Here is a 576,716-nt window from a genome sequence, read left to right as displayed (position 1 = left end):
CCCCTTCCCCTGTCCCCTTCCCCTGTCCCCTTCCCCTGTCCCATTTCCCTGTCCCTTTCCCTGTCCCATTTCCATTTCCATTTTCATTTCCATTTCCATTTCCCTTTCCATTTCCATTTCCATTTCCTTTTTTTTTTTTTTTTAACATGGACTGCTTTTGTTTGAATGTCTGCTATTTATTTATGCATTTCATATCATGAAAGCATTAATAGAAGTGGGGTGTGAGATGGAAATGAACCAAGGTCTGGTGCTTAGGGCAGCCTTTGGCAACTAGGCCTGTTCACCTGTGACTGGCAATGTGGCTTCTGCATTTCTTTCGGAGAGAAGCCAGAGATGTCACATCTGAGCTTACATATTCAGCAGTGCTGCAGCAACCCTCGTTTTCCAAGAGAGGCTTCTCCACTTCTGTATATGTAACCTCAGATGTGACAGCTCTGGCTTCACTGGGTGCTGAGGAGCCACCTACCTTCTTCAGTGTCACCTGACAAATTACAAGGTGGGCTGTGAACAGCAGTTCTTCCTCTCCCTGAGTTCTTGAATGAGTCTGGTTTTATTACTCTTCTGTTACACAGCCTGAAGGGCAATTTGGGTAGAAAAGTGCATGAATTCTGTATTACTGCATGGGATACATGGATCATAGGAGACAATCTTTCCAGACCAGTATGGTTTTGGTGTGTGTTGTGCACCTCAGTGTATTAGAATAAGGATGTTGCTATTCTTTTAGGTTTAGGCAGTGTTGGAGAATGAGCTGTATAGATTCCTCTCGCAGACATATGTTTTGATACAACCATTTTAACAAGTGTTTGAACTGCCTGGAACACAGCCTTAATAGTACTGTGCCTCTGATTCTTATCAGTAGAGTAGGAGTGGATACAATACTTTGCTACCTTATCCTTTTAGACCATGAGCTCCTTAGAGTTTGTGAGGGACTTTCTTATATTCCCAATGTGTACACTCATATTGACATTCTAGAAGTGAACACAAGACAGCCCAATAGATATTGTCTGGTTTTGTTACTTTATTTGTTTCATCTGATTCCCATGCTACAATTGAATTTATGGTGAATGCTGCTACAATTTCTTTGTCCAACAAATTAGTCGCTGTTCAAATTTTTATGCCAGCTTGTACCATATGATGATCCCTGGAGTCTGGACTGTTTTTCCAGTTTTCTGGACAGACTGAGTTTTGTTAAAGTGAGTACATTTCCTTGACTTCATAAAATTAAGAAGTTTTTCCTGGATAACCACTTTTCTACATGCAGTGAAAGTTCGACTTCCAGCTAAAGTTAGTAAGAGTAGCACCAACTCATTTTCCTGTTACACAATTGCTTTCATTGGAGCAGAAAAGAACAAAATATCCTCACATATTTGTTTCCATCCTAGGATTTAAAGTGCTCATGTAGAGTAGTCAATATTTGTTTCATGAATCACCTTTTTTAACCACAGACCTTTTATAGCTTGCCTGTATAAGACACCATTATAACAGTAATTTTTAATAATTTTATTTTCTTGCACCACCTGCAGAAAATGAGACACCTGCTCTCCATATCTATTTCCATTCCTCTTATTTTTTTTTCCTGCATGCCTTTCCTTTACTATCACCAAAAAACATATTCTGTATCAAGATTTTTCAAAGTTTTCAAATAAATGTAAAATATTATCCTATTATAATTGTTAAAGCATATACATATTTTCCTTAGAGAAAATTATGTCTCTAAAAATCCACTCATTTCTACTTTACACAGCACATTCTTTGTGTGTGTCTGTGTTTATAAATATTATATTGAAAACTATTTTTCATAATTTGTTCTCTGATCCAATATCCATTTTGAATATATTTATAAATGCCCCTGTTTTCTCTGACTACTAGTTTCTCTTTCACTGATTTAGGATTAAAATCTTCATCTTCCTTTGGTGGTGAATAATGAGGAAGGAAACAGATGTTTTTCCTTTAAGATGAAGCCTTATTATCTTATCATCAGTGACCCTTGTAGTGAAGTATTACCAGGCTTTTCGGTTTGATTTGGCTTTGCTTAGTTTTCATCCAGAAACATTTGTCATTGTTATAACTGAAAAAGCGTCATTTAAGTGGTCACACAATACTCCTCTCTATTATTTGGTGCTAGTAAGTAAAACCAATAACCTGATAACCTGATCAAATATGAGAAAGATCAAGGTAATGTAATTTAGACAGATTTCCAGTGCAATCTATAAAACTTTATTTACCTTTAAGGCAGATCTGAGAACTGAAACCTTAGTTAATACTTGTACTGATCCATATTTACATTTAGCCTTTTTTTTTTTTTTCCTAACACTTGAAAAATATTTTTATTGCAAACCTGTAATCAAACTTATGGGTCAAAAATCCCAGTCTCAGTCATTTAAATTGAAGTTCCACTCTACCCGTGTTCAAATTAAGGTTTTGTTTGTTTGTCTTAAAAGTGAGAAGATAAAATGAAAAGCATATGTGACATTTCCTTTGGATAAAACTGATCATAAAATCACAGGTGCCAAACCACAGATATGTCTAAACTTTAAACTAGCATCACTGTGTTTGACTTGAGAGGTTTTGATAATGAATTCAGACTTCACTACAATGTGAGTGCACTGAGTTTTGTAGAATGCTAAGCAGAGATCAACAGAAAACAGGGAATTTGCGCATGCATTAAAACCACTGCAAGTTTCAGAGTATATCAAATTGAAGCTAGGATCCTATGAGTGAGTACTTAGATTTGTAGCTTCTGCATTACCGTTGCACTTGAATTAAACACACAAAAATGTAAAAGTCTATGCTGTGAAATAGATAATTGTAAACAATTTGCAAGTGCCTTTTCTGATAAGAGCGCCACAGAGCCTGTAACCTACATAACAGACTGAAAACAACCTGCTTTTGTGTAGCTAGCTAAATTCTAAGAATGTATATTTTTGAATATCAGCCAGTTCACAATCAGCTGATATTACTCAGTTTAGATATATATTTTAGGTAACCTGGAAGCTGAACAACAAATCATGGTTTTGTTTCATTTTTTCTTCAGTTTCCAACTGGAAAAATTGTCTTTCCAGCTTAGTCAGACTTCATTCAGCTGATAAGGGGGAATAAGAATGACATGTAGCATTATGTTTCAGTAGAATCTTAAATGAACAGAGAAAACAATACATTTTGGGGGGATAATAGCTAAAAAAATATAAAATAATAAATCTCTGAAAATCCTTATGTGTAAAACCTGACCTTCTACAATATTATACATGTAACCTTACAAACCCATTTTAAGTCTATAACCTGAGTTTCTGAAAGGACTGTATATCCGTCATTAAACCAAAGATCCTAGGGAGAAAAATATTTATACTCATTTACATGGATTTACCCATACATGTGTATCTATATTAATACACAAATATATAAACAACTAAAAGGACCATTTGTGATGAAAAAGCTCAATTTGGGACTTTCCTAGTCTCCTAGCTACTCTGTAGCATGGTAAGAATATACATTAGTAAAGAAAAAATGTAGTGTCTTCATGAAATGACTGACAAAATAGTTGAAGTTTGGTTTGGGTGAAAGAAGGGAAGTAAGTGTATGGAATTGGTATAGAAAAATAATGAAACTGTAGATGAAAATTGAATATTACAGGTAGCTGGACACTAGAAAAGAAATGTTCTATCTATTGTGAGCATAATAGCAATGTTCTGTGTGTGCTAAAATAAATTTGGTTGAGTATCAGTATATTCTTACTAAGATCAAAAGTTCAGACAGTAAAAGTTTATGAACACACACAAAATTTACTAATCTAATCTATGCTAAAAATGTTTTTAAATGACATGATTTTGGCTAAAAATAATTAAACTTTGTGTTATGAACCCATCACCAGAGAAAATGGACATGAGAATCCAAAAGTAACATATATTAAATACTGACATTTTCTATCCAGTTGTTGTTGCCCAACTGGCAGAGATAAAGAGAAAAAAGCAAAGACAAAAATCCCCCAAAGGTTTGTAAATTTAAAAAGTAATATGGGTTGTAATTTGGTTGTAAATATGAAGCTTTAAAAATCCCATAATGGAAGCTGTTAGAAACACAGATGAGGATATTGAAATTACTAAGATTCTTGCTTCACAATCCTATGGTTTGCAACTCTTCATCCAGTCATCCTCACAACATATTTTTTACCTACCAAGCCCCAGCTCTGAGTCTCCCAATTTTCTTTTCTGTTTAAGTCACTGTGTGACTTGTGGTTACTGTGACTTTCTTAGCCTTTCCATTGAATGTACTCAAATATATTTCAGTTCAGAATGCAGTAATACGTGTACAGTCACACTACAAAGATGCTTCCTTCTCTGCTTTTCCTACCTTCTTCATATGTTTCACATCTTCAGGATTATGTCTCCAAGTACACTTTTTTTTTTTTTTCCTCACATTTTTTCTGTAATGGACTCGTCTCTTGTTGATTTACAAGTTGTTTGGTTTCCAGATGAAGAATGGAGAAAATAGGCACTGGATTCTTATAAATGCTGTGGTATCTATCTGACATGATCTAACACTGGCCTTCATCTTATCAGGTCCCGCTCACCTTTAAAATGTAGTCCTTATCCTCTGCTTTATATCTCATACCTAACCAGTAAAACAAACAAACAAAAAGTTCTTTCTTCTCTCTGCACTCTGTATTTGCCCATTTATTTTGTTGTTTTTTATTTCAACTGTATGCATCATAGAAGAGTTGTGGATATTACACAGCCATCATTCAGCTAAACAATTACACATCTTACATGTAGGATATCGCCTCTGCTTGTATACACAGATCCTACAATAAAAGATGAGGTGATCTGTGGCAAGGTCACATCCTCTGTAACGTCTGCAAGCCTCACTACTGCACAGCTCTGCCAAAACTCACCAGTATCATCCTAAGAATTATGACGTAATTCAATATGCTAAGCCAAGCAGTGATGCCAATAATCAAGCTGTTTTGTCTCAGCATGTTTATAACCCATGAACCGGTTGAAGCATGCATTGTCCTACCATTCCCTTTTTGTCATAGGAACAGAGAAAGAAAGCCCACTGATTCATCCTTACTCTAATATTTGAATTGCCTAATGTAAAAAAAATGTTGAGAAACCAAACAAAAAGACATGAAAGTATTGACACTTGTACTTTTATACATGTTCTTCTTTGTACTTTTGTATGTTCTTGGTTTTTGTCTGTTTGTAGGTTTGTTTTCCTAAAGTATTTGACTGTAAATTTTCCCTAATTTATGAAGTTATTAGAAATATAAAAATATGTCTGTTATGTTACTGGCACTTATCATCTAATTTATCCACTAGTAATATATCCAATATATTCTAGCTTTGCTGAGTCAGAGTCTTTAATTTGTATTTATGCACAAAAACAGAAGATGCATAGTATTTAGTAGTATATACTGGATATTGCAAATGCACTACATCATGTTTGCTTCTTTCTTCAAATATAACTGATTTTAATATTGTGCAAGGATACTTTTCTTTTTGACAATATGCAGCCATTACAACTCACCTTTGCTTTAATGTACTTTGTTTTTAGAAGCCTAGATTTACTAAGGATATATTTTTTATTCTTCTCATTTTAACACAAAAAACTGGGAAGCTAACCCCTCTTAGTGGAGGTGGATGTCAGTAACTATGATACTATTTTTTTTAGCAAGAATATAGAACTTAAATGTTTGAATCCTTACAGTACTTCACACATTCTTTACTCAGAAAAGCCCTTTATGTCAGAAATTTACCTGAGGACACTTAAGTAAAAACTTTCCAAGACAGAGAGCTACGTGCAGTCCTGATTTCTGATAGCTTAAGATTCTATATGGTCTTGTAAGTGAATTGAGTTGTTTTCATTCCTTTCAACAGGATTTTGAGCAGACACAGATGGCTAGGTATTTGCATAACATCGATATCCACTTTGATATTTCTACTATCATTTTCCCACACTGCTGAGAAACATCATCTTGAGTATCTGAACTGAAGGACACCTACACTGCTTTGCTGAACTTGGCCACCGTGATTTAACTTATAACACACCTTCATCCGTGGTGGCAGGATGCATGAGGCTAAATGCATTATAACTCGTAAACCTTTTCTTCCTCATGCTCATGCAGTTCATGAATAGGCCACAAGTAAAGTCTCAGTGAAATTAAGTTAGAAAACAAGCAATCAAACAAACAACACACAAGAAATCATGCAGCACTTCTCTGCCTCTTTTGAATTGTTTCTCAAAGTATATTTAAAATCAGCATTTCCAGTATACTTTTTAAACTTCTAGCTGAAAATCTCTTCACTTTTGGCAATGTGTCTTTGATCTTCAAATTAAAATGTTTGCACGTACTGTAATCTTGTACAAAATTGTTAATGAATTAGTGTGACAAGATCTCACCTGAAACTTTGCCAGTGTGAATTACTTAGCTTGTTTCCAAGTCTTTTCTCCTTCCTCATTCTATAAAACTATCATAAGATTGACATTTGTAATGTCAGCCTCACTGTCATGATGGCCTCTCCATCACTGCGGCCTCACCTCAAGTACTGTGTACAGTTCTGGGCAGGAATGTGAAACTGTTGGAGAGTGTCCAGAGGAGGGCAACGAAGATGGTGAAGGGTCTAGAGGGGAAGACGTATGAGGAGCAGCTGAGGTCACTTGGCCTGTTCAGTCTGGAAAAGAGAAGGCTGAGGGGAGACCTCATCACGGTCTACAGCTTCCTCACGAGAGGGAACGGAGGGACAGGTGCTGATCTATTCTCTTTAGTGACCAGTGGTAGGACCCACAGGAATGGTGTCAAGCTGCAACAGGGGATGTTCAGGCTGGATATCAGGAAGAGGTTCTTCACTGAGAGAGTTGTCACACACTGGAACAGTCTCCCCAGGGACGTAGTCATGGCACCAAGCCTGTCGGAGTTCAGGAAGTGTTTGGACTGCACAGTTGTCATATGGTCTGAAATTTTCAGTAGACCTGTGTGGTGCCAGGAGTTGGACTCGATGATCCTTATGGGTCCCTTCCAACTTGGGATATTCTATAATTCCATGTTTTGTGATTCTACGGTCCATTATAAATGAGAAGAAAATCAAAGCATATTAAAATTAAGAATTAAGTGATAAAAATATTGAAGTGAGAATGGATGGGAAATTATACTAGTTTACGCCATGATTAGATCATTCCTTGCTTACCTCCACAATTAATTTTATTAATTCATTTTGGACCAAATATATATATATATATATATATTTCTCCAAGTACACTGCTTGAGCAGATGCTTTGTTTTCTTTTTCACTCCCCCAAAACACAGAGCAGAGGTCATCTTTTAACATCAAGTACATGCTTCCAGTGGGACCAATTTCTAGAAACTGAAGGGCTTAGGTGCTGGTGGGGTCTTCTGTCTTTTTCTTAAGTGTCAAATAGCTAATAGCAACTTTCTTGTCTGAGTCAGATAATTCTTAAGCTTTTGCTAACTTTACAGCTGGTTCTACACTTTCCTGCTGTCAGAGAAGGTAAGTTCCCTAGAGGAAGGCAAAATAGATACTTTGCTATTTTTATTATTATTATGATTATTATGATTTTGTAGGTGTTTAGAAGCAGTAATAGCAGCTTGATGCCATTGAAAAATTCTTCAGAGCCAAGAGAAAGAAAAAAAAAAAAGTGTTGTCTCTAGATGCACAGCAGAGCAAAATTAAATATCAAATACCCTGCCTGAGAGCCATAATTTCTTTTCCATGGTTTGAGGGGTTTTATAATTCTTAAATTTCCCATGTTAGTCACAAACACTTAAGCTGACACTTTGGGCCCAATTTATTCCTGTGGATGTCACATGAGAAATATTATTGCCTTGACTTAAAACTTGGTTGCACTGGAGTTGCTTCATAGCCTTGCAGCCACCACAAATTATGCACACATCTGAATGTATTACTGTGGACAACCTTGTCCTATTCTTGCAAACAATTATACATGTTACCTTCCCACATTTTTCTCAATGAGTGACTAGACTTGCAGTATGCTGGAACAACTTACTGCACAATAGTAGCTGTGCTCTTAGCTATGTTTTTAAACCTTGAGAGATTCTAAACTCTTAGATTATCTTCATTTTGATACCTAGATTTCACTAGCATGAATAAATTTGACATTTCTTGAGAATACAGAAAAAGCACAACTAGAAAAATAAAGTTGTTTGAAAAGGACTGCCAATAAGTCTTGAGGCAGAATAATACTGTGGACAGTATGTTCAGATTTTCTTTCCTTCTTTCTCCCCTTTCTAACATCAGTTGTCTTTTTTTTTTTTTTTTTTTTTTTTTTTTCCACTTGAAAGGTGTGGTGTATTACAAGAGTGCACAATTTCAGTTTCTGGAAAAACTAAAGGACTATTTCTGCTTGCATGACAAGGTAGGCTACCAGCATCCTGGGCTGCACTAGGAGGAGTATTGCAGTAGGTTAAAGGAATAGGATCCCTCCCCTCCACTCAGCATGGATCAGGGGAATGGATCTGCTGCATCCTTGCCTCTTTTGGGCTGCTGGATTTAGCCCAATTCCCTGATACTTCTCAGATGCTATTTCATGAACAGTTTATGTTCTTTATTTTGGTTATTACTCAGCCCATGCACTTGGTTTGACAGTGTTTAATGTTAGCAGTGATGAAATGAGCTCTTATTAAGAAAACATTTCTGACAGGAATGTAAACGTACTCTGAAACAGGTGTTCCTACTGGTGTACCATGACCCACTGGTGTGACTTCTAAATTTCATATCTTATTCACATACTTGTCAGAAATCTAAATGTAAAAAAGACTTAAAGTGCTGTTATAACTCCAATTGAAATCAGAGGCTGTCCCATATTTAACTATTCTGAACTGAACTTATACAGGTTTGTCCTTTTTTTCACTAAATTTTTGGAATGTTTTTCACTGTAAATAAAAATTCATTTTCCCCTTTCTTCTTACTCTCAGTGGGTTTCAATATTAGATTTCAATATGTTATAAAAGGTAAATCAGATTCTAACCTCTCAAGCGTCTTGCTTTGCTTTAGACTTATTTATAATTTCCAAAATACGTCATATGTGAACTCAGGTCTCCCTGTCCCTTTGCTATATTTGCCTCCTTCTCAGTAACAACTGGATAAAAAAATATTTCATTTATAGATCTGTCACCACTACCTTCATCTAAGTTCTTCATAGTAGCATGTATTTTCACCCTGATGAATTTATAATCTCATCCTTTTTCTTATTAGGAAAAGCCAGCCTTCTATTTAATTAGACTTATTTAATTTTGCATTTAGAGAGGTAAATATCAAGTCAGCAGCAGTGAGGAGAAAAAATAATGAGAAGAATTCCAAAATTGAGAAAAAAGAAATTCTGTTTCCAGTGAGGACAGTGGAAAGAATCCATGTTTTCCACAGGGGCAAGATGTCACCTCAGGTTGCTGCTAAGAAAACATCCAGATGGTTTCCTCTTTCTTCTCTGTGACTTTCTAACAGGTCATTCTAAATTGTTTCACTGCTCTATTTTTAGTTCATTCATTATTCCTTTTCATCTCCCTCTGTGGTGAGAAAGGGACAGGTCTGGTGTCAGTGGAAGCAATTTGAAATGAATAGATGTGCTAGCTGACCTCTTCACAGCCACATCACAAGACAACATTTACTGCCACTATTTATGTTCCACTCAGAGGATTCAAGCTCTTAAATGACATCAAGACAAAACTATCATTTGGAGGTTACTGCTGCAGCTTGTCCTACACTATTACTGTCTAGGCTAGAAAGTTGTTTGCTTGTCACCAAAAAGTGGATTTTGGTTTTCAATTGTTGCTGATCATAAAGAATAGTAAGATTTTCAAAATTGTTTGACAACAGTTAAGTCTTTAGTTAGTTTATTAGTTAGTTTAGTTTATTGTCACAAAAATTGCTTAGGGAAAAAAAATAAATCAAATATAGATCAGCTTTACTTTGACAGCTAAATTAAATTAATACTATGCAGCATAATTAGATTTTTGTATGAGATAGAATGATTTTTTTTAAAGGGTTGTTTTCAGTAATTCCATTCTAAGTCCATGAATCATCCAGAATCAACAACAGAGAAAAGTTTGTAACAGCTCTAAATGCAATGTAGATCTGTTAACCCATTTCCCTTGGGGCAAACATACAGTGTTCTCTCCGTGTATTGTAGAGTTTAATATTTAGATAAGGTTTGGTCTACTTTTAATGTATTCTTTAATTGTTTGTCCAGACTCTCTTTGTGTACATTTACCAAATTATTTTTTATTTCTTTTTATTTTCCAGTAATTCCATCAAGTTCTTTCTACTTGACTATTTTCTATACTTTTCCTGTTTCCTGTTACATGTTTTACAGTGTAAATACTAGGTAGGATATGTAACCTTCTTATTTGGTAATTAAAAAACAAAAACAAAAACAAAAAAAACACTCAGATGCAACCTATATCATGTTCCGCATGACAGCTGGGCTGAAAAATCTTTCCTTTTGGATCTGGGTTGCAGCCAGATTGCATTGCTACCGGGGTAGTTACATGTAGGTAAGGAGACAAACTTAGAGATAAATACGCCAATGAAGATCTGAGTATCTGATAGAAGACCCAACCGTAATAGACATGTGCAAAAAAAGTTTCAGTGAGATTCCAATTTAACCAATAAATGACTATTAGCTGAACAATTGAAGTATGACCAAAAAGAAGCTGATAAAGAATGGGCAGTTGCACTGTACTTTGAGAAGTTGAATTTTATAGGGAGTTGCAGTATACTAAAAACCACAGGAAAAAACCTGAATGATGACACAAAGACAGGGAAGCAGAAGAGGCACAGAATACCAAAACTCAAAAGTATATAGAACCCAGGATATCCTGCCTGTATGAAAATCACATTTAGGCAATGTTATATATCATAAGATGAGACAAGTCTCTCCCCAGGTTTGTCTATATCTCACTTGACTGCATTGCACCCTCCACTACCTGTCAGGTTAAACATCCATATGGCTAAATTAATGTGAGAGGAATCCTACACACTGTAACAACCAGTACAAGTCTTAGTAAAACATAGTGTACAAGAGAGCTTATAAGAAGTGTGTGGATGCCTAATTCCCTCAGTATTCCCACCCCAGAAGTATGTGTTCAGTGTCATCAAGAAAATCACAACATCCCTAGGGAAATACCTCTCTCTTCTCATGTGCCGTCCCCATCCTCCAAATTAGATGTAATGGTACAGAAGATGACAGGGCAACTAAGCAGAAAGCAATGATACATTTCAAATTTTAAATTGATCTTTGGTAGACATGTCAGTGTTAACTAACATAGTGTTAGAAAGCCAAAGATAAAGTGACAAAACGTGAAGCTTGTATAAACAAGTTTATGACCACTTAAGAATGATACGAACTAGGTGCCCAGCTATTTGAAGAAAAAGATACAAATAGAAATAGAGAAAGAACAGGATTACTATTAACTAACTACAAAATTAAAAGTTTTTCAAGGTTTTGGCAACTGTCATCTAAAATACAAGTCAGCCTCTTAATTCATGCCTCTAAACTCTCTTTTGTCTCTAAGAAACAGAGAGATGGATAAGGACTTCACTCTGTGAGAAACTAAGTTGTGTTTTTGCAGTAGAGAACTACTTTTCGGTATTCCAAGGTAGCTGTGTAGTCATAATAAGGAGAAATGCTAAGTAGATAAGTGGACAGTAGAAGGCCTCACTGTTCCAAAATAAGGTGGAAGCTTGAGAAAAACAGGATGAGCAGTGTGGGAACAGTAAAACAAAGATCACAGGTTCTCAGAACATAAGAAAGGGGAAAAAAGGGGAAAAAGGAGAAATTAAAGGGTTGAAAAAAGAAAAATTGTACATATATGGTATAGAGGAGCATCGAGTAGCTTGTGAACCTGTAGTACTCAGCCAATGAGGAAACAGGGGAGGTGATCAGGTGTCAGGTAATAGGGAATAAAAGGTTATGATTTGTTTACTATAATGCGCTCCTACTTGGCAGGATGCCCGCCATTGCAATCGCAAATAAAATAGCTTCACAGAAGATCCTGTCTGAAGAAAATTATTGAGATTTTTCTCACAACTCTGGGGGTAAAATAATCTGCATAAGACTCAATATCCTAAGATTAATAATATGAACACCAGTCTATACAAAGTTGTACCTCTACATCATAGCAGAGTATAAGAATAAGAACTAAGGAGGCTCCAGACTCAAGAGTCTGTGATAGAAAAATGCTAGAAAAACAAAAAACAAACAAACAAACAAACAAAAAACTGTACAGTTAGCTGACTCTAATATCTGAGCTCTGCTGTCCCTTTGTGGAAAAGACAGATCACACATCTGCAGCAAAGATTGATGTTCACAAATATGAATGAATGAATGAATGAATGAATGAATGAATGAATGAATGAATGACATTAAACTGCCCTTATTTCTCATCATATTTTAACAGCTGATGACCATATTCTACAGTCATTGAAAATATTTCATCTTTTGGGAGGGAAGGTAGAAAATTTGCCATTTTTCCCAAGAATATCTGTCAGCTAACATCTACTGTAGCATAATATATCCAAGTCCTGGGACACAGAAGTACTGGAATAATTATACTTCCTACTGCCTATTACCAATATGTCAAGAAAGAAACAGATTAAAAAAAAAAAGACAAATTCTGAAGTAGCTGAATGTGCTCTTTTATTATTATTATTATTAATGTACTAGGCTGAATAAATTATTTTACATAAAAATATATGCAAAATATTTGTTATGTTTGCTTGTAGAAAGAACAGAAATTGAATCATTAGGTGGTTTCACTTTAAAGAAGCAGTCTGGGGTCAGGAATGGGAAGAAATAGAGGGAAGGATCTACAGTAACACATATTCTACTAGGTAACTTTAACTGGAACTCAGCCCTCTTGTAAGCCATACACTCAGGGCAATTCCTGAATACCAAACCTGTCAGGAAATTTATTTGTGCAAGGATTCAGAATTTTGTAGTAATTATGGTAAAACTCTTTTTGTTTGTTTGTTTTCCAAATATTATTTCTGCCATTCTATTTTTGTGTGTGTATGTGCTTACATGGATATATTTATACACACACAGACACATAGGTACAACTGTTTATTTCCTTTAACAGGAATAGATTACTTCAATAAGGGAGCTCTCAGACATTTTCAGCTTAATCATAAGCTATTACTAGCATTTTTAAGAAGTGAGATTCCTATTATGCAGCGTGGAAAGGGCTGAGATCTGTAAAAATCCTTGTTCCCCATTATGTAAGTAGGGAGATGAGTACAGACTATTTCTTCGTTGAGTAAGATGGCACTTCTCATTACATGATAAACATCACATGTTTTTCTCATACAATCTGGGACTGGGCAGAGTCAAGTTGTGTCTGACAAGCTGCATCACAAAACATGTAGCAATGGTGCTTCAGACTTGAGCTAATTTTCACAGATGGAAAATTAGATTAGCCCACCATTGCAGTGGTAGGTTAATCAAATATATCTGAGTAAGCCCTATATTGCAGAACTGACAGAATTCATCACTTGGATGTATGAGAAATACCAATTCATTAGAACAGTTTCTATTTAGTGTGTTTTTCCAGAGGCTTCCTTCTGTACAGGAGGCAGTTCCTTTACTAGGATGCAATACATCTTCCCAGAAAGAAAGTTGCACAGTCACATTTACTAACCACAGCTCTCTTATTTAATATTTTCAGTAATGCTTTCCTGCAATTAGCTTTATTTCTCTTTTCTCTTATAATATTAATATTAACATTAACAATAACAACAACAACAATAATAATAATAATAATAATAATAATAAATGGTAAATAAATAAATAAATAAATAAAAATTACACGGGAGTTATTGTTTCCATCATGTAAAATGGAACAGTATCATGTAACAGTGAAGAGGGATCATATCCAGCTGTGCTACACAGATTTTGCATACGCATATTTTGGAGTCCCTCCTGCTGAGTTAATGCAAACAACAACAACAACAAAAGCATATAGTGCAGAACTCCTAAAGAAAAAGAATATAGGAATAGAATATAAGCCCATAGAAAAGCAACAGGATGCAACTTCAAATATTTGAAAAACATAGGCAACATCATAAACTAAGGTAATTAGCTGAATGCATTGATTTCATTAAGCCATATTATCAGAAGTCCAAACCCATTCTTATTTTTTAATAGATAACAAGTATGAAATTTATGGAAGGTGTTAAGTAAACTGTCATGTAGATTTTGGTTCCTTTTTTTTGTTGTTGCTGTTGTTTTAAAATCTTAATTTTGCTATACAAAGAGCTAAGGTTATATAACTAAGAACATAACAGTGTTATATTAATGTATATTGACATGACTAGATGATCAGACTATGTCCAGTTTTATGGCACTGTTCTGGAATTGAATTAAGGCTGTCATTTTGTTTTGTTTCATTTTGTTTTTCACAATTATAGAATTGCTGACACTTATTCCTGTCTTTGCAACCAACCAAGGAAGAGTCTTTGTCTCAGGTGATATCTTTGCTAAATAGAATAAAAGTCACTTTGCCCTTTGGGTGACTTTGAGCATCTAAAAAGTACATTGTAAGCAGTATTTTACCCATGACTTTTTCACTTCTATTTGTAATTATTTTTCCTCTCCTTTTCCATTTTCTTTTCTTTTTTTATGGGTCTTTATTATTATTATTTTTTCCTATAGCATTCAAAAAATGCAACTTCAGGAAATGAAATTATCACAGTGAGATCTAAGCAATTTCTTTTGCATCCCATAAAGTAACCAAGGTATTCTTCACCTTACTTTATGGTAGTTGGAAAGTTCAAACGGATCAGTGAGGGAACTGACAGTTTCTCAATAAATGGATTTATAGAATACAACTGAAAGTCTGATGCAAAATTCTAATTTTAAATCAATGGAGGAAGAGAGTAGTGCTTTTTTTTGCCCCATACAGAACATTTTCCTATAATTTTCCTACCATTTATTTTGAGCCGTTGCTTTTCACTTCATGATGTTTCCTATTTTTAAAATTAGTTTTCCTGGAATCTGCAGAGGTTATGCTGATCCATATATGGAACAGAACAGAGCTGTTGCATTTTAATTTTATTATTTTATTTTATTTTATTTTATTTTATTTTATTTTATTTTATTTTATTTTATTTTATTTTATTTTATTTTATTTATTTTATTTTATTTTATTTTATTATTTTATTATTTTATTTTATTTTACTATTTTATTTTTTATTTTATTTTATTTTATTTTATTTTATTTTATTTTATTTTATTTATTTTATTTTATTTTATTTATTATTTTATTTTAAGGAAGACTTTTAAGGCAGAGTTTCTGCTTAAATTTAAACTACAATTTACAGCTGATGACTCAACTCAGCAATTCTTATTTATAGGAAAACAAACAAACAAACAAACGAAACCCTGTTGGAGTGCTAACATTCCCTAAGCAAGAACTGTGGTAAGAATTCGTCCCCTAATTTTATTTTTTTAATTGTTATTATTATTATTTATTTATTATTACTATTATTATTTATTTTATAATTAATTTAAGGTATCTACTATAAACCCGTCACCAAGTCTACCTTATAAATCCAGTGGAAACTGACAGGATTTGTCAAAAACGCATTTTTGTCTCTTTAATCCCACTGAAGCCAATGGAAAGGCAAAGGCTCTTTCAAAGTTTAACTTGGATGCTCTGAATCACTTTCTAGAGGAGTGTCTAGCCCTTCATAGAGTGTTGTGAAATCTGCTGGGATATTAGTCTCATTACAGAATATCCCCTGGGGCATGTCTGTAGATAACACTCTCATCCATCTTTACCTCAGAGCTCTGTTTTAAGACAGAATTAGTTGCCTGCTGGGGTGCCTCTATCCTTTCTGTGAGCGTAAAAAGATCTGAGGGCAGCTACCTTAGGATAGACTCCTGCCTTTTAGGTGAACTGCACTTGGAAAAATCAGTCCCACTCCACACTCATAAAGTATATATGTGCTAAAAAGAATCTTAACTGGAGATGTATTTAAGTTGATAATTCAATTTCAACAGCAGATTTAATTTACAATCTTATATTGGAAATAAAAAGACAAAATTTCTTTAATAACTCTTCTGCTAATTATAGTATACTTTATATTAAAAAAAAATGCAATATTAGCTTTTTCTCCAAAAATTGTCAAATCATAGCATAAAAGAGAACTATGAAACTTCTTTATTAAACACCTGAAACTGTATTCAAAGAACTGTTTGTGAATGTCATTAGGAAAAAGCATAAAGCAATAAAACATCCTCATGATACTGTAACAAGATTGGAGTAGTTGAGTATGAAATGCATACTTTTATAAAATCTTTCTATAGCTCCCTGATCTTTATTTTCTCATAAGTAAAGCTCCAAACAAATTTCAGTCAAAAGGCAACATAACATCATAGTTAATTCTAATGGAGGAACTACAGTTTACACAATGTAGGAGTTGAAGTGTAAAATGTCGCAAAAAGCATAGCTTTCATGTATATTTTAAAATAATAATTTTAGTCATTCATTTCAAAGGACAATCAATATACCTGTATTATTATGAACTTTTGCATGTATATAATTAAATTATTTACCCGCTTTAATAGAAGAATGCATGTTATTAGAAAAATTGGTGAAATTGTTTAAAAGTGAGATCACATTTTGCTTTCTTTACATACTAATCCATATAATAAATTCTGTCTTATTGAGCTACTGGACCTCTAAGGGTGATACCCTAAAACCCATATCAACGTGATGATTATATCTTTAGCACCTTGTGGTTCATTAAAAAGCTCTTGCATTAAGACTGTCTTATAACTCTTAAACATTTTATGCCACTTTGATCATGTCTTTGCAGATTCTTGTTAAGTCCAAATACATTTAAAGAGTTATTTTATTTTAGACTCCATTGAATGCTTTATCTTAATACAGACTTAGTGTCCACAGTAGTTCAATTCATTTTCAACATCTTATTTATGTTATTACATTTATATATTTTGTATGTTTATTTATTTTGCATGTAAAATAAAGGTGATAAATATTCCTATTGCTAAAAAAATGCATAAGCGTTTTAGAATGAAAGCAAAGAGGTGTTTTAAAAGAAGAAAGGAAAAAAATACAAACACAGAATGACAAAAATTAGGCTTGCATATTTTAAGAAGGAAATAACTCTGCAACAAAGGAGTCTATCAAATTGTCCTACTGTTACAAAAGTATTTCAGGGCCTACAGTTATGGATAGATTAGATTAGACTAGATTAGACTAGACTAGACTAGACTAGACTAGATGACAGTACAAGAAATACAAGAAATAATTACTATTTCTTTGATTTTTTCTCTCTGCTGCTACAATGGGTCATAAAGCCATAGTATATTTTATTCTTTTTTTTTTTTTTTAAAGTTCCCATTCTAACTTGCTTAAATCCTAAATTATTGTCATTAGGATGAGAAGAAGCAATGATTTATTAGCATACTGATGATTCTTATAGAATCATTCAGCACATTTATCAATTGCTGTTCACCCAAATGGAAAGTATTTCACAATTCAGTGAAACTAGCAGTATTACAAAATAAAAATATTTTCCTATTGGATATAGTAATGAGGAGGTTTTTATTTGCCAACATGCCAGATAATTAATTAATCTCAATTATTGTGAGCTGTAATAAATTGTGTCTTCTATATTTATAGCAAAGCCATAAATCTGTACATTATGACTGTTAAGTACAATGCCTACTGTGTTAATGCTTTCCTCTCACTGCTCTCAAAGAACTGCATACCACTTCAGAGAGTACCTGATGCTTCACTAAGGTGAGTTCAATGCAAAATTAATTCATATTAGGCATTTGTTACAGCTCCTGACAATGATTCATTTAAATTGTGTAGGAAGGGTAAAGCTATGTTGTCATGACCATTGCAGCATTGTGGACAAAGGTTAGATGAAATACCATGTCTGAGATTCTGCTTCTGTTATAATTATGAACTGTCAAGTATTTCAACAGCTGAGTATTTCAATAGCTGAACATTAGTGGGGAGTAAGATTTTTATTTTTTTCCATTTCTAAAATCTGGGGATGTACAACACATCCCCTGCTGATATACTTGCATTTGCAACCTTCCTAGGATGTATCTCCTGTTCTCAGTTTGTCTCAGATGACCCCCATGGGCCAAGTGTGGTAAGAGGGCAAGATCAGGAGAGTTATTTCATAAGTTATTTTATTATATAAGTTATTTCAAAAACAAAGTGTTACTTCTGAAAGAAACATAAGCATTGTGTATAGAATGAACTATAGGATTTAGTGAGGAAAAAAAAATCTTTTTTTTTTCCTGACTTTCCCTCTTTGGAGTTATTTATATATAGAATTCTGTTGTACATCCCCAGATTTTAGATATGGAAAAAAATAGAAATCTTACTCCCCACTAATGTTCAGCTGTTGAAATAGTTGACCAGGTATTATTTCATGCAATGATACCCATATGTTTACATATCCAGCTATAACTGAGAGAAGGCACAGAATGAGATAAGGGCAAGATTGGAACCATCCGTCTTTTTTGTTCTCCTATTCCCAGAAATCACAATTCAAGGAAAACTTGTACTAGAAAATACGATGAGTTACATCAAGATATTCTATATCAAGACATGGTAAGAATAGAAGTGTATTCACTGGCAGTTAAGGAGGACAGGAATTTCAATCCCAGTCTATTTTTATGTCATCTAGCAAGAGTAGAAAATAAACATAATTTTACCTTTATAAGTTATAAAAAAGGAGACTGTTTTAGCCTACTCCATATTTAAGTGTGTAGATATCATTAAAAAAAATATATTGTATGGATTTTTCCTTATTGGCTTTATAATAATAAGAGACAATACCTTTCAAAGAGTGGGATTTTGTAGTCAGTTTTTCTTCCTGAGATAAAAAAGGAGGAAGAACTAGTTAAGACCTTTTCTTTTCTTTTCTTTTCTTTTCTTTTCTTTTCTTTTCTTTTCTTTTCTTTTCTTTTCTTTTCTTTTCTTTTCTTTTCTTTTCTTTTCTTTTCTTTTCTTTTCTTTTCTTTTCTTTTCTTTTCTTTTCTTTTCTTTTCTTTTCTTTTCTTTTCTTTTCTTTTCTTTTCTTTTCTTTTCTTTTCTTTTCTTTTCTTTTCTTTTCTTTTCTTTTCTTTTCTTTTCTTTTCTTTTCTTTTCTTTTCTTTTCTTTTCTTTTCTTTTCTTTTCTTTTCTTTTCTTTTCTTTTCTTTTCTTTTCTTTTCTTTTCTTTTCTTTTCTTTTCTTTTCTTCTTTCTCTTCTCTTTTTCTTTTCTTTTCTTTTCTTTTCTTTTTTTTCTAATTTTTATTTTCTCTATAGAGGAGAAGATTAAAGGACTACTCTGATAAAATCTCCCCTCATTTTCTGTCTTTCCTTTTTTTTTCAGGAAAAAAAAATGATTTTTAGCTTAACTTTAAATATAGAACAATCTTTTAAATTCTCATTATTCTTAGGATTACAGAGATTACATGACTATACAGTATTTCCTAAAAACAGATGAAAGGAAAAGACAAGGAAATATCTAAATAAGAATTCTTTCTTTCAAACACTGAAAGAAAAAAAGGGATAGGTCACTTATGCAGTCACCTGCCTTTCTGCCATTTTGCCCTCAAAGCTGTGTGGTAAAGATGAATATGAATAAGACAGGCTGTTCTTAAAGGACTTCAATTAGGCTTCTTAATACAAAATATGCTAATTTGTACGTGACAGATTCAGCTGAGTTTTCAAGGGTGCCCTATATTGGGAAGATACAAACGAAAGAACAGATGGAAGTTAATAGATTGTTTAGATGTGCAAGCTTTGGATTCCAAATTTCCTTTAAAATTCTGGATTTTGTATTTTTTTTTATTGCAATTTATGATCATTTGAGTTCAGATTCTGCTTTTGTTTCATATAGAGTAGATCTTGCGCTTATTAGAGCAACACACCAACAATGTTGTAGAGGATGGTTTGTCCTTTTTTCAAAGTTATTTCCAAAGTTTGCTTTGTAAAGTGACTTAACAATGAATTCTAGCAATGATTTCATTTGTCAAATGTGCTGCAGCATTTATTGAAGTAGTTTGCATCAGTATTGCACAGATAGTACAGATCACATGATAGCAGTAAGCTGAGTTGAGTTCTTGGCTTCTTACACACAAACTGTATTTACTTTCTTCGTAAATTGAAAGTAGTGAAGAAATGTTTATAGATTTTAAAAGCAACTCATGCACTTTCTAATATAGCAATCAAAAATGACAGGACATCATCTAAAAATCAGCTGATTCTAGAACATCTAGTTGCTTTCCACAGAACTGATCTGGAACGGCTGTTGTGGTTTTTGTTTGTTTGTTAAAAAAAAATAAAAAATCACTGACCTACAAAGAAGTATAAAAGAGAAGTACTTTTTGTTAGTTTGTTACACAAACAGCTAGCTGTTCCCTTGTTTATTTTAGATTCTTGTTCCCGGTGAACTGAAAGTTAAAGTCCTATGATAAGAGAGAACATTTTAAGGAAGAACAAGTACAGGAATATTGATGCCTGAGAAAATTAAGTATATTGGGTTGCTTTGCCTATGCATCTGCCCATATAATTTAACTGGGCAATTTCTAAACAAGCCAAGGGGTAGAACTTGTAAAGACACAAAATTCTGACCTCGTTTGTGAAATTTCGAGGTTAGTAGAGGCCAGAAACCAAATTAGACCTCACAAGGAAAAGCAGAGATTAATTAGGCCAACTGGACAGTTCCAGGAAGAAAATCAACACATGTATAATGTTGAGGTACTCGTATAACATACTGACACTGGAATATTTAAAAAGGAAAGGAAAAAAAGGCAAGGCAAGGCAAGGCAAGGCAAGGCAAGGCAAGGCAAGGCAAGGCAAGGCAAGGCAAGGCAAGGCAAGGCAAGGCAAGGCAAGGCAAGGCAAGGCAAGGCAAGGCAAGGCAAGGCAAGGCAAGGAAAGGCAAGGCAAGGCAAGGCAAGGCAAGGCAAGGCAAGGCAAGGCAAGGCAAGGCAAGGCAAGGCAAGGCAAGGCAAGGCAAGGCAAGGCAAGGAAAGGCAAGGCAAGGCAAGGCAAGGCAAGGCAAGGCAAGGCAAGGCAAGGCAAGGCAAGGCAAGGCAAGGCAAGGCAAGGCAAGGCAAGGCAAGGCAAGGCAAGGCAAGGCAAGGCAAGGCAAGGCAAGGCAAGGCAAGGCAAGGCAAGGCAAGGCAAGGCAAGGCAAGGCAAGGCAAGGCAAGGAAAGGCAAGGCAAGGCAAGGCAAGGCAAGGCAAGGCAAGGCAAGGCAAGGCAAGGCAAGGCAAGGCAAGGCAAGGCAAGGCAAGGCAAGGCAAGGCAAGGCAAGGCAAGGCAAGGCAAGGCAAGGCAAGGCAAGGCAAGGCAAGGCAAGGCAAGGCAAGGCAAGGCAAGGCAAGGCAAGGCAAGGCAAGGCAAGGCAAGGCAAGGCAAGGCAAGGCAAGGCAAGGCAAGGCAAGGCAAGGCAAGGCAAGGCAAGGCAAGGCAAGGCAAGGCAAGGCAAGGCAAGGCAAGGCAAGGCAAGGCAAGGCAAGAAAAGAAAAGAAAAGAAAAGAAAAGAAAAGAAAAGAAAAGAAAAGAAAAGAAAAGAAAAGAAAAGAAAAGAAAAGAAAAGAAAAGAAAAGAAAAGAAAAGAAAAGAAAAGAAAAGAAAAGAAAAGAAAAGAAAAGAAAAGAAAAGAAAAGAAAAGAAAAGAAAAGAAAAGAAAAGAAAAGAAAAGAAAAGAAAAGAAAAGAAAAGAAAAGAAAAGAAAAGAAAAGAAAAGAAAAGAAAAGAAAAGAAAAGAAAAGAAAAGAAAAGAAAAGAAAAGAAAAGAAAAGAAAAGAAAAGAAAAGAAAAGAAAAGAAAAGAAAAGAAAAGAAAAGAAAAGAAAAGAAAAGAAAAAAAGAAAAGAAAAGAAAAGAAAAGAAAAGAAAAGAAAAGAAAAAAGAAAAGAAAAAGAGCAAAGTATTGCATCAAGGAACTTATTAGGGAGACATAAACAGTCTGTAGCTGTCACTCATTCTGCAGCTCATGGTAATACTGTGGCTTTAAACGATTATCCTCTCTGAAATTATAAAAAAGTCATAGTTCTTCTACTAGATCAACTAGTGCTTCTTCTGAAAAGACATCTAGTGTTCAGCACTGTCTGTCTGTTTACAAAATCACTATACTACTTAAACTGATGTATTTAAGGTTTTAGAAATGCCATATATATGACAGGTGAAGTCAGTAATGTGATCCAGGTATCAAAAACCTAAAAGCTCTTTTTTTTTTTTTTTTTTTCTTTTGTGCTTTGCCTCTAGTTTTCTTAGAACATGTGTAGTAGAAGTCTTAAAATCTGTGTGTCTATTTCCTGATATATAGGTGTACTGGAAAACTGTTATAAGTTAAACTTATATTGTAATAAATTTTCTACTTAGATAACATATGGCTGTTTCTAATATATGGAGACATTTCAGTATTTCATTTTGATTGCTGAGTGCTTTTTATGTATAAAATGTTTTCATTCAGGTTATAAATGTATTTCTACTTATGATATTTGAGTGTTTACTTTGTTATTTTTCACTTGGATTGGAAGAGATTATTAGCAGAGAGCTAATAACAGAGTGGTGTGGTTACCTTTGAAATAGCAGCCCTTATCTCAAAGACTAAGCTGAAAGGTGAAGACTGAGCTTTCTCAGGGAAGATTATATGGAAGCAATAGAACACCTGCTGAAGTCTTTCAAAATAATTAGTTTGACTAACAAATCCAGAACTTTACAAATGGAAAGCCTTCACAATGATATTTGTAAAGAGAAAAGAGAGCAATAGCAGGTGGAACGGTTCTGCACAGGCCCTAAAAAAATCTGGAATGTAGGCTTATCAAGATTGAGTTTTCAGTAGAATCTTTTATTAGTTTTCCAAAAACTTTGTACTTCCTGGAATTATATGAGTTACCTGTGGACAGAAATCCCTTGACTACTCTGGTCCTATCCTAATTTCACTTTCGTCTTGCCCTGACAAAAAAAGTAACCTTCGGAATCACCATTTTGGTGGAGCTCTGGAAGCAAGGAAGATCTATTCCCACTTTGCGGGAGAGCTGGGGGAGCTGGCATGAGAGAAGAAAATATTGAGATGTAGATGGCTAATAATGTGCAGGGTTCCATTCCTTTGTGCAGGGGCACTTGACCTGCATCCCATGATGAAGTCTAAATTCTTACAGATGTCCACCCCTAGCCAAAGTAAAAACATATTAAATTTTGAATTTTGACAAGCCAACTTATGAAATATGTATTGAGATAGTGTAATTCAGTATTATAATAGTCAAAATTTCTACATAGAATCATAGAATTATTAAGGTTAGAAAAGACCTGATAAATATACATCATCAATTTACTCTATAACGCTTTTCAAAAACTTTCACTTTATATTTTGCAAAAGTAACATCCTTTGAGGAAAATGCCTCTGTCTTTACTGACTATCCAAATACCCTCTAAGTATCGTGCTTCTTTCTACTTCTTTAAACATCAGACCACAATTTATTGTTACAGCTGTATCTAGAAATTAATTCCTGCTCAAATTTTTTTTTATCTTGGAGTAATAGAGCTAATGACTGTGTGGATTCCTTAGAAATGGTCTGAACAATTGGATCCTTATTTCTTTTTTAAATGTGTCATAACTACATTCTCTACAGGAAGGGGCTAAGATGGTTAATTATTCTATTTTCAAAGTATATGTAGTTCTCTTTTGTTAGAAAGGAAACGTTGATTTTTTTTTAGGACAATATCCAGAACACATTCCTATAGGACATATGTCAAAAATACTTATAGAAGCAAAATGAAGAAAGGTAGTGAGTAACAAAACTTAAATGATGACCATTACCAAAATAATACAAATTCCAAGTACAGATTACTATCTCCAATCTAACAATATAAGACACTCATTAAAAAATATTTCCTTCTTTTTCCTTTCCAGAAGTGAACAAAACCCACTACAAAGTGCCAAGTTGACATTAGTGGAATTATTTCTGTCTGTTTACTAGGCAAAGCATAACAAACAGGTAATACTTCATTATTATTATTATTATTATTATTATTATTATTATTATTATTATTATTATTACCATGTTTAGGCTTTTTCCTCTGTTCTAAGAAAATTGGCTCTTTGTCCACTGAAATTAATAATATCATTTTCATTTACTCCAAAGACTGTTCATTTTCGATTCTCAAAGACAAGATATAACAGGATGCTGATTACTGTTTGAATATCAGTATATATATAGTACTGTTTCAGTTTTCAGTATATATTTTAAAGTGTATGTTTGTCAAAAATTCTAACTAGAAACTGAATGTTTTCAGATCATTACTTAAGGCAAGTTTTATTCTTGTTCTTCCTCTTACTGATAGTAATTCTAAGTACTTCATAGCATATTGTTTTGAACAGTGACTTTACTAAGAGATAGGAAGTACAATGTATTAGAAAATAACCTGGGTCTTGTAAGACTGGGTAGAAGAGTAAGTACATTCACATTGAGAGTGAAAAATTTGTGTAAAGCACCTCTAATGTAGCTGTGAATAGAAAAAGTTTCTAGGACGACAAGTATCCTATTCTTTCACTTTCTCAGGGAAGGTGCTGAACTATATTATACAGTATGAGTGACTCCCTGGAGAGCTATATACTACATAGGGGTAATTGGGAGGGAGGCGAAGAAAAAGGGAAAGGAATTCACATTTTTTCCCGCTCTCTTAAGTAAAAAAAAAAATACACCCAAATAATTCTGAAATGTAAATGAAAAGAGTAATAATTTCATATTTTTAATAGCATCAAAATATAAATTTTAATTAAACAAGCATTCTAAAATCTAACAAAACTAATCAATTCCAAGTATGTCAGATGTAAACACTGTGCCAAGCTCCACACAAGCATTATGAACAGTCATTTCCCCCTTTCCATTAAATCCTCACATGGATGGTTCTGCTATATATTTCTAATGTAGAATCTGAAGTTAATATTCAAGTTGTGCTCATATGTCCAACTGATAATTATTTTTAATGGAGTTGATATTTTAATACTTCCCTGGACATTGAAACAATTAAAATATTTATCATACTTGGTTATGCATGTTTTCCTCAAATTCTTGTGCTGTTGAGACTGGGATACAAACATGTATTTACAACAACTACCCTGTAACATATCTACAGGATTGCAAGCAACAGCATGTTGACTGAGAAATTAGGAAAAAAAAAAAAAAGTCTTTCTTCCTTGATAGGTCATTGGAAGCAGCTTCCCAATAATACTCCCTACAGAAATATACTAGCAGAATGAAAGAATTGAAGTTATCAAAAACAAAACAAAATAACACAACACAAAACAAAAAGCTAGATCAAAGTCCATCACTGTAACTGTCTGTCTTCTCACTAGATTCAGCAGGCTTTGGACCAGGCTGTAAATATGACCATACTGTAGAAAAATGAAAGTGATTAGCAGAAATTGTCTCTTCCAGGTCATAGAATCATAGAATTGCTTGGGGTGGAAGGGACCTTAAAGATCATCTAACTCCAACCCCCAAAAATGAAAATTAACCCCAACCCCAGATCATGAAAATGAATTACAGGCAAAAGGCTGGGAGAAGTAAGATCCAAATTGAGCCTTTCCGATTATTTTTTCTTACAAAATATTAGACAAATAGACTTATGAATTCTTTCTACATGTAACTTATAAAATGCTACTTGTTTAATAAGGCTTAGATTGACATTTTTTTCAGTCTTGAGATAATTTAATATTTACTAATTTGGGGTTTTAATATTAAATCATAGAATCATAGAATATCCCAAGTTGGAAGGGACCCATAAGGATCATCAAGTCCAACTCCTGGCACCACACAGGTCTGCCCAAAAGTTTAGACCATGTGACTAAGTGCACAGTCCAATCGCTTCTTAAATTCAGACCAATCGCTTCGTAAATTCAGACAGGCTTGGTGCAGCGACTACTTCCCTGGGGAGCCTGTTCCAGTGTGCAACCACCCTCTCGGTGAAGAACCTCTTCCTGATGTCCAGCCTAAACTTCCCCTGCCTCAGCTTAACACTGTTCCCGCGAGTCCTATCACTGGTGATAACAGAGAATAGGTCACCTACCTCTCCACTACCCGTCGTGAGGAAGTTGTAGACTGCGATGAGGTCCCCCCTCAGCCTCCTCTTCTCCAGGCTGAACAGGCCCAGTGACCTCAGCCGCTCCTCATATGTCTTCCCCTCAAGGCCCTTCACCATCTTCGTTGCCCTCCTCTGGACACTCTCCAACAGTTCAATGTCCTTTTTGTACTGTGGTGCCCAGAACTCCACACAGTACTCGAGGTGAGGCTGCACCAGCACAGAGTAGAGCGGGACAATCACTTCCCTCGACCGACTAGCAATGCCGTACTTGATGCATCCCAAGATACGGTTGGCCCTCCTGGCTGCCAGGGCACACTGCTGGCTCATATTCAACTTGCTGTCAACCACAACCCCCAGATCCCTCTCTGCGGGGCTGCTCTCCAGCGCCTCATCACCCAGTCTGTATGTATAGCCAGGGTTGCCCCATCCCAGGTGCAGGACCCAGCGCTTGCTTTTGTTAAACTTCATGTGGTTGGTGATTGCCCTAATGTTACCTTACAATGTTGATATACATCATGTAAAGTTACAGATACTTATTTCTATTAATTTGGCATATGATTTTATCTGAAAAAATATATATATATCCACTTTGACCAGCCAAATTCACTCTAGACCCACAGAATGACTTCCTGTACTGTTTATCCTTTTCAATCTTGGCTTCAAGAGCCTTATATCATTATATAATTTTACTTGAGATCATGGCATATTTCTTTTTGTCTTGTAGGAATTAACCTACTCCAGGAGGTTTCTCAGTCACCTCTGTAAAACTGTTATTCACGAGGCACCAGACTTGTCAAATAAAAGAGTAAACAAAACCAGTTTAAAAGATTTTGAAGGGAGTCATCAAACAACAATGTATTTTTGTTCTAAATATGGTATGAATATTTTTACTGTAGAGGAAAATCTGTGTTATTGTTAGCACTGCTTTTGTTTGTGTTGATCTTGAGCAGAAGCAGGCAACGTAATTGTTTAAGGCCCCACGCTTCAAGGAGTCCTATCTACTCATCACTTCTGTTTTTCCTTCCAGCTGGTTACGCTAACTGAATACCAACTACTCAGCAGTGATCATCCATAAAAGGGCAACAGTATACACATGAGCATCTACCTGCAGGCTGTAGCTGATATGCTGAATTTCATTCCTGAAAGAAACAATAAGATGCTGTGAGGTTTTTGTTTGTTTGTTTGTTTTTAAACAAAACAAAACAAAACAAACAAACAAACAAAAACCAGCCTTTTACTAAGCTTGTTCTTTGGGCAGAAGGATGGAAGACAAATACTGTGCAGGGAGTATCAGACAAGGGAGGCAGAAGAGTGGGCATGAAAGTATGTGGTCAAGACCGGAATATGATGGTTGCAAGTAGTAGGAGGATATGAACACCAGAGAATACGGAGCTGAGGTCCTGCTTTGAGGAAATGGAGACAGAGGAGGAGGAAGAAGGCAGATAGATGTAGGACATATAGGAAGTTGGAAGTGTGATAAAGCCAGAAGATGAGCTTTCAAGCACAGCAGTCTACAATACTTAAGGTTACATCTGAGATATAGATACATAGATGTACAGGGGCACAACAACCCCAAGCAGAGCTACAGGCTGGGAGATGAGTGGTTAGAAAGCTGCCTGGCAGAGAAGGACCTGGGAGTATTGGTTGATAGTTGGCTGAATATGAGCCAGCAGTGTGCTCAGGTGGCCAAGAAGGCCAACAGCATCCTGGCTTGTATAAGAAACAGTGTGGCCAGCAGAGCTACGGAAGTGATTGTCCCCTTGTACTCAGCTCTCGAGGCTGCACCTCGAGTACTGTGTTCAGTTTTGGGCCCCTTGCTACAAGGACATTGAGGTGCTTGAGCAAGTCCAAAGAAGGGCAACAAAGCTGGTGAAGGGTCTGGAGAACGAGTCTTATGAGGAGCAGCTGAGGGAGCTGGGATTGTTCAGTCTGGAGAAGAGGAGGCTCAGGGGCACCCTTATTGCTCTCTGTAGGTACCTTAAAGGAGGCTGTAGCGAGGTGGGGGTTGGTCTATTCTCCCACGTGCCTGGTGGCAGGATGAGGGGGAATGGGCTAAAGTTGCTCCAGGGGAGGTTTAGGTTGGATATTAGGAAGATCTTCTTTACTGAAAGGGTTGTTAGGCATTGGAATGGGCTGTCCAGAAAAGTGGTTGAGTCACCATCCCTGGAGGTCTTTTAAAGACCTTTAGATGTAGAGCTTAGTGATATGGTTTAGTGGAGGACTTGTTAGTGTTAGGTCAGAGGTTGGACTAGTTGATCTTGGAGGTCTCTTCCAACCTAGATGATTCTGTTATTCTGTGATTCTGTAATTCTGTCCAGTTTTGGATTGCCAGTTCAAGAAGAAAATGGATAAACTGGAGACAGTCCAAAGAAGGAATATCAACATGGTCAGGAGACAACAGCACAAGATCTGTTAGAAGAGTTTAAGGCAGCTGAGTCTTTTTCTTTCAGCAGGGGGATACAGTGGCAATCTGCAATTATTTGAAGGGAAGTTACAGAGACAGTGGAAACAAACTCTTCTTGGTAGTACCAGATGATGAACAAGGAGAAATGGTAAGAAATGGAAAGTTGAAAGGTTCAGACTGTACAAATGGAACACAACAACAACAACAAAAACTGGGAGAGTAATGGAAACTGAATAAGTGTCCTAGAGATGCTGTGCAATCTCCATTCATGGTGCTTTTCAAAAACTGATTAATCAAAAATCCATAGTCAACCCTATCTAATGTGATGGTAGATCTGCTTCAACAGGGAGGTAGAATTGGAAAACAATCATCATTCTAGCCAACATTTCTTTGATATCTATGTTTGTGTACATTTTTTCAGTTAAATTAGTTTGTATTATGTATGTCTGATTTCTTGTCATGGTTTTGGATGGGACAGAGTTAATTTTCTTTGCAGAGGCTCACACAACGCTATTTTTGGGATTTTGGGTGAAAATAGTGGTGATAGCACACCAATGTTTTTGGTCCTTGTGTAAAAGTGTTTACAGAGAGCCAAGGAATTTTTTTTTTTTTTTTTTTTTTTTTTTTTTCTTCTTATGCTGTCCTGCCAACCAGGAGGCTCTAGGTGCACAAGAAATTAGGAGGGGACACAGCCAGGACAGCTGACCCAGACTGACCAAAGAAATATTCTACATCATATGGCATAATGCTCAGCAACAAAAGATGCAGTAAAGAAGAAGGACGGAGGGATATTCAGAGTGACAGCATTTGTCTTCCCAAGAAACCGTTACACGTGATGAGCCCTGCTTTCCTGGAAGTGGCTGAACACCTGCCTGCCAATGGGAAGTAGTGAATAAATTCATTTCTTTGCTTTCCTTGCATGCATGGTTTTTGCTTTACTTAGTAGACAATCTTTATTTGAACACATGAGTTCTTGCACTTTTACCTCTCTGATTCTCACCTCCATCCCACCTGGGGAGAGTGAGTGAGTGGCTGTGTGGTACTTAGCCGCCTACCAGGGCTAAACCACAACATTTCTGTATGGATTTCACATGTAAGGAAGGAAAAAAAATGCAACAATTACACTGGTAAAAATTAAAAAGCAAAACAAAGAAACAAAGAAACAAAAAACAAACAAGCAAAAACCAAAATGTATATCTCTCCAATCTTAAACAGATAGCTATTACAAACAAGTGCTGTCTCCAAGAGATTCAGTGGAAACTACCCTATAATAAAACAGTATTTACTACTCATAGAGTACTAACTTTAGGTGAATTACACTTAGCAAACCCAGCAGCAGTCATATCTAGTTATTTCACTAGAATGTATACATTAAGTCCATTACTTATGTTACTGCTGAACTTGATCTTGCATTTTTTTTTTTTTTAACGCAGCTTCCAAAGAAATTATCTTCAGATGTGTTTAAAGTCAATTTTAAGTTAGGTGAAAGCTTCACTACAACAAACTTAGTAAATTACTGTATCCCTTTGCAGCTCTAAATTCCGTCATTGTCAAAGACATTTATTTGCCTTTACTTCACTGAGCCTCTAGTAAGCTCTTTTGAGGAAGCAATTGAGAATTTACATACTGAAATACTGAAAAGGACCATATAGAATGTCTGAGGAATTTGAACTTACCTTCAGCTGTTTAAAATGAAATATAAAATAGCCATTGAAATCACAATGATTTGCACTCTGTTACGAAATTTGTAATGATCTCAATGCTCCAAGAATCATTGAAATAAGCCAACACGTTTCTTTGAGAAAAAAAATGTATTTTTAAATGTATACATGAAATATTTTGGTAGGACAATAGTAAAAAGCTATTTATATTGAGCCTGAGAAATGGAAAACATTTATCTCCAAGATTCTGAAAACAATGAATATGAAATTTTCTTTTAGTGACATTTCTTAAAGGATAAACCTAAGATTTTTGGACATATTTGCTCTTACAGTATGATATTTTGACATAAATTGACAGGTACTTTATGCTTGGAGGGTTTGGTAAATTAGTTTTTGAATAAAGATGGTGCATGGGCTTTCAAAGCTGTCTAGTCCGAAAATCTGAACATGGAAATTATTTTTGTGCAGCGTCATTCTTCTCCCCTCCAACATCTCCTTAGCCACAGCATCCACTTTTTGATGCTGAAGGCAGCTAAGGTGGGAAAAGAATCTTCAGTGTTCTGGTTGGGGCATCTGGGACTTGAGGTGGTGAAAGGGCCACAAAGGCATGCAAATTCTCCAGCCTAGAGCTGCCACTTTCTCTCATGTAAACCAAGTCTCTTGCAGCTATTGACTTCATAATTTCTTGTTCGGTCATATAACTTGATGCACCAGTGTAGTGGGTTATACTGGGCTAGCAGCCAAACTCTCACCAGCTGCTTGCTCACCCCTCTTCCCCCAGTGTGACTGGGTTAGAAGATTGGAAAAACAGGAATGAGAAAACTTGTGGGTCAAGATGAAAACGGGGAGATCAATTACCAGTTACCATTGTGGGCAAAACTGAGTGAACTTGGGAAAATTAACCTAATTTATTCTCAGTTAATTACTGATTCAGGTAGTGAAACAGGAAAACAAAAAAAGACATATTAAAACAAGCTACTTCTTCCCCTCATTCCCAGGCTCAACTTCACTCCATCACTCCATACTCCTCCTTTTATCCCTGCAGGTGAACTCAGTGCCTTCAGCAAGGAAAAGGGAAAGCACACTGTATGTCAGTGCACAGCAGTTTCTGCCACTTTCTTCTTCTCATAGCTTTCCTCTTCTCCAGCAGGAGTTCTTCCATGGACTGCAGTGCTTCAGGAAAATCTTCTCTGGTGCGGGACTTCCTCAGGCAGCAGGGTATATCAGTTCCACCATGGGGCTCCTCCCTCTCCCCCTCTGGTGACCATGGCGTTCCCTGTGCTGTTTCTCACTCCTTTTAATCCCTCCTCTTCTCTCTGTCTGTCTTTTTATCCCCTTTTTAAACTATGCTTCCCTGAGGCATCACAGTTTTAGCAGCTGGGCCCAGCCATGCCCTGGGTTGGGGCCGTTGGACCCATTTGGAACTGGCTGTGTCTGGCACGGGGCAGCCCTGGCCTCTCCCCACTGAGGTGCCCTGCGGCCCTGCTGCAAGCACCTGGGCACGGACACACAGTGCAAGGAGCTACACAGCCTCCTCAAAAAGCTTCATCAAATCTTGTCTTAGAATTCTGGCAGATTAGAAAGCCATTATGTAGTTTTTTTCCTGGTTTGTTTATTTGCTTCCTTTAAGTACACATGAATAAAAGAAAATAATTTTGATGCAGATTAACTGTGTTTTATTTGCAGACAGAATATATCTGTATTGCCTTTTAAAAAAAAAAAAAAAAGAGTTTAGTATGATTGTATGTATGTACAAACCCTTGACCTGTCCATCAGAATTAGACAACAGAAACAAAAATGCTTTATGATGTTAGGAAAACCTTGAAACACTTACAGATTTTTTGATAACATGCCTATTCAAATTTTCTTTCCATAATATCCAACATGTAATAGAGTTAGCAAAGTGCTTTTTTGTTGTTGTTTTCTTTGTTTGTTTCTTTGTTTCAGAGAGAGGAGCTGAACAAAATACAGAAGATGGACATCAACTGTTGATGAAGTCTACCTGGACTTCAGCAAAGCCTTTGACAGGGTCTCCCAAAGTATTCTTCCACAGAAGTTGGCAGCCCATAGCTTGGACAGGCACGGTCTTTACTGGGTTAAAAACTGGCTGGACAGCCAGGCCCAGAGAGTGGTGGTAAACTGAGTTAAATCCAGCTGGCGAATGGTCACCAGTGGTATTCCCCAGGGGTCGTTGTTGGGGCCCATATTCTTTAATATCTTAGTGATTTGAATGAGGGAATTGAGTGCACCTTCAGTAAGTCTGCAGATGACACCAAGTTGGGGGGAAGTGTCGATCTGCTCGAGGGTAGGAAGGCCCTGCAGAGAGACCTGGACAGGATGGGTAGATGGGCAGAGGCCAATGGGATGAGGTTCAACATGGCTAAGTGCTGGGTCCTGAACCTTGGTCACAGCAACCCCATACAATGCTATAGGCTTGGTGTAGAGTGGCTCAAAAGCTATGCAAAAGAAGAGGATCTGGGGGTGTTGGTTGATGCTCATCTGAACATAAGCTGACAGTGTGTCCAGGTGTCCAAGGTATCAGGAATAGTGTAGCCAGCAGGACCAGAGAAGCGATCGGCCCCGTGTATTCTGCTCTGGTGAGGCCACACCTCGAGTACTGTGTTCGATTTTGGGCCCCTCACCACAGTAAAGACATTGAGGCCCTGGAACTTATCCAGAGAAGGGCTGTGAAGCTGGTTAAGGGTCTGAACCACAAGTCCTGTGAGGAGCGGCTGAGGGAACTGGGGTTGTTTAGTTTGGAGAAGAGGAGGCCCAGGGCAGACCTTATTGCTCTCTACAAATACCTGAAGGGAAGTTGTGGGGAGCAAGGAGTCGGCCTCTTCTTGCAGATAACTAGTGATAGGGCAAGAGGGAATGGCCTCGACTTGTACCAGGGAAGGAGAAATTTCTTCTCAGAAGGAGTAGGCATTGGAATGGGTTGCCCAGGGAGGTGATGGAATCACCTGCCCTGGGGGTGTTTTAGAAAAGGTTGGATGTGGTACTTAGGGACATGGTTTAGTGGGTGACTTGGGTGGTAGGGTGATGGTTGGACCAGATGATCTTGGAGTTCTTTTCCAACCTTAATGATTCTATGATCCTATGAACTGATCTCTCTCTTTTAAATACTATGCTGAGTTATGGCTTGAAAAATGAGGCAATTAAGGTTTGTTTATGAAAAATAAACCATGGTAAAATAGTATTATGAACTACACAGATGATTAAAAAAAATAAATTAGGTACACATATACAGTATATAAAAATATTAGATTTTTTAACCAGGGAAGGATAATTACATAGGAATTTATCCTGAAAAATCAAAATGTGCTAATTCTCTTATATGATAACAGTAACAGGAAAAATAACTGAAATCTGTGTCATTTATGAAGAATTAATTAATATGTTTACAGGTTAAACCTAGGTTTTGAGGTTTTACCTACCAATGAAAGTAAGAATATGTCAGATAACCATTAGTGAAATTTCTCACAGAAATATCTAGTTCTCAGTCATATTTATCTAACAACAGTTTCCCAGTTTTGGAGGGAATCCAAAGAAGAGACTCCCAGATGTTAAACAGTTTGGTGCAGTATGGAGTAAGGAAAATCTATACTCAGATCTCAGCACAACCTGATCCACAACTGAATCTGAACCTATGAAATCCGCAGTCAACTCTAATCACTAGGCTATTGATGATATAGTGAAAATTCTCTCTTCTATGAGAGAACTTTCTCTTATGACATAGTAATTTTTTTTTTCCTTAATCTCAAGGAACCTAAAATTACTATTTAATAATAATACAGAGAAAACAGAAAAAAGTAGTGTGAGTTATCGAATGAGTCTACATTACAGACTGATCCAGTGAGGAGGACTGTAGGATGATTTGACACAATCCGTTATGGTTTCAGGATCATCTGTGCATGCTACTTCTTTACTAGCATTAACATTTCTGCTTGAGATGACAGCCAGCTGCTGGAAGACCTAGGATCCACTTGTCATCCTACTGAGTGACTTCTTTTCTGATTCCACCAGGAGGAAAATGACTTGGAGCAGCACTTGTGCTATGCTATTGACTTAATGCTGCAACACTTCAGCATAGACATAAAATAAATAAATAAATAAATAAAACCGTGCACATGAAATGAATGTCTCCAGCATGCTGAACCACATCTTAGATGCACACAGGGCTTGCACTAAAGAGAGAGAACAGAAACTTTTCCCCTTGCAATTCTCTGTGGTCTAAACTTAATGAACTACTGAGCTCAGAGCATGACAAAGAAGCTCACAGAAGCTTCATTTCTCAGAAGGCAGCCTTTAAAGAATGGATAGGAACATGCCTTGTTTAAAAAGTGTCTAAAAAAATGGGAAAAGAATCATTTTATCTCTCCTTGGTTTTCGTGTTTTGTCCCACAATTCAGGTCTTTTTATCCTTTTGCTCTTTTTTGTTGTTGTTCTTTTTTTGTTTTGTTCCAGTTACTCATTTGCTTCTGTAGGTGTTTGCTCTGATTCTTACCTCACAGGTTCTTGATGCCTACAACAGTCTCACCTTCTGCTACACAAAATGATATTGTTATGTGAAGAACAAATCATAGTGTGTGTCCACACTGAAAAACAAACTGAAGAAAGAGATAGCTGTTTAACACCTGCCACTACTTATAATGGGCAAAATCAGTGCTTCAACATTCAGTGAGACAATGAAGTAGCCAGTGGTCTAAAGCCAGTATTACACTTATGGCATTATTGAGTGGACCTCTGGATTTTATTCTCTCACTGAACCAATTGCAGCAGTTAGTACAATTTCAATTACTGTTATACAGGGTCTTTCAGTAATTCCTGTGTTTTTTTGTCTCTACTATCAGCTTGTTCTGAATAGTACACCTTCTAAACAGATGACATACATCCAGAAAAAAAAAAAAATCTATAGGAGACCACAATAATTTGTCTTAAAGGTGAAGTGAAAGGCTACTTAAGAGCACTTTTTTATAGGTAGGATTCAGCCAATCAAATAGGCTTTATAAAAGAAGGTCTTGTTTAAGTAGGCTATTGCTGACACTTAAAAGTTGATTTCTTAGGATCATAGAATGTCTTGGGTTGGAAGGAACCTTGGATCATCTAACTCCAATCCCTCTGTCATAGGCCACCCACTAGATCAGGTTGGCCAAGGCCCATCCAGCCTGGCCTGGAACACCTCCAGGGTTGCAGCATCCACAACACCTCTGGACAACCTGCTCCAGTGCCTCACTACCCTTACAGTGAAGAATTTCCTCCTCTTTTCTAATCTAAATCTATCCTCTTTTAGTTTAAGACCATCCCCCCCCCTTGTCCTATCATTATCTACCCAAATAAAGAGTTCTTCTCCATCCTTTTTATAAGACCACCTTAAGTACTGAAAGGCCGCAATGAGATCTCCCCGGAGCCTTCTGTTCTCCAGATTGAACATCCCCATCTCTCAGCCTTTCTTCATAGGAGAGCTGCTCCAACCCTCTCATCATCAGGGATAATTTGAAAGAATCTAGAAATCCCTGGAGGCCATTATCTTTCTGAATTTGCCAGAAGCCTTTACTAATAGGTTGCAGGAGACATGAAACGTGGGATGGTTTTACAAACTTCCTTCAAGTGAGTTATCAGTTCCTCCAGACTGTTGACACATAAGAAGCCCTTGTTCACTAAGCTCTGTGATGATGTTTCAGGGTAGCAAACACCAATTTCATTTGAATGTAACAGCTACTGTACTGCAATAATATACTCTATTCTTTGAGCCCTTGTTATTACACTGTTTTTCTCAGGCTTCCAAATGGTTTGTGACACCCTTGAGATCTGACGTTACTCAGAGGACTCCATGCAGCAACTGCCCTTGTCATATAATCTATTGTGATCACAGCATGAACAAATTAAAATGGTGGTATGAATGATCAAAGTGACTTACAATATTTCAGTTGCAGTATGATGAATTATCAAGAATTTTCTGTCATCTACTGGAAAAAAAAATAAAATACATTTGTTCAACAACAATATATTTAAAAATAATAGAAGTAGATTAGCAAATTATCTGACTTTTATTTGAATTCTATTAATTCTGTGCAACTTTAGAAAATGACCATGGAAAACTAAGTGAAGTGTATTTTTTCATAAGCACTGTTCAAAGAAAATAAAAAAAAAGCTATTGGCTTTCTCATTTAATAAAAAATCACTATAAGTCAAAGTGACTTATTCAGCTAAAAAACAGACTAAATGGAGGAGTGTTTTCTTCCCTCCTTACATTACAAAGGCACAAACGGTGTATAAGATAGGTTTGAATGAAAGAGATGATATATTTTGTTGGGTGCCAAGTAATATTTGATTCCAAAAATTGCTGGTCTAGAAAAATGAGGAACAAAATAAATTTTAACTGCTCTCTGTTAATGCAAATCTATGAATGATGCTCCATTATTTTAGCTACATTAGGTTGTTTTCTTTGCCTTAGAGGATACCATGGTTATAAAGCAATGTAATCACAATTAACTGACTTATTATAAAGAAAAGCAATTTAAACAAACAGGAACAAACAGGAAAGAAATGACTATTTCATTACAGTGTTTTCTTTGTGCATTCTTTTGCAGTTTTTTTTTTTTTTTTTTTGATCGTTTGTTTTAGGGAGGCTTTAAGAGGAATTTCAATTTTGAGAACTGTTAGAGGAAAATAATGTTGGATCCAACAGCCTAAGAGGCAAGGGTGTGACCACTCCGTGTCCCCAGGTCCAACCAGCAGTGAGGTGGAAAATGTATTCCCAGCAGGTGAACACACATGGACCACACATATACACCACATATATACATATATACATGGTTGGCTACACAGATCATAGGCAGAAATTCAGAGCACCTGAAGGGAATGAGGACACAGACTCAAAGATAGTCAAGAAATGGAGACCCCTTATTGTTCCAATGCCAGATATTATATAGTTTTCTGAGCCCGCTATACGCGCTGCACGCTGCTGGCATACATAGTTACAGACTTCTGATTGGTGCATTCTTTTTGATCACGCGTAGCACTATATAGGCCAGTCCGAGCCTAGCAACTTCTTAACCCTTAGTGCACCGCCGTATCAATCAGCTCCAGTTTATCACTGAACAGGTCACCCATAAACACCCACATGAGCACAGCGAGCGCTGTCAGCTTCACCCTGCTCCCTTCTCTGGCTGGACAAGATGAAGATCCACTGGTGAAAATAGGTATACATAAGTATAAGGTTGATCCCTTCAGCAGCTGAGATCACACAGTGTGCCCAGTAGGTGCTCATGAATGCCAGCCGTTGGTATCAGGACATGGGAGCTCTTGGAGGCCCCTCCCCATGCCAGCTGGTGGCACAGACCATTGCACAGACATACACGTAGCTGGAAATGATGCCCCTGGTCCCATAGCCAACCTCTCGTGCTCTCACTCCTGGAGACACACAGGTGCTCTCACACCAGAGTTGGCCCTTGGAGCCCCACTCACGCCCTTGCTCCCAGGCCGCTTCACTCACTCGTGGGCTGGGAAGGCTTCACTTTTGCTGTTGATCACACACTGACTCACACACCCACTCTAACTTCAGTCACTGGCACCATGGAGACACAGGTCCTCAGCCCCATGGTCTGACCCCAGCTGCTGCACTCACACCCCATGCACATGTGCAGACAGAATAGGGAGCCCTCACCCAGGACAGGGTTAGGAAGTTAATAAGAAAACAGGATGGAATAGGGTGACAAGACACAGGCCAGAAAAGTGTGCCAAGCAGCAAATTAGTTACATGCAACTTGCCTGTTTTGGTCACAGAATCATAGAATGGCTTAGGATTTAGGGGACTTTAACGGTCATCTAATTACAACTGCAACCCACTAGATCACTTTGCCCAGGGCCCCATCCATCGCAGTCTTAAACACTTCCAGGGATGGGACATTCACAACTTCTCTGGCAACCTGTTCCAGTGCTTCACGTCCCTATGAGGGAAGTATTTCTTCCTGACACCTAATCTAAATCTCTCCTCTTTTTGTTTAAAACTATCCTATCATTGTCTGCCCATGTAAAAGGTCAGTCTCCATCTTTTTATAAGCCCTCTTTAAATACTGAAAAGCCACAACGAGGTCTCCCTGAAGCCTTCTCTTCTCCAGGCTGAACATCCCTATCTCTCTCAGCCTTTCTTCATAGAAGAGCTGCTCCAGCCCTCTCATGGCCCTCCTTTGGACCCACTCTAACAGATCCACATTTTCTTGTGCTGGGGCTTGGCGTAATGGACCACATGGACACCAGAGTTCTTTAAGGATCCATAACTTCCACTTCTTTATTGAGAACATAACTTCAACTAACTTTGCTGAGGACAGGCTCCCTTCTTATACCATTAGCTCTACAGCAGTACTTTTCCACTAATTGTTCACTGGTCAACAACTTTGCCCGGCAACAGCAAACAACCCAGCAACTTCCATGTCTTAACAGCTGGAGAACAAGCAGTCCGAGACAGCAAGGCATCTCCTGAATCACTCTTCTCTGTTCCTTCTAAAATTTTTACATTCCTCATGGCCTCATTGTTAAGAGTCCAATGTTATTACCAGCCATGGGGCTTGTCAACCCCCAAGACGATACTCCCACACTGAGGGCCCCAGATCTAGATGCAGAACTACAAGTGGGGCCTCACAAGGGCAAAGCAGAGGGAGATAATCACCACCCTCGACCTGTTGGCCACATCTGTTGATGCAGACCAGGATGCAGTTGGCCTTTTGGGCTGCAAGTGCGCACTGCTGGCTCATGTCAAGCTTTTTGTCCACCACAACTCCCAAGTCCTTCTCAGCAGTGCTGCTCTCAACAAGTTCTTCTCCCAGTCTGTACTCATATTCGGAATTGCCCTGACCCCCTTACCCTCTAGTTTCCCCCACTCATCCCTCTCTGAATCATGTAAGCCATTCCTTTCTCCCACCTTCATTTCCTCCTCCAAATATCATATAATAAATTCTGTGCAGTCCTCAGCTACTTTTCCCCTACAACACATAATATAACCCCGGACAGCAACCCAACGTAGTCTGAAACATCATATGAAGAGCTGGTTCCATTGACTCATCTTAATGGGTTCCCTGCAATGGGACAAAGGGTCTCCTGGGACTGCCCTGGGAAAAGCCCATACAAGTTTTTGGTTCTTCTGGGAATATTTAATTTGAGTTTCTGCCTGCAATATGTACCTCTGTGCTCCTCTGTGCCTAAAGAGATGGGCCTTTAATGGCATGAGGGCCACTGTGATGGGCTGGCAGTATATTATTTGGGATCCCCTTCCTGCTATTGTGTCTCTGGGCTCCTTTGTGGGTGTGCAGATGAGTTTTTATCACATAACCTAACAAGAAGATATCTCTCGAGGAGATATGCATGTATAAATCCATCCATACATTAGCAGAGACAATGGTCCAATTTCCAAAAGTCCAATTTCCAATGGTCCAGTCATCCAGAGAATTTGTACAGTAAAATAATTGGTGCTGAAAACCTAATGTCTATATTATGCATTTTGGAGTGTGGGAAGTGTACATTCAAAATACTTTTGTTTCATCCAAAATGAATCCAGTTCATGTGCTCCAGGACAGGTCCCAAACATGAAGTTCAGGAGGTAGCTGAAACATACGTCCAGATTTATTTCAAAAGAATACTACTGATCTAAACTAAAATGTCAGTGTAGATGTACCAGCATGGAAAATACAGTCTAAGTACTGCCTATCTTGAAGGAAAATGAATAATTGTCATTGTATCACAGCTGCCTGAATGAATTTATTATCACAACAGCAATCTTACATCAAGATTGGTGAACTCTGTTGATTGCAGGCAACCTTATGTTGTCTATATATAGGAGATGGTATGTGAAAATAAGTGATTTTTACTAAAGGTTACCCACAATATAAGGTCTAAAGTGTAATTTCAATGATAAACACAAACTGCAAACAAGAAAACCTCTGTTTGGCTGCCATCAGCTCTAAATTCCCCAAATCCATACTCAAAATCATCACTCTGTGCCCAGACCATCTACTTGTCTCACACACAAAGCTGATCAGAATTAGATCCACATACTATGGTTTCATGCCCCAGGCTTCTTGAGGGGATTGACCTGTCACACATTCTCTGAGCAATTGCAGTCAGTGTTTTTCATAAAAAAAATTGTTGGTATGGCATCAGCATTTCATAGACCACTGCTGCTAGTTCATCCCCTCAAGAAAGAGCAAACAGCCTATCCTCCCAAGAAAGAAAATTCAAAGTCCAGTCCTGTCCTATGGCTATGATAAAAGGATTAAATGCCATCTCTTCTTTGCAATTTCATGAACAAGGAAATGAATTTAAAATTCACTGAGCTAGAGATAGTATGAGTTAGTAAACAACCAGTCTAAAGTCTCATAAAGGGATAGTGAATCCTGGTACTGCCCAAATCTATTTATGAATTTTATCTAGTGACTAGTTAACATAAAATATAGCAGTGACAGGCTATATATATATATATATATATATATCAGGCTGAGAGCTGACAGGTGGATTTTAGCTGGTCTAAAAGTCTTCATTATAACTAGTTGTTAGTTCTCTGCATAAAAGCATATCTCAATCCAAACTCTTTCCAATGAGTGTTTTAACAAGAATCCATAGGGATATTTCAGAAAGCTTTTGATCCCACTGTCTATTTTTCTAGCAGCCTAAGTTTCCATCTGTACTGTACTCTAGAATTCTATTTTCTAGTGATTACAGCTGTTAACAAGCTTTATATGTGTTGTACTGCACTAAGCCCAGCCAATTCCCTCTCACCTGTTTAAAGCATGTTATAAACCTCCACAGCCTTATGACTGTGTCAGATTCCCTGTCCATTTCTAATTAGTGATTTGTGATTTTCCATTTCATAATTTGTGAATTCATAATATTTTTTCTACTATTTCTTACTTTGAACATAAGAATATTTTTATATGGCTCTTCCTGATGTACTACTAAAATTTCAAATTTGGATAATAATATTTAAGGTTTTGTTGTTGGTGGTGGTGGTGGTGGTTTGGGTCATTTTGAACTTATATTGTTAATACTTTCACTTGTAGTTAGCATTTTTAGAGGTGCACTGATTACATCATGTGTATATAAGATTCTGACACATATCTTATTGCTCTCTATAGGTACCTTAAAGGAGGATGTAGCGAGGTGGGGATTGGTCTATTCTCCCATATGCCCGGTGACAGGATGAGGGGGAATGGGCTAAAGTTGTGCCAGAGGAGGTTTAGGTTGGATATTAGGAAGATCTTCTTTACCTAAAGGGTTGTTAGGCATTGGAATGGGCTGTCCAGAAAAGTGGTTGAGTCACCATCCCTGGAGGTCTTTAAAAGACATTTAGATGTAGAGCTTAATGATATGGTTTAGTGGAGGACTTGTTAGTGTTAGGTCAGAGGTTGGACTAGTTATCTTGGAGGTCTCTTCCAACCTAGATGTTGTGATTCTGTGTGATTCTGTGATTTTGAAACACTGGTCAGCTGCAAACTTTCTGGATAGTAATTTTGAGAAAATAATTAACATTTTGCTGCACTCTTCTAATTTCTGGAAACTTTCCTTGAATAAATCTTTTGTGCTTTTGTTGTTGCTGTTTGTATATTTGTTTGCTTGCTTGTTTTGGTTTGGTTTGGTTTGGTTTGGTTTGGTTTTGGTGGTGGTTTTCTTTTGAACTTCCCTCTCTCACCATCCACTGATATTAGGGAGGTAGTTTTGCTTTAGGTTCTGAAGTCTATCTGTTCTGTGTACTGTTTTATTTCATTCATGACAGTTGAGATGAAACAGAACAGAAACTATATTTAATGACTGCAATTTCCAACAGCTATGTGAGAGACAATATATAGTGCCCATGTGTTAAAGGAAAAAAAAAAAAAAAAAAGAATCTGGGGAATTATAGACCTATAACTGAACTTCAGTTCCTGGAAAAAGTACTGGCATAAACCATCAGTTCAGTAAACCCCTACAAGAACACAAGGAGATGAGTAAGAACCTACAATGATCTATCAAAAACAGATAGCATCAGACCAGTCTTACTTGCTTGTATGGCAGGGTAACAGGCATTGTGAAAACAGGAAGAACAGAGGATGTCAAATTTCTTGACATTGGAAAGGTTTTTGACATTGTTTCGCATGACATTTCATAAACTCAGGAAACAGTCTAGTTTTCAGAAAGACTGAGTGCAAAGCTGGTAGGAAAGCAACATTCAAACAGTGATTATCAACAAGAATGGCATGTTTCCATGGCAATCTAGTTTGATGCGCTACTTTTCAGTAATATTTTTCAACATTAATTTTCAGATAACGAGGAATTAAAAAGAGTGGCAAGCATGATGGAGAACAATAGTGAGGTAGTGAGAGTGCTAGAGAATAGGCTGCAATCCAAAGTATTCTTGAAAAAGTGGAGATAATTGTCTGAAAAAGATGATGGCTACTGTTCAAATAAGGACAAGCACAAGATCATTTGGAGAAAATAGAGAAAAATCTGGGTATGCTGATAGATCAGAATGTAAAGAAGAAAAGACAAAAGACATCACAGACTGCATTCAGGAAAGATATTTTCAGCAGATATGATTTTAAAAAAAATAAGGTTATGTAAAAACGTTGCATTGCTGATGTGTATGGTACTGGTCACCCATATTTGTAAAACATTTATTCTTAATGGAATAGATTCAACACAATAATGCTTCAAGGCAGATGTGAGGAACAGGATGCCTATTTTGAAGTAGAAGCTGAAATTAATTGCTTTATTTTGCCTGCAAAACGAAGAGTAAGAAGAAATATAATTGAAGAGAGAAAGTAATTTCCCACAATTTAAATCACACGCATAAACTTTAGGGAGGAAAAAAAAAAAAAAAAAAAAAAAGCAAGACCTACTTAATGTAAAGGACTATGCGGACACAGGAACATTGCTTACACAGGAACATGACCAAAGGAAGCCAGCTGATGTAATCTTTCTGGATTTCAGTAAAGCTTTCAATACTGTCTCACACAGTATCCTGCTCGACAAAAAGACCAGAATATAGTTAGATAAAATCATAATAAGATGAGTGAACAATTCACTGACAGGTCTGGCTCAGAGGGTTCTTGTAATGGGGTTACATCAAGCTGGTGACCTATCACTAGTGGGGTTCCCCAGGGCTCCATTGTATGTCCAGTCCTCTTCAATGTTTTCATAAATGATTTGGATGAAGGACTTGATGGTTTTTTGACCAATTTTGCAGACAATACCAAATTGGGTTGAGCTGTTGACTCCGTCAAGGGTGGTGAGGCCTTGCAGAGAGATCTGGACAAAGTAGAGAGCTGGGAAATCAGCGACAGCATGAAGTTTAACAAGAGCAAGTGCAGGATTCTGCGCCTGGGAAGGGGCAACTCTGGTTAAACAGACAGGGGGGATGAGATGCTGGAGATTAGCCCCACAGAAAGGGATCTGGGGGATTTGATCGACAGCAAGCTGAACATGAGCCAGCAGTGTGCCTTGGCGGCTAGGAAGGCCAACCGTATCCTGGGGCACATCAAGAACAGCCTTGCTAGCTGGACAAGGGAAGTGATTGTCCCACTCTACACTGCACTGGTGTGGTCTCAACTTGAGTACTGTATGCATTGTTGGGCACCACAGTATAAGAAAGATATAAAGCTGTGAGAGATTGTCCAAAGGAGGAAAACAAAGATGGTAATACGTCTAGAGAGGAAAACGTATGAGGAGAGGCTGAAGTCACCTGGATTGTTCATCCTGGAGGAGAGGAGACTGAGGGGAGATCTCATCACCGTCTACAACTTCCTCACAAGGGGGAGCAAAGAGGCAGGCGCTGATCTATTCTCTCTGGTGACCAGCAATAGTACCTGAGAGAATGGCTAGATACTATGACAGGGGAGGTTCAGGCTGGCTATCAGGAAAAGGTTCTTCACTGAGAGGGTGATCAGGCACTGGAACAGGCTCCCCAGGGCAGTGGTCATGACACCGAGCCTGCTGGAGCTCCAGAAGCATTTGGACAATGCTCTCAAAGACATGATCTGTTTGTTGTTGTTGTTGTTGTTGTTGTTGTTGTTGTTTTTGTGTGTGTGTGTGTGTGTTTGTGTGTGTGTGGTTCTTTGGGGACCCAGGAGTTGGGCTCAATGATCCTTGTGGGTCCCTTACTACTCGTATATTCTTTGATTCGATGACGAATATGAACTGCCCATAAATTAAATTAGGTTGTAAATTATAACACTTCTAACCATGAGTGGAGTGACATTTGGGGGGATTAAAATTCAAAACTAATAAACAGATCAAGATCTATCTTGGAGCTAGTCAAAGCAGTTATGATGAAGTTGCCTACTATAGAAGCTGAAGCTGGCCAATCTAAACTTAAAGTAAGTATATATAGTGGCTGATATTTTTCCTTTAGTAGTATGCACCTGTAAGCCTGTATTGGGTTTATTTTTCAAGGTTTTGATAGTGGGGGGCTGCAGGGGTGGCTTCTGTGAGAAGAATCCAGAAGCTGCCCCATGTCAGATCACAGCCAGCTCCAGCCAGCTTCAAAAGCGACCCGCCACTGGCCAGAGCTGAGCCAGTGAGCAATGCTGGTTGTGCCTCTGGGACAGTAGATTTAAGAAAGGGAAAAAATTGTTGTGCAACAGCAGCTGGGAGAGCGAGGAGTGAGAACCAGCCCTACAGACCCCAAGGTCAGTGAAGAAGGAGGGCAGGAGGTGCTCCAGGCACACAGCAGAAGTTCCCCTGCAGCCTGTGGAGAGGCCCCTGAGGGAGCAGGCTGTCCCCCTGCAGCCCATGGGTCCCACACGGAGCAGATCTCCATGCTGCAGCCCGTGGAGGAGCCCGTGGTGGAGCAGGTGGATGTGGCCTGGAGGAGGCTGCGGCCCATGGAGAGCCCCTGCAGGAGGAGGCCCCGGGCTGTAGCTGCAGCCCGTGGAGAGGAGCCCACACAGGAGGAGGGGATTTGGGGGGAGCTGCTGCCCGTGGGGGACCCGTGCAGGAGCAGTTTGCTGCTGATGGATGGGCCTCGTGATACAGAGCCATGTGGGACCAGTTCTTGAAGAGCTGCTGTCTGTTGGAAGCCCACACAGGATCAGTTTTGGAAGGACGGCAGCCCGTGGGAGGGACCCCACATTGGAGCAGGGGCAGAGAGTGACCATGAAGGAGCAGTGGAAACAAAGCATTAGGGACTGACCATAGCCACCATTCCCCATTTCCCTGTGCCACTCTGGGGGAGGGTATGGAAGAGGGTGGATGGGTGGAAGATGTTTTTAATTTGTTTTTATTTTCTCACTGTTCTTGCCTGTTAGTAATAGGTAAAAAATTACATTAATCTCCCTATGCTGAGTCTGTTTTTCCCATGACAATAACAGTTGAGTGATCTCACTGTCCTTATGCAAACCCTTGAGCCCTTTTCATCATATTTTCTCCCCCTTTCCCTTGGAGTAAGAGAGCGGTTGTGGTGGACTTCAGCTGCCCAGCAGGGTGAAACCACCACAAAGCGCTCAGTTATAAAAATCTACATGCTCTGCCACTCCCTGGCACTTCCCTGGGAGTGCACTCAGGGTTTATGTTTCTGTTGTGCCATAGACTGCAGGGGACAACATCCCATGGAACCTCATCACCACCCTGCACTGACTTCAGCAACCTTGACCAGCAGCTTTAGGCCATTGTGCACCCCTTCCCATACCAGTCCCCACATTTACATTAACTGCTTTGCTTTTGATTGCACATCTTGATTTCATCACTCCTGATCACTTGTGCTCCCTGGACATGTGTTAAATAGGAAGCCAGACACAAGGCCTACCTATGAGATTTCCTGCTCAGCAGGCAACTTGTCACATTATCTCTTGGTTCCTGGTTGCAGCTGACTGGTCCACCTGCCATTCCTTCCTCCCATGCAGCACGCCAAATGTGCCTCAGTGTGCCCTCCTAGGATTAAATTACACTGCTTTTGGAGAGCAGGATAGACAGATTAAAGGTGAGAAAGTGAAGGATGTCATATTTAGGAATGTGCTTATTGGTAATATGATCTGTTCATCTCAGTTAATATATCTGCTGTGGAGTTGGTTAAACAGCTAACATTTGAGAGGGCTGGAATTAGTGGTGCTATTGCAATTGAGGAAGAGAATTTCTGTTCCTTCAGCTCAGAAACTTGTACTCAAATGTTTTGTTTTCAAGGAGAAAGACTTTTGTAGTGAATCATTTTTATATTTTAATTCTCAAGAGAAATTAAAAAGTTTTTGGAGAAGATAATTTCCTTTTGAAGTTTGAGAAGAACTTTCTGAACATTAAAGAATAATTAGCTTCTTAATTAATTATCAATTTCATATAAACATGGATTGTTTTGTTACTATAGTAGTGAAACTATTATCTGTCCTTGCTATTTCTAATATACAAAACTTCTTACTAGCTACTTGAATTGCAAATATTGAACTCAAAAATACATTATTGAGGATGTAAGAAGCAAATAAAATACAAATGAATTGGACATAATGAAAATATTTTCTTTCTAGTTATGTTATCTTTAAAATTAAACAAAGGCTTTGAAATAAGAAATTATTTTCAATAAAATATTCCTGAAAGCATTTAAACAAAACAGATGTTATACATCTGAATTTCTGAGGATCTACTGCTAGAAATTATTTTTCTTGACATTCTGAGATTCTGCCATAGTGATAGAAAATAGAAACCTCTGGGAATATCTGAAATTAGATCGGAATTTTATATAGTTAAATAATGAACTAAAATAATTATAGAACAACCACAGTCTTCGAGAAGTATACATGTGTATGTGCATGAAGAGAAAGGAGGAAGTATCTCTTAGAATTGTCAGTAAAGACAAAGTAAGTGTTACAATATGCAACATTATAAAGCATTAGATGAATATAAAGCATTAGATAAATAACTTGATTTTTCACATTTAAATTTTTCTAGATATATGTTGAACAATGCCAGCAGCACATTCCAGAATTTGGTAAAGAATTCTTAGGTTTTCTAGAAAAGGAACAGAAATGACTTTCTTAACCTTTGCTGTATATAAGGTGATCACATTTCCCAATCCATTCTTCAGTGCTCATAAAAAACATGCAAAATAAAATATCTTAGATGTTTTGGAACATCTAACATAAATTCAGTATGAATAATACTAACCTTGTTAAAAATGTAGATAACTAAAGCTCCTGTTATTAACCTGACCTGTTCAATTAATATACGCTTTGTGTCAATTAGTTAATAGAAAGTGTTTTGGAACTGAAAACTGATTGGGAACAGATATGCTGGTATAAATCAAGAATTACACAATTACACACAGTGTGAGAGGATAGCAAAGTCCAAAATAGAATAATAAGACAGGATGTAGATGTGAGAGACTCCTCATTTTGAACAGGTGGTAGATTTTCAAAGACAGATACTTTCAACATATAAATAAATGAATAAATGTAGCTTGAAAATTTACTTGATTCTCAAAAGGTTTATGCTCTTAAATCTTTCCTGGCTAGAATGCACTCTTCTTGAATCCAACGAAGAACTTCCCATTGATTCATCAACACATTAAAAGCTTTTGCAAATGCTGTGCAGAATATACTGTTCTCAGATATTACTGTTAGGAGCTGCCTAATCCAGGAGCCAAACAGAGAGAAGCTGCTGCAGCTCCATGTTGCCCGGTCCAGATTTCCAATAAGCACCAATGCACTTAAGACATACACATTTGCATACACTGCTGGCCACACAGATCGACACAGACAGAAAGCACAGCACTTATGCAAACATAAACAGCACAAGTGGACTCATCCTGTTCTCCATTCTAGCTAATCAAGAATAAATCCTGTTAGTAGAAAATGTATGTATACAATATGTAGGTATACACTGCAGCACCTGGGCCCAGGCACTCAGGCTGCCTGGTAGCTGTCCCTGGGTCCCAGTCTCCTCAGTTGCTGGCACCTGATCTGTGAGCCCGCAAAGCCATAGCCCCACTTCAGTTGCTGGTATTCTGACCTGCACGTGCACACACACACATGCATGCCAGTAGCTATCCTTGGTCTGATCAGTAGCTGGCCCTAGACCTCCTGGTCTCAGAGCTGCCTCATGCAAAGACACATACATGCAAAGGAGTCCCTCTGTTATCTGGTTCAGACCTGTGGCCCTTCCAGTAGCCACCCCTCAGGTGGAATACTATGTCCCTAAAGGCACTAATCATCCTCCATTGGGGGATCAAGGTGTCAGAGTTATGAGGGCCACACTGTGGCCATAGGCTGGGTATCCCTTGGGGTCACCCAAGAAAAAGCTGACCTGGGGCTCTGATTGCTCTGATGAGGCAGTTGGGGTTTCCTTGCCTGCCATTGTTCCTGTGGGCTCCTTTGGTTTCACAGAGATAAGCCTATAATCCCATAAACTAACAATTACATGCACTCTTCTAATCACTGATATATACCTTTCAGTTTTCAACACGAGGAGATACTTAAAGAATTCCACAATGACAAATATTTCTCTTTAGAAAATTGAACTTTGAAGGACAAAATCAGAACACTTGGAAGTTATTTTAAATATAACTATGAGGTTGGTGAGGCATTGGAACAGGTTGCCCACAGAAGTTGTGGGATGCCCCATCCCTGGAAAAGTTCAAGGCCAGGATGGATGGGGCTATGAGCAACCTGGCCTAGTCAGAGGTGTCCCTGCCCATGGCAGATGGGTTGGAACTAGGTGTTCTTTAAGGTACCTTAAAACCCAAACCATTCTATGATGCTCTGATTCTATATCCGTTAAAGGCAGAGAATAAACGAACACACAAGACAAAATTATGGTAGTTAAATTATTCACATTATACTACACTGTGACAATAAAATTAAAAAGAACTTTGATGTGGAAGGTACGAAAATAGATATATCGCCAAATATAGATACATCAAGAAAACCTTATTTTTTTTTTATGTGAAGGTATGACAGGATAACAAAAATAGTGATAACACTTCAGAGAGTAAGGATTACTAGAACCAAAACGAACAATTATTGAGTAATTACCAAAAGTGAGATTTCTTCCTGAGTAGGTATGGTATTATAGAAGCAGGTAGTTAGAAGTAAATTCCTGTGGAATAGATTCATTGGTCTGGTGCCTGTAGGGATCAGATACATTATATTGAGCAAACTTCAACTGAAGAAAACTGAACTTTTCAGTGGTGCCATAACAGATTCATAGAATCATTTAGGTTGGAAAAGACCTCTAATATCATATGGTCCAACCTTTAACCTAGCACTGCCAAGTCCACCATTAAACCATGACACTAAACACTACGCCTGCATGTTTTTGAAGACTTCCAGGGATGGTGACTCAACTACATCCCTGGGCAGCCTGTTCCAATACTTCACAACCCTTTTAGTGAAGAAATGTTTCCTGATATCCAACCTAAACCTCCCCTGACACAATTCAAGGCCATTTCCTGTTGTCATATCACTTAGTGAATGGGAGAAGAGACCAGTCCCCACATCGCTACAGACTTCTTTACAGTAATTGTAGAGTGCAATAAGGTCTCCCCGAGACTCTTTTTCTCTAGGTTGATCAACCCCAGCTCCCTCAGCTGCTCCTTATAAGACTTATTCTCTAGACCCTTCAACAGATTTGTTGCCTTCTTTGGACATGCTCCAGCATCTTGATGTCTTTCTTGTAGTGAGTCCTGAAGCCTTCAGCTCAGAAAACTGCCATCAACATAGGTACAACTTTATCAAAGGAGAAGGGTTAAATTCCTTCTTCACAGTTCGTGTCCTAACAGGTCAGCGTCACTGATCACAAGTGTGCCCTGAGACAGTGTGTTGTGGCTTGGGTCACAAGCTACATTAAGCCTGTAGCAGACCTGGCCTGTTTATGCCTATATCAGACCAGACATGAAGACACCACCACCAAGAGATGGGGAGGCAGCAGTATAATATTTCTATAAATATAAACTGTCTCAGAAATTAAGAAGCTTTAGAAAGGTACTGTAGCTCTATGGACTTTCTCATGCTTGTCTTTGTTTCTTTCTTTGTACAATCTATGATTTTCTCTCCAAGTTCTGTGCACTCATTAAAGGCTAAGATTAGTTTTTCTGCAGCTGACAGTGGACTCAGTAACAGGTATGTTTACTTCAACAGATAAAATTGCAGGAATAGGTATGACAGATGAAAAATTTTAGAAATCAGAGCAGTGTAGTTCCATTACTTCCACTATGAAAGCTGTCTAGAAAAAGAATAAGAAAAAAAGAAAAAAAAAAAAGAAGAAAAAAAAGAAGAAATAAAAACACCACTAGAAGGCAATTTGAGAAAAAGAAAAATACAGAGGAGAAAATGAAGGGAAAAATGGGAAATAACAAGCTTACATGACAAAATTCATTCCAAGTTATCCCACAGCACTCTATAAATTATTTATACAGCAATGAGTGTGCTTTGGACCATATCAGGAATTTTTGCACCTATAATGGGGAGGAGATATTTTGTAGAGTACAGATCTACAAAATACTAGTACAACTATTAATCAGTTGTTCCATCACTACGCACAACCAATATGTTCACAAGGTGGACACATCTTATGTCTAATGACATAATCATTTAACCATTGTCCATGGCAAGCCTAAAATCCCAATTTTCTTTCCTTCTCTGTCTCTGAAAGGCAAAACTAACAGCAGAAAGAAAACTGACTTTTGAATAAAAGGAAAATTCAATCAAAAGGAAAATTCAATCAAAGGTGCAAAACTGCTTAAAATTAGAAGAGAACTGAACATGGACATTTCATGTGTGGAAAGGAACAGAAACAATTAACTGGCTTGCACTTAATGCACTGGATACTGATGAAGAAAACCGAATTAGAAATATCCTTAAAACATGCAGATTAAAGTATAATAATTGTAAGAGATTTTCTAGTGCTGAACAGGCTTGCTTAAAAATGTATATAAACAGAAACAAAATTTAAAACTAAATTAATTAAAATTACAATAGCATTCATTCTGAAATGGTCACAATGGAGAAAGCAGAAACATTTTTGTAAAAGAGAAGCCACTGGCAGCACCACTCTAGCTCTTACTCCACTGAGATTTTCTTTATTAATATTCTTTTGACTGACACTAGTATTTCTGCAGTTTCAGACTTCATGAGACTGAAATTTAGCCTGTCAGTTGAAGAGATTTAAATAGCTCTATTTAGCAGTTTGTCACTTTGGTTTAGTAATTGGCAAAACATTAAATTTTTGAGATTTCAAGCACTTTTATGGCATCTTAATTTTGAAAAGTAAAATTTAGTAGACAACCTCTAAAGCTTCAGTTGCTTAATTGTATTACTCTTGTAAACGGTGCAGATGTACAAAAGGCTTTCAAAAGAATTCATGAACATGCAGCTAAAACTGCTAAAACTAAAAAGCATAACATTTGTCCTTTGTATTTATGAAACATCATTACTGTGCTTAAATCCTAATAGGCAGAATATGTATTTTCATAACTCCAGGTTTATTTTATGCCAGTCTAAAATAGTTACAAAACACTGGAACATTTCCTCCATAGGTTCATTTGAGGTAAATATTGGAGATGTTGTTAAAACTCTCTACATGTTAACCTGTATGGCATCAATGATGTTGCATTATTCTGTGCAGAGTGACCTGATTAGTACAGCATTGGCAAAATGATGAGAAAAAATTGTACACGAAAGCTATACTTTCTATTAGTTTTTTTCAAGTGCACAAGAGATTGTGCACAAGAGATCAAGTGCTCAAGACTGTGGGAACAAAGTAAAGTACTAATTTTTTTTTTTTTTTTTTTTTTTTGCCATTCTGTCAACTTGGTTCAAGGGCTAACATTAAACAGTTCAAGTGCTTCCCATGATACATGAATTTCCTTTTTGAGTAGCTTTGCACAAGTCCGTGCTGATAGTTATCTTTAAGAAGCTTTTATGAACATTATGTGGAATTGCTGGTCTTGCTGTGTAGTTTCTAATATGACAGAGTCTTTTTTTTTTTTTTTTTTTTTTTTTTAAGAGTTCACAACTAATTTTAAGGAGATCACCTTCTAAAGAATGCAAGCCTCTGTCAGACCTCATGATTCTGAGACATTCCTGAACATTGTCTAGCAATAAGTTAAAAAATAAGGGAGAAGATAAAGGCCTTATCAGAGCAGCAAGAACATCCAACTGATAAAGAGTGTATTTTCTCAAAAAATTAGATAGAGTTTTGAATACTTAAAAAGCAAATAATCTGTGGGACCTCCATCTTACAGTTCCTGAACTTTAGCTACTCTATTGAGCAAAAGGTAAGGTTGCACAAAGGCTGCATTTCCTAAAATAAGGAACTCTTCCATTTTTTTCCAGAATCCTAGAATGGCTCAGATTGGAAGGGACCTTAAAGATCATCTAACTACACCCCCCTGCCATAGGCAGGGGTGCCACCCACTAGATCAGGTTGCCAAAGGCCCCATCCAGCCTGACCTTGAACACCTCCAGGAATGGGACATCTACAACTTCTCTGGGCAACCTATTCCAGCACCTCACTGCCCTTACAGCGAAGAATTTCCTCCTGGTATCCAATCTAAATCTATCTTAGTTTAAGACCATTCCCCCTTGTTCAATCATTATCTAACTGAGTAAACAGTCCTCTGCCATTTTTATAAGACCCATTTAAGTATTAAAACATTGGAATGAGGTCTCCCTGGAGCCTTCTCTTCTGTAGGCTGAATATCCCCAGCTCTCTCAGCCTTTCTTCATATGAGAGCTGCTCCAACCCTCTGATCATCTTTGTAGCTCTCCTCTGGACTCTAACAGGCCCATATACTTTTGTGCTGGGGACCCCAAACCTGGATGCAGTACTCCAGGTGGGACCTCATGAGGGCAGCGTAGAGGGGGATAATCACCTCCCTTGACCTGCTGTTCAGACTACTTTTGATGCAGCCCAATATGCAGTAGGCCTTCTGGACTGCAAGTGCACACTGCCAACTCATGTAAAGACTTTCATCCACCAGAACCCCCAAGTCCTTCTCCTCAGGGCTGCTCTCAATGAGTTCTTCTCCCAGTCTGTACTCGTGTCTGGGATTGCCCTGACCCAGGTGCAGCATCTTGCACCTGGACTTGTTGAACCTCTTGTGGTTCACATGGTCCCACTTCTCCAGCCTGTCCAGGTCCCTTTGAATGGCATCACTTCCGTCCAGCTTCTCAGAAGGATTATTCAATTCTGGATCTTGAATCAATGGAAGCACCCAATACCTTCTCAGATTAACCCCAATACCTAGCATTTCCTCCTGGGAATCTCTAGTCATCTTCCCACCAGAGAGCTGATGCTCTGGAGCATTATTCAGAGACATCTGACAGGGCAGTAAGCAAAGGGTATTTTGGTACTTTACTTACTCAGTATTTTATTGTGGGTTCCTACCTCATAAGCCCTCTAGCAATTACACACAAGAATTTAGGAAACTGCATACATCTAGTTTCTGCTGAAAGGGGTAGGAGTTAAACTTAAGAGTGTGTATAAGTCTTAAAACTTGTAACATGAAGCCTCCCATAAATGAATAGATAGGAACGTTGGCGTTCCCAAGGCTTCTCATTTTTATTTACAAAGAACATTGCAGTGCTCCTGATATTCAATTATTTTTTTAGACTCCATTTCACTGTTTGGTCCTGCACGAAAAGTTATACCTTTTGCTATCATTTGTTGTCTCTATTCGCATCAAAATTTTTTGCTTTCTATACCAGTCTTTAAACCAATTTGTAACAAAACTAACTCAATCTTTATTATTTCCTCTTCTTATTCAATATATTCTTAAAAAAATATCAGATATGGGGAACTCACACCATTTTTATTTTTATTTTTTTTTAAATTGTGAGCAAAGTTACTGTCTATGGATAGCCTCCACTACTAAATCTGACATGAAGTGCAGAGATGTATGAGTTTATTTTCCACATTGAAATGCTGAAAATGTCTGCTGAACTACAGGTCTAAGGATTAATTTGAAACATTCAGAGTTTTTTTTTTTTTTTTTTAGTTAAGAACACTAAACAAAGTAAGAAATTTAAAAATAAATATCATCTGGGAAAAAAAAATTAAAAAAAAAAAAAAAAAAAATCCTGTATTTCTGGAGTGCTATTGAAGCACAAGTCCCCCCCCCCCAAAAAAAAAAAAAAATAAAGAATTATACAGTATGAAAGAATCCACATATTTGGACAACTATCCTCAAACATTTCAGTGAGCTATTGTGATGATTGCCAATGTCATTGCAGAAAATAATTTCATCTAGGAGTAATGCACCAGCAGTTTTGAGAGGCCTTGAATATAAAAATTCCATTTTAAGAATAGATATCAAACATGCAAAGTTATAGGGGCTTCAATATACACTTGAGCATCCTCCATCAATCCTGGCAATTACCTTCCTCTAACGTTATAAGATTTGAATAATGCTGGTACTGCTGCAAAATCTTATCAGCTCTTATTTCACTATCAGGGTTGTAATTTTCCACCACTATGCACTGGTTCAGTTAGATCCCCACTACAGATAATGACAGCCTCTATACAAGTGAGAGGAATCAGGGAAACTAAGTGTAGGAACCATATCCTTTGATGGTTGCATCGCAATTTACTGATTGTTGAGCAGGGTTTAGTTTAGCACTTAGCATTTGGAATTAGATTTAGCTAGTAAGGGAGTATTATGCTTAGTGAAATCTGAATGAAGATGCAATCAGCCATATTTTATAATGGAAAGTCACAAATTTAGATTTTGCAAGGAAGAAAATCCTGCAGGCACATTTATGTCTCTATCAAACCAAAATAAAGCAACTGTGCCCCATGTTCTGAGCCAGACAATAAATATTCTGTGAGGGGACACTCTACATTTTTTCATGCTGAGGAAAAGACCTTTAACTCTATATGATGCCATACAGGAGAAAACTGTGAATTCCAAAGGAATGGCAGCAACGCATGGTGCCTGTGCTACCTTGCATCCTTGTTCACTCTTAGAAACTGAAGAAGAAGCTGGGCAAGAGAATTCTTCAGGTATTCATTACATGGGATAGAAATGTTGCCAATTTCAATGGCCCATGAACTAAGTTACCTTGTTCTGGAGTTACTTTAACACTTCCCTGAAATGTCATTCAAGCAACACAAGATGGCTCCTTTGTAAATGGATTCTTAATATGTTAGGTTTTGAATAAAGGTAACAGCTCACGTGCAGTTTGAATTTTTTATGGATTTACCATTACTGTTATCTCATGTCTTATATTCCTACTTCTTTCTGCTCACTTCATCTTGTTCTATTCTCTCCCCTTGTGATTCTTTAAATCTGAAAGTGTTATTCAATGAACAGGTACTGAGTAGGCACTTACATTGTCATCTTTTTTAAGACTGTTGGAAGGGCTTTTTTTGTTGTTGTTGTTGTAATTGTGAAAGAAAGGTTTTACCATAAGAGATACTACATACTGTATATAATGTATTGGGCATAAAAGTTTTTGGCAGTGGAGGAGCTCCTGGGAAGGTCTGTGTCAGAAGAGGCCAGAAGCTGAGCCCTGCCAGACACAGCTGTCTTAAATGGACCCACCAAAGGACACAGCTGAGCCAATCAGTGAAGCTGGTGGATCCGATGTGAAAACATATTTAGAAAAGGAGAGAAAACACAGAGGAAAAGGAAAAACAGAGACAGAGGAATAGGAGATGACCCACAGTGGAGCTGGTAACACCCCCAAAGTGTTATAAGAATATATAATATCCTTATTATTATGTATATAATACCTTTAGTATCTTTATATTAAATGATAATAGATTAAGTCAAATTCATTAAGCTGAGTCTGTTTTGCCAGTAACAGTAATAATCAAGTATTTTCCTTGTTTTCATCTTGAGCTGTGAGCTTTCTTAATTCTGTTCTTCCTACTTTCTCTCCAATCATGGGGAAAATAGGGAGGAGAGAGCAAGCATCTGTGTGGGTATATATATAGAAGGGGTTAAAAACAAGTCCATTAAAAGTGCTTATGTTTTCCCCATCTCATTTTTTTTCCTTACAACTAACATTTCAGTGCAACTTTGAATTTCTTAAATTTTCTATTGAGCTCTATCACTGTCACTGGGCAAGCACATGTCTCCCAGAAAGAAGGAGAAGCAAAAAAAGAATTTGGGTAGTTAAATATTTTTGAAATCTTCTACAGTACAATTTTAAAGAAAGAGAAAACAAGAACCTGCAAGATTTGTGTTCTAAGCATGCACACTGAAATTATCCAGCTGCCTCCCAAACAAAGGCCCCATCATAACTTAGGATTAATGGGCTGATTGTGATTGCAAAAGAAGTGGGTTGATGGATATATGTTTGACTGAATATATGTTTGTGAGAGGCTCAAATACAAAAAATAGGTCCAAGAAGTTCTCTATTTTTCTACTAAATGGGAAATATTTGGTTATAACAGTAATAAAAAGCATACTTTCTACAGGAAAAAAAAAAGATGCAATATAAAATGTAACTAATGTGCTCTGGTCATTTTCAGTACATATCTTTTTCTAAGGGTGTTTCTTAACTAAATCAATAACATTCATATAATTTAAAATAGCAAGTGAATACCATGATATTCTGGAGATGTGTCAGTCTTTTTCTCTTTCTGCAATGTCAGTCATTCTCCTCTTGATATCCTCTTGATGTCATATATATAACAGTCTGAGTCAGAGATATTCAATTTATAGAGAAAAAGTTTCTCTCCCAGTGTTACTCTCTTCTCTCAAACAGATTCTCTGCCCTTCTCCATTCCTGTGAAGTTCTATCTTTATTAGAAAATTGGGGGAATGAAAAAGGCCAAATGTCCTGTAAAAATGTATTTATGCAGATGAAAGAACATCAGACTAATATTTCTGAACTTAAACCCTGGCAGCTTGGTGCTTAATGAGATAACTGTGCTCAAAGATTGTTTTCTCATTCACCATTCAAGCTTTGAAGAAAGTTTTCTGGGTTAGATCAAAAAAAATAAATAAATAAATAAAAAAGGACATTAAGTGGAGCTTGGTGAGCTTTAATAATGAAGTCTAAAACAGACATTGAAAAGACCCTTTCTGGCTATTATAAAACCCCAAGAGTTTGGGATTTTGTCTAGGAACTTGTTTTCTCAGGGATCATCCCTCTGTCCATGAGAGCGAGTGACTCCTTCAAGAAGGGTCAGAACTCTTACAATGAATTTTCTACCCTGAATTGTCTCTGAAGGAAATTGTCGTTCCAATCCCTATGGCAGAAACCTGCACAGGTCAGGTCCTGCAAACTGCGATTAGATTTTGTGCCTAGAAGCTATGGGTTGGTGTGTGTTCTGAGCTCCTTGCATCACCACAGCTCAGTTCTAACACAAGCTCGCTGTATGCACCACACCTGAAAGGTGGTGCCTATAACCAGAATTACAGAATCATTTAGGCTGCAAGGCACCTTTTGAGATCAGTTAGTCCAATTCCCCTGCTCAAACATGGTCAGATGGAGCAGATTGGCTAGTACCATGTCCAATTATGTTTTGAATATCTCCAAGTATGGAGACTCCACAACTTCTAGCGTATGTCCAGTTTAAGTGCTCCCTAATCTGGTCTTCCTCCAGTGAAAGTAAGTCTTTATTACCCTAGTCTTTTCCACTTATCTGAGGGACCTGGTATTCCTGAATGCAGGTCTTACGAGTAAAGACAGAGGCAAAGAAGGCATTGAGTACCTTGGACTTTTCCATGTCATTTGTCAACTAATCCCGTGCCCCATTCAGCAGGGAGAACACACTTTCCCTACTCTTCCTTTTGTTGTTTATGCATTTATATAAGACTTTCTTGTAGACTTTCACATCCCTTGCCAGATTCAACTGGAGGAGGAGGTTCCAGGTGAAGTTCAGATTGGAAATTAAGAGAAATTTCTGCTCAGAAAGAGTAGTTAGGCATTGGAATGGATTGCCAAGGGAGGTAATGGGATCATTGTCCCTGGGGGTGTTTAAGAAAACGCTGGATGTGGTACTTAGGAATATGGTATAGTGTGTAATATTGGTTATAGGTGGACAGTTGAACCAGATGATCTTGGAGGTCTTTTCCAACCTTAATGATTCTATGATACTAACTCCAGGTCAGCCTTGGCTTTCCTAACCTTATCCCTGCAACTCTATTCTCCTGTTGAGTCACCTGGTCCTGTGTCCTTCTCTGGTATACTTCCTTTTTTTATGTATGAGTTCAGTTAAGAGCTCCTTGTTCATCCTTGCAATCTGCATGCAACCTTTGCTTGATTTCCTACTTGTCAATATGAATCTTTCTTGAGCTTGGAGCAAGTGATCCTTGTGAACAAGCTCTCCTGGACCCTATTCTCTCAAAAACAAAGGATTGTAGTCCTGCCATAATCCCTCCTTTTAGGATCCTGAACACCTTCTCATGGTCACTTCAGCCAAGACCTTCTGACTTTCACATCCCAACCATTTCTTCTTGTTAGTAAGCATCAGGTCCAGGACAGAACCTTTCCCTGTTGGCTCCTCAATATGTGCCAAGAAGAAAAATAGGCTAAAGTACACTAAGCAGTTCAGCCTGTCTGTTGCTCTTCTCTTCTTTTCTTAGAGGAAGTGATACCAATATTTTACACAGTAACACAGTATTTTGAGCACTACCTAGATTCAAATTCCTTTTTCATCTGAATGCTTTCAAAGAACTCATCCAATGTAACTACTTGCATACCTAACTGCTAGACTATTTTTTTAAAGAGTATATCATCATGATGTAATTTCTTTATTTTCAAAGACCAAACATTATTCCAGTCTTAGAAAGGATAGCTGGAAGCTGCTATTTTTCAGAATGGAATAGTCTCAAGGAGAGGGCCAGGGAAAGAACATCTATAAATTCATAATCTAATTTATACCCATTTAGGTCTTTAATTAGGCTATGAAATTGCCTATTGAAACTCCTTCTTACTCTGAATCAACTCTGGAGCTAACACAATGACCAGTCTTGAACAGACAGTCAACAAATTAAATGCAATTTACTATCATTACTGTGGAAAGTAAAGCTAAGATAAAAGTTATTAAAAATCATGTTGAAACTACAGAAATAATACCCAAAAGTGTTTGTTGTTTTTTTTTTTTTTTTTTCTTTTCTTTTCCTTGGAATGAATGAGGCAAAAAAGCTTTTGCAAATTTGGAAAGAGAGGAATGATTATCATCTATCTGTATCTGAGCCAGTCATCCCAGATGTTCTTAACAGACATCAGAGAGATATAGCAATTTTTAAAGTGTGATCCATCTGACCTACTTTAGGCATCTGCATTAAGAGGAGGTGAGCTACTTTCTAGAAATCATTGTTTCTCTCCATTAGCTATAAAGGGAATACACACTGCTGGCTCAGGCATAGATATCTCTATTGCAGATATCCACATGAGATCAGATGATGGATACATGCTGGATGCATAAATGAGGTACTTTCAGTAAGCTGAGCAACTCTTAAAATAACTAGAAACTGTAACCTTCATTCTTCAGGGTTGGCAAACCTTGATGATACTCAGAGCTTCTACTCCATTATGATAGAACACAAGATAGACAGATGAAGGAAATATAATAATTGGAGCTATGATAAAAGATATTCCTTAGATCTTGATGGAAGATGGAGATAGACATGTTTTCTCAGAGTATTCTATCTCTCTGCACAGGAAAGACAGAAGTTGTAAAAACAAACAAACAAGAAAACAGACAAAAAAAAATGTTCAGATCATCTTGTGAATGTTGTTTGTTTCCTGGAAGATTGTAAATACATTAAAATGAAAAAGGACCACTTTAAAGTAACTGTAATAGTTAAACAAAGGTTATTAAAAAAAAAAAATTAGTTCACCTCCTTCACTACTTGTAAGCAAAATCCTAGAACATGTAAAATAATTTCTTTAATCTGATAACTGTTCCTGCCAGTCCTTTCCATACCAAACACACACTCTGTAGGAAGTTGGAACCTATTGTAAAGCACAAAGCAGAAAATAATAGAAGGAATTGCTCTTTATTTTATTAGGAGTTCTAAATGCAAATAGATCCTCAAAAATGCCTTACTCTCAGTTCAGTTGGTTTCTATGTTTTTCTTTTTTCAGGCATTTTATTATCATAGATTCATAGAATCACAGAATCATAGAATAGTTTGGATTGACAGGGACCTTACGGATTACCTAGTCTCAACTCCCCTGCCATGAGCAGGGATACCTCCCACTAGGCCAGGTTGCTCAAAGCCTCATCCAGCCTGGCCTTGAACACTTCCAGGGATGGGGCATCCACAGCTTCTCTGGGCAACCTGTTCTAGTGCCTCACTACCCTCAAAGAAAAGAATTTCTTCCTTATGCCTAATCTAAACCAACCCTTTTTTAGTTTAAAACTCTTATCCATTGTCTTAGCACTACACTTTCTGATAAACAGTTTCTCTCAACCACCACATTATTTGTTAAATACTTTTCATTCATCCCTATAATTTCCAAAGCAGTTGTCTACCTATAAAGTTGAATGACTTCACAGACAAGACAGCTTTGTGATGTTAGCAGGGGCTCACCCCATTTTTTCACAATGTCTGTAATATTTTCCAGACTTTCCTAAAGGAGATAGTAACATGGTAAGAAGACCTGCATTCCAGGGTTGTTTTATTTATTGATTGATTGATTGTTTTTTCCCTGAGTAACAGTGAATGCCATTTCCAGTGACATGTAACTTGATGGTAAAAGGGAACCTAATACAGAGTATCACAAATGGAGTGTAAGAAATATTTATAGTGACCATTGAGTGCTTGTAATGAGTAGTGTCAAATGATAGTGCAGAATCACTACTGCTACAAGCTATAGCAAACCACAGCAAATATACAGTTAAATAATCAATCTCTTCCTTATTATGCCATCTGTACTTCTGTTACTAACCCATATTTTAGAGACACTTAGAGAAGGACAGCAAATTCACAGCTGGCATAATGCCACCATGCTGGCTGATTTGCAGCAGGGATAAGGGTTTTGGTAGGATCTGTCAACAATATCTAGTAGAGAATCTGTATCAGAAACAAAAATAAAAAATGGTTTTCAGAGTCAGTCGTCTGAGTTTCAAAACTAGCATCATAGTTTCTTTCCATTGCAGGGTTATTTCAAGCTTTTTTTTTAGTTATTATTTATTCCTTGTTTTTAACAGTATACCAAGCTGTTGACTTATAACCTTAACAAATGAATTGTGAACACTGTATGAGTTCATGAAAAAAAAAAAAAAGTTGGTACTTTCAGTCATCTAACCATTGAGAGAAATGTGGTTTGTTTTTTTTTTTTTTCAAGACTAGTATTACTTGCTGATATTTATACTTCTTTTATAGTCTCTTTGCTTATAACTAATTAAAGTTTTTAATTATGCTCTCAGTTTTCTATATTATAGATGGAATGATAGCTACTCAAGTTTTCAGAGTATATTCAGACTTGGAGTTAGAATAGAACAGCCAGTCTGATCCATACTAAATATAATTTATATATCTTATGCAATATTTCTATAGAAGACTATAGGATTTTCTGTAACGGTGCTTTTTATTTGTTTGTTTGTATATATGAATGCAAAGTCCCACTATAGATATGGCTAGTAATTTTGGTTCCAAACCACTGTCACATTTTGTTAATTTTTGCTACATGATAAACACTCTAACAAACATTGTTTCTTCATAAATACTAGAAGTAAACTGAATTAATTTAATTTATGGACTCTTGATCCCAAAGATCTAATCATAACTATTTTTATGTTACTTTTCCTGATAATGTTTGCAATACTGATGTTTATTTATCAAGGGTTCATCTCAGTGAGAAAAGAAAGGAGGAAAAAAATAAAAAAACTTTGTTGGTGGCAAAAAAAAATCTGCAGGATAATGAATAAAAGAAATATATACATATATATATTTTGCGTGTGTGTGTGTGTGATTCAGAGAATGAACATTAGTTGCAGGCAATATTTTGGTTCAAAATAACATCCAAAACAGAGAAGAAAAAAATGATTTATTTAATATGTAGACTATATCAAGACTGAAAATAAACTAAAAGCACTAAGTGCATCAATAAAATGGCTTAAAGAGAAAATCTGCAAGTATGCAAACTGGAGAGTTGTATAATAATAAATGATGCAAAGCAGAAGAAAATGACATAAATTCCTTAAGCACCTCTGTGTGTTAGGACTGAAAACCATTAGGTTGGTCCAATGCAAAACAGGCATTTTTGTGAAACTAACAAGGTGAAACTTTGACCTTGTGATAGTACATATTGCTTGTTCAGCAACATGGCACCAGGCCGCAAGTCATCCAACATGAAACAATACTGTCATCAGCACAGCATGTGCTGGCCACACAGCTGTGCATGTTTGCAGTAGCCTATCAAGGATTGCCAAGTGCTTCCTGAGGCCATGGCTGCCAATAGTGTGCTGCCCTGGGTTCAGGACCATGAAGGGGCAAAACCTACAAACAGACCTCTGTGTCAGAGAGGCAGGAACATCAACCGAGGTCAACAATGCCTCTGCGGGGATGCCCACGAGACGTTAATACCTACCGCACTGACAGGATGCCGACCATGACCTGGCTAAGTATCTAGTGGAACAGCACCACCACACTTGTCGGCACCCTTGTCATTGCCCTGGGGTTGGTATGTATGTAAATAGCTCATAATAAAGCTTGCTTGTTTTATATATATATATATATATATATATATCCAGGAATCTAATTAGAACACTCTACCCTCTTTGACTTGGTCAAACTTTTCCTGATTCAGACACAGCTGTAGGTTTGGTTGACTGGAGCACCTGTTGTAGGAGGACAGGCTGAGAGAACTGGGCCTGTTTGGCCTGGCAAAGGGAAAACTTAGGGGAGACCTCATCAATGTGTATAAATATCTGAGGGGAGGGTGTCAAGAGGATGGAGCCAGGCTCTTTTCAGTTGTGCCCAGCGCCAGGAAGAGAGGCAACAGGCACAAACCGAAGCACAGGAGGTTCTGGCTGACTATGAGAGGGCACTTCTTTGCTGTGAGAGTGACAGAGCACTGGAACAGGTTGCCCAGAGAGGCTGTGGAATCTCCTTCTCTGGAGATATTCAAAACCTGCCTAGATGCCATCCTGCACAGCATGCTCTAGGTGTCCTGCATGGCAGGGGGGTTGGACTAGATGATTTTCAGATGATCTTCCAACCTCAGTCATTCTGTAATTCTGTGATTCTGTGATAAAAGGAGTTAGGTAAGCTAGTGTAGCTTTAAATTTCGTAGTACTCTTCATGAGCAGGACATAGATTCAGCAGTGAGAGAAATATGTAGCTCAGCTGCTCTAAAAGTTTGTATCACAGAAGAAACCACTTCATTATTAGATGCTGTCAGTGCACCCGTTACTAAAGGACCTGGAAAGAGCTGGGAAAATGAATCTTTGATTTCTAGATATAGGCAAGCAGTCAGTTTATCAGCTGCCAGGTGTTAAAGCACAGATCCACCCACTATAGCCAAGATATGAAGGGGTCTCATTGTATAACATCAGTGGAGAGAAACTTCAACAGCGATCCTTTAAGAGCTTAGGTCCATGGGCAAACAGAGCCTGGTAGGTGTTCAGATATATATTCAAAAATCTAATGTTTACCAAGGAGGAGTGTTTTGCCTAGATGCCTCCACAGTCAGCAAATAAAGGCAAATCCCTCCTGGAAAAAGTTCATGGGAAGTGTTAGTTCTGAGACAGCTGGCAAAATTAATCACTTGTCATTTACTGTAGCTGGAGCCCAGGGAAAGCTGGTGAAGGAGGGTATAGATGTTTTGCTTACATGCAGTTAGCTATCTATTATGTTCTTTCAGAAAAACTGTGTTGGCTGAAAGGAAGGCTGGTTTTATCCTGCCATAATGAGCTATTCCTGCACTTTTGGGGAGGGACTGAGTTTGCTTGACTGGTAAGGCAATAGGGATCAGGCTTACAGACTGCTTTTGGTAGTCAAGGAAAGAAGTGATGTAGTGATCTGAGTAGACTGAATAGCATTTGAATGACTAGGAAAGTTACTGAAAGTTGTAAATTAGAAAGCTAGGCTGAAAGAAAACTCCCAACTTTGCAGCTGTAGCAGGCAGGAAATAGACTTTCCCAGGAGGTATGAGTTTTCTTATTGAGATTACTTGGTTCTTTGATCACAACTTTAGAGATTATTGCAGTGGTCTTTGTGGGTTTGCATTATGGAGGAGGTTTAACATCTCTTCTTTAAAGCCCTGCCCAGCTGAAGACCTTTTAATGCTGCCTGGTTACCTAACTTCTTTCCTAGAGCCTAAGGTTTTGAAGGCATCAAGTCATAATCTTGATATTTATTATTATTATAATTTTAATTTTTAGCTTGCTTTCATGAAAATGGCTCTCCTGCACATGCTGCACATATGGTATATTGGTATAGTATATGACTGCATATTGTTTCAAATTTGGTTAATGCTGTCCTGAGGTACAAGTATTTTTGTTTTGAGTTGTGTGTTATGTCCTAGAAGAAACAGCAAAACATGAAATCCAAATTCACATACAAGTTTAACATCTTTCTTTTTCTTAAATCAATTCTATAAAACATGGTAGTGTTTCTTTAAACTTGTATTCTCATCTCCAAAATAAAATTTTAAGCTAGTACTTTAGTCTTCTCCTTTCTTCCAGGGGAATAATGTTATTGAAAAACTACTGACTACACTAAATAGTATGTCCTGATATATTTAGTGAAAGATAAAACAAACTGGTAAAAATATAGAGCAGAAAAGAAAGTACATTTCTGGTGTCTGGTTAGCTATTGGCTGTGAATAAACAATGAAGAGTGAATTTAAAAAATTGACATTTATTTATTTATTTTTCCTGTCTTCTACATCTTTACAAGCAAATAGGAGTTCTGAATGCTCAGACATATATTTATTAAATGATAATGTTCTCTGTATGTACTTTGATCCTGGAACTGTTCTTATTAAAGAAATTAAAACAACATAAACTTTCAAATATTTTAAAATGGATATAATACTTCTGGTACCTTGTAAGTAAATAACTGTGAGAGAGAATCCAATAAATAATTTACATATATATATGTATATTATATACGTATACATATATATAATTCCTTTTGGGAAGTTTTCATGGCCTTTAAGTGTGTTCCTATTTTTCCTGTACTGTAAGGTATAGATTTTGGAGGGGAAAAAAAGAAAAAAAATAAGATTTTAAATTCTTATATAATCACAGGTGTCTACTAAATCTGATATATAATTAGTTTATACCCCTAGAATTCTCTCTTATCCATTTGTGGCATGTACTGCTGCTGGGACTAATGCAAACAGAGGAAGATCATCGTAGTTTAGTGTCAGAAAGTTCCCTGAACAAAATGTTTTAATTCCATTCAAATCTATTTTTAGAATATTGGGTGAAAGATATTAAAACAAAAGTATGTTCTGCATAGCCCACACCATCTACATACCAAGAGACCAAGGAATGTAAAATCTGAGATAAGAATCTGTTTATGGAAGGGAATTGATTGATTTACATGGCAAGTTTGTGAGCAAGCTCTGTAAGAGACATTATGAAATAGTACAGCTATATTATAAAACCTCAGCCATTCAATACAGAGCCAAAATAGTCTTAAACACATATTTACAGAGGAAATATTCCTGCACAGATAAAGAAAGAGGAAAAAAAAAACCTGTAAATTGTATCTTAACTAACCTGATCTCCCTCTATGATGAAACTAATCTGAACTCGTTCCATGATAAGATGACTTAGGACAAGGGAAAGGCTGTGGTGACGTTTACTTAGACTTTAGCAACGCATTTGATTATAATGTTTCCCAAAGCATACTCCCAGAGAAACTGGTTGCTCATGGCTTGGAAGGATGTACTGTTCATTGGGTAAAAAACTGGATGGATGGCAGGGCCCAAAGGGTCCTTGTGAACAGAGTTAAAGCTGTTTGGTGACTATTTACAAGTGGTGTTCCCTGGGGCTCAGTATTGAGGCCAGTTTTGTGTAGTATTTTATCATGATCTTTATGAAAGGATCAAGTGCATCCTCATGTTTTCAGATGATGACAGGTGGGACTGCTGATCTGTTTGAGGGTAGGAAGGCACTACTAAGGCGGAGGAAAATTTTACAGACTTGCCTGACACCATTAATTAAGGGTATGATACTCTGCCTCTACTGGTCTTCATTTATTTTTGTGCTAAAAGCTATCATTGATGAGTGGCATCAAAAGATTTTACCCTTTTCAGTTTTAGCCTGATGCAGTGTAATGAATCCAATGTCTTAATATAGTGAAACACAATTCCTAGTGAAGGTAGGATGAAGGTTGTTGCAAGGAACTAGTATCTTGAAGCAAATGTCTGGGAGACTGAGATTTTTCTCTTTAATTACACTGCTAATTAATTGCATCAGTAGGCACAAGAATTCCTCATTCTGTGCAGAATGTGAAGCAGCAGCTCAGCTCTCTGAGGCAAGTAGAATTCCTCAGGAGAACTTGGCTGAGAAATGATTACATAAAGCACTCTCAGGCTGGCTGGTTGTTTTTGTTCTATTTAATTAAATCCCAAGTGACTCAGGATATTGTTACTGTCGCCTGAAATTCTAAGTTCCATTATTTTGACCATTGATTTTTTAAAAGAACTTTTCAGTATGACTCTTGTTACTAAAGCTTTTTTTTTTTTTTTTTTTTTTTTATTGAATAAAAGAAGTGATTTTCCTTGCTGGGCAGGACTCCTCCAGGCCTGCATACCCATACTTCTATACTTTTAACCAGCCCCATATCGTCTGTGTTTATCCATGCTATTTGCATACATTTTTGCTTTGTAAAGGGTTTCTGATTGTTTTGTTCATCACTACTATTGTTATATGTAGCAGTTGTATAATGGTGGCAGAAGATACTGTGGCTCATTTTGCTTGAGTCTATAAAAAGAAATGCATGTCTATAAACCAGCATATATGTATGTTACAAATATGAAAATTCAATTTCAAAGCCTAGACATGCAAAGAGGGGGATGTTATCTTCCCATTTTTATTTTATTTTTTTTTTGCTAAAGCTCCAGAACCAATGACCTGAGTTCATTCCACCTTCCATTAGGTACTTCACTGAAACAATTAAATTATAAGTCTATCTGCTAAAAAATTCTCTTGCAGAATGTTATAGACATCTTGACAGAATAATTCATATCTTACACAAGCTGACTCATTTTTTGGAAGTTAATATATATTTGCAGTAATGATAGAGAGAACCTAAGGTGAATAGCCTCCCAACTTGGGCAGTCCTGTCAAATACACAAAATTAGATAGGTGAAGTTAGGTCTAGCTAATTCATCTCTAGTAGTCCAAGGAAATCTCTGTTACAATTGAACCATAAGTGCCTCATACTTGTTGTACTATAATACCTGTAGTAATTTAGACCTTTATTTTTCAGTTCAGGAAGGGCTATAACACAGTTTGTACAAAAACGTGCAGAAGACATTGCCTGTTTGGGGAACATTTATTAGAAAATTTCTGACTCTTTCAGTGATCAAAAACTTTTTTTTTTTTTTTTAACTGAATGAGTAAAAGCACAGTGCTTTAGTAGTGGAAGTTCTATTATTGCTTCAAGCATACAAACAGTCAATCAAACATCACTGAGCTGTCAAAGTGACAAAGTGAAAGAAGAAGAAAGCTAACAAAGGGACAATATCAGGGGACTGAATACTTTTCCAGTTGGAACCATAGAGCTGAGAGAAAAGTTTAAATACTTGAAAAACAAGAAAAGAGAATCCACAAGAAAAGATCCTTGATGAGACAGTTGTATAAAAAGGAGAAGACAAAAGGGTAAAAATCATAGGAAAGGGAATCTCTCTAAAAAAAAATGTTCTGCAGTGCCCTTGTTTCACTATCTTTTGCTAATGTTAGTGCTGTAACTGCTAAACTCTAATATCACAGCATTTCTTGTTCAATTTTCAGAGAGAGCAATTGACCACTAGAAATGTCAAGGAGATTCAAGGCCAGTTTTAAATTTTGAAATCATGTTGTGACCTTTGGATTCAAGATCCTATGTATGGGCAAGGTGTCTAATGTTATATATTGTATAGGAGCCAAAATACACAGATATGCTGTTCAAGTTTTTCTACCAATTCAATTGTAACTTGAACTACATTTACAGTTGATTTGTGAAAGTATTATCATGTTAATTCAGATTGCATGAACACTCAAAGAGGTGGGAATATACACAGAATTTTGGCAAGGACCTCTTGTTATTTCACTTTAATATAATCATATTATTATTTCTTTAAAATAAATTCATTTTTGGAGTATTGAAAGAAATTCCAAAACACTTTTTGCTTATGTTTGCCTGTAATGAGCTGTAAGACAAGAGAAGTTTTCTTGCCAAACCATAAAATTTTCTGCACAAAACTCACAAAGTAGTCACTGTGAAGCACACTTTAAAAGGCAATTTCAAAACTTTGAATTTTTTCACAAGCAGATTTTGTATAAATTTCCTGAGAAAGAAGAAAAATTAGAAAAAAAAAAAAAAACTTCCAGCAGGAGCAGAAAATACATACTTCTATTCCTTACTCTGTTACTCTAAAAGACAGGAAAAATCAAAATCAAAATAAATAATAATAATAAACTACAACAACAACAAAAACAAACATCAAATTAATCATAAAATAAAATCATAGAATCATTTTGATTGGAAAAGACACTTCAGATCATTAAGTTGAACCATCAGCCTGACCTACCAAGTTCACCACTAAACCATGTCTCTTAGTGCCATGTCTACATGTCTTAAATTCCTCTAGGGATGGTTACTCCACCACTTCCCTGGTGTTGTGGTTTAACCCGGCTGGCAGCTAAACACCACACAGCCGTTTGCTCACCCTCCCCCCTCCCTCTCTGGGATGGGGGAGAGAAACGGGAAAGTGAAGCCGGTGAGTTGAGATAAAGACAGTTTATTAAGACAGGAGTATAATAATAACAATAATAATAATAATAGTGATAATGATAATAGTATTAATAATAATAATGTGTAAGAAAACAAGTGATGCACAATGCAATTGCTCACCACCTGCTGACCGATGCCCAGCCTATCCCCGAGCAGCCGGCGCCCCACCCCGGCCAGCCACCCCTATATATTGTTTAGCATGACGTCAGATGGTATGGAATACCCCTTTGGCCAGTTGGGGTCAGCTGTCCTGGGTCTGTCCCCTCCCAGCTCCTGCTGCACCCCCAGCCTGCTCGCTGGCAGGACAGAGCGAGAAGCCGAAAAGTCCTTGGCCTGGTGTAAACACTGCTCTGCAACAATTAAAACATCAGCATGTTATCAGCGCTCTTCTCATCCTAATCCAAAACATAGCACCCTACCAGCTACTATGAGGAAAAATTAACTCTGTCCTAACTGGAACCAGGACACCTGGGCAGCCTGTTCCAATACCTAATCCCCTTTCTGTCAATAAATTCTTCCTGATGTCTAATTTGAACCTACCCTGGTGCATTTAGAGGATGTTTCCTTGTGTCCTAACAGTTGTCACCTGAGAAAAGATACTGACACCTCCCTTGGTACAACTTCTTTTCAAGTAGTTGTAGAGACTGATGAAGTCTCCCCTCAGCCTCCTCTTCTCCAAACCACACAACCCCAGTTCCCTCAGTCCTTATAAGTCTTGTTTCCTAGTCCCTTTGCCAGCTTTGTTGCTCTTCTCTGCACACACTTGACCAACTCCAATATCCTTCTTGTAGTGAGGGGCCTAAAACTGAACACAATGTTTGAGGTGCAGTCCCACCAGTGACACATACAAAGGGGCAATCACTTTCGTAATCCTGCTTGCCACACAACTTCTGATGCAGGATTGGATGGCAGTGGCTGTCTTGGCCACCTGCACACATTGCTGGCTTATGTTCAGCCGGCTTTCAAGGAACACCCTCAGGTCTGTTCATAGTGTCATAGAATGGCTTGGGTTGGAAGGGATCTCAAAGGTCATCTAGTTCCAACCCCACTGCCATTGGCAGCGATACCACCCACTAGATCAGGTTGCCCAGGGCCCCATCCAAGTCTTGAGCGCTTCCAGGGATGAGACATTCATAACTTCTCTGGGCAATCTGTTCCAGTGGCTCACTACCCTCTGAGTGAAGAAGAATTTCCTCCTAACATCTAATCCAAATCTGTTTTTGTTTAAAACCATTCCCCTTTATCTCTATCTGCCCATCTTTTTTATAAGTCCCCTTTAAGTATTGAAAGGCTGCAAGGAGGTCCAGGCTGAACATCCCCAGCTCTCTCAGCTTTGCTTCATAGGAGAGCTGCCCCAGCCTTCTGATCATCTTCATGGCCCTCCTTTGGACCCACTCTAACAGATCAACATCCTTCATGTGGTGAGGGCCTCAGACCTGGATGCAGTACTCCAAGTGGGTTCTCACAAGGGCAGAGAAGAGAGAGACAATCTCCTCCCTCAACCTGCTGACCATGTCTCTGTTGATGCAGCCCAGGATGCAGTTGGCCTTCTGGACTGCAAGTACACTCTGCTGTCTCATGTCAAGCTTTTTGTCCACCAGAACCCCCAAATCCTTCTCAGCAGTGCTGCTGTCAATGAGTTCTTCTCCCAGTCTGTGCTCATGCCTGCGATTCCCCTGACCCAGGTGCAGCACCTTGCACTTGGACTTATTGAACCTCATTAGGTTCCTATGGCCCCACTTCTCAATCTTGTCCAAGTAAACAAAACTGTCTTTTTCTTCTGGACAACTTCTGTATTGGGTTGTGATGATTAATAAATTATTAATGAATTTTCCATGTCAGTGTCTAATGTTCTCTACTTTAAAAAAGACAGTTACTATAATTGTATGCAAGCTCATCCTAGAAATTAAACAGAGTTTACAGGAATTGCTTTCATATGGCTGCAATTTGAATTTATTTTTTTAATGAAGATAGCCACAATATGAACATATTGAAATTTTGGTTCAGTATTATGGGAAAATATTCATTTACAGTTCAAATGCTGACTGCAACAAATCATTAAGAAATCAAAGACATCATTGAGATTTATTTATTTGTTTATGTTTTAGGCATGGTACTAAGTTTGAACTGGACAGCTGTTAAGAACATTTAGCTTCTTTTCAAGATTCAGGTTTTCCTAATGGGCCATGATGCTTGATTGCTGTATTTGCATCTATTTACTAATGTTTGGAACAGTCCTCAGGAGAAATTTTTTAACTGAAAGACCCATAACCATATAATGCACAAAATTATATGTAGTCTTTTAAACACAACCTCCTGAGTTCCAGCATTGGTGAAGGGTAAGACGAATGTTTGTTTAGGTTCTCTGTGGGTTCCACACTTACTGGGTATTAGACTGGAGTGAGTCAACTATAGAATAAAAGAGGCCCAAAAGAAGGAAAAATCTAAAGTATTAATAAACCTTTGATTGTTGCTTTATTTCCATGCCGGTTAAGTCAGAGTTGTATTTCCAGAGACTCTTTTGTCCAAGAGGCTCATATATATTCCTAAGGAATAGACTTTTTCCCTTAACCTACATCCCCTGTTAAATCATTTTCTAACTGTTTCCTGGAGGAAAACAACCTCAGAAAATCCTTGTTACCATTATTCATTTTCTTTACCTGTTATTTCACTTCCAATATCTCTAAATTCCTCATTCAAGTTATGTATTATCATGCTGAACTGCATGACATACTCTCTGTCTTTACTCAGGATGTTTTTCAGGATCAAAGTTGATACATTTTCTGAAAGCACATTTAGTTAAATTCTGTCGTTCTGTTTCTTTGGTTTTGGAGACAAAGGCATTTTAATCTTAATAGAAAAGAAAATGTGTTTCCTGGCTCCTCATAAGCCCTGTAGATATATGTATTGAAATAAGTACAGGAGAATTTATCATTAGATAACTAATACTGTCATATTGGAAGCACCTTCTTGCAGCACTAGAAGCAAATCAATAAACTTGTTTCTCTGTAAACACTATATAAGTTGGTTTCTATTGGCTGAGGAAGAGCAAAGATAAGATCCCAAAGAAAAAATGATTTTTTTCTACAGAGTGATAGGCAGAGACTGTGCTTGTTTTTTGTATTAAAGGTAAATACCTTACAACTTACTTCCTCAGAATCATCCTGCAGTTAACATTGTTCCTGGACTCACCAGTACACAGAGAGCCTCACCAAATCTTGAACCATCCATACACATTCTTCTATATCAGACATGTAAATGATAAAAAATCAATATTATAGCATCTGAGAATTTGGATGATGTAATTTACAATTGAAAAATGAAATTAATCCTCTTAAGTAATTACTTCACAACTGACCTTATGTTTTAAACATTAAACTGATTTCTGTATTATATTCACATTAGAACTGCCTTAGAATACCACCAGAAATATTTTTAAATGCAGAATAAAGGTGCTAATCCTTTGAAAGATGTGAGTTGCTTTGAGCACATATGTCCAGATCTGTGGTCAATTTAGGCATCCATACTGTAGTTACAGACCTGTATGGGAAAATACGAATAGTCATTGATGTCCCAAAATCTGAATGACTGGACTAATCATTGGCATTTTATTAATTTCTGACAATTGTCAGTCTTCAAGTATCCAGGGTATTTCAATACCAGCTTCCTCTGCAATCTGCCAAGAACTCAGAATATAATAGGAGGGCCATTTATTTTCTGTTGATTATGACTATCTGTTTGTGCCTGATACTTGATTTAATCACTGCCCTGAACCACATGATTGCCTTGAGAAAGATGCCATGGAAATGAGTCAATTAATATAAATGACCATGGACTTTGTATGTGTTCTAGAATATTAGATGAGCAGGCTGGTCTAAAATACCAACTGGCAACATTCTTAATGTTTCTCTAAGGCTATTTTCAACTCTCTGTGGTGTTTGTTTTTCTAGTTGTTTGATTATGTTGTTGCCCATTGCAGTGAGTAATGATGGATGCAGGGATAACTATCTGAGTGTGGTGCGTGGTAGCTTATTAACAGTATTTCATATTTTGGGGGGGTTTATTGTATTTTCAAAATTCTCCCATCTTATTTGAACAGGAAAATAAGTACATTCTAGGATAACATTTCTGAGAGTACCTAACTTTCTTTAATTCACAGATTTTTAGTAGCTTAAACTCATGCATTGGTCTGACACATCTGAAAACACTGTCACTTTTACTCTACTTATGGATAAGGCCTGTGAAATGTGTGTGGTTTTGTCATATTTTACAAAAAAATCTGTGTTTAAGGGATTTGTTTGTCCAGTCTCTGCAGGGGATAGGAAAAAGGGAGGGCTTAATAGCTCTTTATGAAATTTTAATTCTATATCAAAATATGTATCTATATTAATATCTACCTAGAAACTCCATTCTATATTCTCTGTGTCAAACAAAATATAAATTTGGCTTTTTAACACTTTGCAGACAAAAAAGATTGGGTCATTTTGGCTTCTGACAGACCTCTCCTGGCACTACTTCAGAAGGCAGTGATCCTGGCTTCTTGTCATTAGGGGAGTTTCTTTGTCCTTTAACAATACAGATTTACATAGGATAATGGAAAATAAAGGGGCACTGGAAGGACAATCTGCTCATAAATTCATCTTAGAGCATAGCCATCAGGAAGCAATTCATCCAAGTCATTTTCTGTCTCTATTCCCGTAGTTAGAAGGCTTACAGACTTGTGCTATCATGGAATTTGAGCCCATGATTTTTCTCTTGGAATTCTGGCAATTTTAGCAGATGAGATTTTGCCAGAGTAAAAGACCCACCTTGTTACAGTTAATATTCTTGTGGAAGGAAGGCTCCTGAGCTACTCATTAATACATTTATAAGAGATGATTTCAACATTATTTAAGTATGATTTTATTTGTTTTTATTATTATTATTATTATGAGGCAGGGGAAGATATTTACATTTATATAATTAATTGTATTTTAGACAGGGCAATTTTGTCACTCAACTTTCTGGATTCTCTAAATTTTTTTGTGGTAAAAATCTAGAAGCAGTCAAACTCTCCTGAAATATTATTGCTAATCTCTGAAATTCATTTCCTGTATCCTCAACTAAGAATACTTTTACTCAATTTCTTTGAAATTAAGCTATAAAAATTAATCCTTTTTCAAAATGTAAAGTTCTAACATGTAGGATTATTCCACTACAATTTCAAGCTTTTCTGTAAGCAGATAATTTTTAATTTGCACAGCAATTTACATATTTCACAGATTATTTTTTTTTATTTTTTATTTTTTCCCCAGAACATGAATTAATATCCTTAGTGGTTTAATGTACTGAAAAATAATGTTATCTGTCACTACTCAATTTGTTTCTGTGTGGTTTTGAACATTTCTACTTATCAAAGTATCATATTAAATCACTACGGTAATGTACAGGAAAAAAGAAGTTTCACTTAACATGGAAAATATGTTCTTAATTGTGTTCAAACGTCCATCACAAAATGATTAACGCCCAGTTTTTTTGTTTTTGTTTTTTTTGTTTGTTTGTTTGTTAGTTTGTTTTTCCTCCACATGAATTATTCTTTCTTGTAAAAGGCAGAAGACCATGGACAGAAAATGATATTCCATCCTGCATTTTTTTCAGAGCTATTGTCCCAAATACAGCCTCTCTCTGAAGCAAGCTTGAATGTCTAGGAAATAAAACCTTGTAAAAGGCAAATATACAAATAAATGATCCATGAAATCATTCTTCTAGAAAACATAAAAAATTGTGCTTAAAATATATAGGGTTCTCTAATCTCTCATCCTTCCTGTTAGTCTAGAGTTCTGGTATTTTCACTGAAGTCTTGCAGTAAACTCAGGTTACCTCTCAGCTAAATAATGTATGATTAAGTCTTGCAGTAAACTCAGATTACCTCTCAGCTAAATAATGTATGATTAATAGGGGTTTATGCCTAGCATAGTAAAAATTGATTTTTGATTGTCAGATTTGTCAATGACTGTGATGATCCATTTGTCTATGATTGTCTATGATCCTTATAGTTACCAACTGTTTACATTATTCAAGCTGTTCTTTAATGCCAGCAGTCTCCAGTTTTCAAAAATTCTATGAGCTATCCACTAAAGTTAGTATTTTTATGATTTCCTCAAGTATGCAAAGTCCTGCCTTTCGGAAACTGGTCATCATAATTTTTTGAACTACTAATATGAAAGTCACAGACTGACAACATCAGAAATGAATATCCATAGCTTTTTAAGGGCAAAGTAAGGTAGCCAAAAGGTAATATACTTCTCAGGTTCTAACATTTTCAGTAGAGCAGTCCAAAGGACATGAGAGAACCAGAACAGGGTTAAAGGAATGCAAACATATATGCAAATATATGTGCAAATATATAGAAAGAAAAACAAACAAAAAGGCAAGAGAGATATCCTAAGAAACAAGACATTATGAAGTTGGTAATATTTGACATCATTTGAGCAGCAGCGTGGCAAATAGATGATGAGGAGAGATTTAGAAGTAGCCAACTAAAAACAGAAGGCATGAGTCGCTTTGAGAAAGAACTTCTCAAGGGAAATAAGAAAGGACTAGAACGGCTGGTGGAGTAACACATTCATGAGCATGAAAGAGATGTAGATTGTCTACATTCCCACAAGTTAGGTTTGTCAAAACTATAAATGGGCTTTAGCTCTAGTTTAAATACAGTAGGTTCTGACTATGTCACTGTTCTGATTTACCTTTGGAAAAATCAAACAAACACAGTTTTACACAATTTTCTACAACTTAGTACAGTACAGAGATTATATTTGTAAATTCTTTTTACATAGCTGTGTACCATTTTACCTCTATTGACTTCAGTGGATTTTTTTTATTATTATTATAATTATTTTTTTAATCCTAATGTCATTAAGAAAACAACTGTGAGCAGTGCATTTATCTAATGGTTTGTCAGAAGTGTACTTAGTCCTCCTTAACATCAGTCCTCTTAAAAATTAGATTTGAGGGCTAGTAGATGGGAATTTTAATGAACTGCTGAAAAAAAAAAATTGAAATTAAGAGTTTACTAATGACATCTGCACAGCAAAAGAAAAATATAAATCATGATAGATTCCCATGCTGTGCAGATGCTATGTACTATGCACTTCAAGAAAGACAAAAGAAATATAAATAGAAGCAAAATGAAAATAAATGATAGATTGTATACAATAAATGCTTAAAAGTAAAATTTCCAGGCTGTGAACAAGAAGACCAAAATTGTTGCTCTTAAAAAAAAATAATAGTAATAAAAATAATAATATCAAAATATCACATATGCTGTTGTGAAATCTTATCTCTGAGGCACATTAGTAATAAGAGAACAACTGATACTTATTGCCAGCAGAAACCGTAGAAAACATGCGGAATGGATGCTTTATAAAGCACAGCTATTATGTTTTATAACTCTTGAATATTTGATCTTTAACTTTTCATTTTGTCTTGCCATTTTAACACCTTTATACGTTGAATTTTACAGTTGTTTTTCATTTATTTGCCTCTCATTTTTCTTTCAAACACATATTTGTCAGTGGTTACATGGTATGCACTCAACAAGCAAAGAACAGTCTGTTCAGGAAAAATGGAGTGGGAGTAATCTGGCAGAAGCTAGGTGAACACCTTTGCCAAAAATGATGTAAATGAAATAAGAGCTATCTATGTCTAAAATTTGAATTTCCAGACTAAGACCTTCTGGATATTCAACTGTGCAACAGCAGTTTTTGTGTTATGCTTCTGTTCTGTAGATATTCACCAGCTTTAGAAACAGGTTTATTAAAATACTTCCCTTGCCAAATCAGAAACCCTTTGGAAGATCTTACACTTTTTCAAGAAAATGAGTTTTCTTGCTCCATTTGTCTGATCCACAGAAACTGGCAGTGCTTCAGTAACTTTTGGCTCCAGGGTTCTCAGTGTTTTGGTGTTCCTTGCCCAGCCTGGCATGGCTCTGGCTCACATCCTATTGCTCTGCCATGCCTAAGACCAGTGACAGATGCAGGTCATGTTTCCAGGAGATGAAGAAATATCTGGACCCATCCATGCCTTTACTACACAATGCTGACTGATATCCTTGCTAAGATGGCTATGGGGTCAGTAACAAAGCATTTGTGTTAGCAGTGGGTAGTTCCACTTTGAGGTAGCCACAGTGTTTTCAGAACTGTTATGGACTGCCTGCATAGTATTGCAGTGTGTCAAATCGATATGCTAGACTTGAACCATCAGTTCAGGTGGTTTTGCATTTGACTGAAGAGAGTAGGTGTGTGATATGACTCTAATCACATTTCATAGATACTTAGAAGTTCAGAAAATCACCAGCAAGAATTACACAACCTTGCCAGTTGCACAAACATAGTTATAATATTGCTACCAAGCCAATGATGAGCTGGAGAAGGTTCTCTGAGTGTTTGGATGAAACTCAAAAACAAAGAAACTAGGAAGGTTTCTCTTTTATTGGAACAATGTATTTGTAGTTGGGGTAATGCTAAATTACCTTGCCAAAGCAGAACTTCATAGATGGCAATTGCAACCAACAAGCCTATAACTTTCACTCCGAAGGACTCTTCTTTCTGATTCTGTTACCTCACTGGACTCTCCCATGCAGAATTAGTACCTAGATTAAGGCTTTCAATAACAGCTTGATGAGCTGCCAAGAAAAGAGTCTATGTATAATTTAATTTTCATCTCTCTATATATTGCAATAGATATATGTTGTGAAGCATATTCTATTAATCTCATTGATAAGAGAGGTGAGAGAATAATTCCAGTCATGTTTACGTGACTACAGGTGATGGGAAAACATCCATTACATGTCTGTTGTTTTTTGTTTGTTTGTTTGTGCTTTTTTTTTTTTTCACATATTGTTGAACTAAGACACTTGGGCTAATGAAATCACAGCTACTGTTGAAGATTAGTACTGGTAGAGCACTAAATACTGTGAAATACATGGTCTAAAATAAAGATGTATTTATTCTACTTGCACATTAGTTACCTGTTATGCAACTCATGTTAGTTTGGAACAAACTATTCTCTCTTACTGTGGGGGTGAATACAATGGTGTTTTCCTTCCTTGCATCACTGCAAATTGAAATTTCATCTGAAATATTAAATCTGCATTTTTTATTAAGGTGAATTTGCCAATGCCTGTAATCGATAGTAACAGTTACACTCCTGAGCCAATGTCTCAGGAAGTAGAATATCTATATTGTGAGAGTGCCTAATTATAGACCTTTCCTATAAACCAAGAGGCAATGCCAGGATGATCTTCATAGAAATATGAATTTGCTATGCAAATTCTGAGTCAGATACACAGGATGTATTGATTTAAGCAGAACTACAATGATATATGCCAGTTGTTGATCTAGACCAGTAACTTTAAATAATATTCTGTGTCCCTGTAGAAGTTTGTTATTCAATTTTTTCTAACAGATTAGTGCTTAACATAGAATCATAGAATACTAGAATGTGTTGGGTTGGAAGGGACCTTAAAGATCATCTAGTTCCAACCCCCCTGCCATAGGCAGGGATGCCACCCACTAGATCAGGTTTTCCAGGGCCCCATCCAGCCTGGTCTTGAACACCTCCAGGGATGGGGCATCCACAACTTCTCTGGGCAACCTGTTGCAGTGTCTCACCACCCCCTGAGTAAAAAACTTCTTCTAACATCCAATCTAAATCTCTACTTTTCCATTAAAGGTTTTTAAACATGAGGTAAGGCTGACAGTTGATTAGGGGAGGTAAAATTAAAAGTATGATTAAGGTGTTTTTCTTTTACTTTCACAAGTTTCTTTCCCCTCAAAATAGTCTGGAGTACAATAATTTTCATCTTACCATTTTGTACCTAATGGACAGCTATCATTGTAATAATCTGTCCATTCCCCTTGAATATTTTTAAAATCTTATTTTGGTCATTTAGTTCTAAAATTAATCCTCATGGTCCTTTTAAGTGGTCCCTAAATTGTTCACTGGATTCAGGTTGCTCTTTCCCATCTACTTATTACAATAACTTCTAATGACTTTTCTTCTGTGTTGCTATTTTTTTTATTATTATTATTATTATTTCATTTGGGAGCTACTTAGTCTTTTTAAAATATATAAATCAATAATCATTGGCAAACAAAACACATTAAGAATTAGTTCATCATTAAGAACGCAAAAGAAATAGAAAATCTGCAATGTGATTAAACATTTTCCATAGAGAGTTTGAGCTGATAGGAGTTAAGGTGATATCTACAATATATGATTTTGGTTTTCTGACCAAAATTTTCTGGGCAAAATTCTCACAAATAACTGTAATAGAAGTATTTCTTATGCATAAATAAAATTGGACTTTCGGTCTACTACCTTATTTTAGTGAACATTCATTCCCCAGTGTTTCTTCTCATTGCTTTATAATGTGACTAATGCAGTATACTCCAACTACTGATTCATACTCAAACCTCATTCATGTTTAGCTCAGTTACAATGTTTACTTATACATATTGTAAATACTATTTTTTTAGCTTTTTTTTTTTTTTTTCCAAAGATGTTCTCTTTTCCTACCCAAAATTCTACTTTTCTGGTTTTGGTCTTAATGTTTGAACCATGTTTTCATCAGATCCTTCAATTTTGTTACATTTAGCTATATTTTGTGCTTTTTGTTTGTTTGTTTGTTATTGTTGTTGTTTGGGAGGGGGTGCTTGGTTGGGGGTGTGTCTCTCTCTCTTTTTTTTTTTTTTTCTTTCTTTAGAAAATACCCCCAGTACATTAAAAGGTTGCATTTGCCAAGTTTCACTGGGACATTCAAATACTTCTTATTGTGAAGTACATTGTTATTGCAGTACCAAACAATTTAGATGAGCATGATAAATGACAGCAGGTTGGTTCTATTAAGGTTAATGACTTGATGATTTACAAGTGAAGGCATATTAGAGTCAAAATTATTGCATTAATTGTTCCATTAAACAATGTGAACTTTGAATATACTCTTTTGGAATGCCCTGGAGAGGTGTCATTACTATTATATTAATTGTGACATGGCATCTATTTCAGATGTGCTAACAATTTAGAAAAACTATGTACTGCTGCTTACAGCTTCCCAAAAACTTAAAGGTTACTGTCTTCTGTCAGCTTCTGATAGTCAATAACAAACAGAAAATTACCTCAGACAAAAAGCAGAGCAGGCCAATAGCAATGTGTTAATGTAGACTCCTGTGGCTGTGAGAAATGGCTGACCAGGGTTTGGAGACAATTTCTTGCACCTGTAAGCCACAATAAATCTACAAATGGATTGCTGCCATCTCATCCCTCTTGGTTTCAATCCAGTCAGAACTGCTTCATACAGAAGCCCCATCTGTGATCTTTGGGTTTCAAACAGATAAAAGAAGAATCAAAAAGGAGCAGAAAGATCATCTGTATTTTACGAGATCTGAGATGTTTTCTAAGCAAAACTGATTACCGAGTGGTACAGTTAATTATAGGAAAGCCTTACTGCTGGCATTAGTTCTCAGAGAACAGACTGGGCCTTAGGAAGCAGCTTCTGGTATGAAATTTTTTTAGCATTTGTTGATGGTACCTTGGAATTTAACTATCACATATCATTAATTACAAAGGGATGATAATATTAAATCATTATCTTACTTAGGAATTGTATCATTTGCCATTATTGTTGTTTTTAATAATGAAACACTACAGTGAAGCCAGCTGATGAATGCTGTAATCTGAATTTTTGATTCATCGGGATTATATTGAATTGCTATATTGCAATGTTGTTTGCAGAAATTTTTCACGTTAATATTTCAAGTTTTGGGGGGAAAGGTCAATACAATTCAGAGGAGATTTGAAATGGTAAATGATCCCTGAATATTCCTATACTCAGACATACGGCAGTTATTCTTTTCTCACTAACAAGAGCAAAGGTGCCCAACTCAGCCTTGTTAGCTGTAAGCAGGCCAATCTTCAAAAGACCTCGGTAAAACTACACGTTTTTCCATTCTGATTAAGTCAATCAGATCTTCCTCTGTTTTAATATATAGCTTCCTTTCCTTTCTATATGTGGCAACAAATGATTCTGCTAGCTTTTTTCTGGACAACTCAATGTAAGATTGCCTATTATAAGTAAAGTAAAACAAACAATAGCAAGGAAAATAGTTTATTTGATTATTATGCTGTTTAAACCATTAATTTTACTAAAAAATGACTGACACCTTGATATCAGGGGGCGGGGTGTGGTATAGAGGATAAAAAATGCTTCAGTTTCCACTATCTTTCCACTGTTTTTTACAGTGTTTTGGAAATGAACAGTAAAAAGACAAGCTGGAAGCTGTTGCTGCTGATAGGAATAAAGGACTTCATAACTAGATTCTGTTTAGTAGAAGCACATGGATAAGGCTTTCACACAATATGCTGAATGGGAGTAGTAACTAACAAACATTCCTATGGCAGATGTAACCTTGTAACCTTAAATTGTTACCTGGATCTTGGAGTGGGGAGGAAGGCCTGGAGGAAGGGAGCAGGGACAAGGGAAGCATGGTTAGTCTTATTTCTTCAAAAGATATGTTGAAAAATTAGTAAAATACAGTGTGAGATTTTATATTTTCATCCATAGTGAATTATGGTTTGTACCATAATTGTAAGAATAGGTTCGTGAAACCACACTGTGCTTTGTTGGATAGTGGTCTTTCTGTGATTTCTTTAATCTGTAGCTGGGTGTTAGTCTTTGGCATGACACAGTATGATGAAGGATATGTCACTCTTTGAACATCCCTTTACAGACTATAGGACTGTGTAAGCTAGCCCCCTGTCTGAGCTTGTTCACTAAATGAGTACTAGAGTGTAAACATGAGTTAAAAATAACTTAAATAGAGACAATATTTCAACTGAACACATGACTGCTAACATACATTTAACATTAATTAGTGTTTGTGATTCCTTATGATTCTTAAAAGAATCAGAGTTTTCCAACAGGACAACAGCTTTTTAGGTGCTCAACTTAATTTCTTAACAAGAACTGTATGAAGTAATGATATTCAGTAGTGCCTTTAAATTGCTTATGGCTCCTATGAACTGAAAATTCTACTTTATATTGAGCACTTTTTCAATTTCCTTGATGAGAATTAAGGACTCGTGCAATTCAGTCTCTGTTTTACTACATAACTTTTTGTTTCAGGATGCAAGTTTGAGCACAGTATACCTCAGAATAAAGATTGTATATTCAGATTCAGTGCCTTTAGGATGTAGGCAACGGAATCATATGGTTCAATGTTCTGGAATACCTAGATATGCCCTGTTTTATTGCAATGGCTAATTCACGAATGAACGCTGTTGAATGAATGAATGCTGTTATCAGGGAGAAACTTGATAATAATATCATAGTTTGAATAACTATCTGACACTACAGGTAAAACAAAGTCTCTTCTTTATGCTGGATATTATTTAGATTTCACAAATTATGACAAATAGAAAATCTGGTGAAAAAATTTTAGGAAGGATTTCATCCTGTCAGAAACATATGGTAACTTTATATGAACTGATATCTTTCGTAAACGTGACAGCAGAAACATATGTGGAAATGTTTGCCTGTAGAATGGAGTAAAATATGTTTTGTTGAAAATAAGACCAGCAATTGTCACAGTGTATCTCATGATTAACAGTGTTGATGTGAAAATGATTTGCTGAAAATTGCAGACTGAACACAAGTCCTTTAATGCTCAAGCTGAGAGGAAAGACAAAAGAGATGCAAACTGAACATCTGGGTTTTGTTTTGCTGTGATAACACCTAGATCTGTCTGCAGTCCGCAATACTAACATTACTGCAGAGTGGCAATCTAAAAATCAATAAAACATACAAATTCTCACTGTTCCCTCTCTATTCATTCATTTTAACAAAATAAGCAAATCATTATCTCACACTTAGCATTTTCTGAGAAAAACAGAATTTGAAAATAAGGTGTAAAATTCCCGTGTAGAAATGGCAGTTTTTACAATATTTTGGAAGATAATACAGATGATGATGCTTTATTGATAAAAATGGATGACTACTTTTTATCTTCCATGAGGTATCATAAACTTTGTACATCTATTCATGAGGAAAATTTTCTTCAGAACAAAGAGGTAGATTGCTAATCTAATGGTTGATAATTGTTGCAAGTAGCAGATAGGATACTTTCTAGAAAAGAGAAGTTATTAAAACTTAAAACATTAAACATGCTTGCAGTGCAGTTAAAAAGTTTCATATTAGAAAAGAAATCTGTGATGAAAGTGTATCTATAGATACACATAGTAAAAGATAGAAAAAAAAATGAAAGTTACGGGCAGGTAACTTAGAGAAAACATCCAGATAGGAGAGGAAAAAAAAAAGTAGGAAAGGAGAAAAAAAAAAAGTTATTTATATTCCAGTTATGTCTTTCTTCTGTTATGTTTCATCACTTACTGAAAAGTGTACTTCGAAAGGCTGAAGAGTATATTCAGCCAAATATTCAAATATTTGTTCAAAGGTTCAAGCTTTCCGGCTTTGATTTGTACAATTGGTGTAAAAATGATGTAAGAAGAATCTTCTTTTAGCAATATTTCCAGCAAGTAGACACCCAAACTAGTCCAGAAATATAACAGTTTCAGAATATTTGGAATTGTTTCACCATGTATTGATCAAAAAAAAAAAAAAAGACATTTCAGGTTAAAATCTAAATTAATTTAACTTTTTAAAACTGCATTACATTGTCCATTCAAATTCATTCAGAAGATTTTATTTTATGAAAATTCTTTTGTCAAAAAGTGGATGGTGTCCCTGTGTACGGCATTGGGGTTGGAACTAGATGATCTTTGAGGCCCCTTCCAACCTAAGCCATTCCATGATTCTATGAATATCTTTTGGAGATGGTCATTTAATACCACAAGTAGGACAACTCTCCTCTAAAATAATCTCTTGCTGCTGAGTGCTAATATGGCAACTCTAATGCCATGTGCCTGCAAAATCCTGTATGAAACCAGGAAAAACAAAAAATTTTAAAGTACCATCTTTTACCACTCTTAGTTCCTTATAACTGTATATCAGTTTTCTCTCCATGAAGCATTTTTTACTAGTATTGTATCTGAGAAGACTTCAAATATTTTAAACATTAAAACACTAAGATTTAAAGACTGCATATTGATAGATGACTTTTTAAAAAGACATTTAAAAAGAGGTAATAATGGAATAAGCGTGCTACCTTAACTGAGAAGAGAGAAACAAGAGATACTGAGAGTTGTCTTTCACAAAGCTAAAGCACTTTTGTAAATGCACTATTTGTGCCTGTTTCTATCCTGATCTAAAATGGGTTGCTGCCTTTCATTTCTATCAGAATTTCACTACTCCATGGGCAGAGCATAGGAATGTGATACCTCACTTCTGCTATTGTCTAACAGAGCACCATACATTAGATGAAGCTCTAAAGAACTATAGTGTACTCTTAAAGTGATTAATGTTAATGGCATTATCTTTAATGGTGCAAAGTTTCCACCAAAAAAGTTTATTAAAAGACTAGTAATCTTATGTATAATTTGGTCATTTATAGAAGAAAAAAAAAAAAAAAACTGTTTTCTGCAAGTGCTATACTTGATTTTTTTTTTCCCCCCATAATCTTATAAAGGACAGTAAATATTTAACAGAACAGCAGCTCACTTCTGTAGATTTAGTGAAATCCCAAATCACCTTTCAAATTTCTTGTTCATTTTGAAATGTTGAAAGAATGCTTTGTCATCTTTTTGGCCTGCATCTTTCATCATAATGGCTCAAAAATTCCGGAAAGCAAATTATCCCTGTTACATGTTTGTTGGTTCTGACCATGTTCTTGGGATAAATTTAGACATCAGGAGCAACACTCAAATAAGACATAGTCTCAGTAGTTTGTTTCCAGCATAATCTTTCATTTTTCTTCTCAAGTAGCATGTTCAACTTTGTAATTTTACTGTTCTTTTATGAAACCAAAGATGTCAGACTCCTATGCATTCACTTTTTATTAGTAAGAACTTGAAGAATGTAGAGATTCAGTCTGAAAGAGAAGTGCTTTTACAGTGCACTTTGATGAGGGAGAAGGGTTAGATATGTTATCTCATCTATTGTTTATCAACATGACTGTTTGGGGAAGTAACAAATGAAAATTGGTCAGAATTACTTAGTTGTGTAGGGTATTTAGATTTCAGAATTATTAATAATATACTAAAAAACCTTACAGATAGGGATTCTGACTTCAAAATTAGAATCTAATTTTTCTTATCACTCAGACTTATTTCTTCATTCTTACGTATGAAGTAGTTGTCCACATGTTCTCAAACATGCTGAGAGCTGTGGACTTTGACTGGACTAAGCCTAGATGTGCAAATGGATTTGCATTATTGAAACCTGCCTGAGCTGTGATTTATTTCCCCATATACAGGGCACAGAAAGAGACATGTATACAAGACTGACATTTAGTGAGATGATTGAGATGGACAAAGAGCCATAAACACATAAGGAACAAATACTGAGGAGAAACAATATAATTAACACCCTATGCCAGATGTTATGCATGTAATTGTATTAACCCTTATAAGAGAGCATGTGTAGAAAATTTATGTTGAATCTGATCCATTTTTTACAAATTTTTTTTTTTTTTTGAGCAGGCACTTAAACTGGACTCCACAAATCCACACAAATATTCTACTCATTGGAATTTGGAGGCAGCGTCTTACTAATACAAACAGAATTTCTACACAGTCAAGTCTCTTCAGTAGTAAAAAGGCAAAGTCATTTACACCAGCATAACCAGTTACACTGTGGTCAGAAAATGACATTATTCAGGTTCCTTGTGTGTTGAGGAGTGGACTGGTGACTGTCAAAAATCAAATAATATAGAGATTTGAACTGGAGGTTCTTCCACATGCAGGGATAATAAATTTACCATTGACTGATGAGGATATGCACATCAATCTAAAAATTTTGCTCTTCTTTTCTTATATGCAGGTTGAGACTTTCTGAGCATGTACCTGAGGCAATAAATTCAACACCTACTCAGAAAATTCTGTAATATGTGAAGCAGCTCAATTGGCATTATTATTTTCCAGCAAAATATCTTTCACATGCCCATTGAAACTAGTGGATATTTTGAAGCATAAGGACCTTTCACATCCATAAGGACTCAGAAGGAGCAAGAGAAACAGTTTTTGAATAACACTGGTGCCTAAAGAGGATAACTGGAGCTATCTTTTAATTATATGGTTTTCCAGAGTTCCCTCACTTGCACAGAAGAAAACTATTTTATGTCCTTTTGATTAAAGATCATGTGAGATGTTAATTCTTTTGATAAATAAATGTGTGTGTAAAAGCTCCACTAAGCAAAATAATGGTTATGAGAAACACAAGAACATGCTGAGATGCCTTTTGATCTGAAGACATCTCAGTTGTGTCCCAGTTTTGGAACAGGACAGGGTCTGGGCATGCACTACTTTCATAATCTTCCTCTCTGTGCTTTCTGCTCGCATTTCTCCTTTTCTGTTCAAGCAACAATCAGGAGCACAGCCCCAGAGCAACTGGCAATGTGTCCCAATAACCTTGGGCTTCTTAGTGTGGAAAATAGCAGCCTGGGTGGCCTACATGCTGCATACACCATACATACACGGTCTTGCACAAAGATGCTCTACTTTTGCTAATGCACTCTGATTTTTCCTGTAAGAAGAAATTCTGCAATTGCTTAGTATTAACAGAAAGCTTTCTTCTAGAAGCCATCCCCACTTGACCTCAGTAAGACTGTGGAAAGTGTTCGCTTGTTGGCTAACACCAGAAATTCATTTCTCTAATGAAAGTCTTAGATGTAGACTAATTTCTAGTCTGACTTCCTACAGATGATTTCCTTCAGAAATGGCTACAAAATAAGGTACATTGTCTGCAGTTGAGGGTACTGATTCCTGTTGTCAACTGTATGAAAAACAGTGTCCTTTCAGTGTGGTAAAATGTTCTTTATTCTTTTCACTCATGCTTGCTTCTCTCAAGATTTTTTTTTAATCTTTGCTATTTCAGTCACATTCTTATGGCTTGTTCAGAATTCAATGGCATGCATGCCACGGTACACAACATATTGTATGAAAGTTCCCTACAATACAGTCTGTTCCTTTCAAAGTGTCTGCCATAATTTTTCATTATAGATGATGTCAAGACTAAATTAGACAATATAGTGTTTGATAAGGCATATTTTAAAATACACCAAGAGTATGCAGCTAAAGCCAATGTATATGGATCTTGAGGAAGTCACATTTCTTCCTCATTATAAGAAAGAGTCAATGTTTTGATATATTTTTGGCAACTATTTCTAAAATCCAGACCGTGAATGCTAAAGAGCTTGTCAGTTTGGGAGCTAATCCATATGCCAAGGAAACATTAAACAAATAAGTCATTACTCACTTCAGGGAATGACCAGATATGAATAAAAATTCCACAAGGAAATTTTTGCAAGCCCAACTATGGGTAAGTATAAGGTGAAATTTTAAATCACTTTTGACAAGGTGTAAAACATGGTCATAGTGTAAACACAGTATAAAGTGCATGATGAACTTACTGTGGACCAGTTCACTTGCAGCAGAATTTTACACAGGCAGTACTGTAGAAAGAAATAATCATTGAGAGTAAACATGAAACTCAAGTGCAGAGGCATGCAGAAATAAATTAAAAAGAATAACATTTGGGAAAAGTGAACAAGCAATTATTTCATTTTCTAATCACAGGCCTTGGCAGTGGGCTCTACAGTTTTATATTTCCACTTAAAGCCATAGGTCTGTCTTCCCTACTGGAAGATAGGTAAGAGAACACCAACACACTGTTTAATACAAAATTTTTCTCCTCTACATGAATGATATATTTATTTCAATCCTTAATAGAATGCTAGCTCTCGTTCTTTTTGATCAGACTGAAATTTTCACTTTTTTTTTTTTTTTTTTTGTCTTTTAACATGTCTGAAGCCCAAATCATCAAAAGGAAGAGGAAAAAAAAAAAAAGAAAGAAAGAAAAGAACCACCTCCTCCTGTAGTTGCTTTCATTTTTCTCATGAATAGTTAAATCAATACATTGAGAAGTAAAACAGTAATGGATGCAGAATTAGCCCCTGCAGTCTCAGCAGAGCTTAATGGGTGGTCTGATGCTAACAGCATCAGTTTCTACCATCTGTTCACAAGGGGTCCACTGGCTGTTCCATGAGCCCCTTTGTTAGTCATGCTAAAAGGAATTTGTATGGCTAAAACTGAATTGTGTGAATATCCACACCCAGGAACTCTATCAGTGCAGTAAATAACTGAAGATTGGAGGAGTTGTGGACTCGGATGAGGGTGGAAAGGCCTTGCAGAGAGATCTGGACAGATTGGAGAGCTGGGTGATCACCAACCACACGAAGTTTAACAAAAGCAAGTGCTGGATCCTGCACCTGGGACGGGGCAACCCTGGCTATACATACAGACTGGGCGACGAGACGCTGGAGAGCAGCCCCGCAGAGAGGGATCTGGGGGTTGTGGTTGACAGCAAGTTGAATATGAGCCAGCAGTGTGCCCTGGCAGCCAGGAGGGCCAACCGTATCCTGGGGTGCATCAAGCACGGCATTGCTAGTCGGTCGAGGGAAGTGATTGTCCCGCTCTACTCTGCGCTGGTGCGGCCTCACCTCGAGTACTGTGTGCAGTTCTGGGCACCACAGTACAAAAAGGACGTTAAAGTGTTGGAGAGTGTCCAGAAGAGGACAATGAAGATGGTGAAGGGCCTTGAGGGGAAGACATATGAGGAGCGGCTGAGGTCACTGGGCCTGTTCAGCCTGGAGAAGAGGAGGCTGAGGGGGGACCTCATCGCAGTCTACAACTTCCTCGCGACGGGTAGTGGAGAGGTAGGTGACCTATTCTCTGTTATCACCAGTGATAGGACTCGCGGGAATGGTGTTAAGCTGAGGCAGGGGAAGTTTAGGCTAGAGATCACAAAGAGGTTCATCACCGAGAGGGTGGTTGCACACTGGAACAGGCTCCCCAGGGAAGTAGTCACTGCACCAAGCCTGTCTGAATTTAAGAAGCGATTGGACTGTGCACTTAGTCACGTGGTCTAAACTTTTGGGTAGACTTGTGTGGTGCCAGGAGTTGGACTTGATGATCCTTATGGGTCCCTTCCAACTTAGGATATTCTATGATTCTATGATTCTAAGATAACACAAAAACAAAAATTAGAGCAATAGAATTATTTAAATACTTTGAAGATTAGTTCCATTTTCTCAGTTCTTTTGATTTAAAGAGCTACCTGCCTAGAACTGCAATAGAAAAACTGTACTCACTACAGATAAATTGTCCAATAAACTTAGACATATTTGTATAACACCAATCCTGTTTTCACAGAAGCGTTGCATTATTTCAGAAGTAGTCCAAGCAACATATATATACTTTGAAAAAGCATATTACTACTTACAGGCAGTTTTGACATGTGTATTGCATGTCTTATTCTGTCTAATTTCTAGTACATATATATATTAATATTCCTGATGCCTAATAAAACAAGGAAGATTATAATACCAGTTAAAATTGAAAAAAAAAAGTGATCTACACATCTATATTAATATAAGAGTATACTTGTATAAAAATAGTTATATAGGAAAAAAGTGTGTAGGACTGAAAACACAGGAGTTTAAATACCGAAAAAGCATAATATGATTAAAGAATAAAGTTAATTTAAATTCAAAGAAATATTTGTACTATGTTGCAATATTTGGCCAGCAACAATTTTGCAGAAATATAAAACAAGAGTTTTTCAGGATATGATTACAAAGATGAAACAAATATAAGAATTAAAGCTAATCAAAACCTAAACATAAAAATCAAGGATACTTAGACAGACTGTTAATTATGTAACTGTTTAAACATGAACTCCCTGAAGAACAGTCAGTGTTAAAGATATCCCTGAGAATTGTATCTACAGGAGGGAAAGGTTTTTATTCTATCAGTGTTTATTTGGATGTTTTAATTAGCCATTTAAGCATACTTCTCTTTGAAAGCAGCTACAAATTATATTGTTATCAACAAAAACATGCATTTTCAACAATGACCTTCATTGCTTCCATTTTCTCTTTTCTAATTAGAGTCTGGGGAAGAGTCTACTCCAGACTGGTTTTCACATCTGTACTGAAGTGAAGGTAAATTGTTTTCAGTTCTCTGTACAAGAGCTGAACAAGCTCTAGGCTACTGTCTTGCTTACCCCGCCCCTTTTATTTATGCCATATTTAATTCCACCTTATCTGGTCTTCCAGCAACTAAGAATTATATTAGGGAAGTATGCAAGGAAAAGTGAGTTAGAAGTCAGATAAAAAGGTGTGTTCGTCTATGGTTTATTATCATGGGTGAAGCTCTCACTGCACTGAGCTTAAAAGACATTTCAGTGGTGATCCTATATGTGAAATATATTTGGACTCAAATTATCAATCACTTACTCTACAAGCATCTGAGGATGTGCAAGTATGCCTCCTGAGTGCACTCAGTATGGAGATGAAATGCAACTCTCATAGGAATAATGATATAGAAGACTGTACCCTTCAAACATAAAATAATCTTTTGGAAAGAGGGGTCATTCAATGAGGGTTAGAATAAGAGTTTTTTCTTTCCTCCTATTGCATAAAGGGTCCGTGGTGCCACAGATCTGTCTGGAAATGAGACACTTTCTTAGTTTACAGTGTCATGTACTTAGAAGATGTATTAGGATAAAGTAGCAAAGTTTAGGTAACAGGGGGTAAAGATGCAATCGGTAGGTGTGGTCCTTGTGAGAATAGGCCAATAGTTGCCCCCATGCTGGACAGAGCCAGTTTCATCCATCTAAAAATGTCCCCACCAGAAGACACAGCTGAGACCGTCAGCCAAGCTGGTCATGCTTCTGGGAAAACATGTTTAAGAAAGGGTAAAAAAATGTTGTGCAAACCCACCACAGAAGTTTATGACTTTCTTATGTCAGGTGAGTCTCTTCTCCCTCTTCCCAGATCTACTGTGCTATCATTATTTGGCATATGATGAGGGGTGCTATTGATTTCCCTAATGTGCTAGTCCAGTCTCTGTCAATGTCCTTTGAAGCTGATGTCTCTTTTGTGCTATAATCCTAAACCACAGACACTCCATGCTTTTACATGAGGAAGGCATTCATAAAGTGTTAAAAAATCTCAAACTTATTTCTCATCAGTGAACAAGATTTTATTATTATTTTTTTTTTGAAATTGAGTTCCATGGTTTTTATTTACATCCAGTTTATGCCGATTTATCTGAGAATAATCACCCAAGACTTTGCACGTTCATTTTCAGAGGAGTAGCAAGAAATTGTTTATGTAAATTTTCTGATCTAGAGTTGCAGATTTTGCAGCCAGCAGAGTTCACATTTAAAAATGTGGCCATATTAGTGCAAATTATACAGTCTTAGCATCTACTGAAATTTCATGGAGAAATGCTATATACAATAACTAAGATTCTAGAAAATCACACAAGTTGTGATGGCATTTATAATATATGGGAAAGCAATGTTGAAAATATAAAGGTTTACAAACGGATTAAAGAAAAAACCTGACACATCTTGTAATTGTGTGTACTTGGAATGTGTGGAAATCAGAATTTATGTGGAAAGGGCAAAAAAGATAAAAAGGCAGTTTCCCATGGTATGCAGTGCAAGTAAGCTAATGCCTGGCAGAAATAATATGGTCAGCTGTTTTAGTACAGTACACCGAGCCTGTGAAAGCAGTACCTGTATATTCGAATATCTGTGGTGAAAAAAACAGCCAAAACTTCATAATCTAAAGGTACTCCAAATAAGGTCTTTTTTGTTTGTTTGTTTGTTTGTTTTTGTTTGTTTGTTTGTTTGTTTTCCCTCGTACCACAATTTGCAATAGGATTAGTTCTAAGATAAGGTAGGATATGATTAGATATATATAAACATTTGCATAACATTTCAAAATGTACAGAGCATACTTAAAGCACAAGTTTCAAGGCTGAAAAGACTGCTACATATATGAAAATAAAATGCAAAGAAAGATGATGTGAACACACCAATGAAGAAAAAAGAACTGCAGATGGTAACAAAAGCATGAATATTAATCACAAGCACAATGTCAGAGAGCAGATTGTAGAAACTATTAGGCTAGTGCTCTCTGCTGTTGCACTCTGTTTCACTATAACACTAGGTGAGAAAATCAGAGAGGTGTCAAGAATTTCTGTTTAAGCACTACTTACAGAGTTCCCTCCAGAAAGCAATGAGTGTGCTCATGGTCTATGCAATTATCTTGGGTCCAATCTAGTGTTTAGTGTCCCACTTTGCCTTGGAGTCTTGATACTTTAGTGTAAAATTAGACTATGCATAGCATATTCAGATACTGCTGTAAATAGTTTTCCATATCCATATTGTTAGCTATTTATCTAGAGTTTCTGCATTTATATTGTGTTATCAATGTTCCCATTACATATGATGAATTTTAGGAAATAAAATGAAGAATGATAATCCTCAGTTTTATAATCATGAAAATAAAAACATATTTTAATCATTAAACCATATATATATTACCTAATGATCTGATGGAAAGACAGTGTGGTTGTATTTCATTTAGGAAATCTGGTCATGCTGTTGGACTTCTGCAAGGCCTTTGAAATGGTCTAACATGACAACTTGATCTCCAAATTGGAGAGATATGGATTTGATGGGTGGACCATTCAGTGGATAAGGAATTGGTATGAAGGTCGCACCCAGAGAGTGGTGGTCAGTGGATCTTTGTCAAAGTGGAGGCCCGTGACGAGTGGTGTACCTCAGAGGTCGGTCCTGAGACCGGTACTGTTTAATATCTTCATCAACGACATAGACAGTGGGATCAAGTGCACCCTCGGCAAACTTGTAGATGACAGCAAGCTGAATGGTGAGGTTTGTACAATAGAAGGAAGGGATGCCATCCAAAATTGGATTGACTTGGAGAAGCTTAAGAAGAGGGTTCACGTGAACCTAATGAAGATCAACAAGTCCAAGTGCAAGGTGCTGCACCTGGGCTGGGTCAATCCTGGATGTGGGTACGGACTGGGAGAAGAACTCATTGGGAGCAGCCCTGCAGAGAAGGACTTGGGGGTTCTGATGGACGAAAAGCTCAACATAAGTTGGCAGTGTGAGCTTGCAGCCCAGAAGGCCAACTGCATCCTGGGCTGCATTAAAAGAGGAGTGTCCAGCAGGTCAAGGGAGGGGATTATCCCTCTCTTCTCAGCCCTTGTGAGGGAGGACATTTGGAGTACTGCATCCAGGTCTGGAACCCCCAGCACAAGAAGGATGTTGATCTGTTAGAACTGGTCCAGAGGAGGGCCACAAAGCTGATCAAGGGGCTGGAGCAGCTCTTCTATGAAGAAAGGCTGAGAGAGCTGGGGATGTTCAGTCTACAGAAGAGAAGGCTCCATGGTGACCTCATTGCAGCCTTTCGATACTTAAAGGGAGCTTATAAAAAGGATGGAGCAGGACTCTTTACTCATGTAGATAATGATAGGACAAGGGAGAATGGTTTTAAACTAAAAGAGAGGAGAGTTAGATTAGATGTTAGGAAGAAATTCTTCACTCAGAGGTTGGTGAGGCACAGGAACATGTTGCTCAGGGAGGCTGTGGGTGCCCCATTCCTGGAGGTGTTGAAGGCCAGGCTGGATGAGGCCCTGGAAAACTGGGTCTAGTGGGTGGCATTTCTGCCTATGGCAGGTGCGTTGGAACTAGATAATCTTTAGGGTCTCTTCCAACCCAAGCCATTCTATGATTCTATGACTTACATTTTGGTGAAGTTAGATGAGATTGAGAATTATTATTTCCTTATTAATGAATAAGGAGGCTTCAGACATGGATGCCTCACCACTGAAAACTCCATCTTTTTTTGTTTGATTTATAATTTTTTCTCTGGTAAAAGGAGTAAAATGTTTGGGTACATGAAATAATTCTAAACCACCTTTTCATTTCTTTATCATTGGCATACATACATAAACACACACTCACACATGAACACACACTCACACATGCATTTAGATTAACATAATCTTCATTTTGTGTAAGTAATATTCTGTTCCAATGCTAACCCATTGGACTTCAAATTTATTGTGATATAAACATAGAAGAAGGCTAAGAAGATGAATATGAGAGAATAAAAGAATACCCATTTGTATTCCTGTATTCTCACCTGGGAAAAAAAATGGTTAATTAACGTCATCAGTTAGGCAGCTTTCTCCATACTAATTTACCAATATCAGTACTAAATATGTAGCAAAATTAACAACTGTATGGATTAATTTCTCATTTTGTCAGGCTGCTCAGAAAACAAGGAAAGGTTTTGTGAAATAAAAGTTCTTTAAAGCTAATGAAATAATGTCTTTATGTTTTGTTTTGTTTTGTTTCCATTTTACCTTAAACATTGCTTAAAGGGTGTAATATTTTAATTTCCTTATTTTTATACCTTTATTTTTCAGTTTTCAATTGCACTCATTTTATAATCTGGGCAGACTTTCAGAATTCTGGTTATAATAATTTTACTGCATTAACTGTGATTTATAGCCAAGATACAGTTCACCTTCCAATTGTAGAGCTCATTAGCTCATGTAAAACACAGCTCCTTTTGTAGTTCATCACATATCATCACATCATTAAAAACAAGAGAGACCAAATTATTGGATAAAATCCATTCATATAAAACCTCCCAAATTAAATTATTGATTAAATCTGAACAAGATAATACATTTGTGAGCACTGGAAAGCATGCTGAAAAATTTGCAACTATTCGTGGCTTTAGTTCAGTGCATATGTCAGAGCACAGACTCCAAATAATCAGATTTTTTTTGCTTCTTGTTAAGGATATACCTACGCTGGACCTTGATGTATTGTACATTCTTAATATACCTAGTTAGATAGCTGAATTATGTACTGTTAGGATATTACATTCTTTGTAGACTGTCATACTCTTTATATTTTACATGTCATATAACTGTACATTTTCTAAACATGCTAGAATTTTGTCACATAAAGAGAACCTAAACTCTCACAGAACATCAGAAGTTGTTCTTGGTTCTGAAGTCTTCCTGAATATCATGAGCTCATCAAAATTATCTACAGCTCTTTACATTTTCATATTGTGTGAAGTAGAATCAGGTTCAAAATCTTGTATTAAATCTGCAAGATATGCAACGAGTACAAGGTTAAGACAGGTCTATTTACAGGTCTCTTGTTGACAGAATTATTCCTATATATAAATAAACCGTATGAAAGAAAACTAAAGTCTGACCGAAGGTTCTTGAAGACCAGTGTGAGAACACAGAATGGACTGCACTAAAGACAAAAATCCTTGACAAAATTCACCTGCTTTAAACATAAAGCACTATTTTATAAAATTTTCTTTTTGTCTTTTACTTGAAATCCGTAACAACAAACATATATAAAAGAATCATATTATTATCCCAAATTAGCCATTTCTCCACTTAAAAAATTATATATTCCAGATATTTTGTTAGACGTTGCAATTCTACAGGAGAATGTTCAACTGAGTGCTTTAAAGTCTGTATATCAGAGAATGAGAACAAAACTTAACCACCTAGGAAAATAAGGTTAAATCCCATTGACTGTCACTAACAGACAAAAATGTTGTCAATAGCTCTCATGTTGCTCAGGTATCAGACCATCAACACATGTCAATTGGACTTACAGGTTACCCAAAAGTCTGTCCTTGACAATTTTACTCACAGCAGAGCCCTTAGTATTATTTGTTCATTTATTACCCTTTTGCCCTCCCCTATGGACCATTTATGATGACTGCAAATAAAAGAAGAACTAGCACAGATGCACAGTGGAAGCAGCTTTTGAATATTTGATGCAGATAACCTTCTAGGGTATTGAAGTGGGTACTAGCCATTTAAAACTATTCTAAGATCCAGAGAAAGGAATAATGGTCAAGATGTTTATATACTTTCCCTTTATTAATATTTTCAGCTGAGCTATAAAGGATATGTTTTTTGGATGAACTCAAAGACCTTTGTATGGTTGTACATTTGTGAAATACTTTTCTGAATGGACAGTGAGACATTACAGCCTGTAAACTGTTAGAAACAGATATTATTTTTGGACTGGAGTTCAGAATCACTGCTGTTGAAGAACAGCAGGAATAAATCTTTCTCTTTTTAACACTGCAGTTTTGTAAATAAAAATAATAATTAAAAAACCCTCATATATACAAAATCCATAGGATTAAATTTCCAATATATAGCAAGTGTAGTACGGTTGCAAAGAGTCACCCATAGAATGGATGTAAACAGAGAAATAAAGGAATCTTACAAAACTATACTAGAATTGGGTTCACCACTTCAAATAGTTCGTAAGTATTCTCCACTTCTAGAGGTAAAAAAGCAACAGAAAACAAGGCTCATTTAATCTTTTGCTTACATTTTGCTTTTCAGAAGAACTAACAATACTGAGATTTGGAAACATGGCTAACATCATTTTGCTTTTTAATACAGTAAAAAGATAGTTGACAGCCAAAGGATCATGAATTCTGGCTAACTAATGTATGCCATTTTGGAAAAGACAAAAACTATGGTAGGTTATTCCTATTAAAGAATACATAGAAAGGAAAATTGCTAATCAACAGCATTTTTAAAGAAAGTTTACAGAGTTCAGAAGCATTTATTCCCTTCTTGAAATATATATATATGTATACATTTAGGAAATTTCTGTTTAAGAGTTTTTTGTTTGCTCATTTGTTTATCTTAAGAAATCTGTTGTTGGTACCTTGTCTTTTGAGTTCAAATTGCACTCGAGACAAGATTAGTCAATTCTTCTGTCAGAAAGATTTATGCCAGTATAGAAAATCCCACAATAGATATACACACTTAAAGTTCTTTCCGATAGGAAACAAGTAAATTAATTCTATTTCTGTAATGTTAAAATAATAGAAACTTTTCTTAAGTTGGTCTTATTGTATATCATAATCAGTTTCTGATACTGAAAATGCAAAATGACATTTATTGTGTTTAAATGATCATGTCATAAACTGTTACAAACAGACTAATGCATCAAAACAAAAGAAGCACTCTAACAAATATTAATAACAGTCATTAAGGTTCTTACAAAAGTGACTTTTGGAAAATACAAAGCAGTTCTTAAATATTTGGAATAGTTGGTATAAAAAAGTAAAAATACGCATTGTTATAATCAGTGATATAACTAATTTGAATTCTACAGCTAATACTTCTAGCTTGTTTTATATTTAACATTATTAAGTATATAAATAGTTATTATAAGTAAGAACTTGCTTTTCCACTGTAAATTATCTGTGTTATGAACAATAAACTTGTGCTTCTCATTTTTATACTGGAACAGTAATCTTTGTACTTTTTTTCAAAAATTAGAGTAGGTCTATATCATCAGAAAATAAAGACAGTTTTTTTTTTCATGCTAACTTTTCATTTAATTTTTCAAATCTGTGGACATTTAGATGCTTGTTTCCCATCAGAATTATTTATTTATAATTAATTTTAATACACATTTAAAAAATTCTGGATTTATTTTACATTTCTGTCTCAGTCTCAATGTGTTTTTGAAGACGATCCATGCTTTGATCTCAGAATTCATAGGAAAGCTAAGGATTTTTTGACTATTGTCCATATAATAATATTGCATATGTTGATAAACCTCCAGGTGCACTGACAGTGATGGGACAGAAACTGTAACACATTCATAATAAAGTCAGGTAGGAAGAAAACAAAGCTGAGGTGATTATTTCTGATAACTCAAACGACTTTTGGCATTTACAAGAGTATTTAAGATGGAGAGAAAAAAAAAATGATTTAGGCTGCATACTGTTCAGGGCTGGCAGTCCCAGCCTCCTTACTAAATTTGTAAATACCTGTACCTGACAGCCACCTTCCATCCAGCAAGGTACTTGAAGGACTCCTTTTATGAAAGAAATTGGTCTGTCCTGAATGATTCAGTTAATATAATTGTATAGATCTATGGCATAGATACAACCCGAGCTATGTCTTAAGGAACCCTGCATTTCTACAGTTCCTTTTACAATTTCATCTGTGTTAGATTAACGGTGACTTATATGTATACTTATTTTCCTCCATCAACTAAAAAGGGAGATCTGATGACTGAGATGTAGAACTCTATGTTTGGTTATGTGAATCATTTTCCTTCATCTCTCTTGTTCCTCCCCTCAGTATTTTCACGTGAATATCTTTGGTGTTCATGTTCTCAGCTTCATAGATATTATGGATATCCCTCTCAGATGCCCATATCCCACACATCTGATAGCAGCTTAGATGTTTACTCAGGCTGTGGATTCAACAAGACAGCTAGATATTGCACTCCTCCTTTATATATCCCTCATAATACAAAAGAGAAGGGTCCTAATTTTCAAGATTATTTGTATTTAAAACATAGAGATACATCTATGTTTACATTTTTACTAATACCTACAGTTAAAATCATCTTAAATGTAGTACTATTTGAATAATTAGGTGTTTAATTACTGTTGAAAAATTAACATAAGATTCCCAGTCCCCTAGATGAGAAAAATTATACCCATCAGCAAAACATTGGCTGAAGAGATTTTGCATCGTTTGATGAACTAGATTCTATAAAGTTGTTAGTTTTAGATTCGTTAGGGATACTTAACCTTAGTTCCTATGCCAATAATAATAATAATAATAATTATGATGACGATGATGATAACAATAACAACAATAATAATAATGATAATAATAATAATAATAAAAGTTTTTATTCTAAATTAAGGAATAACAGAAAATGATATCACAAAATACTATTAAAAGAAATTGTTCAAAAGCAGGTAATGGCTGATTTACACCACAGGTTTTATTCTTCATTAATTTATGTGGTAAGACAGAAATAATTAATCTTAATATATGGGTAAACCATAAAAGTTACAATGATTTAGTACATCTTCTGCAGAGAAAGAAGCAAGGGCCTATTTTCTCACAATAAAAGATGTTACCAAATATCCAAAAAGCTAAATTACATGTGATCATGAATGTTTTTAATAAAAACATAGCCATAGTTCATCAAAGCTATTTCAACCCATAACATCAAAATTACATTTTCTAATGTCTGAAAATAATCTGTCTTTAATGAACTCCAATATATAATTCTGGCATGGGTTGAATTGGTAAGTATAATCACTTCAGAGTGATATATATGGCTCGTATGGCCAGAAGTGGCCATAAGTAGGCCACTTCTACAAAATTAACAATAACAGTGCAAATGTATTCACATTCAATAACACATGCTTGAGGACTACTCTCCTAAAACCATAAAAATGAACAAATTTAGTAAAACACCAGCTTGAAATCAGTAGGCTTGAAGCTGGACCTCTGTAACTTAAACTTAATCTACACAGGACAGCATACTTCAAACTGTTTTGCAGGAATTTCTTATGCTCATGGCAGAAGGTTTCATTGCTTGTAGAGTTGCAATAGAGCTGGAGGGAGAAAAAATGAGGGTATTTTTTATTTCTGAATATTTCATAGAATCATAGAATCATAGAATGGCTTGGGTTGGAAGAGACCCTAAAGATTATCTAGTTCCAACGCACCTGCCATAGGCAGAAATGCCGCCCACTAGACCCAGTTTTCCAGGGCCTCATCCAGCCTGGCCTTCAACACCTCCAGGAATGGGGCACCCACAGCCTCCCTGAGCAACATGTTCCTGTGCCTCACCAACCTCTGAGTGAAGAATTTCTTCCTAACATGTAATCTAACTCTCCTCTCTTTTAGTTTAAAACCATTCTCCCTTGTCCTATCATTATCTACATGAGTAAAGAGTCCTGCTCCATCCTTTTTATAAGCTCCCTTTAAGTATCGAAAGGCTGCAATGAGGTCACCATGGAGCCTTCTCTTCTGTAGACTGAACATCCCTAGCTCTCTCAGCCTTTCTTCATAGAAGAGCTGCTCCAGCCCCTTGATCAGCTTTGTGGCCCTCCTCTGGACCAGTTCTAACAGATCAACATCCTTCTTGTGCTGGGGGTTCCAGACCTGGATGCAGTACTCCAAATGTCCTCCCTCACAAGGGCTGAGAAGAGAGGGATAATCCCCTCCCTTGACCTGCTGGACACTCCTCTTTTAATGCAGCCCAGGATGCAGTTGGCCTTCTGGGCTGCAAGCTCACACTGCCAACTTATGTTGAGCTTTTCGTCCATCAGAACCCCCAAGTCCTTCTCTGCAGGGCTGCTCCCAATGAGTTCTTCTCCCAGTCCGTACCCACATCCAGGATTGACCCAGCCCAGGTGCAGCACCTTGCACTTGGACTTGTTGATCTTCATTAGGTTCACGTGAACCCTCTTCTTAAGCTTCTCCAAGTCAATCCAATTTTGGATGGCATCCCTTCCTTCTATTGTACAAACCTCACCATTCAGCTTGCTGTCATCTACAAGTTTGCCGAGGGTGCACTTGATCCCACTGTCTATGTCGTTGATGAAGATATTAAACAGTACCGGTCTCAGGACCGACCTCTGAGGTACACCACTCGTCACGGGCCTCCACTTTGACAAAGATCCACTGACCACCACTCTCTGGGTGCGACCTTCATACCAATTCCTTATCCACTGAATGGTCCACCCATCAAATCCATATCTCTCCAATTTGGAGATCAAGTTGTCATGTTAGACCATTTCAAAGGTCTTGCAGAAACCCAGGTACATGATATTGATCGGTCTTCCCTTGTCAACTGATGCAGTCACTCCATCATAGAAAGCCACTAGATTGGTCAGGCACGATCTACCCTTGGAGAAGCCATGCTGGCTGTCTCAGATCACCTCTTTGCCTTGCATGTGCCTTGACATTGCTTCCAGAAGGATCTTTTCCATAATCTTGCCAGGCACAGAGTTGAGGCTCTGTTGTTCCCCAAGTCCTCCTTCCTACCCTTTTTAAAAAGGGCAGAGATGTTTCCCTTAAACAGGAGGGGGAGCTTTCCTTATGTTCTTCGTCATGTCTGGCTACAGGACTTCAAATAGCTCCAGCAAAGAAGATTAAGGTCTCCCTTACATTATGTAATCTCTTACAGTGATCCTTATTGTCAGATATTTTTTTTCTGGACTTTTAATCTAGATCTTCCTTGCTGTGTTTATGATCATTCTCTCATCTGTGGACATGGAGAATATTTAGTCCATTCCTCTTAAGCAGCAGTCATTTAACTTATCTAAACATTATTATCCTGTCTCACTGTTTTCTCTTAAGAGTATGCAATACTAATACATTCAGCTAGTCTTAATAAATCACGTTTTTAAGACCTGTACCATACTTGTTGTTGTATACTCTGCACTTGAATTAGTCCAATCTTTCTTGAAGTGAGCCCATGTCTTTCTTGAACTGTGCCCATGATAAACCATATAAGAATGTACTGATTTTTATACATGTTAGAAGCTTTTTGTTGTTGTTTATATGACATTATAATATTACTCACAAGAACTTAATAATAGCCCATGTTCAGCTATAGCATGGGTTTATTCTTAGCTAGCTGTCTCTTACCCCCCCCCCTTTTTTTTTTGCCACTGAGTATCTTTGTCTTAGAAATTTCCACTTGCTGTATTGAATTAAATCCTATATTTCTCAAACCAGATCTCCAATTCAACAAGAACTTATTGAAATCCAATCCTATCCTACAGTGTATTTACCAGGTTTCATAAGAACAATGCCTGTTTTACATCAAGGTTATTAATGAAAATATTGAATAACAGTGGTGTTCAGGAGAAATTCCATGATAACCTATCCATTTTGTCAGTGAAAAATTGATAACCTTCTATCTAAATAAAGTTTTCTGACCAGTTTCACTTCAACCTTATAACAATTTTTTTTCTAGAAAATCTTTCCTTTGGTTGTTTACTAGAATATGATTGAAGATTGTCAAAAGCCTACAGTTTCTCATCTATGTAAGTCTGTTAGCCTGGGATAGAAGCAATTAGATTAGTCTGGCATGATTTGTTCTTGGCAAATCCATTGTGGAGATATATATCTTTTGGTTATCTTCCAGTTTTTTTCTAGTCTGCCTCTGCCCTTTCTTAGTATGTGACACCTATTACTGATTCCAGATACTCTCATAAACTAAAACAAGAAAGGCTTGCACACTGGAAAAAAATCTGTGGTTAACAATACAGTGTGCTGATGTTAACATGATGTCACTTTTGGAAATAGCTACATTTGCAATTTGCTTTTGAAAATCTGGAAATTTCCTTCAAAACAAACACAAGATTTTAAACAAAGCAAGCACTCACGATGTAAGAAGTGGCAAAAGTGAAACTCTTTGTGTTACTGTAATTTTCCTATTCATAATGATACAGAGTTTAATATGGTTGTAAAATGATGTTTTAGGAGAATACATGTGGTTCATTCAGTGTTCCAGTTGTATCTCCACTTTATCCACTCAACGTTATGCAGTGCAAAAGAATAAGCCTCATTTTTTGACTTTTGATGAAAGTCTGCAAGAGGTGTCTTAGGACATGCTGCTTAGACCACCTTCAGTGGATCAGTTTGATTTTACCAAGAAGGTGAAATTGTAAGAAACCTACACCCACCCCCACTTGAAGTTCCTGTTGAGAATATAAATATTTATATAGTCCCCTTCAGCAAACAGTCTTTACTTTTGTTTTGTTTTGTTTTGTTTCTTGTCTGTGCAATGTCTAGCACATTAGATGTCTGGTTTTGGGTAAAATGTTTTTAGAACTACAATAATTAAAACTCTAAGCAATAAACTTACATCAGAGCTCTTAAGAGATGTTGATCTGATTCATTTTGCCTTTGCTTTATGACAAAAAAAAAAAAAAAGTTGTACAATTATTGAATTGATCTACTTGCTGTATAAACACAGTCACATGAAAGTCTATGATATGATATAATATAGAAGGGTTATCTGTCTCTCTGTCAGTAGAGGTACCTTATTCAAAAACTATTATTCTCTTTTGCGAATATTCTGCTAATGGAGGTAACATTCACAAACTCTAAGTAACCAGCATTAGCCTCAATTTAAATAATTATTACTTTTACATAGATCGTTTTTGTCAAAAAAATATACATCAGCTGAAAATCACCTTTTTATCTCTGTTCATGTTGGTTTTGTGTTAAAAGATCTTACACTAACAGTAAGCAAGAGAGAAAATGATCTGGTAGAAAGATAGAATATGAACTTGCTAATACTGCCTTGTGTTAAGAGCAATGAGTAAGGTGAAAAAAACTACAACTAACTTAGATTGTCATTTGCAATAATTGTACTGCATGTGTAAACATGAGTTACTGTTATGCAGTAAGTGTGCAGTCCCCTTTTTACAAGTGATCAATAGGCTTCCCTGAATCTTCATTGTGACAACACCCACTGATAACATTGTGATCACATTCAACTAAAAATTGAAGGTAGTATTCAAATCTTTTGGAATATTCCCTTTTAAATAAAACAATAATTGCTTAAAAAAAAAAAAAAAAAAACAGTGGAAGGACTTTGGTAAATGGCAAATAGATTCTAGGCAATCAGAGGTTAAGGACCTGAAATTACGCTGTCATTAATATTGTATGCTAAATTATTTTTTAGATATAAGCTCAACATTTTAATTACTCACAATGCTCTACACCCTCCCCCATGCACTCTCTGTATTTAATTTCCCAGTGGGTTCTGTTCCCTCTGCTTCAAATATCTGCTGAATTTCCTGATGCTCATTCTCAAAAGTTGTTAACTTCTCATGTCCACATCTTTTAGTGACTGCATTTTTCAGTTTTTCTGACATCTTTTGTCTCCTGGTGTCACATCTCAGCATCATCTCTCCAGACTTCACTTGCTTTCATCAGCCAAGCTTTTTAACAGTTTCTGCTTTCAGCTGCAGTCTTATCATGTAGCTGCCTTATTTTAAATGCCATTGCTAGGTCCATAGCTGCTTCTGTTCACTCCTTCAGTAGTCAGCTCTCCAGACATCAGCAATGAAATTATAAGCCCTAGTTTCAAAGGATTTATGGAACCTATATGTACCAGAAACATATCTGCATGACCACAAATGTACATACTGAACTACCTTATGTCCTGTTAAAAGGAAAGGCAAGTGTGATCTGCGAGGCACTGTCTCTGTGAAGCCATTTCCTTGCTATTTTACCCTTGCTCCATAGCAACAAATATGGATCCATATGGGAGCCATAGTTGCTTGTGAGTGCTACTAAGATCACTTTCTGTTCAGTATTAGATAATGTGGCACTGTTAGTAAGACTGATTAGCTAATAACGTTATTGTTGACATGTACTGCAAATTGCTCCTGAGCGACACAGCTTTCAAGTCACTATTTAGCACTGCCTGTGTTAGCACAGTGTTGTTTGTCCCACTTGCCTCATTGTTCATGCCAAGAAACAAAATGAATCCAATGATCCCATTCCTTGCTTCTCAGTGCACCCACACATTAATTCCTGGTCACTTATGAAGTGGAAAAAGGTTGGGAACCAGATAAGTAAGTAATTTTTCTAGGTTGGCCACCCATCTGGAAAACAATCCTTGTAAAAAATCTACCTGGATACTCTAAAACACTTTTAAAATTTATTTTCAGTAAGTTATTAAATTTAGAAAGGAGGAAAATTGGAAGGCTAATGAAACATTTAATTTGATGTGTAACTCTGATGTGTAACTCTGAGTTATGTCATAATTAGGTGATAATTTGGTGCAGTTTAAAACCAGTCAGCTGCTACATTTTCTTCTAAGGTAGCTTGTATTTTGGAGAAAATAGTACACAAGTTTTACAAACAGCATGAAAAGCCTCTGTTCTTTACTGTTCTATCCACTGAAAATAACCTGATGAAGCAAGGAAACACACAGAGCTGACAGCAGGAGTTTTTCCAACTGCAACTCAACAATAAACAAAAGGACATACCAGAAAAAAAAAAAAAAAAAAAAAAAGGAACACACCTTCTGATATGTTCTCTAATTGTTTTGACATTGGCTCAGTCTAGATGCTCTTGGAGTCTTTGTGGTAGTTGGCAAATACTTCTTCCATAACACCTCATCCAAAACAGCTGTCATCAGAAGAGGATTATTTACAAAATAACAAAAAGAGTTTAGAAGCATTGTAACCCATAGATACATACCCCATAGATACATCCTTGAATCCCAGAGTCATCTGGAATAAAGTTTTTTGGTCTTTCAGGAAATTCCTTTTCACCAAATCCTTAACCAAAGTATCATAAAACAGTAACATTGCTAACAATGGACACCTTCAACTCTTCATCTAACTTCCGCCTCTTCAGTCTTAACAATTGTGTACTTCCTTTATTTATGCCCTTGAAAACTAATATAGAAATGTTAGCTGGTGATGTAGTAGCTACAAACAGGTCTTGGAATCTGACTCCTGAAAGAGTTTCTTCATGTGATTTCAGGGTTTCATAACTGTGTAAAAGAGATGCCAATAGACAGAAGCAACCATGAGATGCTGTTATATGACAAAACTTTCTTATACTGTCTTTTGCCAGACTTGTAAAACATGCAAAAACATTTTCATGTACTATATTTTATCACATTCCCCCCTCCCCCCCCCCCCCCCCCCCCCCCGGCACTATGTACCATTAATTCAATGTCCTGAAACTCTTGCATTATGACACCTTTCATATTTCACTAAACATGAGATTTTCTATTCACTGTCTTCTCAAAAACTGTCCTTGGTTATATCAGAATATCAGTGAAAATGAAACACTTGCTTAAGGTTTTTATTTTCACCTTTTTCATGAGAAAATCTAGAAATTTTTCTGCTTTTTGCTCCAGTAGATCAGCAAACTCCTGTAACTTTAAATGTTGCTGACATTCTTGAGTATTCAAGAACTTGAGCCATTTTGACATGCTTATTATCAAATGTGCCTATAGCAACACTCGTGTCATCTGTTTTAACTCAAGTTTTCTTATTTCAATTGACAAAAGAAGACAAAACACATCACGATTGTTCCAATTTTAGTATGAGCTGAAGAATGATAATATTCATATATTTCCTGTGCCAAGTTGTGATGCTATTCATCAACTTAAAATTTCAGGAATAAAGATGATGGTTATAGGCCTGTGTACCTTCTTCTGCTACTAAACAAATCTGATGTCTATTAATTGTTTCTTTTTTCCTTATACTTTATAAAATATTTAACTAAAGACAGGAGAGGTTAGGCAAGAGGACAGCAAAAAAAACTGTTAAAGAAAAGCTAGAGCTCTGTGCTATCGGATTTTTTATGTTTATGTGCTTGTTTCACTGTGAGGCAGGATGTCTGTATTCATTCAGACAGTAGAAAACTATGAAGTATTGTTAACAGAATAAATCCATGGCTGACATAAAACATCCTGTGTTAGACCAAAACTACATGGATCAGAATTACCACTGTTTCTGATATCCAAGCATGTTTTTCTTATTACATTTTTTGTAATGCTTCTGTACTTGACGTTAAGAGATTTTAGCTTTCCAAGGCCTGAATGTCTTGGAATGTGTATAGGCTGCTCCATGTTTATGACTGTTATAAGAAACAAGATAGAAAGGATGCTTGTTAACATTCTTCTAAAGAGTAGTTCTGTTGTCTGCTCTGTTTCAGTCTTTTTTGATTGACATTGTCTGTATATGATATATATTAAAAAGGGAACAATATTTGTCTTGAATAACAGTTACCTTTTGGTCACATTGATAATATATAAGCATATGGAGATCATTATGGAGAATAACCTTGCAGTGGCAGACGTTGTATGATGCTTGAGGTTGGGATATCAGATGGCACACAAACCACAAATATACACTCCTCTGTAGATAATAAAACAATGAATGAATGCTCTTCTTAAAAGGAAAGTAGAGACTGGAGGGTGTCTGTCACGTAACAAATCATCACAGTCAAAGCAATGTTTAATTATCAAAGCAGTATATTGATCTGAAACTCAAATGAAATATTTTGGTTCTATAACACTTTTTAGTCTGTATATTTCTATATTTATCTATGTATTTGGTTGGACTTGTGGGTCCAAGCCTACATTATAGGAAAGAAACTCTTCTCATTTGTTTCAACCACATTCTGCCTTTTAAATTATGGTCATAAAAAGAATGCTGAGGGAATCTGCAGCCATGCATTTTACTCAGAGTAAGTTTCAGACCCCTAATGGGTAAGATGTTACTGCTGATTCTGGCTGATTATGCTGAAAAGCAAGTCTCTTTCTCATAACAGTCTTCACCTAAGAACTAAACCTTGGTCCTGAAGATTTTTTGCAAAATGTATCAGTCACTCAATATTCTGGACAAATACCACAAGCTGGACTTAAAATGCACATCAAACATGCATCAATAAACCTTAAGTTTCCCAGAGGTGTGTTTAATAGTCATTCTGTGACTGCTGAGTTAGAAAGTAAGGGAATTCTTGCGATGATTTAGGTGGTCAGTCTGCTGTTTCCTAAGTCAGGGAGGCAACAATTTGCTGAGTAGTGAGGAATTCTGCAAGTTTTAATGTCTGTCCTTTTCCCCTAACTCATTGCCACCTCTTAAGGCAGAGGTCAGGAACACTCTCTTATTCATCCTGGAACAATAAACGGTATTGATGCACACCCTTCAAGGGCCATGGTAAATTTTTTTCTCAGTGAATTGCAGTTTCTGAGAAATGAAAAAGGAATGAGCACATTCCATAATGCACTTGTAGGATTCACTGTAGAAGCAGGCAGTCAGAGCACCTCAGGGAACTTTTAGGATTTGCAATATGCAAGCAAGTGCTTTCCCTAGCATAGTATATGCACTAAGCCCTGGCTTTTATCTTGTACTGTTCCTCATGACCCCCTTAAGAATCGGATATCCTCTTACCTCCCTAACTGCTTGATTTAATGCTTTCCAAGTTTTTGCAAGATATAGCCAGACATTAGTCTTTGAGACTCTTGTGTAACAGTTTCAAAAATATCCTGTATAGCTTGAGATATACACGGCTAGTCCTAGAGTGCTCTAGAGCACTACGCTGGATAGCAGGATACCTTCACATATCCAGCAGCCTAGCTATAGTGGGTTTATTTATACATATAGAATATTTTGTTGCCTCCAGTCATTTAGAGGAAGCTTTATCAAAATACAGAATTCAAAGATGAAGTACTGTTTTCACTTAAGAACACAGACTTGTGGAAACGAAACAAAATGGAAAATGGTAAAACCACACATTGTGGTGGGAAGTGACAAGTCAAGATCCTTCAGGACTATCTAAACTAGCTTCCATGTTTTCTTCATCTGAATTGATGGAATAATCCATATCCAATTTTAGATGAAGATACTCTTGTTTTTCTGAATAACACAGTTAAAATTCCTTTTTCTCTCTAGGGAAAGAAGAATTACACAAATCAAAACCTGTAGACCAAATTCTATCCAGTTACAAACTATAAATCTTTTCCCAATTGTCTTTCACATGGTGTTGTTGCTGTTTTTCTGGTGCTTTGGCACTGTGACACCTAAGGTAGAAATGCTCTCATTTCTCTTTGATACCTCCAGTGTCTAGGTATATATATTTGAGCTGTTTGCTTTAACTTCCTCTTATGGTCAATAGAGAAAAGAAGCACCTCTAGGGCACCATTTCTCTCCTCTAGTTTAGATATTTAAATCAAAAAGAGTTGAATTTACCCAAGAACTTGTTTTTCTGCGTGAGCTTTGGAGTCTAAACAACCCTCTTAAATGGAGATATGTACTCAGCAAGCATCTGTAAAGCAAGCATCCAGATAAATCCAACCCCAATTTTCTTTCCTTCTTCTTAGTTGAATTAAATTGTTTTATTTAATTAGCAATTTCCTGCCCTTATGCTGTTTTGCTATCAGAAGAAACATTAATATGTATATACTGTAATATTGAACAATCAAACTCACAGTGCTTTTACTTGAATCATAACTATTTTTTGGGGGTGAAAGAAGTACAAAAATTTAATATCACACCACATTTTAGCACTTAAATTGAGTCATTACTTGTTTTATGCATATTGCTTCTGTGCACTCTCACACTTATCTGTGTCTCACAACAGAATTAAAAGTAATTAAAAGGTCCATCTCCTTTCTGACAATCTCTTTCACGTGAGCAGGGTGAATGGGAATTCATTTCCTCTTGATGGAATGAGGACACTGAACTGAGACACCAACATGCATGATCCTTCCTCTCCCCTTTACTCATAGTGACACTGTCCAGTCTAGGCACTGGAGAAGCAAAACCTGGACACACCCTTGGTTTTGTAAATAGTCTCCCCTTTTTTTTTTTTCTTTTTTTTTTTTTCCCCTAACATCTTCTGAGACCATTACCAAAGTATATTAGAAATTGCAGTTTTACTGCTTTACCAACATCTCTTTCTATGCACAGAAATCTGGAAGTTCCGGAAGACACAGTTCCATAGAAATACGGAGTCAGAAAAACAACAGAGGTTTGTAGAGACTAAAGTTGAAGCTAAGAAAATTATAGTATTGTAAGTGTCATAAACACACAGATCTGACTTCTCTCATAATAATCTTCCACTGTTTCTTGAATAGAACATATCTGATCATTCCAAGTTGCAGGATATAAAGATCTTTGGAAATATCTGGAAAATGTTTCCCTTTCATTATCCTATACGAGCTGCTTTTTATTTCAGATTTCCAAAGCCTTAGAGAATGTTATTTAAGTAATGTTATGTGCCATTTGAAGATTAGAAACTAAATTTGAGGGTTTTGAAAAAGCTTGACATTACATTAAATGTTAGGTAGCAAATAGGGAGTAAAACCTTGTTAAAACTGTTATCTCCCTCCCACTCTTCTCTCCCTCTCTGTTCCTTCTGTTTTTCTTTCCTCTATTCCTTCATCTTTTCTTTCCTATCTTCCTCTCTCTCTTTCTTTTGTCTGTATTCTCTATATGTTAAAGTCTGTATCTTCCTGTCAGCAAGAATTTACCATAATTTAAAAGTGATAACAGTAATGCAAGTGAACAAATACTCAACCATCTCATATAGCATAAATGTAAGAAAGGAAACTCTCAGAAAATTGCATGCAACATATAAAATGCAAATGTAATATATAATGTCCCATGTGGAAAATGAAAATGCTGAGCTCAATTCTTGCCCTTTACTTGCCTTTTACTTTGACTAGTACTGCTGAAAAACTAAGCCATAAACTCTCCTGAATCTCATCTCACCTGCACTACACAGATAGTTGTGAAGTACTGAAGTAGATTAAACAATCTCTCAGAACCAAGAGAAAATGAAACTTCATAATAACTTGTTTTATCAGGCCCAACTATTCTGCAAATGTTTTAGTGTGTCCATACTGGCAAAGAATATATTTCTTTCAGCTTTTTCCTGTCATTAATCTCTTTTTACACTATCAGGTATTTCTCCTGCATCTAACAATTAGCAACGTGAACTTGCAATATGAATTAGAAGTCTTTTAATTTTTTTTTTTTTTTTTTTTTTTTATGAAAGAGGAGTGTTTTTCCTCCTTTCACTGCTATTAGCTGGTGTTTCTCTCCACCCTCTACCTATCATTTTAATGGCCCAAAGGGCTTAGCTTTTGTTTTGTTTTGTTTTTTCTTGTTTGTTTTCTGATTAAAAGATGGAACTGATTGTGCGATATACTTTTATGACTTCTGGGAAATTCCCATTGGAGTGCTACATTTTCAGTTGCATTATAACTTCATAAAGCTTGTATGTTTTAGACTGACTTCCTTTTAATGTCCTGGGTGTCTACCTCAAATCAAACTTATTTTTGTTTTGTTGTTAGCTTATTCACAGCATTTCAGTTATTTCAAAAAGTAAAGCATGTTAAAAAATTCTGAAGATCTTAGCCCTGAACAGCTTTAATACTTTGTGGTTTGAACAGCTTTAATATTTTGTGGTTTGGCAGAAGACTTGAAATTGGCAGAGGAGCTGCAGTGTGTCAGGAGTGCTTTTTATACATCATGAAAATCTGCTTTGCTGCATCTTTTGAAGAATTGCCAATGCAGGAATTGTCGCTGGTAATTAGAAGAAACCTATGATTCTTTCTTCCTGGACAGAGCCTGACCCAACCGTAAAGCAACATCTCCAATGACACATTCTTTCCATCATAGAGCTACAGCAGAAAGAGTCAGATTTGCCAGGGCTGGCCAATACCAGCTACAGAAAGGAAGTGGGAAGTAAACAAGGCACATTTGTGAGCATCCTTCAAGATCAGCATGAAGGATCCTCCTGAAGGTGAGAGCTGTCAAAACGGAAGGAAGAAAAGAGAAAAGCCAGAATACGGGGGGAAAAGAAAAAAAAAAAAGAACAAAAAAAAAAAAGAGAGAGAGACCTTAGCAAGTCTGTTAAGACTACAGCTCCAGGAAAGGAAGTAAACTGTGAGCAACAGTTCTGAGCCTGGTAGACAGCCATGGGGCAGATGAGCTGGGAGTTAAGGGAGTTTTCAGTTGCCAAAGACATGAGGGAGGGAAGACAGTCTGAAAAGTAGACAGTCACACCAGAAAGCTGGATCTGGTTGGACAAAGCAGGCTGGTTATAAAGTTCTGTGAGGGCAGAAAAAAAGACCAGAATAGAGAGACAATAACAAACGAAAGAGTTATTCATGAGACTAACTGATGCATTGATGGAGAAATGGTATGGTTAAAAAACATCAGAAAGAGGAGCCTAAAGGATGGCAAGTGTAAATACATGCCTGGACAAACGAAATGGGGCACCAGAAACAGCCAGCAGCTTGCATGGCTCCCTGCATACCGTAGCAGCTGGTGTACACTCCTTTCCTCTGGAACTTCATCATTCCTGAGTGTTAGAGAGAGACTCTAGAGACTTACCTCAGAGCTGTGGATTGCGTTTGGCATTAAGATGTTCAAACATTAGTCTTTGCAATAAGTCTTCCTCCAGCCTTCCAACCAGAGCAACTGTCTATTTTGCTTTTTTCCCATATTCACTTCCCGCACATCAGTGTAACCAGCTGGTGAATTGGAAAGTCAGTGTATTATAATGGCCAAATCCAGATTTATCAGAGAATGAGAAATGAGTGCTCATTCTGGAGTTAATAGTTTTCAATTCACTTTGTTTTGTAAGTCAGGAAGGAAAGGTAGTTAGTCTGAAGTGTTAAAATAATCTATACATAACTTTATAAGATATACATATATCTATCTTATATATATAAGTTATACATATCTTATATACATATCTTATATACATAAGTTATACATAACTTTTATAAGATCTCTATGTTGTTTTTTTTGTTTGTTTGTTTGTTTATTTTTACCCAGTGGGTAAAATATATATATATATATATGTGTTTCTTTAAAAAGACTTCATCATCTAAGTGGAATTAATTACAGCACAATAAATCATAAGGCTTCTTTGGTTTTCAAGCCCAGAAAATATTGGCCAAATTTAAACAGAATGTCTCAATTAAGTATCCTTTACTGGTGATGTGGCTCCCAGCGATTCAACTCTTATGAGCTGGATTTGCAATACTCACGAGACTGAAGAAAAAATATGCTTATGCTAACCATCTGAAATTGAAAAAAAGTGAAAATCTACCTTAAAATCACTATTTCTTCTTGATGCGATCCAGCTATAACCCTGAAATATACAGCATGCTGAAAGGCACACCTCTAACTCCCAGCTGCCAACCATCACAGCAGCTAGCTGACTGTCTTTCTTTAATCAATCTGGGAAAAGCAGTACCTTTAATGAAAATATCCCGCTGGATGGAGCAAGTCCCAAGGATGTCAGCTGACCTGCCTAATTATGTTACCCTTCAACTCCCTTCTCGGACCTAGCTTTAAATTCCTTATTTCCTATGTCAGTTGTTTCTAGAGTGGTCTTTTAAATCAAATACAATTTATATTTTTTAAATAACAAACATGGCAAACATTAAAATAACAAAAATAGCAAACATTCCTTGACTTAAATATAGCTGGCTAGAGCATAATTACACATTACAATGAATAAATAAATAAATAAATAAATAAAATATAATTAAAAAATATATATTTGGACATAGAATAATATGGAAAGTTGCCCCTGACAAGGACAATTTAAACTATTATGAAGGTCTGAAAATTAGAGGTTATACTCAAAATCATTTTGCATCTTTAACTACTGTGTTTGTTACCATGGAACAAATGTGTTAAGATAACGTATTCTAATTTGGTACAATTTGTTGAACTATTAGGTAGTTCAACTAATCCCTGAAGTTTTAAAATGAAAAACTTCCACATAAGAAAGAAAAAAAAGGTCATTATATTTTCATAGTCTTCTTTCTTTTTTCTTTTTTTCTCTCACACAACACTTCTCCTGTTCTCTTCTAATACAACATAGATGAAACATTTGAAAAGACAATAATAAGTGTCTTATTTGTGAGGAAAGGATTACAGTTTTCAGTAGAACCTCAGTTCAAATAATTATTCTAATAGGAAAAAATGATTGTTTTCTTATAGCTTGTATATTATGAAAACCTTAACTGTTTAAAAACAAATCACCAATAAACATTCAGCTACACACTGAAGAATAGTTCTAACAATGCCATAAGAGATAATGTTATATTAATAAAAACAAAATCTTGTCAGATTAGTCATTGTCTATTGTTTCTGATTTATTACAGCTTTCCAGGTAAAGTATGGTGATCAGAATTCAAAGGCATTTGAGAACCTGTAATGTATACAAATAAGAAAAATACAGAAAATAGATAGGGAAATATATATATTATATATAAGTATGTATATAAATAATAGTTATAGTTATATATATATAACTATATATATTGTTCCATTCTTAAAAATAATTCCATTATATATATATATGTCCATATTATATATATATAATTTGCAGTTCATCCTTATTTAATACCATAAGACTCTTGTTAAGCAATGACATTTTTTGGTAGCACAATTCCAAATTATGTATCTTGAAACCTAGAAAGTTATTGTTATTTCTCTGACAGGGAGAGCTTCACCATACCAGTGTGACATAGACTGTAGCCTGAATGACTTGTTCCTGCAGTGTTGTTGTTGCTATGGGAACAGATGTGAAAAGCCTACTGCTATACTATAACACAATTAAGCATATTATGGCCTCTTTAATTGCATTCTTTAGAAGTCACCACAAACAAAGAGAATATCAGGCTGGATGATGGACTCTCATTTATTTTGACACTTTTGAATGAATATAACAGGATATACTTTCACTTATTTTTAACTACTTCTTTCTCCTACTGTTCTCATGCCAAAAGAAATATAATATATATATATATATATATATATAATATTTAGTAGATCTTTACAATTCTAGGTTAATGACAGTGGAAAGTTCTAGAATGAGAACGTCAGTTCCTCCTACATCATGGACTAACATATTTCATTATCTCTTTTTAAATAGCTGGGATGAACTGGTAACAAGTCTAGATGTAAATATTTCTTGTAATTTGTAGTTTGTACCATGAAACAACTGCTTTCCTTCCTGTTTTTTGATTGGTTGGTTGGTTTTATTTGTTTGGTTTTGGTTCTGTTTTCTCCTAATACTGACTCCCTTTTCTGGTTTATGTGCTACTTAATGAGTTACTGAGCTGTTGTCTCAAAATAAAGCTCTATTCTTTTGGCAAAGAGAAAAAGAAAAAAAAAAAAAAAAACACAACACAACACTACAATGCAAAGTTTGGTAAACAGAAACACAACTTTTGAAGAGACAGAAGAATGTGGGGAATTTCCATGGCTCCATTAAGTCTAAATTCTTATACTACATTTTAAGTACTGTAAATTTGTCACTGTCTGTGGCATAATTCTGTCTGCAATCTGTTCCTTTTATTACCTAGCTTTTCTCACAGTTCACTAACAAAAGTCTATCTGTAGAAGAATTGCTCTGGAATTGCCTTTGGGAAAAAAAATAGAGAAAGAAAAAAAGAGAGCAAAAGAGAGAGAAGTTGAAAACTATGTTATTAATAGAATCTCTGAAACTTGCTAAATGGAGATAACAAAATAACAATAAGCAAAGTCTTGAGGCATTTGTTCATAAGGAGTATTCAAAGTTTCAGGGAACAAGAGGACCTTTTCAGGTAGAAGACAGATGAATAGGGGGAAGAAAGACTTCAGACTGGTAATAAAGTAACAGCTGAATTGACAAGATTATTGCCCTGTAATAGAGATCAGATAGAAGTGAGGGATGGGAGGCTTACAGAGCTGCCAAAAGTTACAAATCCCTGAGAAACAAATACAGTAGTGGTATGGTCCAAGCACCATGAACTGATTGTTCTCATTCAAAATATTATTGCTAGTATAACCATCATCACTGTTATTGATTGTTATTATCATTATTAAATGCCTGTGTGCTTCTATGTCCCTACAGTCTGGCTGAGGGCTGGATTGCAGACTGACTTCCCATGATCACTGGGAGAATTTATGCCCCCAGGTACAAACTATGGCCACAGAGACTGGATGGCTATGGGCAAGAAGGCAGCAAATTTTGTTCCAGGGTAAGTAAAAGATGTGCTGTAATTTGTCAGCATGATTCTAGTCTCACACACAGTAGCCACTTGGGGCATTTTTGGTTATCTGTTAGCCTCAACATCAGTACAAAACCTGTGATTAAGTCTTCTCAAAGACACAAGAAATTGCATGCTGCTGTCATGTCAATCATGTGAACTCACATGATTGCTGACACTCATGTCAGCTCACAGGTTGCTTTTTGAGGAGAACGCTGGCCGCATCAATAGGTCAGAAGATGGGTTGGAAACTCTGACCTTAACATTTGGAGGAGAGAGTACATCAAAGTAGAGGACTTCAGATGGGGTAGCAACAAAAATCCACTTCAGATTATCAATGAATATTTCATTCACGTCAGAACGACAGTACTGATTCATGTGTGTTCTAATAAAATAATCTCAAGTTGGTAGGCCACCTGTTAGGATGAAAGAAATCAAACTGAATGAGGAAAGAAAATGAAGGAACTTTCTAGGCCACCAGTTGTAGGTGACTCTGCTTGAGCAGGAGGGGTTGAACAATATGACCTTCAGATACACCTTCCAAACATTCTGTGATTCTGTAAACCAAAATTTAGATTCTAAACATTCATATTATACAGCCATAATTGTAGAATGCCTTGGCTTTCCCTGAGAAGGGACTTCTTTCAGATATTATCAGAAATAGCTACATATGAACAGCAGTGAAAAGTTATTTGTTCCTTTTTCCACAGTGTCTGCTGGGCTAAATTCAGTAGACATTCATAGCACATGTTGGCTGAAACAAAGTTTGTTACTGTCACAAGAGGATAAGTTGCTTTCTCCAGCGTTATCATAAATAATGTCTCTTTTCCAGATTTTGGGGATGTCCCATGTAAAAAGCCATCCCATCTTTGTCTCCCTGTACCCATGCCAGTATTGCAAACACCAGGCTTGTTTCTGTTCTGCAGGCTGGCAAAGCAAGAGCAACACTCTAGTCCTTCCTGGCTTAGCTGTTTCACTCAGTAGGAAATGATTACATGTTCAGTATTCAATATTTAAGCATGACTTCACAGGCTAGTGGTTAAGGAAAGAATCTTTGACTATCTGCTCTACTGAATACTTAACATAGAGTAGTGATCATTTACTGACACCTAGTCTCTGTAATTAGAGGAGTGTACTGTACACTGGAAGGAAGTTGTTCTGTTTCTGTCTGCAGGTCTAACAAATATGTATTTATTTCATGAAAAAAAAAGTTTCAACAGGAAGTGAAGATAGAAACTTATTTCATTACACTTGAGAGACTGTCGTGGTCTTGAAATTAGAACATTCATGGGAGCTGCAGAAAGTTAAGGTTCAAATCCTCTTAAGTAAAGATATAAGCATAACCTCACAATGTAGGTGAGTTATTGAAGTATTGCATGGATTTTTTGAGGCAACAGATGAAAAAAAAAAAAAAAAGGCATAAAACCAACCTCTCTTCTTCTCCCAGCTGTGCTCTGACTGAGAAGCTGCAATAAGCAGTCAGTGTCAGGAACACTCTGAATTGTATCCTATAATCGAGGCTTAACTTTCTGGGTTCAAGCCCTGTTTTCACTGTGTCTTGTTAGTTACCTCAGTGGCCTCTTTTGCTACCTGCTGTCCTTCATGCATCTTATTTTTAGGAATGAGCCCCTATTTCTTTTATGGATCTTATTTCTGTGGACCTTATTTTGTTGAGGCATTTATGGGAAGCCTGAGCACTGAAGTCAGGATGAGGGATTCCAATTTGCAGCAAAATGCGTTAAAGGATCATCATAATGCTTCCCATTGCTATGCTTAAATATTTTCATGGTTATAGTCCAAAATCACTTCTGCTTTCATACAAGAGTATAACTTAGAGTAAAATTGGAATCTGTGAGATGAGGAAGATGGTTTATTGCTCTTACCTTATTCACTTGCAAAACACGAGGGTCAAAAATGTCTTGTTCTTCCTCTAACTTCCATGGAAAAATAAAGGAAAATAAGCTTTGGAACTTGTAGCTCACTAAGCAATTGGGTATCTCTGGACTAGAGTGTTAGCTTTTCTGTATGTCAAGACTTCAGTCCTAGTATTTCCTAGTATTTACTTGCTTTTTGTACATATACCTCGAATATACCTGATGACATTATTTGTGCCCATGTATTTCACAGTTTTGGTTGCAGTTATCAAGAATTATCAACAAGATCAATGTAGCTGATGTGGTGAAAAATAAAGATAGTGTGTGTAAATGGAAAGGAGTTTCTTACTAAAACCATTATATTCTACAATGATTATGAAACTATAAGATAACATTCAGATTTGGAAAATATTTTTATAGCTGTACATATTCTGAATTTTGAAGTTTCATATGTATGTAAGTGGGATCAGAAAAGGTCTTAAATCTCTGACTGCATCAATTGCAACAATGCCCACTTCTTTGAATGATAGGACAGGGCATGCTATACATATATTCCTTCTTTAAAATTATTTGGAGTATCGTTTGCCATATCCTTACTCTCTTAACATCTTTATATGGGATAATTGGATCTATTGTATATACATGTGTGGAATTTTGCTTCATTTTGCAAAGAAAGATGTATTTTTTCAAAACAGAGATCTGAATTTATAGATAGGCTGCTCTTTTTATACAGGCAGGCATGTCTGATGGGTGCATCTATCTGCAGCACGAACTTTGGCTCTGAAGAAAAGAGAAAATACAGTCCCCTTAATTGTTTTGGTTTAAGGCATTCAAATGTCAGTGGATATTGTTAAAAACAGATGTTCTTTATAGTCTTAATATAAAGAACACATCAATTTGGGAAACCATCAAAAAGAAAATGAGTGTATGCTGTCACCAACCATTATAGGTTACTTATATTTTACTGAAATAAAAGTTTAGTTATACTGATAGTTCAAATAAAGTGGACATACAATACAGATGCAAAAGAGAACAATAGAACAACAGCAATTATCCAGGTTGGTTGTTTATTTTCTTTCTTTTTTTCTTTCTCTTTCTCTTTTTTTTTTTTTTTTTTTTTTACAACTGAAGAAGTTAATGTTGCTATAAAATTCAGAATGCAATTATTCCTTTGATTCAGAAGCTTTGTTTGTTTCCTCACTAACAGCTCACATAATTTCACATCTGGAGTATATTTTTTATTTAAAATAATAATGTAAAAATTAATTTATAGAGTCACATCAATGGAGAAATCCACAGCAAATGTTTTGATTTGCTTATTGTATGCTCATGTTTTTTGAATATCCATTTATCCTTTTATTGTCTCAGCAGTGAATCTAAAATCCATATTACAAACTTCAGTGTTAAACACCATCCTTAGAATCTGTTTGCTCTAAGATCATCAGGCTGTGGCTATGGAGAGATCAATTGTCACTTTCCGTTGTTTGTACACAAATAGCCTGTGCAACCACATACTTAAAAGCATATGAAAATCTTTACTGTTCTTACCTTGTGTATATGTTCCTTGTTCACCACAACTGGTATACGCAGAGAACAGGAAAAAGAAGTGATAATTTACTAGAGACTCAGGAGTGAAGTACTTGAAAAAGCACACTCTGGTCTGCACTGTGATAGATAGTATTTTCATTTAATTGCATTGATCGTGTTTCATGTCATCATAAGGTCTCTGCCAGTGTCATATTTTCTGTGTTATCAATGTTGTGATCATTGCTCAAATCTTTAACTTTCTTAGCTTTTTTCTAAATAGCATATTATTAAAATTAATTAGTAATAAATAAATTGCCAGTCAAACAACGTATTTCCAGTACAGAAAACAAACAAACAAACAAACAAAAAACACAGAAAGAAAAGATGAAAGGCATAATGACCTTATTCTGCTCTCATAAGGATCAGAGGAGTGGAAGGGATTTCCCTTCTTGCTTGATCTTGCTTGATGTTTGCCATGGCTGGGGGAGGTGGGGGGGGGCAGGGGCAGAGGCTCTAGGTGCTTGGCTATCTCTGCCAAGCTTACACCAGGAATGCCACCAGAGACCAAGGGGACAGTTACTAGAAGCTTTCAGGTTTCTTAAGAGATGACTGGCAACACAGATATACTTTTAGACAGTACTTTTCTGCAGGATGCTGGAAGTCAATAAACTCAAAAAAAAAAAAAAAAAAAAAAGCCACAATAAAGAAGAGTAGACTATCTCTTTTACACCCCAAAAAATAACTGAGGAGTGAGATCTGGTGCAATAGGTCTTTGAAGAGAATACATAACGCTGTGCTTCTAAAACTCATAAATGTAAGTTCATGGTACGGTAGTTATGACAGAAAGAGTCATGACAGATAATGTGGTCTCTTTCATTACTGTATCTATGAGTGAGTATCTTCTCACCAATCTTTAGATGTCTACACTGTTTACATCTGAGTTATCCTAGGTCCTAGGTTTACATCTAGTTATCCTAGGTTTACTTTATAGTGGAAGGGAATTCCTTGTTCTAAGGTGATATTACCTTACCATAAATTAGACATCCAAAATATGTCTTAAATTAGCGACATAGAAGTGTTTACTTTTATGCAGTGAAGGCTTTAAATATAGAAGTCTATGTGGTTAAGTGTCTGAGCTTGTGATATCTTCGATGCACTGCACATAAACACCAGCACAGATTTAATATGTCCTTTATTATATGAACTCTTGTTTGAGAAGCATGAATACTTATCTACATATTCAGATTAATAAAACATGCTATTCAAGATCTTGTGCAAGCATCTAAGTATCATTTAATTATGTTATCATTGCAACCACTTGATGATTATTCCTATTTATCCACTACACCTTATTTCCTTCTGTCTTAGATTCAGATAATCACTACAGAAACTCACTCGTTTCTTTTCTCAGTTGCCTTCATGAGTCCTCCTTGGAAGTACCCTACCTACATGTTGCATACAGATGCTCTACCTCTTACCTCACTTTCCCTTCCTACTTCTTCCTTGACTCTTCATTTCTACTTGGTTGTTGGTGGTGGTGGTTCGTTGGTTTGGGGATGAATTGATAGTTGTTGTTTGATCTCAGGAAAATCAAACACTCATGAATTTATCTCATTTTTCATCTTTACCAATTACACATCCTGTGCATGAAAATTGAGAAGTGTAAGTAAATATATATACCCTATAGGTAAAATCAAAAAGAGTGGAAATGAAAGCATGTATCAGCATATGACTTAACAAAAACATCATATGACGGGTGAGCAATTGGTGACAGGCAGGGCTCAAAGGGTTGTGGTAAATGGGGCCACATCTGGCTGGCGGATGGTCACTAGTGGGGTCCCTCAAGGCTCCATTTTAGGGCAAGTCATCTTCAATGTTTTTATAAATGACTTGGATGCAGGACTAGAAGGTGTTTTGAGCAAATTTGCCGACAACACCAAACTTGGAGGAGTTGTGGATTCGGATGAGGGTGGAAAGGCCTTGCAGAGAGATCTGGACAGATTGGAGAGCTGGGCGATCACCAACCACATGAAGTTTAACAAAAGCAAGTGCTGGATCCTGCACCTGGGACGGGGCAACCCTGGCTATACATACAGACTGGGCGACGAGACGCTGGAGAGCAGCCCCGCAGAGAGGGATCTGGGGGTTGTGGTTGACAGCAAGTTGAATATGAGCCAGCAGTGTGCCCTGGCAGCCAGGAGGGCCAACCGTATGCTGGGATGCATCAAGCACGGCATCGCTAGTCGGTTGAGGGAAGTGATTGTCCCACTCTACTCTGTGCTGGTGCAGCCTCATCTTGAGTACTGTGTGCAGTTCTGGGCACCACAGTACAAAAAGGACATTAAAGTGTTGTAGAATGTCCAGAGGCGGGCAACGAAGATGGTGAAGGGCCTAGAGGGGAAGACATATGAGGAGCGGCTGAGGTCACTGGGCCTGTTCAGCCTGGAGAAGAGGAGGCTGAGGGGGGACCTCATCGCAGTCTACAACTTCCTCACGAGGGGTAGTGGAGAGGCAGGTGACCTATTCTCCGTTATCACCAGTGATAGGACCCGCGGGAATGGTGTTAAGCTGAGGCAGGGGAAGTTTAGGCTGGACATCAGGAAGAGGTTCTTCACCGAGAGGGTGGCTGCACACTGGAACAGGCTCCCCAGGGAAGTAGTCACTGCACCAAGCCTGCCTGAATTTAAGAAGCAATTGGACTGTGCACTTAGTCACATGGTCTAAACTTTTGGGCAGACCTGTGTGGTGCCAGGAGTTGGACTTGATGATCCTTATGGTTCCCTTCCAACTCGGGATATTCTATGATTCTATGATTCTATGATCTGTATTGAACTACATGAGTTTTATATAAAGTGTGATTCACCTGCTTTTAGCATATTACAAATTGGTGCAAGTATGACAAGAGAGAGGCTAATATTTTTACTATAACTTCATCACTGTAAGATATTCTGGAAAACAACAAAAAGGAAAATAATCCTCTAGTGAAATGATTTCTGATTTTAGAATGTCCTTTTTTTTTGCAAAATATGTTTTCCTAAACTGAATTTTCATGTCAACATTCAGTCTGGAGCAAAGTTTTATTGATGAATTATAAACCCCTGAAAATAGGGAATTATAATGTAAATCCTGACAAGATTCTTAGCTATTGTGGTACAAATGACAATGGTATAATAAGTAGCCTACTGCATATTTTTATGTTAATAAATATGCACAAGATAAAACATATCATTTTAATATTCTAAACTCATATAATTAATATGTTAATATATTATGATATACTTTCCTGAAATACCGGAGTGTATATACAAACACACAAAGGCATTATACTGAATGTCTCAGCTAACTAGAAATGAGTAAAATGCAGAGGTGATATCAGTATAAATGCATTAATACAAGAATGTTTTACCTCAGCAGTGACCTCCTTTTATTTACTAATCCTATTTTACTAAAATTCTACTCAATATCTGTAGGTTTGTGTTTTTGTTTGTTTGTTTGTTTACTTTTACATGCAATCAGAACTGAATATTTACAGAAACAATCTGAATACTAAAATAATTTATAATGTCTTCAAGAATTTTTAGCTGGTAACTAATTACATCAAAATATGAAGTAAAATTAATTGATAATCATAGATATTGTCAATAAATAATCAGAAATAGTTACTTCCATAGCACTTTATAATTTTGGTAGAACAGAATCAAGAAGATATTGTGGAGGTCTCTAAAAAAAAACAGGTGAAAACTTATTTGGAAAGAGAACAGATAGCAATTAATGTTTATAAGCTGAAATAAGGTTTCCGAAGGCTATGATATGAAGTAAAGAAAGAAACTGAAGCTGTAAATCAGTATATTTCCATTTTTTTAAAGACACCTCAACACTAAAGCCAATCTATGACTTCAATATAGTCACTTATTTTCTTAGCATAAGGAGAAGTCCTTGTGGCCATGAATATAATGGTATAAATGAATTCAGGACCTTAATTTCATATATCAAGGAACTAGCTTGTTTCTCTACTTCAGCTTAACATCTTAAAAATTTTGCTGATTTATTTAGGAAATGATGGTACTCGGTGTTTATCTCATAGGATAGATTAAGATTTAACAATTATCAAGCAAATTAAGTTTATTCAAAGCTTCTGAAATCATATGCTTCTAAAACTCTATTAATGAAAACAATTCAGATAAGGTATTTGGACTGCTATCCATAAAAACAATTGAAGAATATTTATACTGAGAGTTTGGGCTCCCTTGTTTAACATTTAAGTTACCAATGTATGGCATTATAGGTCATCCCAACATATATGCTCAATGTGTGTACAACATTTTTACATTTTAGTTTCAGTTTAGTCAGTGAAAAAGTAGACTGTGATGTCTACTAATGTGCTTATTACCCCTGCCAGCAGAAGTCCTACAACCTAAGCTTTCTTTTTAAATTTTTGCAGTCACCAGTCTTGTCATCCTCCATGACTATAATCACGGAAACATAAAAGCTTGTGTTCTCACCATATAACAAGAGGAGACAAACTGAAAAACAGGCATTGGAAAAATAGGAGTTCCACTTCTTGCATTTTACCTTCTCTCAAGACACCCTAAAAATTTCTGTGTCCTCAGTAGCTAAACTGTATTTAGCTGTTATATAAACCTTTATATAAACTGTTTAACCTGTTCTGTCAACAAATTCCCATTCACAAGTATCTCGCTCGTTTTCAACTGACATACACAGATTATACAGTCTCTCCCCCTAATTTTGCTGTATTAATTTTATGGGTAGTGTGAACTTCCTGAAACAGAAAGTTAGAATAGGAAGCAGTAAATAATAATTGCTTATCCCAAAGCTGGGCTGACAGACTTCTGATGGAGAAATCCTGTGAAGAAATATTAGTATATGGTCTGTAAAACAAGGAAACTCATTGCAGCCCTAAAAAGGTGAATAGATACATTTATCCTGAAGTGGCATTTTGCTAATTATATGTGTAAAATAATTAGATAACCTGTTAACAAAACAAAATTAAAAATTACATTGAGATACTGCTGTATACTGCAGTAGTATCCATATTCTCCTATTCTACATGCTGTCTGAATATGGTAGCAGAATTTGCCCCAGATACTTCCAGAGAGACTTATAACATCAGAGTTTTCTCCATACAAATAACATTTCTACAACTTTAGTTACAGCTCAGTCCAGCTAAATATTTCTATGGGGTTATGACAGTGTAAATTAGGGCTAGTGAACAATAATGTTAGCATATGATTATGCTCCTCAAAGCTCAAGAGCGATGCATCCCAGCAAAAAGGCAGTCAGGCAAAAATGTCAGAAGGCCTGCATGAATGAACAAAGAGCTCCTGGAACAACTCAAATGCAAAAAGGGAGCCTAAAGAGGGTGGAAGCAAGGGCAGGTAGCCTGAAGAATACAGAGAAATCATCTGAGCAGCCAGGGATCAGGTTAGGAAAGCTAAAACCCTGGTAGAATTAAATCTGGCCAGGAACATCAAGAGCAACATGAAAAGGCTTCTATAAGTACATCAGTGGTAGAAGGAAGACTAGGGAAAATGTGGGGCCCCTATGTGTGGAAGGAAAGTGTAGGGAAGGAAACAGGAGAACTGGTTACCATGATATGCAGAAGGCTGAGGTGCTCAACAATTTTCAGTTTTCACCGGCAAGTGTTCTAGCCAAAGTGCCCAAGTCACAGAATACAAAGGCAGGGACTGGGACAATGAAGAACTGCCAACTTGAGGAGATCAGTTTTGAGGTCATCTAAGGAACCTGAACATGTGCAAGTCCATCAGACATGATGAGATGCATCCGTGGGTCCTGTCCTGAGGGAACTGGCAGATGAAGTTGCTAAGCCACTATCCATCATATTTGAGAAGTCGTGGTAGTCCAGTGAAAGTACCCAGTGACTGGAAAAGGGAAGACATGACTCCCATTTTTAAAAAGGGAAAAAAGGAAGACCTGGGAAACTACAGGCCGGTCAGTCTCACCTCTGTCTAAGATAATGGAGCAGATCCTCCTGAAAACTATGCTAAGGCACATGGAGAATAACGAGGTGATTGGTGACAGCCAACATGGCTTCACTAAGGGAAAATCTTTCCCAACAAGTTAGGTGGCCTCCTACAAAGGGGTTCCAGTACTGGTGGATAAGGGAAGAGCAGCTGACAATCTACCTGGGCTTGTGCAAAGCAGTTGACACTGTCCTGCACATCATTTTTGTCTCTAAATTGCAGAGACAGATTTGACAGATGGACCTCTCAATGGATAAGAAATTGATTGGGTGGTTGTGCTCATAGAGTTGTAGTCAACAGCTTGATGTCCAGGTGGAGACCAGTGACAAGTGATATTACTCAGTGATCAGTATTGGGACTGGCACTATTTAACATATTTGTAGGCAACATGGATAGTGGGATCAAGTACTCCCTCAGCAAATTTTCCAGTGATACGAAGCTGTATATTGCTGTCAATGTACTGGAGGGAAGGGATGCCATCCAGACGGATCTTGACAGGTTTGAGGGGTGGGCCAGTGCAAACCTTATGAAATTCAACAAGTCCAAGTGCAAGGTGCTGCATCTGGGCCAAGCACAAATATGAAATGGATGGAGCATGGATTGAGAGCAACCCTGTGGATAAGGACTTGGGGATGTTGGTTGATGAAAACTCAACATGAGCTGGCAGTGTGTGCTTGCAGCCCAGAATGCCAACTGTATTCTGCTCTGCATCAAAACAATCATGACCAGCATGTCAAGGGAGGTAATTTTCCCCCTATACTCTTCTGTCATGAGATCCCACCTGGAGTACTGTGTTCAGCTCTGGGGTTCCCAGCTCAAAAAGGACATGGGTCTGTTAGAGTGGGTCCGGAGGAGGGCCATGAAAATGATCAGAGAGCTGAAACACCTTAAAGAGGGCCTACAAGAAATCTGGAGAAGGACTCTGTCAGGGAGAGTAGTAAAAGGACAAATGGTAATGGCTTTAAACTAAAAGAGGGTGGATTTAAACTAGGTATTAGGAGGAAATTCTTTACTGTGAGGGTGGTGAGGCACCGGAAAAGGTTGCCCAGAGAAGCTGTGGGATCCCTGGAAGTGTTCAAGGCCAGGTTGGATGGGTCTTTGAGCAACCTGGTCTAGTGGAGGGTGTCCCTGCCCATGGCGAGGGGGGTTGGAATTACATGATCCTTAAAGTCCTTTCTAACCCAAATCATTCTATGATTCCATATGAACTTCAGTTAACCCTATATGAAAAGAGAGAAGCTCAGTTATAGGAACAAAGAATGATAAGTATGAACAACATATTGTTTCACTGGGAAAGTCATGAAGGTGTCAAGAAACACAGAGTGCTAGCACCAATGACGGTAGCACCCACTTGTTAGACATAGAAGGAATATGAATGAGACAAGAACTGGGCATTCTTTGCCCATCCTCCAGACTGAAGGTGTCTGGGGTCACTAGGGGAGACAACACATGGGATTCACAATCCTGCCCCAGACCATGTATTCTGTGGCTGGAGCCACTGCTTTGACCACCTGGTTTCTTTGCAGTCTTCAGGACCATGTTGCCTTTCTTGTGGGGCAAGTCATGAAATTTATAAAATTTCATGTATGCATGAACAAGGTGTTTAAGTATACAAGACTATTTTAGTCTCTTCAGTGTCTTTTAGTCTCGAATGGTGAAAGAGTCAGCATGTTTTAACAAGTGCTTACTTGTTTATTTATATCAGTAGTCTTTTTTTTTCTTCTCCCCCCAACGTGTTTCTCTGTTGTCAATTTCTTCTTCATGCTGAATTTTTCATTAATAGTGTAAACATTTTTATGCTATCTTTGATAAACTAGATGTTTTTATTGTCGTGAAGGAATGTGTCTGGAAGAAAGGAGGGGAATATCTTCTTAGCTTCTCATTAGGCCATCAAGGGCTAAACAGCCAATGTAGTCTTATCTACTTGGTGAACAGGTAAGTAATTTTAACATTCCTGGAAAGCATAAATAGTAGTACTTGAAGGCATGTTTTACTCTACCCACTTTCAGTGTTAGAGGAAAATAATACAAATGTAGAAGATCTCAGAAAATTGAAAGCTGTAAAATGAGAAGTTGTATCTTTGGCAGAATATTGAAACAGTTTGTGGCTCTGTGGGGATCTGAAGAAGATGAGTGAGATTTTAGCATGTTTTCCTAGACTAATATGTGTTTTTATTGTCCTGGGTAGCATGACTTCATTATCTGGACCACAGAGAAGTAAGAATGCAACTTTTCTCCTTCAGGCACTGTGGAGTGGTCAAAAGGGTCAATAGTTAATGAATTTTTGTTTGATGGCCTATACAAACTTATTGATTTAATTTCCTGGCACAGTTCTCTTTTGAATTTCTGATAGCTACATGTCCATATGAACTAAATATCTGCACAAGTAACAATCTCATTGGCTGATTCTGCAGAGAATGAAAAGATAAAATGTGTGGAAATCCTTACCCATATTACACATAAGACACTTGCTTCAGGAAGGACTCCTATTTTGACTCTTCTGTACAAAATCAGTGACAATAAATAAGAGTTTTGGTTCTGAACCAGTCAGTCTCATTCTTTCCATAAGCATTAAACTAATTTGAAAGCGTGCTGTTCTTTTATGGAACCACAAAGAGTAATATTTATTATAGTATTTTTAATCTTCATTCAAACATGCTAATTCTAAGCCTTTCACAAGTACTGCATTTTGTATTGAAAATTGTTGAGAAAAAACATGTTTTCTCTCTACTGCTTTTGCTTTACATAAAAAACATTTAAAAGGAAGTCACTCCTAAGAATTTAAGCCCATGGAGAAAACAACAACAGCAACAAATAATTTGAATATGATCTGAAGAAAAATATATGGTTATTATATTCAATTTTCATGGATGTACAATTCCTTGTTTTATAACTCATGCCACATTTTTATTTATGTTGTAAAAATACTGCAGACATGGACATTCCACATTTTTAAAAGTATGTTTCCTGCTAGGCTAATGTAATTGTCAGTCCATGGCACAAACATTTTTAGAAAAACAAATATTTTAAAATAGAATTGCTACACATAAGCCTATAATCAGCCAATCAATAACCATGCACCTTACATTTCCTTGCTGTTGCAGTAAGAAAGAGAAATAAAGCAAAGGACAAAAACAACCTTAATCAATAGCTAGTTTCACTAAGAGAAGACAGTAGTCTGGTATCTTTTTTTCTATGTGATGTGTTCACTTTGGATGACACACCACATTGGAAGCTATCATACAACAATTAGCTGAACAGAACAGGTTAGTGAAAAGAGAAATATCGGAGAATTTCATTTATATTGGAACTCAGGGACTATGATAAAAGTATAAATAACACAACCTACTTAGAGAAGTTTAAAAATATAGCAAAATAATTTAAGGCCTCAAAAGAAAAGTTTCTAAAGTGTCTGTGATACAAAGACAGCTGCAAGTTATGAATAAAAGAACAAGAAGCTGAGGACTGTTATTTCTTGCTTCAGTAAGCTATAAAGTAACACATTTATATAATTAACCATTTGTACCTTCAACCAAGCAACAAGAAAAACAAGAATGTAAAGAGATTTCTCTAATCATAATCATTATTTTAATATAGTTCCTGGTTTTTGTTACTTAGATTTTCATAAAACAGCACTTTTATGGTAGTATAACTTCAAACTCTTATAATGTCCTGCAGATCTTATAAGAGCAATACGTCTTCATTTTATTAAAACAGAAGTACCTTATTTTATTAATGTACCTTTTTGAATTATATATTTTTTATAATTGAATATATAATTAAGTGTAAGGTAACTGTGCTAAAGAGGCATACAGCAAAAAATCAGAAATTCATCAGCATTCCAAACCTAGTGATTTGTTCTCTCCCCAGATCAGTTATACAATGAATTGAGAAAAATACAAAGAAGGAGGCCAGCAGGAGGTCTCGATTGCAGATAAAATTAAAAATGAGTATAGAAATTCCAAAAAGCCTACTTTCTCATTTTCCCTCTGAAATAGATTCACTGGAAATACAGATAGTAATTGCAGTTTTCAATCAAAAATATCTGCACAGACCTTTTTTTTTTCCCTAAATTGTACAGTATTTTTGAAGGCAAAAATCATTAAAAGTTGTGCCTTGCTTTAAAATAAGCAAACTTATTTATTTAAAACTTTTTTATTTATTTTTAATCACGTATCTGAGTCACTTATCTGCTCTGTTGTACGTAATTAGAAAAAAAAAAAAAAAAAAAAAAAAGATTTTTCATGCCCAGAGGGCTAACATTCAGAGAGAGAAACAAAAAACAAAACCGAACCTGGATAAGTTCTAAAAGGAAAGAGTTAGTGAAAATATTCTTAGAATCCAAGACAAGAAGCTAGTTTCAACTTCCTTGCCTTCACTGGTATCCTAACACACATTGTGCACCAAGCCTGGAGTCAGGGGCATGCAAAACAGTTTCATGTACTAAAGTTTAGGTCACAATGCTGAACACACATTCAGATATCCTGCAGACACAGACCACTCGGAAGTCAAACGCATCTGAGAATATTAAGGGCCCTGAGATCATTCACAGAATGGCTGGCATCTACACTAATAAATTTCCAAGGCTGGGTAGCTAGAGGCAAACTGCCCATTGGGTATGCTCCTGCACTATTCTGGCTGACAGACCATGCTGGGGAGTTGCTGAGAAACAGCAGTTGTTGAAACAGGCCAAGTAATTTTCAGGAAATATGCTGAGAGTTGCCAAAGCAAGGATGATCACATTTTCATGCAAGGAAGCATTCCTCAGCATACTTGAATTTACTAGTATAGGTGCATCCAGAGAGACTGACATAAGTAGTGCTACACAGACAGTCTCGCTGTCCTTAATTATAAGACATGAGCAGAGAGGCAGTTGTGAATGCCTAAAACTTCTTAGATCTATCTTAGAGCAGGCTTTCATCACACAAAATATTTAATGACATTGAAGTGTTTGTTTGTTTGTTTGTTTGATTGATTGATTTTTGTTTGTTTGTTTGTTTGTTTGTTTTTACTGTGAAGGTGACAGAGCACTGGTACAGGGTGTCCAGAGAGGTTGTGGAATCTTCCATGCTAGAGACATTCAAAAGACCTGGACATGGTCCTGGGTCACTCCTTGAGTAAGGGGTTGGACCAGATAACAGCCAGAGGTCCTTGCTAGCCTCAACCATTTTGTAAATTTGTGATTCCATAAAATATTCTCACTTCCATGTCCTGGCAGTCTGTTGCTGATCTGCTTGTGACATTTTTCCCTGAACTCATCATGAAAGAGACCCAGATTACAAACAAAAGAACAGTTTTTATTTCACTTGCAGGGTTGTTTGTAATCCAGACCAATGCAGCTGTGTGAACAAGAGCATGGAAATGACTGGGCTGACTAGCAATCCTGCAGTACAAATGAGCAATAAGCCATACAGAGCAGAACTGGGATTGAATAGTAAGGGGTGGAAAGGCAGAAATGTCTTAAACTTCAGTTATTGCTAAAGCTTCTGCATCATGGAACTGCAGCCTGTATGATCTGATGAGTTCATCTCATGCAGGAGAAATATATTAATTTAAAATACATTCTTCTTTTTACCCTCATCTGATACAGTTTCTTTGAAACAGACTAGGAACACTTACACAACCATATACAGCTGCTGAAAGACACCTCAGGAAGCTGTGTTGTCTGAGCAATTATTTACTGCCTCATTTAAAGAACAGTTCCTTGCTGTAACAATGTGGATATCTAAAACTTATGCTGGCACATCAAAAGAGAATGCAAATTTACTTCATGAGAAGTCCTACATTGAGCAGGGGGACACATCGTCAGCTAGTAGGAAATGTTGAACAGTGCTAGACTTTGAAGTTTGGAAGTCCATCAGAGTCCAGAATTAGGCCTCCTCTATGTAGAGTATTTACTTCACTGAGTGGGAGTCAGTAGTTTTAAAAGGCCAGGAAAAGTGCCTGGTTTTGTTTAGATGCTCTAAACAGGCAGGAAAAGAGAATGATGTTTTAGGCTTTTCCTTAGATGAAGGATCTTTAATCTGTTATTTCTGATCTTCCTGGAGTGTCTGTCCAATTATTTATTTTATTTTATTTTATTTTATTTTATTTTATTTTATTTTATTTTATTTTATTTTATTTTATTTTATTTTATTTTATTTTATTTTATTTTATTTTATTTTATTTTATTTTATTTTATTATTTATTTTATTTTATTTTATTTTATTTTATTTTATTTTATTTTATTTTATTTTATTTCTGAGTATGACATTCTGTCTGTTGAGAATATCTTCCCAATACTGTTGTTATCAGTGAATTTCATACTTCTACTTATTTTTCAAAGGTGATAAGTTGGAAGAATAACTGACATTGTTCTCATGACCAATACCAGGAACTTTCACTGGCAGTCTCCCTCCAAGTTTTTCTATTTGTGTCTACTCTTTAGCAAGTATCTAAACCAGTTTAGTTACAGTGCTTTACAGTGCTTCCATTAATATTTACGTTCTTCAGCTAAAAGTTTTCCAAGTTATGTCATTTCAGATGACTTACTTATGTTTGAGCATATAAATTTCAAAATAATTACTATATAATAGTCATGCTACACAGGAAGCATAGTATGTAAACTTGCAGTAGACTTTATTTCCTTTGTTTTGAAAATGATCTGGTTTAATATGAAAAGATCTAAGCTTAATCTGGTACCATTTCCTTTTGGCAAGCCCAGTTTACGTTTATATTTTGGAGTTTTGAGTATAGACCAAATCATTAGTTAATCTTACTATACACAAAGTAAATAAGTGATCGCATTACAATTGTCTCAGATCTAGCTAGAGAATTTGAACAGAAAAAAAAAAAAAAAGAAAACAAAAGTGAGAAAGAAATTAATGCCTTTATGTTTTCAGTGATTGTATACTTGATAAATAACCTGTCTTAGTGAGTAGATAATTCTTATTTTATAAGCCCCTCATGCTTCACGTGCCAACTGAGGACAAGAAAAAAAAAATAAATTAACAAGACAAATGTTTCTTACATAAGAATATACATAAAAGAATATTTTTATAAGAAATAAAACATAAAATTTCCTTTATAAGAATAAATTATAATGAATTATTAAATTTATTCATATTATAATGGTAGCTTGAAATAATATTTTAAAATGGAATGCAGGTGAAAAATGTGTGGAGACAAGAAATAGGTTTACAATTCCATTTGTGTAAGAAAACATTCATGAATTATATTTATGATTTTTTTCAATTTGAAATTCTTGCCTGCATGAATTCAAATAGTGCTATTGAAGCCAATAACTAATTTTTTTATATAGTCACTAGGCAATGTGGTCAACGAGGGTCAAAGAAATAGGCATTTTTTATTGGCACAAATCTGTTAACTTTTTCATATTGCTCATATCCATTCGTTTTTTATTTATTTATTTGACATTTTTATCTCCACCACGTAATCTTTGCTTATGATTCCATTTTATGCAATAACCTTGAATTGACTGTCATTTTCAATGGACTAAAAATATACTTGCAAATACCATTAGCTTCACTCAATAGTTCAACTGTTTCTGACAAACTACATAAGTTACCGTAAGTACATGGATTTTTTTTTTTTTTGTAGTGACTGCTTTGCCATGTCATTTCCCAAAATATCTCTTAAGCTGTGTATATATTTGCTAATTGAAAGAAATTATGGAATGATAAAATAACATCCTTACGTGTATAAAGGGAGTTTCAGACAAGTGCCAATGATCAGGTTCTCAGAGTCTCAAACTAAATCCTCAGTCATACATATATCAACTAACAAATCAACTCACTTTAGGGAAAATGTATTCCTAGGATCTCTCTTAGGTTCCTTAAACACTCCACAAAGATTATTTTATTTAGCAGACATTTTGAATATAAAAAAAAAATGAAGACTAAGGAGCTTAATCTGAACATTGTTTCCTTTCCAGAATACACAGGTCATATTCAAGTTAGACAAAACTTTATTAGAGGCTCCTAGAACATACGAAGCTAGGAACTACAACAGGAATGCCATGTTCTCTCACCTAATTTTGCATCATTAGATGAGATTCAAAATAGCAATTCTAATTAAGGTTCAATCTTTGTGCCCTATGACACCTTTAAAATTCTTCACTGTCTTTCTGTAGGGTACATTCAGAAAGATTTTTATATGTATATGTAAAAATCTATACCTATATATATATAGGTATAGATGTACAATTTTTTGTGCATATTTTAATGGAACTTGAGTCATAAGGTTATGTGCAAAAGTTGATTGCTGTGGTAGCTGGTGCACCAAAAGAAGTCACTCAGAGTAAGACTGCATAGTACAAATCTTGTTTGTTGTCCTCTCAGTGCACAGGTCTGAACCAGATTGTACTCCCTCCACAATTACGTCAGTACTCCAGACAGTCACACAACCCTGACTCCACACTCCTACTTCTCATTCAACTCTCAGGAATGACAAAGAAGTTTCTCCACAGCTGTTTCTTCTCTGTTCCCTTCTTCAACATACTTACATGCAGAATCTAGTGAAGTGAAGTATTTGAACAAAATGCAAAGGACATCCTTATGTTTATTATTTTCATTCATACATGTTCAGCAGGCTTCAAAACCGAACCCAACTTATTTAATAATAATAATAATTAATAATTAATAATAATAATAATTTTAAGAATATGAACTGTGTTGAAATTAGTGTTTATTTGGATACCAAAGAGTAAAACCTTTTTTCCTCAGATATTCAAACAGAACACTTTCACAATTGGAAAAGACATGTGAAGCCAACTTCACTTTCCATGCCAGTAGTAAGTCATATTTTGAGCCCCAAGATATATGTAAAAAGTACTCAGATATAAAGCCTATCTAGATGTCTAGATACTGTATAAAGTCTTCCCGTAAAGCAGTATATTGTAAAACCTAACCTAATCTAACTTTGAAGTTAGCTTCACTTTGAGGATGATCTTGACTATAAAACTTGCATCTGAAATTGTTACATGACTCATGAATCATATACTTTCTCTGAGTGCAATAGGTACTGGGTTGGACTGTGTTTCTTGCAAAAGATGACATTTATTTAAAATGTTGAGTGTTAGATCCATTTAAAAATGTCATTCTTGGAAAAGTGATTTCTGAAATACCTGATTATGGATTTGGTTCTGCTTTTTTTAATTCAGAAGCAGAAAACAAATCTAGAAAACAATTGTTCAAGAAAAATACATTTGTTAAAAATATTTTGTTTTCAAAAATGTTTTATTATATACTGTTCACCAAAATTAAAAAGAAACATGTATTTTATTCTTTCAGTTTCCATTTTTCCTGAAAAACTCAGGCAATAACATTGAAAATTTCATTCTAAAAAATGAATTTTAGATTAAGAACATTTTTTTCCCTAAAGTTATTTTTCACTTATATTTAGAGTAATTTATCTTCACTGAATATTACTACCTTGTTTGTAATAGCTAACTAGTTAGTGTACTTATTTTAGGAAACTACAATATGGGATGTTAATCAGTTTTGTTATTTCTTAGAATAGCAATTCTCCAAATTCAATATTCTATTCCATAATAAGCTTGTTGTCTTCTGAAGATGACAAAAATGTAAAGAATGTTAATGATCCAGATTTAAATAACATTATTACATACCATCAGGTCTATACAGCACGTTGTTCTCATGTGTATTGGTGTCAGAACAAGTTAGTTACCCTCCTTGATTTTAATATGCTCTATTTGGAGAAAACAATTTTTTATAATAAAAGTCACAATTTCCTGTCTTAGTTTATACTACATTATGTGTTATTGGACTAATTTCCCAAAGATAATAACTTAGACAAACTTTCCAGAGGACAGATATTCATTATTAGGTCAGAGAAGCCAATTCAAGTAGAACTACTGACAGTGGCAAGCTGTTGACTGAGAACTTGTAATGTAGTTAGGAAACAAGCTATTATTAAAGAATTTTATAAGATACAGCTATCGGCTCCTTTCTAATTATTTTGTCTAGGTTTGCAGGACAGGAAAGCATATCTCAAAAGCTGGGGTAATCTGTTATTCCTAGTGGCCTCTTTCAGGAAAAAGTTTCACACAAGATCCCTTCTTATATTAAAATGCTAGGAATAAAAGTAAAGAATGAAGCTTTCACAAAAGCAGTTGATAGCTTTGCTGAATGCTGCCGATAAGTGGACTTCAAAAGAAAACTCATAAGAGAAAGAACAGCTGTACATATAAAAAGGAGACAGATTCTCAGAAGAGACACTGTCATTCAGATCCAAGCACGGGCAATGTTACTTACAATTTCCAAGCCAGAAGTCTGGTGTCAGGTGGCCTCAATACACAGAAGATGAGCAAAGCAAAACTGAAATAGCAACAGGAGCGTTCTCATAATACAGAAATAGAGCAAAAGTAGAGATGGAGAGAACAATATCTCTTCACAAGAGAAAAGAACAGTAAAGCTGTAGAGGAGGGAGCAAGATTCCAAGCAACAGCTGGAAACTGTGAACAGCAGCAAGAAAGGAGGACTGGTGGAAGTATCATAAAATAAACATTTTCCTGTCAATATAGAGGCTGCCCAAAGAAGTTGGAGATAACACTGCTGTTATCAGTGTACATTACAGGATGATTTTACATTCCAAGGGAGAAGATATTCAGAATGAAACATAGAATAATATCAGTGTTGAACTGAACAGGCCATATCACGCATTTTAAATGAACATGGGGCAACTCCTGCAGTAATGCCAGGAAAAAAAATATATAATATAATATAATATAATATAATATAATATAATATAATATAACATAACATAACATAACATAACATAACATAACATAACATAACATAACATAATATAATATAATATAATATAATATAATATATATAATAATAAAATAAAATAAAAAAGAACAATATTTATTCAAAGCAGACAGCTGTGAAAATCGGGTTAATACAGTATGGGCTCAGAGAAACAAAGTTAGATATTTGTGTTTAGTTCCAAGCATAAGAAGATGTTTGGTTTGGTTTGCATTGTTTTTGTTTGTTTGTTTGTTTTAATAAATAAATAAATATAATAAGAAACAAGGATTGACAGTATATGCTTACTATGCTTAAGTTCCAGAAACATTGAAGAAACCTGGTTGACCACCATGATAAAAGATGACTTGGTAGAAGTTGTTTATGGGACAAAGTTATTCATGGGACAAAGTATTTCTTAGGCTGAGTACAAAAGGAGTCAGACAGCAACTCCAGGTGCATTCTGTTATTTGTATTCGGAAAATTAAAAAAAAAAAAAAAAAAGATAAGAATGATAATACAGAACCAGATATCACTTACTGGAACAGGAATAGATTTAGCATAAGTGTTAAGGAAACAACACTCTTTACCTTCTCCTGCTTAAGTCAGATGCCATGGGATAAGGGCTGTCATGCAGCTGCACAGCTCCTGCACCCACATGAATGAATGCATTGTGCACTGTGCCGTCAAAACACAGCAAATGCTTTGTGGCAATAGCAAAATGCCTCCTGTTTTATTTTCACAGAAAAATACCTATGCATGGATAATGACAGAGGTGATTAAACAATAATTTTGATATCAGACATCAAAGTATTCTCAAGACAGGAACCCACAGCAGACCTTGAGACCACTCGCAGAAGTCCTAAACAAGTCTGAGAGATACTGCTGTGTTTGCTTGCTTTCCTCCAATAAAGAATATTGTCAAAGGTTGAATAGCATCATCATTTCATTATTGATTTTTTCATATGTAGCATGGGATGCAGAGATTCCAACAGATTATTGGATGTAACTTCACGATATTTCCAAAAGACTCCACTCACCCTATGACTAGACTTGGAGCAGGTAACCTAGGAAGTATATATGTAACCAAAAATTTAGCAAGAGCCAAGCATGAGTAGAATACTGTCTATCTAATTCTAGTGTTAACACATTTGTCATATACAAAAATCCATGAAAGTAAGAATTTGTTAGGGAAAACATTATTTAATATAAAGCCTATGTTACAAAAGCACGAAGTAATCTCCCAAAGACTGCAGCATAGGGGTGCTGAGGAATTCTCAAGAAATGGGAAAACTAGCATCCCTGCCAGTTTTGAAAGTGTTAAATGTACTCTCTATCTACCTTACCAACTGATACATCTCTTAATGCTTTTGGAGCAATGCTTGAACATAACAGCTATCAGTAAGCTAAGAACTTTCTCTTTTATTCATGGTGCTTCATGGATGATCACTATACTCTTGTATTAATAAGGACTGAAGAAAGCATTTCACTTGGGATTAAGTAAGCTAATGCATGGTAATGGCAAAATGCTAAAAGTACACCTAAGTCAGCCATTTTTCAGAGGTCCTCTGTGCTATTACATTCTCCTCCCTTTATCCAACCACTGAGTAGTCCAATAGCTCCTTTTCACCTAGGATGAAATTCATTTTCCTTATACAAATTCCTTCTTGGTCAGAGAGATCTGAGCTGGTATCTCTACCCATCCAAAAGAAAACTGTGTGGGTATATTTCCCTGTGCAAAATGTATCTCCTTGATCGAACACTTAGTTGGAACTAAAATGTAGTTAGACAAGAGATTTACTCTACATTTTAGACCTTAGACAGATGAGAGGAGTATTCCTGTCTTAGAAAAAAGTTTGTAGTACAAGTGAAACAGATTTAAGAAATATGAGAGGCTAACCCAAGGAGACTCTCATGCTTAAATCACTCTCTTGGAAAAGACACATTCAAATCCTCTCAACGTGAGAGGAAGGGTGAAAAAGAAATGAGTGAATATCATCAGGATCCATAGTGAGTGCTTAACCAGCCTTTTTTGGCTATGCTTTATACAGAACATAGTCTGCTCAGTGTGCGGTAAATAACTCCCAGTTCAGAATTATTAGCTGAGAAATAGAAGACTTTCAGCACCTCGGAAAACATTATAATAACATTGACTTATAGGATGACTATGTCCTTAAGATCTAAATCTTAGGCTAGGCTGGCAAATATGTTAGAAGAGCCCCAGTTATTTGTCACTGTAGGTTTTGTCACACTGAACTGGACTTTACTACATAAATCAATAAAATGCTACAATCTCTCAGGTGTCACCATTCAACTTGTACCTAATACGTGACCTTCTGCTACAGATGTAAGCAACCTGAATGAAGCAGCTGTAATTTTCTAGAAAAAAAAAAAAAAAAAAAAAAAAAAAAAAAAAAAAAAAAACTTCCCAGTCAGAATACCTGACACAGTATGAAGAACTTCAATTAAATAGCTGCTAATAGAAGTTGAATTACATAGGAAGTTAAGCACCATTCTGACTTTATGAAAGCAACAATTTCAGTATTGGCCAGCTGATACCAGCAACTAAGATGTACTCAGCTAAAGGTAAGTAACAACAATAACAACAAAAAACAGCAACAATCAAAATAGATATGTCTTTGTCACAGAGAGCTGTATCAAAAGGAATACACCTCTGACAGAGATGCTGCCATACAGGTTGTATTGCAGTTACCTGGATATGCAGGATTGCCTGCCTGTGGAAGGGCAGCATATTTAGTTAGAAAATCACATTGTAAAAGTGATGTTTACAATAAAATAGAATCTAGCAACTTGTTTAGTAGTCTGCCCTGAGCAGGTAAATTCGTGTTCTACTATAGGATTGTAATTTTTTCAATGTAAAGAATAGAACAAAGACAGTCTGTAGATAGACTGGAAAGTGACCAAAAAAGGACCATGAAGATGATCAAAAGGCTGGGGAAACTGTCCTGTGAAGACTATTGAAGAAGTTAGGTCTTTTCACAGTGTTCCAGTACTTAAAGAGTAGCTACAAAGAGGGCAGAGGCTTTCTCTTTCTAAGGAAGCACATGGAGAAGACAAAGGGCAATGGGTACAAGTTGCATTTTGAGAGGTTTTGTCTTGAAAAGAAAGACACAAAAAAAAAAAAAAAAGAAAGAAATTTTTCACAATGAGAACAATCAGTCTTTGGAACCTACCCAGGAACACGTAGAGTTCCCCATGTTTGATGTTTTCAAGATGCAGTTGGACAAGGTGTTAATCTCTTCCTGGCTCCTTTTTCCCGTGAAAGGTTGGACCTGGTGTTCGTTTGAGGTCTCTTCCAACATAGGCTGTTCTATGATGCTAGGAGGAACAACTACTGCACAGCATAACCTGGCAATGCCTGTCTGTTTGTTTGCTTTCTGGATTGAAATACACACATTTATTGTGACTGATCATTTCTCCTGAAATATGATTGACTTTTTTTTTTTTAATGGAAACTGCAGATATTCAAGCCATGTGGAAATGGAAACTGATATTTGCAAAGCATAACATTTTTCCTGATTTGATTTCTGATAAAGGGTCTCTGTATTTGTTAACTGAAGCTGCATTATTAACATTACAGTGGGGACACACAGTAAGCAGCACAGACCTTAGGAAGACTTACAAGCTCAATTTGTATAATGTCTACAGAATCGCTTTGATTTTTCAGAAAAACATTGATCATAATATGATACAGAACATATTTATCAGTAATCAATTTAATATAACTTTAACTAGCTCAACTTTCAAAGCAGTTCAGTGCAAGAGACACCAAATAATGAATGATTTTGAAATTAGCAGGACTCAGAACTAAGGAAAGAGATCTACTGATTTTGAATTAAATCAGTGGTACTTTGCAGATTTCCATGTGCTGGCGATTTGGTCCTTTGTTTTACTGTATAAAACAATCTTCAGTTACAGTCTCAGTTTAAAGAGTTCTGAGAGATTTCATTTGTTTTGAAAAATATCTTCTGAACTGTGGTTAGTTTGTTGGTCTGTGTCCCTAGATAAAGAAGGATTAGAACTTTAAAGGCAGATAGAAGTGGAGCTAAGTTAAAACTATAAAACACTTAATCCATTTTTTCCTACACAGGATCACTAAATGCAGTAAATCAGATGCTACTAAAATCTTGGGGGAACTGGTTCAGAGAATTTCACCTCCACAGAGTAATGTAATAAGACACAACAGCAGTGATGCAGGGCACAGCTTTGAATGGAAAAACACAATTTTATTTTTGTAATCAAGGCAAAATATTTAAAAGTAATTATTTTCCCTACATTTTTATATTTCTGTGACTTAAAATAGAGTTTTAACCTATTTTTGGCTGTTAATGACAGATGAGGTAGAGTGGCAACATCTTCTGTGGTAATTCAGATCCTATGACCAGTGATTAGCTTCCAGAAAAAATGACTCTAAGATAATTCTATTGCTTCATATCTCAGAACCTTCTGACATCATAAGCACATTTAAAAACTTATGTATCTAAACCCTTTATCTACTGACTATTGCTGTTCTAAACCACTTACATAACCTATAGCTGCTCTGTAGTGTCTCCTTTTATTTTCTTTGTCTCATTCTTTCTTTTTCAAAATGAGAACTACCTCATCTGCAAACTTTTAGTAGCAGTCTGTCACTTTCTATCCAAGCCTACATTTTTCCAAATTCAGACTGATGTGAAATAAGATTTTGGAAGGAAAAGGAACTTCCTAAGCTCACCCACAGGAAATTGAACAGATTTGCAATCTGGGCTAAAAAAATGTGTTTTTTTTTTTCTTGCATTGATAATACAAAAATTCCCTGTGCATCTCTGTACCCAAAAGTGGAATAGCAGAATGCACGAATGCTGAAAAGAATGTAACTGAAGCTAAGTAGTTTTGCATTGAAAACTATCTTATTCACCCATTCTGGGTTAGTCTAAGGCTTCTTGGGGGATCTGCCTAAAACATGAGGGTCTCCAATAGCTGGGCTGTCATGACTTGACAAATGTTTTTGTTGGAGCATCCCACTTTGAGTAGCTTTCATATGGCCAAGATGACCAAAGCCTGACTTTAAAGGTTGCTGGTTACAGTGCCAAGGGAAAAGGAGCTCGTCTAAATGAATAGTTAGAATTTGCACTCAAAAGCATTCAGATTCAGTCAGAAGAACCTTGGGCCAGACTCTTCCACATGCAAACAAATGACTTGTTCATGCATATAGATGGAACAAAGAAGGAGGGGAAAGCTTGTGAATATTTAAAAAGTTGCCCTGCAAGTTGCTGCGACAACATAATTCTGATTATTTATTTTCTTAAATAAATAAATAAACAGATAAATGCAGCTGTACATTGGGAATAGAAAAAATATATATATTCTTACTCAGATCTCTTTGGGAAAGAGACTACTGATATTTAGGGACATTCCCCAGGCACAAACAACAAAGCTACATCTCCTGAGGACTGCTCCAGTTACAGTAGCTACCACAGATTTGCTTCACAACTTGCAGGGATAATATTTTCCCCATTTTTATTAAGCATTTATCTACACACACTTTCTAGACTAGTTAATCAGACCATGTCTGAACTTCCTTTTGCTGATCGTATTAGGAAAATACAACCTAACACTATTCATAATCAGTAAATATCCCTCACTGTCAAAGAATTTCAACCAACTATACTAAAGCACTACCAAAATATCCTGCAAAGTCACATACTATATATTCCCAATATATGGGAATATATTCAAACTAGAGAAAAAGTGCAGATTCATGTCCCAGTTATTGATTTCAATTTGATTCCTCTAAGGTAAGTTTATCCAAGAGTATCTGGGAAAAAAAATTGGTCCCTAAATGAGTTTTTTACAAATAAGAAAACTGGCATAAAAGCTAGAAAAGTTAGTCTTCCCTTTTGAATTACACAATTCTACTGTACAAGTTATGCTAGAACCTTAATTTAAACCTTCAAATAATATTTAATCCACAGCTAGTGAAGTGAAGGGGGTCTTTGCTTACTTCCAAATCATGCCACATATTTCCAGAGAACAAGTTTGGGAGCTTAATTGCCTGAGAGGATATAGAAACAGCTTGGGAAAGTAATAACTATTTGGGAACTGACTGAAGCAATTTAACCCATTTAGGCCTTTCACTTATAACGGTATTAATCTCACAAAGGAGAGAAACAAAGAGAATTTTGCTGGCTAAAAAATAAGTCACAGTACAGAGCTCTGGAAAAATGTAGAAACAACCTTGAATACTTCGGTGTTTTTATTTTGGGGGAAGATTTCCATTTGTCACACTACAAGGAAGGCACAGGGCTAAAGACATTTACGTAGTTAGTGTCAAACTAGATAAATCTGAAATCCTTTCAATAAATCCCTAACTGTAAAATGAGTTCAAGTCTGAGCTTTGAGTGAATTTTCTTCTTGTTTTGCTTTTGATTTGCTTGAAATGACAAAACAAGTAAATGAACAAACAGTGAAATCCAGATAAAGAGAAATGGGACAATAGCAGAAGAATGAACACACAAAAAGCTAAAAAATGTTCTTAAAAGAGTATAGTGAAATTTGGCTATGCAGTGGCATGTTTCCTGGCAATTTACTAATGTATTTGCCAAGGGCCAAGTTTAAACCTGCTTTGCATCTCCTGTATCAGAGAGCATTTAGGCTGAAGTACTTTCCAAAGAAGCTGTGGGAAGACCATATGAACCAGTGAGAAGGACATAAGGGATTAGTATGAAGACAAAATTTGGGTATGTACTGATTTCGGTAGCTTCCATACCTATGGCTTCTTAAATAGGTTGTTCTCCCTACTGCACCACTCATGGAATTCCAGCCAGTAGGGATTTATGCTTCTCTGCTGTTTTCCATCACTTTGCCTCTAGAAGAAGGGCATCCGATCAAACTTGTACAGACTGCAGACTTGAACAGGCTTGCTCTTCAGCACGTGGTGGAGCTGGTACCTCCATCTGTTCTACCATGGGAATGGAGGACATCAGTGTGTAGAATGAAGATTTGGAACCATTTCTCTCACATTCTGAATTGCTCAGGAAGCATTTGTGGCCAAGGCCATCCGGCAGATGTCTGTTTCGCTCAGGACTAATATCAGTGGTCATTATGGTCTAATATGTGTCTCTGCACTGAGCCTCCACTGATCAGCTGATTTAAGATGCTCTTGCAGATAGATCATCCCGTACATACTTTCCCAGTCAAATAGAACCATGATTATTATTAACATTAAGCATAACACAGAGTTTCAAAATCTATCTTGTAAATGTAAAATACAAGTTTATACTTACAATAAAATATATTAAGTTTATACTTACAATAAAATATATTACTAAATTCCATAAGATATCTATGCCATCATTTTAAAGTTATAGAAAAGAAGAGAAAAATCTTTGGAAGTTAATTGCAATTCTAGCCTAATATGTTATGTGCACGCAAACATTAAAGAAATTCCCAAAGTAAAATGTCTTCTTTCTTTTAGTAATTACTGAATACTAAGTCTCACACAGGAAAACATCCAGTCAAAACATCTTATTACTTAGCTGACTTAAAAATATGTACTCTATAACTTATTCCTTGGCAATTTCTTAATATTCTTGTGTTCCTCAGAATGAATACATTTCAATAAATGTCTACAGCGGATGGATTTCTAACAACTCTAATTGACTGAAATTTTGACTGCATTTTCAGCCAATGCTTTTTGTTATTAAAGTAGGGTTTTCCTCTGTTACACTGAAGAAGTTCAATACAAAATGTATTTATTCAGACAGATTTATGCATTTAGGTGTCTGCATAACTGAACAGATTTTCCCTGGAATATTTCATACATCTAGTTAATTGTCTGTGCTCCTAATGATAAACAAACAGTACAAATATTCTTCTCAATAATAGAACGCTACTGAATCTACCTACCTCAGATCTGGTAATGCTCATTTAGAAAAATATTTGTTTTACTCAGAAAAACAAACAAATGAAAAAAACAAAAAAAGACAGAGAGGTCATTACACAGGGATAAATCTGTACAGATACAGTTGCACAAGAAGACACTCTGGGAACACATACTGTCTAGCAGAGGTTACCTGATTTGGGACTCATAGGACACAGAGTCAAATCTAACTTCTGTCAATGTTTTACTGTCCTATTTTCCAAAGATCATGTTCCTTTCTTATTTCATTCTCTGTATTTGCAAGACAGAGATAATGAGCTCTATTGTTGAATAGATATATATCAAAAGAGCAAAGCACTTTTTGCCCTGACAAATTTCTACTGTGAATGAGGTGGGACAAGTGATATAACGCAAGACATTATGAGTTTAATTTATCCTGAAAACATCTGGGTTACTTTGTGAAACTAATCTTAGTTCAATAAAAATACTTATGTGACTATTTTATGCTAGAAATGCAGAGCAATAGCAAGAAAAATCTCTGTATTGATTGATGTAGGTGAGCCAAGCTTACAGGTTTAAGATTCTGTTCAGTCCTTTGGGGTCTGTGCAAAGTCCTGCTACTGAGTTGTATCAAACTCCTGTAAACAAAAATCTAAAAGGGTTATTGCAGCTAAAAGTTTATATTGAGACCACTGTACCAATTATGATGTTGGTGTGAAAGTTTTGTTGTTGATGTATGTATCTAAGCAGATCATCTCATATTGGAGAAACTACAGGCCTATTTTTCTTCTCCTTTAAGTCATGAGTAAATCTCCCATTCAGTTCAAGAGGAATAAAACAAGATCCTGAAAAAAATAAATCTGAGAAATTATATATTCTATGCCAAAAGATGCTATCTTGCAAGACCTAATTCTGACTTCAGTCATCTTGCCAATTTCTACCAGGAAAGGCTTTGAGGATGATATTTTATGCTTCAAGTGCAAGAAAACTGGGGCAACAATGACTGAACCATAGTGCTGAGGGAATAATTTATAGTTAATAATTTATTATAGCTTTCTTTCTTCCTTTTTGAACAGTTGTGAAAGAGCATCTTCCTTTCAGCTGTGAGAGGCAATAGCACAGTGTGTCACTCAAGGTGAGGAAGAGGACATAATATACTTTGTACTTATGGAGCCTGCCTTCTTGCTCAAGTCCTTTGCACACAAATCTTTGCATGATGATTTGGTGTGCAGCCAGCTGGATTTGCTGATTTGTGACCCAGTGAGGCCAACATATGGGCTTTAAAGCACCTGAGGAACTACGGCTCTCTGCTGCATAAACATAAGACCCACAGGCCTGGATCAGGGTGTTCATAAGATAAGTGTCATCTGCATGAGTCTCAAACATACTACATGATACAGCTATGAACAGAAGGTTGAGGTTAATGTAAAGACTCATAATATAATAATACTATCTATTTATTCATTAACATTAGCCAAACTGTCTGAAAATAAACTTGGTATTAGTGTAGTTAATAAGCAGTTTACTACAAGTATGGAATAACTAGAGACAGGGAAGATGAATTTGGTTTAGATATTTTATTATTTATCTATAGTAACAAACAGAAATAGTTCTTTGTTTTCAATGCACTGTACCTTCAATGTGAATAAAAGTCTTACCCAAACACTCCTACTTTGTAAATTCCCCATTCTACAAATATTTCTGCCTCTATTTGGTCATATTATAATACCATTTTGACAACATATTAAGTTATGAAGACATAAAATGTCGATTGTGTATTTGATACCCATTATGCTTTTGATGATGATGATGATATGTGACTATAACTAGAAAAAAGCAGAAGATTAGAGGTAAAGTTTTGCAGCTAGTATGTAAGCAGCAGTCACACTTTCTTATTTTGTTCTCTGCATGTCGTGTTAAGGGGTGTAGCCGATTAACCGTTACAGGTCCGGTTGAATTCAGAGCACTGAACTACCACGATCACGGATTCACCAGTAACATATAACTGCCCTTACTCTAGTCGCATTCAATGAGAACTATCACGGCTAGGAACAATGCAGTTAAGTGCAATTTATTACAGCAACAGGTACACAGGTTCTTTGGATTGCTGGCGATAGTTACTGTCTGCAAAAGCAAGCTAGCATGCATGAAATACACAGGTGTGCAGCCTGGAAATTAACGCGTTAAAAGGCACAAAGACTCTATAGAGATTTCTAAGTTTCCGCAGAGACGCACAGTATAACCAAGTGTTCACATCTCACCCAAAGGCGTCCCAGTGTGGGGGGAAGAGAGGCTCAGCCTGTCGACTGATCCCAGGGGTCAGGAGGTCCTCAGGATGGTGTATTCCCTCGGGATGGTATCTCCCCTGACGGTGGTATTTTCCCTTACAATGGTATCTTCCCTAACATCCCCTCTCTCTTAGGCCAATTTATATTATTTTCTATCTTTTAGGTGGAGCTTGAGTGACTCTAGTCAAGCATATCTTAGTTACGATTGGTGAAAAGTTTTCCCATCTCCATTTAAAGGAATAGGCTCTAAGAAATTCAGAGCGCATGCTCAGTGAGGGGGGGTTGCACCTTGGAGGCAGGTAGCTTTTGGGATGGATGTGTGTTTTGGTATTATAATGATATTACAATGAGCAAAAGTACACTAGAGTACATCATTTGTTAAAACATGACAGGTCGTTGGCTCAGGGTAGCAAAAAGTGCGGCTTATCGGTCTCGGTATGCACAAGAACAATCGAGTCCCCACCTGGTCACAGAGCCTAGCCGTGGTGTCTCCACTCCACTCTATACTCTACTGTTCCTTAGAACTAGCACACCAGGTTCCCCCAGCGCGATAGCATCTAAGGTTGGAAGCCTAGGGAACGCTTAGGTAATGCAGCTACACCCTACCCTGAAAGCCTCTTCAGTGGTGTACATTTTCTTTAAAATGCGAATGTTAGTTTTATTTTCCTAGTTACTTTAGGCAATTGCACCACACTGCAGGGCAGAGCAGAACTTAGAACTAATAGCTTATTGTTCATTTTCAATAATTGCATATTAGAACTCCAAGTATGGCTTTCACCAGTACCATCCACTATTCAGCAACAATACATATTTTAAGCAGCCACTCAGCAAATTAATTTCCTAGAATATTCTTGCAAAGTGAGCACGAAATGAGCTAGAACATTACCACGGAAAATTCAATGTTTCATTTAAATAAATATTTGCAGATTTCACCCCTCATTATCTGCTTGGCTATGCTCATCTCAAAAAGAGAGCTTGTAAGTATTCCTTTTTTTGAGCATCAAGAGCTGAAATTTTAGTTCAGATTTTTTAGGGCTGAAAGTCCTTAAAGGAATGGGAAGAAGAGAAACATAAATCCTGAGCATTCTGAAGTCTAGATTTTCTGATTTCTTCATGCATACAAATGTAAATGTATCTTTAAATCATTGGTATACTTATGTATATTATATATATATATATGCATGTACATTATATATATAAATACACACCAACTGACGCAATAATAGAATTTCCATTAAAGATCTATAATAAGTGATCCATTCTAAATTATAAGTTTGGATTTTTTATTTTATTTTATTTTATTTTACTTTATTTTATTTTATTTTATTTTATTTTATTTTATTTTATTTTATTTTATTTTATTTTTGAGAGATAATTATAGAACAGCTGTAGTGAAGACAAAACTACTGTTCAGGTCTTTAAATATGAAGACACAATAAGGTCACAGCAAACTCCTTACCAGAACATTACAACACCAAGACAATGTCAAATGTTTATGGAAATAATATGCATATTGTTGTTTAGGATGAACCTCAGTAAAGGAACACCAAAATGTACAAATGAGAGTTTTGTGTTTCATTTCATCACTAAAGTTGTTTGTTTCATACTCAGACTATATCTGCATACTGATTTGCATGACAACTCACAAGCCCAAACAGAATCATCAATGTCTCTGATTGGCATTTCATCCTTAGGGCAACTAGTGTGAAACACCATTAGGTGACAACTCTCGTTACTGATAAAATGGATTTTGCATACCCAATTAGATAAACTAAGTGGGAATTTTTACTTTAAAAAGGTAGCCCTTTATTCAGTGGCTTCTTTTAGATTACCAGAAGATAAGCATTTTTGACAACAGTGATACTTGACAGCTTTTTACATAGTGGATATATGTTTGTTTCCTTTTCCTATATGAAGAAAAAGAAAATGAGAATGCAACTATATTTGCTCAAGACCTGCAGAAACTAAGAGAAAGGGGAGATATACCTCCCCACTAACCACATTGTCACACTTGCAAAATCAGAGGGGCATGATTTCAATTCTAAGGCAGATTGAGTTTAGGAGAAGCTATGATATATATTTTACATCATGAAAGTTAGGAGATGAGTAGGCTTTATAAATTCTGTGATAAGAACAACAAGATTTGCAAACAGTTCCTTCTTTTTTTCCTCTGAAAGTTGACATTTATTTTACAATAAAAGAGGTTCTAAGTGACCTCATTAAACTGGGATTCAGAATTTATTCTCATATCTGATTATACATTCTTTATACTCATATACACCTCGTCTTTGTACTCATATTTGGGCACTTATCTACTCAACGAATGAACTTTTCCCATCTCTCTCCCTTCCCATTCTCCATTGTGGGTTTATTTGCCTCGAATTTCATTTATCTTTCCTTTTTCTCCTCACAACGCCCTCTCTATTCGCTCCCAATTATCCATGAAAAAGTGATATAGTCAGGACCTTTATTGACACAATTTCCAGCAGCCTCCATCCAAGTGTTGAATACAAAGCACAGATACAACAGTTACTCCTGAAAACTGGAGTGTCTTCTGCCCTTTTTTCCTCTTCAGGTCCTCGACCTGTTTATCCCAGCAGGGCAAATGACTACCTTATCAAGTATCTGCCAGGTGTACACAGCAGAGATCTCTAGAAAGTCCCTTAGTTGCTCCACAGTTTCTACTTTAAGTCACAGACACACTGGAAAAAAAAAAAAAAAAAAGAAAAAAAAAAGTGGGGGAATATGCAGTATGTCACCTTTAGAATATATTTTATCTCTTGGTGTACTGTCACATATTTTTAATCTCCTGTCATAACAAATATAGCCTACCTGTGATCCACTAACACTTGAAGTATGTTTATTTTAAAATTAGATGATATTTTCAATTCTCATAATCACAAATTGCTCTTATTTAACAAATGTTTAGTCTTTTATTTTAAATGAAGCTTAAAATAATAATAATTTTAAAAAAGGTTTTTCTTTCTGTCATTATTTCTATACCAGTATCATTTTTTGTTTCATTAATGTCAGCATAACTCAGAAATGAGTTTTAGATGAACTGAGCTTCTTTTGCTAACTAAATTTGCAGCAGCAAAGCAAAAAGCATTTCAGGCTCTTCAAAAACATAGTCTTTTTATTATTCGTTGTTGAGAGACTGATGGTTTTAAAAACTAATAGATGCATAGAACTCAATTTTTTTGTTTGTTTGCTTGCTTGCTTTTGGAATCTCCATGCAATACATTGAGGGATTTTGGTGCACTAGAAAATCAGCAGACTTTGTAAAGTTTTTGTCATTTGGCACCTGAAAAACATACACAGTACCATATAATGAAATTATACAGCTGTTACAGTTACACAAGATTGTCTCTATAGTGAAGACATAAAATATACCCAAACAAACAATATGTATGTACATATATATTATATGCATATATATGACATATATTTATTTAAAATAGTTATTTTACAATAGGAATTAAAATGCTTCATGGCATGTGACTGTTCTTTTGGTGAAATTAAATGCACATCACACTTTGCCTTCTCAGCTGTTGCATGCTGCTTAGTTTTCGGTTTGGCACTGTCTACCTATGCAGTCACAGATGGAAAGTCAGTGTGTGTGACGTGCTTTTCACCTGCCGTGAAATGCTTAATTCCCTCCATCCTTTTGTATAAACAGTTTGCAATTCATTTAGTTCTCACACAAGGTATTCCAAAATAACTCAGTAAAATGATTACTATTAACAGTATTGGATTTAAAAGCAATGAAAAATGATCTACTTTTAGAAGTTTTTATATGCTATAATTTCCAGATCTGCAACCTACAGCACAGGATGAGGGATTGAAATTATATATGAGATTCTGCATCTGAGTCTCTTATATGACTTTTACATATTGACTTCTGGAACAAAAAGGAGTAGATTTATGATTTAGTCCCATCAATGTCAATTGCAGTTTCTCTTTCCTATCCTGTGTTAAAAGAACAGAAGTTTCATGTGACACCATACGATTGTCTAAACATCTATTACATGACATGGAAGGGATGTTGACTTAGGACACACAATATAAACAGCTTTACAACGGTAGATTACTTCAGTCCTGAGGCTATACTTTACTTTTAAACCCATGACCTTTTGTACAGAGTAAGGAATATTTCATTGATTTCTTCTTGCTCCCACAGAACCACCCTTAATGCCAAGCAGATTTATAAGCTTATTAAAATCTCCTGAAATATTTTCCTAAATTATCCTTTTATGTAAAATTATCACAAATATTAAGAGGAAAGAGGAATATACTGAAAGATATTGTAAGTAAAGATGAGATGCAATTGCTTGTTTATCTCTACTGGCAACAAATAAAGTTTAGAGTACTATCTTAGGATAAATCTTTGATTTTTAGATGGTTAAATTTAGGAGAAATGCATCCCACCTTTCAATGTGCCTTTAAAGAGACTCTGCAGCTCTCTTCAGTTCCTATCTGTGGCTGGTTCTTTAGTGAGTAATACTTGATATTCCTAACAGTATTCATTATAACCTTACAATGTCATCAAACAGGCATATGTCATCCCAAGAATTACTCTTTTGATTACTTGGCTTATTGAATTTTTAATATTTGTACACTTCAAATACATAGTTTCATTGAACAATAATTCAGTCATGCATGCACAATACACAGTGCTAAATATTATTAGGATTTCTTATTGCCACTAGTAATTAAAACTGCTCTTTACAATTTATACTAGTAAACCAGCTTTTTCTGTCATACTTCTTTTTCTGAGCAATAAAGCAAGGTAATTTTTTTCTGATAGATACTGGCATATCATGAGCTGGAGGAAGCAGCATATGGACAAATGTGTTCAATTTTTACAATTTAGGCTCGAATTGTATTTGACTCTACATATTTAGCCTATTTCGATCACTGTGGGAGATGTAAGTAAGCATATAAAATTACAAATTAATCTTACTTACACAGTAGGAGAAAGATTTTATGTCAAGGAGTAAGAGTAACAGGAGTATAATCATAACCCTTATTAGGTTAGTGTATATATTAGATGTACTGTAAAATATGAAACAAACAAACAGACAAAAAAACGGTATAAAAATAGAAGTAAACAGCATCCAAGACACAAGTAAGTTTTCACATAACCATTCTTAAAATGATGTAGATATGCAGGATGGCTCTTCAAAGTCAAAACGCTTGTTCAAGAGTATAACATTAAAAAAGTAAAGATTACTGTGAGGATCAATGCCTAAAAAAATGCTAGTCTTCATAATTATAGACTTAACTGATCATATATGGCATAAAGCTGCAAGTTAAGAATGCACATCTTGCTTTGAATAACTATGGTTTTCCCAGTTGGTTGATATACCCTGTAGGTCCCTTTCTTAAGACAACACACACTGTGGTCAAGTTCGTGTTTATGGATGGGTCTTCACCTGAAGAATCATGAATTTTAAAATAAGGCTTTTGTCCTTCAGTAAGAACTCTGTATTCCCATGCCCACACAAAACCCTGCCAAAGCTCACGGAACTCACAGGTATACGAAATGGTACACTAGCAGTCACTGCAGGCTCAAAAAAAAATAGAGGTTATAACGGTAAATTTTATCAGAGAAACCTATATCACAGACTAAGGTAATTAATAATGTGTTCTGAAAAATCTACTTTATGTAGTAAATCTGGGTTTCATCATCTTTTTTTCTTCTGCAAATAGTTTTTCAAAGAGAAAATCTGTAAGTGCCTTTAGTTCAAGAGCATTTAATAATTTTGGCTGAAAGGAGAAGGCTGAAACTGCTTTGACATTTCTAGGCGACATACCTTTATTGTTTTGAAATGACATTTTGCTTTGTTAAGTACCAAAAACAGGAAAATCTAAAAATTAATGCAAATGCACTTTATAATATGATTGTTATATATAAATATATATATAATTTTATATAATTATATATTATATAATTGTATATTATATGTTATATATTATAAATGTATATAATATATATATAAATTTATATATAAATATATATATATGGTTTTCATTTTTTTATTTCAGTGGCGCAATCCATGAATTTTAGCTTTGGCTCAACATACAACAGTTTGTTTGTTTTCTTTTCAATTTCTCTGGTCAGCCAGTGAAGTGGAAAATATATATATATATTTCCAGTTCTACTACCAACCATAAATTCCTTTATTTGAAAAACTACCAGCTTGTCAACTGCACATACAGTACAAACCAAAGCAACCAACCAAACAAACAAAACAAAGAAAATCAGAAAGAAATAGAAGTAACTTATCTTTACTTTTTTTAACATGAAATATACACTCAGCTACAGAAAACTTTCTTAGATCAAAATTAAAATGACACAAGCATAGAATTTTCTTACTTCTGTATGAGTGCATGCATGTACAACTTTTTCCTTATGTCATTTCTATTCTTCTTACCATCATGATATTTACATTGCACCAAAGCAAATGGCAAAATATACCTTTTTCAAACATAACATTGTATTTTGTTATTTCCTGGAAGGCTGAGTGCATTTACCCAAACACTATATTTAAGGTTTTTGTATGTGATGAAACGTAATAGAAGATTATGAGTTCAGAGGAAAGAAAAAGCATAATTTTGTTCTGCTTTTATATCTTGGGGAGAAAAAAAAAATCCTTACTGCCGTTTGTTATTTTTAATAAAGACAAGAGCAAAGAAGATTATTTATAGTAGAAAAAGTATTTCTTTCATAGTAGCAAGATTTCTTCAGTGGTACAAATGATAATAATAATTAGTTCTACTTTTGAAATTACAGTTTTTCATGATACTCCAACAAAAGTGTAGGTACTAAAATTCTTCTTCCAGTTACACAAGTTTAAATCTAAGTAAATCTGTTCACTTCAGTGTATTTAATCAGACTCACAACAGTCTGTATAAAGCTGAAGTGAATTGGCTTGCAACAGTAAAATCAATCCTTGCTGAATTTTCCTAATATTGCATGCAGAATATGAACGCTGCTCATTGTGAATTTTCATATATGGTAAATTAATTCTAGTAAGTTTGCTATTATTAATTTGTTTAACAACCTTTTTTTTTCTGTAATTATAATTTTGGATTGTTTTTATTGCATTTTAAATACTAAAATGTCAGAAATTTTATCCTTTGTTTAGCTCTTTTAATACTTTATTAGTTAAAAAGAGAAATATTTTGTCTGGTGTTACATTAATTCAATGACTGAAACATTAACATCTATTATTTATACAGTTTATCATGGATCAATACATCTTGACGCTGACTAAGAAAATCCATTTACACTTAGGCAGTTGCACTCAGAGCTGTAATTTTACCCATGTGGCAGCATAAGGAAACACAGATAATTCAAATTGGACCTTTGCCTGATGGTACTAAAGTTAATAGGAATGACAAACAAGGGATTTATTTTAATAATTATGACCCATTCTAGCATTTTCATGGGTGGTAAATAAGAACTTATTCTTGTGAGGTGCTCAACATTCTTAGATGTCATTAATTTCATTAGGAGCATAGTACTTTTTAGGAAGTGTGCATCGCTAGCTCAGAATTAGGTTCCTAATTCCTTGCAAAGAGTTTGAATCGTTAGCATATTTAGAGCTGTCTCATTTGTTCTCTAGTCTTCAGGGTCTGAATGCACTTAAACATTTATGACATGTCACTGAAAATGTAACACTTGAAAAATACAAAAAATTGCCCCAGGGTTTCAACCACAAAATGATACGGCAGGAAGAAATAGGAAAGAACATAACTGTGGAGTTTCTTGAATATTTTCACAGAATAGAAATAAATAGAATAGAAATTTTCATAGACTAGAAAAACTGTTTCTTAAAACTTCTGTTCTCTCAGTTCTCTAAGTTACAGAGATCAGGGATAGCTTTTATCCTGGGAATATTGAGCTTTATCCCTAACCAAAGTTCATGAAGTTCAATTTTACTTAACAGTGACATGCAGTGTAAACATAAAGCAACAATATCATGCAAAATGAAACAATATAGATACTTTGTTGTCATGACAATATTAATGACACAAGTATATTTAATTGTTATATAGTGGAAAATAGGGGAAAATACAGTTATTACCTTGTTTGTCAATTTCTCTTCTGTAATCTCTTTTTCATGCTCACCTGAAGTTATTACATGCCTGTCTCTGCCAGTTTGAGGAAAGCCAGAAAAATCGCCATTATATAAGAATTTGCATGAATTAACAGATTCCCATAGGCACAGTTTTTTACTAATGTTTAAGCATATTACACAGTTGTCGTGCAAAGGTTCACTTCCATAGCATCCCTTAGTGGATGACTTTCTGACTTTCTGGCCATGCCACAAAAATTAACAGGTCCTTTACAAATTAAGGGTCTTTTTTTCTTTTTTTTTTTCTTTTTTTTTCTTTTCTTTCCAGTGACTGATAACTACTCTCCTCTTGTTAGTATTATTGTGATAATGAATAACCTGAATGGCTTCAAGTTGCTCCAGTGGAGGTTTAGGTTGGAAATTAGGAGACATTTCTTCTCAGAAAGAGTAGTCAGGCATTGAAACAGGTTGCCCAGGGAGGTGGTGGAGTCACCATCCCTGGGGGTGTTTAAGAAAAGGTAGGACATGGTGTTTAGGTACATAGTTTAGTGGGTGATGTTGGTGGTAGGGGGATATTTGGACCAGATAATCTTGGGGGTCTTTTCCAACCTTAATGTTTCTATGATTCTATAATGTTCTTTTAAACCTCCATTAACGTTCTTTTAAACCATCCATAAATAGCTGCCCATAAACACGTGTCCAAACAAGTCTATTTTTATTATTTTCCCTGAGATCCCCACAAGCTAAAATGTTTTAGACACTGACTAGTGTCTAAACAGGATATGTCACCAAAGAGCTATTGTTCAGGAGCAGCTGCTGACTTAGCTCTGGTTAGTAGTAGCTTGATCAGATGGCTACTTTTTGTTTGTTTGTTTGTTTTGGTTTGGTTTGGTTTTGGGGTGTGTGTGTTAGTAGCTGTGGAAAGGCTGCAGAAGGTTTTATTACTGACTTTCATTCTTTATTGTAATCTTCTGCTGCAAAACAGGGACGTGGCAACCAGGCAAGAACAACCCTTCTGCTGTTCCGAGTATGTCCAGATCTCTATTTTCCATAGTAAGTTGGCTAGAATCTCTCTGAATTAACATATCAAAATAAGGAGAGATGGCAATTTGTAGCCTGGTTTTCTAGGTAATTGAGTAAATTTCCAAGTAATTGAGTGAATGCAATCATTTCCCATGTCAGTCTGTCTGTCAAACTCACAGTAATTCTGGAACATTATTTTAGAGGGGTAAAGAGCCTAAAGATAAGCAGTTTTTATAATTTTATGAGAACTGGCAAGTGGATGGAGAAAAGACACTCTTATTATTAATCCTTGTGAAAGATGCTAATGAGATCAACCTTTCTTAGATGTCAGAGACAGGAGGGAAACCAGACATCATCAGTTACGCTGCACACAGAAATACTCAAAAAAAAATGTCCATGTTATCTTATCTATATATTATCTTCTGTTCTAATTGCTAGAACTGGAGGATTAATTAGAGGGTTACGGCATGGGTTTGGAAGGGTTGATGTGCCATCTAGACAACACTTCCATTCAGCATAACAAATAAAACTGGGTGACCAAACTCATTGTAACTTACATGACTGATTTGCTGAGGCTGAGGCAAAGAGAGAAGAAGGAAAGAAAACACAAACAGACTTTAAGCCATGGCAGATCTCTCATTGATTCTGGAACCTTGAGCTATAAAAATTGCTTCAGGTTGTCACTTTTAACAGAGCACTGTTTACAGATTCAGAGAATCAGAGAATAGTTTGTGTTGAAAGGGACCTTAAGGATCATTTAATCCCAACCCCTTACCATGGGCAGGGACACCCTCCACTAGACCAGGTTGCTCAAAGACCCATCCAACCTGGCCTTGAATGTTTCCAGGGATGGGACATCCACAGCTTCCCTGGGCAAGCTGGTCCAGTGTCTCACCACCCTCTGAGGGAAGAATTTCCTCCTAATATCTAAACCTCCCCTCTTTTGATTTAAAACGATTACCACTTGTCTTATTGCCGCACTGTCTGACAAAGAGTCCCTCACCATCTTTCTGGAAGTACTGAAAGGCCTCTATAAGATCTCTCCAGAGAAATATTCCTACTGCCCAGTGTTTCATCCCTCTGCTTTCTATTGCTTTAATGTGAATTAGATTTAACAGTGTTTTTTTTTTTTGTTTGTTTTTCCTTTTAATTCATATGGTGTGCATCAAATATCTAGACTGTAATTGCTGCAGTCTTGAGGCTGTTTTATGTTATGTTGCATAGCAGTTCTTTCCAATGACTGTGTAATGCTACATACACTACCAGAAGGAAACTGAAGATCTGATACTGTGATGATTTTTTTCCTTGCTTTAAGTAAGTTGTAATTCAAGTTAGATATTTTCTTGCTATTTTATTTATGAACAATAGAAAATGTTTTTAACTGGTAAACAAAAGTACAGTCTCTTTATGAAGCAAGAAGGATGTTATTGAAGCATACTTCTTTTAGCTTGGTGGCAACAATTTTCCGCAAGCCCTCTGCTGACTTAGCCTCATAATTTGTGACAGAATAACTTATGCTGAAAATTGACACCGAGGTGAACTTTTGTTCATCTATCAATAAAACATTTGTTTAAGTTTCTGAAGAAGCTAAATAATGAGTAAGTCTAGTTTGTCTCTGTATCTACTCTGCATTGGTGCAGCCTCACCTTGACTACTGTGTGTAGTTTTGGGCACCACAGTACAAAAAGGACGTGAAACTATTGGAGAGTGTCCAGAGAAGAGCTACAAAGATGGTGAAGGGCCTAGAGTGGAAGACATAAGAGAAACAGCTGAGGTCATTTGGTTTGTTCAGCCTGGAAAAGAGGAGGCTGAGGGGAGACTTCATCATGGTCTATAGCTTCCTCACAAGGGGGAGCAGAGGGGCAGGCACCGATCTATTTTCTCTGTTGACCAGCAATAGGAGCCAACGGAATGGAGCCAAGATGTGACAGGGGAGGTTCAGGCTGGAACACAGGAAACGGTTCTTCACTGAGAGAGTGGTCACCCACTGGAACTCGCTCCCTAGGGACTTAGTCACGGCATCAAGCCTGTTGGAGTTTAAGAAGCGTTTGGACTGTGCACTTAGTCATATGGTCTGAAATCTGATTTTTGGGTAGATCTGTGTGGAGGCAGGAGTTGGTCTTGATCCTTGTGGGTCCCTTCCAACTCAGGATATTCTATGATTCTATGATTAATATATTTTTGGATGCATATAAATCATAAAGACTGATAAATTTGATGTGATTTTCAATTTTAACTTCTTGATTTTATGGCTGTTAGTACTGATACCCCAACATCTAGTCTAATTAACAAATTTCTCAGGACTTGTTAACTTCTTAGTTTTACACCCTTATTTATTTACACAGGAAGAAAACTGGTCTTAGCCATAATGAAAAAAGGCTGGCTTTATTTATTTATTTATTTATTTATTTATTTTCAGTTTAATATTTTTTAATTAAGTTCATGCAAACAATCATATGAGTAATGTTTCACTTTAGTAGAAAGACTCCTCAACATTCTATTTCATCCTTTCTTCCTATTGGAAGTTTGGATTCAACATTCACTGCAGCATTACCATGAGGACAGCCACAAACATTTCATTTCCTCCCTAAGCTGGAGAAGTTTCTTGCTATAAAGGACTGCTTTCTCATTGCAGTTTATGCAATTATAAAGCAATCATTAACATGAAAGAAGGTTTATATTTCCTGCTCTGAACTGTGGTACAGGGGCTATTAGCAATTACTGGCATAAAAAGTGCCCCTTCAGGCATCTCTCCAGATATTCTCAGGTTTGAAGAGTTACCAGCTCCATGCCAGTCTGCCACTTCTCCCTCTGCTAAGAGCTGGATGGACAAAGGAAGTAATTTGTAATACAAGATAATAACTATTCAATCTACTAACTTCTGAAAAATGTTCTATAGTCATTTGTGCCAGTGAATGACACATTGTTTCTATTAACTATATTTTTGCACATATTCGTCTCTTTCATATAGGATTCCTATAAAGCTGCTCAGATTTAAAATGGTGGAAGCTTTGCTAGAACAGAAACCATTTATTGAAATTGGGTAGAATAAAATTCCAGTTGCTCTCAGTCAGGGCTGTACTACCCCTCTTTGTGTATCCTCTACATAAGGTACTAAATAGCAGGACCAATCTAGTAACAAAGCAGTTTAGAAAGGATTTGCAGTATAAGAGAGATGGGACTAATTAGGCAAGGAGCCATTGATCGTTGTGAAGCTTTTGCAGGAACAGAGGAAGGTGGCTGACATCCAAACCCTACATTTCCTGGAATGCAGAGAAAAAGGACTGTATCTAAAATTATAAAATTTGGATACATCTTGAAAGATTGCCATGCTACGAGTATGCTATAGAGTGAAAATTAAAACAAAACAAAACAAAAAAAAAGAAGTCAAAAACTGTGAAGTCAAAAAAAAACAAAACACTATTCTTTATTTTATTTTGGCTGATAAATCATATTACCATACAATCTGTTATCTATTAGAACAGATATCTGCAGAGAAAGATCTGCTAATGAAACATACATAAATATATATATTTATAGTATAAAGCATCATATTTTTTATTTATATATAGATCTCCAAAAATTGCCAAAGTCCATTACAAAGACTTAGGTATGAAAAATCAAAATGGGAACTCCTGAAAAAGAAAAAGCATTAGTTTTATCCAATTTGATTTGTTCATCTACATTTTCTACCGGTTCACCACAATTTCAAAATCTTTAGCAATATCACCCATGTTAATTAAAGCAGCACCAAATATAAAGGATACAAACCTTTTCTTATTTTCTTCAGCTAACATTATGTATCTATTCTATCTGATATCACCCCAGTTGAGCAAAGATTTCATCATTCCACTGAGCAACAATTTTGTAATTCCGCTGAGCAGATGACTTTTCATAAGTAGATAGATAAGGATATTAGGGTTTTAGATGGCCTGAAGTAAGAAGCTTAAGAGAAGAGGACGAATGTTTTTCTGTGGAGATCTTCATATTATTTGAATCTGGAGGCTACTAATTGTAAACTAACTTTTTACCCTTTTTTTTTTTTTTTTTTTTAATCTATATACTCTTAAAGGAGAAAAGTAACCTGGTTTGAAATTGGAAAGGTTCAGGCTTTCCAAGATTGTGCAAATTTATTGTGTCCTCTCTGTAACCACCCTGGTGGAGTCTGTGTTATGCATGGTTACACTGGCCACAGACTGACCATGTCCCTTTCAGTATTACTCCCTATGGATTAGTTTCGTTGAGCAATTTTGCAGCTGTCTTTGAAAATCATATTTCCAGACAAGTTCCTTTACTGCTGAGACTGAGATTCCCTTCTTATTTACCTTTTTCAGTGCTTTAAAACTGGAGAACTTAAGGCCCAAGGTATGATTCAGGGCCTTAACTAAACTCCTTATTTATTTGTTTGTTTGTTTATTTATTTATTTATTTATTATATTTCAAATCATTTTGTTCAGTTTAGCCAAGCTTTCTTCTAAATATAGAATGAATACATGAAGGAATGGTATGACTGAATTATAGACTATGAATTCTGCAGATATTTTCTGTCTGCTGCATTATGGCATCTGTATGCATTGCTCTTTGAGACACAGCGTAAAAGTTAAATCATGTCTGACATATATTTTACCCAATGGCTCATGCAAATTATGAGACATATTTTAGAGAATCTGAGCACAGAAACAGGGCAAATAAAAGTACCAAACTCTGCAACTTTAAAAGAGCACAGTTATGAACTGATGCATAGATTTGTCAGAACCAAGTGCTTAATCAGTACCTCTCACTTCGTATGAAGAGAGAATGTTTCTAATCCATGTCTACATTCTTCCAAGAGAGCTTCTTACTTGTTTTATGTTTGTGTTTGTTTGGCTTTTTAAGTGCTTGGGAAGTGAAAGACATCTGATGATACCAGAGATTCTGCATGTGATTAGAAATGTGGCTTTGGGGACACAATAAACTTGGTAAGGAAATGCTTTTCAAATACTTCCCAAAGTGCTTCGATGCAGCCAGAAATATGAACTCAAGGGGGTAATTAGTTTTCTGCATTAATTCACTGGACATTTAAAGTCCAGGATCATTTTTCCATTTACTTAGCAGACCAGCTCCGGCTGTCATTGTCAGGCTTATCCTAATTTAAAGTACCTTACTAAGACTCCTAAATTAAGGACCACAATCATTGAAGTCTGCCTTTTATAGTCAATGAATAACTTCCTGCATATACTCAGACTGTAAATAGGATAAATTACCCTCAGGAGTTGTTCCTCCAGACCGTCAAATTACGAAGTTAGGGTGAATTAGGTATCACAGGTGCCTAAAGCTAAATTGGTAGAAATTGGGCCTCATTATATAGCTGAAACAACTATTCCTTTGAAGAGAGTAGGTGAGTCAAAATATGAATTTAAAATAAGAAATATATATTTATGTAAAGTTTAAAGATGTTTATTTACCATTTCGCTACTGGGTAATATATCACTAATTTCCAGAGGAATTTCCAGTGCTTAACATGACTAATACATAGTGTAATAGAATTAATATTTTATATAATACCCTGTACATCAAGAAAAAACATATACAATTAGTAAATTGTTAATTGTTGATTTAGAGAGGATTAAGCAAAAATCTTTGGGATCAAGTCAGACACTTCTGAAATCTGTAAGGTCTTGAGATCATTCCAAGTATTCACTTAACTTCACCTTAAGCAAAAGAGAAACCACAATGCCGATAGCTCTGCCTTTCTCTTCCATCCAAGAAGTCTGTAATAAATGCATTAAAAATCTTTTCCGGAGAAATAAGTATTTTTTTGTTTGTTTGTTTGTTTGTGTTTTTTTTTTTTTTTTAAGATTAATGTCAGCTATACTAAGTCTCAGATTGACTTTGGAATTTAGAAGAAATTTTCTATGCTTCCCCAAAGTACGTCTTAATACTTGACCATTGAGAGGTCAATAACTTTTCAGGTCCACAGCAACCCATTTCTCCATATAGAAAAAAGGACAATAAGCACATGCACTGCAGAGTGACCTGCGCCTATTTTAGCAAATTACCAGAAAGATGGCTTTTTGTCTTTGAAAAATTATGCCCATATCAAAAGCCTCCTGTCTAGCCCACAGTACAAAAACCAGCTAGATTTAGATGAGACAAATCCATGAAGGCAAGGAAACTATATAAATATATATATTTGTATTAATTGGATGTTTGACCAAAGCAGTTTTTTTTTTTACTTCTATCTTAAAATGAATTATTTTCTTCTGCTTGACAAAGATATTCGTAATCTTGTGATCCATTTTTTCAGTGGGACTAAGTGATCAGCGCCGTAACTATCATTATATGAGTGTTTCTCTACACAGGTAGAGAATATTCTCAGGAATATTCCCTTAATTGAGTAAAAAAAAAACAAACAAACGAACAAAACAAAATCAACCAACCAACCAAAAAAAAAAAAAAGACCAAACAAATAATCAAAACAAAGAAATAAACACCAAAAGCCCAAGCCTCTTCTGTTCAGAATGAGAAGCACTTAGACCTATCAACCAGAAATACATGAAGTAAAGAAGGAAGATCAGCAGAATTTTCTTTTAGTAATAACCAGAGTGTATCTTGGAAGAAATATCTGTATTTTGAACATTAATAAGTAATTTTGGTTCCTATAAATCAGGTAGAAAACTCTTTGCTTTTTTTGACGAAATAGTACATAAACATGCCCTTTTATCTATACTATCTATACTTATGCTAGAGGGGGAAAATAGCATAAACTGAGAACACAGTTATCTCTGCATGATTTTCTGTGTTTTGTATTGAATATACAAAAAAATCCTAGCATATATATAAAAGAATTGTGAAATTAACTTCTAGACTAGAGAGAAAGGAAAAAAAAGTCAAAGTTCATGCTGAAACTTGAAGTTAAGACTTACAAGGTGGCATTAAATATTTGCACTGTTCTTGTCTCAAAAGGAAAGACTACTAGCTTAATACTAAAGGAATTATGAAGAGGTGTACGTGATTCAGACTGTAAAGCAAATTCTTCACTTCAAATATTCTAAATGCTTCTAAAAATGTTAAAGAAAAAAAATAAATGTGCTAATATAAGCTTATGCTTCATAGCTGTTATCTTCTTTAATCCTTAGAGAGTTCTTTGTGCCTCCGGACTTTGTAAAGAATTAAGAAACAGCTCATACTAGAGTCCACTGTTACATTCCCTTCAGTACCATTTTCTTCTTTTCCTACAATCACTAGGATTTATTTTCTTTGCTTAAAAATAGGATTTTTGTCTCATTTGAGTCCCTGCTACTTAATTCCTACTTGAAGTCATAATCCTCCCTGTCACATCACACCAATCTCTTCAAAGCCAATTGTGATGTCACAGAAAAGATTTTGACTTCAGAGGAGCTGATTATTTAGCTATACTTTATGTACCAGAATTTAGATTCTTCATACAAAAAAGGAATTAATACTGAAGACAGTTTCAAGGCACTAAATTCAAGGCACAAGCTGTGAAAGTATAAGCTTCCTGGTTATCACTTCTCAGTAGTATTTTAATGGACTTTCTGCTAGAATAAAGAGGAAATAGAATACACTTACCTACACAGTCTTTGTCTTTTCCTTTCATGAACCGATTTCTAAAAAAGGCTTCTCTGATACACACACTGTCCACAAAAATTTAAGGTGAGGTGATCATCTTTCCAAATAGTCAGTGGTGTTAGGAAAGAGTTTTAACCTGGACTGGTTTCAAACCTCTGATTTAAAACAATCATAGTGTTGCAAGACCACATGATATTCACTGTCTAAATGTTTTGTTGTTGTTGCTGTTTTGTTTTGCTTTTGTTTTGTTGTTTGGTTGTGTTGGTGGTTTTGGGGTGGGTTTTTTTTGTTTGTTTTTTCCCTTCTAATTTTTCCTGATGAAATGTGGTAAGTCTGTGAAGCAACATCAGTATTACAACAAGAATCAAAGTGATTTTTTAAACGAACCCATTCTCATCTGTACAGGGGGGAAACACCTTTGCTGGAAGTGAAGAATCCTATTCTATAAAAACTGCATAGAAAGAGCAACTGAAAACACTAACTGCTTTCTGTAAAACCAGTCAACTTAATAAAGCTGAGCAAAATAAGAGCAACCATTGGTTACAAAAAGCATCTGTAGCAGAAAAGGAAACCTTTCCTGATTATTTGTCAGAAAAGGAAGCCCTGTATTACTGTCTCAGTGCTGAGCGACAGGACCATAAATCGGCCTTTATTAATTGCCACAGGATTGTCTTTTTGCATCACCAAATCAAAACCCCCAATCTTTCATATGGAAGAAGAATAACCAAGTCACTGAAAGCTCTGCACCAACATGTTGACTGACTAATTTCAAATGAATGGATTAATTTGTAGGATACAGTGTACTGAACGTTTGACTTAGAAAAAAGAAACAACAGTAAAACTACAGAAAGTATCCTTTATTTTATGCAACGTTTCATTTCATGTGGTTTGATATGTGTGATTGATCACTATTATGTTTTCCTAAATTAGGAATTACACTCAAACATTTTTAAACCTTTTCTCCCCATGAGTTCGAATATTTCTGATGGGAACAGCTTAGAGGCTGCTGACAGAGTTTGAGCGCACCGACTGTTCACCTTTTTCATGGGAACTTAAACAGGAGCTAATACATATTGAAGTTACACATATTGTTAAAATATAGAAAAGAGATAATTCCCAGGCTTCAGTATATATTTGGCTTATTTCACCATTTTCTCTGTGTTTTTTGTTTGTTTGTTTGTTTTTTCTTTTTCTGTGTTTTGTTTCAAATTTCTTTCACATATGCCCAAGACAGGTTATCAGAAGGGGAGGTTTGGTCAGAATATCTTCAGGTATAATGGAACCCGTTTACTCTGAGCTTCCTTAGCATGCTTTCTGTCCTACTACTACAAGGAAACAAACGTAAATTGTGCTATCTTGACACTAGCTCAGTGAAGACGACACTGAGCGTTTTCAGTACCTTAATTAATTAATTAATTAATGAAAACACGGAGGGACCATTTTATTTATCGCAGCTAAGGGCACGTAGGGCCCGTTTTGCCCCGCAGATGCGGCGGTGCCGTCAGCTCGGTGCGGCCGGCGGCGGCGGGGCCCAGCAGCATCCGAGCGGGCGAGCGGCGGGGCTCACTTCCCGTCATCCACACGCCATCTAGCGACGAAAAAATAAAATTAAAAAAAAAAAAAAAAAAAAAGGTTGGGGGGTGATGGCTTTGCACGGGAGCGGAACGGAGAGAAGGAGGAAAAGGTTCCCATAGCCGTCCCAGCTCTCGCCTTTCCCAAAGCTGGTAAGGGGCATTTGGATATTGAACCGAGAACTCCGGTAGTGAGATGCATCGCCAGGCATTTCACCCCCCTCTTCAATCTTTCTTTCACTAAATAATCGTTCCCCTTCCCCTGAAACGAGCTGGCCCTCCCGAGAAATCCCCTAGATACCTCACCTAAGCCATCCCCGCCGCCCTACCCGAAACACCGATCCCTACCCGAAACACGGCGAACTCCAGAGGCTCTGCGCGGCGCTGCCGGCGGAGGGCTTGGACCGGGCGATCCCGGCCCCGCAGAGACACACGCATGGAGAAAGACACACGGATAGAGCCACACGGACAGAGCCACAGACACGCACAGACACACACACACCCCCGGGCTCTCCCCTCCAGCCCCGCCGCCGGCAGAGCCCCTTTGTTCCGCGATGCTCACCCCCCCACACACCCCCTTATCCCCCCCCCTCCGCCCCCGCGCCCCGCTCCGCCGCCCCCCTGCGCCTCCCTCCCCTGCGCCCCTCGCCCGCGGGTGGCGGCGGCGGCGCGGCAGGGCAGGGCGGCATGGCCCGCCCGCCGCGGGGGAGGCTGCGGGAAGCCCCCCCCCCGCCCCCGGCCGCGGCAGGGCCTCGCCGCCGCCGCCCGAAGCCCGCAGCCCGCGGCAGGGGCAGGGGCAGCGGCCGCAGCCGCAGCCGCGCCTGACGGCAGCCCCGCGCCGCAGGATCCGTGCCCCGCAAAAGACGTGCTCCGCCGAGTTGCCAGGCGCGATTACGTTTTTTTCCTTTTTTTTTTTTTTTTTTCCTCCCCCCACCCACCCCTTGAACTTGTTGCTTGGCGCTCGGCGGTGGCGGAGGGGGGTGGGGGTGGGGGAAAGCCTTATTATCGATGTCCCTTTGGATGCGATCGAGCTTTCTCAGGAGCAACTACTTCCCCGCCGTTCCCCGCGGGGCGCGGAGATCCAGCGGCGGAGCCCGTATTTCCAAAAGTCTCTATGCAACTGAGCGCTCTCGCCAGACTTTCCCAGGTAGGTGCCGCAGGCTGGGCACGTCCGGAGGGATGCGAGAGCAGAAGCGAGGGGAAGGGGCGAGAGGCAGGATTGATCCGGCCCCACCGAGCCGCGACCTGCAGCGGCGGGGCCCCGCGCCCCTGCCCCACGCCCGCACCCTGCACCGGGGCTACCCGGCTTCGCCCTCCGCCGCCCGCTCCCGAGGATGTGCCCCCGCATCCTACCTTCAGCGGGTGGCTCCGAAGCCCCCGCTCCTCCCCTCGCTACCGCGGCCCTGCCTGGCCCCTCTGTCCCCGCTCCGGATCATACCCTTTCCCTGCCCCCGACGCCCCGTTACGGGAGGAATCCCCCCACCCCGCCCGCTCCCTGCCCCGGGGCGCTCCCCCCTCGCCCCTCTGCCCTTCAACGCCTTTCCTCCACGGAAAACTTGCCTTAAAGTTTAATGCTGCCGCCCGGAGCTCCTCCCCCTGCCCCGCCGGCTTCCCCGACCCCGAGCCTGGGTCAGGAGGAGTCCCCGGGGCGGTGATCAAGGTCAGCGAGAAGATTTGTCCCGCTGCTGCTCCAGGGCTGCGGCCGGGGACGTGGGGGGCGGCCCGTCCGGCCCATCCTCTCCTCCCTGCCACAGGGAGCGGGCGGCGGCGCCGGGCGACCCCGCTGCAGCCCGCCCGGGGAGGGCTCCGCTGGCGGCCGCGGCCCGGCTCCGGCAGCGGGCGGGGAGCGGAGAAGGGGCGGGCGGAGAGGCTGCATCGCGCGTGGAGGAGAATCTCCTTCCAGGTGGCTGCACCGCTGCACCAGGGCTACCAGCCGGCTCTCGCGTTTAGAGCTCCGTGGACCGCTGCTTCCATCCGGGGGCCTCGCATGGACCTCGTATCCAAAGGATCTGACTGCTAGAGAGTTGTAGCTGCTTTGAATACGTTGATTTTCCAAGTGCCCTGGTTTATTGTCCTAACTGGCCAACCAGCCCCTGGAAAGGATATTCTAGGACCAAAAAAAAAGGGGAGGAATCAGAAAGGTGGCCCGGTTAATTCTGCAAATCACAACAATGTTTGGAAATTCTGTTGCCTTGAAAACGTGTGAGCGTTTGTATTTTTCTTTTCCCTTTCTGTTTTAGTGTCTGGACCAGAACTGTCTGTAGATTTGCTCCTTCAGCTGTAGTAGCTGTTTGGGACTATGGCAGCAGGAGTGGCAGCATGGTTGCCCTTTGCCAGGGCAGCGGCCATAGGATGGATGCCAGTGGCCACAGGTCCCATGCCAGCTGCTCCACGTCAGGAGAGGAAGCGAAGCCAGGACTCCCTGATTGTGCTGAATGTAAGTGGCATCCAGTTCCAGACGTGGCTGGACACCTTAGAGCGCTACCCTGACACTCTGTTGGGCAGTTCGGAGCGGGACTTCTTTTACCACCCTGAGACACAGCAGTACTTTTTTGATCGGGACCCTGACATTTTCCGCCATATTCTCAACTTCTACCGTACTGGGAAGCTTCATTATCCCCGCCAGGAGTGCATCTCTGCTTATGATGAGGAGCTGGCCTTCTTTGGCATCATCCCTGAGATCATTGGCGACTGCTGTTATGAGGAGTACAAGGATCGCCGGCGTGAGAATGCTGAGCGCCTGCAGGATGATGCCGATCAGGATCATGCAGCTGAGAGCTCCCTGCCCTCAATGACAGCTCGGCAGAGGATGTGGCGGGCCTTTGAAAATCCCCACACCAGTACACTGGCTCTGGTCTTTTACTATGTCACTGGTTTCTTCATTGCTGTCTCTGTTATTGCCAATGTGGTGGAAACAGTGCCCTGTGGAGTAAGCCCGGGTCGCATCAAGGAGCTGCCCTGTGGAGAGCGCTATGCCGTGGCTTTCTTCTGTCTGGATACCGCCTGTGTCATGATCTTCACAGTTGAATATCTCCTACGCCTGCTGGCGGCCCCTAGTCGCTACAAATTCGTGCGCAGTGTCATGAGTATCATTGATGTGGTAGCCATCATGCCATATTACATTGGCCTGGTGATGACAGATAATGAAGATGTCAGTGGGGCTTTTGTGACACTAAGAGTCTTTCGTGTCTTCAGGATCTTTAAGTTTTCCCGCCACTCACAGGGGCTGCGTATCCTGGGCTATACCCTCAAAAGTTGCGCCTCAGAGTTAGGCTTCCTCCTCTTCTCGCTCACTATGGCCATCATCATCTTTGCTACAGTCATGTACTATGCAGAGAAAGGTTCATCAGCCAGCAAGTTCACCAGCATCCCTGCAGCCTTCTGGTACACCATTGTCACCATGACAACACTGGGGTAAGTGCAGCTGGTGTTTGGTTACAGCCAACATTTCAACAAGTGTGTTGGCAAGAAGGAAAGGTGCTCAATTTAAAAAAAATAAATTTGGTAGAGAAAATGTGAGGGTAAGTTTATGTCACAGAACTTCATGAATACAACTCAGCACTTAGTCTAAGTGTTTCGCATAGTGAATTGAGTTAAAAGTGTTGCTGAAGTTAAAGTAACCTAAAACCCAAAATCACAGACACATTGGAAAAAAAAAAAAAAAAAGCAAACAAAAATTAATTCCCAAAACTATTTGGTTTCTTTGCTATTTTCTCTGACATTTTATTTTGTTTTAGTTAGTGAAATTGGAATATTTTAGGAAAATCTATGAGTTATTCCTTGGAATTTTAATAGTGTATTATGTTTGCTGACAGGACAAGTTACAGTGTTGCTAAAGTAGTAATAGGGTGCAATATTTTAATTTGATCATTCATAAAAGGGTGTGGATCTGCCATTTTGTTTGAAGTGATGTATTGATGTAGACTTGGATATTGAGTTGGATATTGCAAAGTGATTTGCTTTCACGGAAATAAAGCAAGTATAGACACCGTAATCTTCACAAAAATGATTCCTAATGTCATTTAAGACTCTGGATATCTTTCCTTTGATTTTAAGTAACTATAACTTGGTCTCAAGTAAATGACATGTCAAGCTATGCTGGCCCGTGACAGATTCTAGAAAATGATCCGAGAAAATGTAAGATTTTTGTATGACAAATCTAGCTTATATATTAAAACATAATTCTAATGACATTATGCAGTCTTCCAGAGAATTAAGAATTTAAAAATGCAGTTATTGACATTAGTCAGACCGCGATGAAGTTTACTGGAAAGATGGGTGATAGTATCATTTATTTAAAGTTTCTTACTGATACTGCAGTCTTATTGTAGAAACCAATTCTGTGTACAAGGTTGTAAAATGTATTTGTCTGTAATTCTGACAGGGATTTAGAAGGCTGACTAATTTAAGAAGCTAATTTTGAGAGGTAGAGTATTAGCTGTGAAACTGAAAATTTGTTATTACTTAGATTTTTTTCTAGTTATTTAATAATTACAGTTGTTGAAAGTCAAACTTTTTACTTTTCTAAAGCAAATGCTGATCATTTTATTAATCAAGTATTTTGCCACATCCTATTGGGACTGTTGAGATTTATGAAACGTAAAATTTTTAAATTTAACAAAATGAAAGTGCTTTATTATACTGTAATGAAAAAGTTGATTTATTATGTGCAATTCAATTTAGTTGGGAAACGGACATACAAAATATTGAAAAAGATAATGGGGCTGTGTTATGCCACCAATTTTTGCACAGGGCTTTTATCTTCAGCATGATATAAAAATGAAGATAAATATAGTGCATTGTAAATATTTCATTACTTGTAAGGGCAAGTTATGCTAAAAAGAAGTGACAGGAGCTTTGGGGATTTTAGTCTGCTTTTAAGGTTGCTGGATTTTTTAGATTTTCACTTTCTTCTGATAGTGACAAACTGAAGGGAGAAGTTAACGTAAGGAACAAGTTATATATGATAAGCAGTTTCATAGTCCTGATGCTGATTCTTTTTGCCACATCTTTTTAGTATGTGCTGATTTCAACAAGTTATTTCTTGGGAATTTAGCAGTATTCAGAATTAATAATCTTATTATAGAGGAGCAGGAACTGGTCTGTATTTTTTTGCAATGAAAGGTGTTTCCTGAGTAAGTTGTTTTCACTATTATGGATGCGGTTTTGACAGTACTTGTCCATGGTACTGAACAAAATTTTGCCCTCAGCAGTAGGGTCAGTTTGCAGTTTATTATTACATGGGTATGATATCCATTTGGTATTGTTAAGTTTTGTTTGTTTCTTTCATGAAATAATGAATACAATCCTATAGTTCCAGGTTTTGAGGTGTTGTACTGTGTACTGATGAGATTTGAACATCATTAAAAATCTCTGAATAAAACCTAAAAACATGCTTTCAAGTATGCAGCCACACAATATTCATGGTCTGAGGGGAAGTAAAAGAGTTAAAAAGAAAAATGCATGCTTGACTCAGTTTTAGAGGTAGTTTTCACAGAGAAAGTTTTGAGCAGGTTGCACAGATATTCAGAGCTTCACCCTCTGAAGTTCACATATAAGTTCAGATACGACAGACATCCCAAATTTTTGGGAAGTCTTTAATCAGTGGATTAGTTAGATGATGTCCTTTTAATAATATCGTGATAACCATATAAAGATTATGTTTAAATGTTAAATACATATGAATAATTTAAATAGAATTAACATAATAAAAGCTTTGAACTCTTTTTAGTTGATGGAATAATTACACAAAAAGAGACGGAAATTACAAGGAAAAGCAGCAAGGGTCAGTGAAAGCTGATTGTAATTAGTACTGCTACCTTTGCTTCTGTGCAAGGTCCTCTCATCCACTCACTAATGTAGAACTCCCATTTATTTTTAATTTTAGTTTTAGTTGAATTAGAGCTCTATAAATGGGCTCTATATGAACAACATTTTTTCTTTTAGGAACAAAACTATCTGAAATATATTTTTGAAATGACAATAGCACACAGCAGGCTATCTGAAATATTACAAAAATGCCTGAAAACTAATACTAAATAATATACTAATATAAAGTTGAGGTTTTGAGTCCTGGTGTCATTTTCATATTTTCTAGATAGCAAGGGTATTGAGTAAGTGATCTTTGTATTCTGGGGAGTTATTATCATGGAAGCAGGGCTATATTTCTCAGTTCTGCATGATTGCTGAACAATTAAAGCATCTTTTAAAAACATAGCTTACATTTTTCTCTGCAGAGTGACAGTGACTTCAAATATTACTGCATTTTAACCTCCAAGGACATTCCAGCTCTTAACTGTTCTTGACTGCTCAACTCAAGTAGTACATAGCTGTATATAGAGACATTATATGAAAGAAAGATAGGGAAGGAAGGAGGAGATGGAGCAAGAAAGGAAGGAGGGAGGGAAACAAGAAAGGTGAAAGGCAAAGAAAAAGAAGAAGAGGAAGAAGAAGAAGAAGGAGAAGAGGAAGAAGAAGAAGAAGAAGAAGAAGAAGAAGAAGAAGAAGAAGAAGAAGAAAGAAGGGAAAACAGAAGGAAGGAAAGAAAAAGAAAAGAAAAAAAAGAGAAGAAAGGGGGAGAGAAAAGGGGGAAAGAAAGGAGAGAAAAAAGGGAAGAAGTAAAGCACAGTGAGAAAGGAAAGGGGAAAAAAAGAGAAATGGAAAAAAGAAAGACGAGAGAAAATGAAAGAAGAAAGGAAACAGAGAGAGGAAGGAAGGAAGAGAGAGAAAGAAGAGAAAGAGAGAAAGAGGGAGAGAAAGAAAGGGTGGAAGGAAGGGAGGAAGGAAGGGTGGCAGGGTGGCAGGGTGGCAGGAAGGAGGGAAGGAAGGAAGGAAGGAAGGAAGGAAGGAAGGAAGGAAGGAAGGAAGGAAGGAAGGAAGGAAGGAAGGAAGGAAGGAAGGAAGGAAGGAAGGAAGGAAGGAAGGAAGGAAGGAAGGAAAAGACAGAAAGGTGGCTAGAGTAATGGCACTCACTCTTCCAGAAAATGAGCTGTCTGCTTTCAAATTTCAGTTTTATATTTTATCAGTATTAATTCTTGCAAAAGCAAAATAGAGAAGAGGGACGAGAATAAAAATGAAAAACATCACAAAGCAGTTTGTGGTGATTCAAGATTAAAAAATAAATAAATTGAAATCATAAAAGTTAGGGACAAAAAGGTCAAGAAGCAAGGCAGTGTAAAACATGGCAGAGAAAAAACCTCAGGTTTATTGAATTGGGACTGACAGACTTACACAGGGGCTTATGAACATCTACATCCATAATGACACAGTTATGACACCTGCTGCTGTCACCTTATAATGTGATAATCTAATAACATTCCTTCAGCCCTGTCAGTAGCCAGCTGGAATAACTGGTAAGGTTTTGATGGTGTCAAGGTGATGTTTGTTCCCAAATCTGGCAGAGCTGTAGTGTACTTTAATTTATAAATATGTTATACTTTAAATAAGGAACACGGTGCTCTTTTGTGACTGGTCCCAAAACAATCTCACTGCTATATAAAACTTTTATATTTATAGGATTTACATTGGGTAGCTTTGTCAGGTCACGTAATACATTTGTAGATGAGCACAATATTTTATGGAAAGAAGTTAAAACATAAGACCATTTATTTGTTTTGATTATGTAAACTAGAAGTGTGTCTCCTAGAAACAATAAAGCACCCATTCATTTTCATTATTTGTTAATGGAGCCCATCATGCATGAGGGACACCATCTAAGACATATCAAATTACTTGTACTGAAGACATTATAATCAAACAGGTGACTAGATGTGACAGTAGAAAACTTCAAGTAGTGAACAGGGCAATAGGATGATGGATTTCATTTTCCTACACGTTCCCTTCTCTTGTCATTCCTTTTCCATTCTCATCACATCCCTGGGGTATGTTTCATCTATTCATTTTCTTTGGTTTTCTTTCAAAATACCATTTTCCATAGTCTTCCTATTTTGTTATTCATCAGCTGGCTTGGCTCCTTTCCTCCCTTGTTTCAGACAAGTTTAATGTGTATATTAAGACTCTTCTGGTTTTATTTTGCTCTATTTCTTTGTTCCAGAGTCCTCATTCATCCTTCGCCATTAGATCAAATCCTCCATTGATCATCATTGTCATTCATTTGACCTGAACTTTCCTCATAAGTTTTTTTTCCTGACCTTTTTTTTTGATAGATTTTTCCTTATGAGTATCATAAAACTTCCACAGCACCTCTTTTTTTTTTTTTTTCCCCAAATGTCACACACATTATCTGGTTTTCCTTTTATGTGAGTGCCTTTTGTTTCTTATTGCCTCTGTATGCTAGTTTAAAAACATCCACCTCTTCAGAACTCATATAAAAATATGAGTTAAATAAAATCTAACAAGAGACACAAAATTCGAAATCTTTATTCTGTGAACAATTTCATTAAGAGTTAGAAATACTCTCATGAAAAATATTGCAAAGGTAAAGATTAGCAAAGCTGGAATACTATTTCTGTATCTTTCATGTCATTCATTGTTTTCGTGTTTGATTTTTTCAGCCCTGTTTCAAATCGCATTTTTCTATTTTATATTCTTGTACACAACCTAGTGATTTTTGGATTTTACAAATGTGTTTGATGTCTTATTGTATTTACTCTTCACAGCAGAGACTTAGCCTGAATCGTTAGAATACTATATCACAGAGGAGGGACAAAGTGTAGTGTAGTGTAATCACCTTCAAAGCATATTGCTAGATATTCAGAAAGGGCTCCAGGGAGAATATGAAATACTAAAAAGCAAGGGTTATTTTGATAGCAGTGAGTAAAATTATTTGTTCTTTAATACAAAGATGAGTCAAATTGCATTAGGCTGTCGCTGGCTTGACAGAGAACCTGGGTCATTACAATCCTGTTTAGTTGCACTGCTGACCAGCTTTCCAGTTAAAAAGATATACTGAAGATATCTTAGAGGAATGGCAGTTAGTTTACTTCACTCTTTTTCTTGATTGTGAATTTGTGAGCTTCATTTATGAAGAGCATGAAAGTAATGCTTAACAGAAAGAAATTCTGCACAGAATGTAATTTATTTCCTCCTTTGGTGGAAACAGATGGAATTTTGTTTTGTTGCAGTTATTGTGAGAGAAGAATAAGAACTCTGAGGTTGGTGTGGACCAGGAGATAACAAAGAAATATACTGATTTAGGACAGCAGAACAAATCGACTCAGAGAGTAATTATGATTGGTGGCTGATCTATTAATTATGGCCTATCATTCAACTAATCCTCAGTGAATTTTGTGAATTCAGTAAAAGCCGTAAGTGATCAGACCCAAGAAGTTCAAACTGAGTGATGACAATCTGTACTTGACTCACATTATTGTGCCCCTGTCTAAGAAGAAAAATTTGCAATATAAAAAGCATATAAATGTATGAATAAAGTATTAGAATCAGTGCTACTGTGAAAAAAAAATCTGGAAATAGAAACCATATTTCTGAACACAGAAATTTATAAACAGTGCAGAAATAAGATGATTATCCAAAATAAGTTGACAACATCTTGCAGCTTCAAGATGACAATTTCCCAAACATTTGAAACAAAGTCTAATGAATTACTTCTAGTACTTGAGAAAGCTCAAGTACCAGAATACCATATAGTATGCCACTATAGTCTACTGGTTGCAGTTATCTCATTGTTCATAATTTGCATCATGGTAAACTGATGAGAGTAGAATCTGGTTCAGCATTGGTTAAATAGATAGGTAGTTCAAAAGAAGGAATATAAATTAGAAATCCAGAAACAAAGTTTCAGCCTTCTCAGGTTTCATCAGTTACCTGACAAGGGAGCTGACAGAGTGATAGAAAAGATTCCGTATATTTCTGTTCCTATCATTTATTGGGTAATAGATTTTTGCATAAGAAGTAGTCTTTAAAACATCTGGTTTTTTTTCTGCATTACTCAGGCAGTGGAGGAAAGGTTTTCAAATTCATAGACAGCACTTTGAAATGATAGTTTTACACTACATTTCCTGGAACAATAGTAATTACCATGCTTGGACTTTAACCCCTGTCACAATTAGTAGTCTAAATTCTACTATTATTTTTAAGATTTTTGTTTGTTTGTTTTTGTTTGTTTGCTTGCTTATTTTTATTTTTATTTTTTTCTCTGTAGTACATGACTTTGATCTTACCATGCTTCTGGTGATATGTTATAATCCCTCTGCTAAGTAAAAACTGTGGGCTTTGTTTTAATGAAAAAAAATCCATTTTTACCAAAGTACACAAAGAAATTTGCATTACTTCCACTTAAATAAATGGGCCTTGAGATGAAATACAAAATAGAGCACCTGATGTGCAATGGGTGTAAGTATTCTAAATAAAAATGTTGGATACAAATATTTACTCATGTATTTCAAGTAGGAAGGCTCAGATCCAAACATGAGAGCATATGAAGATCATGTGACCAATATATCAGTCATAGAATATTTTAGTTTTGTTTAAAAAATCTTCCAGCAAAATTCATCTCTATTATAATTCAAATGAGACTGCTGTATTTTTCTTACACCTGAGTAAATAAAACTTAAGCATTATTAGAAAGCATATCTTAATGTACCCAGTCATCAGTACAAGTGTTTCTACAATTATCAGTACAAATTCAGGTATCAGTTAAGACTGCAATTACAAGCTGACTTCATGACTGCTATTTGTGTAAATATTAAAGACATGGTGATATTATTCATACAAGCAATCATATTCCTTATGTATGTAGAAAAAAGCTTCCTTTCTTACATTCCGCTGAAGAATTTTGTTCCCTACTTATCTGCAGGTCTCCATCCTGAAGGTGGAAGCTTTTGGAGCAAATGTGCAAATGTGCTTAATTAGGGCTAAATTCCACACTGTTATAGAAAATGGGAGGTTGCATAAAATCATACAAAATGTTATTAACATGAAAAAAAAGTTAAAGTTTGCATATTTAAAGTATTTAGGAACCAAACACTGCAAAGAAGATTTGTAAAGGCATTTAGGAATCTGGAGATGCAGATAGGCACCCAGCTTGAAATCTCAGAAGAGGCTTACGTACTTAGAAACACAGGAAAACACTTGAAAACATCTAAGCTGGGATACTAGGTAGATAGTTGCTTTAGAAAGCATTCTCCTTTGTACAAAAGAATAATTTCTAAGCTATGTAGAGTACTGTACAGACACTGAGTATGTACTGTTCCAATCAAAATCAAATAGACCTTACGAGAGTCTTGTGAAAATACAATATGCCCCGTATTCACATAGCACTGTGGAATAAGATAGACTGCTGTGTGTACAGAATTGTTAGGAAAGAGATATAAGTAATTCAAGGGAAGAAAAAAAAAAAGGATAACGTAAGTAGGAGAGTAGTGTGAGGCATCAGAGGGAAAATATCTATTTTAATCCTCATTTTCTGCCTTTTTTCAAGTCAACAGTTCAGTGTAAAAAGAGGTGTAAAAATGTGAGTTATGGTATGCAGATATTGTTCAAATAATGAAAATGTTTTTAGGAATCAAGCATAGAATTATAAAACAGTGTCAGGTAAGGTGGTCTGTTTTCTCAACGAAACATGCAATTTGAGGATTTATTGGTTCCAGTAGGATGCATAATTGGATTATATAAAAGAGATTTGTTAAAATTTGGATGTGGGTAAGAAAAGGTAAACTCTAAATCTCAGTTTGGACCGCTGAAAATTCATCCCCTACTCTGGTGTGCTGACAAATATTTTGTCTTATGCCTGTGGTTTGTAGATTTAAGTGGTCAGTTTTAGGAGGAGTTTGCTTACATGTACTTTTTTTTTTCTTTCTTTCTTTCTTTTTAGTAATATAAGCTTTATCAGCAGGGTCTATGAACTATAGATCTCCTAGTAGATTTATTTTTTTTTGAGATATTGTATTTGTGAGTTGACTCTTAACCAGGTGGTCCTTAGCTCAATTTTGTACTAACTTACCACTTACAGTAAAGCTTCATATCAAAATTTAACCTATGAGGTTGTACTGCCAATGCTAAGAACACTTCTATATATTTTTCAAAACATAATGTAGAATCACATAATATAGACATTAAAAAAATGTTCTAAAATCTTTCCTTGAGTATCTGCATAAACGAGTTTGGCTGTTTGAGCACTGAAGACTCAATTTCCTTAGGTAGATAAAACTTCCCAGGTGTAACAAACAATATAAACTTCTAGGATTTTATTTAATTAGACTCAGTACTTCAGTAAATTAAAATAAAGTAAGTATATTCCAGTATAGTTTTAAATCATCTATGATAAAAATTTTCTGTGTAACTTCGTAGAGGTACTTAAACTGATTTAATATTATGAGAATATATTACATAGTTTTTATTAATTATTTTCTTGAAAAAAAATATTTTGAGACAAAACCCTAGCATTCTTGAAAATATATATCCAGAAATATGGTCTTTTTTATTGTAATGACAGATTCTCAAAGTATTTTGGCTGATAACAGGGAACAGTCTTTCAAATTATCACTTGCAAGCACGGCTATCCAGGCATTCCTTGCTGAGAGTCAGACTGTGAGGTTGTAATGGACATAACGTAATATTGTCTAATAATAGCTCACAGTCTTAAAGTGTCTGCTGCATCCTCACTCATTCTCTTTGTTTAGTAAGATGAATCAAAAGAGTTTTCCATATGAGAACAAGTGTAATGTGAGTGGGATCCTTAATTTTCATTGTTGCTGTTATCTCCCTCCTTTTTTAACCCCAAAAAAGGAATTGTATTACTTTGATGGTGACCTTACTTTCAATTTCTGCAACTTTCATCTCTCCCACTTGCAGCCAGTTAACAATTCCCTGTGCATCCTTATCAGCTATGGACAGCAACTACAGCACTGTGCAGAGTTGCTTAGGAACAACATTGATGATCTTTGACAAGGTGGATTACAGCAGCAACATGATAGTCCCCAAACTCTCCTGCTTCCCTCAGAGGAAGGAAAAGCAGAGTCTGAAGATGCTTTCCAAATCTGACTATGAAGAGGGTATATACATTTTTGGTTTTCATTATCTAATCTCTTCATTGTTGGTAAATAGCAGGATAAGAATTGTGACCTTTCTTTTGAAAGCTCAGTAGTATTGAATAATCTTCTTTAGTAACAACTCCTTGTAACAACTTCATAATTTAAATACCAAGGTATCTTGTATACTTTACAGAATTGAGAATTTTTATTTTTTCTAAGCTTTTTTTTGGTTGGCTTTGGTTATTGATGTACTTGTTTATATCATTTGATCAAATCCATGTTAAGACATGGACATCAAGAACTGGGGACAGGCAAAGCTAGACAAGCAAAGAATATAGACTTATATACATCTAATGAGAGCTAGAAAAGTTAAACATGCAACTGTTCCTTGTGTTTATTTGTTATATATATTTACATAAAAAATTATACTGAATATTTCCATTGTAAACTCTCCAGTGATAGACAATTTAGTTGGTATCAATAGCATTACTTTTTTTTTGCATCAGGATAGAAAACTTCAAAGGGTACAAACTGAAGCTTCCCTTCAGACTTTTATAGTAATTTATAATAATTTTACTATAACTATAATTTATAATTATAGTTAATTATATAGTAAACTTATAGTAAATCTATCCTTGAACTGGCTTAATGATTTGGCAAGCTCAGTATTTTTTTTTCGAAGTGAAAGGAAAGCTAAACTTTCTATCTGATTTGCCTGTAAACACACAAATCAACATATAGGATGGTAATCTGTTTCAAAAAGTGCTGAGTTTTGGAGATGAAAGCTTGCTACAAAAATGTGCAGTCTGTGATATGTATCCTGTATTTGTGGACCATGTGCTACTTCTGCCACCTCTCCTAGGGCCAGTTCTCTTTAATATCTTTATCGATGATCTGGATGAGGGGATCGAGTGCACCCTCAGTAAGTTTGCAGATGACACGAAGTTAGGTACGTGTGTTGATCTCCTCGAGGATAGGAAGGCTCTGCAGGATGATCTGGATAGGCTGGACCAATGGGCTGAGGCCAGCTGCATGAGGTTCAACAAGGCCAAGTGCTGGGTCCTGCACCTGGGGCACAACAACCCCAAGCAGTGCTACAGGCTGGGAGATGAGTGGTTAGAAAGCTGCCTGACAGAGAAGAACCTAGGAGTATTGGTTGATAGTCGGCTGAATATGAGCCAGCAGTGTGCTCAGGTGGCCAAGAAGGCCAACAGCGTCCTGGCTTGTATAAGAAGCAGCGTAGCCAGCAGGTCTAGGGAAGTGATTGTTCCCCTGTACTCGGCTCTGGTGAGGCCGCACCTCGAGTACTGTGTTCAGTTTTGGGCCCCTCGCTACAAGAAGGACATGGAGGTGCTTGAGCAAGTCCAGAGAAGGGCAACGAAGCTGGTGAAGGGTCTGGAGAACAAGTCTTACGAGGAGCGGCTGAGGGAGCTGGGGTTGTTCAACCTGGAGAAGAGGAGGCTCACGGGTGACCTTATCGCTCTCTATAGGTACCTTAAAGGAGGCTGTAGGGTGGTGGGGGTTGGTCTATTCTCCCAAGTGCCTGGTGACAGGACAAGGGGGAATGGACTAAAGTTGCACTAGGGGAAGTTTAGATTGGATATTAGAAAGAAATTCTTTACCGAAAAGGTTGTTAGGCACTGGAATGGGCTGCCCATGGAAGTGGTTGAGTCACCATCCCTGGAGGTCTTTTATGTAGAGCTTAGTGATATGGTTTAGTGGAGGACTTGTTAGTGTTAGGTTGGAGGTTGGACTGGGTGATCTTGGACGTCTCTTCCAACCTAGATGATTCTGTGATTCTGTGATTCTGTGATTGAGGAAATGGTAGCTGCTTAAAGACTGCCACCAAGAACATTGTTGCTATTATTCATTTAACCTACTGTTTCTTTCATTGAAAATTTCCTCAAACTTTTGAAAAGTAATGCATAAAGTTATTCATGGGTGAGGCAATATTGCTAGTCCTGCTAGTGAGCACTTCAGCATGGTTTGGTCTGTTGCTGTAGTTGTACTGCTGCAGCAGCCTATCTCCTCTGGGGACAGTCACAGATGCGGATCAGAGATGATACTGACTAGTTGTGTCTGGCACATGCGGCTAATGATTTTAGAAGACACCTCATCTTACAAATGTAAGATAAAAACATAGTTGTGGGAGAGAGAGATAGGAACCAGCTTTGTCTCAGTTCTTGAGGAGAAGGCAGAAGAAAGAGTGCCGTCTCACCAGGAGAGGAATTGTGAGCTGACGCCAAGCTGTGTGATGCAGTCGACACATAGGAGGGAAGGGGTGCCAGCCAGATGAAGCTGGACAGGCTTGGGAAGTGGGCCTGTACAAACCTCATGAAGTTCAACAAAGCCAAGCGCAAGGTCCTGCATCAGGGCTGAGGCAATCCCAAGCACAAATACAGGCTGGGTGGAGAATGGATTGAGAGCAGCCCTGAGGAGAAGGACCTGGGGGTGTTGGTTAATGTGGTTAATGAGAAGCTAGACATGAGCAAGCAATGTGCAGCCCAGAAAGTCAGCCATATCCTGGGCTGCATCAAAAGAACTGTGGACAGCAGGGTGAGGGAGGTGAATATCCCTCTGCACTCTGCTCTTGTGAGACCCCCCCTGGAGCACTGTGTTCACCTCTTGGGCCCCCAACATAAGAAGGGCATTGAAGTATTAGAACGAGTCCAGAGAAGGGCCACAAAGATGATGGTAAAGGTGCTGGAGCACCTCTCATACAAAGACAGACTGAGGGAGTTGGGGTTGTTCAGCCTGGAGAAGAGAAGGCTCTGGGAAGACCTTAGAGCAGCCTTCCAGTACCTATAGGTGGCCTACAGGAAAGCTGGGGAGGGACTCTTTGTCAGGGAGTGTAGTGACAGGACGAGTAGTAATGGATGCAAACTAAAAGATGGTAGGTTTAGATTAGACGTTAGGAAGAAATTTTTTACTCAGAGTGGGAAAGGCACTGGAACAGGTTGCCCAGAGAAGCTGTGGATGCCCCAGCCCTGGAAGTGTTCAAGGCCAGGCTGGATGGGTCTTTGAGCAACCTGGTCTGGTGGGAGGTGTCCCTACCCCTGTCAGGGAGGTTGGAGTTAGATGATCTTTAAAGTCCCTTCCAACCTAAACCATTCTGTGATTCTATGATTCTATGAGGTTTCCCTATTCACTATGTAGCCACCACATTTAGTGTGTCGTGTTTGCTACATCCTTGCAAAGGAATGAAATAGATACAGAGAAATGTGCTAAGGACGGCATTAGGAATACTAGGCAGGAGCTTTGGATTTAGATTCACATAAGTGGATCTGAAAGACATCAATATCAAAAGACTGGAAACAGGTTGGTTCATCTCTTATTGTCAGTGGTGTACCTTCTGCCTCAGTATATTTTCCAATACCTATTTTCCATCTCACTAGCTATATTTAAAAGTTCATTTTTTTTTTCAGAGAAAATAAATCCAAATACAGCAGAAAGGTTTCCTTAAATAAGCCTTTTTATTCTGAATGTATACAGTCCTTTTCTCAGTCCCTATGTTTGTGTGAATATTGCTACAGAATGTGTAGATCGTTTCTTTTTGTTGTTGTTGTTGTTTAAAGGAAACAATCAGAACATACCATAGAAAAGAATGATTAGTGCAGAATCTGGAGGTGGAACTCAAACTTATTTCTCTTCCAGATGCTTACTATCTCTGGGAGGTATTTATCTGACCTGATTTACTTCTCCAAAAGTTAAATCCTTCTGAACTAGTCATCCTTGTCCCACTTAAGAGGCAATGAAGAGAAGAAGGCATCTGGAGGTGCTCATCTCTCTCCACTGAGTATAAAAGAAATTTATTGTTATTAGCAGAGGCATTAATTTAAATTTAAATATGTAAATTCTAGGTGAAATATATGAGAGAAATCCCAACTTCTGTGTCTAAAGGTTTGGTCTAGTCACCTTGTTCCAAATAGCATAACTTCAAAAGGCCAATAACATATTCCTTTCAAAGATCATAGCAGAGTACATGCTTGGGATTTGATGAGAATTTCCACTTTATTTGAAAAATAGTGTTTTCTACGTTTAAACTTAAACTATATATATAACATTTTTTATTTTTTTTTAATAACCCTCAAGGCCACTTCAATGCTTTTGCCAATTTTTTGACCTTTTCCAATGAAAACAAAACAAAACATTAATTTAGAGAACATATAATGAGTATATGTGTAATATAGTGTTTCTGTTATTTCGGAAGAAACCACTGGAAAACCAAAATAAACATTTAGGTAAGCATTCACTGAAATTTTGTGAGTTAAGAAGTTTTTCTCCAAATAGCAATGCTTTTGAATTAACATATGGAATTCATGAAGACCTCAGTTTTAAAGGGATGCAAACTACTCCTCTTATTCTGAATGGGAAGACTAGAGACTGATTCAGTGTCTGTTTTCAAAGTTCCTCCAAACAAACCATTATTCCACAATGGATTGCTGTCCGGCACATTTCCACATGCCATTATTATAGTGTCTTCCAGGAGTCAGACCTCAAAACTGTAGTTATTTATTCCCAATATGTATCTCTGAAGCAGACTGAAAATCTTAGAGACGTACTGAAACCTAAGCTAAATTTCACTAGGGACGCTTTTCTCATTGCAGTATTCATTTTCATATTTAATTCAATTTTATGTTACCATTTTCTTTCACATAGAGCTGCCTCCAGACTGGAGCACTACAGAGGCTTGAGGTCCATGAGAGAGGATTATGGTTAAGACAGCTTCAGAGTTTATATCTTTCTCATTTGCCTTCTGAACTTTGTTAAGTTCTCTGCGAATCATACCAATCTCTCTGGTGAGGAAATTCTGTAATTTGATATGAAATCCTGTTATTGACAATGATCTGGTTTAAATCGTTTTAGTTCATCTCCATGTTCTGCTTTTTCAGATCAGCAAATCTCAAATTTGCCAGCAAGTACAGTTCTATACCAATATGAAATAACATATCTCTGTCAGTATGTTTGTCTTTTCTCTATGGTTTTATGAAATTATGTTGCTTTATGCATTAAATAGCTTTTTTTTTTTTTTTTTTTTTTTTTTTAATGAAAAGAGATGAATAAACTGCAGGAGAAATATTCCTTTTTTTTCCCCATCAACTGGGTTGCTTTGTTGTAAAGTTCCAAACAAGTTCTAAAGCAAAAGTGCCATCCTGCCTCACTAGAGAAAGTTTGGTTCTCCTTTGATGGGCATCAGTGATTGTTTCATGATTTGGGGAAAATAATTTTGATTTAATTGTATATAAATATTTATATATAGTACCTCTCTGATTTGCTGACCCAGTAAATGCTTTTTATAAGCTTGACTGCTGGTGATGTTCTGGAGCCTTTGCCCTTGGAACAGTTCCTTCTGTAAAGAGTTGCTTATTTACATACACATTTCTGAGACTGAAAATAATATTTTCAATCTGCCAACCACTTTTCCACTCTCTTAAGAAACAAATTGTGAACAGGGACTCATGGAATCTGTCTGGAGAGAAATTATTTAGCTGAGTGGTTTGCTGGAAATTAAGAAATAGATTATTTCCATTTTAAGAGTCAAATAGAAGAAATAGAAATCTGAACTACTTGTCTTTCAAGAGAGGAGGCCGGTAGTGACTTGTGTTCTGCTGTGTGGAAGGTTGTATGTTGAGAAAGAGATGGTGCAGACTTTTTTCTGGATCTCAAACAAAACGCCCATCAACAAATGGCTTTATAAAATAGCAGCTTTAATAAGATAGAATAGCTATTAAAACTTACGTCCTTTTGGATGCTGGGAACTGTGTGTTCATGCAGCATTAGATGGACCCCAGATGGTCCTGTGGCATGCTGCACAGACCCTGTCCATAGGAGAAAATTGTCCTTTTTGGTTCTTCAAGCTATTATACAATTTTTGTTTTTTGTTTTATGACAAACCAATTTTATTCATGAAGTTCTCATGAGAACTTCTTTGTGTGCTTTTAGAAAAAGGCAAAACTACGAAAGTGATGTAATCACTGAGGGGGATCTGCCTGCAGGCTCCTCTGATACATTGAGTTGGTCAGGTTTATCCACAGAGAAGGGATTTGTGCAACACAACAGCTTGAAGGTTGGATGTACAATTGTCTCCCAGGCACATTCACTACAACAGGATTGTGTTGCAAGGTAGAAGGGCAATATATCTGTTATCAAATTTTCTTCACTATAGTGTAAAAATCGATAACTTATTTACTAATTGTTTACATAATTTGATTAGAGAACTATAAATTATAAAAGTACGAAGAACTTTTGCAATTGGACTAAGATAATGCCAAGATAAGGTGAATGTTTCAGTTAAATATCTGGAAGTTTCTAGAAGTTTCACAGCAAAGCATCAAGATCTCTTCCCATATAAGATAGTAGAAAAGGCATTAGGAAATTTCCTCTTTCTTTCTTTTTTTCTTTTTTTTTTTTTTTTAATGTAATACTTTGATAAAAACAAACAAACAAAAAAGCCAGAAAATATAACCATTAGTTTCTTATTCTGAATTATTATTCTGAATTATTTTTTTTAGACATGTAGATCAAAAATTTGAAATGACATGAAATTGAAATTAAATTTCAGTTGTTTGTTCTGAACTGCTTTGGGATTTCAGTTTAAGGCAGTTTTGACATTTTCCTTATGTGTAATGGAGGATATATTTAAGAAATAATGCTGTGAGAGAACCATTTAATCTTATGATGAAAGGTCATATTGCAGCCATTGCTGTTCAATTCTTTTTTTGACTGAGAAAGACAATTGGAAAAATTAATAGCAAAACATCCGTCAATGTGTATCAAGCACAAAAGATATAACATCTGCCTTGGGAGGTCCTTAAGTTACAGAGTGCTGAAAGTTGAAGTAGTTGTAGTAATCTCTGTATTCTTGCTTTTTCATACATTGTACTCTTCTTCATTTGTTTCTGGCTACTGATAGAGTGAGGACATTGAGTTAAATGGATCCTTCACCTGACCCTGAATGAACACTCTCATGTTCTGAATCAATGGAAATGACATAGGTGTGGCTTGGAGCAGTCTTAGATTAGAGAAATAAAATATTTTATATTTTGTTCCTGAATTCTGCTACAGAACCATGGGCAATGGATAAAAGATATTCTTAAAGTATCAAAGGGTTAGAGGGTCAAAAAATATCATACAGCTATAAAACTGTGCACATAGGAAAACGTCTGCTTTAAACTCACAGTTATTTGTTACATCTTTATTTTTTTTTCAGCAATTTATATAATCAAAGGTCATAATCTACAAGGTGCTAAGAACTTATGTCAGCTTCAAAACACTTAAACTTAATAAGCATTTCAATGGAAGATGCATAAATGCTGCAACACCCGTGACTGCTGAATACCTTGTAGGGTTTAATGTTATTCACTTGATCCAAAACCCATGGAAATCAGAGACTTAGATTTGACCTTAGAGACCTTTGCCTCAAGCTTAAGTATGAACATCTCTAGCAAGATATACCAGGGCAACAGTTATTTATTTCCATCTTGAACTGCAGGGCTTTAAAACAAACTCCATGGCATTGCAACACAAATTCCTGCAATACAAGTATTGCTATCAGTATCTTATACAGAGATAAGGTGAAAAAAGCAAAAGATAGAGTTTTGCTTTATTTATTGAAACATAGATTCATCATGAGTTAAACTGTAAGATAGCAGGCTCCAACTTCTAATGTAACAGGTTTATTCTGTCCACAGATTATCAAGAGGAAACTCTTTTTAGAGATTAAATAATACAGCACCTCCTCTTGTAACGTAGAGGTTGAGTCACACATAGGATCCTTCCCTGAGTATTTTACAAATATTGGTCATAAGCAACACTGGAGTAGAGAATTTGCTCAGAGTTTCTTATAGTTAAAAGCAGAAAAAGGTTGCTTATTTTTTTTCCTTAGCTTAAAAAAAAAAAAAAAAAAGTCTTGTTAACTCACAGAAACTTTCAGGCAACCTTGAAAAGATGTCACACATTAATAGCATCAGAGACTATCAACGAGAGCTGATGTAACTAATTTTGGACTGGTATAACAATGCTATTCAGAGCAATAAATTCTTTTTCTGTTGGTTGATCTGTTTACTACAACAGTCATTGAAAAATGTGCCATATATTATATCTCCTCATTATCCAGGTAGTATAAAGTACTTTATACTTGATAATTCTGCCTGTACTTTAGGATTGTCCTGCTTAACTGTATTAGGATCTATGATTAATAAGGATAAGGTCATCTGTGTTATAAATGGATATAAAGAAGAAGAAATACGTAGTTCTTTAACAAGAATCTTTCAAACAATCTGATAAAATGAATGACTCATATGAACCAATGGCATAATGATTATTATATGCACTCCTGTGCTTACTTGCTTTTCCACATTAAAATCCATCCCTCCCAGTAAAAAGGTCCATACTTTATTAGGCTCCTCCCATACATTCTGGCCATTAGCTGAAGAATTTGTTTAATGAAAAGCAATTTTTTTTTTTTTTGATGTGAGACAGGAAAGACAATACTCTGAAAGTCCCAGAAGAAAGACTGGAAGAGAGTAGGTTATATTCTTAGGTTGTATTCCATTTAAGAGTATGTTGCAGCTTTGTTGGCATGGATGCACTGCATCCACAACTGTTTCTGGGAAGGAAGTGGCTTAGTAAACAGTAATAATGCAATGTGTGTAAATGAGTATTGAGAATAAACAGAAACCTTTATCATTGCCTTAGATAAGTTATTGATTTAATTTTTTTTTTTTTTTCTGGTGGCATTTACTCCTATGGGGACTTTACCAGTAAACTTATGACTGATTTCTTTTTATAAATTAGAAATTTCATTTTCCTTATCTCATATATAAATAGTTCTCTATTTTATGATTTCTTCTCTGTTCCTCTTGAATCACACACTTGAAAAAAAAAAAAAAAAAAGAGGGCAGAACTCATGAGTGTCTAAGTATGACCCTAGGTAAGAAGATCAGATATTCATGTCTAGATTCAGATGAGTTAACTCAATTTCAAGACTCATTGATTCCAATAGGAACTTCAACACTAGCTCACAGGTAAAAATCTGCATGCACACACAAAAAACATGTTCACTTTGGACTTGAATCCCATTCCAGGACAGCAAAATACACTGACCATTGTATCAGAGCTGTGACTATTTATTTATTTATTTATTTATTTATTTATTTATTTATTTCAGATCTGGGGGACTGTATATTGGTCTAATGCAATTTAACTGCTCCTTATTCCATTTTCAAGATTCTTTCCCCAAGGTGCTTTTTCCTAGTTGCATTGTCCACTGAGAAAGAGTGACAGTATATTTCTCAGGAGAAAGGACATAGAATCTATTGAACAAGTCACCTCAGAACTTAAATTCATGTACATTCTCATTATAGTTATATTCCAGTCACCTCTGTACACATCTTTAAAGAGTTTATACTTTCCGTCAACCTCTGCAAGAAAGCATTATATATATATATATATAAAGTTATATATATTATATATATATAATATTCACCTGGGTGAATATTTTTATGCTAATTGAATAGAAAGAGGGAAAACAAAGAATTCATAGCTTTTAAACCTTCTGTCCTTGCTAGTGCATTGTAGAAACAGTGAAAACACAGCTGAAATGATATTCCAAGACATAAAACAGTGTTAGAAAAAAAAATTATTTCAATATATATGCATATATATATATATGTGGATATTATGGACTTGTATTTCAAACTAGTGAAATGAAGTAAGAGCAATTACAGCAAGTAAAACTAAAGAAATCCATGCACTGAACATTACATTTTATGATAAAAAAGGCCACCGGAGACTATAGGGGAAGCTATACTTACTGATATTATACAAAAATAAATAATAAAATAAAATAAAATAAAATAAAATAAAATAAAATAAAATAAAATAAAATAAAATAAAATAAAATAAAATAAAATAAAATAAAATAAATTCTCCTGAGCGTTTTTTTCTAAGCAGCAATGTAGATAATTAATGGAAAATTTAATTTTTTCTACCCATGTTTGGGTTTGGAGGCAAAGTCCACCAGAGCCAATGGAAAGGCTTTCACTTTGTTCAGTGGGCTTTTGATCAGATTTCTAGTTAAGTTTTACTGTATATAATCCATGATTTCTTTGTCATTATTTCATAAATTTAAAAGAAATTATTCTGATGAGTACTAGAGTATTGAATTTTTGCCACATGAAATCCAGAGTAAAAGTTTTGACCTTCCTTCCTTGTCAGAAAGGAAGGCAACTCTCTCATGACAGACTGATGGAAATGTTAATGAAAAAGCTGAAAACACTGCTAGAATTTATTATTATTATTATTTTGAAATGTTAAATGTGTCATGGAAAGATTTACTTACTTTATGTAATCCACTTGAATATGTGTGTCTCAGTCGTCAGTTTGGAACATATCAATGTGTAAGAAATGCAAATACTTTTCAGGGCTGAGGCAAACTCTAATAGATGCTGTGCAAGCTTCTGAGACTAGACACCATGACGATTTTGTAGGCATCTCATTAACAAATTGTAGCGCTGCAGCATACTCTGCTTTACTTATTTATTGAAGAGATAATGGGAAATAACTGGTTTCTTTGTGAAGTCATAAATAATATGACAGAAGGATATTAAATGCACTGAGATGTGACAGAAAAGCTAAAAACTTGTGGGGTTTAGTGTTTTATAGTGCCAGTTCTCTTTTACCAGTACATGTAAAATGAACAGATATGTTTTAGCTGTTTTTGTGAACAATTATCAATTTAGTGTGCTAGCTACTGAAATGTAGGTGTCTTAAATCATAAACGGTATCTCAGTTTTGCTATTTTGCAGTAATATTCAGACATTACTGAAGAATAAATCTTCCTTTTTTTTTTCTTGTCTTTTTTTTTTTTTTTGGTCTAGAGATAGTCTTTCTGTCTTTCTTCATTTTAGAATTCCTGATATGCAATAATGGTTTTACATAATATGAACATTTCTGACATTAATTCTGTGAATACTTTGTTCTCAGTGGGAGTCCTGTCCTGAAACTGCACACAAAAATACGCATGTGGTCCACCATGTTTTCTCAGTGTTTTGCACACTTGATTAAAATAAGAGCTAGCTCTTTTTTTCCTTTGTTGTGCATGCATGTGTGTGTGTGTGGTTGAACTAAAGAGAAATAAAGTTTTACTGTAGTATTTCATTCCAGAAACATTCCTGAGTAGCACTGTCCCCTCTTGTCTTCATTGCTGTTCTTTTCACTCAGAGTTACTGTGAGGCATATTATGAATTTCCCATGGTGATTATAGAAGTAGCAATCTCTTTGGATACATGGGTTAGTCTTGGGAGTGTTTGTGAATATCACGACCCCATGATTAGCATAAGTTTGACTCAGCTTGTAGTACAAAGCTGGTATTGAAGACAGAGCTAAATAGCAATGCAGCCTGTTCTACATAGGTCTCTATACCCTGTCTAACTTCGTGGTACCCAAGCACCTATCCTCTAAACATGCTTCTGTGAGTTGAACATTTTTTTTTTCCTTCAGCAATATGAACTCCTCCAAGGTTGGTAGTATAAACATTGTTACAGCAGGCAAGTGTTGAGGTCACCAGTGTATGGATCTCTGACACTACCTCAGTATGAATTTTGTCTATGCAAAAATATTTTATGGCTTTATAGAATCCATTACCACAGCATCTAAAGACTAAGCTCATCTTCCAAAGGATAACCTTTTTATTGGAGGACTTCCAAGCATCTTTATATGGGATGCTGAACCTTGCTGTTTGCTTATCCCATTTACATCAGTTTTACAGTCATGTTAATCCATTGTTTCAGGAGCTACTCCAAGTTTACAATAATGTGAAAGTAGAATGATGCCTGAACTGTCATGCTTAACTCTGCCAGCAAAGTATATTTTTAATTATTTTTGAAGTAGTGGGATGCAGGAAGCAGGTGAAGCAATTCTAGTACAATTCAAGTAATATATATATATATATATATGAAATCTAAGGGTAGATGCAGTTTACATCAACAATTCCAACTTTTATGTTTTGCTTATTATTGCAACTTAAAATTTCTTTTCAGGGACAGCAGTGCCTTAGTGACTTAGGAAAATGAAAAGTGAGTACTGAGCAATAGAGTGATGAATTGAAATTCCCAGGATCTTCAAAGATACTTTTCAGTTAAACTTTCTATTTTTGTTAAAGTACAATTTAAAAATAGAAATTGTCAATGCTGAAAAGGAATTATCACAGAATCACAGAATGGTTGATGTTAGTAGGGGACTTTGGAGGTCATCTGATCCAATGCCCCTGCCCAAGCAGAGCCACCTAGAGCAGGTTGTATCTATACTACATTTGTGAAAAGCAGAGAAAAAAGATTCTTTGATTGTTCAAATAACTGAGAAGCCACTGGATAAAATGTCACAGTTCTAAAAAATATATAAATAAAAATGTGGACACTATTTCTCATAAATTTTAGAAAACTTCAGAATTCTCGATATGGAAATGCACCATATGAGATACAGTCATTTTGTGGTCTTTTATAGTAAAAAGGACAGTTTATTGTTCCTGAAGTACCTGTCCATTTCTGCTATCTGTTTCATAGGAACCACTGTTACAATTGTTTTTTGTTGTTGTTGTTGTTGTTTCTTTCACTGAGTCTAGTTTCTTTCCAACTCTTACAATAGCTGTGCTTTTTCTCTGCATAGGACAGAGGCAAAATAGCTGTGTACAGCTTGCAGCACCTCTTCATTCCCACAGACATTTGATGTCTGTCATCAAGCATGGAATAACTAAGGCTTTACATTTCAGATTGTCTTTCAGGGGAAAAAAAGAAAAAAAAGTTCTCTTGAAATGTCAGTTTTCCAATGCAAAGAAGCTGTGGACTTCTCACACAAAATCTATTTTTTTTCAAGAGTTACTAAGAAGTTATGTCTTGAGCCTATTATTACTGTAATACATTAAAATATTCAGGATACAACCTCAGGGCCTAATTTTGATACTATATGTCACTGTAACTCTTTTTCAGACTGGCTGGGAGGTCTCTGAGACAAAGAGCCTTTAAAAGATTATTTCTATCAGCAACCTATTCAATTAACCAGTCATACAGGGAAAATGGAGAATAAATGGACATCCTTGCTTAGAGTTCAAGTAAAAGAGGTAATAGATTAGATCACTGTCATATTTTGCCACAAGTGGTTTGTGGTAGAATAATTCTGCATTCATTACTTTACATGTTTTACTGTTGCAAGCTATTTCACCAATATTTCCAAATGCTAAGTTTGAGGAAGAATGAGCCTAACATGGTTTGGTAAATGCTGGGTCAATTTTTCTTGGGAATAATACTGGATATACATTAAAATACCATATAGTAGTTCTAATTATCAAAAGCAATAGAAACACATTAATCATATCAAGTATTAGATGTATTTTTGTTATACATTTTGCCTCTTCTTTCGAGATAGGCATTATAGACCCAGGTACCAATATTCACATCTTTGAGTACCTTAATCCTTTGGGTAGCTACAGATCTTATATAAATTGACTAAAAAAAAAAAAAGAGAGAGAGAATAAAACATACTTTTTTATGTCAAGTTTTACTATAGCTTAAAAGCATGAAGTCCATAGCATCCCTCAAACTTTTACTTGTTTAAACCCAGTGGAGAACTTTTTTCTTTTTTTTTTTGGTATATGTGATGTACTAGAGTGTGATAAACACCTTTCAACCATGAACCACTTTGTCAGGAGAACTGTAAAATTATAAGGGTTAATTTTAAATTCAACAGAAATAAGTGCTACACTTACATTTTCTCAGTTATATATAGAACAGAGCTTGAACAAAAAAAAAGTCAAACACTGTAATTAGGCCATTCAGCTAACTGGTGGGACCATTCTGTTCTGTCTCCATTCTCCGGAAAATATCTGATTATCAGGCAACATATCACTGTGATTCCCTCTTTCTCTCTTACTGCAACATTTTCACATTGTATAAATATTTATTAGAAAAAGGCCCTAATTATGAAGGTTTCCTCTTTGCTTTTCTAGTGCCATAAATGACTGCATAAAACAGGACAGAACTGTTCCATTAGATGAGCCTGACACCCTGTACTCTGGTGGGAGGAGGAGACAGCTGTTCATTTCACAGAAGCTTAACCTAAAGGGTGTTCTGACACCATTTTGTCCTTTTGAATATTATATTCTAGAATATGAATATCCATAAATGCTTTTTTTTTTTTTTTTCCAGAGGTGGTCTGCGTATAATGTGTTCTTCCTTTTATATCCACTTATATTCTCAAATGGTGTCATATCTTTCTCCCCATAAGATATGTCTATTCTTTGCAAAGCCACTAAGACCGTTGCTAACTTTTACCTGAGTAGCTTGTAGCTCCTCAGGCAACTATCTTCATGAGACTACACTGTTACATATTTAGTTCTTTTTGTGCCAAGATACCTCAAAGTTAATGCAATGCCTGATTGAATTTTTCTTCCTTACACACATTTTAGGGCTTATTGAAAATGTAGAAGATACATTTCATTTATAACGAATATTTGCATAGTGTGTGTAACTATGTGTTTGTTTATATGTGTACTTACACATAGTATACATGTCATACATATAATCATATAAAAAAATATGTGCAATTATGCTATGTATTCTAGCAATACACCATGCATATACTTCAATATGTTCAAGAGTATTCAAATTGTGAAAAGTGCTACAGCTCATTTTTGTCAAACTGCATCTTATTTTTGTCTGCTACAGAAACAAATCCTTTTTCTGAGCATTTTATTTTTGTCTCACTTAATTTCAGTAAGACTTCTTGCATATGTAAGTACTCAAAATGTAAGGGTTGCTGTTTCTAGATTCTGACTCAGACACTAGCTAAATAGTACCATCTCTACCTTGAATCTCTCTCTTTTCTTTTAAATTGGCAGGAAGCCCAGAAGTTTTCTTCATCTAAGGCATGTTCACAATTTTTAGCCTACTTTCATGCTAATTTGATCTTCTAATCATAAAATTAATCAAAATCTTTCCTATTGTTTAATACTAAAGATAACATTTTTACAAAATCATTTTAGAATATTTTGACTATAAATTGACTATTAATGACAGAGAAATAATTACGGTTAAAGTTGTGTCTCTTAGGCAAATGGCAAGTAAACCAGTAGGTGATCCAAAGCCCAGGATCCTTTTGACTTCAGAGAGTTGTGGATTAGACCTCAATAAAAAATCTTTACTAGAAAGAGATTTCAGAAGAAAGAAAAATATACGTAGCTTTAGAAGTATGAACTGTATCACAGTCAATATTCAGCCATAATAATTATTTGATTTGGGAAAAAAATATAGAAAATGCTCGACAAAGACAGATTTATTCTTCTGCATTTCCCTTTAAAATAATCTTGTCCTTGTAAATATTATATCCTAAAATATAAATTTCCAAAAATTACAAAAGCAAATATGCTTTTTTTCAAAGTAGTCTGTCTTCCTCCTTTTATATCCAGATTATTGCTTCTATGGCATCCTGTATAACATCAAAATGCAGGACTGTATGAAGCTGATCATGGAAATTCAGTTCTGGAAAATTCAAAAGAGTGAAGCCTTTCCAGGTGGTATTATGTTCCCACATGGTGAAGAAAAAGAACAGTAATTTCAGAAGAATTCAAGATGCTTAAGTGTAGTTGAACATTAAGTTCCCTGAACAAGCTTTTTTTCATTAGGTCATGAAAAATCCAAGGGGGTTTTGAAAATTGCTGTCTCTTCCCATGCTGCCATGAACTGAGGAGGAGACCTGGCTCTGTGCGCAGCAGCACGGCAAGGTAATGAAAAGGAAGGCGTCACCAGGTGGTGCTCTTGTCCACCGTGGTCCATGTTCCTGGTGCTTTGTGTGTGAGCATATGTTTAGTCCTGGGAAGACATGTAGACCTGATTTAGATTGGGGTTATGCTTGAAGAAAGTTCCCATTTTCAATTGGTTTCTAATCAGAGAACATTCCCAAGAAGCATTTGCTTTCCAGAAGCCAATTAGTTTCCAGGTTTGAGGTTCAAGGGGGAGGAAGGAAAAAAGATTATTTTCAATGTATATCATTACATTTCTTTCAGCAAGGAATGCTATTTTAACCTTAGTTAAATGAGGAGAAAATGTTAAAGAGTAACACTGGCTTTAGTAGAAGGAACAATGGAAGCTTAAGATGTGTGCCTGTTTTTAGTAGACTGATGTCATTAAATATTTGTAAGGCCTGTTTCAATGTTCAGTTCTTTTGAAACACTGTAATTAAGCTGTAAAAAAATAACAATGTCAACTATATTGAATATTCTGCAAGAATCCCGGAGAACTGTTCCATGAGCATTTTTAGGTGTTGACTTACTCATCAATCATATTACTTCAACAGTTGTCATCAGACAGAGTCATGACTAGGAAGACCTTAAGTATGTATCGGAGGAATACTATGGAAATATTGTTTATTAAAATTGTGTTAATATGGAAAAGCAGGAATGTACATAATGTGACTGCATGTCAAACTACACGTCAAATAAATGGCAGACCAATCTACAATGTATAAGTTAAAAATTTAAGGATTATTTTTTTATGACTCTATTTAAATGAAGGAACTTTAAACATTTTGCATGGTTCTAAATTTTCAGTTATGCTGCCATAAAATCTATAGAAAAATAAATATTTTATAATTTCCTCTGTCATTTGTAGATTCTATGATTATGATTGCTTTAATGCTTTATTAACCCTTGCTTTCATCCTGTATCAAGAGAACTTACAGTTCTTAGGAACTTAGGAATATTTTTCAAGATTTTCACTAAAGCAGAAGCTCCCTGAACTCTGCAGTTTCTCACATAATGGATGTTTTAAAATGTACGTGTACTTAAGAGCTACTTGTGCTAGGCAAATTCTTGTACGAGAAATTAATTTATACTTGTAAGTACATAGGAAAGCTATCTGCTTCATAAAGTGTCTGAACTGAGAATAGATGGAAGCTGAGACAGTACTAAGGGAAAATGCCAAATATGTTTGCCTTGTTTTTCTCTCACTTCTATGCATTCAGTAATGGCTGCAAGATCCTGGCCTAGATATATCTTTGATCTGTCACAATTTATGAATTGTTACATTCCAAGTTCTTATGTCACTTCAATGGAGCATGAAATTGTTGTGTTTTGGGTAGATGAGTCAAGCATGTGTGTTACGGAAATGGAGATTCCAAAATTCCAAAATGTCCCCAATGTCACTGCCTGTGAGTCACCAAAAGTTCATTGAACTTAATATTTTATTTAAAAAAAATAAAAAATGTCGTATTCAACATGCACTTATCAAATATCTTACCATAAATATCGTAAAAACTTTTCGTTTTATTGTATAAAACTTTTGTCAGGAAGTTTCCAATTAGCATCATATGTGTTGCGTCTTGCATACTAAGACTGAGGAATATATATTTTTTGAATTAAAAGTAAGTATTTATGTCATTTCTTTTTTAGCAAAAAGGTAAAAGAAATATTGGGGTGAAAAGCATTTTAGGTGGATATTACAATGAAAAATGATTCTAAATTCTCAAATATTACTTCTAGTGGTTTATTTGAAAGTATTACTACTGAAGAAAGTTTCAGGAAATGTCATTAAAATCATTTAATGTCATTAAATAGCTTCCATAGGATACTAGGAATGTGTATGTAACTTTTTTTTTTTCAACATTCAACACCACTTGCAATGAACATTGCTGGTTAAATTCAGGCTCAAGATGATTGTATTAAAGGCCTATTATGAGGGCTATTTTTGACTCTGTTTCTAAGGAAAAAATATTGTATAGTTTGTTTTGATTATTTTCTAACCTTATAAGAGCAATGATAGAACTATTTCTCTTTTAAATGAGAAAAGAGTTTAAAATGCCCATAATGAAAGTAGATGTTAGGCTCATTATTTTTTTTTTTTTTTTTGCTATAATTATCAGAGAGTCAATCTTTGGGATATGATAATACTCAAACAGTACAATGCCTTCTTCTTGGCTATTTTTAGCTTTGATGTTCCATCGTATGAGAATCAGCTTTGGTGATGTTTCTACCTACTTGGTTGGTTGAGTTTGTTCATGCAATGAGGAAGTCCAGCAAAATGGCTTTGACTATGAGCTCTAAAAAGCCATTCCCTTGGCCATGACCTAATGGAACAACAGAGAATATCTTCATATGGCTATTTATACGTTTCTTCAATAGGAAGATGCTTCTTGCTGAAGTGCAACAGATGAAATAAATGCCAATAGATTAGATTTTAAAGTTAAAAATATTGTATAATTTATGAGCCTATACTGGGAAAAAAAAAAAAAAAGTCCCATGTAGGTAAGAGCAATACTATGCATACTATCCATTTTTTTCTGGATTATTTGGTATCTCTGATATCAGACCCAAGTAAAACTTCTCTGAAAATTCCTTTATCTCTAACAATCATTTTTCTATTTGCCATGAGGACAACGTCTTTCTTATAAAACTCTAATATATTTCCCCTTGTTGAGTGCAAGCTGTACAATATCACTTGTTTGTTTACACTACCTATCTGCATTTATCGTGTTTTGGAACAAGTGTAACCAATAATATCAAATTTCCAGCATTTTTTAGTAACTTGAGAATTTTTTCTTATTTTTTTCCAAAGTGAAAGTAATACCTTTTCCCATGAGACAATCTCAATTCTTTATCCTAGTAGCTCTAGAACAAACTCCATTTCAAAAGAACATCTTACCTGGATTATTTACTGAAAAACAAGTTAACCCTAGACCTAGAACATTCAAAATCTTTTCTACGTAATTTTTTTATTTCTGAGAATGACACAAGAGAAAATATCATCTCCATATTTTTAGAAAAGAGGCTACAGGAAAGCAATCATACTCAATTTCTTTCACTTCAGACTTGCAAGTAGAAATTAATAAGATATAAAATAATAAGATAAATACAGTTCTATAAGCAAAGTAGTGATTAGATAGCATCACTAACAATTCATAACTGATTTCTGTGAAGGCAATTTGAAAGAAAATTTAAAAGTAATCATAAAGTGGATTTTGTGACAGATAGACTAGAAACTGCATAAACAACAGTCTTCTTTCTATGTCTTTTTAAATGCTTCTAACTCAAGCATTTGAGAACACCAACAAGTCATTAAAAAAACAAAGCAAACAAACAAAAAAAAAACAACTCAAAGCAAATACATTGTTTGCTGAAGTATCCTGAATTCATTTTGAACAAGCACGATCCAATATCTTTTTACTTAGAAATCTTGTATGGCATGGTCCATTATGCAGCCATATTAATGTCTGATTATGGCAAAGTTGGGAGCAAAAATAATTCTTTTTCCTATTTTTTTCTTGGTTCTTTAAAGAAAGAAAAAAAAATCAGTTCATATTTTTGGTGAATGTCACTACAGGGAATACAGAAGTTTAAAAAATTTAACCTGCAAGACAGATCTCACACATACCGATTGAGCTCCTTGCTAAGCAGTACAGCTCACTGAATGCTGTACCATCTGCTGGCCACATTTGAATTCCAGAGTAGCCATATCACTGTCATGATACTACAAAACTGTTTTACACTAAGCTGTGATCTGTCTGCCTCTACCCCTTTAGGCCCTGGTGAACTGTGTCATTTCTCTGTCTTCATGGTCAGAATCAAAGCTCATCACACACAAATGTAAAAGGTGCCAACAATACTGAAAAAATGGTGAAAATTCAAAACTTCCTGCCTGTCTGTAAAACTTAGGAAAAGGACAAAAATTACTTAACACTTACAAGCCAGTTAGAATGACAGATTCCCAATATTGAAGCAAGATGAATAGAGGTAAGCAAAGTAATTCTAGCAATTTCTTTCAGTCAAATCTATTCCATTTAAAAATTGGCTTGAAATTGTTTTATGTGATTTTCTTTACTCACAGGCATTGTATAAGGGGAAAATAGGTTATAGAAAGAAGTAGGTCTTTCCTATTGGCCATATATAGGTTACATAGTGAAATGTGCCCAGAGCTAAACATGTCCCACATGGTTATAAGTAGAAGCTTATATTGCTACTTTGAAGTTGAGAATGTGAGTATCTAAAGCACCTCTGGACCTGCTTCATGCAGGAGTTTAAGTCAGATACTCCCACATAACTGCAGAAAAAAAGTTGAACCTTCAATTTATCATGTAAAATTTAAAATGGTAGATTTGAGTCATAAAAAAGTTGCGCTTACAATATGCTTAAAAGTCCATAATACATTTTCAAAACTGCAAGCTCAATTAAAAACATGAGGAAAAAAGGAGATCTGAGAGTGCTGAAGATTCAAACTAGAGCCAAAAATATTTGCAACTAATGAATGAATGAAGAACTTTGATACTAAATGTGTGGTGCATTCTGTTGCATTTATAATTTAGTGTGGTTACAAGGCTGAAAACTTATTCATATTTTAATTTTTAGACAGGAGAGAGCATTTTCATGTTCTCTGTTTAAACTGTTTTGGCATGAGCACAGCTTGTACTGAAGTCTTGCATATAATGAATTATTTCAGCACTGAGTAGCTAGTTCTGTAGGCATATAATAAAGGTTGTTAACCAAATAAGATATTGAGAATAAAAAAACATTCGTTTGTTGAATTAAGGATAATATGAAACAAAGGCAATGAAGTTCTCAGTTATGATTACATCTGGAACCTATATTTTCTCTTACAATTTTATTTCTAAGACAGAAGTGAAATCTTGTGTTTTGGATGGATGAATACATAATATTGCCCAAGCTATACAAACACTGCTATTATGAAAGAAAAAGAAGTTAATGCATCTGTGAAATGTAATTACAACAATTTTGTAAGAATATCAAGACCGTACTATTAAAGGTTTATACAGTTCTCCTTTTATTTTGCAAAAGTTCCATTCATGTGAGCTTAGTAAGGGAATTAATCATAGAATCATAGAATCATAGAATATCGCGAGTTGGAAGGGAACCATAAGGATCATCAAGTCCAACTCCTGGCACTGGTCTACCCAAAAGTTTAAACCATGTGACTAAGTGCACAGTCCAATCACTTCTTAAATTCAGACAGGCTTGATGCCATGACTACTTCCCTGGGGAGCCTGTTCCAGTGTGCAACCACCCTCTCGGTGAAGAACCTCTTCCTGATGTCCAGCCTAAACTTCCCCTGCCTCAGTTTAACACCGTTCCCGCCGGTCCTATCACTGGTGTTTACGGAGAATAGGTTAGGAGAAATGCTTAACTTGTCTTATTTCCACTGAGCTAGATGGAAAAGATTATCATTAACATGTGTTCTCTGAATAGGTATTGCAGTATTCACTATGATCAAATCATTATCCAGGTAATAGAATCTCTTTGGTAAGTTAAATGGTCAATGTGCTCCTAGAGTCTTTCACTATGAATCATGTTTTCCAAACCCCAGCCATTCTTGTGGTTATTCCAAGGATTCATCTTCATTCTTCAGCACTGATGTTGAATTATGTGCACCAGAACTGTATGCAGTATTCTCAGAGCACTTTGCACAAAGATTAAATTGTGAATAATATAACACGTGTAATTGTGATTCCTATGTATGTACTGGAGAATCCCACCAGTTTTTTGTCCACAACAATAAACTGTGAGCTATTCAACTCCGTATATCCTTTACTATAAGTTTTGCCTAACTACAAGTAATTAAAAATAAATAAATAATAATAATAATAAAAAAAAAAGTCAAACCAGAATAAGAATATTCACACAGCTGTATGAATTGTATTGAGAATTCAATACAAGTGAATTCGTTGGGAAAAAAAGTGAGATTTCAGTAGACACAAAGAACTGTGGAAGCATGCTATCAGTGGTGTTAAATGTCTTAATTGTGCCTTGAAAATGTCTGCAGTAGGTTTATTTGAGCTTTACAGAAGTTTCAATTAAGACAATTGAAAAACATTTATATTGCACAAATTTGTCAAATTCCAGATGGTAAAATAAAGCAATATCATTTACACTGAGGAGAAACATCAGTTTAATCCAACAAACTGGGAGACACCTTGCGTATTGTGTACAAGACTGAGCAAACCAGACAGTCTTTATTGAAGTCTTTATCTTAGTCTGATACTCCCCAGAGATGGACTGTCAGGTTTGTCACAGTGGGAATTCTGTTGAGTAGGAAATGCAGAATGGAGTTAGGAGCACCTTCAAAGGGAAACCTACAGTTGCTTCTATTCCTTTTAGTCAGGCAGATATCCACATTCCACTGCAGCATCAAGATACTTTAATGAGATGATGCAGCATTTTATCTCTCATGTCTAAGTACAGTAATTACAGTAAGATTTATACCCATTATTAAGGAAAAGAATGAGAAAGAGGAATGCTATTGTATGAATAAAAGATATTGATTAATGAATCTGATTGGGGGTTGCATGGATAAAGGTGTGTGTCAGGAATACTTAGTCATCCGTATATAGGACTAAAACAAATAATAAAAAGGTTGTTATATTAAATGTGCCAACATTCTGTCTGAATTTATACAAATGCAGACAACACATTGTTGTTTTTTTTTCCTGTTCCTATTGAAATTGATGTCCTCCGAGTTTATTGGGATGAGGATTATGGCCAATATCTGACCTAACAGAAAGATGTTAATGGAAAAGGGGCTTAGGTCTTCTTAAATCCTGCAGCCTTTCATTGTGAAAGCATGTATTAAGAAAAACAGGGGTAATTGTTTGTTGTACATATACACTTATTAAATATTAATCCAAAATCCTGCTTATCGGGAGAAGTTCATATAAAGTTAAGACATATATAAATAATGGATGATTTGAAGAACACACATATACGAGAATCACAAGGGGACACTCAAACTATTAATGTGTAAAACAGTGCATTTTTTGGCACTCTGAGACCACCAGAAAAGAACTATGAAACCTTGCCAACATGTTCAGCTTCCTCTGTCATTTTCACAAATTCCTTTTAGGCAGCATGGCACCTATCATATCTCCTGCTAGTAGCTGGTTATCTGATGGGTTATTTTTCTCTCACATTCTTTATTTCCTGATTTCTGTGAAGTTTTATGCAACCTTCAATTGGGCATTTGTTTTCAGTGTTCAATGACTCTTCTTTTCTAAGCTTCTTATGGTTTTCCTAAGTTAAATTGATATTCTGAGGTAATTGCTGTTTTTTCTAGTTTGTCTTCTTAAAGAATTTCATCTTTTGAGGTGGATTTCATGCTTGGGAAGTTATTGTTTATTTGTTTAAGTATTTGTTATGATGGGCTAGTATTCAGAACTCTGCTTCCCACAGAGACCCTTCAGAAAACTCCACAGCTGGAGCTCCTAAACACGGACAAGATTCTAGCAGGTATTTATGTTCTGTATGAGAGGTGTTTCTTGCCTCTGAAGGCATATATTGTTACAGAAATCTCTCTTTGAGGAAGAAATGTCACAAAAAAAATCATCTATACTAGCACAATGATTTTTTAAAATAGTAAATAACAGATATTTGTGTGTATATATGTCTACATCTGTGGAACTGTAGGACAGGATGGACATCTTTGCTGACCTTGTTGATCATATACTGATGTATTTAAGGATTGACAGTTGCACACCTGAGAAAACTGAAGGAAGGGCATGATGGTTAGACAAGATATGAGAGCTGATCCTTTTGTGCTTCCATCATCTACAAGTCTGTGTTAAGCATATCACTGAATTCCACAGAAAATTATCATGTCACCTCATCACCCTATTGTCTTACATCTTCATGGGGTTTACCTTTTAAATGATCCCAAATCTCAATACGTATACACAGTTCCACTGTCCATTCTGTGACTACACTGTGGTTTGAAAGACTACTCATAATCAGCTTGCAACACAAAAGCAAGGTAATAGCATTAGCATGGTATGACAATACAGCCACTTATTTCTCACCTTTCAGACAACACATTGATGTCAAATGTTTTACTGTTTGATTAAACTGGAAGGGTAGCATGTACAACCCTGCTTGACAGGCTGAGTACCAGTCCTGAAGACATTCTTTGCCTTACACCTGAATTTGTTATGGTTAACTAGCTAAAGTTTTAGCACATGAGTGTGTCTTACAGAAACTTGTTTAGATCAGCTCAATTCTTTCCATTATTACCACTACAGGCAAGCTGTTTCCTGTCCAAAAAAATAAAAATAAAAATAATGTTTTCAAGAGCCAAAGTAGGACAATTACAAAGTTATGATATATCTAGCATTAATGATCCAGTCTTGCTTGCTATTCTTCCTCAGGCAGGCTCTACTGAAAGGAAACAATTCAGTAACAACTGTTTTCTGAAGAAGTAGTGGTAATCAGCTCAAGGCCATCCAGAGGATATTGTCAGAAATATTATCCGTTGTACATTAATGTGTGACTCCATTCTGGATGTCAGACTACAAAAAGATCTTTAACAGAAATGACATTGACACAATGCAGTGCTTTGCCTCTAGTCATGTGGCGTCCCTCCGCTTCATACAGAATGTAGCTGCTCATATACAGCTGTCATGCAATAACAGAGTGAAGTAGTGACTTACTCTCTGGCAAAATTAAACAGTTCATGCTTTGCAATGGCTTAAAGTTACAGGTGTGAGGAGGTGACATTCTGTTTGCCTGCTTTATGGCACACGTAATAAAAGATTTCTCTGGATAAATGGCTTTTCCAAACAAATATGCATTTTCAAGCTTTTTAAATAAATGAAAGTGAGACATATTTCGGCATGAGAAACACCTGCCGTGTTGTCAATTATTCTTTCTCTTTTTCTACCTTAAAAAAAGAATGATTCTAAATTGAATAGACATTTATATGTAGCATTAATTAATATTTCATTGCTTTACACTGGAGAATAGATCAGGAAAAGGTTGGTTTTGTTTGTTTGTTTTTTTGTTTTTGTTCACTTACATCTGGTTAAACAAAGCTAAGTGGAACCTTCTGACATTATCAATGCAAGGATCTGAAAGGAAAGCTGCCCTGTACAATAGTCTCCTTCATATATTTCTGCAAGTACTCTATTCCAATCTGCTATGAAATAACATAGCTTCTGCTGGTTATTTTTTATCTTTAGAAATACACTGTAGTTATAGTGCGCATGACTTATTTTTCATTGTTTTTAGAGCCAACTGCAATCCATTTGCCTGTGTTTCATTATTGCTGAAACCTTTGTGGACTAATCTGATCTTTTCTCATTGAACTGTTAGTTTGCCCACTGAGTAGATCAATCTTACACTTTATGAACTCAGATGTAGTGAGTCATCCTTTATTTCCATTAAAATCCTGTTGCCACCACCAGCTAATGCATCTCAACCAGAAATGTGCTTGTGCCTTCCAGATGGAAAGGAGAAAATAAAATAATAAAATAAAATATATATAAAAATAAAATAAATAAAATAAAATAAAATAAAATAAAATAAAATAAAATAAAATAAAATAAAATAAAATAAAATAAAATAAAATAAAATAAAATAAAATAATAAAATAAATGAAACCTGAGAATGCATTTTTCCTCAAGTAGTCTATTCCTAGCAGGAGTGCTTCTACTTTCCCTAGCATCCTAGCTTATGCCTAATCACTCTGGTACTGCAACCTTCTTCTGTGGTGGCAGGTGCTTCCAAGAAGGCAGTCAAGATCAAGGGCCCAGTCTTAGCTGAAGATAAAACTATTGCTCATAATGCTAATTTATCCTTGTGCACACATGCATGCACACACACTGCATTATGCAAAACAGCATTGCATATTTGTTTTTGTTTTCACATTCTGAAATCTTAAAGAGCATGAATATATTTTAAGCAATTAAACATCTCATGCCAGTCTTACTGCTAATTATAATAAATCAAATATAAAATATCAAAAGCTATTTGTAAGGAAATAATTCAAGTAGCATTTAAATGTATCATTGTACATGGTGGTGGCAGAAGAAAATGTGCAAACAAATATTTGCATCAGTAGACACAAGCAAACAAAAAAAGAGAACTAATCAGAAAAACAATTTGTTAATAAATCCCTTCATTTATTAGTAGATTTGAACAAAAATCTAAGTTATTGAATTATGCTTTGAAGCTATTGAAGAAAGTTTCTGATCAAGAACCCAGTTTTGTGCTGCCAGCAAATTTTACAAATAGTAAGCTGATAAGTTTCACTGAAGCTTTATATACTCATCTAAATAAAACATATTTGTAACAATGCAAGACTGTAGGTTTGGGTCTTGTGAAACTTGGAATAACCCCCCAAGCTATTTTCCATGCACTTATACAGCTGAAATACTCACTACTGTGAGTAGTTTTATACATTTGAGTATTTGAATATTTAAAAAATGTTTTAATTGGTATTTTTGAACATGAAAGTTTTCTTTCTTCCTTATTTTTTTTGTGTGTGTGTGCTAGATTTTATTTTCTTTACCGAGTTGGTGAATATATTTAACAAATGCTTACAGGGAGTTAAATATTTGAGTATTTTTAATTAAAGGTTCAATTTATGTGCAAATATGTTCACTAGTTGATAAATATAAATAAAAGAAAAATCAAATATTAAGAAAACAGCAAGACAATGAAATTACAGCTGTTAAGTCCTTTCATAAACTAGTCCCTAAAAGATTGAAACCACTGGACGCTCCTATTGAGCTGTCCAGAAACTCAATGAAGAATATCCTTAATGAAAAAAATGCAAATAGTGTTAATATAGCTTTGGAATAATGTAAATCCCCTGTATGAGACAGATTGTCATCTCATATTTTTTCTGTCTTCAGCAGGTGAAATAGACAGACCACATTTTCTATTTACCTTGTACCAGGTACACAACCGAGTAAAACATCTGTAGCACTTACTAATCCATATTAACAGTGGATGTTACATGCATGTTTACATGCACAGTCCAGAAAGAGCCACTAGCCTCACGCACTGTAAGACATAAGCTGTGGTACTCATGCATTTGCATTCTCATGATCAGGGTTTACACTTCTGTTGTTTCACTGCATATTGCACAGTACTGCTCTGCTGATGCCTGAACCGCAGCATAAATAAAAGTACCTCTGCTGATAAACAATGCCTTTCCTGGTATATTTCTCATATTTACCTGTCCTCTAGTTCTGCAAACATAGCAACTGTATGAATTTTGGTAGCCTTTCCAAAATTCTGTTACTGCAAGAGAAGATAACAATCCTTGCTGAGGGGCACTGATACTGTCAATACAATCAAACCATGAAAATTCACTTGTAGTGCTACAAAGAATCACAGAATCACACAATTGTAGGGGTTGGAAGGGACCTCAAGAGATCATCGGGTCCAACCCCCCTGCCAAAGCAGGTTCCCTAGAACAGGTTGCCCAGGTAGGCATCCAGATGGGCCTTGAATATCTTCAGAAAAGGAGAGTCCACAACCTCCCTGGGCAGCCTATTCCAGTGCTCCATCACCCTCACCGTGAAGAATCGCATGTTGGTGTGAAACTTCCTGTGCTCCATTTTTTGGCCATTGCTCCTTGTCCTATCCCCACAAACCACTGAAAAGAGGTTGGCCAAATCCCACTGTCTCCCACACTTAAGATATTTGTAAACATTGATGAGATCCCCTCCCAGTCTTCTCTTCTCAAGGCTGAACAGACCCAGGTCTCTCAGTCTCCTCATAGATGCTCCAGGGCCTGTATCATATTTGTTGCCCTCCACTGGACTCTTTCCAGGAAAGAACTTTAAGGAAAATGGTCATTTAAGTCCTACCCTGGAATACTTGCCCTGTAGACATTATACAAGGTGCTCATTGTGTTCATTAAATAATAAATCCATTTTGTAGCCATTTCCTTCAACTCATCTGTAATTTTACCTCATTTAAGACTGAATATGCACATAGTCGTTGGCTCAGGGATAATACCAATTTTTAAATATACTTAAAAAATGACTCTTAATTTCTCTTATCATGGTAGATGTACCAATCAGTGCTAGATTGCATTTCCCTTGAGAAAAGCTGAATATGAGTGATCTGTCAAGTCAAATACTTGTGTTTAGCAGTAAATCCGGGGGGGGGGGGGGGGGGGGGGGGGGAATAAAAACAAATAAATAAATAAATAAATAAGTTATAAAGTCATCAGTAGCCGTTTAAAATCTCATCAGTGAAAAGTCTGTCTTTGTACAATACATTGAACCATAGTAATTACAGATTAAATCAAGCATTTTAGAATTCTTCAGGTTTGCTTAAACCAGATTGATTGATTTTTAAGATTTCTTTTACCAACAGGAAAGTATGCTTCCAATTGAATGAAATGTTGGCCTAGCCCATGATTCATGATTGATGTTCAACTTTAACCTCTTTCCTTCAGCCACAACTTCTGCTCATTGAGGTATGAAAAGTTAGGAGAATCTGAGGACCTTCTAGGCATCAATGCTGAGGGAATTTAGTGCACTTATATCCAGATGCCTATCTTGATACGGTTTCAGAATTAGGCTGTTTTCTCCCAATGTATATTTATCCAGATAAACCTGCAAAAGATAGATATATAGATAGGTAGGTAGGTAGATAGATAGACAGATAGGTAGATTAGATAGATAGATTTACTAAAACACCTCAGGAACAAATATTATATTAGTAAGTTATTCCACACAGATGTTTGTTGTGGTCTTTTTAGAATGTTTTTGTTGAAATAGTCTTTCAAACTTGGGATATCCAGTCATGATTCAGGATTCTGGAACATTTATTTGTCATCAAATCCTGCTACCAAACCTCCCAGACTCTAGCTCTGCATTGAACTGGGATGTGTACCTTTATCCTCTGTTCTGTTTTGTATCAAAGAAGGTACAAACAAGCATCCCATTTTTGTGTATTTTATATGCATTGACCAAAGCTTTCTGTTATGATCAACGGGTCCAAAATATCTACTGCAATAAATATGAAAAGACAGTTCTAAATGCAAGACAGAAAAAGGCCCTCTCTTACTCTGAGCATCTTTCATTAAACACCTTTACACTGTCCCCAGTTTCTTTGGTGCTTACATCCAGACATTTTGCATAGTTAGAAACATCTCAGTCTAGGAAATGGGTATTTATTTCCTGACTTAACTCTACTAAAATGCAAACCTTCCCCAAGACTTCAAGATTCTGAAAAAGCAGACAGACTCAGACAACCAGTAATTACATCAAATGACATTGCCTTCATTCATAGATATGGGCAGTAGCATCAGTGTCCATTTGCATAAAATTTAGGGATACAACGTACATAGACTAAGGTCCTAAGGAACAGGCTATTCTAAAGTTGCAAGACTGGAATAGTTTCTACTCATCAGCTGAAGTTGCTCCCATGGCAATTCCACTTCCTGGACAGGTGCTCATAACAGCTAGAGTATTACGCAAAACATGCACAGCACTCTCAGCAGTTGTCCTTTTTAAAACATTAAGATTATAAAGTTAGCTCAGCTTCATTATTAATACCCTAGGTCCCAGGTGAACACATATATTTAGACTTTCTTACTGGTTGTCTCCTGACATTGCCTTACACAGCATTCAGGTACGTTGGAATGCTCTGCACAGTTGACTGACTTTTCTGTTGAGTCAATAGAATGAAGTAAATAACTCAAGAAATTTTGATGAGCTTTCACAGAAAAATGTGCCTTTCTCTTTCCAAGGATCCTTCCATAGTCAGGCACCCACTTGTACACACTGAGATAACTGATTTTTGTTATGCAAACAGGCATCCTGCCTGTGAGGTTATGTATTTGAAATGAAGTTCAGCTCCAGAGAAGGTAGGTAGCTATTGACAGATATGCATAAATTTGGGTATTCACCTGCCTTAGGATTCAGTTGCTTGAACAGAAATCACTAGTGCCATTTTATATATCCTACGTCATCTTGCCTAGTAGCCTTCTGTTTCTCCTGAAGTATTTCTCCTTTGGGATTGTGTTATAGCTTTCATTTACATACAGAAGCTCTTCAGAGATCTTTGAAATGATTCTAGACATCCAAATTGTCTACTTTAGGTGAGTAGCATCATTCTGTTAGCATCACTGACTTCACAGATTGACTACAGTGAGACTTCAAACATCACTTCACAACTGCATGTATCCTATCCTCAAATCAAGGAACAGGAAAGTCAGGCTGATTACAGTTGCAAAAGCTAGGTTTTAATTTTAAACCAGATGCAATTCTAATGGATTACAGCACTCCAAAGAAAACTAAAGGCAGGACATGAGAGGGGGCAGAGAGAGCTCATTTCAATTTTCTGAAGACAGGTGTGTACTGCCCTGTGGGACACCCTGGGGTTTCCGAGGCTTCCACACAAAGCTATCAGACAGATGTCTGTGACCTACAGGAGGCCTATTCCTTTTTGGTTGAGCAGATGGCCAGGTCAGATGCCCTAGGCCATCTTACACAGGACTCCATACCTAAATTTAGATAATTTAATCATATTCATGGAATCTATAAAGAAAACTATAGGACCAGCTGAATTTGGGAATAACCAGAGCAGAAAATACAGAAAGGGTGAAGTTCACAATAAGGCTGCTGTTACAAAAATGATCTAACGCTGTTTTGAAAGCATGGAGGTTCAGAATGAAAATGCAACTTTAATGTAAATATGTTAATACTTAATACAAAGACTGTTTTGTTTTGTTTTGCTTTGTTTCGTTTTTAATTTAATACGCTGTTTGAACTTATTCCTAAGTCTTGTGTTTGAGGGTCATATTCAAGTGCAATAGCTTACTCCACAATATATAGGGTAATGTATTCAATACCTGGTTTGTTAAGGATAGTCAATTTAAACTGCTTTCAACTCTGATAGCATGCTACCATAATAATATGGAAAATTATGCTTGTTTGTCTGTAAATTATGAGAAAGACCAATTATGAAAAATGTGAATATTTATTGTATTTCTTGAGTGGAATATTTTAAATATAATTACAAAATTGATATATGTAAATATTTTTTCATGTCCTCCATGAATTTTTAATCCCTTGTTGAAAACATTGATCTTGAAACTCGTCTGGAATTCTTGGAAAATGAAGGTCCTGCAACACATCATTCAGGATACCATTTTTTCTGTGGATGAGATATTACAGTCAGAATATTTCGATTACTTTTGATAGAACATTTTGAAAAAAAAAAAACAAACAACAACAACAAAAAACATATTTACACTGTTACAGGCACACTTTCAAAAAAACAAAAAAACACAGATTGCATACCATTTCACTAGTGGATCACTGAATTATGATTATTTCTTATTAGCTTATTTGAGATCACTATCACACTTAACGTTAAACCCTCACATTTGTGTAAATGCATCTTCTTCTATTACTGAAAACTTTAACCAGTGCATATTCAACAGAATCACTGTTTCCCAGACATAGAAGTGACTTCTAATTATCTTTGCTCTTTGTAGTAATTGTCTGCTTTATTTTATTAGCTTACAGTTCAAGAGGATTGTGTTAGTTTTACCATTTCAAACTTATTGGGTATTTAGTTCTTCCTAGAAACTAAAGATTTTGATTTTTATTAGAAATCAGTTTTCATATGTGAGCATATATTCCCCATATATTCTTTATATTCAGGAATAAACTATTGAACCAGCAACTTTAGAAAGAAACAGAATCCATATAAAAAAAAAGCCTTATTTTCTATAGGAATAAGTTCTGTATTATGGTATCATTTTTCGTTATGTGATTATTAAAAGATATGTAGCATGCATTTGCAGAAAAATATATTTTTTCTTGTATGGAAGCTTTCTTTCTCAAAAGAATCTTGCCACATGCTGAACTCTTGCCAGTGCTAACTTCATCTAACTGTCACCATGACTTCCCATAATCTACCTGTTCTGAAGTTTCCCTGAAGTGTAAGAATTATATTTGGGACTTCCTAAATGAAAAGTCTGAAAAAGAACAGTGCCACTTGCAGTGCCATGTAAGGATCTAATCTGCAACACAAGAAATACTTCCACTGATATCACCAGGCATTGTTTTGGGCCTGAAATGAACACCAGTAGCAGTATCCTCGTTACCAACAGATAAGGGATTAAGTGAAAATGATATGATTTTCCAAAATTTGGATTATTTTAGAATACCAACAAAATCTTTGTTAGGTTTTACTTCAGGTGAACCACCTTGGCCCACTCTGTTAGAAATTGTATAATGACTAACATCAGGAAAATTGAAATGAAATTGTGGGTTATCAGTGAGAATATGTGATACATTTGTTTTTAAATCTTCAATCCCTAATAATCTTAAATCCTTAAATTCTCAGTCATCAATTTGCATCATCAATATTTTATTTTGAAGGAATGATCTTATCCGAATTTCCTATCTTTAGGTATACGCTTTATCTCCAGTGAAACATACCTCTAAACTGGCTTGATTTCTACTGTCAAAGTTCAAAATTAGAATCAAAGCCCCTTGTATTTCAGCACTTCCTAAGCTTATTTTCCATGGTGACATCTCCTCTGAAACTGATTTCCTGGCAGTATTTGTTGCTTGTTTGTAGTGGGATTTCTGTACTGACAGTAATGATGGCCTATTACTTTCCTTTGGCTAACAAGAAATTTACATTTTATTCCTGCTGATCAAACTTGGAAAATAAGTACATACTCGTGCTAAATTTTTGTTATGTTTATATGTCCATATGTTATATGTTGTCCATATGTTATATGGACATATGTTACATGTTATATGTTTATATGTCCATATGTTATCTCCATATGTTATATGGAGAGTGGTACAAATCAATTTCTATGCAGATGTTAATTCTTGCATATAAAAGTATTCGCATTTTGGTTTTCAAAGCTATTTTGGAAAGATGAATCAAAATAGAAAGATTCAGAGAAGAAATGTTCACACTGGGTAAAAACTTAGCAGCACTGAAGTAGGTGGGAGTTCTGCTTCAGTGGGGCTGGAATTAAATCCACTGAGTATTAGCATACAATATAATAATATATTCCTCCCACAGTTTTCCATAAAGCTGACTAAAAAGCAAACAACAGCCCCCCCAGCCTTAGCCTGCAAACCAGTAGTATATTTGCTATCAATAACCAATGTGTACAGTAAAATAGCAATGTTAGTTTAGTAAAAGCATAGTTTATCCATGGGTTCTGCTATGCAAGTTGCTTACTGCATTGGATGAACTTTTCCCGTTATATAAAACACTAATCATTTAATTAAGATCCCTAAGATTTCACATCCTCTTCTTTGAAAAGCTTATGGCCACGCTGAGCAAGAGTAGGAGGAAAGATGGAATATCTCCATTTTATAAAGGAGAATCTGCAGCATAGAGAGGATGTTGCTTGCTGGTGTTTGCATAAGTTGTCGTGATTAATTTTGTGATTAGTGTCTTCATGTCCTCCTGAATGCAGGTGCAAGTCTTGGTTCTGCTTGGTCCAGTCTTCTGAGTTGACTGTGGCTTCTTAAAGCTGAAAAATTAATCAGAAGGTATCTCAGTGTTGTGGTTTAACCCAGCCGGCAGCTAAACACAACACAGCCGTTCACTCACCCTCCCCCCTCCCTCTCTGGGATGGGGGAGAGAAACGGGAAAGTGAAGCCTGTGAGTTGAGATAAAGACAGTTTATTAAGACAGGAAAATAATAATAACAATAATAATAACAACAACAATAATAATGATAATAGTACTACTAATAATAATGTGTACGAAACAAGTGATGCACAATGCAATTGCTCACCACCCGCTGACTGATGCCCAGCCTATCCCCGAGCAGCCGGCCCCCCCCCCCGGCCAGCCACCCCTAAATATTGTTTAGCATGACGTCAGATGGTATGGAATACCCCTTTGGCCAGTTTGGGTCAGCTGTCCTGGGTCAGTCCCCTCCCAGCTCCTGATGCACCCCTAGCCTGCTCGTTGGCAGGACAGAGCGAGGAGCCGAAAAGTCCTTGGCTTGGTGTAAGCACTACTCTGCAACAATTAAAACATCAGCATGTTATCAGCGCTCTTCTCATCCTAATCCAAAACATAGCACCCTACCAGCTACTAGGAGGAAAATTAACTCTGTCCTAACTGAAACCAGGACACTTAGTTACAAAAATCCTGTTTGATCTTTAATTAAAGCCTGACAGAAAAATAGGAATGCAAACTTAATATTATTTTGTATTCTTTAATCAGATTAAAACATTGTTATTTATAAAAATTCTATTAATGAGGAAAAAAAAAATCACAATTTGAGAACCTTGTAACAAATGTGTAGAAAAATTGCAAAAGATAAATATTGCAGTAAGTGAAAAAAAAGACTAGCAGTGCTTTTTTCAAGATTTTACTTCAGCTACAAAAAAAAAAAAAAAAAAAAAAGTCCTGCACTGCCTTATAGCACACTGGCTGATCTTTTACACTCTTCTTATTAATGGGGTATGAGGATGGTTCTCCCTTTCCCTCCACATTCTCTGAAAAGAATAAAAGTTTTCTTTAGTGGTTGGAAAAAGATATCATATAAGTGCCAAATTTTGCATTATATTTACAATTCAGTTTTAAGCCTTAACACTTGTTGTTCCAGTAGACATCAGAGGTTCTCAGTACTTTGCATTACTGACTCCACAGATATCGTCTTACAGGAATATTTTGCTGACAGTGGCATAATATGCATAATCTCTGGGAACTCTTCTCAGCCAAAAGCAGTGAAGGAAAACGTTTCTGAGAAAAGCGTTTTTGACAATGATTTTTTTATTTTTTTTTCACATTTGTAAATTTTAATGGAATAGAAGGTAGAAGTGGGAATTTTCTTTCTTTCTTTTTTTTTTTTTTTTTTTCAGGTAGGTTCTGCCGCCTTTCTCCAACTCACAAACACAACTCTTTTTTATTTATTTATTTTTTTTTCCTGCAGGGCTCACTTTTCCATACAGCTTTGTGGGTAAAGTCAGTACTTCTGGAGCAAATCAAAGTGCTACTCCACATGATCAAAGATGGCAAATAAGGCATGTTTTTTATGAAGAATATTGCTTGAATTGTCATTTAGTGCACTCCTCCTATGCAAGAGGATTTTTTAAAAAATCATTTTTTGTATGCACAAATGTTGTTTATGTTTTCAAGTCTGGATTACTGAGAAGACCAAAGTTTGAGCAAACACAGAAGGACTGACTGAGTCTATGAAAAATGAGGAAGATTTGGGAAACATTTCATTGCCCAAGTCTATTTAGAAAGAACAGGTAAATGACTGATTTTGTTTAAACTTCTGAGTATCTTAAAGTACCCAATATCTCCAAAACAAATGTAAAAATATTTCTAAACAGTACAGACAAATGTCTCTCAGAGGAAGAATCATATATTTTCATTTTATACTTTCATTTTATATATATATTTTATATTTTCATTTTCCTATTATTTTCGTTTTTCTGTTGCTTGTAGATTTGCTTCAGTGTGTTCTCTTTTCTGAGCCCTGAATGTCTGTGTTCTCTATGCAAAAATATCTGCTTTCACCCATTTTATCATGATGGTTTCAGCTTTGAGTAGGAGGTGTAGTCTATTTTTCATGGTTTGTTTTGAAATGTGCGTCTTGTTTTTGTGTCATCTTTGAAATTCCCATGCCCACTTATCTCTAGATGAAAAAAAGCTCTTCATTTAAGCAGTGATATATGATACAGAATGTATTTGAGAATTATAATTGCACATTTTATAACATCTTGAAAGAGAAAATCTGAGTCTAAATAAACCAATATTCCAATAAAAGGATGTAAATATTCTGGCCACTGCAAAGGGATGAAACCAGTTTTCTTAAATCTTGAACAAATCTCTTTTTTTCTTGCATGAACTGAGCTGATATAGGAAAAAACATTTCCAGTTTGTCTCAGGAGTTCCCAATTCATGAATTTCTTTATATCCAAACAAAACCAAGCCTTTTTTGTTTGTTTGTTTTCTGAATTGTAAGATACCTTACTCATAAACATACAACAGGCCATGTCTGGAATGAGCTGCATTTCCAAGACCCATCACTGCTAGGAATTACAGAAATTATCAGAAAACTTTTGCCTTAAACTCTAGTATTTGACACGGTTCTAGATGTGTCATCTTCAGGCACTAGAATTTCATCACAAGTCTTTCCAAGAGTCTTTATACTGTGGAAGCACAAGAGTCCTTGTCATGGGAAGCTTCTGACAGAAATGTAGATGTGAAGCCCATGGTTATCTGGTTTTGGAACAGGCAAAAAAATATCAGGGCTGAGATATATCCAGTGAAACACTTCAGACTCAACAAATTGTTCTTTCATTAACAAAACCATTTTGCTTTTCCTAGCTTATCTTTCAAACAGCCATACTTGATCTAGTCATCTCCCCCTTGTGATACTTTTCATTCTGTGATCTTCTTTGTCCTGGAGACTGCAGCTCTGGACTCCACCTGTGCTAATTCAAATCACCAATGGAGCTGAAGAAATCTCTAGAATATGTGATTTGCTGTGCTTCATTTTACGTTTGTTTTTTAATGGGTTAATTGCACTAACTGAAACAAATTGTATACTGTATTCTACCTAGCTTCATTCACGTATGCTATAAAACAATGCATTTACATGGAGAGTGGAAACCCGTGACAAAAATCCCATCCCCAAATGAAGGACCTGGAAAGCCAGGCTGATTACAGTTGCAAAAGTATACAGATAAGCCCAGAGTTGAAAGCTGAAGTCTGAGCAGATTCATAGTGTAGAAAAATACTGGTGTCTGAGCTGGCAAAGTATAAGAAATTGAATACAAAATCTTTATAATCAGAAATGTCAGGGAAATTTAATGTCATCCAGAGCTGTTAGCCCTGCATAAACTGCCCAAATCAGCTCAGGTGTAAATAGCTGCAGCTGTCACTGAAGTTAACAAGAGCTGCAGCCATTTATAGGATTGGATTAGGTTCTCAAAGATAAAGCAGTATTTATTCCCTCTCTTTTTTTTTTTTCTCTTAACTGAAAGGGCAATAAGATAGCCTTCTAAAATAATGGTAAAGATAAAAGAAATGATCTTCAGAGGTAAATAGGATGAAAGATGAAAATATTTTGTAATATGAAAAGACTAGCTGAGCCACACAAATCATTGGAATTCATATCACAGTACTCTCACTGGTTCTATAAATTCATGAATAATTCATCAAAGAAAAAATCTACAAAATTTAGAAGAACCACACTATGAGAATCCCAGCATTTTGGTTGACCACTGGTTCTTTGGTATCTTAACACTACTAAGTGCATCAAAGGATTCACTTAGATTGTGTCTCCATTAACCTCAGTGTCTTTATTTGAATTTTCACTTCTGATGCAGATTAGTTTCCCATATTTTTACAGTTAGTCTGAATGTCATATGTATGTATACACTGAAAGCAGTAAAAAAAAAAGTAATTTTAGAGGCACTATTAACTCACAGTTTATATTTCTAAATCAACTGGTTAGATATCTCTGTGCTGCGTCTTTCCTATTTTAACAGTATAGAGCCCTAGCTGAGGGAAACATGAGAAATGATATATGCATACTAATATGCCGAGGATTTCTATTCTACATGCAGACAGTACAAACAGTATGGACATCTCCCTGTTTTATTACTATTAAGAGTAATAAGAGGGTGGTATTTTGTTGTTGATGGTGGTAGCTTGTTGTTGGTTTGTTTGTTTGGATTTCAAGCCAAAAGTCCCTCTCAAAAATATTCACCAGGATACCTGTTCCCCTAAGCTCACTGTTCTTGGTACTGATCATGAGTGGAAAAATACTCCTCACTTTCCTAAATGGAATGAGTTAAGCTCAGATTCATCCTGCCTAATACTGGGAATTTAACAGATGTGTCCTAATTAAGAGAGTAGTTAGCTTACTCTCCTTACATAGTCAATGGAAAGAAACAGAAACTGTTTTGCGATGAATAGTGTTCCTCTCTTTTGAGTGAAGTGGGATGGTAAGAGGGATAGGCTCCTAACTTAAACATGTCTAGAGGAAATGATGAGTGATAAGGATTCAGTAACTACTGGATACAGGTTAAGGGTAAAGTTAACAGTGGATAGAGGTTTAGGGTAAAGAAAGAGTATGAGGAATTTTCTTCATCTCTGATAAGGCACCATTCATTTGGAATTCTAGAGATAATACATCATCTGCAGTCATCATGCTGCATCTATTACTAAGACCAGGTTTGCTATTTTACTATTTACAATGCAATACTTTTTTTTTTTTTTAATGACTCTCAGTCATGTGGTCTGCTTACATTTTATTATTTTCACTTTCTGAATTAGTACTTGTTAGTTATTTTATCAACTTGCATAAATGGTGCTCAGTTTCACAGAATCGCAGAATGATTGAAGTTGGAAGGAACCTTTGAAGATCATCAGTTGGGGGTTGGACCCAGTGATCTCTTGATGTCCCTTCCAACCCCTACACTTCTGTGATCTGTCCAACCCCACTGCATAAGCAGGGACACCTAGAACTGGTTGCCCAGGACCATGTCCAAGCAGCTTTTGAAGATCTCAAAGGAGGGAGACTCCACAGCCTCTCCAGGCAACTTGTGCTGGTGCTCATTTACCCGCACAGTAAGGAAGTGTTTCCTGATGTTCAGACAGAGCCTCTTGTGTTACAGTTTGTTCCCATTGCCTCTTGGGCTGGCACTGGGCATCACTGAAAAGAGTGTTCTCTTTGCACCCTCCCTTCAGGTATTTATAGGCACTGATGAAATCCCCCTGAGCCTTGTCTTCCCCAGGATGAACTGTCCCAGCTCGCTCAGCCTCTCCTCATAGGAAATGCTCCAGTCCCTTGATCATCTTGGTGGCCCTCTGTTGTACTCTTTCCAGTATGTACAGGTCTTTCTTGCACCAGACACAGTACTCCAGGTATGGCCTCACCAGTGCTGAGGAGAGGGTAAGGATCACCTCTCTTGACCTGCTGTCAATACTTTGCTTAACACAGCCAAGAATACTATTAGCTTTCTTAGTACCAAGGGTACATTGCTGACTTGTGTTCAACGTGGTGTCCACCAGCACCCCCAAGTTCTTTTCTGCAAAGTTGTTTTCCAGCTAGGTGCAGGACTCTTCTCCTTATTGAACTTCATGAGATTCTTGTTAGCCCACCTCTCCAGTCTGTTGAGGTCAGGTCCCTCTGGATGATAACATGGTCCTCTGGTGAATCAGTCACTCCCCCCAGTTTCATGTCATCTCTGAAACTCTGGATTCCTCTTTCCCTTTTAAAACTTCTACATATAGCTTCACTGGCAGAAGTAATCCTTTTAAAGCTAAGGAAACGCACCCTTTTATTTTATCTATTTATTTATTTCTTTTCCCCCAGTAAAAGAGACAATTTAAAGTAGCCAATTTATAATCCATAAATATGTTCAATTAACATGATTTTTAAGTTTGGGGTTTTAGCCAGTGAAGGTTTTTTTGAAACACAAAGCTTGAATTTAGAATGATCAAGAACTACTAAGCCATTTCTTTCAGGGAACTTTTGGTAGCATACAAGATTCACAAGCAATGCATTAGCAGACCAAAAAAAAAAATATGTATATATATATATATATATACTTCAGCATAGCATCATAGAATCATTTAGGTTGGAAAAGACCTCCAGGATCATCAAGTCCAACCGCTATCCTAGCACTGCAAAACATACGACTAAACCATGTCTCTAAGCACCACATCTACATGTCTTTTGAGTACCTCCAGGAATGGTGACTCAATTACTTCCCTTGGCAACCTGTTCCAATGCACCACAATCCTTTCAGTGAATAATTTTTTTCTAAAATCCAACCTAAACCTTCCCTGGTACAACTTGAGGACATTTCCTCTTGTCCTATTGTTTGTTGTGTTGAAGAAGAGCATGTTCGTATACATTTAAGATAAATGCAAAACATAATTGAGATTAGAATATTTCTTATTTAAAAGATGTTACTGACTTTGCTATTGGAGTACTTAAACTATTATTTTTTCACACAGTCAAAAAAATAAATTTATTGTTATGTATTTATTTGATGCTGAGACTGTTAGTGGTTCACATTCAGTGCTCTGCTTTCACGAGCATATAATAGAATAAAGCAAAATTAAATTATTTAAGCAGGCATTCTTTTTTTTGTCTACTCTGTCATTGAAGCAATTTCATTTTAGGAGAATTCACATGCACATATCTATTTCTTGTGTGTTTGTGTGTTTATGTATACATATAAATATATAAATGTATGTATGTTTACAATTATATCTAAAAAATATTCATTATTTAATGTGATATACACTTTGACCCTACTGTAGCCATCATGTTGAAGAATCTTCTCATCATAGAAAGTCCGCTGAGCCTACATGGCAAGAGGAAGATTGAAAGATTAGAATTATAAGAAACAAATGTCTTAGTTTAGAAAAGGCATGCTCAATGTATAAATCAATGTCTTTAAAACAGAATTCTAATATTGATTTAACAATGAAAATATATCTTCAGGTTCTGTTTCTAATCATATGAATGCATTTGCCTTTTCTGACAGTTATTTTATTCTTCTTCTAGTGTATCTAAATTATTATCTGGTATAAAAATGTCTTCCTCCTCTCTACTACTTTCTCCAAATCTGATGAGAAGTCTTTTCCACCTCCATAAATCAAAAGGGATAAGAATGAAGATAGTCTCCTGGTTAAGGGAACTGGGAATTTAGCACTATTTTTTTATTCGTCACTTGTAGGCTTAGATCTCTGTCCTACCAGCTCAGATGGTGAAACAGATTCACAAGAGTGACGAAAGTCATAAGACACATTATTAAAGTAGCCATATCGTTTTATGGCCACAGATTTCGGAGAAGCTTTATATTCATAGTATAAACTGGAAGGGACAAAAATTTTAACTATATTGCTACAAAGGTTATGGAGTACCCAGCCTAAACTACACAAGAAGCTTTTTTACCGTAATTTTTACTAATTGCTCGGCATAAAAAAAACATATACTTTAATGACAATATTGATCAGCAAAGAGCTATAACCCTCAAGGGGGAAGGCTCTGATTAAGAAATAAGGTGACAAACTGTGTAATAGTGCTGATCAAAATATACTTTGGATGCAGACAAAAGGTGCTATCAATGTACAGAGTCCATAATATATTCAAGGTGTGCATTAACAATCCCTTTCATGTGTTTTACTTTATTTCTACTTTGCATTCTTAAATCAAGATTTCTATACTAAAAGAAGAATCTCCCTCAAGTTATAAATAGTCCCAAGACGCCCTTTTGCAAATGTGCAACATTTTGAAAGAATCATTTAAATACTTTATGCAGTTAAATTTGATTTGATTTGAAAGGAATATTTCCCCCCTCTTCATTTTGTTATACTGTAAGATGTCTTCTTTTAACTGGATATGGTTTCTTGTTAAGTCAGCATTTCTTTGCACTGCCAATAGAATGTCAAATTAACTTTACACCAGTAAAATTTAGCCAGTTCCTGCTTATTTTGTTTCCTACAGGAAGGTATTAATCAGACTAGGGGAGTGTAACTAGCTATGGATTGTAACTTTCAAAAAATGTAAGAAAAAGTAAAATCTGTTCATTACCCATCTCACTGGGACTATAGGAAAGATCAGTTAATGAATTGACAGTATTGTGACACACCTTACCAACTAGACTTATATTTGTTTTACGTCGTATTTTAAGTATCTTTAAGTATACCAGCTATTTCTTGCTGTTCCACAAACCTGTCAGAGGTTTTTGCTATATTTTGTCAAAATGTGCTTTTCTCAGAGTATTTTCCATAGGAAATATACCTTCCTAAATGAAAAGACGTTGTTTAATAATACTTTAGGTAGAGATATGTGTGGGAAGGCACTCCCAGCCTAGTGGAGATATTGCTCACTTGCCTTGATCATTTGCCTTTGATCATTTGTAAATTCAGGCCCGGTTACTGCTAAAAAATCACGGGCTTAATTCTCCTTCAGATAAACATTTGTAGCATTGAAGTCTTGAAGATGTTTCTTTTTCCATCAAGGCTGATGGTTCTTGGATAAGAAGTGCTAGATAAATACAACATATATAGAGCTTACTCTCTATGACTGCTACCAGAGATTTCCTATCTTTCACTTCTCTTCTTTCCCCTCAACATAAGGCAACATGCACAGACTACTTCCTATCACAATTGTGTCCTCCCTGTCACACAGTCTGAGTGCATATATACCTCTCTTGCAATCTGATGCAATGGTATATGTCTATTCAAATAATCCAAAATATGAGTCTCACAAATCTGGAATTAGGAAAGACATGTAGGAGGAAGTTTCTGAATGCCATTTTAGCACCTTTGATAAACTAGCACCCACAAAGGTGCTTTTATAGTGCTGAAGCTCTGAGTAAAACCATAGATTATTGTCTACTAGATATAAACTACAGACCATAAATGTAATAATACAGACCATAAATCTAGATCACCCATCTAGTCGATCAAGGGAAACCAGCTCATGTGATCTTTTTGGACTTCAGCAAACCTTTGACATGGTTTCCCATAGGACAAAATGTCCAGTGTACAACTTAACAAAAACATCATACGATGCGTGAGCAATAGGCTGACGGGCAGGGCTCAAAGGGTTGTGGTAAATCGGGCCACATCTGGCTGGCGGATGGTCACTAGTGGGGTCCCTCAAGGCACCATTTTAGGGCCAGTCTCTTCAATGTTTTTATAAATGACTTGGATGTAGGACTAGAAGGTGTTTTGAGCAAATTCGACGATGACACCAAACTTGGAGGAGTTGTGGGCTTGAATGAGGGTGGAAAGGCCTTGCAGAGAGATCTGGACAGATTGGAGAGCTGGGCGATCACCAACCACATGAAGTTTAACAAAAGCAAGTGCCGGGTCCTGCATCTGGGAGGGGGCAACCCTGGCTATACGCACAGACTGGGCGACGAGACGCTGGAGAGCAGCCCCGCAGAGAGGGATCTGGGGGTTGTGGTTGACAGCAAGTTGAATATGAGCCAGCAGTGTGCCCTGGCAGCCAGGAGGGCCAATCGTATCCTGGGATGCATCAAGCATGGCATTGCTAGTCGGTTGAGGGAAGTGATTGTCCCGCTCTACTCTGTGCGGCCTCACCTTGAGTACTGTGTGCAGTTCTGGGCACCACAGTACAAAAAGGACATTGAACTGTTGGAGAGTGTCCAGAGGAGGGCAATGAAGATGGTGAAGGGCCTAGAGGGGAAGACATATGAGGAGCAGCTGAGGTCACTTGGCCTGTTCAGTCTGGAGAAGAGGAGGCTGAGGGGGGACCTCATTGCAGTCTACAACTTCCTCACAAGGGGGAGTGGAGGGGCAGGGGACCTATTCTCCGTTATCACCAGTGATAGGACTCGCGGGCACGGTGTTAAGCTGAGGCAGGGGAAGTTTAGGCTGGACATCAGGAAGAGGTTCTTCACCGAGAGGGTGGTTGCACACTGGAACAGGCTCCCCAGTGAAGTAGTCACTGCATCAAGCCTGTCTGAATTTAAGAAGCGATTGGACTGTGCACTTAGTCACGTGGTCTAAACTTTTGGGCAGACCTGTGTGGTGCCAGGAGTTGGACTTGATGATCCTTATGGTTCCCTTCCAACTCGGGATATTCTATGATTCTATGATTCTATGACCATAAATCTAAAGGTGAGAAAACTACTGAAATGTATCACTTCTGTTCCCACTCTGCCAACTGAACAGACTATTATAGAGTAAGAAAACAATTCATACTTACCTGCCTGGCTAAGAAGAAGAAAACTAAAACCAGCTACTGGAACTGCATTTACTTCTGACACTTATGGCAGTACTTTGAAGCTTTACAGTTAGTGATTTAAGTATATTTTATCTGAAGTGTTGCTGTTTGAAAGACAGCCACCATAAGGGAAGTCAGACTTGAAAGCATGTAGTGACTTCTCTTGTTCAAAGTGATCTCTGCAGAAGGATACTTGCGCCTAGAGTCCTGTCGCAAATAGGAGGGTTATCTTCTGGTGTAAGTTTTGCTACTAGCAACAAAAAACACCTGCCTTTTCTTTCTTCCTCTGCTTGGCATTGCTCTCGGCTTCACTGCTGGAAAAAATGAATAAATAAATAAATAAATTAATTAATTAATTAATTATGAGAATACAAGAGAGTCATCACAAGGTTCATACATAGAAGGTCTAGTCTTGGATAATTATAGAGTTTCTCTGAAGATAACCAGTAGATAAACAGCGTGGATGTACTTCTGAAGTACTAGGAGGAAGAGAGTGCACACCTAGGCCACCCTATTTTGGAACACTGAATAGAACAGAGTGGAGAAAGGAGGCCTACCTCTTGCTTTTCCTCCTCCTCCTGCTGCTCCTACACTGAGTCCCATGCCAGTTGATTTAAGCACAGATTTAATTGTAGCAATTGCCTCACAGAGGCTGAGGAGAAAGAGGGACTCCTCAGGGTTTATTTAAGTTCTCAGCTCTGTCTTCAGGGAGTGAAAGGGAACTAAGGACTCCTGTGCAGAACTACTAGAAAATCCAATCTGACATCCCAAGAACATGGAAGCAGCAACTAGCTCAGAGCATCTCATCACAGCTCTGTCACTTTGCAACATGTGTTACTTCAGAAAGCAAAGGAATTCAAATAATGAAGCATTTTGCATATCTTGGCAGCAACATACAATCCCATCGGGAAGTTCCAGAAGGAAAAAATATAATTTGGAAAGAAAATAGTTAAATTCATGGCACAAACAAAATTAGGCTGTTGAAAATCTGCTATTTAAAGACTAAATTGTGAAATTTACAGCTCAGATGTTATTTTCACTTTAGCATATGGATATTAAGAATGTAAATCCATCAAAAGTACACACTTCAATCTCAGTACTTCCAAAGCAAACACCTTTGAAAAATGCTAGATATTACATTGAATCAATATGTAACAGATGCTAATAAGACTGGTATTCAATAACTTTTATTTCTTAAGATATCAAAGAAGATGGAAATACTTGGAAACTGTAGTGAGAATAAAGCTAGAAATATGCCATGGTAAGTATGCTACTGCACACCTGAAGAGTCATGCAGGTGGACCAGCTAAAAGACTCTTTCCCAATATTAATCAGATAGAAAACTTATGAAACTGAAAAACACACAAAGAATATAGTGAATAGTTTTTGACAGGACTTACTTGCATAGTAAGCGATATTTGACTTCAGGTGTTGTCCTACATTTCATTTAATGTCAATGATCAGAGCCGTTAAGTGCTATGAAAATTGACCACATCTCTTCAAATAAGACAAGAGGACATAAAAGTTTAATAAGCAATTTTAGGGTTCTGTTACAAACTGCCAACTCATGCAGCTCATGATCAGTATAGTTTTAGAAAATGTACAAATGCATGACTTCTGGGAATATTTAAGGAATAAGGATTCTCTTCTTTTGTAAATACCTTGTATATAGTGGATGCTAAAATTATATGTATAACCTAAAATTTTATTGTGCTCACTACCATTTGAAATCTATAAGCCTTTATTTTGGTTAGAGATAACAAACTGTTTCTCAAGTTTTACTTAATGCCTTTAACAGTCCTCCTGAAACAAAACACTTATGTCCATGTTCCTCTGTACACTACAGATAAACACTTGATTCTCTATGTGCAGCTGAAATTTCACTTCCATGTAAGTTTGAACCTTCTAAAAGTACATGAACTGAACCAAAAATGATTACTGTAACTAGAAAACTGAATATTGATTTAGAGATAAATATAACTACATATTTTCACTAAAATTTTTGGAAAGATTAATCAGCACACTGTGGAGGATGAATATTATATGTCTTGAAGATAGATGGGATGAAATATTGTTTGACAATCTTATGAGAAAGAGAGTAAAATATCTGTGAAAGCAATATTTTAGGCCAGACCATTCTGTGCATTGATTGTGAAGAATTCCTCCAGTAGAATTCTTTCAGAAATAAACCTTTTCATTTTTTTAAGGAAATTTTCTTGTTATGGACTTACACTTCAGTTACCTAGGACTTACCTGTTATTTAGTAAGTACATATCTGTGACTGACTGCATCATGGAAAAGAAGTCAGTGCTCTATTCTGTTGAACAGTTTTACTAAAAGGAGTTAGTAGGAATTAGAATTTGGTGAGAATGATATTTTGGAATTCTGTAAGGTGTTTTGGATATTTCCTTTTTCTTTCTGCACTGAAATTAAGATCTTAATTCTTAGAAGCAAGTGTCACTGGCTATTTTGCTGTGGCCTAACAGCCTGTAAAAATTCAAAATTTACAGTGATTTCAATAAAAATGTCATTCATAAAAATAGTTAAATGTTAATATAAACATATATTTTTTTATTTTTTTTTTTAAAAAGGGGGTCCTCCTGACGTAAGGAAATGATTGAAACTTGGGAAACAGTCAAATAAGGGCACTGACAGTGCAGTTCAGAAATTGTAATATTTACAGAATAGTGGAAGCCCCCTTGGCATAGAGTTTGAGTAGTTTTGGCACTGTTTAGCTGGAACAGTGAATCAGAAATATCCATGATGGACAAGCCAAGGAGCATCCTTGTAGGATCTCTGTAAAAATATTCATGAGAATTCATAGTGCTGGAAATAGTCATCTTGGTGCCTGCTGTTCTCTTCGGGCATCAAAATGAAAACAAAGGACATCTCAATGATTAGTGTACCATTATCTGAGGTAAACAGAGACCAAATTCCATATCTTTACATGGTTTCTAAAGTCCCATGGAGTTTCTTCAGCTTCTGAATCATGTAAAATAAATATTCATACACTGACAGCAGGAGGCTTTAATCTTTATTTGTTAAGAAATTGAGGTTCTTTTTGTTTGTTTGTTTGTTTGTTTTTGTTTTAGCTTGTTACTTTTGGCTTGTTTATTGTCTTCTTAACCCCAGCAAAGCAAGAAGAAGGGGTAGGAAAGCAAGAATAAGGGGTAGGAAACAGCTTTGCCAGCTCTCCACTTGCCAGGGAATCTATCACACTAAGAGTATCACCTGCTGGTAAGATGTTTTTCACTCCTCTGTACCACCTGGTTGGTGCAGAGGAAAAGATGTAGATGAAATAACCCAGACCACTAAGTGCGAAAATGTAAAATGTTGTTCTCATTTTGAACATGTGCAAAGCATCAGAGAATTAGGCTTTATTTTAAGTAACTAGTGGAATACTATGTGAAAGGACTCTATCATTAAATCAGCTGATAATTATACAATGGAAATGTACGTTGTATTTCTTTTTTATGTATTTTTATGTATTTTTTCATTTACATTGTAAACACTTCAAACTATGAAGTCTGATATACTGCAGAGAATGTTTGAAATGACAGGCAGTAAGCTGTGCTACATGTCAGCATACATCACATTTCCTTGAATAGAAGTAAAATAGTGTGGGGTTTTTTGTTTGTTTTTTAATTATATTGACTGACCATAGCTTTCCCCCTCTATTTAAAAGTGTATTGTAATTGAAAGCCTGTTTATAAGTTTCAGTTTTTATTTTACCACTGTACTGATATAAAGTCTTTTCAATTATACTGCTTATTCAAGCTACGTACTGAGCTTATAGAGAAGATCACGAATTAATAATTACATTTTATGCTTCTCAATAAACTTGAGAAGGGCGGTATTTTTTGAGAGAGTACATTAAGGTCAATTCCTTAACAATATTTGTTCTTACAGTAGAATAACCAACCTAATCTTTTGACTGTCTTCCCAAAACACTGGCATGGAGCAGAGAACCTCCCACACTTAACACAGTGTTAAGGTTAGCAGTTACAGTTGTGGGCCAGCAATTATTGGTAAGTGGCTCTTTAGAGATCTTTGAGGTTGGAGGCTAAGCTTTCAGTGCACTTCCTATTGCAATGTAAGCATATATGAATATACAAACACAATGAACATGAATATAAGCAACCTTGGCAGGGTATGAGCTAGACACCTGAAGACACAACAGAGGCATTAAAAATGTTTTCTTAAACATTGTTGTGATGTAGCAACTGCTGTGTCACATTCTGTGCACAAGTAACTAGGTTCTCAAAGATAAGTTTCTAGCCATTATCACCATTTTGTGCACCATTATCTGCCCAGTCAGAATTTCTCTGGATAAGTTCATTAACTACAAATAGTTTACTCGTTTGAAGACCCAGATAAGGACCTGACATGCTGTTTGCTTTTTCTTCTATAAAAATGAGGTATCTGTTAAAATCCCCTTGATTCACATTTCCAACTTCAAGAAAGGGAGGGAAGGGGAAAGGGAAAGGGAAAGGGAAAGGGAAAGGGAAAGGGAAAGGGAAAGGGAAAGGGAAAGGGAAAGGGAAAGGGGAAGGGGAAGGGGAAGGGGAAGGGGAAGGGGAAGGGGAAAGGGAAAGGGAAAGGGAAAGGGAAAGGGAAAGGGAAAGGGAAAGGGAAAGGGAAAGGGGAAGGGGAAGGGGAAGGGAAAGGGAAAGGGAAAGGGAAAGGGAAAGGGAGAGAGAAAGAAGGAAAGAAGAAAGAAAAGAAGGAAAGAAGGAAAGAAGGAAAAGAAGGGAAGAAGGAAGGAAGGAAGGAAGGGAAGGAAGAAGGAAGGAAGGAAGGAAGGAAGGAAGGAAGGAAGGAAGGAAGGAAGGAAGGAAGGAAGGAAGGAAGGAAGGAAGGAAGGAAGGAAGGAAGGAAGGAAGGAAGGAGGAAGGAAGGAAGGAAGGAAGGAAGGAAGGAAGGAAGGAAGGAAGGAAGGAAGGAAGGAAGGAAGGAAGGAAGGAAGGAAGGAAGGAAGGAAGGAAGGAAGGAAGGAAGGAAGGAAGGAAGGAAGGAAGGAAGGAAGGAAGGAAGGAAGGAAGGAAGGAAGGAAGGAAGGATTCTAAACTGATTTCAAATGCTTATCCACCTTACTGTCAAAATTACAGAATCATAGAATGGTTGAGATTGGGAGGGACCTCTGGAGATCATCTAGTCCAACCCCCCTGCCAAGCCCCTCCCATTGCCTCTTGTCCTGTCAGTGGGCACCACTAAAAAGAGTCTGGTCCCGTCCTCTTGATACCCTTCCTTCAGATATTTATACACATTGATCAGATCTCCTCTCAGTCTTCTCTTCTCCAAGATAAACAGGCCAAGCACTCTCAGCCTCTCCTCGTATGACAGATGCTCCAGTCCCCTCATTGTCTTAGTAGCCTTCCGCTGGACTCGACTGAGGAACTCCATGTCCCTCTTGTACTGGGGAGCCCAGAACTGGACACAATACTCCAGGTGTGGCCTCACCAGGGCTGAGTTGAGGGGCAGGATCACCTCTTGACCTGCTGGTAACGCTCTTCGTAATGCACCCCAGGATACCATTGGCCTTCTTGGCCACACGGGCACATTGCTGGCTCATGGTCAGCCTTCTGTCCACCAGGACTTTTAGGACCTTCACTGCAGTGCTGCTTTCCAGCAGGTCAGCCCCTAGCCTGTACTGGTCTATGGGGTTATTTCTCCCTAGATGAACTTTGTTAAACTTCATGAGGTTCCTCATTGCCCAAATCTCCAGCCTGTCCAAGTCTCTCTGAATGGCAGCAGAGCCCTCTGGGGTATTGGCCACCCCTCCCAGTTTTGTGTCTTCAGCAAACTTGCTGAGGGCGCACTCTGTTCTGTCACCCAGGTCATTGATGAAGTTGAACAAGACTGCACCCAGTACTGACCCCTGGGGGACACTGCTAGCTATAGGCCTCCAACTACACTGCACCACTGAAAACAACCCTCTGAGCTCTGCCATCCAGCCAATTCTCAATCCACCTCACTGTTCACTCATGTATCTCTCACTTCCTAAGCTTGCCTATGATGATGTTATGGGAGACAGTGTTAAAAAGCTTGCTGAAGTCAAGGTGGACAACATTCACTGCTCTCCCTTCATCTACCTAAGGCAGTCATCCCATCATAAAAGCATATAAGATTGGTTAAGCATGATTTCCCTTTGGCTAATCCATGATGACTACTCCTGATCACCTTCTTATCTTCCACCTGCTTAGAGACGACCTCCAGGATAAGCAGCTCCATCACCTTTCCAGGGATGGAGGTGAGGCTGTCTGGCCTGTAGTTCCTCCTTCTTTCCCTTTTTGAAGACTGGATTAGCATTGTCTTTCTTCCAGACCGCAGGCACCTCCATTGTTCTCCATGACCTTTCAAAGATGATGGAGCGTGGCCTAGCAATAACTTCCACCAACTCTCTCATGTGCTCTGAAAATATGAAATGTTAATTGCTACTATTGAGATTTTAGTATCAAAAGTCTTGAGGAGCTGAAAAATTACTATTTTATTCTTCTGGCATTAATTTTTGGAATTTAAACTGATTTCACTGTACTTTACTTGTGCTTTTCAATAGCACTTAGAAATGTTATTCTAATCACTTTCTAACTTGATACTTAGATCAAGCATTCTTACTTCATGCTATCATTTGCTTTTCTCAGTATTCCATTGCTTATATTTTCTTGTTTCTCAAGGTATACATGGAGTATACTTAAGATCTGGCAAGTTATTGTGGAGGCCAACATCCTTTCACATGTGGGAGTGAGTCCTTTCAAAACAATACTGTCCATTTGAGTATGAAAACTGAGGAATTAACAGGCATAATTTCACACTTACTCCTTGGTTCCACTTGATCTGTAGATGAGACATGACACAATTCAGTAGGATGAAAGTCTGAACTTTCATCAATATCAGACTCAACATCAAATAGCACTTCACCCTTATTTGTTGCTGAGTGGTCTAAAACATAATTGCAAAGTACTTTTCTAATTAGTTATCTTTAAAATTTTGCCTTTAGCATATTACATTCGGCAGCTTTGTGAAGTGTAAAAAATATCACATAAGTGGACAGTGTCTGGGGAAACACAGTTACTTTTTTTCTAGGCGTAAAAAACAACAGCTTGTGAGGGTCAATCTTTTAAAGTGTATGCCTCACTGAATGCAATTATTAATCATTTCCCTTCAGGAAAAGTATTAAATTAAGTGTTAAAGTACAGATCTAAACAGTGTTAAGTGCCCAGAGCTACTGAGTTCATGGTTTCAGCTATATTTCAGTGTGAGATAATTGACCTTCCACAATGCAAATGCGGAGCTGGCACAGATTGAAACAAAATGACTCATCCTGTCTCTGTGTTTTATCTCCTTGCATTTATTTATTTTGGTGTCCATCCTCTTACCATGAAGCACACTCTCTGGTTGTGTTTAGAATTGGGTCCTTAACTTTCTCCATTCTTAGTAAGCACATAGTTTGCAGGACAGTTTTCTCTAATGCAACAGCTACGTAGTAAAGATAGATGAAAATCAAGGTAAATAATATGGTCAAGACTTTTTTTTTTTTTTTTTTTTATGATTCAACAATCCTCCAAGCCAGTTGAATTTACTGACATAAAAAAAAAAACAACACTGTAAGCTAAGCTAATTTTCATAGGTAAACAAACAAAACCCCTAAACTCTCAATCAGGCTCAAAACCAAAAGAATATATAATGACATATGACATATATCTTTTTTTTTTTGTCAGAATGATTATGATACTGACAAAGACCTCTAATGTTCATCCTCGTTTTATTATTAAAGTGCTTTCTGTAATTACATTTTAATAATATGATTTACATCACTAATTACAGATGGTGGCTTTTCCAAAGCAATTCCCAGTTCCGGATGCCTTTTCAGAATCTCTCAGCATTTCTCTGTATGCTGATAACATCTAAAATACAATAGATACTGCTAGTTTACTAATAAGAAGAAGCAGATATTGAAAGCATTTACATATGAAAGGAAATAAGTCTGGTACAGTTAGTAGGATCTAGGAACCTTAAATGCAGTGTCTTTGCATGTGTGTATATATGACTGTGTAAATAAACAAATGTAAATGCCTATCTCTATGTATATATGCATACATGTTTGTGTGTTTATCTTTGCCCAACTTTTCTGATAAATAGAGATGCTCTGTTACTATCAGAATACCCTATAATGAATTTACATTATTTTGTATCCCTGGCAGCATTTCACAGTGCAAGGAGTGTTGCTGAAGAACAGTGATTTTGAGAAGTGTGATTAGGAAAGAAAGACTGCTCTGGTGGGAAAGATTATGTCCTGTGTGATCAGAGCTTAGAGTTTGATTCATTACTCTTTCACAAGCCAGTTAACTTTAGACAAGTCAGTTATTCTTATCTTTTACAATGGCTGTGATTTGGCAAACAAATACTTCATGTTAAAAAAAAAATCCTGTTATCCCTAGCTGAAAGAGAATTTTAAAAAGGTCTAATTTTTTCCATGCACAATTTTGCTGTCAAGTGAAAGGCTTCATTCTAAATATTGATGTGGATTTTCTCTATATACAAATCTCAAGTATATCCCACACAGAATTAAAAACATGACATTTATTTTTATATTTTTTTTACCATCAGAAAATCTCTTCATGATGTTTTGATAGGTAATGACTGAGAAAGGAGAGAAATGAGAACAAGAAACAGTTTAGGATCTTTGTTTCTTCAGTTTAGAGTTGATATTTCAAAAATATTTTTGGTATCTAGGTCCCATCCTTCTTGGTGAAAACAGAGATCCTTATGTAATTAGTTATGCAATATAGAAGGTGGGATCTGAAGGGGGTGATCACAATTCTATTTATCACTTGCTTCCACATCTCCTTCCATACAATAACCTCATAGCAGAAGTGCTCAAAGGCAACATGGAATGTCTTGTCCTGCCCAAAGATTTTAGAAAGAGCAGGGCCTTCAGCCTGCATCTTTGGCATCAGTAATCTGGCTGCAAGCCTGTAGACTCTCCTTCTCTGATATTGTCGTATGACATAAGAGCATTTCAATAAATGACCTTCAGGACAAGGACTTGATAACTGTTTTTTCCCTATGCCAAGTGACTGCACTGATAAGTCACATAATTGCATGTTCTGGGCTGATATCTGCCTCAGGTAAATTATTCAATCCTAGATATAACGAACCAGTTTAATGAAAGTCAAAGCAAATCCAGTATAGCCATACAGAAATTTCCAGTATTGACAACTGGCATTTTCATATGAAGCTCTATTCTGCTGAGAAATAAATGAATATTTCAATATTATTGGAGGTTAAATATGAATTGGCTCATAGAAGAATTATTTTGAAATGATATGTCTCTAAACTTTTAACTTGCTTTTGTTCCTCAGTTACTGGCATAATTATGAGTTTTCTTTAAGACTGTTATAAACTTTTGATAACTTCCTTTATAGTTAACACAAACATATTCTTACTGTTTTGAACTTTGTTCAGGAAATCGTACCAATATTTTAAGAAAAGGTTAACCTTCCTTTAGATTTGTAAGTATTTTCAAGTGACTATCTCTGGTAGGGCAAAGCTGGAAACATGTACCACCTAGTGTCTGTCAAAATTTGTTAATCTCATAGGAAAGCTCTCCTATTCATTACTAAGTGACCCTATGAAGCAGCAGTAAAATCATAATTCAGTGTTTCAGCACTTGCTGAGGATTCCAGCCATTTTTCCTCTCACACTGGTACTGTGCATTGCTCGTGAAGGGGGAACAGATGTAGTTCCATGAATGCTGGAATTAGTTTCAAATTCACAGCAACTGCCTTCTTTTGGGGTTGGCAAACTTTTATATCAACATTTGTACTCCTTCTTGCCTTACACATACCTTCATTCTTTTTTTGGGTAAATTTTTTTCAGAAGACACAGATCTTCAGGGAAAATGGGAACAAGTTGAGTGCTGGAGCACATGGCTGTCCCTGAGTACGTTGCGCCAAATTCTCCACCCCTTGAGGGGATGTGTAATTGGAAACTTCATATGACCCCTGTAGCTGGAGTCTCTTCTCAGCTTGCTTTAGCTGATGAAGTCCATCTATTTACATTTTTTTTCTAATTTATGTTAAAATAGTCAAGAGATGCACATTGTTGTTTGAGAGCATAACAATCTTACCAAAAAAGTAAGCGTCTGTCTGCTTCAGTCATACTTTTTAAAATTATAACTATATAAAAAAAATAAATAAATTATAAAGTATATTTGGAGAACTCATAGGGAAACTTAGCCCTATTTAATTTTACTAACACATCTCACCTTGACTTCAGACTCTGCATCCTTGCCTTGAAAGACCCCCACAGCTTTGCCCCAAGCTATTTCTCTAACCTTATCCCGTTTTGCATTCCTCTTCTTTATGTCACCAGCACCTGTCTCAATGCTTCTTTTGTCCCTGATCAGTCTCTCCAGGCTTTTTTCCATGCCTGTACATTCCACCTGGCAGTTCGTTGCCAAGTCACAATCCCACCTTCATTAAAGTCAAGTAACCAAAGTAAAGAAATACTATTTTTCTACCAGATTTAAAGTGAGTATATAAAGAATCAAATAAAACCCCACCCAAATCCTGATCTGAAATGGTAAGCTAATGCAACGATTTCCTTGGCTTAAAACTGGATTGCCCGGGAACATGACCAGGCAGATAAAACTGCAGAACCTGGGAGATGATCCCCCTCATGAAAATGGACCCTGTTTATGTCAAATCTGCTATATTGCTTGGTGAGTTAGTATCACACTAGTAATTTCAGTATTCATTCAAGTGTTTTACATGGTTGTCTTTTTAATATTATTTGCATGAGCCATACATAAAGATATCAGTACAACATGATGAAATTACTATACAATGAGAATAGTAATTCTCACCTATCTTTAGCAATGGCTTGTTAACACAGCACTAATTAGGGCTATGAAAGTTGACAATGCAGTAAAAACTCTCATAGAAAATAAAGGATTTTTGTATGGCTTTCGGGTTATTATCTCTTAAAAAGAGACTGGCAAAGTTCAGTTCTGGTCTGTGCTTACTCCGCATTCCAGGAAGCAGTCGGCACTACTCCTTTCACTAGAGTTGCTGACTCTGTTTCTGTTCCATATAAGGGTGCCTTGTGTTTGTTCACCAAGCATCTGAGTATCTTCCAGCAGTACCTGATGTGTCTAACATCTACCCTGTGCAGTCTGATGTCTGATCTTGGTCCTGGGCAGATGGAGTATGATGCAGTGCCCTGTTTCAATTTGTTCTAATTCCTCTTAAAATGTAAATTAAAACAAGGAAATAAAGGACAAAAAAGCAAAAGCATTCTTTACCTACAGTTATACCAGCTAATAAATTTGAAATTTATTCCTTGAGGTTGGGTATGGTCTCTGTTCACTCCTTTCCCCTTTCTGTTCACTGGAAAAGATCAGCAGCAAGGACACAGAAAGAACAGCTGTACCCTAAGTCCACAGGTAGGGTACATTCTACTGCAGATGCTATCCAAGCACACTGCAGGGCTAACAACCTAGTCTTTAAATGTTTTATTTGTTTATTAATTATTTACTTATAAAAGTATCATGGCATTTAAAAACGTTTCACTGAAAATCTGTCCTTAACCTTGTTTACTCTGAGATGTGAAAGTGGAGACATAATGCACAAGCTTTAAAAGATTAAAAAACGTTCATTGAGTTTCACTCAGAAAGACCCTCTCCCTTGCCTTTTAATACTGCTAAGCAGAATGGCACTACATAGGGAAGTCACTGCACCAGAAATTTTGTTTCTTAATTCTTTGACAGGCCTCCTAATTTTTTTCTTCAATGTTCTAGAAAATAAACAGGCAGATAAAAAAAAAATCTCAAACAATATAACTGCCGAACTTAGCACTGTCAGACAGTACAAGATCAGAGCTATATGTTGTACTCCAGACATGGAACTGCTGTCAAAAATCTTCTAACCAATTCACTGCTTAACCAAACAAAAAGATTGAGGGGAAAATTGTTTGGTGTTTTTTTGTTCACTTTTTAAAGTTGATTTGCTTAGTGGACATAATCTTTCATTATGGATTCCTTTTGGGATAAAATGTGTGGTTTCAGTCTTGAAAAACAAAACTAAATGATAAAGAAAACAAAACAAAGAAGCACAAACAACTTTTAGCCTCTCTAGAAGCTCTTTACTAGATTCTAGAGATCGCTTTACTAGATTTGGATAGCATATGTTATCTTTTAGAGATGCATAAAAATGTCCCCTAGGAATTATAGTGTTGTTTTTCAGTAGACCTTGGGGGATTTACAGGACACTCATCTGTTATTTTCCTTCCAGATTTAGTTTTATTTATCCGAATGAAGATTTATTCATCATTTTTGCACGACCTTCCATTTTCTCCTTCTTCCTTATTTCCTGACCTCTACTAAATGATCGTGAAGAAAACAACAGCTGTGCTGAAGGCAGCAGGGGTGAGAGGAAGGGGTACATTCTTGTCCACTCTCCTCACTAAAAATCGGAGGAAAGGAAAAGAAGTCTGTCAAAAAAGTAATAAACAGAAATTTTGCATTTTGAAACTAACCTGCTTTGTAAAGTCTCACCATTATTGTGTGCATGTATGTAGAAGAACCTCAATATGAATGATATCATCTTCTGGATTGGCTTCAAGGGCAGTTAGAAATGCAACAGTTCTTTTAAATTCTCCATAATGCTAGCAAATTCTTTATGATCATTCAGTCAGGATGAAGTCAACAGACAAAGAACAGCTTTCCCTTTCTCTCTGAGCACAAATGGAAGACTTCATTCTTCAAACACCCAAAGCAAACTCAGGCTTGCTAGCAGATAAGTGCATGTTTCTTAGGATGTTTAAATGGAATTGACAGTCCTGACAAAACTGACAGAAACGTACAACTGAAGTGTTAGATCTAATGAGCATGGGGTGTTGATCTAGGTTTAATCATTGCATACTTTCATCCTTTCAATATTTATGTATTGTAGAATATATGTTATTCTATGTTAGAGCCATATTCTTTTATAGGTGTGTACCCCAGCAGTGGAAAGGTTTTTTCTTATGTTTAAATGAATTTCCTCTATTTCAGTTTGTGCCTATTGCTTCATGGTCTGTCATTGGGCACCATTCAGAAGAGTCTGACTCCATCATCTTTACTCCCCCCATCAGGTATACATGGATAAGATCCCCCTGAGCCTTCTCTTCTCCATGCTGAACAATCCAAGTTCTCTCAGCCTCTCCACATAGCTCCAAGCCCTTCATCACCTTTGTGGCTCTTTGCTGCAGTTGCTCTAGTATGTTCATGTCCCCTCCTGTACCAAAGAGTCCAGGACTGCGCCCAGCACTCCAGCCATGGAGTGCTGAGGAGAGGGGAAGGATCATACCCCCAACCTGAGAGTGACACAGTGCTGTTCCTGATGCAGCCCAGAAGAGGCTTCTGGCCTTCACCACAAGGACGCATTGCTGGCTCAAGGTCCACCAAGACCACCAGGTCCACCAGGACCATGAAGGTCTTTTCTGGAAAGTTGCTTGCCAAGACAGTCAACCCCCAGCCTGTACCAATGTGCACAATTATTCCTTCCTATGTGTCTTTTCCTCCAGGTTGCTAAGCTCCTTCTGAATGGCAGCATAACCATATGGTTCATCAAGCTCTTCTTGGTTTTGTACGATCTTCAAATTTGCTTTGTGTGCACTCTGTCCCGTCATCCAGGTCATTAGTGAAGATGCTAAAGCATATCAGTTGCAGTATCAACCACTGGAGTATACCACTGGCCTCCAGCTGGACTTTGTGCCACTGATCACAACCTTTTGAACCCAGGAGTTCAGCTAGTTTTCAAACCACCTAACCATTGATTTATGTAGCCTGTACCTCATCAGTTTCTCTAGGAAGATGTTACGGGATACAGTGATGAAAGACTTACAGAAGTTGAGACAAATTACATCAATCCCTCTCCCTACATCCACCAAGCCAGTCATCTCAGGTTGGTTAGGAGTGACTCATAAATCCATGCTGACTACTCACAATCACCCTCTTGTGAAAAAAAAAAGAAAAAAAAAAAAAAGTAGTATGTATTGAATAAAATACAAAATGATGCTGAGTTTGCTACGGGTAATCATTACTATCTAGTAAGATGTATTTCTTTTACCAGCTACAATTTAGTGCTGCATGCAGACTTCAGATATATATAGGCAGAATGTTGGAATTCCCCAAGATATTTTTAAGTTGCTACTCTACAAACCCCATTTCTTCTTTATATTAGTTAGTGTGGATAAAAACTTTGTTTTGTTGTACTGCAAGCACATAATTTGACTTACTAGCATCCAGGATCCCAGACATTAAGAGGTTTACATTGCTTCTTAGAAAAAATAACCGTTTTACTGACTAAAGTATAACATTTTGTCTGCTTGGCCAATATAATTTAAGAAGCAAGCAAATCACACATTTGGGTATCTCCAGTCCGAACTGTAAGGTTTTTGCAAGAGGCATTAAGAATTTTGTCACAATCACATCTTTCACAGTTGGTACTACTCTCCAGTCTCTGCAGTCTACTTCTCTCATCCCCATCATTCTTTATTCCTTTTATGTAACCCCTGTCTTCTGCCTTTGGACTTTTACTCATATTTTCTACCCAGTATGTTCTCTGCCGCTTATTTCACCTCCACGTTTTTTTTTTTTTTTTTTTCTTTTTCTGCTTTGACCCTTCTTGTTCAGAGGTAGCACCATTTGTTAATGGGCATCGCTCAGTTCAAATGCACATACTTTATTTCCCTATAGAAAAGTAGCTAAGAAGATGGTGAGCATAGAATTAAAAAAAAAAAAAAAGTTACATTTTCATACATCGAAAGCAGTTATCTTAGTGTAACCTCATTTCTGAAAGATCCAGTGGTATTTCGCTTTGTTATAGTTTCTTTGAAATCAACGAAAGAAGGCTATTGAGTGTTTTTTGTCTGTTACCATTGCTTAAAGTTTGCTGTGCATATATAGAGGGCATTTCTGTGTGAATTGTAATGGTGTCAATTCAAACGTAATTTCAGCTGGAAATCTGTCCTGAGTGAGAGTAGTTTCACTGGCAAATGGGGATTTTCTATCTTTTTAGTCCTTTCACTGCTGAAGTTCTTTACAACACATACACACATCGCTTTTTTTTTTTTTCTCCAGTGGGAAAAATGTATTCTTTTTGTGGCTCACTAGACTGCTGAAATATTTGAATCCGATTTTATTAAAGCTCATTGAAATATGGTATAATGCTTTCCTTCTTACGTACAGTGTTATGTCAGACAACATGTTGATTGCTAGTGTTTTGTATTATGTCGAATTTGTAACTCAGTTTACACAGAACTTATTTTCTGCACAAAAAGCAAGTGGTGAAAGGTGATGCTCTGTGTCCAGATTATTTATTCTGAGAAGATGACAGCTTGTTCAGAAGGTTTTCAGGAAATGGACGGTAGAATAGAAACAATTATGTCATCTTTCCTAGAATGACTGAACTTGCAGTTACAAGGCTAAGAAGTTAGGACTGGTTTGTAAGATGGTGTAATCATTGCAAATCCTCCTCAGTCAAAGCTATGCTGAGCTAAGGATTGTCCTTTTTACTGGGTGTCAGGATAAAAACGAATTGCTGCACCAGATTGCACTATCTAGTTTCAGAGATTTCAAAACATCAGTTGCATAAAAAAGTTTCAACAGAATTTGTGCTAACTAGTACCTTTCAAAAGTCACTATCAAGGTGATGTACCAAACCAGATTACAACAACCCATTTACAGATTAACTTGGATACACAAATTACACCAGAAAAAAAGAAATTAATAAAAGCCAATGGTACTTTTTCACCTTGACATAATGCCACAGGAAAGAAGGAAAACAAAGTTAATCTTAAAATGTATTCATCCCAGCCTACCAATTAATCAAGTATAGCATCAAATAAGCTTTTGGCCTCAAACAGTATGTCTTGTTTCTTACATAATCCAAAAAATAAATGTCTAATCACATACCTTCAATATCCAACAAGCAGAAGCAAGGCAGATCCTTGAATTTGTATCTAGATATGAAGGCAGGCCTCAGTCTAGAAGAAAGCCCAAGGTACCTGAATATCTCTTTTTGTACTCCTTCATTTTGCGTCTTTCTACTCGCCTGTTGCTGAAACCTTGAAGCATTTCCCTTCCACTTTCACTAATGGCTTCGTTACCCCCACCCTCAATCTAAAGATTTAGAGGTGGGCCCAGATTTTATCGTAAAAACAATAATCTCATCTTCTTCTGAGTTCTCCACCCTACTGCATGCTTCACAACCCTTAAAAAAAAATCCTAACCCTGTTTCCTGTACCTTTCCCACCCTTCTACTACAATTTCTGACACTTCTTTGTTCATTTCCTCTCCTTTCCTTGTGATTACCTAAAAACTCAGAAATCAGCTTGAACTCATTACTTCAAAGGGTGATAGTGGTAAAGCTAAGAAGGGAAACATCTTTGAGAGAAAGGAGTAAGACTAGAGAAAGAGGAGCCAAAATTTCTGCTTAAGGCCTCAGACTGTAGCCATCCTTACTATAAAAGCAGTGAGCAGACTGCGAACTGGAAGTAGAAGGAGCAACTTCTTTGTACAGTGGAAGGAATTTTTGAGTGTGAGAAAATTTCATGGATTCATAATGGACTAAATTTGTAACAGTTGAAACATATTCCTCCAAGGTAATTTGTCTTGCTAATTTTTTAATAGTCAGGACCATGTGACTTGATGCACATTAACTCATTCACCTCCATAGCACCTCGTTTTTGAATGCCTAATTTTAATGGGGTATTTTTACAGGACAGCAAAGTATGAACACTAACTGAACAACCTGCTGCTCCACTTTTTTGAGACCCCACCTGGAGTATTGCGTTCAGTTCTGGGACCTCCAGCATAAGAAGGACATGGACCCGTGTGGTGGTTTTACTCAGCTGGGCAGCCAAGCTCCACCACAACCGCTCTCTCATTCCAACTCCTCAAAGGGAAAGAGGGAGAAAGTATGATGAAAAAAGCTAATGGGTTAAGGACAGGGCCACCAATTACTCACCAATTACTGACATGGGCAAAACAGACTTAGCATGGGGTGACTGATATAATTTATTGCCTATCACTATCAGACTATCACTGTCAGCCTAGAACAGTTAGAAACTAAAAGCAAACTAAAAACACCTTCCCCCATCCACCTCCTCTACCGCCTGCCCCCAGCAGCACAGGGGACTGGGGAATGGGGGCTGCGGTCAGTCCCTGACGCTTCATCTCTGCCGCTCCTTCACGGTCACTCTCTGCCCCTGCTCCACGTGGGGTCCCTCCCACGGGATGCCGTCCTTCCTGAACTGAGCCTGCACGGGCTTCCCACAGGCAGCAGCTCTTCAAGAACTGCTCCCACATGGCTCCGTACCACGGGGTCCATCCCCCAGGAGCAAACTGCTCCAGCACGGGTCCCCCACAGGTGGCAGCTCCCCCCAGACCCCTGCTCCTGCGTGGGCTCCTCTCCACGGGCTGCAGCTCCGGCCCGGGGCCTGCTCCTGCGGGGGCTCTCCATGGGCCGCAGCCTCCTCCAGGCCACATCCACCTGCTCCACCAGGGCTCCTCCATGGGCTGCAGCGTGGAGATCTGCTCCATGTGGGACCCATGGGCTGCAGGGGGACAGCCTGCTCCACCAGGGGCCTCTCCACAGGCCACAGGGGAACTTCTGCTGTGTGCCTGGAGCACCTCCTGCCCTCCTTCTGCACTGACCTTGGGGTCTGCAGGGCTGGTTCTCACTCCTCACTCTCCCAGCTGCTGTAGTGCAGCAGGCTTTTTTTTTCCCTTTCTTAAATCTGCTCTCACAGAGGCACAAGCAACACTGCTTATTGGCTCGGCTCTGGCCAGTGGTGGGTCCCTTTTGGAGCTGGCTGAAACTGGGTCCTTTTCTGACATGGGACAGCTTCTGGACTCTTCTCACAGAAGCCACCCCTCCAGCCCCCAGCTACCAAAACCTTCTCATGTAAACTGAATACAACCTGTTGGAGAGGACCCAGAGGAGTCCACAAAGGTGATCAAGGGGCTGGAACACCTCTACTATGATGACAGGCCGAGGGAGTTAGGGTTGTTCAGCTTGGAGAAGAGAAGACTCTGGGAATATCTCATAGCAGCCTTCCAGCACATAAAGGGGGCCACAGGAAAGACAGTGAGGGACTCTTTGTTGGATAGTGTAATGATAGGACAAGGGGTAATGGTTTTAAACTAAAAAGCTTTAGATACAAGGAAGAAATTGTTTACTCAGGGTGGTGAGGCACAGGACCAGGTTGCCCAGAGAAGCTGTTGATGCCCCATCCCTGGAACTATTCAAGGCCAAGTTGGATGAGGCTTTGAGCAAACTGGTCTAGGGGGGAGGTGTTTCTGCCCATGGCAGCAAATGTTGGAGCTAGATAATCTTTAAGGTCCCTTCCAACCCAAATCATTCTATGATTCCATAAAGCAGAGGTAAACTGAATGTGCTTTCATGTATGCTGCATAGCTGTTGTAGTGTGTCATCATTAAGATACAGGTGAAGAACACCACTGCATCTTGCTTGTTTTGCTAAAGAAAGATACTTGGTTTAAATGCTTGATTTTAAGTTTAACAACAACTACAACAAATGCCCATAAAAAATATTCAAAGTTCATTCTTTTATTTTTGCTCTAACGTTAGACCTAGAAGTAAGGACCTGCCATCCCTATTCAGCATTTCATCTGCATCTAAATTTTATGGCAGAAATAAGAAAATAAGCTGTTTAGGCCACAGCCTTAAATGGCTAACATCAGTCTTATTTAATGCCTTAAGACTTTATTTTTATAGTTAAAGCATCCAACCCAACAATTTTTAAATTTACCAAGCCTAGTACAGAATGCCACAGAATGCAGAAGGTTTTTCAGCCGGACATCTAAAGAGAAACATAGAGAGGTAACATTTTCTATTGATATTGCCTCACTATGGAATCTTTTGAATTAGTGTCCATGTACTAAGATTCTAAATGGAGCTTTAGCCATTAAACAAATATGGAAAGGAAAAATGCAGGCCTTATGTGCGCATTGAAAAAGAAATAAGCTAAACCCAGAAATAGTTATGTCCTCTGCCTAGTAATTATACAAACACATTTTTTATTTATAAAAATGTTCTATCCTTGAGCTCTTGGATTGCCTCATAAATGTTAAAAACAAAAATGTTGGCCAGATGAAAAAACAAACTGTCCATCAGAGAGAGTGCAAACAAGAATGATGCACTCTAAACTAACATTGCTCTTCAATTCAAAAACTGAATTTGCACTCAGGAGTACAGTTCCAAGTTTATTGGCCTGTTTGGATTTTTGCAGTTTCTTTTACAACAAGCTGTCGCTTGTTCTAACACAAAATGCAAATTCCCAGGAGCAGATCCTATTACAAAGTTTATATCAACTTCTTCTCATTATTAAAGGTAAACTGAGTGTAAGTAAATTAGGGTCTGGGGACAAATTATCTAGGAATTCCAGAGAGGAAGTCAGCACTGTGTTTTTGCAATGTTTGTTGTGAGGGCTGGGTATTGTTTGTTTGTTTGATTGTTTTAAGTAGTTGGGAATGAAGGCAAGAGAAATTGGGAGGGAGGGAGGCAGCCGTGTCTGACACTAGCAAAGTTAGGTTCAGTGCTATGTAAATCTTCAAGATCATTATGTTAGTGTCTTTGCATTTCCTCTGAAGTCTGATACCTTAGTCTGATAGCTGCTTCAGTCATTGCATAAGCCCCTTGCAAGTAAGCTTCATAAATCACTGTGATTCTTTCAGGAACATATTTGTTAATAAGCGTTGGCCTGAGTGACTTACAAACTGCTGATGGGTCCATCATTTAGAAAGAGAGGGTGCAACCAGGGGAATGTTTTTCCCTGATGCAGAGTTTTTGAATGAGCTTGGGCAAATCTCTGAACTTAGATTTTCTAATAGTATGATGTCATTTAAGATCTGTTTGCAGGAAGCAATGTAGGTGTTTCAGTCAAGAGTATTTGGCATGGTCTGCTTAGAACCATGTGGCCTCACTGTCATCTTACAATGCCATGAAGCTCTGAGCAGCAAATACCACATGTTAAAAGTTAAAAACGTAGGCGTCCTGGAAACACGTGGCATGAAAAATAGCTTTAGCTGTGTGGAATTAAATGCAAGTGAAAATAGTGGAGAGGAAATATGGGTAGCCAAGTCAGCTCAGTAATACCTCCCTCTTCTCAGTGTCTTCAGCCACTAGTTCTGTGCCTCCCAACCATCAACCTAGTATTGAGAAAAAAGATTCCCTTCTTATTTTTAAAAAACCTACAGAGAAAAGAGTATCCATAAGAAATGAGGGAGACACAAGCTTCTCCCTGCTCACCTGACCTGAAACAGGGCCTTGAAAAAACAGTTGCCTAAGCAGGAGGCTGGTGACTTTGCCTCCATGAGCTGCAGTTTCTTGCTTGATGGATCTGTTCCTTTTTCTGTAAGTAATAAAGAGTGAAGGACAAGCTTATGGTACAGCTCCAACACATTTCCCTGAGGAGTGGTAACCCAAGTTCAAACCTCTGTGTCAGTCATTAGATAATTGCTTAAACAAAAGAACTGCTCCCACAAGAGAAATCTAAGCTCTAGTTTAAATAACTGAAAATCAGACAGGAGAGGACGTTTAGATAAAAGGTGGGAAATTCAAGCATAAGACTGCAGTGAAGCAGTCCTGCTGAGATTTAAGGTGAACAATGCCAAAGCCAAGCCAAATGCTTTTGTTGTGAAGGTGGCCTTTCTAATTGCCCTCTCCTACAAGACCAGCAAAAGTTTTGCTTGCCCTTCTGCGTTCCCATGAGGGTAACAAGAAGCACTCAGGCACTAGTAAAAACAGTGTTTTGAGAACATCTGTAACTGCTGGGCAAGAGGTGACAACGGAGACACATCTCTGAATCACATCCTTAAGAGTAGATTTCATTAAATGTTAGTGGGACTTAGATTTTGATGGCACAGATCTACAAGGACAAAAGAAGCTTCCCCCTTGATTTTGGGGGGATTAAGGTAACTGGTTTTCTTAGAGAATATGAACTATAATTGCTGTTTGAGAATCCAGACAGATCAAGGATAGCTTTGTAAAAGTCTTTTTAAACTGTGTTTTTTATTGTTTTGTTTTGTTTTTAAAGTTACACAATTATTAATTAAGAAAATCACTTCTCAAATGCAAGTTTTAGGAAGCAGCAATGAAAAATTATAAAATAATTATCAGGATCAATAATTGCAATTAAATTGCATTTAATTACAGTAATTACGAAAACTTTGAATTATCAAATTCAAAGGATTAAGTAACATAGGTTGTTACAATTTTTTCACAGCAAATGATGAATGTATTTTATATCAGTATATGTGTTACCCTGATCATCAAAGAGTTTGCTCGTATTTGGAATTGTCTAAATTATATGTTCACACCTCTTTTCTTTGAAATCTAAATTAGTCACTATTATCAAAATCTAGCTGTCATATGTATGATCCACTGTAAATCTTTAAGCATCAAGGGATGATAGAATGCATCTTTCAATTGTTAATGTTGGTTTAAAACACTACTGAAAGCACTATGTCCATAGAGCTTTCTTTAGGAAATTTTAACCAAATTAATCAAAGGGAGCATTTATTTGTGTAGCTAAAAGGTAATAGAACAAAATATATAGGCTAAAAGTACTTTCTGTGTGACATAATTAGTTAAATTAAATATAATGAACTGTGGATTAGCATTTGAAAATACAGTTAACAAGCTTTTTCCTGTCAGAAGATTGCTCAGAGTTGGTTAAGTCCGTTTCTCTTTTTGTATTGTACACATCCTTGAATTATTTCTAAGTATTACAGAATCATTTTACCATATCAGAGTCCGTGCATTATGTTCAGAGATTAATCTGTGAAAAGAGATGGATAGTGTTCACTTAATCCAAATAAAATGTAAATTCTGGAGAAATACTACACTGGTGGGGGGGTACAGTTTCTTATCAAATTTTTCGTATTAAATAATTCACATATTAGTTATGTGCTAATATTTTTTGAAAAGGATTTGAAGCTACAGTTACACACTTTTCAAGTTTTTACCAGTGCTTGATAGGATGTAGGGAGGTCTATGAATTCTTTTTTTTTAAGTATCTTGTAACATGGCCATCACCACAGTATTTAAACACAGTCCAAAAGTACTTTAACTGAGTTATCTATAGCATAAATGTATCTCATTCTTTTTCAAATCCCCTGTCAGGAGAGGCATTTTTTTTCTGTTATGCTGTGTCTTTTCACAGGATGCTTGATCATGTCTTCATGTCAGTTCATATCTTCAGACAAACCCTAAGAAATTTACTATCATACAGACAGATTTTACCCTTTTTCTTTTTACTTGTTGTACAATTTGATTTTACCTTTTTAGAAAACGTATTTTGCCTAAGAAACAAAGCAATCTACTACAGTACCAAATTGCTGGGTAACCTAGTGGTAAGTCATTGCGTACATTGGTGCATATGCAGTACAAATAAACTTTCCAAAAATTTATTTTTAGGTAGTAAACAGGTCTGGTGAAAGACCGTTAAGAAATACCATAGATACTCTTGACAAAAGCAAGAGTCCACTGCCCTTCTGAAATCTTGGTGCATATGAGATCGCAGAAGTCACAAAAAAGATTGAAGGAATGTAGTAGGTTCTACTGCAATTGCTGACTACAGGAACGAAATAAAAAGGGTATATTTAAAAAAAATAAAAAATAAATAAAAAAGAGTTATCATGGGTCTGGGACTGAATACAGAAAGAATTTATCCAATATTATCATAACGTTTACATAAAATATGCTTTTATAAAAGTATAAGTGTTCATTATAAATGAATTCCAGCCCTTAAATAGTGAACAGAATTATCATTATAAGGCTATATATCTAGTATAAATATTCAGCACCAGTTTTTGAAACATGCAGAGTCCCAGGGCCAATGCACAAAACATTGGCAAAATTATAAATCTGAATGTTTTATTACATTAATTACCATTATAAATTTGATTTTTTTTGCATAAAGAGGCTTGTTTTCCTAACCAACTATGGTAGTTCTATGTTCGTGTCAGGAGCTGCAATTTTGCATGGTTTGGATATATTTCTGCTTTCATAATCAGACATTCTATATTGACTCATATGACAAAAAATATATTTGAAAAAACAACAACAACAACAAAACACCTAGATTTAGGGCTTACAATATACTTTACAAAATCAGGACAATAGTGGAGTGAAATTCAGTAAGATAATATCCAGAATGCTAAACACACACACACACACACACACACACACACACGCATGCAAAATAAATAAATAAATAAATCAATCAAAGTAGTAGAGAGACCGTAATAATTTCAAACCAAATTAACTAAGCACTAGTTGCACTAGTTATTCTTTTAACTTCTTTAACAGCTTTAAAATCATATTTCTCTTCCTTTTCATGACAACTCAGTTTATAACAAAACAAAGAACTCAAGAGGCTCCTAAACAGATTAATGAGTCAGTGTCTCTGTCATTCTCAAGATCAAATCAAGTTTCAAGCTTTTATGTGCCTAGCAATCTTGAAGCAAATCTTTGAATGTCTCAAAATAGAAACTGCGGCAGAAGTTTCTATCAAAGCCCCATCCATACAGGCAGGCACAGGTTTGTCAATAGATGTGACACATGATTCATGGTACATTAATTAGTACGTGATTTATGCTTGTAACTTGGTTGAAGGAGCAGCTGCTTGTCTTTTCAGCCCATATCCCAGAACTACAGAAAAAGAAATGTAAATAAGCTTGGTAATATATAATTTCATGGCATACTTAAGCATTTAGATTTAGGTTTTAGCTTGGGATTCATCTCAGGTCACTTTCATTGTACTGGATTACAGATGTAGGTATGGATATTTTAGGTAAATGGCAGAAGTTTTCATTAACTGAAGAAGGGATAAGGCTTCTCATAAGGGTGCCAGTTCTTTTTACTCTTGAAGTATCAGTTTCTCTTCCTTGATTAAAAAGGGAGCATACCTGACTAAAGTTGATGGAGTAACTAACTTTAAGATGCTTATGATGTGAAATGGAGACAGGCTTTGGGATCTGATAGCCTCTTGCACTGAGGATCAGAAAACTTTATATTGTGTTAGTTTTATATTGCATTTGTTCCCAATAAGTTCAATAAGAGATATTGTCTCATTTTGTTTTCTGTTTAACAACCAGCATTTGGTTTTTATGAATTGCTAGGTATTGCACTTAAGAAAACATAATGAAGAAATCAAAGCTGTGAAGACAGTAGAAGAAAGCAAGATGGACAGATAATTAATTTAGCTCTTTTTTTTTAATTTTATTTCAGTGCTCTGAAAAAAATCTTAAGACTGCATAAGTCAAAGATTAGTGGATGCGAGAGCTCTTTACTTGTTCATTTATTTTGTAACATACGTAGTGTCACTATTTTACCCAAACGTGACTACTTTTAAGTGTGATGAGAAGCCAGATTTTAGTACAAGACTTTCCATTTCAAAGGTTAAGGTCCATCAAAAGGGTTTAATGCATGATAAAGTCTACTTTATGATTTTTCTTCAAGTTCTGTAAAAAGGAGAGGTATTAATGATATTGTGTATGTTTGTTTTATATTGCAATTCAAATGTTCTTTTATGAATGGGACAAAAAAAAAATCTCTATCATTGTCTCTCTGTTAATGTCTATATATACACCATCAAATTTCTGACAGAAGTGTGAAGGCAGGCCGTTGATTATTAAAAATGTTTCCCCCAACAAAATTATATAAAAATAATGAAGATCACCACAATATTAGGCCTGGTTCCACTAAGAAACTTAAGTATTGTGATGATCAGGGATTAACTTCACATCTTAACTAATTTGGCTTCCTGAATTTGAACACATCTTCTACTTCTGCTTGTAAGTTATATTTTTTATGCACAGAAAAGCACAGTGCACAAACCCGCTTGTTAGAGCTGCCTAAATGTCCCTGGACTGAAAACAGCACCATTATTTCAATGCTACACAAGCAAATAAAGTCTGTACTTCAAGGCCAGTTAACATTTTGTGCTGGAGAAACATACCACCAGTGCTTACCAGATGTAAGCGTGGTTCTGTGCTGACACAGTCTTTGTAGAATTCAGTCAAAGAGACCCAATATGCCAATGGTTTGTGCGGTTAAGACATTCAAGTAAATTTAGAAATGCAAGAAAACCTAAATCCCATCCAATTAGGCATCTCCATGGGATTGAAATTCATAGCCTGGTAGTTGTCACATAGATATATAAAAAGTCTGTGGTCCTTTTTGAGAGTGGATAATTGAATCACTCTTTCCTTTTAAAACATCAGAGTACAAAAAGGATGGAGACGGTCTGTGTGCATTTGCCTAATGCTCTGGTTCTGGTCATTTAAACAGTAAGTTACCCAGGCTCAAAGACTTTCTCATTCTTAATTTCGGGCTTGAGGAAAAGTCAGTGTTCCTTTGGCACAGGCAAACCCAGTGTTTCTAAAACAAAAGAAAGAGTGAATGCCAGGAATGTCCATCTTTTGAGTCATTACTCTAAATCTGCTGTTAAGCACAGTGAAATCCAAACCAAAAGTACTTTTTCAAAGATGTCTCATTTTATCCCCTTTCAGTGGCTGGTGTTAGCTGATTGTTATTTTGATAAACACATGAGGTTTTTAATAAATCTGACACACTAAAAGGTGGTTTTTTTTTCTTTTGTTTTGTTTTATATAGTTGTAATATTACATTTCTTTGTAGCAAATGGTTCATTGTCTTCCACTTTGTGCAGTAAATTTATGTCAGTTTAAGTGAACAGCTCATTTGTAGCTGAAAGTAAAATAAAGCTGAAATAAATGGCTACTAAATTGTAATAGTCACTTACAGAAAGTAAGGCAGACTCTTCTAAATTGAAAATATTTTGCTCTAATAATATTCAAAAGGTTCAGCACTATAAGGTTAACTTTTTTTACCAGGAGCTAAAGCAGAGTCAAGCCATTTCTATTTCATTGTAAACTGGATCATTTCTGGAGTGATCCAGATGTACGATACAAAGGTATACTTACTCATGTTCTACCGCTCCTCATTTGTGGCCAAAAAGTTCCTCTAAGGATTTTTCTATGTTTTGTAGAACCTTAGTAGAAGAATACAATCAAAACTGCAGTGGAAATGAATAATAAATTCTAATTCCTCTGATTATAAATCATGGACTCAACATATATCTAAAGATCACTTGCATTGAAATCAAGCCAAACTCTAGGGTAGCAGCCCTTGTAGTTGTAATTTGAAGAGATGTTCTGAAAAATCTAATGTAAAAGCTACACTGAGGCAGAAGTTCTAGATACTCACAAAAAAGACATACCTCTGTGGACATCTAGAGCTGTAGAACAGCTCTTTAAAAAATAAGTAGCCAGGGATATTGTTGATCACTCATCTACTATTAGTTGTTTTATTTTTTTCATGCAGGTCAGCAAGTTGTTCTGTTTCATTGTTATAATCATTAATCAGGTATAAATTCCTGGAAAATACAATCCCATCAGACTCCATGGAAAAACTCCACTGAAGTCTGTGGATCAGAATTTTTTTCTGAAGGCACACACAGAGACATGGTTTGGTGTGAGAAGGAAATATAGAGTTGGACTGTAGAACAAAACTATCCATCAGATGATTTGCATATTCCATCACACCCTGGAAGCTAACAATACTTTTTAAAGCTACTAAAGGGTATATTGAAAATAACAAACATTTATATTACTAGTATAATATATATATATATATAAATGATTAGTAAAACCACTGAGCTACTGAATGGTATGCCATTCATGTCAAACACCTGGTCTACTCATCTATTTTTGCCTTGTTCTTCAAATACCAGTTCTGTACTCGTTCATCTTAAATGTAATAATGTTTCAAGAGATAGCTGTTGGCAAAATTTTTGAATGTGACCTGATGTATCTCTTTCAGACTGAAATTATTAAATGCCCACTTTTATATGCAGTGCTGGTGTTTTCAATTTCGGTAACTTTTTTTTTTTTATATATACATATATATAGATAGATATAATACAGAAAATTTTATACTGCTAGCTAAATATGAACTGGGTACTTAAAGAAATAGTCATTGCAAGAACAGATTTTCTGTTTCAGAAAGTGACCTTATGGAAAAAATAGTAGTAGAAGTAGTGGAAGAACTAATGAACTATTTTTCTGTTGTGCTGTGGCTCACACTTGGATTTTCTGACATCTTAAACTGTAATCTCTAATTGAAGCTTTTTCTGTTTTGGGGGTATTCATAACATATCTTTCTTGCATTAATTTTCTCATGTCTAATTAGAGGTTAATTCATGCTCCACTCACTTCCTCGTTGAATATATTAATAGGTTGTTCATATTTAGCAGTAATCTTTAAAAATTTTTGAGGAACTTCTTATATTTGATATCATCATTTCTCTATCAAATTTGGTAGATTTTGGACAATGGGTTCAAAAGTTGATTGGAAATTGACAGATACATTCAGCATTATAACTTTTTTTTTTAACAAAAACTGCCAAAGAAATGCAAAACTGAGGACAATCTGAAAAAAAATAATAATAATACAAAAAGATTGGGATTTTATTTATATTTATTTATTTTATTTATTTTATATTAGTTTTCCTAAACTGGTGTTAATCAGTAAAACAAGGTTTTGGTTCTTCAAACTCAATAACCAGTACCTTATAGTTGGTCTGTCAAGGCTTACTACCTACCTCAACGTCCTCATGGCCTGAGAATGTTATAAGCTGAGAGCATGGTGGTGACCTACCATCTTTATAGCCTCAGACCTTCCATGGTCTTCACTTGAAAAATGCTTGAAGTCAATATGTGTTTGTGAAGTCAGTAAATGTGTTGAGGCATGTGGCATCCCAGCAGGCTCTGGCTATGCCTGCCACCGCAGCTGAAACATCAGTGCTGACACAGCAAAGCTAGTCTTTTAGAAGGTCTTGAGATGTCCCTCAAAATACACTGAAATCAATGAGAATATAGTAGTAGCCAATAAATTCCAGATGAGGCATTTTCAAAAATGTTCCAAATTACGGAATATTTTTTTTTTCATTTCTACTTTTTCCTCCATCAGGAATCAGATGTTTTCAGACAATCAAGAAAATATTTAACATACTGAAAAGTGTTTTGTTTCTCACTGAAATTTAAAGCTACCAATATTTAAAAGCAGATCTGAAAACTTGATTATTATGTGGAAAAAATCTGAATGATGCCTCTTTTAAAGAAAAGAAAGAATGCACTTACTACTCCCGTGTCTTCTCAATTTAATACATGTACAAAGTATACATAATATAGACAGAATAAAAACAATTAAAATAGTAGAACTTATATCACTTTTACGTTTGTTTAAAATATATCAGATTTTCACAAAGAACAAAAATGTCAGGGGTAACTTTATTTTCCAAGGCACGTACACATTTTCTTAATGAATACCAAAGACAGAAGTACGCAGGAGTAAAACAGATTTTCAATCTTTTTTTTTTTTCTTCTAATAACAAATCAAAGTTTAAAGAAAATGTGGAGCAGCTGAATATTATCTCTAATCACCCTTATCTGTTAAAAAAAGTGATTAAATCTCTAACATAAACTCTGAAATCTCCTTGAAGATTTAGAATTGTACACACACCAAACTACATAAAAATAACTTCTGCTTATTTTCAGATAATTAATATGCATTGACTTCTGTTAATAATTACATTGTACTTAATGTATTTTTCTCTTCTCATTGGTGAAGTGTATCATCATAAGGAACATTGAACAAGTAATTGATTCCCTTTAGTTTATCAGCCAAACAGCATAGAAAGAAAAAAAAATATTTTCAGCTTTACTAAATACTGTCGTATATGACAACAGTTGAGTTTTTCTGATTATGAGTGGGGTTTATACCATCTTTAATTCTTTTTTTTTTTCCTAAATAAAGAAAATGTAAAGTTAAAATTCAAAGTATTTTTCATATGTTTCACAGCCAGCTGTTTGCAAATAATTCATTTTTATTTCATTTTTTAAACATGCCTTTTCATCTGAAGTTATGAATTCAAAATTAGAAAAACTCAGAAGTAACTCCAAGTATTTTTGGCGAACAACATATAATTTAAAGATATATGCAGTCAATGGATTATACGTATAATCAGTTTGTTGTAAGTAATCAATATAATCAATAGATTATAATTTCTGAAACATTTTGCTCAACTTCACTCACAACCTACCTGAGAGGGATTACAGTTCCTTCCTTACAAATGTAGATATGAAATACAGGATAGGTTGCCTTATTCCAAACTTGATGTTATGAGGGTTGATATCTGCTGATCTGCTACACATTTATCTATCATCTTTAAATTATCAGAAAACATATGCACACATACACACAAAAACAAAAACATAGAAAGCAAAAAAAACTCCTAAACATTTATTAAAGTGGATTTGGTCTTGCCAAAAGGAAGTGGGAGGGAAGATCAGTGCATACAAATGTCTGAGAAAGCGGCAATCTATTTCCTATCTTACACATTATGAAATGTTACAAATCGGTATCTTCAGCAGAGCAGGAGTAAACTACTCTTTACAAGTGTGACAGCTGGGAAAAGATGAATTGTTCAAAGGCTTTCCCCTCTCCTCCACTCCTATGTCATCTTAACTCATTTATCCAGTGAACAAACCTTTTCTGTTTGGTGGACAAATGTCTGCTCTGTAGGGAAACCAGTGCAAGCAAGTTTAACTTGCATGCCCCAGCTGTGGTAGTGTGCAAGCCTCCTCCAGCCTCTTCAAGCTGACGCAGCAGCAGCCTTTAATGGTGCATAATTATGCCCTTCTCAGAATTATTTACCTAGCATTTTTAAAAATGCACACAGAAGTGAAGTCTTCGTTAAGATTTCCTTTATTTGTCTCAGTAGTTATTGACTCTATTCCTCTATATGATGATGTAAATCACTTTTCTGAGGAGAGCTGACTTATATTAGTGTAAACCTGCTTGGAAAGAAAATCAGAGTTGCTCCATTTGTGGGAAACAATATCTTTTCTCTCTAAATGAGTAGGAAGGCTTCTACAAATTGATCGAAACTTCCATGAATCTTACCTTTCAATATTACTGTAGATTTAAAAATAGGAAGACAACACAGTCCCAATCTACAAGAAACTTGTGCAGAGCTGTTCATCCAAAGAAGGCACCATATACAAACAATCCTTGTCTTCAAGGTGTCATAGTCCAGGCCCCTTTGAGCATGAGACCCCTGTTAAAGAGATGTAGAGATGTTCAATACCCTTTTCATTCTCAGACATTAAGTTGTACAAGTGTAAAAGACATCATCATGTGCAAAACAAATGAGTGCAGCTGAACACATGCCCAAAATATACAAATTTATTTATTCAGGATTTATGCACAGGGAGGTAGCTTCTACATTTCTGGATTGGGGAACATCTGGAAAATCAGCAGGCTGCCTTGAATATATGGGGAAAGAACAATTTCATATGTTGTTTGTATAACATGCAGGGTTCAGCTGAGGAGCAGTGTTACATGAGACATCTGAACTTTAGCGTGAGTAGGACAGAAGGTGGATTAGGACAAATATCTGGCTCCATTGAACATATATCTTTCAATGTTACTGTCCATTTCATCAGCAACTTCTTACTATTTTCAATAACCTTATCTGGGCTGTTCATGTGAATAGTTTGAGCAGGCTGTCACCCTAAATTGATTAGTTTGCACCTTCAGTGTAATTAGCTCCTTATGTTCCTTTGCTAGAGGCAAATTCTGTTATATTCCAGGTAGCTGCACAGTTGTCTTCCATTCTGTCCCTCTTTTAGGTTGCTCTGGAAGGTAAATTGCACTCTAAAACTATTGCTGCTTTGCTCTGTAGAGAAATAGGTTAATGAAAGTATACTTTTAGGGAGAAAAGAGCTATCTGATGTAGAGCTATGAAACTAATTCTTCCTCTGTTATTGAGATTCTTCTTTTATTTTCTCAGGTCTAATTCTCATTTAAATTATTTGTTTTCATAGACCACATATTTCATTAGTAATGGCTGAAGAACAATATATAAGTATAGGTTGGTAAATATTAGGACTGAATTTTAGAATCTGAAGATTTAACAAGTTAGGATCTTGCTTCTGCTGGATTTTGATTTTGATTTAAAAATAAATAAATTACAAACTGAGCTATATATCTGCAAGTTTATTCTGTTGTACTCTCTAAAGAAGTCTTTCACTGTATATCCTTCTAGGTATAGAGTGATATAAGTTAGTACTAAGCCTATTTAAAATAGTTGTTGTACTATGGTAACAGTGGCACAGAAACTGTACATTGCAATGTAAACTGCTGGAGGAGGACAACTTCATTTTGCTTTCATGGTAAACAGTATGGGTAGGTCACCTATAGATGCATAAAGGAAATGTTAGCACCGTTAGAACAATCATTGGATTACTATTTCTCAAAAATTACAATAAGAATAAAATTAGGGGAGTCTTCTAAATTGTTGAAATTTAATAAAGTAAGATATCTCAAAGTGAGGTCGTTCTCACTGGGAAGGGCAATACCAGTACGCTAAAAGGAAGGTCACTTTTATGTAATGCTAATCACATAAACCTCTCAAATATGATTGTTGTGATAAAGCATTTTATAGATCTTTGCATTATATGACCTTTATTTGTATTAGCATTATAAATAATGTGAGAAGAGGAGAATAGCTCTGTAGATTTTTGACTGAGAACAGACAGTTCTGAACATCATAAAATGTTTTGTCAGTAGATTTTTAAATAGGAAACCATCTAGGAAAATTACACAGGACGCTCATCTAAACATTAGTGTAAATAAAGTCTGTATTACTGCATGTTTTTATTGTGTCTTCCATGCATACAAAAAATACATTTTTTTTTTTTTTATCCTGAGTGAAAAATTGCTGTAACTACAGAGTATATTTATTTAGTTAGTTTATTTTTTTTTTCTGAATGGCACATTATCTTGCAAACTCTAAATGATGGTCATTGTTGTGATGTTTATTACTAATGCATGACCTGCAGAGTGACAGCCTGCAAGTGAAAACATGAAGACCAATCTTTAGTGGTGCAACTGAGACAGAAGTGCTGTGGAAGTCAAAGGATTTCTAACATTTTACATTATATGAGAATCTGGCCCTCAGTTCCTAGCCTTCAGGGTGTTCATACTCTCAAACTACAAAAGCACAACAGATGTGCTAGGGGTTGATAAATACCCCTAAAGCATAGAGGAGTTCAAGAGTTACAGTGATAAGGTATCACAATTTATGACATGGCTCAATTAATAGTCCTGGGAGCTCAGAGGGAAAATTCATGCTTAGTTTTAAGGGTAAATTCTTCTTTTCTGTAACTGGTGAGACATTGTTTTACATTGGCTTAAAAAAAAAAAATCTTTAGACATATCTTTTTTTTTTCCTATTGTTTCCAGTCTTTTCCCTTTGTTTACTTGAAGTTTCATTCTATTCCTTGCTTTTCTGTCTCTTTCTATGCTCACCCTTGTCTCTTTCCTCATGATACCTGAGATGAACTAGAAGGGTAAATTCAGGTAGAGAGCATGACAAGGCTCTGAATGTACAGTCAGGAGACCAGAGTGCAGTTCACATATGATCCAAGGAGCTGGATGTGTCTCACGTCTGATAAAAACTACTGTAACAATGCGTTCTTCTCTTTACATGTGAAAAGATTTATCAGTAGTTTATTACATTATTTATTCAGTAGGCATCATTCCAGAAGACATCTTTCTTTTTTTCCCCAAAAATAATCAGAACAATTTTCTGCTGTAAATACAAGAGATAAGTTGATAGGTCTAGTTATTTTCTGTAATAGCAGAGCAAGTAACAAGGCATAAGGCTTTTCCACCTCTGTCCCCTTATGGGAATAATAATATGAGCCTTCAGGCCTCTGAGGTCATAAATCTCCTAAATAGGAATCAAGAACCATGTTCTTCCTAATTTATCATATTGTCAGTTATTATAGATATCCTTTCATCTAAACTCTCCTTGCACTATATCTTGCTCATCTTCTTAAGGCAACTCTGTTGATCACTGTTATGCATCTTACATTTCTGCATTTACTTCTGGCTCTTCTTACATCCACTTCCCCAACTTTGTCATTCTCACCACCCCCTCACACCTCTTGTCTACTGGTCCAGTGATTTCTTTCTACCAGTCCCACCTCCCTATTTAGGTTGAATAATATCTTACCCAAAATACTTTCAGATACTGAAATATTGTGCTAGAATGGATTTCTCAACCAGTGACAAATTCAACCTTTCTCATCTCACCTAACTTTGAAGATAGTATTAAATTCCTAGTAGCTGATGCGGATCACCTGTCACAGGCTAAATTATGTCTCTGTTCTTTGTAGCTTTTTTTCTCCTACTGATCATTTTGCTTTTCTTTTGGCTAGTGTACAAATTGCTTAAATAATTCACTTAAATTCTGGTTGTGTAAATATCTGCAGATTTAAACATAGAAAGTTTCAGGATGATTGCTTCATTTCATTTCAGGTTACTGATAAACTCAGCTCCTCCTTTCTTTTATTGGAAAGTTTCGAAAAAGAGTGCTAAATGATTTCCTGGTGAATGCACAACATTCTATTTTTGATTCTTAAAACAGCCTGTATCATTATTCATTCTATATATTGATGAAAAATTCCTGATTAAAAATTTATATATCATACAGTTAAATAACTTTATAAATAAACCTATAAGCTAGAACACTCAGTAAATTGATAGATTTTATGTTTTTAAAGATTTGTTCTAACAACTAATAGAAGTGCCTTTATTTCTCTACTTTTTTTGAACAGTGATGGTCATTTCTAGACACAAGATGAAAACCTGAAAAAAAAAATAAAAATAAAAATATCTCTCTCTGTGTAAGTTTCCATAAGCCTCCTTCTCCTTAAAAAAGCTCCAAGATCCTTAATGTCAATAAAATAAAATAAAATAAAATAAAATAAAATAAAATAAAATAAAATAAAATAAAATAAAATAAAATAAATAAAATAAAATAAAATAAATAAAATAATAAAAACCAACCATTCTTAAAAATTAAGATATCATTAACCTTTTTAAAACATTTTACAAATGCTAATTTTAATGCCATGTAATTAAAACTCCATGGAATGTTGTACATTGAGAGCAAATGTGTTCTTTTATTGTTTGTTTGTTGTAATGTAGGAATAAATTCATAAATGCTTCAAAACTTGGACAAAAATGTGTCTATAAATAGCAATCAGTATCAGTGAAGCACAGCAACTTAATCTCCACTAGAATCTGTTCTGAGCACAAAGTTAGGCTGAAGGACACAAAACTTGTTTTGTTTCCCATTGTCTTCCCATAACTGTTGTCACTCTAAACATTCCCCTGTTCTCCACTTGTCTCATACTCCCCTAATCCATCTGTTTATGACTATTTTTCTCATTCTTGACCTCTCAGGTTCCTACTTTCCTTCCTCTGATAAACAGCAGAGTAGTCTTTCCCTTGAATTTTCATCCTTCTAATCTACTGAGAACCCAATCTGACCTTAGGCTCCATGAAAGAAGTATAGAGAAAACACTTTTTTAAAGGGTAAGGATACCTTTCAAACATGCTCAATCTTTCTGAATAAATTTATTTATTTATTTATTTTTCTATAAAAACTGCTGTTACTCACTCCCTACACATATATACATATAATAAGATAATAAGAATAATAAGATACATATAATAAGATAGCATATTGGAACATAAAGCAAACCTGTTGTTTGGAGCTGTTAGGTAGACACATTGACCTTGATCAATACGTCCCTCACCTCAAGCCTCATTCTACTACAGTCTTCTGGAGATGAGTTGCATCATTCTGCAGACAAATTACAGCAAGGATTGGAAAGAAAAGGGGCTTCCTCAGAATTTCTTTTTGTGTCACTCCAAACTATTTTCTTAAAAGGTAGCAGAGTTTATTCTCAAAATAGAATTGGCAAGCATCCTCAGCTTAGACCTCATGAATACTTTGATATTTCTCGGAGCTTAATACCCCCTAGAATATAATTTAAGTCTTCTCTCTGAGGCAATTGGGCTTTGGATGTCTGAGCCAGTCTCCAGGGAATTTAGAGTGATGCATTATTATTTTCCACAGTCACCTACACAGCACCCTGAGGTAAGATGCGATATGTCTAATGTCATATAGGAAGGCTGTGTCAGAACTAAGATCCAAGTTGTTTCCCAGTCATATTTTTGATTCCTTCAGGCACAGAAGGCTATCAGTCCCAAAGACTGTTACTCAAAGTGGCTGGAACTTCACCAATCACTCAGCAAGAGGTTGCTGTGTGCATCCTGTCAGAGGCAGATAAAGAGCTAAGCAGACCTAATGGGATAAGTGTAGCCCACAGCTGTATGATGCTGGTTGCTGGCTGGGGTGGCATGTAAAAGCAAGAAGTGGGGGCAGGTTTCTAGGCATTTCTTAAAATCTGGCTGGATATAATTCTTATGCTGCATTTCGAACTGATTTTTTTTTTTCTGAGGTGTTCTTGAAGTCCAAATATATTGAGCAATTTGGTGTGCAAATGGACATGACAGACAGGCTGTCTACAGGTTGTCCTTCAAGCAGAGGTCAGGCAGCCCATGAAGCATGCAAGGATTTGGGGCACTGCTGCACTCACTTACTCAGTGAAGTGTGGACATGATTAAAAACACAGCAGAAAAACAGTATAGATTTCTTTACCATGATACTGTTCAAGAGAGCAAATATGTACTTGATTCCTATGACATGCCTCTAGAGTAGCAGATAGCAACCTTACGTACACCACAGATAAGACCTGGAGTACAAGGTTAGCGTGGTATGTTAACTTGGAATCTCCGCTGCTGTAGGAGCAAAAAATATATTTATATATATTACAAGAACGGGGAGGAATTGAACTTCACAAATAACTCACTCCTCCATCTTTATCTACTGTGCTCTGTAGCTTTTGGACTATTCTTTCATGGCTTGTTCTTTTTTTGCTGCACCTCCTCTAGGACTCAACATGGCTGAGAGTCAAGTGGTGCAAGAAAGTAGTCTGGCAGCAAGCAAGAGCACCAAGAAGCAGAAAAGTCAAGGAACAGAGGTTTCACAGAGGCAGTTGCAGAGTTGGACAGTGAAGAAAAAGGAAGTCAACAGATAATACAACATTAATAAAAAAGAAATGTTTGGGATCGAGTGATCCAAAACCAGCTGACATTCAGATTTGAGGAACAGGCGTTAATTTATAAAAGGGAATCAGCTTGCTTCTTGCATTTCTTTTCTTTAGGATACTGATCAGATAACACTCTGCACTTGTCAATGTAGATTTCTCATACACACTCCCATTCTTGTAAACATTTGCCAAGAACTTTTTGCAGGGAGGAGAAATAGACTGAGAAACAAAATCACAAAATCACAGAATCACAGAATGGTTGAGGCTGGCAGGGACCTCTGAATATCATGTAATCCAACCCCCCTGCCAAGCAGGGTCACCTAGAGCATACGGTGCAGGATGGCATCCAGGCAGGTTTTGAATACCTTCGGAACAGGAGACTCCACAGCCTCTCTGGGCAGCCTGTGCCAGTGCTCTGGCACCCTCAAAGTAAAGAAGTGTTTTCCCATATTCTGATGGAACTTCCCGTGTTTCAGTTTGTGTCTGTTGCTTCTTGTCCTGTCACTGGGTGCCACTGGAAAGAGTCTGGGCCCATCCTCTTGACACCCTCCCTTCAGATATTTATACACATTGATCAGATCCCCTCTACTCTTCTCTTCTGCAAGCTAAACAGGCCCAGCTCTCTCAGCCTCTCCTCGTATGACAGATGCTCCAGTCCCCTCCTTATCTTAGTAGCCCTCTGCTGGACTCACTCCAGGAGCTCCATGTCCCTCTTGTACTGAGGAGCCCAGAACTGGACACAATACTCCAGAAGTGGCCTCACCAGGGCTGAGTTGAGGGGCAGGATCACCCCTTGACCTGCTGGCAACGCTCTTTGTAATGCACCCCAGGATACCGTTGGCTTTCTTGGCCACAAGGGCACATGCTGGCTCATGGTCAGTCTGCTGTCCACCAGGACTCCCAGGTCCTTCTCTGCAGTGCTGCTTTCCAGTCAGTCAGCCCCCAGCCTGTATTGGTACATGGTTACATCGGTACATTGGTTATTCCTCCCTAGGTGGCGAACCCTCCCTGCACTTGCCTTTGTTGAACTTCATCAGGTTCCTCACTGCCCAATTCTCCAGCTTGTCCAGGTCCCTCTGAATAGCAGCACAACACTGGGGTATCAGCAACTCTGCATCTCACCAGTATAAAAAACATGTTGTCATATTTTATTTTAATAGAATATTCAATAATTTTCAAAGTCTTATGTGATGCATTGTCAGTGTTAGATTTTGTTGGGGGGGGGTTCTTTTTTCTTTTTCTTTTTTTTCCTTCTTCTATCTATATGTTCTTCAGTTTTATGTGATTTTGCTTATAGGAAACAGGCTCTAATTTGTATGCTGCTTCTCAAGCATGACCTTGGTGTCTCCTGTGTATTGATTAAGACAGCAGAGATACCTGAGTGTTTGAGATCTAGTAGGTCATTTCAGTATTATGCCCATTTTAAACAGCTTTAATTTGATTTTTATATAAATATCGCATCACTGAATGTCTGTCGGTTCAGTTTAGCCATGCAGTGCAGTTTGCAATTAGCTCATATGCTGTTCTGGAGCTCTAAAGGCACAGCTGGTGGTGGTGGGGGGGGGGGGGGGCGACGACTTTCTATCTCTGACTCTGCCCATTCTGTCTGCCAAAAAGTTGGGTCTGCACACAAACCTCATTTTCTATTTGCCACCCTCTCTTCCCTTTCTCTCTGAAGGTCTGCCGGTCTGTGAAGGGGAGCTATGATCTTGCTTTCTTTGTTGTGCACCGTGTAGCAGTGGCAGACAAAAAATGCATTGTAGATGAAGATACAAAAGCCCATGAGCTCTTCTCTGTGAACTCTTTTGCTATAATTGTTTCTCTTCTAAGAGTAGAACTCTATACTCCTCCAAGAAATGACTCGGCCTTGTGGATACAATCAAACCCTAGCTGAATACCTTTCAGTCATTTGTACCATGTAATTCCTTTACTTTTAAGTACTATTTTTGCTGTTGTTTCAAGTTGTTGTGCTACACTGCCAGTGACAGAATTATTTATCTTTTGCCAGTCATTCTGAGTTTTGGAAGGAAAGGGTTTTATGTGATCAGAAGCAACAGTCTGTTGTACAAAATCATCTCTGTCCTGCTTAGAGGTATTATTATAGTTATTCTGGGGTAGACAGTGTTTCCCTCTGAACACAGGTGGTGGTGTGCAGCAAGAGTAGTGATATCTGCAGTAAGGGATCTGAGTGAGAGCTGCTGTCGTTGATGTCCATGTGTTGTTTGAAGGGGAGATGACTGACTATTGCTTTAGCATCTTATAAGTCTGTGAAAGAGCAAGCTGAAAGAAGGAAGGGGGAAGAAACCTGTTGTAAATTCCATTGATCCCCAGATGTCCCAAATATATAATGGCATCCTAGAACACTAATCCTGTGACTAGTCTTCTGGATTTTAGTTGGGCCACCAAATCTCAAAATTAAATTTGTACTTAGGAGCATGTCTTAATGGAGTAATGCTAAAAAGCACTAACTCTTGTTGACTGCTGGCATTTATCTCTTTCTCACCCTATGTCCTTCTTGATACTGCAGAAAAATGCTTTCTGTGAAGCAATGATGTAATTCAGTCTCATAAAAGAACAGCCCTTGAGAAAACAGACACAAGAATTTCACATCACACAGAAATTATGTATAACAACCTTATCAGAGAACATTTTAACTTTCATTTACACCACCCTGTCGAAGCAACTTTGAGGGATTTAAGGTTTAAAAATAAACTTAGATGATGCTATATCATGTCATTAAAGCTGTCACTCAATTATTGCTAAAATCATGCTTTTTTATTATGCTTTTTGAAAATACATGGTGCATAAAGGAATTAGCAATAGCTAATAAATGGAACACAGCAAACCCCAACAAGAGAAAGGAAAAATTATGTAAGGGAACTCTATGCATGCCCTGAATTGGCCATGTGTCTAAGATATTGATCTGTTGCAGACAGTATGGGCTGACCCTATTCACTAGGTGAAGCTGAAATGGAAAATTGCATAGCAGCTTAAGGATCATAGGGGCAGCCAAAGACTATCTGCCACTCAGGAGCTCCCAATGCATATTCCTTTGCTGCCCTATTCTAATCCATGGCTAGCTGTTTTAAGTCACCTAGATAGGTGCTGTAAAGGCCTCATTCAGGAGAGCATCTTCCTGAGGATTTTTTGGAAAAATATTGTATCTTTTGGTCACATCTGATATATTGTTTAAAATGATGCAAGGAAATAAAGCATTTTGTGCATTCAACATTTTTACAAGTTTACAAAGAGCACGAATTCCTACTTAGGAGTAAAAACACCATGCTAAACAGAATTCAGCCAAAAAGTCACAGGGCTTGGGCTTTGGGTTTTCTTTAACATCTTAATGTGATCACATTGCTGGTTTCAGATTGGTATATGATCAAACCATTTAGAAGTGCTTTTCACAAAACTGGAAGATAGCTCAGATGTAGAAGTCTGATCTTATTTACATCTGAATAAATGCCTATCCAAGAATTTTCCAGGAGTAGTCTTATTTGCCAGTTTAAGAGGGTATTCTATCAAAACAGTTAAAAAGAATAAAACTGTGAAACCACGTCTGTCCTAAGTGTAGGCTATCTGCTCATGTAGACAAAATATATACTTACTACTATGCTAATAAAGAAAACAGAAATACATGGTCTTAACCGCATTACCAGAGTTCTTGCCTTTTAGCATTACAGACTGTCAGCAGTTTATCCCTTTGTGCGTCAGAAGGTCTTGCATCTTTATAAATTGAAACCACACATGCACACATACACTTACTTTTTTTTTCCTCTCATTCTATTTATACCACTTAGATTCTTTGAAGTAAAAGGTCTGATCTTTTATTATATCAAGCATGAATGTGTATCCTATATTTAGCACTCTGCAAAAAAACTATTTCCACAGGTGCATCCAAAACCACTCTGGATTATCTATTGTTATCTATTCTAGTTTCCTTTTAAATTGCATGGCATTATGTTTCCCAGAGTAATATGAATGTTCTCTGCTTCTTATTTGATTTCAAGTTAATTTGTGGAGTTTCTTTAACATTATTAATTTTTTAGCTCTTCCTAAATATCCTGATTGGAGTGGTTTTTTTTTTGTTTGTTTGTTTTTTATGTTCTAATGTGCTGAGTCTCTGAGCCATGCACACCATGTAATCCTTTACATGTGGCCATTGCAAATGCAAAATTACTATCAAATCAAAATAATGTCTGCAAATGTTTGCACTAAGTGCCTGACATAAAGGAATTAAACTTTAATGATTCACGTCTCCTCAGCATATGGGAGGAAAATGGGGGCATCTCTGTACATCTTGTGAAAAAAAAAAAAAAAAAAAAAGTACTTTGAAGTCAACAGATATTTTTAGGCTAGAGCTCAGTTTCTGTCAGTCACAGGTATAAAAGGAAAGTGACTATATGTGTGTGTTGTGTGTATGTATACGCATATCTGTATACAAATGCTAATTAATACTTGTATTATCAAGTAAGATTGTCACATTCATTACTTCACAAAGAGGCTCAAAGCTTCACAGGGCTTGACTTAAAAATATCTGAAACTGTACAGCTTCATAAAAGATCATCGATTAGCAAAGAGAAATCAGGGCAGTAGTTTCATTATGATACAATATGATTTCACAGTATACATTACTCAAAACAGGAATAGTTGAACATTGTAATAATTCTCAACAAGCAAAAATGTTCAGTAAGCTTTTCTGTTCTGTATATTGGAAAAAGACAAATGCTATACTTAGATTCCAGCATGAGAAAAAATACTTTTTTGTTTCAATTGTAACTAAATAAGAAGTTAAACATCAGCTACTGAAGTTTAAAAGAATTACAACTAGCATCTATAGATGTCTTGCACATAAAAGCATTGAAATCAAGGAGCTCCTTGGATTATAACAAATGATTTTTGCCTGTTCTTAGAACAAATAGAAAAAAAAATCAAAAGAATGGAAGATAATAGCTATTATATCATTACTTAAGAACTATAAATAAAACAACCTGGGGAATATAAGCCCTCAGGAAAAGTGATGAAACGGTGATAGAAATCTCAGTTAATAAACTATTTAAATGATCATAGAATCATATAATGGCTTTAGTATGAAGGGACCTTAAAGATCATCTAGTTCCAGCCCCTCTGCCATGGGCAGGGATGCCGCCCACTAAATCAAGTTGCTAGGGGCCTCATCTAACCTGGTCTTGAATACCTCCAGGGATGGGGCATCCACAACCTCTCTAGGCAACCTGTTCCAGTACTTCACCACCCTCTGAGTGAAGAATTTCCTCCTAACATCTAATCTAAATCTCTCCTCTTTTAATTTAAAACCATTCCCCCTTGTCCTATCATTATCTGATTGAGCAAAGTGTCTTTCTTTCTCCATCTTTTTTTATAAGCTCCCTTTAAGTACTGAAGAGCTGCAATAAGGTCAGCCTTCAGCCTTCTCTTCTCCAGACTGAACAGTCCCAGCTCTCTCAGCATTTCTTCTTGGGAGAGGTGCACCCTCTGATCATCTTTGTAGACCTACTTTGGACCAGTTCTGACAAATCAACATCCTTCTTGTGCTGGGGGTTCCAGACTGGATGCATTCCAAGTGGGGCCTCACAAGGGTAGAGCAGAGGGGGACAATCACATCCTTTGACCTGCAGGCCACTCCTCTTTTGATGCAGCCCAGGATGTAGTTTACTGTCTGGTCTGCAAGCATGCACTGCTGGCTCATGTCGAGCTTTTTGTCTACTAGAACCCCCAAGTCCTTCTCTGCACGGCTGCTCTCACTAAGTTCTCACAGTCTGTACTCATGTCTGGGATTGCCCCAACTTAGTTGCATTTAGACTTGAACCTCATTCAGTTCACGTAGGCCCAAACCTCAAGTTTATCCATGTCCCTTTGGATGGCATCCCTTCCTTCTGTTGTATCAACTGTACTACTCAGCTTAGCGTCATCTGCAAACTTGCTGAGGGTGCACGCGATCCCACTGTCTATGTTGTTGATAAAGATATTAAACAGCAGTGGTCCCAGGACAAACACCTGAGGGACACAGCTCATCACTGTACTCCACCTGGACATAGAAACATTGACCAGTACTCTCTGGGCGTGGCCATTCAGTCAATTCCATATCCACTGAATGGTCCACCCATCAAGTCCATATCTCTCCAATTTGGAGATCGAGTTGTCATGTTGGACTTTGTCAAAGGCCTTGCAGAAGACCAGGTAGATGACATCAGTCAGTCTTCCCTTGTTGACTGATGCAGTCACTCCACCATAGAAGGCCATCGGATTGGTCAGGCACTATTTGCCCTTGGTGAAGCTGCTGCTGGCTGTCTCAGATTACCTCTTTGTCCTGCTTGTGCCTTGACATTGCCTCCAGGAGGATTCCTTCCATGATCTTGCCAGGCACAGAAGTGAGGCTCACTGGTCTGTAGTTCCCCAGATCCTCCTTTCTAACCTTTTTAAAAATGGGAGTGATGTTTCCCTTTTTTCAGTCACTGGGGACTTCGTCTGACTGCCATGACTTTTCAGATATGATAGAGTGTCATGGCACCTACATCGGCCAGTTCCCTCAGGATCCAAGGATGCATGTCATCAAGCCCCATAGACTTGTACCTGTTCAGTTTCATCAGGTGGTCTTGAACCTGCTCTTCGCTTACAGTGGGAAGGACTTTGCTCCCCCAGCCCTCATGGGTTCAGGGACTTTAGAGATGTGGGAAACCTGACTGGCAGTGAAGACTGAGGCAAAGAAGTTGTTGAGTACCTCAGCCTTCTCCATGTCTATTGTTACCAGTTTACCTTTCTCATCCATCAGAGGGAGTACACTCTCCTTGGCCTTTCTGTTCTGACTAATGTACAGAATCCCTTCCTGTTATTTGCATTCCTTGCCAAGCACATTTCCATCTGTGCCTTGGCTTTCCTGATCCCATCCCTGCACATCAGACAGCATCCCTGTACTCTTCCCAGGCCACATGTCTCTGCTTCCACTGCCTGTGCATTTCCTTCTTGTGCCTCAGTTTGACCAACAGGTCTTTGCTCTGTCATCAGTCACGATAGTATAACACAAGAGAATTGACATGATATATGGAAAATGATTCCCCTCCAACACAGACTCATTATAATAAGACAACTTCTGTTGATAAATATTGAGTTATAGAATCATAGATTCACAGAATATCCATAGTTGGAAGGAACCCACAAGGACCATTAAGTCCGACTCCTGGTTCCACATAGGACCACACAGAAATCAGACCATATGTCTGAGAGCATTAGCCAAATGCTTCTCAAACTCTGGCAGCTTTGGTGCCATGACCAATTCTCTGGGTAGCCTGCTGCAGTGCCCACCCACCCTCTCAGTGAAGAAACTTTTTGTGAACCTCCCCTGTTACAGCTCCATGCCTTTACCTAGGGTCCTGTCACTGTCATCAGAGTGTACCTGCCCCTCTGCTTCCCTAAGTGAGGAAGCTGCAGGCCACCATGAGGCCTCCCCTCAGTCTCTTCTTCTCTAGGCTGAACAAAGCAAGCAACTTAAGTGGCTCCTCATACATGTTCTCCTCTAGACACTTCACTGTGTTTGTAGCCTGCCTTTGGACACTCTAATAATTTTGTGTCCTTTTTATACTATGGTGCCCATACAGTACTTGAGGTGAGATTACCTCAACTGGCTTCCCTTGGCCAACCAGGTGGGTTACCTTGTCAAAAAAGGAAATTAAGTTAATTAAACAGGACCTTCCCCTCATGAACCTGTGCTGGCTATTACCAGTGACCACATTGTCCTTCAGGTGTTTTTCAATAATTCCCAGAATAATTTTCTCCATAATTTTACCAGACACTGAAGTGAGACTGACAGGCCTGTAATCACCAGAGTCTTCTTTCTTGCTCTTCTTGAGAATTGGAACAATATTTACCAGCTTCCAGTCAACTGGGACCTCTCCAGATTCCCAAGACCACTGCAAAATAATTGAGAGAGGTCTCATGATGGCATCAGCCAGCTCTCTGAGTACGCTGGGATGAATCCTATTGGGACCTGTGGACTTATATGCATCCAGGTGGAGCAGCAAATCCCTCACAAGTTCAGGACTGGCTGGGAGTCTATTATTCCTGCAGTCACGGTCCTCCAACTCAGAACGCCCGAGGTCCCAGAGCTCATCATCAGTGTTGAAGACAGAGACAAAGAAGGCATTAAACATCTCTGCTTTGCCTATGTCCCTATTTGTGAGGTGACCATCCTCATCAAGTAACAAACCAATGTTTACTCCAATGTTTTTCTTTCTTTTTTCACCTAACATCTACAAGATTCCTGCTCAGCCATGTCAACCTTCTGTGCCACCTTTTTGACTGCCAACATTTTGGAATTACCTGCTCCTGTGCTCTTAAGAGGTGGTGCTTAAAAAGTGACCAGCACTGAGACTCCAACATCTTCAAAAGCAGTTTCCATGGGGACCTTACTAACTAGTTCCCTGAGCAGCCTGAAGTCTGCTCTCCCCATCTAGCATCAAAGCTTTGTTGGCAGTTCTGCTGTCACTAAAGATTTTAAACTCAACTACTTCATGGTCACTATGGCCAAGACAGTCACCAATCATCACTTCATCCACAAAAGCCTTTCTGTTTGAAAACAACAGGTCTAGGAGGGCACTTTTCCATGTCAGCTCCCTCAGTACCTGTACCAAGAAGTTGTCATCAAGATGTTTTAGGAATCTCCTGGACCTGTGTGTATCAGCTGTGTGGTATTCTCAGTTAACACCTGGCAAGTTACATACAGTCCGGCCTCTCCATTACATGCAGCACCACCCCCCCACCTCACCTACCCTGCCTATCCCTTCTGAAAAGCTTCGTCCATCACAACACACCAGTCACAGGACTATTTTCACCAGGTTTTGCTTATGCGAGTGATGTTGTAGCTCTAGAACTGATGCAAGGCTTCTGACTCCTCGTCTGTTCCTTATGCTGTATACATTGGTGTAGAAACACTTGAAATGCACTTCATTGTACCCAGCACCTCATGGAGCAGACTGAAGGATCTCATTAGCACACAGTCCCTCAGATTTTGTCATGCCATTGATAGCTTATCACCAGCAGGCCTGTTTTTGTCCCTTTCCCCCTTCAAATCTAGTTTAAAGCCCTATTGATCAGCCCTGCTAACTCCTATACTGCCCATATATTATATTCAAACTAGTCTAGGACAATGATTTAGCATTACAAATTTTGATTTGGAAATTGTAGAAATAAAAACTTACCATAAGATCAAGTGGGTTAAGTACTAGCTAGGTGACACATCTCAAATGAACATGTAGAAAGAGATCTATTCGAAAGAGGTTGGTCCTGTCTAATTACTATATAGTGAAAAATTATAAAACAAAGTTTTCAGTTGACATAGAACTTAGATACTGATACGTAATGAAATAAATAGTAATTGAAACTTATTGAAAGTTCTGGATTGCTTGGGATACTGAATGCAAATAAAACGTATTTATGGTCAGCTGTAACCTATGATGGGTGAGATTACAGAACAGGACTTCTCTGGGAAGACAAGAATTCTGAATACCATGCTAATAAAGTTCAGCTTGAGTGCCACTTGCCAAAAAGAATTTAAAAAAAAAAAAAGGGGGGGGGTGGGGGGTCCTCAGGTGCACCGAACTATGTCAAGCAATAAGTAAAGTCCTTCCATCACTTCAGTCTGTGGTGTTGACACAATCTCCCAGTGATCCTGTGTCCATCTGAAATATTGAAATTTCACATATATAGACATATTAGTGAAAAGTACAGAAGAAATTTCATAAGGTTCATAAATCAAGTGAAAAGCAAAATATACATTAAAAGACTCTAGAAGTTCTATGAATTCAGTTTATCAATTAAACATAGGTTCTATAATCTAACCGACAGAAATGAATTTTTCAATTGGTTAGATTTGAAGCTAGAAAAAGGATCTATATTTTAGCAAATTCTCTATCAAGAGAATTTTAAAATCAAAATTAGTAATTTGTTTTGAAAATAATGTAATTTGGACAAGAATTAGCCTTAGGAAGCATTTATAGCACAACCTATATTATGTAAATAGTTATTAATGCAGAGGTCCTTTCATATGAAAGGACCATATATGGTCTAGAAATTTATGAAAACCTACACAGAAAAAGGAAAAGGAAAAGGAAAAGGAAAAGGAAAAAGAAAAAGGAAAAGGAAAAAGAAAAAGAAAAAGAAAAAGAAAAAGAAAAAGAAAAAGAAAAAGAAAAAGAAAAAGAAAAAGAAAAAGAAAAAGAAAAAGAAAAAGAAAAAGAAAAAGAAAAAGAAAAAGAAAAAGAAAAAGAAAAAGAAAAAGAAAAAGAAAAAGAAAAAGAAAAAGAAAAAAAAGAAAAAGAGAAAAAGAAAAAGAAAAAGAAAAAGAAAAAGAAAAAGAAAAAGAAAAAGAAAAAGAAAAAGAAAAAGAAAAAGAAAAAGAAAAAGAAAAAGAAAAAGAAAAAGAAAAAGAAAAAGAAAAAGAGAAAAAGAAAAAGAAAAAGAGAAAGAAAAAGAGAAAGAGAAAGAGAAAGAGAAAGAGAAAGAAAAAGAAAAAGAAAAGAAAAAGAAAAAGAAAAAGAAAAAGAAAAAGAAAAAGAAAAAGAAAAAGAAAAAGAAAAAGAAAAAGAAAAAGAGAAAGAGAAAGAGAAAGAGAAAGAGAAAGAGAAAGAGAAAGAGAAAGAGAAAAGAGAAAGAGAAAAAGAAAAGAAAAAGAAAAAGAAAAAGAAAAAGAAAAAGAAAAAGAAAAAGAAAAAGAAAAAGAAAAAGAAAAAGAAAAAGAAAAAGAAAAAGAAAAAGAAAAAGAAAAAGAAAAAGAAAAAGAAAAAGAAAAAGAAAAAGAAAAAGAAAAAGAAAAAGAAAAAGAAAAAGAAAAAGAAAAAGAAAAAGAAAAAGAAAAAGAAAAAGAAAAAGAAAAAGAAAAAAAAAAGAAAAAGAAAAAGAAAAAGAAAAAGAAAAAGAAAAAGAAAAAGAAAAAGAAAAAGAAAAAGAAAAAGAAAAAGAAAAAGAAAAAGAAAAAGAAAAAGAAAAAGAAAAAGAAAAAGAAAAAGAAAAAGAAAAAGAAAAAGAAAAAGAAAGAAAAGAAAGAGTCTAATTTACTTTCTAAACTTTTTATTCTTAGAAATGGGAGTCCCAGGATAGAGATCCTCTTCTCAGACCAAGTAGTTACAGATGAAAAAGGCCAGAAACAGAGAAAGTGCTACTTTGCAGGAAGCATTCAAATTGCAATTTTTGTAAAACATCAACAATGTACAGCACTGAAACCAGATGCTATATTTATTGTATTTTAAATGTATTGTACTCTGATATTAGGATTTTTGAAACTTCCTTTCTGTATATTAATATACACTGAGATATTTTTAAAGCTTTATATAAATGGATAGCAGGATACCATACAAAATATATTCTCCTGACATCAGAGAGACAAGTGTTATTATCACCTCATTTTACAAAAGGGGATTCCAATTCCAAAAAATAGGAAGAAATTGGGTAGTTTTTGTTGATATCATAGATGAGAAAAACTGGAGTAAATAGCAGGATGTATGATGCTGATATGAACTGCTTCTGCTGGCTGAAAGTCCTATGGAACTGGCCAGCACAAGGAAACTATGTCTCATCCTCTTCACAGCTTTGATTATTTGCATTCTTTCCTTCTGGTTAGCCAGAATTCCAAGCCATTTGTTTCTTAACTCTGTCCAAAAATACATATACCACTTATGGACCTGTTTCTTATTACATTTATTATTTCCTCTTCCAGGACGAATCAGGCCAATTTAGAAGGTTACACTCTAGATAAATATTCCAAAACAAATAGTTTTATATATGTCCACTGATTTAGTTACAGAGATCGTGTGGCACCAGTCCTTAAATATTGCAATTGAAACCCACTTATAAACTGATAATCTCATGTGAACCCAAATAATGGTGTCCTAAAACTCTAGGACTAATATTGGGTTACATTGGCTTTATAGTAGGCTCACAATTTCTTCTGTAATTGCTCTGTCCCCGCTCTAGACTTTATATCTCTTTTTAGAAACACATGTTGAATGAAATAGTAAGGTTTGTTTGTTAAGTAGTTGAAATATATTGAATATATTCAGTTGAATATATTACTATATATTCAGTTGAATATATAACTATATATAGTTGAATATATTGAAATATATTGAAAGCAATAATTTAATCTCAGGGTAAATGCTTCAGTTTTAAAGGAAAACATTATAGGTAGGCTAAATTATACAATGGAATTAAAATGTAAATAAAATAAAATAAAATAAAATAAAATAAAATAAAATAAAATAAATAAATCAGGAAATATATGACTTTTACTATATAAATGGTATTTAAACTATTATATAAATGGTGATATGATCTTTAGATTTGAAAACTGACAATGGTCTCTGCAATGCTGATAGTGAAAGGGAAAGACTGATAATACTGTTAAAATAATAATTTGCATCATTTTTTGCTGTTTTTTTTTTTCCCTTAAAAATGTTTCATGATCAAAATTGAAGTAGCCATTATAAAGTTACTAATAATGGGAAAAGACACAGCAGGGACATGGAAGCGAAAAATTCTGGATTTTTTTCTCTGGCCAGTAAATCTCTTTTGTAGTCAGCTTCCTGACAGTTTTAATGACAGATCGCTGGTGTCAGCTGTAGCAGTATCTTCTCTTACTGTACCTGTCAGCAGGAAGTGAGTCGTTCCAAAATTTACTAACAGCAGAATAATCAACATGACACCATAATGAAACTTGGGAGAATATTAGAATAATACATCAGATTAGAATCCATCATTAGTGCCATGGGCATAAATGATAAATGACATTTTTCTAGCTCTTGCCACAGAAAAAAAAAACCAACAGGGTGGTTTGTTCCTCTAAAGACTGCTCATGAAACGAGACAGTCTTTTGATTTAAACCCTCACAATCACCGTTAGAATGGCCAGCAGAATAAAACACATTGATTAAATAATTCGAAGTACTGTAGAGGGAAATGATGTGTAAGTCCTGTTCTTGAAATAACCGTGCTTGAAATCAGGCAAGGTAGAGAACAGCAGTGAATGGAAATGCTTGATCATTTAAGGCCTGGAGTTAGGAAGTGCTGAGCAGCTCTTGAAGTTCTCAATGAAACTAAGAGCAGTGGGCGTCTCTTAGGAATGGCTTTCATTTGCAAAATGCATACATATAGCATTTTTTTTCAGGAGATTTGTATTAGACTGCACTGCATTCTATACAGAGCTTCTGTTACTTTATATGGTTTTGTTCTCAGCGGGGGCTATTCACACCATCTAACTTTTAGCATTTAACTTAGGGGCCTAAATCAGGACTGTAGCCTCCATATTTAGTGGTTCTCCAACAAGAAATTTAGAGCTAGTCAGCCCTAAATATCTGCAGTTTGGAAAATGTGACAAGCAACTAGAGTAAATCATAGCATGCAATCTTCTTAGACCTGTTAATAACCTTTATATAACCTGTTGCACAGGTTATATAAAAATACTGTATCTAGATGAATATACACATTTTATTCAAGGCCTGAAGTCACTAACCGTTAGTGTCAAAAACTGGAGACGGCTTTCTTTATTAAAGGTGGGCTGATGGAAGTGCATATGTACAAAATATGCTTTATTTATATATGATGTATATGTGATATTTAAGGTTTCCAGCACTCACTGCTCAGTTTCAAGCTGCCAATTTTTACTTCAAAAAAAATGAAGTTAAAATCAGTTGGTTATATTTTCATTCCTTCTAGTCATTTTGATGTGTTTTTTGAGGCTGATTATCTCCTTTTTAATGCTTCTTTACGTGCTCGGCTTTAAAAGAGTTGTGCACACTTTTAAACAAACTGCATTGAGGACAATGAGAGCCACTAAATGTGCAGTTTCTCTAAAACTCAGTCCACTTTTATCTAAACCTTTAAGTTATGAGGGTTCAAATTACAAGTTGTCATAGATATCAACAGTTTATAATAAGCAGTGATAGTGAGTCTATGGCATGTATGACAGAATTAGCAGCTGGGGTTGTTGTCAACAGCAGAGAAACAAAGCCCCAGGGTTTACCTCAGAAGTGCCACTTCTGCTGCTTCTCCTGCCTGCCAGGTGGCAAGTGGCAGGAAGGGGCTGGGAAAAGCTCTGGGGAACAGTGACAAGGGAATCAGAGGGAATTCAGAGGCCCAGTGGAGAAGATACTGGCATATAAATCCTATAAGATATGAATTTGAGCCAAGCACATTATATTAATATTAAGATGGCAAAAGTTCTTTTTATTTTAATTCCAGCCTCTTTGCATAAAAGGGGAGAAGGTCCAGTATGCCTAATTTGTAATTACTAAGGAATGTTCTGGGTCAAACTGGGCGACACCTGGTGGGTTTAAACGGGCTGGATCCCATCTTTACTATCTCAGATTTTTAAATCCAGATGTGAGAACAACTATGAGGTATTATTCCTACACTGAGTCACAAAATGGCTGAGGTTGGAGAGACCTCTGGAGACCATCTGGTCAAACCCCCCTGCTCAAGCAGGGCCACCCAGAGCCGGTTGCCCAGGACCATGAGGGGGACCTAGAGGGGAAGACATATGAGGAGCAGCTGAGGTCACTGGGCCTGTTCAGTCTGGAGAAGAGGAGGATAAGGGGGGGCCTCATTGCAATCTACAACTTCCTCGCGAGGGGGAGTGGAGGGGCAGGGGACCTATTCTCTGTAAACACCAGTGATAGGACCCGCGGGAACGGTGTTAAGCTGAGGCAGGGGAAGTTTAGGCTGGACATCAGGAAGAAGTTCTTCACCGAGAGGGTGGCTGCACACTGGAACAGGCTCCCCAATGAAGTAGTCACTGCACCAAGCCTGTCTGAATTTAAGAAGTGATTGGACTGTGCACTTAGTCACATGGTCTAAACTTTTGGGTAGACCTGTGCGGTGCCAGGAGTTGGACTTGATGATCCTTATGGGTCCCTTCCAACTCGGGATATTCTATGATTCTATGATTCTGTGATTTTATGTCCAGGTGGCTTTTGGCTTTTAAAGATCTCCAAGGAGGGAGTCTCCACAACTTCTCTTGGAAACCTTTGACAGTGCACCATCATCCACACAGCAGAAAAGCGTTTCCTGATGTTCAGAGGGAATCTCCTGTGTTTTAGTTTGTTTCCATTTCCTCTTGTTCTGGCACTGGGCACCACTGAAAATAACAAGGCTTTGTCCTCTGCATCCTGCAATCGGATATTTATACACATTGAGAACCTCCCTCCTGAGCTTTCCCTTCAACAGGCTAAACAGTCACAGCCCTCTCAACCTTTCATCAAAATGGATGGCCCTGTTCCTTCATCATCCTCTTGACCCCTTCACAGGACCTCTTCCAGTAGCTCCACTTCAGTCTTGCACTGGGGAGCCCAGAACTGGACACTGTACTCAGGTATGGCCTCACCAGTGCTGAGTAGAGACTCACAAGGGTGTTGTGAAGACAAAAATCTGAAAGATTATGAGGATCTCTCATATCCTGGTGACTAGAAAGCAAAATAAATAGTACAAATAAACACAGAAAGAATCTGAGCTAAGGCAATAAGTGAAATCTTAAGTATGTTGTTAGATAAGCTTTGTGTATTTGACTTTCGGAAGAGAAAAACATTGCTGTAATGCAGTTTGGTCTCATATTTCTCAAGTTTAAAAAAAAAAATTGCAGTTAAAAAAAAGATTTTTAATGTGGAATCACACTGTTACATTTATGATTTATCCAGAAGACTTTAAATGTATCTAAGACCAGTCCCCTGCTACTCCAGCTCACAGAAAGCAGAAATAGTCATTTTCTGTGGGATTAGCTGTTAGTGTCAGAAGAGAAGCATATGGGTTTCACAGCTGTTTGCTGGTTGCATGGGCATAGTGATATTAGGTTTTCTCATTTCTCTAACAGGTACAGAAAAGAGAATCCTGCATAGTACAGATCTCATTTGTATCGGTTCTCTTACGGTATAGGTTCTGCATCCCCTTCTCCTCCTGCATGCCTCTGTCCCAGACTACTGCCACTGCTCATCCCAGGTGTGTATTTTCTTTCCCATCTTGATGAAGCATTCGAGGAATCAGCCACTGCATCCATGGTGCCATCTTTCCACAACTCTCCTCTCCCTTGTATGTTGAGAAACTGCTTTTCTTGAGCTCATTTCTTGACTCAACACTGCTTATAAAAGGATCTCAAACAACCTCCCCCTCTTATCCTTCCACCTCTTTTATCTTTCCAGTAACGATTATTATGAAGCAAAAATGCAGCATGAAAACTGTTAACCTGTATTGTGGTATTTACACTGAAAGTATTCAGTTTTCTCTGGGATGACAGTGTCAGTAACTTCACTGACTATGGCTTTTAGAAATAAAGTAACTTCTCAGATTGCAATATATAAATTTGATTCCAAATATTAACATTTATTAATTGTTTCTATATTTTATTAGTTTCAGCTTGAATAGGAAAAGGTGTTATGCTTCTCTGCTTTTCATCTTAGATCTTATTTATTGTGTATTATTAGAAACCTACATTTCAAAATTGTATTTCTCCTGATAAATCCCATTTGGCTTGTAATGTCTTCTTTGGATACTTTGGCAATAGTGAGTTGTTAGTTTTGCAGGTCAAACTGCACTGAATGGGGAATGGAGTGTCTTAACATACTGGAAATAACATGTTGTAAGAACAGAGTATTACTTGAATCACTTTCATATGTTACAGTAATCTCAATACTTGATGAAAAGCACGCATCTGAATAAAAACAAACACAAACAGACTTCAGGAGTTTTTTTCTCTTAATCATAAAAATACAAGAGGCATTAAAAAATAAGGGAAAGAAATGCCTCAAATCTTTTTAGAGAATATTAGAATGCTAGAAAACTCTCTGTTACCATTATACTATTGTATTTATACAGATAGACATAGAAATTTATTTTAAATCTATACTATGATATAGTCAGTTAAAAAATATTTACAGCCTCTGGAAAAAAAAATAAGTCCAAACTGCAGAGAACAACTTAAAATCATCTACCTTTCCACAGACTGTTACAAAACTATTTGTCAGTTTATGAATGATTTCATTTTCTAGAGGTAAATCATGACACATATTAAATAGAACATGGAACTAGAGTATGCAGCACATTTTCACAGTAACATTTTACATATCAGGAAACAACCTCATGGGAAATAGTGTATAGTACAAGGAATATAAGCTGTATTGAACCTTAACTGTTTTCTTTCTTGGTTTTGTATATATCGACTTGTTTTTCAAAGAGGGCACATAAATTTGTTTGTTTTCTTTTTTCAGTCACAGATGTTCTTTTGGATACATTTTTCTTCTAAAATGCAAATTTTTTGTCAGATTTGGCTGTCTCAAAGAAAACTTCACTTGATCAGAGAAAAGAGAGTCAAAGTCACAATGAGATTTACTACGGATTAATCTCAGTTTAATTGCTTCAAAGCTGTTTGGGAATGTAAGGGTAGGAACCACTATAAAATGCTGAAACAGGTGGATCCTACTGAAATGCATCCCAGTCATCATATAATAGCAACTTGCACAAAACTTGCACAAATAGTATATTTCAATATACTTGAATAAGCATTGCTAAAATATTTAGTAGTTTATAGATCCACATGGTCTTCTGAGTTTTCTTTAAAAAAAAATAATAAAATAAAATTGAATGAAAGAGAGTTCTGGTTTTGCTATTAATAGAGCCAGGATTTCATTTATGGACTTTTCTGTGGAAGTGGACATTTGGATCATCATGGATGATACCAAATCAAATATAGGAGGGAAAAAATTCTGCCTAGAAGCTTCTACAGTTTCTTGTAATTAATGTACAATATAACTGCAACAGAAAAAAAAAAAAAAGTTTTTACCTTTTCTTTTTGCATTGGTATTTTTGTATACATTGGGGCAAGGAGGATCCATATCAATTAATGGAATTGTTGCAGTAAATTAAGTTTTCTTCTTTGTTTCCTTAAGACAATTATAGAATCATTGAACATCCTGAGTTGCAAGGGACCATGGATCATTGAATTCAACTTCTGACTCCACACAGGACCACTCAAAAATCAAACCATATGTCTGAGAGCACTGTCCAAATGCTTGGAACTCCAAAGTTCTGGTTTCTATACTAGCAGTATAGTTAGTGATCTAGTAATCACTGAGAAAAGAATGACTTAAGTTTTCAGCTATCCTTTTACGTATGTTAAGACTTTATATGACCCTAATTTTTCTCAGTAACGTTGATTTCCAAGGAGAGGCTTCCCACTCAGTAACTATTATGTAAATCTCCCTGGTTAATCACCAGCTGACGTGCTGCCTTGGCAGGGCCAATGCCTTTTCTTAACTGATATCTATAACCTGCCTTCTCTGCGTCACTTTATTTGGATAACTTTTACCATGAACAAAGACACTCTACAAGAAGGATGTATGCATTCCAAGAGCATAAAACAGGGCTTGTTTGGTTTTGTTTTGTTTTGCTATTACACACAACAGAGAATCTGGAAAAAGAAGAAAGAAAATTAAGTATTAATATGCTTACCACCTCAGTAAGGCATGCAGCAAGTCTTTGCTGGCCAGACAGTTTGATGACAGGTATCGAGAGGGTCAGCCACTATTGCTGATCCTTAGTGTTGCTGATGTGCCATCTTCTAGATCCCCGTTTTTCCCTTTTAATTTTATACCTTCTCATGTTGATGTTGGTTTTTTTTTTGTTTGTTTGTTTGTTTGTTTTTCCTGGAATAATTAAGATCCCATCTATCCCTGTTTAAGCATTCTTACTTCTGCTTGTCATTTTACCCCTCTTTTCTAGCTTAGCACTTTTTCACAGCTCTTACTCACAACTTAGCATTTTTTCTGAAGTTTGAGTCAAGATTACACAACCATGTCATATTGAAAGCAGCCCTTGAATCACAGACAGCTCTGAGAGAACCCCTGGGAGAGAGGTTACACACCAGTGACACTGGGAGGCTGACAATATTTAATGAGGATAGCTTTTATGTTTTACAGTAGAAAGGATGAAGTGCTATCCATCTTTGGCCATACAACAGTCAGGCTTAGTTGAAATTAAAACGGCGAAAGCCTCACCTGTGTCATTGATGAACTTCAGGATGAAGCTCTAAATAGAGGAAGAAAGAAAAGTCAAAGAAACTCTCAGCTTCCCATCAAAACATTGACTTCAGTGCCTCATGTATTTCAGAGCCCTCCATTTTTCTCAGAAAATCACCCCAAAGACTTTATCTACTGCACATTCAAGCCTCCTCTGTCTAGGAGATTACAAGACCATCTGCTCAGGTTTAGACAACATAGTTAAAATGCTGGCATCCTTTCTCTTCCAGCACTTTCATGACTGTTGCCACTAAAGGAGTTGAATAAGGCATAGCACCTCCACGTGTGTGAGGTGCAGTAGGAATGCTCAACACCGACAACATGATAATGAGTAGGAGAATGTGTAGATGGCGAAAAGGGGAAAGATTTAGCTGGTGTAGCAGAATATAAAGTGAGAAGCAAATGAAAATACTCTATCCAAAAATCAAAGAAAAGTAACTCAAATTCCATAGAGAAAATGAGAAACTGGACAAATTGAATAGGTCAAAAGGAAATAGATTGTATACCTGAAGGGCAGTATCTGTGCCAAGACTTCCTCTGAGAGGGCCCAAATGGATGGGATACGTTCAGCCAGAAGAAATGAGATATCCAAAGAGAATAGGTCACAGATCCTGCTTAGAAATTACATGAAAAAAAAATGTAAAATATTTGTATTACATCATCACTAACACACCAAAGAGTAGGCTTTTCATATACAGCATAAGTAAAGATTAGGAAAGATAATTTAAAATATGCGCGTAGAAACACACACAAGTAGGTATCAGTCAATTAAATCATCAGAGAATATACACCAGTTAAAATTCATGTCAGGCAGGCTGGATGTCATCTGTCACTACCAGTTTTCTACAGGATGACTGGAAATAAAAATTAGCAGCTTCCTGGTTGAAAACCTCCATTTGAATATTCAAACAACTGTTTCTCTGCTATTGTAGTCATCATTGCAATCTACACTTTTTGTATGTGGACAGTAGAAATATATTGGCATATCCTTAAAAGGCTTTGTGGCATAACAATAAATGTTTCTGTTTTATTCTTGAAACTGATTTATTATGTTTCAAATCCTTCCTGAGGCAATTTCATTTTTCTGAATATACAGTATATTAATCTATTAGTCTCAAACTCTGTTTCTTTCTGTGCTTAGACTATAATTCTCTTTTGTTTCCTGGAGAAATAACAAGTTAACAAAATAAGAGTTTGCTCTAGATAAAATTCTCAACCCTTATGCAGAAAAACAATCAATCAAACAAACAAAAATAACAAATAATAATAAAAATAATAATATTAAAACAATTAGAAAGCATTTTAGTGGACTATCATCACAAACGTTGTAAAATTCATTAAGCATTTAGACAAATGACTTTATTGTTCCTAGCTTTGGGTAGTCAAAATGTATAAACTGAAAAAAAATATGTTGCTGTTATGGGTTCCTATAAAAAAATAAAAATAATGTGATGAACAATACAATGCTTTGATCAAAATTTGCCGACTGCTCTGTGAATAAGATGATGTGATACATTAATTAAGCCATAAACTGTTGCATCATTTTTGTGGTCACTTTAAATTTCATTCTGTGGTGCAGATTTTAACAGAAATTGTGCACACAATTTCAAATAGAGGTGAGCCAGTTATAATGGAGTTACTTATGTCTGCGTATTTTTACAGTAAATACCAGCTAATCCATAAGCCACACATATTACAGTTTTCTGATTTTTTGCCATCAGCAGAAGTTATTAGAGCTTTTAGATTACCTTTTTGGTCAACTAACAATATATAACATGATACTTCTTCCAATACAGTAAACTCAGAAGTCCCCACTGAGTGCAGTTATCATAACACAGATGCTGTGGTGAATTTGCTGTAAAATTGCATATATTCATTAAACAATAAGTATATATATAAAACTAAAACCTGCTAATCTCTTACAGTTTCTGTTTAATAACACAGTAAATTGACTAATCCGTTTTTATAAGGAAGCATATTGTGTGTATATATATATATAATTATTTATATATTGTGTAAGAATAATAGTTTCCTGAAACAGCCTATGATATTCTGACTACTTGATAGATAAGAAGAGTATTGCAAAGGCTAGGTGGCATACATGAGTGGACAGTGAGGTAGATTGAGAGTTGGCTGGATGGCAGAGCTCAGAGGGTTGGGCTAAACAGTGCTGTCTAGTTGGAGGCCTGTAGCTAGCAGTGTCCCCCAGGGATCAGTACTGGGTGCAGTCTTGTTCAGCTTCTTCATCAATGACTTGGATTATGGAACAGACTGCACCCTAAGCAAGTTTGCTGATGACACAAAACTGGGAAGAGTGGCTGATACTGCAGAGGGCTGTGCTGCCATTCAAAGAGACCTGGACAAGCTGGAGAATTGGGCAGTGAGGAACCTGATGAAGTTCAACAAAGGCAAGTGCAGGGAGGGTTCGCCACCTAGGGAGGAATAACCAATGTACCGATGTAACCATGTACCAATACAGGCTGGGGGCTGACTGACTGGAAAGCAGCACTGCAGAGAAGGACCTGGGAGTCCTGGTGGACAGCAGACTGACCATGAGCCAGCATGTGCCCTTGTGGCCAAGAAAGCCAACGGTATCCTGGGGTGCATTACAAAGAGTGTTGCCAGCAGGTCAAGGGGTGATCCTGCCCCTCAACTCAGCCCTGGTGAGGCCACTTCTGGAGTATTGTGTCCAGTTCTGGGCTCCTCAGTACAAGAGGGACATGGAGCTCCTGGAGTGAGTCCAGCAGAGGGCTACTAAGATAAGGAGGGGACTGGAGCATCTGTCATACGAGGAGAGGCTGAGAGAGCTGGGCCTGTTTAGCTTGCAGAAGAGAAGAGTAGAGGGGATCTGATCAATGTGTATAAATATCTGAAGGGAGGGTGTCAAGAGGATGGGCCCAGACTCTTTCCAGTGGCACCCAGTGACAGGACAAGAAGCAACAGACACAAACTGAAACACGGGAAGTTCCATCAGAATATGGGAAAACACTTCTTTACTTTGAGGGTGCCAGAGCACTGGCACAGGCTGCCCAGAGAGGCTGTGGAGTCTCCTGTTCCGAAGGTATTCAAAACCTGCCTGGATGCCATCCTGCACCGTATGCTCTAGGTGACCCTGCTTGGCAGGGGGTTGGATTACATGATATCCAGAGGTCCCTGCCAGCCTCAACCATTCTGTGATTCTGTGGTTAAGAAAAACACTTTTTAAGCAATAGCACTATTTTGTAGCACTGCTGCTGTATATTAGATAATTACAACACAGAAATGCTTCTATTGTCAACATAGAAGACGGTTACTTTAATACTTGGTATTAGCATAGTATAAAATGGGACTGTGGGTGGTCCTGTGCAGAGCCATGAATTGGACTCAGTGATCCTTGTGGGTCCCTTCCAACTCTAGATATTCTATGATTCTATGACTCTGTGATTCTATGAACACAAAGACGAACATGTTAGCACATCACAATATTTAGTAAAGTCATTGAAATAAAAAACACCACACAGATAAATAGAAGAAAAAGAAAAACATATATCTTGACCAACTACATCATGATAAATTAACCCCCAATTGTTTAACAATGAACATAAACCTTAATAGGAAGATAAATTTAAATTTCATCCTCTTGGATACGGTCTAATACCTATACCTAAGAAAATAAATAACGTCTAGCCTATGCTTGAGTTTAAGTGATGAATATGGCGGTTTGAGATACCATAGATCATTTTAGTTAGTGAGATCAAGTTCCTCTCTGATGTGGTCTGGAAGATAGCTGCTCAAAAAAAAATAAATAAATTTATTTGCTCATGCCATCTTTCAAGCTTGCTCCTAACAACTTCTGTTTGATTTTAGCTCAAGGTTGTGGAATAAGTTAAGACAGAAAAGCGTAGGACAGACAGAAAAGTACTAAACTCTTTAAATGTGATTATTGGGTTCCAGATGAAGTTTGTTAGCAATACATTTTCTCATTGATAAACTAATTCTTGACACCAACTAATCATTATTATCCACACTGTTATGGAACCACTAGGTACATTTGATACTCTGGGTCCTAAAAATGGTGTAGACATACATGTGAGAGTGTACAAAGTTGCCCTTTCATTCATTCCATTCTTTCTCCTCAAACTGAGTGAAATTAGCATTGAGCAATTGCTTCACAGTAAATGTTCTCACAGGTTGCTTTAGTTTTAAGCTACTGTCACCTCTTTTTAATCTATGCGATGTATTAGGTTGCTAAGATTTAGTGAAGAACCGCAAATTGAAATGTGAGCAGCATCCTGATGCCCGGTTTGGACATTTCTCTCTTGTATTAAATATTCTATCGACATGAATTGCAATGCAAATAGCCTTTGTATGACTGAAAGAGATATAAAAAGTGGAGATGATGGTGGCATGTGGGTATATGGCAAAGACTAAATCAGTCTTCTGAATGTAGAACTTTTGGCAGGCATTTGGACAATAACAAAAACTGCTATTTCATTCAGTTTCAGGTGTTCTGAGAAAATCTAACAGTAACTTTTCCCAAATAGTCCAAGTTCTCATGAAAGACAGAAATCCATGTTCTTATATTTTCTAAGATATAGACCTTAGTACCACACTTTTGCAACCTTCATGCAAGTCAAGTTAGATATACTTACTGTGACTAGACTAAAGAGACAAATTGGGAAGAATTGACCACTTGTTACTGTGGATATTAGACATTAAAACTCCACAATTCACGTATAGGATGACATAATGCTAGCATTGATCAGTAAAGAACTAAATGATTTCTCCTAGTTGGAAGAAGACTTTGTCTCAATTTTTATTTCTTGCCCCCTTGTGCTTTACAGGGTACAGACAGTTTCCACTGTTGAAGGTATTCTTATTTTTATCTTGGCTTATCTTTTATCAAGATTTTTATCTTGGCTATCACAGTAGTTTTCTCCAAATCATTTTTAAGGAAAAACAAACGAACAAACAATAACAACAGAAAAACCTCAATCATCTTCGTAATACAAAGGGATCAAAATCTTCACTTAAGTTCAAACAAGGTTTTTTTCCATATAGACAAGATTTTTTTTTCATTGCAAAATATTAAAATAGTAAATCAGTTGAGAGAGTCTAGCCCATCAATTCTGAAGGTCTTGATCCCTCATAACTTTCATGATTCATGTAAGAAATTTTTCATTGTAAAGAAACTCATCAAAGGAATTGCCAACTCTGTTCCAATGAATGTAAAACACATTTGCCTAAAACAGTGAGTAAAGTCTAACTAGTCCATTAAGATGTGGCCATATATACACAGCAATAGCCCAGTGAGGAATCAGTATTAAACACTGAAAGCCCACAGAAGACACCTACAGATAGAAATGATGTGATCCTTAATATTTTCTTTCCTGAACTGAAGTACCTTAAATAAGAAAATCCCTTGATAATATCGGCACTAAATTCATGCTATTTCTTCCAATAAAACACAAGCAAATGTAAACTTTAAAAATATATAGACACCTTTAGACTCATTGCTGAAGAAGTAAATGGCTACATTCTTAGAGTACTGAACCACAGCACTCTGACCTAGTTCATTACTAGAAAAAATGGCTGGAGCCAAATCCTGACAAACTAAAGCTGCTAAGCAGTTTCTTCCTGCTTCGTACTGCAGTTCAATTTTACCATAAAATCATAGTCACCACTTGCCAACACATCACACCCTATCATAACTCTGCGCAGCATGAGAGAACTGCAATTTCCAGCAATGGGCTATCATCTGCTATACTCCGCCAAGCACACAGTACTGTAGCATGTCCCTGGCTGGCTGCCAAACCACTTCAGCACTCCACGGCACTCCATGTCCAGCTCATAAGTCAGTGTACTAGTATCAGGACACCATAATGGCCATAATTGTGTGAAGAAGAATTTAGCACAGCTGTAGAACTATGCAGCTGACACTCTCATTGTGATACATCACCTTATAAAACCAGTAAAATCCACAAGAGAGGAAATGGAATTGGCTGGTCAGATGAGGGTGCAGCCAACTAGCTCCCATTGTTTTCCAAGCCCCTCTGTCATATTAACATATCAGATTTCAAAATGGCTTTTGGAAGCTGAAAAACTAATGCAACATTTCATATGTAAAACCAGCATAAAGTCTTAGGCCAAAGTCTATCCTGCCTCATACCCATGTAATACTATTGAATTCACTGTGTACAATCAATGCCCAGCAGGTGTGCTAATTTCAGCAAAATGTTCTGTGTCATGTTACATAGAACTCCGCATGAGCTGCAATGTCAGGCTGCATGGGGGGAGACAAAATCCATAATGCACTGTGAAGTCTGTCTAGGTACTCGTTTCAGCCTGATGATCTGATGAACTCAAAATTGGAGGCCCATCAAGACAACGAAAGAGGAAGCTATCATTTGAAGAAAGCTGAAGACTATGTAGGCAGATGTTTTGGCTGGTGTGGCTTTAAGCAAAGGGTACCCAGACAGCTGGTTCTACAACCCCAATGTAAACATATTGCTCTCTTGCAGATAAACAACTTCCATCTCTCTTTTGCATGGGGCTGGGTTTTACAGCCCTCTAAATCCATCACTTTAGCTGACCTTTGAAGGACCGGATTAAGTTTTGACTTTTGTCACCATTTGTTCTGAGAGAGGGTGGATTCTTCTCCCTCTCTGAGGGCAGGGGTGAAGCCATCATAAGACAGGTCAGCTCAAGTTGCAGTTTACAAGGTGATGTCTTTTTTTCACACATAGACTTTTTTCTGGGTATCCATGGATGGAAGTAGAGATATGGGAGTTACTCTTCCAAAGGGTGGGAAAAGGGGAAAGACCTTATGACGACTGCAACCCTGAAAGGATTGTGGAGAAACAGGTGAAGACTGAAATCAAAGATGAGGAACAGAAAGGGACATGTCTCTGTTCTTATGGGAGTACTAAACAGATATATTTTGACTATATCACACAAAGCACTGGATAGAATGAAAGGGAGAGGGAAGAGGAGGGCTGCCTTCAGACTCACCTTAGGGCCATCAGTTAATCTTTGCTTGGAGCAGAGGAGGTGGCAGTCTTCTACAAACTAGAAGAAATTAAGGAAGGAGTCATATGATGTAATGTGTGAGTTACATTATTCCCAAGTGAGTAACAAAATTGTTGTCTTCGGTAAATGATATACATAGCCTTCTGTGTTTCTTCTTACACATTAAAGACAATTTTTACCATTGTTTGAAGATTGCTGGATCATGATCTCCAGCTGTTCAGGGTATGATTAAAAGCTAGAATATTAATTGGAAGGGCAACAGCATTTTCACATACTTCCCCATAGAAAGATATACATTATAAATTTCGAGAGCACTCAGGAGCCAGGTAGTCCATACAAGAGTAAAAATCATTCAATAATTAAGTGCTCAGTAAAAGGGAAGTGAGTTTGGGCTCCTGGAGGCATCCAGGCTATGATTCAGTAAGGTATTTAAAAGGTGTATTTATCTCAAAGCCTAGGCTAGTGTCCCATTAGTGAACAGTTTAGGACTTCGTCTTTCACAGATAGGAAAATTTTTGTTATGTAATCTTGTGCTTTAACTAACATATATGTTGAAAGTATTTTGATTTTAATTAGGGCACAAATGGATGTTCCTGGATGTTCAGGAGCATTAGTGATACCTGTTCTAATATTCTACACTTTTATTAACATAGCCCCTTCCAAATTTGTAATGTGACTGTCTCTCCTCTAGCATAATCTCTAAATTTATGTTGTAGGAAGTTTTTCAGTACTCTAAATTAAGAAAATGTCCAACTAAACAAATCTAGATTGTGTCTTAAATAGTGTTTTCTAAAACAACCAAAATCTTCTTTCCCTTTTCCTCTTCTTCTTTATATTCTCTTTTAACATTTAGAAAGTGTAAATACACCTTCCAAAATGCAGGTATAAATTTGTATAACGTTAGAACTTCACACCTTATTTCAGGTAAGAACTTGGAATAAATGGAGTAATTATGGTTGTCTCTTTGTATTTTGTAAGCAGTTAACTACTTGGTTAAGAAGAATGATGTTCAGTGTTGAAATCTAAAGGAATTAGGAAATCAATCATCCAGCAAATGATTGGAGGTGATACATACTTAGCCAGACTCTGCAGTACAATGCTCCTGGATTCTCAAGCTGTTTAAATAAATGAAAAAACAAACAAACAAACAAATAAACCAATAAACTGTGTCTCTTCTGCTGTTGCTGCTGCTTACACTTTCAAACAGTATTTAAACAGCTAGAATAACAGCAATACATGATATTCTCTCAATGGTGAAGAAAATTGCTCTTCTTTATGTGATCAGAGTTAGTGTTAAAGTAACTTATAATCGTCTTTTCTGGGTGGAAATGTAGGAAGAAAAGAAAGTGTTATAAAGGAAGGCTGAAAAGGACTGTTTTGAAATAAAAGCATTGTATTTGGATGGCAGTTAAACCTAAAATTTCACCATACTGGTCCTGGGATGTGGAAATCTAAAACTGTATGGAAAATCATTTCTCTATTCTGTCAAGTGGCAAGGAAGTCATATTGATAGATGGGGAGTTGACAGTTGTCACTTAACAAATGTCTGGAAAAATCATGAACATTCCAGTTCCTTTAGGTATTCTCTGCCAAACTGAAAAAAAAAAAAAAAAAAAAAAGATCTTGATAGCAACAGTCGTTGAACATCAGAATCGATTCCCTTCTTTGGTAAGGGAAGACGCATTTTTGTGCAAGGGAAATCTTTGTGAAAGGCAAGCAGGAGCAGATATAGAAAAGACAAAATAAAATTTACAAGAAAAAATAAGTAGTAATTTTATTAGCCCTGTTTTATCAAATGTGGTCTGACTGAGTCACTATTTATGACAGTCCCTGTCATATTCATGTAACATTTAGGTATCAGAGCATGAGAAATACAGTGAGATAAAATTTTACTTCCTTAAGACAATTGGAGAAATGATTTGACTTTCAAAAATGTAAATGGCTGTAAAATATTATGTTAGGATATGCATATTAGGAAAAATTAAATTGCTTCTGTTCTTGCTTTTTTCATGCTCTAATGTGGCTTTAATTTCTGGAAAATTCAGACTGTAATACTGAACATGCATTTTTGTAGAAAGCATAAGACATAAGAGTATCTGAAAATAGCCTTTAAGTTGTACACAGTATTATAAGAAGGGAACTCTTATAATAGAAATAAAACTGAAATGTTTTTACTTAATAATTATTAATGCAAATGCATACAGTAAAATTATACAAATAAGAATAATACTCATCATAGCCACAGCTATTTTTTTGATTTCAACAGGTTTGTTGTTCTGTTTGGATGGATATTACACTGTAAGTGCCACAGGAATTTATACTAGAAAAGTGTTATATAATTAAAAAAAAAAAAAAAAAAAGAGAGAGAAGAGAAAATGAGGAGGGGAAAAGCAGAATAAGGTGATGTTTACATTTTAAGTTAGTCAAAATAACTAAATCTTGAGCTGACTGTAAAGAAGTGCAGAAAAATTCTCAAGCAGACAATAAAAATGAAGATACAGTTTTGTAATAACTGCACAACTATATCAACAGAACTCCCCCAAATATCTAATAACTATTGCTTAATGTGGGTGTGATGGGCTCTAACACAGCTTTTGCCACTCAGAAAAGAGTAATCATGAATAATTTTCTAAAAATATAATTCAGTGATTATATTTTTCTTTATGTATAATGTATATGTATAATGTAAATGTATAAAATGGGATGAATGCCTTGCTATCTGTCTAAATTATTAAATTCTTTGGGGTCTGGGAAGAAAAAGGTCACCAAAGCCACAGTGTCATAATAAGTGCTGTTTACTTAGAAAGAATTTGAGAAAAAACTACATAGCATCATATGTACTTGTAGTGAATCTTTATCTTGAATAATGCAAGAAGCTATATATCTCAAAAAGATTTTCATATAAAAATCAATCTATGATTTCATTTGAAATCATTAGCACATTTCATAAAATATATCATTAGCTTAGCCTGCTATTCTGAGCTGGACACAGAAAGGTGTCAGAGAAGTTCTAGGACCTGCCACAAATGATGCAGTAGAAAGAAAAAAAAATCAGAGGAGGTCAACAGAGGTCTACAGAGACAAGGAACAGGCTTTGAAGGTACAGAGAGCAGACTGTAGATCTTCATCTTGGAAAGAGACACAATAGCTTTATTTAAAATTATGAACAGCAAGAACCTAAAGCAGAAAGATTTTTCTAAATCTCTCACAACAGAGGAATTAGGGAACATCTGAATTAAATTATCAGGCAAGAGTTATAAACTGGGAAAAAAAAAAAAAAAAGTGCTGCTTTCATCCAATATGTAATTTAAATTATGTGACTACGAGATTGGTTTGGCATGACCAAACAAAATAATTCAAATGATGGAGAATATGTTTTAGGTACTAAACACTATGGTTTAGATGCAGCTTGTGGCTCAGGCCACCTGTTGCTGGAAACGGAAAGGAGACACTAGAAGGAAGAGCAGTCTATTCATAAGCTATTCTTACCGTGTATTCATTCTTTTATATAAGCCTCTATTCTTGGCAGCTATCAGAGACAGGCTAATGGGCTAAGTGGACCTTTGATCTGGCACATTATGACAACTCATATGCTCCTCTTAGATCAGGTCTCCTTAGAGTTGTGTGTTCCAAAGAACTTGGAAGGTGCAACCATTAATTTACATTTTTATATTCTTGATTTCTGAAATAATAACCAGTTCTAGCACAATAGAATAAGAGGTACACATATGATAGAGTAAGGAATTGTTTTATGATTACATCATGTGAGTTGTTGCAGGGCTGTAAAAGATGGAAAAAAAATAATAAAAAAAAAAAAACAGTAAATCAGTTTACTCTTACATCACCAAAAACTGCTGGCATTTCCAAATTACCTAGTGACCATCATTATGGATGACTTGTAAGTGTTCAGACCCAGCACAGAAAGCTGCATTTTAGTGTAGAATGTGCTGAGCATTATAAGATACTTATGTTTTCATGTGGAAACTTTTGCTTCTTAACCCTGTCTCACTTCAGTGCAAAAGTACCATGCACTTTCATCAGAACAAGCCATTTTCCTTCTCATTATACTGTATAATTTCAAAACCCCACTTTTCAGCTATCCCCGTTTTAGATGAGGACATGCATCCTCTCAGTAAAGTTCTTACATTCTAATTACAATTAGTCAAATCCCATTCAATCTATAACCAATGCAGAACAGTAGAGTTTTGGCCATCTCAGCTATCAGCCTCAGATTATCAGGATGTTTGTGCTTTTTTCCTTCTGACAATTGGCAGCAGTATTTTTTGTCAACCTTCATGCTCATTATGAGGACCTTTGTTTCATTTCCACTGCATACACAAGCATTAACCAAGTATAAGGAGTTGGTAATCTTCAGTTTTATGGATAACATTCAAATATATGTGCAGTGGGCCATCTGCCCATGCTGCAGCTGCTCAGTCTGTAAGTCAGCCAGAGGTCTGGCAACTGAGGATCCCTGGTTCTTGCTCTACTCCCTGGGCAAATAGGCAAACAAGCAGCATATTTTATCTTGAAAACAGTTAAATGTTGTCATTTGGTTTCCAAAACAAACCATTATTGGACTGGCAAGCTTTGACAGAATTTTGAGTTGGTGTCTTTGTTCAAATGCATGGAAATTCCATCCCTGAGTCAATTTTAGCTTGTCAACAGACAAGCTATAAATTTTCTTCACTAAGCCAGTTTTACTCCTCCATCTTCACCTCAACTTGCATAACTTTTTTGTACGTTTTTTTTTCAGCTAACACTCATACAGCTATGAAGAATCCTTGACTATAACACTATACTTCATATTTATTTAGGAACCTGTTTCCTTTCATCCTTTTGGAAATTACCTAACTGTTGTTGTCAAAGAGGAAAAAGGTTTCTTAATCTGCAATTTGTTCTCTTAAAGTCACATCTACATCTGTCCATTTCATTCAGTATCTGGTTGGGGCAGTTAGGGGTGGAGGAAATGTTTAGAAGGGAATTTACATGTTCAAGCACAGAGAAGATTGATAGGGGTTTCCTCCTCCACCATAGCTTCCAAAGACACAAAGTTCTTCCCACCTTCCCACCCCTTCCCTACCATGAACCAGGAAATTCTACTACTTCTTCCCACCAATGAAAAAGCTTGGTGATGACATTCAAAGAACAAGCCTTAACATATATTTGTTTTTAAGCATCCTCTTTCAGTATGGTTGGAATGTACCTCAGCAGTTTCAGATATCTAAAACACAGATGTTTACATCTTAATTAGACATTTCCTGTGTTCAAGACCAAAGAGTATTCAGCAAGGGATTTCTCTGCTGCACCTCTGGGTGACATTCCTCTCTATTATCTACAAGGAATTTAGGTGTCTAGGTCCGTTGTAGATCTTCCACACGGTAAATGTATAAAATGGGATGAATGCCTCGCTATCTAAGTTATTAAATTATTTGGGGTGTGGGAAGAAAAAGGAAATAATTTAAGTAAATGGTTAATATTACTGATGAAGCATGTGAAATTCCACCTGCAGTACAAATACATATGATCACCCACAAAACATGCCTGAAATGGGGAAACTTCATTTACACAGTTGTAATTGCAAATAACAAGGAAATTTTCATTGTTCCAAAACTGAATTTGTGCACATAGAGATTTGGTTATTTTCTTACAGTTTCTCATCTTGACACTTTTTAATTGGTATTATGATTTTGATGGTGCTGGAAGAGTTCAAAATTTTTCCAGTAAAATACCCTACGGAGTTTTTTCTTTCTAAAGAAAATGTCTATACTTGTGCTCTATTAATATCATGCTGAATTAAGTCCTTTTTTTTTCACTATATCTCATTAATATAACCACATGTAATACAAATTACAGAAGCTCTGTCATGAATTGTTTACAGGCCTAATATCACGTTTCAGCAATTCACTTTCATTTCCTGTTGCCTTGAATGTGTGTTTCTCCCCATTCATTTGATTTCAGTTCCTCTTGTAAGAAATCCTGGACCTAGTAAAGTTTGTAGGAATTTTGCCACATCAGAAAATCTATGATGTCATCTTAGATGACAGATTTCGCAATAGCTGTGTGATGTCTTGGAATGGTACATATCTCCATAAGACTACTGGAGATGATGTAACTAGCATTTTCTATCTGTACATGTATGTAGTGTTCACAGGTTAGAAGTTAATATTGTACATGTGTGATGTTTTCAAAAGTATGCTGAGAATTATTTAAGAATAGATAAAGATAATCTTTGTTAAACTCTTAAAGTGATTCATTTAGTTTCTCAAAAGCAGATTTAGAGGCTATTCAGGAACTAGAAGATGAATTTATTCCCAAAGACAAACAACAGACCACTAAAGTTCTCTTTATTGTGGAAAAAGACACTAATAGGAACTCATAACTGGAAGATACTGAAAATGAATAAGAAACTGGACAAAAAAATTGCAGCAGTGAGATTAACTAATTGCTGGGAAAAGCTACAGGATATGACTAGAATCTCTGTGGCCAGATGTCTTCAAATCCAGTCTGGATTCTTTTCAAGAAGACATTCTTTGGACAAACTCAATTTGTACTTTACTGAAGCATAAATCATTGGCTTCAGCACATAGTAATTTGATTAAATGCAGTGGTATGTGACATGATGTGATCTAATGGTCTTTTTTTTTAGCAGTAAATTGAATGGAAAGGATTTAGTCACGCAGTCATGTTATAATTGTTTTAGTATTCATTTTCTCTCCGTTTCATGGAACTTGCTGGAACCACATAAAGAACAAACCTTAGATTTTATAAACAGCTATCTGTACAGCAAATATTTATTTATGTATTTATTTCTACCCCTTGATCAAATTCCTTCTTTTGTTATATGGGCCAAGACAGGTTCAACTCACAGGGGCTTGTGTGTTCTATAGCATTTCTACAAACAGTTTTCATGCTATTCTTACTGCAAATGAGAGTAAAGACACAAAGATGTAGATGTGTAAAATAAATACGCATTTTTGAGAAAATATACCAGTAATGTATGTACTTGTTACTGACACAATTTCTATTGGACTAATATGCTCAGTTGCCATTGAACTTCCAGAAAGATGTTCAAAAATGAATCAGTCTCAATGAAAAAGACAGAGGGGTAATTAAATGAATATAAAATATCCCCCCCCCCCAAAAAAAAAAAAAAAATAAATAAAGGTTCTGAAGCTATTCACATTATGTGGTAAAATCCTTTGATCATAGTTTGCAACAGAAATTCAAAACAGAAATTTGATACCAGGGAGTTTTTTCAGTCCAGGAAAAAAAAGTCATAATAGATTATAGTCTGAGAAGTGAAGACTCACTAACTTAAACACCAGACAAAACTACTTGGGCCTTGGGAGTTTTTTTCTTTATTGTTTACTTCTCCAATGTGATGTCTGGTGGCTGATCTGAAGTCCAGCCTGATACCTTGCAAATGCTAAATCAAGCTGACTCCTCAAAGGTTCTGAGATCCTCACTGTGCTGGATGAGACATAAAGCAGCAGGAGATCTAGGTTATCCAAGGCTTCCAGGTTACAAGTTGTACAGGTGGCCAGAAGTAAGTGAGTAGGTAAAGAGACCATCTGTTTTTTATTCTATCTAGGTAGTGTTTCCCAGATAATTTTTTGGAGACATGTTTCTCAGTCTAATAATTAACATTAGAATGACTTAGCAAAGTATATAGCAAATGTGCTATAATTTGAAATACTGAAAGGAGATTCTAATTTAAAAAAAAAAAACAAAAAACATTTCTTTTTCAGCCACGTGTACTTGTAATGTTATTAATAATTGTAGGACATAAACTAGGGAAGTTCAGTGGTTACATTAGGCAGGATATAGGGCTAGATCTTCACTAGGGCTAGATCTTCAATTTTCTCTTTGCCTGAAATTCTTCAAGATCATCAACAATGTATTTTTTATTTTTATTATTTATTTTAATATAGTATCATTTGATTCATAAAACAGCTATTGTTGTAAAAAACTGATTAAATCAGAAATTTAGGTTTTGTTTTGTGTCTGGCTTCCCAATTGTGTAATCCCTGTGGTTATTATCAAGGTGCATAATTAGGAAATCAGCACAGACTTTATTCTGAATAAGTTAATATTTTAAGAGGTCTTAAAAATCTTTGATGTTCCTCTTTGACTCTGAAATTTGATATTGGCAACAACTAATCATGTTAAGTAAATTCTCATAATGATACTGTAACAAAGAAGATTGCACTACTGTAGCTTTGCTGACACTGCTCTTGCTTCTTTACTTTCACTCTAGCTGATGCAATCGTTTATTCTTTCTTTGTTGCTGATTCAGTTTTTACTGCTTCTGCAGGTATCAAGGAGAAAAAGCTTAATTTTAGTGCCTAAGAGTTTCAAGTATTAGACTATCAATTTCTCTTTGCAACTTGACATCTGAAGTTGAGTACTACAAAGAAACGTTGATTTCGTTTTCTGTATGACTGTACTTGAATACAACAAGCCGAACCTGAGAACATTAATACTCAGTAATGAAGCCAGGAAAAAAGAACTAGAAAAATAACTTGATACGCGAAGAAAGATAGAAAAAATGTTTTGAATCCCTTTAAGCAGAGGAGGGAACTTATATGTCCCTCAAGGGTTGTTTTAATAAATAGGCACAGGGTTTTTAAAAGATATATATAAAGAAACCTTAGAAATTGGCCTTCTGTATCTGTATCTGTGAAGGTATCATCTTGCAGATAAAGGTGTCATGGTCAGTGAACTGCAACTTTGAAATTTGCCCTAATTGCAACATCCCTTGCCAAGAGGAAACATCGGGAAAAGTGTTTTTAAAATAGGAATATATCATAACAGTCATAGACAAATGTATTCTTCCTTCAGACACGGGAAAAAAAAATAAAAAAATAAAAATGAAAAGCAAAGACAGTAATGCAGATACTATTTCAATATTGAACTAACTGGCAAAATGTTATATCTTCAGATTCTGCTTAATGGTAATAGTTTAATTTGTTATTTGTCACCTCATTTAACCTCCTCTAAACACTATTTCTAATCATGTATTGTGCTTTCGTAACACCTGATATCGATTTTCTACCCTGGTAGCTCAGAAATGTGTTAGAAACTTTATTATACAGATAAACTGCTCAAGATACGTGTTACAGACCCAGATGCCTGAATTTATAATCAGATCTCAAACATGAAGAGGTAACACCTCAACAAAGGAGTTAGAGTTGGTTGATTGCTATAAATCATTGCATGAATGTTCAAACTGTTCAGTAACTGCACTGGGAAAGGTGAATAATGACAAGTTTTTGCAAGATGTTTAGGTATATTATGGTATGTTTCTGAATACTTTTGTAGAATTTATTTACCTGGAATGAATATGGACACAGATTTTGCAGGGATACGTTCTTCAATATTTTAAACATATTTGATATAATTTAAGTTCCAGTCTTACTACTTAAGGAAAGGGGAAAGGGAACTAGTGAATGTGATGAGCACATTTGGGGCCAAACAATGAGTTTTATGCCATTTAAGATGTGTTGTATAAGTTATTTTAATTATGTCTTTTTAGAAGATAATGCTGGAATTCATAAAATCATAGAATCATAGAATGGCTTGGGTTGGAAGGAACGAGAGTCATAGGAGTTTGACCCGTCAGCAGAAGACAGGAGATTCAGAATTGGATCTGTACTCAAGCAGGGCTATCATATTCTACCTTCTACAATTATCTACATGCAAATCTAAGGAGAGGATATACCACTTTGTTTAGAGAATACTTCACAGATTATTCAGCTTTGACCCATTCTGTACTTCCCTGTGTAAATCCCTTAGATGTTGAGCATAGAAGTAAATGAATTATAATCTTCCATTTGTGGAGCTTAGCATTTCATCTCTGTCATAGCACCATTTTGAAGTAGATGTGGTTATTAATCTTCAAATAATTTATCAGATGTGTGTTTCACACTAAAATATATTTAACTTCTGTATAATCACATTGTGGTTTCATTATTGCACCAATAGGAGATATCTTATTTCAGTTCTGTTAACAGCTCCTGCAAAATCAGACACCATAATTTCTCTCTCTCTCTCTCTTTTTTTTTTTTTTTTTTTTTAAGTACATGATTTGCAGAAGATTAAGGGCCCAGTCTAACCCTTGCAAAAGATAATGGCAGTCTTTCAGTCAGGGTGTCTCATTAGTTGGCTAATGTGAGGAATAAATTTCACCACCTCAGGCATTATTTACACAATTTTTTATTGATATATATAATGCAGTTCATGAAAATGTTTCATGGAGTTAAAATATAATAAGTAAAATAAAGAAGCACTAGATATATATAAATAGCCAGAAGATAAAAGAAAATAGTATAAAAATGAGGTAAAACCCTTGTAAATAAGTGTACAGCACAGATAAACTTCTTATTTAATGAACACATCTGTAGCATAACTTTAATGTTTAATTGTGTTTATAAATAGTAGCTCAGCATTTAATTTCACTTATTTTTAGAACATTTTTTTGCCTTTTTGCTGTATTTGGAAACTCACAAGTTTGAGTATGAATATTAATTATTGATATAAATATGAATAGCTGTAGTATCTTTTTTTTATTTTTACTTACTCTGTTTTATTAAAAAATAAAAACAAACAAAAAAACAACAAGAGACTGGATGATAGAAGGAGAAACACACAAACAGTAGGACATGGTTTTGGAAATGTTAGAAAACCAAATTCTATTCTAGAAGTCATTGACTTCCCATTCACATTAAGGTGGTTTAGATCAGACCTTTATTCTGGCAAAATCAAATTGTTGAGTACTGCAGCTGTCCAGAGACACCCAGCAGCTACCTGGTTTCAGGTGAGTTTTGAGTTATATGTTTTTGTTGTTGTTGTTGTGGATGTTTTACATAGTCCCTGTATATATATAAGTAGTAAAGCCATAAATAAAAAGAGAGAAAAGCAAGCTAGCTAAATAGAAATAGCTAGGCCATCATTTTTAGTTACATTATCTTTATACGAAGAAAAAAAAATAACACAGACGCTTTTGCTGATTTTGCTCTTTTTTTTTCTTTATTTTTTCATCACTACACAAGTTAAATTCTCTGTAATTTGTACAGTTAAAGGATCAATACAGAGCTTCAATGCTTCACAATCCTTTATCAATCTACCTGCCATACTCCTGAAGAAAGGTATTTTTATTTTCCTATAACAATGTGATTGAAAACAAGATAAATGCATATGATATTGGCAAATGGATGAATAGTCATATTTTACTTAACTGGAACATAAATTATGACATTTAAATTGTGGAAGAGTTTTTTGTGTTTTTTCTTTTTTTCTTAAAAAAAAAAACAAACTTTTTTTTTTATTAAAAAATCACGGAAAAGAAAATACTTTGACATGAAGAGGCTCTCATATTTACAATAAAAACAGAATTTTCTAAAAAAAATTCTCAAAATTTCAATCCAAGTCACAGAATATATGGGAAAATTTTTTAAAAGCTGAAACATTTTACTGAAACTCGAGACCAAGGGGTTCTTCATTTTCAGATATTTCTAGCCAGAATCTGAATGGAAAGTTACATTATTTTACCTGTAAATTAAGAGAGAATAATCTCAGTCTGTCTGAGTGAAAAAAAAATGTAGTGAAATGATAAGTAGCTGTTTCTTGCTATAACTTTTGAGAAGTAGGTTAGCATCTGAGCCCAGCTCTAGCTCAGCAACAGAACACTTATGCTGATGTCCACAGCCTTTGAGTGCAGTATCACTCTCAAAGTTTACATATATATATATATTTAATTGGGGAGATTGATTAGGCTGTAATTTCAAAGCACCTGAAATACAAAGTTTGTTCCTTAATGACATGCTCTGTTAGAAGACAAACTACGCTGAGGTAGCTGAAATAGGGAAAGCTCAGTTTTAGTGAGTAAGTTTGAAAAAAAATGTTCATGAAACTTGCCTCTTTAATCCTTTCCTACAGGCTTGTTTTCTAATCTCCAATGTTCCCTTGCTGTTTTCATGTCTTCTCTAAGGCCCTAGCAAGACCTCCCTCTTGCATCACCACAGATTCCTAGGTGGCCCTGTCCTGCAGGCCATCAGTGCGTTGTCCCAGTGAGCACTCCCAAAGCTTCTTATAGTAAACCACCAGAGAACAATCACAGAATCACAGAATCACAGAATCGTCTAGGTTGGAAGAGACCACCAATATCATCTAGTCCAACCTCTGCCCTAACACTAACAAGTCCTCCACTAAACTATATCACTAAGGGCTACATCTAAACGTCTTTTAAAGACCTCCACGGATGGCGACTCAACCACCTCCCTGGGCAGCCCATTCCAATGCCTAACAACCCTTTCAGTAAAGAAGTTCTTCCTAACATCCAACCTAAACCTCTCCTGGCGCAACTTTAGCCCATTCCCCCTCGTCCTGTCACCAGGCACGTGGGAGAACAGACCAACCCCCACCTCTCTACAGCCTCCTTTAAGGTACCTATAGAGAGCAATGAGGTCTCCCCTGAGCCTCCTCTTCTCCAGGCTAAACAACCCCAGCTCCCTCAGCCGCTCCTCGTAAAACTTGTTCTCCAGACCCCTCACCAGCTTCGTTGCCCTTCTCTGGACTCTCTCGAGCACCTCCATGTCCTTCTTGTAGCGAGGGGCCCAAAACTGAACACAGTACTCGAGGTGCGGCCTCACCAGAGCCGAGTACAGGGGGACAATCACCTCCTTAGACCTGCTGGCCACACTGCTTCTTATGCAAGCCAGGATGCTGTTGGCCTTCTTGGCCACCTGAGCACACTGCTGGCTCATATTCAGCCGACTATCAACCAGTACTCCCAGGTCCTTCTCCGCCAGGCAGCTTTCCAGCCACTCATCTCCCAGCCTGTAGCGCTGCTTGGGGTTGTTACGCCCCAGATGCAGGACCTGGCACTTGGCCTTGTTGAACTTCATGCAGTTGACCTCAGCCCATCGGTCCAGCCTATCCAGATCCTCCTGCAGAGCCTTCCTTCCCTCGAGCAGATCGACACACGCACCTAACTTGGTGTTGTCTGCAAACTTACTGAGGGTGCACTCGATCCCCTCATCCAGGTCATCGATAAAGATATTAAAGAGGACTGGCCCCAGCACTGAGCCCTGGGGGACTCCACTAGTAACCGGCCTCCAACTGTATTTGGCTCCATTCACCACAACTCTGGGCCCGGCCATCCAGCCAGTTTTTAACCCAACAAAGCGTACGCCAGTCCAAGCCACGAGCAGCCAGTTTTTTGAGGAGAATGTTGTGGGAAACGGTGTCAAAAGTCTTACTGAAGTCAAGGTAGACCACATCCACAGCCTTCCCCTCATCCACCAAGCGCGTCACTTGGTCAAGCGCGTCAAGCAGGACCTACCTTTCATAAACCCATGCTGACTGGGCCTGATCGCCTGGTTGCCCTGCAAGTGCCGCGTGATGACACTCAAGATAATCTGCTCCATGAGCTTCCCTGGCACCGAGGTCAAACTAACAGGCCTATAGTTCCCCGGGTCTACCCTCCGGCCCTTCTTGTAGATGGGCGTCGCATTTGCTAGCCGCCAGTCGACTGGAACCTCCCCTGATAGCCAGGACTGCCGATAAATAATGGAAAGCGGCTTGGCCAGCTCCTCCGCCAGTTCGCTCAGTACCCTCGGGTGGATCCCATCCGGCCCCATCGACTTGCGTATATCCAAGTGTTGTAGCAGGTCGCCAACCATTTCCTCATGGATAGCGAGGGCCACATCCTGCCCCCCATCCCCTTCCACCAGCTCAGGGTACCAGGTATCCAGAGAACAACCGGTCTTGCCGCTAAAGACTGAGGCAAAGAAAGCATTGAGCACCTCAGCCTCTTCCTCATCTCTTGTAACTAAGTTTCCCCCCGCATCCAGTAAAGGATGGAGATTCTCCTTAGTCCTCCTTTTTTCGTTGATGTATTTGTAAAAATGTTTTTTGTTATCTTTAACGGCAGTAGCCAGATTGAGCTCCAGATGAGCTTTGGCCTTTCTAATTATGTCCCTGCACAGCCTCGCAACATCCTTATAGTTCTCCTGAGTAGCCCGCCCTCTTTTCCAAAGATTATAAACCCTCCTTTTTCTCCTAAGCTCGAGCCACAACTCTCTGCTCAGCCAGGCCGGTCTAGTTCCGCGTCGGCTCAAACCAACAACCTCTGACATATTTTAGTGTCTTCTGCCTAACCCAGGCCAAGCCAAACAGGTAACTGCCTCCTCCTGGCTGATGGGTGTGTTAGAAAGAAAAAAATACACAGCATATATAATCACTACTATAAAATAGTGAATAAAGAAATATAACAGATCTCATTGACCTCATTGGTAATCCCCATCTGTCTGGAAGTATTCCTGTGATTTGAAATGCAAAGAACAGTTTGGGCCTTGTGATATTACTGTTTTCTTCATGCTTCTGAAATGAAAACTTGAAAATTTATATAGTGCCACTTGGATCACTGAAAAGAGGACCTTAAGAAATTCCATGTGCCACCTAGAATGTGTGGTCTTACCACATTTTCCAGAAAAATTATTTTTCCTCAGCACTGAAAAAAAAAATAATCCACAATCCACTGCACATTTTAAAAATGTTATGTGTGCTCATTGGCTCCTTCAGCTCAAACTGATCCAACCCAACCCCATTCTGTTTTGATTTCTGTTTTCAAGTGGCACCTAGAATTTAGGCCATGTTTATCCAATCTGAATTTAATTTTATGGAAAATGTGAAGAAAAAGATTCAGAGCTCTCCCTTAGAAAATGAAGCTCTGCAGTTCTGTAACATAAAATGTACATTAGAAAAGCAAAAAGTGAAATCATATTCTGCTAAAAATAATGGGAGCTTTGCTATTTGCACCACAGCAGCCAGAATGTCACTGATAATGACTGTGGAAAGCAGAAAAGTCAAAAAAAATATTCATGCATTAGACCACATCATAGAAGAGTATCATAGGGGTCTTTTTCCCCCATAGATTTGCATGGGTCACCTCTCCTCTCCATCATAATTGAAATGCTGTTGTAGCAGCAGCTGCAGCAATTAGTGAGGTGGAGGAGTAACACTGTACAAAAGTATTTAATAAATTTCAAGTGTTTGCTGATGGCTTTGCTCTCCACAGAACAGCTTGTTTATTCTTAGGAAAAGAAGCCTGAATCATAGAGTTGTAAACATTCCTTTCAATATTTTTGACAGCCTTCCAGGCTCTTTGTTGCAATTCAGAGCATGAACATCAGTATGAAAGCATGGTTTGGAAGCTCCTTAGATAGATTAACTAGGTAGGTGTTTGATCATTGATGGCAGCCACACCAACTTATGAGAGTACTCTTTCCCTACCTGCAATGATATGAGACAACAGGATTTTCAGAACAGTTTATATTTCTTCATCAACAAAAAGGGTGATATATGCACCCACTGTACTTATTTATATATAAATATAGATATTTTGAGTAGCTGCTTCTGTGTTCTTACATCAGAAGGTTGCAAATAGAGTATTAGTAACCAGATGACAATTGTTTTTAATGTAAAAGCTATAAATCAGCCATTTTCATCTATATTCACCATAAATCAACCAGTACAATGTTTTCCTCTCTCCATTTATCTGCTTCTGTATTTCCTTTATCACCAAATTTTCTGTAAAATACCTAATATACTCTGTGCTTTCAGCCATGCTTAAGTTGAGTGCTTCTTCATACTTTACTGCTTATTTGCCTTCCATTCTGAGGTTTATTTCCATTTTTCACCTCATGCACTCTGCAATACCATTTCCCCAAGGGAGCCAAAGAGCTAGATTAATTATGTTTGTTGGCCATGCATCTGACAAAATTAGCTCTAATTAGCAGATTTGTTTACTCATATACATAGTTTCCAGGTAGACCATAATTCATATGACCAGCAGTGCATATCATCAGGTCTCATGAATGTTCTACCTTTATACTTAGTGTCAGAATAGCTTACTAGCTTTTAAGAACAAATCATTCTTTTCCACTTCATTCCTGCATTGCATTTTACAAATGACTATCACTTAACACTGATTTCAGGAGTGCCTCCAAAAAATATACTGAAGTTTTGGGACAAACCCAGGCTAAAGTTCATTTTTTGTTTTGCTACAGTAACAATAAAGAACCACCATAAAAATATGAATCTTAAACCTTATAATATTCTTTATATAATTTTATTTTAAGTAGCATGATGAAAAGTGTTGCTTAATGGGTTTTGGATAATTATTCAGTACATACTGGATGTAATAATAAGACTGAGAATAACTAGATCTTTGTAGAGCAATCAGTTAATGCACAATGAATTGTACAACAATTCAGTATAAATGGGTGTTATTTTCTCCAAGCATAGATTTGTATATTATGGGGTCTGGATCCTCCGGAAAAATCCAAGAACTTTAAATGTACTGGAAATTAAGAGGTAGCTGATTTAAGAAAAATAGTATTCAAAACTACATCTATTTGGTTATATAATATTTTAAATTGTTATTTCCCTAAATAAAAGGTGCTTGTTATAGTAGGGCTGGGTATAGTGGGGAACACTGGGGGAGCATCCACTAAGGCAGAACTGATATAATTTGAACTCCAGTCAATTGAAATGTTTCAGTCTGGATTTCAAATGATATTTTTTCAGTAAGGATGATTTATTTTGTCAAACAATTGGTCAAAGGCAAAGGTCAGATTTAAACCAGTCTATAGAATAATGAGCAATATTCCTATCTCCTGCCCATTTAAACCTCCCTTTTTCCACAGCCACATGCCTGAGGGAGCAGCCAAGGACCCATTATTTGAGTCACCAATTCTGCCTTGTTTTTGTACAAGAAACGCCTTTTTCTTTTTGTCTGTACAGCAACATCTGTCAATGTATTTCTTCAGGTACATAAGTCTAGTTAGTGGCCCTTCACTGAAAACGACTGAAACTGAATTCTTCTATCTGTCTGTCACACGGATAAACTGTCTCAGGTGCAGCTGTAGTTTAAACACACAGCCATGCTGATATGCTTCCAAACGAGCATGACCAGGAATGAAGTGATAACTCAGCTTCTTTGGTAATCTTTATTTTTCTGTTTCTTTCTTTGTTTCAGTTGCTATTAAAGTTGTAGTCCCTCCAGCTATGGCATGTCTAAGGGTTGTTAGTATTATGAGATCAAGATCTCACAGGCAAGTGACCTTTCCCATGTCACCTGCCTGTAAGATGCTATAATTCTGTAGGTGCTTCCTAGTAATGGCTTTTCACAAACACCAACACAACCAGATTTCACAACAGTGACTCAGATGTAAGAGACATGACATTGACAGCCTTTCTCTAGTGCTGTAAAAATAAATAAATAAATAAATAAATAAATAAATAAATAAATAAAATTTATACATTTGCCTTGGAATTCATAAGAAAAACCTATTGAGATTTGTCTCTTCTCTATATTTTTTCCTGCTGGTTTGAAACCACACTGTATTTTCTTTCTTTTCTGTGGTTTACAATCACTGTAGCATAGGCATAGGTCACTGCAATCAGTGTGTGCAGCTGCTGAACCATAGAAACCTTCATTCATTGCCATGACTTGGAGCCCTGCAGCTACTTTTTTTTTTTTTTTTTTCACACAAGCTGAATCTTCAAATGACCTCTTAGATTCTCAGCTATATCAAAGCTTTTGGGAAAAGGCAACTGGAATACAGTAGATGTCTGAGTAGAGGTTAGGTTTTCTTCTCCTAGTTCTCTGACTTGAACTAGAATAGGCTTCTTAAAACTGGTTCTAGCCACATGTTCTGTAATTTACCTTTTAATTTCATTGACATATTTGCTCTGGAGAGAGCAATATATATCAACATTTTGCATCTAGTTAATTCCTTATTGACGACACAGCCAGTTGGCAGATATTATTCGCCTAAGAAATATGAAGTAAATACTACAAAACTTATTCACAAACACTTATTTGAACTTTATATATATATATATATAGGCTGTGTATGTGGCCCCAGTGGATTCGCTTTCTGCAAATACTCCAGCAAACAATTTTAAAAGGAGGCATGTTCACCGAAGGTCACAGCTGAGTAGCTAATGCATATTCAAGAAAATATTTAAGCATACGCTTAACTTTGAACTTCGAATTGCATTGAGTCTCAGGGGGATCCAAGCACATGCTTAAAATTCTTCTGATTAGTTGCAACAAGAAATTTACTATAGTGTGTCCTGATGTAAGACCATATGTATAGACAGATATCCAAGATCAGCTGATAGATGGAAACTTGCCCAATCAGATCACTTTTATAAAATCTTTGCATTTTGTACAAATGTGCCTTAAGAAAGCTTTGTAGTTTAACTATTGCTTAAGAAGTTGACATAAAGCTTTTAATACACTTCTAAAACATATTTATTCCTCACAAATACACAAGAACATCTCAAAGTTTCCTGACAACAAAAGTAACTGAATCATAACACTTTCATAGAATCATAGAATCATTAAGATTGGAAAAGACCTTCAGGATCATCTGGTCCAGCCATCACCCTACTACCAATGTCACCCACTAAACCATGTCCTACTATATGCCAAAGCAATCTTTGGATCTAGATTTTTCTCCATCTAGCTCCACTAATAAATGATGGGGCCTAGGCTTCTAGGATTGCTAGAAGATTTCTTTTACTAAAAGCCAAAAATATGAAAAAATTATGTTCTTAATTTTGTTCAAGTAGGATGAATATAAGCCTTGATCCTATAAAATGTATTAAGAATGGTACTTAGGAACTACACCATGACACATTTTTTTCTTACTGTCATGAAAAATATACTCCTTGACTTTTAGCACTCACTTAAAATCCCCCAAAAAGTTCTTGACACTTGCAAGATGAATTCCTCTGTGCAGACACAGAAAAAATATTTTGTTTCCCACAAAACAGTATATGCTTCATAATAGGCAATTTAATTCTTTTTTTTTTTTATAGTGTCCATCAAAGTTTATTTTTCATTCCTCAGAAATTACCTAACATATTTTCCAATTTGTCTCTGATGATGATTTGATGAAGTCTGCTATTTCCGTTTCGGTGTTTTGTTTATGTTTATACTGTCTACCCTAATATACTGTTTATCTTGACTTTGATGAAATATGAGGATGTCACCACTGTTTTATGTCTCTTTAAAGTTGCTAGAAAACTTATTTCATCTTCAGCTGTTATAATAAACACTTGATAATGATCTTTCCTTAATTGCTCAATTTATACTTTCACTTCCTCTCTTTTAAGTTTTCTTCTGGTTATAATCTGATGTTTTATTTCAATGGACTTTACAGAAAGCAGAGAAGGAGAGAACATTTATTCTTCCCAGACTATAGCTATGATGAATTATTGCTTTCCTATGTACCTATTTGGGGTATATGAGTTAGGATGATATTTTTTTTTAATTCTTACATGTATTTTTATTAAATTAATGCAGTCATCAGCTGTCTAAAGTGCCTCACAAAATAGATCATTCAATTCAGATAGAAGGTCCAGAATTCCAGTAATAATGCAAATAATGATAACAATCACATTAATTTTTTAAAAGTTACTCATGTACATTGCCATTACTGTTGTTACTGGAAAAAAAAAAATCACTGTAGTAGTCAACAAAATTGTATCATTTTCAAGATTTAATTTAAGTATGTTTCAGTGTTCTGCAGAAAATGCAGAGAAAGACATTCCTAAATATGAAGTTTAGGATTCCATTATCCGTGCTTAAAAATAGAAATTGCTATAATGAACTCAAGGGGAACCTGAAATTCTAGCTGTTCATTAAAGTGGTTTCTTTAGCTGCATGAACTAATGGCAAGTCCTTTAGTAGTTTCATTTAGTAGTGTCTGCACTTCTTTCTCCTATAGTCATTTAAACAGAGAAAATGTTAGATCATGTTGACAAGTTGTCGATTAAAATTAAATGTTGCTAGCAAATACCACTGAGTTCCCTAATTAAAACTACCACAGCTCTTTTAAAAGTTAATATCTGTCATTAGAAGTATATGTTAATATCCCTTAACACAGAAAAAAATAAATGAAAGTGTAAAACTGTGCTTCGAAGACTGACTCTTGTCACATGTATGCATGAAATTCTATAAAAATAAAAATAATTAGAAATCATAAGAACTAATAAATAATTTGCAATACATAATACATATTCTGGCATGAAGTGTATTCCCACCTTTACAGTTGTATGCGTGGTGCACATTTACAAGTGCGCTATTTGTGCACTGTGATATATATACAGCCAAATAAATTTCAACAGTGAGTCACTGTCTGAAGGCTGGCCTAGGAAAGAGTGAGTGGTCTGTGCACTTAAGCTTCATAAACTGAAATAATTATGCCTGCTATGGTCCCAAATGAGTGTCATCACATTTTTTTAGAACAAACTGTAAGCTTTTTAGGCAGAGGAATGATTTAGTGAACAGGCAGTCATTTTTGACCCCTACATCAGCCCAAATTCAGTGGTAGACTTTGTTCTGCATAAAGGAAGGAAAATTAATTTCTAAATCACTACAAATCTTTTTCTCTAATATGACACATTAAGCCAAAATCTTAGTTGTACACAGAGTGAAATCTATGCATCGTGACAGCACTAACATAGTTTCTTTCTGAAGATAAATTATTTTTTTCCTCACAACTGTGAAAGTTTCAAAATAATTTGGGAAACCTGGGTCCATCAAACACAGTTACTAGTGGCCTTTCAGATCAGCTTTGTGATTTTTAGATACATTTTTAGTTTGTTCAACCACATACTCAGTTCTAGAGTTGATTTTTGACATGCCTGAAATACTCATGCTCTGTCTTTCATCCCAAAGAAAAAAATGCATATGGGATCTCCCAGGGAGGGGGGTGGGAAATGTACTGGAAAGGCTTGTAAATTAAGTTAATTTATCTACATATAGTGAAATATTTGTGATGTTGATTTTTTGTGGGAAGTATGATCCTCAGTTGACTGGTGCATTAGGATATAATTAATATGAAATATTTGATTAAGAATTGCTGTTATGTAAAACTTTACTTGTATGTTATCACTGTGTTCTTGAAATACAACATTCCAGATACACTAGCAAAAGATGAAAAGACAAGACAAAGAAGATCAAATAGGATAAGACTTCACTGGTGCAGTACACCGAGGAAAGTGACAACAGCCTTCAGTATTCTTGGCACAAACAGCACACAAAAAATCCCTCATTCCTGGGAGGAATATGTTCCAGGCCCCGCTGAATTCATAAAGCTTTGTAAGCAAGCAGCACCTGCTTGCACTGAGGTATACTTCAGGTTCCAAGTTCACATCTCTACCAGCAATGTTAACTTTCAGTTGGGAAGAAAAATGATGATCCACACCTCCCTGGAAAAAATTTGGACCTCTGCAGTAGCAAAGCAATATTGCATCCAAATTATGTATTTCAGCTCTGATCTGGGAGAACATTCAGACATATCTCTAATTTTAGCTGTGATATACAGAACAAACTTTAAGGAACATTACAATGAAATTTTCCCAAGGCAGTGTTTAAGCAGGAGGGTTCTCTTTTGGGTAGAAGACAAAAAGGTAAAGGGACAAGAGATGTGCATTTATTACACATACATGAAGAATAAACATGTAACTTTTCGTTCAGTTTTACTCTCAGCTTGGTTTCATGTTGTTTTTATTTTGATAATTAGTTGTTGGCTTCAGTCAATGATATTTATTGTCTTCTATTTGTGCAATTGGTATAATTACCTAATTAGTTTAAATAGATGCAATCATCATTAAAATGCTTTGGATCACATGAAACTTTATGGAAATCACATAATATATACTCAGTGAAAGCTAAAATACTATAATGAGATTGTTTCAACCTTTTTTCTTAAAATTGCATTCTGATTTTTCCACAGCATAGCGCAACACATGCCTATATTGAAAGTTGCAGTAGGATAGCAAGCAACTTCTACCAGCTTCTAGAGGCATGAAATGAGGGGACATCTCCCAGCAACCTAGAAAAAAAATGGCATGAATACCTGAACACTAATTCTTACACAGAAATATGCAGACAAATACTAAAAGTCGAATTCATCAAACACCCCTTTTGTTTTTATCAAGTGCTAACTTAGTATTGTATTAACATGTTTCTTACTGAAATAGAAGATTAGCTAGATAAATAGATTTGTATTAACATAGGACATTGGAAAGTGCGTCTAAAAGTCACCATTTGCTTGTCTATTGCTTTTATGTGGCAAGGGTTTGGTAGCTAGGGGACTGCAGAGCTGGCCTCTGTGAGAAGATGCCAAAAACTGCCCCATGTCAGATCAGAGCTAGCTCCAGATGGCTCCAAAAGGGACCCACCACTGGCCAGAGATGAGTCTGTGAGCAACACTGGTTGGGCCTCTGGGAGAGCGGATGAAGGAAAATGAAAAAAAGTGCTGCATAACAGCAGCTGGGAGAGCAAGGTGTGAGGGGTGGTGTCTGCAGCCCTACAGACCCCAAGGTCAGTGCAGAAGGGAGGGCAGGAGGTGCTCCAGGTGCCAGAGCAGAAGCTCCCTGGCAGCCTGTGGAGAGGCCCCTGGTGGAGCAGGCTGTCCCTCTGCAACCCATGGGTCCCACATGGAGCAGATCTCCACGCTGCAGCCCATGGAGGAGCAGGTGGATGTGGCCTGGTGGAGCAGGTGGATGTGGCCTGGAGGAGGCTGCAGCCCATGGAGAGCCGCCGCAGGAGCAGGCCCTGGGCCGGAGCTGCAGCCCGTGGAGCAGGAGCAGGGGATCTGGGGGGAGCTGCCGCCCGTGGGGGACCCGTGCTGGAGCAGTTTGCTCCTGGAGGATGGACCCTGTGGTACAGAGCCATGTGGGAGCAGTTCTTGAAGAGCTGCTGCCTGTGGGAAGCCCGCGCAGGCTCAGTTCAGGAAGGACGGCATCCCGTGGGAGGGACCCCACGTGGAGCAGGGGCAGAGAGTGACCGTGAAGGAGTGGCAGAGATGAAGCGTTAGGGACTGACCGCAGCCCCCATTCCCCAGTCCCCTGTGCTGCTGGGGGCAGGCGGTAGAGGAGGTGGATGGGGGAAGGTGTTTTTAGTTTGCTTTTAGTTTCTAACTGTTCTAGTCTGATAGTGATAGTCTGGTAGTGATAGGCAATAAATTATATCAATCACCCCATGCTAAGTCTGTTTTGCCCATGTCTGTAATTGGTGAGTAATTAGTGGCCCTGTCCTTAACCCATTAGCTTTTTTCATCATATTTTCTCCCCCTTTTCCTTTGAGGAGTGACTGAATTGGTTTGGTGGAGCTTAGCTAGCCATCAGTGTGAAACCACCACAGCTTGATGGAGGCCCTGAGGTCATAGCTTGCAGCTGTGAAGAGATGTTTCATCCAAAATAGTTCCACTATACTCACTCAACAAATCTTGAATACTGCTGATTGCATGAAAAAAGAGAATGTCATTGCTATTCTGTGCTACAACTGCAGAGATGGAGAAATTAAGGATATCACAATGTCCTAGATTCCTAGGAATTCTTTCTGGTAACAGAGTTTCATACACTTCTGCTGAGCAGAATAGCTGAACCCCAGAGACAAGCAGCTCTTTACTTATATGCAGACATCTCTAAGAAGAATGTTATTTTTCATGATACTTTTAAGAACCAGCCTGAGATCCTAGAAATAAACAACAACAAACATGAGAAAACCACAGAAGTGTTAAGACCTTTATTTGCCACCTCACTAGTCAGCTTTGCTGTGTAATTTTGTGATAAAGACTGAAGTGATAGCACATACCACACGACTTAGGGTCATGACTAGTGGACCATATTATATGATGAAAAGATACAGGTGTGAAAAGTCATGAATACTGTGCGGAGGTTCCTTAGATTTTCTGTCTCTCACAATTTTGATATTCAACCGTCTATTACGAACAATCAGATTTTTCAAGGAGTTACGCATCCAGATGTCTAAAGGCGAGATGAACTCTGAAATTCTTTTCCAAGTTGTGACCATTAAGCATTAATATATGGCATACAAGGTGTTGCGCTGTATTTATTAGATGGCAGTTTGTATAACTATTCATAATAAATGGCATCTCCTCATATGCAGCATGCAATGACATATCCTGTGTCATACTAACACATGAGAAATTCCGTTCACACAAGTAAATTGCTACCAAACATGCTAAAGCATTGAAATGTTTACTTTACCCAGTAATTCACATCTATGAAGATATAGAAAATGATTAAAAGTATTTACTTTATTGCAGTTTCTGAATTATTATTTCTAAATCTTGGAACTCTGAGACAGACAAAAGACCCATAAATCAGTGGGAGTTTGTCCAATTAACTATTTTAGGTACTAAATAGCTGAGTAAAAATATGTCTTTTTCCATTTGTATTTTCTTGTATTTTCTTAAATGTTTTAAGATTGTATTTCTTGTTATTAAATACGATTTCTGATTTAAACATTTATCAGAGTAATTTCAAAAACAACCTAATTAAGGGTAAACTTATATCAAACATTGCAAGGTATTTTAATTACTCTGGGGAGAAAAGGAATGTTCCTCCTGGAGTTCATAGTTTCATATCTGGACATTCTGCAACTTTTTACCTTTTTTCAATTTTGTAAATAACATTATTTGTGTATTTTGAAATGTACAAGTCTTTCAATTCAGCAACCATTTGAGGAATTTTACCATGGAGGAATTATTCTCATATTTTTATGATTGGCAGACACACGTGTCCCTGGAGATAAAAAGAAAAAAAAAATGCCTTTTTTTTTTTTAACTCTTTTATGTGTTCTTTACATTTCAAAAATTTTGGGGTTAATTTAAAAAAAATCATGTTAGGATGCTGTATAACACTAACTAATGTCACTTTTGCAGTGAGCCCCAGCTGTGCTCCCTGCTGTTCTCTCAATTCTTCTGGAAGTCTGGAAAGAGTAGGGAAACTTGTGAAAAGAATGATGCTAGTACACTTAGCTTCATTTATGGCTTGAATAGTCCAATTCTTGATATTTATCTCTACTTCATTAGGTTATTTCAATGCATTTGCTATTAATAAGCAGCTAATAAAGGGAATACTCTATAGATATCTGTAATCACACTAAGCTTGTGAATGAGCTTAGTTATGTTTTACACTTCAGAAAATATATTAAACTAACTCTAAAGAGAGGTGCTTTGTGGTCACCCTCAGTTCTCACGTAAGAGGTGTATAACTCCTACTCATTCCTAAGTTAAGTGACAAAGACAAGCAAAAGGTAATTTTTAATGGCAGAGGTCAGTGCATTATATAGCTCATAAGAAAATATCCTGATTACTGTTTTATTCCTTGGAATTGTTCATTTTAGCTTATATTTGCTGCAGTCAGTAACCAGTCTGGTCACCCAGCCCTCTGCTGGGCCATGGTTTTCCTGTTTACCATCTAAAGATTGAGCAGGTGGATTCCTTCATACTTGCAAGCACTGTCAGACTCTCCCCAGTTACCATCTGAGCAGGGAGAAAGGAGACCATAGCTCACCTCTGTCATGAAATTGTGTTTTCCATAAATGCAGAAAAGCAACATGTAGGAAGTGGTGTCTTGTTCATATCTGCTTTGATGCCAAGAAAACAAATGACTACAACTGCCTTGGAAAAGATTAGTGACATGCTTATTTATCTCTAGATTTTAACTTCACAGTGATTCATAATCATTAAAATTTTAGTCATAATCAGCCAAGTCTACGTATTATATTATTATGATTATCTGGGCCCTTCCTCCCAGCCTCTCTGTTACCATACTTATTTGAAGCCTGATCCAGATCTCAGGGATGGAGAGAGTGAACAGTGACTCCTTCTGTGTCTTTCTCTTCTCAATTAATCATCACTGCATTCTTGTTCCCAGGAAGCAGCCATTGTCCAAAAACAATTTGGAGGTGCAGATCTGTTTTTCTTTTTTCTCTGGTCAGCAGTGCAAGGCTTACAAACAAGATTTTTAAAGGCACTGGGACATCTATCTCCCACTGATTTTGGTGAGAGCAAAATGTCTAAGTACCTTGAAAAATCTTGTTATAAATGACTTAGCAAAATCCAATTTTCCAAAGTGATTTAAGCAGACTTAGGAGCCTGAGAACACAGACATACAATTAGGTTACCACTGCTTAACATGTTACCATTCATCTGCTTAGCTTGAAGTTCAGTCATTTCAGGACAGGTTAAACAAAATTATCTTATATTTGCCACTGGCTAAGACTGAGTGCACAACCATTTAGAATTGCTCTGCTAGTTCAGTATATCTTCTTAAATCATGGTAACATGACAATGTACCTGGATGACTTTTCTATTTGAAACTCAGTGGGATTTGGAGCTTTGATGGAATAAAGAGTTTCTATGGCATTATTGCTATTTTTCTTTAATGCTGTGTCAGTTTTTTATCATTGACTGTCACTGTCTTTGCTCCAGCCCTTTGGCACAAGGTGGCAGAGTATCCCCTCCATTGTGTTGTGGCATATGTTGATATCAGGCAAATATATTCACACTAAGAGTTACATCATCTTTAAGTCATCCCAAAATTTATTATGTCATAACATTAAGATTTTTAATCAATTTGTACTAGTACATCTTGAATTTTTAAAGATACTTTGATCCTGAATAGCTACAACTTATGTACATATAAACCAGTTTGACATTGACTGCAATGGAAACAATGAAATGGTGGGAAAACATGTTCACTGTGAACTAACTGCATCAATATTTACCAAGCTCGTCAGGCGGATGAATTTGAATTTGTAGTAGATGTAATAAAAGTACTTTTCAAGCTAGCAAGTTAAGAGTTGAGGTAAGAACATGAAAATGGCCACACCAAAGGTCTGTGTTGCCTGGCATATTATCTCCATCAGTGACCTAGAGAAGTGTCTGTGAAAGTTTTACCAGAGTGGTCAACATGTTGTGGTAACTCCCCTGGGATACCCTCCAAAATTCTAGCAATATGAGTCTCAGAGATCTGTGCTTCCACTAGCTGTATCTTTATTTTTTGTCTTTGTAACATTTTTCTTCCTGAAATTCACCTGGTTAATTTGTTGATCTCATGCCAACTTTCGCATGCACAGTATCATGCAGCAATGGATTTATCAGCATTCCATATGAAAAACAAACAAACAAACAAACAAAAACTGGCTGGAAATTATATTTGATATTCTCCAGCTTTTCACTTTTAACAGTTTGGACACAAGTATCTTATCCAAAGTCATAGAAAATGGCTGGAGAGAAGGTCTGAATCTGTTTTCCTGGTTTCTGTCTTGTAACATAGCCACAGAACCAGCCTTCTCTTATATATATCAATTTAAACTATTTGGAATTCAAATGAGTTTGCCTTACTGCATTCCTAATTTGAATCAGGCGGTCTGACAGTGCGTACTTCTTTGAATACTGCAGGATAGATAAGATATAATATTATGAAGGCAGCATTGCAACAAAGGTGCTTAAATGTTCCAGAACACCTCTCATACATCAGAAACTCAGGGGTCCCTGTTCAGCTTGTATATATGCTTTATGAGCATTCTTTTATTTTGTGTTATCTCTCAGTAAACACTTTAAGTGTGTTGGCTTTATTTCCAGACCATTACTTGGGTGCTATTTCTCCAGAGAATAACTTTGTCCTATTGCTTACCAGCAACCTCTTTCAGCTATGCTGCAAAATCTCTTGTAAATTACTGTCATATGTTTAGTTGTCATAGGGAGATATGAAGATTATTGCATTCTTGTGTTATGTGCTAACATTCATCTAAATCTAGCGTAGTTCCCTTAAGTGACAAAAACAACTCTCTGTTTTATTTTATATTATTTTATTTAGAACTTGTGAAGATTTTAAAATCTTTATGGATAGGTAATGAGTTCTTTTCAGCAGGACAGTTGTACCTTGTGTATAATCTACAAGTTCCCCTCCTTTTCTGGTTCATGGCACCTTTTGGTTTGACTGACTGTTATCTACAACTTTAAAATTGTTTTGAGGAGTCAACTTCTTCTCCAGGGCAAGATTGAGCCATTAAACTTGATTTAAGTAAGATTTTTTATTTATTTATTTATTTATTTTTCTGAAATGACTATTCCAACTCACTTACAGCTCTTTGTTTTCTGTATATTTGTTGGCTCAGGTGACCTGTAAATTCAGTAATGCGTGCAGCATGTTGGGAGGAAAACATCATGTATCATCTGTAAGTGGCATCTTTTCATAAATCAGACCATAACTGCCTCTAATCCCAGTGTGTTTTTATTATCCCTCATTTTTCATCAGCTGAAATAATTCTCATTGTTGGACCATTTGTCTTGTAGAAAGCCATTTCTAAGCAATTGGTTTATAATGACGTTGCAGAAATAATTTCTCCGTAAGTTCTACTGTGTTTTTGTTGTTGTTGTTTTGTTTTGTTTTGTTTTTCCTCTTGACTTCTAAGGAAGACAAACAACAGCAATCAATGAATGATTTTTGTTTTATTTTACCTTCAGTATTGTTTTATTTTTTTTTTTACATCTAATGGAGGAATAGACATTTAAAGAGAAAAAATATAACAAAAAAGAACACAGTTTCAGTATATGCACATAAAAGCAAAAAGCTGTGTAAAAGCTGTATCTTGTGCTCAAAATAATGCAATGGAAATTCTTACAAGAAAATGATTCACCCTAAATGCCCTGAAGTGTTTTTTTTTTCTGTTATTAGTAGTTCTAATGTCATCTCAGATACTCAGATACAGATGCAGAAGCAGCAGTTGTAAATTGAAGTTAGTTTCACCTTCCTTCATATTTCGTGTCTTCATGTACTCAGAAACGAAGCACAGATGCTTTTGTTAACAGGGTACACACATCTCTACAAGAATTATTTTAAAATATTCAAATTTTGTTCCAGAGCATTGTGACAATTTTTTGACTAATTCCTGGCAATGTTCCAAATCATCATTTATAATGTATTTCTGTGAAGAAGAAGGATTAGTACTAGCAGGTACTATCAGCAAATATCAAGTTCTTTATTACAAATGCTTTTGATACATAGCTTATTAAAGATATGAGCTTGCCTCCTCTGATGGTTCTTTAAACTGAATCTGCTTTTCCCTTCCATTCATCCATCTTTGAGTTTTGACATATGCTGCCTTTCCATGAAGGCTTCCAGAGCTGAGGTGACCTTGCCAAAGATCAAGAGGTGTGTTTGGAAGAATTATAATTTCTTGGAAGACGATTTATATGATTACTGTGTAAAAGAGTACTTGTTCTGTAGTGATTGATGATAACACTGGCAGTACTGACTGATCATTAGAAATATTTATATGGCAGGTTCTTTAAGGTAGTGGACTTGTAGGAAAGATTAAATGCATATCAAGAAGAAAACAGTTTCTTTGTGTATAGAGTCAGAGTTTGTAGTTCTTTTGAAATATCTTTAATTACATTCTTCATTTTTGCCTTGTTTTACAGACACAAATATACCAGATAATTGCCTCCAAAACGATACTAGACCTCACAAAATTAATAGTGCAGAAGATGTCCTTCATATATTTCAAAAGCAGTTGAGTTTCATTTTTTGAGTTGATGTTTTAAATTACATGCTTGTAAAAATATTCTTAGATATCAATCATACTCATTAAGATGTATTAAGAAACAAAGATATATTTTTGCTCACCTTCTTCTCAAGGTTTGTAACACAAAAGTATTTTAAGAGAATCTGCATGTTTTTTTATTTGTGACTGTGGCATATTTTTAGACAGGAGTTGTCTACTACATTACTTACCGAGTTGGGTTGATATATTAACAAGTAACATTTAGTAAATGTTATGCTAGTATTCTAACTATTTATAGACATTAAAAACAAGCAGTCATTAGGTGGTTGTTTAAATACAAATAGACCTGTCATGATTATCAGTTTCACTACATAACATAAGTCCATTAAAAACAGTGATTCGGTAGAATTACTCTTGATTGGGTTAGGTGAAAGTGAAAGTAAAACTTCTCTGACTTCTGGTATATATAGTAAGTGAAGACACACGCACACTAAAACCTCATATACATATACATATACACATATACATACACACAGACACACACATATACAGTGCACAACTGTATATGTATATATCATAGAATTATAGAATGGTTTGAGTTGGAAGGGACCTTAAAGATCATCTAACTCCAACCCCCCTGCCATAGGCAGGGATTCTACCAACTAGGTCATGTTCGCTAAAGCCCCATTCAGCCTGACCTTGAACACCCCCAGGGATGGGGCATCCACAGCTTCTCTTGGCAACCTGTTCCAGTGCCTCACTACCTCACTACCCTTACAGTGAAGACTTTGCTCCTCAAGTCTAATGTAAATCTATCCTCTATTACTTTAAAACCATTCCCCTTGTCCTGTCATTATCTACTTGAGTAAAGAGTCATTCTCCATCCTTTTTATAAGAGCCCTTTAAGTAGTGAAAGGCCACAATGAGGCCTCCCCAGAGCCTTCTCTTCTGTAGGCTGAACATCCCCAGCTCTCTCTACCTTTCTTCATAGGAGAGCTGCTCCAGCCCTTTGATCATCTTTGTAGCCCTACTCTGGACTTGCTCTAACAGGTCCACATCTTTCTTGTGCTGGGGGCCCCAAACCTGGATGCAGTATTCCAGGTAGGGCCTCATGAGAGCAGAGCAGAGAGGGACAATCACCTCCATTGACCTGCTGGTCACACCTCTTTTGATGCAGCCCTGGATGTGGTTGGCCTTCTGGGCTGCAGGCACACACTGCTGGCTCATGTCAAGCTTTTTGTCTGCTAGAATCCCCAAGTCCTACTCTGCAGGGCTGCTTGCACTGGGTTCTTCTCCCAGTCTGTACTCCTACCTGGGATTGCCTCAACCTAGGTGCAGCACCTTGCACTTGGACTTGTTGAACCTCATGTGGTTCACATGGGCCCACTTCTCCAGTTTGTCCCTTTCAGTGGCTTCCCTTCATTCTTTGATATCAACCACATCACTCAGCTTGGTGTGATCTGCAAACTTGCTGGGGGTGCACTCAATCCCATTGTCTAGGTCATTGATGAAGATGTTGAAAAACATTGATATCAGGACAGATCCCTGAGGGACACCACTCGTCACTGGCCTCCACCTGGACATAGAACAATTAACCATCACTCTCTGGGTGCAGCTATCAAGCCAATTCCATATCCACTGGATGGTCCACCCTTCAAATCCATATCTTTCCAATTTAGAGATTAAGATGTTGTGTGGGACCATGTCAAAAAGCCTTACAGAATTCCAGGTAGATAACATCAGTCGGTCTTCTCTTGTTGGTTGATGCAATCACTCCATCATAGAAGGCCACCGGATTGGTCAGGCATAATCTGGCCTTGGTGAAGCCACGCTGACTGCCCCAGATCACCTCCTTGTCCTGCGTGTGCCTTGACATTGCCTCCAGGAGGATTCTTTCCATGATCTTGCCAGGCACAGAGGTGAGGCTCACTGGTCTGTAGTTCCTAGGGTCTTCCTTTCTATGCTTTTTTAAAATGGGAGTGATGTTTCCCTTTTTCCCGTCACCAGGGACTTCGTCTGACTGCCATGATATTTTAAATATGTTGGAGAGTGGCTTAGCAACTCCATCAGCCAGTTCCTTCAGGACCCTGGGATGCATGTCATCAGGCCCCATAGACTTGTACCTGTTCAGTTTCACCAGGTGATCTCGAACCTTCTCTTCACTTACAGCGGGAGGGACTTTGCTTCTCCAGCCGTCATATATGGGTTCAGGGAAATGAGGGACGTGGGAAGCCTGAGCACTAGTGAAGACTAAGGTAAAGAAGTTAAGTACCTCTGCCTTCTCTACAACAGTTGTTACCAGTCTTCCATCTTTGTTTTTCAGAGGCACTACACTCTCTGTAGTCTTTCTTTTGTGTACAATGTACCTGTAGAACCCCTTCTTGTTGTTCTTTGCATCCCTTGCCAAATTTAGTTTTGTCAGTGCCTTGGCTTTCCTGATCCCATCCCCGCACATCCAGACAGCATTTCTGTACTCTTCCCAGGGCACATGGCCCTGTTTCCACCCTCTATGCATTTCCTTCTTTTGCATAAGTTTGACCAGCAGGTTTTTGCTGAACCATGCTGGTTTCCTACCTTCCCGGATTATTACATATGGGAATAGAGACCACTTGCACTCTAAGGAAAATATCCCTAAAGAGTTGCCAGCTCCGATCAGATCCTCTGTCCCTAAGTACAGTGTCCCATGGGATCTCATCTACTAATTCTTTGAACAGCTGGAAGTTCACTCTTCTAAAGTTCAGGGTCCTGACTTTGCTCTTAGCCAGGCCCATATCCCTGGAGATCACAAACTCAACCAGGGCATGGTCACTGCAACCCGGCTTCCTCCAGTCTTAACCTCTTTAATGAACTCTTCCACACTGGTGAGCACCAGATCCAGTAACGCTTCTCTGGCTGGTTTGTCTAATACCTTGACAAGGAGGTTGTCCTCAATGGACTTCAGAAGTCTCCTGGACTGCTTATTGCCTGCCATGTGGCTTTCCCAGCAAACATCTGGGTGGTTGAAATCCCCCAGGAGGATGAAAGCCTGTGAGCATGATGGTTCTTGTAGTTGGAGCAAGAAGGTATCACCCACAGGCTCCCCTTGGTCGGGTGGCTTGTAGTAGGCCCCAACCACAAGATGTACTTTGTTGGTCCAGTCCTTAATTTTTACCCACAGGCTCTCAACTTGATCTTGGCTGTTTCTTAAAGGGAACTCTTCACAATCTATTCTTTTCTTAACATAGAGGGCAACGCCCCTACCCTTCCTTCCCTGTCTTTCTCTCCTGTAAAGCTTGTAGCCCTCTATTTCAATGTTCCAGCTTTGTGATTCATCCCACCACATTTCTGTGATAACAATTAGATCATAGTTTTCTAATTGCACCGTGGCTTCCAACTCTTCTTGCTTGTTTCCCGTGCTGTGTGCATTGGTGTAGAGGCACTTCAGCTGGGCTATGGGCCACATCACCTGGTGTTTCCCTGCTGTTTTTTGTTTTTTTTGTTCTTTTGTTTGTTTTGTTTGTTTGTTGTGTTTGTTGTTGTTGGTGGTGGTGTTTTTTTGTTTGTTTGTTTGTTTTGTTTTGTTTTTTAAGTATTGGCATTCAGGGGTTCTTTTGAGTAACTTTCAGGTACATCCCCTTCTTCCACTGAATCTAGTTTAAAGCCCTGCTAATGAGTCTGGCCAGCTTGCTGCCCAAAACGCTCTTGCCCGACTTGGTCAGGTTGCCCCATCCTGTGTCAGAAAGCCCAGTCTCTCAAAAGCAAGCCTGAGATCATAGAACCCAAAACCCTGAGCATGACCCCAGCTACACAGCCAATCATTCACTTGATATGTACGCCACCTCCTCTTTGGGTCCTAGTCTCCAACTGGGAGCATTGAGGAGAACACTACTTGTGCTCCTGATCCCTTCAGAATCTTTCCAAGGGACATAAAGTCCCTTTTGATGTTTCTGAGTCTCCTTGTCATGGCCTCAATTGTCTCTAAGTGAAAGAACAGGAATGGGTGACAGTCCTCCAGCTTGACCAAGCTTGATAGCCTCTGTGTGTCGTCACGAGTACAAGCCCCAGGTAGGCAGCAAACCTCTCTCGAGAGATTGTCTGGGTGGCAAATGGGCACCTCAGTGCCTCTCAGAGAGGAATCTCCGATTACCAACACCCTCTGTGCTTTCTTTGTGGCACTGGTTCTTATAAAAGTGGTTTGCTGGTCCACCTTTCTTGGGTCTTGACCATTACCATTGTTGTTATTGACACCCTCTCCTTTTCTGAGCCCCAGAGCATCATATCTGTTGTGTAGGGGCAATTCAGGGGCAAGGGGAAGATTCCTCACTCTGCTCTGAGCAGAGACAAGGATCCAGCCTCCCTCGTCTTGTGCAACCGTCAATTCTGCTGGTCTCAGTTTGGAAGCAACTCTACCACCCCCTTGTGAGGACTTAAGGCAAAGCTGTTGCTCAGCCTGCACCAGCACAAGATACCACGCATTGATCTCTTGCTCGGATTCCTGGATGCATCACAGCCTGCTGAGCACCTCTCACAACCTGGCAACTTGCTCAGAGAGTACATCTCTATATACATACATATTCAATATCTCACTATATACATATAGTGACAGTTCATACATAGCATGAGTAGAGTTATCGTGGCTTGACAGAGTACATTTCAATACATTTATGAGAACTCTATTATGAGAACTCTAGAATGAGAACTCCAAGAACTACAGAAGTATATTCAATTGATTTAAGCTTCCTCCTCTTTCCTTGTATTGCAGCATTCTGATTTTTTTTTCTTTAAAGAAAACTTTTTGAACTTTTTGAGAACTCACACACGTTGCTCAGAGAGGTTGGAGAGGTATCTATTCTTGGAGATATTCAAAAGCCAAGTATATAGTATATTCAAGTACATGGTCCTGGGCAACCTCCTGTAGGTGGCCCTGCTTGAGTGGGGGCTTGTACCTGATGACCTCCAGAGGTCCCTTCCAATCTCAACCATTCCGTGGTTCTGTGAAACTTACGACTGAAATGTACTATATAAAGTGCACCGTTTCAATTGTGATAATAGGTTGCATGTAGCACAAAATACAAAATAGTAAGTGTCCATTAAGATGTACCAATTCCATTGTTATGATGTACTGAAATAAAGAATGAGACACATTTCTCAAATTATATCTTAGCATATTTACATACACCAGTAATCGCCGGAACAGATAGCTATTTTAGCTCATCAGGGGAAAAGTATTAAAGCTACTTATAGTATATATCTAAATTTATCATTCCTGTCCTTCATGTTACATTTTATGGGAGTTAATTATTGGTTGCTTTTAATTATACTTCATGGCCTTTTTCCTGGAGACTATCCAAAGTGTAAATTATCGTGGTATGCAATTTAGTGAAATAGTTTCCAGGCATCATGCCATCCTCAAAGTCTTGTGAAACGATTGTTTTTAAAATTAGGAAAATATTAGTATGCATATTTAGGTTATGAATAGTGGGAGATAAACTTTTGACACTATTCTGCCGAGTGCTATTAATCTAATGAAAGTCTGGGGGTTGGTTTGTCTTTCATTATAATTCCTAACTGCCTCTAAATTAAGAGCATGAGAAGAGTGGTGTGTCACTGCTGTTGCTCCATTTGCTGACAGAGAGCACAATGGCTTCTTATCTTTCTGAATATTTTTAAAGTTCATGTGTAGGTGTATAAAAGCTCACCCCTCTGTTTTGGAAGCAGCTGTTAGGCAGGATTTGTCCTCATAACAACATTACTTCTCAGCTGAGTGACTCAAACACTTTTAGGTGAAATAAAACTTGTATAGGTTCTCACACAGGCCAGGGACATCAGTGAGGATCTACTGGAAAAGCTGGGTAAATCCTTGAGTTGCTGGGCTGGGCTGAAATCTGTGCAACCATTGTTACTTGTGTAAAAGACACTACCATGACTGAATTGGTATTGGAGGCACCATACCAATGCAATCAAATATATACAAAGAGACTAAACGTCTGTGTAGATACAGATACAGATAAATATAACTACAGAATAATGTAAATCTCTCAGGAGCCATTTATGATCTCACAACAATTATTTTGTAAGTATTTTTAAATCTTATTTCTTGAAGAAGCAGCCATACAAAGAACCTGAAAAACTATCAGAGAATGATCCCACAAAGAATTTCTGAATTATAGTTTCCTGAGTTGTCCCATTGCTTGCCTTGTTCAAATTCGTGCTGTAATGGAAAATATTCTAATACTTTTAATATTATTAAAAAGCAGTTGGAGACCAAGTAATAAAAATGTTCAAAAACAATTTACCATGATATATGAAAAGATGTCTTCTTTATTTATGAGCTACCTGAGATCAGCACAGCAGAATTTGTCAGCTCAGGACCTTTCTGATGAACCAGAAGAAATAATTATATGGCATTTACAAAGGAAACTGATTCTGGGGAAAAAAAAATAAAATGTTCAGGCCTCACTTAAACCGATATATTGTTAAATTACCACATACCACAAACAAATTAGAAATGCCATCAACACAAATAGAAAAGCTTTCAAACAAATTATAGATAGAAGTACATGCATAGTTAACAGTTGTCTAGGACAAGAATTTGCCATGAACATCTGAGCAGAAGCTTTATTGTAAGAAAAGTTAATAGTTTTTGCTTTTGTTAAAGTGCATTTAATGAAACTGCTAATAGGAAATAAGTACTTTTGCCTGGCTTGTACAGTACTTTGGTATAGCACATCATTATCAATCTATTAAATAAAATAAGAAAATTTTACATAGTTGTCTCATTGAAACACAATTTAACATGAACATCAAAGACCTAATTTCTGGTGAACAGTGTTCCACTCCAGCAAACTATAAAACTCTTCACTTAAACTAAGCACCTCTCATTCTGCTTCTGTAAGCCTATGTGACTTAAAAATTTTAACAGACTTTTTCTTCCTTATTTCTTACTAAATTTTAGCTGAGATTTAAAAACTCGTACCATTGTTCTTATAAATTAAGAAAATAATCAAAACAAACTATACAGGTTTTTTTTTCCTTCAGAAAAAAAAAAAAAGCCAAAAATAGGCTTCATAATAGGCCTTTAATACAATCATCTTGAGCCTGAATTTAGCCAGCGATTTAGCCAGCAAGTGGTGTTGAACGGAGTGAAATCCAGCTGGTGACTGGTCACAAGTGGTGTTCCCCAAGGGTTGGTGTTGAGGCCTATCCTGTTTAATGACTTTACTGATGATTTGGATGAGGGAATTGAGTGCACCCTCAGTAAGTTTGCAGATGACACCAAGCTGGGGGGAAGTGTCAATCTGCCGGAGGGTAGGAAGGCCCTGCAGAGGACAGAACGGGTTGATGGGTAGAGGCCAATGGGATGAGGTTCAACATGGCTAAGTGCCTGGTCCTGCACTTTGGCCACAACAACCCTATGCAACACTACAGACTTGGGGCAGAGTGGCTGGAAAGTTGTGCAGAGGAAAAGGATCCTCTTGTGGGTGTTGGTCGATGCTCTCCTGAACATGAGCCAGCAGTGTGCCCAGGTGGCCAACAAGGCCAACGGCATCCTGGCTTGTATCAGGAATAGTGGAGGACCAGGGAGGTGATTGTTCCCCTGTACTCTGCTCTGGAGAAGCTGCATCTTGAGTAGTGTGTTGCGTTTTGGGCCCCTCACTACAAGAAAGACATCGAGGCCCTGGATTGTGTCCAGAGGAGGGTTGCAAGAAGGCTGGTGAAGGATCTGGAACATAAGTCCTATGAGGAGCAGCTGAGGGAACTGGGGTTGTTTAGTCTGGAGAAGAGGAGGCTCAGGGGAGACCTTATTGCTCTCAAGAACTACCTGAAACGAAGTTGTGGGGAGCTGGAGGTCAGCCTCTTCTCACAGATAATTAGCAGTAGGACAAGAAGGAATGGCCTCAAGTTTCACCAGGGGAAGTTCAGGTTGGAAATTAAGAGGAAATTTAGTCTCAGAAAGAGCAGTCAGGCATTGGAACAGGTTGCCCAGGGAAGTGGTGAAGTCACCATCCCTGGGGGGTGTATAAGGAAAGGCTGGACGTGGTGCTTAGGGACATGGTTTAGTGAGTGATATTGGTGGTAGGGGGATGGTTGGACCAGATGATCTTGGTGTTCTTTTCCAACCTTAATGATTCTATGATTCTATGATTGTAATTTGGCAATTCATGCTAGGTTTTTAATATTTTTTTCCATTTTATTTACTACACAATTAATATTTTTAGTTTTAACACTACTTGGCTTCTCCCTTTAGAACTGCTTATATTTTCAGTTTTTACCTTCATTGGTTTGCTTCTTTAAATCATTGCAAGCTAAGTTCTCAAAATTAAGAGCTGACTTTGTTCACAGGGATTTTACCTGTTAGAAATTTATCTGGATTTAGCAGAGTATTTAAACATGGTCTTAAACCATTCCCACTCAACTAAACACATTTGGAAATATAATGTAGACTTTGTTCTTTACTGTTAACTAACATCTTTCAAAACTGCAAATCAGCTAATCAGAATTAGTCTCGTAGTTTCTATGTTACAAAGAATATTCTTCCAAACTCAGGGTATGTCATTGTCTTTAGGGTTCATGATATTTTAAAGTAATATGTTTTGCTTAATTATAATGAACCTTTCATAAACTGAAGCTCATTTGTGTTAGTAGTCAAATGCTGATTTTAATTTGGAAAGTTCACTGCAAATATGTTGTGTTCTCTTGATTTAGGTAATTATCCTCACTTAGTACATTAATGACAAGGACTACTCAGGCTTTTTAAAGAACTCCTAGCTCTCTGTAGAACACTTATTAAAAGAAGTGGAGAGTATGTAGTTCTCTTTGATCACTTTAATGAACCTCAGTGTTTTTATTGTCTATTCACTTATATGCAAAGTGTGGTGCAACTACGTATTAGCTACTAATTAGTTTTATTCCAGAAAAAAAAAAAAACATAAAAGCAATCCATGTCATAGTTAAGATTTTGAACAATAATGTTTCTAGTGGTTATCAAAGAATAAGATAAAACCATTTTAATTACTTTTAAAATGCATATGTTTTGCTGCAGATATTTTGATTTTAGCTGTTTTTATATTTATAACAACCTATGTTTTTTTCAAAAAGACAAATTAGAGCATAGCCATTGTCACAACCTTTGCCAGCCCATGGGTACCAACATAAAGAGAAAAATGTTGTGAGAACAACATGAAATTTTTATCTCCCTTTTGGTCTCAGTTGCAATATTTGCATTTACATTTCCTGCAGCAAACATAACAGCATTCTAATAAACCTGCACAGACAATGAATGGCCAGTGGCTACAAGTGAGGGCTGCAGCTGTTGAATCATGTTGTACTTAGATGGATTAAATTTAGATAATCCTTTACAGCTTTTATTCAGTGTACTCATTGAACATAACGTTGTAATATGCATGAGAAAGTTCTGAAATTTTCTCATTGTAATTCTGTTCCCAGTGCAGTCCATTATTTCCAGCAATGATTCGAGTGATAGGTGTAGAGCATGGGATGGTATGTTCATTGCTGTATTGGCTAAGCTGTTCATGGTACAATTCTTCATGTGCAAAATATTAAAATAATATGACAAAAATGTCTCTGACACAGCCAGATATTTAGGAGGTGGAGGTGATAACTGAAGAGCAATCTTCAATCTGAAGAACAGATAAACATAATCAGATAAACATAATCAAAAAACACATAGAAAAAGTATCTGAAATAAGTTCTTATGCAGGATTTTTTTTTAATTTAATTTTAAATAAAACCTGAAGTTTCCCTTTTAAGCTAAGTGTTCCTATTCCTCTGAGAAATTCATAGGAGAATAGGAATTTTTATATACACTAGAAATTATTAGTATATAGTAACTACTGATTGGTTAATTGAAAGAAGATCCTACTGGAAGGTACAACTGAGAGTGGTACTTAATCTCAGGAACATGAGAGAAATGTGAAATTAGGCATAATTCTCTACTTTATATAACTCTATCTTTTTGTCATTCCAGATCCTTAATAACATTCAACCCTTACAAACAGGTTTCCACTCTGATGCAAGCAATAACGTTACCAATGCTCTCTGACACTAACCCGCACGATAACGAGAGCCTCCAATGAAAGGTGCTCTGCAAGAACTAAATACCACTATTATCCAAAGCTACATCATTATGCTGAAGCTGCAAGGCATTAATGCTCTTCAGAATAGTATTCTTTTCTGTGTAGAATCCCTTTTAAGCTACTGTGTGGTAGTCAGGCAAGAAGCTCTGTTAGCTGAATGACCACAGACATATTCTTTATTAACCTAGAATAATACATATGCACATTATGAAGATGCAATCTCTGTATGTGTTGTTTGTTAATGTTTTTCTTTTTCATGCTTGTCCACTGATAACTTCAGCACTTTCTTCAGCAAGTGACCTGAATAAACTGAGAGCACAGATGTTAATCAGATGTATTCATCTGAGAAGCAATTGCTTTGTTCTGTGCACTGGTGGGCATAATGCTACAATTTAACTTTGGTCAAACAAAAACCTCTAATAAGGTTCTGTGTGGCTTTAAGAAGCACACTTTTTTTTTTTTTTCCCTTGGCAGCAACTTAGCTTAACTGCAGATATCACTTAATTAATTATTTAATTAATTCATTCCATGTCAGCATTCGTGCACAAAGGTTTTTGAAGGAGGGCATTAGATGGGTGTCGGAAGTGACACTTTGCTCTCATTAGCCCTGTGAGACTGCTGAATTGCAGAACAGACCGTCTCCTGGTCAAGTTCCTGCCTAATAACCTTGAGTCAGGGTCAAATGCTCACAAAGCTATAGCTTTCATGATGCCTTCTTTGGTCTATCCACTGACTCCCCTACATGAAAACAGAAATGTTGAAGAGAAACTTGCTTCTTTCATCACTGCAGCTTTCAGTTCTCATACAGAGCTCACTATAATCAGGTTCAATTTTTTTCCATCTCCTTTAGTTATTAGCTTATTTAATGCCACTGGATTTAGCAGGACACTTTCCACTGGCTTCTGTGGATTTCAGATTGCACAAACTGTGGTCAGTGTGTTACCAATAATAATAATAGCGAACATTGGTATATTGAAAGCCTTCCTAGAATTTGGTATACACCAAATACAATTTATAGAGAGAGAAATAAAAAATGTTAATTGCTTCTAGCCTCGCATATTTATGGCCTTTTCCTACCAATCATCATGCAGTGGGGGTTTTGTTCATGCAGGTGCTGAGCAGTGTCTAGTCTACATTCCTCGAAAAGCCAACACATAAACACCAAAGGGAAAATGGGAAGCAAGCAGAGGCAGCAGCTGGAGGAGTGAATGAGTTATGTGCCAGAATTTAAGTTAGCAGCAAGCTCTGGGCTCAGAAGCATTTGTGCAGAGTCTGAATGCTTTATATTCACTGGTAGTTTCAGCTCACACTTGCTAGCTGCTCTCAAATTTCCCTAATATTGACCAGACAACATTCACCACAGAGTACTTGACTGTAATCTGGGAAATCCATAATGAGAGTGCATACTCGGTTTAGTGCAAGCAGCTCTCAGGAACCACCCTTACTCCTAGTGCATTGTTGACAAACAATGATGTTACTCTATTAGGTCTAGTGTGCCAACATGACATTAATTCTCTCTAACCTTCAGAAATTAGAAAAGGTAGCAATTATACCCTTAAAAAGTCACTTTTGAATTGACTATTAATCATTTGTTGCCCATGGCACTAATAAGTCATTAGTTGTGTAGTGGCTCATTATAAGGTGCAATATGTAGAAGGGCTCATTTATGCAATTCCTTGCTGAATGTCGATTAGGTTATTTATAGATAATACGTGCTTATTATGACCAATTATGAGTTATATCGCTGGGAATGTGCTTTTTCTGTTGAAATGTAACAAGGTAAAGATTCATTTAAAGCATCTGTACAATTGAAGTATTGTAACAACAACAAAACCGTTAATACAGTATTTCTTTCAGTACTATATCCTCTAGAGAACGTGATCTTTCGAAAGAGATTTTTTTTTCTACATTGAAATCTGTTCCCATTTACACTTCAGTTTTGTTTTTCAGTTGTTGTTCTGTCTACTTGAGTTATTCATGTTTTCTGAAGAGCTCAGAAATAGGGGAACTAAAGTAAAATACATGTTGTAATCAGAATTTAAGGTATAAAGGCAGCTAAGTAGTATTATTCCAGATTTATATGCTAATGTTCTAAAGGTTTCAAACATACAATGATATTAAAAATAGTAACCTGTATTTTGAAAACACTACTTGCATTTTAAAGAGACATAGTTACCCCAAAGAGAGAGGAGAGATTAAAAAATAAAAAAAAAAGATAGCAGGAATACTGTGTAAATATTTGCCAATTTAGAGTCACTGAAGTAATTTTTAATTGTTACTTTTTGATTTTTTCCCTCAAGAACATAATTTATAATCAAACAATTAAAAGCATGCATTTCTATCTAAAAAAAAGAGTAAGCAAAATGTAAAAACACATCAAGCCTTCTTTACTTTAAAAAGCTTGCAGTTGATTTAATCCAAACACATACATAAACACAGAAAACCTCTATCCCTCCTGGATTAGATCATCTCTAAGGATAACATTTAACACTTCTAGAATAATTGATATGGTTTCAGCCAAAACCCTAGTCCTGTTAGCTAGTTGCAATGGAAAACTGTGTTTGATATATCCCAGCCTCTTTTGTTTGACATTGGCTTCCACATCCAGGCTGCCACGGAGAGCAAAGAATGGCTGGAATGAGAGGGAGAAGAAGACAGTCTAGGATTTCAGTACTTTCTAGAAGGAAAGCAAAACAAAACAACAACAATAACAAAACAGTCAAACAAAACAAGCAAATGAAAAAGGGAGAGAGAGAGAGAGAGAGAGAGAGAGGAGAGAGAGAGAAAGAGAGAGAGAGAGAGAGAGGGAGAGAGAGAGGGAGAGATGTTCTTGCAGAGAGCATCTTTACAAATAGGGGAAAAGTCCAGGAGCAAGACAGGAGGAAAAGAGACTGTTTCGGAGGTGGTGTGCAGTACCTCTGAGCAGGGTAACAGATCATGGTGAAAACGAGGACAGTGTCCAATAGATCTGTGACAACCCCTCTCCTTTTCATTCCATCTTCACTGTGCTAGATCAGAACTGTGGTATCTTGAGATATCTGTGCAACTAAAGAGCTTCCTGAGACTTGCTAATATGAATCTGTCCAGTCAAGGAGAAGAGGAGGTTATGGTACACCTCTTGCAGTCAGAAGAAATTAATGCAGACTTGAAAGAATTCACAAGTATGGCAGAGAAGTGTTTTAGTTTTTGATGTTTGCTGTTCTAGGAGAAGTTTCCAAGGATGATGAGTAACCTTATAAAAAAAGGATTATGTTTGCAATAAGACTAGCAGACACTGAGGGTTTCTTTGGCCCTTTTCATGAAAGTGAAGCTGTATCCAGGGATGGCACCCCCAGAAATGAGGAACTGGATATGGTTTATTTCTTTCGTTCCTTGAGTGCAATGTTCCACCATGGACATCCCAGAGAGATAGGCCTTAAAGAGTGAAAATGGCCTGAGCAAGGGGAAAGGAGTCACTCAAATTTCATGTTCTAAAAGGCCAGGTCAATGAATGAACCTACTGTAGAGGAGAAAATCCCACTGCTAGCCATCCTCTTCCTCCTCAAAGTACTGAAGGGGCAAGTTGTAATTTGTGATGTCAGGATTATTCACAGAAATTTTCTATATGCCTTGTGATTCTTCTAATGTGAATTCAGGGCACCCCTTCCCAGCTTTCTTTGCTGTTAGTACACATCTAATGTAAAAGGCCCCAGTTTCTGTGAATCGATATCCAACCATTTTCTCAATGGCATCAAAGCCCTCCATGCTACAGAGGAATCTGCTGGAAATTGTGTTAGCAAGAGCTTGCTGCAGCCTGGGTCCTGCAAAGTATTAAACATAAGCTTAAAATTACTCAAGGAAATAGAGGGTCTTAAGCTTAACCAGTTGAAGTTACTCCTAACAATTAATCATGTACTTGTGATATACGAGCATTAAAATAGCTGCTCGATCAGGACCTAAGTTTGTTTCTGGGTTATCCCTTAAAGGGTAAAACAGTTATAAACTGATAATTTTGTAGTAGAGAGCCTCAAACTCTAGCTCACTTGCAGAAATGCTTCTGTGATTAGAAAGTGTCTAACCTTTTTTTTTTTTTTTGATTTTTATATGAGTAAATAAAAGAATGAAAACTTCAATGGTCTGTATATAAAATAACTAAATCAAAAGTATTATTTAAAAATCAAAGGAAAAATATTTCCTAATCCAGTTAAATTAAACTCCATTGGAACCTATTCGGTCACCTTCATAACTACTTAAAACAGTGATTGTGCAATACTTGTGTGATCAAAGTTAATGTTATATGTATGCAATCAAAGTTAATGTTAAGACATTTAATGATTTTACCAGTTGAACCATGAATATAAATGACATATTAACATAATTATAAAAGATCATAATATTTGCATGGATAAAAAATATTTTTTTACAGAAGTAATGGTTTGTCTCATTATCTCTAAGAGGATTCCATGTATTATTTATCTTACGAGAAAGCTTCCATATGCCAGCTTATGATTTGACCTTTTTGAGTGATTTTTTGAAACAGCAGTAGTAAAAGAAGGTTGGGTTTATTTCAAATAGAATGATTTTTAAGTACATCGATAATTTGAGTAGTGGCTTCTACTTAAATCTCGAGTCCACCTTGGTCATTGACTTGAATGGGAAGGATTCTTAATTGTCCTCTTAGCTTCTAATTTTATATTCTATAGACATATTTTATGGAATTGCCTAGTCTAAGTGAAAAGAAAATAAAAGAAAAAAAAAAAAAAGAGAGAGAGAGAGACAAAAAAAAAACCCTGAAGGAGCTGCACACTTCCCCAGAGCTGAGGTCCATGGTGGGACTTCCTCTCCCAGAAGGCTATTGGTTAGCCCCCGAGACAGCAGCCATCAGGCAGGACTGTGCTTCTCTTGTTAGGGTCTAGCATAGAGGTCTCCTGTCACATAGAAAACAAAGAATTGATGCTGTTGCTTGTCATGCCTGTGAAAGTGTGAGGCATTTTTCACATGTTCTGTTCTCTTGCACTCACATGCCAAGGGAATATAATCAGGTTTTGCCTCTTTGTAAAATATAAGCTGGAGAAAAGCCATGAAGATGAAAGCTCACTGAATATTAAATTTTTCAAAGGTTCATATTTTATTCTAAACTTACACATGAGGTTTAGAATATCAGAAAAGTAAGGGTTTGCCTTTCTCTACAAGATGCTTACAGACAGTTTATCCCTTCTCAGTTAGTGACTACAGGCAAACACTTTAAATTTTCCTCTGAATTTCTATCAAAAATGCTCTAGTATCTTCCAATTGTCTTTTGGATTGGTCCCAAATGCCTATGTCTTAAAAGTCCAAAGTATCCTCCACCTGCTCTAAAGTTATGTAGCTCTGAGGTCTCTTAAAACCCCCTCAAGTATCAAAGAGAAAGATTTTCACCTGAGTTGTAGTGGGCTTAATCAATCAGTACAAAAAGGATCTCTACTCATGGTTCCATGTCACAGATAGAAATAATTATTACCTGCGAAAATTTCTAATCAAGATTTGTGTAGAGCAGAGGTAGCTTTAGGACTAGAATAAATGACAGCCTCCAAAAGAAGGTGCAGTTGAAATACACTCGTAACTTTATGTTTAATCAATGAATCCTTAACAGTTCAGTTTCAGTGAAGCTGGTCACATAAATGTTGGCATATTAAAACATAAATATTTCATAATGATAAGGTTGAAATGTGCATCTTAAATTCTGTGGATTTTTTTGATGTCTTATATATACAAATATAACCATGTACACAGCCACAACATTGACAGTGTTTTCTCATAATTTGTACCAATAATACTACCAGTAAACCTTCTGCACATCCATTTGTAATGATACTGTATGTATATTGTAGTACTATGCTGACACCAACTCTACTGTGTTCAGACAATAAAAATTAATTAGAGGCTGTTCTATGACTGTGTAATTTATGAGTACCGTAGCTATTTCAGATTATCTTTGTCCTTACACGAATTAGTTATTTTTTCCACTTATAGTCTACCTTTTGAAATTAAATTGAAATTTTGGAATGCCTTAAAGCCTTACTATGATGTACCACCTGTCTCAGTCAGCTGGCTTGTCACTCAATACAGACTGCAAATCACAACTATATTTGACCCTGATTGGGAGGCTATTGTAGGAATCATGCCTGTGTAATGAACAAGTTGTACTGAAGGGATCATGTCCTTTTAACTGGTGAGGTGAAGACCATAAAAATAACCACATCTACAGAGTGATGACTTCTTTATTAAACAAAAAAAAAATGTGATAGACAAAAAAAATTTTAGAAAAATCCCAGAGCCAATATACATCCTTTTGTTCTCTCCAAACATTGCATCTGTTTTTCTTTTTTCCTCACTCTCACACTTTTTTCTTCTGCCCTCTAAAGAATTGCTGCCTTTCCCAGCTGCCTTGAAGCTCTAGCTGGCCAGCTGGTCTCTTAGAGCATGCATGCCCACTAGACGCTGCTGTAGCTTTCAGTCTTGTTTCCTTCCTTGTTAGCTGAAAGCTCTGGCAATAAATAAATAAATAAATAAATCGTGAAGAAATTATATGTCACATAGGCTGCTGCTATGCTCCACATCACCGTAGGTTTTTTTATAAGCAGATTGGAAGCTTTGAGAGTTTTAGGGGTTGATCCTTTGTTTTGACTAATACTGTTAAGTACACACTGAGGTTCAATGATATGTGGATCTCCATTAAGAAACACAGTTTTCGTCTTAAATTCTGATAGCTTTTTCTTTCCTATGCTCGTCTGAAGAAAATTTCTTTTTACCTTGAAGTAATTGATTTTCTCTGATAATAGAATCCTATCTATAGATAGGATTACTGTAAACGTGACTTCATTTAAATACTTCCACCTTTACATTTTAATACAAAATTTAGAATAATGTTTAGAAGGAATGAAATATATAATACATATATATATTATTGTATTAATTTATATAATTCATATTCTTTGACCTATTTCTTATGAGAAGGAAAAATGAGAAAAGGGGCATAACGGTATTCACCATGGAAAAGTGTGTGTTTTTTTCTCATTTCAAGACTATCATGTACTGAATCTGTGTTCCAATTCTCTCTCAGAAAGTAGCTTGTTCATGGCACTTATCCAAGCTGCTTTCATCATTGCTGAACTTGAAATGCTCTCACACCTTGGCATGGTTTCAACTATGTCAGTTAAATCACAAAGAGGGAAAGTCAGGCCAACAGCAAAAATCACCTTTCCTGGAGAGATATGATGTTGACCCAGAAATAACACTGAGCAGCCAGAACATCATTGCTACATGCAATATAATTTTAATAGGAAGAATGATCTAGTAGTATCTGTGCATATTCATTCATTATTGTGTTTACTGCTGTCATGGTGTGTGTGCTTACTAAAAAGATTTAAGTAAGAGAGGAAAAATAATGTGCACTATATGAAATGTTCTGCTTGCTACTCTGTAATAGTATACTGTAACATTTAATTACTGCTAAGTACTATTATTTTATTATTAATAATCTAGTTCATACGGAAAGTATATTGCTTGCAGTAGAATTTTTACCAAGTTATTTTAACTGTGCATTTTTATACATTTGGGTATATCAATAAGAATGTTTTGCTTTGCAGAAATGCAAATATCAAAACACAGTGTAACCAGGACTTTTACAGTAAAGTTCAGAACAGATTCAGGTAAAGAACATGCCCTTTATATTAAAGATTTACTTAAATAAAATTCTTCATGTTGGCAACAAATGTCTTTTGGATTATATATATTTTTATATTATTACTTTCATGGTTGTATTAAGTGTCAACAGGCTTTTGGTCATAGCTATTACATCTATGGAATGCACAGAAATAACTCCAAATCCTAAATGTATTAGACACAACTGAGGTAAGAAAGACAGAAAATTATTCAATAGGAAAAGACTGATTTTGTTCCCTTGGACCCAAATGGTATTAAATAGTATTTCAAAAGCATTCATTTTTGGTCTAACTTTATTTTCAGTGAAACCATCTTAACCATTGAACTCAATGAAGCTGCCCGTCACTCAGTGATTTTGAAAACACTACCCAAGGTAGTGTACCAACAAGGTAGTGTTTTGGTACTACCAAAGAAGAGACATTGTGAAGTCAAAATTCAAGACAGTTTAACTGGCTATTTGTTATTTGTATCTCCTAAACGCCAACAGTTCAAAATCTTTATGCTAAGTGAAAAGTGCATTTCTCCATTTGTTAAATTATTATCCTACACTAAACTTACATTGAATCAATGAAACTGTGGTGATTTGAATATCCATGTTGTCAGCAATTAATACTGAAAAAATTAAACCATTTAGTTCATGTAGAATTCTGAGTGCATGTCATTTATGTGAATACGTAATAGAATCAATAGGGTAGAATTGTATCAGTCAATGGCCAGAAATGGCCACCTGGCAAATGCCAAGTCCTTCCTGAAGGTAGTTGTTATTTCTCCTTTATTTAGAAATTGTGAGACACAACTAAGTTATAGTTGATAACATTCACATGTTAACAGCATACTCTATTCACTATGCACAGTTTTCATTTCAGTGTACACAACAAGTAAAGGAGACTCTTTAAATTCTTCTTAAAGCTCCAATTTTGACAGGATAGTGTAACACTCTAATTTCAATGGGCATAAATTGATAAACATGTTGCTTTGGGATTTTCATCGCACCAGGTGAAATGAAATGCGTACCTTTTCTGTATATTCATGAACTTGAATAGTAAGAATATATTTAATAGTCTGTTTCAATCATTCTATGTCGTTATGTATTACTAAAGATCTCAAAATTTGTCAAATACATTCATTATACATGACACTCGCAAGGACGGAGTAGGCTTTTTCTTGTACTAGCTCTCCACTGCGGACAGTATATGTCATGGTGATTTTTTCTTGATGAAGTTATAGCAGTGGTGATCCATTTTAAAATATAATTCCCATTTTTCTACAATGTTCGTAATGATTGGAGACTAATGCAAATGTCACCCCCCCCCCTAAAACTGAGGTTATAATGAGAGGAAATTAACTGATACACTATTGTTATTAATATAATTTTAAAAAACTTTTGGATGCTTATTCAAAATGTTTTCTATTATAAAGAGTTTATTTAACATACATACCTCTATTTTTTATTACATAAAGTTTCTGAATTGACTAAAAATACTCTCTAGAACATTTTCTAGTTCATGTTTCTAGTTTTTCATGTTTCTAGTTTTTCACCTTCTTTAGGAAAAGAAAAAAATATATATATACATACATATAGGCTATGGTCACAATATTTTGTTTTACAACTGTCAATGCACCTATGTCTACCATGCTTAGTGCATGATAAAAAGGAATATTAATAGATTTAAAAAAACAAACAAACAAACAAAAAAACAAAAAAAAACAATGTAAGCGTAATGCCAAGTCTAATTCATGAATTGTAAAGTATTTTCAGTTTTTAATTTAGTAACAATAAAACATTATTAGTGAAAAAAGTGCACCAGTAGGGTGTAAGCTTATTGCATAATCATTTTGTATTATGCAATAATTTTAATCATTGTCATTTCAGAAATCACATAATGGTGGGAGGGAGCACATACTCAGGTGCCTCATAGTGTTCTGTATTGGTCCTGTGTCATATAATAGTATTTGGGACATAGAGCCTTCAAAACGTTGTGTTTTTTTTTTTGTGGCTGGCTTTCATGCTATTTAATGCCACTTTAGTTGTCAGACCTCATCTGAGAGAAGGAAGATGAGAGAAATAAGTATGAATGATGAGAGAAGAAAATTCCACAGGAACACTTCCAACAGATGACATATTGTCCTCAGAACCTGTGTTTAACTACCAGCCTGAGTTTGTGCACAAAGCTATATCTGTTTAACATCCCAAAAATCTTAACGCTTTCTGGCCGGCATACTGATTCTCCTTGGTAATCAATATACCATTAAAAAAATAACACTCTAGCAAGGGCACCTTACTAACTCTACCAGTTCATGGCTACTAAGGAATGTGAATCCTTCTATAAGAGCTGGTAATTTCGGGTATCTGGAGGACAGGAATGATGTTTAATAAAACACATTAATTTTTGATGGATTTTCCTATAGTGCAGGCATTTCTTATTCGTACAGGGAAAAAATAATAATAATAATAATAATTAATGATAAGAACTAATCAAGTAATATATTAATGAATTTCATTCCATTTCCCATGGTAATATTGCCAACTCATTTATATTTGATTTACATGAAGTATAAATGGACCTTAAGGGCTATATTAATTAAATAATTTGAGAAACTTAAAATAAAAATTCAGACACAACAAAATTAACTAGTTTATAATTACCAGTATGAACTGACTTCAGCTCAGTCTTTTTCTAATTCATCTGACAATTGTCCTGGCTTCAGATGGGATAGAGTTAATTTTCTTCCTAGTACCTGGTATGATGCTATGCTTTGGATTTAGGATGAGAACAATGTTGATAACATGCCGAAGTTTCAGTTTTTGCTGAGCAGTGCTTATACTAAGCCAAGGACTCAGCTTCTTATTCCAGCCTGCTAACAAGGAGGCAGGGGGTGCACAGGAATCTGGAAGGGAACAAAACCAGGACAGCTGACCCAAACTGGCCAGAGGGATATTCCATACTATATGGCATCATGCTGAATAATAAAACAGGGGGCAGTTGGCTGTGGAGGGCTGCCATAGCTAGGGGGCTGGCTGTGCATCAGTTGGCTGGTGGTGAGTAATTGCATTGTGCATCACTTGCTTTGTTTCTTCTTTTTGTTTTTGTTTTTCTATTCTTTTCTCTTTTTTATTAAACTGTTCTTATCTCAACCCATGAGTTCCTGTACTTGTCTTTTCAGTTTTCTCCCTGATCCCACTGAGAGAGGGGAGAGTGAGTGAATGGCTGTGTGTTGTTTAGCTGTCTGCTGGGTTGAACCACAAAAACAGAATCACAGAATAATAGAATCATTAAGTTGGAAAAGACTTTCAAATCATCAAGTCCAAGCATCAGCCAAGTCCCATCACTAAACCATGTCCCATGTAGTGCCACGTCCACATGTCTCCTAAATATCTCCAGAGATGGGGACTCCACCACAACCCTCATTCCAATGCTTCTACCCTCTGTGAAGAAATTATTCCTAAGGTCCAATTTAAACCTCCCTTGGCACAACTTGAGTCCATTTTATCATGTCTTATCTCTTGTCACCTGAGAAAAGAGACCTAGGTTTCTATCCATTTGGCAACAAGGACAGCAAAGTGGCAGTTAGGCACATAAATTCAAAATTTTGATCCTCTAGTCCTTCACTTTTCTGTGATCTCACTTCTGAAATATTTTGAGTCCTACAAAGTAAATTATGCAGAATCCTTAGTCCCAATTCCAGGTAGGTCCTAAAATTACTGAACACCATGGTCCCTAATCCCCTAGCCTCTCTCATAGGTAGAATATTTGCTTAGTAATTGTGAGTTACCACAAATCTTTGCTCAAGCCTTTTGTAGGACTGTGGCTGTGTCTATAATAATATACAGACCCGTAACAGTTCTCTGGCCCTAAGATTTAAGGGTGTGACATAGCTCACATTTGCGTGACTATATTTTATCACTTATGAGGAAATAAAGTGCTGGGAAGAATGTGTGGAACATGACATTCCTTGAACTGTAGCATGGCCCTGTCTGGGATGCCTCACACTGGCAGAATCCAGAACAGAACAAAGAACTGTGCTAACAACTGGACAGTATGTGCAACATTGGACCTGCTTCACGAGGCCAACTTTGGGGCCCTGCTTTATACACTAATATAGATGTCACTTTAAGGCAATTTTTTCCCTGAAGTTGTGCAAAATGTCCCTTTCCATTTGGAAGTCTTGTCATGATATATTTAAAATCTGAACTTCAGAAGTTGTCTTTGTCAGTTGTCATCTGTTGAAATAAGTTCATTTAATTCTTACAAATTTCATAGAACTGAACAAAGGGCTGGTGCGGTTCACATGTTTGCAGAGTCAGGTCTAGAGTGAACCAAATCTCTTAAAATTTGGTATGACAGAGGTGATTTTAAATTATTTTCACAAATACTGTCTTCTCTAAAACAATGTTAGATTTGATCTCACGTTAGTGCCTCTTTCCTCACGTGTATTTTTTGGAAAGTGCTTAATCAAAAGAAATCATGAAATCAATCTCTAGTAAAGAAAGATGATTTTGGGAAGAAGATGGGAGTTTTATTGCAGCTTCTTGTCTACTATTGATAAATGAGAACAAGGACTTCAGTGATAAGAGTTCAACACATTTGGATAGCAAAAATAACAAGAACAAAGGATATTTATATTCTGGTGTTTACATCAATTCACACTTTTCCCTCTTCCAAATGCACCTTAGCTTACATTGTTTATGTTTATCTTTTTTTTTTTTTTTTAATGGTATAAATGGCATGAGAAGGCTACAAGCTGCCAAAGTCATATCTTTTTTATTCATGTCCTGCTCAGTCATTTTTGAGTGTGTTTTTCATGTACACACATGGAATACTTGGAGAGGGTAATTGTCCAGGCATTTTTGGAAGGTGTGCAAAGGAAGGGAGAAATCTCTGACAACTGGGCCTTCTGCTCAAAGGTTTGAGACATGCACATTCTACTAACGTGAGAGTTTAAATTAAGCATACAAATTAAGAGCCCTGCTGAGGTGGCTAGGCTATCACTTACAATCCATGCAAAGAAATAGTTGCCACTAAGAGCAATAGTTAACTATATAGGTATTCAGTCCTAGTTAGGTTTTGTGCCCATTAAAGTGGGATGAATTCCCTGGTGTGTAATAGCTTGTGAACTGCCTTTATTGTGGCATGAAGCAACATTTTCACAAGTTTTGGATATTCTTAACCTATTAGAATTAAATGGACTCTTGTGTCCCATAAGCTCAGCTGCAGGTTGGACTTTTACTTGAATGAATACAGAATTTCATAATTTTTCCAGTCGTTCTGATATGATTTTTCTCCAGAAATAGTTAAGTGTTGCTGGATGTATTATTTTTTGCTTCATGTTTTGAATAGATAGTTATTTGGATGGCATAAGCAGCAGTAGAATAAAGATTCAGCTACCTTAGTGGTGTGTTCTTACCCATTTTCTACTGATATTCAGTGTTCATATTTTAGTGGTATATTAATATCACTACATGCAAATTTTAAACCAGACACTGGAATACCTCCTGAAAGTGAAATTCAGCAATCTGTTATGTGTTGGCTAGTTAAATCAGTTATATGGTTTTGTTTATGTCAAGTTATATATTTCTTATGAAATCGGAGAATGTAAAACAGAACTGCATAACAAGCAGACTTCTGTAGAGACTATAGAGACTTCTAACTATTTTTTATAACAAGCCTATTTAAGCACATTGCAAAATATTTGTGCAATTTCCAAGCAGAAATGAAAGAACAATGATGAAAATAAAATACTCAGAAATATTTACTAGTAAATTGCAAGAGGTTTAAAAATTTATTCATGGATTTAGCAGGGAAAATTCTTTAATTTAGCTGTTTTACTAATATATCTTTTTACTCTGTTGTCATTACTTGTGATCAACTCAGAAATTAGGCTTAACAAAAACAAAGAAGGGATAAAATTCAGAATATAAAAAAAATTTAATTTCAGTGGTGTATGTATATTAAAACTTTAATCTTAATAAGGTTCATATCTTTAATGAGTATATTAATATTCTTTATACATACAAAATTTGAGAGACATGAGATCATATCTAGAACCTTACAGTTTTAAATTTTATTGTATTGGAACTACTTTCAGTCATTCAGCATATTTTCTTATTAATATTTCATATTTAGATATTGGAGTTTCTTGTAATTAAATTTTGTAGATATGGTTACTCTTACAAAAATTCTCCCCTACATTTCCAATTGCTTCCTTCAAGAAACATAATTAATGTAACATAACAACGTAAGTTTTTATATTCCTAAAATTAGTTTGAAAAAATTGAAACTTCCCAAAAAAGTGCTCAGGAGTATGTTCTTAATTAAGAAATAATGACAATGGAAAAGATAGTTGCCTTAGGTTAATGATCTCCAGCTGCCACATTAATGCTGATGCAAAGCCAAGACATTTATTTCCAAAGATGGAAAAATTGATTTTATGACAGTGCTCTATTGCAATGACTTCATTTCTATTATGTCAAGAAAATGATGCAAAGAAAATGATGTAGAGTTGACCATTTTGTCAGATGAATTATGGTGAAAAAGGGTGACAGATGTTCAGTGTAACAGTATTCATTTGCTTCATCCTAAATGGATAAATAAAAGCAGAGATTTGACCTTATTTATCCAATCAGGTGCTAGATTAAATTTTAAAGTTACCCTATTTGCAAATGGGACTCTTTATCATAATGGTAAGTGAAAAAAAAAAAAAAAAAAAAGATTGTGGAATAAGAAATTACAATATCGGTCACCTCTGTCTTATTATAAAGACATAGACATTGAACCTCATCACTGAAATATAAAAATAATATTTTAAGGTTTAGGATTCATTTTATGTATAAAATGTAATTTACATATCTAACTTCCACAGTATTCATCTGCACTGAGTGTATCAATTTCCTATGCATCAATGGAACAGTCATAATACCAATATGATGAAATAAACAATCTTAGATGAATAGTTGGCTTAAACCATTAACTTCCAAAACAAAACATTATATAGTCACCAAATAATTTAATGTTGCAACATGTTTTAGTTTAAAAATATGATATTACAGATCAGAATCTGAGGTTATTCACAAAGGCAAAAATATATGTAAACTAATTCACTTTTCTTCTTGATTATTGTCTCTCCCATTTCTGTGAGAGCTATTTTTTAATGAAGTAGATAGGAGGATTTTCCCATGTCCAATTTTTAAGCCTTTCAATTATAGTCAGATTTAATCTTCAGTATTTTCTTCAAAACCAGAACACTAAGGTGCCTTAAAAGTAGGAGGATACTTTCTCCGGGTCCTACTGTGGCCAAAGAAGAAAGAGTCCAAATAAAAAGAGAAAGCTGGTAGAAATGCATTGAATCTTGCTCAGGAGAAGTCTGTTTCTGCCTATGGTCTTCTGAGAAATCCTAGAGAGTCTGGCTTCTTAAATGAAGCATATAATATAGGATCACCTAAGGCTTGGTTTTCATGTATGTGAATTTTGAAGTTTCTTCACACAGCAACTTGACTATAGGAGCTTCAGCTCCTATAGTGGAATTATGAATTGGTAGCATTTCCAATAGCTCACACCAAGTTTTAACTTCAGAGATGACGCTGTTCAGAAAACTTTATAAAGTATAGGTGTCACAATTTTTTTGCCCTTTTAATCCCTCAGGAGGAAGAGGTAATCTAATACCCTGAATTTTGAAAATCACATTAAATTCTCAGAAGCACGTTTCTGTTCCCTTAAGGCATTCTTACCAAGATGTTAAATTCAGTGTGAAGTTTAACATTTAGCCACTTGTTTTACATGACAAATGGAGATGGAAGTGACCATCAGGTCCTCAGAAACAGCATATTCAGAAAAGTACATTTTGAGTTCCTTTTTTAAGAATACTAAAGAAAGTAATCAATCTTTTTCATTTAAGGTCACTTAAAGCTGTGGCTTTTATGAAATTTCAAGACTGTGTTTCCTGTGATGTTCATTTGTGTGAGCATGTCTTAAGTCAATATTTATCTTTTTGGACCTTTTTAGTTACAGTTTCTCTAATGCAAGTTGCAATTAGGAAAATGTTATGGTTTTGGCCTCTAATTAATGAAGAATATCTTAGGATTCATTAAAAAAAAGTAAGCTTTAAAAAGTAAAACTAAAAAGCAAGGGGAAAAAATATAAGTGTTTTTAAACACCTTGTTTTGTTGGAAAAAAAATGCATATGAACCTAAGTAATGCAGAAAAAAAAATTCAAAACAACACTTAGACAAATAACATTAAAACCATAGAAACAAATTTAAATTAGTTTAAAATTTTGTGTTATTCCTATGCTTTTTAGTATGATTCTCTCACAGTTAAAAGTAAACAGTATGAAAGTGTACTTTATCTCAAGCAGAGAGTAGCCAAAAAATTATATAAAGCCTGAAGTTAAAAGTTGCTGTTGATCGGATGACAAAGATGCTTTGTTGGACAAAAAAGTCTTTGGCTACTCAAATATCAATGAAGAAGGAAAAAAAAAAAGTTTACTTTCCTTACACTTTTAGTTTCCTTACACTTTTTAAGTCACTCCCCCTTGTCCTCCAATTTGCACTATAAGATGGACTTAGTCTCACCTAACATTTTTGTCTCTACACAAAATTAGTGTAACTTAGTATCTAAAGTATCTGTACTATCAAAATTAGACTGTCTTCAAAGTCACTGTAGAGAAGCAACCATTTGCAGGTTGCAATACTTCTCAGATGTAGATGTCTGCATTACAAATCATGCCTTATGTTTCTCTGTGACTTTAGATAAAGTCTACAAAAAGCAATAAAAACATACACAGACATGTAATTAGATAAATCCTATTCCCTCTAGCAATAGATATAGAATTCATAGAGCATGTTCTGCTTTATATTATATTCAGGTTCATTTAATAATTCAGTAAGTTAGACTGCAGAGGCCTGCTCCTGTAGTCCTTAACTAAAGTAAATACATTATATGTAGTCTATATCTCACAAGGTTAAAGCAAAGGGTATTTAAATACACTCTTTTGCTATTTGGCATAGCAATGTGGAGTGTAGCAGTGATTTGATTACGGGAAAATTTTGCAGTCCCTACAAGAAAAATTCTTCTAAAAATGCCCAAATAAAAATATGGTAGATATCAAGTAGAAATGGGCATTGAACTACGTAGTCCAGATATAAAGGAAAAAAAAAAAAGTCTGTTGGAATAAAAGAAAAAGTGAAATAAACCTAATATGTATTAGGTTTAAATTAATTTTTCATAGCGCATGATTAGCCTTGAATATCTTATCTTCTTCTATTAGGAAGGTCAGGATGTGATTGATGGAAGGCGAACATTTTAATATACACCCCATATCTTGGCAAGATACTTTTTTGGGTTCTCAGAATTATTTTCTGCTCCAAAGCATATTCATAAATAATTCAATGTTAATATAAAAAATGGCTGGTTTCAGTAGGAAATCTTGTTTCTGAGGTCCTGAAATGATGCTGTAGAAAGTCTTATTACATAAAACTTGTAACAGGTTATCCAATCTGAAGAATTTCAGTCTTCTATGCTTTAAAAGTAGTATCAAAATGCTTGCTACTTTTTCCACAGTATTGCATGCTTATCATCATGATTTATCAAATTATTTATTAAGCTTCAAGGAGTTTATATGAAATAAAATGTTGAAAAGCACAGCTATAGCATAATTTCTGGACACACTGGGAAAATCACAGTATAAAGAAAAGCCATAAAAACTCAAAGCAGATAGCTTGTATAATGTTGAATGTACCAGTTTTGCTTTTCTTTTTAATAGAAAAAGTCCTTGTTTTTTAAGTGTTTTTCTCCATCTAGAGTTTTGTTAATTCCTTACCTTTAAGTATTATAATTCTCTCCCTAGATAGTTTCTGGATGAAGACTTACTGAACATTATCTACCAGGGGTGGTGTCATCCCCATATTCTCTCCAGCAGTTCCTTTTCTTTCTATTTCAGTTGTTCTTCTTTCCTGGTGGTTACAAGATTGCACAGAGCAGTTTTAAATTGGTAGCATGCTGTTAACTGAAGAGTATAGCAAATTAGTGCAAATTACAGTGTTTTATACAATACACACTACAAAGCTTTTAGTAAACTATCTATGGAGTTCTAAGAAAATAAACTGAATTCCACAGTACTACCACAACATGCACTGTTGAGATCAAGGGAAATTGTATCCTAGGAGCAGGAAGAGACATCACAGACTAAACTCCATTTTCATGTCAAAGTGATTTTCAGAGTGTGTTCAACAAAACTAAATTTACTAATGTCTTTATGAGGAATAAGGGGATGAACTATCAGTTGGATTAAGGGAGGAACATCTTATCTGGAAAATAAAGTAGTGCAGTGTTAAAAAAAATGGCGAAGAAAAACACTAAAAAAAAAAAAAAGTGAAGACTAGAGAAGAAAAAAGGAGGAAATGGGAGGCAACAGAAAAGGAAAAGAAAGTGGATAAGAAAGCCAGAAAGGGAAAAAGAAGCCTATGAACAAGGACCCTCTATATTTCTCAAAAAAAAATAAAAATAAAAAAAAAAATTGTATCTGTGTATATCTGAATCTTTATCAGATGGTAGTGTTGCCATTTTCCATATCTTCTTGATTAACACAATATATAGTAATATACATAGTAGCTTTAGGAGATGTTTTTTTAACAACTGTAAACCTGTAAACCATCTAAAGTTTTCCAGATATTTCTAAGCAGGGTCACAGTTCATAGAGTTAATGGTAATGTATTAATATCTAATAACATGCTCTTCATCATGCAGACGTGCCTACAGCTGTGTTTACAAGGGACTGAATAGAGCAGTTGTCTCAACACTTGGCTGCTCAGGAGACTTCACCCACTTCTGTTCAGGAGAATTCAGACCAAATTCAAGATCACATACATATATATATGTATATATATGGTCAGCTTAGGACCTCTCTGGTGCTTGTCAGCAATATATATTATTCTCAGTAATATCTCTTCACTTGGCCTTCCAAGGCTGAACATCGCAGTCACGAGCTAGTCATGAGCTAGTAGAGATGGTCCACTATTTTCAGCTGAGCTCAAGCTACTGTCAGTATCAGGTGTCAAAATAAAATAAATAAAATAAAATAAAATAAAATAAAATAAAATAAAATAAAATAAAATAAAATAAAATAAAATAAAAATAAACTGTTCTACTGCAAATATATCATCAAATGGGTGATGGGTGCCCTGTAAACGGATATAAGTCATGCTTTCTTATGATCTGTTATCGGATAAATCATTTTGTAACTTCTGATTTTCTGGATAAAACCAGTTAACTGGTATATCAAAAAGATGGATAGAAAGGAAGGAACATAGGTCATGGAAATAAACATCTTGAGGACGTCAGTGAGCTGTCATCAAAAGAAAAAATAGGTTGTTCTTATATGTCATCATTATTCACTTGACAGTAAAAAAAAAAAAAAAAACACAACAACAAAAACAGTAAGAACAACAATCAAATAGAGGAATTTTGGCAACTGAGATAACTCATGTGCATGGAATGGGATACTATAATAGACCTATTTCAAAGTGTCATAGAAATATTTACTGGTTTGTATATTTCACTTCATTATGAACAGAAAAGGCCAGGAGTGAATAATCCTTGCTGTTCTCAGTGACTTTGATAAAACCTTTATGTGCTATCAAACTCATAGATATTCTGTATGTATCATTACATGTTAAAGTGAAAATAATGTTTCAAAGGTTTTAGAGGACTATTTTTACTATGTCTATTTTTATACTTGCTACGGCAGGTGCATACCTAATGTGAAGCAACTGTGGGTTTTATTAGATTCTTTTAAAATTGCCTAACGAGATATTGTAAACATAAAGATGCAGACACTTGGGTTGTCTAGTCTGGAGAAAAGAAAGCAAAGAGGTGACCTCACTGCTTTCTACAACTTCCTGAAGGGGGTAAATAAAGAGAGAGGTCTCTCCTCTCCAGTTGCTGATGTCAGGATACACAGGAAAGGCACAAAGCTGCACCAGGGGCAGCTCAGACCAGATATTAGGAAAATATCTTTACTGTGAGGGAGGTCAAACGCTGGAAAAGGCTTCTTTTTTAGGTGGTTGATATCCCATGACTGTCAGGGTTCAAGAGGTATTTGGACAATGACCTCATTAATACGCTTTCACTTTTGTTTAGCCTGAAGTGGTCAGGCAGTTGGACTACATGACATTTCAAGGTCCCTTTGAACTGAAGTATTCTATTATATTCTGTTCTATTCTATTCCATCCTATTCTATTCTGTTCTGTTCTGTTCTGTTCTGTTCTGTTCTGTCCTGTTCTGTTCTGTTCTGTTTCATTCCATTCTGTTCGTTCCATTCCGTTCTGTTCTGTTCCGTTCCATTCCATTCCATTAAACAAACAAACAAACAAACAAACCCTATTTCAAATCTTCTTTTTTTCTTTCTTTCCTTCTTGAAACCTGTTACAGCTTATGCTGGATTTAATCAGAGAGCAGATTTCTATTCCTTCTTTTCAAATAGCTAAATACCCTCTACTGGGTGTTGGGTAAGAAACAAGAAGACTTATAGAAACCAAGAATACCGAAAATTCTCAGTCATCATTAATCCGTGGGGCTACAGGTATTGTGAAGGGGACTAGCTGTCTAAGTTTAAGCTGCTCACTTACAATCTTGCAAAAGCCAAAGAGAAACAGGTAGCTTTCAAGTATGATACTTCTCATAAAAAGATGATATATATCCTCTAATATTAGTCAGACAAATTATATCTTAGGAATTACTTTTTCTTTTACTGGTATTACATAACATGTTTGTCAGTGACATGGAGAGGGGGACTGAGTGCACTCCATTGAGTTTGCAAATGACACTAAGCTGAATGGTGCAGCCGAAACAACAGAATAGCGTGCCATGGAAAGGGACCTAGACAAGCTTGAGAAGGGTGCCCATGTGAACCTAGTGAGGTTCAAGAAGTCTAAGTGCAAGGTGCTGCACTGGGGTCAGAGCAATCCCAGATATCAGAACAGGCTGGGTGAAGAACTCATTGAGAGCAGCTCTGGAGAGAAGGACTTGGGGGTGTTGACTGATGAGAAGCTCAGCAAGAGCAATGTGGAATTAAAAGCCCAGAAAGCCAACTATAACCAAAAAGAAGCATGATCAGCAGTTTGGGGGAGGTGATTCTCACACTCTACTCTGCCCTCATGAGTCCTCACCTGGAGTACTGTGTTTGGCTCTGGGGTTCCCAGCATAAGTAGGATATGGACTTGGAGTGAGTCCAGAGGAAGACCATGAATATGACCAAAGGTCTAGAGCATCTCTACTACGAGATCGTTTATCCTGGATAAAAGAAAGCTCCATGGACACTTTATAGCGGCCTTCCAGTACCTAAAGGGGACCTACAGGATATCTGGAGATACACTCCTTGTAACGGAATGTACTGATAGGACACAGGGTAATGGCTTTAAACTGAAAGAGGGTAGATTTAGATTAGGAAGAAATTCTTTATCATGAGGATGGTGTGACACTGGAATATGTTGCCCAGAGAAGTTGTGGATGTCCCCTCTCTGGAGGTGTTCAAGGCCAGGTTGGACAGGGCTTTGAGTACCCTGGTCTAGTGGGAGGTGTCCCTGCCCATGGCAACATTGAGCAACCTGATCTAGAGGAAGGTATTCCTGCCCATGTCAGGGGCGTTGGCACTAGATGATCTCTAAGGTCTCTTCCAGCCTAAAGAATTCTAGGATTCTATAATTCTGTGATGAATTCTCCTCCTTGACTATGAAAAGAAGAAAAAAAAAATCCTGGAGGGGATAGTTCTGAAGCAGATATCTATTTTGTAGATGTCATGTCTTAAATGATGAGATGCAATGAATCTCATCATTTATCACTATCAGTTACTGGACTAGAAATATTATTTGATTATGACAGTGGCACCAACTGTCACTCAGAATCCTACTGTACTAAACATTATACAAAGTAACAATAGAAGAAACTCCCTGACCCAGAAAATAGATGAAACAGAAAAACAGAAGTAATACCCATTTTACTGGTATGTGAATGAGAAACAGGATAGTGTCACCCTTCTCAGTGAAGAATTTCCTTTACATAGTTGCAAAGTATTTAGTACATTATCTGAGTGATTTTCTTAGGTATTAGTGCACTACTGATTAAAGTGATGATAATTTAGCAAAGGCGCAAAAGGAATCCACAAAAATCCCAGTGACTGAACCCTTGTTTAGGGTTTAATCACAAAGCTGTTATTCCTGATTTATTTTTCTAAGATATTTTTTAGGATTTAAATTTATGTATTTCTAAGTTCTTAACTGTTTCTCACAGTAAATCATGAATTCATTTTGCAAAGAAAAATTCAGCAAATACGGATGAAGACTAACTTTTTAAAGCATATTCTAGGGAAAGAGAAATTGGTTCTGATATTTGTCATAATGGAAGACAATTTTGTTACCCCACTTTTCATATCACCTATCTTAAAAAGATTTATGGATGCTTTACTTGACATTTAATTTAAATTTAAATGAATATTGTTTAAAAAATAAAAAGTAAAAATCTCTCTGCATTCAAAAGCAAGAACAGATATTTGAAAATATAATGAGTCTGCAAATAATTCAGCATGTCAATTCTTGTTATTGACTGAATAACCAAAAAGAAGTAGTTTCAGCTCTGGAATTACATTCTACAATTATGTTATAAATGATCTTTAATTGTTCTCTCTAAAATCTATCTAATTTTCTCATAATGGCATTTAACTATTTATAAACCATATCCAGCCATTCCCAGTATTCACTTTCTTTGACAATAGTCTTAATTTTACAAACCACAGCATTTCCTGATGTAATATTAATAAAATTCTTAGAGTTTTCAGCTACAGGTCTGAATAATTACTTTAAAATATCTTAAATGCAACCAATTAATTATTGTCAAATTAATTCTATGTGTAGCAGGTAAAAACATTGGCATTTTGCTCTATAAGAGGAATATTTTTAGCACCCTTATAGTCATTAGCATTTCAAAAGCAAGAGAATCTTTGATATATTTTTCACTCTCTCTCCTTTTTCCCCACTCACTTGGTGTTGCAGCATGCTTAGTAGAAAAGGAAACATAAAATTTGAGTCCTAGAGTGTATCTCTCTTGAATGCTGGAGCTTCATCCTTCTGAAAGTCTGGCCCTAAGCTAACAGGGAACGAAGGGAACCCAAAACTGCAGAAGCAAGTCACAAATAATAATGTGTGGACCTTTTTTCCCCTAGCTGCCTTGGTTGTTGTTGGGCTGATGGTGAGAAAGTTGCTGGGATGAAAAAAGGCAGAGAGAGGAAGAGGAACAGTTTTCATAAGATCAAACCAATCTGCTTGGTTAGAAAACACTGTGCCACAAGATCTCAAATCCCTGTCCTTCTGGAGAAATAAAGAAGACATCTGGAAGGGAAGTTTATACCATTTTTTCTTTTTAACTGGTGCATTAGGTTTCTTTCCCACTCTCACATTAAATTCCCGTTATATTGTGGCATTAGAAACAATTGTGTCATACCAATTTCTCTCGGGAAGCAATGAAAAAACAAAAGGCACCTTGTGTGGGTGAAGAGAAGTGCAGAACAACAAAACACTATATTTCCTGCAAAAATACTGTGAAGGTTGTATTTAAAAACAGGCAAACCCTGACCTCTCTTTGGGTATAAAGCCATTTAAGGGAATATGCATTTTTAGCTAACTACTCAGATATTTTCAGTTTTAATCAGATTTTGATTCTTTGATACAATCTCTTTAGTGAAAGTCTGGAGATTTAAAATCCAAAACTGAGATACTTACCACCTTAGTCCACTTACTTGCCAGATGGGTGACTAGAGAATTATTTTTTCAGATTTTGCTTTTTTATTGCATATGAGAAAGTGAGATTTGTACTTTCATGTCTTACATATTTAAAGCTTGTAGGAAATTTGGGAACTCAATTTGACAGAGTATTGTTACATTGAAAAGATGCTTCAATTAATTTTGATAGCAAAATATTTTAAGTGATTTTTACCTCCTTTTGTTCATTACATATACTTCTTGAGCATCATAAAAGATCTGCTTCGTTTTGGCTTTTTCTGATCTTAAGGACAGGAATAAAAAATAGACTCTGAAACCAATAAAAATGATCACGTAAAATTATAAATAAAATGTCTCCCTGTCTTTTACCTTTTCCCTTCCATAAGTATGTATACAAATATAAAATCATAGAATCGTTAATGTTGGAAAAGACCTCCAAGACCATCTGGTCCAACCATCCCCTACCACCAATATTACCCACTAAACCATGCCCCTAAGTACCACATCCAACCTTTCTTTAAACACCCCCAGGGAAAGTAAATCCAACATCTCCCTGAGCAGCCCATTCCAATGCCTTGCAATATGCCTTGAAGCTAACAGTGAACAAAAAAGAACAATGAATTTGAAATTTAAGCCTTCCTCAAGGACAGTTCCACTTGCTTGATAGCAAGAGAGTTCTGCTTTTACATTCCATCATCATTTGCAACCAACTCAATATTCTGTGTTATGTAGACTGTCAAACTTCAATTTGACAATGTCTGGATTTGCAAAGCATCCAGAAAAACTCATTGAAAATTGTAGATATAAAAATTCAAAATTTCTGCTACTTGGCTTAGTAAGAAGTATCTGATTACTGAATGAGAGCAGAGGTACATTTATAAATCAGGTTGTAGATGGAGGAACAGTAAAGAAGTTTTTGTTCACAGTAACTTTAAATCTATAAATTTTGTGCTGATTCTTTTTTTCTGTTCCTGAGTTCTCATATTTTCAGTAATAATGTGAGCATTTGGATCTTCCATCCAAGAATCTAAAGTATTCTACAAATTAGTTAATGTCACGTCTTACTATCAGGCAAACAAAATTTCTGAGCAGGAAAGCAGAAATCAAGTATGTTTAAAACTCATCACCTGATTCAACACAGGAATACAACTCAGAATCTCATATTTGAACTCTCTTGTTTTTGAATAGCCCCCTAGAGAGAAACATTTTCATAGAACTATTTTATTTAGAAAGTTCTGGAAGCTGGCTATTTTTAATAATTCTTGTGCTAATAGCTTCTGAACAGACAATTTTGCTTCCTCTTTTTTATTGTTTGCTTAGTTCATCAGCATGAAAATTAAGTACAAAGAAAATTAAACTTTGTTTATTCTGTTGGACTTTGTTAAGCAAAATAAAAATTTGTATAGCATCATTTCTTTCCATATTCTCTATAATGGGAAATGTATTTCCAAAGGATTGCTGTTTTCCAAAGTGTATGCTGTGTACCTCAGAAGACAGGCACATAAACAGTAGATAATTGTTTTCTTAGTAAAGATGATAGATATGGAAATCCCTCTCACTTTTGCTATTCAAATGTTGTTAGAACTTCTAGAAAGACTGTGAAAGTATTGCACAGTCCCAATGACTTTCAATGGCAGTATTTTTCTGCTTCTGGACTCTTCAATCACTTTTCTAGAAGTGACATATGTAAGAAATGCTAACTTGCATGATGCATACGGCATACACAGCTAGTCACATACTCATGAATTTTTTGCCTAATACAACGCTTTATAACTTGCTGTAGTTAATATTCATTTAAATTCAGTTATACTGTGGCTACATTTCTGCTGCTGTCCCTGTTACCATCTACTGCTTCCTTTACTCATAGTTATCATTAAAACAGCCAGGTATCCTTTTGCAGAAATCTGTATTGGGTCTTTTGTGATAATAGAAATTTAATATGCTGCTCAAAATTATCTAAGAACTTTCCCCAATATTTCTACTCCAAAGAAAATATTTGTATATGAAACTAATACCTGGTCTAGATGAGCTTTGTAAAAAAGACTAAATACAAGAAATAAAACTTTCTGGTACATGCTTAGGTCATTTCTCCCAGGGGAAAAAAAAAATAGTAACAAAAACAGAGCTGTATGCTGTTATTAGCTTCCTGAAGGACAGTTCTTGTCCTGTCCTTGCTCAAATAACAGCCTTTCATGACAGCAAAACCACAGCAGCCACCCTGTAAGTGAGAGTTTAATAACATGTATTGTGCTGTGATTTCTAACCTGCCACAGTCCAGATTAGTTTTAAGAACATATCAAAGTCAATTAAAATAGCAGTCTTGGGAATGTTTTTTGTATTTAGTTGCATGCTGTTAAAATGTTTTAATTGATTTCAGAAATCTGTTGACGTAAAATAATTTAATTCATTATGCTGCCTCTAACAATAAACTCCAAATTACCTTGTACTTTCTCTCTAGTTAAGCACAGTATGTTATATAGTGAATAGCTGAAATATTTCTCTTACATCTTACTAGTCAAAAGCTCTGTATTACAGACAGACATACATTGTGCACCTTAGAGAGCTGCATGTATTATAAATGATTCAGGAATAGTAAATACACATTTTGTATTGAAATACTGAGCAATTTATTGCAAACTACAAAATATAATCTCAAACCTGTAATGAAAGCTTCAGTCTAACTTTCACTTTCTGCTCAAGTCAAATTGTAACATAATTTAAACAGAAAACTGGTGCAATGCACTCAGCTGAAATTCCATTAGATTGCTCTGCTGTCACGGGGAGCTATATCTGGTAGGTAACTTCCCAGACAGAGCTTGCTGTAGAGTCCCACGTTAACAGCTTTGAAAAGAAGCCCAGATACAAAAGATTTTCACTTGTACAGCACATGTGTGGTAAAAGTAGCACTGGGACTTCCCTGGGCTATAAATGTAACTGGAAGATGGCTAGGGGTGGCAGAGTGCCAGGAAAATTTTGCCTCCCTAATCTCAGACTGCTGGGATGTGCCATGACTTTAATTGAACTAGTACTAAAAAAGGAACTTTTCAGATTTTCAGTACACCTAAATAGAACTTAATCACTTCAAAATTCATAACACCAGGCAAAAATATTAGTGAGAAAATGCAAATCCACTGAAGATCTGAGGTTATTTTTGCATTTTATGAGGTTGGATATTTCTCTTCTAGCAAAATCTGTTGCTAAGGACTACTTACTTTTAAAGCAAAAATGGGAGAACTTTTGAAAACAAGAAAACACAATTCTTCAAAAATATGCTTGTTTTCCCTAGCAAATAAGAAAATACGAGCTGCCTTCTCTGTCTGCCAGCCAAAAATCTTCTGCACTTTTAACATATTGCAGTCTACATTGGTGCATTTTGGGCCTGTATGAGCTTTGGGAAAGCCTGACATCATCCTCCCAGGAACAGAAGGAATGTGGAAATGTAGTTTCTAAACAGGGTCACAGCTCATCTGATTGAAGACTCTAGATCTTGTGAATAGAGGAAGAATTTCAGTCAGCTCTGGAGTCATCTATTTCTAGACCTATTCTTCCACCTATTTCTGGAAGACAGGTTCCAGACAGGATGAATTGAATGGAAACAGCTAATAGAGCTAACAAAACATCCAGTCCCAAATCTGTCCTTCCAGGAATAGATGTAGATGAAGAGAAGGCTACTAGGCTCCAGGCTCACCTGCTCTGGGCTTTGATTAGCTGTGACATACATACTAAAATGTGTGACTGACTGTGGGGGACACGAGTCTGGAGCCTTTGGAGCTAGCACTGAGCTCAAAGTGTTTGATATATCGTGTAAATGTAGCTGGAAACCTACTTTTAAAGGGGGGTCAATTGGGGGGTCAATTTTTCATATCAGGTAGGGAACTCTCCAATATTGAGGGATAAGAGGAAGGCACCCTGTGAGGATGAGCCCTGTAAGCAGAGGAGGCTGCTGTAATTTTCCACCCTAAATTGAAGATGGAATCATTTTTTAAAAGCTTGAACACGTGAAGTCTGAGGGACAAGTTCAGGGAGGTTGGTGGGTTACATGAAGGCATCTGATATTTTCTGAAGGTCCTCACAAAGGCTGAATGGTTCCATGAGACAATTTTTGGCACTTCAAGATCTTCAGATTCCTTTTACAGTCATTAAAATATTCTGGAGTATGCTATGTTTAGAGGAACTGAGGTTGTTTCAAAGGGACTAATTATCAAATATGTTGTTTTCCCTGAAGCCTGTTTCAGTTCATAATGCTGTTTGGGGACCAGGAAGAACCTACATGTGAGGTTTAAATATAACTGCAGCCACTTTCTTCAGGTCTTTCTTTGGGGACTGGATGGAACTGCATGGAGAGGCAGGTGTATTCTCTCAGGATGAAACAGAGCTTTTGAAGGAGAATAAATGCTGCTGTTGTCTCCAAGTGTATCACTGTCCTCTTTACTCTGTTTTTAGGTCTTTTTAGACAGTAGCCTAGAAAAAAAAAAGTATTTGTAACTATAAGTATTTCAAGTATTTAACTAATCATATAAAAGACATGGGAGAGCTTGATAGGAGTGTTCTTTATCATGCTTTGTTTTCATAATAAAGATTAAATTTCAGCAAAAAAGACAACTTTTGAGATTAATCCACACCATTTTATTGGTTCCTCAGTGGGGTTATGCAGCTATGGAATACGGGTTACATAGATCCAAGGCAAGCAGTGACTTACTACCAGTGTAAACAAATTAACTAGTTCTTTTGAATTTAAGGAGAAACTATTTATGTCATAAGAACTTCACAACAAACCTTTAATACAAAAAGTTTCTGATTGCGAGGCCGTGAAGTGATCTATTTTTGTCTTGAAGGCCTTAAAATGAATTATCTTTTGGACTTTTTACTCTTCCTGACTGCTTTATCTTATAATTACTAGCAGGACGCTGCATTGATATCAACTGGAATATTATACACTGATTGCTCAGTTCAAAAGAAGAAAAGTCCTTAACAAAATCTTTCATTTTAACAAATACTGCAATAAATATGAAAAGATCTGCTTATAGCTACTAGGAAACCATTAAAGAGAATGTAAATTTTGCTGCATTTTGGACACAATCCTGATCTTCCTGTGATGATGTGTGAACACTAGGAGATATTTCATTGACAGTGAAGCTACAGAAGTTTATAACTGTTATGAGTTGTTTCAAGATTAGACTTATAATCATGAACAGTAACACATTAAAGTTAATGATGACATTTCATTTGACATTTATTAGTTTACAGTTTCTTGTTTGGGTTTAACCATGTAGGCCATAACAATGGATGTGGTAAAGGGTAAAGACAACTTTAGAAATAGTAATACTTGAAAAGATCATCATGATTTCTCAATGTACTGCAGAATATTTGTTTAAATGAAATATCCTTGTTATAAAATGTCCTTTGTGTATTGGCACATATATCATTTCTGATATACTGTTTAGGTTATCCTTGTCAGTGGGGTGAATATTTGAGCAAAAGAGTTTTCCCTCCTAGACTGAAATGTACTAGCTTCCTTTCTGTTTGCATCTTTCTGTCTTCACATAGTCAATCACTTTCAACACCAAGTCTCAGTAAGTCCACCCTAAAACTTGAAACAAGCATTATTTCCTTATTTTTTTAAAGCTACTTTCAAAGGTACCAAGCAAGGAAAATCTTGCATGAATGACCATATAGATAATGTTTAAATCTTAGTGTATTCTGAGCCTCAACAATATCTTATGTTTTGAGTCCATGTAAACTAGTCTGGATACAAATCAACAGTCCATATCCTCTTTCCTATTATATGTTTGGAGATGTGACTGATATACAACAAAAATGCAGACATCCCTGCCATATTCTAGGAGCTCCTCTGGATATGTCACATGCATAATGCAATGATAACATCTAGGAGAGTAAGCAAAATGCTTATTCTACATTTCTGTGAACTCACTCCATATTTCCAGAAGAATTTCTATTGTTAAGAGGTAATTATGCACACTCAGCCAAAGGACTAGGGATCCAACTCTCGCAAGTGAAAATCAGCACCCTCCTTTCTCTGGCCAGGTTTCTGTGTATGTTTGAATTTCTTTTTCTATTTTTTCTGCTTTTATGTTGATAACTTAAATCTTTCCATTAAAGCTGTTGATCAGAATTCAATGATTGGTTACCAGACTTTAGCATACAGCTTTTTGTTGCCTTAGGGTTTCTACTGCTATCTTTAAAATTAAAGTAGGAAATTCTTTCTCACTAATTAGATCAGTAGTAGAAAAGTTCTTAATCTATTCAAGAAAATCAAACAACACCATGACATTAGTTTATGAGAAGGGCAGAAAGTTTGAATTGAGAAGGGTTACATTATTATTTTCTTATTTTGAAGACGAAGGACCTTGTAAGAAACAAGCAATTGTACTGACTGATGAAAACAATTCTTCTGAAGTGAAATGTAAACACTATCAGTGGTTGTTGAGTAGAAGAGCAAAAAGCTTTTTTCTTATCTCCAAAAGTGCTGGAAATTGGTTTCCTTAGCTTTTTTTTTTTTTTTTTTTTTTTTTAAGATTAAATGTTCTACTGATCATAACTTTCTGCTGAAGAAAAAAGAAGGACTTGATGAGTTTGAACGTCACATGGGACATTCATAAACATAACATAAACTGTTAATACTCACTCACAGATATTAGCTTAACTCCTGTTCCAGACTACAGCTGTTTTCTCCCATTCTGAAAGTATGATAAGAATTTATTTTCCATATGTACTATTCCTCTTGTAAAAGAAGAACTGTATGCTGCAGAGACTGCACACAGTCTTTTGGCTTTCCTTGTTATGTTGCTTTCACTTGCTCTGGTAATTCCTTGGGGTGTGTGAGTGGAGGTGTGAGGAACTTTTTCTTTTGGATGTTTTGCTGGAAAGAGAAGAAAATTACAATTGCAAACTACTTAAAGCCCTTTAAGCTCTGCAGTCTCCAATGTCAGACTGAGTTAATTTTTGGTCTCTCTTGTCTTCAGCCATTTATCTGCTGTATCCCATTTATCTGCTGTATCTTTTTGGGTTGTCTACAGTCTACATTTAGAGAGATCATGGCTAATCCTCCTTGTTTATCACATAGCACTTCACACTGTGACAAGCAAGTGATTCTGTTACTTCGAAATGCTCTTGCCTATAATTCCAATCTGTGTTTTGACACATATTCCCCAACCCACAGATGTCTTCCAATTTTCTTTTGAAATGAATGTTTTAAGCTTTCAATTTTACGTGCTTCTAATTACTTTTATTTGGTTGCTTACTAACATTTGATTAACTAAAAATTTTATTATCCCCATAGATGTTCTTCTTTATGTTTCTTTAAGAATTTTAATCTAAGTAGGACCAAAAAAAAAAAAAAAGTTTTGTTTTACTTAAGTTAGTGTATACTATTATTTGCAATATGTTTATAAAATTGTCAGTCCCATTCTTTTGTACTATTTTATGCTTTGTGTACTATTATGCCTCTGAAGCCATAATATTCTTTCCTCAAAATTCTTCATGTTCGCTCTCCTGGTTATCTATCCCAGCAGACAGAAAAGCAACTACCAAACTTAGATATTTTTGCTACAGATCTGGTTAGATGGATATTAAAACAGCACGGGCTTAGGATAAGGATCAAAGTAGATTTCTTGCTTGCAAGTTATGATGTGATTATGATTGCCACTGCTCTGGAAAAATAATGTTCATTAAGAGTTTCTGTGGATATCAGAACTGCAAGTATTCCAGGATTCAACAAAGGTAGTGATTTTGTTTATGGTTTCATAACATTTGTTCATTATGAATTTGATTGCTCTTACCTATTATTGGAAAAATTACAATATGAAAACTATTTTCTTCCACTATCAATAAAGACACTAGGCAAAAATCTCCTTGGGGAAAAAAAATTCTGGGAAACATCAGGATATTCTGTAGTCATCTTGATATTAAATTGAGACTCCACATTTTATTTAAACATGATACAGAATGTGCAACTAAAATAATTTCTAGATTAACATCTAAAAATCTACACTTTACTGCAAGTTTCTGTCATGCTTGCAAATGTATTACCATGGATGTAAAGAGAATGCTATTTAGGAGGCAAAAGCAACCCACTATTCCAGCTTAAATGAAGTCTGTCACAAAACAACTATATCTTAACATCCTTTCTAGTAGGATTAGATAACACATTTGAAAACTGTAAATTGCCCATGCATGATATGACTGCTTTACTCCATGTAATTATATAACTTACACTGCAATGTTTGAAACGGTGATTCCATCTAGCGACAGGTTAGACTGCATACAGATGCATGTTTCAAAATATAATCAGCTTAAAATCTCTGATGAGCTGGAAACTCTGAAGAAAATTTCACTGTTGTGGTTTCGTAGCCTGATCCCAAGACTCTGAGCATCCAGGAAGGTATATGTTGTTGTATTGGGTGGGTTTCAAGATAAGGATGAATAGCTTTCAATAAGGACATAAAATGTTTGGTGTTTGTGACTACAGTTATTTTGCTTTGAGGCCTTTAAGGCAAAAACTAAAAAGAGTCTATGAAAAAGCACATAAAATTTCTCTTCTTTTCTTTCAGAATTACACTTTTGAAATTAGTCCCAGAAATAAAATAATCAACAAGTACTTTTATCTTTAGGAGGTACTTGTTTTTTGACAGTTGAGCTAAAATATTAGTGCTCTTTATTTTATTTTATTTTTTTTTTCTTTGCTAAGAAAATATGCCTCTTTGTTCCCCTGCAGCATCTATGGAGATTTATGGGATAGCTACTGCCCCGAGCTGGTAGATTAGCTGTCTAGATCAGGAGTATACACACATATTTTTTACAGACTAAGGTCATAGAATCATAGAATGGTTTGGGTTGGAAGAGACCTTAGAGATCATCTAGTTCCAACCCCCCTGCCATGGGCAGGGACACCTCCCACTAGACCAGGTTGCTCAAAGCCCAATCCAACCTGGTCTTGAACACATCCAGGGATGAGGCATCCACAACTTCTGTGGGCAACCTGTTCCTGCACCTCACCACCCTCATAGTAAAGATTTTCTTCCTAATACCTAATTTAAACCCACCCTCTTTCAGTTTAAAGCCATTACCCAAACCATTACCCCTTGTCCCATCACTACACTCTTTGATGAAGAGTCCATTTCCATTTTCCCTGTAGTCCCCCTTTAAGTTCTGGAAGGCTGCTATAAAGTGTCCCTGGAGCCTTCTTTTCTCCAGTGTAAATGACCCCAGCTCTCTCAGCCTGTCTTCATAGGAGAGGTGCTCCAACCTTCTGATTGTCTTTGTGGCCTTCCTCTGGACTCACTTTAACAGGTCCCTATCTTAAATAAAGAAAAAGATCACCACCCAAATACACAGATACCCTTGGAATCTTCAAAATCTTCCAGACACTATGATACCTTGATTTCATACAACCATATGCAGTCCTCCTTTCTGTCCCCTGCCTGATTCATACACAACCAATATCTTCAAATTTTGATGGAAACCCCCTTCAGGCATTGCACATCACTTCCAGGCATTCACTCTCCCCAGACCAAGTCCCTTGACAACACTTCTAGATCACTCTTAACACCACTATCCTCTACTCCTTGCCCAGTGGATCACTTCTGCAAAGCTGCCTAAAGCTGCCCAAAAGGATGAGGGTGCCTGCCTATTTGGGTAGCAACAATCAGTTTTGTCTACATCTATAGAGAACACTAAGCTGCTGGCAGCTGTTAGGTCCACAGCGGGTTGCCCTGGGATCAGGGAGGTGCAGCAGCCCAGACAGTTTCCTACAGACATGCTGCTCACCAGGCAGAATCTGGCCCACGCATGCATTCATTGTCAAACAAACATCAAACACACAGCACTTGATGTTTTATATTTAATGTTAATTTAACCCTTATATAAAAGACACAATCACATCAAATAATGTCAGGGTATTTTATTTTTCAAGAGATTTTTGCCTTTTTAATGTAGTTTGCTTACTGGTCTGTAGCATTTTAAAACAACTACATGAGTATCTGTATCTTTCTCCTCTTTCAGCCACTCTTTGACTCTTTCTGATGGATGGTATATATATATAATAAGAGCTTTAAAGCATTATTTAGAAATATCGTTGTAAAATCTAGACATATTCCCCTTCAAATGCTCAGAGCTCAAATGAAGCAAAAATAGTTCTCTTTGTTAAATCTGGAGATTTCTATCTTTGCATTCAGATTATATTTTCAATGCTGAGTATACTGCATAAGTGGTAGAAAATCAGCCCTCTTCAGAAAATAGGAACTTCAGCTGGTAAAAGCAGATAAAGCTTATGAGTCAAACTATCATTTCTTTGTGGGGAATGGTACTTGAAATTTGAGAAGTGCTGGGGGTTACCTCAAGCAGGAAAGTCTTTTTCTGTTCTGGTGACAAGCTGCCCAAATATGATCACCAAGTGAAAACAAATAAACAAAAACCCTCTGTGTACATTGGCTGGATGGAAGCTTTGATTTACCAGCTGAATTGTCTCCTGAGTGTTTGTTGTGAATGCTCTCAATCCAAGTCAGTGCTACTCTTCATCACAAGACTGTTTATACCTCTGTCCACCAAAACTACGACCAACCTCCATCTCACAGCTAGAGAGCCTCTACAAAATACTCCACATGGGCACTGAAGGCCACCATAGTGCTGAGCACAAGATCAGGCAGCAAGAATTTCTCTCTGTGGAGCTGGGATGCACTCTGCTAAAGGAGGAAGTGAGAGTCACGAAAAGAAATGAGAAGGGAGTAGGAATCACTGATTAAATAAGCAAGAGCAAAGAAAGCTCATAAGGAGGCACTACAGTTAGAGATGGATAGGGAAGTGAAGGAGCAGAGGAAAAGAAAATGGTCAACCGTAAGAGGAAAAAAGGATCAGAAAGAGACAGACACAGCAGAGCAAAAATTAAGAGGAGTGAACATAATTGGAGAGGTCAGAGCAAGAGCACAAAGGGAGTTCCACTGGAGCATAGCAACACCTGCATCTAAATCCTACAGACCTGTTATCTCTCCCTCCACTCTCTGTAGTCTGCTTTTGCAACTTTGTGTGTGTGTATGTGTGTGTGTAGTAAAGACTGGAAACTGTGGGGAAAAAAGTGTTCCTCCCCAGTAAACTCATAACTCCTCCATCCATATATTGTCACACTTTGTTCTTCTCCAGTGGTTTTCACTCTAACATTCACCTGAAGCAATATTTATGGTAGCCACCCTACAAATCAGCTGGGAACATCACTCCACTGGAGTGGGCATGGGAGCTCAGTCTGTCTCTTGCTAGAAGGGCCCATGTTTGTGCCTCATCACAGCAGCTTCTCTCTAAGAGATAACCCTGGCAGCAGCAGTCTGCAAACAGACTTTGGGAAGAAGGAAGCTTCTTGGAGTTCCTAGCCTGCATGTCCTCCTCAGGATTTGCCTATGATATTGTCACTGGCTTTGTTGCCCTCAATGAATGAAGAGTTGCTGCCACACACATGCACATTTGTAAAATTCATCTAAATTCATGTTTAATGTAACTGTTAAAGATGGAAAAAATAAAAATAAAATCAGCCAACACCAAAACTATAAGTTCCTACTTGCATAAAATGGGGGAAGCATATACAATAATGAAGTACATCCTTGGAATATAATAGCAAACAAGTTTCTTTCTATGTTGTCATGTAGGATTTCTTCATAGTCATGTAGGCTTGTCTTCATAGTGAAAGCTGATGGGGTGACAAAGCAGCATTCCCCTTCCTGATTTTTTTGGGCTGACCTCCACGCTATGCCTAAAGAACTGGTAACCTGTTCAGCTACCTGGGATAGCCAGGCTAGGGAGTTCTCTGCAGTGGTTTCCTCCCTGTGTCCCTATCATCTACATGGATCTCTTTTTCCTTCCTGGTTTTATTCCTGAAAGCATTCAGTCTGCATTTCAATGTAAATGTAATAAGTGCGTGCTCTTCTTCTCTCCCTATTCAGGGGATTTCTCCTAGTTTGCACTCCTGCTGCGTTTTTTGCTTAGCACTTTTTGCTGGTGTAATCCTCCTACCTTAAATGGCTTTCCTGTGAGATCACACTGCTTTCAGAACCATTACAAAACAATATAAATCATATACTGTAAAAAGTCCTTATTGTAATACATCTTCTCAAGCTCACAAGATTCAGATTGTTTTTAACTTTTTAGAGAAACCATGTGCCATCTGTAGCAAGGGTGACAGACAGCTTTGTCTGAATCTGCTTCCCTCTTATTTATTCTCAGCTTTACACAACACTTCCCTGGTGTTCCATATACTGGGAAAACAATGAATGTTACATAATCAAATACTCAAAAGGTAAGAAATGCCAAGATTAAGCTTACTTTGGCAACATTTGCCTTGCAACTGCACATTTATGAAGTTTATTAAAAATATTTGTTAATGCACAGATTAATATTAGGTTGCCCAGTGAGTCCTTAAGCCCTCTCGTTGTGAATGAATAGCTAAAGTTAATCCTCTGAAAACCAAGAAGTACAAAAGTCAACACCTATGTCATGAATCAATAACATCGCCTTTTTACACAATGCTTGATGTGTATTCAAGCCTTTATCTTCATTGATGCTGATGACCTCAGACTGCAGGGTAAATCTAAAACTTTACTAATATAGATTTGGGGTTAGAACAAATATAGCACATGAAGCTAGCTATAGTTTGCCTGTACTTCAACCTGGTTGTACAAAGCTATCTACACTTCCTATAGTTAAATCTACTCATGAAAAGCTTCTCACCCTCTGGAAGCATTTACTTCTTTTTTATTCTAGCCCTTATGATTTTTCCTGAGAACTAGTGGAAGGAATGCCCTAGACACTCCCTAGACTTCACTGCTGTATGTGCCACAAGCATCTTGATGCTTTCTCTGGCTAAGAGATCCCATATCTACGTATTTCAGAATGAAACATCACATCAATATCTAATGTCAAACGATAGCAAAAATTCTTATTTCAGTGGTCACCAAGCATGTAACAGAAAGTAAAGCTTGAGTTTAGCCATAGCAGGAATGAAAACGCTGTATGAAAACCAGAGAATGAAAAACTCAAACATTTTAACATAAAAGTGGGATTGTTGGAATATTGTGAAATTAATATCTAGCTATTCAATTACACACACACCAAAAAAAAACTAATCATTTATAAAATATTGTAAATTCTTGTTCCCTGTTTAGGGACTGAGTCATGGCAGCCATGGATCTCAGCCAATATTTATTTATTCACTAGGTTTTATTATTAATATAATCAGATTGTTACAGCAGATAGCTATTCACACCATACATTCTCTTACTCACTACCACACTTCATTTACATATTCACACGCTCAGTTTTAGTAACAGTTGGAGAAAGAGCTAGGAGACCAACCCCAAATATGCTCACAAGGATAAAGTCACACTGGCACAAGAGTGGTTTCTAGGTGGGAATTCAGAAAATCCCTGTATCTATTTCTCATTATGTGTATGCATAATCCTTTGATGTATGGAATCTTTGTCTTCATATCACTGTGAACTACATCTTGGATGTGGTTCAAGCTATACTACCCACTCTTAATGCCAGTGTGCAGTAGTGGCTATGCACACATTTGGCATACTCATGGAGTTCAGTTCTTGCAGACTCAACGGACTCCAAAGTTTATCAGTTCTTGGGAAACTTTCTCACACTACCCTTTCAGCATGCATTTTTCCTGTTTCCAGCCTGCTGTGTTCCAGTAACTATTTTTCCATCCAGACCTAGAGAAACTTGTATTACTTGCTCACCAGAAAAAAATAACACTTTCTGACATAATATTGTGAATTTTTTCATATTTTAAAGATTCTTTCTTTTTCTTTCAAAGGCATATATATATATACACATAAATATATACATATGTAATTATACAAACACAGAAAGAGAAAAAGAGATTTTGAGGGGGGCAGTGTGTTTATATGCACATTTTATTTAAGTTTGAATATACATTTAAAATTGGCTACCATGTTCTCTGTGGCTTTAAAAGTATCTTGTTTAGTATTCTATCCACTCCTCAGCCTCATACCAGTGAATAATCAACACAGGATTAAATTAAAATCCAAACTGTATCTTCTACATGAGCTGGAGAAAGTCAATACCTCATTCTGCAACATGTGGATGTGCCCTGTGTATGAACTCAGCACATGAAAAACCTATTGATTTTTTTTCCATGGTAGGCTCTATCCAACTCCTACTAATGGCAGTGGGTACCTTTTCACTCACTTCAGTAGAGTTTGGGAGCAGGTTTTTAATCTCTTTGATTTTAGTATGAACTTCTTTAGTATGATAAACCTTAATGTTTGACCAGGTATTTCATATGAAGTGCTTTGTACCCATGGAGTTAACATAGAATTTACAGAGTGATTTAAATTCAGAGCTAAAATAAATGTTATTTTCTGGTACATGAATTTAGTTTGACTGCTCAATAGTACAAAAACATATATTCCACAATCCGTCAATCTAGTCTAGGTTTTGCAATCAAGGTTTCCCACAGAAAGAGAAATAGCTTTTTTAACAAAAAAAAAAGGGGGGGGGGAGGGAGGGAGGAATGCATTTATTTATTTATTTATTTATTTGTAATTCATTTAGACACCCAAATTTTAAGATTCTGAAGCTTTTTATCAAAAAAAAAATTATGCTTACTTAATTTTAAGATTGTGAAAATACTGAACACATATCCATCTATATCTATTTACATATATCTAGTTAAATCTTTACCATATTTTTACAAGTCAAAGCTATTTAGAGAATATAGAATACAGAGAATTTGAAAAAAAAAGAAAAGCTCATCATAATGGAAAATATCAAGAGATGTATTTAATCACCTGTTTGGTTACATGCAAGATTCTAACCCTCTCTCCAGTTGACATCCCTGCCATATAGAGCAATAAAAGTTAAACAATTGCATTTTAATTATTTATTCTCAAATTGATATTCAGAGCCTCAGCCATGTGGCTGCCATTAATGTTAATAGGGGTTACACAGCTAAAGCCAATTTAATCAAGTTAAAAACATATTTCAGAGTTAAAAACCCGTCATATGACAGAACATGCATTTTTGTTAAACTAATGAGATTATAGGTTGCAGTAGACATTCACTGTGTCTAAATGTGAGCAAAAGGGAGACACAGGAAGAATATACAAGAGATGCTTGGAAGATTTTGTTGTAAGGAATGAATTTCTACCACTTGCAACATCTTCTCTCCACCATTTGCAAAAATATGCACTTGATGAGGAACAGTTCTGAAGTTCACTAGGCAGACAAAGCTTAACACAAATAAGTCTTCTGAGTCTGATGTAACCAAGAAAAAACATGCAAGTTCTTCTGCCTGTTTAAGATACGGAGAGTAGTAGTAATTCTTACACAAAAACAGTTTAATCTGCCAGGTTTGGGTATGTTTTGATTTTTTTTATTCTAAAAGGTCATCTTGCTAAGGATGTTTATTATGCAGGAAGAGTTGAATTGGCTTTGGGAAGCAATGTGAGATCCTGTTTTCTTCCCATTTCAGAGCTGTCTTAGATTGAAGGAATACCAGATTTCCATTACAAGCCAACAACTCGGTGAACCCACACTGCAACAGCTGCCATTGTAAGGGAACTGGCCTACACCAGCAGGTCTGAATGTGTTGAAAAGGAACTGCTGGGTGCTGAGAAGATCCCCAGCTGATCTTCCTCAGCACCTTCTCAGAACTGGTGGTGACAGGGGTAAGTGTGAGAAGTGATGTTTGAAGGACTGGTCATTGACTTTCCTGCATAAATGCTTCTCTTTCCCTTCCCCCCAGAGATTAAACAAGGACAGAGAGAAGAGGGAGAAAAGTACAGCTGAAATCCCTGATTAAAAAACTGATATTTTATTTTCTGTGGTTTTTAGAGATTAGCCATAAGATGTGTTTGCCCTGCCAAGGTTCCCAGCCACAAGACGTGTTTGCCCTGCCTTGGTTCCCAGCCATAAGACTGGATGTGTTTGCTGTGAAATTCATCTCATGTAAAGATAGGTTCTACACTAAGACTGGGTGCTGGAGGGATTGGCCTTTATGTCTGTATCCCTGGGAGTCTGCTGCAGCCTGGAGTTAGGGCCTTTCATCCTGCCAGCAACGGGGCTACTTCTTTAAACTAAGAATGTGGATTTCTTGTGTCACTGAATGTGGAGAATGTGCAAAGATACTAGACTCATGCAAAAGCTATGGATTTGACAGAGTGATTCCAAGGCTTGTGGTCTTTATAAGATTCCTTTCACACAGTAACTGAGCCTCATTTAGGAAAAATAGCAAAGAGATACTGTAATACAGATGTCTGAGATACCACATGCCACTTCAGGTGATGGAGAGATGTATCCTGTGTATTGGGTTCATATGACTAACAGGTGCACAATGGGATGTGAAAGTAGGACAGTGCCATGTGTACTGAGTACTACGGCAGGAGAGGCCTGTTGCTTCCAGCTGTGGTCCAGGGGACATACTTGGCAAGCGTTTGGATTTGGCATATTGTCACACAGATACTCTGAGCTCAGGATTCGAGGACAAAGAGAGGAAAGGCTATAGCACTGCTCATGAATTTAGGAGAGGCTATAGCACTGCTCATGTACCAAAGTAGGAAATGGGTCCCAAAAGCATGAATTCATGCAGGTGCTGTGCGGCTAAGCAGGCCTGTAGAGCACCAGCAACAGAGTAAGCTGGTAAAAAAGAAATACACCACTATTAAAAAAAAAAAAAAAAAAAAGGAAAGATAGATTTCAACTGCAAAATAAAGGTAAAGAAAGGCAGCTTGGAAAAACTAGGTTTAATTTATGGCACTGGGATGACTGAAATTCTCCTGTTGGAATGGGAAGCATTTGTTTAAACTGAGTGCTTCCCACTAGATCAGAAATTGAGTGGAAATATATAGGATTCTGGTCTTGGCTTCTGCCAAATTCAAATAAGATATGCAAGGTAGGCATCAGGAATGTCACTTATCAGCAAAAAAAAAAAAAAAAAAAAATGGAGACCTTCATTTGATGGAAAAAGAGAAGGAAATTGAGTTAGTGTCACGAGGAATAGTACATGCAGCTCACAGAAAACTGGTGGGATCTTCCTGGAAGCTCCCTGCTGGACTTTGGTAGTGAGAGCAGTTCTGAACTGGCATGGCAAGAAGGATTTATTCTAGGCATACTACCTCCTTTTCTTGCAAAGGTAAGTTTGTAAAACATTGAACAGGGAGGATCAATGTGAATAACCACTGTGAGCCTGGAGTTGGTAAGAGGATAGTGTTAAAAGTTAGGGAGAGAAAGGGCAGAGTCACAGGCTGGATATTTTCTGTGGAGTACAGGTTCACCTGAGAGCCTACAGCAGAGGGTTTATTCAGGGAGCCTATCTGGCCTTCATGAATTGACAAAGTAAAGGGTCAATTGGCTGAAAATTTTTATGAAAGCAGGAAAATTGTTTATTGTAAAAGTTCATATTCAGTACCAGAATCACTGAGGGAAGGGATTATTGTTATGATACTGGCTGCTCTGGAAGAAGTGTCCCTAGTCTGTAAATCCAGAGGTAGAGAGACAGCTAACTCCTGGTGAAAGATCAGATGACTCTTCAAGAGAGCTCCTTAAAAAACATGAGCCAAAGTGTGATGCTGCTTTTTCTTAAGGACAACGAGAAGTAGGATTAGAATTTCTAATAAGTTATTAGAAAGAATTTCTAATATCTTATTAGAAAGTGTTCTGCTTCACTGCTAGCACATTGCACAATAACATGAGATAAGTTTCTAGCAATGACTCTAGTGCTTTGTGGTCTGGGAAAGGATGGGGAGAAGAGTAGAGAACATGGCTGCTCTCCATCACTCAGCAAAGACCTGCTGGCAGGGTGGAGAGAGAACTGTTGGCAGGTCTCTCTCAGGTGGTAGAGCTGTCACTGCAGATGTGATTGACAGATCTCTGTTCCAGATCACTTGAGCTAGTTTCAGAAAAGGATAGTACCAAGATAGATAGTACCTTGTCTTTATCTGCATTACTTTTTGGAACTAAATTACATTTGTAAAAAATACTTCCCATCAAAGGAAAGCAGTATACACTGTACTGAACAATCATTCCTGGATCCTTCAAGGATTTTAAGTTCCAGCTTACAATAGCAACCTCCAAATATATCTGTGTATGAATGTGGTTTCTGAAATATTAATGCTGCAAACTCTAAAATATTCCAAAGCAGAAGGAACATAAGATGCATGATAGCATGATTCTGAGCCAGTAATCTAACTAATCCAATTTAAATAATCCAACTCAGTAATCCAACCATAACATTAAACAATCTGACAGTTTAATACTGTAGTACCAGTACCCATTTTACTTAAAGAAATAGGTGAATGGAATGTAATGTTTCATTAACCTGTCTTTGATATAATAAACTATGAATTTAACTGAAAAATGAGTGCATTGTCTTGTACAGTCAGCAATAACCTCTTACAAAGTCAATCATCCTTTAATTCATAAATCCCTTTACAGTCATTTACAGCTGGTTGAAAGTATTCATATGAATTTTAAGCAATACTAAGCATTAACCTTCCAGGTTCACTGTAGAAGATTATAGATTATAAATAGACCACAGAAGATTAAACTGTTAAAATGCAAATTCATTTGATAGTTCTAATCCTTAAAAAAAAAAAAAAAAAAAAAAAAGATTTCTGAGAGGATGACAGAACATCCCTGAGAGTTTCCCTTTCCCTTTTCTCTTTGTTTTCTTCTTCTCACACCCAAAAGTCTTACAATGCCTTTTTTTTTCCCACAGGAGTTATATCCAGACTTGTAAGCAAAGCCTCTTTACACAGCAATAATAAATGATTGTAACCTCAAACACTTAAAAATGGTTCACTACGCTTGAAACATTAACCTGATATAAGTAGAGGAACAAGTAGCTTAACAAGAACTCTTTATCAATAGTCTTCCTAGAAAAGCCTTCCTAAAGTTGAGTTTCAAAGATAAATAACATTTTAATTCCATCAGATGTCTTTCACCCTTCAAACTGCTGATAGAGGCCAAAAGTGGCAGATGCAGCTATCAGATGTAAACCGTTACACTGATGAAAAAACAGGCTGTCTGAGTCTACAGCTTTCACCTGTGTGTTTATATAAAACATCATTGCAGGTGTGATAAAACTGGAAACTTCTCCTGTGTTGATGGGCAGAGACCAATGGGATGAGGTTCAACATGGCTAAGTGCCACATCATGCACTTTGGCCACAATAACCCCATGCAGTGCTACAGGCTTGGGGCAGAGTGGCTCAACAGCTATAAAGAGGAAAAGGAGCTGGGGGTGCTGATTGATGCTCATCTGAACATCTGGCCAGCGTGCCCAGGTGGCCAAGAAGCATCCTGGCTTCTATCAGGAATAGTGTAGCCAGCAGAACCAGGGAGGTGATCGTTCCCCTGTACTCTGCTCTGGCGAGGCCGCACCTCGAGTACTGCGTTCAGTTTTGGGCCCCTCAGTACAAGAAGGACATCGAGGCCCTGGAGCATGTCCAGAGAAGGGCTACGAAGCTGGTGAAGGGCCTGGAATACAGGTCCTGTGAGGAGTGGCTGAGAGAACTGGGGTTATTTAGTCTGGAGAAGAGGAGACTCGGGAGACCTTATTGCTCTATACAGGTACCTGAAAGGAAGGTGTGGGGAGCTGGGGATCGGCCTCTTCTTGCAGATAACTAGCTATAGGACTAGAGAGAATGGCCACAAGTTGTGCCAGGGGAGGTTCAGGTTGGAAACTAAGACACTTCTTCTCAGAAAGAGTAGTCAGGCATTGGGATGGGTTGCCCAGGGAAGTGGTGGAGTCACCATCCCTGGGGGGTGTTCAAGGAAAGGTTGGACCTGGTGCTTAGGGACATGGTTTAGTGGGTGACCTTAGTAGTAAGGTGATGGTTAGACCAGATGATCTTGAAGGTCTTTTCCAACCTTAATGATTCTATGATTCTTCATGCTGTCTGCATCTTCATCCAGATTTCACGCTGGTCTACATTTCATTGGCTAATGGTATGATTTCTTAAGACTGTAACTTGTCCTGGAGACATATGCAGCATCTCATCAGTGTCCCACTAGTAAAGCATACACTGGTGCTTCATTGGTGGACACTGCATGTTAATGTCTGAGTTAAGTCACATTCCTGTATGTCTACAATAACAAGAATCCATCCTACTTACTCTTCACTAGCAATCCAAAAAATCATAGAATATCCTGAGTTGAAAGGGACCCATAAGGATCATCGAGTCCAACTCCTGGCACCACACAGGTCTACCCAAAATTTTAGACCATGTTACTAAGTGCACAGTCCAAGCACTTCTTAGACTCCAACAGGCTTGGTGCCGTGACTACTTCCCTGGGGAGCCTGTTCCAGTGTGCAACAACCCTCTCAGTGAAGCTGCCTCAGCTTGACACCATTCCTGTGGATCCTATCACTGGTGACTAAGGAGAATAGATCGGTGCCTTCCCCTCCACTCCCTCTCGTGAGGAAGCTGTAGACTGTGATGAGGTCTCCCCTCAGCCTCCTCTCTTCTAGTTTTGTGCATCCACTCAGCACCTGCTGCTAGAAATTCTCTATTAGCTGGTACATCTATAGATACTGACATCTAAAATGTATTTTGGAGGAAGATTTAGGTCTCATAGACTGATTGGATCTTGTAAGAAAAAATTAACGCTTTTATTAGGTGATTTGGATATGTTTTGCAGCACTATCCTGGCAGAAACCATGCAGGGATTACACAACCCATCCTCCCAGCAGATCTGGAAAGCCGGATGATTTTCTGCCTGCTCACCTGCTTCACTTAGAACCATCTGCCAAGTGACTTTCCACAAGCACCCCAAAAGTTAGGGACAATACAATGGCCCATGATTCCCCCAGAAGGTCTTCTCAGAAGACAGCCAGGCATATTATTCTACTGCTGGAACTTCATTCTCTTTTTAGAAAACCCTACAAAGTTTAGGCCAGAGTAGTAATGATTCATAAGTATTGGTTTATGTCTTGCCATTATAGTTTTAACACTGCTGCAATTGTGTCTTATTTTTATTATTATTGTCTCAAAATAATTTGCACTGCAGAACATCCACAGGTTGTGGCGGTAGATAATAAGCATAAAAAATAGGAAGGCACTAAATGGAGTATTTATCACCTCAGTATGTAGAAAAGCAAGCATGCAGATATGTTCATTTTTTAATTGTCAAGAAGTAAATCTTCAAAAGTATAGGCTGTATCTTAGAATATAATCACTTACTCTCCTCTCTATTTTAATGTCTGCATAAAGAAAATTGTGCAATAACCCAGCAGGTGTTAAACATAATAACATTCTGCACTAAAAAAACCGTTGGCTGATAAATAAATAAAGAGGAGATTGATGGAAAAGATCTAGCTGCTCACCTGAATATCCAGATTTGGATGATGATGAAGACTGCTAGTTCTTTTCTCCCTTTTAGTTTAGTCTGGAATCTAACTCAATTATTCTATTTCATTTTGGGGAAATAAGTTGGAACATGTCTGGATATGAACAGATGCCAAAACACCCTAACTAAGACATTCATTTTTAATGCTCAGATTCCTCTGTCAAGTAGTTTGGTTTATATAATACATAGATCAGTAATTATTAGACCTCTATGAGAAGCTCTTTAATCTACTTTGAAATACACTTTGTCCTCCTTGTTTTATTTAGACCAGTACCGATCTTTCCAAGCCTAAAAGCCTATCCTTTTGAATTGTTTTGTGGTATTCGTTAACACCCCCAACTACGTTGATTTTCAATTTACCGTTGCGAATAGGAGCCTTTCCACTGATTAAACCCTGCAAAATATTTCAGTCTGTCCCAGCTGCATCTAGCCATCCTGCACTTTCTGCATCTGTGCTATGAAGACACAAGACTGATAGTATCTTAACATGAAAACAGAAACTCTGCTTATTTGTAGTCTTTATTTGTCTTTGCCTTGCCTCAGATTGCATTAGAGACTATTCAGGATCTGAATATTTCCAAAATACAAAAGGAACTATTCCTACTTCCTTACCAATATGTTTCCCCAAATGTACATTACTATAAAATGATTCTAATAAATGTATGTTTATTACTTAAAACTATACTGCAAAAAGTTTCAAGTATATACAGATGTTTTAAAAGACTTATGTTTTCTTAAGGTTTCTTTAAAAAACTAGTGGCTTCATATTCTTGCCACAAACTGTCATTAGATTTACTCCACTGCAGTTTAATTGGTGGGGTTTAGATATGTACTAGAAGCTTCAAGAATTTCTAGTAATTTCACATGGGTAACATATGTTTAACATTTTATATGCTAAGCTATAACGTAGTGAATATACATTGATTAGACTGCAAGATATAATTTTAGTGTAACAAATACATTCTAGGAAATCAACAATATAGAGAAGAGAAAAGAAAAAACAGACAAAAAAAAAAAACAGACATGAAGTATATGAGAATCCCAAAGTTCGATTCTGCCTTCCTAAACAGTTTAGCATGATTAAACACCGAATGACGGCATTTCATTCAGAGACCTTTCTAGACTTCTAGACAATATAGATGCTTAGCTAGCATCCTCCTGGATGGTGCTGGGGGCCAGACCAGCTGTTCCCGGAGAGCAAACAAGAGACCACAGGCTTCCTTGATATTCTAGGGATTTTCTAAGTGGACTGCAGACTTCATTAGCTTTTAATTTCACAGTCTCATAAATGTCCTTTCAAAGGGAAATCAGCAATTTTTTGGAGGTAAATTGTTGTGGGTTTTTCTTTGGTTGGTTGGCTGGTTGTTGTTTTAAACAGGTAGGGAGCTTTACAATTATATAGCAAGACTGGTTAATTAGCAGGTGGACACTGTTAACTTTCAAAAAAACATTGGTATGAAATTACCACATTTTGTTCCATATTTTGCACTGACTTGAACTTCTGCTTTTTCTCTTTTGTCAGGATCTTATACTGTCTTCATTTAATATTTAGTTAAGTAGAATAGAATCATAGCATAAAATCGCTTGGGTTGGAAGGGACCTTAGAGATCATCTAGTTCCAACCACCCTGCCATGGGCAGGGACACCTCCCTCTAGACCAGGTTGCTCAAAGCCCCATTCAACCTGGCCTTAAACACCTCCAGGTGTTCCTCCACACCATTCACAGCTTCTGTGGGCAACCTGTTCCAGTGCTTCACCACCCTCTAAGGGAAGAATTTCCTCCTAACACCTAATCTAAATCTACCCTCTTTTAGTTTAAAAAAATTCTCCCTTGCCCAGCTATCCCTAGCTGCCTGAGCAAAAAGTCGCTCTCCATCTTTTTTATAAGCCCCCTTTAAGTATTGAAAGGCTGCAATGAGGTCTCCCCAGAGCCTTCTCTTCTTCAGGCCAAACATCCCCAACTCTCTCAGCCTTCCTTCACAGGAGGGTGCTCCAGACCTCTGATCGTCTTCATGGCCCTACTCTGAACCTACTCCAGCAGATCCGCACCTTTCTTGTGCTGGGGACTCATGTCTGGGATTGTCCTGACCCAGGTGCAGCACCTTGCACTTGGACTTGTTGAACCTCATGCGGTTCACATGGTCCCACTTCTCAAGTTTGTCTAGTTTCCTTTGGATGGCTTCCCTTCCTTCTGTTTTATTGACTATGCCACTCAGCTTGGTGTCATCTGCAAACTTGCTGAGGGTGCACTCATATGTATTATATTGCATCTTGGTCTACGAGCAAAACAAACATCTCTCTATTCCATTGTTCTCTGTGTCCATGACACCATGACACTATGACTTCTGTCCATGGCAAAAATATCATGACAAGCTTTTTTATTTTTTTTTTTTTTTTTGGGGGGGGGGGGTTGGGACGGACAGACATATGGTAATAAGTATATTAACTTTCAGTTATTGTACATTGAAGTGAGCAGAGAATTGTGAAAGTCTCAAAGAAATAATGTAATCCCATTGTAAATCAGTCTCTATGTTACAGAATGAGGCTTGTGTATATCTTTTAATGAAGAACTTGGGAATACCACTAACTACCTGTTCTCCCCTCAGAGTAGGGAGGCTGTGGTGCCTCATTCAGTATTGCTTATCACTCTAGGGACAGAATGAGGAAAAAGCAAACAACACTGAATAGGTTGCAGAAGGAATGAGCACACCAGAAACTATTTCATCTGCACTGTAGTGAGGAGCTTACCAGAGCTCCTAATCAGTCCTTCTCCCCACTGAGAAAACACTGTACAAAAAATAACAATGGAGACTCAAATTCTTTTTTATTTTCTGTTAGCAAGTAAAAATGGAGCCAGCAGGCCAAAACAAGAAGCTTCACAAAGGAAAAGGAAATCACTAAGGAATATCAAAGTTGTAGTAATATATGTATATTTATGCCTGTTTCTTTATTTATTTATTCTATACATGTGTATACATACGCATATGTATATATGGTTGTAATTAGGAGGAGAACTGTTCCTCCTCTGATAAATCTCATGTTCCTGGGGGAACACACATTTTCAAACTGTATTCCAGCAGACTGAGAGGAGAATGAGGTGACTTCTGCTGGGATGGATATGTGGATTCTCTGAAGGTACATAGAGATATATGCATATTTCCTAAAGATAGGAAAATCTACCCAAGTCCTGTTTTTAACTCAACAGATGTTGTTACAGCTGACTGTGATAATCATGACTCAGAGAGCTAAAGGCAAGGCCCTTCAACATGACCCTGGAGTATTCTTCTCCAGCTCCAGAATAAGCAACACTGCTTATTCACAATGGTAGCTACAGATGGATCATTACCTGAGTGACATTCATCATCTTTTTAAGTTTTTGCTCTAATGTAAGCTTCAGAGAGGAAGTAGGAAGCAGGCCAATATCAACTACACCAGAAAAAATAAGAGTATGTAAGGGGAAAGTGGCATGCTTTGCCCTGCATTTTCAGAATATCTTCTGTACAGATAAGGGTAAGCTAATTTCATGTGGTGGTTTCCAGACACATGTTGACACAGACTGAGAAACAGAGAGGGAGTTTGCTTAACCATCAGAGCACTGCAGAAATTCTGATAGAGAGCTTAAGGCAATAACAATCAAGCATTGCTATCATACAGTTTTTGTCTTTTTATACTGGTTTCTTTTCTTATATCTGAGGTAATTTTATCGCCTTTTTTTAGGTCTATGCCTGAAGTCTGTTACTGGCTCATTCTCATTAGAGTTTCCTATGTCAGCCCTCTATAGCATTATATCATGTGTGATGGCAATGCTGTTTAATAAGCCACACTGTGAATACTTTGCATACCGTGGAAGGACAATAAACAGTTTCACAACAAATTTATCTATGTAAATTTGTTTTAAAAAAGCAAAAGGTAGTAACTTGTCTAGTGACCTTTTGTAAGTCATTAAAACTTTCCTTTTTTATTTTTATTTTTTGAAAAAGAACTGGGGCTTATTTCAGGGAGGACCAATGTCACCTGAATAAATAAACAGATGGAACAGAAAATCAGAAATAGATGAGAAAAATCAAAAGAAAATCAGAAAACTTAAAACGAAGGAACTAACTTATCCAACAGCCAAAAATCTACAGTCTTTCCAGACTTTAGATAGATTCTTTTTTTTTAACCTATGGAGAGCAGTTGGAACAACAACAGCAAAAAAATTGTGTCTATGACTAATCAAGTGTATGACAGTGACCAGGGCAAGTAGAAATGGAGAAAACTTAGCGTTATCTAATATATTTCTCTGCTATTTCTGCCTGTTTCTGTACATTTCCGCATTATTTTTTTTTTTAATTATATTTGGATGTGAATAGATTTAAAAAATCCTCCTGAGGAAAAAGTGCAGCAGTCAGTTTGAATTCATGAGTCAAGTGTTTCATATCTGATAGCTTGTAAATTCACAATAAATTCTATACACTTTAAATCTCTTGTCAGAGGAAGACAAAGTAAGAACACAGGAAGAGAAGTTCTGTAAATATTTGAATTCGGTTTGTGAGAATTTAAGTATTTTACATTTTCATAAGAATGTGAGTATTTCTGTGAACAATGTAGAACTGATGGTGAAATAGTCCTAAAAGTAGTCTTTAATGTTTAATCTTTAAGAGTTGTCACTTCAGAATTTTATGAGCTACTGCCAAGAAAATATCTAAAAGCGGTATCTAATTATTCAATGGTGTTATTTCAGTATCAACATTTTGTACATTCTTAAAGATTTCTAGTAATGTAACATAAGACATTATAGAATTTGATCTAATTTGAGCCATCAAATCTTTGCATTTATTTTCTAATTGTCTAAAAAAAAGTTTAATGGAAAAAAAATATCAGAGCAAAATTGCAGTGGAAATAAAATAGATAATTTTAATAGAAACAATGTTTATGGTAATTTAGCATGAATAGATCTTGAGCTTGCTCTTGATCACTTACTAAGTGCATATGTATATTATACATGAAAGTGAAAATTAAATTAATGTTGTAGAATAATATTATGCTAGCAATGTTATTGAAAAAGAACAATACTGAATACATAATAGGTTTGGTTTGGCCATAAATATATGACCATAAGCACACATATTTGCTGAATTTTTTCAGGTAATTGTTGCAATGGTACATATGATTTGAGCAGACAGTACTATAACACTGGTAGTTCTGCCTGCTTTTGTTCAAATGTTTAACTGAAAGGATCAGGTTTGTTTTCTGTTCTCTTACAGCAGCGAATCCAGGTGTCATTTCATTTTGGGTTGGAGCTACCCTACTATATACTTACAGAAGGACGATGCTGTTAATGTTTAATCCAAGGGCTGATGAAGCTCTGGATCACTCAGGTGTGATGTTGGCTATGATTATTTGGTAGTCAGATGGTTCTTGATCTGAGGCTTGGGTGAAATTTATGCTTTCACAGAAGTGTTCATTGTGCCCATGAAAAAACACTGGATGAATTGATTATAGAGTCCAGTAATCTACTGTTAGATTCAATCACTATCACAACATATTAAACTCCATTTAAAAGTTTGTTTAATATTCTTCTGATTAGAAATTATTCACATGGTTAGAAACATAACTTGCAGATTAGATTAACTAGATTTAATCATACCAAAGATATCTGAAGATGTCAAAAGATAGGTGATTAATGGGGTTTTCAAAAGTGCTGTGGCATACAACGCCTGTGATTTTAAAATATGTAGGGACTTGTTTTGCAAGCAGCACAGATATCTTGCAACGTATTAGATGTGTTCTTCCAAATTTTAGGAAGCATCAATAAGAAGCAGTTTAAATGGTGATTTGAAGATTGGGTTTGACTGAGCTCTTCCTTAACAAGTGTAAAAAAAAATGTTTCTTACTGCCTTCCAGTTGTTAGATAGCAACATTTTCCACCTGACCCATTGTCAGGGCTGCTAACTGTAACAAGTCCATGCTCAGCTTTGGAAAACTGATCCCCTTACAGTAGTGGGGTGTCAAACTGCAGATGACAATGGTTTAAGATTCAATTTTTAAAAAGTTCTCAAGGTCAGACACTACTCTAGACCTAACTATCAACATCACTATTCCTACATGATGCAGGAGATTGTGATGAGCAGCCTGAAAGTTCATTGAAGCTAACATGAGATGCAAGGATGTCACTCTGTCATGCTCACCAGTTGTTTCTCTCTATCATGTTAAAATTCTATACCTCTCTGTGATTAAACCATTCAAAATTACACTACTAAATGTTTTGTGATTCAGAATGATTTATGAGATTTGGACATTAAAAAAAGCATCAAGAATGTTATTCAAATATAATTTGAATATGGTGAAGCCATGCTGGCTGTCTCGGATCACCTCCTGGTCTTGCACGTGCTTTAACATTGCTTCCAATATTAAGGCACACTTAAAACTACATTACTCGGACATTGTCGTAATGTCCTTTGGGTGAATTGATTTCTCTAGTGTATCCCTAGGTAGCAGGGTATACCTCCATTAAGCTGCACAGCTTGCTTTTCGGTATACAGGAATTTACAAAGAGACCAGCCTTACCCAGGAAAATTTATAGTGATATAGAACAATATCTAAAAAAAAAAAATGTTTTAATTGCAAGCATCCCATTAAAAGTTCATAAAGGTTAGACTTCCAAGTCACTCAAAGTTCAAACAGAAATTTCACCGAGGGACCCACTAACGCTTGGACTTATGCATGTAGGTCAAAGCTCATTTTTAAATACTTACCCTATGTGCGGCTTTTAAGGAATTAACTTAAAACATTTAGCAATCAAAATTCTCTGTTCCTTTCCATAAAACTCTTGTTCAGTTGGATGGCTCTAATTGAGTAATAACTGAGACATGTGGTAATTAACATTTCTTCAAACACTTCTTTAAAGTGGTTGTTATGAACAGGAACATGTAAAGAAAAAGCTTTTTATCAAATGTGGCATTTGTTTGCATTCAGGCACATGAGTTTATTTACATTTTGAGTGTCAAAAAATCATTGCCTAATATCAGCGCAAAGCCAATTTAACTATAAGACAGTGATCTGATTCTATTCTGGCTGGCAAGTCACATGCAGAATCATTATCTAAATAGAAAATTCTCTATTACATCTTATATGTGAGCCAATGAGAAAATAGTTCTGATTTTTTTTTTTCTGAAAGCTGAAAATTTCTCATCCTCTTTGTTTGCAGAGCAAGAAAGCTTGTTTGCTTACAGCACAAGGGAAAACAGAATTGCACAAGCCGTGTATTCATGGTTGCTTGCTAGAATGCAACTGTTCCTCAAAACATTTATATTAAGAATAGTATCAGAAGAACTAATCATTCAGCAGTAGTGCTACTTTTTCTATGTTTGTAGTGCTAGAGTGTGAAAATCTTACTAAAAATCTTAGTAAAAAGTTTTATGCTCGTGATAAACATCTTTTATAAGACATTGTTGTGGTTTTACCCGGCTGGCAGCTAAACACCACACAGCCGTTCGCTCACCCTCCCCCCTCCCTCTCTGGGATGGGGGAGAGAAACGGGAAAGTGAAGCCGGTGAGTTGAGATAAAGACAGTTTATTAAGACAGGAATATAATAATATAAGGAATATAAGGAATATAATAATAACAATAATAATAATAATAGTGACACCCCTATATATTGTTTAGCATGACGTCAGATGGTATGGAATACCCCTTTGGCCAGTTTGGGTCAGCTGTCCTGGGTCTGTCCCCTCCCAGCTCCTGCTGCACCCCCAGCCTGCTCGCTGGCAGGACAGAGCGAGAAGCCGAAAAGTCCTTGGCATGGTGTAAACACTGCTCTGCAACAATTAAAACATCAGCATGTTATCAGCGCTCTTCTCATCCTAATCCAAAACATAGCACCCTACCAGCTACTATGAGCTACTTAACTCTGTCCTAACTGGAACCAGGACAGACATTTTGCAGAACATGTGTTTTATTTCATTAAAATAAACATCACAAACAGTAATGATCCCTACCTCTGCCTTGAAAATGTAAATAAAACCCAACTGTATGTATTCTTTACATATGTATAATAGCGAAATAACAGAAAATACTGCCTTTTTAACTTTTTACATATACATATATATATGTTATTTTAAAATCTTTTTTTGGTGTGTGTGTGTGACTTTTACATTTGATGTCAAGACTCTTTAAGCAATGTTAATTAGTTTAGTAAAACTCAGGAAACCTATTAGAGTCTAGTTTATTTGTAAAATCAGTGCAGATCATTCTGATTTACCAGGTTGTCTGAACACCTTGTAGTAGACAGAAGATTGAAATCTCCATACCAATACAACCCTTGGGAATTGTCTTGTCTGAATTATATGTATATAATTCTTACACTGCTGAAATAACTACACCTTTCCTCATCTCTGCTGCTCTTGCAATGCCCAATGCAAGGAGAAGATGTTAATCTAATCAAAGGTTTGAATGGGAGATTAAGCAAATGGAGATATCCTGCACCACTATTGCTTCTGTCCATAAATGTAATAGATGAACTTTTCACTCTCCCTTATCAAAACTTCTGCAAGTTAATAAATTTGACTTTGGCAAGGAACAGAAAGCTCTACACTCTATTACTAATTTTCTGAGCCAGTTCCTTCACCCCACAAATTTGCCTTTTGGTCAGAATGCAGTTCTCTGCCACTTGAGTTTAGGAGGCACTTCATCATATGTTCATAACCTTTATGCAAAAAAGATTCTGCTTTTTGTAAAGCTCTTAAATGGAGATGTCCTTTAGCAGCTGTGGGTTGCACAGCACATAAGGAAGGTGGTAAGCCAATTCTGAGGTGAATGATATTTTCTCACAGGGAAATAATACATTCATAATGGGATTCAATGTTAAGTGTTCACTTGGCTCAGGACCACAAGTCATGGAATGCCATTGTGGAGTGCTTCTTAAAATAGCCATGCACATCCTAGTTGCTTATAGACGCATGCACTTTAATTTACCTGAAACATACAGTCCTGGGTGAACTGTTATGTATCTGAAAGCTTATTCTTTAAAGAGCTAAGAGACTGTTATTTTTAACCACTAATTGGTGCTTTCCTCTCTTGATAAATTTTAATGTACTAAGAACGCTCCTTTCTTGCCAATCTGATGTCATCTGAATCCATCAAGTAGTATTCTGTTGTATCAGGTTTACATGTGGCTCATTTGAACATATTTGTTAACTGTTATTACTAAGATGTTAATATGTAAATAACCTGAAAATGTCTCCCCTTTAAAATAATTGTCAGAAGTAACTCTATCCAGTTTCACAAAACTTACCATAAATCAAAAGTCATTGAAAATCAAATTTACAGATTTATGTACTAATAATTAAATTTACATGCATTGTATGGTGAGATACATTAGAATCATGAAGAATGGTAATGGCAATAAGAGCATTGTCAAATACCGGGAACTGTATGCTCAGAAAAAAACTTTAAATCACAGGATGGATTTCCCTTGCAAGCACAATGATGAGCAGTATTTAAAAATTCACAATTTATAGCACAGACAATTTTTTCAAGAGCACATTTTGTCTCACACAAAGTGACTCATTTCTGCACAGATGAGTACAAGGACAGGAGTGTGATGACTTCACCTTTCCTGCTTATATCTCTGTATTAATTATCAGCTGCGATAAATATCTTTATCAACAGCTTAGACAATGGAATTGAGTGCACCTACAACATGTTTGCAGATGACACAAAGCTGAGTGGCGTAGTCAGTAAAACAGAAGGAAGGGAAGCCATCCAAAGGGACCTGGACGAGCTTGAGAAGTAGGACCATGTGAACCTGATGAGGTTCAACAAGTCCAAGTGCAAAGTGCTGCACCTGGGTCAGGACAATCCCAGACATGAGTACAGGCTTGCAGAAGAACTCATTGAGGGCAGCCCTGCAGAGAGGGACTTAGGGGTCCTGGTGGACAAAAGGCTCAACATGAGCCAGCAGTGTGCACTTGCAGCCCAGAAGGCCAACTGCATCCTGGGCTGCATCACCAGAGGCATGGCCGGCAGGTCAAGTAAGGTGATTGTCCTCCCCTACTCTGCCCTTGTGAGGCCCTACTTGGAGTGCAATGTCCAGGTCTGGGGTCTCCAGCGCAAGAAAGGTGTGGATCTGCTGGAGTAGGTTCAGAGTAGGGCCATGAAGACGATCAGAGGTCTGGAGCACCCTCCTGTGAAGGAAGGCTGAGAGAGTTGGGGATGTTTGGCCTGAAGAAGAGAAGGCTCTGGGGAGACCTCATTGCAGCCTTTCAATACTTAAAGGGGGCTTATAAAAAAGATGGAGAGCGACTTTTTGCTCAGGCAGCTAGGGATAGCTGGGCAAGGGAGAATTTTTTTAAACTAAAAGAGGGTAGATTTAGATTAGGTGTTAGGAGGAAATTCTTCCCTTAGAGGGTGGTGAAGCACTGGAACACGGAAGTTGTGGATGCCCCATCCCTGGAGGTGTTCAAGGCCAGGTTGGATGGGGCAACCTGGTCTAGTGGGAGGTGTCCCTGCAGGGGGTTTGGCACTTGATGATCTTTAAGCTCCCTTCCAACCCAAGCCATTCTATGATATCACATGATTGCATGTTGCAAACAAGAATGAGGGAATACAACAAAAACAGAGAATAAAGGCTCTGGTGGAGATGGAGGTCTGGGCTCATCCTGTTCAACTTAGCTGAACCTCTTAAATTAGAATGCTAGTAGCTGTAAGTTGCTTTTACAATCAGTGGGTGGAGACAGACAGGCATATCTCTAAAATGCAATTTAGCCCATCTAGATAAGTGATTCAGGATTTAATTTCTCTCTTCATGTTGATCCTGAATTTAAATGCCTTGAGTCTAGGACAAAGCTCAAACCTTACCTAATGCCCTTGTAAGGCATGTTGTTGAAAACATCTTGTGTCTGCTTAGAAATAAGTTGTAGCTGGCTTGCAGAAGTGATCCAGAGAATATTAACTGAAATAGATGCCATATGGCTTATTGCAACTGGTAGTTAATTTTTGTGGGGCAACAATTTATTAACTAATTTCAGTATCTATATCATCCTACCTCAGTCCAGAATTGAGACGGATGGAGGAACCTTACTTTTTTAAAAATGTATAAAAAGGTCAAAATTTGTAAAAAGACCATCTGTTCATGGTGCAGAAAAGTCTGCACTACATTTATATGCTTGTGCATAAGTGTATCTAAATACAGGTTTTCTTTTATTTATAGATGTGTATATATATGTGTGTTTACTTTTAAAGGTTCTCAGGTAAACCCTATGGCTCTCTGGAATATGGCATTTTCCTAACTTTTGTGTATTAGAAGCTAATATACGAGCATAATTACAAGCATTAATAAAATTAACATCACAGTGACTGCTTTGCAGAATTGCACACACTGGCTTAAAACAGTCAAAAGAGTGGCATTTACTTTTAACAGTCACAAGTTCACTATAGTAAGAGTACCTTTGAAATAAAAAGAATATGTTTGAGAGAGAGATTCTTAAAGGATAGTTCATTTTTCTTCACTGATATCCCTATCAAAGATCTCAGCTTGAGCCATTCTTGCTGATAATATTCAACCCTGTGTCTGTGTAGCTCACTTTATTTATTTGTTAGTAGCATATATTTATAGTGGCAGTTGTGGGAAGTTCTATTTAGGTCTGATGGTAAGTGCTTCCACTGTAGGGTACTGTGAGACTGATTCAAACTTGTTTGGATTGCCAGGTCACAGGGAATGGACTACTGTTAAAAGAAGAGACCAGACCCATGTCAAATACATTTAAATGGAAATAACATTTATTTTGTTGTAGCATTGTTGCTTTGGGTTCAATTTGAGAAAGTAAATTTCTAAGAATACTGTAAGGCCTGGGAGGCACTGAAAAATCAATTCTCTCTGTGCTTCAAAAGAATCCTCAAACGAATTTAAGAAATTAATCCCAACTACCCTGAAATGATCTACAGAAAATAGTCATTAAGATAACTTACCATTTGTTGAAATTCACCAGTATCTGCCAAGCCAATATGAAAGTCTTTGAGGGAAAACATTACGGGATTCTGCCTGTAGCAAAATATTAAATTCTTGGCAAAAATGAAAACAGAGGATACTCATTTCACAATTGCATTTGTCAAGCTTCAGATTTGCTCTGTACTGGGTGTAACAAGACTTGCAACCTGCAAGAACAAGCCTAGAGATTGTACTACAGGCCTTTGAAGCTGCCCTCTCCACAGGCCAATCTTCCAAATGCATGTTTCCCATTATTAAGCGAACAATGGTCCTTGCAACCATTGTGGACTGCTATTCCATAATTTTTAATATGTCAGAGAACATAAAGCTGGAACAAGTCTCAGATCACACAATCTATCCGCCTATGTTTTAAAAGCAAAGTGATAATTAGCTATATTGGAAGTATTTTAGATTTTGTCTAGCTTGTTCTTTGATTTTCCACACATTTAGTCTTCTGTAGTAAGCCCAAAGCAAGATTAATTTTTTAATTCAAATTCCCTTTAATGTTAGATCTGGCACATGAAATGGCCTGACGTTCCAGATGCACAAAATTAGTGGTGGGACAGACTTGGACAGCATTAGCCTTCCGTGTATACCTAAGAAGTACAATTATATATCCTAAGATTGAAGGGCTCCTCTGAATATTAAAGGTGATGATGCTCTGCATTCAGAAGCATGCTTTGAAGATTGTCAGCCTGGAAAACTTTCTTAGAAGTATTTGATTAGGCCCAAATTCCTTGGTCTGAACAGATTATCCAACCTGAACTAAGAAAGACAGAAAATGCAAGATGACTTTCCATCATGCTCAAACTGCACAGATCTTGAGGCTAGATGAAGACTAGGCAATATCTAATGTAATAGGTACAATAACATACAACCATAAGAATAGTTACTATATCTGGCAGCTTTCAATGCTAATTCCTCTAATTCCTTGAGACACCAAACAATAATTTCCCTTTCCTCAGATCTTATCTGTTGTGCTAGTAATGGGAGGCATATAAAGGCATAATAAAATACATCTGTGCCCTGAAATGGTACTGCTGAGAAAGGTAAAATCTCATGAGACAAATACAGAATCACCAGAGCAGGAAGACTGGGAAAGGACTACAACAATCCTGTAGAATCAGACACATTTCTTCCTACTCTGCTATAAACACTGAGTCCAAGAGAAGAAAAGGAGAGGTGTGACTGCAGAGACTGCCTGTGAAATGATCGATATGTATGACTATCCCTGTCTGAGCAACGTGTTTGCCTTTAGTAAAGTTTGGCCAAGAAGTTTATGACATGCAAAAGAAGGTTGCATCCTTCCCAGTTCTTGCTGGAAAGAGTTGCCAACCAGTAAGTCTGTCCATTAATGAGGAAAGAAGTAAGAAGTTCTCCTGCTCTTTCCAGGGTGGAAACCCTGCTTCTTCCTTTTTCCTTGTTTATGTGTTTTATCCTATCCACTTGCCGAGGCGATCGGCTCCGGGACAGGCGCGTTCTGCAATGGAGCAGGGAATTGAGACAGGCAGGGCTTTTTTTCGGCATCGAGGCCACTCGAAGCAGCCAAGGGAGCCGCCAGGACCTGGCAGCCCTCACAACGGAGGCTGATAAGGCGTACGCGGAGCCAGCAGTGCCCCCTCCCCGGCCGTTCAAAAGCAGCCCCTAGGGAGCACGAGTGACCAGGGGCGCGGCGACCAGGGTGGGCAAACAGGGCATGGTGCGTCAGAAGGGCATGGCGTGGCAGTTTGTGAGGCAGTTCGCGCAGGCAAGGTGAGCAGGGAGGGCCCCTCACTGCTCTTTTGCAGCGGTCTTTCCCATCGGTACTTGAAACCTGCTTGCGAGGAACCTGGCCATGGTATCAACCAGGCAGAAAAACATGGCCTCTGCATCTCTTGTGGCCTCTCCACATCGGTGACTGTGGCTACTCAGACGGAGGGCTCAGGGAAACACACCGCAGTCCAGGTCTTGGGCTGCAGGGTGTGCCCGAGTCTTCTGTCAGTATCCGACAGCAGCAGCAAGGGGTATGCCTGTGGAAGGTGTGCCCAGATTGAAGAGCTGCTCAGGCAGGTACTGGAGCTTTGGGAGGAGGTGAGCAGGCTCAGAAGCATCAGGGAGTCAGAGAGGGAAATTGACTGGTGGGGGTGTACTCTACCCTCTCTGAGACAGACTCACGAGCCTGCCACAACACAAGTGTCTGCTGCTATGCAGAAGACAAAAGTTCCCTCATCCCACCAGGCAGTAGGAGGAGACCTAGGCCAAGGGGGGGAATGGAGGCAGGTTCCTGTTCGGGGTGGTAGGTGAGCCCTGTCCCTGCCCACCTCACCTTCCCATCTACCCTTATATAACAGGTATGAGGGTCTAGAACACGACAGTCAGAACAACAAAGCAGACGAAAGCCCGTCCCAGTTGGAGAGGGTGCCTAAGGCAAGGCAACCTACCCCCCGCATTGCTACATCATCTGTCAGAAAAGAAAGAAGGGTTATTGTCATGGGGGACTCCCTTTTGAAAGGGACAGAGGGCCCAATATGCCGACCGGACCCAACCCACAGGGAAGTCTGTTGCCTCCCTGGGGCTCAGGTGAGAGACTTCGCTAAGAAAATCAAGCGCAGGGTACGGCCCACCGACTACTACCCACTACCGGTCTTTCAGGCTGGTAATGACGAGGTAGCAACGAGAAGTCCGAGAGCAATCAAAAGGGACTTTAGGACTTTGGGGCAACTACTTAAAGGATCAGGGGCACAGGTTGTGTTTGCCTCTGTCCTTCCGATAGGGGGGATCAATGCTGACAAGCAGACTCATCATATTAACACATGGCTTCGGGACTGGTGCAGCCAGCAGAACTTTGGGTTTTTCGATCACGGGAAGGTCTACGTGACACCAGGCGAGCTGGCGCCAGATGGGATGCGCCTCTCTCAGAGAGGGGGTGAGGATTTTTGCTCAGGAGTTGGCAGGGCTGATAGATAGGGCTTTAAACTAGAGTCAAAGGGGGAAAGGGATAAAATCAGGCACGCTGGTGATGAGCTAAGGGATGGTGCGCTAGAATCTGAGGGACTGTGTGTTAGTGAGGTCCTTCAGTTGGCTCCACAAGGTGCTGCGTGTAGGGAGGCACATTTGAAGTGCTTCTAGACAAACACACGCAGTATGAGGAACAAAATGGATGAGCTAGAAGTCTTGGCCCAGTCCCACAGCTATGATATCATTGGCATAAGTGAAACCTGGTGGGATGAATCCTGTGGCTGGCGTGTTGCAATGCGTGGTTACCGGCTCTTCAGGAGGGACAGGCAGGGTAGGCGAGGTGGCGGGGCGGTGATGTATGTGAAGCATGGGCTGGACTGTGTGGAACTTCAAGTTGGCGATGGCAAAATTGAGAGCCTCTGGGTAAGGATTAAGGGACGAACAAATAAAGGGGATGTCGTTGTGGGAGTCTATTATAGACCACCTGGCCAGGACGACAATGCCGATGAATTATTCTTTGCAGAACTAAGAGATGCCTTGAGATCAACTCCCCTTGTCCTTATGGGGGATTTCAACTTGCCAGACGTCAACTGGGATCACCACACGGCTGACACGAGCAAGTCTAGGAGGTTCATAAAGCACCTAGATGATAACTTCTTGGTGCAGATGCTAAGGGAGCCAACTAGGAAACGTGCCCTCCTTGATCTGTTGCTGGAGAACAGAGAGGGTCTTGTGGGAGACGTGGCAATTGGCGGCCGTCTCGGTCATAGTGACCATGAAGTGGTTGAGTTTAGAATTTATGGTGACAGAAGGAAAACTGCCACCAAAACTTCAGCCCTGGATATGGGCAAAGCAGACTTCAGGCTGCTCAGGGAACTAGTCAACAAGGTCCCCTGGGAAACTGCTTTTGAAGGCATTGGCGTCTGTCAGTGCTGGTCAGTCTTTAAGCACTGCCTCCTAAAAGCACAAGATCAGGTGATTCCAAAATATCGCAAGTCAGGCAGGCGGGGCAGAAGGCCGGCCTGGCTGACCAGGGATCTTCTACTGGAGCTTAGGTGAAAAAAGAAAGTGTACAGCTGCTGGAAGGAGGGTCAGGCGATGAGGAAGGAATACAGGGATGCTGTTCGTGTTTGTAGGGAGAAAATTCGAGTGGCCAAAGCCCAACTAGAGTTGAAGCTGGCCATGTCTGTGGGAGACAATAAAAAAGTTTTATTTAGATATGTGAACAAAAAAAAGAGAATCAAAGAAAACATAGCTCCGCTACTTGATGGGGAAGGTCTCCTCACAGACAATGACATAGGCAAAGCAGAGACATTTAATGCCTTCTTCGCCTCTGTCTTCAACACTGATGACGGGCTTCGGGACCCAGGGTGCCCTGAACTGGAGGACCATGACAGTGGGAATGACAAACTCCCAACCGACCCTGAATGTGTGTGGGATTTGCTGCTCCACCTGGATCTATTCAAGTCCATGGGCCCGGATGGAATTCATCCCAGGGTGCTTAAAGAGCTGGCTGACGTCATCGTGGGACCTCTCTCAATGATTTTTTCAACGATCTTGGGAATCTGGAGAGGTCCCAGTAGACTGGAAGCTGGCAAATGTTGTGCCAATTTTCAAGAAGGGTAAGAAAGAAGACCCTAGCAATTACAGGCCTGTCAATCTCACGTCAGTGCCTGGTAAAATTATGGAGAAGATGATCCTTGAAGTTACTGAAGCGCACTTGGGGGACAATGCAGTCATTACTCCCAGCCAACATGGGTTCATGAGGGGTAGGTCCTGCTTAACAAATTTGATTTCCTTTTGTGATATCATCACCCATCTAGTCAATCAAGGGAAACCAGCTGATGTGATCTTTTTGGACTTCAGCAAAGCTTTTGACATCGTTTCCCATAGGATCCTACTAGACAAAATGTCCAGTGTACAACTTAACAAAAACATCATACGATGGGTGAGCAATAGGCTGACTGGCAGGGCTCAAAGGGTTGTGGTAAATCGGGCCACATCTGGCTGGCGGATGGTCACTAGTGGGGTCCCTCAAGGCTTCATTTTAGGGCCAGTCTTCTTCAATGTTTTTATAAATGACTTGGATGTAGGACTAGAAGGTGTTTTGAGCAAATTTGCCGACAACACCAAACTTGGAGGAGTTGTGGACTCGGATGAGGGTGGAAAGGTCTTGCAGAGAGATCTGGACAGATTGGAGAGCTGGGCGATCACCAACCATATGAAGTTTAACAAAAGCAAGTGCTGGGTCCTGCATCTGGGAGGGGGCAACCCTGGCTATACGTACAGACTGAGCGACAAGACGCTGGAGAGCAGCCCTGCAGAGAGGGATCTGGAGGTTGTGGTTGACAGCAAGTTGAATATGAGCCAGCAGTGTGCCCTGGCAGCCAGGAGGGCCAACCGTATCCTGGGGTGCATCAAGTACGGCATTGCTAGTCGGTCGAGGGAGGTGATTGTCCCCCTCTACTCTGTGCTGGTGCGGCCTCACCTCGAGTACTGTGTGCAGTTCTGGGCACCACAGTACAAAAAGGACATTGAACTGTTGGAGAGTGTCCAGAGGAGGGCAACAAAGATGGTGAAGGGCCTTGAGGGGAAGACATACGAGGGGCGGCTGAGGTCACTGGGCCTGTTCAGCCTGGAGAAGAGGAGGCTGAGGGGGGACCTCATCGCAGTCTACAACTTCCTCACAAGGGGTAGTGGAGAGGCAGGTGACCTATTCTCCGTTATCACCAGTGATAGGACCCGCGGGAACGGTGTTAAGCTGAGGCAGGGGAAGTTTAGGCTGGACATCAGGAAGAGGTTCTTCACCGAGAGGGTGGTTGCACACTGGAACAGGCTCCCCAGTGAAGTAGTCACTGCACCAAGCCTGTCTGAATTTACGAAGCGATTGGTCTGAATTTAAGAAGCGATTGGACTGTGCACTTAGTCACATGGTCTAAAATTTTGGCTAGACCTGTGTGGTGCCAGGAGTTGGACTTGATGATCCTTATGGGTCCCTTCCAACTCGGGATATTCTGTGATTCTATTCTATGATTCTATTTTCCTTCTTTCACACTTACAGTAGACCTGTTTAATATAACCTAAACTGTGCAAGATATTTTAGGAAAGAATTCATGCATCTCTTATAGATGCATTTGTGGTTTTATAACAATTATTTTATAATTACTTATCATGAAGAACACTGTAAATGTCAGTATCTTAACAGAAGAGTATGGCTAGATATGCGGCAAGTAGCAGGAAGGGTGGACACAGGAACCCAGAAGCTCAGTCTCAGTATTCTAGGAGCAAACATGAGACATTCCTTAGATAGGAATATGTTTGATATGGGAGTGAAATAACTGGGAAATTCTGGGGAGAGCGTTTGAGGGGTGAGGAGGTGGGCTTTGGAGATGAGAGTAGAGGGCCAGAGGGAAGGAAAGGATGTAGGCAGTATTGGAGGGGAGCAAAAACTGACTGTCTAGGGGGCGATTCTGAACTAATCTGTAGGGTTTTGAGGTGTTTTGGGCAATGCTGATGGTTTATAAAGCAGGAGCATAGCAAGCTGAGGAAAGAAGTGTTGACCCTTGAGTCAGCTTTGGTGAGGGCTAGTGTAAGGTCACAAAATCTGGGAAGCAGAGTCACTGTGGTCCACAAGTTTGCCATTGAACCACAAGCTGCGCACAGGAAAGGGGACACATGCATGTGTCAACAGACACACACACACATGCTTACACAGAGAATGATTTTCCTTAATTCAGCTTCACACACGTTCACTCACACATGCATTTGCCTTCTGTATTTACCTTCTGCTTTCAGAGAACCAGTGTTTTCGTATTACAAAGGCTAACTCCGGCAGGCAATACCAGGCAATTCAGGCAATACCTGATTTCCTTGGCATTGAGAGGCTGTTCTTTTCAATTATCTACCTATTCAATACTAGTTTAGAGATATTTCGTACTTTTATACAATACGTTCAAGAGAAATAACCACTAGAACAGCTGGTGAATAATAATTTTTATACAGGGAAGTGGTATTGAGAACATTTTGAACTGTGAACGTAATAAAAATGTTTGGCAAGGGGGTATATACCTAAGTTATTTTGATTGGAAGTAAAGAAAAAAAAATGTGTATGGGGTTGATGATGCTATGCTTTCTCCATCACTTATAAATTAGAGAATGAAAACAGTTGGAAATTCATTCCCTTTCTATCTTCTTTATCTGCAGTTAATGAAATTATCTTAGCTATTAAGAAAACATGGCTTATTCCTTCATTGTTCATTGCCTTCCTTTGAGTTTATTTAGCCCACCAACAGAGTACTTCACAAGATTCAGAGACACCTGCACGGAGTCTACAGCTGAAGAAATATAAGAACTTGAATGTCTGTCTTTGACTATATTTAATACCACTCCTTAAAATACTTGTGTTAAAGTTATTTCCTTTTTAAGACAGTTAGAAAATAAATCTTGTGATGGTTGTGTATTTTACTACCCATCACAATTCTTGATGTATCAGTATTAAATTCCAGCAGCTGGGAAAGAAGAACCCCTGGATGAGGTTCAGGCTAGGAGCTACCTGGCTGGGCAGCTGCTCTGCCTAAAATGGTGTGGCAGTCTTGTCAGAAAGCAAGCTGAACATGAGCCAGCAGGGTGCCCTGGCAGCTAAGAAGGCCAACAGTATTCTGGGCTCTATTAAGAGCAGCACAGGCAGGAGGCTGTGGAAAGTGATTCTGCCCTCCCTTGCCTACCTCAGCAGTTGTTAGGTCACATCTAGAGGATTGCATACAGTTTTGGGAAAGACTTCAATAAACTGGTGCAAGTTCAGCAGAGGGCCACCAAGCTGGTCAGGAGACACAAGTACTTGTCCTGGGAGTGAAAGTTTCTGACTAATGAAAAAAAAAAAAAAAAAAAAGAATAAAAAAAAAGAGTTGCCTGCTGATATGCATGGGGAGGTTACAAAAAGAGATGGTAGCAAATTCTTCCAGTGGAGCATGGTGGAAGGACAAGGGTCAAATGGTGAATCCAAGAGAGGTTTAGTTTGGACATTGAAAACAGTCAAGTCCCACAAGGGAAATCAAGCCGCAGAACAGATTGTCTGGGGAGACTCCACCCTTGGAAGTTTTAAAATTAAGCTAGATAAATCCCTGAGCAACACATTGTGACCTGACAGCCAAGTCTATGTTGAGCAAACAGTTGTCCTAGAGACCTGCTGAGGTCCTAGGATACCAATATGAATCAGCCTTGGGTTGGCTGCACCCTTGTTGTGGCAGAGTTGTCCATGGTATTAATTTTGTTTGATGCTATGATTGCAGTTTTTGGCACTGGACATGAGTTACTGCAGCCACATTTATGAAATTTCATAGCAACAAAAGTTATAGAATCCTAAATGAAATACAACTTATAATTACATTATACATTATACATTAAGCAATGTGTTTGAATGTTTCCAAAGAAGAAGCTGCTCTACACCAAAGTTGTAAAAGCACATTAGGAAATTAATTCAGTAATGAGAGAAAACTTACTTGGTCAATTTGTTAAACTCATTCTGATGGGTTGTTTCCTACTTATATTTTCAAAAACCAAGAAAGATAAATTTGAAAATTGTATTGAAGCCTCACATCTTTAAATCAATCATAATGACTTTGAACTAACAAAACTTAGGTTGATTGTGTTTAAAAGATTTATTCTTGTTTTTGAATTGGTGGTCTTACATAGAAGAATACTGTTTGCAATGTTTAAAATATTTATTCTGTTTGGCACACATTGCTGAAATCCCTGAATGCTAATTAAGATGCTGAAGCAATGCTAAAAAACATTTGGATCATCTTTGTCTTCTGTTGATTTTGAAAGAGAGAAATAAGGGTGCAACCTAAGCAAATACTGCAAATCAAAATAGAGGGTAGCTAATTGAAACCAGTGTAAAGCATGTTTCACACCTCAGTCATCTTTAGCCTTTGCTAACCTCATACAAGAAATAGCAAAGAAAAAATTCCTTACTGATGGAAAATGATGAGGAAATGAATGTGTAGATGTGAACAATTTAAAGACATACCAGTACCCTAAGTTCTCAGGATAAAAAGATGTATTTGTTAATGCATGAAAACTTTTTAACTTGTGAAAGTATATTTTATTATTAATTTTCATCACAGATTTTGCTATTCACATAACTACCTTCTTTTGCTGAAAAGGTAATTAATATTTTCAAAGTGAATTGAAAATTCAATTTAAAAAATAATACTTTTTTCTGCTATCTTTTAAAATTTGGTATTCATATGACAAAACCTTTTTATGTGATTTGTTTTCAGGATCTCTGGTTCAGTTGTAGGACTTGTAACTCTTGGAAAAGCAATTATTAACATTGTATTTATTTTTCATTCGGTTACAGCAATAAAGCAAATAAACTTTGTTGTTGTATCTGTTTTTAACAGCTATCCAATCAAAGACAAATTTGTATTATTGTATCAGTCCTTTTTAATATTGATTATCATTATTATATTATCTTTTATACAGATAATCAGGAAAAAAAAAAAAAAGAGGTCCAAAGTATCCCAGATTTTTTTCTTTTCAGTTCTTTCTGTGGACACAGAAGAATAAATATAAGACAATACAATAAAATGTTATTTATAAAAATAAATATTATTTATAAAAATAAATGTTATTTAGAAAATAAAACATTATTTAGAAAAATAATGGGTATGTTAGGTATGATGTCTGAAAACTGTCATTAGGAGCTTTGTACTTTGAGTCTTCAGAATCAGCCTGGTGGGCAAGTCTTTGGCCTGGTTTTGATGGAAAATATTAATGCCTTCTAAGGAAAGCCAAGCAACATCATCACTTAAGAATATAACTCTTTGATCACTTATGAATATAATTCTTAAATACACAGTTATCTCTCAATTCTCCTGTTTTTTTCAGATCTTCCTGAGGCAAGTTTGATTCATGGCCTCAAGTAGGAAGGGAGAAAGTGGCAAACTGAGATTTACATTTAAGTTCCATTGGTGCACTTCTTTATTGTTAATGAAACTTCAGTCGATAGTGACTGCAAAGCAAAGGGTCAACATACTTTCAATAAATATTCAGCAATCAATTGCTCAAATAGGTCATTTAAATATCTCATTCACACAGGAAAGTAATGGTGTTTAAAATCCAGATGTCTCTCATCAGGTTTTACTTTTGCCACCAGTTAAAAAAGATAGAGAAAAGTTTTTATACCATTCTTGATGATATTATATAACAATAACATGTAACTGCATACAATAAATATATTGCCATGTGCAATATTAATTAATTTAACACATCTCATCACTAAGAACCAATGAAGAAAATTAAGTAATGGACAAAACACTGGAAAAACAGCAAAGCACAGCAATAAATATTAATATCAGAATTTAAAGATTGTATTAGATATGTGCCAGAAAAAACTACTCCATCCAGCATTCAGTTCCTGTCCAGACCTTCTGAGTGCATCCACATTCTCTCTTAAACTTTGTAGGAGCTGTACAACTTATGTATGTATCTCAAAAGAAAAATGGAGTGATATGAATCACAACCATAAAACTGAGCTGGGTGTCCCTCCTTGATAAAGGCATGGCAAAATGGTTGATTCTAGGCACTCTGAAAGACACAGAATTACACCTCTTGCTGTTGTATCTTAGCCTTCTTTTCTTTCACTGTTTCCCTTACCGCTTAGTTTCTACAGACAAGTGTCCTTGCCTGCCTTCTAATTTAGCTTTCATCTACTTAAACTAGTAGAAACATGATGAATGCTGTAGTTTTTTGATCTACCTACCTATTGTCATATTTAGGTCAAAATATCCAAAAAATCCATTAATTTTACATGTATCTACTATTTGTTTTAAGAAACTGTCTTACATTTTTATAACATCCATCATACCTGTAATCAAAGCTATAAACTTTCAAGAGCTAAAATAATTAGTCTGCCTGTGATTGAGACTGAGTCTCAGGAAACAGGTCCATACCTGACCTCAGTATTCAAAGACTGCCATGTGACTCACTGAAACTTTTACATTCACCTGTTAAAAAGTTTTTCACAGCCCCATCATTCTCATTTTGAAAAGTAGGAAATGTCCTTGGAGCTCTAATTACAGTACGCCTCTTAACGTAGACATTAAACTATGCATTTAGATGAATTATTGTAAGAAATGCTGTGGTTTTAAGCACACAAAGGAGAATGCCTAATTAGTATACAGTGACTATCTACCTACATGCTGATACCAACTTTCATTTTATCTCTTCTGAGGATATCCATCATCATTTCACCAGGCTTCCAAACACCTTCTAATTTAGCAAAAACACAAAATGTACCAAAAACAGAATAACTTAAAATTGATTTTCTCACTTGATAGTGACAGAAAACCTCTGGCAAGCTCTCTGTTTGGAAGCTGAATACATCTTCAGTTTTTAAGGGAAAAAAAAAAAAAAAAAAACCACTGCTGGAACATTCTGTTCTACAGAACACTCCCACTCTCTTGCATGTGCTTATCAATAGTATCATCCTCATTGTGATATTTTCTGTAGAAAAAATTAGAAAGGTACCAGCTGTTTGCTCCCTTTTCACAATGTATGAGTAATTTCATAACAACAAGTCCTTCACTGACTGGCAGAAAGCAAATGAACTTGGCAGCTTGGGGCCTAATATTCGGACTGAAAGAGAAAAGTCTCTATGTATTTCAAGAATATTCTAATATTTTTTGGAAAGAGTTCCGTCTCTTTCAAAGACATTCTTTGTTCCTTTACTTTTCTAGAAAGGTGGGGTTGTTTGTTGGGTTGCTGTTCTTGTTTTTGTTTGTTTGGTGGTTTTTGGGTTTTTTGGTTTTTTTTTGTGTGTGTGAAAGAGAAAGACTATGTGTTTTAATCTGATTCTGTAGATTAAATTGCTAAAGATATGATTTTTAACCTAAACCAATATCTGGGGGAAATGTTTACCAACTGCCTTTCATTACTAAAATTCATTCCAGATACATACTCTGTCCTCCACAGAAAATTTTGTTATATTATAATGCCTCCATCTATTTCTCCTTTGTTCTTATAATAAGGTGATTTGATATTTTAACAGTATAACTTCTACTAAAATAGTTGTTCATGATGCAGGAAAATAGTGTTCACTCCACTGGACTATTTCTTTAAATCTCTAAAGAGAAGTTGTTGCAAGTTATTAGAATAGTTCCTCTACTTTGTCCTTCACTTTGTTAATTTACTGACTTCTCTGAAAATATGTTTTGATTATTATTTAATATATTGTTTTTCAACTAAATATCTCCTTTCCTTCACCATCAAAAATAGTTTATAGAATATATTTGCTACAGATAAATAAATAAATAAACAAATAAATACAGAATTATATAATAGTTGAGGGTCAAAGAGAGGAGCAGATTGTCCAGTTTATTGCCAAGACAAGTTTTGAATTTCTTCAAAGATGGAGACTGCACAACTATTTCAGCTATCAATAGGTTAAATTCTGTTTGCTTATGCCTTCTTTGTCTGGCAAATAAATAAATAAATAGAATAGAATAAATAAACTATTTATTAAACTGATTTAAAAATATAAAAATAAATGTAGAAATCATACGAAGTATTATGGAGCGATAAATCTTACTGACCATGTCCACATGGTAAGCAATTATTCATTCAGTTGCAAAGCAACTAAAGACAGAACTAACTCTACCTTACGGATGTGTATGTGTGTGCATGCATTCACAAGTACATTTATGCATGTTTCTATATTTATTTATTTAGATAAAATATAGTTCATTTATAAAAGCATTCTAAAGACACAAACCCTTTAATTATATGAAGGAAATAACGTTTTAGACCTGCAGAAAGAGAACATCTCAGCCTCTGCATGTCTGAGAGCATGAATGTCCATAGAAAAACCTTATTGAGTGAGCTGGTGTTCAAAGGTTACACACTGTGTGACTGGGAGCTAATGTTAACAGTGTTGTTAATCTACTGGTCAACAAAAATAACAGTAACAAAAAATCTAGTCAGAGATACCTCCTCCTAAAGATCTCCATCTTTTCCCCCTCAAAAGTTTTGGTCATAGTTTTTGATCTCTTCCATTAATAAGGAAGGCCTAGATGAGCTTTCTAACAAAGGCATCTGTCAGTCACCCCCCAGATATTTTAAAGAGGGTTTCATCTTGACTATTACATCTGTGTGACTGGCCACTGACAGAGATGGTGGAAAAATGAGATCCAAAGTGTAGATGGACTTTGTAAGTGAAATTAAAGCATCTGTATTGTGATCATTATGTAGGTTGTTTCTCCAAAAATAAATTCTGTAGTTTTGGATGATTTCAAAGTAGAATTTCTATTTCTCCTTTTTCTTTTAAAAAACAGATATTAATATTCAAATTGTACTTGCCAAAAGCAGACTTTTAATATAATCTCATATGGCAGAATTTTAAATTAGGTGTCTATGACTGTCCATGTTATCAGAGTGCTGCTAACTGTATCTGCTAACTAAGCCTGTAAATTATAAAATCTTTTGGCTTAGTGATCTCATCAGCCTTAAGGAGCTGCCATTTAGAAGAGATTAGATGCGTTGCTAACAACTGTTTCTAAGAATGCTGACAAAAATATAACACAAGGTCTAATACCTTAAAGTTCATCTCAAAAGAGGGTCAAGGTAACATTTTTCTCCTGAGTAAAATTAAAACAAATGTGCAACTTCATAAAATCCTATTTATAAAACCTTAAATAATGATTTTATGAACTTTATCTACTGAGCCATTTCCTATTAAAGGCTGTTTACAGTGATGATAATACTTTTTCAACATAACTAAGAATATTAACTTTGTTTCTCAACAGCAGAGCTCATCCAACTTTTAACTAGACAGCAGTAAAATTTGAGTAGGGAGCTTACTGACATTTGAAACAAAATAAATGTCATGTTACTTAATAAAACTATTATCTGTAAGGTAGGAGATAAAATATGATATAACATAGACCTGAATGGGGAAGATTTTAATATCTGCACATACATTTTAAGAATATTTATGTTGAATACTAAAGAAGTACCTTAAAGTATGTTTTCCTTCCTAGATCCAAAGCAGAGAAATCGGTGTAAATTAGGAATTTTCAATAAGTTGCATTTAATAACTAGTTCTGCTTTCATAATGATAAAAGGAATTTCTCCTTTACTTTAGCTCCTAGTGAGAGGTTACACAACTCCACAGTCAGAATTTTTCAGGTACTGGACCAGAGAGGCTGGCCAGCCTAACGGTGCATGACACTAAGGGATCTCCACAGATAATCCAACAAGGTACTTGAGGATTCTCCTTGTTGGAAATCACCCAGGAGTATACAGCAAAAGCAGAAGTCAGAAAAAGGAATAGGTGATCTGCTACTGCACTGTGACAATTCCCAGCTCAGGCATTGCACTCTGAGGGAGCTTACAGATGAGGCACTTCAGAGACCCTCCCACATAGCTCTTTGGACCAATCTTAAGCCCAAGTCCTTATCTTGAGACCAATAAAACTGCAAAAGAACAAATAAATATGTAAACACAGGAAGTAGTTGTTCAGATTTGGTTCTAATTTTTCTTTCATAGGACCTTGAGAACAAAGTTTTCTAATTGTTGTAAGGGGACTGTTCCCGCTCCAACAACAAAAAACAACAACAACAAAAAGGAAAAAGGAAATGTGAACCAAAGTCATACTGAGGGTAATAATTAGCTACAGAAAAATGGGCAGCTTGGTATGTACCTGATAGTCTACCCTTCATTGATGAGAATCTTCTTCGAGCAATTCTCTGGTTGATTTACCAACATGCAGTGGGCCAGAGCCCAGGAATCTCTGAAGACCATAGAAATATTTTGGATGCCAGAAATCCAGGAGTCTAAATGTCAACTGAAATATATCAATGACAGTTCAAGCATCTAAACAAAGTCTGCAGAACCAGTTTCCCAATTAATCAGAAAGTTAGTTCTATCTGTGAGGTTTAACAACATTGAGAAAAAGATGCCAAAGAGTCTGCATATTTTTTGAACATTTATGAAACGTTGACTGAATTTCTCATCCCTCTATTGAATGACATCAAAAACAAGTTAAACATGAGTAAACATTAAGATGCATGCATATATTTTGGCAATGGAATTTTCTACTGAGGTGATATCCACCAATTTGTGTAACTCATTGTCTTTAACATTAAAAGGTAAATATTTAAAGCTAAAAGTTGCCAAAGCAATTCTATTCTTTATAAAATTTTCTGTTGCAGTTTTCTTGAGATGGATAGTTCATCTTTCTTTTAATCTGATCCAATTTACTTATAACTAATATAATTCATCCCTTCTCAAACTGTCAATGCAGAAATACTACACAGAGAAATTTAGTCTACCAACAACATGTACTGTCTTGCTCAGTTACTCATGCAAATCTAAGGATGAATTTAATTTCAGCAAGGTAGCAATAGGTAGAAACTGGCAAACACTTCAGTCGAGGGAATTGTCTTTGCTTTTGTCAGCCTTTGACCACATTTTACATTACTTAATCATACTTTACATTACTTCTTCATAAGTACTTTGTACACAATAGTCTTTTTTCCAATGTCTCTGAAGCAAATGATCCCTATATAAGACAACAGAAAAAGTTAACATGAACCTATTCTTATGTCTAATCTGAAACTCTTGTGTATGTGTCATTCCCCTTTTAACAAATCATATTATTAAATTATGGATATCTTATATGTAGTTTCATAATCAAATTTGCTGCTTTTGAAGATTGATTGCTCAGTGATATTTCTGTTTTTCCCTTTTGGTACTTTCAGCCTACCCTGTGGATTTTGTAATGTCTAGTATATAGTGAGCTTTCAATGAAATTTATTATCCTTTTTAGGCTACATATAAATATCCTAAATAAAACTTTGACATCAACATCAAAGCACTAAAATATGTCTTCTGTTCTCTCCAGCTATTCCATATTTTGTGTTTGATGTTAATGTGAATGTGATATTCAAACTAAATAAATGCATGGTAAAGGGAAAAGTAAATGTCAATAAGCTTCATTGAACACTTTCATTAAATGCTTGTGTTGTGTAAAAAGACATCTTGAAGTTAAGATATGAGGTAAATCCTCTGTGCCACCATTATGTATATCTGCATGTTACAAAAAGATTTAAAATCCTCTGTAAACTACGTTAAAGAAGTTATTCTGACATATTAATAAAAATCATTAGTATTTTAATATTGTTCTTATTTTTGAAGGCTTTTTCAGTTATCTGTTTCTGCAAGCCTAAAATTAGACATGTTGCATGTATGTACAGTAGACCATATTATCCTGAGAAAAAAAGGATATTTTACTTTTTCTATTTTATTATATCCAAAATTGCAATAGTTAAAACATTTTCTACTTGTTTTTTAATATTTTCAATTAAGTGTCTAAGAGCTGTAAGAATGAAAGGACATTATTTTATTTGTGTTAAAGTTCTGTGTATTACACATAACCTGTGTTTAAGAATGGTTTTATCTATACAACCTATATGAGAGAACTAATTTCTACAAATGCATGCAATGACTGTCTCTAGGACTGGCATTCAGTTTTCCTACAGTCTCTCTTCCCAGAGAGATGGGTGCAGCAAACATGGATTTTACCATCGGCTTCTTTATGTGAGACTAGAATTGCTAAGAAAATGTCTTCTGTGTCTGTACCCTCCATCCTTGTTCATCCTTCCCTGCCTAGAGTGTCCATTCCCTCCAAACATTAGGTAGCTCTGGACAGAAGGGTACTATGATCACAGCAGATGCAGAAATGGTTTATTTCACACTTTGAAAAGCACTACCAATCATAACTATTTAGTGGTTCTCACTGGTTGTTGTAAAGACCTTGAGAAATGTACTTTTCACAACAGCTTTAAAGGTAAGAGAAGAAGAACCAACACGGACATGTACCCACTTGGCCTTCCTCCATGCAGGTCACTTTAGGGTGTCAGTGGAGTCCACCAGCATAGGTGAATCTAACCAAGGTTTATTTGAAACCACAGGCAGCTGATGGTGGACTTCTTTGGCAAGTGTGCTGGACAACAGTTTCCTTGGTGATGTACACCAGATGTACTTAGTGATGTGGTTATAACTTTCAAACAACATATATATGTTTTCCTCATCTGCACTTAGACTTAGTTGTGCAGGGATCCTCTTCATGATTTGGTCAATACCTTTTGGAAATACTAGATTTTTATGTTCAGCCCTATTCCTCTTTTCTTTTATCCTACTTTTCATTACTCATTCATTTCCAGTAGTTGCAAAATCAGTGTGGGTAGTCTAGGGGCCTTATTCTCCAAACTAAATAATCTTATTTCTGTCTATTTTTAGTCTTCTTCCTCCTCATAGCTGGAACATAAATCTTGAATGGAATTTATTGAGGTCTAAAATTTGGATAATATATGCCTTTTAAAAATGTCACATATAAAGCTATGTCCCATCTCCATGCAGAAAACTTCCTCTGTGAGTAGTCTTTCCCCATGGCAAAGCTGAAAGTGTGACATCCTCAAATGTGTGTCCCTATTTCATGAAGAGCAAAACTACTTTAGCTTTACCAGGGGGCATGTCTGTGTAAATGGCAGTTACCATGGCTAGCTAGCACCCTGACAATTTACACATTCTCAGATTTCCCTTTCAATAATTTTTTTGAAAGTTAAAATGCACGATGTTTTCCCTTGGCTATTAAAATTCTAATCCTCCAAATCAAAGTGGAGCATTAAAACATGCCTCTTACATTTCCATATGCACCTGACTAGGTCCCAGAGCAGTTCTTGGACCTCTATGTATTTATGTACGAGTGGATTGATATGAGTAGCTGATCTTTTTAACTGCCAGAGAGAACATTTTAAATTCAGAATTGGTAACAATACAATAATTAAGTTTTAATCCCTGCAAATGTTAATGGATATGAAACTTCAAGTCACATATAAAGAAAAAAAATTAAACACATAAAGGAGCATTCAGGTGTACTTTAGATCCACATAACTGTGATTCTGAAGTCTCATTGCCTCACAACCACCCACACCTCTAACCAGGCTTCTGCCTCGGATCATCAGACCCCCCTGCAGAGCTGCTTCTGCCACCCCCAGCAGCACCCCAGTCCTGACAGGACTACTAAGCAGCTCTCATTTTTGCTGTTTGAGATTCAGAAGCAGGTCTCCTGCTGCTTTTCTCCAGGAGGGTTTCCCAGGAACTGTGCATGTCACACTTCTCAAACAGTCACTTTCTTTTAAAACTTATGTTCTTTCCTGCCTCAGCTCCAACCACAGCCTAATGTCTAAAATACTCACAGATTCATAAGAGATGAAGCACTGATTCCCACTTCGGTCTGAGGGAATTCGCTTTCATTTCCTGGGAAGTGATGCATAAGCAATGGTGAGACACATTTAGCCTTTTCTTTTGAATGGATGCTAGGGTGAAGACTCATCAGTTTGCCTAGTTCTGGTTCCACAGATGGTACAGGACAAAGCACATGAACAGTCCTTGGCTCTAGAGCAGAAATTGCAGATCTTAGCTGAGCTCTTACCAAAGAGCAGACTTGCTTCTGTTAGCCTCCTCTGTATCACAAGTCCTAACAATAAGCTTCCACAACAGGACTAGAAAGTATGAATCACATCACCTTATCTCCTTAATTTATGGTCAGTACTTGTGAATGACTTGTGAATACATTAATAAGTAAATAAACATATATATATATATATATTCTAATTTTAAGGAAGGAAACCTGCACCTACTTTCAGGACAGGCTTCTGGGCTGTCCTCCTGCTTACCTGCAGGAGACTGGCAGACTTCATGATTCAGGTCTGCTGCCTGCATTTTTCTAAAGACTCTTCTCAGCCGAATCCCCATTTGTTTTTTTTGCCTGATTTATTCCCAGACGGGGTGCCTAACTCTCCCCATGCACTTTCAAAATGCTATATTTTGTGGCACAAAGTCTTCCTGGATGTTATCCAGCCATGCCAAAATTAGACTGTGTAATCTTATATTTCCCTTCTGATTTTAGTCAATAAAGCTTATACACTTCCCTGCGGTAAAATCACTATTTTCTCCCATTTCCACCATATCCCTGCTGAAGTTTTTGGTTTCCTGTAGCATGTCATGATACCAACAAATCAATCTAACCTTTTCAGGTATTGATTGATGACCCTAGCGGTCTACTTGAAACACAGCAGTGGGGCCTGGCTGTCACAAGCTGAATTCTGAACACTTTTTGAAAGTCAGATCTCTCAGTTTCCAATGAGATTTCTGTTTTTTGTTGTTGATGCTGTTTTTTGGTTTGGTTTGGTTGGTGTTGTTTGTTTGTTTGTTTGTTGAACTTAAGTTGACTGACATGAGTGAACTCCCAGACTCCCCAGATTCAGTGGCATTTCTGCCATTGAATTCAAATTGTCATATAGATCTTTGTTATGAATATACAAAGCATATAACAAAATCTGATGGAAAAGTTAGAAAATGGCAGCTGCCTACCTAATATTCTCAAACTTTCTGCTCCAGTAATGTACAGCCAAGTTTGATTCCGTTTTGATAATGAACTTGAAAATGAAGGGAATTAATCAGTGGAAAACAGTGAAAACTGAAAAATGAGATGGAATCAGAGAGACCAATCTATATAGCCCCAAAATATAAGCAGCAAGTCATTTAACCTATTTTCTCTGTACTGTTTGCAGATTAGAGTGTTTACCTAATACTTTCTATTAATTTTAAGCTAACTGGTTTTCTAATTTAGCAGATTGCCCTGAAGCTTGCTACTGGCTTTCTAGTAAGTTTGATCTTTTATTAGCTACAGTACTTTGTGATATTCATTATACATTCATTTACATTTACATTTTTAGATTTCAGAAGTACACTCATTAGCATTCTTTTGTTACTAACAAATGGCAGAATAATTAACATAGAGCATTTGATCTCATTAATAAAATTTATGTTTGGTCTTTTGAGCTCATAATAAATAAGCAGTGGGAAAAAAAAAAAAAAGGTAAAATGTTACTCTTTTGATACATTCAAGATACTTTGTTTGGTGTATCCTTTCATGTTACTTTACATCCATTCTGCCTGAAACTCTGAAACTCATAATTATCTGCACACTCTTGTTAATATACTTTTTTATTCTATGGGAAATAATGCACTCTAAACTGGGATTGGTAGTTTGAACTTAAAAGTGGTTAGCACCATGTATAGCAATCTAAAGTTAAAAAACAGTCATTTTTCCTTTTACATGTCATACCGTGTTTAGCCCCGTGAAATTCTACTAGAGTCAAGAGGGCAATTTCTTCCATATATAGAAGGGGAATATACTGAGCCAAATGTCCTAACTTTTTTTGCATAAGGTAGTGTGATTACATGCAACGTCTCTCTCCCACACAGGGAGGTTGCCTTTCATTTGGGTGATGAGAGAAATTTGTTCGTCAGTATTTACCATTTGAATCCAACAGGGAAATGGACAACATCCTCACAGTTTCTCAGCGATTTTTTGGTAGATACATACTCTCAGGTCAGACAAGACAGGCAAAGGAAGTTCTCAATATGATTGCAAAATCTAAGTCAAATGTGAATGTTGAAGAGAAGTGCTCTTTAGATGATTCCTCGAAAGAGACTGACGGCATTTTACCTGAGGAAGGTGCTAGGGTATACAACCAGGGTAGTCTCACAAAGGTGGGGCCATGTGTTTGCCAAAAGGCTGTAGTTATCTATGACATCACTGCCTCTAGTTACTACCCACGGTAAAAGTATTACCTCACTACTGGACAGTACATCCCTTGGGTAGCTCTGTGCCAAGTCTGGTGGGCTAATTCAGGCTGCTGTGGCAAATGACTGGATAAGCTGCCAGGTTGTGCATGGAAGAGTGCTTATGGGTTGTGTCCTAGTTTCTCATATTTGGAGACCTCTGGCACCAGACAGGGAGCATGGAACCATGGTGGAAATGTCATGAACTATCAGAATTACTTCAGGATTTTATGTCTGTCTATGGCCTGACACATTTAGTGTTTGTTTACTTGTTCTTGTTTCTGTATTTTCTGAATGATGAATTATCAATTAAAATGGTATGGGAAAAAAAAAAAAAAAAAAAACCTCCTGAAGTTTTCAATGTAGGGAAATCATTCAGCTGACACACTTTCCTAACATTGTCTACATAAGGAATTACCACAGCAGGAGAGCAGTTCCTAGAGGGACCTCAGAGCAAGCTAATGCAGCTTAAAATTGTCAGTTGGGCTCACCAGCACATCAGACTTCAACCAGCTATTTTGGTGGTCAGTAACTCAGAAAAGCAAGTGAAAGGGCACCATGGACAGTTTAAGGAATGACTGCAGACAAGAGCTCAAATGGAAAACTGAAGATAGCCTCTGGTATGTGCAGCAGCTCTCTCACTCTGGACTAGAATGCTTGGGCAAATATGGGTGGAAGAGGAATCAGTTTTCTCTTTATTCCTAACTGAAAAATAATACGCTGTAGTAAGAGAATCTGCATTTATTAAGCAAAGGATCTTCATAAAATACTCCTATATATATAAGCAGCGAAATAGATTATTCTCATTATATCAGCCTGTACAGATTTGAAAGCATTGAAATCACTGCTGAATTTCAGGAATAATAAAAAGGGGAAGGCCCTGCAGGGAAGTCTCTCTGGATGTCCCGATTCTTCGAACAAGGCACTATGGAAACCAAGTGAGACACCTCTGTGCTCTCTGAGAGACTCTGCTACAAGTCACAGCCTCATGATAGACTTTCTCATTTGACATGTCCTGTTAAAGCTAAAAAAGAGCCCCCCTCTATGCTAATATTAATCAATACTGTTGGTTATTAAATATTTATTAATTATTTGTATTTATTTTTATTAATAATTAATTTTAGTTATTAATCAGTATTAATCTGATATTATCTCTCACACTCTAAATGAAAAAAAACACCACCAACAAAAAAAATAAATAAAAATAAAATACATTTAAAACTAAACCAAAAGAAAATACCTTGTTGTCTTAAGAAGCCTAAATGACAAAGAACATCTGACGCCACCTGAAACTGAAAATGTTGCAAATATGGAACAGCACAAGGGAGAGAAATTTTGTGTCTGTACACTGGAATTCTCTGGTTTGTAAAATGTTAATTTTCTATTCCTTTTTACCCTTGAAAATATTTATCTTTTGTTGTAAACAAAACAAAAAAACTTTTGTTTTGTTGATGTTGTAAATCTTTTATTTTTGAATAACAGATGAAAGTCACATCTGCTCTATGCTTGGACTAAGCTTTATTATGTAGCTAGCTGCTTAACTAATAAGTTGGTCACACTGATGTGGAAGAAAAGTACATTTATTGCTTCAGTTCAATACTGTAGAATGATTCATCTTGGTGAAAATCTGTTGCTATTTTGTTGTTACTCTCTTCATACCATGCCATTAGGTGTCTTCCAATCATTAAATGACAAGCTGATAAGCATGCTTCTGTTTTTTCTCTATTTTTTAAGTGAATTTTGAATTTGATTGTTTCTAACTAGGGTAAGCATACAAATAGGGTAGGAGCTTTCCATGTGTTTCACTGTCTTTTGGGCCTGCATCATTGGTCAGACCACATGTGTATTCTAGAAGAGATTAAAATATCTGTTTGTGCAGCTAAAATGACCTTACCAAACATGATTTAAGATTTCTACACTACAGATTTTGACTGCTTTGAATGAATAGGCATTTTCTTCATGAGCAATTATGAATACTTTTCAGAGATTTTTTTTTCTAAATGAAGATAAATGATTTCTTTTTAGTGAACAGCAGGTTTACTCTAAAATATATCTATAAGGGGCCTACAGCTATTCCCTAAACTAAATTAAATAAAGCCAAAACTACTGGCCTAAACTATTGGGTTGAAATTTCCAAAACATCAAGTATTGTTTTTCCCCAGTTCTTAAAAATTAATTCATTCCAAAATGAAATGTTATTTGCTCTATTATGTAAAAAGAATAAAGTTTTCTAAAACTATAAAGCTAAAATTCTAAATGAATGATATACTTCACATCATTTTTTAGGTTTACTTCAAATTAAGTGTTTCTTTATTTTTCATGTTTTCCAGTATTTCCATAATAATACCTTATTTCAATCTAAACCAAACTAGCTTTTATCTACAGGGAAAACACATCTGCCTGTATAACCAGGTCTATTTCTAGCTGCAACTTTAGCAACTGTCCCTGCAGATATATTTTCTTTCTTTTTAAGCATGGCTGACCAGAAAAATGTATCTGATACATTTCCGTATACTTATTGGGAAAACTATCAATGTTTTCATCCCTACAGTAAGAATACTTTCTAAATTCATTATATTGTGTTTTTCCTCCATTGAACTTCAACTACTTTACTTCAGTCAGCTGTTATAAATAAATAAATAAATAGATAGATAGATAGGTAGATAAATAATTAAATAATTCCTCTTTTTGATAGCATAATTGAGGCATCATAATCAAAGTGAAAAATTCTGTTAAAAGAATATGTGCGAGCCACTGGATCTACTGGGTATTCGTAATTTATACAGTAACTCTTATTCAGGATGGGTGGGATATACTGGTCATGAACCTCCAATATGATCATCAGAAATATTTTCTATGAGTTCACTGTCATCATGTGCTAATCATAAAATGAAAGAGGACTTCAAGAAAACAGTTTTCTCCCCTAATTTAAAGTAATAGACTTTAAAATTTTCCTAAACCACTTCTCAGGATTTTCTTATCTCCATTATTCTCCTGCCCAGCTTCATCCAAAACATTTGTTAGCTTCTACTGGCAGATATCTGAGGGTAAATCTGTAGCCCCTGAAAACCTGTTAAGAGTTTACAGCATAAAATGTCTGTTGTTTCCTTTCCCGGTAAGGTCTTGAGAAAGGCCAGCTGGGCTTGGAAAATTGGACAGAGAGTGCAACTAGAAGACTGCAGAGAATCAGAATATGCATGAAAGTGCCTCCCTTTTCCCTTCATGTAAGCTTGATGGAAAGTGTGTTTTAGTCAAACCAGATGAAAACCTAATTCAAGAGGTCATGTTAGCTGAAGAAGTGGAGATATTCATCTTTAATAGTTCAATAGATGTTATTTGTGTAATAACTGTGCCAGGAGTACTTGGTGTAGATCACAAGTTTTTACTGGGTTCCTGGCAAAAGATTAATGTTACATGACCTTAACTTTATTTTAATCCCATAAATGGTTGTGCCTTTGAGTTCAAATGTATTAATTTATTTATTTGTAGTTTGCTGGTCTTTTTCATTCTGCTGTTATTGCACATAAACCTCTTGTATTAGACATCTTTCTCTGATACACAGTTCATTACTAATTGTGTACTATACTAGGTTCAGTATGTTGCAACTTGGACAAATGTAGCTACCATTTAAATGATATGTAACATCTTCATAAGTAATACATTTTCCTAAAAGTTTTTTAAAAAACACACTCAATTAAAAGTTCACAGAGAAGCATACTTACCATTCCAGATCCTAGTATGGGATTTCTCAGTACCTACTTCAAAAATATTAATCTCCTACCAGATTGCTGATGGAGCATAATGCAGACAAGTTCCTCAAACTGGCACCGGCATTTATGGTTATCACTTTATAACATTATCACTTACTCAAATACTTATGTATTTTTATTTTTCTACTGGTATTCTATGAACACTTCAAGATGGGCTAGTATTGAATGAGCTGCTGTACAAGACTGGAGTAAATGATGATTCTTTCCTCTTAAAATCTAAGGCTATAAATCAGAAATGCATTTAAGTGTCTATTTAAGTGTCTTTTCTCTATTCAGAAAAACACTTAGGCAAATGCTTTGAGGTAAGCACAGTATGTTCCCATTAAGGAATGATTTCTTGATTAAATCTCTGAGATTACAAACTTTATATAGATTCTTAGTTTTACATGCACATTTGTAATAATTCCATTAAAATCTTACATCTAAAATCTGTCTGTAAAAGATGCATTTGAGAAATGTATTTGAGAAAACTTCACGTGAGATGTTGATGATATCACGTCTGCCATGTTTCTTAATGCTATCAAAAACCCTGACAATTAATAGTGTGGACAGTAAAGTGCAGATAACTTCTTTTGCTCTAACTTATTTCTTTAGTTTCTTGATAAATAAAGTTGTAAAGATACAGCTTTAACCCCCTCAGTTTTAAAAGCCACAAAGGACTGTTTTTATTGTCAATTGACAAACACCACATTTTTCATTTTTAATGTTTTTATTCATGAATTAGGTCCATCACTTGATAAAATAGATTTCTTTCAAAGAAGATTTACTTTGTATTAATTCTTTCACAGCATTATTCTGCTGAAGAACTTCACTACACGTTTGTATTTTTATGTGGCTAAACATTTGCATTTAATAGCTTTTGAAAGCCAAGTTCATGGCTACCCCAATTAATAACAATGATATACTGTGGATTTTATAGCAAATTAACTGTCCAACAACAAGTCTGAACAACAATAACATAAAAGTTATGGTGTGTGTTTCATTTCAAAACTAACTTACAGAGAAGAAATAGACTGCAGAATACAGAGCATTAAAGAATTCCTCCATAAATCAAGCTTGTCCCTTATTTACGAATTTATATAATTAAGTATCTTAGTTAAAAACACTCTATGCCTTAGTCACAGAATACAGAATGAGGAAGGAGGGCAGAATAATATTGCCTTTTTGCCTGCTTCTGTTCCCAAAAATATTGATCATAGCTGTCATTTTCATATTGTTGTGAAACATATACCCAGAAACACTCATTGTTTTCAGTTTTCTCAGAAGTGTTTACAACACTTTATAATCACTTTGCAGCACTTTTGCAAACTTAATTACTCTTACATTGATCAAAGAAATTCAGTGTCACAGTAGTTTTGCTCAGTACTTTCTGGTGTGTTCAACAAAATTTAAGCTTCTCAGTACCGTGCAATGAAGTGTTACTGTATTCAAAGTTCATAAAAGTAAAAATGACTGAGTTGAAATACAAGTACCACCTGAATTTTCAGTCACATGAGGGTCAGAGTCATTCTGAGCATACACATTACACATTCTTTACTCCTAGTCTCTTTGATCTTGTCTTGGGACCAAATGGCAGAGATGACTGAGGTCCTGATTATGGGAAGAGAAGAAGGTAATAGAGAAATCCTGGTTGACATGAGGCAGGGTCAGGAGAAGGATCCACCTGTCTTAGATGAGCAAGAACATTGCATCTTGACACCTTCAATGGGTCTGAACATCCTAAGGGTGATAGGGAACCACAGCTTGATAAAGAGAAGAGAACGTGAAGCTGATGGATACACGAATTTATTCTCTCAGATTACTCTCCCTGTCTTCCATTTCTCTATTATTGTTCTATTATTTAATGTTTATTTTACACACTTTTCCTCATTTTTTAAAATCTTTACTAAGACTTTTTCACACTTTCCCAAACGTCTCTCTTGTTCCTGACCTTTTACCCCTTATCCCCTGCCAAAGAAGACATAGGATCCTACCAGGGAGGGCAAGAAAGGATTCCTGTTACTCCCTGCTTGATTCTCCTTTCTTTTGTTGTACTAATCTCCAAAAGTGGATAATATCAATTCTTCACAGTTTTAAGGAGGGGGGATGAAGAATTCTTTGAAGATATACAACCTTAAAGGCAGTGCCAAGGTAATTGCTTGGGAATTCATCAATGGTAGAGGCTACATATTTTATTTTTATCACCTCTTTATGGGAAGCCCTGACTGTTGGCTAGGCCCTAAATCTAGGATGAAGGTCAAATCATGGCATTGCATAGTCTCTGTCTCTGTTAAAGATTGGTCTAAGTTCTCTGACCAAAGAAACTGCTATTCTGAATCTACTGTTTAAGACACAGTGAACAAGTGGCTGTGGAAAAGGTTTCTCTTCCCATTAAATAAATAGAATTCTTCTCTTAAAGTACATTACTTTAAAACCTAAGTATATCTCTAAACATTTTCAGTGCATTTTTTTTTCTAAACAAAAAGTAGGAGAGGAGGGAATTCATCATATGGTGCTATGTGACATAGTTTGGAGAAAGAAATATTTCCTCTTTAATATAGGATTGACTTTGGGATTTAAGTAAGATGTGATGAGCCTCAAGTCTGACATTAGGATAGAAATCTTAACCACACTGAAACTAAAGGCACCTGTTGACAGGAGTGGCAAGATTTCATCTTGCCTTGGATGCTGACTGGTATCTCTTATGAAATTCCATGGATTCCTAATTAGCTATGCAGAAGTTTCTAAAGCCTTTTTTTTTTTTTTTTTTAATTCACTCTTAAATGACATACCTCTATCTATTGTCTATCCTTCTCCGGCAATTCAGTTAAAAATATGGGTTTGCCAGTGGTTTTAGTTACAGCTGATTATAACTTATATTCCAAGCAATTGGCAGAAAGATTCAGACTATAGTTATTTCATATATGATACACATATAGCACACATTTTCGTATTTTCACATACACTTTGTCAAATATGCACTCTAAGTGTCAAATATGCGCTCCCTGTCTGGATGCCTACCTGGGCAGCCTGCTCTAAGGAACCTGCTTTGGCAGGGGGGTTGGACCTGATGATCTTTCGAGGTCCCTTCCAACCCCTACAATTCTGTGATTCTGTGATTCTGTGATTAAAATATTTTGTTTGCTGCAATAATGCAGAACACTGCTTTACATGATATATCAGGGCATTTTTGCTATTCTAAATTGATGAAACTCCTCATTAACTAATTTTATTATTACAGAGTATTTTGCCAGTGTAACACTAGGAGAAACACAACAGATTTATGTCATAAAGCCTTCATTATGTTTTTAACAGCTTTTGTTCCTTGAGGGCAAGAGGAAAAGGTGTTGCATATGCATGCAACTTTGTTGCCAATAAAGCTGAAATAAAATTAGTTAAAAACCTAGGGAATTCAGAGATTTTATGGAACGTTTTCACTATTCAAAAAATACTACAGTAATATAATTTCCATTCCTATTTATATTAATTGACTAACAGATTGTTTCATACTGGATCTTTAAAAGATTTATTTCTCCAAAAATATTCCAAAACAAAGGGGAAGGCAGATGGAATAAGCTATAACTGCATGCTGCTCTGTAGATTAAAAACATTCTTTTTTTTTCAGAAGCATGGTAGGAATAATACAAGCCCAAAATCTATAGAGGACCCATTGCACTGTTCTAACTGTAACAAAAGGTCATGGTGGACCAAGCAGTTATTTATGATTTAGTAACTTTCTCCAGATCATCCAAGAAGTCTGTGGAAGAACACAGGTCCTAAGTCCAGTGGTTCTGAATGACAGACATGTTTTTTTGGTTGGTTGGTTGGTTGGTTGGTTTTCTTTGTTTGTTTGTTTGTTTGTTGTTTGGTTTTGGTTTTGATTTTACAAAGTGTGGTCTCCCTAGGCTCCCTCTGCAGTAGATGGAGAAAGGACTTCCAAAGATTTCCAATGACTAAGCCCAGCCACCGAAGCCCCTACTCTGAATCTTTCAGCTTCTGACTCTCAGAGAGATGGGGCTAATGCCCATCTTCCTGGATCTCTGTCTGAGAACTGTATTATAAGGATGTTCTTGTCTGTCTGATATTTAGGTTGGATAGATAGATAGAGACATTTGAGCAGAAAAGAATATCTCTGCTGAGAATAGGTTACTATCATGTGCTTTTTTCCCTCAAAAACTTACTATTATAAACTAGTGAGTATTCTTAGTGACTTCAATGGCATTACATGTGTCATATTAAGATATGCAGTTTTCTGCACCTTTGCTATACCATACAGGGTGTAGGAATTTGTGTTAGCTCTGCACTGCAGAATGCAGTTCAATATCAAAGACTTACAAAATTCAAATAAAATTTAAAAATTCCTTTGTTATAATTCCAAATATTATGTGGATATTTCCTCCTAGTCTTCTCTGTCTTCCGTTCCTATCCATCATTTGATGGTGTTGTAACAGAAACAGACAATGCTAAGAGACAGATTATAGCCTGAGAGAGAAGGTACACACATGACAGAGCATGGAAAAATATAAGAGGCTGTAGCGAGAGTATCTTAGCATCAGTGCTGGTACCAGCGCTGAAGTACAAAAAGCTGGCACTGATCTAATAACTAGGGGTAAGCAGTGGTGTGGGAAATACACAAGATTCAAACAAGAAATGAAGAATATGGTCTAGTCTGTTGGGTTCTATGGTATGGACAGCGCATAACTCAGAAACCTGGCTTTATTGTAAATCAGCTGTATGGAAATTGTTTTGCATGACATTCTTAAATATTCAATCCCAATTTTTAATTAGAAAAAATATTTTTTCTTTACAAAATATTTTAATGTGAGTAGTTGACAAGCCTCTTGACTTCCAGTAGCTTCCTATGAAAACACTATGTTTTCCTGGAAATTTACTTATTTATTTGAATGAGTTGGGATTTCTTTGGTTTTCTTTTTTTTGCTGCTTAACACCAGGTCTGTTTTTGTTTAAGAGATTTGTGTAACTTAAGTGAATATTCTTTCATAAGTTATCTCTTTATGTAATGTGTAATGATCCTTAAGAAAAAAGTGCAATTTGAAATGAAATATCATAGCTGCATAAATTTTACACATACATATTTACATATTTTAAATCATGCAAACATTCACACGAGTGTTCATCAAGTAAATGAAGCAAAATGTTTCCTTGACAAGCTAAAATACACAGCTTAACAAAAAATTCAGACTTATATAATAAAAATTGCCTGAACTTCACCTACTTAAAAATAAATGAATCAAGAATTAATTATCATCAATAAGGTGACTGTTAGGGTATGTCTTCTTAAAAGTGTATCATTGTGCTAAAAAGCAAAAACCCAAACAGAATGAAAAACAATGCAATACACAGGGGCACCCTCAGATGAATACCTGGTGAAGAACTAGACGTGCACTGAATTTTTCTGTGCATCAAGGTTATCCATTTAAACAGTGTCTCTTTTACTATCTAAGAGCATGCATTTTCCAGCCTAGAAGATTTCACACATGAATGGTAGTAACACATTCTGTAATTATCCTTCATACTATGTCTTTGTCAAAATGTGTAACACTGCAGTTTTTCATCATTAGAAACAGGGAAGGAATTTAAAATACTTCAAATAAATTTTACACATAACTGTTTCTCCCAGTATTCTTACAATACATGGGAGTATATTTTAACCACTGGAATGTATTTTTAGACATGAAAGAGGAGAAGTGATTTATAAAGCTACTATTAATGATTGTTTTGAGAAGAAACATGAAACAAAATTATATTTCAGAATTATCTCTGAATTTATTTTTGAAATGAATATTTTAGAATCAGTTAAGTTAGTAGGTAAAATTGGGAAAATTAAGTCAATAAATTAAAAGCAATTAATAAGAAATTAAATCCCTAGCAATTCTTCATGAAAATACCTCTAATGATTCTAATGCTCTCTTTGGCTAGTGGATGCAAACCAACTTCACCAATGACAGATAAGCATTTAATAATCTTTGGTAAACAGTATTTTCTACATGCCACTTTGAGCCTGAATAGATACAGCAAATCAATGAAAATACAGTGCCAATTTCATCACCTCCTAAATTGTGGTCTTTTCAGAAATATATGATGATACGAGTACCGTATCATTTCATTTTATCTTCCATGTATAGTCATTTCTCTATTATTTCTCTTCAAATCATGATCAGCTTCTTGTAGAAATATTTTATAGCAGCTCAAGGTTTCAAAACTGCTGTTTAATGGAAGATCTTCAGCTTTTACTACCCATTCTTTACAAAGGATGTACAGACATATTTGTAAGCCTATCCTTGTGAGGATATAGGACCACTGCAAAATCTAGCAGCAGAATTTCATGTGCAATGACTGCAGAAGTTTCCTGTTCATTACTTCGCATACCCTTCCATTTTTCAGTACTTCATCTGTTGAATGTAAAAGTAACATATATGTGTTTATTATGTCAGTATTATGTTGGTCTGATCAGGTTTTGAGGTGCAAAGGGGGCCTGAGATGCTGGGACAAATGGTGGCTTCCCAGGGCTAGGGGAGTCTGTAAATGCCATTAGTGCCCTGACCTTACCAAGGACCCTGTAACTCCAATTTGGCAAAAACAAGCCTGCTTGTTTCTATCTGTTTCACTATATAAAATAATGTACAGCTTGATTTCTAGTGACTTCAGTCATAGCAGGAGAATAAATTAAGCAGAGATGTCCAACTTTCATATTGTCCAATGTATTTAAAGCCAGGAGTAAGTAAGCAGCAGTAAAGTGCCTTCTTATATGTGGTATATTCTTACACCAGGAGAAAACTTTAAAACTGGTAGTATTTTCAGTATCTGCTGAGGTTCTTTCATAATTTAACATCTTCCTTTTCCTTAGATCTTCAAAAGGTAAACGCTATAAGCAGAGGCAATAGATAAAACTGTCCCAGTAACAGAAGACCCTACCACATAGCAAGAACCCCAGTATGGCACTGTGCTACATGCCAACATCATTCTTGTCTCAGCAAATTGAAAAGGTCATAAAGGAATGTAACGATTTTCAGGATAGCTTCTTTCTTTTGCTGTAGGTCATGAAGGCAGCAGTTGCTATATGTTAGTATTTCGTTGGCAATGCTTCACACTGCCTGACCCTCTTCCCACCTCTGAAAGAAAGGAAAAAAGAAAATAACTACATGTGCAAAGTTTGAGACAGGACACAAAAATCAAAAGAAGAAAAATAGATGTGTCCTAAGGTATTCCTTTCAGATAACAGATGAGAATAAAGAAAAAAAAATGTTGCTAAAATTTATTTGCAAACTGAATAGGTTTACAAAAACAGTAGGACAAATAGCATTTCAGAGACTAAATTAAATTACATTTCAGTATTCACACCATCTAGCTCAGGGATTTGGGGAATTATGTAAAACCTGAGCACAGGCCATTAATTATATCAAATGTATCTTAAGGTATCTTAAACATTTATCTTAAATATTACAGTTTTTAGTAAACTGAATACTAATATTTTTAAATTATCAGTGTCACCTGATTGTTATTTGATGGAATACATCAAATTATCAGATACTTTCAGTTCAGAAATGGTTAAAGGTAACGGTGTCCTTGTGGTTTTGGCAGTGGGTACTAACAAACACTAATTCTTTCCCAGTATCACAATGATAAAATAGTTATGTAAAACTCACATGTGTACCCTCCTTTGTCCCACCTGAAGAAAGATAAGACATGTACCCAATCTGTAAATAGCAATAAATACAAGACTGTTATTCAGAGATTCTTTAGCAATTTATTCAGAGATCCTTTAGTGACTTATAAAGTCTCTTGGAAAGGAAATAAAATAAGTGGCTCAAGTGCAATAAGTCATACCCTTCTTCATTACTTAAATATTCAGAATACTAATTCATTCTATGGGAAGCAGCTTGGTGTTCCTCTTATAACTCAATAACGCAAATGTTTTAGATTTCCTTAAGCCTGAGAACTAAGCTGCATGAAAAACAAAGTGTGTTTATCAACTAATGAAATATAGAATAGGGTGGGCAATTAAGAAGAAGAGCCTTAAAAAAAAAAAAAAAAAAGCACTTACAGAAGAGACAGACATATTCTTCTCCCATTTCTAACTCTGCAATCCAAGTTAGCTTTGGCAATTAGAAGTGCATGAGTCTGATGAGAGCACAATTTGTCATGCTAGCTAAGCAACAGATTGACTGTTCTTGAGAGTTCTTCTTCCTTTGAATAAGTACTTATTAAGTAGAGAGCAAGGATTGTTTCTGAAAAGGTGTTAAGGACTGTTTCAGCAGTACTATTCTGAACAGCACATAGTACACAAAATAATGATGGACTCCTGCCTTTGTCAAGATGTCTCTCTTCTCTGCATTATTCTTATAATTGGTACAATTTCAATTCATTAAGCAATTCATATCAATAATTAGATGGATGTCCTACGTGTTTGTAAGACCCTTCAACTCACTTTCATTTTCCTTCCAGTTAAGTCAAGAAAAAGACATTTTCAAAAATCTGGTATTTATTTCAGTTCAACGTCTTTTGTTACTATGGATGGATTTTCAGAAACATGGTGTGCAGTAAGTAATACTTCCCAATCTTTATTATGCCACCATCAGCTCCATAGATGGTGTGGAACTATGCCAGCATGAATCAGATGTATTGGCTTTTAATTTTTTCAAGTAAACAGGAACCAACTGACCTTTTCTGTGCCATACTTCTAATAATATCTCCTTTATTTATCTAAGAGCTTTCTCCATAGGTTTTAATTGCAGTTTCACTGTATTTTACCACAGTGCTTTTCTTTGAAATTTATAGTGTTATTGCACAAATAAATGAACTTCCCTGATTTCTTTAGATTTCAGAGGGAATGTTTTCCTTTTTTTTTTTTTTTTTTTTGAGTGAAGAGATACTGGGATGCACTGTACACATCTCACAAAACAGTTATTTAAAAAATGTATATATATTGCCAGAATATGTTGTTTACTTAATAATTCCTTAGGTGTTTATGAATGCAATCTATTTTACTGGAAGGAAGACGTGTTCCAAAATAAAGCAAATAAGTTAAGAAATAAAAACATGCATCCAAATCAATGGATTACTTTTTTCCTGGGAATGTGAATATACATATATTTGCCTTGGTAACCAGATCATTTTATATTTCACATACAGACTTTTCTTCCTTTTGTTTCTAAATATTTGAAAATATAATGAACAATTTAGTTCGCAGATGCTGAAGTTTCATAATGAAGGACTTATAAGAATGATTCTTGAAGTTTAGAATTGTCACAACCTGAAACCTCTCAAAAAAGAAAAAATGTCTAGAAGCAATTAGTCTGAAACTATTCAGTCAGAAACTATTGGTTTTGCATTTCAGATGACAAAAATTAGATGCAGTAGAATATCAAGATTAATTTTGTTTCATATCTACTCATAATGTCACCAGTCTTGTGCAGGTGTAACTGACAATTGGGCAGGGTGCCGGTAGTGTAACATTTCAAGAGTATGTGGTGCTTTTTGATTGTATTTTTTTCTTTGTTTACTTGTTTGTACATGGAGAAGATTATCTAAAATGGCCTCCAAATGCCCAGAACCAAAGTAGGTGAGTTCTTCCAAACATTTAAGTTTAGAAAGATGGTACAACATGAAATATCACATATATTTTTTGCCTCAGTCTTCACCGGCAAGTGCTCAAATCACACAGCCCAAGTCACAGAAGGTTGGGCAGGGACTAGGAGAATGAAAAACTGCTCATTGTAGATCAGGTTTGAGACCATCTAAGGTCTCAAATGAAGGTGCACAAGTCCATGGGACCTGATGAAATACATTCAAGGGTCCTGAGGGAATTGGCAGATGAAGTTGCTAAGCCACTATCCATCATATTTGAGAAGTTGTGGTAATCCAGTGAAGGTTCCCAGTGACTGGAAAAGTGGAAATATAACTACCATTCTTAAAAAGGGAATAAGGGAAGACCCAGGGAACTACAGGCCAGTAGTACAGGCACTCTCCTCTGTGCCTGGCAAGATCTTAGATTATACGAAATTTACCCCATTGTTTTTAATGTTAGGGAAAAAAAATAAAAAAATAAAAAAAAAAAAAAATAAAAAATAAAATTAAAAAATTAAAAAAATGTAGTCATATTAAAATAAATGTATTATTTCACTTACATATAGCATGTAAGTACAGACTGACTTCACTGGTAGACATATATAGTTTATTTTTTGTAACAATGTCAGTAATGACTCTATAACCTAACTCTCTTTTGAAAACATCTCTATATATTAAATGTTCAGCAGTGGGAGAGAGTGTTAAAACATGACAGAAACAGTGGCTTCAGTTGTTTGCTATTTGGATTAAAAAGTCTACAAAGACCTGAAGTTGTGGGTGATTTTTCAGCTGAAGATAATGACGCTAGGATTATACTCAGGTAAATATAGGTATTCATCCTCTTTATTTTGTCTACATTCTATCCAATAATGACCACTGACATCTATCTACTGTCATACTTTGGGCAGCCTCTTGTGGCTTTCAGAGTCTTCCAGGTAATTTCCTTTAGAAAGAGAAATCAGTGATATGTATCTGGATATTTTCTCTCCTAACTTGTTTTATTCATCCTCCATAGACAGGAGGTCACAAATGATAGAGAGAATACTTTCCTGACTATTCAGCTGTGACATTAACCCCACTCCTTAACAAGCGGTTCTGCCCCAAGACAAGATTTTTGTTAAAAACTCAAAGGCAAACAGCAGATTCCTTTGATCATATCCTAAAGGAGACTGTATGACATTACAAGTGATGATATCATATTTCTTCAAAGATATACTCACCCCACAGGTTCAAAAAACACTTTGTAAAATGTTGCAAGCTTCCAGTCTTACTATCATTCTATTCTACATGCACATACATTTTTCTATTTTATGAAACTCACCCCGTCTCTTACTAGTTCATCAAGATTCTTCTTCCATCCAGCCTTCATTGATTGTCTGCTCTTTTTGTTTTCTCTATGTGTGTGTGTATTTTAGCTTTGGTGTTAACTCTTTGATACTCAGTTCTTCCAGTCTTTCATTTCCAAATCACAGCTGTCTAGGTCCATTTGCAAATGGAGTAGTGTTTCAAATAATAAAGCAAGATGTAAATCTGATTTTGCTATGGATTCATATCATCGTAACACCACTGCATACTCTTTTACAGTGATGTAGGGAAGTACTGACTCAGATTTATCATTAATAAATATAACTAATAGCCTTGTTCCTGCTTGCAGTTATACAACATAGCCCAGAGAAAAAGATCATAAGAAAGGTGGTTACATTCCTCCCTCCACTGCTGGCTTCTTATCAGTATATTATAGAAATGAGAATATTTCCATGTTTTTATACCTGTAAATTAGATCTAGATTGAATTTATAATTCTCACATTCTTCAATCTTTCTCCAGTAGTTGGTTTTGTTGTTGTTGTTGTTTTGTTTTTTCAAAAATTTAGAATTATAGTATTAGCAGTATTTAAAATCTTCATATGGGAATTCAAAAGGATAACAACTTCAGGGAGTAGATCTGAAAAATTTTCCTTAAGTGATTTCACTGGACCAAAGAATGTAATTGCACAGAAGGGCACTTCCAACAGAAGCTAAAGAATTTTAGATTCCTGCTTTCCCGTAATTGTCTTGCATCGTAAGGAAATAAAGCTATATTCTGAACCTGTTTTTATGAAAAAACTGCTGGATTATTTAATTCTTAACTTCTCTGTGTAGAGTAAAACACAAAACAGAAAATTGGCAAAGGACTGAATCTTGAAATTAAAAAAAAAAAAAAAAAAAAAAAAAAACAGTTTGAACTGCACTGAAGGGACTATAATGCAAATAAAAGTTTTGAAAGAGATCTAGACTTTACTGAAACAGTATGGAAGGTTTCACTGTACAAAAGTTATTTTTCTAACATAGTTATAAAATACAAAGTGTACTTAAAGACATATTTTACACTGGAGCTTATTGAGATAAAGACATCATAGATCTTCTAATGAAACCATTAAAAGCTTACAACTTTTTTTTTTTTTTTTTTTTAACAGAACAATATCTTTTATCTTGAAAGCCAAATATTGAAGCTTGAAAGCTAAAGTATTTTCTGGTATTTGGCAAATCTAAAAATATTTCCTGCTACTGCTTGTTTTAATAACTTTTTGCAAAACACTCTAAAATCAGTTTGATGTCTAGAAATAACATCACAATTCCGCAAGCACTTTAAATTTGCACAAAGCACTACTACAACCTCAAGAAGCTGTCCTTCTCTCACCCCAGCTTTAGCCTTTCTTTTTCACCTCTACACCACTGCCTCCATTATGCTGGCAAAAATGTTTGGGCAATTGTGGACTGAATTGCTAAGTAACCTGGTTTGAACTAACTCGGGAAATTAAATGTTAGAACCTGAGTCCATTCTTTGAGCCAGCTCACTGTGTCTCCACTAAAGTGCGTGGGGAATGACAGCGTAAGGCCAGAGTATCCACTTAAGAAGCATCAGTACCAGAAAGGTAGGTGATTACAGAGGCTGGAACAGAACAGGTGTTAGAGAAAGCTGTACAATACCCGTAAAGAAGAATATCCCAGAAAGGCAGCTTTGCTTATAAGGGTGGTATGTCTGGTTCTCAACCAGATATAATGTTTCCTGTCAATATTGAGCTGATTTTTGTGGAACTATTCGAGGTCCTCTGCATTGAGCTCTTGAATCTGCCTAGCAAGTTCATGCAGTACTTCTTGAACTGATAAGAGGCCTCTAGCCACAGCAATGGAGTCATCTCCTTATTCCTCCTAAGTGAATACACTTTAGCCATATTTTGTCTGGTTGCATTTACATGTGTCAAGCCCATGCTGGACCAGGCTGGGGACATCTCTGGTCTTTTGTACGCTCTCTGGACAGGTCACTGTGAACCCTGTGAGACTAACGTAGCAACAACTGCACAGCACTGAGCAACAAGTGCCAGAACTGAGCTGGCCTCCCCAGAATCCCTGCATCTGTGGTACAATTAATCTGTCAACTAAATAAACCGTCCATGGATGAGTGAGCACTGTCTATGCACAGTAGAAAATGAACGTACATTGCACACTGTGTCATCGTAGTGTAAGGACAAGTAATGATTAACAGGTAGGTCTTCCAGTCACTGTAATTTTTAAATATACTTGGTTAACATTGCTTAAGAGTGTTAACTGAAAGTGGTGGGCAACTGTTTCTCTAAGCCTAAATTATAGTGGATAGTAGCTAACCAGCTCTGTAACAGCTTAACAAAGTTCAAACCAAAGTCAAGTTCATTGCAGACATGGTTTAGTAACAGGTATAGCTGCAGTGTCATCTGTGAGTGACAAACTTATTTCTGTGTTTCTCAGGAGGACACCTGTACCATAAACCTTGCAAAGGCTTCTGGAAATGCAGCTTGGTGTGCTAGGAACCAGAGTCTGTTTACTCCCCTGAATGCCACGGAATGGGCTGCACCAACTGAACTTCAGGGGGGATAGGAGAGCAGAACTTGTCAGAAATATAGAATTTCCATCACTTTTTGGCTCCAGCTGGTCAACAAGGAATTTCTGCTGTAGACCACTTATTTTCAAAGTGCAGAGAGCAGTTTACCAAGCAGGGCTTGTCCCAAGAGTACCAGCAGGTGGCCTTGCAGCTAGTACAAAAAAAAAAAAAAAAAAAAAAAAAACCTGACAACAAACACACATAAGGGTCTATTTAGGTATGAATAGAAAAAGCACCTGCTGTGTTTCAAAGAATAATGAGCTAAGTAAGGCAGGGGGTAAATGGTGTTGTCTGTTATCTCGATGACATGCTAATAACTGGGAAGATTTCAGAGGAACATTTACAAAACCTGGAGGAGTCTTGAAAGAAATTGTAGATATGATACTAAAGCTAACAAAGATAAGTGTGTTCATTTCTGTTGGATTTTTCCTCCACCTTCTTCTCCCAAGCCAGGTAACATAGCATATGGGCTGAAAATTAAGGCTACATATCTTCCAAAAATTAAAATCTGGTACACACAGAATATGAAAAAGATCTTTAAGAGTTCTCCAGGGTTGAGCTGTAAGACTATGTGAGAAACTAGATGTTGGATGCTGGGGGTGTGGAGGGAAAAGTCTGTTATATTGGCACAGGACAGTACACTGTGAAATGACTTTTGGAAGCCTACTTTTTAAAACTTTTTTTTTTTTTTGCTTCTTTTCTTGAGAGTGACAGCTGTTGCTTCATATGTTAGATCAATGTTAAATCAAATTGTGTTCATGCACAAATACAGACTGGGTGGAGAATGGATTGAGAGCAGCCCTGAGGAGAAGGACCTGAGGGTGTTGGTTGATGAGAAGCTCAACATGAGCTGGCAATGTGTGCCTGCAGCCCAGAAAGCCAACCATATCCTGGGCTGCACCAAAAGAATTGTGACCAGCAGGGCAAGGGAGGCGATTCTCATGCTCTGCTCTGATCTTGTGAGACTCCATCTGGAGCACTGTGCAGCTCCAGGGCCCCCAGCCCAAGAAGGACATGGAAGTATTAGAATGAGTTCAGACGAGGGCCACAAAGATGATCAAGGGGATGGAGCACCTCGCCTACAAAGACAGGCTGAGAGAGTTGGAGTTGCTCAGCCTGGAGAAGAGAAGGCTCTGGGGAGACCTTATAACAGTCTTCCAGTACCTAAAAGGGGCCTACAGGAAAGCTGGAGAGGGACTTTGGTCAGGGAGAATAGTGATAGGACAAGGGGGAATAGCTTTAAACTAAAAGAGGGTAGGTTTAGATTCGATATACGGAGAAAATTCTTCATTCGGCTGGTGGTAAGGCACAGGAACAGGCTGCCCAGAGAAGCTGTGGATGCCCCATCCCTGGAGGTGTTCAAGGCCAGGTTGGATGGGGCTTTGAGCAACCTGGTCTGGTGGGAGGTGTCCCTACCCATGGCAGGGGGGGTGGAATTTTTAAGGCCCCTTCCAACCCAAACCATTCTACAATTCCCAAGCTAAACACCAGAATATTCTGTTTAGATGGAACTATGGAATTACATTCCAGATATATCAACATTAATTAGCTTGATAATTATTCTCACAGATGAAAAAAAAAAAAAAAGTGAAATGGATGTGGATAAAAGAAAATAATATGTTTTGAGGAAAAGAGAAATAAATAGGGTAGGTGCATTTTCATCAAAATAACACTTTACCCAAAACAATAGTGTTTAATATCTCTCTTGTCAGAACTAAGCTGTGACTTTAGACATCTATAATTCTGGGATTGAAAAATGTGTTATATTTCCTTCCACTGTATTAGCAGAGAGTGGTAGAAATTACTAGAAAATAACTTAGATTGGGGAATATTAAATTCCACACCAAAAAGGATTTTTTTTTTCAACTCACAACAAAAATCACAAAGAGTTGGTAAGAATACTTCAAAGATGCACATTCCCTAGATGGTGACAGTAGAGAGCCTGGATCTTACTAGATCATTTTAAAGACCATCAGAGAGAGATGCTAATCAGGAGTTTCTGTCCCAGCTGCCATTTCTTCAAGGAAAGTGTTCATAGGCAAAGAAGTGGTTCACTTCCTAAGTAACGTCTTTATTACAGTTAAAAATTGTTGATCTAAAAACAGGAAAAACCCTGTGCAAGTTAAGAAAATTTCTCTATGCTCTGAATAACTTAATCACACAACCAAAGGGAAACCTATTTCTTTTTAACTCAGGTGATTGGATTTACCATGGAAATTGCTGGCTGAGGACTAAATGTAATAATACTAAAATGCCTGGGGGGAAAAAAAAAAAAAAAAAAAAGTAGGCAAAATAGGGGCATATGAGAAATAAAAACGAAGGAGAAGATCAGAACTTACTATAGGAAGGAGACATTGAATTAATACATTGAAATGGCAAGGAGCAGGTCTGACTAGCCACCAGAATGTGATACAGTGTGAGTAAATGGCATCACATCACCTGTGGCTGAAACTGAACTGCTGATCACTGATTCTTCTAAAAACACTGTGTGTTTCTTTCTTTCTTCAGGAAACACATGGCCAGGCAAAGTAGTTAGGTTCTCTTAATGCCCAGAAATTGAGGTCTGTGATAACAGCTTTTGGTGTTAACACCTGAAAAGTGTTTTATTCTTATGAAAATAATTTCAGAGAACTGTCTGTGATTTAATCAGGACAAAGTTCAGACATTTCCATAGCAGAATGTAGTAAAGGTCCAGCTGTGAATGAATTAAGAGAGAAATCTGGGCAGACATGCAAATAAAGGTAGATGAAGAATAATTAGAGAATCCCACAAGGTGGAAACCTGATTTTTTTTTATTAGCAGCAAGGTTTGCCCTATCATATCCTGAAGACTCATCCAAATTTGGTGGTCTGTGTTTCATTTCCAAAAAACAAAGACCAGCCAAGGCCACTTGAAAAATGCCAGAGCACAGTGTATATCTGTTTCACATTTTTGATTCCACAGATGAAGAACAAGGTGGGAGGAATAGAGAACAAGTTTAGGGAACGTGTATGGAGACCGATGGTATATTAGGGAAAAAGAGAAGATAACAAAGAGGAGAAAAGACCAGCAATTATCAGCTGAAATTTTAGTTATAGGGCATAAACCTGGAAGAAAACTGTAGTTATCAGTTTTCATTGACCACAGAAAGAGAAAGCGATACCAGGGGAAAAAAAGAAAAAAAGAAAAAAAGAAAAAAAGACAGAGAACCTTCAATTTGTCTTCTTTGACACTCCAACTCTAATCACAGAAAAATTTTCAGACCTTAACAAGACCAACCTCATATTTTGTGTTAGTTTTGTATTGTAGTCATTATCTATAGAACTTAAAGGAGGCAGTACAATCTGATTTTTTTTTCAATATTGTTATGTAACTTCTAGTTCCATAGATTTTTCTATTTCTTTTTCTCAGAACAGAGCATTTGAAATAAGTATGTGATTGAGAAGTTTTAGTTTCAGCTATGATTTAAGCTTCTGCAGTAGCATAGGTTATGTTGTTTCTCCCTGTTGTTTTCCACTTTCTTGGCAGTGTTTTGCAGATGAAAAATAAAGTGTTATTCAGTCTTTAGGAAGGAGTGCTGGAAGTTTTGATTTCTTATTTCCACACATAGCAAAAAAAAAAAAAAAAAAAAGAAGCTAAAAAGAATACACACCTCCTCTAACTGCAGCTCCAATGGTAGGATCACAAATATTTTTTGCTTTAAAAAAAAAAAAAAAAAAGTCTTTACATTACCCTTGACACAGACCACATTCAAGGCTTTGGGGGATAAAAGGTAGGCATGGGAAGCTGCAGCCATGGAAAGCAGCTATAACCTCACCTTTCTTTTATCAATTTTATCCAGCATAAAAAGGAATAATTTGCAGCTGAGATGACGGGAGGATCCATCATCTTTCATAGCTCTCTTCACAAGCTTAAGTCTTCTAACCCCAAGGTTGGTGAAACAATCCTTTCTCTCTATGCAAGGAATTGCACTCCCTCCTTACATAAAAAACTGGACAGGCTGGGGCAAGTAAAAATACATTACACATCCTTGCATTCACCTCACTGAACCTCAGCTGTTGTCTACAAGAACAATTTTCAGAAAGAAGTGCCTGACTGTAATTCAACAACACTTGTTTTTGTTTTTTTTTTCTCTATAGAAACAACTTCTGGTTCAACCAGGCAGGCAAACATATGCATTCCTTTCACAGAGAAAAACATGCTCTCAGCAGGGCTCAGGTAGGCAGGCAACCATGCATGAAAGTGAAAACACTCAGCCATAGACAAAACAAGTGCAGGCAAATGCATTCTTGAGTTACCAATAAAAATAAAAATAAATAAATAAAGAGGTTGAGGGGCAAAGATCAGATCTCAGATCACTCCTACTATTATTTGGTGGGTTGGATTTTGTTTGTTTGTTTGTTTTGGGGTTTTGTTTTTGTTTGTTTTGTTTTTTTCCTTCATCTCCTCATTTTTTTTCTAGCAAAAGCAGGAAAATAATTGAGTTATCCCAGCATGAACTGCATTTCCATTGCCAGAGGAAGGAGTCAAAGTCTCATTGTATAATGCTGTATAGCCTCTGACCCCTGTTCCTCAAATGCATATGCATACAGGTTGGGCTGCAAATCTTGCTGGCAGAGACCGGACTAGCACTGGCTGATGACCTGGCTCTCTTCAGAATCAAGACGCCTCACAAAGGCAGCTGAATGAACTCTTTTTCATCCACAGATTCATTAAAAAGGAACAATAGGACATTCTTCTTTTAACAGAGAGTGGTCAAGGGATGATGAGAGCACCTGGATGGATTGGACCAGAATGGCTCAGAAGAAAGGAACCACAGAGAAAGGGATCAGTGCAGTCCCAGCTTGGGGTCTACTTAGCGTTGAGCAGTCCTGAGCCTTAAAGATCGTTGACTGGTAATGGCTTTTGGAGGGGAAGAGGAGGGAGTGAACCATTAATTTTGACATGTTCCATGCCACAAGGCAGTAGAGAGGCTGCATTATTTCATAATCTTATTTTCCCTGAGCATCCATCCATGTTGAAAGAAACTTGTATGGACATTATGGGTAGATTTTCACATATCTAAGGTTTGGAATTCAAGAAAGGATAAGAATAAACACAGTATCAGTGAAACGGAAATATGACTGCCATATGAGTTTACTGAACAACAAATAACACATTTGACTGGGTATTATGAGAGTTAGCTCTCCTCAGAATGACACTCTGGTGTCCCTGCTTTCCTTTCCAAAAAAAAGTATCTGGTTTCATGTCAAGTTAGTTCAGTTTATCAGCCAAAAGAAGACATTTATTTCTGGCAGACATGCAAACACATTTTGGGATTTGAAACTCTGACTGAAATCTCTCTGATATATGTAAAGTATATATTACTTTTTTCTCTCTCTCTCTCTTTCTCTTTCTTTTGTTTCTGTCTGATACTAAATGATTCTTATATTCATAGAGTTTGGGTGTCCCTCAGTTTTTCTGAAATAGGAAGAATAACTATATCTCTTCTTTCCCTTCCAGCCCCAGAGATAAAATGGCTTGTTGCTGTTTATTCGTTCGTGTTTGTACGTATTTATGTGATAAGGGGCAATGCATGTCTCTTGCATGTGTAAACAAATTATTGAAGGAAAGTAAGCTAAGTGTTATCTTTTGTTCTGAAAGCTTTTAGAGTAATGTGGATATTCTTATCTTGTGCAGAATAGGGCACGATAATGCCCATTATCCTCTGCAAGATTTGTTTGCTGCTCACACACCAGCCTAGCGTGGTTCCATTGTTTCAGTGGCCCATAAATGTTATCAGAGGCAATGGTTAGCACGGGGCATGCAGTTTCTCAGCAGGCAGGTTTTGATATTTAGAAATTTAGAAATTTAGTCAAGCCTCCTGTTGAGAATTAATAGGAAGTCAGAACAGAAAACCAAGGCAGCAGGTTTGCAGAACAGAGGATAAAAAACTTACACGCCATCGAGACCTTAGGCCAAACTGCAAAGCGATAGCTCACAGTCAGGATTGGAGACCATTTCAGATTTATTTGTGATAATATCAATAGATGACATTTTATAGCAGCTGTACTACTTAGTGAGAGTTAATTTAGAGCTGAGTAGGTAATGGTCTTTTTTTTTTGTGTGTGTGTGTGTGATGAGTGGTCATCCTCAGATGAAGTACTTCCATATAGTACTTCCATATAGATAATGCGGGCCTCAGCCCCCCAAAAAATGGCCATGGAAGTTCTCTTGTCTTCCAGGTCTAGTTTTTGTGTGAATTGAATTGGACAGAAGAAATCATATTTCAGTTCTTCTTTCAGACTTCTCCAGGGATTTTCTCTGAGGTCACTCTGCATGTGGGTGTTGATCTCTCAGCTTTGTTCTCAGGAGCATGGAAGCAACAGAGAGACAAGCAGTTCAGAAGAATTTGGCAAGCTATAATTTAGCCAACAGTTTTAGTCATGCTGATGAGTCTGAACAGACTTCTAGCCCACTCTTCTAGAGCAAATTTCTGGCCTATTTTTTTGTTCATCTGAACTCTCTCTGTGAATGCTCACAGTAACACCAGTTCAAGACTGAAAAGAGCACAGTTACAAGCATCAATATATAGTGTCATTAGCTGCTGTAATGCAGAGCTGGGTTACCTCAGGTACAGAAGAAACTCCTGCTTCAGGACTCTACTGGAGACGAGGAGTTCACAGCCCCTTGAGAGGTAATGGGAGAAGCCAGTGCAGCAGAAATGCATGGGGTGACAATTCACGTAGTTAGCTCTGTTCTGGGTACGTTGTTTTCAGCTGAGCTTGTTCAGGGGCTCTTCACAAGGTTCCCCGATATTTTGGGTTCTAATTGATGCCTGGACACATTCTGGGCAGGCCAGTTGGGGTGTTACAAACAACTATTTGTATACATGCCCAAAGGGGCATTAGAGGAAGAATTTAGCTGTGTTCAGGTGATGTTGGGCCTAAGTCCTATCAGACTTTATGTAGCCTGCAGACACAAGCTTGGCTATCTTTTAATACCTTGCACAAATTCAAACTCATTTACGAAAAATGCACGCCTAGCTACACTGTTCAAAAAGAGTTTGACCAGACTTTTTGCAGACACCTGCAGTATCCAGTAGTGTAGAGATTCTTTAGAAAAAATACAATCAACCTTTATGACACACAATGTAAATAAATATCATTATAAAAATTTATTGAGTTACAGCAAAGCTGAAGAAGGCCCACAGTCAAAAAAGAAATGAAATTAAGGAGAATCCAGTAATTTTTTTTTTCCTTTTTCTTTTTTTTTTTTTTTAAGACAATCTTTATTTGAGTATCAGATTGCATCATCTGCTTGACGTTAGACTCTCACTAAGAAAATAAGCAATTTTTTCTGGAGCAAGAAAAAAACAGGGTAACAATTCAGAAATGTTATTAGTCCAATCAGTATTTCCGTAGTCTCTGACTACTAAATGGTAACTCTTCAAAATTTAGTGGGGATCAGGGAAATTGATAATGACACTGAGCAGAAGTGAAGTTATAATATTGATGCTAACTGGTCATGTTACCTGCCTGGCTATGTTTAGACTTAAGACAAAAATTCACTTTTTTTTAGTCTTAAATAGTTTTTATTATTATTTGTGCAATATTCCTAGGGGACTTAAGTGTTCCATATACACTCTATAAATACAAAACAGTCTCTCTATGGGAATTAGGTACCTTAAACCTCACAGTAACTCAGTGTACAAGAGAAGTCAAGGAAAGGGAGGGAAATAGAAATGCAAAGGAGTATGTTCAGGCAGCATGTCTCATGGTACTTCAGCTCAAAGAGAGTGCTGAGAGTCCACCTGATGTAAAGAGCTGCTGGTTCATTGCACAATCATAGAATTGTAGAAAAAATGTTGCTGGAGGACATCTGGTCTGGCTTGCTCGAAACAGGGCTAACTTTGAAGCTGGTTCACATCACTCATGCCCTTTCCTGTCAAATTCTGAATGTATCCAAGGACAGAGACTCCACATTCCCTCTGAGCAACCTGTTCCAGTGTTTGACCACCCTCATAGTGACTTTATTTTTTCCTCATAAACAAGTGGAATTTCCATTCTTACAGCCTATCCCTATTAATTCTTATCCCTATGCCTGTGGGAATTCTGACTCCACCTCATCTATAAAGTTCCGTTAGGGAGCTGAGGACAATAACTAGATCCTCCCTTAGTTTTCTCATTTCCAGGTTGAACAAACCCAGGTCTCTCAGCCACTGCTTATGGCATGTTTTCCATCACCATAGACATCTTGGTGACCCTCTGCCAGTTTACAAATGCATCTCTTGTAGCAGGAAGTACAAAATCAGTACACAGATGCAAAGTCACGATTGCTGAATATAGAGAAACTGTAACTTTCCTTCTCCTGGTGACTAAACTGCTGTTACTGGAGCTCTACACATAGTTATGAAAAACACACTACCTAATCATGTTCAGCTTGCACACCAGAACACAGAGGTCCTCCTCCACAAAGAAGGACATTTCCTCTCACATTAAAAGCCACAGCAAAGAAGACTTTGGGTATCTCTTCATTTTCCTTGTCTTTTATCGCTCAGTCAAATATCCAGCAGCAGGCCCTCATTTACCCTAGTATTCCTTCCTCAGCCAATGTACTGATAGTGTAAAATAGTGAGAGTTCAGTACTACATGCATTTTGCCTGTTATAATTCCTCAGCCAGGTGCTGGTGGGTGGGTTGTTCCCACTACCTTATGTGCCATGGTGGACAGTGTGACTGTGGCCCAAAGAGTATAAGAAGCATGCCCAATTTATCCCTTAAATCACTGGAATAGTTTGGAAGAGCACTCTGTCTGCCCTTTATCCCATACTTTCTCTCCAGTTTGGTATTTTATACAACTTCTTGGTGGAAAAGCTGCTTGGATTTGCTAGACTGAAGATGCATTTGTAATGTTCCTCTATCCAAGAGACACACAAACCAATGTCAATTGCACCTTCCCCTTCTGCAGCATTCTGGCTTGCAAAACCTGCACGTCCCAGCAGTCATTGTGCATCATGTCCTTACACCAACATGGATACATGTCCTTACATCAACATGGATAGCACTTCTGTATTCCTATTAGGTATGACAATATGCCATTGTGGAGCTCCAGGAGCCTCATTGGGTGTCTTTCAGCTCACACCATAGTTCTTCATTTCTCAGGGGTTGCCTGTAGGTTCTTCTGAAATGAGTAACAGTTACAGAGACTAGCATCTCAGATCATGAAAGAAATACCATTGTATACTCTTTACAGCCTAGAATAATTGTTCCAAATGTTTAAGTGACATTGCTTTTCACAAAAATATTGTTAGCTGAAGGAAATCATTTGAGTTGAGCACTGATGAGCGTACAGGTTGTTACTGCAATTAAAGCTGTGCTTTACGTTTTATTGTCTTTTAACATATTTTTGTCAAGTAAAGGAATAATAAGAAAGTACTTCATTCTCTTGACAACACATTACTGACATGTATCATTTTCTGTTCACTTTGCTAACATCAGCTTGCAGATTTTTATTTATTATTATTATTATTATTATTTGACTCAGTAAGTAATCCAGTAGTGGATTTAGCTCCCTTGTGTGGGTTTTGGTTCTTTACCGAGGCTAGTGGAGTTTAGAGACCTTTGAAAGGCCCAATAAGATACCTTACAAAAATAAATAAATAAATAAGTAAATAATAATAATAAAAATCCAGCCTGGTGTGTTAAATAGGTTTGAACAGTTTCTCTGTAATATTTAGCACATACTATTATAAAACTTGAACTTGATCTGATTTACAGATAATCCTTTAGAGTAGTATCATAAAAATGTATGAGCATGTAAAATGAAAAGGAAAGTAAGAAGAGCATGTGTATCTTAATAGACTAAGTACAAAAAATATTGAAGTATATATTCTATTGCTTAAGGCAGAGTAATAATAAAAATTGCAATAAAAAGAAAAAGTAGAACATATTTAGAAGAGAAATGACCTGTCAAGCTCAACTGTAAACCAGAAATAAAGTCGGAAGCATTATTTCTAACACCAGGCATTAGATAAGCCAACCACAAATTCTGAGACTTTTTAATAAAAAGCAAATATATTATTTAGTAGACTAAGTCCCGTCAAAGGTGTTCAGTATGCATGGACTTACAAGCGCTTGAGTATGCATGTACTGACAGGTAAGCACAGACAAATAATTAAAAAATAAGAAAAACAACTGAAGTATTCTGTACATCTCAGAGAAAAAGTCTGATTTTATTTCCCTGAGTGTTTACTGATCGTTTGAGAAGAAATATGCTTGATCTTGACAACTGGAAAGGCAGTCTGAAGAACTAATAAGAAGCACCATCATTGGTCTCTAAGCATCTTGAGCATTGCTTCCTAAAACACAGATGTATGGACCAAGATTCCTCTCTTCTGTTTTTTAGCTCTCCACAGTTAAAACTTTCGAGTTCACTTAGGCTTTCAGATGATGATGAGAAAAGATAAGTTACCTTGAAGTCTTTGCAGATGGCTCAGCTATGTACTGAGAGCTCTCAAATTCAGATTTTTCAGACAGCTTTGCAAAGCTAAGCGAGGTGAATCCAGGTGAAGGTCTATACAACCATACAACATGTGTCCCACCATTCCAACAACATAAAGGAACATTCCCATTACAAAACAACATCTTCAGAAATGATATAAACAACAATATGTACTTTAACTACTATACAGGTTTTTCTCCATTTCTCCCTTTCAGCTTGATCCCCTATCTCTGTAACCTCTGCTACACTTTTTGGAACATAGATGTCACCTTCATCTCTGTCTATAAGCACACATTAATAGCACTGCATGAGCAATAAATCGCCATAAATTCGCCTCATCGCCAATATTAGAGAGCTTATTTTCTATCTTCTTTGAAAGACTCCAGATGACAGAGTTTAACTTGCAGATTTAAATTCACTGCCCCTTTTTCTGCAATACTGGCCCATTGATTCTAGTATGTCTTCCCTGGGTTAAATGAGGTTAGAATTTATTCTACAGTGTTCATTTAAGGCTGTATCACAGGAGAACTTTCTGTTTCACTGCTTTGAAAGTTGCCTTCATTAAAAAGCCCTATTTTAGGTTCCCTGCCATTTTAACTTCAAAACTCTAATTAATATAGGACATATTTTTAAATTGGAAGTCAAAGGATACTGCATCTCCAGAGTTTAAAGAACAGTCTTTGCAGAAACTTGTAATTGTTGGTCATTATGGAACTATTCTCCTAGTAAATTTCAGCTCAAAAGTGGTTTCTCATAGTGCTTACAAACACCTTTTGCATTTAAATCCTGAAAATTTATGTGCAGATTGTTTTTGAAGAAAACAGGCTTTAATCGGTAGTTTTAGCCCTAATCCACCTCCTGGTGATTTGAAAGAGTATTGTGGGTCTAATCCTGCTCTTGCTAATTCAATGAATAAGATCTGACAGTACACATAAGAACATGCACGTTGCCTCTATATTGGCTTCAGATAGGAAAATACCCCTCTCTTTCTTCTTAAGCTGTTCTTGCCTTCCTCAAATATTGCAGATAGAATCTGGACTTAAGGTTTTAGGGTATTTTTTACAGAAGAACGATAAAAAAGATTGCATTAGACTCCACAACTGCTACCCAGAGACCTTGAGAGACTAGGATACCAAAAATATCATCCATGACTGTATAACAGCAGGATTTGTACTCCAACAAAGCAAAACTGATTGTCTGTAAAAGGAAGACAGAAATATTTTAATGAAGTCACCATTGCAAAGTGATGGGTTGGTTTTTTTGCTTTTTTTTAATAGTGCCATACATCCTTTAGCAAGAACTACCCTGTAGCCCTAATGCATTTCTTGCATAACAGCTCAGATAAGTAAAAAGGGCTAGATATAATGCAGTAGATGACCTCCAGAAATTCAACTCTTTTATGAGAATAGAATAAAATAATTACCTATGGTGGTTTCACCCTGATGGGCAGCTAATCTCCACCACAACGTCTCTCTCACACTCCCTCCTCAAAGGAAGAGGAGGAGAAAATTCAATGAAAAAGGGTTAAAGGATTGCGATAAGGTCAGGGAGTTTCCTCACCAATTACCAGTATGGGCAAAATGGACTTAGTCTAAAGAGATTAATATAATTTATTGCCTGTTACCAACAGACTAGAGCAGTGAGAAATTAAAAGCAAACTAAAAACACCTTCCCCCCATCCACCCTCTTCTGCCACCGCCCCCCAAGCGGCACAGGGGAACAAGGGAATGGGGGCTGCGGTCAATCACTGACCTTTGTATCCGCCACTCCTTCACGGTCCCCCTCTGCTCCCGCGCCACGTGGGGTCCCTCCCACGGGATGCCGTCCTTCCAGAACTGAGCCTGCGGGGGTTGCCCACAGGCAGCAGCTCTTCAAGAACTGCTCCCACATGGCTCCGTACCACGGGGTCCATCCCCCAGGAGCAAACTGCTCCAGCACGGGTCCCCCACGGGCGGCAGCTCCCCCCAGGCCCCCTGCTCCTGCGTGGGCTCCTCTCCACGGGCTGCAGCTCCGGCCCGGGGCCTGCTCCTGCGGGGGCTCTCCATGGGCCGCAGCCTCCTCCAGGCCACATCCACCTGCTCCACCGGGGGCTCCTCCACGGGCTGCAGCGTGGAGATCTGCTCCGTGTGGGACCCATGGGCTGCAGGGGGACAGCCTGCTCCACCAGGGGCCTCTCCACAGGCCGCAGGGGAACTTGTGCTGCCTGCCTGGAGCACCTCCTGCCCTCCTTCTGCACTGACCTTGGGGTCTGCAGGGCTGCTTCTCACTCCTCACTCTCCCATCTGCTGTGGTGCATCAGTTTTTCCCCTTACTGAAATCTGCTGTCATAGAGGCGCAAACAACACTGCTTATTTGCTTGGCTCTGGCCAGTGGCAAGTCTCTTGTGGAGCCTGCTAGAGCTGGCTTTTATCTAACATGGGAAAGCTCCTGGGTTCTTCTCACAGTGACCACCCCCGAAGTCCCCCTGCTACCAAGCCCTTGCCAAGTAAACCCAGTAAAGTATCAAAGTAATTGCATCTGACATGTCCAAATGATTGTTGGAAAGAACAACAGTGTTTATCATACTTCTTGTTTTACATCACATTCTGATTTATTTTTCAAGGAATATATTACATAGTTTTTTTTAACTGTTGACTTTTTTGGGTTTTGTTTATTTGTTTGGTTGTTGGTTTTTTTTTTTTAAGGATTAAGTAAATTTGTTCAGTCCCTTAGCTACAAGCTAAAATGCATCAGTTACTTGGACTGTCATGCAATTTTGTTTGTCTTTAGTGTTTCTCCAGCACTATTTAGGTCACAGTCCTCTTACTGCACTGAATATTTGTACTAGCAAGAATTTGATATCACAGTTTCATTCTCACACATTGATTGTTTGCTTGCTTATTTTAATAGTCGTATAATATTTATGTATATAATAGTTGTATATATACAACTATATATATATTGTTGTATAATTATTATGTTAGAAGGACGAGGGGTGCAGGTGAGCTGAGTCACTAAGACCACTGTCTTCCAGTCACCAACAACCACACCCTGAAATGTGGTCCATATTTCCACTGAAGGTCATCCTCTCCTCAGAGTAGAAGCAGTGCCCCTCTTCCTGTGGGATAGCTGCAGCACTGAGTAGCAAACATAAATAGCTGCTAGGTTGCACATCTCTTCTGGGCTGATGAGATGAAGTACAGTCCTGCTGTGTAGTCTATGCCAGCACAGCACAGAGCTTCAGTTCGTAAATGTCTTGAAAAGGTGACAAACACATCTATTTGGTTCTCTTACCTAGCATTTATAGAACTGAATCAGCAAATGGGAGGACTGCACATGTGGCTGTCCACGTAGATAAGTTTATAATAATTCCTGAGCAACCATTTCCATGGACACTTCTTTCTTCTCTTTATGCCCGCTGTTCTTCTCTCTGTGAGATTATCCTCATGTTGGTGACGCCGAGATTTATATGAAAGCAAGATCCCAAAGGCTGTAGGCCATGATCCTATAAAGTTGAGATTGAATGACTAGACAGTAGTTCTTATGAAAAAGATCAAAGATCACCAGTCAGACGGAATATTCTTAGTCTGGGGAGAGGAGACAAAAAGCAAAGTGGAGTAATATAAAAACAGAATGAAAAAGTACTACTCGGCTGTGTTTTGGTTATTGGCACAGACAGGAATTTCTGCTTTATTTCCAAAGAAATATCTATTAATTTCATCTTCTATTTTGTCTCTTGTGAGAGTTGATCTCCTGTGATTCATTTTATCCATTCATTCCTACTCCTCCTGAACAGGCACAGGCCAGTGATATACCTGCACAACTACTTATTAAAGACATAATGTTGGTAATACAAAGTAGGGATCTTCTGGCTCCTAAGGCAAATGAATTTAGTAGTTAATACTGATGAGCACATTAAGGAGGCCTGGAGAGAGGACTTGAATTGCTATTATCTGACTTATAGTCTCGTAATAGCAAAGTTTTGTGTAAAAAGAAAGGAAAACTCTCCTAATATTTACAACCAAATTTGACCTACTTTGAAGGCAATGAAAAATGGTTTATTGGCTTCTCAGATGTCTAACACCCAGAACTGATCTATGCCCTCCAGCACAGCAAATCTGAGATCTCACAGTCTAAGTTTACCAGCAGGGTGAGAGATGATCCAAAATGCCCTAGAAGAAAAGACAGCACGTAAGATGGGAGTCACAGTAATAAGACCATATGACTGAGCAGTATCAAATATTTGAAATGGTTTTACTTTTTCTGTGGAAATTATTGTTATTTCCGTTTTGTAGTGCTAGAAGGATTCCTAAATGTAGATATGAAAAAGAAGATAAGAATGCTTTGGCCCACTGCTGTGCATTTTGGCTGTGGCAGTGGAGTAAACTCTGTGCCCCCTATATCCTCCCCTTTTTTCCCAAACAATTTCCTACTTTAAGAAAAGTGATGCAAACACAGCTGTGGGGAAAAGCAAGGCACTAAAAAGAGAGACTCAGCAGAGGGCCTAGGAAAACCTTCGGTGTAGTATTGGATGGAGTTAAGTGGGGTGCAAGGAACCAGTGCCAATGTGAGAGGAGAGTATATTCTGAAAAGGGATATGAGAAAATGCTGTGGTCTCTTGTAGAGGATAAATCAATATGAATTATACAAATTATCTTATGAAGTAATGTGCCTTATCATCACAAGAAACAACATTAACACTGGCAATAGGGTTCTCCTCCACAATCAGAAATAGGTTACTAGCCATAGTACAAAAATCAGACACCCAAAGCTGAGAGTAGATGCTCATAAAAGAAGCTTACTGAAGTAAGTGAAATTGTTGTTGCAAGTGGAGAGAGGCCAGAATCTGGTCCTCAACTGAAGTTATACTTCACTTTAAAATATTCTTGAAAAATTTTGAACAGCCCTACTTTTCAAACTATGACGACCCAGCATGTTAAATCTCTGTGCTAAAAGCCAGTTTTAAGAGTCCTTGCAATCATGAGATTGCAACAGTCTTTTCCCATAGGAGAACAGAAGTCACTTCTGGAGGTATATATAGGTAGCATGGTACAACATCCACAGCAGTGATACTCAACCATATCTGTCACTCCTCTGACTCTCAAACCACATAACAGCTCAAGGCCGGTGGGTCATTTCTTCATCCATTCCCTAGACATATAACTCTGTACAGATTTGAAAATCAGGGGGCAATTACCAATCCACTATATGGAACAGCAAAGCTCTGAGGTGTATCATCATTTTGCACCAGGACTGCAGCATCGACTCTCTTCCAGATGCCAGCTCCATCTCCAAAGCTGTGCAGTTATAATATGTTCACAAACAAGAATGTACCCATAATAAGAAAGTCAAGGAGAAAAGGAAGGAAATCGGTGTTCAACACCCTGCAAACAAACATAACAGCAGAAAAGGACAGAAGAGTTGCTATATAAAGGTCTCTAAAAAGAGATTTATACTCAGTGAGAAGCAAAACTAATTTAAAATGCATGAAAAGGAGAGGGTTTGGCAGTCCTCATTAAATTGTACCTGTTGTTATAGAGATAAAAGAAACACAGTTTGAACCAAAAGGTTGAGAAGAAATTTAAAATCCGAGGACAAAATTTTCAGTGAATGGCATAGTCAAAATTAAGCACAAGGGCTGTCAGTTATTGCTGAGAGCTCCTGACTGATTTTAACAAACAAAAAAATGAACACAATGAATATAGTTATACTTGAAGCGGAGACAGGTAGAAATTGATAGGTTATTCTTTTATGATGGGGCCTTGAGGTCAAGCTAGTAACTGGCTCAGGAAATATATTTCAGCTATGGTCAGAGAGCTGGTCAGGAGTAGCTTTACTTGCTTAGTTTTTGTTTACATCAAGGGGTCCAAAAACGCAGCCTGCAAGACCAAGATAAATGATCTGCAGTATATTGCTTTTATAGCATTTTCAATTAAAAATGGGTTTCTGAAGGTTTGCAGAAATTGGAGAAAGCTTGTGTGAGGTTCAAAATGTTCAGATATCACTGGGGAATTCATTGCTCAGTGGATAAGCCGGAGTCTTTATTTGCAGCACAGAGATCATTACTGGAAAGGTAACTTTTACAGTGCTTCTGATGTCTGATATACCACAGCATTTGTCTGAGCATGACACACAGCCTTTGGAAGGGGAAAGAATTACAGTGGAGGCACAATATTAATGATTCTGAAAGTCTCGTGTCACAACCCTGAGTACTGCAGTATCTAATTATTAGGCATAATGATTTACACAAGGGCTGTGCCAAATAATGACGAGAGAATTAGACGCCTAAAAATGGAGTCTGCCCTCCAGGCAAGGTCAGTGTAGCCAGTTGGTGGGAAAAAAGCCAAAATAGTACTGTGGGACTGAATTTTTATTCCCTCACAGAATCTAAATCCATGTTGCAAGGAGGGCTACATTGTCCGTGAATACACACTGAACCATCATCTTAAGTGAAACACATTTGTCTTTCAAAACCTGAAGAAGGGAGAGGATAGGGTAAGACTTTTCTTCCAAAACCCACAGAAAGATGTGCAGGTGCTAACTCTAAATTTAAGCCTTGATGTTTATTGCAAACCACATTGGAGAGCTGGGATCAAAAAGCTTTTCTGCATTAAGAGTTTGACCATCCATGAAAGCTCCAGTCTCCAAAAGCTTTACTCATTGGCAGGTAAAGTATTTTCTCTGTCATTATTTGAAAATAAAAATTCATTAGTTAAAAACTATACAGAACTTCTTGCAGCTGTGGTTTGATTGCACATTTAAAACAGCACCAAACTTCAGACTTGGCTTTCTGAATATTTTGGTATTTTGTGAAATATGTGCTGCACAGGAAATGATTGGGAAAAATCCATCTCCAACATGATTTCTGGAGCACGTGCATGGAGCACCTACATTCATCTCTCCAGTCAGAGAAGTCTCACACAATTTTCCCAAGCGCTAGGTTTTACTACTGAGTAGTTGCCAAACTCTCCATAAAGATTCTGATATGTTTAATGAACACCGAAACTTTACAAAGTAAAGTGTAAAAACACTATAGAAAGGATGCGTGATAGTCCAGAAGCTCCATTTCTGAGGGATCCACACGAAAACTCAAGGGTTATCAGCAGTCTCTAAAAAGTGTGATTTTGGAAGGGCTTTGGCACGATGTTTTTAAACATTATACACAACGGAGAGGGAGACATTTTCTCATACACATAGAAAATATATTTATTTGCTACTTATGAAAAGAATAGTAGAGGTCAGTATCATGAAGTATTATGCCTGAATAACCAAGAGGATTGGTAGCAAGATACAGAACCTTTCAGTTACGGGACATGAACTGAAATGAGAATGGGGTTAGTAGTGGCAGAAAGTCATTGTCATGTCATTGCAGTTTGCTAATGTTTAGAGATTCTTTGGTGGCTTGCGTCCAATTACTAGCACATAAGAGGTCACATTACAAAATGCATTATCAGAATTGATAGAGGTAGATAAACACATTTCCACCGTTTGTACCATGCTACTACTTTTCCACATACAATGTTATCCTTTAAAAGTCATGTCAAGACTCAAAAGCAGTGGTGAAGCATTCATTGACAAAGTTGACACCTGCACAATCTGATGGAGGACTAACTATTGATTCAAAACGTCTCATGTGTAATAAATGCAAATTTTCCTATTTAAACTATGTAATGCCAGGCTTTTACAGCTTGCCAAGTTAGTGCATGGCAGGTGGGAGGGTGAGGGTTAAGCTGTTCACATAGTGAGTAGCTCACACAGGCTTTTGGTTTCTTTGCAAGAAAAGAGATAACTATGCTCGGCTGAAACAAATTACTCTGCCAGGAAAATTTAAGAGGATTGAATGCTGTAGCATTCCCTCCTTTTTTCAAGGTTTAGGGAAGGGACAGGACGGGACGGGACGGGACAGGACGGAACTTAGCACTTAGCACTGATAAAAAGCTGAGTTGTTAAGAGCCTTGAGTGAACTCTGGGGGCTTTTGCTTTTATTTTCCAAGACTTGAAGTACGTCAGTTGTTTCGTTTTTCCTGGACTTATCTGAGCAAGCTTGAAAATCCCTGAAAATTGGAAAAGAATGAAAAGACGATTAGACCAACAGAAAAAAAAATAGCAAATGTGCTGTTAAATCTGGAAACTTTCACTGATGTGTTTCCTGAAATATATTTTAAATGGTAAGGCATGAACAGTACAGGCTGAGGGTTGAGCTGCTGGAGAAGAGTTCTGTAGAGAGAGACCTGAAGTCCTGGTGGACAGCAGGCTGACCATGAGCCAGCAATGTACCCTTGTGGCCAAGAAGGCCAATGGTATCCTGGGGTGCATTAGGAAGAGTGTTGCCAGCAGGTCAGGTGAGGTGATTGTCCCCTTCTACTCAGCCCTGGTGAGGGCTACTAAGATGATTAGAGGACTGGAGCACTTGTTGTATGAGGACAGCCTGAGAGAACTGGGCCCATTTGGCCTGGAAAAGAGAAGACTGACGGGAAAACTCATCAATGTGTATAAATATCTGAGGGGAGGCTGTCAAGAGGATAAAGCCAGTCTCTTTTCAGTTGTGCCCAGCAACAGGATGAGAGGCAACAGGCACAAACTGAAGCACAGGTGGTTCTGGCTGAATATAAGAGGGCACTTCTTTGCTGTGAGGGTGGCAGAGCACTGGCAGAGGTTGCCCAGGTAGCTTGTGGAATCTCCTTCTCTGGAGATATTCAAAACCCACCTGGATGCCATCCTGTGCAACGTGCTCTAGGTGACCCTGCTCAGCAGGGGGGTTGGACTAGATGATCTTCAGAGGTCCCTTCCAACCTCATCCATTCTGTGATTATAAAATTGTCACAAAAATGATGAGAGCTGAATTTCAGAGGAGAAATAACAGTAGAGGTTCTCAGAATAAAATTACTCTCCTGAATATTTGCCTGAAAGGGACACTAAAATCTTGGACTGTGATAAATCTTCTAGTGCACAAAAGCTGTACAAAGACATTATTACTACCTTAAAGGGAAAGTTCTTAGTCTTATCCAAGTATTGTACGTATGTGTGTGTGCATAAAACTATACTAGAGTAGTTTTCAATCTGGATTTAACAGATTTAGTGTTAGCATTAGAGAAAAATTAACTGAAATAATCAATATTTGACAGGGATCCCTAGAGACTTAGGTCAGTAGCAGTGTAATCCTGGCACAAGCTATTTTGTGTTTTTCATCTTTGCCTGAAGGATTGTAAAAAATAATAGTGGTCCATTGGTGGTTGTGCTAGCCAGTGCTGAGCATGATGCAATAGACTGTTTTCAAATGATGAAAATCTGAGATAAAACAAGTAACAAGAAGGAAAGGGAATTCTGATTTTTTTTTGTTGTTGCTTTGAAAGACAAGAAAATAATTCTGTTTATTATCTCAAGAACACTTTAAAAATATTTTTGCCTTCATTATTTTTAATGTATTAAACTCCAACTTTATCTAGTAGGATTAAATATGTAGAAGTTAAGCTAGAATGTTTTTATGTTACAAGGCACACGAAAGGGTGACAACAGGCCTGTAAAGCAGACTGGATACTTCTAGTACTTTGCTGAAAAAAGCATCACAAGGAGTAACGGATTTAGTGGGAATCGTCTCTAGATCTTGGTCTGCTCATTAGAGCACTGAACAGCACTAATGGTAGCAGTGGCTAAGCCCACTGTTGCTTCACTCAGAGTTTCACCTGAGCGTAGAAGCAGCTGGATTTGATTGCTAAGTGAAATCAGCTCACTGATCTCTGTGCTGTGCCCAGTAGCTGTCACAAAAAAAGAGACGCATGGCTGTCCTTGCAGACTTCCACAGTGCATTTCTAGTGTTAATGTGATTTATAGTTGGCGCAGTCTGACCTGATGGCTAATATATACTCAAGAGAAATTTAGGAATGGATTGGCAGATCAATGCTTTGTTTTGACTTTGCTGCTATTTAACATAAGTATTGCATCTGAAAGAAAATCTGTAGGAGAAATTAATTACATAACATTTTCAGCAGTATTTCTGGGATGAAACAAGAGCACTGGACCCAGATTGTACCTAATCACAACACTAATAGGAAAATTCTCACTCACCTCTGCTGAGGCAAGACAGCATATCAAAACATACCCTCGGGCTTCAGAAACATTCCATTTGAATAGGAACCTAAGTCCATATTTCATGACACAATTCTGATTTTATTCACTATGCTGAAAAATTTACTAAACTGAAGAATAAAACACCTTTTTTTTTTTTTTTTTTTAAGTCTTCTGAAGTGTCTGAGGGAACAGTGAGCATCCATGAACCTAGGCTAGGTAGAAGATATTTAGCAGCTGCCTTTGAAATCATTTCCCAGGGAGGATGTGTTAAGCCATAGACTGTCCTGCTGGGAACTAATGGAGCCTGGAACTGGACTCTTTACAGACAAGTTGGTGTTGTCAGTGAAGTCCACATTGCTCTGGTTTACTGCTTGTAGTATGGGTTCTTTATTCAGTCTTTACTAGGTGCTATGGCCAGATCGTCACTAGAAGGCATTGCCCATCATTCATCCCTAATCTTTAATGTAAAGAGTGGCTAGAGACGGTGGTACTTTTGAAGACAGAGATTTTTATGTTCTGATATTGTTCATGTTAATGGCTTAAGTAGGAACTGCAGGAAACTACTCCATTGTATTTGTATCAATTTACTTTAAATGCTGTGTATCTGAGCCTGGTGTGCATTCGTCCTGGTTTCTATTTCCCTATGACATATAAAATACTGCCTCTTAACTTTGTATTCCTTTGTAGTTCTCTTCTTCCAAGAAAGGATTTTCAGAAAGAATAAAGAAAAAAAAATGTATTCAGAGGACAAAGGTGTATTTCTGTTAACCTAAGTGTTGGTACGGATCTAAGAGTGCATTTTCTTTCTCTGGGTAGCATGGGTGCTGTGTAAGCTATATCGTTTCAATGATCATTTTGTAAAAATTTTGTCACAACAGTCGTCAAAACTCCCATGCTGTGCCAGAAGTCTAACAGCTCTGTTTTCTCTGTCAGTGATAGAGATCTAGGATGTAAGACAAATATTACCAGCCCCACCAATAATAAGATTTGTACAGAGAAATAACAAGGATGAGAAATCACATATTAATGTTGTGAATAATAATAACTTATTGTCCAAGCTGGCATCAGAAAAATAAGCTATTCTGAACTTGTCCGTACTACTTTGAATACCATGTGCAGTTCTGGTCCTCTTTTCTCGTAAATAATACAAAAGAAGTGGAGAAGAAAAGGACAGAAGGTATGATCAAATACAGGGAGTAGATTCTGTATGGGCAGAGTAGGACTTGTCAGTCTGGAAAAGAGATAAGGAAAATAGTAAGAAACCACAAGTAACAGGAGCAGGGTGGCTGGAGATCACACACCAGCTGGTTTTTCAAATACAAGGACCTTGTTGGGAGCTTCATATGGAGCAAGGAACCGCAGTCAGAAGAGTCTAAAGGAGACCGCGCATAGCAGACCAAGGAACTGCCAATGTTGCAAATGCTAAAAATGTGTGTGGATTAAATGGAAAAAAATAAAGCCTATGCAAATGTAATGCATTAAGCACTAGCTACAAAGAAATTGCAAATTACTCAAGTACCAGAGCTGTAAAAGGTTGGAGGTTGGAAGAGCATTCAGGGATATTATCATGTATATTTACCCTATTTTTTCCGTATAAGTTTGTTTGTTCAAGGTTAAATGTTGGAGACTCAAATACGAGTCTAGACAAAGCTTTGATCTGGCTTGTTACTGGTATTTTTTGGTTCTTTTCTGAACTTTGACAAAGTTGGCCAGTTTATTCTATGTATATGTGTTTGTGTGTGGGTACATGCACTGAAAAAAGAACTATTGAAAAATTGAGTCCTGACTAAATACGTACTATGTCACTGATTTTTAAGAGCAAAGACCTTGGAATATTTTATTTTAGGGAAGTAAGTCAGAATTGCAGGAGCGAAGATCAAATTGTCAATTATTTTTTTCTTTTGAGTTACTGTTGGTTTCACAAAAAATAGACTGAAAAAAAAAAAAAAAAAGGAATGTCTACAGACCCCAGAAAATGCAAAGTATCTGAGTGACAGTATATTCTTCCTGTAATCATTTGTACCATCTTATGAATAATTATACAGCAAAGCATTTATTCTCTGCTTATCACTATGGTATCTCAAAGACTTGAAATTCTGAACTAATACAGCAAAGTAATAACTGAAATTCATGTTAATTAGATATAGTATTTGCAGGACTATAGATAATTTTAAGAAATGAAGACATTGTTTATTTACCTCTTCCTCTCCACTACACTCTCTTAACTGAAAAAAAAAAAAAAAAGAGAGAGAGAGAGTTAGTTTTATCTTATTCTTCTAAATCTAGCCCTGGATCATTTTACATTCACATACAGTGGTGTTTTAAAAACAGAATTCGCTCCTAAACTACAGTTTAGATACTTTTAAAATTGTAAATGTACAGGTTGAATCCTTAAGGCAACACAGTTTAAATGCTTATTTAGAAATTCCACTTAAACTTATTACCAGTAGCATTTTAAATTATCAGTTGTAGCATGTAATGTTGAAATAAATGACTAATTAGTGTCAACTTGCCAGCATTTAGTCACCAAGCAGCTTGGAAGCTCTAGGGAACAGCTTCATAACAATTTAAAGCACCCTCCTTAGACAAAGACACCATTTTGCAATTGTCAGATATAATCTGACATCTCTATAATATTGCCTTATGTGTTGCACTTCTTTTTCTACTCTCAGAATGGATAGTTTCTTTTCTTCACTGATGGCATTTTTCCAATTGGTTTTAATGTTAAAATGCTTAACTGATATCTGCTCCCTATCTAAGATTATCTGTATAGTCCTAAGAGTCTGTCTGTGAAGCAAGTTGGCAAAGATCTGTTTATTCACATGTCCATGGTACCACAAAAGCAAGGTTTAATCAGTCTGTCCTTTCTGAGGGAGAGTGTGGCAAACTATCTGATGAATATTATTGCTGACATACAGTCCTCTGTATGTAGAACTGTACTAAGCTGTACTAAGCATGAAATCCCACCAAATACATGGCAGATCTCTCATCGTATAAGCATCTCCATCACAGGAGCTGGTGCTGGAACCCCCAACTCTGAGGTACTCCATTATGGGTTGTGATGTTACACCACTTAAACAAACAGACAAAAAAGGCTAAAAAAGTGCTTAAAAGCACAAGCCAATGCTTTCCTCGGTGTGCGGAGACCCTCAGTTGCAGTTGCTGCAGTCTCATGTCACCATTTGGCAGGAGAGGGCTTGGGCACTCAGTGCTTCCAAGTGGACATGGGAGGGCAAGAGCAACTGTCCTTCCTACAGAAGCCTGTTACAAAGCAGGTTGTATGAGGACAGGCTTTGCCTGCAAACTCTGAAAAAGACCCATTTTCACCTATGAGTTTCAATAATGGCCAGCACATTGTGGGAATCACAGTGATTTTGGTAGTACTAGGAAGGGCAGGTTGAAAATTTTGCATCAAGAATATTTTTTCTGCTGTGTTACTCTTCTTATTCATGAAGAGTGTCTGATCCATTCAAAAATATTCTCTTTTTCAACAACAACAAAGAAGTATGTTTATTTTTGCCTCTGACAACTGGGGAAAAATATAAAACAACAACAAAAATCCCACACCTCAGTAGCATATCTGTGCAAGTGTGACACAGCTGTTGAAGGTCGGCTGAGCTTTAGCCCTGGTTATTTAAATAGACACCATACAACTTTAAGCAGATATCATACTTCTATAGTGCTTTGCAGCAGCTCAGGAGCAGTTAGGATATTAGCTTCTCCTATGGATTGAAGGTGACATGACAAAAAAGAAACATAAAAACATTTTTTTAATCTTCCCATATTAGTATTTCCTGGTAAGCATAAGGAATTTGGTCATCTGAATCTCTGCTTTGACTGCAATAATTCAGAAGTGTTTCTAATGAACGAGTCTTAACTTTTTAACATTCAAAAGTTCCTTTTTTTTGTGACCTCTAAATACTGAAGTCCACCTGTCCACCTTGGAAATCTGCTTAAGTTTCTTGGATGAAAGCCCTGGCGCGTGCGCACACTAAAAAAATCTGGAAACCTTGTATTTCAGAAACTGATAACTCAGACAGGTACAGGGGCAGTAATGTGTTACTGTCTGGCAAGGCAGGTTCGACTCTGGCCCTGTGGTCCGGAAAGCCCAGGGAGCACTGCTGCTCTTGAGAAGCAGATGTGCTCTTCATCATTCATGAATGATCATTCTGGTCAGTGCTTGCGGCAGCATTCATGGACCCCAGAGGGTACCACGTCCGTCACTGCTGAGTTGAAGAGAGGGCTATTGCAACAGAGGGCCCTTCACAGCAATAAAAGCAGCCAGAAAGATTATTTGTGATTCTGTACAGAATCTCCCTAGGCTGGAATAAAATTTGGAATAATGCATATAATGTTCTGCATCTCACACTAACAGCAATATTTTGTATTATTAGAAATTACTTTTCCAAAATCATTAGGCTATTTTAAGACCTAGGTAAGGCTGCAGATTCATCATGATTATTGTTAGTGTCAGAGAGGCTGGGAATTGGTTTTCTTGCTTTCTCCCCAATGCTGGAACATTACTGCATGCCTGACTGGGTGGCTGGCTGTCCAAAAACAAGGGCTGATGAGCAGCTGTGTGATTGCAGTTTAGAGTCTTACAGAGCAGCCTCTGGGGCTCTGCATGTGGTCCCAGAGAAGGGGAAGGTGTCATCAGCCAAAATGGAAAGCCAGAGGGCACTTCCCCACTGAGGGGAACTCACCCCACTGAGGTGGGCACCACACTGACCTTGCCTGGACTAGCCAAGCAAATGGAGGGTGAGGGACTATATCTGGAAAGAGGAGACAGCAGGGGGAAAACCAGCTAGACTAAATTAAAAAGGTCAGATTCACAGCACTGTGTTAATCACCTCCAGTACCAAAAAACAGAACTCTACCTGCTTGACATGCCAAATCCGCTGGGAAACACAGCCGTCAACTACACAGGTGAAAAAATGCGCCATTCTAGCTTCTGTATAGATTTTAGTTTCCGTAGATTTTTGTATTATTTTCATTGTTCTTTGACCATAATTTCACTTTCTTTTAAAATAAATAGTGTCAAATTAATTTTAATGACTTTTCATTTTTTACACCTCCATTATTTTCTGGTATGTTTTACATGTTTGAAAATAAAAATGTTACTAGCTTTCCCTCTTCAGCAAATATGATGTGAGCAGACAACAGACCTCAATCAATGTAATGTTTGTAAAAGAATGTAAATTAATTCGAAAGAGGTAGGACAGGGCAGAGGTATTTGTAACGTGCATTAATTTATTTTTTTTTGCATTTGCATTTCCATTTAATTTCAATGGCATTTATGCCCCCTAGTGCCAGAAAACGCTACTGCATCTAGGTTCTTTGAACGTTGACAATTTTTTCCCTTATTTGTTTGTGTCAGCCTAAATTATTTGATCTCCTTAAAAACGGACATCCTAGATTTATTCCTACTATACATTTCCTACAATTTCAGAGTTTTCTGTTGAGATCAGCCAGGGGGGAATGTTTCTGCCTAAAGTAAACTATTCCAAATTTGCATTTCTGATCTCTCAAACACACATAAAAATGTTACTACATAAAAATAGCTATATTCTTGTGATATGTTATTTTACCTTCTAGAATACACTTACTTTTCACTTGAAAAAAAAATTACTTATGTGTTCAAATGAATAGAAGTTTAAAAAAGCAGTATTGTCACTCCTATAACATAGAGATTGTTAAAGAAAAGACCTTATCTGCTCACATCAAGGAAAAATACCTAAAAGGTATGTTTGTTTCAGTAATGTCAGAACTTTAACTTATGAGATCTTTTGTCTTGGACCCAACAGAAAACAGTCCTCATTAGACTCAGAAATAAGACGTAGCTGATGATACTAAAAATACAGGTTCTGTTGTCAAAGATTTCTTAAATTATGGATATGCAACATTGGGTATATTCTACTCAACAGTCAGAAAAACAGTATCACTTTATTTGGTGGATGTCTGAGGGTTAGCTGTGCTGTGATAACACTTTAGGTACAGAATGGGCATTTGTAAACCAAAACACATTCATTTTTCCCAGGTTCCTACAACAGCTCACCCATTTGTGTGTGGTTCAGTCTGCAATTCAAGCCCCCAGATTTGTCATGCAAAGCTATAAGAAACATATCCATGTTGCTCAGATCAATACTCTGAATGATTCAGTATTTGTTTTCAAAATAAACAAATAGACTTCCTTACTGTCTTCCCTTGCAATAAGGAGTCAAATAAGCAGAAGTTGTCTACTACCTGCTGAATACAAACAACTGAGACAAAAGCGCATGCCTTTAAATCCATCCATGTACTATGTCACTTAGTGAACAGATAGCCATGAACCAAAGAAGTAGCACATGTCTGACCTGTCTGGACTACGTCCAGTAAAACCAAGGCATTAGTTTGATCATATAGTCTCTGACTTGTGATTTGATAAAACTTGACTGACACATCTAGTTTGTCGCATCCTTTTCACTTCCCTTTTTGCTAAATGAAGTAGAACATCCCCGATTGATAACAGGGATAAAACACAATGTCTCTTTTTCTTCACTCATCCAAGGCATAAAATATTGTGATGACACTTTTGATGTTGCAAAATTAGACTGTCAGCAGAAATCATAAATGCCCAAAACTGACTAGAGCTTTGCCCACAATAATAGATATATGTGGAACAGGCTATATACAAAGCTATAAAGAGACTGAAACTAAGAGGGGGAAAAAAAAAAAAAAAAACATAAAGGAGAATATGTTTGCATTTACAGTCTGAATAGCAGGGAGAAAAGCAGGATAGCACTAGATAAAACCTTGAAATAGTTCCCTTTTGAAAAGTGTGAAAAATGTTTAATGAGATTCCATATTTGTTGTGTTTCCATGACTGAAGAGATCAGATTTGTTGCAGAAATCAAAATTTGTCTTAGGGATCAAGTGTGATTTTTCCACTTCAGAATATAAACACCACAAAGCTACCCTGCCATTTGAAAATTGAGTTATTTTTTAGTTTAGACTTTCCAAGGAATAAAGCAATTACAGATTGCTTGTAGGGAGATATTTTCCCTTCATTTTATGTCATCCGCTTCCGTTGATGATATTCACTGATATATGAAGTATAACTAAAGGTAGTGTTTAACCAGCAGAAGGAACTTCATTAACAATTCTAGTCATGTCTACACTAGACTAAGATCTGTGTCACTGTCCCAAAGGAGACCAAGTCTAACCAGTGTAAATGTAGTAAAAACTCCATTTTGTCATAACAGTGAGCAAATATATTTCTTACCGTGTTCAGGTAAAGTAATTTCGTGGCAGTCATATTTTCTGACTGTAATTTATTTAAATATCTCAAACACAGTGTTTATCAGCAGGAGAAAAACTAATTATGTTAGTCATTAATGAAGTGAATGATATTATTAGCATCAAGGAACGGACAAAGAGTGTTACATTTGGAAAATGTAGCTGTTGTACAACTTATTCAAGCTGAAAAAAAAGAAAAAAAAGCAAAAGGAAGTTATTTCAAAATAGGCAATATATCCATCTACCTTTCATTTTGCCCAGTAGGCAAGAAAAACATTGTGAAATACCTTCATATGTTAAAAAAATCCTATTTTTTTTATTTCATTCCATAACATTGAGATACCATGAAAAGGTAGCCCTTTATGTCACTAGATAGGTTACACATAAACACTGAAATGTTAGACATGGATCTGCTAATGTTCCTGTCACCAACCCTAAAACATCAGTCTGTGGTTAATTCATATAATTATAGTGTCACACTATCAGCAGGATGATATATCTCCGAGCAACTTCAAACCAAATTAATTAGACCCAGAAATGCCTTCAGTCCACAGAAGCCATTGGTGACAATGTAGCCTTATGAAGGTTCTGCAATTTCACATTTCAAGTGATAATTTTAGGTATCTAAATATAGGTTTGGTAATCTAGTTTGATAGTTCTGTCCTAGTAATACTAGGTGTGTGTAAATTTTTCGTTTCAAGTTCTGGTTGTGTCAGGTTTGTGTAAATATATCCTGCCTTTTAAATAGCTTTCTCTTGATATATTTTGATTCAATTTCAGAGAATACTTGGATCGTATTTAAAAGATGAAGCAAAACAGTAACAATTATTGTAAACCAATAACATTTATGAGCAATCTGATCCTAGGCATCCTCCTCTAAAGAAGATTCAAGTCACCCACTGCCCCCACCACCAAATGCTCACAGGATGGTGCTGGGCAGCCCCCTCCAGCCCCACACCATTGACAGTCCTGTGCCTCCACTCACCACTGCTGGGGTTAGTTGGGTTCCAGGGATCCCATTCATCAAAGGGACCTTTATCCACTCCCCTGCCCAACAGTTGGGAATGTATCACCCCTGAGAGATTCTGGGCAGTTTAGGAAGATAAGCTCCAAAAATACTTATGTTGTGAGGTGCAAATGTTAACGGGATCGAACTCTCTAGTGTTTTTTTAATTTTTATACATGCTGTAATTGAGACCACCTATATTAATAACTTAGATTCTATTGGATTGTATTACATTATGTCCTTTTATCCACTTCTGCATGTCATAAAATCAACAATTACCAGCATTCAAATTCTAAGGTGGTGAGTTTTTTATTAGTACAAATATTAACGTACTTTTTTCCTGTGAATATTTTACACTTGGGCATGCCTTATAAAGAAACCAAATATTTCTTTTACACAATATAGTCATGGTCAATAAACTAAGACTTGGTCATCTATATTATGTCTGCCTGGATGAACACTTATTTGAATCATTGAGTTAAACACCTTTCTCTTATCTTACAACATTCAAACCATTTATCTTCATCTACAAAGTGATACATAATCTCCTTCAGACATATGCTGAGCTCTCATTGCTATAAAGTGTTCTCTAACCATGTATAGATATGATGTCCTCAACCCTTTATCCCCCCCTTCTCATTATTAGGTGCACAATTTAGACCATGTGATTTGAAGACTCCACACACACACACACACCCCTTCTCTATTATCTTTCCAGTTCCTGCTGAACTGATAGTTTTTTTTTTTGGGGGGGGGTATTTGTTTGTTTGTTGTTGTTGTTTGTTTGTTTGTTGTTGTTGTTTGTTTGTTTGTTTTTGTTTTTCCAATAGCACTTTCTAAACACTGTTCCCACTGCAGTTCTATTACTTACCTTTTCTTGTTTCTTTACAATAGAGAATGTGCCATATCTCTGTTCACAAGCATATTAAATTTACCTGCTGCAATCTATACTTAACAGTAACTTAAAACACAGCACAGTTAAAAACAGAATGGTACTTGAACCTAATATATCTCTTTATTAAACTCTGTAGTTTGTAATTGCATACTTGTCCTGTAGAATATGGCAGAATACAGAGTGCAAATAGCCAATATCTCTTAATAACCTGTCACCAGAATCCCTCTACATACTTCTCAGCAGCACTATTTACTTGCTGGAAAAAAAAAAAATCATAAAGAAGTGTGGTAAATTCAAGCCCTAGTAATTCTAAGAATTGCCAAGATCTGCAGTTAGAATTTCTTTGGTTGTTTCTTTGTGGTTTGAGTTTGTGGGGTTTGCTTTTGGCTAAGAGAAAATATATATATATATTTAAACCTTAGAAGGAACTTCTGGAGTTCAGATAGTCCAGCGTCTCACTCAGAGAAGGCCTATCAACAACAACAAATTAGGTTAGACATGCTTTTGATCAACCAAGTCTTGAAAATCTCCAAGGACTGAAAGTCCATGATCTCCTGGGCACCCTGTTCCAAAAATGCTCTACCTTCCAAAATGAAAGTACTATATCAACTTAGTGAGACAATAGATTATTCAGCTTGACATCTAACTTATCAAGTGGTCTCCCTAGGATCTCATCACTGGAAAGCAGTGAGTTCTTCTATCAAACAAATAGACTAAGAACATGACTTAGATGCTGAATATTTTTTCACAGCCAGATCTGTTCTCATTGCAATAGGGGCAGCTTGGGAGTACTACATTAAGTAAAACATAGATGACTGCAGTTGATGGCCAAGATACCTAACATTAGCTTGAAATTAAAAATATGTGTGCACAACACTGGGCTTGCTATGTAATTTATGCATATGTATATAAAATATTTATATGCATCAAGTATGATTTGCAAGACAAATAAAATCTATTGTTCAATTAATTCATCTTGAAATTCAATACTGAGAAGAGATTTTGTCTTTACTAAGGGTTTTGTCTTCTCTAATCCAGGTATGGTGACATGGTGCCGAAGACAATAGCTGGCAAGATTTTTGGTTCAATATGCTCCCTGAGTGGGGTCTTAGTCATTGCTCTGCCAGTCCCTGTCATTGTCTCCAACTTCAGCCGTATCTACCACCAGAACCAACGTGCAGACAAGCGCAGGGCACAAAAGGTGAGATACTATTTTTTTCCTCTTTTGCTGTTGACAATAGATAAATTATGTCTTTTTATATGTTGTGCATCCTCAAGGTGAGTATGATTTCTTAGGAATATGACTTGAATGTATAAACTACATGCTGAGCCAGGGTTCCAGATGCAAATGCTGTGTTATTTTTAGTTTTAAAAATCATGCTTCGTTTATTTTCATTTATCAAACAAACAGACAAATCCCTAACCATTACTTCTAATATCTATCTTAACAGTCAGTTTCACTAATCCTTGTGTTTAATTCCCAGGTTCATTCTCTTGGGAATCTGACTATTTGGGACCTTGTTTCTTTAGATCTACTTTACTTAAAACGCTTCAGAAAAGGAGCTGAATCAGGAAAAGACAAAGCGGAGGTCTTTTTTTGTCCAGCTTTCTTGACTTACTGATGATCTCACTAAAATACTAACTAGCTCTGTGACAAGATATTTTTCTCCCTGGCTCATGTGAGCAAGGTCAAGAGCCAGGAAGAACTATTTACCAGGAAATGTGCAGCCAAACTTAGGTAATCACCATCATTTCCATATCGCTACCAAATTAATAGTCCCAATCCACTTCACCCAACCTCATGATGAAAAGTATCTCATGCAGCCTCTATAGATACCTGAAGCCCTGATAAGGGAGCCAAGATTTATTACCTTCTGCTCCTCTGCTGCTTGCAGTCAAAAGGCTCTGGATGCAAGGGGTCTTGGATTTGGACTTTTTTTGTGGTCCCATGGCCTCTCTTCATGATTAGGGTAACTGTGCTTCTGTCTACACTCCAGCAAATGTACATCCCCAGCAGGCTCAGAGGTTCTGTGTGGTCCAGTGAGAGCAGGATCCCTGCCCGCAGAAGGGTGCAGGCAGGTGACAGATGTGGAGTATGGATGTAGAGCAGGGGAATACAGGCTGCTACAAGCTGCAGCTGCCTCATATAGACAATAAAGGTTTAGGTCAGTCTGGCTACCTTTTTGACTGATACCTGCATAGAAAGAAAGTGAAATAAATATACATAATGGTACCATCCTCAGAATATCTTAGAATCATGAGAAAATGAGGTACATTACTAAGAAAGTCAGTCATAGGCCTGGGCTGAATATATTGTACCCTTTAAATGGCCATATATTGTAAGAATTCTGTCAGGTGGGGAAAATGTCAATAACAGAAAACAGGAGTATTTTAGAAATGTAATACCTTTCTTGCTGGAGACACATGGAAACATTTTTTTTTCAAATATAGACTGCTTTGGTGAGCTAAATGATCTTACCTACTAATTCCACACATCCTTTTACATCGTGTTTTCTCCTATGTGCTAGTTCCAGCTGTATATTCCCCTCTCCCACAGCTGGAAAATTCAGAGAATACAGCACTTTTACACTACATTGCTTTTGTAGAGAACTTTTCAATTCTGTTTATGTAACACTGGTAAAGAGTAAAAGAACCGTCTGTACCAGCAGTGCTTCATTACTGTGCTTCAGAGCATTGTTCCAGTCATGGATAAGAGATCTACTTGATCCCAGCAATCAATGTGCTTATTCTGAGCTTTCATAATGACTGCAGAAGCAACCAGCCTTACTTCAGATAGGCATAGTCTCCTACTGTATATTGTGAAACAAAATTTTCTATGTCTGATTTGCACTTTCCAGTGAGGAGGAGGGAAACTTGCAAAAATCAGATGGGCAGACTGGCTGATATTTCCTATAATCTCTTCCTGAATAGAAACTGCTTAGTAACTGACTTTTTCTCATTGGAAAAACAGCGAGCTCATTGTTTGTCACAAACAGCAATATGGAGTGATGAATGGCAATCCTGCAAAATCTCTTTCCCACTGCTCCCGAGAATAATGCCAACAGTAAGGATGAGAGATTTACTCTGACCATGTTTATTCCCTTCTTGCTTTGGAGAAAATGGCTTGGAGGTCTGGTTAATGTAGCACTGTGTGTGTTTTATTGATGTCTCCTGTTGCAAAGCTAATCTCTTCTCTCATTCTAAAATGACTGAGAGGTTATGAACTGATTGTTGCTCTGATGGACTGAAAGAAAAGTCAACTAAAAGAACTTCTTGGGTACAGTATAGTCCGTGCTTAGCAATATTTACCTATGAAGTATAGCTTTGCATAGGAATATTCAAGCAAAAAGGTTGAATTATTGAACTTTGAAATTCCTGCTTCATTCAAGGCAATAGAAGCTCTACACAGTTTTCTAAAGTAAATGTTTCTTAAGAAGCCACCCTTATTACTATTCTGTAAGGCCGAAGAACACAAGCTTGGAAGAAACTGCTGTTCTGTGGAGCACAGCATGAACCCTTGCAGGAGATAGTACTTCTTGTTGGCTACAACAGGCTTCCATCCTATTGAGAAGATTGGATATTGGAATTGTGGAACTTCCTTTACTAGTATCTCATATGTAAGTTTAATCAAGGTAGTCTTCAGAAATGACAAAATATCTGGGCTGTAAGGAAACTCTAGAGAGAGTTCCTCTTCAGTGAATCATTGAAATCTAGTGTCAGAAGAACTCAGAATTTTCAGCAGAAAAATGTTGTCTCCTGTTACGCTGGCAGAAGAGACATATGACCACAAATATATGCATCTATTGAGTTATGCACTGTCATTCAGGTTTAGAAAATGTCACTTGCTTCTTTTAGGAAAAAAATAATAATAATAATGCTGCACATTGATGTCCAAGAGAAAATGGAATAGAGAAATTTACTTATATACCATCTCAGTTTGAATGCATTTTGAAGGAAGATCTTACTTCTAATCACGGAAATATATTGTCATAAAACAGACCTCAATATAAACAAACAAACAAAATAGATTAAAAGTAAAATAAAAATTATAAAAATAATAATAAAAAAATAAAGAAAAACTATCTGTGCTCATCAGAATATTTTCTTCTATCAGATAATAATGTCCAAGAATCTGACCTTTTCTGTCAATAAGTAAATAAATAATCCAAAATAGATATTCATGGGAGTTGACATTCAGGGCAGAACTAATTATGCTCTACAGTCTTACTACACTTTTTCCTCAAGCAGATTTATCACAACTGAGAAGATAGTTTTGAAGAAGACTGCTTGTGGAGCTTCTCTCACCTAGAGACAACTTGAGGAGATTAAGTTATTTTCATTTCTCATCATTGTTTTCAGGTGGCAAATTTAATGACAGATATGTTGTGACTGGTCCATGTGGAAACGAAAGGAAAAGCAAAAGGAAAAAATAAAGGAAAAATGACTATTATCTCCAAAATCTGATTTAATACATGCTATTCAGCTTGATTCTTTCGTACGATTATGGTCTTCTACCTTAACAAAATATATCACAAAGATTGGCTGGGCTCATATTTCATTATTTACTGATTGTACATCATGTATTTATCTGTCAAGTTATGATTAATTAGTTACTACATAAATATAAATAGCTCAAGAATGAATTACAGCAATAGTACCTAGCAATCTAGAGCTGAGCTTTTGCAATAAGGAACCATGCTAGACAATATAAATTCTTCAAGCTTAAATAGGATATTAATCTCAGTGGTGTTGTAGAGATATAACTAATGGAACAACTTATCCAAGAGTTTTAAATTTAACACAAAAGCACATAAAACTTGTGTTTACTGAATTTGAATAGATTGTGAAAGCAAGGCACAACTCAAAAAACATATGAACCTTTTTTAATTGCATATCCATTAGCTTCCAAAGTAAACAGCATTTTATTCTCTACTACATGCTGATGTTCTATAAATTATTTTCAGCTAATCTAAAGTCAATTATTTGTAATTACTGAAAATTAGAAAATCGGAGCATGAAATGTGGGCCTGATTTTTCACTTGAAAACAAACACATAGGATAGATTTATGGAAGACCAAAGAGGCAAGGAAAAAAAAAAAAAGACATAAACACAATGAGACTAAAATTCAGAACATTTTGGCCACTGCTACACTGTTATAGGAGCTACATAATGACTGTGAAGGAATTTTAATTTTAATTTTGCAATTGTACAAGATCATGATAAAAATAACAAATATAAAGACAATAAGGTAAGTAATCAGTACTTTTTCAGTTTTGATAAACAAACAGTTAAGCAGTCTGGAGAGTAGCAGACAGGAGACTACAGGAGGTACTAAATTAGAAGGGTAGTCTACCTGGCTCCTTGAATAGCAAATGAGGTTCTTGTTTAAAATGATTCCCAGTACCACAATAATCTTTGCCCTAAAGTATTTCTGATAAAATCTCTCTAACTACAATTAGACAGCTGAGGTTACCTTGAGTGCTGAATACTGGATGTTGTAAATAACCCATGGTGCTACACTTAGCATTATTTACAGTATCACAGTATCACAGATTTCTAGGTTGGAAGAGACCTCAAGATCATCGAGTCCAACCTCCGACCTAACACTAAGTACTCCACTAAACCATATCGCTAAGCTCTACATCTAAACGTCTTTTAAAGACCTCCAGGGATGGTGACTCCACCACCTCCCTGGGCAGCCCATTCCAATGCTTAATAACCCTTTCGGTAAAGAAGTACTTCCTAACATCCAACCTAAAACTCCCCTGTCGCAACTTTCGCCCATTCCCCCTCGTCCTGTCACCAGGCACGTAGGAGAACAGACCAACCCCCACCTCTCTACAGCCTCCTTTAAGGTAACTGTAGAGAGCGATAAGGTCGCCCCTGAGCCTCCTCTTCTCCAGGCTGAACAAGCCCAGCTCCCTCAGCCGCTCCTCGTAAGACTTGTACTCCAGACCCCTCACCAGCTTGGTCGCCCTTCTCTGGACTCGCTCGAGCACGTCCATGTCCTTCTTGTAGCGAGGGGCCCAAAACTGAACACAGTACTCGAGGTGCGGCCTCACCAGAGCCGAGTACAGGGGCAAAATCACTTCCCTAGACCTGCTGGCCACACTGCTTCTTATGCAGGCCAGGATGCTGTTGGCCTTCTTGGCCACCTGGGCACACTGCTGGCTCATATTCAGCTGACTATCAACCAATACTCCCAGGTCCCTCTCGGCCAGGCAGCTTTCCAGCCACTCATCTCCCAGCCTGTAGCTCTGCTTGGGGTTGTTGCGCCCCAGGTGCAGGACCCGGCACTTGGCCTTGTTGAACTTCATGCAGTTGACCTCAGCCCATCGCTCCAGCCTATCCAGATCCTCCTGCAGAGCCTTCCTGCCCTCGAGCAGATCAACACACGCACTTAGCTTGGTGTCATCTGCAAACTTACTGAGGGTGCACTGGACGCCCTCATCCAGATCATCGATAAAGATAAAGAGGACCGGCCCCAGTACCGAGCCCTGGGGGACACCACTAGTGACCGGCCTCCAACCAGATTTGACTCCATTCACCACAACTCTCTGGGCCCGGCTATCCAGCCAGTTTCTAACCCAGCGAAGCATACGCCAGTCCAAGCCCCGAGCAGCCAGTTTCTTGAGGAGAATGTTGTGGGGAACTGTGTCAAAAGCCTTACTGAGGTCAAGGTAAACCACATCCACAGCCTTTCCCTCATCCACCAAGCGCGTCACTTGGTCATAGAAGGAGATCAGGTTCGTCAAGCAGGACCTGCCCTTCATAAACCCATGCTGACTGGGCCTGATCGCCTGCTTGCCCTGCAAGTGCCGCATGATGACCCTCAAGATAATCTGCTCCATGAGCTTTCCTGGCACTGAGGTCAAACTGACAGGCCTAGATCAAACTGACAGGCCTAAAAAAAAAAAAAAAAAAAAAAAAAAACCTTGAGAAAATAAGTGTTTATCTTCTAAAACTGACAGAACAGGCAGTTGTTGAAGAAAAGCAGTTTATTTTCATAAGGTTTCTATAAATGCAGTCATAGACAAGGATCCATCTTTAAGTTACAAAATTTGAAGGTATAAAACAAAGTGAAACATTCAACAGTGTTTAGTGCAATACAAGGGATGTTATAAGGATTGGAACTGATCATTGGTTTCTTTAGAAAGCATCAGATAGAATGTCTATGGTGGAATCTCATCCTAATAGCTGGAATTTCATCCCAATAAGTAAAAGAACTGTGTTTTAGCTCACTGTTTTTGTCCCATACAATGTAAAAATTACCAAAGTCAAGGTTTCACATTGAATGGCTAACAGGGAAAATCTCATAGCAAAGCAGTTAACCTATTGCAGGAGAATTTAATCCCTCCTTTGTTTATCAGATATTCCATGAAAGGAGAGTTAGGAAGGATATTGCAGTGGTTGAAAGGGACAGTTATCACTCCTTTTCTGTTATACGTGACAGAAAGTGCAGTTCAGACTAAAGGATAATATAATTCTTCCATAACCACATTTTTTTTTTGATGTCACCACATCATTCTGATGTCCTTCATGGGAATTCAATCCCTGGCACACAGCCCTTAAAATCCTGTGGCTGATATGAGCTTTGAACGATTCCTTGGTAAGAAATGTGGGAAGTCACTGGACTGCTAATGCTGCAGGCTCTGATTAATCAAACAGAATCACCGAAAAGAAATGTTATCATTTTTGTGACAGGTTTGTAAGCACTCCCAGTTTCAGGAGTATTTCCTATAAGCTGAAATATAAGCAGGCAAGCCACAATATCTGATTCATTTCTTGGCAATAGTTTTGTTGTCTTCACTTTAGCAAATGGTGTAAATTCTGGCCATCTTTATGAGTCTCAGCTAGGAAGATGTAAGCTATGAGTTTCCATCTCACAAATGTTTTCTAAGATACAACAAATTCATATTTACAAAGCAATTTAAAATCTTCACATGGAAAATACAACCTTCATATTATATGTTGCAGCACATCAATACATTAAGATAGTCTGATGAACTGTTATATTTTTTACATTTCTTTATTAAATGGTGCTGCACCATAATTATTACCTCAGTCACTGTAAGAGGAAATGAATATACAAGCTAAAAGAAAAAGCATGATTAATGTCAGTATGTTTGTTCATTAAGTTTAATGAATTTCTTTGTAAATCCTGAAAAAATTTTGTGACCAAAATCACTTATTTATGAGACTCCAAGCTGCACCCTGCAACAGCATCTCTAAAGCATCTTGAGCTCCTAGTGATAAAGAGTAGTGGTAAGAGAGACCTTTCACTTATTCATGAATGTAACCCATAAACGTGTTTTGACAAGACTGTATTCTGCAGTACAGGCAAAGCTCTTCTCTCAGCCTTCAGCCCACCATGCTGGTGTTGCTTCTCAAGTGTTCCAGCTCGAAAAAAAAAAAATATCTTGCCTGTCTAAGAAAATATGCCTGTCTTATAAGTCTTTTAAAGTTAATGCAGGCATATAAAAAATATGCCTGTCTAAGAGGATTTTTAATTACCAGTCCTGAAGACTTGGCCTTAACCACACCATTGGTCAGTGCAGAAGTACTGTGGGACCAAGGCACTTCGTTCCTTAACTTTGTCCTTTAGGATAAGGTCCATTTACTGCACAGCTGGAAGGGCTGTGTACATAGAGGAAGATGACAAACCAATGTGTTATTCTAAAATGGCTGACAGATCACAAAATGAGGCGTTGTGGTCTTTTTGACTCAGTGATGCACACATGCACAGCATTATCTTATTTTCTTTCAGAAAAATTAAAAGATAACAAATACAAAACATATCAGCCAGATTCTAGAATGTTTGCTGTTAGCTGTCATGAATATCTTGGCTCACTGTTGAGAAGATCTGTGAGTTTGAGAATATAAGTGCAAAGAAGCATGGTGTTGAGTCATTCCTCATAGTTAGTCAATTATTAATCATGCCAGAGAGGAGATCTGGTGCCTGCAGTGACCAGGCTGCTTCTCTCTATGTTAAGCACTCAAGGATTCTCAATCATTTCATGTTGACATTTAATGCCAAAGAAACTGGGAGGAGGGAGATACATGTTCCATCTATCTTCTCAAAATATCAACTGAGCAATTGTCAGGAATGGAAATCCTAATTAATGTATTAAACTCAGTTTTTCAAGTTCTTCACTTGTCTCCCTCTGTGCTTCAGCAGCCATTCAACTCCAGGTGCTGCTCTGCATTTGGCTTTCAGAATCAGAAAGCTTTGATACATACAAGGAACCAGCCACAAAAATTAAAGAACCAAGAGACCATTCTAAATATAATTGCTTCCATTTTCCATAATATGTGTTAAGAGACTCTTTTCTTTATACTTTCCCCTAATGTTGGCTGCTGACTGTTCTGCAAGTCAGTGGATTCAAAGCATCCTTCACTCACCACCACCTTCTCTGGGATGAATGTCACCTACATAAGCAAGGAGGTTCACCTGAGAAATCCCAGTCCACATCTCCTCTCTCTCAGCAATTGGACACATGCTGACTCCAAAAAGTCAAATTATGGATAGATTATGATCAGCAATGATAACTTTTAAGGCTGATTATAGAAATACACACGAAGAGATAAAACGGCTTTAAAAGGCCTGGCAGACATTCAGAAACTTAGATGGGAGACTGTAACAGCAACTACCACATTCTGTTACTTCCGAAAATCAGAAGTCTCTGAGAAACTAACTCATGGTAGTTGTAATAATATTTTTTTCTAAATTATTTCTTCCCCTAAAAAGAGATATTCACTGCAGGAAGCAGCCGAGATAGAAGTCATGCTCCTGACCCACAAGGCATAAGAAGTGGCAAAGTCACAGCCAGGAAAAAAGCAGGAGTCTCTTACATGCTGATCTGTCTAATCTCCTCTCCAAAATCTTTGTTCTTGTTAGCTGATGCATGTAAACAAATAAAAACTTTTGGCTTTTGCATTTATATGGGAAGACACTTTTGATTTGCACCACCTGGAGTACGGATGCAATGCAGCCTTTCAGTGATTATGACATTGGTATTCATAAGCAGCTGGTTCCAATTAGCAGTTTTAGATAAACAGAATAATGGATATAAGTACAACTGACACTCTTCCTTTTTGTCTATTTACACAGAAAGCCAGACTTGCTCGAATTCGTGCTGCAAAGAGTGGGAGTGCTAATGCCTACATGCAGAGCAAACGAAACGGCTTACTGAGTAACCAGCTGCAGCAGGTAATGTTTTTGTGTTCTCTGCCTCCAGAGTATCAGCTTAATAATAGCCCAGCAGCAGTTTGTTCTATTTATCACCAGGGCAAGTCAACTTGGGTCTTTAGGCAATATTATCTTTAGAGGTAGATTAAGGAAGGATAAGCTGGACAATTATTATGTTAAAGGCAGCTTATGAGAGCTGATGATAGGGTAATAATAAAATAATAATAATGATAATATTAAAATGGCCAGATAGAAATGCTGGATTCAATGTAAGACAGTTTTATAAGTAAATCCTGCAGAAGACCCCATTAAGAAAACACAGAGTGTTTGCCTCCTAGGATGTATGTTGGATTTATCTCATTTGGCTTTAGACACCTAGAACATGGGCGATGTTCTCTCATAAAAGTAGCTGTAGAGTACTGTTGGCACAAAGGGGTGTTGCAGAGTGAAAAATGTTCCCTGGAAGCACCTAATTTTTTTTTCCTGGAGAAAATCTCAGTGATCACCTCCGAATGCAGCACGGACTAGCAACAGGAAGCCCAGGCAGCAGCTGGGACCAGGACGCACAGTGGCTGTGTGGCTGCGAGCAGCTGCAGGTGGCCCCTGGGCTGCTTGGAGCTGTAACCAGCTGAGAAAGACTGAAAACACAGTGTTTCTTAGTCCCTGCCATTTTCTGGTGTTTTGGCAGTTCCCTGGGGGATACAGGAAGGCTTTCATTCCTCTATGACCTTTCTGTTTAAAAACTGTTAAAAAGCCTATCATTCTAGCAAATAGCCAGAAGAGGAGGAAGTGGCTGTGTGATTTAGCATAAAAGAGGAGCAGGCAGAATACTTGTTTCCTCTTCTGCATGGAAGAATTCAAATCTTTGAAAGAAAGAGACACCAAATGGCTTAATTGCCATGCAGCTTTCAAATATCCCAAAGTTGAATTGTAATCTCTCCTATTATCCCACTTCCTCCCCTATTTAGTTTTCTGCTTTCTAGTGAATAATTACAAAAGCAATTAATAAACAGTGGATGCTTTCTACTTAATTCTTCATTCTGTGTCAGTAACATCTGCTGTATGCTTTCTGAAGTCAGCAGATTGGGATCACTGACGTGAATTTTTGTGTAAGCAGCAATACCACAAATTCCTTAGTGCTGTGAATGATCCCAGGAGGACAACTACGTTCATTTTCCTTCCAATAAGGCATGTTCCCAGGAAAAATGTATATATATTAATAATAAAAAAAAAATTACTGTCACTGGAATTTATGATAATTTTAATATTAATTCAACATTCAAAGATCACGTGTTGATTGTAGTTGGAAATTGTACTAGTCCACCTATATACACATAAAAGACCTAGGATAGAAATATTTAAAAGGAAATGCAAAGCAAGGATATGAATATATATATATTTAAAGCAAAAGGGTAATTGCATCCAAGGTCATTTGTGTTATCCCATGTAGATGAGACGTTGTTATGCTGTAGTATACAATCCAGATTAGTTCTGATAAAATATTTGGATAAGAGCCCTCTTGTTCATAAATGAGAATAATACAGAGTTCTTTGTATTAACAGTCCTCCAGTGAAGAAGAACAGGCCTTTGTTAGCAAATCTGGCTCTTCCTTTGAAACACAGCACCACCACCTGCTTCACTGCCTGGAAAAAACTACGGTAAGAAAAAGGACTGTGTTTTCCTGTAAATTCCAACATCAGTTTAGTTCTGAATGTTTTCAGTATTTCTTCTAATTAATAAGCCTTTATGTGAAAGTGATTAGCTTTTTTTCTTTTCTTTTCTTTTTTTATATTTTTTTTTAGAGAAGCCATTTTATCATATTTTAAAACATTATACCCTCTGAATGTAAGTAAGAGAGAGAGAGAACCTGGATGACAGCCTCATCTACGGTGAAAGATACTGTGACATGAGTCTAGTCTAGAGGCAAATGTGACCTTCAGAGTGGTTTTCATACACTCCGTAATGCTAACATCTGCACTTTTCTGCAGTACAGTTCATAAGACATTATTTGTAGTCCTTACATATTCAAAACTGTGGAGTCAAAGCTTTGGTATAGAGAGCTGCTGAGTGTTTCCTCTACCATGACTATGGTTCTCGCTGAAGCGATTGCACAGGAGGATCCCCGAGCATTTTATTTTGAAGATTCAAATGTTTAATCCAGTTGTAGGTGCAAAGCTTCAAAGTCTTTTGGCTTCATTTTAGACACTGAGGTCCCTGTAGAAACCAATGACTCAATTCATAACAGCCCAAATACACTCATTTAGATTTGAAACTCCCTATTAATCAAAAGAACTACTTATCACGTGCTGTCTATATTTTTCCCTGGTCAATATCTGAGTAATTATACGGCCATAAAGGATAATAAACTACAGCAGAGTTATAATTCAGTAATATCTAAATGTCATGTTTACTAATAGTATGTATTTGGACAGTTAAGGTCACAGCAATAAACCTAATCATCCCTAACTTTATATTGCTTCCTCTTTTATCACTTTCTAAGGAAACTAAGAACATAAATATTAATATGTTTAATTTAATCTTTCTAGATTTGGGAATTTCACATTAAGGCATGCTAAAAATATCTCTTTGTATTTTTATATAGTTGCAGGTGTTATATTGCTATGTAAAATTTACCTTATATTGTGGGTACATTGGTCAACATTCATTAGACCACCATTTACAAATTTACATCTAGTTTTATAAGTTCTGGTTGCATGGAAAAAATACATGATACAGGCCATACATATGCCTTGTACTATGGCATTTCTTGACAAACACTATAAACACTTGATCAAGTTAGTGAGTGCTGAATATCTAGGTTAAGTATTTTTGTGATTTTTATCCATTTTCATTAATAAGTCACTAATAGAAGAAAAAAAGTTAGAGATGGTCAATAGGATACAGCTCACCAAAAATGAAGACGTACAATACCGGTGTCTAGACAGCTAGCTCAGATACAGATTCCATGACGTGTTCTGCAGTCTCCTTCTGTTTATTTATTTTTTTGCACAAATGAAGTATCTTATTCTCAGAAGCCAAATCAAAGGTTACAGTTATGGCATGACTTCTCTTCCCGTTGCTGCGTCAATACCACTCCCTCTCCCAAACCCTCCTTGAAATCTAACATTTTAAGACATTTTCAGATAACAGTTGAAAAGCACAAGGTAGAAAAAAATGGCACAAAATGAGGCAATGAGCACAAACTGAAACACAAGAGGCTCTGTCTAAACATCAGAAAACATTTATTTATTTATTTAAATATAGTGCTGGTGACTGAGCACTAGCACAGGTTGTCCTGAGAGGTTGTGGAGTCTCCCTCCTTGGAAATTCTTAAAAGCCACGTGGACATGGTCTTGAACAACAGGCTTGAGGCTGCCCCAACTGAGCACTGCCCTAGGGGCAGGTCCAGATGACCTGCTGTGATCCTGTGAAATCTATTTTGCAATTTATTTTTAAGTTCTGGATACATAGGGAAACTTCAAGCTATTTCATCTTAACTTTATGATCTAGTTTTCCATTAAAAGACATGGTAATGCTTCTGTTATATTTGATGGAGATCAATGTGAAAGTCTTACTACTACTCTTTCTAAAAGACTTTAAAGTTTTCTACCTACAGACATTGCTAAATTAAACTATGATGTATGTATATATATAATGTTCTCTTTCTGACAGCATTTCCTTGTAAATAAAATGGCACATCTGTTACATCACTAGCTAGTAATGTCATCTCATGGTTGCTTATGTTTTTTCCATTCTTACTTTCAGAATATTTATTTTTATACAATGGGTTGTAGGACAGAATGTCTTGCAGCATAAAACGTAGCTACTTTTCCAGGGTTCAGACTGGGTCCTTTTGGAACATTTCTGAGACATTTTGTACTAGGACAATAGTAATCTGCCTTAAAAATGTTCCATAGATGAACATTACAAACATATTTTAAAAACCTAGTAGTAGCCACAGGTCATGTCAAACTATCACAGAAATCATGAAAAAAAATTATTCATTTGGTGGGAGCTGGATTCAACACCAAAATTTTCAAATTTCCTCTAGTTATAGTGCTGGAATATGTAAGCCTTTATTTCTATTTTAAACAGAAGTCTTTATTTTTAAGAGTCTATAATGCAAGTATTATCTTGTTTCCTAAAGTTGACTACAATCTACTTTACTTTGCCTTTTTTGTTGGGTCCTGTTTCTGGCACTGATGTTCATATGACACATGAACACAAAAATGTATTCATAGGCTCCAAGTTGTATTCTGCAACTGTCTGGTCAGATCATACATTCCAAAAATTTAAGTGGGAAGCTGAAATTTTGGGCCCCCAGTCTGTGGAATCTAGCAAGTAGCTGGCTCATGGTAAAACAGCAAGAGTGAGATGCCTTCTTAGCCTCCCCTCATCTTTTGAATTAAATTTGATTGAGGTTTACACCAAATTATAAGAAGTTAAGCAAAGAAATATTCTATTTTCCAACATTTTAAAGCCAATAAGATGAAATCTTTTCTACTCTAAGAAAATCAGTGTGAGCAATGTTATTGAATTCTAAAACATACATTAATAATTAAAATAATTGTATTTAAAGTTATATTTTATAGGCTACTTTTAGCCAATGTAAAAACAGTTAATTAATAAGTATAATAAAATAGATTAACTTGAGCCATTATATCATTTCAAAATTATTCCAGTCTATATTAGAAGTTCACTCAATGGCTCTCCTTAATGGACCCTACTAATTGAATTCTTGTCGGTTACTACATAAAAGTTTTAGGAAGAACAAAATTACTTTCAGTCAGAAAACTAGCAGAGATCTTGGCAAACAGAATATAACCCACTGAACATAATCTAAGGATCATGATTAGGTCACTTTTCTCTCTGAATTTTCTGTCCACTGTGTGATAGCTTTCAAAATATTTTTTGTGGCTGACACATGCCCAATAGAAGTTGGTTGTCAAGCAAATTCTTTCCATATCACTTGAAATTGGTATGCTTCAACACCAGTCAATTCCACACAAATTTATGTTTGAGTGAAGGAGAAGAGAAAAAATAGAAATAATGTCTATGAAGGTATTTCCATTTCTAGCAAACGTATGGCTACAATTATTATTCTATTTATTTTGTTCACATATTTTATATTTGCACTACGCTATAATTCTCCTGGAAAACATGAGCACCTTTCCAATTAGTGTATTGTTCTTCAGGGGATTTTTTTTCATTCCGATGCATAAAAATGCAGCAGACTAACAAACTTGAAGTGAATGAGACTGAGAAGAGTGTAAAACTACTTAAAACATGTCCCCTAAACCATCCACAGGATATGTAGACTGATTCCAGTGGTAACTGGAAATATTTTAGAAAAATATTTCAAACTGCATGTGAGTATGTTTTAATCTCTGTTTAGTTTGGGCTGCCACTTCTAAATTATTGTAAAAATTCCTCTTTATTTTGTTGTTGCCATCTACTGTAATCAGCACCACTATTTTACACCCTTCAGCTCACAAAGAAAGTGTGGAAATCACAGCTGGAAAATATTTATGAATTTTATTTTATTATGGTTTCATACAGTAAATCTTATTTATTTTCAAATGACATTTAGGGCATTTACATAAGCACCACTTTTATTTTTATTAATAAACATAATCCCTGATTTTTGTGGCACTCCATAGATTATACAGATATTCGTAGTGCAAGCTACATTATGATCATAAGCTATTTTACAAAAGAATTTGAATTACTTCTTTTGTAGTTAAGAGCCCTGAGAGTTTTGTTCCAGCGTTTACATTTGTATTGGTATTCAGCCCAGACTAATAGGGGCTAAACACTATAATCAAGACTAAGCTGTCTAACTTTACCAATTTATTCAGTTGTGTCAATTTAAGCCTTTAAACAAGCATGATTAATACATTCACTTTAATTAACTTTGTGTGCATGCTTTGTCCCTTTGTTGGCTTCCTCTGGGCTAGAATCACGAGTTTGTGGATGAACAAGTCTATGAAGAGAGCTGCATGGAGGTTTCTACAGTCAATAGACCCCCAAGCCACAGCCCCTCTCTGTCATCTCAACAAGGCGTCACCAGCACCTGCTGCTCACGAAGACATAAAAAGACTTACCGTATCCCAAACACCACCATTGCTGGCAGCCGTCAAGGCAGTGTACAAGAGCTCAGCACCATCCAGATCAGATGTGTGGAGAGGACGCCTCTGTCTAACAGGTACCTCTTATGCATCAGCACACCAAGAGCTGAAACCCCTTCATTCGTTAGAGATGTGGATGTGTCGTGGCCTCCACAAGTGGGCTGGGAGGCTAAAGATAAAACTAAAGCTGTCATCCAAAAATGAACAGTAGGACTGAAATATCCCCTGCACTTAATTTTCTCTAGACTTAATTCTGAGATAATAGAATAGTCCTTCTCTTTGCATTTCTGCTGTCTCATGTCCTCCCCACAAAGTATTGTGTATTCTTTGGTGCTCTATATAATCTGGAGTCCCTGGATGCTATTCTGCGCAAAGAGTACTGGCCATGGACAAACACATAAGAAGCAGCACAGAAAAATTTGCAATTCAGACACACAAGATGAGCAAATGGGAAGCGAAAGAAAGTTTTATCACTGCTATTGTGGTATTAATTTGGTGCAGAAACATAGCACAAATAAGACCTCCAATTAAGACACAGAATGGGGAAACTAAATTAGATTCCCAGAGTCCCAAGTGTTTTAGCCACAAGATAGACTCTTCTAAACAAAAAAATATGAAATGGTTAAGAAATTTATTTTCCCATTTGAGGAGTTATTACAAAAGAGAAGAAAGTGCAGTTTAAGACTCTGTAATTTGCTGAAAATCTCTGCTCTTAGAAATAAACCATTTGGCTTTTAGATATACCTGAGCACCATCTCTGAAAACACAGCAAAGGTCTCGGGAGACTCAGAAGTGTTTGCCATTGAACTCAAACATGCTGGCATTTAACAAAGAAGCATTCTCAGCACTAGGTGCTATAAAGATCGTCTTGTTAAGTGACATTTTGAGTAGCTTACTTTGAACAGTTATTAGGTTTGGATTTCACTTCCATGAACAATTTAGCAGCTTGTAGCTAATGGAGTTTTTCAGTTGCTGTGCAATGAGACCTCTGGGCCAGCACAGAGCTCCAATCTTTAGATTTTCAGGAAATGTTCTGCCTGGATCCCTCCTTTCCCTGCTAGAGGACATTCCTGCACCACACCTCCAGTCACACAGTACATAAAAATACAATGCACCAGCTTTGTGCTAGCAAACAAGCTAAAAACACAAGCTCATAGTGCCAGTCACCTCAAATAAGTCTGAGTTTTAACTTTCTTATGATGCTGAGGTACTGCAGCAACTCCATGAACATTGTAACTCAATTAGTGTGTATATCACTGTGTCTTACTATTGAGGATATATAACATACAAAATGCTCTTAGATAAATACGGCATGGAGGAATCAGTAGGGTACTGGGACTACCCCTTAGTTTCCACTTTTCTGCAAAGCAAGCCTTGACAATGCTGTTTATTTTTCTGCAGGGAGCAGGTCAAATGCTTCCCCTGCTCAGAAACAACGTAGGTGATGAGCTGAGAATGTCTTAGAAGTATTGAAACTTCTGGGTGGGAAGGAAGACAGAAAGGGGGCCTTCTCCTTGTCCATACCTGCTACTGGGGTATGTGGTGGTAGGGTGGTGCCACTTTGCACTTCTAAGCCTCTGAGCTCTGTAACACAAAAGAGGACCGGCTGAGGCAGTAGAATTGGGCGTACAAGAGGTTTGCTGTAATATGGGCTTTCTTTCTTCATGGGTTTTTGTTTCTTCCTCCAGCCGATCCAGCTTAAATGCCAAAGTGGAAGAGTGTGTTAAACTAAACTGTGAGCAGCCTTATGTCACTACAGCAATAATTAGCATCCCAACACCTCCAGTCACCACACCTGAAGGAGACGACAGGCCAGAGTCTCCCGAATATTCGGGAGGAAACATTGTCAGAGTATCTGCTTTGTAAAACAAGGAATTATTTATAAATTAGAATAAAGACCACTTGCAAGCTGAGCTGGAGCAGTGGGAAACAAGTCCTAAGGAATGAGAGAGCTGACAAAGACAACATCCCTTGATGTGTGTGCCAGCAGCAACGGATCGAGAGGTTCAGGAAAACCACAGCACTTTGTGGGTCTCGGTGTCGTAGCGTGTGAACCCAACGGAGTTTCTACACACTGTTGGAACTGACACTCGGAAGCTTCTGTGACCATCCTGACTTACTATATGAGCACAATGAAATGTCCCCACTGATGCTTCTTCTTATCATGAGAGCTCTTTTTAGAAAAAAGGAAAAAAAAAAAAACACAAAACAAAAAAATAGAAACAAACCTGTGTTCCTGCTGAATGCAAAATGAGAAACATTTTGATAACTTGTCTTTTTTTCTCTTCTGTTAATAAACCACAAACTTGTTGAGCAACTATGAAAAAAAAAGAAAAAAAAAAGGAAAAAAAATGCTCATATGAAACATGTTTGTACTGACTGAAATAAATACAACCATAATGCATGCTGAAATTATTTGGAGCTGTGATCTCAGTTTACTTTTGTTGTTTTTCAGATTAGGCATGATAAAATCTTACTGTAGAAAGGGGCATTTCTGTGCACTTACAACAAGCTGATTGTTAATGTTCCATGGTAGTTGTACAAATAACTTCCCTTTGAAAAACACAGTATTTCTTATTTAAACATTCATTAGTGAACTAAAAGTGTTCAGTTAGTTCAATATTTACTATTGTTTTATCTTGCTTCCTAGGTACTGTTACAACTGCAATAAGTCATTGTACACCTGTTGTATCAGGAATCAGGATTTATTTTTCTTCAAAGTATTTTACAAAACTTCATCTACACTACAAACTGCAAATTGCAAACATTTAAATAATCCTACAGCCAAACTGTGCATCACAAATGTGCTACTCAATCACTGTTTGTTTTGTCCACTGTCCTCTATTTCTATGACAGTTCATTTTCCACTCCAATGTTACCATACTGTTTGGGATTTTAAGGCTACTGATGAATTGGCATAGTCATTTGTTCCGTAGACATCTTGTCTACTTCTGTATTTTCAGAACAAATCTGTTGTTCCAATGTACTGTTACAGGATCAATACTATTTGAAATGAATTTACAACAAAGGTGTTTTGAGGATCCACTAACACTTATCTCCAAACCTTTCCCACTGACATTCTGCAGCATCCAGAGTATTGGCTAAGGGGGAAGACACTGAAAGGTATTCAGTAAAAATGATGACTAAATTATTTTTGTAATTATCTGTAAACTTGCATCCTAAAATTTGTTTGAGAATTTATATTGTGTCAAGATATTTAATTACCTAAGAACACTGATAGAATAATGAATTGGGTCCCGAAGCTACAAAAATGCAATTGATATCAATTGGAATTTGCCTATGTGGGCAGGCCTAGAAGGCACTGCGAAGGCTCTGCTAGTTAAGGTTTTTTGGCTTCATTTTTAAAATGCATTGATGTTAGCAGGAACCTTTCTGATAAAAAAAAAGTGTCATTTTTCTCCATAAGAGTGTGTTAGAAGATGTATCATAATGCTTCCTATATACATGAACTACCATACATCATATACATCAAATATACATGGAATATATGCATATCGATACATACATATATACATCGAGAACACTGGATCAGAAATGATTGCATGTCTGCAAAATAAAATATGCATATAAATCAAAGGCTCGGTGCATTAGAGGCCATTACATTAAATGACTAACAGTTTATTAAATAGTTTGAGTAGTATATATTTCAGAATAGTATTTGTTAGCATTCTACTGACCTTAAAATTTACATTAGGAGAAAACACCCACTAAAAACTGAAACTCGCTGATGATACACCATGTTTTACTGCACACAGATACTAATATTTCTCTGTACATGTCAACAGAGATTGAAGAGTAGATGATGGACTATCGTGCTACAGTACATACACCAAAATATAATGTCACATACTAGACTTAAATTGCAATTAAAAGGAGTATATAACGTAATTACTTTTTTTTTCTTATTGTTTAGCTATTCAGAAGCTTAGCTAATTTGCAGTTAACTTCCCACTTTTTGTGCAAATCAGAATAACTTACTATAAACTGAGCTTCTAAATTTCTTTTAGATCAAAATAGCAGAATCATAGATTGTCCTCTGACAAAACACCAACTCTGAGTATTTCTGAAGTCAATTACATTGCATTGCTCTCCTCCCTTCTAGCCTGTTAGAAAATTGCGGTAGATCTGCTGAAGCTGGTGAGTTACCTAAGTTTTAATGGGGTTAAAAAAAAAACAAAATGGTCGTAGAGCTTTTATTTACATACTCCTCCTACCCATGGCCATTCATAAAAAAAAAGGCTTGGTCTCAACCTTTTGCTAAAACAGTTATTGATATAAATCTGCCTTGATACTAGCAATCTGCAACAACAGCTTAATGCCATATGGTACTTCTTGACCAGTTACATCAGGTAAATAATGTAAAAAGGCAGTTATTGAACGCAGCTTGGGACAGATTACATACAACCCAGGAAACCTACTGACTCCATCAAGTCATGTCTCTTAAAAACTCTTTATTCTCCTTTTCGCATGAATAAAAAAAATAAATAAATCGTACTACAGCAATACACTTGCATAACAGTTATATCGCTGAACCAATCTGTACTTTCATTCTTAAATTAAAGTTTAAGGAATAATTTAGTATGATTTTGCAGTCTTGTCTTATATTTCCATATGTTACATGCAAAATCATTAATTTATTCTGAATTTGGGAAATACACATTCTTTTGGTGTTTTAAGTGATTTAAATACTGTTTTGGTAATGAATGACTGTTGATGACTGTGTAAAATGCATCTGTACTGTACATGAAATGTAATTATTTCTGTGTATCATACAAAGAGACCGAGGTTGTTGTTTTTGACAATTTTGTTTGACAGTCATATATCGTATTTCAGAAGGCAGCATAATACATGCATTATGCTGAATAAATAGACATTTGAGGAATATTTAAATAAAACATCTGCATGCTTGAATGGGTCAACCTGGTTTTGCAATAACTTATTCATGGGACTTGTTTTTTTCCTACCAAGAGTCAAGGAACACTGTCTGAGGACAATGAATGTCCCCAAGTACACATTTCAGGCAAGCACATCTGAGCCCATGCAAACCATAAGAGAGCTACCAAGACCAGCATGCTCCATTAACACAGAGTTGCCCTTCTCTGGGTAGGCAGCCACCACATTTCCCTTCCCCGCTGCCCTTCAATATTAGTGCTGCTACGAGGAGTCCTTTGTCAGTTCCTACCCAGCCTGCAGCAGCAGAGAAAACTGGAGCACTGAATTATTTCAAAAATATTTTTCAAATATTTCAAAAAATTTCTGCTTTGTTTTGAATATATCCAGACACCTGGATATATCTCCCAGGCTACAAAATCCCCTCAAGTCTGAGAGCAAATTCCCTTGATATATTAGTGCACGGATGTGATCAAACTCCTTTCACAGCAGCAAACAACACACTGCAGATCATTTGCAAGAGGCAAATGACAGTGCAGATGATGCTCATCTATCAGCTGCCTATGCCATAGCACTGGCATGCATGATGGTCAACTTTATCAGGAGCTGAACCATTCTAGACAATTTTTAAGGAGAATGACTGTCCTCCCATAAAATGTCTTCAGAAACAGACAACGTATGCTTTGCATTTTGAGATTTTTGTATATAGTCACTGTAGAAACGCACCGACAGCTGAGCGAATGCACTTGCAGCAAAGAGCACACTGCAACCTGCACATGCTCTGTGGGAAAGGGTGACGTTCAAGAAGAAAATCGGTTTGGAGGAGGATAGATTAGTAAAATGACAGGATTGAAAAGATTTGGACTGGGAGGATGCTTAGGAGTTCATATGCTCTCTTGCCTGTAACTGGGGCTCACCGTGGTTTTATTTTGCCATTGACCACAGAAACATCTGAAGATGCTCAGGTGTCCTGGAACAGAAAGGATCGGTAACTACACAGCAGAATGATGTGTAACCGGAGAGACAGAATAGCTGTCAGTAGCGGACAACATCAACATAGATAAATTGACAAAGGCTGTAAGACATACCTAATTACCTAGACCATTTAGTTTCTTACTTGCCTGCATTATTTATTTACTTTTCAAGTACCCATTTTCACTGTATGCACAAGTATGCACAACAAGCAACTGAAGGCGGGGGAGTGCTGAATAAAAAGCAAGCAGATGCATAAAAAATCTTATGCATTTAGGACATCGCAAATTGTTAAAAAAAAAAAACAAAAAAAACCAAGTCTATCATACCGGAGTTTTAAGTTTTTAGAAACAACTTCATTTCAATAATTCATATGAATTAAATATAATGCTTTAGAGATTAAAAAAAAAAAAAGTATTCAAAAAAGTATTTTAAAACCCCAAAAACTATTTTAAAAACACTTTTCTGTATCATAATTACATTATTTCCCTTATCATAAGTTGTGTTGTCACAGCCACCAACAGCCTCTCTTTTTACTATTTATTCTTTATAATATTCTCTTAGATTTACAGGGTGCTTTTACAAAATGGGTGGTTATAAAGAACAGAAAGCAGTTATATGTCTTCCAGAAAGCCTTGACTCGTGACCTGCTGGTGGATAAGCAATACCTTGTCCAAAGACCAGGAATAGTGAAGTTTGTCTCCTGAAAGTATCCCCATACTCCCAAATTATCTCCCTGTAAACCTCACTCAACCTCACTGCTGCAGCAAGTTCCCTCAACTGTGAGATTCGTGTGGCTGAATGGAAATGTCTGATGTGGGCAGGGGGGGACCCATTTCCTAACACATTAAGTGATCTGTGAAAAACATTAAGGAGCAGCTCCATAGTTGCTTCTTGTGACAAGAAAGATTTGGTTCATTACAGCTTATGCTGCACAGCAGAAAGAATATACCACCATTCTCCTCTGGGTACTCCCGCAAAACTAACGGGAAAAGGAAATTAAAGACTGAAGTAGTTCTCACTGCTGCAAATATCTCTAGATGTTCCCCTTTTGCCAAGCAGCCTCTCTCTTACTTGTATCCTAAAGCTCTACAGGAAAAGAATAGACTTACAGCAACCCAGTCAATCAGTTTTAAGGCTCCTTTAACAAGCCCTAGAAAAACATAGACACCTCATAGTCTGATCACACAAAAAGAGAAAAGTTTGAAAGTGTTCCAATTTACAGCTAAGACCTAGATTGGCAAATGGGGTTAGATACTCAAAATAGAAGTTTTCTTTCCCAGAAAAGGAATACTTTCATCATTCCTGACATGTAAATCTTTCCCTGAATTAAGCTAACCCCATTCTGAATGCAGACTGGCTCAGGAACTGGGTACCAAGCACAAGTTACCCAGACTATAGATGTTTGTTATCGTGGAAGTCCAAAAACACTGGTCTGGGAGACTGGTCCCTTATCAAAGGAGCCCTACCACAATGAAGGAACCCCCACCAAATCATTTTTCAAGAAGCACTACCACAAACCCCTAATCTCTCTGTTCATGGTATGGATTCACCACCCCCTGGACCTAATGTTTTAACTGTGATTTGATAAATTCCTTTCAACGTTTGAACTGAACAAGAGGCATTGAACTTCTTTATTGAAAAACTGAGCAGATCCCAGGGACATGTGTAGACCCTGTTTCTCAGGGTGCTCTTCAACACCTTGCTTGCATTCTGCTCTAAGAACTGGCAACCCCCACAAGGACTATATGAGTACCTCCACCATCTGTTACACTGCTGTAGGAGTAATCCTGGGCTTAATGAACAGTGACATACTGATCTCCACCCTAAACACACAAATCTCATTCTGGACGACCTCAGGCATAGGTTCATTTCTCTAACCTCCTTTGTCAGACTGGCACCTTGGGTGCATAAATACTCCTCACTCTCAAAGGAGAGGATCACTACAAGTCGACGTCTAACCACTATGCATACATGTATAATATAACTTTAATACTATATTTCTAATATATATACAGGATGCACAAACAAAATTTAGGCAGAGCAGCAATACAGGTATCTCACAAACCCAGCTCAGGAGCCCTAATCCAGATCTAAGGAGACTCTACAAGGTATTCTATCATATGCACATTTCTCAAGATGGAAGAAGCCTTAACCCCTAAGCCTGTCCCAGTGAGCATACTCCGGCTCATCGTGTTCAGACAGCTATACTGCTGCCCTAACTACACCTACTTGCAGTGCTTCTTAACCACCTGGGAAGCCTAACACCAAGCAACTTGGGCAGTAAAAGCAGCCCAGGACCAGAGGCACAGTTGTACTTAGAGAAGGCTGAAACTTGGAATTATCACAGGGTCTAGTAGCCTTATGTGGCCTATGATTTAGTCTAGTAAAGGAAATGTCCAAATGTTAGGATTACAAACTCATAAAATATTCATGCTAGCAAAGGAGATCCCCAAAATGAACTTAGGGTTTTCCAAAGGGTCCTTGACAGGCTTGAGAGGTGGGCCTATGCAAACCTCGTGAGGTTCAAACGAGGCCAAGTGCAAGGTCCTGAACGTGGGCAGGGACAATCCCAAGCACAGATACAGAGTGGGGGGAGAATGAATTGAGAGCAGCTCTGAGGAGAAGGACCTGATGCGTTGGTTGACGAGAAGCTCAACACGAGCTGGCTATGTGCGCTTGCAGCCCCAAACACCAACCATATCCCGGGCTGCATCAAAAGAAGAGTGGTCAGCAGGGTGAGGGAGGTGATTCTCTGCCTCTACTCTGCCCTTGTGAGACCCCACCTGGAGCATTGTATGCAGCTCTGAGGCCCCCAGCACAAGAAGGACATGGAAGTATTAGAATGAGTCCAGAGGAGGGCCACAAAGATGATCAAGGGGCTGGAGCACCTCTCCTACGAAGACAGACTGAGAGAGTTGGGGTTGTTCAGCCTGCAGAAGAGAAGGCTCTGGGGAAACCTTCTAGCAGCCTTCCAGTACCTAAAGGGAGCCTACAGGAAAGCTGGGGAGGGACTCTTTGTCAGGGAACATAGTGATAGGACAAGAGGTAACGGCTTTAAACTAAGAGAGTAGATTTAGATTAGATATTATGAAGAAACTCTTTACTCTGAGGGTGGTGAGGCACAGGAACAGGTTGCCCAGAGAAGCTGTGGATGCCCCATCCCTGGAGGTGTTCAAGGCCAGGCTAGACGGGGCTTTGAGCAACCTGGTCTAGTGGGAGGAGTCCCTGCCTATGGGAGGCAACCCCAACCTGACAAAATGCAATCCACCATCAAAACATTCCATAGTTTGCCATTTGTCTTTTCTTAGACACATCCTCCTTTTCAACATGGAACTTTCTCTGTAGCTACAGACATGTACAGAAATGTTGCTCAGGCTAAGCAGTGGGAAGGATGGAAATCTGCATATGTGCAGTAATGCTGGGCATAAAACCTTCTGAGAGGCACATAAACATATTTCTGACAAAGTCATTCCAATCAAAATTTGGAGAGCTCTATCCTTTACCCTTTTTCTTAAATCCCAAAGTAAGTATTAGCATCTCTGTAAGAAAGATACAAAAGCAAAAAGGTAATTTTGCTTGCAATATAACCTGTGAAGTAATTACACCCACTTGTAGACTGCTAAAAAACAAACAACAGCCCACACAACTGAAGAGCTTAATTTCATGATCCCTTGGAAGCTTTCTTAGAAGCAATAAAAAAGCAACTGAAATTTACAGCTCAGTTTCTCCATGACAGAATAAGTAGAATGGGTAAAGATGCATCAAATTAACTCACACTAGCAGTAGGACCCTCCCAACACCCACCAAAGCATTCACACTCTGTGACTTCAAAATGAAAAAGCCATTATGGAATTTAAGACAGTAGTGATTTTATTGTCTACCAAATCACACCTTACTTTTTTTTTTCCTCTTACAAATTCCAAAACAAATGAAAGAATTTTTGAAATGTAGTATTATATAAAAACCCCATTTGCCACAAACTACTGTACTCAGTGGAACAAATATATATTTCAGGAGCGTGGCTGACTGTAAAAATAATCCTATGAAATAAACATTGTTCATAAAAATACAGTAAAATGCACTTTCCCCATGTCAATAAATACATTTTAACGCTGTTTCCAGTTGGCATTTTAAGCCACTAGAGAGCTCTTAATGAAGTACAAGCCAAAGTATAATTTCTCCTTATGTACTTTTACAATTATTGCAATAGCATCCAGAACTGTAAGCATTTTCCTTGTAGTCTTTTGTTTCCATCTCCACAGGAATCACAGACAGGAGAAAAGATGTATTTATAAAAAATACGCTACTCCTATACTGATCCCCATTTTGGAAAGAATGTTTAGTTTTATTTTTTTTTCTTTTTACTAAGAAATAGTCCATAGAACAAACTGTTTCAAAGGAGAATTCTCTAGAATTCAGAAAAACTCAGAAAATTAAAGTCTGTTGTCCAAAATCATCATTTTGTTTTTAATCCCTGTTTAATACATTTAACCGTTTAATAAATTTAAAAATTAAACAGTTACATTAGATAAAAATAGAAGTTTTAGAACATCTTTAACAATAATAGCTAAGATAAAGGTTTTGTTAGAAAAAAGAAAATCTTGCACTTTTTACAGATCTTGCAATTTTTCAAATCCAAGTATTTACTTGAATTGTAGTTCTGCTATCCATGCACACACAAAAACACACAATTATATATACATAGATCCCTGATTATTTTAAGACATTTTCCAAATGGCTTATTAAAAATGTAAAAGTCAATTTCAGCTGAAGTCACATTTTGTTTGTCCAAAGCACAGCCATTTCTTCAGAAGACAACTATCTTTCTTCCTTTCCCATGATGCTTCCCTTAGAGGTTCTGTCTATCTACACGTGAACAAATCAGTATTTTACACATCACTCATCTTGTGACAGTACGTTAACTATTACTGTGCCCAGAGAATGAATGCCTTTTAAAAACAAGAACAACTCTGTTATATGGCTCTTCTAAGAGGCTGAAATACAGACATTTCATTATCTTTCTTACTACACAAGCCTCTTTATCAATCATTAGCTGGTTTTTGAAGCATAGGAAGACCAGTATATTTGGTATACTTGATGGAACAGAATAAAAACAACAAAAAATGATTAAAGTCCCCGTAACTTCTTAGATTAATTCAATCACCTACAATTCTTCCATTTCAAAGTGTGTATTAAAGCTGTTTGCCATGGATGTATGTTCAAAGATTCTTGTTAGGCTTGGTTTCAGTAGCTCCACAGAATGACATGACAGCTGCTGTGAGGTATCATTCTTCAGGGACATGATTTGATCCGCCCCAGGATCCCTTCTGTCATAGTACAGAGCCCACAGCAAGGTAATAGTGAGGATCATAGCCAGAATCTGCGTTACTCCAATAGAGATTCCAAGAAATCTCAGCACTTGCAATTGCTTCGTCCCCCTCAAAAATGTGTACATTTTTTTACCGCATCCCTATGAAACAAAAATAGATATAAAAAAGTTAGTCAATATTATCTGGCTTGCAGTTCCCAAGGCTTAGCCAGTTTTAGTACTGGCTTTTCTGGCTCCCCCAAAAGATCTACAGACTTGCATAACCTCATCAATGTTTCTTCTCACCTTTTCTTTTTAAGTGTTACCTGCATCCATTATATGCCAGTTTTTTAGTTCAGCAGAAATAATCTAAGGAGTAGAAAAATCATTACATTCCAGACACTGTCTGAGTAAGGAACAGTGAACAAAACCCCCCTTAATGGAGGATTTCTGACAAATTTTGAGAATGTATTGAGTAAAAAACAGACTTTCTTTAGTACTGAGTAATAACAGTATCATATACATGTAGCATTATTTCTGCATTTCATTCCTGAAATAGTAGCATTTCCTCACTGCAAAAAGCATATTCATTTCTGCTAGTTACACTCTGCCAGCCTCGCATATCTGTAGACTACACTCTAAAAATTAACTTGGCTTCATTTCTGATCTGAATGTAGAAACTTCTGCCTTTTTTTGCATAGTTTATACAAAGAACCAGTTTTATCTTGTCTTCTGCAGGGCCAATCAAGGTATAGCTCTTGCTACAAAGTAATTTAAGTCATTGAAAAGTCTGTTGGGTATTAGTTCAGAGGAGAAAAAAAAAATTAACACCAAGTAATTGAGACTGGTAGGAAATGACAAGATGAATATTGTGAAAAATGACATGGAAATTCACGTGTTAGAAAAATGAACAAATAGAATCACAAAATACCCCGAGTTGGAAGGGACCCCCAAGGATCATTGAATCCAACTCTTGGCTCCACACAGGCTCACCCAAAAATCAGACCATCTGCCTGAGAGCACTGTCCAAGTGCCTCTTGAACTCCAGCAGGGCTGGTGCTGTGATCACTGCCCTGAGAAACCTGTCCCAGTGCCCGACCACCTCTGGGTGCAGAACCTTTCCCTAACCCCCAGCCTGACCCTCCCCTGTCCCAGCCCCATGCCGTTCCCTCGGGTCCTGTCGCTGTCCCCAGAGAGCAGAGCTCAGCGCCTGCCCCTCCGCTCCCCTCGTGAGGGAGCTGCAGGCCGCCATGAGGCCTCCCCTCAGCCTGCTCTGCTCTGGGCTGAACAAACCAAGGGACCTCAGACGCTCCTCATGTGTCTTCCCCTCTAGACCCTTCAAAATCTTTGCAGTCCTCCTTTGGACAATCTCTAATAGTTTTATGTTCTTCTTATATTGTGTCTCCCAGAACTGCACACAGTACTCGAGGTAAGGCCGCCCAGCGCAGAGCAGAGCAGGACAATCCCTTCCCTCACCCGGCTGGCAGTGCTGGGCCTGATGCACCCCAGGGTACGGCTGGCCCTCCCGGCTGCCAGGGCACACTGCTGGCTCACATTCAACCATGCTGTCAAACAAAACCCCCAGTTCCCTTTCAGTAGGGCTGCTCTCCAGCCTCTCATCCCCATCTGTATATATAACCATAATTGCCCCAGGTGCAGAATCTGCTGCTTGCTCTTGTTAAAATTCATATGACTGGTGATTGCCCAGCTCTCTAATTTGTCAAAATCTCTCTGCCCTAGAGGGAGTCAGCAGTTCCTCCCAATTTAGTGTCATCTGCAAACTTACTCAGTATACCTTCAAGTCCTACATCCAAGTCATTTATGGTAACAGTAAAGCCCTAAAATGGAGCCCTGGGGAACCCCAGTAGTGACTGGCCACCAGCCTGATGTAACCCCATTTACTATAACCCTTTGAGCCCAACCCACCAACCGATTGTTCACCCATCGTATTATCTACCTGTGTGCTAGACATTTGTTCCATAAGGCTATTGTGAGAAACACTATCAAAAGTTTTGCTGAAATCCAAAAAGATTACATCTACTGTCTTCCCTTGGTCATCTACATGGGTATCATTGTCCTAAAAGGAAATTAAGTTAGTTAAGCAGGACTTTACTCTCACGAACCCATGTTGGCTGTGACCCATACTGTCTTTCAGATGTTTTTCAATAATTCCCAGAATAATCTCCATAATTTTACCAGAAACTGAAGTGAGACTGACAGGCCTGTAATTACTTGGGTCTTCTTTCTTACCCTTTTTGAAAACTGGGACAACATTTGGCAGTTTCCAGTTGACGGGGACCTCCTCAGATTCCAAAGACTTTTGGACGAATAATTGAGAGAGGTCTTGTGATAACATCAGCCAGCTCTTTGAGTATCCAGGGGTGAATCCCATTGGTCCCACACTTACATGCATCCAGCTGGAGTAGCAAATCCTGCACAAATTTGTGGCTAGCTGAGATTTTATTTTTCCCATAATCAGGGTCCTCCATCCAACCCGGGACTAACTGGCATGGCATAGTGGTTTCCACGCTTCTTTCCCACCTATACACCATCTCCAGCTGCTGCAGCAGCACCAGGAAACGCCCCGGGCCACAGCAGGTCCCCACGCTGAATCAAATTAATTACACCTGTGAAGCAATACAAGTACCGACACCCATCCTGCAGACTGCTATTCCCATGGAGACTCTGCAGACGTTTGAGCTTGAAAGTCACCTCACAGCATTATTGCCGTGCTTTGTTTCATATCTCACTGTGAGAGTGGTTGCAACTACCCACCCTGCACAAACCCAGGTGGGAAACTAGACCCTTCTCCAAAGAGCTTACCACCCACGTGCTGTATTAGGAAGATGGTTATACCCATCACTTCTCCCTACCATTGGACAGGTGCAAATCCAAAGCACTTATTTACAGAAAAATAATTATTTACACACACACACAAAAAAAAAAAGACCTAAAAAAATAAAAAGCATGTTAAAATACCATAAGCTGATGTTTCCAAAAAATGGAAATTTAGAAACAATAATCGCTTATGTGGAGCACATGTTGCAGTTTGCTCACGTGGCCAAGTAATTACTGCACAAGGTTTTTGAAAAGCTCCCAAGTCCCTGTAGGTCAGCAAGTACCCACAAAGAGACGCTGGCTCTGGGGACTACTGGACAGCAGTGCAAACATAAGCTACACTACTTGCTGCTCAGAAAAGTTGTCGTCTTAGAAAGGATAAAACTCTGAAGAGTGGGCCCTTAGCTACTTTGGCACATGCTAAGTTTTACAGCACTTCACAGTAGAGAAATCAAAGGAACAGCGCCAGCAAGGGACAATTCAGAGTAGTAATCATGATAGGATAATACTATGGAGTACCGGCAGGCATTGGTCTCAGCAGAAGACCTCATGGAACCCATCAGAATGGGCATTACCTTCAAAATACCGTTTTTGTGGTTATATCCTTCCTACAAATCTTGTAAATTCTCTATGAAAAGAAAGCAATTGATCAAAGTGATAGAATCTGAAGACAGGCTATGATAAACAACACTTTTCAATCACAGTGAAATTCCCCAAAGCCAACATTGTTTCAAATATTGCAGTCATGAAGTTATGTGATGAAAGGCCTGATTCTTGCCTGACACACAAAATTCACACCACAGTCAACAGATCCTCATTTAGGATCTAAATAAAATCAACGTACTCTATAATAATTGTACCAGAGTAAGTTAAAGGATCTCAATGTCTTTACACTCTTCATGATGCCACTGTGTTTTTGTGTTTTTATAAATTAACACAGTTTAGACACAGAACAAGGAGAAAATTTGGATTCTTTGAAATCTGAAAAGAAAAAAAAATATAGCAAAAGCTATGTAATTGAACTTAATGAACAAAAATGACCAAGTTAGTGTCTTTTTTTTCCTTCAACTAAAAGATAGTGGTGCAATTATGTTACTTTCCAATTTTGTTTTTGATTACAGAGAAACTGTCTTCATGTTAATACTTAGATAACTTTAAGGGATTAAGGTACAAGCTGGTCACAATTTAAAAATGCTCAACCACAGCAGTATTCAAATTCAATTCATTTTTTGCCTGGAGGAAACATCCATTAACAAACAGCAATAACATTAATGCCTGCATCTCCTGCAGAAAACACACATAACTGACACAAATTATGCCCAATCTAGATAGACTGCCTTCCTCCATTTAATGACGTTCTTACAGTTCTGCTCTAATACACGTTCATAATCAGCCTCAAAACTGAGAAATATCCAGCTACCCCGATTATCCTCAAATTCATTTTATTTCTGCTTATGCAACATATTCATAGTTGGTAGCCTGCAATTAAAGAGTACACAAATATACTTTCCTAGGCAAAACTAGTACTTTGTCACTAAACTGAAAGTTCTTATTGACAAATCACAAATACTATAAAACTTTGTAGTGATCATTCAGAGCATTAGCTTCGAACTCCTACTAAGCTATTAAGGTATTAAGCTTTAAACCAGTATTAAGGACCTGGTTCAAATTTATTCTAAGAGCCATTTGAAATTTTCAGTATTAAAATGGAAACAAAGCATGTTTTTCTGATTTACTGCAACACCACAGTACCAACAGAATAATAATCAGATCTTAAATAAGCCACTTCCCAGAGCAGCAGAGAACTGATAAACCACCAGCACATTTAACAGATCTGTTATATATAACAAAGTTCTGAGGATTGTCAAAATTATGCTAGAAAAAAAAAAAAGTAAAAATTAACATGCAATTTTGATTTTTCTGAAGCTATCAAATCCTACCAATTATTTTATTGGTATTTTACTAGACTGGCAGACCTCCCCTTGTTCTCAGACCAAACTGAAACAAAATGAACCTCCTAAGCTGCAGTCATCTCATGCACTTCCATTGCAACTACAATCTAAGACTTCCTTATTCTATGAATTGCACAAAGGCGAGGTTTGTCAGAATAAAAGCAGTTCAAGAAGACCAACATTAAAAAAAAAAAAAAAAAAAAGGCTTTCAAAATCTAGCAGCAGAAGCACAATTCCTGTCAAAAATACTCTCAGGCAAGTCTTCAAGTAAGCCACCATCCTTTCAACAAAAATTGTTATTGCAAAGGACTCCAAATGAGACCACAGAGAGCTCAGAGATCCCAGCAGAAAATTACAGCACAGCTACAACAAACTTTTATCCATCCCAGCCAACAAACTAAACTTCAGTTTTCTGAAATACTCCAAAGGACTTTTCTGAAGTACCAGAATGGATATTTACATAAGCCAATTTTAGCCTAGCGAGGCTAATCTCATCAGATTCCCTCTAGAATCAGCAGACTACATAAATTTGTTTTAAATCACTTTCTAAAGAAGCTTTTCTCCTTCCGTTCTCCAAAGCAGAAGTCAGACAGATTAGCCTTGCAGTTAAAGTTGTTTTTGCACGACAGTGATAAATATAAGAACAAGTATATAGTACAAGCCTGTAAGAAAACCCACAAACAAGCATCATGGAAAAAAAAAAAACAGTTTTGCCAACCAAACACTGTACATAACTCAGAAAGCAAAACATTATTTTTTGCGGCTAGTGAAACAAAATAAAGGCTGTCCCTTTTTGGAAAAGATTCTGCAGTAGAGAGCCAAATATATGTGTGTGTGTGTGTTTATTTATTTTTTTTAATAAGAGATTAATCCAATCAAAACGTCTCTGGGATATCTGCGGTACAATAGAGGAAGAACTATAAATGTGCCCTTCAGGTTTCTTTTAGAAAAAAGCCAGGCAGTCTCTTTATAAATCAAGTGGGTATTAATGTAGTCTTTGTGCTCCGCAACATCGTTGTCTTTCTCTATTAATTCTCACACACTTTTTTCACACATCCTGGTAGCTACTTGACTGAGACTTACTTCTTGTCATGTTAGTTCTATTGTGTCTCTGATTCTCTTTCTCCATGTGCCTACTTTTATTGAGAGACTTCAAACTGAATCTAGCAGTTTTGACATTTAACACAGTTTGGAACACAATGGATGGTTTCAGGAGTTGAAAAATCTTCTCCTTTCTAACAGCTGTTATTTTTATTCTCCAAAAGTAACTTAAGAAATTGTTACATTATATATCCAAATGTCAAACTATATGGTCAATTACTTTTGGGGAAAAATCATGAATGGGAACTTTGTCAACCTCATGGAAGCCCACCTTCAAGGACTGGGCTTGTCCTAGTATTGATCTCGATTTGGATGTCACAGCAAAGAACCAGCATGATGTTCCAGGCCTGGTTCCTCCTGGACTCATTCCCAATTTCACACCCAGAAGAGCTCACTTAGGTATTGCCATTCATCTTCCTTCCTCTAAAAGTAATATTCAAGGTAAAGAAAGAAAAAGATCTCACAATAACTTTGGCTCAGGAATTACCTAAGCTATATTGGTGGCACCCAAGGAGTAAGTGTTGGACTACTACCAGACTGCCTGTTGAGTTGCTTGGGTCAACTTGAACACCTTTGCTTAAGTCTTCTCCTCTCACTACCCAGAATCAAATAGAAGTGAGAACTCTGGCTGCAAAGCAGATAAGCCACAATTGGCTATAAAAAACACCAGAACTAAAAACCATACCGAAAACAACATATCCTCCCTCACGCCTAATTTGTTTCATCTCTTCAGAAAAACACTGTGAAAAAAAGATCTGAGAATCTCAGTATCTTTGTCAATACATGTGCTCCTGATTTTCAGTGTCTACCTCCACAGTTAAAGGACCTTCTGACATCTGTAAGAGAACAAGGTGTGCAGGTAGGAAGGTAGTGCTTCAAGAGTGCTGCCTCTGGAGGGCTTCATTAAAAAAGACAGCAGATGCTCAAAACCTCAGCATTAACAACATTAACTTCTTTCAAAAAAAAAAAAAAAAAAAAGATTTGCTCTGCAAACCTTTCTGCTGCACTGCAAGTGAAAAAAAAAAGTTTGGAAAAAGAAACTGGATCATGAAGACTGCACAAAGCTATCTGAAATACCCATATTTTAATTCTTACCTCCTGATAAAGGTCACTGAGATCCTCATGATGTGCCTGCTTAGAGCATCCTGGGAACTCTCTGACACAACAGGAGTCAGGTGGCCAGTCCATCTCTGTCATTTCCAGCCAGTCTGTGAAGTACACCACCCCACAACATTTAAACTGCAAAGGAAGGATTAGCCAAGATCAGCAATAATGATGCTACTTCTTCATAATAGTAGGTCATTAAACAAGTTAAATAAATTCCTATTAAAACCTTTTGCAGTATTTAAGTAGGACCAAAACACATACAAGAGCTTTCATGTATATTCCTCTGCTTTGACAGAAAAGCAATGTGAAAGAAGTAATGCAGTAACCAATGAACACCTCAGAAAGAGCCAATGATACTGCTCTGTCCTTTAAAACCCTACTGTTCCTTCAAAGGAGGCTTTGCAGAAATTATTGTACCCTTTAGTTTTTCTATCCATATTACTGTAGACTAACGCGTGATAATCTCATGGCAAAAGAGTGAACAACCACATCTGTAGCTAAAGTAAATTTTAAAAAAAATATTATTACGGTCTTACTAGTAACGACTATTCCTGCAAGGCTACAGCTATGGACATATCTGTTGAAAAATAGATCAGAAAAAGCATACAGCAGAGATTTATCTGAAAACAGTAATAAAATAAAAAGTTAAAAGAGCGAGAAAATGTAGAGAAATTACAAATATTGAAAGACGAAATGTAAATGGAAGAATAGGGCATCACACTAAAATAAAATAATAAAACACAGCAACAGAATCAATCATAAAAGTGGAAACTCTGGCTGCAAAGTAGATGAGCCATAATTGACTATAAAAACCACCAGGGCTAACAACCTGTCTTCTCTGAAGAGCACACCAGGAGATTTAAAGACAAATGACTAGCCTACCACATTCCTAACTGCATTCACATAAAAAACAGCTGAAGCAGCTATGTCAGATTTTTTTTTTCAGCATTGGATGGGGAGTTGATATGACTGAGAAAAGGCCTTGTTGGAGGAACAAAATGGTGCTGTCCATCTGAATGTCCTCCACTACCAATCTCAGTGTTTACAATTCATCATCTGGCAAAGACCCATGGACATAAGAACATTTGCCCCGTTTACCCACCTCACAGCCAGACTTCTGTATATGATTAATCCACTTCTCAGCCATATTCAAACAGATCAGTGCCCAGGTAGAATGCTTGTACTCCAGTCCTCTTACAAATCCCACTTCTTCCATTTCTGATTTTCAGCACAGCTTTAGCACCCGTATTTTTATCAATTCTTTAGTCAGTCAAAATCCTCCCTGACTTCCAGTACAGGACTTTCTAAAGAAAGCTCAAGCTTTGGCTCCCCATCGCAACTATAAAGTCAACCTCATTAAACAGTCTCTCCTTACTATCGAGTCTTTTTTCCCCAACCCCAGTTCTTCCTTCCTGACTCGAAACAACCCTTCCTGCCTTCCTTAGCATAGTCACAACTCTGGCATTAGACCAGCAAGGGAGGTGGTAGCGGTGGTGGGAAATACATTACCCGTCTCTCTCAGATGTTAAATAATACAGAAGAAAGAGCACACAGCTGATCAGAGCTGACTTTTTAGGAACTGGCAAAAATCATAATGCTGACTAAAGAAGGGCCTCCTGCAGAGTGCTCATTCAGGCATAAAATACATACCATGCTCACCCATTCACCATCTAAGTTATGAGCAGGCAGAACAAAAATGAGACTCCAACAGTTTAGTATAAGCAGTAGAAGAGCCTTCTTAAATTCACTTCAAACTTTCTCAAAATTCCTTTGGTCACAGATAGAACACAAGAAATTTAACTTATAAAAGAAATTCTTCTCCCCTAGAAGAGTTAAGGCATGGCTTCTTTGGCAAAGAAGCTGATATTTTATTGCTAGTATTCACCTTAAAACCATTATTATGACACTACTATAACCAGGAGCATAAAAGACAGCTTTTTATTTAATCAACCTATACATTTAAATCAAGATACAATATCAGCTCTATTCAAGGAATTCAAGACCATCTGATTATGTTAACTCATGCTACAGAACAGACACACACTCTACCTGCATATGAAGGATTACTGTTTAACGTAGCACTTGAATAGCCAGAGCAGGGTTGAGGGGCTTAAATGCATGAAGTCCTCGCTCTCTCTTTCAGGTTTTAGTATAAATACAGACTAACCAAGCACAGCTAGGAAGTGTTTAAATAAACAGGAAATCTATGCAACACCGATAGACTTAAACATTTCAACAAGGGCAGCACAATGACAGGCATTTAAAGAGTTCTCTTCCTGCACGAGTTACATTTGTAGTTAATGGGTTTTACCTTGGGCAATTTCATTTTTGTAACATAATACTTCATTCTTTAAAAATAGTTCTGAATTTTAGTAGGCTACAGGGCAAAGCTGTGAATACGAGGCAGTTTTTTGCTTTGTTTTTTTCACCCCTGGTCAAAGGAAATAAAAACCCTGATCACTTTTCGCTAACCTCAGCAAAAGAGACAGCATTGGCATCCTTTTGGAAGTTTCCTGTCCCACCCAATTCCAGGTAACCACAGATCTTATACATGACAGTTCCATGAAAGGAAACTAACAGAGCATACAGGAAGGGGAGCACAGCTTAATATTAAAATAGAATATAGAAGTGTTCGTTTTATTTTACCTGAAGAATTTCAATTCTACATAAGCCATATTCTTAATTTATATAATAATCCTAAAAGGTGTTGGTGTCCTAACATTACTGGCAGAAAAAAAGATAGTGCTAGCACTTTAACTGAATTTAGTAACATTCTTACTTTTGACATATACAACGAGGGTTTTAATATGTTCTGAGTGTTATTTCTGATTAGGCTTCATGTAACACCATGATTACACACATTAAGTAGATATAGACCTTCCGACTCCTGAACTGCTAGATACTTTGATGATATTAAGAATTACTTATGTGACTGAACAGAAATAAGCTATTGAGGTTGTCATGTTTGTCCACTACTAGTATTGGTAGCATTTGTAGTAGTAGTAGTTCAGTATTGTAAACTACCAAACGTTGGTCATTTATTTTAATTTACTTTTTGAGGTGCAGGTCTCTACAACATACTGATATTAAAATATATATAATAGGAATACACATGAACTTACCTGCATTAGGCAAAGCTACAGCATGTCATGTGAATAATATTATTTCTAAGAAAATGGGAGATCAAGTTGTAAAATATACAGAATAGTGTCTTTAGGACGTACAGAAGCTCAAAAGCTGGATATCAATTGATGTAAAAGACATCATCACTACACAGGGCTTCATTTAACTTGCATTCATCTATTCATTTAAAAATAAAGCTTTTCCTTTAGCAGATAAATAATACTAAGGATGTTTTATTTCAGTTAATGAATTAACCATCTTCTTACCTCCCTCTGAAAGAAATTCCAGGCATGGGTCAGCCACTGGTATCTAGGTAGGCCATAATTGGTCATCCTGGCTTTCAGAGTGATCATATCAGACCACTGTACTGGAACCTAGAACAAGGAAAGAAAAGTGATTGACGCAACAGAAAGCTGATGAATAGGCCAGTTAGCTTATGGCTCCAAACCCAGAACCTTCATCTACTCTGAGATCTTTTAAGTGCAATAACCAAAATAACTCCGTATTCGAATAAAACAGGAAAAATAAATGTTTCATTTTTTGCGAAATCTTTATAAACCTTTATTACAATAGCAGGAAGAAGTTATTTGGATCTTTTGCTAGTAATGTAGTGTACACTGAAAAGGAGCTACTGCATTTTGGAGAGATTCAAAGATTGTTGTGTACAATTTGATTATATTATTACCAGATTTTATCTGGCATAAAACTTGAACCAAGCCCCATCCCAGTCATCAGGGATGGAATTCGTCTGCTCCAATTTAGTTATCTCCTTGTTGCCTTCTTAGTCAATACAAAGAAACAGGCAGCTGTCCAGGGCAATTCATCTCATCGCAAGAAATATTTTACACAAGGCAGATGAATCATTCCCTTGAAGTCCCAAATCCACTTTCTTCAACGTCTAAGGTGACAAACGCAGATTTAAATATCTATCTTTTAAATTTATAAAATTGAGATTAATTCTGCCCTGATCATCTTTCCAGTTGCTTTCTGGCTTTGACTGAAGTTGAGCACACAGGTATCCTGAATGTGCTCAATTTCAGTATCTCACTTAAGAACAATAACAAGTTTAGACAGTGAGGACCTGTGAAATTTTTCTTCACACACACTCATTGCCTTGTAAATCTTCTCCTCTGAAAGGATAATTGTTAAAGTATTTTTTTAAAACCTGACTACTCAGAAGTGAGGAGCTGGTGTTCTCATCAGATGATGACCCCTAACTAGTAATTTGTTAGAAATAAAGTAAGCAAATGCTATAGCATTGGGCATACAGTGCAGTTAAGAAGTGAGGAAAGAAACTGGCTTCCTGTTTAGCAGCACAAATTTCAGTGTGCCAAACTAAAACAAGGAGCTGAAGACTTCACAGTCACCCTTCTAGGCACACATGTGGTGCTGAGTTTTGCCTTGTTCCCACTGGCCTTAATAGTCGCGGTGAAAGCAATCACAATTGCAATATAGGCTTTCATTTGGAGGGCAGGGGAGCCAAGCTACTCTAGTGGCTATGACTGAGCTCTCCAGTTCAATTTGGAGCAAACAGTAACAGCACTGTGTGAATAGAAATAAATGTAACTTAAGGAGAAAAAAAAAAATCACAATGCTTTCCAAGAAGCCTGGTCCTTGTCGTGTCAGGTGCTCTACAAGAATACAGGGACAGTCGATGCCTGACTGACTGTGTAATCCAAATAAGAGCATTTGATAACTGTTACATTATGCGACAATTTTGACTCCTGGTAAAGCTTTGTATATCACGAATATATTAATAATAATAACCCAGAACTTTAACACACCTTTCACTTTGCAGAATTTTTATTCCTTATGCTATAAAGCTTTGAATTCACCATTGTCCACATGAAAAATATGTTAGCAGTACAGCACTAAGAATACTTATGAAAACAGTATCACAGAATACCTTTATTGCAAACATTACACTAGTCACTATAATAAAATAATTTGCTTTTGTACTCAATGCTGACTTCCAGTGCTGTGTAAAGAGAAATGTACTCTGCTTTCTTTGGATAATACTTGATATCACTGCAATTAAGATTTTATTTGTTAGACTATTTTATTATCTTGAGTTGAATACAGTCCTAGTTTACACACATAACAAAAGGTGTCCATCTTCTTTATGAAAACAATGAGGAGGAGGAAAAAAAACAGAAAGTGAGAGATGGAAGTTAAAAAAAATCAAATCAAACTAAAACCCACTGTAGGAAGGCAATTTGAATTCTGGAGCTAAGGAGGGACACAGTCTGGAATCTGTATGTTTGACTACTACCACAATATCTAGATGTCAAACTAAGGACATCAATGTATCTGTTAAGTAGCTTCCTGTCAGCTTGTATGCACAGTACTGCACAATAACACAGAACCGTGAGATGCATTCATTTGACCATGTACCATATGTTTAATTTGTATAACACCGCCTTCATGCAGTGTGTAAATAAACAAAAATTTAGAAATATTGGTTTGAATTTAGCATACAAAGCTCAGTTTGCTGTTCAGATCTGCTCATTATGATTATTTTTCTAATATGTACCAAGGCCTGACCAATGCCCAAGTAAGCTGAGAACCAACACTGGCTGTTCATTCTTGTGGGTGGAAAAATTAGTCATGAGGCACACTTCATGCTGAGAGCTATCATGAGCTAGCAGGAAAATTGTTTATACAAGGGCTCTTACAGCAGATTTGACCATATGCCAAAGAAAGACCATTTTGGATTAGCAGAGGTGGCTATGCCTCAGTGACGTTTTTGACAACATCACACACCCACCTACACTAATGCTAACTGATTCTCTGAGATGCACAAGGGGTTCTTGTGATTTCATGCTACACTGAAACCAACATGACAGCGAGTCATTCCCCGGGGATACAAAGCAGTTGTCTCATCTCCATGCAGCAGAATCGGAGAAAGCACGCTGCAGGGAAGTGACCTGCACAGGTATGAAAGAATCACTGAGAAACAGCTGTGCTTTTCCAAACCACCACATTTCCTACGGGTGTCAGCAGCAGGTAACCTGAGTCTGGTCAATCTCATTACACAAGGAGTGCTGGTGTTACGACAAAGAAGGAGAAGGAAAGGTAATCAGATGGAAAGAGAAAAATAAAGGCACAGTATTTCAGAGGATAAGGAAAAAGGTGTAAAAGACGGGAAGAAAAGACAAAAAGAAAAGCAATTTCTGAAGAGATCTTTTTCTGTTCTCTTTGTATGTTCAGAGTTCACGTTCATATTCTTGAATTCCTGGAAGAAAGAGGAAAACCTGGAGGAGCATGGATTACTGGGTTCCCTGTGACCCACTGCCAAAGGCACAGACATGGAGCTCAGTGCTGCTCTCAAAAGGGGCGAGGGGCCTGGGGAAAGCCATGGGTTTTTCTGAGGGGAAGAAGTGTCACCAGTGCCTTAACATATGGTTGGGCATCTGGGCTTTTATCAAAATGTTCCAGGTTAGAGTTTCAGCAGCATAGCAGGTAACTGAACAGTTATCCCCATAGCTTGGGGGTTGCCCCAAAACACACCCATAGCTTCAGGTTTTCTATCTGAATAGAAAAGGCTGGAGAAGGCATATACTGGTGCACTGAAGGTTATGTCATTTCAGCCAGCTTCCACTGACAAGATTTATGTGGAAAGATGTTAGTTATAATTGTCATCCTCGGCAAAACCCTGGAGAGGGCAGCTGTGCCAATAGGATGATGCACGCCTCTCACCTGCATTCCCAGTTTTAAAATGCATCAATGTGAGTTGACATTTAAAGTAAAGGGATAGCCTTAATCATTGTTAAATTAGAACACCCTGTTGGAATCTGTATAGCAAGGGAATGAATTCTGATGCAAAATGCTGCCACGTAACTTCAGACTTCAAATCTGCCAGAAATTCCTCTAATCCCAGTACTGTGTAAACACCAGGAAAGCTCCCTCCCATCTTACTGCAGCAATGTAAAACTACACACTGCTGAAAAGACCAATATGTTGGGCATATTTTGGCAGCTAAAAGAAAAATATTTGTCCCACTATTCATACAAATGTACCAGACTGAACGCAAGACAAAAGGATGTAGCAGCCAGCAGAATAACATTTCATTCTGTTTTTTTTGCTCAACACCTACCCATTTTCCTGCATGATGATACAGCTACACAAACTAGACTGAGATAAAACCTCTTCACAAGTTTACAGAAGAGTGTTTTATAGCTCAGACATGCTTTGCTTAAAACTGGCATTTATAGCTTGTGGAGGCAGTGCGATTTCAGAAGGCAGCAAGTTCTTTATTGAAAGAACACACTGTTTACCACATAGTACACTGAGCTTGAGCTTTTCTTTAAAACATTAAGAACTTTTAGAGCAAAATCCCTACAAATTCTCACATCTCCTCCCTCAAAATACTTATCTTAAAAACTGAAGATCATATTTAATCCTTAAAATTTCCACTGGCTTCAATGAGAATCTGCCTAAGCAAGAATTAACTAAAAATAAAGTCCTTAAATAAATCAGGGGCTGCAGATTTGTCTCTCAAATAGAGTGGGTGGGGAGAAACCCAGACGGGACCTTCCAGACAGACGCGACTTTCCAGAAGAATTCTGTTTAAAAAAAAAAAGACAGTCACATGAAATTAGACTGTCAGAATAATGAACAAAGATAAACACTACAGCAATTAGAAAACAGCTAGCTAATGGAAATCTTTGTTTTCTTCTGTTGAAAAAATGCAGCCTCCTTTGCTGACTCACCGTTATTTCCTGCTCATAGGTCCAAACACCACAGGCCAGTTCAACACAGAATATTACAAGCAAGCTTCCAAAGTACTGCAGAAAACAGAATGGCCTTAGTTACTTTTGAAATTCATGTTAACTTTGAAAAAAAAAAAAGACTTAAAATATTAAAGGACATCTCAAAACATCACTAATATTTCACGTGACTGAGGACGTGGAATCTGAAATACATTTTTTATTAACAAAATATTAAAGATTCATGAAGCAAACTTTCTAAAGATTTAAGTCATGTAACTTTTCTTACTGACTTAACATGAAGCATATGAAACACTACCGTGCAGAAAACAATCTTATTTCACCTCCTGTATGTAAAAAGCCCCTCACTTTTTTCACTTCTACTCACTTAAGCGATGTTCCATGGTTAATAGCCAGAAGTAGGTGAAAAATAATTAAAAGGATTGTCAAGATTAAAAGGATTGTCAAGATGTTAACACAAATAAGGGTTGTTGAAAGCTATGCTCTTAAAATTATTTTAAGTATTTGAGATCAGGGATCAGGCATAAATGCACAAATAGTTATTAATATGGATAGAAATTCTTTATCTCACCTTTGAATTATTTAAAAATATTTAAAATGTTATTTAAAAATAGAAAAAAATGTACAAATGAAGAAGCTGTACAGGACTTGGCAAAGACTGTTAAGAAAAGCTGACGTTTTTACTCTTCCTAATCACAGCAAACTTCTATATAGCATCAACAAAGCCCTTCTGAACTGAAGCAGCATGGAAATAGGGACTGCTTTAACTATTATCCTCTATTAAGAGTAACTCATGTACCGTTTATTTAAAGAAAAGTTCCATTCACTCGCAACTCCAAACATTCTTCCACGTCACTGGACTGACCTTCACCTTGTTCTCAGTCTTAAAGTTAGTCTTAATGGATTTTAATTTTATTTGGAGTTCAAAAACAATGAAGCTATGATTTTAAATTTCTCCCATGAGACTGACTGTTTCTATTGTTCCTGATTTACTGTTTTACTAGCTCTCTTCCTCTCCCCTATTCTTGGGCCAAAAGCAGAGACAGAGGTGCAGAGACTTTTGACAGAGTGCTCTAGAAGTTCCTGTGCCCCATGTTAGCTTCCCCATCTATTTTTTTTTTTTAAAGAGGTACTGAATTAGTACATGTGCACAAAGAAACACCAAAATCAAAATATAAACCAGAATAGAACAAATATACGATTTCTTTAGTAGGATAAATGCCGAAATGCTTCTAAGTTAGTCATTTCATTCTAGAATGTATTTAGGAAGGTATAAAAAACACAAATATGTACTGAAGGCGATTTTTTTTTCTTATTTAAAGGTCAATAAACTGTTTTATTCAAAATAGAGAATATAAATCCACAAGTGTTAGGATTTAATACACCTCTGTATAAGATCATTTTCATACACCCAGTCTGGAACTGTATAATTCACCTTGGCAGCTAATGAACAGTGTCTTGCCTTTAGTTCTACTTGCTGATCAAACCTAACTCCCTGAATCATCTTCGTAGTCACAACAGTCAAATTAAAAGCGTGCATGCAAAAATATCCATGTGAATTTTCAAGAGAATCTTGTATTCACACCCTCATCCTATACAGGCGTGCACTACAAAGATGGTGTTGAAAGCAGAGATCCTGTTTTAGCAGTCTCTGCCATGTAACGTTGCATTTTCATAGTCACTGTAACTGAATAACACATTGCATGTCTTTACAAATCAACACTAAGCACACACAGAGCTCCAGTATAAGCCTTCAACAACCAGTATGTTCATCCTGCAAAGGTCCAAAAGAAGAAAACATGAGTTGTACTTCATAAGAACGATGATGCTTTCTGTAAAAAATAAATTCATAAGCTTCTAGACAATCTATCCACTGCTACTGTACTGTCTGTAATTTAAGCAAAGGTGTTTTTTCTTTCCTTTTTTTTTTAAATGGAAATCTATTTTGCAAAGTATTCTCTTTGAAAGGAGGAAAGAATGCCACCTGCTTTAACTCTTACTTCATTTGGAAAAGGGCTTAAGGACATTACGGGTAACACTGACATTTTTGAGACGGAGAACAACTGAATGTTTAGGTGAAAAGTGAATTTGAGTTCTCATTTGTCAAAGAAAATTTCAGTGGTTTTAAACTGTGACTCAATAACGTGTCTGGGACTGCCTGCTATCCCCAAATGTTATATAAAACTCACTGACCATAGTGAAAGTGATACATCTGTGTGTGTATATGTGGCATACTCTGGAAAATGCTTAATTTACAGCTCCTTGTAACATTTCATTCATTCACAAACCTTAGCATTTGATATTTCCCCATTTTTGTCAGCATATCGTTAAAACAGTTTCTGGTAGCAGTTGGAGACAGAAGAACCAAAACACACTATTTTCTCCAGTTATTGAATATAGCCTGGGATAGGACACTGTTTATCCAGATTTACTCAAACCATTTCTGGGTCTGCTAGGAACTGAGTTCCTCCTACTCTAGCTACATCTGGACACATCACAGCACTGCAGAACCAAGCCTTCTGTCTTGAGAAAGCCCATCTTCTGTCCATAAGGGAAAAGACAACAAATGACAAAGAATTTACAGATATGAAGGTATATGCTAGGAATTGAGCAACTGCAGGCAGACTAAACTCTCATACACGAGCTTCAGCTTCACAGTGCTGTTGAAGGGGAACATTATAACTCTATACATTTAATGGTTTGAAGAACAAGTAATTCTTACAGAATTCATGTGGGGGAAAAAAGCCTCTGGAGCCATTACATAAATTTATTACCCCTAACTTCCATCTTCCAAATACAGGAGTTATTCGCTTAAATGCTTATTCCTTGTTCCCAGTTGAATTTCCAAGGGAGTCTCAATGTTAAATGCATCTTTCTGCATTTACACACTCCTACTTTTTGCCAAATACAAGGATTTGGTTTCAAACCAAGGTTTAATGTTTCTTCCTTGCTTCTGTGGGTTAAGTGGTACATTTTGTAAAGGAGACGAACTCACTGTGGAACACCATCATGCTTTACACCCAAACCCATGCCCCCAGGTCACTGATAATACCTTCAACAGCCCACCTCCCTCATAACAAACCACTCTTGGTGTCATTGCCACGGTACCTTCTACCTTTGGTTTTTTCCCCCTCTCCCAGGACATGGCAGGAGAAAGCAAGGCACAGAAAGGATTGAGCAGTTTTTTTAAAGGTATTTACAAGTCACCATGAAAAAATCTGCAAGCAATAATGCAAAGCCATGGTCACTCCAAGAATTAGACCTCTTGCATGGCAAATTCTACAGACTTATCATTCTTGCCCTATTAAGACTATGCAAAATCATCAAAAAATTGAGGTGGCTCCTTCATCCTGTTACAAATCTGGCTGAATTGGTTTCACTGAAGGTCTTCCACGAGCAAGGCTGTGGAAAAGGCTAAAATTTTGTTGCTTTGAGAAAAGATGGATGACTGAAATGCCAGTAGAAAACACCCTTGAGAGTAATGAATCAAAGTAAAAATATTTCCCAATTTAAAAAAGAAATAAAAAATACCAGAGAGACTGCTTCTCTCTAAGCCAGGGACACGCATGTGGCCAAGATCCTAAACTTCAGTATCCCTACAGTGTCAAATGGATGTAGTCAATTAGCAGGAGCTGGTTCCCCTGTAACTCCCTCGTTTAACTTGCTCACAGACACTGGCCCAAGGGAGGAAGGAAGGAATGAAACAGCTCAGTAAAGCAGTTTTCCAGCAGAGGCATCTCTCCTAATACCCAGAGCCTTGCACAAGCACCTGGAATCCTCTAGCAACAGATGGGTATGTGTATGCAGCTCTGTCCCCAGAATAGAGAGCTGAGGCGTTAATGGCCTGTGGAGGTTTGTACAACTGTACTTTTCCAGCATGTTACTTATGAGACAGGCACAAAGGAACTCGGGCTATGGAGTTCAGAATAATCCTTTTCCTCTTCCTTTCTTATACAAAACAGTAAACAGAAAGTAAGTGGGAATAAAAACAAAGTCATTACTGTGAAAACTACCTTCAAAGACATGGGGAAATGACAGGGGGATGAAGGGCCTAGAAAGACATTAAGCATATTCCCTAAATTGTGACAAGATATTGTTCTGCTGGAATACTCTTCGTGTGATACAGGCGTAAAAGTGACCACAGTTTACATGCTCATCCTGCCCTGAATCCGCTGATGCAGAAAACACACATCAATAGCATGGAAACCTATCACAGTGAACACTCACAGTAAGTGCAAAGACACTGCAAGATCACGCTCAGCTGCTACAAGTTATAACACCCCTTCTTGTTAAAGAATTGGACAGCCATAAATCCACTGCTACAGCGAATTCACATATAATAATACAAAGGCACAGCAAGATAACAGAATGAAAATCCACTGATGATAAAATTCAACCACAGAAAAGTAATTCTCAAATGATCAAGAATTAAAAAAAATAGTAATAATTAAAAATGGGGACTGGCACTGAAGTTGTAGGTTTTTTGTGCTAATTCAGATAATTATTCAGATATCTACTTGCATAAACGCTATCAACCTGTTCAAGCACTAGAAAGGTACATGCTATTTGCAGATACACATTAAAAACATCAAACTAATTCAAAACTATTTTTAGAAAGATCTGTGTGGATTGTCTAAATAGATCAAAAGTTTTAATCTGAATAAAATTCCTGCATGCAGCAGTGGCATCGCATAAAAGGGTACAAGTTCCACATATGTCAGTGCTCCGTATGTGGAGCATATACATGCTGGCATATGCCCCAAATGTCTTCCTCTCTCTCCATGTAAGGCTTAAAAAAAGGAACTATAAAATTAATTTATCCTAATTAAACTATGACAGGTTTTTGGCTATTCTATTTTCTCTACCAAACTAAGCAAAAGACTACCACCACAGAATACATCACAGGAACACACTTCTTTCTCTATGGTTTCCATCATTTATATACCTATAACATAGCAATAGTAAGTGCAAAATCATTATGGCAAAAATCAAAGACATTTTGCATTAGTTCAAAAAGTGTTTTTTTTTTTTCTAACAATTCACATTCTGTTCTGAGTGTAGTGAATGGCACCAGATGAAGTATCTCTCTCACAGAATCTTTTTTATGGCTTTCTATACTGCAGAGTATAGGATTTTTTGGATGTAATTGTGGGTAACTACAGGGAGGGATATAAAGTATGAAGCACAATGTTTCATGCAGAGATGTAATTCAAGACGCACTGCAGTTCTAGAGATTATTTTTTTGTCTTGAATATACCACATTATGCTTGCAATTAATCAATAATATTGAAACTGGTCTATGCTTTTGGGCAACAGGTGAAAAGAACTTGTGAAAAATAACCTCCTACTTCTGCTACTAACATGGCAACAGGACCATCAAAAAATGACTCCAGACTTCAGAAAACAGTACAATGAGGGAATTTACAAAAATTTTCCTCCTCCTCCCACCCCAGTCGCCCCTATTGTAAATGCTCTTCTCCAAAGTATATCCAAGAGCATGGATTTTTTCAGAGATATTTGACAATGGAAGAAACCAATTCTAGATACAATTAGCAAAGGAAAACTAGAGTTAAAAATCTAGTCAGCTTCAGCAGTCTTCAGTGCAATAGCCAAGGCAATGTGAATATTCAATATTCTATTACCTACCATCGTGATAATCCTGCTGGCACAGATGCAAAAACTACAAGACAGTCCTCTGCAGATGCCCTTTCAAACTCTAGTGTAAGCTTTATGCCAGAAATTAAGCTAAGAGCAGAAGCCCTAACAGAAATTTGATGACCTAAGGTATTTATTGACCTACAAATCACTATTAGCCTCTTGTGACAAGCAGCCTAGGCAGTAAGAGTAGCTATACTACAAAGCTATTTATAGCTCATGTTCCTGAAGTATTAGCACATGGCTTTTTTTCTCTGCTACAGCTGGGTTTGGTAATTTTTCTGCCAATGACTTATTGAATGCCTCATCAGCATTCAACTACTATAACGTGTAAAATTAGTGGGCTGTTATGTCAAGCACAGGGAGAATCAAAGACCTAAAAAAATCCCCACTCATTCTTTTAGATCCTGCTCATACCTGCTCATGGTATTCCCATGTTGTTTGCAGCCTGGAAGTATGATTTGGAAGCAAGAGTCTAGGCAACTCATGAAAACACAACTGAGACATGGCTCTGCAGCCACCCAGATTTCATCAGAACCAGAAAGGCATAAGAGTGGCTTAGTTCACCTTTTTCTTTCCTCACACCTTCTGGTTTTCGTATTACGTGACGCTCCTTTTACTGGGACTAGACCCTATTTAATCTGTTCTTACAGAAGCCTGGTTAGATACTACTGCTCTGGAAAACCTGAGGACACTTCACAGTCTAAGTTCTTCTCCAGATAATGAATATATCCTATCACACAACATACCAAAAATATTGGCTTCTTCTGAAGTTCATTTCCAAACAGTGAGAAAGCAAAAGAGCATTCTGTATATGAAAGCAATGGCAAAAGCAGACAAAGGCTAATGACTGGAGTCAGAAATTGCAATATGGTGAAGAAAAAGTGAGAGCGTGGGGGATGTTCCAGCTGCTGGCAAATCTTGTCTATAAGACTCTAGAAATCCTTCAATTTTTGAAGGATCAGTTACACTTGTTAATGAATCATCACTCACGTGCTTTGCATTTCATTTAATAAACATCTATTTTCAAGCTTTAGCTCCCTCCTCCCAAGCGTTTTTCTTTTCTCCCAGAAGATAACACACTTTTTCCAGACTCAAGAAAAACCACAACTCTCATCTCAGAGCAAACAAAAAGTAACTGCTCAGCAAGTCCAGCCTCCTCAGACTTGCTGTCTGATGCTCTCACCTTCTTGGGCAACGTGGTCCAAATGACAAGAGAGGCCAGAAAGATTTGACAGAGAAGGGCAGGGGCTGAGGGAGATTCCAAGGGCAAGCAGCTGCAGAACGGAGCCTTACGGGAACCTCTGAAAGACTGCAGTATATGGTATGTAAAACTGATGCCAAAAGATTTTAAGAGGGTTATGCAGAGCACTTCCCAATGGCCAACAGCCTGAGACTGTCAGCCTTGTTCTTTGGAGACACAAGCCATCCAGACATCTGTCTGCACCCTACAAAACGTCAGATGGCCACCACCACAGAGCCTGATTACCAACAGGAACCAGACTCTTTCAGTGAAAAACCTAATAAAAAGTCCTTCTTCCCTCAGTAAGTTACAAGCTATGTTTTACTCTAATTTTGTCATAGTTTAACAGCTAATGAGGCTATTTTAATGATTAATCCAGCTATACTTTTCAGAAAGGGAGCAAACACTCATTAAAAGGAGTCAGACAAGCTGCACAGCAAACTGAAATTGTGTTTATCCACTCCTGCAGTGCAAACGTTCCTTGCCCGCCCCCCCCCCCCTTCCCTTTCCCCAGCTCCTTCAGCCCTGCCCTGAAGGGATTAACAGTTCATTTGTCATTCTGATCTAAAATTTGGTTTACTGGCTTGACAATGCAAAAATTTGTGAGGGATGCAGTCACGAGTCAACAAGGAAATGGGCTGAAACCACCAACTTACAACACTAGCTACTGAATGCCATCCAGTCCTTCAAAATAAATACATTCCAAAGTAAATTGATCAAATGTTTTGTATTTCAGTTTCCCAGATCACCCAATTTAATCATTCTGCACAAATTGTCTTGACATCTAAGAGTTTTGTGAAATCCAAGGTTTATATAAATAATGATCACTTTTTCCAAAACCTTTATAACTAATTTTCTGAATAAAATAAATGGCTTTTGTTACGTGTGGAAATGAACATTTCAGATTTTGAAGGTGTGTGTCCAAATTCTCTTGATTGGCCTGTTTGCCTTTTTAAAAAATAGACAGTATTACTTATGAACTGTAAGAACTTTGTTCACAGCCTCCATTCCTCTATGAGATAGAAATGATCTGTTTTAAATATTTTACTTTAATGCTCAATCTTTGTTTATATAAGGAAATGGGTATTACTTTGGAAATAAGCAAATGTGCACTTCAGACAATTATTAGGATTTATTTGCCCCAGGCTCAATTACCTCAAGTCAATGAACTCCAAGGAATAAGGGTCACTGCAAGGTCAGGGTAAAGTACTGAACAGGACTTTGGTAAAGATAGACATTAGACCATAATTTCCTCAGGGCTTAGAATATTCCTTTCCCCATTCTTCTCCCTGTATTTCATAGGATTTATATGAAAAACTAAAGTTTCCTGTTCTGTACAGATTTTTCAAAACGCAGCCCCCTTGATCACTTTTTCTCCTCTTCATTTTCTATCAAGGAAATTAAACATTATAAAAATCCTTCTCTGGTCAAGAAAATCCTTTTTCCTTGTAAAATAGACCATGTCAGTGCTGATACACACACTAAGTCTGCCACAGCATGCCCCTAAACACTTCTAACATTCACCATTGTGAGTGGAAAGTGCTCTTCTCAGGTACAAAATTGATACCACACGTAGCACAGTGCCTCTGTGGTTAATTAGTCAAACAGTGAGATTAGGCAGGAAAGAGATGAATTTACATGACAGGATGTGCACTCCATTTTCACTTTGTGACAAAAGAAAGGTAGGCCACTGGTGAGGCTGGGCTGCATTTCAGACAAGACACAGAGGTTTGACTGGGCTTTGTGGATCTCCTTACTCACTTACTCCCCTCCTTTCTGGAACTCTTCTGTCCTCTGTTCCTTTCAGTGGAGGAAAAGAAGCTGGGCAAACAAGCTATCAGCTTGGAGCTGGGAAGGACAAAAGGAAAAAAAATGCCCTACAGCAACAAGAAAACATATCATCTGAGCAGGTCCCCGTCTTCGCTTCTCAGTGAAGATGTACCCTTTATTCTCATCCCGGTGTCGCTCCCCACTTTCTTGCCTCAGCACCCCCAATCCCTTGTACCTACTGTCATATCAGTCCCTGTTCTTTCAATAGCTTCCTTTGTACCCACTTCCGTCATCCCACTTCAATTATTACTATCTTTCCTCCTCTATTCATCAGAGAGCAGTTCAGTCCTTTTTACAGCCCTGGACGTCAATGACTTTCAGGAAGTTGTAAGAAGAAAATATTATTAACAGCATAAGTAGGAATGGGGGAAAATGGGAACAAGGAAGATAAAAGGAACAAAGTTCACATGGAAACATTTAAATCATGATGCCAGACCCAGCGACACCTTGTAAAACCAATACTCAGGACTTACATCCCAAAAAGAAGGCAAAATATTCAACCCTCTTCAGGTGAGCCTAAAAGTATGGCGTGTAGAGCAAAATGTGACACGGACGTTCAGGCAGCATGTTTCAAACTGAAAACATAGTGGAACCACAGAATGACTACTTTCAACAGATATGTACCTTTCAACTTAGCACTATGCCTTTTTCCAAAAGGATGAGCAAGAGGCTCTTCACTGTTGCAGAAGTACATGAAAAACCTATTTTAACTGACAGCATCATAATCATGGTGTCGAACCTTGCATAAGCCAAAGGCATTTTCCTGAAAGGCCTTGGAGTTGCTGGTCAGTTTTTATTTTGAAGCTACTGCTAACTGCACCAAACTGCACTGTGCTGGCTGTGCCTTTGTATTACAAGACAGCTGCTAAGCAGAGGGGTGATCATCAGCCTGAGCACAGCAAACATTTGGATTTAAGCCAAGCATTCACAAGAAGACCTGGACACTCCCACCAGCTCAATTCCTGACATGTTTCTCCACCCTAACACTTTTCCCTCCTTGTTGTTCAAATGCGCATCTGCTCATTTGTTGTTTGTCCAACAGACAGCAATCTTCATCTCTAAATGCCTCCCAAGAAACCATAAAGCTAGGCAACTTGTATCTCGTGTCTTTAAGCTCCCTCTTCCAGCTAAGAAAATTAGGTATAGTTTCAAAGCACTTGCCTTGGAAAAAGCCTTGTAAGTACATACACAGCAACGTATGTTTGTGTTGAGAAGATAGGGACACCACAGTACACTTCATGCCTAGGCAGGCAGATAGGGAGGCTGGCACCAAACCCTAAGACCACCGTAGTCCACTCCCCGTTCTGAGACCCACACAACGCACCTTCTCCAGAAAAGCCAAGCTTTATTTTGTGGCATCACCGACGCTGTTCTCTAAATCTAACCATTTTTTTGTACCTTTAAAACCCTGTTCTGAACAGGAAAGAAGCTTACCCTCTATCCAGTCTCAAGACAAAAAGATGGTTATACATTATTAGACATCGCACACAGCTCAGCTTCAGACTGAAAATTAGAAATATGTAAAACAAAATAAAAAAAATAGTCCTATATTTATTTTCTTCATAAAGTTGCTCATATCTGAATTTACTGGTTTTCCTCCCAGTCACACCATATTTATATAAAGAGGTGCTGATGAACACAAAAAAGAGGCACAAAATGCAAAAATTAAGAACACCAGTCTGTCTAATTCTAAACTGCATGGGATTACAGTATGTTTGTCAGTTATTTCTTCCCTTTCGATGCTTAGTAGTTTAATAATCATAGAATCATTAAGGTTGGAGAAGACCTCCAAGATCATCTGGTCCAAATGATGAGACACTTCTGGTAAGTAAATAATTCTAATGATTTATCTGGTTGTGTTTCAACTTGTTTAGCAGACAATTCAGCCTGTCAAGTTCCAATCTGCAACCCAGTTCTGCCACAACTGAATTAACAAACAGTTTGACCACACACCAACAGGGGTCTAAGAATATTTAGCTCTGAACAATATTTATTTCTCTGACAATTTTATGATGAAAAATCAGTAAGAAAACTTGCCCTATTGACCAAATATTCCTAACAGTTTTTCCTTTTGTGAAAGCACAGCCAGATATGTTTGAATGCTATAATTACAGAAAAGTCATAGCAGTAAATGCCAGAATTTGCAATACAACTCCAGCCAGGAAAATATTTTCCAGTGGGATTTTCATGAAGAGCTTTTTGTCAAGCAACAGAGTTTCCTCTTGCTGTTTAAATGAAACAAAACTTCATAAAATTCACACACCCTTAAGGTTACTATTCTCAAAGAATATGTGCACGTTTTGGTTTTGTTGTTTTCGTTGGTTTTTCAATGAAGTTAGGCTATGTGCACAACAGACCTTAAAAACAATCCAAAACATGTACAGCTTCAGAAGACAAAAGGCAAAGAATAGTTCCTTTTTTTTTTCTTTTTTTTTTCTTTTTTTTTTTCTTTTTAAGTTAAATAATTTTTGGAAAAACTGTAACAAGAACCACAAAAAAAAAACCTGGACTCCAGCTTGTCATCCTTAGACTGTTTCTAAAGTCAATGCAGTGACTTGAAGGGGTTGAGATCTTCCAATTCAGGCTGGCATCACAGTCCAAATCTCTAAATAAAAAATAAGCCTGGGTCTCCATCTCATTCCCAAACTTACAACCATGAGCAACCCATCTTTCCTCAACTCCCCACTACAAAGTGCTACTGCACATTTTGCTAACACTCTCACACCGACTAGCCTGCCACTGAATCAGCAACAAACCAACTCCTTAATAGGCAAAAATATTGGATGCAACTGTATTCCATGGCTGGAACAATGAGAACAGAGCTGCCCTCCTAGGCCAAGCTGAGCAAAGGGAGATTCACTGAATTACAATTACAGTTCAGCTAACACACTGGTGACAACAGGAGTCTAAGTCAAAAGTGTTTCTGGTTTTGTAAAGCATTCCTATCAGTAAACTAGAAAACTCCTGAGGAAAGTTTACTATAAATGTTAACAGGAAAGAAGAAAATGAGGCTCCAGTATGCAACAAAAGTTTCTCTATAGAAGAGATTATTTTTGTGGTTAATATTAAAAAAGTCTACCTCTGACGCTTTGGTTCTATAAATTTTTTAAACATACAGATGGAACCACTGAAATTATTTAAGTTAGTATGATTTTGCACTGTGCTAGATGCACTGAATTTGCCTGATAAACAGCAACAGCTTTCTCTTTAGAAGAAAGTTACTGTAAACTTAAAACTTACTTGGGCAATATTGTCTTATTTTAGAAATAGTATCCTTTCTACAGGCAATTTTCTAGATACAAAAGATAAGGAATTTCTTCTGTGCCTCTGAAAAACCCTCTCAATGCAGGTTTTTAGAAAACACAGTAGAAGAATTTCATTTGACTTAAAGCACAAGACTCATTTTTAAGTGAATCAAAGTAGAAGAAAATGGAAGGACTGAAGAAGTCATGTTATACTTGTATATTGCTAGGCATCTCAACCATATCAACTTAGTAAATAGAACACTTACAAAACAAAACCACACTAACATCTAAATGTGCTTCTTTTTTTTTTTTAATCTCTTAAATATTTAGAACAGAATCAAGCTGAATTCTAACTAAACTTGTCACTATTGTTCACCTTACATTCAAAACAGAAGGAGTGCTTGGCTAGCATTCTCATGAAGTCATTCCGAGCATGTTGCGATCTTGAGAAATCACAGTCTCAGAAGATAATCTGTTCCCCCTTTGCACATATTTCAGAAACCTCTCAGGTAGTCTCCCCTGAAATAGGGCACACATCACCAGTGGCAGAACAGGCCTACAAGTGAAGAATGTGCTTTCTAGTGAAGTCTTTGTAGCACATATCTGATATACAATGGAAATGGCAGCTGGAAAGAGACCAGACCATTTATGAGATGTGACCCTAGCTGCAGCAGAACACAAAGCAAAAGCCACTAGTCAAAGTCTCACACAACATGCAACACAACATCCCCCTGGCAGCCTCTCCCTAAGGTTAACTCTATAGCTTTAGTTAACTATATTTAAATCCCAAGGACTATGAAATACATAAGCTTTATGTTACAGTCCTAAATCAAGATGACCAGATGTACTTAACGTTACATCTATTTTCTTTTTATAAATTCTCACGCACCAAAAAGTATTCTTTTTTTTGTTTGTTTGTGGTGGTGTTTTGGTTTTTTTTTGATGTTTGGTTTTAATTTGTTAAAGGTTGTTCCACAATACTAGTAGAGTAAACTGCAGATATTTGGGGTATGAAATACTATGATGGAATAAAACAGTCATTTATCATATGAACAATAATCAAACCTACCCATCTTAGAGGATTTATCCTAATACTTGAATTGTCAATGCTGCAAAATGCAGCAAGACAACCTCACAATAACTTTGAGGAGATCTTCAGCACGTGAAATATTCATTTCTAAATTAGGATGTTGGTCATTTGCAGAACAAAAAAAATGACATTACAGACACTTACAGTATACACCCTGGGTTATTTATACCACTAGCCCTCAGGACTATATATTCCTAAAACAATTAAAGTTAAATGTTGATAGCTTAAAATTGCTGGTTCTACAAACAATCCAGAGCATACACCTCAGAATACTGAGGTGTTATACTTCCTTACTATAAAGCAGAGTAAACATTAGTTCAATTTATATTTATGTCCCACATGAAGCTGGAAAAGTTTCAAACATTTAATTGCAAGATAAAATTTGGAAAATAGATATAGTATTCTGTTGTATTAAAAATATCTAACACACTGATATATACATTTTACAGTCCTTATGCTTTATTAGATTTTTCCAAAAATCCAATTCAATTAACCACATTAGCATTAGCAATTAGTATGCTGTCAGGAACATCAGGATGTGGATCCAAGTATCTTTGCTTGCTGTCATTATGGCTGCTGTGGACTTCAAAAAGAAGATTAAAACCATGATTGAAGAGGTTGTTAATGTTTTACAAGAAGGTTCTTTTGTTTTAGTTCATCTGGTTTTACAAAAGCTCATTTTGTAGATCCATCACTTTTCTGATTAGTCTGATGAATGAAGCATTGACTTTTGTCTGCATACTTGTGCAGTATAACAAGATTGTATTAGCAATTAATCAAAAACAACAACATACTTAAGATAGCTTAATTTTGCTTATCAGTTTCACTAGCAAAAGCAAATTCTAAGGCTCCGGAGAATGAAATATTGCAAGGTAAATGACAGAAATGTCTTGTTCTGATATAGTGTAATTTGACTGCCTAAACACACTTCGAATAATTTATTTCCAGACGGCCATAAAAGCCATAACTGACTTCTTTTCACAGGCAGCTTAAATAAACTGAAGGCAAACAACAGTTTTAACTTTTTTCTTACTGTTTCTTTGTAATTAGTTATGATTTTTTGAAAGTTTTATAGCAAAAACAAACTTTTTTTTCAGATACTATGTAACACTGGCCTATATACAGGCCAACTATATAACATTATGTAGTTGCTTTCGCCTTTTAATTAATTTTAATTCCCATTAAAAGTTATCACCACCATAAAACACACAATGAAAATAATCTTACAACCTTACCAGAAAAAATAAGAGCTTAATGAAGTTTACCATCTTTTAGTACTTTCATTATCTATATAACACAAGTATATGAACAGCGCTATACAAAATATGTAAGATTACTAGATAATTATGTAGTATGAAATTACATGAAACTGCTAGTTTTATGCAAGTGCTTATAACTAAGTAACGTGTCATAAAACTTGTTCTCACTGACTGGCAAGATCTAGAAATATAAAATGCATGACTATTGCATTAGAAAGCTTTCATATTTAAACGATAGTTTTTCTTAATTATATAACTTTGAAAAAATAATCTTCATATTGTACTAGGCGCTTAATATCCAAAGGGAGAAGCAGTATTTGCCATCTTGCAATTAAGGGACGCTTGTGATACAGACCTCCTGTCTGAAATCTCAAATAAAGCTTACCCCAATTTTCTCAAATTTTTTCTCAAAAAAATAAAAAAAAGAAAAAAGAAAGAAAAAGATTTTAATGCAAAGCCCCAGCACAGTTTCCTGATTGTTTAGATTATTTCCAATTAGATAAAAGCAATGGTTGCATAAATCTCAGACAACTTCTGAGACAACGTCTCACTTTGTTTTTTTGGGGGTCATTTTGTGTAACATTTTTGAGGTCCAGGCATCACGTACTTTAGCCTTAAACCAATAGAAAAGTACAACAGTACACATTTTGGAAGAACCCAACATACAATGCAGTGAAAAAAAAAAAAAACAGCAAGAAGCCAATTCTACATGTACAAGACTCCAAGATATTCTCAAGAGCTGAAGGATTTTACCAGTCCACTTTCTCCCATCGCAAAAACAGTAGACAAATCTGATATACCTCTCTCACATCCATTGCTTACGTGTACACACTGCTTGGAATTCCACTAATCCTTGCACTAAAAGACAAAGACCAGCTCTGCAAAGGGCTACCACTTAGATTTCTTAGAAGCATGCAGGTACATGGCATCCTTGATTTTAGTGTTGCCAAAGGTCTAAATATTTTTTAAATCTAAATCTTTGAAATCTGTTGAAGGGTTTCTTGAACAAGGGCTGCCTGTCCTCAAACTCCCTGACTTCTAGATGAATTAAAAGGCATTTGACTCCTTTTACAGTCAAAGCCTCATTGTAGTTAAATTTTACATAAAGCCTTGTGCGGGAGTGGCTACTGGTTTTCAGCTGCTCTTGGCTCAGTTATGTAACCTCCGAACAAAGGAAAAAAGCTGGCTACTTAACATTTATGTTTAAACTCGCTTACAAACAAATGCAAGTGCAAAACTCCACATCTGGGTAAAAGAATGTAAAGCTTCTGAATGCGCTCTGAATCAACTTTCATCAGCTACAAATGCTATTACTTTGCTTTATTCCTACAATCAATAGTGAGTATAAAGGCTGGGTTATCCAGCTATTGAACACTCAAACCCTTGTGCTACCCTTCTGATTCTTATTTCAGACCACTCAGACTCATGTTCCTGTAATTATTAGTATTTAAGAGTTTGTTATTTTTCTCTTCAGCAACTCCTTTACTAAATGAAGTAGATTTTTAAAAATGAAACACTGTTTGTCTTTTGGTCACAGCATAATGCAGTCTAAGCAATAAATTTTTTCCTACTGTGTGCTTAGCAATTACAATTCCTCACTGATACCATAACTCAACATGGTAATAAAAAATAATCAGTATTTATCTAGTGCCAGAGGATTAAAACTTTTCTTACACTGTTGAAGTGAAGCAGAAGTTAGCTGTTGTTAGAGGTTATGAAACATACCCAGACAAGGAGCAACAGATTTCTTTTCACCGTTCCACAGTAGCCCAACATTCCAACTAGGATAAGGAAACAGCAGACTGCAATCATGACTGGATGGACCACAGGAAAGTAAGTCAAAATGACAGCCTCTTCCACCCTGAAACCAATCAGAACCATAATCAAAATAACATAATCACACAAAAATTATACAGTGGAAAAACATAATATAGCCACTAAAACGAAAAGTGTGGATTAGCAGATGTGTTATTTCCAGTACCTTACAAGCTTCACAGAAATCTCTTCGATGTGTTTTTAGTCAAATGCTGTATTCAGGTACCAGAAGGTAATGAATGCATAGTCTGAAATCTCTTTGGGGCAAAAGGCAAAGTGCCTGTCCTACACTTGCACAGCACGTAGCACAGTGAGGCCCTGTTCCATAAATAGGACTCATAAGCACCACAGTAACAGAACTAACAGCATTCTTAAATCTCTGGACTAAATAAAAACTATACTCAAAGTATTCAAAACTATACAGAAATATAATATGGTTACACGTTGGCAATTGGCCAAAAATCGATCCCTGTCAAGAGGAATAAAACAAGATTAAATTTGTATCTCCCCTATCTCAAATTTCAACTGATGCCAATAATGCCTGTAAAAATACACCTTTCATCAAAACAATAATTACCTTAACTGAAGGCTTCTTAATTCTAGAAATCCTAATTAGGAAAGTTGCTATACGGAAGAAACAACATATACCACAACCATTCACCTACACAGATTACGAGGTTTAAGGAGAGGTTTACCTTGTTTCTGCAGTTAAAGTGAGAACATTATTCAGGTAGTCTCTCATCCAAGCAGAAACACCTAAAACACTGATGGACATCAACTAAAAAGAAAATATGAAGTTATTTATCACATATTTAAAAAAAAATGCAAGATCATTCATAGTTTAAGTAGAAGATTAATAACATCTGTCATGTAATCATTTATCTGAACAGCAGACTGTCCCCAGAATCGTGCTTCTATATGCTCAGAGTTGGTCTGTTGCCCAAGTATTTAGGCAGCCAGTAACAATTATCTTCTCTTCCAGAACGGATAATTAATGCCTGGAATACCTTCTCTTCCACCCCATGGAGTGATGCCAACGCTGACCTAAGTCCCACAGCTGCACAAGGTACCATAGAAACAAGAGGGGGAATTTACGCTGCTAAAACCAGTGACTCTTTCAGGGCTCAGAGATGACATCCACCTGTTCATGTGAAATCATGAAGCCACCTACAGGTGCACAGCCAGTAAAGAATCGTCTGAAGCCACATACAGGATACAATGGCACTGATAGGAGACAAGATAAATCTCGTGGTTAAGTTTAGAAGAATCTGATCCTCTCATTCAAGTAAAGTCATGCTATGAAGCCTCAGTTTCCTGAACTGCGAAATGATGAAGTTCACCGCTTTTGACTTAGATTATAAAGCCTGTGCCACTCCAGTGTTGGATGTCTAGCTGCCATGCACTTGAGAGACAAAGCCACTACACTACAGAAAATAAAACCCTGGAGACGAAGCCCACCCAGAATGGCCACGGCCTTGGTAGAGCTGAGTTTTTACCACCCAGTGCCATCGTGCTCCCCAGCACGCCTGGGATCTACAAGTAGAAACTCCTGGGCAGACAGACCTGAGAGACGTGGTCAGAACATGCCCACCTCACCTCCTTGTGCTCTGTGCTGAAGGCAGAGGTCCTGCCAGAGGACACAGCATTCTGCACAGTACTTGTCTAGGTATTTTCCACTGGGTACAATTCCAGGTCTGGAAAGAGCAGCTAGGTAAGTCAGTACTCCCTGCCTCCTAGAGGAGGGGCATCACAGCAGCAGCCATCCCTGCGTTTGTGCACACTCTCTGCTCACAAGAGCACTGCCATTTCCCTCCAGGTGCACCGAACAGACATGGCACTACTCTCCAAACAGAGTGCGAGATGCATCTATGAACTTGAAGGAAAGGAGGGAACCACTCAGCTTTTCTAAAAAATGGAGCAAAGTTAAGGTTACTAATACCACTGCTTACTTCTCAAGCCATTTCATAGAATTCAGCTGGTTTATTACACCCAAAGGAGAATTTGGACGCAGATCCCTCTCACATCGACACAAGTCTGAATTGCAGTTTGGGGGATGAACCTGGCAGGCTCACAATCTCAGAACTACCACTGCCTAGCTGAGGGATGGAGGCCTAAGCATCATATAGGTGGATGCTAGGAAAACCCAGCATTACATTAACTGCTTCTAAAACCAACGTGAAGTGCCAGCCTCCCCTGTTACCTTCAATGGTAACAGCTAGCTTCTCACAAGCCTTCACATTTCCTTAAAGCTATCACAAAGAACTACTTAACTGGCTCGAATCTAATGCACAAGAAAAGTTCCTCTGTGTCTTTACTGGCTCCTTGCAACACTCTGTGTTTGCCTGCAGCATGCTCACAGCAGGCCAGTTCTGCCTTTAGGATATCATGAGAAGTCTCAGCACCTACCCCACTGCTTCATCCCGCTTTTGAAAACTGATGCACCAGCTACAGGCACTGCCTTGGGCTGGGTGGTGCCAGTGAGAATGCCAGCTGCTTGGGGTGCAGCAAGCATAGCCATGAAAGCTTGCACATACGACGAACCTACTGCATACATGCGTGTCAGGGCCCACGTCTTTTAAGCTCTGTGGGAGCTATTTTGTTTGGTGAAACAGTAGGAGCGAAGAGCATTTTCTGTTCTGTTTAATTGATAATGCAGGATGCTGCAGGAGGAAGGACAAGAGGCATTTCCTCCTAGCTGAACTCCTAGACAACAACTATCTTATTGGAAGAAAGCAGCAGGCAAATGTTATACAAGCAACAAAAATCATGTTTCTAACACAAAGAGAAGTAAGGAAGACTTCAGACATGTAGCCCACCTTCTTATGGTCAAAAATTAACAGAAAACATTTTTAACCCTTCCCACAAGGTCTGCTGATACATACACAGAAAGCGTTAGCTTGCACTTCCATTGTTTAATTTATAGTAAGATACTTGAAGAAGAAATAAATTTGGTACTTTGCTTTATAGCAGTGGTGTTCAGTAGTGAGAAGTCCTTCAAAACCACACTCCTCAGCAGCTTTTAATAAAAGCCAGATGGTCCCTACTAAAAAAAACTACACCAGAAAATAATTTCACTTGCTAAATAATATTTTCTTCTACTTGAACTGGTAGACCACCTAGTCCTCATTCTCTGCTAAAAACTCACAGCCCACATTTGTTTTCTTTCTGCCTTCTGTGTGCAGCATTACATTCCCACAAGACAACGAGGGCAGTAGATTCCTTGCAAGAAGGTGAGAGACTCTTCTTCAGAGAAGGTGAGGATGTGGGAGGCAAAACAGTCACCACAAGGAGCTTGGAGCCTGCAGGTCATTCAGAGACAGAAAGATCAAGGAGCAAGCTGCTAAAATGCAGAGGGGACAGAAAAGACTTCCTAGAGACCAAAAGAAACAAGCAGTTTCCCACCACTGAGAGAACCATTCAGTCTGCTAGAAGAAAGGACCTGCCTACAAAGGCAAATCATGAACTAAGGTAACTTTTACTTCTCTCTGTCTTCCCAAGCTGAGTTTTCTCTATCTAGATATGTATACTTCCCCACATAAAATCTACCTATGTTTAAGAGACTTCCACTCATCTCACAACACTGACGAGGAAGTCTAGGCAGATACATCTCAAAGCGATGGCCAACACAACTACATGACTTCTAGAGAAATGCTTCATGGCGGTATCATGGAACATGACTGGTTTCATTCACCACGAACAGCAACTGGAAGAAAAGGGCCATTTCCCTTCACCCAGAAAACATAGCCTTCGCCAGTAATGTAACCCCATAAATGCTATTTCAACCCATGAGAACAAGATCTATATGAAAACTCCCACACTTCATTCAAAAAGCTTTTAGCCATTTAGGTCTCCCTGATTGTTCTCATTCAGTGTAAATAGCTATTAGCCAATTACAAGTGTTTCTTCTTGGATATAAATTACACGTAAGAAAATCCCCCCCGAAACCATAGTGAGAACCAAGCTATAGCTCACCTGCTCACCCATCCTGTGCTCTGAATGATCTCAGCACAATTAACTTCTTCTGAAGTTACTGCCTTCTCCTGTGCTTGCAATGCCTCCATGGTATCAACACAACAGCTAGCTCAGCATCACTCAAAAACCATACAAGCACAATGCCTTACCACGCTGCTACACAGACACTTTCCTGAGCAACACGTTCTGCCAAATGGACACCATCCATGAGAAGCACCGTTGGACCTTCTTCAAAGTAAGGTGCCAAGTGAATTATTATCTGAATAACCTGAAAGGCAGACTTCTTAGGCACGTTGGATTCACGTCGATGAAAGTCTGTAGCACTGTCAAATTGGGGTGGCATAAAGACGTGGCTCAGAAAGAGAACATGCAAATACTCCAAAACCCCTTATTTAATAAGAAGGCATACAGAAGGGTAAACCATGAGAATATAAAAAAGCAATTCAGCAATAGGCTGATTATAAAAGGTATATTTTATGGCATATAATCCAGCAAGTGCTTAGTAGCTCATAGTGACAAAAAAAGGTAGTGCTGGGAAAAAAAAAAAAGTTATATCCCTTCTGATCAGCAGAAATCAGCCTCTGGGCAGGAACACCATGCAGGATGAAAAATGTGCTTGCAACAGACTACCCTGCATTAATGACTGAGGTTGATGTTTAGTTTAGAGACAAAAGATTATCAAACATTAGCTCATATCCATCAATCGACTTGATGGCTCGCCTGCTCCACAGCCACAGGGGAATCACAGCAGGAAAACAACACACCCAAATCCTACAGCCTTCTACTTGTGACTCAAAGTGCTGCTGCGCAGCATAGGCTTTATCCTGTAACAATGTCAGGCATCCCCAAGCACGATCTGAAATCCAGGAGGCTCAAGGCACCTACCGCTTTGTAACACCTAGGCCAGAGGAGGAGGATCTTCAGCTGGCAACACAGGAAATACACAGCCATCAGCAAGGCAGCTCAGCCTGTGTGCAGGAGCAACAACAATCTCCCCAGAAACCTTGGTGTGCGCCCAAACCTCCCAGCAACGACCAGCTGACACCACAACTCTCTGCAATGCTGTTTTCAAGGAGCGATGGGCAGAGGCAAGGTCCTTGTTACAGTTTTCATTGGCTCGTTTGGAGGCAGAACAAAAGGTGGCCTTAAAAACTGGCAGTTGCTTCATAACTGATTTAGATGCAAAATCCCGACCAGTCAGAAAGCCATATCGAGCAATCAGAAAAAAGGATACAAGTTTATGAGAAAACTACCAGAATAATTGTCACCACATTAGCAGTTACATCATTTAATCAAAAAGTTTTCATCCAAGCTTCTCTGATGACAGCCAGTCTGCTGTGCTGTAAACATAATACACTAGTAGGCAGTAAAACAATTTTATTTGTTGCAGCTGGCTGCACAAGTCACCATGGATTTCATTCTAAACCATCACAATATGTTATATAGCTATCAACACGACACCGAAGGGTTTATGAAATTGTCTGCTGTCATACCCTCTTTTAAATATATTTTCGCCCTGATTAAACAAAGGTAGTAAATTATTTTTTATATATGTGCAATATGCAGATCACACAATAATATACTGCACTTCCAAACTAGTTTACAGCATAAAGTTTTTAAAGCTACTAAAACTTTCCTGAGACAACTGGAAATAAAGTCTCCAGCAATGAACTCAAAATGCTAGGAATGGTCATTTCCAAGCATAGTTTAAATTAGCTTTGAAATTCTTTTACATAAGCTATGCAGGAAAATACATTTTATTCCTTAAGTATATACTTTAAGTCCTTATTGTGACTGTCCTACTCTTAATACCTTTGAGGCTACACCTGAAGTGGAAAATAAATCTGCATTTTCAATTATAAATGAACATGAATTTTAGTCTTTGAGGGCATAAGATGCATTACTATGCATGACTTTTTATTTCCTTGTCATCCTTTTTTAATTCAAACACCTCAATTTTACCCATGAAACTTGCTCTGCTCATTTGACAGCAGGTGGGCTGTTTTTTTTTTTCCATACATTATTAAATTGGTGAAAAGGCTAAAATTATCTTCCATATTAAAAATTACACACAGTTCTTTTGAGCAAAACAGATGAGGTAAACAACTTCAGGCCAAGCTCAGGGTTCTGTGTAAGATGTTGAGCAGTAGCACTACAAAGCAACTTCCTTTGCAGAAAAAGGTTTCCAGCTCCAAGGAAACTACTTCCAAGATATGGCAACATTCAACAGAATAAGTCTTCTAATTTTAGTAAAGAAGTAACTCTTCAGATTTTTTTTCCAGTTAGAATTGATTTGAGTAACCTGAGCTGTGACTTACCCAGAGCAGGCGGGGAGGAATCACTACAAGGTCATGAACAGAACATGTTGCAATGTTTTCACAGGATTTTTCACAATTAAGTTCAATATTCAGATCACTGAACAAACACAGATGACTCAGATCCCTGGACAAACAAACAGCTCCATTTTGGGGGGAGGGAGGGGTGTAAGGGTGGGGGAGAAAGGGACAAGAGGTCTTGTTTCTCTGTATGGCAAAAGCCTTCGAGTGTTTACAGAAAGAAACACCGCCTATAAAAAAGGAAAAATCCCCTCGTCCCCACTAATGCACCTTTTATTTTAAGGATACGCCAACACTTAGTTTTAGCTAAGGTTCCTGCACAGGGTTATGTGTTGGTCCCCTCCCACTTGCAAACAGATGAAGCATGTACTTATTTGCACTTTGAATCCAGGTTTGCTTGCACAGCTGCAGCTGCGATTAACAACCTGATCCGTGCTTGGCATGGGCTGGAACTCGCACACTTTGCAATCAGGCAACTGCAGGAGCACTGACGGTCTGCTAACGGGTCGCTCTCCCAAGGAAACCAAGCAAGTTTTCCAGCAATTGACTGTACAAGGATCCTACAGCACCACCGCATAAAGAACTGAGGAGTAAGAACTCAAATATGCAAACAGGTTTCGGTACAGTTAATCTAATCGCAGGTTCTTCCATGAGCCAGACCCAGGTACTAATTTCTGCACACAAAGTGCAAAGAGGGATAAGAAAGCACATATATCTCTGTATCCACCCTCTCAGTGACTACCTGTTCACTGCACTTCTCGTTAGGACAAGATTCTGTGCTGCTCTTCCCTCAAAATGGGAAAGTAACCATACCATTGCAGAGAGCTTTTGCCTTTGGGGAGGCAAAGGCACGTACTGCTGACTGTGGGTAATTTCTAGCAATGCACAGAGCCCAAATGCCCAGATCCATACCACAAGCCACACACTACCACCAAGATGATACGCTTCACATACACACAATATACTTTTAATTTTGTTTCCATAAGTGCTTGGTTTTGTTCATGGACAGTAGAAAATCTCTGTTAAGCCCACAGATGGCAAACAGTTTTTAAACCTTGCGTACACAACCAGATAAAATTGATATAAGATATAAGCTATATAAACTGATATAAACTGATGCAATACCAAAAAATTGGTATTAAACCTATGACCCTTATCTAGTGCCCACCACAGACTCAAGATAACGGCAAATCATTAAGGTACAGAAACAGTGTCTGGGGATTCATGAATAATCAGGTAGCTACCATCTACAGAAAGATGTGAATTTAAAGAAAAAAAATGCAAGTACCTACAGGTCAGATGGAGCTTCCCAGTTCTGCTAGAGTTCATGTTTTACTGGCATAAGCATCTGGCTTGAAGTATTTTCTGTCCCTCAGCTACTGACTCAGATCTAGACAGTATGGGTTTGTGCCTTCATCCTCAAAGTAAATACAATGAGTTCCACACAATTAAGACTGAGGATTTCCCCCAAATGGCTGTGGTTTCATTAACTCCTGAATGCCAGCTAAGAAACATATTAATGTCATTTCTAACATTGGGGTGAAGTTTGGGTTTATTTTTTCCTTCCCGTCATCACATCAAGCCACTCTCTTTTTCAGAACTGTATTGTTGAGACTGCTTCGCAAATTCACTGTCGATGCACCAGGAGGAACGAGCCACATCAACTACAAAGACGTGTGATGAAAGGTTATATAGAGGTAGATACAAAGTTGACTAATAGCTGAACTCTGCTTTACTTTGTTATGATATATGGCCTTCAGAAACACACTTGGACCATCAAATTCTGTAGGCTATCTCCCCTCTCTGCATTCCTTACCTTTCACTCGCTCACCCACTTTACTATACCCTGCTTCAGACACGTTCCTTACAGCCTTTTCCCCAGACAGAAAGGCTAATATGGTAGCTGAGAAAAAAAAAAAAAAAGTAGTTTAAATAATTATCTCTCCATATATTTACCTCTTCAGATTTGTTAGTGGCCTTTCTAGATGTCTGTGTCCCCAGAGACAGCACTTGACTCTCATCTGATTCATACCTGTACGGCAGCTTAAAGAGAGCTTTGAATCTGAGGTAGGCTTTTGTGCACTCCCATAATCTAATGATGTTATATAAATAACGCAGCCTAAAGACACCAAAAAGTTTTCTCAAAGACCAGTCTTAAAAGTATTTCCGGTTCTTTAAAACTCCTCCTGCAGCTTGCTCTGCTGAGCACCATTAACAGACACCATATTCTGACAGAAGCTAGAGTTATTCTTGCATGGCTTCAAAGACAGCTTATTCTCTACACAAGAATGCTAGGAAAATCAGGTTTCAGTTACCAATGTCTACACTGCAGTCTCTAAAAACAGACTGTATTAGCCTAGCACGAACCCCACACTTACACTGGTACAGGTAGCCAGCCAGGCAGTGCTCATTTCTATGAATGTAAGAATATCCATTCTTACATTCTTTAAGAATTTGACCCTAACTCTATTCACTCCAAGTATCTTCAAATGCCACTGGCGCGAGTGGAAGTTGGATGGCAGCAGAAACACAACTGCTACTCAGACTCTGGTTCCAAGGAAGAGAGGATGACTGATTTCTTCGTTGTGTTACAGCAGATATAAAAAAAATGAGGTAAAAGTAATTACAAGATTGAACACATATATTTGGGGTTGGAAGAAAGATACACTGGAGGTTGGAAAAAGAAAGAAACTCAATACTGCTGCTTCCAATCATTCTTAGGGCTTCTTTGTGCAAGGCTAATATTCCCTCGCTGTATTTTCTCAGGTGGAACACATAACCAAAACTAGACGATACAAGTGTTCAATATATTCATAACAAAGGGAAAACTGACTGGAAGCTTGCTCCGCTTTCATTTTCCCTGATATCTTGTTCACAAGCACAAATTCAAGATAGAGGCAAAACAATTTACAGAGTCTGCAAGGAGGGCTTATTGGCTGCATTCACACGGCCGAATTAGATGGTGCTGCTACATGATAAGAGCTGCAGTCAAGGAAAGCTCAGGCATCATTCAACAGAAACAGCATACCCCCAGGCAGATAAACCCCACGAGGTAAAGGATGTGGCAACATCTCTGACTCTGCTCCAACATCCAGTGACATTGAATCATCTGGTAAGAGATGCTCACCACCTAAGACACAGCCATCTGCGACTTACAGCCATGATTTGCCCAAGCCACTACGGCAAGGTCACTCGCTATTGCAAGTCTTGCAAGGGACACAACAGCAGCTGCTCCTCCTTTCTGCCACACATGCTCATCAGAGCAGGGAAAAAAGGAAAAAAACAAGCTGGCAGTTTTGTCAAGACAAAAAAAGTCTATACAGACATTTTCCTTAATGTCAGCTATATTTTGCTTTTTTTTTTTTTAAAAAAAAAGGAGAAATTTGACAAAATAATTGTGCTGCTTTTACTCGTATTTAGTAGCACTTCCCAGTTCACTGATTTTGGCTATTTGTAATTTTTTGAAAGGAATGCATGGCTGAGCTGCCAAAAGTAAAACGGGTCCGTGCCTCTCAGAGCTGTTGCTTCACTTAATTCTCTCCTATTATAAGCAGTCAGGACACTGAATTTTTCCTGTACTCAGCACTGTTTTCTATTTCCTCTTCTAACACAACCATAAGGGCCACTGCCCTCGGACAGTCTGCTGCGTTACGCCTGTGCCATTAATACAGGCTTGCCCTGCTCCGTGACTGAAGCCTGCCAGTAATACCAAGCTAAGGTCTCTCCACCTTACACGACTGCAAAGAAAATTTAAGGGCAAGAGGCTGCAGCAAAGCACAGGAGAATAACTGCAATACTGCAAAACGTGGCGTGGAGGCTTTATGTGAGGATAAGTTACACAGTTCTCAAAACAGACAAGGATGCTCGTATTAAACCCAAGACTGCTGCTACGCTGGGCCAGTGTCAGGAGCTCACTGATAGAGAAAAGCCCCACCAGACGCAAAGACCCTGCAGTCTCATACATTGCATAAAATATATCTGTAGAACTATCAAAACTAAATCTCTCCAGCTACTGACACATATTCTATGCAGAGATAAAGATTAGTATTGCCTCTAAAGCCAGAAAATCAGGAAGCAGTAGGAGCATGTCTTCTCTCAAGCACCGCTAAGATAATCTGCTTGGTTGATCACTAAGTCTTGACTAAAAAATGCCAAATCACGCACTTTTGGAGGTCCTCTCTTCTTATTAGACTGTCCAGAAAGTAATATGCTGCAAATGGCAGTGTTGCAAAGCCTAAGATGAGACATCTGCAGAAATCCAGCTGGGTCTTTTAGTCTGAATTCCTTTAAGAAGCGATGCTTATTTACACATGCGGATAACAGAAGAAATCAAACCAAATGTTAATTGCAGACTTCAGTCTGAAAGATACTCCTTGTCCAGGGCACTGTCAAAAAAAGCCTCATGAACCCAGAAGGAAGAGAAGCTCCTAAAACTGCAACTCCCATTACTCTGAAAAAGACACCTTACAGTCATGCACGATTTAATTGACCTTAGAAACAGCTTCCAGGAGGATCATCAAATCTATTACCACATTTGGTTGCTTAATCAACAATAATTAGAGCACTGACAACCTACATATTCCCACCTCAGAAGAAATTGCCTACTGCAAGTAGCAGCTTTGGAATTACCAATCCATCCACTCCCACAAAGCCTAGATTCCTCAGAAGCAGTAAGGGCAGTAAACCCTTTATGGCAGTAAAGTCCATTATCAAAACTGGATGAACCACTGGAAGAGAGACTTGTTTGTTTTTTTTCAGTTGAATGCGTATTTATTATTTACAGCTAAGCAGCCTTTGGGCCAAAAATGACAAAAAGTGTAACAGCCAACACTCCCTTCCTCCCTCTCACACACATGTGCATCACCCTGTCGACTGCTTCCCATCACAGCTCATTAGCTCAGACCAGTAAAAGAAGCTTCTCTTTCCAAATACAAAGCATGCAGTTGTACACATACAAGAAACACTCTGGGAAAGCTTCAAGTATCACAGCACAGTGACTGATGAAGTTCTCCCACTTCTCTGCTTCCATAGGCTCCAACAATAACCCAATTATGAAGGCACCAGCACGTTACAGCATTTTAAGTTTCTCAGCAAGATTGATGGTCAGACGAGCCAGCTCTGTTATGCATAACACTTTCTTAAGAGGCTTCACACGCGATAGTGTGCCCTCATCAGGCTGGCAATGACAAGAGCTGTGATTCCCATACACATCGCTGCAACAGTTGCACACAGAGACACACTTGAAAATTACTTCAAATGTTCCCTCCTCCGAGAGGGAAAACCAGCCTGCACCAGCCAGGCCACAGGCACTCTCACAGTTTTGGTCAGGGCTTCAAATGTCAGAGGTCAGCAGAGCTGAGGCTCTCTTCTTCCAGCTCAGTGGAGAAACCAATCCTCTCTACACAACGCACTGCTGGACCGACCACTGGACAGCACCGGAAAGAAACAAGGAGAGATTATCACTGCATCCTGGTTAGGCCCCTGAATTGAGCCATGATTTTAAAAAGTCAACGCAACTTGCTTGTGTATCTTCAGTGTTTTCAGCCGGAGACTGATAACTGACACAGCAAACAGGCACGGTAATGACAGCCTTGAAGGTGTTTGGAGGCAGCAGCCCTTTGGAAGGAACGAAGCAAGAAGAACTGTAAAACCCTCCGAGAACAGGCTTGGAGAGAATAACACACATGGTCCCAAAACAGTGAGGTCCCTTCACACCCCAGAACCGTGCTTTGCTCTCATTTATTTCAAGTATGCTGCTGTTGTGTTTATCTGTTAAGGCAGAGCCTACCATACTCACAGCTCAGGAGGAATGTGGCTGCACATTTCCAGGGGCCGATCTAATCTAAACTTCCTGCCATCCAGTCCATAATCTGAGCTGGTATTTATCAAAGTAAGTGCTAACATAAGCAACAGACAAGCTAAAGCTTTCCAAATGGAAGGAAGAGTGATGGCAAGGGGAAAACACAGACCCCAGCCCCATGCTGGCAAGCAAGTACCTGCTGCCGGGGGAGCTTTTTCACAAGGCAATTTTGGCCACTGGGGTCATGCTCTTACACCCAGAAGTCAGTGGTAACGCTCTCACTGACCTCAGCTGGAGAAAACTCAACTCGGGTAGAGAAGGAGACATGGGACATTTCACTACAATAAGCAACAAGTAGCAGATTTGTTAAATACACATCTGAACAGGAGCAGATAGGAAGCAGCAAGAGGTTTCTAAGACGCACACTCCTCCAAAGAACCCAAATTAACTGTAATACTGCCCACCTACCATTCATCCTATTTCTTACTACACAGTTCTGGCACACTCATTTTGTTTGTTTGCTTTATTCTGAGCCAAACAGTTGCACCCATCTGCTTTTAAAGATACAAAGAATCACCTCCAAGCAGATTGGCCAATTTTTCATTTTACTTCTAACACCTTTAATTTTATGCACATTACGGAAGACAGCTTTATTCTTTACAACATCTGTGGTGCAAGTTATCTGTTGATACTGGCATTTATTACCTAATTACATATTCACATGCTTTGGCGTTATACAGATTTCACTTAGCTGCTTGGGTGTAATTTCCAGTGCCCTGTCCTCAGCTAGAAAGATTAAGTACAGACATTTTTCATATTCTTGTTCTGAACATGAGCATGAGAATTTACCATTTTCTTCCCTAGGACTTCTTGTCATACCACTATAGACTCAAAAGATCCCCTTTCCTATATGATTATGGAAAAAAAAAAAAAGAAAAAAAAATCACACTTCCTAGTTAGGGGTGATCTGAGACACTATTATTCAAAACATTGAAACAAAAAATCTAAAGAATGAGAAATAGTTTCTAGCCATGAATGCTTTAAACAAAATCTTGACAAAACATATTATAAATGGACAAAGTTAACAGCAGCACATTACAGATGTAGTTAGCGCAACTACATCGTCAAACCCAAAGGTGCTCTGTAACTCTGTGCCTTCGGTCCACAACAGAAAAACACACAGACATAGCAATGGAAAGTTGGAAGGAGCAATCTGACATGGAAAGGAACTTAAATTCAAGCAACGAGGGCAGACATTTAAGTGTCCAAAGTGAGACAACATACACCCTCCCAGACAAATACATTTACATGCATCTCCCACCTCCACCTCTATCTGTTTCTGGTGTCTTTTCCTCTTTGCACCTGTTCACTGCTTACTGCCTCTTTGCTTGTCCTGCCTCAGCCTCCATAAATTTAGAATGTGCAACAGACTCGATCTCCCTAGAGAGGAACTGAGACACAACATAGCAGCACCAAGTTCCCTCCAAAAGTAAGGGCAGACTTCCTACAGAAGGAAAGTCGCTCAGGAAGAGGAATGAATCGCTCAGATCCAGCACCGAGGCCCTCACCACCACAGAACAGGTCAACTGAGACAGTGCGGGGACATAACCTCATGTACAACCTAGGCACCACCTAAATGGCAGCTTCAGCTTAAAAGGCTGAATGATAAATCCGATGAAACGCAGCAAGCACTGAGAATGGAGGGAAAGGGAGAACAGCAGAGTAAGCTTAAGGGAACAAGCTTCTTTAGGTGGTGAGTTGAGGTGTGAATGGAAACTGATGAGGACAGCTCAAGGCAGGAATCTGGAACCCAGAGGAAAGCAGTGAATATGCAAACAGGAGAACAGGATGTTTTCAGCCATGCGGGTGTCTGTTCCCTCAACTCTAACAATATATGTCTAAAAATCTGAAGTTGAACCCAGATCAGTTAAACCCAAGCCAACCTCTGCCTTAATCAAAACAAAATCCAAGTTTGGGGATTTCGTACAATACCCAATGAAAATCACATATGATGTGTGAAATAATTACACATCCTTTAAAAAAAAAAAAAAAGAAAAAGAAAGATTTCCTCATCTCCTACTAAAGGACTTTAGTCCTACCATACTGCAGAAATTAAATACTTACTTTTCATCTGTCAAATACAACATACAAAGCTACACACTTTCAACAGAATCTCAGATTGCTTGCATTTCACAAAAAAGTATCTTGTCCAAAATGCTGTTTAACAATTCTGTCTCGTTCATATTCTGATCTCTATTTAAGTCTCAGTAATCATGGGACTTGGTCTTTAGTTCAGTATAAACTCTGCTCGGTCCCAGCCTACATATTTGTCACATATGAAGCTCTCTGCATCAAGCAAGCACGCAGCACCTCACAAGTCAGTACTTGTGACTGGGTGGGGGATGTCATGCCTCTGACCCATTCTTTTTACCTACACTTATCCAGCACAAATCTGAGTTATGCGGGTGGAGCAGGCTCCATTTGGTGCAAGCGAGCGCGGGCTGTGCGAAACCTCCATCGTGCAGTCTGTCTGAAGCCGTCAAGTTTGGGAGCCGGGGCTGCTCACACCCACTTGTGCTGGAGAGAGCTGGAAGCCCTGCTGCTATAAATACAGCGCTGACTGAAATGCTGAAAGCAAACGGAATAAATCACCGCAGGCCTCGTTTGCCAGTTAGGATGCGGTCCCTGAGATGAGTTGGGGTAAGCCCTTCAGAGAGCGGCCGAGCGCTCAGACACCTGTGGAAACTCAGAGTTTGTGCTGGGTCCGGGATGCTCCGAAACTGAGGCAGCGAGGAAGCCAGAAAGCCGCTGAATATTTCCCTTTCCACAGCCGTGCAGGTATTACAGCGCACACGCAGGTATTACAGGTGCACGGACTCCCACGCGTGTGCGCCCACCCCGCCAGGCAAACCCCAAACTTCACTTGCGGCTGGCTCCCGAGGGCCCGCACCCGCTGCACTCACCCAGAAGAGGAGGTTGAGGGCGTAGAGCAGGCAGCGCAGGCACCTCACCGAGTCCTCCCTGGCCATGGCGAGCCCCGGAGGCAGACGGCGCCGTCCATCCTCTCACCACATCCTCCCTCCCCGGGCCGGCCAGGGCAGGGCAGGGCAGGGCAGGGCAGAGCCGGGAGCTCGCCGCAGCCGCAGGTGGAGCCTCTCCCCCCCCCTCGGCTCCCCCCTCGCTCACTCGCCCCGCCGAGGCCTCATCGGGGCCGGGCAGCGCTGCCCAGGGGCGGCGGGGCGCTGACGGGAAGCTCCCGGCGGCCGCGGCCGCCCCCGCCCGCAGCGCTCCGCGCAGCCCCGCGGCGCCCAGCGCCACCAGCGCCGCCGCGCAGGCGCCACCGCCCGCGGCACGCCGGGTCCTAGCGCCGCCCGCCGGGGAAGGCCCGGTGGGCCGAGGCGTGGGGGGCTCCGCCGGGTGTTTGGGGGCTCCCCCGGGTGGTGGGGGGCTCCGAGGGCCTGGGGGCCGTGTGTGGGCGCACTGAAGAGTGGGAGAGGCTCCGCTGCGCGCTGTGTGTTGTCCCCGAGGGGCAATATGGAAGTGGCGGCTTGGGGGGGGTGCCGAGGGGTGGTGAGAGTTCGGGCTTCGTTCGGCAGGACCCGAAAGGTGAAGCACCCTAAAATGTCTTCCCTCCCTGGGCTGGAGCCGCGCTGGAAACCCAAGTTGTGCCAGCGGTTGGGTTGCTGCTGTTGCTCTTCAGGGGAGAGGGGAGGTTTTGAGCAATTGGCTTAGGCAAGCCGAAATGCATGAAAACCTCCTCCTGTGGTATTTTGGCCCAGAGCAGCAAATAATCTCATAAAACAGATGTGGGGTTTTTTCTTTTGGGTGGTTTTTCTGCAACATTTACCAGACATTTCCCAATATTTCAGCACTGTTGCATCGGAAACAAAACGTCGCTGAAATCGAACCCGAATCTGGGCATCCGCAGCCTGGTGCCGCTTCCACATCTCCAGGCAGCAGAAAGCTCTCCTGGACTGGGAAGTAAGGCCCTCTGCACTTCTCCAGCCATTATGAAGACACTGGTTTAAATCTAACAACCCCAGAGGGGTCTAGTCTAAATCAGAACACTCATATTTTGCAGAGTAAAAGAGTAAAGCAGCAAATCTAGAAATGCAGCCATGTTGAAGATAATCATTCAGGTAATGGCCAAAATCTGCCGTTATTTTTCTGGCAAAGCTGCCGTGGATTGGTCCCATAATGTCTGTAGTATTTACAAATTCCACAACTAAGCTGAAAAAATCATCCTGTCTCTGAAATCTGTTAAAGTACATGCAAATCTTCTAGTTAAAGTGGTAAATTCCTACTGAAATCTGTATTGTTTCAACTTATATCTCCATATTTTAAAAGTAATATTACACTTTAGCAAAACATTTTCCACAAATACATACAAATGTGTTGCAGTGCCACACGAACAAAAATTGTAAGAAAATACACAGAGAAAAGTTTCTGAACTAGGAGAGGCAGCTTGTGTTCAGTCTGTATTACGTAAAGATTGGTTTAATGGCTGGTGGTGAAAACTGGAAAGGAGGAAAAAGGATTTAATGAATGAAATCTAGCTTTTGCAAGGCCGAAGAAAAATCTGTTTCCTGAAGCACTGGAAACGTGACTTGAGAAAACCCACAAACTCCAGACAATTCAGCTGAGGCTGCCGGTGTAATCATAGAATGAATCATAATCTCACTTAAGCTTCTGCGATTTCATTTCATTAGTCAGTGCAAGCAACATCTTCACGTGTCTTCATCCCTCCTTAGAAAGAAAGTAGAGCAGACATGGATGCTTACCAGAAAGCAGTGATTTTATGCCAGAAGCGAACACAACAAGTGAAGCTGAAAGTACTAGAGAGCGTTGCATAAATGTGGTGTGTGAAGATTTTTTTTCCTTCAGATTTGGTAAGCTGTGAGCTTTTGCTGTTAATTTGTTCCTCTTTTCTGGGATCAAGAGCTCTCCAGGAAGTGCACTATGCAACGTTTTTAGTCTTCAGTGGATATTGCTAATTTTATACCTAAATGAGGCAAACTGACTTAAGACTACTTGTAAAAGGTGACATTGTACATTCATTGTGCTGTTTACATACCATTCATTCCTTTTATTGCTGAGGACTTTACATGAACAGTCAGCAAGACAGATCTTGAACAGGTACAGTATTTTCAGTGAACCAATGCCAGTTTACACAAATAGTGTCAATTTACAACTGAGCTCCAGCCCTGGCTGAGGACAACGTAGTCTGTTATAAACCAGATTAAAAATAATTGAGCTTCTGTTTGTGTTCTTGGTTATTCCATGGGAGAATGAATTACCTGAGCCACAAGGTTTTATAAAAAAAAAAAAAAAAATGCACTATGAAAATACTCAGTTATCTTACACCCAGTGATTTTTCTTTAAACATGTCTAAAATACCAAATGAGAAGTTCTGTCACTTGTTTCTGGTATTTTTGGCTTATAGCTGAACTATTCCTCGTGCATAAGGAATTTGAGGAAAGGAAAAAGAAAACCAGCCTCACAGATCTCTTACTTGCTAAAAATCCTGCTAAAATGACACTTGGAAAAAATCTGTGTCTGAGGTACCACGTTGGGGGTATTTGGTCATAAGGTGCTCTCAGTCTAACTGTGCCTGTTTGAAATCCTATTGCAATAACTCCATCGCAGGTTCACATAGGTGGTTAAAGAAATGTTCTGTCCTAGCTGTTAACTAAATCGTTTTTTGACCAAAAGAGATTTTACTCAAAACCTAAAGAAAAACAGGTCCTATTTATGAATGTCCGCCAAACTATATAGGGTTCAGAGGAAGGTCCCTTTGGAATAGTGCTTTTACCAGTCTGTCATACTTTGTGAAATTTCCATGATGTCAACACTGGGAAAGAAATACAGGGAAAGTTCCCATGCATTCAAACAGTAACTAAACTGGAAGTATTATCTGTTCACTCAAAAAAAAAAAAAATCAGGGAAGCTACTATGCTAATTTAGTACATGTGTTTTTTTACCCTTTAAACAGATCACTTCAGATTTAATTTGGGGCAAGAAAGATGATGTTTTTTACAAACTCTTTGTATTCATAATTTCTTGAAATGAGAGTTTGCTGTTAACAAGTAAGGGTTCTTTAATGTGTAGCAAAGAGATAAGCATGGAAACTATTGAAGTTGTATTGATTGGTATTGTCTGCTTGGATTCTCTAGTGTCTAATTAACTACAAATTCTAAAGCTTTTTCTGTGGCAGGGCATTCACAATAACTTTCTAATATGAATTCTCTAGACTTAAATGAAGTGTTCATGATATAGCCTTTCCATCACTGGCAGAGGAGGGAGATGGAAATGCCAATAACTCTAATAATCTCTCCTTCCTCTGCTTAACTGCCACTCATAATTTAATGTATGCAGACTTAGTATCTGTAAGCTAGCTGCTCTCTGCCAAATGTGCTTGAAATTGTCCAACAGGTTCAAAAACTATTAGAAGAGTGTTGACTGCACAAATTCTCCAGTATGATCTCATAAGCCCTTCTCCATCAGGAAGGCAGGCTAAAAGAGGAATAGGTATTAAGATACTCATCCAGCTGAAAGTGTCTTTAATCTAAACTGTATGAATAGCCTGATTGAGTGGAATAGCATTAGGCATGCGTGTAAATTTATAGGTGATAATTGCCTGATATTACATGGCAAGAAACTTTATCGCTGAAAAAGCAATGAGTTAAAGTAATGTCCTTTTATATGCTGCCATAACATTTAAAATTACTCAGATGAGTACCAGACTAAGGAACATACATGTGAATGTGCTTTGACATATGCATTTTAGTTCTGTGTGGAATCTACTCCACTTAGGTTATGTAGACACAGGCAAATTGTTCATGTACAGATTTATTTATAAGATTTTAGTCTAAGCTAGAAATGTCTTTGATGGCACCAGGGCAATGAATTACTTTTAATAATTTTCTTCCAGCCACACTGTCCATGTAAAAAAATCTGTGATCCCTTTCACTTATGTGCTATTTGCACAGTTTTGAGGATTTTTAAATCATTCCTTTTTCTACATAGCTTTTTATTGCAAGCCCCTGCCAGGGATTGCCTGGGCAGACACGTCCTGTAACAGGCACCTGTCTGAAACAAGTAATATATGTGACTAACAGTGCAAACAACGACCACTGAGCGTGGATTTCTGAAGCTACACAAATACCCATATATAAAACTGAAGGTGTACTACTTGGTTCAGGAATAACATATCAAGTAAATCTATCCATGTTTATAGCAGGACCCATTATTGCTCAAACCTTGAGGTGAAAGTGCCCTTCTTGCCTTTGAAACAAAGACACCAAATGACAAATCTTCATCCTGTTTCTAAAAGCCGGTTTCATTTGAATACAGAAATGACAGTCTGGAATAAGGTAACACTTGAAATAGAAAAAATACCGATGATTAAGAAATTAAAATCATAATCTCAAAAACAAATTTTACTCTGGCTCAATGGGCTCTTGCAAATGGACTTCCCCAGTTTCTAGTTCAGGAACCTTCAATGGCTCCCTCAACTGAAATAACACCTCAGCAGGTTGTGGGTTTGTTGTTTTTTTCTGCATCTCTAGGAAAAATTTCCTTCTCTCCATTGCTTTAGAGGCTTCATTGCAGGTGCCCTTTCCCCTCCCCTCCCTTCCCCTCTCCTCCTCTCCCCTCCATATAGCAGCTGGAAAAATGAAAAATGAGAAGATTCAGATTTGCTTTTAATGCTATTTAAGTGAAAAAGAACTCACATTTTTCAGTCTTTATTTACTTTATAAATTATTTACAAGAGCTTAAAAATGCGTAAAAATCTGCATGTCAAACAAATGATGTGAGAACCAAGTTCAGCTGGAAAAATATGTCCTTGATATCAAACGTAACATGTTAGAAATAACAAAAAAATGATGTGTCCAATAACCAGAAACAGATGAATCTTGCTCTGTGATTTCTAGGTCAAAAGTCTTGAGATGTGTTCCACAAGCCAAAAGACCAGAATCCTTAGTAGAGGTGTTTAACAACTCATTAGGAGTTAACTCCCTCTTAGGACAGTCTGGAAATCCCATCGGTTGAGAAATTCACAGGCAGCAAGAGATAGAAGATTGCTACCAGAGCGAATCACTAAAAGTAAGCAAACAGTATAGCTGTATTTCTTGGACACAAGCAAGAAAATGTCATATGGTCAGTGAGCTCTGTGTCATAGAGCCTGCAAAGAAGAATATATATATTTGAAAGAGCAGTGCTCTTTAAAGGGATTCCTAAGCCACAGGATGTGAAAAATATGGAGTTGGATTGTTTTATCTCTGCCAAAGAATGAATTTCTTAGAAGAATCCTAGGAGTCCTCCCAGTGTCATTTCTTTCTTGTCTTACTCCCCTCTCCGTAAGTATGGATTTCGATTTAACAGAAAGATCTTGCTTGCACTACGAGGCATAGTTTGAAAAAGCTGTTGTATTGTTTTCTGGTGTCTTTTCTTCAATTTATGGTTCCTGGTGTTATAATGGGAGCCACAGAGCTTTCTGCTGGAGAGTTTTGCTAGATATTCTCTTCTAGTTAAATTCCACGAGGAGGAATTCAGCATCTGTAACTGCTCCAGCAGCAAGAAAAGGCACAGTGATCTTTGGAGTCCTGCTTATTTTAGTCTGCACTTCCTTTTCAGGCATAGCATGAGATTTTACACGAGCAAAGAGCACATTTTAGTATCTGTGATGCACCAGTACCACTGCTAGTTATCACACTTGCATGACATTTCTTATCAGAAAGCCCTGTTGGAGTGGGGAAATATAAGGAAGATCTCATCACTAGACAGCAGCTACTTTGGAGAACTGGAGTCAGTCTCCACTGCAGCGTTCCTACGTGGCCAGTTCCTTTAATCACATTTTTCACAGGAGGTTATTTCATTCTCTGTTTTCATTGTCTGGCTTCAGATCTCACAGGCAGGTTTGTAGAAATGTGTAAAAATTCACAACTGTATCTGAAGCTACAGGGAACTGCCCTTTGAAAATACAAAATGTTACCCATTGTGAGCTACTCAGATGGATCAGCCTGAACTTGCAGATGCTGTTACCTCAGAGCCTAGGTTTCCCACCTGGAGGGTGGAGATGATATAACTCCTTTCTTTCAGGAAAATATTGTGGGGAGAAATATTTGTGAAGCATATATGTGCTATGAGAGCCAGAGAGCAGGCAGTAGAAAATTTATGGCTGTCCTCACAGCTGAGACTGAAATAGTGGAAAGTAAATAGACCACATGCAGAGTGAAGCTGGAAGAATAAATAAAATGTTCATTCTTTGCACATAATGAAGCAGGGGTCAAGGGGAAAATATGTATATGATTGTATAACTAAAGCCAGCATCACGATTTAACAAAGAATTACAGATTCACAGATGTCTTTAACACTTCCTTATTTTTCAGTGTTTGGTACATTATCTCTTACGGCAGTTTTTTCTTTAGGGAGACCAGGGTAAATATGTGTGTGTGATTGTGCTGCTCTGCACATAGTTGTTGCACAGTACAGAGTTGCTGTCACACCCTGTTGTTCCATGTACCCTTATGGGATTCTTGTCCATAGTAGCAGTCCCAGGTCTGAAATGTATGATAATCAGAGTTCTACTCTGATTAAGAATTAGCAGAGAATTTACTAGAGTCAACAAAACAAAATCTGGTGTTGCAAAGCACTGGAAGAGCACTTCGGTAATCACCAATTTCCTCATAGACTTTCAGGGAAGGGAGAAGTCTTCCCCTTCTTCCTCTTTGTTTCACCTTCTTCCTTTTTCTCCTTATCCTTTTTATGTCCATTTTTTTTCTTTCTCCTTTTCTAAATACCTTCTGCTGATAAACATGTTTATCCTCCTCGGTTTCTGTCCTTGCACAGATTCTTCTCTGCGTTGAAAGCCAGATAAAGAAGTGCCTGAGATAATAGCTGTGTCTGGATCATTCACGCCAGTTTTCTGATGGCAAAGCCTGGAGCTAGAATATGTGAGCTGCCCTAACACAAACAGTGTTCCACTCTTCTTGGACCTAAAAGCCCTCCTGGCTGGCTCTCAGTTCCGTGACATCTGCTGCTGAAACTGTCATTGGAAGCTTGAGGGAGATGCATGGAAAAGCAGGACACACAAATAAGAGAGGCAGATGACTGGAAATTCAAAGCCATTAGGAACAGGTAAGAGAAAAGTGAATGTAAAAATCTGAATGATGGAGGGATGCTTTTTGGTGAAGGAGAGAACAGTATGTTGTCCAGCTGCAGTTTTTTCATTCTAATGTTCTTTTTCTGTGTTAGAAGATGGAGATTTTTACTATGACTTTTTAACTGTCACGTGATAATTGGATCTGTATAGGCTGAAGGTACATGCCAGCCAACATGCTTTTTATCTAAACTGAGAAAATACAAAAGACATGGAAAGTCCTTATGAGAAGGGTGCCTCTCAAAGCATCATCTATTTTACTAAATAACTGGCATTGCCAGGTAGCAGGTTTTGCCTTGGACTAATGTATGTAAGAAGTGAACATGCTTTGGTATCTAAGCCAAAACTGCTTTTCTCCCCAGTATGATGAGTGAGACTAGGGCTACTACCATATTTTCCCTTCATGTTGTAATTAATCTCACATTTTGGGAATATGAAGGATTGTCCCTGTAAGGAAATATGCTAAGATCATGAGAATCAGCAAGTAACTAGCTTTCTTTAAAGTGTCAGAATTGATCTCTCATGGGAGAGAAGATGATTGTGACTTCCTGAACAATTTTTCTTTCTACTTCCTGTACATTATCTGAAGTATGTTGTTTGCACCCTAAATCAGAGCCGTCTCTGTGCTAGTTTTTTGTAGGTAGTACTCAGCATTGGTTCTGGTTTTTCCTTGGATTCTCTGTATGCTTGCTGCAAGACAAACAGCCATACTTTACAAATATATACAGCAGAATCATTGTACAGTTTCCTCTGAACACAAAACCTCATTGTATTCACAAGCACTTATAATTCTCAAGTATTTCAAATTCTAAAAGTTGGCAGATGAGAATGTATGGCATTTATTCGCTAAATTTCCATCATGAAGAGACTCTTTATAATACCTTTCATGAATGTAGCTTGTTTTTCAAGTGGTGAATTGGCTGCTCATCATGTAAACAATGTGTTATTGATATGTTGATGTTTTACTCCCATGGACCAAACACAAGCGTGAGTGCTGGATGTGCAGTGCAAGCAGAAGCACGCAGAACTGGACTGCCACTCAGTGGTGGTGGAGATGGACGATCATTTCTCCTGCCATTACCCACTGGCACTGACATGACATAGCTACATCGTCAACCAGCCAAGATAAAGTGGTCACAAATAGAGGTGCAGAAGTACTGTACAACTTTAGTATAGCATCCTAGGAATGCCAGAGCAATTATAAATAGACTTCGTAAGTGATTCTGAAAAGGACAATAGGAAGCCAAATGCCATAAAGCTTAATTTAGTCCAACAGTAAAATGCCATTATTAAAGAGAACTGTCTGATCTGCTCCATCACATCAGTGACTTGGACACTTACCTACTATCATTCATCCATGATTTTCTGTGGAATGTATCAAAATGACATTACTGTCCTGGTGGATTGTTCATCATGGTGCTCTTACTTCAATACTACAACATTGGGATGCTTTTGATAGCTATGACATACCTTAGATTAAATCATCTTCCCTGTTTGCATCACACTAGTATGTACAGATGAGCCACTCTTCTTTTTCAGGATCAAAGGACATCCTACTGCACTTCAGAAACTCATTAAATCTATATCTATAAATAAAGCATTTGTTCCAACAGCACCAGGTGTCCTTGAACCACTACAATGAGCAGCTCTGCAGGACGTGTCCTAAATGTACTCAAGGCTCCACTGAATGATGAAAATATGACTTGTCTGTTAAGTGGCCTGGGAACAACTTGTTATGGCCTATAAAGCAGTAGAAAAAGTGCACATAGTGGTGCTTCCAGAGCTGAAACACAAATCTAATTACTCTCCCATCAGATGGCTTATCTGAGACTCTGAAAAATTGCTTGACTGACTACAAAGTTTGCTTTGTGGATTAAGAGGCTAGTTTAATATCCACAGTCCTCACTTTGTATGAACTACTACTTCATGAACTTTGTTGTGCAGATATTAATTGCTTTGGCCTTTATGTAATATATATGTATATTGCTGCTGCTTTTGCAAATGAGATCTGCCTTGTGTAACCTTTTTATCTCATGATCGCTGTTAGTTTTTTGTTTGTTTGTTTATCCCTACAAATGGAAAAGAAATCAATTTGTTTTCCAAGTTGGAACTCATTTTCAGGTTTATCAGCAGCTGAATGCCTAGTCTGACATTCATGTTTCATAATTATTGAAATAATGTTTAATTCAATACGGTAATACTTTTAAAACAGAAGCAGAAAAAAATGTACAATCAGTATGATTTTATATACAAAACTACCATAGTAATAAACTTTATTCTGGGGACAACTTACATTTATAAAGAGTTACTGGGCCAGGGAGATGAGCAAAAGGATCTTTTGTCCATTTCACATCATGACAAGAACTTCTTGGTATTGATGATAAATTTATTAGGGCTAGCCACAGTATTTAGGTCACTCCTTACAGCTACTAAGGAGCAAGTGCATGCTTTTGTCCTTTACCAGTTCCTTGTACTTGTGGTGGCAGTTTTCATTGCAGTGGGTTCTACTGTATTTTCACAAAATAAATAAATAAATATATAGAGAGACTATAAAATCCCTGCCCTAATTACTCACTAACTTTACAACAAGAATGAAATTTTCTTGCAATTCAACCTTTTTTATTTATACAGCTACATCAACTAACATGTCCACATCCTTATCAAAATCTTTGACTTTTAAAGAAGTTAAGCCAAGAGAAGTACATTTTCTTGAGAGGGACAGTTGCACTGCCAACATATTTTGAGAAGACCAGAGATAAAGGGCAGTGACTGGGTCGAAGTACAATTTCATGACTAGACCAAGACATTTAAGGAGCTAAGAGATACCTCTAGATCAGCCACCCTTGTCCTTCTGGGCGACTTCAACTTGCCAGATGTTATCCGGGAATACCACACAGCTAATATGAACAGGTCCAGGGGATTCCTAAAACACCTTCATGACAAATTCTTGGTAAAGGTACTGAGGGAGCTGATCAGGAAAGGTGCCCTCCTAGATCTGTTGCTTGTGAACAGAGAGGCTCTGATGGGTAAAGTGGTGATTGGTGGCTGTCTTGGCCATAGTGACCATGAAGTAGTCGCATTTAAAATCTTTGGTGACAACAGGGAAACTGCCACCAAAACTTCAGTGCTGGATATGGGGAGAGCAGACTTCAGGCTGTTCAGGGAACTAGTTAGGTAAGGTCCCCTGGGAAACTGCTTTTGAAGATATCAGGGTCCATCAGTGCTGGTCACTTTTCAAGGACCAACTCCTAAGAGCACAGTACCAGGCAATTCCAACATGTCAGAAGTCAAGCAAGTGGGGCAGAAGGTCAGCTTGGCTGAGCAGGGATCTTATTTTAGAGCTTAGGTAGAAAAAGAAAGTGTATGGCTGCAGGAAGCGAGGTCAAGCGACATAGGTTTACTACAGAGATTCTGTTTGCCATTGGGAGAAAATTCTTGTGGCCAAGGCTCAGTTAGAGTTGAAGCTGGCCAGTACTGTGGGGAACAATAAAACGGGCTTTTAAAAAATATGTTAACAGCAAAAGGAGGACCAGAGAAAACATTGCTCTGTTTCTTGATGAGGATGGTCACCTCACAAAGAGGGACATAGACAAAGCAGGCACATTTAATGCCTTCTTTGCCTCTGTCTTCAAGACCGATGATGGGCTCTGGGACCCCTGGAGCTCTGAGCTGGAGGACCGTGACTACAGGAACAGTAAACTCCCAGCCAGTCCTGAACTTGTGCAGGATTTGCTGGTCCAGCTGGACACAGGTAAGTCTATGGGGCTCAATGGGGCCTACAGCTTTCTCACGGGGGGAGCAGAGGGGCAGGCGCTGAGCTCTGCTCTCTGGGGACAGCGACAGGACCCGAGGGAACGGCATGGGGCTGGGACAGGGGAGGGTCAGGCTGGGTGTCAGGAAAAGGTTCTGCACCCAGGGGGTGGTTGGGCACTGGGACAGGCTCCCCAGGGCAGCGGTCACAGCACTGAGCCTGCTGGAGCTCAAGAAGCGTTTGGTCAACACTCTCAGACACAGGGTCTGATTGTTGGGTGTTCTTGTGTGGAGCCAGGAGTTGGACTCAATGGTCCTTGGGGATCCCTTTTGACATATGATATTGTATGATTCTATGACTCCATGATTCTAATTTCTTAGGTACAAAGGAAACTGATTTGAGCACTGATTTTAACTCTTCTCTCCTTCTAGCTTTGGCATATTTTTTTCTGATTTTCTCTTCTGGAGTGATTGCTCTTTTTATCACTGTGTCCATTCAGTTTAGCTTTCCCTTCATTAAACACTGATCCATTTAGAAGACTGCCATCTAAAATGTTTTGGTCATCCACCATTGTTTTCTACATGCTTACACTGTCTGTATGTTGGCCTTTCATGCACGAACACAACTTTGCAGTGCTCTCCTTCACAATCTTCTCTTGTTTCTACTTCTTGTGTTATTCATCTGCCCTGCTCCCTCTCCTCTCTTTCCTTCCTTTAAATCTTTCTCTTTCTTCCTCCCATCTTCCAGACATAGATCATCATCAACAGCGATTCCCTTTTATATTGTGCAGTCTGAATTTTGCTATACAAATCTTATGACTACTTGGAGGTCTTCACTTTAAGTTTTTTCATTCTTCCTTTCTTTCTCATATTGACAGTTTTCATGTGCTGTCGTTACCTTTTCATCTGGTTATCTAACTCCTTCACTTGCCTTATAAGCATTCCTCAGTAAAACTTTGCTTCTACAAAGCTGATATAAATTTAATCCATCTCTTCAAAAAATTCTTTCCTTTCTGTATCTGCCTCTTTGCAGTCCACAATGGTTTCCTCCTCCTCTGAAATCATGAGATCATTTTTCTGCTGCTGAGACCAAGCAGATTTTTTTTTTCATATCAACGTATTTGATGTGTTAAGAACATACTTAACTACACAGAAAAAAATAAATTCCCCCCTCCATCTAAATAAGAAAACAAAGTTTAGGTGGCTGAATGACAATGAAGGAGTTACATGTGACGTGATCATCGTTTAAATATGTCTCTGTATACTTACAGTTGTTCTGGTGTTTTTCTTTCATGCTGTAGGCAGTCTTAAATATAACATATATATTTAGCAACTATATTCTATATTCTCAAACCTTGGCATATATCTTACTGTAGTTAGTCTATATCTTACTGTAGTTAGTCTTTTCAAAAGCTGAAAATATAAAGGTTTGAAAATGTTTTGTTGATGCTGTTAGACAGTCAAGAGCTTGAATGATACAACAAAAAGTATTATTGATCTAAATTGTACTATACAAGTACATTTGACACATTTGCCTTAACTTCAGTATTATCAAGATAGAATTCTTACTCATGTACAGTATTATATACCATGTACATTTTCTGTTCGCTTTGAGAACATTTTATAACACAAATAACCAAAAAAATTCTTTGTATGTGATGCAAATTATATTCAAAGAAGGAAGCATTGTTTGATAGCAATCTTTGACTGAGCACTGACACAGGTTGCCCAGAGACATGGAGTCTCCCTCCTTGGAGATCTCCAAAAGCCACCTGGATGTGATCCTGGGCAACCTGCTCTAGGTGACCCAAGAGCTTGAGCTGGGGGTGTGGACAGATGACCTCCAGAGGTTCCTTCCGACCTCAGCCATTCTGTGATTATGTGATGTTAATGTGACAGAAATAGCGACTATGCTCAACTGACAAATATCCATGGGATTTGTGGTATCTTGGTTCCCTCTCAAACCAACCATGTTACTTTACTTGTAAAACACAGTGCAGCACCAACAATGGACCTTTTATGGGATCCCCGTTTCTTATGGAGTGCTTAAAGTATGAAAGTCTCTCTTCAGAGCTGTCTGCCTTGTTACAATATCTTCTAGGTACACAAAGTTTATATATGGTTTTTCTATTCTTTTGTTGTTGGTGGTGGTGGTGGTGGTTTTTTTACACAGATAATAGTAAGAACAAAAGTAATTAATTTCTAAAACAGAATGGCAGTGTCTGAAAAGTTGTGAAAGTGGAATATATCATCCTTCCACCCACAGATTTGTTATGTCTCATGTTCACTCCACATTGAACCGAGACAAATACTTGGAACATATGGAAAAATTGAAGGTTATTAAGATTTAGCTATTCTGATGCCTGATTTTGCTATTCAGTAGTAGTGTTTCCATAACTCCTGCATCACATGGCACCTGTGATACATGATGCAAAGACATTTCTTAAAGTTACACACATGTTAACAGGAAGGGCAAACTTCTGTGTTTCTTTTGTTATTATGAAATGAGTATTTTATTTCCATTACGAACACAGCCTTTTCCATAATTCAGTGGGTTTTTAAACTGTGACTTTGTAAACAAAGTGTTATTCACAAGTGAAAAAAATGTAGTATATAAAATGAAAAAAATTATATCAGGAAGGAGGGGAACAGTGGGTTAAAGGGACAGCTGGCGCATGTGTGTTATCTGATATGAGACTTCTGCTCCATGTTACTATTTTGTTACCGCTGTGGCAAGGCAGCAAATGATAGCTAGTAGTAATTCACTGAGTAAGGCACGTGCATAGTCCAGCTGTACCCATGCCTTCAGTCTGTGAATAGACTGAAGAATAGAGTGTCTATATAAAATTACTTAGAACTTAACAGAGGTGAGACTGGTAGGATTCTGTAGAAATTAGTTTAAAACTTACAGAATTCATATGAGCATGTGTCTTGTTGATTTTTGAAATTATCTTACAAGATTCTATAATGATGTTATTACTTCCTAATGAAATCCATGGGACAAAGAAAAATTATAACAAAGTTATACCATTCCATTAAATTTTAGTTTTATGTTTATTATTTTCTCTTTGCCCCTTTTCCACTCCAGTCTTTCTTATAAAATCCTGTATAAAAACATGCATATGCCTTCACTGAAAATAGGCATTCTTTTAATATTCCCTTCAAATTCTGAATCTTTCAGTATATATATTGCATTAATTGAAATGAGACATGCAAGGAAAGATAATGGAAAATAGGATTATTAACAAGATCTGAATACCATTGCTGAAATAACACTTGTATGTATACATACTCATTCAGACACATACCCATGTATGTACGTGGGGTGGATATGTGTTTGGAAGGGGGGTGATTAAAGCAGAAAAATTTAATCGGATAGCAACATTTCCTCTTGATTCAATATGCTAGTTCTAAACTAACATTTCATATAATTTATTCATTCTTAATAGTGAATATACGGCTATATGTCTGAGACAGACCATAGACGCAGAGCACCTCTAGACTATACTTTAATTGTACGTGATGCTAGATACAAAGGCATTTAGCTCTGGCTACTACTAATTTTAACAGAGCCCTGTGAAGCTGTATCTCTGAATACTTATCTGACCTACACCTATTGTCTTTTTAACAGCCTGATGTGACCACATCATTTGCTGCCTGTGTTATACATTTAACAAAAATTGCCTCTATTTTTGAAAACAAGCACCAAGAAATTATTACACATTAGCTTTATGCAATTAACACGGATTGAAAATAGAAAAGGAAAAACATTCACAGTAGACAGATGCACATATAGGTGTATCATGTTTTTACATATCTACATAACAGCTTTCAGTCCTAGTGTGACAATTTAATCTTCTCTCCATTCTGCTCTAGCTGCTTCCAAACACTCTCCCATTTGGCACAGAAACCTCTGGTTCTTTGTTGGAAGCCAAATATTTTTCTTTCCAGGGGTAGGCATTTTTCAGTCAAGTTCAACTAAGTGGCCCACAAGGGAGCTGTCTCTGTTGTCCAAGCTATCAAGATACATTTATGAGCCAGCATCAGTTAATAAAGAAGGCAAGCTACATCTGTCCCCCAGCACTTGAGGTCACCGAGCAATTCCAAGACTGTAAGTCACTAATTTAATGGAATTTCCCATTCAAACGATTAGGGCACATTAGACCATATCAGAAGCCAAAATGTTGGATTCTTAGTGCATTCCCACAAAAAATGCCATGAATAAGGTTTTTCTGTCTGACATCTCTTACATAAATTTACTGTAATTCTGTGAAAGTATAGAGGTTAAGAGGAATTCTCCAAATATGAAATATTGTGTACATTTTAATGAACTGCAGCCTACCATGAGCCACATACATGGTATGAGACACACACACACACAAAAAAAAAAAAAAAAAAGAGCCAAGACCAGTTAGAGAATTCATTCATTGTCTAAAATAGGGAGGTGCAGTAGGGGCAGGAAATGCCGGGTGGGAGCCATGAGAAAGCAGCACCCTGTAAGGACATGCTGGCAGGAGACCAGCCCTGCCAGAAAGTAATTCCCCTAAGAAGGCAGAACATGCTCCATCCCCAAGGGTTAACTGTGAGCACTGCCAGCCACTTGGTTGAGTAGGGATGTGGAAATAAAAGTAGAAAATGAGCGCTGCTTAGTGGGAAGAATGTTTTCATCCTCCTCACAGCTGACTAAGCAGCCAGAAAGGACCCTGACAACTGGGACCAACTGGCTACGAAGTGAGCAAGGACTTGAGGTCAATGAGGCACAGCTGGGACAGTTTGTGTCCATACAGCTTTACTCCCTCAGCTCCTAAAAATCAAAGCAGTCCTGTCCAGCTTTTGTTGGGAATGGGTCTTGCCATGCTGTAAGTCCTAGGCCATGAAGGGCACTGCCTGGGAGATGCAAGCTGAGATAGCCCAAATCAGTCCCAGGTGGTAATAACAGTAATAATTTAATGGTACATGATTTTGTAGTTGCAGTCCTAGCCTCATTTTTCACTGATACTGACTTACCACTCTCTGAGAATGCCTGGGTACTGACTTGGATCCCCACTTTGACAGCCAGTAGAGGACCATTCAGGGAAATAATGCTGTTTTGGACAAAAGTACAGCTCATTGATAGCTCCGGAAACCAGCTCACAACATCCCATCTTAAAAAAAGTTGTTTTGCAAAGGGAAAAAGAAGGGAGAACTCCACGGAGAATCCCCTCAGTCACTGAAAAGGACAGTAGTCCCAGTTAGGGAGACACTCGCTATTCTTTAGTTACTGCTCCGGATTCTTTTGAAAGAAGAATCAGAAAAGAAGAAAAAAACAGAAAGGTTAACACAGTTCTCCTTTTTTCAGCTTGAAAATCAAATGACTCACATAGTTGATGTTCACACTTACAGTTTCATCTCTGTTTTCTGAAACTCAGCTTGACTTTCCAAAGTGCAAGGCTGTCATGAAACCCAATAGAACAGGCAGAATGAACAGGGAACTGGTAAACTCTTCTATCCAAAAGCAGAGCAGATATGGATGGAAACCTCTTCACTAAAGTCTCATTGTTGAAACCTCAGAGTTTTGATACTACTGCAGTATGTGGTAACTCACTCCCCTCTGTGGTGCTACTTGCAGGGTACCATACTATAGGAGAAATTTGATAGGGGTCATTTTAGCTAAACAAATGTATAATTGATTATCTGGCCATTGTATGTCACTACACAGCAAATGAATGCATTGCTCTGAGACCTAACATTTATTCAAATACAAGACTATATGAATTTAAAAAAGGCAATTATAAAATACTATAATCTATTCTTGTAAATCACCTGTTGTAATTTTAGCTCTAGACAACAATGACAAATTACAGTTCTCATTTCGAGGATATGAGATGCATTACATAGTGCAGATCTATAGTGTTTAGAACCATTAATCATCATCTTCTTCTGGCAGCACTTTTTGTGTTAATCATGTTTACAAAAGAAGGGACCTTCAGTGCACCCTCAGTAAGTTTGCAGATGACACCAAGCTAAGTGCGTGTGTCGATCTGCTCGAGGGCAGGAAGGCTCTGCAGGAGGATCTGGATAGGCTGGAGCGATGGGCTGAGGTCAACTGCATGAAGTTCAACAAGGCCAAGTGCCGGGTCCTGCACCTGGGCTGCAACAACCCCAAGCAGAGCTACAGGCTGGGAGATGAGTGGCTGGAAAGCTGCCTGGCCGAGAAGGACCTGGGAGTATTGGTGGATAGTCGGCTGAATATGAGCCAGCAGTGTGCTCAGGTGGCCAAGAAGGCCAACGGCATCCTGGCCTGTATAAGAAGCAGTGTGGCCAGCAGGTCGAGGGAAGTGATTGTGCCCCTGTACTCGGCTCTGGTGAGGCCGCACCTCGAGTACTGTGTTCAGTTTTGGGCCCCTCGCTACAGGAAGGACATGGACGTGCTCGAGCGAGTCCAGAGAAGGGCGACCAAGCTTGTGAGGGGTCTGGAGAACAAGTCTTACGAGGAGCGGCTGAGGGAGCTGGGCTTGTTCAGCCTGGAGAAGAGGAGGCTCAGGGGCGACCTCATCGCTCTCTACAGTTACCTGAAAGGAGGCTGTAAAGAGGTGGGGGTTGGTCTATTCTCCTACGTGCCTGGTGACAGGACGAGGGGGAATGGGCGAAAGTTGCGACAGGGGAGTTTTAGGTTGGATGTTAGGAAGTACTTCTTTACCGAAAGGGTTATTAAGCATTGGAACGGGCTGCCCAGGGAGGTGGTGGAGTCACCATCCCTGGAGGTCTTTAAAAGACGTTTAGATGTAGAGCTTAGGGATATGGTTTAGTGGAGTACTTAGTGTTAGGTCGGAGGTTGGACTCGATGATCTTGAGGTCTCTTCCAACCTAGAGATATCTGTGAATCTGTGAATCTGTGACCTACTAAGACATACTATTTTAGGCTTTTCTTCTTCCAGTGAATATTCTTTAGAGCAAATATTTTTAGTCTGAATTTATGTTTATTCTCAGAATAGAAAAATAGTCCAGATATAATTCCAGTAACAAAATGTTGACCTCCATGATAAAAAGTAATTAAGACCATTGCTATTTTTACCAAATACTTATCTGTTACTATGCTAATTATCAGCTAAATATTGTTATAAAATTACTTTATTTTGTTACCTGATAGTTTATAAGATGTAAATTCAGGTCATTGGATTCTTCTCAGAAATGTACAGAAAACTCTGTCTTGGAAGAAACAGAAAGTTCCTCATACTTTCTGTCAAAAGAGAGTCACCCATTCTATATACAGAATATTTTTCACTGTCAATCATAAGTACCAGATTTCACTGCAAACAAAAGTCATTCTTAATGTTAATGACATCAGGATATAAATACAGGCCACACCTCGAGTACTAGGCCACACCTCGAGTACTGTATTCAGCTTTGAGCCCCTCACTACAAGAAGGACGTCGAGGCCCTGGAGCATGTCCAGAGAAGGGCAACAAAACTGGTGAGGGGCCTAGAACACAAGTCCTGTGTGGAGCGGCTGAGGGAACTGGGGGTGTTTAGTCTGGAGAAGAGGAGGCTCAAAGGAGACCTTATTGCTCTATAACTACCTGAAAGGAAGGTGTGGGGAGCTGGGGGTCGGCCTCCTCTCACAGGTAACTACTGATAGGACTAGAGGGAATGGCCTCAAGTTGTGCCAGGGGAGGTTAAGGTTGGAAATTAGAAGAGATTTCTTCTCAGAAAGAGCAGTCAGGCATTGGAGCGGGTTGCCCAGGGAGGTGGTGGCATCACCGCCCCTGGGGGTGTTCAAGGAAAGTTGGACGTGGTGCTTGGGGACATGGTTTAGTGGGTGACATTGGTGGTAGGGTGATGGTTGGACCAGGTGATCTTGGAGGTCTTTTCCAACCTTAATGATTCTTTGGTTTTATAATGTAAGTTTATAATCAGGTTCATATATAATAAATAATAAATAAATAAATAAATTTGATTAAATCTGTCCCACACGGATGACAGATGCTCAGTATCCGTTTAGACCAGGAAATGGTTTTCTGAACCTGTAAAATTTGTTACAGTTTCTTAAATGGTCTTCTTTATCAAATGACACTAAAACCATTTAATTTTATAGATGCACAGATAATTGTCTGGCAGTGAGAGGAATGCAGCATGCAGAAGATTCATGTTCAGTCTCCAGGTCTGCTTTTTCTCCCTGTCCGAGAAATCTGCTCCAACCACCAACTCTGCAGTGATTTTCCTAAACTAGAGAGGAATTAGGACTTTTTGTCTTTGTGTATTTTGCATAAATTCTCTCCAATGAAGTCATGAAGTTGAGTACTGAGTACCCAACATCCCACATACAATACTCATTGGATTGGCCACCGTGGTGATTTTTCTCAAACCTAGCTGTCCGTGGACTTAGGTGAAGAAGAAAAAAACTCAGGCCCGATGCCTAAATAAGGCCAAAGAGAATCCTAAATTTCCTTTGCATCTCTCAAGAGAGTTTCATGATCACAAGGCTATTACCCATTAACCTTCTCACTCTCTCTGAGTTTTAATCTTCAGTAAAAGCTCTGATGAACTATTATTGGAAGTGAATATACAGTGAATGAGTATTTTTCAACTAAAAATTTGTTTCCCTAAAGAATTTCCAGTTAGCTGCACTCCCAGGTGTGTTGCATTAATTTTTAAGGGTAGAGATACAGCAGAAGATCTGAGGTTATAACCAAGTAGAATACAGGATTTGTAGTTAATGAAGAAAAAATATTTACTTTTTGTTTTCAAATTGGGATGAAAGATGCAGTAATGTTCCTTATACATATGTTATATGTTCCTTATAAATAATTGACAGCTAATTAACAATAAGGATTTTTTTCTTAATAAAAGCAAGTTCTTCTGCCTCATTAGCTTAGAGTTGCTGAAACGTTTTAAATTCAAATTGCAGATTAAAATGAAATAAATCCCTTTTATGGTAAAGCCCTTAATTCTTATAACTTCTCTGTGATATCAACAAATGTAATAGGGAAAATTCATGGTAAACACATGTGGGACCACGAATTTGCATTTCAGAACAAAAATGATAAACAATAACCTTAAAGTAAGCTTATGCAAGTCATTAGAGTATAGCATTAGTTCACTTGTAAGTGAAGCAAACATATTTTTAACTGTGTTGCAAATTTGACCAAGGATATATAAAAGAGGTATGTTTAGGTCAAGTGAAATATTTGTGCAGGTTAGAAACACCACATGAAAAACATAAATACAACAGTTGAAGAGGATTTGTGTGTTCCCCATATTCCTATTGTCCATATTTTCATAAATTCTATAAATCTCTAATAAAGTTATTATTTTGTACATCAGCTTTCCCAGAAACAAAGACTTGATTGTATCTTAGAGCATCACAGCTACAACTTTACTACCATCTCAAACACATCCAGCAGCAAAATTTTAAGTCATTTTTTCTTCCTTTTTTCTTCTCTAAATTTTCCATAACATAATCACAGTCTGGTTTTAACAAAGAGACAGGTATGTGTTTTGTGCTAAATTCCAGATCTTATCTCCCTTGGAAGGAAGTTACGCTATTTACATTCTGTCACAAAAATCTGTCCTCTCTGAACAACTCCACTGAGTCTGAACTCTGGGTTCTCGGGTGCCTTAATCTCTCTGCACAGCTGTTGTTTAATGATCATGAGGGAGAAGGTGATCTCTGCATTGTCCTGACAATGCCTGCCTGGGAGCAGTGAAGATTCATGCCTGCCCTCAAAGTCTGCATCCTTTTCTGCGGCAGCTGTGCTCCTTCAGTCAATCATAGTGTCACTATCTTGGCAAGTTTCTCAGAGTATTTCCTTCCCCTGCTGCCACATTCACCTTCTTTGAATTTACTCCAGGGACAAAGGAGGCTACAAGTGCATGAGTTTGGGAGGAGGGTAACTGCATTATCATCCCCTAACTTTCATCTCTCTCTCTTTTTCTTTTTTTTCTACCTGCTCTATCTGCAGACCCCAACACTCAGAGGACATGTCTTCTGAGCAGCACAGGGGATAGATGGTGTCATATCTCACACTCTTCCGTGACATTAATGTCATAACAGTCATTTATAGCATTTCTTGGTGGAAAGCTACCAGATATGGACCTCTTCCAGCCACAAGGATTTGCTGACCTCATGGGAAAAGGTATGATTGTAAATCTGACAATTATAAAAAGGCAAGATATATCCTTCTTTACAGATAATGAGCTAGAGGCATTTGAAAATTAAAGTGATAGAAGTACTTAAATAATCATTAAAAGAATTATTTTAAAACTTTATTCCCATGCATGCCATGTAATCCAGCATTAAGGATTTTAATAAATAAAAACACAGCAAACAAAACCAGACATTTTCTGAACAGCAAAGCCATTTCAGTTGGTTCCTTGTGCAGTTATGTCTTATAATGTTGCCTCACAAGGTATGTTCACCAACCGAAGCTTCCATGGTTGGGACACTCACGTAACATTGCTCTCGTGTGGATTTTCTTGAGCCTAATAGGTAGCAGGTTCATCCTGCAACCTTCTTCTGAGAGAAAGGAAGAAAAAGAAAATCTATTAGGAACAACATAACATTTAAGGTGTACACAATTCATCTCTTAAAAGGACTACTTTTCTTTCAAATTGGTTGAAATTAGTCAATTCAACAGAGACAAGTCAGAGTGAAAGGACAGATCTAGAAGTGTGTGCACAAATCCACAGACTGCTCATATAAACTTTATTTCCTTAGGAAGTCAGGATAAAAACATCTCCGTGATTAATACACAAACAGTGATCGCTCATATCCTGCAGACTTTCAGGAAATAACTGAAGCCTGCAAGTATATTTAACTGAGTCTGTAGCAGACAAAATTAACTAAAAGATGGAGATGTAATTGCCTGAGTCTGTACACAAAGTCAAGCTGAAAGATAAATGGCAGTTCCATTTTCCTGTTGACTGTTAAAGTAAATTAATTATCTGGGGTCATGGATTTGTTTCCAGAAATAGGAATGTGAATCTCTGAATTTGAAAGAGTTTGTAATAAGTAGAAAATGAAAGTGATTTCTCAGATAGATTACCATGCAGCCACAATACTTCTGGGCTGTATTTGCCCTTTTGAGGATCATTTCACAGAAGTGTGAAGTTTCTGCATAGTGCTGCAGTAGACAAGGGTAACATTATTTATTTGATAGCCTCACCATGCTTTTTTCCTAGGATCTGGCTTTGGTTGGAGTTTCCCATTACATGAAGTTGATTGCCCAGAACAAATACGATCATGCTGTAACCCTTACATGGTACTCAGTCTCAAGACAATTTAGTTATTTAACAAATGTCCTCCAACAGGCATGATGTGCAGTGCAGCAGGAATGACAGTTATTTCCTGCAGTGAGTATGAGGCTATGGATGATGGCCCTGTAGCAGTAAAATGGTGGAATATGGGAGATGGTGGGCTCCATGGCAGCTGGGAGGGACAGCTGGACTGTGAGACAGAGAGGACTGAAAAGAATGGAAAAACAGCAGCAGCAGCACCAAAATAGCAGACAACAAACAGGAAGCGAGGAAGAATTATGGTAAAATAGTTGAAAGCGTGTGAGGAGACCAACGGGCCTGATGCTGACACTGGCAGACAAAACAGCTAAGAATGCTGCTGTTGACAACACATGCTTGCAGCAGTGCACCGTGGTGAATGGATTCTGGCCCATCAGCCAGGATTGCTGTAGTGCAGCAGTGGCAGGTGCCAAAGAAAATCAAATGCCTGTTTTCTAGTAGTTTAAAGGCTGCTCAGGCTGGCGGCCGTATGTAGGCAGTATTGCACCCTTGTCTGGTGCTGCTCAGTTGTCACTGTGTCATAAAATTCTTCTGTGAGAACAAGCTAGCCCTCAGTAACAGACGGGTTTTGCTTTCTACACTCCAAATGTCAGCAATCCTTGCATGCAAAGGGCAGTGAGGCTCCCCTGTAAGAAAACAGAGCACAGGAACCTACCAGCAGTAGCTGAGACCTGAAGTGCCAGTCTAGGGATGGGATGGGTCGGTCTTTCTCGATTTCTTCAAATCAAACCATTAGCAACCAGTCCTTGAAAACAAAGAAAGAAACAAAACATAGGGACTAGAGGTCTGGAAGCACCGGATTACACAACAGTTAAAAATCAGATGCTGAAGAAACTATGCAATAATGAGAGTCCTAAAAGGACACAGAAAGCCCCTGAAAACATAAGCAAGATATAGAAGAATGGATCTGGAAAGATCATGGAAAAGGAAAGACCAACTGATTGACAGCAGGTGGAATATGAAGATGGAAAGGAGGAAGTTAAGAGATGTGGCAGACAAAACTACAAGTGGGAAGAGAGAGAAGAAACTAGAATAATGGAAAAAGGACATTACAGAGACCTGGACTGGGAAAGAACAGAAGCAAGGGAGAAGATTTAAGTCTTTACACCATCTGAGAAGTGTACATCAGAACGTGCATCGATGTTTTTTTGTTTGTTTGTTTGTTTGTTTTCCTCTGACACTTGAAAAGTAATGAAACCTATGCAAGCAATTAGCTTCAGGTAGATCACAGGGCAACTGTAATATTCCTTTATACCATCATTATTTCACATGTGATGATATGTTATTTATGTGAGACGTTTGCTGGAGAATTGCCATCAACATTAATGATGTTATATTAACAGGAGAAAAAAGCGACTCCACTGGCTTCCTTGCCCTTCTCTTCTCTGTGCTAAGCAGTTCTGCTGCTGTATAGAAGTTTTCTGAGCAATGTCTAATGCAATTTACAAATTGAATTTCTTTTTACCTTGAGTTCAGTTGGTGTTTAGTTCTTTTTCATTGTATTTGCATCCCAATAAACACTGCCATTAATCCATGTTTCTTTATCATGAGCTGTTCTAATTAGGCTGTTCGAAAAGTTAGGTTAATCAATAGAGTTAATTCTTTACATTTATACACAACAGGAAGCTTTCCATTACAAGAACAGCCTCTTTTGTATGACCTGAGTAGCTAATCACTTCTTAAAATGTCAGTTTAAACTCAGTTCCGTCAGTCTGGCCTGATGAGGTGCACTTTTACACACAACCCTGCTGAATTTTGTGTGGCTGCTCATTTAGCTATACCATATGAATTAACATTGGCAGAAATAGAAAATGTGACTGATTCTCCACATGTTAAAGAAAAAAAGAAAGATACTGAACAAAGTTAAATTCCATTTTCACTTCTATTCTGCTACTTAATCCCCTCTCATCCCTTGTTGTAAATTAGTAATGATGAACATTTTAAAAGGAAGCTTCCTATTTCTGTAAGAGCCTCTCACATATTTCAATAAACCATGAAACATAAAGGGAGGGACTCAGACTTTTAAGACAGCAGATGTCAACCCCACTAGAATTTTGTCTGCCATTCTGTTGGCAAGCCTGAGTCTCATTTTCTCTTCCCACTAATGTGGACAGGGCACACACTATTACTAAAGGGACTGAGACACAGCCACATGAACTGCATTTCTTAGATCTGTGCACCATAGCAGACAGGAACTAGATGAAAATATCCTTGCACAATAGCCCTCAGTAATGATTTTACTAGCTATTCCCAAAGCTTGCAAAGATGAGTACGTGGCAAACCCAGGCATGAAAACCAGGGCATAAGAGATCCCAACATCCTGGCTGTCCTAGGATTTTGGTTGTGAGGCAAACAGTAAGAATTTAATTGTGTGACTGTTCTTCAGTTGTAGTTCTAATGGTGGAGTCTTTTTTGTACAGTATTTTTGTATGATATTGTTCTCTTAAACCTGTGCTGCATTATATATGTACACACCCATGTCTACTACAAAATTGTGTGTTTTTTTTTCTTTAAAAATCATTAAAGCCACCACTGAACGTAAAAGAAAGTGACCCCAACTATTCCGATTTTCCCAAATTCCCCTATCTTTCCTCCTAATGAATACAGGATGTGATTACTTTAGCTGTGCTTTTGCATGGACTGAGCTGTCTTGCCACTTCAAACCCTTTCACTAGAATAAAAGTGCAGGTATTTATCTTCCCAGGAAGGATCAGAGCCTTTATCTCCTACAGAACAAAATGGGGCCAAGCAATTTCTCACACAAAATTTCAAAATTATTGTTATTGCTACACCAGTGTGTCAAAAGTTATACATTAAAGACTGATCTGTATGAGCAATAATATACAGATTCTTTCAACTAAGGCTTCTGATGGATAGTAAGTTAGCTTAATTACCTCAAAAAATTGTTAATTGGTATATACAAAACTGTTCTAGCAGTACAGACTAAATGGCTAATGATGAAAGGTGACCACTTACGCACTGCACTTATTTTTTTTTGCAAAGTTAATAGTTATTGTCATTTTTTTTTCCTGATCTATAACGATGTATAAATTAAATAAAAAATGCTCAGCTACATACCATGTGTTTGAGATAACTAACATCAGTCTTTATAAAGGCTATAGACAAAATTTATGCTTCAGTTCCCAAAATTCAATCACTCTTAGCTAATCTCTCACAATATATGAATTTACAACTTGAGAGTAGAATGCAGTTTTCCTTTAGTCCTGACACTCAAAAAACATCTCTTACAAGATTTTACTCAGACCTGGCCTAAGCATATACTTTCTTTCCTTGCCTAAATGTCCATGGCACAGATGACAACACAAAAATGAGACAAAGAGCATATTAAACACTAGTCTGTTCTGCTGCGCCAACTCTTACATTCTCTGCACCCATACCTGACATCACACAGTCTCTAAAAATTCCTTTCCCCCAGTCAAAAACCACCAAGTTATACTGTAAGCACCCCTGGATAAAAGCAATCATTTTCTTCTATGCATTAGTCCATAACTAGACCAGTAAAATAACGATAAAGCAGAAACAAAATCAAGTATTTGAGGGATTGAAACTGCAAGACAAACTTCAGCCCCAAACATTCTAAAGTAAACTACAGCAGGTATTGTGATCGGATTGCAATCTTTATTATATGCCTGTTGTTTTCTACTGTAAACAGCAATTCTGAAGCCCGGAGAAGTTTCTGTTCTGGCACACTTAGACTTGTTAGTGCCCGTGTTACTGTGAGATGCGAAGCAGGGCAGCTTTTTTCGCATTGGGTCCCTCAAGAGACAACATAAATTAGAGATCTGTTCCCCTCCTCTGTCATTTCTTGTGTTTTTTTTTATGCGACGCTGCCAGCTACGTGCCTTTCAAATAACGAATAAGCACCGAAAATCATAAAATCTGCTTAAAAAGTTGCAAGGTTTCTCTCTTTAGCTGCGCTTGTGATGCTCCGCTCGGAGTTGGCTTCCCGAGGAACTTCGGAGCGGCCTGCGGAGACGCTTTTAAATTTTGCCCTAAAAAGTGAGGGCTGAAAGGGGATTTTGTGGAGAACCGCCCGGCACGGTAACCGGGCCGTTACCCCTCCGCCTCAGGGGAGAGCAGGCATGGCGGGGGGGGGTAAGACTACATTTCCCGTGATGCCGCGGGGAGGGGGGAGCGCGTCACGGCCGCGGGCAGCCAATCGCGGCGCGGCCGCGGCGAGCGCCGTCGGCCGCCAATGTTGTTTTCGCTGAGTCGGGCGGCGGGTGTTGTTGGCGGCGGCGCCATCTTGGAAGGGACGAGCCCCCGCGAGCGAGAAGCCCCTTGGCGCTGGCCCGGCCGCCGCCATGCTGTATCTGGAGGACTACCTGGAGAGTGAGTGTCTGCGGGGCGGGGGCGCCGGGGGCGAGCGGCCGGGAGCGGGAGGGAAGAAGAGAGGGGGGCGAAGCCGCGAACGGCGAAGCGGCGGCGCCCCCCTCCCCCACGGCGGCGGGAGCCTGCCTGACTGACCGGCCTCCCCCCTCCTCCTCCCCCCCCCCCGTGTGCCCGCAGTGATCGAGCAGCTTCCCATGGATCTCCGCGACAGGTTCACCGAGATGCGCGAGATGGACCTGCAGGTGCAGAGTACGTGAGTCCCGCCCCCCTCCCCGCCTCCTCCGCACCGAGCCGGCCCCCGCCGCTCCCCTCGGCCATGGCCCGGCCCCGCCGCCGGCTCCGGCTGCTGCTGGCCGCGGGAGGCGGCGCTGCGGAGGGCCGCGAGCCGCCGGGACTCGGTACGGGCTCTCTCACAGGCCCGGCCCGGCGCTAGGACCCAGCGGGGCTGAGCCGGGGAGCCCCGCTGCCGGGCTTGTGCTGCTCCCTCGGGCGTTGCGGGCGGCGCGTCCCGAGCTCTGTAGGTTTTCGGTCCCTAAGAGCAGTGGCGGTGGTTTGGAACAGGAGCTGTGCCCCACTCTTTCAGCAGGTAGCGGTGCGCTGTTTCTGAAACCTTCCAGCCAGCTCCCCTCACTGTATCGTATGCGAAGGAGCTTTTTGCTTAGGCTCTCGTGCCGTAGCTGACACTTCACCTAACATACAGTCAGTTTATGATTTCTTTGTAAATCCTTATGTGCGTATCTGCTCAGATCCCAATACAACACACCGCCTTACACAGATTTCAGGACGTGTTGCCTTTTGATCTTCACTAACAGTCTCATCAGGGACTCATGTCCCGTAACACTCAGTGAGGTGTTGCTGTTGTTTTAATGCAGAATTAACGTGTTCATTTACAACTGAGATGCTAAGGTCTTTGTTAATGAAACTTGTACAACAATTGGCAGGAATTGTCAGCACTGAACACTGTCATAAAGGAGAATGAAAGGAAGAGCAAGGGCTGAAGTAACAAGTGAATGCTGTACATTGATACAAAATGCAGCACCATGCTTTCAATATCTTACCATGTAGGAGCACAGTTGTTGAAATCAATAGCTTAACCTATACTAGTTTGCAGTGAGGTCTCTTGGGTATTTGAGTGGACCTAGCTTCTCTGTGTGATATGTTATTGACATCTTGAACTGTATATAGGATTTTCTGTATACCATGGCGTAAGCGTTGGCTTGGCTTCTGTACTTAGTTATGGAAACAGATCAGTTGCCCTGTATGAGAGAGAAGACTTTTGAAGTAACTGTTGAGGGAGTGGAACTAGCAACTTAGATAGTTCCACATAAGATGAAACAATCTGGCTTCTGTTCAGTAGAGAGGCAAAGAAACGACTAGTTTCTTGAAGTGTGTTTGAGCACTGAGCCAACCAGCACCATCAAGGTTGCACCAGTGTCGTTTCCTTTGCTTTAACTGGAAGTGGCAAAAATCACTCTTCATGCATACTGGAAGTGGCATGTAACACTGAATATAGTATGCAAAGACCAGCCTTAGGCCTAGAGAAAGTTTTCTTGGACCTTGGTACTTCATTAATTCTTGCACAGTGAGTGACAAGGCATCCAAAGCCATAATGAAACTTCTCGCATCTCTTCAGCAGGCAGTTTGGATATAACATGTGAACTCATAGACTATCATGATGCTGTGTAACAGTGACTTCTTGCTGTGAAGATTCAGTCTCTGAAGCACTTGAGAACAGTGCTTTGATAAGTGATGATGTCCCAGAAAGCTGCAGAAGTCTTACTTGGGAGATAACTGGGCTGTGTATTAGAGTTATTGCTGACTTGGTATTCTGTCCTGTTTGGACCACACAGACTTCTGAAGGGGCAGGTGCTGCTTTTTGTCATCGCAAGAAATATAAGTAGACTGGTGCCTACTGTATGTCCTGATAAGGCTCCTGTGGGAAAAGTGAAGAGAGTCTGAGTTGCAGCTTGATTCTTGAGCTCCAACTGAGAGATTTCCATGTGGAGTATAAAATGTCTTTCTCTGCTTAAGTACAAGTCATGGATTACCAGCCCTCTATGGTAAAATACCAAGCTCTATAAAAAGTTCTCAGTTCTAATAAAATTTCTGGCAATTCTCTTGGGAAATCTGTTCTAAGAAATTAGTATGTCAGAATGTAGTATCACAGTTAGATTAAGGAAAGGGGAAAAAAGCCGACAGGACTTAAGTGTACTGTAGAGAACCTTTCATATAATGTGATAGAGATGATCTGCATTCCCCTTTGCCACGTTTCTGTGGAAGTTTTCACTTAGGCAATTTCACACAGGCCGATATTCCTCCTCAATAAGAAGAGGGAAGATTTCTCATTCTCATGTCTATGGAGCCATTATAATAATCATCACCTGGCTGTTTTCGTTCTAGGAACAGGAGATAGAACATTGTCCTTCAGCTTTGTGAACAAAATTATAGTCATTTGGTTAAAGAACAAAGCTTTTGGAAGCTTCCACGTAAAATGTGTGCTGCTTGCTTGCTGCTCAGTCTTCGTAATCTTCTCTCAGAATAGCACAGTGAAAGTGGAAAATGTTCACTGTAAAGATTCTCCCACTTCTAATCTGTTTTACACCTAAATTTGTTGACTACTTTGTCTGGGTCTAAATAATATTGTAAGTCTTGTCACAACTGTTTTGGTTTAGGATTAATTGTTCTCTCTCCAGTCTAAAGTTACTAGTTTACTGTTGGTTCTGATGCTGGAGATTCTCAGCATAGGTGAAATCAATAAATTGTGGATTATTTAGTACGTGTGATTTTTGTTGTTATTATTTACATGACCAACTAGTTCTAGTTGGTGGGTTTTACAAAACTGAGAAAACCTTCAGGCTGTGTCGGCTTTGAAGAACTAACTAATCATATTTGCAGATTCATGAGTTTCTTGAACTAGTTACTTAGTTATTCCACCTCCTCCCTCCACTCCCATTCATATAGGGCAGTTTTAATGTTGGTTTCTAAGATGTTTTTTTACACCCAGAGCCAGAAGTCCATAGGTAGGTGGTGCATTGTCACGTTTAATGTGAAACTATTATCTGGATTGTATCACTGAGAGTCCTGCTTAAAAATAAATAAATAAAATGGCAGTACTTCCCTTTATCTTGAGCTTAGCCAGGCTATCAAAGCTAGTTTGACTGGGGCAGCTGCTTGTTTTTGGAGATACGCAAGCTGTTGCATGCACATACAGCATGCACGTCCAGCTGCTGAAATATTAAACTTGGTGCTTTTTTTTTGAAGAAGGGTAAAAGGAAAAGAAATCCCTGTTCTCGTCTCAATAAATGACCAAACAAATAACCTGTAGTTGTCGTTTTCCTTTCTTGTAATAGCAAATGTTAGAAAGTTTGTTTTACTTGTAGCTGAGAAATATCATAAGGGGAACATGTAAGTGAGAATCCTGTCCATGGTATCTCATCAGTGCATTTACCCCTCAGTTCTACCATGTGGGGGCTAGGGGTGGGAATACCCTTGTGAGCATTTTCAGTTTGCTCTTACCCTTCCTCACATACTACTGGAGAGGGCCTTGAGGTAAAGGTGGTGACTTGACTCTTCGGTTGCTCTACCCTTTTGAGGCACTAATTTTTTTTCAATTATTTGGTTTTGTATTTGACTGTTTCTCTTAGGAGAACATTTTGTTTCCTGCCCAGTTTGTAACTGGCTAGAATGTTCCAAAGTCAGCAGTCTAGAGCCCTGGGTGAGGAGTTTGGGTCATGCTTTAAGTCACTACCACTGCTCTTAGGGACAAAAAACCTTTAGAACTTGGAGTCCTGCCTGTCCCATGTGGAGAGCACAAGAACCTTGATGAGAATCCTACCAGAATGCAATTCTGCTTCTTGGAAATTAAGGTAAATATTTCCCTCCTCTGTCCGCTGTCACTTGTTTTGTTCTTTTTCACTATAGTAGTTTACACCTCAGTCCTGTCAACTTTGTTTAAGAGCAGTATGCCACTTTACTTTATAATGTTTCCATATGTTAGAAGATAAATATTATCTTAATCTTTTCCTGTGCTACAGATGCAATGGATCAGCTTGAGCAGAGGGTAAATGAATTTTTTATGAACGCAAAGAAAAACAAACCTGAATGGAGAGAAGAACAAATGACATCAATCAAAAAAGTAAGGATATCACAGGAGTGGGTCACATTTTTCTTTTGAGAAAGAAGATAACCTTAGGAAAAAATAGTTTATAATTGATGGAGACTTAAGTGTTTGGAGCTGTGACTTCCCCTGGGCTTGAACAGGAGATGGATAGAACTACCTAAGAGGAGAAAAATGACTGAAAGGTTTCTTTGATCAAGCATTTCTCTCAAGTTTTACCATGTATTTGCTACTATTTTTAAAAAAAATAAAAAAAAAAAATATTAGGACCTCAAAGTGAAGCAACTAGGTACTAAATTTTCAACTTGGGACATTTTGTTCCTGCTTGTGTGACTTGAAGCTGTGTAAGTTAATTGGCCTTTTTGTTTTTTAAAGGATATTTTTCAAGCTTAGCTTCAGCATTGTCTGTGACTCTGCCCATGTCCTTGTATATAATGTACATATGGTATATGTAGCATTAGGGAGAGAAGAGTGAGAAGATGAATGTGTTTTTCATTTTGTTTTATCCTTCAGCACTTAGGCATTGGTGGTAGTTAGCAAGGTAGTTCATCACTTTGTCAGGAAAAAAATCCTTTCTAGTCTCCTACACGTTACTTCAGCCCCTTAGTCAGCCAAGGGTTGCTTCCTTAATTAATACAAACAGATGTCCTTATTTAGAAAAAAAAGAAGTGAAAATCAAAACGTTAACTTCACTGCAATAAAAAAATACATTTTTTTGATTTTAGTGGGATCGAGATTTCAGTTAGTTTTCACCTAAGCAAGGCACTTTTCAGTGGAAATCAGAATAAAAAGGCACTTAAGCCTGTTTAAAACTAGAGCTAAAATATGCTTACACAAACTTGCAGAAGTCTTATGTATGGATTTTCAGTGTTTAGAGCACATTTTAAAATTGCATCTTTAGTCAAATTATTTTTTAATTAATCTATAAGTTAAATTATTTTAAAATAATGTATATGGTTTATATTTACATATTTCTCACCATATTTAACTACAGTGTTGAAAAGGCATCCCATCACAGTATTGTGTAGCATCATTTGGAAGGGCAGTAGTATCTGCAATGATCTTAAAGATCCATATGAAGTAAAAATTATCATTTCACATTGAGTCCATAATGCTGTGTAATATAAATCCAAGACTGGTTCTTTTCTTGCAGTGAACCAGCTTGTGAAATGTAAATGTCACTACTAGGAGAAGTGTCCACATCTTGTAGTTTCACTTTTTCTAAGGCATAAATAAAAAATCGGTGTCTGATAAAGTTCTTATCTAACATTTAGCCCATTGTTGTTTACAATAGAGTTTCACGGTCTTTCTGAAAACTTACTTGAATTTCTACTTTTATCATACATTTTGTGCTGGGTTACAATAGCTTAAAATAACTGAAGTAATTTGGTTACATTCATGATTTAAAAACATTCTCTTTATAACAGGATTATTATAAGGCTTTGGAAGATGCAGATGAAAAAGTACAACTGGCTAATCAAATATATGATCTGGTAAGTAGACAAAAGTTGTGTACTGAATTACCTGAATTTATGCCTTAAGGACTTCTCAACGTTTCAATAAGTATTAAAGCTGTGGTACCTGTGTTATGTCACTTTCGTGCACAAACCTTTTGCTGGTGAAAAACATTTAATATTTTATTGACTTCTAAGAATTTTGTTGCTTGTATGCAAAATGTACAGAAATAAAAACTTTAGATTTCTAAAATTAACATATGCTTTTTGGGGGATTTCTTTGTTTTTTGAAGAGCACCGCAGGCAAGTTACTCTTCCTTGTAGCATGTGCAATTTGAGTTTTAAGAATATTTATTTTACACTTTCTCAGAGAACAAAACCTACAAGTTACTTATTTAAAATACAGTAGACATAAAGCAAATATTTCTTGTCTGCTTTGGTTCTGCTTCAGGCTACTAACGAGTGTTGTAACTTACCCTCTTTTGGTTAGCTGGTAACTGCAAAAACTTGTTCAATTTGCAGTAGTTTAAATATAGGTGTAGTATTCTGCTGTATGACTACAGCTGAAGAAAACATTTCAAACATGGTGTTGCTTTAGATTTTGTTGATGTTAAGTTTTGGAACTCAAGAACATGTCATACTTTACTCAAAAGCACATAAGTCTTTACATTTTCAGTTTAGAGACCCTTCTACTCAATACTTAGGCTAACTGACATGCACAGTGGCATACATACAAGTATTGCCATTCAGGAATCCTGTAATTTCCCCATAGCACAAACTCTTCTAAAGGGCGTCATAACACTGTTCTTTCTCTTCCACATTCTATACCCGTACTCACAACACCCCCAAATGCTCTTAACCTTTTTTCTTGAAGGAAATGCTTAACATTGGAACGTTGCATACAGTAACAGGAGGGCTTCTAAGCTGCGAAGCCAATATGCAGTCTTGCTGTATTCTGTAATTCAGTGGGCAATTTAGAAGCAACAGCCCATTTTTGGTGTTAATTCTAGTACAGCTAGTATCTCTGCTGAGTTAGAGGAATGTAGGTGACCAAGAAGTTAAGCTTCTGTGTGTTCTTTTATACATGCTTAGTGCTATATGGCAGAAGATCCCTGGAAGGGAAATACTTAGCAGACATAAGATTAAAAGTGTAGCTATTTGTGTTCCAGAACTGGATTCTATTTACTGTTGCTTTGTCTCAAAAACAGGTAGACCGTCACTTAAGAAAACTGGACCAGGAACTAGCTAAATTTAAAATGGAGCTTGAAGCAGACAATGCTGGTATTACAGAAATACTAGAGAGACGTAAGTATACATAATTTTCTTGGTGGATTTTCTATCACTTTACAAAATTAAAATACCAAAAAAGTTGTTAGTAGCCTGCAATATTTTCACTTGTTTTGAAGTTATACTTTGACCTGCATACCTTTCATCAGTCAGTGATTCTCAAGTTTTAGTTCCAACCTTGATATTTACCAGTAACGTCAAAATACGACTGTGAAATTAGAATAACTTTTTTTCACATAGCTATTGCACTTGTGAATTGCTACAGTAACGTAAAGATTTCTTTAAACCTGTTTGTAATGCTATAGTTATTTAGGTAAGTATTGCAACCTAAGCTTGCCACCTGCTCACCCAAATGAAAGCCTGCCACTTCTTAAATGAAGTGATTGCCACCACATTGAGGAAAGTGATGTTCCAGTTAGAGGCATGGAATGTCAAGTATTTTGGAGAAGAAACCGTCTTGCTTAACAAATAGTGCAGTATTGCAAAGCTAGCATTCAGAATGTAAATGTGATGTAGTGTGACAGGTCTGTGGCCAACTTGGTGTGGAAGAATCCAGCCTGTCTATACCTGTCAGCATTTAGACATCAACTTCAAATGTGATTGTGATAAATTTCGAAGTTTATTTAGCTCCATAATCACAGAAGTCAGTGACTGTTCTTCATAAGCAAGGCTAGTAAAAGGTAATGTAAATCACCTGAGGAAATTAGGAGTAAATATTCTTTGAACTTTAAATTTGCCATAAAAGCTGTTTCTTTCGACAGTTTGTATGTAATTGCTATTTTAAAATAACAGGCACAAAAAGAAAACTGTGAAGTAAGTGTTTTTTAATGAATTAACGACTGCAGAAAAGGACTACTAGTTTATTTTAGTTGGAATCCAGGCTGAAGTTTTACGATCTGATACTAACTTAAATTGGGGCATTTGTTTGGTGAGGTAGGTAGAATTTCGAAAACTGAAAATATAAGTGTACCACATAGCATATTGCATCTTTAAGATACTTACTATTTAATAAGGTGAAAAGTGTAGAGGCCTCTTAACATTCTTAGCTTTCAGAGTAAATACATATTATTGAGGTTCCTCCAGAGGGCAGCCTTTGGACTAATTCATAACGTGATTAATGTCAGCTCAGCCAAAATACCTCTTTGTGCTATTAACCTCTTCTAGAATAACTTACACATTTTGGTAATAACACTCAAGTACTTTAAAAAGTACTGAAGAAGAAAGAGGTAAGGAAGAAATGTAGAAGCAGCAGGTTTGGAGAAATGGATGTGAATTACTTTCTTAAATTGTCTTCTGTATAAATGTAAATAGCTTAGTTTTGCAGCTAGTCTTTGCTGAATATTGATACATAAGCTGTTGTTTATTGTTCTAATAGGTATTTATGGTCATAGTCCCTCCTATGTTGTAATCGTTGAGGTGAGCGGCTAATATTGCAAGATATGTTATGCTTAGACTTGCGTTTTCCCACCCTCACTCCACCCTTTGTTTTTTGTTTTTTTCTTTATTTCTTATTTGGATTGCCACTGTGTGTATTTTGAACATTAGAGAATTTTGGGTGCTGATATGAAACCGTGAAGGATATTTCTAGTATTTGCGTAGTTTGAGTCAATGTGGAGATTACCTCATTAATACAGTTTATCTGTTAGTGCACTTTGACATTTATGTTCATAAATGTAGCTATGATATTTTTTCAGTTCACATCAGCTCAGATTGTCAGTATTCCTGGTGCAGCATTACAAGCCTATGTGCAACTCATTGGAACAAGTGGCATATTGAAAGCAATGTTGTTCTTGGGTCTCCTTATTGGCCTTGATTTTAAGTTGTTTCAACAGTTGCACAGCAGCAGTCACCAATTTCCATTTTAAAACTGCTCTGTTTTAAAAGCGTTCACAAATGGAAAGTCCTGCTTAACTAACTTAATTTCCTTTTATGACAATAATATACACTTAGATGACCAAGGGAAGCCAGTAGGTGTAATCTTCTTGGATTTCAGCAGAACTTTTGATAGTGTTTCTCATAGTATCCTTCTGGACAAAATGTCTAACATAAAGCTGGATAAATTCATAATGCAATGTGCAAAAAATTGGCTGGTGGGTCAGGCTCAGAGGGTTATAGTAAATGGGGTTGCATCAGGCTGGTGACCATTCGCTATTGGGATTTGTTAGGGCTCCATTTTAGGGCTTTACTGTTTCCATAAATGACTTGGTGTCCTGGTTCCAGTTAAACCACAACACTTGGATATAGGACCCAAAGGTATACTGGGTAAGTTTGCAGATTTATATTTGTGAGTGTTTGGCCAGCATTCTCAGACAGATGGTTTGATTTTTGGGTGTTCCTTTGTGGAGCCAGGAGTTGGACTCGGTGATCCTTATGGGTCCCATCCAACTCAGGGTACTCTGATTCTACTTGATTTTTCCTGGTTTTATTATGGGAAGGATTTGAACTCTGGCAAAAATCCGTCTCATTAAAATAAATGTAACTGCATAATGATTTGGTTAATATTATAAAGACTTAACATCTGAAAGTTAAAATCATGTCAGTGGTGACTTTAAACTTTTCTATCCTCTTTACCTCCCTGTTAGGGTCTCTGGAGCTGGATACACCATCGCAGCCTGTGAATAACCATCATGCCCATTCTCACACTCCAGTAGAGAGTGAGTATTTGAGATTAAAAATATGTTCACTTTTTAAGGTTTCTTACTCTGGTCATCAAGTAGTATTAAGTAAAAAAATAAAATAAAAAATTTCGGAACTTGTTTTATTTTCCTCCAAACATTGGGGGAAAAAATGTTATAATGCATTGATGATTTCTATTCAGAAGAACTGCAAGAATGAAATAAGGTTTTGCTGGAGGCAGTTAGTTGAAAGTGCTGTTTTATTATCTTAGTTACAGTTTTACTTTCAAGCTTAAAAAGTTTTGCTTTTAAGTTCCCTTCGTTTGTTCTACGTAGAAAGGAAACACAATCCATCTTCTCACCATAGTGCAACAGATCATGTTCCTGAGAAGAAGTTTAAATCTGAAGCTCTTCTATCTACCCTTACTTCAGATGCTTCTAAAGAAAATACACCAGGTAATCTTAATTGTTTTATATTTTATTACTTTTTTAGAGGGAGAAGAGAAATCAAATTATATTTGTGAATCTCTCTTTTTGAAATTAGAGGTTCATAGTTTTTCCTCCGGGATATTCAGTCATTTGAAAAATGAGAAATTGCAAGCATTGTTACTCATCTGTGTTTTCCATGAAGCTCATCAACTTTACTGTCACTTGACAGCTGCATGTTCACTGTTTCTTTTTATTTACATTGTTTGGAAGACAATAGCAGTATAGTTTCATTCAACCAGTGGTAGAAATAAGAGAGATCTATGTGTTATTTTTGGAAAGAGCCACATGGGCTTAATCTCCCAAGTAGGAAAAGAATTTTCATTTATCTTTTAAGGGTTGCTACAACCTGGCATTCAGCTATGATAAAATAAAATTGAGTGTGGTGTTTTTTAGAACAGGTGAGAAGTCCTTTTGATTAGTGAATAAAAACAAACCACAACTTTCTGTACATTTTCAAAATGAGGATATTTAATAGTTTCTTTTCTGAAAATGAAAGATCATGAGAGGGTATAGTAAGTAAACTACATTTGGTTTTGGAATTTAATGCTGTTTTAATGCTAGTTTTAAAGAAGTCTCCTTTGTAGTCCCTTTATTCATTTTTAAGGATTTTCACATGAGATAGCAAATAAAATGGAACTATGTTTGAACAGGTGCCAGTCTGTAGATGGCCATGAAAATCCATGGTCCATTATAATTGTGATTTTTTTTTTTTTTTTTTTTTTTTTAGTTTTTAGAATTAAGATTGTGCTATTTTAGAAACTGTTAAGTTGTAGATTCTGATTCTTACTGACTACTGTGACAATCGAGAAAAAAGTATTATTTCAACTGAGATTAGGTTTATATAGACACGGCTACCGGGTACGTTACTCAATAGCTGAATATGACAGTGAGGACTGTCTTTCTAAAAGGATTCCTTGCACATTAGGTTAGGGAACTTTTTTTTTTAAGCCAATACTGGCAGTGTCAAGTTATTTTTTTTTATAAATATTTTTTTTTAACTTTTTCTTCCAAATGATTGGACAACTCTGGTGCATAAATGGAGTTCCTAATCTTTCACTGGTTGTCATATATAACTCTTCTTAAAATGCAGAGGAATTTAGTTTCATTTTGAATTTCATCAATGTGTTCTGTTCATCAAGGGTGTCGAAACAATAATTCATCATCTTCTTCAAACAATGCATACAATACAAACTCTTCTCAACCATTGGCATCATATAACCTGGGCTCATTATCTTCAGGATCGGGGGCCGGTGCTATTACCATGGCAGCAGCTCAAGCAGTGCAAGCCACAGCACAGGTAATGTCAAAACATTCTTGTCAGCCTGCCGTCCACTGTTGATTAAGAAGAAAGACTCGTGTTTGTTTTTTTTTTTTTTTACATTTGAATTTCTACAATCACTTTCAGCTGACGTGATTCAGTTCTCATATTATCATCATTGTTTATATGCTACAGTTTCATCCTCTAAAACTTTCATAAAAGGACAGCTTATTTTGTAGCTTTTCCTCTGGGGTATTCTTACCCATTTTTACCACTTACCATACATCCTTTTGTTAAAAGGATAACTAATCAATCTGTGTGAATAATAGTTAGCATCCCGGTATGTCTTACATAAGAGCTCTCCCGTGCAATTTGATACACTGTCAGTATTCCTTTTAGATGAAGGAAGGAAGAAGAACATCCAGTCTAAAAGCCAGCTATGAAGCATTTAAGAACAATGATTTTCAGCTTGGAAGAGAATTTTCATTATCCAGAGATTCAACTGGGTATTCATCATCAGCTCTGGCATCTACGTTAACACAAACATTAAGTTCATCAAACACAGATTCACGAAGTGGCAGAAAAAGCAAGTAGGTTTTGTTGTTGACTGCGGTTGTGCTTTTGAGAGAGCTAAACTTTCCCTTGAAGGTCATGGGCCATATTAGAAATAATTTGTATTTAGTATTCATGGGAGGAAAAAAAAGAAACAGAAAGTAGTTACTCTCAGCTGGTCTTTTTTTTGTACAGGACTTTCTTCTTTTTCTCCTCTCACATTTCTTTTTATTTAAGCAAACTCACTTCAAGGTTTTAAATGTTCTGATTTGCTTTTTTGTCTGTTACATTGTCTAGTTTCTTTCCTCATTTTTCTCTATTCTGGAGAGAAGATTTGGCCTAAACGTAAATGTTGGGGATTACTATGCAGCGCTTAGGTTTTGAAATAAATCTGGAGATTTTCTTCATGCCACTTCACAAATAATCACAACACATTATGACATCTGACCATCTAAGACAGAAAACGGAATTAATTTTATTTCTGATTAGGATGAATTTTTAAAGCATTTGAGGACTCTAGTCAAGTTTTGCTTGAAAGAGTTTGTCCCAGAGTGCACAACATTTTAAACTGACTTGCATTTTTTTATTTCTTCATACAGATTTGTGTTCATTCACTGTTCAGTTAGTAATTTTATTTTTAGAAGCATTTTTCATCTACCTATGTCTTGGGTGTCTGACCTGACCTATAAGCAAAGGCGTAGGATTTGTATTCTGGCACTATTCCAGAGGCGCGATTGGTGATGCTGGAGTAGAGATTAGCATAGGATCACTCATCTTCAAAAAACTGTTATCTATTGGATGTGACATATGACATTACTTATATGCAAATTCCTGTTTTATCGGTAATATTTTCTTGATGCAGACTTGAAACCAAGTCTGTCGATTAAAATTCTGTGAAGAAAAACATCCATTAAAGCTATTTGACAGCTTAAAGCTGTTAGGCTATTTTAATCAATGGAATTTATCTTGTACTTGCAAGCTGGTAAGACTGGTTTACTTTGCCAAAGAGATTCAGTTTGACCATCTCAGTTCTTGCAGCTCTTGAGTGAAATCTGTTAGGGAATGCCACTTTGGGATTTACATACTGCAATGCTTCAGTCGGCAAAGAATTGCTTTCAGGTCATTCCACTTGGAAGTAAATTAATTCAAATTATGGCATGCTGTTTTTTTCTTTTTTCCAGAAACAACAACAAATCCTCAAGTCAGCAATCCTCATCATCCTCCTCTTCATCCTCTCTGTCGTCGTGTTCTTCTTCATCTGCACTGGCACAAGAACTATCTCAGCAAACAGCAGTAATACCAGAGTCTGATTCCAATAGCCAAGTTGACTGGACCTATGATCCAAATGAGCCACGTTACTGCATTTGTAATCAGGTAAGAATGTCTTCCAGCCTGAAATAAAACCAGAGTTGCTGTTTCACTGTGGGTGAACTTTCTTCGCTGATTGTTCATTTAAAAAACAGATTTTTTTTTTTTTAAATGATCAGAATTTCAATGCTGTAAACAGAATGTTTTTATCTACTTACTTGGTAATATGAATAACAAACTCAACTGTGGAAGCTAAAAACAAAAGTTTTCCTGGGATGTGCCATACTTGAAGAGTTCTGAATTTTTTAGTAAAGACTTCAGGAACTTTTAAATTCAGAATTGAACAAGTTCACAGTGAATTTAATTAAAATTCTAAGTTAAAATAATGTCTGTTTTCTCCTATTTTTTCTTTTATAAAATAAATAAATAATGGTGAAGATACTATTTTTGTAAAAAGGCACCCAGAAATTGAAAGACTGAATGAGAGCACAAGACACTTGCGTATAAAATAAGAACAGGCATTTTAAATACTTTAAAGTATTTGATTTTATTTTTTTTAAGACTTTATAGAATTCTGTGATTCTTTTGAAGGTATCTGATTGTTTCAAATAGAGCTTGAAATTGCCACATGTGCAAGGGAAATACCAAACATAAAAATGCTTTGAATTCCATCCCTTTGAAAATGTTGATTGCTTTTAATTATTTTTTTTTCTTTTTTACCAGGTGTCCTATGGTGAAATGGTAGGCTGTGATAACCAAGATGTAAGTAATGACGTTCTGAATGTTCACAAGAGAGGCCTTGTGCATGTAACTTTCTTACAGAGACTGCTTCTCTTTAGAATTGTTTTTACAGTAGCGTGCTTCTTACTAGTTTTCAGTTTTAGTGAAAACACTTACAGAATGGTAAAGATCTGTGTTTTTAGTTTGCTTGTTTTCATAGAATTTTACTTGTGATAGATGTTTAAAGAAAAAGGCAAAATCCCACACCTTCTCTGTCTCTCTGTTTTTGTAGTGCCCCATTGAGTGGTTCCATTATGGATGTGTTGGACTGACAGAAGCACCAAAAGGGAAATGGTACTGTCCACAGTGTACGGCTGCAATGAAGAGAAGGGGCAGTAGACATAAATAAATGTCTTCATCTGGAAAACAAATTGAATACTAGAGGTTTTTTAGAGGACTTGGGTAGGGGGAGAAACTTCCACCACACTTCTTTGCAACCACTTAAAAAAGGGTTAACATAGCAGTCATAAGATCTTGAACTATTGATTTTTGCTGGTTGTGTTTTAATATTGTAAGTGAATTGTTTATGCACATTGATGTGCTACAGATACTATTCCAGTGAGCCTTGGATTGTTCCAGTGGCCAACATATGCAGACATTTGTACTATCAAACCATTTTCTCTAAGCAATGGGCATTCTACAATTATTCAATCTTCAAAATTCTGATAAGTCAAGATTTTAAATGTATGTTTTATATTCAACAGATATATTCTGCTGCATGTACTGTACTCAAGAGCTGTTATGTAACACTATGTATATAAATGGTGCAGAAAGTCATTGCTTCTTAAAAAAAAAAATATAAGACAATGGTTTTTAAAATGCCTTTATAGCTTTGGTTCTTTATGAAACTTAATTCAGCAGGCTGAAGAAAATGGTTCTTGTATACAGCGGGCTGTTGTCCTCTAGGGTACTTGAGTATGTAAAAACAAAACAAAAAATGCTGTAGGATAAAACAAACTTGTGCCATTAGTCTTTATATGTTTCTGCTCCAGAGAAGGTGCAGGCCATAAGAGGAAAAAAAGGTGTTAAAGTGATGATAAATTTTTATACCAAATGTGTTTATTTTTTTGTGCAAGTAATCCTTTAAATTTGAATTGTATTAGGTGTTAAAATAAAACAACCTCAACTCCTCGAATTAATGTTTTCTGTACATTTTTCAAAAAAGAAAAAGGTTGTTCCTAAAATGATCTCAAAGGAATATAGCAAAGTTTGCATGAGAAATTCCTGCCATATTCTTTCCTGGACAGTGATATTCATGTAAAAGTCAACACATGGTGCAGGAAGGAAGTAATCCAGCTGTAGAATCCCTGGAGGTAACAGGGAATATCATATTAGGAAGCCTAAATGGAGGCCAATAAATGGATCCTAAAGAGCTGATAGTTGAGCGTTGTACATCTTGTAGCACAGAATCAGTTTATATTTAAATGGGAGCCTGTTAAAAGTTACTAGCCTTGACTGTTAATATAATGGAAAGATTTTGGATTTTTCATTCCATCTTGTTTATTTTGGGTATAGGTTTTAGATTTCCTTTCACGGAAAATTTCCTTTTGTTGTTTTTGTGTGTCTCTTTTATGCAGCAGCGCTGAACAGAAACAAAATTATTGCTCCTTTTCACATCCTTCTTCCTTCCACTATTAAAAAAAAATGTTCCATTTGGAGTAAAGATTTTTTTTTTCATAGCACTGAGATTCTTGTTGGGCTGTCAGGGTAGTTTTCATGGACCTTCATGGTAGTTTCCCTTGAAATCTTTCCAAACACATGTAGAGGGAAGAAGGGAGAGAGAGAAAAATAGTATTTCAGTGCATGACTGCAAATAATGTCAAGGAAATAGAGTTTGGATTATTAGTATTAAGAGTACATGCAGAAAATACAGGCTTTATCTAAACGAAAATGAAAGCAGGCTTCTGTTACGATATTTATTTTTAAAGAAGAAAGTAATCATTTTAAATTCATATACTGGGGAAAAGTAGATGAATAAGAAAGAAAACATGATTATGGATAAAAAATTGTCTTTCGTAAAAGATTAAGATATAAGTTGATTTAAAAAAAAAGCAAAGGGCAATGTAACTAAGGTTCCAGTAAAACTAAAATTACTCTGAACTTAGCCTACTGTGTATGCATTTCTGTGGAAATCTAAGTCTAAAAAACACTTCAGGACTAGAATATCTGGTTTTGAGTGAGGCTATTGAGACCACAGAGATAAGAGAAACTATTTGTTCAATTGGAAACTGGTGCCATGCTGTGAATTTAAGTTAAATAGGCAATAAGTAATCTAGACTTCTTTGGACTGAATGTTTGAGTCTCTAGGACTAAGAACTAAATTCATTAAGAATTAAGACAATAGATAGCAAAATCCTTCACTCTGGTGGTGACAATACCTAAGATGGTGCAGAGTCTGCAAATCCAAAAAGAAGTTTCAAGTTTTAGCAAACTGGTTTGCTGTTTCATCTGACTATATATACATAAATATATATACACACACACGCACACACTTTAATGGAGCAGGTAGGTAGAGAGCTCAAAAGAGGAAAAAAAAAAATGTCCGCATTAGTACATAAGCATTTTGTTTCTAAGTTAAGAAAACAGAAATGGACGAATGTGGAAAAAAAATGCAATGCACAAGTTAAAAATGTAGAACATTAAAGCCTCTACATGCTTTTTTGTTTTCTTCTAAACAGGAAGCCTGTGAGAGAAGCTTACAGGTCAGCAGGTGATTGAAGTGCAAAAAGAATTGAAATTTTACTGTGACAGACAAGTTAAATTATTTCTTTGCTGCCTAGGAAGTTAGACAAATTTGAATACTAGGGCCCTTTCCACAGCATGCATGAAGATTGCTCTCAAAGAGAAGGCACCTTTAGAAGTGAGTCTGCAACAAATCACTGGGGGCAAATGTTCATGGGAGCTCTGACGGAACTCATATATGGACTATTTGAGATACTGTTATGCATAATTAAAATTTCAGAGGGGCTAGCAAACAATAAAAACAATGCCAATTTTTAGATTCATTTTGGATTTCCAAACTTAATTTTCATTTTCTCTATACATTGATAAAGAATAAAATTAGTGTATGTGTGAGTAGATACATATTGGCAGAATCCTTGCATCATTTTAGTTAGAGTTATTGGGAAGCTTGGTTGAGTAGACAAAGAAGGCAAGCTTGATGCAGATGTAGTGGTTTTACCCTGCCAGGCAGCTGAACTCCACCACAACTGCCCTGTCACTCACCCTTCTCAAAGGAACAGGGGGAGAAAACACGATAGAAAAGGGTTCAAGGTTGAGAAAAGGACAGGGAAATTGGTCACAGTTTACCATCATGGGCAAAACAGACTGCATAGGCAGATTAAAACAATTTATCACTAAAAAAACTAGAACAGAAAAACTAAACATAAACTAAATTTCCCCCATCCACTCTCTTCCACCTTCTCCCCCCGAGTGGCTCGGGGGAACAGGGAATGGGGGCTGCGGTCAGTCCCTAATGCTCTGTTTCTTCAAGAACTGCTCCAACATGGCTCCATACCATGGGGTCCATCCCTCAGGAGCAAACTGCTCCAGCACGGGTCCCCCACGGGCGGCAGCTCCCCCCAGACCCCTGCTCCTGCGTGGGCTCCTCTCCACGGGCTGCAGCTCCGGCCCGGGGCCTGCTCCTGCGGGGGCTCTCCATGGGCCGCAGCCTCCTCCAGGCCACATCCACCTGCTCCACCGGGGGCTCCTCCTGCAGCTGGGGTCCGTTTATGGCAGCTACATCCTCTGAAGTAGCTATTGCTAAGTAGGAAAGTGATTTGGGAGTTTTCTAGGTAATTCTATGGAAACTCGTTCACTGCTCAGCAGCAGGTCAGACAAGTGCTAAGGATGACTTAGTAGGAAATAAAGAATAGGACAGAAAAATGTGTAAATTGATGGTGCACTTAGGTTTTACTGTAGTGTAAAATTCTGGTCCACCCTTCTACAAAAATGTAGTAAAACTAGGCAAGTCTCACATAGGAGGATCAAAGTAGTCGCTGCTTTGGAATCTGAGAAACGGATGAATTACTTGGGAGTTCTGGCTGGCAAAGATGCAGCTTGGTAAGGATGTAACAGGGGTCTGTAGGTTCAGGAGTGCTGTGGAAAAGGTTGGCTTTTGATAGAAGAAGTAACAGGCAGGTAGTCAGTCCAAAATGAAAAAAAAAGAGAAGCATTTTTGCACATACTGCATGGTTACGTAGTATATAAATTACATGGGTGTAAAAAGTGACTGAAAAATTAATAGCAGTAAAGTATATGGAGGCATAAAATGCAGAACTAACCCATCCAGAACAAAAACTCTCAAAAGACTGATCAGTAGAAATTACAAGAGGTATATAGCAAAGGAAGCGTTCCTGTATGGCTATACAGTCCTACAGTCTCTTGGCATACCCCAATGATTGCTGTGTGATACAAGTCACTGCGTCAGGTGAGCCTTTGGCATTAAGCAGTGCAGCTGTTTCTAGTTTCATCTCAACACTCAGGCATTTGGTTGAATTTTTAGGATTAGGAGGTATTTGTATACCACAAGCTGAGAACCAGTGTGCCAAGAAAACAAAATATGGTCTATGCCTTGTAGACAGTATTGTCTGTATTTTTAAGAAGCTTTTAAGAAACAAAATTTTTGCCTCAGTTGTAAGTTTATTTATTCTAGGACTGAAATGAAAAAGAGGAAATATATTTATGCTTCCTGCTCTAAAAATCCTGCTAGGTTGTCTTTCTGACTAGCACGGAATAATGTGCATTCTTGTCTTCTTTACTGAACTTTGCAAAGTGTTGTTCAACTGCATACAGTGAAGATTAGAAATTCTGAGGTTTGTTTTTTTCTGTTCTGCCTCACCATGGAAGTACTGTGAACTTGCTTTTCTTGGCTAGTTTTTTTTTTTTTTCCCTTCTCATTTCCCACCTCATCGCACTGGAATGTCTGGGCCATGCACTTTTTTTGTTCAATAGCTATCACAAGTGACAAAAGTAGGACCCAGGTGGTCTTAGCCTTGACAGCAGAGGGTTCAGTTTTGCAAGTACAGTAAAAATCTCTGAGAGGCAGAACTGCAAGAGGGATAAGGGAGTGACTTTTTATGCACTTTATATTAATAACTGAATTTAGTCTACCGTGTATAAACACTGTCTTTGCAATTTTGTTACTCTTTCTAGGATTGCTTTAAAGTTTTTCAGTGTAATGTAACTAAAGCAAGAAAAATGCCTCTCTTCAGTATATCTGTAATGAATTACAAGAACATTCCTTTAACATTTCCAAATACATATCTTGCTTTTACACGCATATGATGTTCTGTAAAGACGAGCAGCTCTTTCCTCTAGATATATCTCATACTTAGGAGCAGTTTGAGTGTGCTAAAATTGCCAAAAAGTTGCATTATACATCATAGACTTGTGCTTGCATGCATCACAACTTACATTTTAGAATAACCAAGTCTTGTATATTATTTCATATTAGGTTTAAATTATTTTTAATAAACATGACATTATCCATTTGCTAAATTATTTCCTTTTTGCTAACCGTTTCCTTTTTCTACTAAAAAAAAATCCCTATGGTATTGAAAAAAAGCTAGCATATTACAACTCAGTTAGAGAAACACTCGCCTCATGTCTGTACAAGAAATCTACCAAATAAGTAGAAAATGAAGAACAATGTTAAGATCCACTGCTTTTTTTAATATTTTAAATCCCTAATATTAATATGTACAGTGGTTGTGACTGCTCTGTGCCTTTTTAAAATAAAAGATAAAAAAATATTCAGCAACATCATATACATTAAATCAGATGTGTATGTCCACTTTTATGAAACCGGTTACTTCCAATTAAGAAAAGTTTTACTGAAGTTTAAGAGTAGAATGATAGGATTTCTTAAACTAAATAAAGTAGATTCAGTTGTTCAGCTACAATTTTGTATATTTTTTCCTAAAAATAAAATAAAATAAAATAAAATAAAATAAAGGAATCCTAAGTATATTTTGTTGTGGAATATAGATTTATTTCTTAGATGGACAGTTAATTTCATTTTCCTACACTTTCAAAGTGATAACAAAAGATAACACTTTCTTTACAGAAAAATAAATAATAGTTATACTGTATTTTTTCACATGAGAATGGGTAGAACAGAAATAGGCAGCAATATGAAGATAATTTTATAGTGTTTCCACTTGCAAAATTGTGGCCCTGTTATTTCAAAGCAAGTTTTATTTTTTCTTCTCAGGAAAAGACATGTGGGATAGATATTTGGAAAAAGTTTGCAAGCCTTACTTAAAGGCTGGAAGGGGTTGGTCAGTCAGGGAGGTGCTAAGGAATTTGGGAATCCTTTCTGGTCAGAAATACAGGAATATTTTTCCCTGTCTTGATTAATGAAATGTTTTTACATCTCTTTTTTTTTTAATTATTACTATTTTTTATTTTTATTTTATTCTGGTGGGTGTAAAATTACATATACTTTTTGGGGGGGGGGGGGGGCGGGGGGGGAGGGTTAAAAGTGCTCATCATATTTAAAAATTGTTTCCATAAATGTTCAGTGATGTAGTTTGCTTGAAAAGGTGACAAGTTGGAGTGTTTCTCTCCTCTGAATTCATTTGGGTATGGTATTCTTGATTTAAATAATTTTTAAGATGTGTTTAATTTCTCTGTCCTGTTATTTGGAGCTTAAATAATTGTTTTAAAGAAAGCACATTCTATAGATGGATGTCTATATTCAATAGTTAAAGTAACTCATAATAAAAAAGCATGTGTTCCTTAGTTAGTGAAATATAGAAAAAAGAAATGGTTCTGCAGACGGTAGCATTGGCCAAGCATTTACTTTAATTTACAAAGGTCTACCATACATTTCCCATGAGTCTTCCTGGTAGCCTAATACACTAGGAATGGCTAAGGAACTAAGAAATAAACAGAAGTTAAGTAGGAATCATATTAAAATTACCCCCTGCCCCCCAAATCAAATTTATATGTTAATCATTTTAATCCAGAGTATAAATTTTCTTAGATGCTGACTTAAAGCATGTTTTCGCACATGGAGGTGCTGATTTCAGAAGTACTGATTACCTCTGAGAGAGTCACTTATACCCGAACAGTTTTGCCCTGCTTCTTCTCTAGCACTGTTGGTTGTTCCTGTAAGACATAACTACAATGTAAAATGTGTACTGGGAAAAAAAAAGAAAAAAAAAAAAAGAAAAAAAAAGCAAACCTCAGTGAAGAAGAAACCCCAGGACAGGAAAACAAAAGACGATTCTCAAAAACAAAAGAGAGGAAAAATCCAACTTGAAGGTGTTTTGGTTAGTATCTCTGTTAATGCTCAAGATTTACCAACGCTCAAATACTTTTCATCTGGAAAATGCTTTCCAAACACTCACCTACTGCTATTTACTTAAAGACCTCTGTTAAGGGGTGAAAAGAATGCATTGGGAATGTCTCTTTATGGAGGCTGACAAGCATGTTGATGGCAAAGATTCTGAATTTTCCTTTTCCCTATTGTTTAAATCTTAGTATCTACACTCATGAAGGAATAAATAATCTAAATATATTGTTTATAATTGTATGAACACATTATAAAACTGTGACCAGTTTTCATATGATGGTATGATTCTAAACTCACCCCAAATATTCTCTGTAAACATCTTTCTAAGTTTTAAAAAAAAGCACATTAACTATCAGCCTTCTATACATTTTATTACTTTTCTGTTTTGGCACTACCTGGTTTTACCTTGTTTTCCAAAACAAAGTCTCTTCAATATCCTTTAGTTTTAAAAGTACATTGAAACATAGCTGTATAGTGATTGATTTAAACACAGAAACGAGAGCTTACTCAGCTACTTCATACTGTATTTCACAGGGATTCTGAGCTGGTTATACTTTGGTTATATTGTAATTTTTGCAAAATTGAATCCTAAGAACAATGGCTTTAGTGATAGAATAATGTATTCATTGGAGCCATAACCTATTTATGACATTGGAGTACCTCTATAATTCAAGAAATATAACAAAACAGCCCACAAAAGAGACAACCCCCTAGAAACCAGTAATCAAACAATGAACAAAAATGCCTCTATTCACTTTTCAGTCCCACTGGACTATGAAGAATAGGTATAAAGTGTACATAATGGCAGCAAAACATTTTAAATCTATCAGACCTGAAAAATATCTTGCTTTTTCAACAGACCCTTGCTTGGAACGCTAGTTTTACGCGTGGCCCTTTTGATTGAAATGGTTAAGATCACACACTGACAACATGATGCTTGGCTTCCTCCCAGCCTTATCACAGCAGTTCAGCATGACGTCCCTCCCTCCCTCCCTCAGTTTCAGCTTTCAAGCCACTTCCTCTCAGCCTGCTGAACATAGCTGTCAGGCACATTTTGAGCAAGTTTTTCAGTTCAACAGATCAGAGTTGAGAGGCAGTGTAGTGACTGTGTGGGGCAGGACACAAAGAGCTCATCAGTCCTCATGCCAGCTGCAATGGAGACTTTCTGTGTGGCCTTCTTCACTATTTATTTATTCTGGCCACCTTGCTTTCGCTAGCTGTAAAAACAGTTAAACTTAATTTTTGACTTTAAAATTTGGACTCTTTTGACTTTTTAAAATTTTGACTTTTTTTTTTTTTTGGCTCTTTACTTTTAGAAATATCACCTAGACTGGTTTGTCAAGAGTCAGTGCATAAACGATGTAATGTACTTAAAGGTACTTCCTTTCTACAGTAACTTCTATGCCATAGGGGTTCCTATTATCTAGTTCTGCTGTAATCATGCTACAGTAGTTACTGAATAGCTAGATCAATAATTTCAGAAGTATATCATTGTCTTTTTCTGCTTGTCCATAAGAATGACAAAATACCATGTCCTGTATCTCCACATATTCTATTTACTTGTACAATAATTTCTCACATACATGTGAAATATCTCAACCAGCACCCCAGCTGAAAAATCTTAACCTCCTTACTGGCCCATTTACTGACCCATTCTGATGGCACCACCATAATGCAACAAAATGGAATGAACTGTTATGTATTGTAGAGAAATAATGGCTACTCTTTACGGGGCTGGAAAGATGAATGGATGCCTTGGGAGACACAGGTGAGCATGTAGTCATCACATATCTTCTGTGTGATGTGGTTGTCTTAAAACTCTTCTTGCTAACGGAAGTGCTCTGTTAAACTAGTACCCATCAGTACAAAGTCTTTCAACACAAATAAATAAATAAATAAATAAATAAATGAAAAGATGTTCTCTTGTGCCTGAAACACCCACACATATGAGCCCACCCACTGAAGTCAGTGGAGGCCATGATGCGGTTTAAGTTGTACATCTGCATAGACATTTACTGTACTGGGGCAAACCAAGATTTAGTGATCAAAATGTCTGAAATGTTTGGCACCTAGAAAGCTGTAGGTATCTGAGTGTATTATTTTATATGCATACAACAGAGGAGACACTACATATACATATATATTGTTTTGGCAAGAGACTTCCATTCATTTCCCTGCTGCCAAAAAATATCAGAGGGCTGATGAACATTGTAGACACTGGGATAGTCATTCAAAAGTCTGTGAGTGGTATCTGCAAAACAATCATTCTGCTAAAGAAAGAGAGGATGTTCCTGATCATTGGAGCAATGAAGAGGAACAGAAGAAAATAAAGTTTAAGTAATTTAGGGAATGAATAGAAAAATAAGTGTTTACAGACCAAGGAACCTAATTGTATTTTTCTCTTTCATCATGTACAAGTGGTTTATTCAAAAAAGATCTTGCTCCTAAACTTGAGGGCACCTGTATATATATATATAAAAAAAAATGGTGCTTGGAATGACTCTCATGAATTTTCCAGATACCACAGCTTTTCTCATTTTCTGGACTGCTTTGAGTCCACTCGTGCTGTAGGACAGAAGAAGAAAAGATTTTAAATACTCTATCAGTCTTGATAACCACATGGTGAGGCCAAGCTAAAGTGAAAAGGGAACATAGCAATGAAATAATTTGTTTTACACAAAAATAGAGGAAAGACATTTTGATGGGATCTGGGGGGGGTATGACATTTGAATTCTATATTTGGGTTTTACTGGAACAGAAACTAGAGCAATTAATTATTAAAAAAAAAAATAATAGAAAGTGCAGAATGCTAAACCTTAGAAATAAGTGTTTTCAATGCTTCTCTTCCCTCTGTTAAAATGCCCTTACAGACTGGTTCATTTCTTCACATTCGTTGTTTTCCTTCCACAGCTCAGAGACTGGTTTGCATGTTCCGCACATTTCCCCTGTTAGGCAGCTATTTAGGATTGTCCCGCTGTCCCGCTGGAGGCCTGCCTTTGTGATCACTCCTTTGTCGTAGCCCCCAAGCAGGTAAGCTCACCACTTGCTGTCAGTCTCCACCCTGGCTCCTTCAGTGTTGTGGCTGCTTTTCTGAGCAGGTGCTCAGTGTTCCAGTTCGTGGAGCAGTCGCTGACCAGTTCAGTTACCCTCCATTGCAAACAGCATTTGAGCGGGCAAGGAGAGGCTAGGATGGCATCAGTGACACCAGTAGTTTCTACTTCTTCCTACTGGACATTTCATTACATTTTGCCTGAACATAAATGGCTAGGAAGAATGGCAAGGAGATGGTGCTCTGCAGCATACAAAGCACATTCAGGGCTCTTCCACAAGTAAAAGATAGTGAGCAGCTCTGCTTGCAGTAAAAGTGAATGAGGAAGTAGAAAAGTATTTTTTAAATACTTTTTCATATAAAAAGCACAGAGAATGTAACTGTGGAAAGAAAGAGAGAAAGAGAGAAGGAGAAAAAGAGAAAAAGAGAGAAAGAAAAGACAGTAAGAAGGAGGATCTGGACCACCTGAAAAAGAGATTATTCACTGCATTAAAGGAAGTGAATGATTTTGAGAGAAGACAGAGCTGTCATTAGAAGAAGTTTGTAGGAAGAAATAGGAGGATGGAAATTCAAATGTTCTCACCTCTACAGGTGAGAGGCAGGCCCAGAGGGAGGAAAAGAGATTCTCTGAGTTGCAGGAGTTGGCTGGCCAATACATCCAATATTGTCGCCTCTGTGTCTCTCCAGTTCACTATTGCCAGGGTGCTGGCATACAGCTCTCTGTATAGACTTTGACCACATCACACGCATGCTCTGGACTTCACCCAGGTTTCTGGATGCCTGCTTGTTGTTCAGATCGCTACAGATCAGCTCCACCATTGCCTCAGGTACTGCTTACCTCCCTCCATGGTGGTCCACCTGTCTTGGTAATTTGCAAGATCTACTTTGAAGGGATACCCTTCTTTCACACTCAACAGGAGCTGAGGACTTTTGCCCCTTTTCCAATTGTTTGCACGATGACTTTGTCCCTGGTGAGGGATTCCAGCTGCTGGGCACCCTTGCCCTCTAATTCTTGACTATTGGCTCCACTATCCCAGCACCAGCGCAAGCAGCTGATAACACGCTCACCTTGATGACAGCTGAAATCTATTTGCATATCGTGCAGCTCATTCAGGGTCAAGGATCGGGTGGTTTCTTTCTCATTCATGATTTCTGTCTCTTTCTCCTCCTCTTCTTGTGACTTCTCTGCCACAGAATGGGCTTTGTCTTCTGATTCTTCCTCCTTCTCCCCCTTAGGAGAAGCTTCTTCCTCCCTTGCTAAACGCATTCCCTTAAACTTCCAATGTTTCTTCTTGACTGTAGTCGAGGGCTGAGTTTAGCCACAGTGTCTGTTGGTTTGTCTTCAGATCCAGAAGGTGCTCTTCCCCTTGCATGTACTGAAGCGCTGAATAGTGCTGAGGAGGCCCAGGCCAGGCCCCAGCACAGCGTGATGAGCTGTGTTCCCTGCCAACTTCTTGTGCACCCCCTGCCTACCTGCTGAGTAGAGAGGGAGAAGCAGAAAAGACCTTGACTCTGTGTAAGCACTACTCGGCCATAACTAAAACATTGGTGTGTTACCAGCACTGTTTTCATTACAAACCTAAAACACAGCACCATACCAGCTACTAGGAAGAAAATGAACTTTATCCCAGCCAAAACCAGCACAACTTGAAGTTTCAAAACAAGAGGCATCAGCAAGATGACAGAGAAGAGATGTCTACCATCACAAAATCATGTGGACTGTGCATGTGAACAGAATCACAGAACCGTGATGACATAAAACATTTACTTAAAATAAAAAATAACATGAATGCTTTCAGAAGTCGTAAATACTTCACTTTGTTCCTGTGAATACAATCACAGAACCGTGATGAAATAAAAACATTTACTTACAGCAAAAAGTAACATAAATGCCTTCAGAAGTCATAAATACTTCACTTTGTTCCTGTTCTTCATACCCAGAAATGAATGTCCATGTTCTTACAGCCTACTTGGGCATTTTTTGATTATCACTGATTATTATTCAGCTCTCAGCAGTAGCCAATGAGTTTGAACAATCAAATGGGCTACAAAATCCATAAATCTGTGTGTAACCAGGATGACTGCATCAAGGGGATTATGTAGACATAATTAAGTAGTCAGTGAATAACTGTAGGAAGGAAGAAACAGAGAATTAGCTGATATATTTCTTTCTCCTGACATGTAAATTTGCCTTTGAAGCAGAAACTGGTATCTTCTTAAGACTTTGGTCTTCAGCTGCTTTCCCTTACCTTCACATCAAGCTACCTTCTATATTATAAAAATAAATAAATAGATAGATACATGTGTTTCAGTGTAAAGTGGTAAAAAACCACAAGACAAATCAAGATATCCCTGGACAAATAACTCAGTAGACCCAGATCCTACCAAAATTTTAGAGAAACTGCAGTGGGTACAGTATGGTGAGCTGAGTATCAAGCCTCCCACTGCTATTTCCCTCATCTACTTACATCTTCTCTCGCTTGTGCTCTTCTGTGTAGCTCTTACCAGCACCGGGACCCATTGGACCTCTCCAAGAGTTGATTCAACCCACTCATTATTGGAAAGCCAACCCAGCTGCACACTTTTTCCTCATGTAAAAATCTAAGGTTCTAATGATTACCACCATAAGGTAGAAAGAGCAGAAGGGAACAAGCAGAAGCAGAGACTAAAGGCAGGGGAAAGGGCAACAAGAAAGACCTTCACCTTTCCAGGCTATGGGAATTCCTAGACTGGCTGATCTGCCCACGGAACCACAGACCTGACAGCATCTTACTTGGGGCAAAACATCTAGCAATCGCAGCTCTTTATACAATAATAACAAAAAAATAATAATAATAGTAAATTGCAGACTAAAGACCTAAAATGGACTATATAGAATATACCCATGTACGAGCTGTAAATCCGATGATCAGAGAAGTAAAAACACTGCTTCTGTGGTCTAGGATGTTTACTTCCCCTTACATAAAGACAAAAGAAAAAATAAATCAAACAATAATGAAAAGTAAAACCAAAAGGGGAGTATCCCCTAAAACTCCCCTCATGTTAACATCAACTTTTTTGCCTCCCAAGGGTTTACAGAATCTCCTCTGTTAGCCTGCATTCTCTGTAAGCCAAGATCAGAGAGCTGAGCCAAAGCGGGATGAAGACGTGAGTCCTTTTTCTCTGGAGTGTTTTGTGGAACACAATTACAACATCATTAAGGCTTACAGTGTTCTATGAATGGGAAAAGGGGAAAGAGTAGTTTTTTTTCTATGCTGGGATTAATTTAAACTACAGTTGTATCAAATCTTCCAACGTGCAGAGCAGTAATAAAATGTATTTCTCCCATTTTTTTTCACTTTGTTACTCTGTGCCAGTCTTCCCCATTCACTACACATAACGGGACCACACACAGGATTGATGACACATGCAGATCTAATTGCAATCTGGATTGAATTCAGGGTGAAGTAAAAAATCCCGAAGGGTGCGGCTTAGTGGGCTTTCTCCAATACAGTTTACTAGATTTATTTATTTTAATATCTACAGTGCTATTAATGCCTATTGTTCATAGGGATTTTACCCAATATTTGAAGTTAGTGTGAATTTATGGTCCTTGGCAGAGTTTTTAGTATGTTAGAAAACAAAAAGGAGATTAAAAATTTAAGCATAAACACTGAAAATTACATATAGGTCTGCACTGTGAAGATGACAGACACGATTGCAAGAAGTTGATGATGAGTTCACTCAGAAATTATTGGTTTGAGCTTATTTTTCCTGTGAGCTCATTTATCACCAAAATGGTTGCTAGGATGCTATACCTTGAAATTTGAATCTTGCTCTAGTAAACAGATATTGTTAATAGGATTTTAAACACATTTTCTCCTTGGCAGCCTCTATATAGTGAAATTATTGATGCAAAATAAGTTTTATTATATCAAATCCTGATCTTACAAGCAGTTATATCTAGACTTAACTTTATTCAGAGCTGCAGAATGATTTGTTAGATATCTGAGTGAAGTTAAGCATGCATTAAATGGATATATACAACGGGCCTTTAATTCCTGCTAATTTTCTGTGCCTCGTATTTTCTTCTTGGTTAGCTCCTGGCAGTTGTCTGTCCAGGTCACTAGTTAGACCATTGAAATCATTCTTCAGTGGTCACTAGCTTTCACCACTGAACAAACAGATTTGTGTAAAATGAAAGCTGTGTGAATATGAGCTCGATTGCTCAAAACCCTGGTGAAATGATGAATTGTGCACGTTACGTGCCTGCATGGCATATTGGTTAAATCATTTCAAATCCTAGTCTCTTGCAATTTTTATCAAGTCTCGTGATTTTCCCCTTGCCTTTTTTGTGTCAGTGTGAGTGTTAAACACTCACAGTCTATTCCAGATGATGCAGGTGGAACCTGGATTCTGGCTGCAAGCACTGGAGGTCACTTTTGACAGTCATGCCTGTTTGGTTTTAACAGAAGTGATTCCTGCAAGACCTTGCCTCACAGAGAGCTGGACTGCAGCGGACTTCTTTGGGAGCACCCATGCAAGCAGTACTGAGTAAGTGGAAGGAGCAGGGAGTTGTAAGCAGGACAGAGAGTCCTTAATCCATGCAGTGGGACCAGCCACAGGAGGGAACGGGTCTGGAAATCCTAAAGCAAAGATGAATCCTTAATTTGTTTTGTATGTCAGAAGGAGGAGATTTGCAGCTTTCTGCTAAGAATTCTGAAATAAATATGTATACCTGCAAGATAAATATTTAGCCAGATATTTCTGATCTTACAGACAATTGCGTTCTGCAGATGTTTGAATATTATGCACTGAAGGCCTGACTCTATACATTTATATGCTTTTCCTGTGTGATTAGTTAATACCAGTCCTCATTTGCAACAGTCCTTGATTAATTCCTGAAGTGTCAGAATGTGATCAGATAAGTCAGTAGACATGCAGGCCCAGGGATGTGATGGAGCGCTGATTAGAAAGATGACAAATCATGTTCATTGCACTCTAGCTGTGATTGAGAGAAGTACTTACAGCTCAGGAACATTGCATTACATGCTATCATCATGAAAAGAAACCACAAAACACAGGGGAAAAGCCAACTCACTCCTTGGAACATCTGGGAAAAGCAGATGAACAGAAAGCAGATCCCCAGGAGTATACTGGAGGCACAGAGATCTGTTTGCCCTCTACTGATCTCCCTTCATCTCTGAGTTTGCAGTGTCAGCCTTGGTGCAGTAAATGAGTAAAAGCTGCTGGCCTGTCCTGAAAACCTGGAGCCCATGAATGATCTTGGGCTTGCAGGATGGATGATGTGCCTCTGAGATGGGGAAAATGTGAGTTTAAAGCCTCCACTTATGAAATGGATTGGGGAAAATGAGGTCAGGCTGGAGGGAGTAAGTGCTTACTTGCTGGACTGAAGGTTACTGTAGGAGCAGGGGGAGAGGAGAGAGAGGATTACTCTGTTCTAGTGTGGGACTCTTGGAAGGGGCTATGGCCTCCACATCAGTAAAACTACCTTTAATCCAAATCTTTATTAACCTTTTTTAGTAAAGTCTTCTAGCAATAGCATGGAAAGCTCTGACAAATTCCTTCACTGAGAATTTGCGAGAAGTTGACAACCATGCAAATGCCACCCACACAGCTGATGGTTGTGGTCCCAGAAATCAGGGCATGCCAAAAACCACAGGGCAATCTCTTCAAACAATAAGGCAACTCTTTTGCGCTTCCCCTCTGCTGCTGGGGTTACCGTAGCTCCCAGGCTGGCTGTAGTCTCTGCAATGCTCCTTTGAAAGTACCAGCTCCCAGGGTACCCTCTCCATTATATGGCATTGACCTACCCTGAAATCAACTGCAGGGAACACACCAGCGAGGTTTGTTGG

The 576,716-nt window shown here is 37.3% G+C and overlaps 3 protein-coding genes and 4 long non-coding RNA genes across 17 annotated transcripts; 3 read left to right on the top strand and 4 right to left on the bottom strand.

The window, feature by feature from the left end:
* Nucleotides 1-163,279: 163,279 nt before the first annotated feature.
* On the bottom strand, nt 163,280-166,242 carry LOC136789845 (uncharacterized). 2 transcript variants are annotated; one of them, XR_010828858.1, is made up of 2 exons: nt 165,569-166,242; nt 163,280-164,025 (listed from the first exon to the last, which is right to left on the bottom strand). It is a non-coding gene; the product is annotated as an uncharacterized lncRNA (long non-coding RNA). The 2 variants fall into 2 exon arrangements; XR_010828857.1 differs by lacking the exon at nt 165,569-166,242 and adding an exon at nt 164,357-164,590.
* KCND2 (potassium voltage-gated channel subfamily D member 2) lies at nt 164,079-467,763 on the top strand. Of its 2 annotated transcripts, none has more exons than XM_048065662.2 (7): nt 164,079-164,161; nt 166,249-167,422; nt 447,544-447,706; nt 456,618-456,716; nt 458,258-458,353; nt 462,653-462,900; nt 464,512-467,763. In XM_048065662.2, exons 2-7 carry the CDS (start codon nt 166,308-166,310, stop codon nt 464,687-464,689), a joined length of 1,899 nt encoding a protein of 632 aa, XP_047921619.1. In that variant the 5' UTR covers nt 164,079-164,161; nt 166,249-166,307; the 3' UTR covers nt 464,690-467,763. The 2 variants fall into 2 exon arrangements, with proteins under 2 accessions (XP_047921619.1, XP_047921618.1); XM_048065661.2 differs by lacking the exon at nt 164,079-164,161 and adding an exon at nt 164,796-165,155.
* LOC106044534 (uncharacterized) lies at nt 388,339-399,532 on the bottom strand. Its single transcript, XR_007163883.2, has 4 exons — nt 399,474-399,532; nt 397,156-397,216; nt 393,597-393,740; nt 388,339-388,445 (listed from the first exon to the last, which is right to left on the bottom strand). It is a non-coding gene; the product is annotated as an uncharacterized lncRNA (long non-coding RNA).
* Nucleotides 429,814-520,366, bottom strand: TSPAN12 (tetraspanin 12). 5 transcript variants are annotated; one of them, XM_066990922.1, is made up of 8 exons: nt 520,077-520,366; nt 505,701-505,783; nt 504,916-505,051; nt 488,851-488,925; nt 484,405-484,512; nt 481,004-481,147; nt 439,528-439,554; nt 429,814-435,315 (listed from the first exon to the last, which is right to left on the bottom strand). In XM_066990922.1, the coding sequence occupies exons 1-8, from the start codon at nt 520,140-520,142 to the stop codon at nt 435,292-435,294; spliced, it is 663 nt and encodes a 220-aa protein (XP_066847023.1). In that variant the 5' UTR covers nt 520,143-520,366; the 3' UTR covers nt 429,814-435,291. The 5 variants fall into 5 exon arrangements, with proteins under 5 accessions (XP_066847023.1, XP_066847013.1, XP_013050030.1 ...); XM_066990912.1 differs by having other exon boundaries at nt 429,814-430,848; XM_013194576.3 differs by lacking the exons at nt 429,814-435,315; nt 439,528-439,554 and adding an exon at nt 472,554-474,179.
* LOC125182974 (uncharacterized) lies at nt 519,590-529,806 on the top strand. 3 transcript variants are annotated; one of them, XR_007163888.2, is made up of 5 exons: nt 519,590-519,951; nt 520,983-522,002; nt 525,048-525,219; nt 526,966-527,253; nt 528,262-529,806. It is a non-coding gene; the product is annotated as an uncharacterized lncRNA (long non-coding RNA). The 3 variants fall into 3 exon arrangements; XR_007163890.2 differs by having other exon boundaries at nt 526,966-529,806; XR_010828856.1 differs by lacking the exon at nt 519,590-519,951 and adding an exon at nt 520,483-520,719 and having other exon boundaries at nt 526,966-529,806.
* An 11,368-nt stretch (nt 529,807-541,174) lies between these two features.
* On the bottom strand, nt 541,175-546,409 carry LOC136789838 (uncharacterized). The gene is made up of 3 exons (XR_010828855.1): nt 546,163-546,409; nt 542,955-543,044; nt 541,175-541,520 (listed from the first exon to the last, which is right to left on the bottom strand). It is a non-coding gene; the product is annotated as an uncharacterized lncRNA (long non-coding RNA).
* Nucleotides 546,410-546,492: 83 nt separating this feature from the next.
* ING3 (inhibitor of growth family member 3) lies at nt 546,493-561,647 on the top strand. 3 transcript variants are annotated; one of them, XM_048065664.2, is made up of 12 exons: nt 546,493-546,652; nt 546,830-546,901; nt 550,687-550,787; nt 552,197-552,262; nt 553,432-553,528; nt 556,093-556,164; nt 556,462-556,581; nt 557,853-557,911; nt 558,272-558,462; nt 559,606-559,798; nt 560,456-560,494; nt 560,745-561,647. In XM_048065664.2, the coding sequence occupies exons 1-12, from the start codon at nt 546,625-546,627 to the stop codon at nt 560,859-560,861; spliced, it is 1,155 nt and encodes a 384-aa protein (XP_047921621.1). In that variant the 5' UTR covers nt 546,493-546,624; the 3' UTR covers nt 560,862-561,647. The 3 variants fall into 3 exon arrangements, with proteins under 3 accessions (XP_047921621.1, XP_047921620.1, XP_047921622.1); XM_048065663.2 differs by having other exon boundaries at nt 557,754-557,911; XM_048065665.2 differs by lacking the exons at nt 546,493-546,652; nt 546,830-546,901 and adding an exon at nt 550,413-550,518 and having other exon boundaries at nt 557,754-557,911.
* The last annotated feature ends 15,069 nt before the right edge of the window (nt 561,648-576,716 follow it).

The sequence above is a fragment of the Anser cygnoides genome, chromosome 1 (genome assembly GCF_040182565.1).
Source record: "Anser cygnoides isolate HZ-2024a breed goose chromosome 1, Taihu_goose_T2T_genome, whole genome shotgun sequence".
NCBI lineage: Eukaryota > Metazoa > Chordata > Aves > Anseriformes > Anatidae > Anser > Anser cygnoides.
This window is presented reverse-complemented; position numbering and strand designations above follow the sequence as displayed.

Bases quoted from the DNA above. Each gene is read 5' to 3' on its own strand.
- TSPAN12 (XM_013194576.3), bottom strand. From the start codon at position 520,142: ATGGCCAGGGAGGACTCGGTGAGGTGCCTGCGCTGCCTGCTCTACGCC. The intron at 484,513-488,850 runs GTGAGTCAGCAA...TCCTTGTTCTAG, and splicing joins CCTATGAGCAGGAAATAACG to GTTCCAGTACAGTGGTCTGA. The intron at 481,148-484,404 runs GTAAGAAGATGG...CTTCCTTTGCAG, and splicing joins GGAATTTCTTTCAGAGGGAG to TTTAAATGTTGTGGGGTGGT.
- ING3 (XM_048065663.2), top strand. From the start codon at position 546,625: ATGCTGTATCTGGAGGACTACCTGGAGA. The intron at 552,263-553,431 runs GTAAGTAGACAA...TCTCAAAAACAG, and splicing joins CTAATCAAATATATGATCTG to GTAGACCGTCACTTAAGAAA. The intron at 560,495-560,744 runs GTAAGTAATGAC...CTGTTTTTGTAG, and splicing joins TAGGCTGTGATAACCAAGAT to TGCCCCATTGAGTGGTTCCA.
- KCND2 (XM_048065662.2), top strand. From the start codon at position 166,308: ATGGCAGCAGGAGTGGCAGCATGGTTGCCCTTTGCCAGGGCAGCGGCC. The intron at 456,717-458,257 runs GTAATGTTTTTG...TTGTATTAACAG, and splicing joins TGAGTAACCAGCTGCAGCAG to TCCTCCAGTGAAGAAGAACA. The intron at 458,354-462,652 runs GTAAGAAAAAGG...CCTCTGGGCTAG, and splicing joins ACTGCCTGGAAAAAACTACG to AATCACGAGTTTGTGGATGA.